Source organism: Argopecten irradians, chromosome 3 (genome assembly GCF_041381155.1).
Source record: "Argopecten irradians isolate NY chromosome 3, Ai_NY, whole genome shotgun sequence".
Classification (NCBI taxonomy): domain Eukaryota; kingdom Metazoa; phylum Mollusca; class Bivalvia; order Pectinida; family Pectinidae; genus Argopecten; species Argopecten irradians.
In genome coordinates, this window is record NC_091136.1 from 17,288,320 (window position 1) to 17,775,906 (window position 487,587).

Consider the following 487,587-nt stretch of genomic DNA (forward strand, 5'->3'; position numbering starts at 1 on the left):
CATGATTATTTGGTTGCTGTTATAGAAGATCTATAAGCTTTGATTCTTAATGCCATAAAATATTATTTGTTTGAAAACCCGTTTGTCAAAGGTTTTGTAAATATTAAGTCTTTCTTTAAATTTACCTTAAAGAGCCATACCAAAGCACAGCTTTTAATTACCTGTCAAAACCGAATGCGCAATCTTGAAAAAATGTAAACCTTTTGTAAGTGTATTTGGGTATGAATTGAATGTAATTATTTGATAATTATTTGCATTTTAACGTAAAAAGTTTCATTTTATGTAAGAGAAGAGAGAATTCTGTGTTCCACTGCTTTTGCTTAACCTATCGTGAGTATAATTTTAGTAACATTATGCATAATCTGTTTTTTCTATTATTTTGTTTCAGTAACAATTGGATGATAGTGTGTGAATGTGAATATACTTTATAGTACTTAATTTTAATAAATGTGCATTTCGGGTCTTTTTTTGTTATATATACGTGTGTATAAACTTAATTTTGAATAAAATGATTTAGTGGGGGTAAGCTTATTATATGACTCGGGTCGATGCGTAATGACGGTATACATTCTATTTTTGTTTTGTTTTGTATTTTCAATCAATGTTTAAATTAAAATAAAAAAGTCTTAAACGTAACAGAAAAAAACCGAATATAATATATATATACATAAATATGGTAAACGATTGTAACAAATTAGTTTCATTGAAAATTTCAACGCTAAGGTAAATTCAGCATTTTGATGTTTCTTCCATTGCGATGCTGAAGAGACATTATTCGGGAAAGTAACTAAATTTTGAATAAAATCATTTTGTGGGGGAAAGCTAATGATATGACTAGGTTCGATGCGTGATGACGGTATTCATACTATTTTTTTTTTTTTTCATTTTGTATTTTCGCTTAATGTTTAAATTGAAATGAAAAAGTCTTAAACGTACCGGAAAAAACCCGAATATAATATATACCTACATAAATGTGGTATATGATTGAAACAAATAAGTTTCATTGAAAATTTCAACGCTAAGGTAAATTCAGCATTTGATTATGTTTCTTCCATTTCGATTCTGGAGACTTTATTCGGGAAAGTAACCCTTGTTAAAGTATCACACCGCAACGTAGTGTGGAACGGATAACGTGGCTAACCCACGATGAGTATAATAGAGACAATTTATGACAATACCTATTGGGTAATAAGATTTTTATTGTTTTCCATCATTGGAAAAAAATAACAATGGATATCATATCCTCTAATGCAAACTTTGAAATGCTGGCATTCCAGGTTTATTCGTTTTCATCATATAAATTGACACGCTTAGTTCATCGGGCTCGTTTTTCAGAGAAAGCCTACTAAAGTCTTATCTTATCTACACGAATCAAATTTTCTTTTGCCAGAAATACTCAAATTTGTTAAAACGAATATCATGGATCAAACTTTTACTGACTTATCACTTCTGTTACAACACCGATATTTTAATACAGTGCTTTGAGTGTCTGCATTTGATTGACAACACTGATTATTTGTAAGATTTGTTCCGCCGCTCCTTCAAACGTGAAACATCTTCTTGGATTCCAGATTAAACAGTACTCTACGGATACAGTGTGATACATTTTGCAAAATGTATATATTCTCTATTATTACACTGTACCTTATGCCAGGAATAAATACCTTATCAAAAACAAGATCGCAATTTCTTATGGATACATACCATGCTAAATATCATTCGTGTAAAATTGAGAAACAGAAACTTTGCCAGTGTGATCAATTATGTGCATATTACGACGATTGCTGCTTTGATGCTGACGTAATACCAGGAGATGCCACACCGGATGATACATCAAGCTTTTCCTTAGAAAGGGAGACAATTCCATTTCTAGCGGAGACAACTTGTGAACGAATATTACATCATACAAATAAACGCTTGAATGATAAAGGGGCATTGATGGTGTCATCTTGTCCAGCACATGGAAAGGGGACAAAACAATAAAAACTAAATGTGAAAATAACACCAATGATGTCTATCTCGACCTTATTCCCGTGTTCGACAGAAACACCAATATAACATTCAAGAATAGACAATGTGCGACTTGTCATGATATAAGCACCTTCATTCCATGGTTTCTGAATATAACTTGCTACAATTCTTTTTATGCAAACGAGTATAGATCCTCAGCCACATTTAAAGATGCAGTAATGCTTATGATAAATAGCAAGCACTGCAGTTACAGTCTGATACCTTCCAGTTATTCAAAACCTCGATTTTGTTCCTATAGATACGAGTACGAACTTTGGGACGTCAAGAAAGAGGTCAATCGCACATCTTGTAACAATCGTGTTTTAAGTCCGTATATGTACAGAAAAAAAATTTAACGACGACATGCACATTTACAGAAATTTGCAATGCTATATAGATAAACACGGCACACTGCCCTTGGACAATGGTATCTGGATATGCGATGAAGCCATCAAAACTAACAATCCATTCCATTTAACTGTCAGTAAATTGATAGATGTTTCTTCTCTGTTCCATAAACAGCAAGACAAGATACAGTATAGTGAAACACAAATTCGTATTTCAGATCAGGTAAGCTCATTTCATTACGTTATCATGTCCACCAGTATACTCGAATATCATGGAATCTCGATGATAAGCCTCGGTTTATACCCTCCGTAGTGCAGGATCATGTGACTCAAAAAGATGTTTCTCGGAAAGATGACGACAAATCCTTCCACTTCAGGCATATTTTGGAGGAAGGGCATATTATATTTGCAATGAATCATTGAAATTGATAGTGTTAAACTATCTCTTTATTGTATTTATTTACAAATCAATGTTCCCTTTACTGGTTCACATTTGTTCACGCGTATTACAGTATTTGCTACTGAGACATAAGAAACAGAGTTTTCGTACATGATCGTAAATGTACATTAAATGTAAGCTATGTATAAATGTGATTCATATATGTTTCATTGACCACATTATTATGATATGATTCACAGACAAATTTATAAAATTCATTATATTTCTTTGCATCGTTTACATTAATCTGCTTAAAGAAAATGTAAAACAACTTTGTTTTGCAATGGAATCCTACATTGCATCAGCAAATGGTGTGATGCAGGTGAAATAATCTGAAAAATCAAGGAAATGTTGATTTGTAAGTACATTTTCCATTGTCATGAATCATCTTCGAGCTTCAATTTGCCGATCGCCTAATTGTATGGCAGAATGTTCTTAAAAAAAATAAGATTTCAGATACGATATTAAACAGTAAAGCATATACCAATGGAGAGATTGTTTAGGCTATGAATTAAAAGAATTGAGTGGAAATACAAGCTGTGGTGCCTGGAAAATATAAACCTGAAGTGGCAGAATATGTCGCCATCTTTCCGTAAAACAAATAATTTTTAGGTCACGTGACCACCCACCGTGATTGCTAGTAAATCTCTTGCTTATTTTCAAAACTGGCCTAATTTCAAGTCTGTCTTACATTCGAAGTCATATATCCTGTATGACATTTCCAGTCCATCTTATTTTCGAGATCTATCATCGGTCTTAAAATTGAAACAAAAATAGATAAAATACCGTCAAAACTTTACAATGTTACTAATTTTACATAGACTCCAAAGCTTACTTTCAAGTGTAGGTTATTTTCAAAGCCGGCATATTTTCAAAATACATTTCAGAATTAGTCTGAATATTCTTAGGGTTTATAAAAGCAATAAACTGTTACCAGATTGGACATGCAGTTGATATAAAGCCCATCCGGAAGGAAGATAAATAGAATGGAGCCCGTTAGGGCACCATGAATATTTATCTTTCGGACGGATTGGATTCAAATCAACTGTATGTCCAATCTGTTAACAGTTTATTACTTATATTTCCATTATGATCATTCAAATTCAAAAATATACACGTATATCTTTTGAATTTCCCGCTTGCGCTAGTGTTGACGTCACCAAGTCCAATAAACGGAACACCCATAGCATCAGCTTCTGAATATAGATCAACACAAAACGGTCTGAAACAAGCGAACAAATGAAAACTATATGCGATGATATTTTTTTCAATGCTTCCTATTTTGTCAACGCGATAATACTATTGTATTTCAAAGACCGCACAACTTTAAAACCACTTTTGAAATTATTTGACCGTTATCTATAGGCGTAAGTATACATTGTATACATAGTCGGTGACGCGGCGGAAACATTAAATATCCATACGCTTGACCAGATTGGAGTTCATAGCCTGATATTGCCTATCTTGTTTAACATAGATCATAGAGACCCGATATTTGTCTTATAACATGATGGGATGAAGAACTAACATGCTTGTTCTAATGAATGACCTTGACCTTCATTCAAGGTCACAGGAGTCAAATAAGCTAAAATCTGTAAACGACTTCTTCTTAATAACCAAGAGGCCTGGAGACCTGTTATAGAGCCTTTGACATGCTGCAAAGAAGGGCTACCAAGCTTGCTCAAATTGATGACATTGGCATTCATTCAAGATCATTGGGGTGAAATAGGCTAAAATCTTCAAACGATTTCTCCTTAATAACCAAGAAACCAAAGGAACTGATTTTGGGCGCGAAGGGCTACGGAGACTCTTCAAATCAATTACAATGGCATTCATGCAAGGAAATAGGTCAAATAAACTCAAATTCTGTAATGACATCTTGTTAATAAACAAGAAGCCTAGAAATCTGAAGTAAGGCTTAGGAAATGCTAGGATAAAGGTGTATGCAGTTTGTGTAATTTAATGACAGAGATCGATCAAGGTCACAGGAGTAATAGGCTAAACTCTTTAAATGTCTACTTTTCAATAACCAAGAGGCCTAGAGATGTGATACTTGACCTGTGACATGCTTAGATGAAGAGCTACCAAGTTTGTTCATACGAATAAACTTGAAATTCATTCAAGATCGAGGAAATCAAATAAGTTAAAATCTTTTCGTCAACTTCTCATCAAGAACAAAGAGGCTTAGAGACTTAATATCGATATTAACTGAGTCAGACATAGAAATACTTATTGAACTTTTATGTCTTAAAGGGACAATTCACTCAGACTAATTCTTTTACATAACCAAGAAGCAAAATATGGCATAAATGTATTGTTCTTCATTCTTATTAAACATATAACATAAAATATTGGCAAATTCCACGTCATTGTTTAGTATTTTAAATGATACCTTTGTAATTACAAGTCGTTCACCAATACGATTAATCAGGTACAATATGTACGCTGTACCCATACCATAGTCAAAGTCACGCACGTCAAACAAATGAACTTCATAACCACTGAGGAAGTGATAAAGTGATTTCTTTAGGCAATACAATTCACCTAGTAAGGTAAACACACTAGTACTACTGTCAGAGCGATTTGAGCAGTTCCATACAAAAGTGACATTGCTCTTCTCGCAAGGGACATGGTTTGGCATACAAGATGTTCGACCACAACGTGTAATAACGGACAGCGAGCGAGTTTGAACGTTTCACACCCATTTCACCACCATGGGGTTTTCTGGCATATCACACTAAAACCGGCTGATCTAATTTCCATAAGAACTTGGTTTTTCCGATATATGTACATAGTTTAATGTTCTCTTAGACTGAAGTATCCCTTAAGTATGCACTATGATTATCAGATAGTAGGTTGGCGATTCGGGCCCGTTGGGCTCTTGGTTCAATTAGAATGATTACGGGTTAGTATATCTTACATTATATGTTTATATTTTAGATTGGATGCCAGACGCTGCATTGCCCTAATGACAAGGAACCCACTGATGGTACGTGTGCTCTTGTGAAATGCAAAAACAATGGTATCTTATTAGATTTGTTGTTTGAAATAACTGACGTTCTGACTGATTACTACAGTGAACTATTTGGTATAGTTTATGAAATAGTTGCTGACAAACTAAACCAAGTTTTAATTCCACCTCATCCTAGCCTTTTCCACTGATTCCTCGTGATGAACAAGATAGTATCGGGATTCTATATGGCCTCTATGTTACCGTGTACTATAATGACACTCCGACTCATATTACATGAAAGGGAAAACATTACGGCAACTGTTGATTCTATAAAAACAAGTATTAAAAACGCGTTTTTAAGTCATCAACAAAATTTGTCGAATGGAGTTTATATAAAACATTTAGATGATGTTGGCAAATCTTTTTGCGTGTGCAATAAATCAAATAAAAGTCCGTTATACGTTTTAGATGCATACGATACTGAACTACCTTATCCAGCCGTTAAAATATACAAGGACGCAAATTATTCGAACCAATCAGAAGATACCTACTTAGGTAATTCGCCATCATATCACCAATTTTTCGTTTTAAATGGAACTATATTGGACCCAGAAGGTATTTTACAAGTCTCTGGAAACTATTTCATTTATGTAGAAACATTCCAATCAAAATACTAAAACGTCAATAACAATGCTTAAAGCCTGGTTTATATTAGATACGTCACTAATATAGTCTGTACAAGTCTATCTATTACATCGCTGATCTACTCACTGTTCCGGTACTGTTTTATTCCATTTCTACGACAGGGCAAGTCTGAACTTTTGTTTCTTCTAAAGCTTTATCTACTATTTGCTTAAATTGCCTTCTTACTACTGTCTCATATCACTTTACCAGTACACATGTTTGAATGGGTCGGGGTATTACATCATTTCGTATGGATTGGTACATTTATTCTTATGTTTCTTTGCCCTTTCCGCCTTCAATCTGAAATGAAAAGCTTAACAATCATGAGTAGATCAAAACGGAACTCTGAAACAGGTAAATATATTTTGATTGGAATGGTTTTAAATAAAGCTGTTGTTTTAATTACCAAATTATTCAATTGGCTTTTATCACCAACAACAAACTGGTATGGAGGACAAATATGTTTCATTTCAAATTTTAGGGTTTTGATGATAGCATTCGTCATTCCTATATTAATTTTGCAATGCGGAAATATTATGTTGTTTTTCGCAATTGTGTATTATATACGTACGACTGCAACAACCAGCAACACTTGTTTTTACAAATCATTAAATGTTATTTTGCTGAAAATTTCGTCATTGATGGGTTTTAGCTGGATTATTGGACTAATTGCTGTATTTCTTCAAATTGATGAATGGTAAATTTTCAATGGTAGTAATGATGTAAAGTAAGTAACTTTTGTAACAGAGGAAAAATACTAAATCTTTTTTATAGTGAAAAAATACCATTTGTCTGCGATGGGGCATTTTTCAACTAAAAAACTTAGTATTTTGAAATATTATCATATTGAAGGCTTACTTTTGATAATATTATTATGAGCTGTCTATAATTTGTTACCAGTCATAGCTACATGTATATAATGAAAATAGTCGGCCTCCTAGTATCAAGTTTCATTTTATTCTACATTTAATTGTACATACTGTCCCATATTATATATGGTGTTGATGCCACCATTTGTAATTTCAATTATGCACATAAAGTTTCAGATAATTACTGAAACAATGTTTTAATTAAGTGCGTGTATTTTTGTGTTTGCAGTGTTTGGTGTGTAGCACTTTGTGTCATTTTGATGTCGTCTGATAGAATCGAACTTCTCACTGTATAACATGAAATCTTCGTTGTGACATGACGTCATAATATGGATAATGACGGTGCATAGAGAATCGTTGATAAGTAAATAAAACTATAATGTAAATTCAATCATTGAATTTACCAATTTTTTTTAATAAAAATCAAACGTTTGAATCCATATGAAGTCAAAATTAGTAGCATATTGGTTAACTGACTCGAACCTGAAAAATAAACTGAAAATGATGAAAAACACAACAACAAAAGTCCCTAAGTCCCATTACATTATCTCTGTTTTCCCCTTCTTTCCTTTTTTTCTGTTGAACAGTTGTCATATGTAACAAATCTGACCCAGGACAGCCAATACACAGGTATGGACAATTGGAAGCCACATGAGAACATTATCATATAAATGAAATCGAGTTAGTGGTACCGTTAAAAGAAACAAATTTGCTTCAAATCTTTATTGAGATACATCCTAAAAACTTGACACCTTGTAATATTTTAGAATGTAATATTTACAGCTTCCACTGACTTCGACCTGCTTTCTGGTATTATCATAATCAGTGTCTAATGATAGTTCAACACGTGCGGAGATTATATTTTTACGGGAATAGTCGCTGGCGTAACAACGTGGGATCATGACCCCACTTTTAGGGCTATTTACAATAAACGGTATACGTAAACGCATAAGTATACCGATACATATATGAAGTGGAACAATCATTATTTGTATTTTTATTCTAGATTTAAAATTAGACTAATAATATCGTAATTCATTTTGGTTGGATATGATTGCTTGTGAATATCTGTATTATTCAATCTAGTATCTTCACAAGATAGCTACCTGCTTGAACTAGAATGCACTATCATTATATGGCACGAATGTGTACCTGTGTCAACGTGTACATGTATGTACACTAGTAATTGGTGAGGTTGATTTCGGTCATGTCACTTGATAAACCTGCCATGCGACAGTGTGCCAAGCGAAGAGCGACAGCGCGACAGTGCGTGAAGCGAAGAGCAACAATGAGCCATGCGACAAACACACCGTCGAATAACGCATTATCGCTCTTCGCATTGCGCACTGTCGCATGGCACTTTGTCGCTATTCGCGACCCCGACATGCAACAGTGGATAATGCGTCATGCGAGGAGCGATACAACAACAGTGCTGCAATGCGCCATGCGAGGAGCGATAAAACAACATTGCGTCAAACTAAGCGCGACAATTGTGGAAATTACTCGTATCCGGAAACAATGACGTGACTGTACGTTACACCCACTCAAATCAGATCAACAGTGCGACAATCACCAAACACCAGTGGGACAATAGTGCAAGCAAAATACACGACAGTTCGATAATGCGTTACCGCATGGTGAATTGTTGCACTGTCACTCTTCACTCATTGCATTGTTGCATGACCTATTGTCAGAATGTCGCACAGCGCATCGTCGCACTGTTGCATGGCAGGGTTGCAACTAGCGACAAAGCGCAATTCGACAGTGTGTTTATCATATGGCGCTTTGTCTCATGACGTATTGGCGTATTGTCGCATTGCGCATCGTTGCTCTTCGCTTGGCGCATTGTCGCATCAACCTGGTTCAGATCTATGAAAGAACCAATTTACTATTGACATAGCGGTAAATGTCAAATGAAATATCACACGTTTTGGAAGAACCGCCACAGTCAACGCCATGTTTCAAACTTTCAGGCTATATCGGAAAACCGAGTTGCATCACGTAACCGACATCGATGATATCCGCATAGAGCCTCCCGAATCGTATCACGTGGTCAATATCGGAAATACCCGTACAAATCCAACCAAAATAAATTACGATATCATTACTCCAATTATTGATTTAAAAAATTCATAAAAGATAATAATTGCTCCCCTTCAAATTCGTATCCGTATACTTATGAGTATACACTGTACGTATGCCGTTTATTGTAAATAGCCCTTTTGGTGGAAACATATGAATGATTCGATTGTAATCAGCTGTTTAATCAAATTCGTTGACGATGATTGGAGAGAAAAAATATGGTTATTTTTATAAAAATATGCAACTATCGCCAGAATAAATAACACTAATTTGCGTGAAAAACTGTAAATATCAGGAATATATTTTTGTTTGTTAAGGTTTTGAGGGTATAATGATAATGGAGCCCGTGTAAATTTTATGTAACCCGGCTTCGCCGTGGTTAAATAATTGACACATATACTCTCATAACCTCAACAAAATAAAAATCTATTCCTTAAAGATTCAATATAAAATTCGTTCGTATTTTAAAGACAAAACGTTCTTGAGTAGTACTCTCTGAGAAAATACAAGTTATGAATTGTTAGCAAAGATTTGCACAAATCATAAATGACAAAACGTTGTATTGTTGGCAGCAAAGATTTGCACAATGGAATGGACATAAATCGTAATAGTGTCAACGGAATATTCTTCGAACAGTAAACATGTAATTTCATAGTGTTAGTTTTTGATTACCATGGTTTTGCTATGTTCTGAGTATATTGGTATATCATAACAATTGCTATGTTTACGTAATTGCATATTAAAGATTTTTTCCATTGCGAGCGCCATTCACGTTATTATTTCTCGCATTTCTTTCCGAAATGAATGACGTCACGCTTCCAAACATATGAAGTTACAATCAATACCTACCCGTATGGGCATATGATTCTGTATAATGCATATACAGAATACATCTTTGTTGATGTGATAATTTTGATGAGAATTTTTTTTGTCCCATATCTACATATCTCGCTCTGTCAAATTATTCGTAGTGATAATAGAAATAAAACTATCGAATATGTTTCTGGTGTTTTTATGATAACACGTCGAGTATTTAAGAGTTCGTTTTCAAAAAGATTAAAATGACGTATACAATGTATTGTGTATATGTCCAGCATTGTTTTGTTTTATTTAAGTACGCACGCATGCATACACGCACGCACGCACGCACGCACGAACCAAACAATTCAAATATGGAATAATTTGAACTATCTTTTGATAATCGTCACATTTGTGACAACTTCCTGATAATATAGATGGCTATGAATGAAAATGTCAAAAACGTGTAAAGCGTAAGGTATTTATCGAGGAAAAGTCATTCAGGATATCAAAAACAACACTTCCAGGTGAGGAAATGTACCAGTATCTAAATTATTTTTAAAATGTAATACGATAATGCAAAACACAGATTCATCTGGGAACTCGTCAAATGTGGAGGATAAATTTATAGCCATTCAGAGTTGTTATTTGATACATATTTCCTGAAATAGAAGATTTTCAGAAGAAAAAAACATAACAGAAACCTAGTCCACATTGCGTCGTTAATTTCCTATGGAATTGGGGATATAGACGTGCGTCGAAAATGCTATACGATAGTTGGAAATTTACGGATATGTTCGTACACGGCCATCACCTAAAGGCAGAGTTACTTGTGGAGGGCTGTTAAAGTGAATAGTCGGGCAAAGAAAACCAGTCTTAATGCCTTCATTGGCCTTCCAAAAGTTCTCACATATTAATACGACGGTCAAGTTCTGCTTAGTTTCCCAGTTCTGGCCATCAAAGTAAAGAAAAGTTGAAAGCATTGAAAGCGAGGCTGCGTGGAAATGTAACCACGGACATCGTTTTAGAATTTCCATACTTTAAATTAATTTCTTCGCACGCAGACAGATTTTGAAGAGAGATTTTATTTTTTCATTTCATAAGAAATTATACTGGATACATTCACACCATTTTTACCGACTTTAGCCATCCTTGCCCGACTGTTCACTTTAATTCGTTTGATTAAATTAACGTCCTTTTGACAACCAGGGTCATTTGAGGACGACCTCCATTGTATGTGATTTGTTGCGTGAGTGAAGTGCATGGTGCGTGTTTTCGGAGACTGAGATGTCGACAAGTGATAGAGGAACATTTGCCCATTTAGAGTGCTATCCTACTGAAGCATGTCAAACAAGCTTCTATGAAAATCTAATAAAGAACCCCTCCATTTGTTTATAATAAACTACATTTACACCGATTACTAACATGGCCCTGACAGAATGTGTCGAATTCCTTCTTGAAAACTGGGAAATTTTAATTTTTCTTTTATTTTCTTTCGGTCGAAAAAAATCAGGCATATCAGAAAATATACGTCACCTAAAGAGACAGGATATTTATATCAATCAGGAATTAATTTTGTTTGATTAAATTAATACAAGTTATTACTACAGAATAAGGAACAATTTCAGGTTTTTCAAATTTGTTTATTTCATCAATTTAGTTTAATTGATATATACGAGTTTTCCCCCCTTCATAACATACAGCCCCATCGACCTTTTGTAGCTCACCTGAAGTGACCTTTCCGGTCTTTTTTGTCACGGTGTTAAACGAAAAAGTGTTAAAGAAAAAAACATCCATATTTGTTGTATAATCGACGTGCATCTGAAGTCCATTGTGTGGTTTCGACACAATGCGTGCTCAATTTAGCGTGCTCAATTTTTACACAGAGGCATGATAGGGGACAGGAACTGCTTAAGTATATGTCAATTATTAGATTGGCAGCTAAATCATTCAAGGGAATGGAATGGAAAACATATGATGAGCAATTCAGGCTTCGTCAAGCTCGCCAGCCCGATAGATCCTGGGGAGTAGTTGATGGGGAATTATGGTTAACTTGCTTGTCATCTGGCATGTCAAAGGCTGGTGACAATTCCAATCAAATCAGAAGTAACATGGCTAGAGGCTGCTGCTATGAATTTAACTATAAGGGATTATGTCAAAGATCAAATTGTTGTTATGCTCATAAATGCATGCAATGTGGTGGGTCTCATTCAAAGATTTCTTGTTTTCGAGGTCAAGGCCAGGGGTTCAAAGGTCAAGTTGGGATGAATAATATAAGAATGCCTTCTCAATTTAGTGGGGCAAACAATATTTGGAGGTCTAATCCACCTGAGGCTAATTTTCGTCCCCAATCAGCATCCTACAGTAGATACCATTACAAAAAAGATATGGGATCTGGGAAAAAACCCAATCAACAAAATGGATCTTAATCGTTATTTAGACCTATAGCCAAACAAAGCTGTAGCACAAGTATTGAAGGAAGGTTTCGACAGTGGTTTTAAGCTTCATTTTACAGGCCCTCGTTATCCAAAGGAATAAAAAAACGGTCTGCATTACAAAATCCTGATATCCTTGTTACTAAGTTACAGCATGAAGTGGAAGCTGGTAGGATGATTGGTCCATTTAAAACTAAGCCAATTTCTAATCTTAGAGTCTCACCAGTGGGTTGAGTTTCTAAAAAAACAGGGTATTGGAGACTGATTCAGAATTTGTCATATCCAGAGCATGAGAGCGTCAATGATTTTATAGACGAATCCCTTACTTCAGTACACTACACTACATTTGATCAAGCATTGTCAATGGTTCAAAAGCTTGGTAAGGGTGCCTTGCTAGGACAAAAAGATATCAAATCAGCCTTTCGTTTGCTGCCAATTTTTCCATGTTATTTTGACTTATTGGGTATAAAAGCGGGTGAAAATTATTATGTTGACAAGTGTTTACCCATGGGGTGTAGCATCTCTTGTGCTGCCTTTGAAAAGTTCTCAGCATTTTTGGAGTGTCTAGTACGTAGTCAGTGTAACAGCAATTCAATCGAACACTTTCTCGATGACTTCCTATTTGGGGGTAAGTCTGATGGCATTGCTTGTAAACAGGCCATGGACAGTTTTGATAATATTTGTCAGGAATTAGGTGTACCTGTCGCAGAAGAAAAGACTGAGGGTCCAGACACTTGTTTAGTTTTTCTAGGATTAGAAATTGACACCATTGAAGAAATAGTTAGAGTACCACAGGACAAGGTTCAGGAATTAACTCTGATTTTAGCAGACTTGGCTCAACAAGATAAAATTCAGTTAAAAGACCTTCAGGGTTTATTAGGTAAACTAGCCTTCTGCGTTAAAGCTATGCCAGGTGCCAGAGCCTTTTCTAGGAGATTGTATGGGTTGTTATCTGGTGCTTCTAGACCTAATCATTTTATTCGTTTGTCAAAAGGAACAAAAGAAGATATCAGAGTTTGGTTAGAGTTCTTTCAGAGTTTCAATGGTACCTTTCATTTCTTTGATCAGTACTGGATTGCTAACTCCGACTTAGAGCTGTTCACTGATAGTGCAGGTAATGTTGAATTAGGTTGTGGCGCTGTGTTCGAAAAACATTGGTTTGTCTTCAAGTGGCCCAGCAGTTGGCATAACTCGCCTGTGCTGAAAGACATTACCTTTTTAGAATTGATTCCTATTGTTATGGCCCTCTTTACTTGGCAGAGAGAATTCAGTAACAAAAAATATTACTACATTGTGATAACGAAGCTTTGGCGGAGATACTTAATAATTCAACTTCTCGTTCAGATCATGTGATGGCACTGATTCGTCCATTAGTTTTATATTGCATTAGAAGTAATATTCAGATCAGAGCTAGGCATGTAAGAGGTAAAGACAATTCAATTGCTGATACTTTGTCACGTTTTCAGTGGTCCAGATTCAGGGAATTGGCTCCCGAGGCCGATCAGCATACAACAGTCATCCCCCAGGTATTTTGGAGCAATATAAAAAACAGTTTGACAATTTGATATTAGCTTCAGTTTCTGAAAATACAGCTGAAGCCTACACGTCAGGTTTAAACATGTTCAATACTTTTGTTGTCGACAGTGGCCTAACAAGGGTCTGGCCCCCTCCTTTGAGCCAGATATTGAATTTTGTGCTGTACATGGCTGATAAAGGTTTGTCTCCTGCAACAGTCAATACTTATTTAGCAGGTGTTAATTTTCATGTTAAGTCTTCTGGCTTTCTTTGTGAGGATTACTTGTCTAATTTTCTCGTGAAGAAAATGTCAGCTGGTATGAGGAGACAAAGGAAAGTAAGTAATATAAGGGCCCCTATTACTGCTGATATACTGGCTAGGATCTTTAAGGCTTTGTCTTTGGTGTGCAGTTCTACATACGAGTCAAAATTGTTTTCTGCAGAATTTTTACTAGCATTCTTTGGTTTTTTCCGAGTAGGCGAACTAACTGTCACGAAAACGAGCATGATTCAGAAGGTGGTATCTTTGCAGGATATTAAGATAGGGAATATTCTCGAAGTTGCTCTCCGTTTTTCAAAAACTGATCAAGAAGGTAAAGGGTATACCGTATGTATTCCTCGTTTAGAAGGAACATTCTGTCCCGTTAAACGTCTTGAACAGTACACAATAGTAAGGCATAGGAACCCTGGCCCCATCTTCTGCCATTTTGATTTTTCTCCTTTGACTAGGTACCAGTTTGCATCAGTTTTAAAAAAAAACCTTGCTTTTCTTAGGCTTTGATAGTAATCGGTATAAGACACATTCATTTAGAATAGGAGCTGCCACTGAAGCAGCAATCATGTGCTTATCTGACAGGGAGATTCAGTTGCTGGGGCGCTGGAGTTCAGACACCTTTAGGCGGTATATCAGAATTCTAGAGAAAGTTATGTTAGAACTAGAATTTTAAGCTATATTGCTTAGTCTTGATTTAGGTTTTTTTTCTGCCTCTTTGTAAAGACCTTATCTATCACACCTTTCAAAGTATAATGAATTGTATGCTAGAGCACTGGCGTCCCCTTGCTCTGATCGTTCAAAAATAAGGCTATTTGTTACATGAGCTAATTTTAGCCTTAAGTTTTCAGGAAATCACAGTCACTCTATCTACATAGTGGGCTCGTCCATTATTAAGCGAGCCTCCTTTCATGCAGCGACTAGGCCAGGGGGTCGCCATCTTGGATTACAACGGCAGAGTTGTTAAATATGGTGGAGAGGACAGAGTGGAATGAGGTGGGATTCTGTGATTACCAATGTGCAGGATATGTTGAATGCTAGGGGGGAACCATCTATGCTAATATTACATTGTGGAGCCAATGACCTTATTGAGGTGGGGTCCTACAGTTTAAAGGGAACAAATCTGTATGAACTTCAGGTACCTAGCTAGCCTCCTTCCCCGTAAGTCCTAGTTTGGTCACAGATGTTGCCCCGGTTAAGTTGGCGCGGTTCGGAGAATGTGTCTACTGCCAATCGGGCCAGAAGTAGAGTCAATAGGGACATTGCAAAACAAGTGTTAGAACTGGGGGGTGGATATATTAAATACAATGATATTCAGGCAAATTGTGTTGTATTTTTAGACACAGACAATGTACATCTAAATAGCTTAGGCAATGACATATTGCTCAATTGTATACAAGGGGCAATCGAGCGAATGCTGTTTTGGGGCGACCGGTAATTCCCACAATTTTCGTAACCAGTTTAAGTAGTTATGTTGCAGTAAAAATTATATATTTGGTTTAATTTCGGCTAGGGTGGTTTGAGATGTTAGCTTCGTTCCCCCATAATATTCCTATCATGTGGCGGAGGCTCATGTAAATGAATTCATTTTCATGAGCCTTGTGGCAAGACTTCGCTAACATCAGCCCAAGGAATAATTAAAATCATATTTCACAAGTTAAATTGGCATATTTTGGATGATCATTGGATTCTCCTTGATCATCAAATGTCTTGAATTTTCAGTCAATTTAAATTGTTATTGTACTTGTTTTCTACTGGTAGTGATGCCAGTTGGGCAGTTATTGACGCCCTTTGATTGATGCGTGGGCCGTTATTGACACCCCTTGAATTGTGTGGGCCGTTATTGACGCCTCTTGCATTGTGTGGGCCGTTATTGACGCCATTGAATTGTGTGGGCCGTTATTGACGCCCCTTTGAATTATGTGGGCCGTTATTGACGCCCTTTGCTTGTTGTGGTCCGTTATTGACGCAGAATATTAAATGGCAAAATAAACACCGTGGCCATTACTATCAATATTGTGTTTGTTGTTTTATTAAATAACCTTCTTTATAAACGATATTCATACAAACACACGATAGTACGTGTTCCTTTTGATATTTAATTCTGTGCTCATAGTCACTTAGTCTTATGCTTGTCAAATTCACACACGCGTCGTCATATGGCCCGTTTTTGCAAACCCTGATGATCATAAGCATGCCTGGATCCAGTTTCATGAGTATTTCTTATCGTTAAGTAGTTCCTTAAAATTCTCCATATTCCCCAATGGCCCAGACATAAAAACGAATAACAACGTATATTTTTTGCAATTGATTTAATGTTAATTCTATTAAAAAGCTGAACAAGTAACTGGAAAACGACCAATCACTTCAGACTTAACATTCCTCATGTGTCGCTTGGTGGCCCAAATTCAGATTTAATTCTAACTTAATTTTTGTTGTTATTTACACTTCTATAATATTAAATATACCAACACATCTCGAAAAATTGCTGAATGTTCACATGAAATAGAACAAATGCTTAATAAGAATACTGTAACAGAAACTTACAAACCCATAATTTGTAAGTAAAATCTGCAAGAGCATATCTATTCTAATATTTCATCAATTACATTGTAGGAATAAAACAATAAAGGCATCAATTTTTATCCATTAAGCTTTGTTGAAATGAAACCGTTACGGGATTATTAGTAACATTGCTTAAAATTATTCGTTTTAGGAAATATTATTGAATATGATATACGTTTTATATGATTATCAATTTGCTGTCAGTGCCAAAAGAAACTGTTCATTATCCCATAAAATGGCCTCTCCGCCATTGTACCATTATGGCTATGTTTCGCTTGACTATTGACATATTAGTGTGTAATGTATTCCATATCTAGTAACCGCGAGTCGTGTGACCTGTTTCAATCAAAATTAAATATTTTCTCCTGCCTGAGAAAAAATTCTTGTAATCATATTGGTTAGAATGACGTCACGTGATATCCAAGTTATAGTCGTATTAATTTAGCAGATATTGTATTAGGTTTAACCGATAGAGTTACCGTTTTTGCCCCTCACGTCTTGTTACCAAGATGACCGTCAAGTAACGCTTCGTCGCGACGACGGCACTCAGAGAGATTGAAGCAAAACATGTGAATAATATCCAATGATGACCACTTTTATAAGCAAAACAAATATCAGCTAGACCTCTTTACGATTATATAACATAAATAGACCATGGCAACCTATTCGAGTCATTCAAAGAATTGGAAATTACATGAGTTCTGATTCCGTGATATTGGTTTCCATGCAAAATGCATATGACATTTATTTAAATGAATGAGCTTTTGACGTCCGGGATAAATTTGTTACACATTTCGTAAATGACGTAATACGGAAAAATATTTGGTCTACAATTAACAAATCGCCTTGTTCGAAACATCTTTATTATAGACCCAATATTTGTCCGTATTAGGTCACTAACAAACTGTATAACTCATAATACACACTGGAGACTTTAAGATATTAAAGGTTACATGCCGATACATGGCGATATATGCACATAAAGTATGGTTATAGCATAAAGGCTCTCAACAATAATAAAACATTAAAATGCTTAAATAATTTAACGACGATGAATTATTTCACATATATTTCAAATTGCTTGGAACTGACACTATATAACCTTACCGACCAAAATGTGAATTTATGAGATCATTATTCTCCTATAACTCCCTTTGTTCTAGTGATATGTATAACCTGTATTATGACATCGATCTGAACGTCGTAATGCGCATTTTTTTGTGCGTACTGGCTTGCTACCTGAATGAAAAACCCCAACTGTTATGTTTTTTTGCAAAAAATATTTTAAAATGTTGAATATTCTGAAGATAGACATATTGATAAAAATGTTGGAAGTGTACTGATGATTTTATGTTTATTTCCATGGACTAATGTATTTATCGCGAAAAACGTCGGGGGTTCTTATGACGTCGGAGGTACTTATGCCGTCTCAAAAAGAGGCTCCACTATCGACAACTGTTCCCAATTAGTTATGTACTGAAAGTATTTTAGAGTATATGTTGTTATTGGTACTTAAACAATAAAGCCATCCTTTTCGAACTAATACCGCGATATCATCGTCTTACCGTCAAATAATTTTCACACATTATTGTTACTGAGTTCAAAACTTCTCTTGGTGCGATAAATCTGAAATTGCACTGATTAGAGATGCTACGCCGCTATCAAATAGTATTTTTCCTCTATCAAAAACATGAGCAGACGAACTAGTACTTTTCTTCAGTTACAAAGGTTACTTACTTAACACGATTACCGTCAGTCAACAGTTTGAGCTTCTTATTTTACTTCAAGATAAAAAAATATTAAAAATAGAATTCATTGCGTCCCGAAAACAAATAAATCTTTCTATGTCCTATATGGAATGAAGTACTGTGGTGCATGTACTAAAACAAAATACACTTTTTTATACATACATAATGCATTTTATGCTAATTAGATACTTATATACACGATTAAAGTTACTTACCAAATGATGGATATTGTTTATGCTCTGTTGGCGTTGGAGCGTGTTTAAATACCTCTGGATAACACGGAAATTGCAAATAATCTAACCTTGATAACGTAATACCGCTAGAGATGCACACATCAAAGAGGAGTTCGCAAAATCATCCGAGAAATATACAGTCGTGCATCTTTACCAACACGTAAACATATCAAACTATCTCATCTCCCAGTATTTTAGATTTTTGCAAGAATTCACAGACCACGCAAACTCCGTTCATCAGGACATAAAAGTTGAACTTCGTTGGAGCATGGAAAGTGTATCGTTCCTAGACACAATAGTCAGAATAGAAAATGGCGGGATTTTTACTGACCTCTATGTCAAACCCACAGATAAGCAGCTTTATCTACAGCAAAATTCATGTCATCCATCACACACAAAAAGGGCGCTAGCATATGGACTTGGGTTAAGGATTAAAAGGATATGAACCAAAAACACAGATTATGCAACGCAAAGAACTACACTGAAAAAAAACAACTTAGGAAGAGAGGATATAGTGGTCGCGAAGTGGAAAAACAATTACGAAAAGTGAATGTTATGAGGAGGGATGATCTTCTGGCAGATCGCAAGATATATGGGAAGAACAAACGCGTACCATTTACCCTGACTTACTCCAAACTTTTGTCTGATGTACGCAAGATTCTGAGGAAACACCAAAGTACATTGCACAAATTCCCAAAACTGCAAGCAATCTTTCAGCAGCCACCGATCCTGACTTTCAGGTGAGATCTCTTTCTTTTTCATAGTACAAATATTTTATTCACCCAGCTGTGTATGATGTGTATATACATTTGTGGCATTGCAACAAATGTATATACACATCGGTAATTTGGTGAGAGCTGCCAGGGTTGGGATGCCCTGGGGTCAACTCCCCGAAAAATAATGTACTCGCACAGGAGGGCTCTCGCACAGCATGCATCAATTTAAACAATAAATATATTTTTAGAGCCATTATAGTTAAAGGGGGAAAAGGAAAAACTTTTTAAGAAAATTACTTGTGTATTGAGTATTCTGTTCACATTAAGATTTGGAATTTAATTGTTTTGGTTTAATGTTTGTAGTGGAGTGAATACAATATTTGTATATACAAACAAAAACTAGCACAAAAAGACACACACACACACACACACACACACACACACACACACACACACACACACATATATATATATATATATACACACACACATATATATATATAATGAATTATAGACAATACACAAACAAAACAAAAAATATCATACATATTTAAGTACTACAACATAAAAACATGATACAAACATCGATTGGCATATTTCAAGAACTAACCAAAAATATATTTCCAATTGATCCATATTTGATCAAATTTCTCAATACATCCATTTTTAATTGACAGTTTTTTTCCAACATCATATTTTGTTAACAAAAACTCACTCAAACCTTGCATATTTATGTTTTGTTTTTTCCGTGATACAGAAAAAATATAAAACTTCATATAAAGAATAATAAAATTGTGAGGTATTGAAAAATTTTCAGTCTCACCAAACAGTATTGTTTCTAATTTAAATTCCACCACATTATTAGTTTTTTCATAAATTTTTCTTTTCATATCTTGCCATTTTTGACAATACCAAAAAACATGTTCTATGGTTTCAACTTCTGTATTACAGATATTACATATATTATTTTGAGAAATATTTATAATTTTTAAGTAATTATTCAAAGGGAGTATACTGTGTTGTAGTCTATACTGGAACCATTGTATTGATGTATCTTTGGTAATTAGAAAAGGTATCTTATATTTGTTTTTCCAGTGTATGTTTCTAAAGACTGCTTGTTGCTTCCATTTCTGCTCTGATGTTATCAAGCCTTTATTTTTTTTCAATTTAACAAAAATACATGTCTTTACATCCCTTAATACTTTTAAATAAAATATGAATATGGCTAGGTATGAATGGTCTATCTAGTTTATTTAACATACTAAGGTTTAAGTTTAGATTCTTACATATTTTCTTGATACAACTGCATATACTTCGATAAAGCAAAAAAAATTCTGATTCTATACCGAATCTTTGTTTGAAATCATTAAAAGAAAGAAAATTATTCTCTTGGTCTAATAAATCACAAACATTTCGAACACCCTTATCAAAACATTTTTGTTAAAAAAGGATTTATTATCAATGCAAAAATAGGGTTGTACCATAAAGGAAGTCTTAAAAATTCTGAAGAAGTTCTCACCTGTACTTCTTCAAATACCCTAATCCATGCCTAGAAATATGCATCCAAAATGTATTATTTGTTTTATGGTTTTTGATAAAATCAGTTCCTAAATCTGATACAAATGATATCGGGAAGTGTTGTGCTTCAAAAATTATTAATCCAACATTTTCTATTACTTTTAAGAAGCCTTCGCATCCATGTAGATTTCAAACTAGATATGAATTAAAAATATCAACCATTTCTTCTATTGATTTTATCAACTGGTGATTGCCAAATGAAATTAAAGAATAAAGTATTCAAATGTTGATGTTTAATACATCATAAATCAAACCGTGTGATGGGATCATACTCTGTGAAGATCTGTACCTGTCGGACATGTACCAGCATACATCGGGGAGTTGTAATAGACACGGACATGGAAAAGGAATACAATGTACAGCAGGATGTTGACTGTAAAACAAGGAATCTCGCGTACTCTCTTTTGTGCAGCAGATGTTAGAAAACCATTTATGCAGAGGAAACAGAATGGACGGTAAGAGAACGATTTAGTGAACATCTAAAGGAACAAGCGCAATGTGTCAGACAAACCAATAAACAGACATTGTGAGGGTCACTCAGATTTTGACATCAAAATAGCAGTATTGTTTGTACTAAAAGATCCAAGCCGGGCATACAGACAGTTTCATGAGGAGAAGTGGATTCATATGATAAATACCAGACAGCCACATGGATGTAATATGAAGTTCATTTCTACATAATTAATTTTCTCTTTGTTTCTTGCTTTCTGATTGGCCAATTCATTTTTTTCATTCCACCACGAAAAAAAATCCGAGAATGGCGCGGAAACCCGACGTTATCGTGAGGTCACAATAGAAACATTGACGTTGCGTATTGATTTGGAAAAAAATAATCCCTTGGAAAAAAACAATTGAATCGTACATGTAAACGTATTTCATTTTATAAAGTAGTCTGGAAAATTAATTATAAGCATTGAAGTCACTATTTTTTAATTTCATCGGGTTATGACATAAATTTTGTTTGCAAACTTTTGTGAGAATCCGCTACGCGATTAAATGAAATGCAGAGGACGATCTGGTGTCTATTTTTATGACGTCATAATACTTGTGACGTCATGATGGCTATGATGTCATTATATTTATGACGTTATTGTTATCAAAACATTCGAGATGGATTTCACCTAGCTTTTCTTGGGTTTCTATGTACTTGAAGACGACCAAGAGGCCGAAAATTTGTGGAAAGGATATTTATACTATTTAATGTTTATATATATTCTCCCTCTGGAGAACTAGTATTTGGAAGTATATAGTAGTTGTCATCATCCGTAATTGGAGATCGTGTGTTATTTATAAATCTAGTAGTATAGTGGAACTCGATTATCCGGACTCCGATAGTCTGGAACACTCTCAGTCCGGAATGGGTTACCATAACGTTCCATATTATAAGAAAAAAATGCAGCAGTCTGGAATATTAGTAAGTCTCTGGATTATCGAGGATTCATTGTAGATAAAAAACACCATAGTGATAATAATGGAAATTAAAATGTTGAATTAGCGTCATAGTATTGCTTATAAATGTCAAATAGTTCTTAATATGTACATTTATTTCAATTTGAATGCTAGTATGAACGAGAAACTCTTGTTGATTTTGACCATTGTCATTGGCTCAACAAATCAAATTTTAATAAACTGATAACAAACAGAAATGTATGTGCGATACGATAGCTTTATTTTTCACTCACATCGACATGACTACAAGACAATGATATATTCAATAATTAATAGTAAAAGATTGATTAGGAAAATATAATAAACATCTGATGAACATTTGCATTTGAATAATATCCATTGCCAAAAAATCAGAAATCTTGAAATGACATGATACAACGTATTATGTGTATATTACGTATATTTGAAAAAACAACCTTAATTATATGAGAATGTGAAGGAATCAGAATGAAAAATTTTAAATTGAAAAAAAAAATAACAAAACATTGCTTGTGATATCTCGGCGTAGCACAGTTCTGACCACCTTGACATAAAACTAGTTCAGAGTTGAATAACATTCAGCGTGAACTATCTATCATCCATTCAATAATACTTTCATAAGGAACAGTCAGTAACGAACCGGGAAAGAAACCAATATAGGTACTGTACTACTCTGAACTAGTCGAAAACAATGTAGTAATTTGCGAGAGCGTCCCAACGCGAATTAAAATGTTTTGCGACAAATTGTATAAAACATACGTATATTAATGATCGAAAATTTATGTTTTTTGTATGAATAAATTGAAAACGAATAGGAACCAAATACTATATACTACACGAAAACAATGGTTTATAGTATGTGAAACATCAAACATGTAATTGATATACATTTATTTTTACGACAGTCAATATATATATTTCTTTCATACTATGTACATATATGTACCTACGAGTGTAATACTGGCTGGTCCAGGGCAATACACTCATGTCTCCTGAGGCTGAATTGCATGGCTACCCATGCAATAAAGCCTCGTGACGTCACGGCGTCTACAATATCTCTATATCAGCGGTAAAATTTTAACATTTTTTCCACAAATATGACTGTTTTTACTATAAAAGATGCAAACAACGGAATTTGTTATGAAAATTTCACGTAATTTTTCATGTATGGAAAATTGACTTCCAGTCGTCGATTTCTTCGAATTTATTTCAAAATGGCGGGATATTATAGATGCAAAATTGCAAAAAAAAACATCGATGTTTGAAAGAAAAATACTCTTTCATAAGTGGATATGAAGGATTTGGATATTCTACCCTCGGGATCACAAAATGTTGCCAAACCCTCGGCAAGCCTCGGGTTTTACTACATTTTGTGACCCTCGGGTAGAAAATCCCTATCCTTCATATCCACATATAAAAGAGTCTTATAATATATTTTCTATTTTGATCTTGTCATTTTTACTTGACTTTTTAATAATATAATTCCATTATACACTCAGCAATGATTTCTGATTATCGATGTTCCTTACAATGATCTACGTTTCAATAACAGAGATTATTAGTTGTGCAATGCGCGCCAAATAATATCTATTAAAACAATACTAAAATCAGAAATATGTGTTCATAATAAAAAAAACTGTAATGGTGAGACTGAACTCTATAGGGTACCCAGGTTACCTTGAGGTAGACTCAAATAGGACACAACTGTACTTCGAAAACATAATTATTTTCATCCAACTTTGAAGTATATCGCTTAAAATAGTTTATTGAAACAAATTACGCAAACCAATGATATGTGTGTTTACATATTTCTCAAATTGGTTATTGTTGATAATATATTTACCGATTATACACACGTATCGACTCGAACATCATATAAACTACGTAATTATCAAATAAAAAAATAACAGACACCGTGATATATTTCATTACGACAAAGACACTACAAATACTAATCGATGTACTTAGGGCTATGATTATACTTTGATCGTCTGAAGACATATCATCATATTAAAACACGTAAATATATGTACATCACTCCACAATATGAAACAAACCGTTGAATGCTTAACTCTCTGTACTGACCCCGTCAAGAAGACTTATTTTTTCTATTACGCTACATGAAAATGCAATGTAAAATGTACATATGCACAAATATGCACATGTTTTGTTTTACAATTATCACAATTACTATACATGTACAAACTAATTAACAAGCCGAAGTAAAGTATACATAACGATATTAACTACATTTCAATAGGATGCCATCAGATTACATCAAGTAATACCATGTACGGTATATCACTACACATTTGTCTAACTGAGTTATGCTACATGTACAAGTAGTTACAGTAAAACCTTTCTCCCTTAAACTACAAGGATCCCGGTTTAAAGTTCGAGTCTCAATTTTTTTTTTCGAGTAAGTTGTGTCGAGTTTTGATTCAACTATTTCGTGAAATGCTATGATATCAAATTATGACAGACCATGTATTGTACAGTATTTTCTTGTTTGAAATACATATTCTTTTTAAGGGAATTGGACTGGGGGATAAGGGGTATTCAACGATGAGCAGATTTAGTTAAACGGGGTTTTGTTGCATGACACAGGGGATTAGTCGGGACCATATCTAATCAGGTCGACAAATTTGGTGTATTCGAAGAATGCGAGTTCGTGTTAGTGGAGTTATACTGTGTTTTATTTCTTTTATATTCAATATATTTCTCGTAGTAAAAGTTATAAACGCGAGCGTTACACGAAAAGCTTAGTGCAAGGAAGAATCCCTGCAGACTGGATACGTTTTCAAAAATGATAAGAAAAAATTCAGACTGTACAAATATAGCAATAATGCTAAGAAGCCAGCTAAAACCCATCATCGATGAAATTTTAATCAAAATAAAGTTTAATGAATTATAAGCACTTGCGCGGCTTGTTATTGCTGTAGTTTGTATATAGTGAAACATAAGAATAAATAAAATGATGTTTCCGCACTGAAACAGCAACACAGGAATGACAAAGGATACAAGTAACACAATAGCTTTTGTAATGAAACATATCTGTCCACCATACCAGCTTTCTGTTGGCGACAAAAGCAAATTCAACATTTTGGTGAATAAACCAACGGAGACATTTAAAACCATTCCAAACAAGATATACCTACCTGTTTCAGAGTTCCTTTTTGATCTACTTATCATTGTTAAGCTTTTCATTTCAGAATAAAGGCGGAAAGAGCAAACAAACATAAGAATAAATGTGCCAATCCATACAAAATGATGTAGCATTCCAATCCATTCACACATATGTTCTGCGATAGTAATATGAGACAACATAAAGAAGGCCATTTGGCCAATCAGTAAATACAACATCAAAAGAAACAAAAGTTCAGACTTGCCCTGTCGTAGAAATGGAATAAAACAGTACTGAAACAGTGAGTAGACAAGCGATATTATAGATAGACTTGTACAGACTATATTGGTAACGTATCTTATATAGGTCAGGCTATTAGCATTGTTATTGACGACTTGGTATTTTGATTGGAATGTATTTACACAAAGAAAGTAATTTCCATACAACAGGAAGACATCTTCTGGTTTTATGATAGTTTCATTTAAAATATAATTATTTCCATAAGCATAAGTTGTTTTGTTGACAGGGACAATGGCAGACTCGTTAAACCCGTCATACATCCGATGTACCCTGACGGCCGGACAAGGCAGTGACGTTTCATATAGAACTTGATCCGATACATATAACGGATTTCTTAGTGATTCATTGCAGTCGCAAAGTGAATTATTAACGTGATCTACATGCTTAACATTAACCCCATTTGAGATATTTTGCTGAAAATTTTCAAAAGCTTTCTTAACAATTAATTTTTTGACTTCAAAAGTCGCCTCATTAATGTGATGTTCCGTTTCCGGTACAATGCATCGCATTGTAACAAGAAAACAAGGTTCTTTAGTATTGATCTGAACCCCTGATAATATCGTGTTTGTGTCTTTACAACTATCGAACATGCCTATTGAGTATCTTTTCAAAATGTTTCCTAGTTTGTTCTTTGCTACTTCGAACACAATACGACTGATTTCATAGTACGACTTGATTATAAATCCGTTTATTTCGAAAAGGAGATCCAGCATAATTCCTTTTGTTTTATAGTCTACTTGCACACACGTACCACCGACGGGCTCTTTATCAGTAGGGCAATATAGAGTCTGGCAACCAACCTGTACAAGAAAATTGACTTGTGATAGACTAAATATACAAATTAATTTGGTATAGTATCCCGAATATCCATTATGAAATAAAACCGAAAAAAGAGTACAGTTCAGCAATGTTAGCTTCTATATCGATATTATTGACACCATTTATGCTTAACTAGAAAAGTGAAATATGCGTTGAAATAAATACATGATATGAATCGACAATCACTTAAGTGTTTAGGAGTATCGTGTTTAATAATTAAAGGGCTGTCAGATTGCATTTATTGCAGACATAAATTGAATTCGGGTGGCAAATAAATTGAATAGTGCCCATTAGGTATTGATATCAGTTAACATGTCTTACCTGATCCGAGAGATATACTTCTGTTTCCGAACATCGTGTCTTGTCTTGTTGTGTATGGAGTAGAGACGAAATATCCATCAAGTTACTGATTGTCGCGTACACAGATGGTATTGACTTACTTGATCTGGGGAAACATACCCAGGTATCATTGGCCAGATAACTTTTGCCAAACGTTTCAATTAAGCATTGTACATTTCTGTAGTTCATTATGAGATCTCTTTGGTCACTTTTGAAGATAAATGGGCTGAACACTCGATTATTACAAGAGGTAACATTTATATCTTTATCAATGTTCCATAGATCGTAGTCAAATTGGAAGGAACAGTATCGAATGTTTAAAAATTTTAAAGGTTCAAAGCGGTAGTTGCAATAATAGCTGTTTATTTTTTGCATCATCGTTTCTTTCAATGATGATGTTATTCTATTTTCCTTAGTGTAAAAATAATATCGGCAGCTTATATTTAATAACCAAGGGATCCAGTTATGAACATCGTGACAAAACGCGCAATGTTGATTCTTGAAAGTGACATTGGAACTTTTATCAAATACAGGAATCAGGTCGACAAAGTCTTCTTTGATATTATCCTCACATTTCGTTTTCACGGTAATATCTCCTCTCCACGTTGCTGGACACGATGACACCATGAAAACACCGTGTATACTAGGTCGTTTCGTGTTATGCCAAGTTTTTTCGCATGTTGTTTCCTCTACAAACGGTACAGTTTCTCCGGTGGAAGGGATGATCGATTGACTCTTTGATTCATCTAATACTTTTGCGTCAAAGCAACAATCGTCATAAAATTTACAAAGTGTGTCACAGCTGCATATTTTATCTCCTTTACCGGCACACGAGTAATACGCAACATGACAAGGTGCATACAAAGATTGAGACTTAGCATTAAATCCTGATGCGATATAAAGGGCTATGAAGAAGAAGACAACCATCGCAGTACACGATACAGAATTTTAACGTTTATAACTGTCTTGTATTGTACTTGAAGGTCTTAAATCCGCAACTAAATCTAGGAGTATAAAATTATCACAATATATTCTTTAAGCAATCACAAATGTTTAGAGAACTCATCAAAAACACGTTCGGTATATTGAAAATGCTCGCAGAACTGCGAATAACCAAATGAAGAGAATAGTAGATCCTTTATTATCCGAACACGTGTGACAACAGTCTTAAATGTCTTGATTGCCAATTTTTTGGAATGCCGTTTCCCGTTCTCTTACACCTCCGTCATAATTATGAACGTTCCGTCATTGTCGCGGGTCCAAGGTTTTATTAGAGTTGAAGATTTCACTCGGGATTAAATGTTTTCCTTTGAAGAGAAATGTCCCTGCAACAGGTTTAAGTGAATTTGAATACTGTAATTAAAGCTTAGGTTCCAATGTACAGTTTGTAAGGCTAGACCAATAGAAAGCCCGAATATCAATACACTATAGGAAAAATTATGGGGAAATGTTGTCATTCACTGGATATACATAACGTCTGTACAGGGTGTTATATCTGGCCTTTGATATGCATTTGAAAGTGCAGTATCATAATGATGAAAACCCAATGAAAATGTAATAAAACACGCCGCTATCATAAAATACTTGATGATTATCTTCGAAATGAGCTTGAAATTAATTCGGTGAAAAATTGCAATTAATCGTCTGAACATAAAGCACGTAGCCACTTTGGGGAAGGCGTGTCTTATTATGTAAATAGATCACAATGGTTAGTACAAGGGTATGTAGTTTATATCTAAGTTTATGTTATCTCAATTATTCGGACAAATTTAATTCCATTTTATTTCAGAATTATAAATAATTGACCTCACATCTCTGACTTAATTTTTGGATTTTGCATTTCTAGCTGATTTATCTCTGTATATTCAATGCAAAGAAAGAAATCGGAATCTGAATGAAAGCCGCTAAGCCTGCTACGTCGTAACGCTGAAATGCTAAAGCCGACGACGTCACAATTAAGAAAGGGAAATAACTTCGTCTTGCCAACCTCCAGTAACAGCAATATTTATTTAATTTCAATAGCTTTTTCAAATTATATCATTAATCATTCTGTCAATATTCTTTTGTAGATAATACTACAATTCATCCCCAGAGCTGTAATGTTCCATTATTTTAACTTTTAAGATATCTACACAGGATTATATCAACACAAGAAGAAATATTAATCTAGGATGCTGATCGCATATGTACCGTTACATGTACATGTAGCTCCGTGTTCATGTCAGCTGAAACGTAGGGACGTCTAGTTTTTATTCAGATGGGATTCGAACTCGCGATACACAGGTAGTGGACTTGTGGCAATAATGTCGAGACCTCTTGACCCATTCCCTTACGCTGAGTACTGCATCCAGTAAAACAACGGATATATAGTTTTCGTGTGATAAAATGACGTAAATGTTATGTTTATACACTGTAACGGGCTAAATGCAGCAAAACAACTAGTCTAGATCAACATCTATGTCGTAGTTCTCTTTTAAGTTTTCGTCAGAATGGTATAACGTACCTACTGCCCCTATCACACTATATCGTGAAAGGTGTCTAAATTGAGGATCTTGTCTTTTCTAGTTTCCTATCTTAATTTCTTTTTCCTGTCGTCTCACTTGAAACCACCTCAATTTTGGCGCCCGCCCCTGTGAGGAAGGCATTGGGTTTTGTTCCCTGGTTGAGACACACCATAGTCTATAGAACTGGTAGTTTCTGTTCCTGCTTGTAGGAACATGATATTTTTATAGTGCTATATCACATTATTTTTGGATTCAGGAACAAAACAAAGTGGCTGCAAAAATCTAAAAACTTTCAAAATGCATTGGGATTAAACTTATTTTGATGGGGTTGTGAACAGGTTTGTGTTGATATTTGTGAAGAATAACATCTTATTGTATTATAGGCGCGGTGACACATGCAGACGTTGTCCAGAACAAATTATACAGAACTTTTACCGAAGGTGGTGACAATTTTGGCCAGCGATGCATTTCATTCCTGGTGTTTTTATATAGTGGTATTTTTTATACATGTATACTATAATAAACATCAAAGAAACACAATTTAACAAAGTATGACAATTTGACTCTTGCCCTCTCCGGGCCTCGAACTCACGATCTACGGCACCCAATCGCCTAGCGAAACATATCTGCGCCCTCTACCACTGCGCCACATATACTATACTATATATATTGACAGAACGTCAAACTCCTGTGCTATAAACCGTACACCTCATTTGCTATGAGCCGTACACCCTCCAATCACAATATCAGCTATGACCCGTACACCACCGAGATTTTATATTGCTCACATAACATACATAGATGGGACTGAGAAGTTTTTTCTTGTGAATCTACCCTTAATTATCATAATAGAGTAATTTAGTACTAAATTATGTATTTATGGTCGATGGAAAGTTTTTTTCCAGCATCTGTTCTAACGACAGGCGATTTATGTCGGTACCTCCCTTGGCGTGTGACATGTTTACATCTGTCAAGTTTTTTAGCGACACTTCTCGAAAACCATATATATCTCATTGTGTGGCTGATATATTCGGAAACACGTGTACCAAACGTCAGGAGCCAAACAAATCTCAAAATGCAGATAAAAGCGACAATCTAACCTATGTTCCGGTGTCATTATCACACGGTGATAATGCAGAAATGTTCTCTCATGCAAAGATTTTTCAATTTTGATTCATTTTTTATGGGAATGGAACAAATTGCTCAATTATGTGATTTACCTTTATCAATTATGGTAATAATGATCACCTCAACAGAGGAATAAAATGTAATTTAAGACGTTTTGACCCCTTTTGGCCCCGCTCTTCTATATCCTGGGGTTAGTCAGGACCGATATAGCTATGATGTGTTGAAATACTAAAAAATAAAACAAAACAATAATGATGAATGAACGTCAGTTTGTTTTTATAGCACCGTGTAAAGTAGTTAGACCCAAACATTGTCAAAAGTGTCTAAATAAAAATCGAAATCCTCAATCCGTTTTGAATGCTGTAAGGGAATTAACAGAATCTAACCGCTGTCGTTGGATGTCGGCAAGGTGGAGTTGTTTTCCTTACTTTATTGTGATGTCATTGGCGTCTCGTTAGGACTAAGTATTTCAACATTCCGGTTAAATCTTTGACGCCTTCTAATGTCCGATTATGCTAAAATATTTTTTTTTATTCACCACAAACAGGGAAATATCAACGAGAATTTTTGAATGTGCGATATATTTCTTAGGCTAATGTCCACATGTAGAATATTTGGATTTTCCCCATTATATAAATAGGATAGTATCTAGGAAGTAATTTTTGATAACCTTTAACAATATCATATTTTCAAAATCTGATTCAGCTTCGATGATATACCCCTCGAATGAGATATGTCTCCCCTCAAGTAATGTCCCAACCCTCGAATGAGATATCACTCCCCTCAAGTAATATCACTCCCCTCGAAAGTGATATCTCTCCCCTCAAGTAGTGTCACACCCCTCGAAAGTGATATCAATTCCCTCAGGTAATGTCCCATCTCTCGAATGAGACATCTCTCCCCTCAAGTAATGTCCCAACCCTCGAAAGTGATATCTCTCCCCTCAAGTAGTGTCACACCCCTCGAAAGTAATATCTCTTCCCTCAAGTAATGTCACACCCATCGAAAATGATAGCTCTCCCCTCAGATAATGGTCAACCCCTCGAAAGTGATATATCTCCCCTCAGGTAATGTCACATCCCTCGAAGGGATATATCTCCCCTCAATTAATGTCACACCCTCTCTGAAGTAATAATATCTCCTCAAGTAATGCCGCGCCCATTGAAAGTGATATCTCTTCCCTCAAGTAATGTTACACTCCTCGAAAGTGATATCTCTTCCCTCAAGTAACGTCACACCCCTCGAAAGTGATATATCTCCCCTCAGATAAAGGCCCACCCCTCGGACATGATATTTCTCCCCTCAGGTAATGTCACATCCCTCGAAAGTGATATATCCCCCCTAAATTAATATCACACCCTCTCTGAAGTAATATCTCTCCTCTCAAGTAATGTCACACCCTCTGGAATATGATAGCTTACGCCTAATGCAATATCAACCTCTCCAAAGTGATATCTCTCTTCTTAAGTAATGTCACATGACTAATCTAATTTTTTGATTCTGCACTCCACGCTGATTTCTTTGGTTCAAAGACAGAAATCGTAATCTAAACTTCAGCAGACGCTAAGCATGCAATGGCGGAACGTCGAAAACCGACGACATAACAATCAAGAAAGGGAAATAACCTCGCCTCCAGTAACAGCGATTTTATTTTTCTTCATCTATATTTTTTTGATAATTTGAATAGTTCTTATAAATCATACCATTAGTCATTCTGTCAATATTATTTGTAGAAGATAAGGATTTTATTTTGCATTTACACTAGAGTTTATGCCAATTTCTAACAATTATATCAACATTAAGAATATCAGTCAGTGATATGGGACTACAATTTTATCTAAATAAAATATAAAGACGGATTCAATAATGATGTATTTACATTTAAACCGCTTCTATCGGATTTTTAGCTGACATCTGGACCCCCGGGCTGATAAGAGGTGTACGTGTAATATCTTAGTAGTCATGTGATTACCTCGGGGAATTAAGAAAAAAAAACATTAAAAGAAAACAAACAAACAAACAACAACAACAACAGCAACAACAAAAGAACAAACAAGCAAACACACAGAAACGAAAAAAGTAGACATGCCAAACGTCACTGAATAATAGATATATATCAAAGCTGAAATGTTTGCTGGAGATATTGATATTATCTTAAGGACACAAACTTTTGGATCAATGAGCAGTTCCCCAAAGCTGTAGAACAACGGCGTAGAGCTATACCCTATTCTGCGATCGCACAAAAGAGCAGGCCACCAAGTTAAACTTGTGAGAGACAAAATTTACATCGATAATCAACTGTATGATGGTCAAGAGACAGATAGTAGATCTTTTAGTGAAGTTGTTCTATCATCTAATGTTAACAATGGTAGAATTGTTTAAAAAAAAAAACGATCACGTGTTCCCTCTTCCCCATCTGTGCATAATAATGTCCCGTTATCCAGTCGGCCATGTTTATCATCTGATCGTGAGCCAGAGCAGTAACGTGTGCCTCCTAGTACTCCTGGGCAACCAGTTGAGGAACGAAGGGTTAGCGAGGGTAACCTCGTCCAGGCCCAGTCAGGGCAGTCACGTGTGCCTCCTAGTACGCCTGGGCAACCAGTTGAGGAACGGAGGTTTAGCGAGGATAACCTCGTCGAGGCCCAGTCAGGGCAGTCACGTGTGCCTCCTAGTACTCCTGGGCAACCAGTTGAGGAACGGAGGATCATTGAGTCTCGTGAGTCAAGTACCCATGACACCTCGAGTTCCCAGTCAGTAGGGGAACAGAGGTAGGACAGGAAGGATAGTGAGTTGTCGGTCCTGTCATGGAACATTGGTAAAGGGCTCACTAGAATTCACCGACGGAGCTTTTTTTAGAAATATTATATACTGTAGATATGATGTCATATGTCTGACTGAATGTTGGATAACGAGTAATGACGTAGTTGAGTTTAATGGATTTTGTACATATGTTTTCCCCAGACCTACTGGAAAAGGGGGTGGAGTTGTGCTTCTGCATAAAAATCATTTAAAAATATGTTTTCTATAGTTGAAAATATTGTTGATTGTATATTAATGGTAAGGATGGAAATTATACCTTTTGTAATAACAACGGAATGAGCCTAATTGACTATCTATTAGTTGATTGTGATTATATTTCAAATGTTTTAAAATTTGGCACGGGCGAGTTCAATACCATGTCTAACCACTCACTGTTGTGTTTTTCCTTCAATATGTGTAACACTAATGTAATTGATGACCGCAATAATGTCTTATGTAGTGGTAGCACAACAAAAACTGTGAGATGGAAGAAAGACAATGTAGATAGAATATGCAATGACCTACAAGCAATAGTTCATGACCTTCTTAATATATGTGATATGTCGTTAAATTCTCAAGATAAATTGATGAATGTGTCACCAAATTCTGTGGTGATATAAATCATGTTGTTTTACTAAACTGTAATGTTAAAGATTCAAATAATATGAATCAATACCCTCAACAGTATAAAGGTGATTAAGAGGACAAACCATGGTTTACTGATAAATGTAAAAATAGATATAAACGTGCATTATTTAATTTTAATGTTAACAAGGCACATGATAATCATGCGGTTCTTATAAGTAAAATACAAACTTACAAAAAGATTATAGACTAAGGGGCAGTACAAACGACAGATAGGTGATATGGTAGAGTTTCTCAGAAAGAATAACCCCAAGAAATTCTATAAATATTTTTCAAAGCGTAAATTCATGTATCCCAACCACATATTAGTATGGGTGAATTTTTAGACTATTTTAGCAATATTACTAGTAACATTAATACAGATGACACTAGTGACGAAATGTCGCATAACGATGTAGATTCAACAATATTTAATGAATTAGATGAACCATTTTCTGAAGAGGAGATACATTTTGCAATTCGTAATCTGAAAAGAGATAAAAGTTGCAGTGAAGATCTAATTTTAAACGAATTATTCTTAGATTGTGAAGATATTTTGATACCTTGTATATCAAAACTCTTTAGTATAATTTTTGGATTCGGGTTCTTTCCAGAAGTGTGGTCATGTGGCTCCATTGTCCCAGTGCATAAAACAGGTGATATAAATAATGTCAATAATTATAGAGGTAAAACTTTAGTCAGTTGTATGGGAAAGCTATTTACCGCAGTGTCAAAACAGAAGGCTGATTAAGTGGGATAAGGAAAATTCTGTTATAACTGATGCTCAATTTGGTTTTAAAACCTGGTCACTCAACAGTAGATGCGATATTCGTCCTTCAATCACTAATTAATATAACTCTTAATAAAAAGAAACGTTTGTAATGTTGTTTCATTGATTATAAAAAGGCATTTAATCTTATTGATAGAGGGAAACTTTGGTGTAAACTTATAAAACACGGAGTTCAAGGAAAATTTTTAAAAATTATTAAGTCTCTATATGAAAATGTAAAATCATGTGTGAAATACAATGGTCATATATCAGAATATTTTGATAACAAAATCGGTCTCTTCCAAGGCGAAGTACTCTCAACAATTTTATACAGTCATTTTGCGAATGATTGTGAAATGAATTTTATAAAAGAAAGTTGTCATCCGGTTGAAATTGGTATGATATCCTTGTTTTTACTTATGTACGCGGACGATACAGTGCTTATTGCAGAAAGTCCGCATGCTTTGCAAACTATGTTGGATGCAATGGTTTTGTATTATAATGAATGGAAGCTTACACTTAATGTAGAAAAAACTAAAATTGTAGTTTTTTAGAAATGGTGGTATTGTAAGACAAGAAGAAAAATGTGTTACGACCATAAAGAAGTAGAAGTGGTAGATGATTTTAACTATCTAGGTATGTTTTTTAATTATAATGGTAAATTTAACAAAACTCAACAACATGTAGCTGAAAAGGGCAGAAAAGCATATCTTGCATTATCAAATAAATTAAAAAGTCATAGTTTTAACACCGAAACATTATGTTCAGTATTTGACACTTACGTAAGTAGTGTATTAGGTTATGCATGTGAAGTATGGGGTTTTGATAGAGCACTTGAGGTTGAAAAAGTACATTTTAGTTTTTGTAAAAGAATTCTAGGCGTTGGTAAATACACTTGTAACGATCCTGTATACTATGAGTTAGGTAGATTGCATTGCCTATGCATATTACCAGAGAAATGAAAATATTGAAGAAACCGATAATTGTATATTAAAAGCATGTTATGAGCAAAGAATATTAGATAATGATGATTGGATCATGAATGTACAAGCCGAACTGAATAAGCATTGACATTCAAACCTTAAACAAATCTATATGAACTTTGATCCAGTCCACTCAGCAACTTGTCAACACTATCACGGATAGTAACCAAAACCAATCACAGTACAAGAAGATGAATTCCTGGAATGGTAATAGTCACCAAATGAAACAAAATGATAATCATAATACTAACAGCAAACATCAGTCTAGGAATAACTGGAATCATAACCAGAACTCACAAAGGGGAAATAACAATCAGGCCACAATCAGAACCAATCCAAGGGAAGTAACTGGAGTCATAACCAGAATCAATCCAGAGGAGGTAACTGTGCCAATAACCAGAGTTTTCCAAGCAATCAATGGGGCCAACATAATCAAACTTCACAGAACCATAGTAATCAGATATCAGAGGAGAACAAACACGAACAAATAAACCAGTTAGGTCTGTTGAATTCGGGAAACTTCTAAATGCTTGGTTTGAAGGTCAAAAGTCAGCAGGAAATCTGGTAGGGACCCATGATATACAATGTAACAGTCAGTAGTATCAATGACAAGGAACAAGGATTATTTGTATGTACCAAGATTTTTAATCAGTATACTCCTTTACTGATTGATACTGGAGCCAGTATCAGTATTCTTAGTCAAGCATTCATCAATAAATTAAGATCTTCACTAGATCTCCAGATTGAACCAGTTAAATTGAACTTGGTGACAGTAACTGGGGGGTAAGTGTACGCTAGAAATTACTCTTGGAAAGAATAAAATAATCCATGAGTTTCTTGTCGCTGATATAGGCCAACAAGGTATAATTGGTCTAGACTTCATGACTGAACGTATAACAGATCTGTCATTGAAAGATAATTATCTCTATATAAGAGGGGAAAAAGTTCAATGTTTTAAATTTCAGAATGGAATCGAACCTACTTGTTGTAGAGTGTCACTGTCTGAACTATCTTCTAAACAAACAGATAGAAAATATAAACTATTTGGTACTATTGTAAAGTTAAATTACAACTCTTGAACAAATAGAAGGATAGATGCAATTACCCTTAACCATCGTCGGTGACCCACGGTTGATTGCACTACATAACGATATACTTATCACCCGTAAAACAGCTCGATCTCAGAGCACCGCTTTCGTCAAGTGCCATCTGATTGGCCCCGACAGATTTTCCTGTCGATCTTTTAGCCAATGAGATCGGAGGTAATATACGCTTGACAGAATCTGCACCTAATCAACATAACAAGGTAAACTGAGATATCAATGCACGGGAATAATTGGTATCATAAACATCAATACCATTTGTACATTTTATTGTGTGGAATTTGATTAACTATCAAAGGTGTAATGATAATAAAAACAACAATCAAATCTTTATTACAAATATATGATTCTATAACAGACTCGTGTCATATCATCAAAACCAATTAGCAGTTAATTCGGTAATTTCATTGCAAGGAATCGTCTAAAATTAATGAACTTGTCAGCCAATTGATCGCGTCAGATGGGCTTGTCTGTTCATGTAAACGAATAACAGGGTCTTCCGCTAGGGTATCCACAAGTACCGGCTTTTTAAAGAGACACGTGTTACTTGTTATACTGGGATGTACCTTTTTGATTTGCTTTCTCTGAGCCAATGTTAATCAGGCACCAGTTATTACCTTAGTAATTATGTACATTTCAAAGTTTTTCACAATGTTACATTAACAGGAGATAAACTTTTCGTTATAATATTTGTATAACTAACCTATGCCCTGTTTGTAAGGAACGATCTGAGGATGTACTTCCCCTTATCATACAAAGTTCCAAGTTAGAAAAAACATGATTATCTGGTTACTCTTATAGAAGATCTATAGACTTTGATTCTTAATTCCATGAAATATTATTTGTTTGAAAACCCGTTTGTCAAAGGTTTTGTAAATATTAAGTCTTTCTTTAAATTTACATTAAAGAGCCATACAAAAGCACAGCTTTTAATTACCTATCAAAACCGAATGCGCAATCTTGAAAAAAATGTAAACCTATTTTAAGTGTATTTGGGTATGAATTGAATGTAATTATTTGATAATTATTTGCATTTTAACGTAAAAAGTTTCATTTTATGTAAGAGAAGAGATAATTCTGTGTTCCTGCTTAACCCATCGTGAGTATAGTTTTAGTTACATTATGCATAATCTGTTTTTTCTATTATTTTGTTTTAGTAACAATTGGATGATAGTGTGTGAATGTGATTATACTTCATAGTACTTAATTTTAATAAATGTGCATTCCGTTATACATTTTTTAGTTATATATAATGTGTATAAACTAAATTTAGAATAAAATGATTTTGTGGGGGAAAGCTAATTATATGACTGGGGTCGATGTGTGATGACGGTATACATACTATTTTTTTTTTGTATTTTCGATCAATGTTTCAATTAAAATGAGTCTTAAAAAAAATCTTAAACGTAACGGAAAAAAACCCGAATATAATATATATATGCGTAAATATTGCATATGATTGTAACAAATTAGTTTTATTAAAAATTTCAACGCTAAGGTATACTCAGCATTTTGATTATGTTTCTTCCATTGCGATTCTGAAGAGACTTTATTCGGAAAAGTAACTAAATTTTGAATAAAATTATTTTGTGGGGGAAAGCTAATTATATGACTAGGTTCGATGCGTGATGACGGTATACATACTATTTTTTATTTTTTATTTTGTATTTTCAATCAATGTTTCAATTAAAATGAAAAAAAAAATCTTAAACGTAACGGAAAAACGAATATGAGATATATATACATAAATATGGTATATGATTGTAACAAATTAGTTTTACTGAAAATTTCAACACTAAGGTAAATTCAGCATTTTGATTCTTTCTTCCATTGCGATTCTGAAGAGACTTTATTCGGGAAAGTAACCCTTGTTAAATTATCACACCGCAACGTAGTGTGGAACCGATAACGTGGCTAACCAACGATGAGTATAACATAGAAAATTTATGACAATACGTGTTGCGTAATAAGATTTTTATTGTTTTCTATAATTGGAAAAAATAACAATTGATATCATATCATCTAATGCAAAACATAAAAGTGCTGGCATTCCTGGTTTATTCGTTTTCATCATATAAATTGACACGCTTAGTTCATCGGGCTTTCTTTTGCCAGAAATACTTTTACTGAATTATCACTTCTGTTACAACACCGACATTTCAATACAGTGCTTTGAGTTCCTGCATTTCATTGACAACACTAATTATTTGTAAGATTTGTTCCGCCGCTCCTTCAAACGTGAAACATCTTCTTGGGTTCCAGATTAAACAGTACTCTACGGATACAGTGTGATACATTTTGCAAAATGTATATATTCTTTATCATTACACTGTACCTTATGCCAGGAATAAATACCTTATCAAAAACAAGATCGCGATTTCTTATGAATACATGCCATGCTAAATATCATTCGTGTAAAACTGAGAAACAGAAAATTTGCCAGTGTGATCAATTATGTGCATATTACGACGATTGCTGCTTTGATGCTGACGTAATACCAGGAGATGACACACCGGATGATACATCAAGCATTTCCTTAGAAGGGGAGACAATTCCATTTCTAGCAGAGACAACTTGTGAACGAATATTATATCATACGAACAAACGCCTGAATGATCTAGGCGCATTCATGGTGTCATCTTGTCCAGCGACATGGAAAGGGGACAAAACAATAAAAACTAAATGTGAAAATAACATCAATGAAGTCTATCTCGACCTTATTCCCGTGTTCGACAGAAACACCAATATAACATTCAAGAATAGACAATGTGCGATTTGTCATGATATAAGTACCTTCATTCCATGGTTTTTGAATATAACTTGCTACAATTATTTTTATGCAAACGAGTATAAATCAACAGCCACATTTAACGATGCAGTTATGCTTATGATAAATAGCAATCACTGCAGTTACAGTCTTATACCTTCCAGTTATTCAAAACCTCGATATTGTTCCTTTAGATACGAGTACGAACTTTGGGACGTCAAGAAAGAGGTCAATCGCACATCTTGTAACAATCGTGTGTTAAGTCCGTTTGTGTACAGAAGATTTTATAACGACGACATACACATTTACAGAAATTTGCAATGCTATATAGATAAACACGGCACACTGCCCTTGGACAATGGTATCTGGATATGCGATGAAGCCATCAAAATTAACAATCCATTTCATATAACCGTCAGTAAATTGATAGATGTTTCTTCTCTGTTCCATAAACAGCTAGACAAGATACAGTGTAGTGAAACACAAATTCGCATTTCAGATCAGGTAAGAGCATTTCATTACGTTATCATGTCCACCAGTACACTGGAATATCATGAAATCTCGATGATAAGCCTCGGTTTATACCCTCCGTAGTGCAGGATCATGTGACTCAAAAAGATGTTTCACGGAAAGATGACGACAAATCCTTCCACTTCAGGCATATTTTGGAGGAAGGGCATATTATATTTGCAATGAATCATTGAAATTGATAGCGTAAAACTAGCTCTATATTGTATTTATTTACAAATCAATATTCCCTTTACTGGTTCACATTTGTTCACGCGTATTACACTAGTTGTTACTGAGACATAAGAAACAGAGTTTTCGTACATTATCGTAAATGTACATTAAGGATGTACACCTCTGAGGTATTAAACTTTTGTTCTCATATAGATTTTTGGAAATAGGAGTTCATACCATACACGAAAATGGAAGAAAAAACATATGTCGGTGTGCTTTTTTTTGAGCTATTTGACAATTTTGGGATTTTTGCCGTTTTGACCATAAACAGAAGAGTTTAAAGGCATAATTTCCTAATGAGATGTTTGATATGTAAGGAAGTATTTATTTTCCTGTAGTCGTCTTTAAAAATATACAAGTTTTCATTAATAAGACTCATATTTTTTTCTCAGAATAACAACATATGTTACCCTTACCCCTAAATTTTGAGCTACAAAATACACCATTTTCAGCCATTTTTGCCAAATTTAACCCTTTATAGAAACAGTTGTGGTATTAAACTTTTGTTAATATTTTGCATATCAATAGGGAATGGGTTGCTCTATCTAAATTAGGCAGAAAAATGGGGGGTCAGTGTGTTTACTTTTTTGCCCCATTTGAATATGTGTTATTTTTCATTATTTTAGAGTAAAAAATAAAAGTGCTCAAATTACCATTAAATGTAAAAATAAAGTGACAAAAGCGTATCACTTCACGCAATAATGCTCAATATTTTTATAACCACGAACCTAGTAAAGATAAACAGCAAAAATTAGCTCGATACAGCTAAAAATGCTGGTGTAGTGATGATTTAAGTAAAAACAATTTCAGTAAAAAAATGTTAAACTATGGCTCTACTCAAAGAGGAAAAAGACACTATTTCAAAATGGCCGCCACATGGGCCATTTCTTAAAATCCCTGTATAAAAAAATCTACTGAAAATAGAAATGTAATTTTTTGACAAAATTTGCATCTGGCAACTTGCTACGTATATTGATAAAATATATTTGAAAATCTCATAACTTCTTTGATCTTTGTCGAAACGAGTCTTCAACGGGACTGAAACCTCAGAAGAATACATCCTTAAATGTAAACTATGTATAAATGCGATTCATATATGTTTCATGGACCACATTATTATGTAAAGTTCATTATATTTCTTAGTTCTTTAATAATATATGTGTTATATCGTTTGATTTCAAAACAAGCCCTTAATATTAACATAGAACATGACACCTAAAGCAATACCAAACGTTTTTAGATTTCTATGCGGATACAATGAATCAAAGCATTTACTTATGAACAAGAAAATAGGTTCATTGCAAATATGCTTCAATAAAGGGAATTATAATTTTGTGAGATTATACAGTGTATTCCATAATTCAAGACATAACAAGAGGCAAGTACTAAGGCCAAGATAGCCTCTCTCACCTGGTTAACTTAAAGAAATTATCACAAATGCTAAGGTTTACAATTTGAATTCCTCATCACATAACATAGGGCATCCTCGATATTCTCTGAGTTATATCTATCCATGTCTTGATATCCACCCCTTGATTAAAATTTTAAGATTTCAGATACGATATTAAACAGTAAAGCATATACCAATGGAGAGATTGTTCAGGCTATGGATTACAAGAATTGAGTGGAAATACAAGCTGTGCTGCCTGGAAAATATAAACCTGAAGTGGCATAATATGTCGCCATCTTTCCGTAAAACAAATAATACTAGACTCCGAAGCTTACTTTCAAGTGTAGGTTATTTTCAGAGCCGGCATATATTCAAACTACATTTCAGAATCAGTCTCAATATGCTTCGGGTTTGTTTAAGCAATAAACTGTTACCAGATTGGACATACAGTTGATATAAAGCCCATCCGGAAGGAAGATAAATAGAATGGAGCCCGTTAGGGCGCCATGAATATTTATCTTTCGGACGGATGGGATTCATATCGACTGTATGTCCAATCTGGTAACAGTTTATTACTTATATTTCCATTACGATCATTCAAATTCAAAATTATACACGTATATCTTTTGAATTTCCCGCTTGCGCTAGTGTTGACGTCACAATAAAGTGTTGACGTCACAAAGTCCAATAAACGGAACAACCATAGCATCAGCTTTTGAATATAGTTCAACACAAAACGGTCTGAAACAAGCGAACAAATGAAAACTATATGCGATGATATTTTTTCAATGCTTCCTATTTTGTCAACGCGATAATACTATTGTATTTCAAAGACCGCACAACTTTAAAACCACTTTTGAAATTATTTGACCGTTATCTATAGGCGTAAGTATACATTGTATACATTGTCAGTGACGCGGCGGAAACGTTAAATATCCATACGCTTGACTAGATTGGAGATTGGGCGCGAAGGGCTACGGAGACTCTTCAAATCAATTACAATGGCATTCATGCAAGGACATAGGTCAAATAAACTAAAAAAAATTAATGACATCTTGTTAATAAACAAGAAGCCTTGAGATCTGAAGTAAGGCTTAGGAAATGCTAGGATAAAGGTGTATACAGTTTGTGTAATTGAATGACAGTGATTGATCAAGGTAACAGGAGTAATAGGCTTAACTCTTTAAATGTCTACTTTTTAATAACCAAGAGGCCTAGAGACCTGATACCTGACCTGTGACATGCTTAGATGAAGGGCTACCAGGTTTGTTCATACGAATGAACTTGAAATTCATTCAAGATCACGGGAATCAAATAAGTTAAAATCTTTTCGTCAACTTCTCATCAATTACAAGAACAGAGAGACCTAGAGATTTAATATCGATATTAACTGGGTCAGACATAGAAATACTTATTGATTTTTTATGTCTTAAATGGGACAATTGACTCAGGCTAACTCGTTTACATAACAAAGAAGCAAAATATGGCATAAATGTATTGTTCTTCATTTCTTATGAAACATAAAACATAAAATATTGGCAAATTCCACCTCATTATTTAGTATTTTAATTGATACCTTTGTAATTACAAGTCGTTCATCAATACGATTAATCAGGTACAATATGTACGCTGTACCCATACCATAGTCAAAGTCACGCAAGTCAAACAGATGAACTACATAACCACTGAGGAGGTGATGAAGTGATTTCTATAGGCAAGACAATTCATCTAGTAAGGTAAACACACTACTGTCAGAGCGATTTGAGCAGTTCTATACAAAAGTGTCATTGCTCTTCTTGCAAGGGACAGGGTTCGGCATACAATATGTTCGACCACAACGTGTAATGGCGGACAGCGAGCGAGTTTGAACGTTTCATACACATTTCACCACCATGGGGTTTTCTGGCATATCACACTAAAACCGGCTGATCTAATTTCCATTAGAACTTGGTTTTTCCGATATATGTACAAATTTTAATGTTCTCTTAGACTGAAGTATCCCTTTAAGTATGCACTATGATTATCAGAAAGTAGGTGGGCGATTCGGGCCCGTTGGGCCCTTGTTTCAATTAGAATGATTACGGGTTAGTATATTTTACATAACATGTTTATATTTTAGATTGGATGCCTGACGCTGTACTGCCCTAACGACATGGAACCCATTGATGGTACGTGTGCTCTTGTGAAATACAAAAACAATGGTATCTTATTAGATTTGTTGTTTGAAATAACTGATGTTCTGACTGAATACTACAGTGAGATATTTGGTATAGTTTATGAAATAGTTGCTGACAAACTAAACCAAATTTTAATTCCACCTCAGCCTAGCCCTTTCCGCCAATTCCTCGCGATGAACAAGATAGTATCGGGATTTTATATGGCCTCTATGTTACCGTGTACTATAATGACACTCCGACTCATATTACATGAAAGGGAAAACAGTACGGCAACTGTTGATTCTATAAAAACAAGTATTAAAAACGCGTTTTTAAATCATCAACAAAATTTGTCGAATGGAGTTTATATAAAACATTTAGATGATGTTGGCAAATCTTTTTGCGTGTGCAATGAATCAAATAAAAGTCCGTTATACGTTTTAGATGCATACGATACTGCACTACCTTGTCCAGCCGTTAAAATATACAAGGACGCAAATTATTCAAACCAATCAGAAGATACCTACTTAGGTAATTCGTCATCATATCACCAATATTTCGTTTTAAATGGAACTATATTGGACCCAGAAGATATTTTACAGGTCTCTGGAAACTATTTCATTTGTGTAGAAACATTCCTATCAAAATACCTAAACGTCAATAACAATGCTTATCGCCTGACTTATATTAGATACGTCACTAATATAGTCTGTACAAGTCTATCTATAATATCGCTGATCCACTCACTATTTCAGTACTGTTTTATTCCATTTCTACGACAGGGCAAGTCTGAACTTTTGTTTCTTCTAAAGCTTTATCTACTATTTGCCCAAATTGCCTTTTTACTACTGTCTCATATCACTTTATCAGTACACATGTGTGAATGGGTCGGGGTATTCCATCATTTTGTATGGATTGGTACATTTATTCTTATGTTTCTTTGCCCTTTCCGCCTGCAATCTGAAATGAGAAGCTTAACAATAATGAGTAGATCAAAACGGAAATCTGAAACAGGTAAATATATCTTGATTGGAATGGTTTTAAATATAGCTGTTGTTTTAATCACCAAATTATTCAATTGGCTTTTATCACCAACAACAAACTGGTATGGAGGACAGATATGTTTCATTTCAAATGTTAGTGTTTTGATGATAGCATTCGTCATGCCTATATTAATTTTGCAATGCGGAAATATTATGTTGTTTTTCGTAGCTGTGTATTATATACGTACGACCGCAACAACCAGCAACACTTGTTTTTACAAATCATTAAATGTTATTTTGCTGAAAATTTCGTCATTGATGGGTTTTAGCTGGATTATTGGACTAATTGCTGTATTTCTTCAAATTGATTTGTTCCTGGTCATCAGTGAAAATATAGTCAGTCTTCAAGGAACTTTTCTTGCTCTTAGTTTTTCGTGCAATACACGCATTTTAAATTTCTACCTCGAGAAACGTTGGAAAAAGCAAAGCTTTAAGTCATCGAAAAGTAATTCGACAAGTTAAAGATGCTCCACCGCCGACAGAGCATAAATGATATTCGTCATTTGAAAAATAATTGGTGTTTAATCGTGTATATATATGCCTAATTAACACAAAAATAATATCAAATAATTTATTTCGCCTTTGGTGTATTTCCTTCAAAATAGGATATAGTGCCATGGATTTTTTTTGGGATGTAATTAATTATTTTTCATATTTTTAACTTGAAGTAAAATTAGAAGCTGAAACTTTTCAATGGTGGTAATGATGTAAAGTAAGTATCTTTTGTAACAGAGGAAAAATACTAAATCTTCTGCTCCTGTTTTTGATAGTGAAAAAATACCATTTGTCAGCGGTGGGGCAACTAATAAACTTAGTATTTTAAAATATTATCATATTGAAGACTTACTTTTGATAATATTATTATGAGCTGTCTATGATTTGCTACCAGTCATAGCTGCATGTATATAATGAAAATAGTCGGTCTCCTAGTATCAAGTTTCATTTTATTCTATATTTAATTATACATACTATTCCCTATTATATATGGTGTTGATGCCACCATTTGTAATTTCAATTCTACACATAAAGTTTCAGATAATTACTGAAACAAGTTTTAATTAAGTGCGTGTATTTTTGTGTTTGCAGTGGTTGGTGTGTAGTACTTTGTGTCATTTTTATGTCGTCTGATAAAATCGAGCTTCTCACTGTATAACATGAACTCTTCGTTGTGACATGACGTCATAATATGGATAATGACGGATCATAGAGAATCGTTGATAAGTAAATAAATCTATAATGTAAATGTAATTTACACCATTTTTTTAATAAAAATCAAACGTTTGGATCCATATGAAGTTAAAATAAGTAGCATTGATACTTACAGAAGGTTAACTGACTCGAACCTGAAAAATAACCTGAAAATGATGAAAAACACAACAACATAAGACCGTAAAGGGACCTTGACATTCACCATTACATTATATCTGTTTCCCCCTTCTTTCCTTTTTTTCTGTTGAAAAGTTGTCCTATGTAACAAATCTGACCCAAGACAGCCAATACACAGGTATGGACAGATGGAAGCCACATGAGAACATTATTATATAAATGAAATCGAGTTAGTGGTACCGTTAAAAGAAACGAATTTGGCTTTAAAAATTTTTGTCGTTCTAAATTGAATGCAGATCTTTATTGAGATACATCCTAACAATTATACACCTTGTAATATTTTAGAATGTAATATTTACAGCTGCCACTGACTTCGACCTGCTTTCTGGTATTATCATAATCAGTGTCTAATGATAGTTCAACACGCGCGGCGATTATAGTGTTACGGGAATAGTCGCTGGCGTAGCAACGTGGGGTCATGAACCCACTTTTAAGGCTATTTACAATAAACGGTATACGTAAACGCATAAGTATACGGATACATATTTGAAGGGGAACAATCATTATTTGTATTTTTATTCTAGATTTAAAATTAGACTAATAATATCGTAATTCATTTTGGTTCGATATGATTGCTTGTGAATATCTGTATTATTCAATTTAGTATCTTCACAGGATAGCTACCTGCTTGAACTAGAATGCACTATCATTATATGGCATGAATGTGTACCTGGGTCAACGTGTACATGTATGTACGCTAGTAATTGGTGTGGTTGATTTCGGTCATGTCACTTGATAAACCTGCCATGCGACAGTGTGCCAAGCGAAGAGCGACAGCGCGACAGTGCGTGAAGCGAAAAGCAACAATGAGCCATGCGAGAAACACGAAGTCGCATGACGCATTATTATCTTCGAATGGCGCACAGTCGCATGGCGCTTTGTCGCCATTCGCAACCTCGCCATGCAACAGTGCGACAATGTTCCATGCGAGGAGTGATACAACAACAGTGCGTCAAACTAAGCGCGACAATTGTGAAAATTACTCGTATCCGGAAACGATGACGTGACTGTACGTTAAACTCACTCAACTAAGATCAACAGTGCGACAATCGCCAAGCACTAGTGGGACAATGTTGCATGCAAAATAGACGACAGTGTGATAATGCGTTGCCGCATGGCGAATTGTTGCACTGTCGCTCGTCATTCATAGCATTGTTGCATGGCCTATTGTCGGAATGTCGCAAAGCGCATCGTCGTACTGTTTTATGGCAGGTTTGCAACTGACGACAAAGCGCAATGCGACAGTGTGTTTATCACATGGCGCATTATATCATGACGTATTGGCGCACTGTCGGATTACGGATCGTTGCTCTTCGTTTGGCGCATTGTCGCATCAACCACAATAATATTCGCTTCGACGAACCACGCTAATGACTAGAGTACAGTTCCGCTATTTAAATGTTGTATTTCTTGTAATTTTCACCATCACGAACTCTCATAAAACATACAATGTGTGATTAATGGTGCTTATATATGATGGTTCAAATCCATGAAAGAACCAATTTACCATTGACATAGCGGTAAATGTCAAATGAAATATCATACGTTTTGAAAAAACCGCCACAGTTAACGCCATGTTTCAAACTTTCGGGTTATATCTGAAAACCGAGTTGCATCATGTAACCGACATCGGCGATATCCGCATAGATTTGAGCCTCCCGAACCGTATCACGTGGTCAATATCGGCAATGCCCGTACAGATAGGAATAGATCAGACTAGTTCGTATACATCTGAGCTATTTTAAACGTCTACACGCAAAACAATCTTAATTCTAATTTAATTGTTTAATAACTTTGCTAATACGAACTTTACAAAAGTCGGTAAATATTTAGAATGTCGACGAAAAATATGTAGAACACTTTGAATACTTTTTCTGTGCCAAAAATACGACAAGGCACAGACCATACAACTTCAACGGTTGTATACAAGTTCACCTAGTTATACACGATAGCCATGCAATGTTCGTGCATTCTAAGTCAAACAGGTAGCTATCCACAGACTACATTGAACAATACACGTTAAGACATTTTCAGTCAATTAAATCCAACCAAAATAAATTACGATATCATTACTCCAATTATTTATTTAAAAAAACTCATAAAACTAATAATTGTTCCTCTTCAAATACGTATCCGTATACTTATGCGTATACGTATACCGTTTATTGTAAATAGCCCTTTTGGTGGGAACATATGAATGACTCGATTCCAATCAGCTGTTCTATAGAATTCGTTGACGATGACGAGAGAAAAAAAATATGGGTGTTTTAATAAAAAAAATATTCAACTGTTGCGAGAATAAATAATATTAATTTACACGTGCTTCATTATCATTATACCTTCATAACCTCAGCAAAATAAAAATATATTCCTTAAATATTCAATATAAAATTAATTCGTATTTTAAAGACAAAAAGGTATTCAAAGAATAAATTCTAGAGTAGTGCTCTCTGTGAAAATACAAAGTTATGAATTGTTAGCAAAGATTTGCACGGAATTTAAAATGACAAAACGTTGTATTAAAGCAGAATTTGTTCCTATAACTGGCACGACTAATTCGATTTCATTTATGTAATTATGATCTGGTTCTATTTTTACCAATGGAATGGACATTTTAGAACGAAGAATCTAGTGAGTTCTTCGAACAGAAAATATTGTAGATTTCATAGTGTTGTAGTTATCACATAATGATCAACATACTGTTTTGTTGTTTTGACTATGTTCTGAGTAATTATTTCTTAACATATTGGTATATCATAACAATTGCTATGTTTATTCAGTAATTGCATATTACATATTTTGCTCCCTTGCGAGTAGGTATTGATTGTGACGTTATTATTTTCTGAGCGCAATTCACGTCGCTTTCTCCGAAATGATTGACGTTACGCTTTCAAACACATGAAGTTACAATCAATACCTACCCGTATGGGTATATAACTCTGTATAACGCATATACAGAATATATCCTTGTTGATGTGATAATTTTGATGTGAATTTGCTTTGTTCCACAACTACATATATCGCTCTGTCAAAGTATCTGTAGTGATAATAGAAATAAAACTATCGAATATGTTTCTGGTGTTTTTTATGATAATTAATCGAGTATTTAAGATTTTGTTTTCAAATAAGATTAAAGATGAAAATAATTGTGTACGCACGCACGCACGAACCAAGCAATTCAAATATGGAATATTTTGAACTATCTTTTGATAATTGTCACATTTTGTATGTGACAGCTTCCTAATAACATAGATGGTTATTTATGAAAATGACAAAAACGGGTAAAGCGTAAGGTATTTATCAAGGAAAGGTCATTCAGGATATCAAAAACAACACTTCCCTGTGAGTAAATGTATCATTATCTAAATTATTGTTTTAAATGTAATACGATAATGCAAAACACAGATTCTTATATCTGTGAACTCGTCAAATATGGAGGATAAAGTTATAACCATTTAGAGTAGTTAATGGATACTTTTTTTCGGAAATAAAAGATTTGCAGAAGATAAAAACCATAGCAGGAACCTAGCCCACATTGCGTCGTTAATTTCCTACGGAATTGGGGATATAGACGTGCGTCGTAAATGCTATACGATAGTTGGAAATTTACGGATATGTTTTTACACGGCCATCACCTAAAGGCAGAGTTACTTGTGGAGGGTTGTTAATTCGTTTAATTAAGTTAACGTCCTTTTGACAACCAGGGTCATTTTAGGACGACCTCCAATGTATGTGATTTGTTGCGTGTGTGAAGTGCATGGTGCGTGTTTTCGGAGACAGGTATATTCGTGTTGTGTCTTCAAATAATATCCTACTGAAGCATGTCAAACAAGCATTTATGAGAATCTAATAAAGAACCCCTCCATTTGTTTATAATATATTATACTTACACCGATTACTCACCTGACCCTGACAGAATGTGTCGAAATCCTTCTTGAAAACTGGGAAATTTCAATTTTTCTTTTTTTTTCTTTCGGTCGAAAAAAATCAGGCATATCAGAAAATATGCGTCACCTAAAGAGACAGGAGATTTATATCAATCAGGAATAAATATTGTTTGATTAAATTAACGTTCTTTATAAACGATTTTCATACAAACACACGATAGTATGTGTTCCTTTTTATATCTAATTCTGTTCTCATAGTCTCTTAGTCTTATGCTTGTCAAATCCACACACGCGTCGTCATATTGCTAAATGTTGCGATCATAAGCATGCCTGGATCCAGTTTCATGAGCATTCCTTATCGTTAAGGAGTTCCTTAAGATTCTCCCTATTCTCCATGGGCCCATATATAAGAACGAATAGCAACGTATATTTTTTGCAATTGTTTTATTTTTTAATTCTAATAAAAAGCTGAACAAGTAACTGGAAAACGATCAATAACTTCAGACTTAACATTTCTCATGTGTCGCTTGGTGGCTCAAATTAAGATTTTCTAACTTATTAATTATTGTTATTTACACTTCTATAATATTGAGTGAACCAACACATCTTGAAAAAATTGTTAATGTTCACATGAAATAGAACAAATGCTTAACAAGAATACTGAAACAGAAACTTACAAACCCATGATTTGTAAGTAAAATCTGCAAGAGCATATCTATTCTAATATTTCATCAATTAGGAATAAAACAATAAAGGCATCGATTTTTACCCATTAAGCTTTGTTGAAATGAAACCGTTTCGGGATTATTAGTAAAATGGCCTAAAATTATTCGTTTAAGAAAATATTATATTTAACATACGTGTTTATATGATTATCAATTTGCTATCAGTGCCAAAAGAAACTGTTCATTATCTCATAAAATGGCCTCTCCGCCATTGTACCATTATGACTCGCTTGACTATTGACATATTAGTGTGAAATATATTCCATATCTAATAACCGCGAGTCGTGTGACCTGTTTCAACGGCAATTAAATAATTTCTCCTGCCTGAGACAAAAGTCTTGTATTCATATTGGTTAGAATGACGTCACGTGATATCCAAGTTATAGTCGTATTAGTTTAGTAGAAATCGTATTAGGTTGAACCGATAGAGTTACCGTTTTTGCCCCTAACGTCTTGTTACCAAGATGACCGTCAAGTAACGCTTCGACGCGACGATGGCACTCAGAGAGATGGAAGCAAAACATGTAAATAATATCCATTGATGACAACTTTTAAAAGCAAAACAAATATCAGCTAGACTTCTTTACGGTTATATAACAGAAATAGACCATGGCAACATATTCGAGCCATTCAAAAAATTGGAAATTACTTGAGTTCTGATTCCGTGATATTGGTTTCCATACAAAATGCATATGACATTTATTTAAATGAATGAGCTTTTGACGTCCGGGATAAATTTGTTACACATTTCGTAAATGACTTAATACGGAAAAATATTGGGTCTACAATAAACAAGTCGCCTTGTTCGATACATCTTTATTATAGACCCAATATTTGTCCATATTAGGTAACTAACAAACTGTATAACTAATAATACACACCGGATACTTGAAGATAAACGTTACATGCCGATATATGCAGATAAAGAATGGTTATAGCACAAAGGCTCTCAACAATAGTAAAATATTAAAACGCTTAAATAATTTAACGATGGTGAATTATTTCACATATATTTTCATTTGCTCGGGACTGACACTATATAACCTTACCGACAAAAATGGGAATTTATGAGATCATTATTCTCCTATAACACCCGTTGTTGTTGTGATATGTATAACCTGTATTATGACGTCGTTCTGAACGATGTAATGCGCCTTTTTGTGCGTACTTGCATGCTACCTGAATGAAAAACCACAATTGTTATGTTTTTTTGCAAAATTATTTTAAAATGTTGAATATTCTGAAGATAGACGTATTGATAAAAATGTTAGAAATGTACAGATGATTTTATGTTTATTTCCATGGACTAATTTATTTACCGCGATTAACGTCGGGGGTTCTTATGACGTCAGAGGTACTTATGACGTCTTAAAAAGAGGCTCCACTAATAACGACAACTGTTCCCAGTTACAGTTATGTACTGAGAGTATTTTAGAGTGTATGTTGTTATTGGTACTTGAACAATAAAACCATCCTTTTCGAACTAATACCGCGATATCATCGTCTCATCGTCAAATAATTTTCACACATTATTGTTACCGAGTTCAAAACCTCTCTTGGTGCGATAGATTTGTAACGAATCACCTGAGGGGTCTCACATGACAAGTATTGCACTGGTTGAAGATGCTACGCCGCTGACAAATGGAATTGTTCTCTATCAAAAACATGAGCAGAAGAACTAGTATTTTTCATCAGTTACAAAAGTTACTTACTTTACACGATTACCGTCAGTCAAAAGTTTGAGCTTCTTATTTTACTTCAAGTTAAAAAAATATTAGAAATAGAATTCATTGCATCCCGAAAAAAAAATCTATGTTTCTACGTCCTATATGGAATGAAGTAATGTGGTGCATGTACTAAAAGTAAAATACATTATTTCATACGTACATAATGTATTTTATGCTAATTAGACACGATTAAATATAAGTTAATTTCCAAATGATGGATATTGTTTATGTTCTGTTGGCGTTGGGGCGTGTTTAAATACCTCTGGATAACACGGAAATTGCAAATAATCTTACCTTGATAACGTAATGCCGTTAGAGATGCACACATCAAAGAGGAGTTCGCAAAATTATCCGAGAAATATACAGTACATGCATCTTTACCAACACGTCAACATATTAAACTATCTCATGTCCCTGTATTTTAGATTTCAATGAGCTATACAGTAGTTAAACATTAAATAGTATAAATATCCCTTCCGCAAAGTTTTCGTTTTTTTTGGAAGAATTCACATACCACGCAAACACCATTCATAAGGACATAAAAGTTGAACTTCGTTGGACCATGGAAAGCATAGAAGATGGCGGGATTTTTACTGACCTCTATGTCAAACCCACAGATAAGCAGCTTTATCTACAGCGTGATTCATGTCATCCATTACACACAAAAAAGGCACTAGCATATGGACTTGGGTTAAGGATTAAAAGGATATGAACCAAAAACACAGATTATGCAAAGGACAGAACTACACTGAAAAAAACAACTTAGGAAGAGAGGATATAGTGGTCGCGAAGTGGAAAATCAATTACGAGAAGTGAATGTTATGAGGAGGGAGGATCTTCTGGCAGATCGCAAGATATCTGGGAAGAACACACGCGTACCATTTACCCTGACTTACTCCAAACTTTTGTCTGATGTACGCAAGATTCTGAGGAAACACCAAAGTAAATTGCACAAATTCCCAAAAACTGCAAACAATCTTTCAGCAGCCACCGATCCTGGCTTTCAGGAGAGATCGTCACATCTGCGATGTGTTTTATTTGGGGTTTTTTTCACCACAGTACAAATATGTTATTCCCCCAGCTGTGTATGATGTGTATATACATTTGTGGCATTGCAACAAATGTATATACACATCGGTAATTTGGTGAGAGCTGCCAGGGGTGGGGTGACCTGGGGTCAACTTCCCGAACAGTAATGTCCTCGCACAGGAGGGCTCTCGCACAGCATGCATCAATTTAAACAATAAATATAATTTTTTAGAGCCATTAGAGGGAAAAAAAGGAAAAACTTCTTAAGAAAATTACTTGTTTATTGAGTATTCTGTTCACATTAAGATTTGGAATTTAATTGTTTTGGTTTGATGTTTGTAGTGGAGTGAATAAAATATTTGTATATACAAACAAAAACTAGCACAAAAAGACACACACACACACACACACACACACACACACACACCCTCACACACACACACACACACACACACACACACAGTACTGCAACATAAAAACATCATACAAACATCGATTGGCACATTTCAAGAACTATTCAAATTATATTTCCAATTGATCCATATTTGATTAAATTTCTCAATACATCCATTTTTAATTGACAGTTTTTTTTCAACATCATATTTTGTTAACAAAACTCACTCAAACCCTGGATATTTATGTTTTTTTTTTTTTCTTGATACAGAACAAATATAAAACTTTATATAAAGAATAATAAAATTGAGAGGTATTGAAAAAATTTCAGTCTCACCAAACAGTATTGTTTCTAATTTAAATTCCACCACATTATTAGTTTTTTCACATTTTTTTTTCTTTTCATATCTTGCCATATTTCAAAAGATTTTTGACAATACCAAAAACATGTTCTATGGTTTCAACTTCTGTATTACAGATATTACATATATTATTTTGAGAAATATTCATAATTTTTAAGTAATTATTCAAAGGGAGTATACGGTGTTGTAGTCTATACTGGAACCATTGTATTGATGTATTTTTGGTAATTAGAAAAGGTATTTTATATTTGTTTTTCCATTGTATGTTTCTAAAGACAGCTTGTTGCTTCCATTTCTGCTCTGATGTTATCAAACCTTTATTTTTTTCAATTAAACAAAAGTACATGTCTTTACATCCCTTAACACTTTTAAATAAAATATGAATATGGCTAGGTATGAATGGTCTATCTGGTTTATTTAACATACCAAGGTTTAAATTTAGATTCTTACATATTTTCTTGATACAACTGCATATACTTCGATAAAGCAAAAATAATTCTGATTCTATACCGAATCTTTGTTTGAAATCATTAAAAGAAAGAAAATTATTCTCTTGGTCTAATAAATCACAAACATTTCGAACACCCTTATCAAACCATTTTTTGTTAAAATAGGATTTATTATCAATGCAAAAAATAGGGTTGTTTCATAAAGGAAGTCTTAAAAATTCTGAAGAAGTTCTCACCTGTACTTCTTCAGATACCCTAACCCATGCCTGGAAAACAAGCATCCAAAATGTATTATTTGTTTTATGGTTTTTGATAAAATCAGTTCCTAAATCTGATACATATGATATTGGGAAGTGTTTTGCTTCAAAAATTATTAATCCAGCATTTTCTATCACTTTTAAGAAGCCTTCGCAGCCATGCAGATTTCAAACTAGATATGAATTCAAAAATATCAACCATTTTAAGACCACCATTTTCATAATTTGATATTAATGTTTTTTTCTATTGATTTTATCAACTGGTGATTGCCTAATGAAATTATAGAATAAAGTATTCAAATGTTGATCTGCGATGTGTTAGTTCATCATAAATCAAACCGTGTGATGGGATCATACTCCGTGAAGATCTGTACCTGTCGGACATGTACCAGCATACATCGGGGAGTTGTAATGGACACGGACATGGAAAAGGAATACAATGTACAGCAGGATGTTGACTGTAAAACAAGGAATCTCGCGTACTCTCTTTTGTGCAGCAGATGTTAGAAAACCATTTACGTAGGGGAAACAGAATGGACGGTAAGAGAACGATTTAGTGAACATGTAAAGGAACAAGCGCAATGTGTCAGACAAACCAATAAACAGACATTGTGAGGGTCACTCAGATTTTGACATCAAAATAGCAGTATTGTTTGTACTAAAAGATCCAAGCCGGGCATACAGACAGTTTCATGAGGAGAAGTGGATTCATATGATAAATACCAGACAGCCACATGGATGTAATGTTAAGTTCCTTTCTACATAATTAATTTTCTCTTTGTTTCTGGCTTTCTGATTGGCCAATTCATTTTTTTCATTCCACCACGAAAAAAAAAATCCGAGAATGGCGCGCAAACCCGACGTTATCGTGACGTCACAATAGAAACATTGACGTTGCGTATTGATTTGGAAAAAAATAATCCCTTGGAAAAAATCAATTGAATGGTACATGTAAACGTATTTAATTTTATAAAGTAGTCTGGAAAATTAATTTTAAGCATTGAAGTCACTATTTTTTAATTTCAACGCGGATTCACACAGTTTGCAAACATTCTTTCATACCCCGATGAAATTAAAAAGTAGTGACTTCAATGCTTAAATGAAATCAGAGGACGATCTGATGTCTATTTTTATGACGTCAGTCATAATACTTGTGACGTCATGATGGCTATGATGTCATTATATCTATAACGTTATTGTTGCTACAGCATCATATCAAAACGTTCGAGAAGGATTTCACCTAGTTTTTCTTGTGTTTCTATGTACCTGAAGACGACCAAGAGGCCGAAAATTTGTGGAAAGGATATTTATACTGTTTAATGTTTATATATATTCTCCCTCTGGAGAACTAGTATTTGGAAGTATATAGTAGTTATCATCATCCGTGATTGGAGATCATGTATTATTTATAAATCTAGTAGTAAAGTGGAACTCGATTATCCGGACTCCGATAGTCTGGAACACTCGCAGTCTGGAATGGGTTACCATAACGTTCCATATTATAAGAAAAGGATTCAGCAGTCTGAAATATTCGTAAGTCTCTGGATTATCGAGGATTCATTGTAGATAAAGAACACCATAGTGATAATAATGGAAATTAAAATGTTGAATTAGCGTCATAGTATTGCTTAAATATAAATGTCAAATAGTACTTTATATGTACATTTATTTTAATTTGAATACTAGTATAAACGGGAAACTCTTGTTGATTTTGACTATTATCATTGGCACAACAAATCAAATTTTGATAAACTGATAACAAACAGAAATGTATGTGCGATACGATAGCTTTATTTTTCACTCACATCGATATGACTACAAGACAATGATATATTCAATAATTAATAATAAAATATTGATTATGAAAATATAATAAACATCTGATGAACATTTCTCATTTGAATAATATCCATTGTCAAAAAATCGGAAATCTTGAAATGACATGATACAACGTATTATGTGTATATTACGTATATTGAAAAAAACACCTTAATTATATAGGAATGTGAAGGAATCAGAATGAAAAATTAAAAAAAAAAATAACAAAAAAATTGCTTGTGATATCTCGGCGTAGCACACTTCTGACCACCTTGACATAAAACTAGTTCAGAGTTGAATACCATTCAGCGTGAACTGTCTATCATCTATTCAATAATACTTTCATAGGAACAGTCAGTAACGAACCGGGAAACCAATATAGGCACTGTGCTACTCTAAACTAGTCGAAAACAATGTAGACACGTTATTTCAGGAGATATAAATTTTCACGTAATTTGCGAGAGCGTCCCAACGCGAATTCAAATGTTTCACGACAAATTGTATAAAAAACATACGTATATTGATGATCGCAAATTTATGTTTTTGGATGTACTACACGAAAACAATGGTTTATACATTGTAGTATTTGAAACATCAAACATGCAATTGATATACATTTATCTTTTAAGACAGTCAATATATATATATATTGACGGATTTTGTCCGTTTTACAAGACTTTTTAATAATATAATTCCATGATACACTCAGCAATGATTTCTGATTATCGATGTTTCTTACTATGATCTACTTTTCAATATCAGAGATAAATATTTGTGCAATTCGCGCCAAATATTACTAATCAAAACTATACTCATATCAGAAATATGTGTTCATAATAAAAAACAGTAATGGTGAGACTGAACTCTATAGGGTATCCAGGTTTCCTTGAGGTAGATTCAAATAGGACACAACTGTACTTCGAAAACATAATTATTTTCATCCAACTTTGAAGTATATCGCTTAAAATAGTTTATTGAATCAAATTACGCAAACCAATGATATGTGTTTTACATATTTGTCAAATTGGTTATTGTTGATAATATATTTACCGATGATACACACGTATCCACTCGAACATCATATCAACTACGTAATTATCAAATAAAAAAATAAAAGACACCGTGAATGGATGTACTTAGGGCTATGATTATACTTTTTACGTTTATACTTTGATCGTCTGGAGACATGTCGTCATATTACAACACCTAAACATATGTACATCACTCCACAATATGAAACAAACCGTTGAATGCTTAACTCTCTGTACTGACCCCGTCAAGAGGACTTATTTGATTTTTATCTATTACGCTACATGAAAATGCAATATAAAATGTACCTAGAACAAATAGGCACATGTTTTGTTTTACAATTATCACAATTACTATACATGTACAAACTAATTAACAAGCCGAAGTAAAGTATACATAACGATATTAACTACATTTCAATAGGATGCCATCAGATTACATCAAGTAATACCATGTACGGTATATCACTACACATTTGTCTAACTGAGTTATGTTACATGTACAAGTAGTTACAGTAAAACCTTTCTCCCTTAAACTACAGGGATCCCGGTTTATAGTTCGAGTCTCAATTTTTTTTTTCGAGTAAGTTGTGTCGAGTTTCGATTCAACTATTTCGTGAAATGCTATGATATCAAATTATTACAGACCATGTATTGTACAGTACTTTCTTGGTTTAAATACATATACTTTTTAAGGAAAGTGGATTGGGGGATAAGGGGCATTCAACGATTAGCAGATTTAGTTAAACGGGGTTTTGTTGCATGACACAGTAGGCCATAGGCTAGGAGGGTCCCACATCCATCCCCCCAAACCTCCGAACCAATATTTTTCTGAACCCTTATGACCCACTGATCACACATCAAAATGTTAACATTGCATAAGTTGGGATGAACTTCCGGTTATGACGTCATCAAGATGGCCGCCATCTCGAATTTGACTAAAAATTGAAAAATAGTCATAATATTGACATTTTTCAACTGAAGTAGATAAATGAGGTATGCAAATGACCACAATAGCACAACAAATACATATCAGAACCAAAAAATCCATTATATGTAGTAATTTCTACGCAGGAAATGAAAAAAATATGATATTAAGCTCAAAAATGGAGATTTTGCAGCAATTTTTTTCATATTTAGCTTGACGCAGCAAAAATGTTTCCCAACAACAAATTATTAGTCGTAGCAAAAATGTTTCCCAACAACAAATTATTAGTCGTAATCAGTTATTTAAACTCCTATCAATCAGTAAAAACAACAACAACAACAAAAATATACAGAAATGCAAAAAAGAATTATTGTTATACCTTCAATTGTGTAGATTTGCAGCGCCTCAAAAATAATTATTATAGCACAACGCCTACTGATAGCGTAACAAATGTAACCTAAGCTAAGCTTGTGTTTCCGTTAATATCATTAACAGTTTCCAAAACGTTTGTGTCTTTGAAAATGAGCAGATTCATTGTTTATTTCCTATGCATAGCATAAGCAAAATGTCGGATGGTTACTACAGTGTCACATATGTCTTTCACTGGTTCTCAATGATAACCATTATCATTGTGCGTGCTTTCTCGCCTCACTGCACTATCCACTGAAGAGACTCGGCATATCTGGTAGCTGGCACATGGAGTCCGAATCAGAGTAATCGAGATATCAGTATCCAATTCGTTGAAAGTCAAAGCGTCGTCTTCGATGTCGATGAACTGATGTGACACTACATTGCCAGTGTTGTTCTAGCCTGTCATCTTTTATGACCCATCCATAGCAAGAGTTCATATCAGGAACAACAGGTTCAGGGATGTGGGATCTCTTTCAGAGTCCAACATATCGTACATATATGCTGTTTCAGACTTCTCCGGAATAATGGAAATTACACCAGATCCATATTTATTGGTTCTCCTTAGCGCATAGCTCCATAATTCGTATGAAGTACTATTCATCAATCGTGTGGACCCTCGTGCAACATTAAATGGCACAGGTGATATCATCGAGGTCATTAATGAGGCCATAAATGTTAAATGCTTTTCATTGGTCTGACTTTCCCCACTCCCTTGAAGGTGCTGGTTCTGTCACATCTGGTGTATGCGTATAGAGAACATTGAAGACTCTGAAGTAAAAAGTTTTCTACAGTGCTTTCCAGACTTGGCAAAGAGTGAAACTTCAATGCAGACCTCATCAATGACCTCAAAGATTCCAACTGTTCAACCTATGGTCACTGAGGTTCACAAGAATTAGGAATTGTGCTTCATACGAATTAAGGAGAACCAACCCAACCCTCCGCTTTTGGTGACTTTTCCATAATGCCGGGGAAGTCTGGAACATCATATACGATATGTGAATCTAGGTGGAACTAGGTAGGAAAGAGGAAGAGCTCCAACATTCCTGAATCCGATGTTTCTGATGTTATATCATGGACGGTTGACAAGTTAGAACCACGATGGTAACCCGGTAATGTAATGTCACATCAGGTCATCGAGGTCGAAGACGACACTCTGGCGAGAAAGCACGCAAAATATAAATGATTTTCATTAAGAACTAGTGAAAGAAATATGTGACACTGTAGTTACCATCTTATATTTCCTAACGTTATACACAGGAAATAAACAATAGATGTGCTCATTATAAAAGACACAACACGTTTCGAAAAGTGTCATGGTATTTGCGGAATTTTAATTTGATACCCTATAGCTATTAGTTGGCGTTTTGCTGTAATAATTCAGTTTGAGAGGCTACTAGTCTACAATATTTTGAACATGAAAATGGATTATTTTGAACTCCTACTTAGATATTCAGCCAACTTTAAATTCAAATTTGTTAAGATATAAATCGTCAATAGCCAATGTTAAATTCAGGAAATTCCGAGACACCAGGAAACTGTAGTGTCAGTGGTTTGGAAAAAAATAACAATCATATGCCGCATCCGGTGTTGTTTTGTACACCAAATGATGGTATAACAATAATTCTCTTTTGCATTTCTATATATTTTTGTTGTTGTTGTTGTTGTTTTAACTGATTGATAAGAGGTAAAATAACTGATTACGAATAATAATTTGTTGCTGGGAAACAATATTGCTGCGTCAAGCCAAATATGAAAAAAAAATGCTGAAAAATTACCATTTTTGAGCTTAAAATCGTATTTTTCCATTTCCTGCGTTCAAATCACTACATATATTGGATTATTTGGTCCTGACATGTATTTGTTGTTCTATTGTGGTCATTTTGATACCTCATTTGTCTACTTCAGTCGGAAAATGTCAATGTGACTATTTTTCAATTTTCAGTGAATTTCGAGATGGTGGCCATTTTGATGACGTCATAACCGGATTTTATACGATGTAAACATTGGTTTTTGTTGTTTTCGTTGCTTACACTGATTGATAAGTGGTCAAAACACTTATTAGAAATAATAGTTTGCTGGTGGGAAACATTTTTGCTGCGTCAAGCCAAATATGAAAAATTTGCTGAAAAATCTCCATTTTTGATCTTAATATCAGATTTTTTCATTTCCTGCGTAGAAATCACTACATATATTGGATTTTTTGGTCCTGATATGTATTTGTTGATCAATTGTGGTCATTTTTCATACCTCATTTGTCTACTTCGGTTGAAAAATGTCAATATTATGACTATTTTTCAATTTTTAGTCAAATTCGAGATGGCGGCCATCTTGATGATAACCGGAAGTTCATCCCAACTTATGCAATGTTAACATTTTGATTTGTGATCAGTGGGTCATAAGGGTTCAGAAAAATATTGGTTCGTAGGTTTTTTTTGGGGGGGGGGGGGTGCATGTGGGACCCTCCTAGCCCATGGCCTACAGGGGATTGGTCGGGACCATATCTAATCAGGTCGACAAATTTGGTGTATTCGAAGAATGCGAGTTCCAGTTAGAGGAGTTACATAGTGTTTTATTTCGACAACATTTACTTCGTTTATATACCATACATTTCTCGCAGTAAAAGTTATAAACGCGAGCGTTACACGAAAAGCTTAGTGCAAGGAAGAATCCCTGAAGGCTGGATACGTTTTCAAAAATGATAAGAAAGAAGTCAGACTGTACAAATATAGCAATAATGCTAAGAAGCCAGCTAAAACCCATCATCGATGAAATTTCAATCAAAATAAAGTTTAATGAATTATAAGCACTTATGCGGCTTGTTATTTTATGATGTTTTCTTAAAAATGAAATAACAAACACAGTTTTGATTAAATGGCCGCAGCCTATTTAATATTTGTTAAGTGTTAACCAAAGCAGGATACTTATTCTCAGATGTGGCGAGCAGGCAAATATGATTTACCTAAACAGGTAATTTCCTCCCCCTGGGTTAACCAAAGCAGATAGGAACGTTACCTAAACTAACAAATGACTAGAATTACATTATGTATAATCCAGGTACATGCAACGGTGAGCACCCTATGCTGAGTATCTACCAACTGGTACCGGACACATCAGCTACTCACCCTCCCCAGGGTTAACCTTGGCAAAGTTTGCATGTACCTGACCCGAATAGCCTGCTGACCTACCCAGATCTGCGAGGCTCCATCGTACTCCCAGGGTAAATCCTTGGCGAGTAATATCCATATTCTCCACCACGGAGAAACCAAAAACCAAAATCTGTATCCATTATACAGTTACTGTACATGTATCTCCTACATCTCAACCCCCTGGGATTCACTAGGCAAGTGAGAGGAGGAGTCTATTGAAAAACTGGTTACCACACAATATTTTGGGGTATCCCCGACTCCTAGGGTAAATCCATAGCGAGCCAGTACGTATACCCTTACAATCTATAATATACACAAATCAAAAGACAAATTTATAACCAAATTATGCCTGCTCGCCACACATGCCACTTGGAACTGTTTATACAGTTCCACCATCCATCCCTAAAGCAGAGAATAAGTATCAATATTGACATATTCACACCTTTAGGAAAATATCAATTTTACACTTTCAGGTGTACCATCCGCCTTTTCTGACATAAACAGCTCTAATGCCCCTTGCAATGTATTAAGAAAAATTGCATTTCCAATATCTGAGAGATGGACCCCATCTGCCCTATACAATCCTTTACAGTCATATGTAATATCTACATGCTGTATGACTCTACCATTATTTTTCAAAACAGCCTGTCGTCCTATCCGATTAACTCGTTTACGCTTCCTCTCTATCCCAGTAATTGCTGTACATCCCCGCCACTGTAACCGCAGCAATATATCTGACCATATTAACATGCAATTAGTTAAACTCTTAGCCAAAGAATGTATATCATTCTCGATCCGTGCACTCAACACCGATGTTGAAGTAGTTGTTAAGTCATTACCTCCGGTGTGGATAATCAGGAATTGTGGAGGAGCACTCTGTGATAAGTGCAACGACAGGGTTCTTCTTACGTCATACCAAGACATGCCACGTTTCCCTATCCACTTGATTTTAGCCCCCAGATGTTGCAGATGTAAATTTGGGTCCGACAATGAGAACGACATCCGATGTGCCCAGTAGATAATTGATGATCCCAAAATCCAAATATCTGAAATACTTATGGCTAGGTTAGCCTTAAATCATTCTGAACTGTATAAAGGGGGATAACTCTAACTTCATGACCCAATTATTTTATCCATTCTAATATAGGTGGTGTACGCCTTAGATTTCCATCTACCTAATCTTTGAATGACCTCGTCTGAAATTCCTTTCATAGATAACGTTGTAGCCGCCCCAATTCTAAAGGAATGCGATTTGAAATTTTGATGGGGGATTCCCAAATAAATAATAGCCTTCCGTAATATTGCACTAAACTGATAACGGGTCAGCGGGGAATTATTTTTGTGTATGAATAATAATCCTGGGTTGCCTGGTCGAATTTTCATATAAGATACCATATTCCCATAAGGACACACTGAGCTCCCTTGGATTTTTGGAATGAAAAGTTTAGTTGACCTACCATACTGATCAGTTTTTGAGCGAGGTAATATAACTTCCAATCCCTTATCTGTAACAGACATATCAGACACTAACAACGGGTTTTGTGACTTTATAGAGGTGTACACTACCTCTCCAACTCTAAACAGTCCAAAAAATGTTAAACAAAAGGCTGTTTTAAAAAGTAGAGTTTCATATGGTGAATTACAAATCAGTTTTAATATCCTGTCAATTTTTTCAAGCAAATCATATGTTATAGGTGCCCTCACATCTGGTGTGCCTTTGAGCCTTTTAAAACCCTCCAATGCTCTTTTTACAATAAATAAAGATGTAGGATCTTCCCAATTATGTAATTTATGAATGTAACTAATTGCTGCTAAATATGATTTTACTGTGTTTGGGGTAGAACCTTTGTTTGAATGAAAGGCAATGAACCACAAAATATGTGAAAGTGGTACTGGCCAACTGTAATCGATCGTAAATAATGATCGAAATTGATTAAAACTACGAAGTGCACTTTCATAAAGAGCTTTGGTGTTGCTTGAAATACTAGCATTTAAAAGTCGTCCAATTTCATCTGACAAATTGACCATAGCCAAATCGGAATTGGGACGGGTGCCTTTTCTGCCTGTGGTACCAGTCGATGGAATTTCTTCAGCTGTAAACGTGACAAGCTATCGGTTATTACATTAAAACAGCCTGGAATGTGCTCTGCTTTAAACATTATGTTAAGACGTATACACCTCAAGACGAAAAACCTTAACATAGTCAAAACTACTGTTGATTTTGTAGTCATAGTATTCACAATTGCCACTACTGATTGATTGTCACAGCGGAATAAAATTTTCTTATTACGCAATTTTTCACCCCAGATATATACTGCCACAACCAAGGGAAAGAACTCTAAAATTAACCTAAGTAACCTAAGTCAAACCATGATTCAGGCCAAACCCCGTATGTCCAACTCCCATTAAAAAATGCCCCAAAACCATTCCCCCTTTTTGCCGAGCTGTCAGTGTATAACTCCATGTCTGCATTTGTTGTCCAAAATTGTTCACTAAAAACTGAAATGCCATTAAATGTTTCAAAAAATCTCAACCAAAGCTTCAAATCTTCTCTGATGTCATTGTTTATTTTGATATGATGGTATGGCTGCGTCAGACCTATCGTCGCATTGATTAACCTTCTACAGAAGGTACGACCCGGAAGAATTGCCTTACAAGCAAAGTTTAACATGCCTAACAATGACTGCATAGCTTTCAATGTAGTTTTTGGCCTAGCTAGCATTGTCTGTATTTTTAATACAATTTCCCTAATTTTGTTTTTCGGCAGGCGAACACACATTTCAATTGTATCAATTTCTAACCCTAAAAAACATATGATTGTAGTAGGGCCCTCAGTCTTTTCTGGAGCGAGAGGAACACCTAGCTCATCACATACCTCCTCAAACTTTACTAACATAGCCTGACATTCAATTGAATTTGGTTTACCTCCGAAAAGGAAATCATCAAGATAATGTATTAATTCGCCTGTATGTGATTGTTGATTTACTGCCCACTCTAAAAATGTTGAAAAATTTTCAAACAAAGCACACGACAGAGAGCACCCCATAGGCAGGCACTAGTCATAAAAATATTGATCATAAAATTTGAAACCAAGCAAATCAAAATCCCCTGGCCAAATTGGCAAAATACGGAATGCTGACTTTATATCGGCCTTTGCTAATAAAGCCCCTTTTCCCAAGCGCTGAACCATGACAATTGCTTCATCAAATTTAGTATAATTTACCGAACATAATTGGGGATCAATGAAATCATTGACTGATGAATTTTCTGGATAGGACAAATGATGAATGAGTCTAAAATCCCCTGGATTTTTCTTTGGTATTAAACCTAATGGAGACACTCTCAAAGTTGATATCGGTTTCTGGTTGAAGGGGCCTGCTATCCGACCTAAGCTAATTTCTTTATGAATTTTTTCCCTGGCATAGCTTAAATTTTTGTTAATTGAAGGTAAATTGTCAGACAACGTAGGCAAACGCGGGCCTGTATAATGCAATTTAAAACCATTCTGAAAACCATCTAATAGCTCATTTTTAATTGTGGTGTCAGGGTGATTTCTCAATAATTTTTCAAGTGTGGCCAAGTTTATGGGAGATTTACCTAAGGAAAACTTATCACTTTCTAGGCCCTGGTGTACTGGTAGCGTTGATGTTTTTTGCATTAGTGTTGGTCTGAGTTTTGTTTCGAAATGAACTACACTTTATTTGTGGGTGATTCCCTTGACAAGTTCTACATGCATGACGAAAATGACATGGATTGAATTTACAATTCCCTTCATTAAAACCAAAACAAATCCCTTTGTTTTTGGGAATGGCTTTGCCATTTCCCACAGTGTGATTATTATGATGACTGCTGGATGCTCCAGCCTGTGATGACATCAACCTCAACCAGAGGTCAGGGTTCAATTTATCCCAAGGCCTCAGGCAGGTCGCTTGGCGCAGACGAAACTGTTCATCGTACTTACGCCAAGCAAAATTATTCCCTCTACCCGCTGCCTCTCTGATTATCGACATGTAATGTAAAAGTTCGATACCTTTGTCTGGAAACCTTTGTAGGTATACAGTCATAAAAATAACAAAAGCGTCTGTCCACTTTTCAATATTTGGCACGACATCTTTCATAACACGCGGCCTTGTCTCCAATACCCCCTGCTCACTCAGGTGCAAACTGCTACCTGCATAAAAATCGTGCAGGTCCGCACTTCCTTTTAGCAGCAATGCCAAATTAATATACTGATTCGCCTGAATTTTCTGGCGTAGCTGTAAAGGCACATGTGCGGCGGGTCCATCATCCGCACATGGTACAACATTGGGGAGCTCACACTCTATCTGTAAACGGGGCAAAACTGTATCTACGCCCCCCTGGGCAATACCGGTACAAGCTGGCGGGGACCCCGTGCCCGCGACCCCATTAGTGTGACCCCCTAACGCTATATCAGATGACACTGCCGATCCCCAAACGTTATTTAAATTGACAAACTCATCGCCTGAAGAGTTATCATTATTAAAAACATTCATACCCCGTTGACGCTCTGGCTCATTCGACGCCGGTTCCACACTTGGAGGTATCTAGGGACTGGGGGCACGACTAGGCCTAGTGCTGGGCTCGTCCGGTACTTGGTTATCATGGTTATCGTCGTCCACAAACCTCGCCGGCTTTTTCTTTTTTCTCTCCGTCCTTGGCCTTGACGGAGTACCCGCCGGCCTTTTCCTTCCAGCCACCTGTCTCTTAGGCCTATATACCGGCATCTTAAAACTGTTCAAAACTGTTACCAGAAAACTGTTACTTTTGTGCAAAATTTTTCGACCGCGTGGTAAAATATAATGCTTTGCGCATGTCTATATCCCACAAGGGAATTAACTCTTACCACAACATCAACTTCAGGTTGCACAAACCCAAAAATAAATGTGTTTAATTTTATATAAAATTAAACGTTATTATTGCTGTAGTTTGTATATAGTGAAACATAAGAATAAATAAAATGATGTTTCCGCACTGAAACAGCAACACAGGAATGACAAAGGATACAAGTAACACAATAGCTTTTGTAATGAAACATATCTGTCCACCATACCAGCTTTCTGTTGGCGACAAAAGCAAATTCAACATTTTGGTGAATAAACCAACGGAGACATTTAGAACCATTCCAACAAGATATACCTACCTGTTTCAGAGTTTCTTTATGACCTACTTATCATTGTTAAGCTTTTCATTTCAGAATAAAGGCGGAAAGAGCAAAGAAACATAAGTAGAATAAATGTGCCAATCTACACAAAATGATGTAGCATTCCAATCTATTCACACATATGTTCTGCGATAGTAATATGAGACAACATAAAGAAGGCTATTTGGCCAATCAGTAAATACAACATCAAAAGAAACAAAAGTTCAGACTTGCCCTGTCGTAGAAATGGAATAAAACAGTACTGAAACAGTGAGTAGACAAGCGATATTATAGATAGACTTGTACAGACTATATTGGTAACGTATCTTATATAGGTCAGGCTATTAGCATTGTTATTGTCGACATGGTATTTTGATTGGAATGTATCTACACAAAGAAAGTAATTTCTATGCAATGATAAAATATCTTCTGGTTTTATGATAGTTTCATTTAAAATATAAATATTTCCATAAGTTGTTTTGTTGACAGGGGGACAATGTCAGTCTCGTTAAAACCGTCATACATCCGATGTACCCTGACGGCCGGACAAGGCAGTAACGTTTCATATAGAACTTGATCCGATACATATAACGGAGACCTTAGTGATTCATTACAGTCGCAAAGTGAATTATTAACGTGATCTACATGCTTAACATTAACCCCATTTGAGGTATTTTGCTGATAATTTTCAAAAGCTTTCTTAATTAATTTTTTGACTTCTAAAGTCGCCTCATTAATGTGATGTTCCGTTTCCGATACAATGCATCGCATTGTAACAAGAAAACAAGGCTCTTTAGTATTGATCTGAACCCCTGATAATATCGTGTTTGTGTCTTTCCATTTATCGAAAATGCATATTCTGTATATTTTCAAAATGTTTCCTAGTTTGTTCTTTGCTATTTCGAACACAATACGACTGATTTCATAGTACGGATTGATTATAAATCCGTTTATTTCGAAAAGAAGATCCAGCATAATTCCTTCTGTTTTATAGTCTTCTTGCACACACGTACCACCGACGGGCTCTTTATCAGTAGGGCAATATAGAGTCTGGCAACCAACCTGTAGAAGAAAATTGACTTGTGATAAACTAAATATACAAATTAATTTTGTATAGTATCCCGAATATCCAATATGAAATAAAACAAAAAAAAGAGAACAGTTCAGCAATATTAGCTTCTATATCGATATTATTGACACCATTTATGCTTAACCAGAAAAGTGAAATATGCGTTGAAATATAAATATGATATGAATCGACAATTACTTAAGTGTTTAGGAGTATCGTGTTTAATAATTAAAGGGCTGTCAGATTGCATTTATTGCAGACATAAATTGAGTTCGGGTGGCAAATAATTTGAATAGTGCCCATTAGGTATTGATATCAGTTAACATGTCTTACCTGATCCGAGAGATATACTTCTGTTTCCGAACATCGTGTCTTGTCTTGTTGTGTATGGAGTAGAGACGAAATATCCATCAAGTAACTGATTGTCGGGTACGCAGATGATATTGACTTACTTGATCTGGGGAAACATACCCAGGTACCATTGGCCAGATAACTTTTGCCAAACGTTTCAATTAAGCATTGTACATTTCTGTAGTTCATTATGGGATCTTTTAGGTTACGTTTGAAGCTAAATGGGCTGAACACTCGATTGTTACAAGAGGTAACAATTATGTCTTTATCAATATTCCATAGATCGTAGTCAAACTGGAAGGAACAGTATCGAATGTTTACAAATTTTAAAGGTTCAAAGCGGTAGTTGCAATAATAGCTGTTTATTTTTTGCATCATCGTTTCTTTCAATGATGATGTTATTCTATTTTCCTCAGTGTAAAAATAATCTTGGCAGCTTATATTTAATAACCAAGGAATCCAGTTATGAACATCGTGACAAAACGCGCAATGTTGATTCTTGAAAGTGACATTGGAACTTTTATCAAATACAGGAATCAGGTCGAGAAAGTCTTTGATATTATCCTGACATTACCTTTTCATGATGATATATCCTCTCCACGTTGCTGGACACGATGACACCATGAAAACGCCGTGTATACTAGGTCGTTTCGTGTTATGCCAAGTTTTTTCGCATGTTGTTTCCTCTACAAACGGTACAGTTTCTCCGGTGGAAGGGATGATCGATTGACTCTTTGATTCATCTAATGCTTTTGCGTCAAAGCAACAATCGTCATAAAATTTACAAAGTGTGTCACACTTGCATATCCTATCTCCTTTACCGGCACACGAGTAATACCCAACATGACAAGGTGCATACAAAGATTGAGACTCCGTGTTTGCGTTAGCATTAAATCCTGATGCGATATAAAGGGCTATGAAGAAGAAGACAACCATCGCAGTACTCGATACAGAATTTCAACGTTAATAACTGTCTTGTATTGTACTTGAAGGTCTGAAATCCGCGACTAAATCTAGGAGTATTAAAATTATTACCATCTGTTCTTTAAGCAATCACAAATGTTTACAGAACACATCAAAACGCACGTTCGGTATATTGAAAATGCTCGCAGAACTGCGAATAACCAAATGGAGAGAATAGTAGATCCTCTGTAATCAGAACACGTATGATAACATTCTTGATTGCGAATTTTTTGGAATGCCGTTTCCCGTTCTCTTACATCTCCGTCATAATTATGAACGTTCCGCCAATGTACAGAGTGTCGCGGGTCAAAGTTTTTTTTTTAGAATTGGAGATTTCACTTGGGACTGAACGTTTTCCTTTGAAGAGAAGTGTCCCTGCAACAGGTTTGAGTGAATTTAAATACTATCATTAAATCTTAGGTTCAAATTTACAGTAAGTAAGGCTAGAACAATAGAAAGCCCGAATACCAATGCACTATAGGAAAACATTATGGGGAAATGTTGTCATTCACTGGATATACACTGGCCTTTGATATGCATTTGAAAGTGCGGTATCATAATGATGAAAACACAATGAAAATGTAATAAAGCGCGCGGCTATCATAAAATACTTGATGATTATCCTCGAAATGAGCTTGAAATTAATTCGGTGAAAAATTGCAATCAATCGTCTGAACATAAAACACGTAGCCACTTTGGGGAGGGCGTGTCTTATTATGTAAATGGATCACAATGGTTAGTACAAGGGTATGTAAGGGTACGTAGTTTATATTTAAGTTAATGTTATCTCAATTATTTGGACAAATTTAATTCCAGTTTATTTCAGAATTATCAACAATAACCTCACATCTTTGACTTAATTTTTGGATTTCGCATTTCTCGCTGATTTCAATACAAAGAAAGAAATCGGAATCTGAACGAAAGCCGCTAAGCCTGCTATGTCGTAACGCTGAAATGCTAGAGCCAACGACGTCACAATTATGAAGGGGAAATAACTTCGCCTTACCAACCTCCAGTAACAGGTATTTTAATTTAATTTGAATAGCTTTTTCAAATTATACCATTAATCATTCTGTCATTAATTCTTTTGTAGAAAATACTACAATTCAACCCAAGAACTGCAATGTTCCATTATTTTAACATTTAAGATATCTACACATGATTATATCAACACAAGAAGAAATATTAACCTAGGATGCTGATTGCATATGTACCGTTACATGTACATGTAGCTCCGTGTTCATGTCAGCTGAAACGTAGGGACGTCTAGTTTCTATTTAGATGGAATTCGAACTCGTGACCTACAGGTGGTGGGCTTGTGGCAATATGTTGAGACATCTTGACCCATTCCCTTACGCTTAGTACTGCATCCAGTAAAACAACGAGTATATAGTTTTCGTGTGATATAATGACGTAATGTTATGTTTATACACTGTAACGGGCTAAATGCAGCAAAACAACTAGTCTAGATCAACATATATGTCGTAGTTCTCTTAAAGGTTTTCGTAAGAATGGTACCTAATGCCCCTATTACACGATATCGTAAAAGGCGTCAAAATTGATGATCTTGTCTTTTCTCTCTTCCTATCTTAATATCTTTTTCCTATCGTCTGCTTTGACACCACCTTAATTTTGGCGCTCGCCCCTGTGAGGAAGGCATTAGGTTTTGTTCCCTGATTGAGACACACCATAGTCTATAGAACTGGTAGTTTCTGTTCCTGCTTATAGGAACAGGATATAGGGAATGTGACGACTGGTTTGCCCGTTGCCAGTATAATGTAAACGGTCGGGGTGTGTTACTTGGTGTCATCGGCGACATTCTTCAGAAATATAGCACTATGTAAGGAAGACCTCCTATGTATGCGTATTTAGTGTTTTGGGAGACGTTGGTATAGCGTAACCGTTGCCCTTTTTATAGTGCTATATCACATTATTTTTGGATTCGGGAACAAAACAAAGTGGCCGCAAAAATCTGGAAACTTTCAAAATGACTTGGGATTAAACTTATTGTTTTGGGGTTGTGAACAGGTAAGTGCTGATATATGTGAAGAATAACATATTATTGTAAAATCGGCGCGGTGACACATGCAGACGTTGTCCAGAACAAATTTTACAGAACTTTTACCGAAGGTGGTGAAAATTTTGGTCAGCGATGCATTTCATTTCTGGTGTTTTTATTTAGTATACAGGGGTATTTTTTATACATGTATACTATACTATATATATTGACAGAACGTCAAGCTCCTGTACTATAAGCCGTATACCTCATTTGCTATGAGCCGTACATCCTCCAATCAAAATATCAGCTATGAGCCGTACACCACCGAAATTTTATATTGCTCACATAACATACATAGATGGGCCTGAGAAGTATTTTTCTTATAAATCTACCCTTATTTATCATATCAAAGTAATGTAGTAATTAATTATGTATTTATGGTCGATGGAAAGTTCTTTTCCAGCATTTGTTCTAACGACAGGCGATTTACGTCGGTACCTCCCTTGGTGTGGTGACATGTTTACATCTGTCAAGTTTTTTTAGCGACACTTCTCGAAAACCATTTATATATCATCGTGTGGCTCATATATTCGGAAACACGTGTACCAAACGTCAGTATCCTAAAACATCTCAAAATGCAGATAAAAGCGACAACCTGAGCTCTGTTCCGGTGTCATTACCATACGGTGATAATGCAGAAATATTCTCTCATGCAAATAGTTTTCAATTTTGACTCATTTTTATAGGAATGGAACAAATTGCTTAATAATAGGATTTACCCATATCAATTATGGTAATATTGATCATCTCTATAAGATATCACAGCTTTTATACATTCAATAAAAATTAGGTGGATAAGGAGAATATTTAGAGCTAATGGTAAATGGCGTATGATTCTAAATTCTAAAGTTAATTTTCATCATTTAGCGAATTGTGGAAGTGAATATCTTAGTAAGATTTTGACAAATTGTAGAAATGCTTTCTGGAAAGATGTTTTTACAGCATGGTACAAATTAAGATCAAAAGGGAACCAGTAAAAAGCAGAATACTTTGTATTCAAAATTCCAATTTGGTACAACAAAAATATTATTGAAAATGGAAAATTGGAAATAAAACTGTATTTTTTACATATCTTGGTTTAGAAAGGGAATCATAACAATACAAGACTTGTTATAAAGTGTTTCTCCATATTCTTTCTTTACATATGATGAATTCTGTAATATTTATGGTGCAATAAGTAATCATCTTCAGTATCATGGATATATCATCTACATGTATATATAGCCTAACTAGTACTGTTAGCTAGATGATCAGGACCTACTTGTAAACACTGTCCGTACACGAGAGATGCTGAAACAAAATGTTAGGCTATAGGCCTACTTCACCTATTTGCCCAGGTTCATGTGCATGCATATCAATCTGTACATTGTATATTAGACAGAAAACTTGTTAGCATTATGAAAAGGCTCACTGCACCTGCTGAACAACTTTATTAAATTAAACAAAACGTTAATTTGCATAACGCAGGTTGTATAATTATGATTCCCGACGTCGTCATAATTAACGCGTTATTTGACGATTACTGCGCCAGACGGCAAAACTTCAATTTGTTTGGTGTTGTGACCTCATCTTTGGCCATCGTTATCAAATATATTATGTTATAATTGTTTTAAAGAGACTTTTTTCCCGTAAAGGTAGCCTAGTGGCCCTTTCAATAATATCATCAAGTTGAGTATCTTTGACATTGAACGTGAAAGCATTTAAATTATAATTCTTCAATCAAAGTACTGAAAGTACTGAAAACACAGCGCAACAGAAAGAGAAAAATTCAAAGGAAATCAAATGTCTTTTCATAATTAGAATACATGAGCCATTATCATTCATTATCTTCCTATTTTCCTGATTAGTGAATCATCATAGATGAATATATGTATTATTTAGTGAAGAGACAACGCTTGAAATTTCTTTTGAATTAATGATATATGTTTGTTTATATATATTTTAATTTTTGCTTATTTTTAACAATTTTGCCCATATATATTGAAATTGTTTGATTACATGTTCTGTATTTTTACATTCTTATATGCATACACTTGTATAACCATATCTATATGATAATGTATTTTTTGTAAGAGTGACTACAAGGACACTACAATGAGGCTAATTCTGTTACATAACCACGAAGCAAAATATGACATAAATGTATTGCTCTTCATTCTTTATAAAATATATAACAAAAAATATTGCTAAATTTCATAAGTATTTTGATTGATACCGATGAAATTCTAAACCGTAGATCAATACGATATTCAGGCATAACATGTATGCTGTACCCATTTCTAAGCCAAAGTCACGTACGTTGAACAAATGCAATACATAATCACTGAGGAGTTGGTGAAATTAGATTTAGGCAAGAACATGCATCTAACCAACTACTGTAAAAAAGATTTGAGTAGTTCTAGACAGAAATTTCTTTACTACGCTGACAAGGGCCAGGGTTTGGCAGTTTAACCAACAAATCTAACTTCCGTTAGAATTGGTTTCTTTCCGATACTATGCAAATTTTAAAGTACTCTTAGACTGAATTGTCTCTTTAAACTTCCTTTCAAATTTAAATGTTTCAATGGATCCTTTACAGTTGTGTATGACATGCATACTGTATATATAATACTTAGTAGTATAGATAATTATCATTATGGTTTAAAGATGCTCCACTGCTGAAAATGGTATGTTTTTTTCTATCAAAAACAGGAGACGACAAATAAGTATTCTTCTTCAGTTACTTACTCTACATTATTACTACCACTGGAACGTTTGAGCTTCTAATTCTACTAAAGATTAATCACAATTGGAAAGATTGAGCTTCTAATTCTACTAAAGATAAAAATAATATTAAAAACAATTAATTGCATCCTGTAAAAGATCCATGGCACAATGTCCTTTACTGAATTAATAGTCATTGTGCATGCTCCAAAAGCCAAATAAACTATCTTATATTAATTTTTGTATTAATTAGACATATACATACATAATGAACACCAATTATTGTTAACATTAATAGTACTGTTTATGCTGTCTGCAGTGGAGCACCTTTAAAGGTTTCTAACCCGATTATGTGGAGACAGCCATTAAAGAAATCAACATGCCTGTTAAACTGATAACAAGGTGAACGAAAATTATGTGATGTCCTTGTAGCTAAAGGTTAGGACAATGCAATTGGACTCAATTTCGGAAGTAATAATTTCTTTTCCTTTACATCATTTTTCAACAGGAAAAGCAGAGTAAACATTTCCCCATTTTGATCTCTACAACTTTGCATTATTTTGTAATGCTATTATAATAAACATATTTTTGTATTGTATAACTACAACAAAGCAATGACTTTGAAACGAGTTTGTTATACTGGACTTCTATTAGTCAAAATTCAGGACAAAGTTATGATCAGCTATAAAGAAACTGACTACCGGTTTCATTTTGAAGTCACAGGGGCACATAAATATGGTTATGATATTGTTGATCTTGTAAGTGGTATCAACACCTATGCCATATCCTAGTATTAGGATATGATCCACTTTGACTATTATATTTAAAGAATAATTTACTTGCCCCTGTGGTCTAATATAGTTAAGTTAAAATAAATTTTTGTCCAAAGTGATCTTTGTAATTTTGATTTTGATATACATGGAGGTAATAAATAGTTTTTAAAGCTACTAAGACATTATATTTCACTGTTGACTTCCATTTTCAACATTGAATCTGAAATAGATGTATCTATTGCTTTAATTGAAGTTGAAATCACTGTAACCTTCCTGCAAGTAACCTATTTGGTCCATATGTGATGTGACTAAGAAAATTTGAAATGATAATAGTAAAAAACAAAGAAATTTAATCTGTTTATGTATTGCATATTTATTTTTACATCTATATTATATTAAAGGAACACATGAATATATATTTTCAGTTTTAGGATATAAATAATGCTGCAGCCTTTGCAACCAATTTTCAGATCCCTGCAAATAATGCCTGAAAATATCAGGCAATGCAAAACCTAACACATTTAGCATCAAGTTGTTCTTAAATGTAGATGTATGCATTGATAATACATTTACATAGTCGGAATTTGAAGCAATACCTTTTTGAGTGCTTAAGTTAACTTGCCATCAAGAAAGTCTTTAAATACTTATTAAATGTAAACATCAACAATATGGATTAATTAATATGAATTATGAATGATTAGCATCACTGTAAATATCCTGCATATTTGAAACAAATAGAAATCACAGACAAGGATAACATTACAATTGTACTACGGTTAAATAACATGTTATGCACAGTTTGCAGTCACAAGGCTATTGTATTTCCGTGTAATATTTCTGTTATTGTTGAATTGTGTAAATGTTGCATTTTGAGCTGTCAAAGTTCTGCTTATATAACACTGCTGTTAGGAATAGCATATTTTGTTTAGCTCAAGTCTACAACATTATTTAGTTATACATATAGAAGGTAAATTGATATGATATGTACCTCATTCTTGTAACATGATCTAACATGCCATTCAATTTTTGATATCTGTTATTGATATTGTGGAAATTGGCCTAAATACATACAATTCAGAAATTAACAAAAAGAGATACATGGATTACATGCATATTGGTACACGTTTCTTTCAATAAAATATTCAATTCACAGTATGTAATAATTACATACTTATTACAGAATTATAGCTGCAATATTATTATTTGGAAATTAATAATAATCATGTAGATTCTTCTCAAGCAATTAACAATGATTTTCACTCAGGCCAAGAATAAATCATTTCCATGATAAAATTGAACTCTTTTTGCTGCTAGTTAATAAATTGTCTCGTAGAAATTTCTATTATTTATGTAAGGTCATTGTTCAGTCTCACAAGGGTAGACTTGTTGACTTGTCAGGTTTGTTGTTCCAGTTCATTAATCTTTCTTATCTGGAAGAAAAGAAATAGTTTTCAATAAGTCAAATATGCATCATCATTAAACACATTAGTTTCCTATGTTCCTATCACTTTGTGAAAGTCTGAGAATGTCTTGCAAATGCATCAAACAATTGCTCAGATATATTAAATGGGAACAACCAACTAAATAAAAAAAATACCTTCGAAATGGCCCCTGTGTATACAAGATTGAGCCCAGGATAGAATTTTTACCGGGCCGCTGATTGGCTGGCTAATTATGAATTTTAAAAGTAAAAATGTTTTCTGACAGGTAATTATTCCTAGATAACCATGATATGAATTTGGAAATTCATATTGAGATTTAGGTTCAAAATATCAATTTTGATAATGAATAGGTAAAAACATTAGAATTTCAGGATTTTTTAGTGCCTGAAATGCGCCTGATTTCAATAAAGCGACCCTGGTTGGGGTTTGAGAAGAAGGGCCCAAACTTTTTTTTCTAGCTTGTGTTATATGAGAACCTAGACTTTAATTACATAACACAATAGCTAACTAATATTCCTTTGTTTTAATAATACAGTACAAAACTTTAACAAAGTTTAACACTGTGGTCTATGTAAAATTATTTAGTTGGTTGCTCTCTATAACTTTTAGCAACATTTTATTTATACATCAAAATTAACATGTAAGTTCGGAAAAAAAAAGTTTTGTAATACTTACCAATATAGAATGTTCCTTATGAATTTTAAAGGGGATTTATCTATTCATGTTGTTGTCAAGTCATGTACCATTCTCCAAACCAAGTATTTGTGCTGAAATGAAATAAGATGAATTGTTAGAATGAAATGGCTGGTAGTATAATTTATCATGATATACGAGTAATGAATTGTTAACATACCTTAAAACAAGTGATATGCAGTGCTAAAAAATATCACTTTGTAGTATACTTTAACATATCTTTTATACTTGTCTACTTTCCAAGATAAAAGTATCCTAAATGACATTGTAAAACAGATGTTTCCCTCGGATGCAAATTAATATTAGCTTATATGGACTATATCTACCTTGAGACCTTGTCTCTGTCTAGTAATATGCCACTTGTTGATATGGCAAGATATGATGACATCTGGCGGCTAAAATATCTAGACATCTCTTGATCTGTGATCTTTCCGAGGATAAATTTGCTCAATGGTGATTGGATTCCATAGTTCCATGGTCCTTTCCTGCAGTAATGCTGGGTGGCATCACCAGTAGTTGAATTATGGACCAGGTTATCTGATCATGTGAAGGTGGTTGTTTGCCATCTTCGTACATGTATATTGATGTGCCGAACTGTTCAAGCATCATGCTCTCAGGTTTCTGGATCTGTTAAAAGATAAAAAAAAACACTGCAATGATAGGATAATAAATACTTTCAAAGCCAAAGGTAGCTAGCACTTTAGTTATACTGAAACACTAAGACAAAGGGTTGCCGGTTGGTAGAATGCAAGAGAAACACATTTTCACTTTGATCTGTGCAAAACTTTTAACAAACATATGCACTATTTGAACATAATAAAACAGGGTTTACAGGCATATAAACACATAAAAATGTATTATTATATGATGATAGTGGTATTCAGATTAATGGAGTTCGTCGAGTATCGTAAGGTTCGAGGTGTTTGATCAATTGATTGAGTAAGAAATCTGTAATCCAGTTTCGTGGAAATTTTACGACACCATGATAAACCAAAGTATAAAGGTAGCTGATCAGTAAAACATGCAAAAAAATCATAGACAGCTCGTTAAAGTCGTTCCCTTGTATGTGGTTGTCACTCATATCATTTCAAATTTAAAATGTCTAGGCAAATTGAAGAGCGCACAAGCACTATGTAGTAATCTAAATCTTCAGATGAGCATGAGTTGTAAAGAAAATAATTGACATGAAAACATAACAGCACAGAGAAGCCTCGCGATCGTTAGCCAGTTTGCCTTTGAAGGCTCTTTTTTATGTGAGAATTGTTTACACATCAAGGAATAAAATAATCAATTCTAATCGATCATTGATTGGTTTAAAAAAAACTGATGAGGACCACAGAGGCCCGTTACTACTGTTTATATTATAATATATATTTTCAGTCAATGGGTACGTTATATCCGGTCCCAATACTGTGATATATAACGTACCTAGTGATTGAAACTATATCTAATAATTAATATATACGGTAGTTACGGGCCCCTGTGATTGGACCATGAATTTCAATTGATTCCCAACACTAGGTATATGTCAGCTTTCTGTTGGTCAATATTGTTCATGACATATCAGTCTATCTAGATGTACGGTACATTAGATCCATCTTTCAACTATCATTTTAGTGCCAATCATTATCACTGATCAGTTATTAGAATCATGTTTGAAATTTAATAAGATAATGATAATCATAAGGATTAATTGAATAAGATTGGCAGGTTTTTTTGTGTGTGTTTTTAACCTGTTTTGTATTTTGTTATCCAAATGACACACCTTCTTGCTCAGGTATAATCGTAAATCAAACATTATATGGACTAATTTTAATCTCACAATATGATTTAATTATAATCGCAATATTTGGTTAAAAGAACATAGATTTCATCTCTGAAAAACATAAAGACATGACGTTGTAGCCTGAAGATGTTTTAAATATGAAAGTACACCACAAATTAAATGTCATTTGAACGTTTGATGGTCAATTATTTTATAAATAATAATCTTGAGTTCTGCTTCAATTAGCCAGATTATTATTCTGACAAAAAATTCTCATGCACAATAATTTACAATGAATGAATGATGTATTCACATAGAGGCAGTTTACATTTCTCCCAAAATAAATATGATTTAACATAATTAACATTTATAAATTCTAGTACAGGACTAAAAATAACCCGTACAGGACTAAAAATAACCCATGAATAAAACAATAAGATTCTAGTGAGGTTGTTAAAATCAAAATTATTTTGTCCCTAGAAACAAGATGGGGTAAACTGGCATTGAAAACGTGTCGAAATGGAACATCTGGTCGCATATTTACATTGTCGAATACATGTGTATTGGGAATAATGCTTAACATCCTAACAACTGAAACACTAACTTTTTAAATTCTAGCTGAAGATGTAAAATGTTACTGAGATGTTGTAGTCATGAACGAACATACAGTAGTCATAATTTGGGCAAAATTTAATTCTCAGCTACGCATCTCATAAAACACATTATTTCCACATAAACAAAACAACACTATTATGAAGCATTTGCCAGTAGTTCCAGCCATTCGGAAATCTGGATTCACAGCAGAATATGTACACAATCACGACTACTGTTCCGTAACGACTACTGGTTGGGTCCAAGTTATGTAGTCTTCGTACATATACTGAGTAGGCACGTTGATTAGTTGAGAGTTCTCAGTGTCGACAAATCGGCGTTTAGATAACAAATGTCGTCAAAGCGAGCACCTGCACTTATCAATCGTCTTTCAGTCGAATCCTATCAGAACTGGGCAAATGTCAAAAAATTATCGTCATTAATTTATATAACGTTAGATACTCCGATAGATCTACTATGAGCTGAATGTTGATAAACAGCATCAGTCAACGGTACCTCAGTCAACTGTCATGGCGAGAACTTTGGATGTTGAAAATGTGCGATAAAATGGATCTCGCAAAAGTATTATATATCCAGGCATGTAAAATATCGTACACAAAATGCTCTCTTATACATTACTTACATTCTTAGCAGTCGATGATGTAAATAAATGTGATGTTAGTGGATATCTCCTCCGGGTCGAAGGTGGAAGAATCTTGCAGCGAAGACATCCGGAACTCCTCGTGGAATTGGCCTAGATTCTCGGGATAATACCCGATGAGTTCGGGATGGCGACGAAGACCGATTAAAATCAATACGCGATGGCAATTAGTTATTAACATGTACGAAGTATTATTATACACATTAGACTACCCGATTAACAATTTTACTCTTTAATTTATTATGTAATTTGGTTTCTCTATAATTCTTCTTCGTGCACAATAATAATGTTGCATGTGCAGAACACTGAACTATATTTCAGGTAACGATATGACTGTAATACGGTCGAGCTAGTGTAAGGTTTCTGTTGAAATATATTAAATACGCATTTTTCACATTACGATGAGAATCTGCGTGCAATAAAATACAGCAAACACATATTGTTTTTTTTTTTTTTAATTTTATTTACTTAATATACACAATCAATAAAATGATTAGTAAAGCAGTAATTGGAAGACAGCATTTTGATTGGTTGAAAGGAATGAATGGAAATTTATGAATGGAAGTTTATGAATGAAATGGTTCGCAAAATTACCACTAGATGTCGTTGTAGGGCAAGTCCTACTATATTTATATTCATCCTACAAATCAGGTCAAACCAGACGGCAAAACCACAAGCGCTATGCTATAGCGCTGTGTTAAAAATAAATTGTCATAAGAACTATGACAGCTAACAGTGAAAAGAACAATTCGTCAATCTTTCCTATAATTGGTTCCTAATAAATAATGCTGTATGGTAGTCTTGTTAGCTTTTTGGGAAGCTAATACTTGTGATGTATTTACATTTAAACCGCTTCTATCGGGTTTTTAACCGACATCTGGACCCCCCGGCTGATAAGTTGTGTGTGATATCTAAATGGCCAATTGATTATCTCGGGGAATTAGGGAAATCGTTTTGCACAAAAAAAAAAATGATAATTAACTTACATTATATATAATATATATAATATATTATATAATATAATATAAAATAATATAATATAATATAAAATAATATATAATAATAATAATAAAAATACTGTAAGAGGTATCTTCATAATTTCAATTGTTCTGAAATCAGAACGATTTTTTAAGTGTTCCAGCAAAATTAATGTAGTGTAACTTACTTACTTTTGGAGAAAATCGACTTTTTGTCTCCCTATTTCCCTGATGCAAATATTCACTTTTGCCATACTTGAAAGGTCTTTATCACTACGGTGTTTATTCCCATCGAAAACAAGCGTTCTGACGCCCTTCGCGGGTTAAGTTCATTTAACAAATTTAAAGTCAACAAAAAAAGCGGAAAAAATATCAAGAAACAGTGCATTTTCAGCTCTAATATCGACATTAGGTCGGCCACAGAACTCGATACCGGATAATAAGAATTTCCTGTAATAGTTGCAATAGGAAAATATTACGATGTCAGTAAATATTTTTTTAATTTCTTTCGTTTGATTCAATTTCTAAATTTGATGATTTTATTGCGAACATTCCAGTGACGTCACTCTTAGTAGGAGTGAATGAAACGGCTGTCAGTCCCGGCAAACAGTGACGTCACTATCACCGGAATGACGTCGTTTACATATTTCCCACGGTAGTAAAAAGGAGTACACACTCATAGTGAATGCATCTTTTCTTGATCATCAAAGAAGCGTTTCGCTTTGAGCGAAATCGTGTGAATAACAGGCAATTTGCTTTCGTTTTGAATACCATCTTCTGTATGTATAATGGAAAAGTTACAGGATAAACAGAATACATGGTCACTAGGCCTATCTTACAATACAATTTTTATCTTGATGTCGACACGGAAAACCGAGATGACTCGGCAAAACCTTCTCACCTCATTTCATCGCACAAACGATAGCAGCATCGATATTAATTGTAGCAAAATAAAAATGTCCAACGTTGGAAATATTGCAAGTACATTCATTATTTGCATAAACCAGTAATTAAAATAATCATTTATTTCATCTAGACTAAATAATTTGCGAATCCCATACACCGCCTGCAAGGAGACGACCTTGGCCTATCGCTACCCACGATGCTCTCGATCGTGGTCTTATATTATGTAACTTTTCATGGGATATTAAATCTAGATATATCTGTTTTCGACAATTAAATTTCTATGAACATGTGTAAAAGAAGCAGTCTCAACTGCTATTCCGAGGCCGTAAAATGCAATCTTGATCACCTCAGCCAAAACACAGGGGCACGCAAATTTTGACAGAAACGTTTACTAGTAATTTGATACGTATGTCATTTAAAAGTATTGGAGACCTTTTGATATGCACGTGTATATATCATGACGTTTCAAGTGGCTGCCCGTATGAATTATATATATATTATATATATGTTATAAAACTCGGTTAGCTTTTTTATTGTCATTATTGTTATATACACTGTATGTGATATTTAAACGAAAACACATATTTCACCTAAGAAGCCAATTATATATATAATGTAAATATCGGTTAGCTTGTAATAATAATAGATCTAATAATAATCATACACACTGCCTTCTTTTATTCAACGAGAGTTTGATAGTTGGAAAAAAAAACCCATAAAAAAGCAGACATGGCACACATCACTGACATATATACTGAGGCCTAGCTAGATACCTATGTGTAAACATGTACATCTACGATCCTGGCCGTTAAACTGAATAATAGATATACATCAAAGCTGAAAAAATCGATGGATATTGATTCCCCCCCCCCTTTTTTTTTAACCAACCAATGCGAAAAATAGATAAATACTATTCAATACCATACACAGCCTATACAAACATGCAAATCTGCATTGCCGGATACAGGTAAATATCGTACGATGTTATCAATGTTTAGATATTTAAGTGATATCTGCATGGACACTTCTACATGCACACATACACCTCGTATCAATATAGTGCAACTATAACAATACTCCACTTCGTATCAAGATCCATACAAATATGTTTGGAATTAGATAAAAGTTCTACGAGAAAAGTCACCGACCGTCAAGTACTGCTACTCCCTAGTAACTGACTTACGTATAACTACTTCATAAAGTAGGACCATGATAAACTGTCAGGTCAACGCGACTCTTATTTAGAATGTAAAGAGTTGACCATGCTTTTAGTGTAAAATGTAGGATAAACATCGAGGCATACCGAAATGTTAGTTTATATATAAACACCTGAGTTTTGCCCTTCGATCCTGTTCGTAAACCAGCTACGGACGGCGACCAGGGGACCTTACAGCTCATCAACAGTGTCAAGTACAATCTCGACATGGCCAATGCTGTACCCCCCGGGATCAGGGTCCTTCCCCAAGGGTCATGTGGGGATAGAAATGTCACGTGAGTATAACTTTGTCAGATCCGTAATTATTAACATTTAGTATTGTGTACACGTATTAACTCACGACTGTGTACTCGTGAACCGTTATATATGTACATATGTGTGTATCCACACACAGATTTTAATGAGCGGGGTGAATGATAATTGTAGGGACACTTAAGCTACGATGAAAGCTAAGACGACATTATGACAGTGGTATTTAAAGGCACGGGAATTTACACAATGTCAGTGCCTGTAGGGGGCAGGTCGTTCCAGGCTAGTTCAATATCATAATACGATTTAACAAATACAACTTTTGTACAGTTTAAGATTATTTAAATAGTAAGTCATTTTCTTGTAAACTCTTGTATTATGTATATGTTTATTTAAACTATATATGTATATTTCTATAAAGAATGTAACACGGATGTATGTTTCACGTGAAATGAATGTCACGTGTAGAAACGTACAATGTAATATCCATAACAGCGCATGCTGCTGCAATATATATCCGTGTCTTATTTCACAAATAGAAATAAACACTACTACAACTTATGCATAGTCTAGAAATCTTCTGGTTACCACTGCATGCAGTGGGAGAGATCTGTCTTCCGGAATGAACTCATACAGGCTATACCTTTTATTCGATTTTTGAAAATATTTTTTTGAATTAAAGTTGTTAAAATTGAACCATTGAAGAATATAAACACGTCTAAATTGTATATATATATTAGGATTTGGTGACTTTATATGAAATAACCGGTGTGTAGTCTTTCTTGGACAAACTAATAAAACAATAGATTTATCCTGATAGTAATGGCAAATTTATGGTAGATCTATCATACGACACAATAACATGTCTGCAGACACTACTTTATAATGAAAGTGGAAAAAAGAGAAAATCTTGGGTATTTGTTGTATAAGGATCATAGTTTTTAGCCTTATATTGGGTATGTTTGTATAAGGGTCATGGTTTTTAGTCTTATATTGGACATGTTTGTATAAGGGTCATGGTTTTTATCCAAATTTTGGGTGTGGATGTATAAAGGTCATGGTTTTTAGTAAAACTAAAAACTACTTCTGCGACATTACCATACTTTCGTATTTCGTATTTCACATTTTGTATTTTTTCTCAAGACTCTTATCTTGGTTTCAGAATATTTTATTAACACAATAATTATCACAGATTTAGGAATGCTGAAGATCATTCTATTTTCAAAGTAGATAAGTATGAATCATAAAATCACAATTAGAACAAAACAACAAAGAAATGTATATAGTCCCTATTTAAAATTCAATATTCCTACAAATGCAAAAATGAATATTCTGTGTTGACGCATTTATTAACCAGCAGGTGTTTTGATGATTTTATTTAAATATCTTTGAAAGTTTCGATTTTGTCATTGTATCAATACATTACTTTCTTATTACCGGGATATATTTCAAAACATTAAAAGGTGTCAGAATTAACGTTTCTTGGTACATAATTTTGTTATCATGGAAAATGCATCTTATATTTGACATGTCGCCATGTTGATGGAGTCCCGTATTTTAACACGAACTATTATACTTTTTACACTTTTTGTAATAATGTTTCAATCTTTACACTTTTTGTAATAATGTTTCAATCTAATTATATAAAAATTATCTATTTTGTTTTCTAGCTAAATGTGGCTATTGGAGGTCGTCGTGGAGTCCTCGTATAAACATCCGTGATTAATATATATATATATTTAGTTTCCCCTTGAACATAATGTCTATATATCTTCAGATAAAATATCTGCAATATCATCTCGGAATTTGCAACTTTCACGTGATTTAAATACGATCATAATAGCACGTGGTGCGATCGATAATTATTATATTATTTATGAACGTACACGTTTTATAGCGGACTTCACATTTCAGTAAGATACAGTCATAGGTAATGACCATATTTTCACAATCACGATGGTAACATATGTAATATCTACATGTAGGTCAGATCAATGGAAATATATCCACAGCAATTCCTGCACTGATTGTTTCACTCGTGCCTGATTTTATCAGCTGTTTAATCTCTCACAGAGATATAGTATCTTTATCTTCATAGTGAAATTGTTAATTCGAATAACTACATACAAGGAATAACAGACCCAAACATCAAATTATTTATATACAATTATATGCTAGTGCAGTCTGTATATTTATTACACAACAAATGTTGTGTGTATTAAGAGCGTGTATGTTTTGGGAGACTGTGGTATGTTTGTGTTGTGCGTGTATGTTTTGGGAGACTGTGGTATGTTTGTGTTGTGTGTGTATTAAGAGCGTGTATGATTTGGGAGACTGTGGTATGTTTGTGTTGTGTGTGTATTAAGAGCGTGTATGTTTTGGGAGACTGTGGTATGTTTGTGTTGTGTGTGTATTAAGAGCGTGTATGATTTGGGAGACTGTGGTATGTTTGTGTTGTGTGTGTATTAAGAGCGTGTATGATTTGGGAGACTGTGGTATGTTTGTGTTGTGTGTGTATTAAGAGCGTGTATGATTTGGGAGACTTTGGTATCTTTGTGTTGTGTGTGTATTAAGAGCGTGTATGTTTTGGGAGACTGTGGTATCTTTGTGTTGTGTGTGTATTAAGAGCGTGTATGATTTGGGAGACTATGGTATCTTTGTGTTGTGTGTGTATTAAGAGCGTGTATGTTTTGGGAGACTGTGGTATGTTTGTGTTGTGTGTGTATTAAGAGCGGGTATGATTTGGGAGACTGTGGTATGTTTGTGTTGTGTGTGTATTAAGAGCGTGTATGATTTGGGAGGCTGTGGTATCTTTGTGTTGTGTGTGTATTAAGAGCGTGTATGATTTGGGAGACTGTGGTATGTTTGTGTGTGTGACTTATAGTAAGAGCGTGTATGATTTGGGAGACTGTGGTATGTTTGTGTTGTGTGTTATTAAGAGCGTGTATGATTTGGGAGACTATGGTATGTTTGTGTGTGTGTGTGTATTAAGAGCGTGTATGTTTTGGGAGACTGTGGTATGTTTGTGTTGTGTGTGTATTAAGAGCGTGTATGATTTGGGAGACTGTGGTATGTTTGTGTTGTGTGTGTATTAAGAGCGTGTATGTTTTGGGAGACTGTGGTATGTTTGTGTTGTGTGTGTATTAAGAGCGTGTATGATTTGGGAGACTGTGGTATGTTTGTGTTGTGTGTGTATTAAGAGCGTGTATGATTTGGGAGACTGTGGTATGTTTGTGTTGTGTGTGTATTAAGAGCGTGTATGATTTGGGAGGCTGTGGTATCTTTGTGTTGTGTGTGTATTAAGAGCGTGTATGATTTGGGAGACTGTGGTATGTTTGTGTTGTGTGTGTATTAAGAGCGTGTATGATTTGGGAGGCTGTGGTATGTTTGTGTTGTGTGTGTATTAAGAGCGTGTATGATTTGGGAGGCTGTGGTATCTTTGTGTTGTGTGTGTATTAAGAGCGTGTATGATTTGGGAGACTGTGGTATGTTTGTGTGGTGACTTATAGTAAAATTGGATTTCCTGTCCTGGCATGTCTATAAGTCTTTTTTCTGAAACAAGCCGCCAGATTCACAGAACAAAAACTGACAACGGGCGAACCACTCGCCCCAGTTGCTTTTTTTCTGCTGATCGATAAACAAGATCTGAAACTACTGCATTTATAGGTTATTGTATGTCCTGGCCAGGGTACAGTCATCCTCGATACTCCAGGGCTTCCGATCACTTACGATCTCTACACCCCTGGACTATCTCATAGTTAAACTGGAGGCAACAGAATAGAACAGGTAATTTAGTCATTCGATGTACATCAAATGAGCCGTATAACACTGTGTTTGACTGTGTGGCTTTGATGTTAGGCGTCGCTCTCTCTGTAGTCTTCAAAGGAAATCTTTGCTAGCCTGTGATTGGTCAAATGTTTTCCGCTGAGCTGCCTTCAATTTCACTAGGGGTGTAGATATCGTAAGTGATGGTGTACAGTCTGTCTCACAGGGACTAGCGCTCAACTGAAGGCCAAATGTGTGGTAGTGTAAAGGGAGAAATTGCGAAGAAAAAAAAGAAAAATCCCAAATTAAGTCGCCTTTTACGATCATACTCTAGACTAATTTTACTTTTTTTTACACTAACCAAAAACGAAATGGATATCGGTTTGTAGAAAATAACCTTTAAATTGAGACTCTTTAAACACTAATGAAGTTATTATGGATGCTAAATTGTGTCGCATGAATATTTATAATGCAGGCAAAATAAAAGGAATCTCTATAAGATTTACACCCTACTTCATGTCAAAGAGTACACCATAACGCTGATGAACCATAGTTTCAGGAAGTTTCCCATTCATTATGTTTCACGTTTTAGTTCAACCTTGTGACTTTCCTTTCTGATCATGGCGTCCTGGGTTGTCTTTTGATAATGTCGTCTTGATGTGCCCCTCTCTAGGTTCTCGCGTCTGGTAATCTGTTCTTTTCTGCTCATAACATGTTGATGTGCTCATTTCGTGACTATTACGATATTACCATGGATGACATCTCTTTTTGGTGACGCATTCAATGACAAGATCAGAAGTGGCGATCCATCATTAATATGCGGACAATTTTTAAGAGCATGACGTACATAAGAGGAGTTTCAATAAGCTGCAGTCATAAATAATGGCAACATCGTTACAGTAGTGAGCAGTTATTGATATCAGATTGCTTGAGCATGGCCTCCTCTCTGGACTTCGGACAATTGCTGACTCTTTGTTGGGTGTTAGAGAGAAGGATACCCTACCAGATATTGTTCAAGGAATAATTTACGAGTTTAAGCTACCAGGCATTCAAGACATAGAGAGATGGTGAAAAAATTCAGCGAGGAAACGTTTCGACATTATTTGTTGATTCGGTTGTAAGTGCGAAGGACGCAACTTCCCGATATCAGAACCATACTCAAATAAATAATGTTAGTCATCAGTACAATAAAACGCACGTAGATATCTACAAGAAAGCATGGATGTGATAACACAACACATTGATGTCGAGGTCATGTCTAATATTAATATAATTTTGAGACGGTAAACTCTAAAGAATAAATCGATGTATTGCGAATTAGAATGTTCTCAAGATATAAAAACAGTAATGTCATAAAAACACAAAATACAAGGACGTTTTAGCATCAATGACTTTCTGATCATTACAAATTTCAGTGGGTACCATATGTAGTACGGCCGGTACATATCAAACTAGTTATGGTAGGTGATGGGCCATTTAGAGGACAAAAGCGCGAAACATTGAAAAAGAGTTAAAACGATAGATTCGGTATAGTGCACACATGCTTATACCCACCAGGCAAGCTGTAGATAATCTTTGTAGCTCAGGGTATTCATCATATATTTTCTTCCAATTGATGTCGGTTTAAGGAGCTAAGTATTGTTTTAAAGCGATATTGTCAAACTTCGTCTTCCGTGTCTGTTTGACAACAATTGGCACAGTTGTCCAAATAAGAGATTAAACATCCTTCAGGTTACTGTCCTATCCCAGATCATAGAAAAAGTGTTTACAAGTTCACCGACCTACATCTACAGATAAATTGGGATTTGTAGTATCTCGCCACATTACAAGCTGATGTGGGGTTTCCAAGCTCGAGTCATAAACTTGAAACACATCTTATCGTAAGCGTAACTACCCTTCCACATTTTTGCTTGGTGTGTTACATTTATCAGATTATAAGACCTGGCTCTGTCATTTTAATGTTTCCTTAAATCTTACAGATAAAGGTATCAATGGTGGACTCAATAGTCCAATTTCCAAAGAATGTGATATTCAGTCATTATGACCAACGGTCATTGGTTGGTCAGGTCCCTTACTGACCTTTGGTTATCTGATTACACGTTCGTCGTTTTCTTGGTACTCTATTTCGATAACGCACTTTTTAATGTTTCACAATATTGAAACTTTTTTTTATACATTCTCTAGAAAAGTACATTTCTCAAACTGAAAAACTCATACAGTATATACAATAAATGCAGTCCTTTTCATAATGCTGCCTATGTTCGTAACAATGTACTTGAAAATTATATGACTTCATCGGTATATATGCTTGGAGAACGACAACTTGAAAATTATATGACTTCATCGGTATATACATCGTTACTTTACAAAATGTCAAGGATATCATCAATTCGATGCGTGATGATGACGCGATGAAGAATTAAAATTTCGTCATTTGTTTTTTTACTGTGACACAAAAAAGAATGCTATATCTGTTTAGTAGATAGAAACATAGTGGAGTCGTGAAAAAGCTTGGCAATTTAACACTCGGCAAGCCTAAGACCGAGTTCGGGTAAAGATATAACTTAATACTTGTCATACCCATGGGATGTTATTATTTTATTCCCTCCTGTTAAAGTGTTTATAACATTTATACAAAAATGACAGTTACATGTATTTCATCAATTAAATATATATGGCTATTGAAAGAAGATGAGTTACCTTACGCAAATGATAGTTTTTGAAACTGCTTAAAATATGATATTTCCAAATATCTGATTTCTTGGTGATCATCGATACTATTCCTGCCAGTCGTTTATCCCCCTTTTCAAACTTATGACCCCCCTTACAAATTAAGGATTTTCTCCTATTAATCCGGTTGTCTCCCTTGTTTACAGATACAGACTCTACATTTTGATCTTCACTTTCCTCTGTTACACCTGTTACCACATGTCAAGGAAACCGATTAGCGTCGTCAAGGTAAGCACATGAAATATATGTTATTACTGCGGTTTCTCTAAAAGTGTTTACTAGTCATAAATATATGCATCTATAAATGATTTCAGTTGAAACCTGATATGGCTCTTCCATGGCAAGCTCGTTTGACTTGATTGGTATATATGACAGACATGTAAATTAGATTAATGAATATGGCCGTTTTATTAAAACGACGGATACATATTACTTTGCGTTAAACAATCTTGTTTCATTTTACGTAATACAAAAGTTAACTCTTCAAAGTTTTGTGCAAAACAATTGAACAAATCAAAGATGAGAGTGCAAAAAAAAAAAAAAAAAAAAAAAAAACAAACAAACAAACAAACAAACAAACAAACAACGCCAATAGCAAAAATGTAATATTACTAAATGATTAAGTGAATACAATTATGGAAAACAAAACATTGTCTAAACAGCCACCTTACCATATAAAAAGGCGATCTGAAGGGGAGGTGAAACATGAAATATGCGCATATATACATATTTCATTGCATTAATCACAAGCAAAGTTATATTGGCATTTTTAGTTGTGTCGTGTGTTGTAAATGATAATGAAAATGAATACCATTAAATTAGTGCAGAAACTATAAACTTTTTGCCAGGGGTAAAAGCGCCAACCCAATTAAAAACGTGAGTCAATGTCGGGGAGATGGTAGTAAGAACAAATATAGTTATGGAAGAGAAAATATATTAGCCACCTGTTTTAGCACATACTGCAGATTAACTTAGTTGGTGATTTGAAATTGAAGTGCAAAGCTGTATTAAGGACGTTGTATTAGAGAAGGAACTTTGCCATGCATTATCCATTAGTTTCTCCAATGTTCTTATCACTAAATACGATTTTATGAATTTTGTTATCGATAAAGCATGTCATATGCACTCTCAAACACTGTAAAACACATGTAAACAAATTCATCTGTTTGTTTAACAACAATGCCATCAATAAGCAGAACTATCATGACACAACGTTTTCGAAAGATCCGACCATTTTACAATATTTCCGAGTAATGATGGATATTAATGTACATTAATGTAAAGACATTATCGGCAGATGCAGAATTACTGATCATGAGAAACGAATGTGATGTTTTATCATGACACATACATTTTCCTGAAGAGTATAAAACTATCGTGGCGGAATAACAACCCTGATATTTGAACTGCCATTCACACCTTAGAGGGTCACTGATAATTTCCCCCGGGTCCATGTAGCTACTCATGGATACCCCAACTGCAATGAACCACAGGTGCGCTGTTGTTATCAAGATTTACCGAAAGACGATACTTCTCTTTGTCACAATGACACTATCAGAGAACGACACGCACGGGGCAACCGTCACTGATTCCATTGGCCAATCACAAGGTCGGGGCAACCAAGGTCATGGACAACCTCACGTGTTGCTCATATGAAGTATAGTGACAACAATATTACCGTAAGTTCAAGTTCAAGTTCAAAATGTATTTCAAGAATCTTTATAAGCTTACTCATCTTCGGAAGGTAAAAAACGTAAAAAAAACCCACTCAAAGCGTATTGTGTTTACTTTGCCACTATGCGTTTGGGTTTTGATCTTTTGAAGTGTGATTGAAAAAAAAAAGATTTCCAATTAACAATTTTCAAACTTTTATTGATGAGGTAAAATATATTTATGTAAAAGACTCTTTAAGTTCATATGTAGATATGTAGGATAGGGATAGTATACACAAAATGATGTGAAACTGGTGGCTCGTCGAGGAATTAACATTTTATCATCCCGAATATTTCTTATCTTAACTCGATGGTTTTATTATAATTTAACAATGCTGATATCCCGTCTTTTTGATATAAGTATAAAACTGTTTCTGCAAGTCGATTCTCCATACATGAGCATTGCGTGATTTAACACAAATCCCTTAGTTCCGAAATTAACATTCAAGTTTACTGAGTAAGTCATAATTTTGTTGACGCAGTGACATCACGAGGTTTGCCTTGCGTGAGACAACCCAGTACAGTTATAACGAACCTTCGTTATAAACATAGTTCGCTATACACACAATACAAATATCGTATACAAATATTGAAAGGGAATGAAAAGCACAACGTTATAATCAATGAATCGTCATTAGCTCATTCATTATAAACGTGTATTAGAGACAGCGTATTGAGGTATCTACAGTACAATGTATACTACATTTGTATTTTCATTATTTCTATGTTCTCTGGTACATTGTCCTATGTTTAAGGTTAGGGGGTCAATCAAGGGCTTGACAAGCCTTGTTTATCTAGAATAGCTTGACATCCTGTCCAAATACCACCACACTATGGCTAGTCCTTGGCAACCTCCCCATCTAGGTCTTGGCCTACTGGGAAATGTCAAGATATGTGTTACAATTGAAGGATCATGGTGGCCAAGTTGCTAAGATGTAACGAGATGCCGGGTACTCCATCTTTTCTCCACCGTCTAAATCTGTCACGTCCTTAAATGCCACTGGCTGTTACAATTTAAACAACCCAGTCCTCCTTTGTCCGTCATTCTGTCATGATTAGATATGCATCTGCCTTGGTTTTATTTTCATATATACATAAATGTATTTTATTCTGACTGTTTGAACTAGACTAAGTATACTATAGTGCTTGATTGCTTGGAAGTATGTTTACATTCAGATAAACTTATTTTGTTTGTAGTTTTACAAAATCATCACGTTGTTTGTCCAAAAATAAGGTCAATGACATGTAATAATTCGACAAGAGATTGTATGCTCTGACCAACACATGCATGTCAATCTTCTTATATTTTGATACTCCTAAGCTAAAATTATTTTGTATTCGTTTAAAATATTTGAAGATAGATAATGCTTTAGCGAAAACAATGAAAGTACTGTTATTTTAGTATTGTGTTACGGATAATTTATCATTTCAAAGAAAACATTTTTCATTTGAATTTATTTTATTTACAAAATGTTGGTCGAAATTATTGAAAAACAGGTAAAGTATATCAATTCATCGAGTGTATTAGCAAATGTATTATGATATTTTTTCGTTGTTTTCATACTAAATCTAGCATTGTGATTGGCCGATTATTCTCTCATACCACTATGAAAAAGAATAATCAGAGAATAGCGCTAATTCCCGACGTTATCGTTGCGTAACAATATAGAAATTGACGTTGCGTATTGATTTTAAAAAGAAATACCTTGGAAAACGTGTAAATGTATTTTATTTGATTAAGTAGTCTGGAAAATTAATTATAAGTATTGGTGGAACAATTTTTTTTTAAATTTCATCGGGTTAAGAAATAAATGTTGTCCGCAAACGTTTGTGAAGCGGATTAACAGTTTGCAAACAAATTGTTTATTAAATTTCTTTTATACCCCGATGCAATTAAAAAAATAGTGACATCAATGCTTAAATAAAAGGATAAGGCAAAGTTTCGGATTATATTTAGTTGTGACAGCATTTCTTGTTTTTTTTAATTTTAGAGTGTACTCCACCGAAATTGTTCCAAGGTAACAGATGACACGGGGGCCCATCACTATGACAACGATACCACCTGGTGTGATTGGGAGCCCTTTGGTAGGTAATACATTACACTCACAATGTACATACATAGTGAAAATAATATATGCATGCACTGTTTAAGATTATAGTCATACTTTTTTGTTATACTTCCATGATATAAAACTACATTAAATTGAATCCTATAATTTAATTTTTCATCTGTAATTCTACTTTTATTGATGAACTCTTTTGTCTTAGCAATTTTTACGCTGTCGTATCAAATTTGACATTATGAACGACTACGTCAGTATTTTAACGTTATGGGCTGATAACATATTTTCAAACCATAGAAAATGTTTGTAACAAGTTATGATTTCCACAAGCCGTCGAGGCAATGTTGAACCTACTTCGGATGGAATCCTAACTAGTAGTAATGGTTTATTTAGATTCAATGTACTTTACAAAAATATGAAAATAAAAAACAAAACAAAAAACAACATATGTCTTTTTCAATTTAACTAGACACTGTTCAACTCTTACTCCTGGTTAAGGAGTATCGCCATTGTTTGCAATGTGATATCCACGTAAGGCGTCCATATAGCAAAATAAAATAAAAATGATAAATGTGTATATTGAGTGTGTACCTACATCTAAAACTAACAAACAGAAATACATTGTGATTGTGTTACAACAGGACAGTGTGTATGGACTTTATATCAAAACAAGGTACACCTATGTATAACGTTAAATGGCTATCTAACACAGACAACAGATTATTTACTCTTGACGTGTTGATAACCACACTGTCCTAATTACCAACCTCAAGAACAAAATGCAATGATATGCTGCAATTGTGTTTCGTTAATCTACCCACATATATACTGTAACATAGATCAATTACACTTTCACCCAAAACAACATAAAATAACCTGTATTTCATTGATATATTGAAATGAAGAAAATGAACGGAAACACAAACATGAATAAAATAACAATGAAATTCACTTTCTTTGGCTAAACCTCGACAATGATTGATGCAATATAAATTACAATACATATATGTAGATGAAATCTCATTGTTGATATATTAAACTAATGTTGTTGTAGATGGGAGTGATTACAGTCAGTTGTTGGGGACCCTTGATCTAGTCTATCTATTCGCCTATGCTATCACCATGTTCTGCAGGTATGTAGCCCATCTGTTGTTTGATAACATGTTTATCTAACTACCAATCTAATTAAAATTAGACTTGTAATTCCGCTCCACTTCAATACTCTACGTTAGCTATCGTAGTGGAGCGGAATTACAAGTCTAATTTTAATTAAATTGATCTAACTACGGTGGTCGGTGATAATATATGTCAACAAAACACCACAAATTTGTATACACATTATAAGGACTTTAAGGGTAGTTTCATTATTTATTATAAACTCACTTACAGTAAAATACCAAAACATCAGTCTGTTTTATTGCTCAGGACATTATCTCTGTCATTTGACGCAATTTTTTTTTTCCGAAACATAAAAAGGTATCTATTGAAAGTTTTAAGCATGACATATTTCGATATTTTAAAGAGTTTGATTTAGATGTATCTATATTTTTTAATTAAATGATTTTGTTTTACTTTTAGTAGAAAAAACGCGTATACGATTATGTGACAATGCATTGTACATTATGGAATTGATGTAAAAATAGCGTTGTTCAAAGCTTATTAAAATGGTTTAATGGATTTTTTTTAAGAAATTATAATTTTCATAAGAAGTATGTTAATTTAGACGCTTTAACAAATTAGTCATTGAGTATCCGTTGTAATTTTGCATTTTGTCGCCTTCAAATATATATAATATATGACATGATAATCCGAACGTCCATATTAGGACACAACCACTGATTTACAATATATATTTGGTCTACATATATAGGTATCAGCCATTTCATGTGCCGTATATGTACCATGGCCATGTTTTATATCCATGCATTGACCTAGCATGTGGTCATGCACGTGTTGAACCCTATAATGGATATTTTTTATAATGGATATTTTTTATACCTTTGAACTTTATTATGACACAATCAAAATGTTAACAAATGTGTATTACTCAACAATACAGTCTTCGGGTTTTATTGCAGATAATCCTTCTCATCAATCTTGGAAGTTAGATGAGGGGGAAATTACACAGTGTATCAATCATATCAATCAAACCATAATGCAAATTCATGCAAAATATATCATTAAATAAAAATACGAAACAAAACCCATATATCCGGATGGTAAATTTACAGTGGCCACATTGCTGAGCGGATGAATCTGCGTTACTTCCTGTCCGGTGGAATGGTTATGACTGGGCTACTGACAGCAGCTTTCGGGATGGGGTATTTCTGGAATATACACAACATTGGGTTTTATATAGCCATACAGGTATTAACACCACCTTTTCAGCAGCTCATTCACACGTATAATGCATATATTGCCCGGTCACGATGCCTATGATATTTATATAAATTTATTATTAAACCATTTCTATTAATACATAGTATGCTGAGAGCATATATATGTTGTATCAGATCATCTATATTACTTTTCCTCGAAATTTGCGTCCCATGTTTGGAGCTACGATATCTGTAAATCGGCAAATCGTGGCAGATTGAAATACAATATATATTCACTGGTATCACTTGGCCTAAGTTTAGACATAGAACAAAGACGTAAAATTAATAGAATATTCCCTGTTATGTTTGTACTCGTGAAAAATTCAAACATTAAGGAATATCCTCTATATAATGACATGGATTGACTTGAATAAAATGAATAAAACACATATTTGTGGATGTTTGAAGGTCGTTGGAGGAATGTTCCAGTCCACGGGTTGGCCCGCAGTTGTTGCGTGTATGGGGAACTGGTACGGCAAGGGGAAGTAAGTCTGTCACATATGATTTTATATAACACCTCTACACTAAGGACAAAAGAGATACCATATTTACTACATCATAAACCTAGTCTGTTTTTAGGCTTTTATGACTGATAATTCTTCAAAGACAATTGTGTATAGAATAGTTTTGACTTATTGAAAAAACCGGCCTGATATTCTTACTACAGCTTTAAGTATCTACACAGTTATGATGCCTAATTTTCTTGTGAAGGTTTTTTGTATTCCTATTTATAATCTCAGCCTTCTTGGCTTTCATGCAGACTTTATATATTCCGATAAATGTAAAAAAAAAAAAACAAGTTATTCGGTTGATTTATTTGATTGGGTTCCAGATGATTTGCGTCATTGTCTCTACAATTTAGCATGTCATTTTTATGTCAGGCGTGGTTTAATCATGGGCATCTGGAACTCCCACACATCCGTCGGTAACATCCTTGGATCCCTAATTGCCGGAGCGTTTGTGAATGGCGCCTGGGGATGGTCTTTTGTACTTCCCGGAATAATCATTGCAGGCCTTGGTGTTCTGGTCTTCGTATTTCTCGTCCCAGGTAAGTCATCGTCATTATCCTTATCATCATCATCACCACCATCATCGTCGTCATCATCATCATCATCATCATCATCATCATCATCATCAACAACAACAACAACAACAGCAGCAGCAGCAGCAGCCAGCGGTAACAGTTGCAGCAGTAGCATCAACATCTGTTTCGTTTCGCCTCCTTTTAAAAATGGTCATTTATTTAGTTTCTGGATTATAGGATTACATTAGTTTGACCAACTGGAGAATTCTACTTTTCTAAATATATATTTTAATAAATCAGTGCAAATTTAGGATGATCTTTGATCTTTCCTGACAAAAATATCTTTACTTGCAAACGTAACTTCATAAAAAAAATGTAATCTTTGAATGATCACTCAAATTTGACTGATTTCATTGTAGATCCGAAAGACGTGGGTTGCACGCTCCCCGATCATCAGGGCACTGTAAGTACATGCAATTTACAAGCACATGGACTAGAGTTTTCAGTATGAGTTATTTGTGTGTTTTCTACTAAAACCTATTCTTGCCGTATGAATTGTAAATATTTTTGAGCTTACAATATTAATTGATAAGCAGAACCAATACTTTTGTTAAAACAAAATTAAAATTAATAAAAATAATCCACCAATTTAAAATTTTTTGACTTTTCTCCAAAAACTGAAAATAAGATTTATTTTCTTTGTTTTGCTGTGCTGTGACAACTCACATGTAACATACTAACCCTTATCCTGCAGAGTGTGACAACATCCGTGGATAAAACCCAAGAAATCGAGCCAGAGGAGGTACGTATTAGAACGTCTCTCCACTATATTCTAAATTTTACATGAGAATTTTTTTTCTAAATGTACTAGTGGGCGACACCTGAAGGAGTTTTGAGATGAAATGAAGAGAATCGCGAACAAGATAAAACTCTTGCGAAGAAATCGACTTCATAAGCTTAGGAAATAATATCCCACTGTTTAAAGTCATTTTATAATTTTAGTTTATTTTACCCTTGAAACTGTGACCTGGAATACAAGTCAAGGTCATTCATTGAACAAACTTTGTAGCCCTTCATCTCAGCATGCTTCAATCTTAATACCATGGCTACAGGCCTTCCATTTCAGCATACTACAGGTCCAATATCAGGTCTGTATTGCCATTGATAATAACTCATTGCAGTTGGAAGAAAACTTGCACTGCCAATTCAAAACTAGTACGTTTAGGTCGATTCTTTTACGACTTATCCTAATCTTCGAAATGTAGCCGACTCTTCCCTAACAAAAATCACCTGAATGTACACATAAACACTCCTTTTTAGCTCGCCTATTCAAAGAATAGGGGGAGCTAATGTTGTCACCCCTGCGTCGGCGTCGGCGTCGGCGTTGGCGTCCCATTTCACGTTAAAGTTTTTGAGCAAGTTTCTGTTTCGTCAATTGTTCAAGCTTAAGTCATCATAAATGTTTATGATTTTATTTTCTTAATGTGTATGGATGCTGAACATGATAATACAACCAATTTGGAGCCCTTTAGGGGTTTTTCGAGTCTGTTAATTTGTCATATTTCCACGTTAAAGTTTTTGAGCAAGTTTCTATTTTGTCAATTGTTTAAGCATAAGTCACCATAAATGTTTATGATTTTATTTTCCTCATGTGTATGGATGCTGAACGTGATAATACAACCAATTTGGGGCCCTTTAGGTTTTTGTTTTGTTAATTTTCCATATTTCCATGTTTAAATAGTAAATACTTAGGCGAGTTTTGCTGTTACCCAACAGCTTTTGTTATTGAATAAAATAAGTTACAAATTTGTAAAAAAAAAGTTTATAATAATTAATCTTCTTCGGTCATTATCAGTATACGATTTTTGACCCTAAGTACAGTCAGGATGTGTTTGTAAACGCAAATTCTACCAAAATGATGCATCTAGACCAGTGGCGTAGGAAGATGAAACGTCATGGGAGGGGGGGGGGGGGGGGCAAGGGTCCTCAATATTTTGTAAACCCCCCCGCCACACCTACAGGAGGAGATTAATTCAACTGTCAATCATATAATATATGCTTTATGTACATTTTTCATATATCACTAAATTTAATCCTTGTACACATTTATAGACAGTGGGGTCGCTAAAAGGAAATTAACGAATACGAGTTTTATGTATTTTGATGATTTTGCGATCGCCCGAAAGCGCGAGATTTTGGTGTTTGGGGGGTCCGGGGGTCTCTCCCTGGAAAAATTACGATTTAGAATGGCTTAGATGAGTTTTACGATGCATTTTGATGAATTTGCGAGCGCCCAAAAGCGCGAGAATTTGGTGTAAGGGGGGTTCGGGGGTCTCCCCCGGGAAAAAATTACGATTTAGAATGGCTGAGATGAGTTTTACGATAAAGTTTAATGATTATAAAGCGTTCTTAACATGGTAATTTTTCGATTTAAAGCTACCTGCATTTAGAAATGATAATTGTGTCGTGATAACATTATGCAACCCAACTCGATCTGAATATAACGGCTTCACACCATCGGCACATTGTTGTGTAATATAAAAAATGAATTAATTGTCTCGCTAAGACATATAAACAAATTGATCTTTTAAGAGACATTTTTTAAATAGTACATAGAATCCCTTGATGGACATTTTTAGTCTAGTTGGTGTGTATTGAATTTTTACTATTTAAGGTTTGACATTATGTGCTTGAACGTTTTAGGAAATGCGCCGCGCAGCGGAAAATTTTCTAGAATGAAGTACGAAAAATGTGCCCCCCGCGCTTCCTACGCCCCTATAGACTGGAATAAACACATCTAGAATAGACTCAAAATGTTTAGAGAATGCAATTGACCACTGCAAATAAAGTATTTTATAACAATTTTAATGGTGGGGAAGACACTAGTCCAATTGGACTAGTTCATTACAATAAGCTCTAGTCTGGCCGTTAAATTACTAGTCGTGGGCATCGGACTAGTGCTTAAAGTCGCAGACTGACCCTAAACAGACATAAATTTTTTGGCCTTATACTTGGAGATACTAAAATGACTAAATTAGAAAAGAAAATTATCTCCCTTTATTCAGTCCCACTGTGGTTTCTGTAATTAAATATGATTCATGAAAAAATGTTTGTTTTCGCAATGTTACAGCATTGTAAGTATAGGGGCCGCGTTGACCAAGTAATTATAACAAACCTCGTATTCTCGTACACGACCCTGGCTGTTAATTGGACATTTACTAATACTCATGTAAAAGTCTCCCCTATCCCTATTTTATCCAAAAGAAACTTTTTTAACATATAAATAAAATTACATACATTTCTACATTTTTGCTATTCTCTTACATGTAATTGTATTAAGCATTATGCTAGAAAATAAACCTAGAAAATAAGTAGATTGCCTCCCTTTTTTCAATGTCAGTGAAAACTTTTTATGTGAACATGTAAAGAATGAAGTATTTAAATTTATTGAAAGCAAGCCCTCTTAAAGTCAGCTGTCATTTTTCAACCCTTAAAGATGCTCCACCTCCGACAGAGCATAAATGATAGTCATCATTTGAGCAATAATTGGTGTTTAATCGTGTCTATTTATGCCTAATTAACACAAAAAATGATAAAAAAAAATAATTTATTTCGCCTTTGGTGCATGCGCAATCAGCACTTCATGCCATATAGGTTATAGTGCAAAGGAATTTTTCGGGATGCAATTAATTATATTTCATATTTTCAACTTGAAGTAAAATTAGAAGATCAAACTTTTCAATGGTGGTTATGGTGTAAAGTAAGTAACTTTTGTAACTGAAGAAAAATACTCAATAGCCTGCTTCTGTTTTTGATAGTGAAAAAATACAATTTGTCAGCGATGGAGCATCTTGAAATATAAATAGTATACATGCATCAGATCACAACAGATATTGTCAATATCACTTTTTAATCATGATGACACATATCTTGTATTAAATGTATAATTATAATGCTACTGAAAAAAAATATTGAGGTGTCCATCTTTTTAATTTAGTTCTTTCTCTGGAATATAATATTTGGAAGACCATTTCCATGCGCCGATTGTTGATTAGTGTTTTCTGTAGGAACTCTTGATATATACGTGTAGCTATTGTACATTCGAATTCGAAACACATAATTATCTTGTTGTAAATCCTTGGATTACAGCTGTTGGATGTGAAAATCAATTAAATAAGTTCTTGGTTCAATAGAAACAGAAATGAACTTAAAACTTTGATACCGGTACATTTTTATTTTTTTTGGGGAGGGGAGGATGAGGGGGATTAGTTAGCCTTTACATGTACATTTTTGTATGAATAGAAGCAAAATATAAATTTTTTATTGATGAAAATAACTACATATAGTATTCAAATAACTAGTGTATCCAAGTGTTATTTATTACAGATGAAAAATAGTGTAAAACGCAAACCATATTTGATTGCACATTACCTTAGTCCGAAATGACTTCAATTTTTAAAATGTAACTGTATAATGATAGAGATATATGATTTAGACCTATTCCCAAAATTTATTAGTTTAGTAAAATGATATTTGTTCCGGAATCTGCCGAGTGAACGACAAATTTGGCTAGTCAAACAATAGTTTTATGCAAATTAGATAATATTTTTTAGAATAAATTTTTTACATCAAAAATCTATGAAAAATTAGTTGGTTTCTGAAATGCTCGAAGCTGAAGAGGCTGTGGTGTTTAATATTCAGTATATTTAATTTTCAAAAACCTGTTGTAACTATGCCCCTCTCCCTCTCACTTACATGTAGGCCCTACATGGCACACTTACAGTAATTTAGCCAACAGTACTGAGCTATCTACAGTGTAAGTAGTCTACGTGTCATGTCAAACTGCAGTGCATTAGCATATCTAGAATGTTGATCATATTCCTTACCAAATTACCAGATTTTTCATGTTTGTCTTCTTTAGTTGTCAATACTTTACCCTTATATTTAGTTTACGGTTATCTCTTGCCTGTCAATGGACGTGTCTCACCTTTGATCTCACCACGGTACTCGGTGCTATTGTTATCATCTGATAACGGGTATGGTTTGACTATACTAGTAGGTAGCAATTTAATCATATAATAAATCAAGCAATATGCTTGAAGAAAGATATTCAAACAGCATCTGTCTCAGAATCTGTTTTATTCGTATCTAGCCTATAGCCCTAGGCCTAACGCTTGATTCAGTCGTTGTCATGATCAGATTCGGTACTGTCAAAAAGTAGCCATACGAAAAACAATCATAAAAGACACCAGCAACATCAGATATTAGATAGCGAATGATACTAACATTCGCCGATAGTGATACAACAAGATAAATATACAAGTCACTTGGCCTACTGACCTGATATTGCCGATTGAAACTTGAATAGCGAGGTGGCCTTCAACGTTCAAACCGGTTACACAAGTGACACATGCACATTCCTCCTACTCGTAAGGCATTATTTTGCGCAGTCGAAACAATACAAACAAATTTATATCCCCAATACACTCAATCTGCAACAAATGTTTAGACATTATTACATTATAACTACAAAACGGGTCATAGAGATAAGTCAATCATGAAATAAAAATAAAGATTTTTTTTTTAAATGAACATGACTTATTTGTGAATATTCCATTAGTCGGTCCAATCAGACAGAATAGCTCTGATGGAAGGCGCTCGAGGTCACGGACTATCTCGTCTGTAGCTGAAATTTATTGGGAACCTGCGAAATACCATCATTATCTAAGACCGTCTTGTGTCCGTTTTGTACAATGTTTGCAAACACCAGAAATACCGTTTTGTTTGGAATTACACGGACTGTTTACATGTAGAGTCTTTGAAACATTAATAGTTAATTTACTAGGCTTAATTATAATTATACAAAAACGTGAGATGAAAATGTCGAGTTTTGCCTGTTTTACCAAAAATATCTCCCTTAAACGATTTCCCTATAGTCAACATGTATTTCAATCGGTAGATCACGTCAAGATTTACTTACATTCAAAATTTCAACAAAAGTTATAGAAGAGTTTCCTTATTACCCAAACTGCGGTTATAAGTATTGTTGATAGGTAAAAGTTTTCATATTAACATTTCGTTCCGAAGGAACTTGAACAAATTATCGTTCCTTACGTTCCTTCATTTCATAAAGAGGACATTAACGAAAAGAAAAATATCACCATCAACTTTCCTATTTGCAAGAGTTGGAAATTTATTTACACAGTTTTTGTGAAGAGGATAAACTATGTGATTATGATTGCAATAATTACATATTAATTTAACATCTCCATTTCTAACAGAACTTTCTTGTCATTGTGCTCGCTAAACTATGTGTGCACGAAAAATAGTTCGATTATACGATGTTGGGAACGAGCACTAATGACCGAAAACACTATTGACTGATGCCTACTAACCAAACTTATCTACATGTTTAACTAACTAAATTAACAGCGAGCTGGCCATTAGTACCGCATGAAATCTCACGATTAGTGTTGACGATTAAGATGGCAATGTTTATGGGAAAACTGTGGATAACTTTGAAGGTCGACGCCATGATATCAGTTTAAGAATAAAATGTGTCTTGTTTTAAAAAGCTGAAATGTGATATTTCGTATTCAATCATTTTTTAAACTATACCTTGTCATAGATTAGAGATCACTACTGTTTACATTGAAAGCAATTTAATTCAGAGTCTCTGGTGATATTTTCATTACATTTACGGGTCAGATGGTAAATAAGAATTGGCATATTTGCTCTCGATTGTGACTGTTAGGATTATATGTCCTCCAATTTTAGTTGGTTAGAATTATAGGTTACATTGAAGCTGCATTGGTCAGTAACTTCTATGATATGATTTGTAGGTTGAACTGAAAGTGGTAGTTGCTGACACGATAACGGAGCCTCCCCTCTCGGGGGCCTGCGTTGTCGTTGATACGCCTATGAATGCGGCGGTCATCTCACGTGACCCAGTTGTATCTATTGTCGCCGTCCCTCCAGTTGTATCTAACGAGGATTTACCCCTGAGTGCGAAAGTCGCCATGGGAACGGTATTAAATGTTAGAAATTCAACGCGAATGGTAGACTCTGTTGCTAGACTCCCGCTGTAATCTGCATTGTTATAATCACTATTGGGTTTTTCAATACGTGATTATGTTCACTAAGACACATATCGTATGTTCATTTATTTATGTTATTTTTGTGATTGTGCTCCGTAATTTCCTGTATATTGCTCGCGGGATACCCAAAAGATGCTTTAAGCCTTATCTGGAAACTGCTGCTCAAGAAATGATAACTACTTGTTTAGACATTGTTGGGGGTTTGATATTGTGATTAAATCAGTAGTTGCATGATTGAATTTTGAACATAATTGTTATTTGTCCAGAAAGATTTCTAAAGTTTTAAATTGATATCTGTCATCATAAATGTATATGTTTCAACTTAAGATAGTTTCGTGAGCTGTAGTGTTAACGCAAATTTTACATGTACTTTCAATGTAAGTACGTTTGACTAGGTAGTCATTGCAAGTAAACTGAAACGATGTTGTTGTTTTTTTTTCATTTTCTAAATGATAGAGATTTACATAATTTACTCCCGGTAAACTTTACCTTGGGATGGACAATACGCAGGAAATATCGGTATTCGGGCTTACGCGTATCTCGTGTGTTTACGAAATTTATTGCTGCATCGGTAGAACAGCTAGTCTTATACTTATGTGCTTTATTAATAAGTGTAGCTAACAGTATTAATCGTATTTGTATTCATGTCAATACCCAATGGTGGTGGTATATTGTATTGGTGGTTTATTAATTTATAATGCGCTGCTCGTTTATAGCATCTTTATTTTGAAACATAGCCCAAGTCTAGTTTAGAAATACAGAATAATCAAAGATTCTGATTGTCAAAAAAAAAAAAAAAATAGTGGAATTGTCATAATTGACTGTGTGCAAAAATATGTCGTTTGATGATTCATACTGATTGATTGGTCAATACCAGAGATGGCAAGTGCGTGACATTTAGTTGCAACTAAGCTTTATCAAGGTATTTCAGTCTTAAATCAAGTGTACTTTAATTAGATGGATATGTCTATGTCACAGGTACAATCGTTAATGTAGATATATACACATAAGATGTCTTGTTAGGAATTGGCAAATGTTGATTTGGTATCAATGAAAATAATGTTATAATGTATAAATACCCATCATAAATACAAAAATGTCGGTATAGTGACTAAATTGTTTGGTAAGCAATTTATTCAACTTAAGATTACTAGAGAGTTTACCATTTGGAAAAGTGAATGCCTATCTACGAGCTCAAATCTAGATTATTCTTTCCCATTTTGATTGTTTATATTGGTTCATTTTCAGAACAAACAGTTACTAGCATCGCTACATAATGTCAATGGCTATGGTGCTGAGTCCAATGTACGATCTGAAGTTCTCCTTTGTAATCCCCTTCCTACCCGTGCTATTTTTGTATTGTTAGGGAACCAGCAGTACGCTTACTAAAATTCTTTATCATGCAAATTGACCTCTTTATATTTAAATGACTATAAGTCATCACTTTTCTTTTGAAATACCGCCTGCATAAAGTCCAAATAAAAAGTCAAATATTCTAAAAAGAAAAAAGAAAAAAAAATATTTTGGACACAAAGAGACAAATTATTTAATGAGAAAAAACATTTGTTTTTCTATGTTTAAGTTTTATTTTGTCTGTGATCAGGAACAATTTGAAAATTCTTTTCAATCGGCTGGTTGTTTTCTATAGTATATTGCTCACAATAATATACCTATCACAAACCTATTACATATCAAACCGCCAATGGCACCGCTTTCTCAATCAATTGTTTACCATATAACCTGTCTGATACTTCATTGATACTACGACAAACATAAGGACACTCTCTTTGTTTGACTATTTAAAGTATTATCCGACTTATAATCGATTTCATATAACATGACATACGTTTGGTGTTTTACATGTACTAAAAGTTTCATGTTTCCAATCTTTCGAACAATGGAGAAATCATAAACTTATTTGATCTTTAGAAGTGACAGACAAGGATAGTCCCCGTAGTGTCAGTTTTAATTTTAAAAAGAATATGTGATATGTTTTGTCTTAAAGATGCTCCACCGCCGACAGAGCATAAATTATATTTATCATTTGAACAGTAATTGGTGTTACTCGTGTATATATGTTTAATTTACACAAGAAATAGTAATAAATATCCTTTTTGCCTCTCGTGCATGCGCCATCAGTACTTCATTCCTTGAAGGATACAGTGCCACGGAGTTTTTTCGGGATGCAAATAATTGTTTTTTTTTCATATTTTTAACTTGAAGTAAAATTAGAAGCTCAAACTATTCAATGGTGGTAATCGTGTAAAGTAAGGAACTTTTTAACTAAAGAAAAATACTTAATCGTTTGCTCCTCTTTTTGATAGTGAAAAAATACAATTTGTCAGCGGTGGAGTATCTATAATTTTGTATAATTATCAATATGCAGATGAATATAAAAGTAACTGTTTACAGTTAAAAGTGTATAATATACTGTAGCATTGCAGATGCAATTCACAAAATATTTAAGTGTAAGCCATATCTTCTCACTCCTAGCCAACTTTCCTTTCCCTTTTTTTGATATTTTCTTTGTAGTGACTATATTGATAAGTTATGTTTAATATTTGCAATATTTAATGCACCAATCCATTTGTTGTGCATGCAGTTATATCATTGACATAACTTCTGTGCTTTAGTGTGGAATGAAATATGAATTTAGTGCATGATCCATTAAATTTAAAATTCAAAGGGTATAATACGATTTTCATTTTTATGTTAGTCGATAAATGTTCAGATTGCATGCATATATTCTTAATACATTTAGAGGAAAATTAAAACATTGAAAAATTTAAACTCACCCAAAAAATTAACTAAACATACTTCATATGATTGACAATAAGCTATCTTATTTTTTAATTTAGGAATATAATAGCTCTACAAACTTAGTAAAACCCGAAGCGACACCTGAAAAGGCCATCGGTTTTTTGTCTGCTCTTCGTATCCCAGTAAGTACATGTATATGGCATATTCATTATTTGTCTCAATTTACATGCTGTATTGTGATCTCTGAATGTCCATTCACATGTGTCAGCGGCACGTAGGTTAAAGATTGATCTTTTTGATATTTTCCTTTTTTTCTTTTTTCAAAATCTCTAAGCCAAATTCGATGAAATGAACTTTCCTTGGCAAAAAATAAATCGAAATAATATATATTCCATAATGAAAATTGGAGCGCATAAAGGGCCAGCGGATGGCTATTACTTAACGTTTATGGCGTGTTTGATTTTTGATATTGTCTTGGAGTCACTATGGTAATCCAAGCAGCAATAATTTTAGTAGTATTTCTTAGTTACACTGTAACGCACGTCGTTTCTTCATTTGTACACTTCATTTCTTTATATTTTTAGGGAGTGGTGGAGTTTTCGCTTTGTCTATTCTTTGCAAAACTTGTGAGCTATACATTTCTTTTCTGGCTACCAAAGTATATCAGCAGTAAATGTAAGTAATGAATGGATCTATGTCATAGTATGAGTAAAGCCGATGGAAGCTTTTGTAGAATTACAAGTATAGCAATTCAAATATAATAAATGGTTCCAAGGAAACATTTGAAAATATAGTTAAGGAAAATGTTAAATATTATTATATGTGAAGAATGTTAATGCTTTGAGTATTCCACTTAAAATGAAAGAGAAAAACGAGTATTGATTATGATATTAAGCTTCATTTTGAAACAAACGTATATGAGTAATTGAATGAATGTCTAACAATCGCTTACGTATTGAAACTGTGAATATAATTAAATTTTATTGTCGAAATATTTAATAGCTTTTGGTAACGTTCGTATATGAAATATCACCAATGCGTATATTATCATTGAGATGTCTTTAACACTATTGTCGATGTTCTCCGACTTTATTTTGTTTATTTTGACAGCGAATATTGATGCTGAGAAAGCTGCAGATCTGTCTACATTTTTCGACGTTGGCGGAATTTTCGGTATGGTGGTAGTGTTATAGTTGCCAAATATTTAATTTGTATGTTGAATTTTTCACGAAATTAAATTAATTGTTCTGAGATGAAAAACAAAATACATCTATACAGTAGACTGCAATTTTTTTTAGAACACGAATATTTCCGTTCATATGTCTTGGTTGTGAACTTGTATTTTCGCGTGTCCATTTTTCCCACTGAAAAATTAATTTTGACATTTCGCGAATATAACAAAAGTTAGTTTCCGTCTAATAAAAACATCTATAAAGTAACTCACTGTGTATTAATGTCTTGTGTTTCCCCCTCCAGGTGGTATAACAGCAGGGCTGATATCCGACTACACAGGGGCTCGGGCCTCTACGTGTGTCTTACAGCTGATGTTAGCCGCTCCCGTGGTAAGTTTAAAGTTATGAAGTGATACTGTTGGCACTCATTGATATGCTTGATATTGTATATTTGATACTTTACATATCTCCCATTGGTAATGGTTAATTGATAGATGTAGAATCAATGACATCTCTTTTAATCTTCAGTACTTCTATTTACGTGGGAATTTTAAGATATATTGTTGTGTTAGAGCATAATACATGAAACGCCAACCAGGAGGATTACCTTTCGTCCTCATGTCTCCGATATTACCCACTTTTATAGAATTTGACAGGAGGGAGGCGAGGAGGGGGGAGATCAAAATAATGAAATTAATGACATATTCTATATCATAACTCCAATGTAAATCTTTTGTTGGGGTATTTAAATTATTATTTAATGACACATTCTGCTTCAGTATTAAAATTTATTATCATTGTCCTAATCAATGTTGACTTTCTTGTTTCAGATGTATATATACAACTTATACGGAAGTATCGATCTCGCCCATAGTATAGGTAGGTCATGCATCTCGTGACGTCTTTTGAAGCAAGTTGCAAGCAGTTTGCATAGCTGGGTTTAGTTGTTTTTATTGCGACGCTGAATCTTTTTAAATCGTTTTAATCTCAATGAAAGTTCACAAAAAACGGAATCAAATTGAGTGTTAAAATTAGATGTCACAATTTAAACCCCGTAAATGTTTGTAAATTGAAACATAAAGAAAAAGGCATGCATACAAATAATAATTTTTTAGTTATTTTTTAAACTTTTAGTATTCTTTAAGATGTAATTTAAAATCTTTAGATTAAATGTTAAGAGTTGTTCTTCCTCAGGATTGTCTCTTCTCTGTGGGTTCATGGTAAACGGTCCGTACGCCCTGATAACAACCGCAGTCAGCGCTGATCTCGGTACTCACAAAGTTCTACAGGGCAACTCTAAAGCGCTGGCAACTGTGACAGCCATCATAGACGGTACCGGAAGTATAGGTAAGCCAGGGGGAGATAACTGTCACGGTCATTATTGACTCTAACGACGGTAAAGGCTAGCAGGGAGATATTGTGTTATATCAAAGAAGTACATGTATAAAGTGTTGCAGATGGATTCCACAGTCATTAGTGACGATTTTTGTTTACCAATGCCCTCTTGTATGAAAATGCGTTGATAAATACATATTTCAAGATCCTATTCGATTAAGTAATTTCATCACAATTTACTTGCTGTTTACCAAAATGCCAAGGAAACTTCTATAAACTGATAATGAGGCTGTCTAGTAGATTATATATGTGCTAAATGATTCGTGGCTGCTTTACTCGATAACCCTTTCTATACTTGGTTATTTTCGGCCATACATGTCATGTACATTTTTTTACTTTAAAATTCTAGCATATCAGCTTTTCCACTGCGCCAATATTACAGACAACTTGAAATTGTTACGTTTATCGTTAATATGTACGACTTATATTGATTGCGTCACTTAAATGTTTTTCTTGAATGGTGCATTATCACAATACTGAATCTTGTTGATAAATTCGTGGCTGTCATTTTGTTTTCAAACGTATTTGAGGTGACACTATTTTTTACATTATCTGTGTTTCTCTGTTGACTACTGTATTTACAATCATCTACAATACCCAGGTGCTGCTATTGGTCCGCTGCTGGCTGGTATAATAGAGACAACTGGCTGGAACAATGTCTTCTACATGCTGATTGGCTCTGACATACTGTCAATGCTGGTAAGCCTGTCTATAGCTAGCCAGCGAGAAATCCCTGCCATCCTCCAACGGCATCGTTCCTTACGCTGCATTACCTTCCATAGGCGCCTTTTCATTGCCTTTGTACTATTTGTATATTGTATACTTCTTTTCACATTCATGCACAGCTATGCAGTAGTTTCATAGCAAATAGCTTTTTTCAATTTCCACCTATATGTATTCTGTATTTATTTAAATTAAAATTGAAGATAAAGGGGCATAACTGCGTTTGGACATCAAAATAAACGCATGCTGTACACCAGTCGGTAATATATCTATGACTTGGTTACATATTTAACTTCTAGTAATTCTAGGTAACGCATATGCATCGTCAGTATAGTAGGTTTGTAAACAATTACTTTGGAAAAAATACAAAATTTCAATTACTTTGATTCATTTATGTCCCGTAAATCGTTTCAAACGCAGTAATCCCCCTTTAGGTAAAAAGGATGTAGAATATTCATGCATAGACTGGCCACCAGACCCTGAGATGTTGGTAAGATTTTCTTAGCAGTGTTCTAATTCTAGATTACCTCTAACCAATTTGAAATTAGTAATCAGACATGTAGTAGAGACAATAATAATCAAGTCAAATTTTAGTAATGTTTTTAATATTCTAGAGACTGGTGGCAAGTTTACTTCAAGTCTACGTCACACATGGAATATATGAACTTCTGTGTCAATGGTACAGGAGTGTAGTAGACTTCTTTTCATCAACATATGTTCTTTTATTTAAATTAAGTAGCTTACTTATAATATATAATATTATTAGCATAATACATTTGTAGTGAAACTTGCTTTGCTTTCATATTCCCTAGTAGATATATTATGATCTATAAGTTTAATTATATTCTCAATGTTCGTTTCCGTCCATCTGTCTCCCTTCTTGTCACCAATACCTACATACATATACATTGTTCTTTGCATAATATGTAAACAATATAGTTCTTATTTCATTAATTCTACAATATTTGAACAGGTATTTGTTGCAAACGAGAATAAATTTAATATACAGTTTAATCACGAAAATGAAATTCGTTTATTAAACTGCCATTCTCAGGTTTGCATGAATAAAGCATAATTGTTAATTAGTAAAATTAACCGTCTTTAAAGTAGTCTATTGTAGATAATTTAACATTTATTGATGTTAAAGTCGACACCTAAACATTTTGTCAGTTGTATTACACATTATAGCAGCTATGTCAATATACAAATGTACATGTAAAGCATGGGTCGTTGAATTAGTATATTTGTTCCATCTCTAAAAGAAGAGATGATCCTAATGGTGTAACTGAATGATAAGTCAATTTAAATAGAGACAAATTTCCACCCAATTATTGTATCTTAGTATATTATTTTGCTCTTTACTATTTGACGAAAATCTGATGATTCCATATTTCAAACGGCTAATACCTATTCAATAACAGTATGGTACGTATAACCCAGAAAAATTCTCATATAATACATGGATGCGTTGATTTTTTCTATGGAATAAATATCTGGGATATAATAATAGTTTTACTGATCTGTTGTCCTATGGTATTTGTTTATGCAATTGTTTTACTTATGATTTATTTATTATTTGTATAACATTTATTTTTATTAATTGATTGATTAATATAACGATGGCGATACTGTTTGCTTTGACATGATTTGTATCGCCACTGTCTTACATCTAGTCAATGAGGGGATTTGAATCTAACTATACTTATTTAACTTTTGTATTGTGATATTATCTAAATTTTGTGTTTTCTGGTTCAGAAGTTGGATTCAACAATGTGGCAATCTGAATCACAGTTTTTTACAGAAATGTTTAAACATCGTGATATGAAATACTATATATATTTTATACAAAAAAATATTTTATCGATTTCCGTTCATCATAATTATCATAAAGATTGTACTAGAACAATTGTGGGTTATGAACTTCATTTCTGGTACTGATATTACAGTTTTGTGTTGTTGTGTTGTGTTGTTATAACAATCCTTATGGAATGCTCATTTTTCGTCGTATATACTCTAGAAAAATAAGTTTGCATAGGTTAATTATCAAATTTGTTCCATAAAGCAAGGTAAGGGTAGATCATAAAAAGTAAGTTCTATTAATAGTAGAAAGAACCAACAACAGGTATTCGAGCTGTCTAGGTGCTAATATCAACGGATATCAATGATGGATTCCTTTATTTTTGTTAAGTTTTTGATGTTGTGAAATCATTGTGAACTTTTTATGTTTATAATTTGTAATAGATGACGTAGACGATAAAAGCCATTTGTGATCATAAGCTTTGTGTATGAATTTAATATTCAATAAAACAGTCCTACTGCGTGTATGATTAAATTTTCATATCTTATGTTTGATTGTGATAGTCAACGAATGTTGTACTGGCCTATAGCAAAGAAACAACAGTTATAGCAGCTGTTGTGTTGTTCAACCTTCCTTACAATTTGCTACGTTGTATATTCTAACTTTCGTTTTTTCCATCGTTTACTAATTTTGCTTTATTCAGACTCATATTTTTTATCCTTGCACTTCCTTTGATTCTTTGATTGATTATAGTTCTTCCTGCAGGTTTTATGTTAAATTTCTCTTTGTTACTGTAATAATGATATTGAATACAAAATCTGATTTGAGATTTCTTCCGTCTTATACGTTAGCCAAAAATCATATTTCTCTCTTTCACACTCGTTGCATTATGGATATTAAGTTAATTGTGTTCAAAATTGAAAACTAGTTTTATTTTACTGTAGTTAGCTACTAGCATTTAGAAAACCTTGTGTCTGTCATACACCCGATACGTTAATATTTACGATGATTAGATAAAATGTGTTCAAAACCATTAACAATCACAATAAATAATTAGATTAGATTATATATCGAGTGTTCTATAATTTCTAATTCAAGCGTACTTGAACATTACTTTCACTAAAACACATACTTTCTGTATGTTTACAAAAATCTTGAAGAAATATGTATTATGACGGATATCTCATCTCACATCTAGATAATTCTATTAATGTTTTTAATGAGTGCATGATAATGATAATTATCATCTTATATCATATGGAGTACACCAAATATTGGTCTGTCATTCGCCATGCCACCCAATTCAAATACCAATATTTTCTTTTATTTTTAATACTCATTCCATTGACAACATTTTGAATACTATTACCATTGACTGATAATGGAATTTAATCTCAGCTTGTTTACTTTAATGTTATACTTACATCATAACTTGTAAACATAATTTATCATGCTTGGCACTTACTTTAACATGATGGTGCTAATACTTTTCCCTTACTAACACTCACCTTTGTTTTTTCACAGTTTCTTGTGCGACTATTCGGAAAGGAAATTTTAGAGAAAGTTCGAAGGTAACCGTTACAAAACAACCAATCTCCACAGACCTTTGAACTGCACTGGTTACTCAACGTGATATATATGCATTCAGTTCATAAACTGACGGATCACCATACACAGATGGACTTATGTTACTCCTACGGATATCCATACCTTCGAAATATTAACTTTGAGATAGATACGTCTCTTAAAGACGGTAATGATGATACTAATGGACATCCGTAGCTTAACAAATTGTCTATGTTACTTACGGGTCCCATATATACCGTTGAACCAATCATATAAGATTTCGTGGATCTCCTGTGTTAATACATAAAATGTACGTTTCATGTTCATTGCAACATATCTTTCACAATATTTCGGAAAACAAGGGAATAACACCTCCCGCTATTGTTTTAATACACGGGATATTTACTAATATGCAATCCATTTCTTAAGTCAAAGCGCGACTCACTAATATGTCTTCTTACTTTTATTTGGTATAACTTATTTTATTTAGTTTACTATGAATTTTTCAACGACACTTGATTTTTATTGATTATGTGTTCCGTTTATAATGGTTATAAGCATTCTAAGCAACATATTCAAAAGTCGCTCGTTCGAAACAAGGCACTGTAGTTTTTTTTTGTGGTTTTTTTTTTTTTTTTTTTTTGAACACAATGTTTTCTATAACGGATACAACTGATCCAACTGTTATTAGATAGAATATAACATAAGGTATAATTATCGTGCCCTTATCACACTAAATGTCAATAAATATCCATATCGAAAAGATACAGAAATAAGTTGGGACCGCATAGTTTTAACAACCTTGCAATAACATAGTTGATTAGAAAGGCCAGACCGTCAAATTCACACTACTGTTTACAATTCAAATTCGACATAAGAGACGTTGTTTGACAATTCTGTCAGAAAAAATTCTGGTTATACTGCCCTTGAAAACGATTGCTTAAATAACTTATGTACTGAATTCGAATTACGATGTCACATAATTTCGATTTCTTATTTGATTTATTACAGTACTGTATAAGTGCGTATGCGCAGTCGAATTTGAGCGCAATATTAATTTCAATAGGTGGCAATGATGAATAAACGCAATCACAACAATCACTGTATACACTATATACAGAAATGTCATTAAAAAACCATGTTTCAGTGCAACACTACTTGCGTTTAAATCGCTGAAATGAAATTACCGCTAAAATTTGTACGCCTGCAGTATAAATTTGCCTTCTGTCTCCACACTACTGTTATACTTTCCTGACTGTTCGCTCTACAGCGTTTTGTGTTCTCTCACTTAACCGGATGTATATGCAGAAAACCTAAACTTGCTATGTTAATTAGTTTTTGTTTTATGTTAATGGATGTGTTACGTAACGCAGTTATTACAACACCGTTGGCTCAAATGTGTTTTCTGTGTCTGCAAGAAGTTACTTTTTCATGTTGTTTTATTGTTCTAAATACATTTTATGTTAAACGTTGTTTCGTAATGGGTTTTGATACTACCATATTCATTCTTATCTCAGATACCGAAAGTTAATTTTTTTTTGTATCTTTAACAATAGATTGGTCCAAGAGCGATATATAAATTAATACATACCGGTAGTGATGCGTGCAATAAATTCTTTACTTGGCCAAACTAAGTCATTTTTTCTAACTGAAGAAACATTCTAATGTTTTTGCTTCTGTTTTGATAGATGTAAATATAATTCGTCAGCGATGTAACATCTTTGACTATAATAATAATAACATTTATATAACTATAACTTGTATATAAATGTATTGTTCGTGGATATTGTTTTACCATTTAATCGAAACATGGAAAACGTTCGTGTTATTGATCGCTTCTAACTCCAGTTACATTCGAAAGAAGAAAGAAAAAAAAAAAACAAAAAAAAAAAAAAAACACGCCATCCACAGAAACAGCGCATATAATGTTATATAGATGTAATATGAATATATCTGCAAGTTAAAATGATCACAAATGCTTACTTACATCCTCAAATGAATAATAACACAAAGGGTAGAACATTGGTACCATAGAATATACTTAATATACTGTATTGTCATTTTTGTGCAACACTTACTGCTAGCCAATCTTTTTCGCGTGCGATTTATTTTCGCAGATTTCGTGTTTCTAGGTGAATTCGCGAAAGTTTATCTCTGCGAATTGATATATTCCAGAATTTTCGCACAATTAAATTCAAATTTAACTCGCGAAACTTGATCTCTGCGAAATTGTTTTGAAACAGTAATAGCGAAATTTAGTAGCCGTGAAAGAAAGTTGGTTTGCAGTAAGTGATGAGATGTTGTGACAAATTATTATTTTGATAAATGAAAAGTGTTCTTTTAATAGTGTTCTTTTAAAGTCTAAGTATATCATGAAAATTTAACCTTACTAAATGAAATAATGTGATATTTTATTTTTGTCAAAATTAAAGTCAAATTAAGAATAAGAGTGTATTGTCTATGAATATTAAGTAACTGTCTTTCATTAAAATAAATATCGAATAAGTTTTAATAATTTTCCAAAACGGCTACATATATATTTCTTTTTCTTTTCCCTTAATTTGTTCTTATAGACGAATCAAACACTATTTTCGATGTTGCTTAGGCGATACCTGTTTAAAAGTTTCGCAATTTGATTGGCAGAACTTGATTCGTTTCAGTGTCATTTTAACGAAAATTGTTGCTTTCTTTTTTGTTATGACTTATGAAAAGGTTCGCAATTATAACACTGTTTAAGTCATTAATGATAATGCGGGTTGACATAAACGTCAGTAAGTAATTCAAAATCCCAATGTTGTTTTAAGAAAGTATTACATTGTAATAATGAAACAATATTTAACAACTCTAGTCGATTTAAATCATTTTATTGTTTTCATCGTACGTTGTTCTAATTGTCATGTATTTTAATGTTTAAGTTGTTAATGATAATTATTACATTTTAACTCCAACTGAATATTTTACATGTGACATTATAAGCCAGGAAAGTGATTATTTTAATGAGCAATCAAATTGATTTTTTTCAAGATGAATATTAAGTATATCTACCTTAAAAAATTGTAATTCATATATGCGATTTTGTTTTAGTTAATATATTTTACAAAAGTTTTTATGAATATTAATATTTCATGAATTTAACTGAATTAAAATATAATTCGTAATTAATCACATGTGCAGTATTTAAATGTTTGGATTTATAGCTCATCAAATGTTTTACTTGGTGCATGTTTGTTTTTAATTAAGTCACTATTTTGTTGATCGTTAATTTTACATTGTTTTAATTCGTAAATGTTGTTTAATAATTCCTTACCGCCACAAAAACCATCAATATTAATGTTATAAAGGAATATAGAATATGTAGACAAAAATAATATCAATTTTATACCAAACCTTGGCTTTGGAGCATTCCATGACAATCTATGCAATATTTTCTTTTCTCTTTGACATAAGCGACGCGGTACAAAATATTTTAAGCTCTCTTATAACAACAACGTTTTTAGGTACATATACGAAATTGATAAAACCATTCTGCAATGAACCATGATTGGCTTATTGGATTGTGTTAGCATTCATAACATAAATTGTAGACGCTATGTCTGTTTCAATTAAATGACTGACGCAACAGCGTTATATTTGAATGTGGATTTGAAAACGAAAATGTGGTACAAGCAAAATATCATTTAACAATGGAAATATATACTTTATGCATATTGGTATGTCATTTTGGTGTTTCCTGTTGTCTTACAGTTTACGTTTTGTTTTTGTTAACATGTACAGCGTATTAGTACTTTATCTATGTTTTAACCGGAATGCCCGGCGAAAACCCAAGTGATCGGGCAGGTGAACCCTAACCTTTTCACGTCCGTGCCGAGGATCGAACCCCGGCCGACTAGGTGAAAGGCGAGCGGCTTAACCACAATAGCACCCGACCTCCCAACATATGCTTTTAGATTTGTTGCCCGGAAACGCATATATCTAAACTTGAAATGTATTGTTAAAAAAACTAACTTCTGCAAAATACAAAAATAAAGATTTTATAATTTATTTCTTTTCTACTTTATTTTCGTAACTCGTTTCGTGTACATTTGGGTTGTTTTGTATAACAAGAGATCCAAGAGGGATCTTGGCGTCCACCAAAAATTGATCTATGTCTGACAATTGAACAAAAAGATATATTCTCTACTTTTCAAACTTCCACTATCAACATCCAAGATTGCAGTCTGTCGGCCATTTTGTTGACCGATTAGTCCCAAAATGCAATATGCACAACTAGGGCCCACAAACATACATATAAATGTTTAGACAGATACATTTAGTACGTTCTGAGATATGGCGGTAACAAACTTTAGCTAACAAAATCTAAGATTGCAGTCGATCGGTCCCAATACAAAATATACGCAACTGGGGAACCTACATATTTAGTTTGAGAAAGACTCCTACAGTGCTTTCTGAGAAATAGCGGTAACAAGAATTGCTAACGGACGGACGGAAGAACTAATCCCCGCAAAGTCGTTATTGTGAGATTTTTGCAAAAGAAAAAAAAGAATGAATATGAATGACATGAATACTCTCTTCAGGTAAGAAAACACAACACGTAACATATTGTCATCATGAAAATTTTCAGAATGGTTTCTGTTTAATAAAAAAAAAATCACTGTCATAATCTAACAATATACTGAATCTGATTATCTTACTTATGAGATTTGAAAGAGTTATGATTTGAAGTATTCAATCCGATTCTCAGAGAATATGCATTCTTGATTACAATGGTCGATGTTTGACGATATTGCAGATTACCAAAATGCGGTTACTAAATACCTTTAAAGGGTGGAAATCAAGCTATTGACGCAGATGAAAAGGAACACGCATATAGTTATCTAACAGGTCATCAACAGATTCTAGACAGTACTCAGACCAGCTATCAGACATATGTTTTGAGTAAGTACCAGATGCAACGAAGATGTCTTCTTTTAAAGCTAGTTTACGAATAGTTTCCCAGAGCTTTATCCAGTCTGTACCTTCCTTGGCGTAAGTGAATGCATTGACATACGGGAACTCGCGCCAGTTATAGAAAATTCCCTCTGTTGGAGCTGGGATGTCAGCGAATGAAACATTATACAATTCAGCAAGGTAGAGGTGGGCATGACGGACTACCTCGGAGGAAACGCTGTTGAAGCCGTTACCAATTGGCTCTCCGAAGCTCTGTAAATTTGTCCACATTTCCTGTATATTATATGCTGCCAACAAAACAGCCTTACCGGTTGTTCTAGAAAAACCGAAATCTATAGTTATATCGAGGGGGAGGTCTGAGTGTATAGAAGGACCAACAACTCCATTTGGTCGACCGCCATTTGAAATCCACGACTGAACATAATTATTGATAGTTGCTTGAATGCTTGAACTGTCGGTGTTTTGACAAACACGGTTGTTCTTCCACCATGGGAAATCATACAGTAGAAACAGCTTGCTGCATTTGTGTTCATTTATAGAATTTAGATTGGGACGAATATCAGACCTCTTTAATACTTCAGAGTTAATGTCAAGCAAGGATTGGATAGGTATGGCTAAAACTACGCGGCGGGTACACACTGTTGTGGATTCCCGGGTGGAATATGTTCTTCCGTCTTTCGTTACAGTTTTGAGAAATCCCAACACTTGTCTGTCTTTAGTCTGTCTTCTGATGCTAACTAGCTTGTGATTCATATGTACACTGTGCTTGCTGAAAATATACCATCCATAAACCTGAGGATTTTTTAAATACATATATATAGGATCTCACATGAGTGTTCATTTCATATGAGATTTTATGAAACCGGTCTTAGAAGTTTTTATTTTTGCGAGCCTTGGCATTATCGTGAATTTATAACGTAAATGACATTATTCTTATTAATGGTTGTCAATAAAATGTGATCATCGGGGGAAAAAGTCACCTGTTTATGACAAAAAAGGGAATTGAAAAAAATGTAATACGCGGTAATTTGAAACGATTATATCCAGATTAAGTCTCGAAAAGTATAACTGAACCTAGCCAAACACTACCACATCAGACTCACAGTGTTTATTTGGAAGTTTCATTTTGTGTTGAAAAAAATGAAATATTTGAAGTTACTGTTAGCATACTATAGTACGTACCTGCTGGCAGATAGGAATAGTTCCACTAATCGTTCTGGTAACTTCTGCATCCCACCAGATATAGTCAACATGTCAGGTACAGGTGGCAACGGACCCACCGGTGGTGTGAAAGTTAGTTCAACTGCCGCTGTTACATTTCTCAACCCATATACAATAACGTGCTGTAGTAACTTTATGGCATCCTTGCTCAAGTACTTCTCCAAGAATTCGAGATATCTGTAAAAGTATGTGAAATGACCTGATGGCGTAAAACTTCACGTCATGATAATGCTATAATGTCAGAAACTGAAGTAGATTACAACTGTTCACAAATGAACTTGATGAATCACTTTCCTTTGCAATCAACGGTTAATGTTAGATCAACAATAGAGGGAGATTGATAATGTGTAGTTCGAGCATTCATCAAAAGTATTTGATGATTCTCTTTTTTTTCGCTTGCGTTTTACTTGTTTACACGTAATTAAAGTACATCACAGTCATGTCTGTTACTAAAACCTGGAGAAATTCACCAACCGACGTTTTATATTATGGAAACGAGCCGACTTAAACATTTATCTAAATAATCCACACTTATGAGTGCTGTTACTTTCAACGGCTATTTCTAGCTTTATTGCGTGGGGCCTGAAGCCCCACGCAGCATATATTGGCGAGGGAATTGTTTTAATTAGTTTTGCCTATGGGGAAAAATAATTATACGCATGCGCTAGTGTAGGGAACTTCCGGTAAAAGGTCTTGAATGGGGTCAACTTGCTGTCAATTACACTAATAGTTTATGTCGCCAGATGAACAATGCGCCTAGTGGGGTTACTTGCTGTTAAATTTACACCAACAGCTTATCTTGCCACGTGTATGAACAATGGACCTAATTTACATGTGTGTATTTTATTGGTACATTTAAGAATTGAAATATATTATTTATAATATTACTATTTAAGAAGTAGTAAGTAATATAATTGCCTTTACAATTTTACGTTAATTTAGTTTTGTTTGACGAGAAAAACAACTACATTTGAATCACAAGCCCGGGATTGGCGGTAAAGGTCTTGAGCGCTGTCAGCTTGCTGCCAATTACACTAATTATATAATTTATCTCGCTAGTTGTATACACCATGCAAATTTCATTTACCTATAAACAATGCAAATCAACCAACATCATTCCAAACTAATTGGTGCATGCAAGAAGTAACGTATATTAAAAACAAAAACTTTAATCAAAGTTAATTAGTTTGGTTTTACTTTGTAATGTACAAAAATGTAAGCTTACATGTAATGTGAATGTATCGGAGATGCCTAACGTTACATGTAATAGAGCTACATTATGTATCTACAATGTATATTATGTAACATATTGAAATAAATGTAAGCTTTTGACAGATGTGTCACATTAAAATATTATGAAGTAAAATGTATGAACAAAATTATGTTATAATACTAATCAAGTTATCCACGTTAGAATGTTCCACTGTAACTATATACTGAGACCACATCATACGGGGGTATGTCACAGAGATGGCGCTAGGTGTGTGAAGTGGGCAATTAATTTGTTAATACATGTGGTTCAAAAGGAGAACTGATAAAAGTAAATAATACAGTGAAGGAAACTGCTGTGAAATTTAAATGCTACGGCTCTGGAAAGATCGTAATCATGATAGCGCTAAATGAGAGTATAGTTGTACAAAACTGTTCGAACTTTCAATCTATTTAATGGAACAAAAATAATATTTTCATTATTTAGATTTATAATTTTAAACTAATGCCTGTTTTATTAAAAGTTTTTTTGTAAAAGTCATAGATAAATCGGAAATACTTCTGTAATTGCATCAACTTAACAACTTGATTTTTAATTTTTGACTTTGATCGACAGGAGAAACTTGACTCAAGCTGGCAGTGCATAGTCACTGCCTAGTCAACGTAATATACGGTCATGCTGCCGTCTGCATTTGAAAGAAAACTGAAATTGTGTTTTTTTTTCTCAACAGTTTACAATACAGTTTGCTGTTTGAGGTTAATATTTTTCTTAGCATAGTATGTTACCAAAATAGTTATTTGACTTTAAATATACATTATTTCTCGAATTGCGTGCATCTTCGAACAAAACCAAGGTGATAATAGTGCTGTTAATGTCACATACGATCCATCATTAAAGTTGTTCTGATGAGTGGATATCAAAATGCGCCTTACATTGTGTTGTGTACAGTCACAGCCATAATGGACAGATCAAACTTTTAAACATAACAGTAATGTATAGTATAACTTTGTTCAAATAACTTTGCTTCGCTCAGACATGCTTTTCTAAATACATTTCCTAATTACAAAAAATCATTTAGTGCTCACACGTTGTTTTTATACTACCACTTTACCCCACGTATTGCTTTTCCTTTTTAAAGGAAAGCAACTTGTTTTTATTAATTGATCATCATTTTTGTACAGGAGCGGTTTTCTATTACTATCTTAGCATCATCTTTTGAGAGTCGTGACGTTCTGTCTATTTGATATTCTCAACAATGGCGAATAAAAACAACATAATGGAGTTTATGTGAAAAATCCAGTGCAACAGTCCATGTATAAGATTTAATGAATCTATGAAAGCGAACAGATAAAAGAAAAAAAATAATTCGATTGGAAAACCTCGGTTTGTGTCTTAAAATGTCATAATGTATTGGTACATTGTATAGGTTAAGAAAAATAAAACAACAAACAAACAAACAAAAAACAAAACAACAAAAAACAACAACAAAAAAACAACAAACAAACAAACAAAAAACAATGTAATGAATACTGTGTCATACGTTTGGTCGACAAGTTTGACGCCATCCTCCGATACAATAAAGGGACGTTCCTCGTTTAGAGACGACAAATCACCGCTGAAGTTTGTCCGGAGTGTCAAGTATCTGAAAAATACCAATAATGAACACAGATACTTTTAGATATACATGTAACTGTTTAGAATAAAGGATTTAGGATACAGAGATTTCACGAGTAATATGCAACTTCAGGAAAACTTGTTTGGGTGCTGATACATTGAACAACACAACTCTTAGATTCGGTATAAATGTACCCAATTTTCGTGAAGCTGCAAATTATAATATTGAATAGTTAACATTTTAGCGCAAAACATTCAAGAAACATAAATACATGGCTGGTTGTTGTACTAAACATGCTGTTATCATTCTAATACACGTATTGATAGATTTGTGTATAAGAACACTAGAATGTGGATTTTTTTCAATCAAATGATCATTTAATATCGTTTCATAGAAGCCTGTGTAAACAAATCCTGTTCCTGATTTGATACATGTAGCACCATTCGCCATTCGGAACACTGTTACCTGATTCATATCGATAATAAATCTTATCCGAATATGATTTGATAGCACCACTCGCCATTCGGAACACTTTTGACCTGATTCATATGGATATAAAATCCTGTTCCAAATATGATTTAATAGCACCATTCGCCATTCGGAACACTTTTGACCTGATTCATATGGATATAAAATCCTGTTCCGAATATGATTTAATAGCACCATTCGCCATTCGGAACACTTTTGACCTGATTCATATGGATATAAAATCCTGTTCCGAATATGATTTAATAGCACCACTCGCCGTTCGGAACGCTGTTGACCTAATTCATATGGATATAAAATCCTGTTCCGAATATGATTTAATAGCACCACTCGCCGTTCGGAACGCTGTTGACCTCATTCATATCGATATAAAATCCTGTTCTGGATATGATTTAATAGCACCACTCGCCATTCGGAACGCTGTTGACCTAATTCGAATCGATATAAAATCCTGTTTCGAATATGATTTAATAGCACCACTCGCCGTTCGGAACGCTGTTGACCTGATTCATATGGATATAAAATCCTGTTCCGGATATGATTTAATAGCACCACCCGCTGTTCGGAACGCTGTTGACCTGATTAATATGGATATAAAATCCTGCTCCGAATATGATTTAATAGCACCACTCGCCGTTCGGAACACTGTTGACCTGATTCATATCGATATAAAATCCTGTTCCGGAAATGATTTAATAGCACCACTCGACATTCGGAACGCTGTTGACCTAATTTGAATCGATATAAAATCCTGTTCCGAATATGATTAAATAGCACCACTCGCCGTTCGGAACGCTGTTGACCTAATTCATATGGATATAAAATCCTGTTCCGAATATGATTTAATAGCACCACTCGCCGTTCAGAACGCTGTTAACCTAATTCATATGGATTTAAAATCCTGTTCTGGATAAGGTTTAATAGCACCACTCGCTGTTTGGAACGTTGTTGACCTAATTCATATGGATTTAAAATCCTGTTCCGGATATGATTTAATAGCACCACTCGCCGTTCGGAACGTTGTTGACCTGATTCATATTTCTACATATCAGTCTCTATTGACTATGTAACTTTTGCATCCGTATTTCAATAAGACTCCCAATATCTTTACGCTCAACTTTGGTTCTCAGATAACATTTATGTCATTTTTTGTTTTTGTTTTGTTTTGTTTAGAAATTATGAACATTTCGTTTATACCAAGGTTTTAAGCAACTTGAAGATATTACAATTTCATGTTTTGTATTGATCAAGATGTTCAAATACAACTGTAGTTCTGCAATGAGACATCTTTAAATATTATCAGTCACATGAGAAATGACACTTTTGAATAAGTTCATTCCTAACTTCATAACTAGTATTCCTGTAAAGATACAAACGAAAAAAAAGGAAAAAGAAAAAAACTTTTGCTGAGAATGAATATTGAACTCATTGGCATAATTAGGCATTTAAGATAGATATCATCTTAACATATTTACCTGTCAATTTCTGATATTCCATGACTTTCGTAATGTCGAAGGTTATACGGAACGTTGTTTACCTTAAAGTCACTTCCATTCAAATAACTGCCTCTTAGATAGTATAGTAATCTTTCGGGATTACCGTGACCTCCGAATTTTTCGGTCTTTAATCCGACATCATAGATAGTTCGGTAAAGAACTGGATGGTTCTCCTTCTGGAGTCTCATGGCCCCAAGCTCGACGGGGACATCCGGGGCTTCTGAAAAATGATGCGTGAAGTACCGGCCGCCTAGTCTGTTTGAAAATTCGTACAAGCCAACTTTGAGTCCCTCTTGTCTCAGTTTCCATGCAGCATACGTACCACCTACTCCCCCACCTACTACTACCACGTCATGACAGCTGTCTGTAAATAAATCATGTCAAATATGACAATAAAGTGTATATGGGAATGGAGCTAGAATTGTCATCATTATAAAGTGATGTTTTATATCATATTTTTTTTCTAAATGTATAGTAATAAAGCAATCTAGTAATTTATTTTATTTAAATGTTTCTGCAAAAGAGATGATATTTCGTTTTTGCTAATTACTGGAAAGATGCAAAATAGAACACACATAAACAGAAATTAACCACAGAGCTCAAAGCGAATTGCTAAATTGCTATATACCCAAGAAAATAGCAATTAGGGTTTAAGTCGAAGACATATATATATATCAATTGTCCATAACAAGGTGTGTAGTAATGCTTGCAAAGGTATGAAAAAAAGACAAACAGACATGAGTGTTCAGAAAATAGACTTTGAAATTTTTGTTGATGCCTCAAATGTTTATTTGAGGCTACAGTCATGTTTGGCGACGTTTCATTGTGAAATGTTTAATAAAATATATAGGTTGTCTGTAAATAAATCATGTCAAACATGACAATAAAGTGTATATGGGAATGGAGCTAGAATTGTCATCATTATAAAGTGATGTTTTATATCATATTTTTTTCTAAATGTATAGTAATAAAGCAATCTAGTAATTTATTTTATTTAAATGTTTCTGCAAAAGAGATGATATTTCGTTTTTTGCTAATTACTGGAAAGATGCAAAATAGAACACACATAAATAGAAATTAACCACAGAGCTCAAAGCGAATTGCTAAATTGCTATATACCCAAGAAAATAGCAATTAGGGTTTAAGTCGAAGACATATATATATATCAATTGTCCATAACAAGGTGTGTAGTAATGCTTGCAAAGGTATGAAAAAAAGACAAACAGACATGAGTGTTCAGAAAATAGACTTTGAAATTTTTGTTGATGCCTCAAATGTTTATTTGAGGCTACAGTCATGTTTGGCAACGTTTCATTGTGAAATGTTTAATAAAATATATAGGTTGCCTCGTAAACCTGAGATAAAGATTAACCAGTAAAATTGCCTCCGTCAAAGACAGCGTTTCTGTAGTGTAACATTAGATGTCCAATAGAAATAGAAGATCGAAATAATGATTTAGACTGGCAGTTTTAGTTATTGAATCTAATGAACGACAATAGAACTATTCACAATTATAGGCTGTTTGTTTCCAGGTAAAATCTTTAAAATGACATCATCAGACGACAAAATAAATATTGTAAAGGTCTAGCACGTAAGTTGTTTTTAAGATATAACCAACTCCATAGATAACCTATGGATAAGAATTGTTTGAACATTTACATGACGCTAATAACGTGATAAGAATAGGCGGAGGTTGTCAATAACAGAAAGGAAACAAAAAGGAAGAAAATTAAGATCACCGTGACCACTGTAACAATACCTGCATCGGAACCATCGCCTTCTGTCAGCAGCCTAAACAGAACAAGCAGGAACATGATCGGCGCCATCTTGTCAACTAGACACAAGAAACGCAATAACATCGAAATTCCTTGTCCTCCACTGTTTTTAGATTGTACGACCTCAGGGACACGAAGCAACTTCCTGATCAAGGTTTATAATAAACGTTTATTTAAATAGATTTAGATACCTTTTGGATCCCTGTTATATAGATTAACTATTACAATACATCTGTTACATGCAGAGTAGACGATTTCTATTTAATGTATAATCCTATGGTAATTTCTATGAACTAAATGTATGTATTAATAATTCACGTAATGTCTATCATGGTATCTATTAAAATGTTTTTGTCAATATACAGGCTAGTACTTATACATCTTTATTTTTGTTTTACATGCAGTTAACGTTGATGGATAATAAAAACTATACATTTCAACAAAATCCGTTCATTAACTTGTCGGTGCATTGTTTACTAGGCCTTTGTGCAGCGCGTATTGATTTTCACTGTGCTTATTAATCTCATAACTTTACTCATACTTGTTTTGACATATGTATATCTCTACGAGTGCAGCAGGAAATACAAACCATCAATCCTGCAGATGATCAATACGTGGTACATTATGTTAATGTATACACATATAACTTACAGAGCATAAAGTTACGGAGGAAAATATTTTTGTGACTTGTGCCCTCTATCGAGACATCTTCATGCGACCTAGATCGTGGTGCCACATCCGTGTCCTATCAAAACCTTACTGTGACCTATACTTTGGTACCACATCCTTGTCCTATCAAAACCTTACTGTGACCTACAACATAGTGCCACATCGGTGTCCTACCAAAACTAAACTCTGACCTACACTGTGGTGCCACATCCGTGTCCTATCAAAACCTTACTGTTACCTACACAGTGGTGCCACATCCGTGTCCTATCAAAATCTTACTGTGACTTACACCTTGGTGACACATGCGTGTCCTATCAAAACTTAACTCTGACCTATACCGTGTTGCCGCATCCATCTCGTATTAAAACCTTACTGTGACCTACACCGTGGTGCCACATCCGTACCCTAACAAAACCTTACTATGACCTACACCGTGGTAACACATCCGTGTCCTATCAAAACTTAACTCTGACCTATACCGTATTGCCGCATCCATGTCATATTAAAATCTTACTGTGACCTACACCGTGGTGCCACATCCGTATCCTATCAAAACCTTACTATGACCTATACCATGTATCACATTCGTGTTGTATCAAAACCTTACTAGACCTATACCATGGTGCCACATCCGTGTCTTATCAAAACCTTACGACGATTTGCACAGTGGTGCCACATCCGTGTCCTATCAAAATCATACTGTGACCTATACCGTGGTGCCACATCCGTATCTTATCAAAACCTTACGGTAATCTGCACCGTGGTGCTACATTCGTGTCCTATCAAAATCTTAATGTGACCTACACCGTGGTGCCACATCCGTGTCCTACCAAAACATTCCTGTGACCTACACTGTGGTGCCACACCCGTGTTTTATCAAAACCTTACGGTGACCTGCACCGTGGTGCCATATCCGTGTCTTATCAAAATCTTAATGTGACCTACACCGTGGTGCCACATCCTTGTCCTACCAAAACCTTCCTGTGACCTACACTGTGGTGCCACATCCGTGTCCTATCAAAAACCTTTCTGTGACCTACACTGTTGTGCCAAAACCGTGTCTTATCAAAACCTTACGGTGACCTGCACTGTGCTGCCACATCCGTGTGTTATCAAAACCTTACTGTGACCTACACCATAGTGCCACATCCGTGTCATATCAAAATTAATACACTGAAGATATCCGTGTCTTATCAAAATCTTAATGTGACCTACACCGTGGTGCCACATCCTTGTCCTACCAAAACCTTCCTGTGACCTACACTGTGGTGCCACATCCGTGTCTTATCAAAACCTTACGGTGACCTGCACCGTGGTGCCACATCCGTGTCCTATCAAAAACCTTTCTGTGACCTACACTGTTGTGCCAAAACCGTGTCTTATCAAAACCTTACGGTGACCTGCACTGTGCTGCCACATCCGTGTGTTATCAAAACCTTACTGTGACCTACACCATAGTGCCACATCCGTGTCATATCAAAACTTAACTCTTAACTATACCGTGGTGTCACATCCGTGTCCTATTACAACCTTTCTGTGACCTACACCGTGGTGCAACATCTGTGTTCTATCAAAACCTTACTGTGACCTACATTGTGGTGCCACATCTGTGTCCTATCAAAACCTTACTGTGACCTACACCTTGGCGCCACATCCGTGTCCTATCAAAACCTTACTGTAACCTACACTGTGGTGCCACATCCGTGTCCTATAAAAAGCTTATTGTGACCTATACCGTGGTGCCCCATCTGTGTCCTATCAAAACCTTACTGTGACCTATACCGTGGTGCTACATCCGTGTCCTATCCAAACCTTAATTTGACCTACACTGTGGTGCCACATCCGTGTCATATCATAACCTCACGGTGACCTACACCGTGGTGCCATATCCGTGTCCTATCATAACCTGACAGTGACCTAATCTATGGTGCCACATCTGTCTCCTATCAAAACCTTACAGTGACCTACACAGTGGTGCCACATCCGTGTCCTATCAAAACTTAAGTCTGACCTATACCTTTGTGCCACATCCATGTCCTATCAAAACCTTACTGTGACCTATATTGTGTGCTACATTCGTGTCCTATCAAAACCTTTCTGTGACCTACATTGTGGTTCCACATCCATGTCTTATCAAAACTTAAGTCTGACCTATACCTTTGTGCCACATCCATGTCCTATTAAAACCTTACTGTGACCTATACTGTGTGCTACATTCGTGTCCTATCAAAACCTTACTGTGACCTACATTGTGGTGCCACATCCGTATCCTATCAAAACCTTACTGTGACCTACACCATAGTGTCACCTCCGTGTCCTATCAAAACCTTACTGTGACCTACACCGTGGTGCCACATCCGTGTCCTATCAAACCCTTACTGTGACCTACACCTTGGTGACACATCCGTGTCCTATCAAAACTTAACTCTGACCTATACCGTAATGCCGCATCCATGTCATATTAAAACCTTACTGTGACATACACCGTGGTGCCACATCCGTATCCTATCAAAACTTTACTATGACTTATACCATGTACCACATTCGTGTCGTATCAAAACCTTACTGTGACCTATACTATGGTGCCACATCTGTCTCCTATCAAAATCATACTGTGACCTATTCCGTGGTGCCACATCCGTGTCTTATCAAAACCTTACGGTGATCTGCACCGTGGTGCCACATTCGTGTCCTATCAAAATCTTAATGTGACCTACACCGTGGTGCCACATCCGTGTCCTATCAAAATCATACTGTGACCTACACTGTGGTGCCACATCCGTGTCCTATCAAAAACCTTTCTGTGACCTTCACTGTTGTAACAAAACCGTGTCTTATCAAAACCTTACGGTGACCTGCACTGTGCTGCCACATCCCTGTGTTATCAAAACCTTACTTTGACCTACACCATAGTGCCACATCCGTGTCATATCAAAACTTAACTCTTAACTATACCGTGGTGTCACATCCGTGTCCTATAAAAACCTTACTGTGACCTGCACCTAGTGCTAAATTCGTGTCCTATTAAAACCTTACAGTGACCAACACCTTGGTGCCACATCTGTGTCCTATCAAAACCTTAGTGTGACCTACGTCTTGGCGCCACATCTGTGTCATATCAAAACCTTAATTAGGCCTACACCGGGTGCCTAATCCGTGTCCTATAATAACATTATGTGACCTACACTGTGGTGCCACATCCGTGTCTTATCAAAACCTTACTATGACCTATACCGTGGTGCAACAACTGTGTCCTATTAAAACCTTACTGTGACCTATCCCGTGGTGCCACATCCGTGTCCTATCAAAGCGTTACTGTGACCTACACCGTGGTCCCACATCCGTGTCCTTTTGAAACCTTACTGTGACCTACACTGTGGTGCCACACCCGTAATCTTTCAAAACCTTAATGTGACCTACAACGTAGTGCCACATCCGTGTCCTATCAAAACCTTACTGTGGACTACACCGTGGTGCCACATCCGTGTCCTATCAAATCTTACTGTGACCTACATTGTGGCGCCACATCCGTGTCCTATTAAAATCTTACTGTGACGTATACTGTGATGCCACATCCATGTCCTATTAAAACCTTACTGTGACCTACAACGTGATGCCAAGTCTGTGTCCTATCAAATCTTACTGTGACCTACACTGTGGTGCCACATCCGTGTCCTATTAAAATCTTACTGTGACCAATACCGTGGTGCCACATCTATGTCCTATTGAAACCTTACTGTGACCTACACCGTGGTGCCACATCTTTGTCCTATCAAAGCCTTACAGTGACCTACACTGTGGTGCCACATCCGTGTCCTATTAAAATCTTACTGTGACCAATACCGTGGTGCCACATCCATGTCCTATTGAAACCTTACTGTGACCTACACCGTGGTGCCACATCTTTGTCCTATCAAAGCCTTACAGTGACCTATACCGTGGTGCCATATCTATGTTCTATCAAAACCTAACTCTGACCTACACCGTGGTGCCAAATCCGTTTCCTATCATAACCTTACTGTGACCTTCACCATTGGGCCACATCCGCCTCCTATCAAAACCTTACTATGACCTATACCGTGGTTCCACGTTCGTGTCCTAACAAAAGCTTACTGTGACCTACATCGTGGTGCCACATCCGTGACCTATCACAACTTACTGTGACCTATACTGTGGCCCCATATCTGTGTCCTATAAAATCATTATTGTGACCTACACCTTGGTGCCACACCCGTGTCCTATCAAAACCTTACTGTGACCTACACCGTGGTGCCACATCTGTGTCATATCGAAGCCTTACTGTGACCTACACCTTGGTGCCACACCCGTGTCCTATATCATAACATTACTATGATCTACACCGTGGTGCCACAAAATGTCCGAAAATGTTATCTAAATAATGCAAGGATTGCCATCGATTCCTATAATAGGATACATTGCATATGTAAATATGTAATTCGAGACAACGATCAAAATTCATTATGTATATCTGCTAAAGCACAGATGCGCATGTGGGTGTAGCAAGAAAAAGACTTTAGTGAAAGTACCAGAAGTGTCATCAATCTTCACCATTTGTCCACATCAGTAGTACTCAACTTCAGTCATCAAAACGGTATGATTACTACAAGTGCCTTTATTTCCATGTGATACAATTTTACGTATCTTCCAGAAAAAGCTCGAACATGAAACTAAAATGTGTCGCTAATACTTGGAGCAAAAGAACCTGTATTTACATATTACAGAGTTATCTGCCCTTGCGGGTAGGTATTGATTGTGAACTTGTGTGTTTCCGAGCGTAACGTCATACTTTTCTGAGAAAACGATGTTAATTACGCTCACGTAACAATGACGTAACAATCGATGCCTATCCGCAAGGGATCTAACTCTGTAATATACAAAGACGGAATAATATTATGTAAAGTCATGGTTGTCAGTTATAGATCTCGTGATCGCGAATTTATATACTTGAAAATAAGTTGAAAATAATAAAGGCGCATACAATTGCGAAAATTGCGAAAATGGAGTCTTCCACAGTATTTGCTCTCCTGCTTTTGTATGTAACTTATTTATGGTTTTATTTGTCGATAATCTATGCTTTAGCATATCAGATTACCATATTCCCCGGCAATTTATTACACAATGTGTTTTAGTGACGCATATTTAATAAGTTATATGACATTGTTTAACATAGGTAACACATGTCTAGATAAACCAATAACTGTACATGTTACATATCATATTATCTTTTTATGGCTTTGTGTATGCGAAGAAAACTTCAATTGAGGTCAGACAAGTAAAAGAGACAAATATATACAGCAACGGGATATTTATTCAATTTATTGGAACGGTTCGTTTGTTTCCGGGACGAACCCGATGTTCTGTTAAATGGAACCCGACGAACAGTTGAAAAGAAACTGTTATTCTGGCACGTCTCGTTTGAGGATTCCAAGTTTGGCTCAATGGCATTATAAGTATGGCAATTGGAGAAATTATTTCGAGTTCACATTTTCAAAATGCCAAATATATCGATAACAACAAGCTACACACTATCCTAACTGTATCTTTCTCCTAATCCAAATATGGGCCCACCTGTCGACTAGGTTTACCATTTCGTACACGCTTACACATTGCATTTTACCATACCTCCTCGATGTAAACACACTTTACTGGTCATTCACTTCTGATGTAGACATCGGTAAGGTGTGGTTATAGAAATACCACGAAAATTAGATAACCGTTTATATAAGGAAACGCATGTTTTTCAATATTGTTTTCTTCACATTACATGAAGACATGAACAAAGTGAGAAAGTTATTTATTGGGATTTACAAAAAAGATCAGAAACTGTGAATTGAAATACCAACACAGATTTGTTGAATAATTCTTGGTTTTTTTTCTTTTGCAATATTTGAAGAGATAAATCACAAACCATTGCCATTTTATAATGGTAACGCTCAGCATTAAAGTAGTTTGCGTAATCAGGGAATGGTTAACTATGTGACAAGCAAAAATAGACTTTAGCCAACAAAATGAGCCTTAATCTCGTGATGAAGTGATTAGACAAACAGCCATTTTTTCTAAAACATTTTGTTTTTGTAATTCATCGTTCAAAATTATGAGTAATACATTGTTCATATGTACATAATTAATTTTTCTTTGTTTTCATACCAAATCTGGCTTTCTGATTTGCCAATATTTTTTTGCATACCACTATGAAAAAAAAAGATCCGAGAATGGCGCGAAACCCCTACGTTTTCGTGACGTCACAATAGAGACATTGACGTTGCGTATTGATTCAGAAAAAAGAATCCCTTGAAAACCACTATAACGTTACATTTAAACATACTTCATTTTATCAAATAGAGTATAAAATTAATTATAAGTATTGATGTCACTATTTTTTAATTCATCGGGTTATGAAAAAAAATTGTTTGCTAACTTTACACAGTTTGCAAACAATTTTTTTTCCATACCCCGATAAAATTAAAAAATAGTGACCTTTACGTCCTAATAATGCCTATAACAGGCTTCCCCGGTATGCAATCTGTTACCCGTGGGAGTGTCTGTATGTTTTTGGAGGCTGCGGTATATTGGTGTTGTGTCTGATTGCGATAGTGTGGCGTATGGTTGCAGAAATCAACCGTAGACGTCAAAACATATCAGAGAACAAAATAATCAATAGACTGTTTTAATGTTTTAATTTATCTAATATTCCCTGTATTAATAGCTAAGGACATCTATAAGTGTGAACGAATTTTAATATTAAGGTGCTGTTTTAATGTTATTCGTCTTAATGTGATAGCGGAAACTCATGCCTTTCTTATAATGTTATTTCACTGAATAATGCTACCAAAACATAATGCATACTCATGTACTAGTATACATTGTACCGATATCAGACAAGCTGGTCTTCCTGTTGGGCGGAAGGATAGCGTGATCATTACATTCACACGTTATAAATTTGAAGTTATAAAATAGTTATCTCAGGTTTACGAGGCAACCAATAAAGTTGTCGACATATTGACAGCTGTTCAGCAGTGATATAACGTATTTCTTATACAGTTAGGTCAAAAAGAATATATGTCTGTTTAGGGTTACCCGACCGACCCTAATTTTTTTACCCACGACCCTATTTTTTTCCACTTTTCTGCGATAAAAAAAATAAAAGTCGGGATTTCGATTGCAAACTCCAGTTCCGGTCATTATTTTAGAGTGAAAGACACTAAAAAAACATCCCGACCTACCGACCCTCTTTTTTTTGCCAATGTAACATTAAACAGACTTTTTTGCCTTATTGTATAAAAATGGTTTCTCTTCGCAATATACCTATTTTATTATGACTAATAAAAACAGTGTCATGTTTTAGTTAAATTGACTGTCATCTGGCGCAGTGATAATCAACTATTAAGACGACGGCGCGAAACATAAACAACGTTATGAAAGTTCTCGATTAATTTATATTAATAGAATTGTTCAAAAGCCTGAGATAAACATAGTATTGATGTTCAGTCATAAACTTTTGCAGCTCTATTAAATTACCAATTTCGTTTTAAATTCCCATTTTAAAAATCAAACGACTATTAGGAAAGGTAGACGGCCTTTAAATGACAATGACAAACAGACGTTAAACAAAATCATCCCAAATACCCAACTATTTTTCATATGAAAATACTTAATTTTCTCTTTGTTTCTGGCTTTCTGATTGGCCTATTCATTTTTTTCATTCCACGATGAAAAAAAAAAATCCGAGAATGACGCGAAAATCCCGACGTTATCGTGACGTCACAATAGAAACATTGACGTTGCGTATTGATTTGGAAAATCCCTTGGAAAAAATTAATGGAATCGTACGTGTAAACGTATTTCATTTGATAAAGTAGCCTCGAAAATTAATTATAAGCATTGAAGTCACTATTTTTTAATTTCATCGGGGTATGAAATAAATTTTGTTTGCAAACTTTTGTGAGAATCCGCTACGCGGATTCACACAGTTTGCAAACAAAATTTCTTTCATACCCCGATGAAATTATAAAAATGGTGACTTCAATGCTTAATTATTACGCCATTTTAGCAGCCAGTCGGAAGTGACGTTACAAATGGCGACGTCATTTATTTGGCTGATACAATATTTTGTAAGTTATTGCAAATGAAATGCTCATTACAAGCAACATCGAATTATTGGAGAGTGACATAAAAATCATTCAAACAATATTATATTATGTTCAGAAGTATGCAAGTGAAATGAAGTGACATGCTTCAAAAATCGTACCTGAGAGTTTTGAATCAGTTTTATACATAGTGTAAATGGGTCGGTGAGGGCGTTGTAGACTATATAAGACTCTTTCATATGTGGATATGAAGGAAAGGGATATTCTACCCGAGGGTCACAAAATGTAGTTAAACTCGAGGCTTGCCGAGGGTTTTGCAACATTTTGTAATCCCGAGGGTAGAATATCCCTATCCTTCATATCCACTTATGAAAGAGTATTTTTCTTTCATACCTCAACGTTTTATTGCAATTTTACAAGGATACTATCCCGCCATTTTGAAATAAATTCGAAGAAATCCACGACTGAGAGTCAATTTTCCATATATGAAAAATTACGGGATATTTTCAACAAGAATTCCGTTGTTTGCATCTTTTATAGTAAAACCAGTCAAGTTTGTAAAACAAAATATTAAAATTTTACCGAGGAAATAGAAATTTTGTTGACGCCATGACGTCACGAGGCTTTATTGCATATGGGTGGCCATGCAATACAGCCCCAGGCGACATGAGTGTATTGCCCTAGACCACCCAGTAATACACCCGTAGGTATGAAAGAAGAAAACGTCATTGTCATTCCTGATATGTGTTTTTTTAATCACAGTTTAATGTTTTTAACTTGCATTGTCAGATGTGAACGACTCAATTTATATACTTTTTTTAAACGAATCACATTTCACTATATTATTTATAGCAATTTTGAATAATGAATATAGCAAAACAAAAATAAAAAAAATAAAATGTTGAAGAATTTTAGGAGTAAGACAAGGTTCAGTTCAACTCCTATTTATTTTTTCTATTAATGATGGGCCCAAAATAATGTCCAATTGATGGTTTTTATGAAATATATAGCAGCGCAAAATAGTGCTGGGGAAAGAATTAAGTAGTACGAAAATGTACGTTTGTTTATCAATGAATAAAAATACACATCGCACAGTTCAAGGATAAATCGTACATTGTGTGTGTTCCTTTTTGACGGACTTGCCTCATATGAGCGAGCTGGCCAAAAGTGGGTCACATACACTTATCAGCGTAGACGGGGCACAGAACAGGTATATGTAAGTACAATGTATTTGGGTTTAATATGTATCAGTATATATTTATCTGTCCATGTTCAATGTATGTATGGATAAAACATATCATTAAACATTAAGGTTTTTATTGAAAGATTTGCTATCTTATTGAATTGGGACACTTTGTCTTAAGCTTAACACTCGAAAGCCATGTACTATAATAACACTCACACTCGGTGATAACAACCACACTCAGGGATACAAATCATAGGACTTAGACATGTTATATTATCAATCACACCCGGGGATTCGCACTGTAAATGTGGCTATGTAACTGCAGTTAAATGTAAAACAATAATTATTTCCAACACCTTAACACCTATATTCCACTCACTGTAAAATTATTACTTTTCGAAGATACACGTACAATAATTATACTATAAGTACTGAAAAAATGAATCAATTTTCATTCACTCTTAGCAATATATCAAAGATACTCATATAAATTCTAGCAACTTCCTGTTGTTGTTATCTCATATTCCACCCTATCTGTTTTGCTCATCTTTATGAATTTTGTATTCGTTTTTAAATCTTATCTGCAAACCTTCCGATGCTGACGACAAAAGAGAAATTAATTTTCACAGGAAGCCTCGAGTGAGCAGGAGAAAGCTAAAAGAAGTTTTTTGAAAGTTATGGAAAGCGTTTTAGCACTTCTGTAATTTTTTATCGGAGGAATGGATCATGAATATAAGTTAAAATGATTATATCTCTCTAATAAATCTTTATCTCCCTATGCCTCTATCAAATACAACTTTATATACATGGTATATCGTATTGTATACAATTGTAAAACCATTTTGTCTACGCAATATAAATATATGAATTTTCGGGAACAGGGTTTATATAAGTTGTATAATTTGTGCCTAATTCCATTGCACCTTTGCAATAAAATATATTTAAATCAAAGTTTTTAATGAATTCAACATTTTTCAGTGTAAATGCATACCACTATGTTTTGATTTAGTATCTTACCGCAATATGACCTTTCCACATACATGTAAACACATTAGGTTTATCTTCATGGAAAAGTGATTTCATTCATTCTACATGTAAATAGGTAGTGAGCGACATATTGTGCCTGCCAGGGGTTTAAGAACACTTGTATCTTAGAAGAAAGCGAAATCGAATGGACACTAAAATTTATGATGATGGTATCTAAAATTAGTTTTCAAATATATATATATAGGCGTTTAAGATCAGTAAAGGAAAAGGTCGACAAATGTTATTGGAAAGAAATAAAGAATATTAAAGTAGATACGGCAAAATATGTCAGCGCAAATTGATACTATTAGTTTGGGATGTAAGTAAGTTATCTTAAGTTAGGCCATGGAAAAATTAAAAAAAAAAAAAAAACAAGAAAAAAACCCACAACCACACACACAGATTGAGATAAACGTAAAATATTACCAATTTAAATCACCCGATTACAGCAGAAATAAATATTGACGGTTTTGGAATTGATATTTGCGGCCTATGCACGTTAATGGTAGAAATAAAACTGAATTCGATGACGATTAAGAAATCTAAAAATAAACGCATAACATATAGAGAATAAAGTTAAATGGAAATAATGATATAAACGTAATAAAACAAATAATAACCGCTAAAAAATGAACATTTTACCTAGACGGATGATAAAGTAAAAAAAGCTAACTAAAGTTATCAAAGGCATGATTTCAAACAATAGAATCTAAAAATACGAATATTTATATTGATATAGAAAACAATAACACATTATTTCTTCAAATTACATTATCCTGTCAATGTAAAATTGCTGAGTGAATTCGCGACCTGCATTTTGGTCCTACTGCAAATTTTGATGAATATATTTTTATTATGCTTTAATATCTTCTCATTATGCATAATGAAAATATCTTCATCAAAAATTGCAATAAAAAAAAACAACTAAAATTCGAGTCGCAAATTCAATCAGAAATTTTACTTTGATATGATTATTTACCTTGAAAAAAATAATGTAGCTTAAGACGTAAATTAACACCAAATGTAAGAGAAAAATAATTCTTGAAAGTAATGAAACAGAAACGGACAGACGGCACATATGCATTCAGTGAGAAACCTCCCTGCTCATATCAGCCTAGGGCACATATCTATTGACACAGAAATGCAGGATTTGATATTCCTGTATGTATTGTGCCCATCATTTGTATCATAAATGTCACAAGAATATCCACATATATACCTACATTTACCGGAGTCCATGTAGGAAGGAAGTGTGGCTTTGACCTCAGTGTACGTATGTATAATAGAAATGATTTGTTAACACTGTAATCGTTAAGATGGTGAACCGTGTTTTTACGTTTGATATTGCGCTTCAATACCTGAAGCATATTTGAAATTGTCTGCATATAATACATTTACTTTTTTTAATTCATATTGAATGGTATATTATATGTAGTTATTGATTATTACCTTATGGGTGAGAGTAACGTCATCATTTAGTGTGAATTAGTCAACGTTTTTGCAGTTCTAACCTCATCATTTAGTGTGAATTTGCCAACGTTTTTGCAGTTCTAACGTCATTATACAGTGTGAATTAGTCAACGTTTTTGAAGTTCTAACTTCATCAATTAGCGTGAATTTGTCAATGGTTTTGCATGAGTTGTATCGCCATCAATTAGTGTGAAACATTCGATGATTATTAACTGAAGGTATTAAATGACGTAACTATTTTAATAGATGAGAAGAACAGATTAAGTTATTGTTTACAGAAAGAATAAATCTCGGGCGGTATGCTTCAGTGAGATATCACTATAAAATAGGCAAATATCCCACCATTACAAATGACAACAACACGAACATACCACAATTCCAGCATACAAAATTTACTAACGCAACACGCCACATTCACTGGCGATCTTAACGCCTTTATGGCTGTTTAAGATACGTTAATCTAATTAACCCAAGGACCGACTATTTTTAGTTTTTACTTATTTTTGAAACTATTTATATCTTTACCTGTGAATAACGTTATATCGATAAATCGATTTGTTTTTAGATTTGAAGATGTCGACAATATTCCTGTGTGTCGTCCTATTCGTCCTATTTCTGGTTCTGAGGTGGATCGTACGGAGCCTGAAACTCGGGAAGCTGTCGGAACGTTATGTGTTCATAACAGGATGTGACACAGGATTCGGAAACATGCTCGCAAAGAGGCTTGATTCACTAGGAATGAATGTATTTGCTGGTTGTTTAACATCCAAGGGTCTTAATGACTTAGACAAGGCTACATCCGGGCGTCTGGTTGCCATTCCGCTTGACGTCACTAGCGAAGACAGCATTCTTAAAGCATATTCCGAAGTAAAAAAGAAACTTCCGAACGGTAAAGGTAGGTTTCAAACGTTTTAAAGTATTTCAACTGGAAGAAATTTAGCATAGCAAATAATAGCTAAACAATTATACAAAAGAATGACTAATGCTTATTGTAATTTTGGATAGTGACGAAAGGTCTGCACGAACAACTGACGTGCATTTCTAGATAGACACTAGCAGTGCTGATCATAAACACCAAACACGGTTTACGACAAAAGTAAAACGATCCATGATGTCAGTCATTTTCATTTCAGGGGCAACAACTCGAATAAGCTTATAGCTAGTAGAACTTTCACTCTCCCGGACATCTTCTTATGTTACGTAATCGATAGACAAACGCAAATCATTACTTGTTTACTTATTTACGTGTATTTTGTTCTGTCCTAAAAGGTTTATGGGGAGTGGTAAACAATGCTGGGGTCACCGGAAATGGATCACCTGTTGAATGGCAGACAGTCGACAACTACCGAAAGTGCAATGACGTCAACTTATACGGAATGATTCATGTGACTAATGTTTTTCTGCCTTTGGTTCGAAAGGCTAAAGGTCGCATTGTGAATATCACAAGCATCATGGGAAGGGTTGCTCTGGTGTCCGGTCCCTATGTCGTCTCAAAATATGGAGCAGAAGGGTTCTGCGACTGCCTCAGGTAACAGATCCTTACCGTATCAAGAGCACACGTATCGATTCGTTAATGTTTTTTTTCGATTTGGGAGCATTTAATTTCAAAGCAGATGGATTTAAGGATAAGTTAAAATTTTGTATATCTTTTGTTATATGCAAGCAAGCAAGTGCGCAAAATCTGATTTTACGATTATGCTAAAAACTGCAGTAAGAAAGATCAGGCCCCACTTTCATCAACATTCTTTACCTTGCATAAAATGATCAATAGAAATGCACTAAAAGATTTAAGATTTAAGGAAAATCTTCAATTAAAAAACATTCCATAACTTTACGCAATGCTTTCCTATGGTGAATTGCGAAAAAAATAAAAGAATAACTGGGCCCTGTACACTTCGATTTGATAACGTTTGCTATGTTGGTGTCATCTTGCCATTTTAGATACCAATTATATAATTGTGGAGTCAGTGTTCATATAATAGAGCCTGGATTTTTCAACACCGGTATCGTCAATATGGAGAGTATCGAGAAGAGCATGAGGACATCGTACGACGCCATGGACAACGAACGGAAGGACTTCTATGGAGACCAGTATATCCCTCAGGGTAAGTGACGGCCTCGGCTGATGACTATTGTTTTATAAAGCCGTCGTATAAATATATTTCATTTCATCCATTCATTGGAAGTATATATGTGGAATATATAACGTACTAAAACAATAACTGCACTCGAAATAGCCTTAATTAGCCTAATAACTGATGCTAATACTGTCACTGCATTTTAGATTCGTTATCAATCCCTTCGTTTTAATTATGAAGGGAGTTCCTATGTAGTGGCCTCTACAAAACATCGTATATCCTTTAGAATAAGTTTAAATATATTTTATGTTTTTATATGGAGTATGTTCTTATCATATATCGCTCAAGAGAATTTGTTTCACTGTAATTTCACGTTTATTGATGGAATCTTTTCTCTTAGAAATCACTACGCTGTCGTATCAGCCAATCAGATACAGCGTTATATACAGCGATGACATTTGTGAACGTTATGGCCTGATATCACATGTATTTGAAATGCTTATTACAAGGAATAGTTTTATTTCAATCATGAGTTCTTCGTATGTTTTCGTTCTTTCAGTAATGGAGGACGCTAAGAAAGGAATAGGCGCCATCATGTCGTCTGATATGTACAAGGTTGTGGACGCCTACACGCATGCGCTGACAGCCGTTTACCCACGTGCTCGATACGTCATAGGGTTTGACGCGAACGTGTTGTTCCGACTGATATGGACCTTACCAGAGTGGATAAGCGATCGTCTAGTTGCTGCTATGTTTAAATTCCCTACCCCGGCGGGGCAAAAGAAAAAGTAGCTAATAATTTAGCTATAAGTACTACTTTATTTAGTTCTAATTACCTAATGTAAATAATTGTTTGTTTGTTACAATAAAATTGACGAATATATTTTTTAGAAGTTTTGATCTAGATCGGTTTTGTTTCATTTATTAAAAATAAAAAAAAACTATATTATCTATTTTTATGCGTAATAGATACGGTAAACCAACTTATTATAACTGAGCAAAAATGTTGACATACCCTTTTTTCTGAAGTAATATAGTAAAATCTATGAATAAAGTTATACAAATATATAATGCTTTATAAACGTTAGTTAGAATACAGACGTTATGCGATTTTGTATGCCTTATTTAAGCATTAAACTATTTTCCTGTGTTATCTATGGTCTATATAGATGACAGAACTTTGCAGACAATTTGTCTAATGCTCGCTAGCTCAGTATGAGATGATTGTCTACAAAGCTCTGGCATCTATATAGACCAGATATGCCACAGGGAGATAGTTTAATGCTTATATTTACATTACCAACTCATTTAAGGGGTTCTGCATTTACATTGTTTAAGCTAGACCAAGTTTATCAACAACGATTGTATCCACAAGATGGAATAGCCATTTTGACGGTGATCAGTTGACGTCACCACGTCAATATTAGTGACGTCATAATGGCCTCGTTTTTGGTGTTAGTTATTTAAGGAATATATTTTGATATTGTTGAGGTTAAAATAATAATGGAGCACGTGTAAATTAGGTAACCCCGGCGAAATTTACACGGGATATTAACAGTTTTTTACGCAAATTGATGTTATTTATTTATTCTCGCGACAGTTGCATATGTTAATAAAATACCCATATTTTTCTCTTTCGTCATCGTCAATGAATTCGATTGAACAGCTGATCGGAATAGAGTCATTCATATGTTCCCACCAAAAGTTGGGTCATGACCCCACGTTGCTACGCCAACGACTATTCCCGTAACATTGAAAGAAGCCGTTAAATACCAATAGGATTGGACATAAAACATTATCTACCTTGGCTCCCATCTTCATATACAGGTGACAAAATACAAATAAATTTATTTTAAAACAGATATGTATATACTTGGTGGGTTTAATGAAGGTAAGGGGAGGCTACTCCCTTATATCTAGCGCAAGCATTATGATTCACATTTATGGACATACAAAAACTGAAAAAAAAAGAAATATATTTTATGTTTGAAAGTAAATCACATAATATAACATACAAAAATTTAAAATACGTACAAGATATAATTCATAAGATATATGTATACAGAAAGAAATGGAACTTTAATGCTTGGAAATATTATGCCGACTTACATGCCGTGTGTCATATTGGATTAAAATGATCTTAAAGAAGGACATCATATTTTGTAAAACTCATATTGTGATAAACAGTGTAATGAAAAGAACCCTTTACTTAATATCATTTGAACTTTAGATATTACACAATTGTTAGCGTGTAATGAACTTAACATGTCACATTAAGTGTTTTAGCTTCTTAATGTCGTGAAATACAAAAATATTGCATTACCATTTATTGTCCCGATAAAGAGCACACATAAAAGTATGCATCTTTATTTATAAACAACGTCATAATGGCCATGATTTGGTGTCAGTTATACAGTCATATGCTTCACTTTGCCTTGCTTAGTTTATATAGTAGAAGTGACAAATAGATGTAAATATATATGTTTAAATGGAAAATTCACTAGTTCTTTTACATAACTAAGACGCAAAATATGGCATAAATGTATTGTTTTACATTTCTTATGAAACGTATAACATAAAATATTGACAAATTCCATATAATTGTATAAGCATTTTAATTGATAGCATTGTAATTACATACCGATGATCAATACGATTAAGTAAGTACAATATGTACACTGTACCCGTATCCGAGCCAAATCACCCACGTTAAACAAATGACCTACATAACCACTGTTGAGTTGATACAATGAATTTAGGCAAGACAATTCACCTAATAAGGTAAACTCATTACTGTCAGAGTGATTTGAGCAGTTTTAGACAAAAGTAGCATTACTCTATGAGCAAGGGACAGGGTTCGGTATACAAGATATTCGCACACAATGTGTAATGGCGGACAACTAGCGGGTTTAAACATTTCACACGCATTTTACCAACGTGGTCTTTTCTGGCATATCAAAGTAAAACCGACTGATCTAATTTCCATTAAACTGGGTTTTTTCGATATATGTACAAATTCTATGTTTTCTTAGACTGAATTGTCCCTCTAAATGGAATAATACCTGCATAAATCACTTTCCAATTACTAATAATACTATGAAAATATGAAATGAAATTGTTGACACTAATTTGACTTAATGGTCTGACCGAATGTAAGCATTTCACTGTACTGCCAAACATCTTTTTCAACTCTGTACTTGAAACATATGCATTGAAAGTACTGTAAATTTCAAAGTCTTAACGTATTCAAATTTCTTCTTGGTTCGTGGGTATGAAACTCATGGCACATATATAACTTTAACCTCTAAATAGCGAATAAATGGTACAAAATGTCGCGAAAAGACGTTGGTTTACAATAAAGGCAATGTCTTTTTTATTTGAAGCATAGCAAGCATAGCGATACATGCAAAGGGATGGATAAATTTTTCGCACTTTTCGATACAGACTACTGGTTATAATGTGTCACTTTAGTTTATAAGACTTTTTTTTTTCAAATGCGTATATGAAGGATAGGGATATTCTGCCTGATGGTCACAAAATGTGTAAAACCCCCGAGTCTTACCGAGGGTATTACAACTTTTTGTGATCCCACTGGTAGAATACCCATATCCTTGATATCCACATATGAAATAGTATTTTTATCTCCTACCTCGATGTTTTATTGCAAATTTACAACTGTTTTTTTTGTAGGAACATTTGTGCGCATGGTATTAAATACGTGCGAACGTTTGTTTGAATGTGATCAGTGTTCCATTACTCTGAGACTTAAAAAGACTCAACACTAGACAGCATAGGGTATCCAATGATTTAATAACATGATAATGGCATAATCAATGATAAGTTAAACTATAAATTTTTTTGTTTACACATATAACTCTTTCACCCAGAAAACAAATGAGTGCACGCATATCGTTTTCATTATTTTGAGTTACCTCCCTCCCCTTATAAGCTGAGATAGACTGTAATGTCATTGGATCGTGCACGTTTAAATGCTGTTCACTATTCGTTTTTCTCTCACTCGTATCTCCAACATATCCAATTTCCAAATATTTTATTGAAAGAAGACGTTAAATACCAATAGGATTGGACATCAAACATTATCTACCTTGGCTCCCATCTTCATATACAGGTGACAAAATACAAATAAATTTATTTTAAAACAGATATGTATATACTTGGTGGGTGTAATGAAGGTAAGGGGAGGCTACTCCCTTATATCTAGCGCAAGCATTATAATTCATTTTCATGGACATAAAAAGACTTAAAACAAAAGAAATATGTTTTATGTTTGAAAGTAAATCCCATAATATAACTTACAAAAATTTAAAATGCGTGTAAGATATAATTCATAAGATATATATATACAGAAAGAAATGTAATTATAATGCTTTAAAATATTATGCCGACTTTCATGCCATGTGTCATATTGGATTAAAATGATCTTAAATAAGGACATCATATTTTGTAAAACTCAGATTATGATATATAATGTAATGGGAAAAGGACCCTTTACTTAATATCAATATAACTTTAGATATTACACAATTGTTAGCGTGTAATGAACTTAACATGTCACATTAAGTGTTTTAGCTTCTTAATGTCGTGAAATACAAAAGTATTGCATTACCATTTATTGTCCCGATAAAGAACACATATAAGAGTAGGCATCTTTATCTGTTTATAAACATCGAGTCTTACCCCATTAGCGCATATTTTGATTTTGTCTTGTAGAAATATAGCGTCATTATAAGCTGATAAAACTTCACAGAGTGGCCCAATATCTTGTTATATCAAAATAACGTTACTCTGTATGATATGAATGACAGTTTTGAAAACAGTTCGCACAAACAAATCTTAAGAAAATTTTCTTACAAAAAAAAAGTGAATATTTCATATCGTGTTATAAAAACTCTTGAGTCCCTCATCATTCCCTGTGTTACATAAGCAAATTTCATGCTCACGGTATCCGTTCACTCAACACATGTATGTATGACATATTGTTATCACACGTCATTTCCAAGTCACACAGAACGACTACGTAGATCAATGAAATCTACCACTCATAACGTTTATCGTTTAAAAGAATTGCAAGTTTTTTATTGTACGGAGCGTAAAATTCTTCCAGTGCTTGTCGTGTTTCCAGTAACATAGGTGGCGCATTGATGTCTTCCTTCCGGTCACGACGTGTGTTCTTTGGAGCAGCAGTCGACATTTCGTCTAACAGGCCCTCGGATATGGAAGCTGAAGTAAACAAAGCAAATATATAATAAAATGTTTTTCTTGTATTCTGATAATGTCGGAGAAACACAAGTAAATATGATGGTTATACTAATGTATTATTAATTTGTTCGTCTTGACATTCATGTTAGAATGTAAGATATAACATTTAATGGATGATGTAACCTCATCTTATATATCATCGGTATTCATGCCCTTTAATATCAAACAAACTCAAAAAATATTTAGCATGTAGGTACGAAAATAAGAGAGCTACAAGACAATTAAATTTGAATTTGCTTGCTGTAATGTCAATTGTCAATCAAAAATATATCTTGTTTGTTTTAAAGACGGACATGGAGATACGTGTTACAAGGATGAACGCCTCACAAACACAAAGCAGTCGAGACCTCACCATTCTTGTTGGCTTACAAATCACGAGTTATCACCCCTATACTATACTTTATCCTGTGAAATAACATTATGTTCATATGACTTAAAGTAACAATTCAAGTTAAAAAACATCGAATGGAGATAAAAAGGTATCTAATGAAATAGGTTCATTCGACTCAACACACGTTTGTCGATCAAGTTTACTTTCGGTATAGGTAGTCGAATACAGTCAGAGAGCAAATATGATAAAGGAATATCTCAAGAACGATTCTTGAAATAGCATATTTTATTACATTTTCATATATTGACTGTATTTTTTTTTCATTTTTATTTTTAGATTGGCATTGACAAGTTTATCAAAAGATAGAAATGGAATAAGAAAACTGTAAAATGTTATTATGTTTTTGTTAAAGTAGTGAAATTGGATTTCCCTGTATAAGGCTATAGTTATGTAGTGAAATGGAATCTCCCTGTATAACGTAATAATTGAGTAAGACAACTCGTCCCATAAATGTGCAATACAGTCAATTCGGCAATGGTATTATCATGGGAGTTTTTCATTGGTAGTCAGTCTGAAGTTAAGAGCTGTAGTGAACACCAGGGGTTTAAATAGCCTCTGTCACGTTTGTAGACCTTTATATCATGTATAGGACTCTTGATACATTATACAATACTTACGTAATTCCAGGTATTTGAAGATATCTTGAAGATGGCGTTTTGTGTCAACAGCATAGTCTTCTAACCGGATGAACAAGAACTGGTCTCGTGGAAATTTTTCTAGCCAGTCAGAGATATATATGTAATAAATTCCCAGACGTAGTCGAGCCTGCAAATACAGTTTAATAAAGTTTTGGAAGGAATGACATTGAAAAATATTTCAATTAAATGGCGTCATACATTTGAGGGGTACTGCTTTCATAAATAAATAATTTCGTCTTTGATTTAACGTTCCGAAAGCATTTGTATTAAACATATATCGTAATAGTGGCCTATAAATTGTCAAGATGGCGATGGCTTAACTTTCTGAGTTATAATACCTTTAACATGATCTTCTTTACCAAACATTTTGAGAATTACAAAACTCACATAACAAATGTTCAAATTTCATTTACAAAAATCAAAGAAGAGCTCAAAATGAATTTTGACAGAATTGGCAAAAACAATAATATCGACGTTTATTGTGCAGTGAAATGAGTACATACGCCCAAACAAGAAGTCAATCTGAGTTATACAATTTCATTAAGCATTTTGACAGCTACAATAGTAATTATGGAATAGCTTCTTCTAATCTGTTTTCATCTAAACATGCATAAAACATAAAAAAAACTATTACAGTTTATTAATGCTGGGTCGTTGGAATTGCTTATAAATTAGCAAACATGTTTATCCGGGCGTTTGAATGATTTTCGCAGCTTATGTAATAAGAAATATGGTTTTCAATAGGTCACTGAAGAAATGATAAAAACTCAACCTATTTTACCAGTTATTGCACCTGTAACTGTAACTTTTGAAAAGTTTCGTCTTAACGCGAGAATATTGTACTGAAAGCAAAGTTTCCGGATTAGGCAAGTATAGACATTACATAGACTCCCGTTAATCCAGTACTTTCCTATGTGAACGCAAATATGTTTAAATGAAACTTTTCTTTCGCAAGAAGAAGCCAGATCTAGTTTTAGAACCAGTTACATGTACACCTGTTTATTTACAATAAATTATTAACTAAAATCATTATTGACGTATGTACAATTCTATATGCAGTCAAACTAAAATTTTCATGTATCCTCTAGATTGTACCAATGTTCTCATTATACAGCCTTACCTTTCCGGTAGCCTCTAGATAGTACCTATGCACACACGGCCGGACTCCCCACTTCTGGAAGCAATCTTTGTAGAGGTCTATTGTGGTTGTAACAATATCTTGGAAATCTTGTGGCGATTTATTTTCATAAAAATGGAGATAATCAGAGTAAAGTCTGAAAAAGATACAGAAGATCGTACAGTAAAACGAAACATTTATCAAAGTTTCACGAAATAAGTCTTTTGTTTTCTAAAAATTATCGATATTTACGAAAATATTTAACCAAACCGTTAAAACAACATATATATATATTAATGTGATGTCATTAATTTGTTCTTTGAAAAATAAACATTTATATTCCTGATGAGCCATCATAAAATGGTGAATGTACAAGGAGGAAGGTCGTTGAGTTTTATTTTATATATATTCAACTTTATATGGACACGTACTTTTTTCTTGGTTTATTATTTATAGGTATATTTTAAACCGACATCAATAACAAAATTGTGTAATCCTCAGTCTCTGAAGTGAAACGATCGCCTTTGTTTTGAAATCATTCGAAATAACTAGGCATTGGATCACGATAACAAATTTCATAAATATACATTTCACCGATCTCACTTGGATACGTGGTAAAAATAAAACGCATGCAATGGTATCAACCCTATTTCTCCAGTTAGGTATTTGAATCATGTTGCAAAAGGAGAGAAAAATCATTATTTCTTACCTGTTGACTGGATTTCGTAACATGATTATGAGTTTGGCGCAGGGGTTCATATCATACACAAAGTTACCCGGAGTACGCTGAGGGACAACCATATCTCTGTTTTCCGGGAGCTGCATGTACAGGTCAGTATCCCACACAGTAGACGGGCTGAAGTCCCCTGAAAAAAAAGAGTTGTACAAGTCAGTATTCTAGACAGTAAAGGAACCGAAGTCTCATTAAAAGAAGGTATATATGCCAGTAACACATAGAGTTAATAGATCGAAGTCTACTGAACATATCAGTGTCCTAGACACCGAAGAGACTAAAGTCTTCTGAAAACATACTTATGCAGATCAGCATCCCATGCGGTAAAGGAACCTTGTCGTAATATACTGAAAAAAAATATTATACATGTCAGTATCCCAGAGAGTGAAGTTACAAACAGATACGCATTTGACATGGTGGACGATATGTCCCGGAAGTTGTCTTACCTGTTATCCTGTCCTCACATGACGTATATGGATTTGTACCGGATGTGACGTCAGTTGTGACATTTGCTCGGTAAGGATCGTGGCACCACTTTAGGATTTCCGTTAAGGGTGAAAATACCTTAAGGTACATATTGAATCCTTTATGAAGGTCACGCACATGTTGTACTAAAAGATAAATACAAATCATATAATCTTGCATCATTCATTTTTGCATCAATGTTTTTGGCACAGTTTAGGAAAATTAGGTCAATAATTATAACGTATCTAGATTATATGTCATGTTTGCTTCAAATTTAGTACCATATGAGACATTAACTTGTTGAGGGAGATGAGTATGTTTGCAGTTTTTCTTTATTCCCCGCAATCGCGTTAACCAGTTAGTTATCGATGTTTTCACTGATTGCTATTTTTTTTTTTAGATAATACAATCTTTAAAGATGCTTCATCGCCGACAGAGTATAAACGATAGTCATCATTTAACAATAATTGGTGTTTCATCGTTTGTGTATATGTCTAATAAACATGGGACAAGGAAGTAATAAACACAAAGAATTATAAAATAGTGTCCTTTGCTTTTGGCGCATGCGCAATCAATAATTGATTCCATATAGGACAAAGTGCCAGGATATTATTTCGGAACGCAATAAATCATTTTTAATATTCTTATATTGAAGTAGAATTAGAAGTTTAAACTTTTCAATGGGGTTAATGGCGTAACATAACTAACTTTTTCAACTAAAGAAAAATACTTAATAGTCTGCTCATGTTTTCTATAGAGAAAAAAATGCCATTTGTCAGCGATTAAACATATTTAAACTTCTGATACTCACTAACGCGGTGACCATCGGCATTCATCCGGAGAGGGAAGAAGCGATATCTCGTGATCCAATGGATTTCCTTGAACAATGGAGGTACGTAACCCGGATGTAGTTTTATTCTCTCGAAAAGGTCTGTTGTTCCACACTTAGGAAAGCCGAGCACAAAGAAATAGGGTACACAGCCTAATTCTCCCTTCTCATCACGCCAGCAGGGGTTTCTGAAGACGGATGACCAAAACCATTGCCCAGTCTGTAAATATGACATAAAAAGTGTTAGCTTTGATAGTCTCGAATTCTGAATTCGATTGCTGAAGAATGTGTTATAATAATTATTATAAAAAAAGGTTCGTTTCCGCAAAAAGTCTACACCCTCATTGATAAGAAAGACTGAAAGAGTTCTTATAAAATCTATTGAAGAAAGAAGTTATTTTCTGGTCACGAATCGCAAATAAGTAAATAAGAATTAAGCAATTAATTTCCAGAAATACTTTACCTTCACACATAGATATACTAGTTTAATTATAAATGTTTGCTGTGTTTTTATTTCAGTTACAGTTACACTGCATATATAAAAATATGTCAAAATTCTGGTATCATAGTTCATTTATGTATAGGCAATAATGCCAGTTTACCAGCATGTTTTCGTCGAACACTTTTAGAATATATACTGGTCACTTTGATTGTTTCATCGGACTTGTAAGAAATTAATATTTTAATGAAAATCTTAAGCAATCAGAAATCAACGTTAATGCATAAAAGCTGAATGAAATTGAAAGTGCGGGCATTTCATTAACATTTATATCATTTTACTTATAAATCGGGTGTAGTAAGTTTTTTTTTTGAGACATTTTTATTAGATTCGTAGAAAATAACGTCATAGTTAATAAACTAGATGACATAAAGGCCAATCCTACTCCTAGGAGAAAATAAATTCGCTGCTAGAAACAGATCCCTAATGGTGCTATATATGGAGCATTAACAGTCGTTTTAACATTTGAAAAATACATTTAGCTACCGGCAGTTACCAGTTATACGATATTTAACGATAATTGAGGCATTAGTCAAGCGTAAGTTACGTTTTCCGAGTTCACAAGACAAACGAAAACGTGAATCACCTCGCAATGAGCATGTTCATACAATACATTATGTCTCTTAAAAACAAACAATCACTATAACTTCAGGCGATAATTTGTCATAAACGTAACGTCATACTGTGTATAATGGTGACGTATAGCTACTACATTTAGTTGGAATTGATATCAACCAAAACAGATATTTACTAAAGTGTAATATTATCATAAATATCGTAGGTAATGCCTTTTGTTAGGGTTGATACATGTACCTTAAATTATCAACCAATAAGTATGCGTCAACCGAGGTTATTAGCGGAAAAACATGCCCCTAATACATATAATCGATGGACAATAAAGTCGAACTAATGATACAGGAGAAACAATAAATAATACATTCCACTACCAAGGTTAATATATATTTAAAGGATATGGATAATCATCCTTTTACCATAATTGGAACATATATATGTTGTAAAAATTGGTGAAAAAAAGAAAAGGTTATAAAACATATTGATACTCTTCAGATTTCATCTGTTGATATGGCAAAAATAAGGTTTATTAACCTAGGGAAAGATCATATTAACCGAACCCTTATTATATAGACCTTTTTATTATTCTGGCAAACGCTGATGTCTGAAAGCATAAACTGAGATCGCAGAACAAAGACCGACCGAAGAATTATTATTGGTTAAACCTATAGTCCTAAAAATAAAGAAATAAAACATCTAAATAATATAAGGTTATTAACAGGGCCTGTCAAAACAATGATTAGTACACTCGATCAATCAAACCGTTGAATGATATCGATGCGATGCACAATTAACCTAAGAATCAATCATTTTGACAGCACAAACCTAATGATGCATTATCTCTCTAAAAAACAAATAATTGACAACGCCTGCACTGTTATGAATGACCGGGGCGCATTAAATTACACGTTTGTGAGTATGTGTAACACATATTTGACTTGATCGATAGGAACACAACAAGAGTAGTTCCAGTACAGGAATCAACGACCTGGCACTGTTTAATACTATTGTAAATCGATCGTCGTTGAAGGCAAGAATAGTGGGATGTAGCGTAATTACAAATCGCTCACGAACATTAGCTGAAATAAGGGGTTCTTTAACGTGAAGACATTTATGAGGTATTAGGGATCGTCTGACCTAATTTGTCGGCATGGTGTCAGGAACGTTATCCCTGATACTAAATGTTTAAATCATAGCATCACATGTATGGCAGTTATATGAATGGTATGGTTTTACTATTGAATGAATCGGTAGACGAACTGTTAACTATATATGACATTAAACCATTCTTTTCAACACCTGTGTCATTGCGGCCGTGTAGAAGTTTCGTGTAACGTTTTCCATCAAGCTCTCCATTTTTACATGCGATGAAGCGTACTTGTAATTATGTAAATTAACACCGTTGTAAGCTCAATGGCTGCTAGGCTTTAATATTGCGAAGTGGTGAACGCAGTCCTACTAAATCTAATCAACTCGGACAAGGCGGTAGTTCTAGGAGTTTATACCACAGTCATTTCGTTTTTGGGCGTAAAAGGTGGAGTAGTTATAGGATGTATACTTATAGCCTTCCACCTCTAGGCTAAGATGGTTTAATGGTTAGGATGTGTCAAGTAGCACGATTATGCAACTATGCGGACAATTGATTAATTATCTACTGCAATAAACAAACCATATTTTCGCAAATTAAATCATTTAATTTATATTATCTAAATGCATATTTCATATTTTTTTTGGTATGCAGATGAATACAAACTAAAGCGCTTTAATTATTCGGAGAAAGCATAGGTAGACTATTACTTAATGACAAATCAGATGGTCTGCAAAGTTCGCTAGTAGTTCTAACTGCCTTACACATACACTATCAGCATATTAAGATGCACAGCTAGTGGTTAGTAACATTAATGCGCACGCGGCTTATGGAATGACATTATGTGTTTTAAGGGACACGGTATAATTATTATAATAATACATCCAAGAACAGCAATTATTATAATTAATGATGATGTATGTATTTAGCGTCCGTAATTTATTGCTAACTGTGCACAGGTATATTAGGAGATTCGCGTATCCATGGCGAAGCGCCAGACTTTTGTACATTTTCTGTTTTATTCATATAGTATATAATTGTTTCATGTGGAATTATGAATTACATTACAACTAGAAGATACACCCTAAAGGCTTTCATGTATGTATTATGTCAAAGGTCTTCCGTGTCATCTAAGTAGGCATGCACTATTGGTCAACTTAAACGATATGCGTATAACTTACATAGGTTCTTAACGTTATATTTTATGCAATTCAAAGGTTAGGGGAAACAATTTGAAACTTCAACTGCTGCACCACAAAACAATGATTTCATTCACGAATTTTTTCCCCAAACAGTTCAAATTCATTTTTTAGTTCACAATATATGGATTCATGATCGATAGCATTCTGGTAAAAGTTCACATGCAGATTTGCTTTTTCAACAAGAAAAAAAAAAAAAAAAAAAAAAAATGTTATGCATCGTTTTCATTTCGTAGATATTATATCTGTATTATGAAGTTATATGTTTGATGTTTTCAAGAGGGATTTTTTTAGAGAATTAATACGCCACGCCAATATTCCTGATGTATTGCAGCATTTCATTTTAATGGGATAATACTTACTCAATGTTTACCTGAAAAAATCGTGTTATATAGTTACAGGAACAACTATTTGTAGTACAGTACTTGTATGATGTTGCGGCATGATTAAAAAGATCATTTAATTTCAGTTTTATAATTTTGTCATTTTAAATTTGGTAGCATAACGTTTGAAATAAAAAAAAAAGATAAAAAATACAATCAAAATGGAGATGACAGCGATCGCATTTCCGGTTAAGAGATCTGAGAAAACATAATCAGGATGAAACATGAAGGATATGTCAGATCATAGAAAAATATGACAGGTAACAGACCCCGAACCAAGCATGATCAAACGCTTGGACCTTTACAACATGGCTATAAATGTGTTCTATGTCTGTGCTTTGAGATGCACTGGTAGCTTAAGTGAACTTTGGTCTGAGTATCTCGGTACTACTGAGAGATAACGTCAACACTAAATATGCAAGGAAATGTCTTATTCTAATATGTTACTCCGTGTTAAGGTATTACAACATAATCAACGCCGTTTAAGTTTGATCCAAATTTGTTATTAACAATAATTCGTTATAGAGAACAATACTAATGACGTTCAATATGTTAAGATTTGAGCTCTTTACTTATAAACTGGCGCTTAAATTATTGGCGACTTCAAGAAGAATTAGTCATATGTGGTTAAAGCATCAGAGATTGATTTTTATGGAACTTTAACAGAACATGCAGCGCAAACAATTTGTTAGTGTCAGAATGTACTAAAGTAAGAGTTGTATAGAATTTGTAATGTCTGAGGCACAGTCATCAGAATGGTTGAACTTCTGATTATATAACTTTATAAGTACACTATATATCACTATTCATACATATAAACATTCAATCGGTTGTTGAATATACTTATAGTGACCATAAGTTCCATCCAGTAAGAAAGAAACCAGCCAATCCCCAACTCCCCCCCCCCTCACACTCACCCCCCCCCCTCCAAGAAAGATGAATAATATAAAAAATCACAAATTTTGTGAAGATATAATTTAGTAACATAAGGTGCTTTTGATTCATATATAATACTTGTGGTCACTGTAAATGTGTATTGACTCAATGTTCGTCGTATTGGCAACTGATTGGTTTGAATATACAACTTTCAACCGTGAATTATGCAACTTTCCTTAACTATCGTTTGGTGTCGTGATTAAAGACGAAATATTATTATGAAATTTTTCGTCATCTTTGACATCTTGGCTTCGTTATCCAATAGTAAATTGATTGCGATCAAAATGTTTGGAGGGGAAAAGGCAACAGTGTAACCTATCTAAGCCGGAGGTCACTTTGACCAGCACATTTGACCGGTATAGCCAGGTTTCCAAATGATACAGGTTTTCCTTGTTGTATATTAAGAGGGAAAATGGTATACAATAACGCTGACATGTATATGAAACCGGATTAGGTAAGAATAAGATTAAACAAGCTATGCTGTATTGATATCGTAGCTAATACGAAGAAGTAAAGTGACAAAGTTCTACATAAATGAGCTGGTTGTCCATTTCCGGACAAAAGTTTGAGACGGCAGACTATACTTGAGCTAGTGGTCAACTTTAGTCACACAAACCAGGTGACCAAACACTTTCAGTTTTATGTGTGTGATTTACGTCCATATGTTTTTATCTCGACACTTTGTGTTCACTTAGTATCGCCGTGGACATGTATATAGCTTTGTCCAGTTAAACTAAAATTTATATGCGGATAAAAGCGAATAAAGACGTCACCTGTTTGCGTGATGGCAGTGCACGGCCGGACGTGAATCACAAAAGGAACGGATATCAAATCTGAATGGGAAGGCTTTGAACATGACCTGACAGATCAAAGTACTGAATGTAGCGATATTAAAAAATTATGTAGGTCATACTAGGTCAAACGTCAATATATAAATAAAAGTCAACGACTTTCCTCTTGTCCATTCAACATTTCATGATGGCTCTTCAGTAATATGTTTATTTTGCTTTTATCCGCATATAAGTTTTAGTTTAACTGGAAAAAATAATTATATTCCTGAAGAGCCATCATGAAATGGTGAATGGACAAGAGGAAAGTCGTTGACTTTTATTTTTTATATATTCAACTCTACATGGACACGTACTTTTTTCTTGGTATATGTATAGCTATGCATAGATTGGCCAAAGTTATAAGCTATTTGTGTGAACTTAATTTGTTTTTTTTAGTGCAGCATCATACTTTATTATGTTCTTCAATCAACTAATATTATCAAAGCGCTTTTTAGAATAAAGGGAAGTCGAGAGAAAATTATATGTACATGTTGGCGATTTCTCGTGAGCAACGTTGGACGTTTCAGTTACCTATTTATGTATTTACGTCCTCTAAACAGCTATGGACATTTCAAAGCTTTTTAGATTCTTGAGAATCACCGACAAACGCCAACGTTTAGTATCCGATAAATACAGTTCTATGTAACAAATTTTAACATTACTCTCACATCTAAGACATTGTTGGTTATTGGAAGACTCAATTATAACACTAATGTGGTTGGTTATTTGTATAAATATCATAACTCTCCACACGGCTACAAACCTCTCACTTACCATGAATAACAGCGGAAATATGACAATGAAAAACGTCTGCTGTATCTTATGCAAATTGGTACGCATTCCTACTAATAAATCTTTTAAATAATTTCATTATATTTTTCACTGTTTTGTTTAACTGTACAATAAGACACTTTAATAAACGAGTTAAAACCTAAACCTACGTCGTATGCTTTATTTAGACATGTAAAGAGAAACAAAGGTATGCCATGCCAGTAGTGGAATTTTATATCTAATGTGAAACCATTGGTTTTTTGTTTGGTTAATTTTGTTCTTTTTTTATCATTTCATTTTATTCTATATTTTTAGTTTAGTTTTTGTTTTTCTTATTTTGGCAACACCCGTTTAAATCAAATTTTCTTATAATGTAAGTTACTGAATTATTGTTTTAACTATTTATTATTGAGCCTGGTTTAAAAATCAGAAACCATGTAAATGATACGTAAGATAGATTACATAACTACAGGACAATTCATACGATTCCCACCAACTAATATCATGACACAGTTTACACCATAAGGCATTAGTTGTGTAATTTATTAGAGCTATATGTCCCTTCAAGCTTGAATCTAAATCAAATGTATTGTTTGACCCCAAAGGATTGAGGAAACAATTGGTATCGTTCAGTAAGCGTTCCTCCTTTTGATGACCGCCCTGTATATTTTTTTCATCATATATAAAGAGGCATTAGTTGTAACGAGAAGGCCGTTGGCCGCTGTAATTATTTATGTGACAACTGCTCTCGGCTATTGTCTTTAGCAGTGCACCTTACAGATATTTTACGTTATTTCTTGCTTTGTTTTGGTGATGTGTAAGCGCTACTAAAGCTAAATGTGGCTGATTTGTGTAGTTGGGAGGGTCCAGATTAACAATAATAAACCCAGCGACCGACGACAAGAATATTGCATTTACTTTTCATTGTCGTGAAATAATGTATTGAAATATGGAAGTATAACCGAAGAATGTTAGTCACTAAATTTTTTGGTCATCGTGACGAAGAGCAGGGGGTAAATGATAGTATGTCAGACACTTTAACTATTTTGTCATGCTACTGAGAAATTGATACTGTCAACACATTAGTTATTTCTGAGTTCGTGAAGTTAGCAAAATAGCAAAGAGAAAGTATTTTAGTAGCCACGTTGTATGTTGCTTAACATTTGAGCATTGCATTATCAATTCGACGTTATTAGTAAGATATAATAATTCCCCAAATGCATACTCTGTCTGTTTTACTACAGTTCCCTATACATTTGCAAGTATATATTTAGTGTTTTGTTGGATAATTTAATATTTTGATTCTCACCTTCATTTCCAAACAAGTTTTGTCTAAAGCGACATAATTTAGTGACATCAAGATATAGTTTTATTGCAATATTTGTTTTATTCGTTTAGCAAGTCACAGTTTTAAGCATATGTTCAACAATAGAGCTATAACTAATAACGTTAAATGACTAATTCCATTAGCTAAATACTTTGTTGTGAGTATTTTAGGCTCAAGTATCTTTGTACTACCCAATTGGCCTTTGTTGTCTTTTTATCATGAATATAAATGTTCCATGTTCTCTCGGACATTCCTGTGTCAAAATGTCTACTCTTAATGTAGTTAGATAACTCTTTAGAAAAAAAAAATGAATCGCAATGAATGTTAAGATATATTAGGTATACAAATTATGCTAGGTGCTGCAATTTCTTCCAAACATCTGGTTTTTTTCTGCATGACGAAAATATTTTCAATATAAGGTTCGACATTATTATATTTTTGACCGATTTGCCTTATTTGCCAACAATATATGGAATTATATGCATGTATCTAGCACAATTGCACCAAGAAAAATTGCTATGGCCTAGCATGTATTTGAACAATTTTAAAGTATCAGTGTAATGCGTTTTTATCGTGTACTGAATGATCCTTTGCTTTCATTTACGCGCGAAATTATTTTGTGCACCAAAATTATACAATTTACAGGGACTTACCTTATTTTTCCTTTCGAAGTTGTCTCTGCATTGTTGTACACTAGACCACTCATGTCCCGTATATCGATCCCATAGGCTGGGACTATTGGTATCCTGAACCTCCGTAACATATGTGAGTAAATGAAACATGAATAATAATACACACACAAAGATCAGGGCGATCCAAGTTCGACTCCTTCTAAACAGCTGCATAGCCTTAAACATGGAATTTAATAAACAAACACACATTCCTGTTACTGTATATTTGCCTCTATTAGGTTCTTAGGATACAATAGGTTACCGGCATTGAGGCGATCCATATTTGACTCATTTCAGTAATGTTATTAAAATTAGTACAAGTACTTACTAGTACTATTTCTGTTTCTTGGAATTATATAAAGTTACCATACGCCTTATATCATAACAAAGTTTTAACTGTCATACGTTTTGCATAGTCTACGTAGTCCTCATTTGAAGAACACAATGATTTCATATGGCTCTTGAATCAGAAAACAATTCCTCGTCGATGAAGATCGATGCACTCATGTCATTGCTTGTATGGGTTTATATCTAAACCCTTCAAAATCAACAATTATATACAATTTGCAATGACATGAGAAATGACTGTTAGTAATAGCCGTCAATTTATCACACTAACCGGTACCAATGGCCCAGGGTAGAAATGTTTTCAGGCGTCCTCTGTATGGAAATGTGGTTTTGAGATAGCCCCTAAGAAAATACATTTCACAAAATGCCTATAATAGTGTCGCTTAAATGCGATAGAGTAAAACAGATGTCACTTATCTCAGGTAATTGTGACAACATGATCGTCACAGGAGGGTAACTGTCAATATTTACAAATTGATAATCGTCCGCTGAAACTGATACTTTCAGTTGTGATGCGAAGTCATAGAACAATTAGCAAACAGTTAAGGCAACATCGATGTTATTTTCCCCAACTAAATATATTGTATACGATGATTTTTGTAATGGCTCATACATCTATCAGCACAGACCTGTATAGCCGTCTGTAACGACAAACCTATATCAAATGTAATTTTGTAATATATATCGTCTTTACATACTTTATCCAACGAATCAATGAAAAAGGTTTCAAAATTTTAAATCCAGTTTTACCAATATTGAATAAAGATATTTGGAAGAGTCATAAATTCCAAATAAGAAACTTCCTTAATTTTCACGTCGTGTTTTATGTGTTGAGATTTTTTATGAACGTTGTTAATCGTCACAAATAGGAAAATGACACACCACTGCATCTGTCACCAGTATGAATTATTCCGAAAGGTCCTGACGACAGGCGTGCCTACGACGTTGTTGTATGTAACTCTGGTGTTTGAAGAATTCAAGATGCTCCTCTCACAACAAATGTCAACGCTAACAATTACTTAGGTCCAAATATCAACCGTACACAGTATTGTTGTTTTATAAAGAAAATAGCCGCAGAGCCTAGTAGTATAGGTAAGTCATTGCTATGTATATAGGAGCGAGAGGCCTCCAGGTAAACAATGTAATTGTCTATGACATACCCTATGGCTATTCATCTTCATTCGTCAGTCGGTCAGTTTCCTGTGAACTTTCCCATACATAAACACGTGTTTTAGGATCAAATTGTCCAGGAGCGTTATAACTTAAGGACAAAGACTTTGTTAATGTTGACAGGTTTCATGTATCCACGTAGTAAATATTGATATAAAATATATTCTACAGCGCCTAGCATTGTAGGGTGATTTTTTCACGACTATATTGTTATTTCAATGGGTTCGAGAGAGATATTGGTTTATTTTCTACTTTTGTTGTATTGTAGCATTTTATATATCTTGGTGACTGTACTACATTTACGTAGATTTCTTTTTTAACAATTTTAAACCGAGATCGCCATGTTGAAAGCAACATTAATATATTACATGCAGAATTATTTTTACATCAATTTGTTTAAAATAATAGTTTAGATGGTTTCCACAGAAAGAGTATCATAAACATTACTTATCATTTTAACAATAAGTGATGTTTGGTCATGTATGTATACGTCTATTCAACACTAAGATACATAGAAAATCATTTGTTTTGCTATTATTGTCTGCAAAATCAGTACATGCTTCCATATAAACAACAAAGTATCATAGTATCATGGATTTGTACGCGATGCAATTAATTTAATTAAATACTTGTATGCTGAAGTATTATAAGAAGCAACGACTTTTCAATGATGCTACAGTGTAACGTAAGAAGGTTTTATTACCGAAGAAAAATATAAATGCATCTGTTCCTGTATTAATTAAAAAATGCCATTCATATACATGTATTAAGGTATATGTCTTACTCGATCTTTTTATAAAAAAGAAATGAATTTTAAAACGAAACAGTAAAATTAGTTTCACCATTTTGTATATTCCTAAAAGTAATTAGTTTGCCGTCGATACTACACCTTCAATCAATCGTTTGTCAATTTTGAAAAGATAAACTATATTTTTAATTTTCTTATATATTTCCTAGCGTCTTCCTAGTTACCTCGCAGCATTTGGCAATTATCAAGTCAAGCTACGCCACTCGCAAAAAAACAGCGAGATAAATCTTTATTATTTACTGGAATTACACAAGGAACCTTGGTTTGATTTAAAGTTTAACATCATCTTAGGCAGTTCTGTTGTTATTACAGTCACAGTTCTTAATGGCGATCTATCGGACGGCGATAAGATAGCTATCGTACTAACGACCGATAATCTTAAGATTATACAACATATATATACTCGCCAGTTATAAAGCAGTCCATTGAACTCAGGAAATTGCGCCTGCACCCACTATAAACATTATATTTGTTTATGTTATTGTTTCTGTTCTGTTGTTTAGATTGCCGTTGATTTACTATGTAATTGTAAAAGAGTAATAAAGAACTGAATTGTTTTGTACTTCGGAAACGTAGATGTCCTTATAAACACAGATTAATTTAGTCATATTTATAAATGACTTATTGATAGATTGCAATATATTTAGGAATGAACTTGAGTATAGTTTTTGTTATGGATGTATAACACAAAATTACTCTAAATAAACGGCAAAGCGGTTTATGATGAAAGTACTCACTGAAATATACGCGACGTTACAAACTGTAATTTTTGAAGCCAAATTAATGAAATTTTATTTCGGATTATTAATATACTAGCTTTATATTCCATAGATATTATTTTGATTTTACTCTTAATTTATTTTGGCCTTTTATTTCGGATTATTAATATACTAGCTTTATACCGTTTTTTCCTCATTGTGAAAATTAATGAAAACTCATGCTATAAACAAAATTGGATTATTTACATGTAAACTTTTTTTAAAATTCATTTTATTTTATTTCTTTATCCTTACCTTCTTGAGTTGACCGATAGTGTGTTTACAGAAACCACTAATTTAATAAAAAAAAATGCAATCATCCTATTATATTAATTCAATCGAATAAAGAAAAATACTAATAAACTGAAAAGTGTTCTTTTCTTTGAATCTGCCATATGAAAAAGCGCGTTAAGTTTATTTATGTTGTCTTCTCTTTTAACAATACATTGTATGAACTCTTTTAAATTAAATTTAATAATGATGAATACGGCTCCAAATGAAACAAAGATGCGCAATGTTATTATACATAAATAATATTATTAGGAAAAGATAACGCTATTAAAATGTTTAATAAGGTATATGGATAATTGAATAGCTATATCAAAAATGCATTTTTATACTTATGGTAAAATACACCTCACCCACTCGACACAATCCAGATGTGGAGAAGGGATATTATAAGTAGCAGAATGAATATTTAATTCTATGAACTAACTATAAAAGTGTCGATAAAACGAGATATTCATGGTGATGTATAACAACGATAAGTATCTCGGATAGGCGCCCGATATATACACACTATATATATCTGTCTCGTTATTGTCAGTGATATGTACACTAAGACCTAATGCCCTAGGTTAGACTGACTTTATATACTGTGCACCTGTACACGTTGTGTTTATAATGTGCAAATCACCACCGTGTGTGGCCAAATGAATTATCTATCAGTACCCTTTGGCCGTCATCCTCCATGTTGGCAACAAACAGAAAAAGACGACAAATGCAATTTTTTTTCAAAGTTTCCATCCTTTAGGCTACTTGATGAAAAAATTTAATCACCAATCATCAAGGAGCAAGGCATGTTCTCTATATCAATACTATTAAATCGTTAAGGTATAAAATTACTTCATCAAATATTTACCGAAATGTAAACTTTAAATTTCTTTGTATACTCTCACATTGTGCTATAGCCACCTATTACGGAACTACATCCTTGCACACGGTAAAATATTTTTCTCGTCCAAAGATGACAATTGGGATAAAAAAGGCCTTATATATAGCAATATTCATTCATCACACATCTTTCGATTCTCCGTGGCTTTGCTCCAGAGCATTTCATTGAAATTTTACAACCATTTTCTATCAACCTGAAAATGAAAAATATGCATTAAGGATGACAAGATAGTTTAATATTCCTATGAGAAGAACTGCAAGTTACTTTACTAGTTATTTTTCAAATAACTTTAGGAATTTTTTCGCTTTAAACTTATCGACTGTTAATACTTTTGCACAATTTAAAACACTTCTTTTTAACATTAATACAATGGAACCCGATAACAAATACCTTTATAATTAAAGGTAATCGAATTATGAATATTACTTTGTGCCAGCTCAAAAATTCTTTTAGCAATCTAAATTCTGATTTTTAAGTGAGAGTGTACTCGTACTATTATTTTTCTTGTCGGGTGTAGAGTCTGTGTATATCCGCTATGCGCAGATTTCAACTTCGCACGCGATACCGGAAGTCAGTGTCTAACAGCGTTTCATAGTTTTCGACATGATTTAGTGACACCAAACTTTCACAAACATATATTAAGATATACTTGTAAGAGATAATCGACTATAAATTAACAACAATGACATTACTCAGTGATAAACGCATTTGTTTTGTGTAAAATTCAAGCCGCGTATCATACAAACTCTTGCATCGGTCACGATATTCTCGACTTTGGAAAATTCCGGAACAATACAATGCAATTCAGGTTTATACAGTCAATAAAAGAAAGTGACGTCAACATATTTAATTTATTTCACATCATTCTAGGTCCTAGGTGTACGTTGCACTATCGCTTACTAAACCCCGTGACCATAGACCGCATTTGCTGCATTTCTAATCAATATTTATAAAATTACACAGCTTTGCGTAAGAGAAACAAAATAAAAAACACAATTTAAAATATCAGTCTGAATGTCTGAGCTCTAGATCTAATGTACCCAAGGAAGGCGTTCAAGCATGACAGAGGTAAATCACCACGTGCACAGAGACTGGACGGTGTTCTAGCGGACGGCTATTTTGAACAGCGAAACAATTGTATCGTATCAATATCAATATGATGATAAACACACTTTTATGTAACATAGAACTTCAAATATATAACACATTCAAAGTTCTGATGAAGTTTGAAAGTATTTATTACAATTCACAAAGGGTGTAAATCATCTCCTTGCAATAGTCCCAAGGACAATGAGCGAAAGTGCTACGTACACTTGTTGCAGAAGATGATTTCATAGCAGAAATTAAGGTTAGGAAGTATTTTCCTACGGTTATACTGTAGGTTGGGGAGATACACTAATAATATTCATTCATTATGTAATGTTAAATGTTAAGATATTTTGTTGATAATTGTACTATACCGAATTGGAGATGACTAATGCAGGCTTTGTCTGTTGCCAAATCCATTTGCATATTATTTGCAATAAAAATTTGTTGAAATGAAATCTTTTGATTCTGCATTTTTATATAATTCTTAATTCTTATTCCAGCCTATGTACTTAATATTATAATCTTCAATTGTTATTTTTGAGACTTTGACGAATACTCTAACTGAAAATAAGTGTATGCGTATCAAAGATTGGGTAATAGCTCTTCCACAAAGAACATTATATAAATAAGGCAATCTGTACTTAGCAGCTTGACAATGACATAAGAAAACCAGAATTTTTTAGGTAATTGTATCTTTTTATAGTGTAGTAACATGCCTCATTCATTCTCTTTCCATGCAAAAATTATAGTTGTTTGTATCAGTAATTTTTCAAAAATAAAATAGTAACATAAATACTATATACTTAGTAATAAATAGTATACAGATGAAGATTGTATCAATATACTCAAAAGGACTTTAATAACACTTTTTACAGTTTCCCTCTTTTTGAATAGTGATATTTCAAACATTTTCCAACATTTTGTATAAAACACACACGAAAAAACCCAGATTGTACATCTATATCCTTGTTTTGGCACTTCATAATATTTATATTAAAAAAATTACTTTCATGCTTTAATAACAATTGTCCCAGATAATCTTTATATTCACCTTCATAATTACCTGGAGAACATTTTCTTCATAACTAAATATATCGATATTTTTGTTTCCATGAAATTTATTCAGAAGTATTGTGTTCTATACAAGGCAAGAATTGTAAAAAAAATCAATAAATAAAAAAAATGATAAAGTGCTTTGGATTTTTCACAAAAGCACATTTTCCGTCAGATCTACTTATAATTGTACATAAATATCATTTAGTATTTGTAGTTTGTATAACAAATATTTAAGTCATCAAAAGTATAACGTCCAAATCATTAAATCTGAAAATCTGATGAGTCAATATAACCAGAAATGTCATTATCTGTTTCAGTATTCTTATGTGTATTTAAGCAACTATAACCACCGTCAACCTCTGTTGGCATGTTGTCATAGGGGTTTTCAGTTGCATGCTCAGTCGATGCCTGTTTCATGTCAGCAAACGTGTTGTAAACACCAGGATGTGTCTCTGGACGACTGCACAGGGTATAGCCACCATCATGGGATTCATCTTTGCCTGTTGACGGGTTACAAAGCAGATATGGGTTCTGTACTACTGTATCATAGGTATTATTGTTGCAGATTTCACCCTTTGATTTAGTAGGTGAGGCGGGTAATTTACCAGACATGTCCAAGTATCCAGACGACTTACTGTCTACCATTGTATATTGGTTGCCTTTGTGAGTCTTCACTTGTTTCTCTTCTTTTATTGCACCCTCAAGTGCAACATACTGTTGTTTCTCCGATGAAGTTCCAACATTAACGGAAACGTTCGCGTAATTGGGTTCATTCATGTTGTTGATTTCCATGTACGGGTTCTCATTAAATGGCATATTTGTATCATATGTATTGTTGAGAAATGTATGTAGTCCTGGGTTTGAAGAGGTATTGTTGGCTTTCCATATTTGTTTTCTGCAAATCGATCGTATTATGCTTGATTATACATGAATATACGGTTATATAAACGTCAATGTATCATAACATGCAACCTCTATTGTTTTTATTTCAATTTTAAGCGCGCTCGGCGCTAATTAGTTCGAATAAGGTAAAAGACTCTTAATAAAACAATTGCTTAGATATATGTAGTCAGTCCTAGCTATGTTATATGAATTTAATTTAAAAATTAAATAATTGTAAGATTGCATTTATTGGAGATATAAATGTAATCTGGGTGGCAGATAAATAGAATAGCGCCCGTTAATAAATGCAATCTAACAATCCTTTAATTGCTATATTTATATTCTACTCTCTACTTCAAAGTAAAACATAATTTAGATGCGAATAAACATTTTTCTATTTTTACAGAATTTCTAGAAGTTTCATAGCCAAACTTTTTCATTCATCTATAATGTCAATTTTCCCGCGCGGACTAACATAGTGTCAGTAAACAAGACTCGCATCCAATTATGTATATATTACTACACCAAATCTAGGCTGCATTTATTGGCTCATAATGCAGATAACAATTATCATTAGAGTAAAGGAAGTCGCAGTGGCAAAATTGTGTTACCCTAAATTCTGCCGATATGCTTGAAAATTTTGATTGAAATCTGAGAAAATTCTGCCGATATGCTTGAAAATATTGATTGAAATCTGAGAAAGAAAGTCTTCGTTAGACTTAAATATCCTCTGTATTGAGGTTTCAGTCCCATTTCTTTTAGAAATATCATATGATTTTCAATCCATTTTCTTTCCTTATATAACTATATTTGAAGCACCTATGTTATCAAAAAGTGAATTATAAGGAATGTTCGACTTCCCTACAGGAAGATACTTACAAATGCACAAATCTTACTTATTATTTTGTTATTACGTACCTTCTGTAAATGACAACAGATATTATAAAAACAGCTACAACCAGAAGGCAAACCAACACAATCACTGTCCATATGACCGCTGAAACAACAAAAACAACATGAAGACACATTATCTCAAAATTCATCCTGCATTTTAGACACAACCCAAACTACAACTCGGTTTTGATTGATAAGGAAGCCAAGGTTTATTACTAGATCATCATTATTGTTTTTTGTTGTTGTTGTATACAATGTAGATATATACTATATGCTTAATATGTAGTATTGCAAAATATTTATGCAATGATTGTCTTAAGTATGATTAGAGAATGAAAACTATCTGCATTAAACAAGGTAGTATAATTAGATCAATGACATTAGTATCTGCTACTAACTAAACTACATATTTACTCCTTCATTGATATATATAAATACAAGTCTAATACCAATTACGTATATCTGAAAGTGCGCATAATTGGCATTGACTTTTAGTGTTAACCACCATAATCAATACGACCGAAAAAATGAAACTATATTATATTGCGTTTTAGTTTGGATTTCAAAAATACTTATATATAAGAAGTTACACCAAATAAAAAGTGACTGAGGTATATTTACTCTATCATAAAGGTTTTCTGTCCCAGAGGGAAACATAATGCTCTTGCCCTCTATTTGTCTACATATTTGCGATGCAGAGTACGTAATGTCCAAGAGATCCGAATGATACTAAATCCCGTGTGAAAGAAAGCTCGTTCGACTCAGTTAAATAAGATTTCTTTATCTAATTCAAAATTTTAAGAATACCTCAAGTTACTAGTAGAATATAAACCGGAATTGTTTGTTTGTTTGAATTTTACTGCCCATCGACAACTAAGGTCATTTAGTGCCAAACTATAATAAGAATAAACCGGAAGTGAAGAATGTAAACCCAGATAAGGAAATACAAATGTCATAACGTAATAGAGACAAGATATGATATAGTGTCCAACATACATATAACAATATAACATATCTATTATTTCTCAGTAATCAATAAAACAGTATCACGATAATAAATGCGTTGATTTAATCTTAAAACTCTCTTTAGTAGCAGTGTTTTTACCATGGAACCTACTTACCAGAGGGAGGGGCTGAGACACTTTCGGAAACCCTTGCTCGCGTCGGAAAATCTGTACAGTATGCATCATCAACGTGGTTACCTAAATTCAATTAAAATACGCAGTTATTAGTTATTAATAATAACCTACAGTTTGATGTTACTTTGTTATTTTAATATTTTTTCTTTAAACAATAGGAATTCCATGGAATTTAATTCGTTTATTTTCACTTTCAGTAACATTATGCTGAGGTAGTATCTTCTTGGCTTTTAAATTCGCACTGAGATTTGTAGAGAAATCGATACCCAAAGGAAAATGAAAATCGATATAGTTAGTCTCAGGTCGACTGATTACCATATATGGAACAGACAAAATTCCCTTGAGAGTTATTCCCCTTATAGTCATGCACGTGATTTGTACGGATATTGATCAATGGAAAGTGTGATTTATGAATGGGATTCGTTTACTACGCCAAAATTTGGATGATTTAATTTTTAAATGAAATCCATCGTATGGATTAATAAAATGTAAACATTTTCACCGCACGCCGATTTCGGGAAATTCGGCGTTTTTAAACAATAATGATTTAAATCTACTCTTTTATATTACATCTAATGCAAACCAAACTATCAGTACGTTATCATACCTTCCATTTTAACTATAAAGAAACTCCATAAACAAATGTTGAAGCAATATACAAAAAACATTACAAAATTTATTTGTCACAAATTATTTTGGATTTGCTGTTAGTTTACTTTTATGGTATTTTGTTTCATTTTTACGATACATTCACCGCATATCGTTTTCAAGAAATATGACGTTTTAGAAAAGGTATTTGAATTAAGAGTTTGTGATAATCAGAAACATATCAGAAAAGCAGAAGATATTTAACTGTAAAAAAATGTTCATTAAATATACATTAAAATTTATCTACGACACTTTACGGATCCGATCGAATGTTACATGTAGTTGTAGCAGGGTCTACATCAGGGTTCTGTGTATATATATTATATAAGGCTATACGCAGAAAGGTCCCAATGAGCAGAATGTATTACTCGTTAAAATACCCTCGACATAGATGAAGAGGTGTACGAAGAGGGCTCGACTACCGGGAACATCAGTGCGACGTGTAGGGCTTGTGCATAAGACGAAAGTAATAGAACACATCGATCTAAGGTGCGCTCTAGATCTATATATTTATGTTTTGACGACATATTTTGATGTAACACAAAAGCATATAAATTACTGTAATTCTTTGTGTATTCAGAACGTCGCATGGTAGAATGTAGTTTTATAGAAATATATTAAATAACTTTCTCGTGCGATAATATATGTGACGTGAAACTTAAAAATGCAAGAAAAGAAAACTTAGAGAGACATTTTAAATTATTTAAGAGATTTTGTAATGTATTATGTATATTACAAAATATTTGGGCATTTCGATATAATGCATATTAAAGATGCCCCAATGCCGACAGAACATAAATGATATTCATCATTTGAACAATAATTGGTGTTTAATCGTGTATATATATGTCTAATTAACACAAAAATTAATATGAAATAATTTAGTTTGCCTTTGGTGCGTGCGCAATCAGTACTTCATTCCATATAGGATATAGTGCCACCGAATTTTTTCGGAATGCAATTATTTTTTTTAATATTTTTAATTTGAAGTAAAATGAGAAGCTCAAACTTTTCGATGGTGGTAATGGTGTAAAGTAAGTAATTTTTGTAAAATGAAGAAAAATACTAACTCGTCTGCTCCTGTTTTTGATAGTGAAAAAAATGCCGTTTGTCAGCAGTGGAGCATCTTTAAGTACATGTAGTAGTCGAACAGATACGTGAAGTATAATAGATTAATGATCTTTATTCACGGTTAAAATTGAATAATTAAACACGTATTAATTGATTTGTTAGCTGTATTATAGATATATGTTGATTTAAAATCACTTTTGCATTTATCGAAATCGGCGTGCAGTGAAAATGTTTATAATTTATAAATACACACGATGGATTTCATTTACAAATTATATCATCAAAATTGTGGTTCGCAGGGGAAATTAAAGACAGTGCCCCCTGAAAATACTACGCGTTGTTATGCGTAGTAAATGAATTCCATTCATAAATCACATTTACCATTGACCAATTTGCGTACAAATCAAGTGTATGACTACAAGGGGAATAACTTGCACAGGAATTTTGTCTCTTCCATATATGGTAATTCAGTCGACCTGAGTCTATATTAAAATTAAATATATTGAAAACTATATGTATCTAGGTGACGTTGCTAAATTTGCTAACTTACGATCCTTTATGCATACAAAATGCATATCATCAGTGCAGCTATTATTGTAAACGAAAGTTCCATCTGATAATCGACATGTTGGAGTTGTATTACGTTGTATTTCTGAAAATCAAAATATTATCAAAATAATCCGGGTACTTAAACAATTTAATCCTTAAAAATAGGCTTAAGTATACATGTATATGTATATCGTGCACGGTGGGATACAAGTATAACACACTGTTACTATGAGCTCATATAAAAGGAAAGACGTGTCCAGTGTTGTTATTATTTAATTATTGCAATACAAAATGTATAGCCCATGTTTTTCCATGTGTCATGCTTGCACTATGTATACATTTGTATAGATCTGTGAACTGATATTCATTTTCTGTCCATTTTTTCTTTCCTTTTCTGTCTTTCCCCTCGTGTAAATTGTTTATTTATTAGTTTATATACCATCCCTCTCCATACCCAGTGTATGAGAGGAAAATGCCAGAATGGAAGGAAATTGGAGTAATGTGCATGTATATGTGGCAAATGTAGTCTTTGTAAAAACATTGCTGGAAAATAAAAAAAATAAAATGTATAGCCAATATCTGACTAGAATAATTATATTAACAACATCTTTATATAAATATTTCATTTTCTAATTGACTTGAACGAAGAGATTTATCGCTTGACAGTTACCCCTAGTAAAAATCTATTCGAACTTGTTTGTTTGTTTGATTAATTAACGTCATATTAACAGATATGGTCAAGTAAGGACGGCCTCTCATGCATGTGATGTGTTGCGTATTTGTTGTGCGAGGCGAGGTGCGTGTTTTGGGTGAATGCGGTATATTCATGTTGTGTCTTGTATAATGGAACTGTTGCCCTTTTTATAGTGTTATATCACTGAAGCATCAGAACTGTTCATACGAAAACAACATGTTACATACATCAGATAAAAGTACTGCGAGGCACTTACCTGTTTGAAGCCACACACCTGGCATGTAGTCTGTACAGTTTTGAAACAACATTTCAAGATAAGTCAATGTTGCCAAACTCCCATTAACTTCGCTAACGCAATATGAAACAGCCTCGTCGTATGGTAATTGTAGTTGGATAAACACTGCAGAAAACTTGTCAACTGTCAGAAAGAAGATAGGTGTATACTATACAAGTATTCTTTATGTATAAATAATACAATACTTATGTTTCTTATAAAGAATTTAAGGTAAAGTGTTTGTGTCAATGATGTAAAGAGACCGTTGATTTAAAGCCAAGTGCATTTTCGAAACGGCTCTTAATTCTTAAAATGGGAATGTAAAACGAGATTTATAACTTTATAGAGTCGCAAAAATTATTATGTTATCCATCAAAACACAAATATGGCATTAAAAAATACGTCCGATTTTCTCTAAAGTAATCGCGAGTTCGTACTAAATCCTCTTGGCGTAAAACGTTGAGTCAATAACACAACCTCCCCTCTCCCTCCCCGTTTTAGTTCCACCCATGCCAATATTATAAAATGTAAACAAATAACATGTCCACGTACTTCTGTTACATGTAAAAGTTGAGTCATCCCAGAACGTAGTTTCCTCATCGTGACAACGACACAAACTGCTGCTATCAGACTGGTGGGCGCAGACGAGATTGCTTCGGCAGCTGGTAGATACGCCATGTGTGCAATTGTCATTGTAATGCGATTCTATAATCATATGGAAATTGACATGTAAATACATTTACGTAACATTTTATGTAGATAACAACGATTTCAACAATTTGCTTCCAAAAGGTGTTTCTAATTCCCAACGGAATATGTTTATCACCATTCATTTATTATACACTGCCCCCCACAAGTTCTGTTACATATACTCTCGGAAAACATTAATGAGTTAGAGAAGATAAATTAGTTGTTAAATAATTTATACTGATGCCTGTATTAACAATATTTACATATTTCTATACTTAATGTATATTTATAAATCAGCACGTGTAACCCAACTTATGGAGGGTAGTGTATGTTTGTGTGGATATGGAAATAGCCATTATTGTTTAAGAAGAATTGTAGTTATGTTATATGGGTATCTCATCACGCTGATCCAGTTAATTATAGACCTTTTTTGAGGTTCATATAGTAATATTCTGCCCTGGTAGAAAAAAAAATCACCACCGTGGTCAGTAGTTTGATGTACATGTTGAATAAAAGAATAATGGCCAATGAGAGCCACCTGAAGAACTCAAGGTTAGGACATCAATGTGCAAAAAGGAATATTGACTCGGTGTTTCTATGTTTATATACAACGAGCCCATATGCTGTATATCGAACTGCACGTGACCATATATTTGTCAATGAGAATAGAGGACATTCGGAACAAATGCATTTTTAAAAGGATTATAGTAGTTACATATAAATATTTGTGTAACCATGTGTGATATTTTAAGCATACTTACTTGACCTACACGTTGAAGATGAGAAATCCCAGAACATCTCGTCTGGATTATAACATTGACATGACGCACTGTTGTTACGCCCGCTACATAGCAGGTCACTTACGCAACTGTGTGAGACGTTCGGGTTGCATGTCTGATTGTATTGGAGTTCTGTAAAAAGTACAGAATTAAAAGTATATCATACGAATCATCTCAACAATGACACTGTGGGAATTATAGGTACAGAAATAGCTAACTTGAAATTATATTATCCACAAAAAGTAAAATGACAACGCAATATGAGATAAAAAATAACGAACATATCTTTCAGAACTATCATGCGATTATTTAAAGCATTAGTCAACGCTTAGCAGAGTCTAGGATACCCTAAAGTATCTTACTTTCTTTACAGTCACCACTTTGGCTGTCCCAAAACATCGTCATTTCACACTGACATGTGCTTGTGTTTCCATCGTTACTACAAATGAGCGTTCTTACACATTCTTGTGATTTTGCAGGTTCACAAGATTCATTGATTCTCGATTCTGAAACATAATTCAAATAGTACGTTTCACATTTCAGACGTAGGTATGCTTAGCTCTGCTATGACACGCACTTAACGTTACTGACATAAACTGACTTTTGGAGACTATGCGTCTGAATTGCATATATCCCTGAGTAGTTACACTATCGCATTCGCTACGAAGTGCTCATTGTTAGAATTCAACAGGGCAATTGGAGCACAATGATTTATCCACTATCGTACTTATCCCAGATCGATCCTTCAGTCTCAAGGAACAGTATATTTCCCATGATTTCAGAGGTAACTCTACCGGATATTAGATCCCACCGCTACCACCACGTACAGAGGGAAGTACAGACATGGAGATCGTCTATTTAAGAGGGAGACTGCGGTATATTCGTGTTGTGTCTTCTTGTGTATAGTGGAACTGTAGCCCTTGTAATAATAATATATCATTGAAGCATGCCGTCGAAGACACCAAGCAACACACTCCACCCGATCACATTATACTGACATCGGGCGAACAAGTCGTCTCACTCCCTGTACGCTGAGCGCTAAGCAGTCTCCAAAAACACACATCTCGCACCTCACACACGCTACACACTGCATACGTGGGAGGCCGTCCTTACATGACCCTGGCTGTTTATTGGACGTAAAAATAATCAAACAAAAAATCCATTTCAGAGGCAACCATGTTAAGCATTGCTTAGTAAGGATACACACACACATCACAACCTATACTCACACATATGCGCATGTGTGTGCAAGGATCAACAAGCAGATATGTAAGGAATGGATTTTTATAGTGTTATATTTACAGTTTTTCACGTAAATTAATATCATTTATTCTCGCGACAGTTGCATATGTTTTATCAAAACACCCATATTTGTTTCTTCTCTCCCGTCATCGTCAACGAATTCGGTTGAAAAGGTGATTGGAATCGAGTCATTCACATGTTCCCACCAAAAGTGGGGTCATGATCCCACGTTGCTACGCCATTGACTATACCCGTAATAATAGAATCGCCGCGCGTGTTTTGCTATCATTATACACTGATAATGATAATACTACAAAGCATGGTTATTTAGTCCATGTCAGTGCAATCTGTAAACATATTAATATGTTCCTTAGAACCTCTGTAAGGCTTTCAAAATATACAAGTCCAATGTCGTCGATAGAAATTATAATTTTCTAAACTGCACCTATATGCATAAAAAACTATCAAGGGTCATTACCTCACCAATATTTTTTCATAATATTAACTGAATGGTGTATCAATTAGCATTGCCTTACTTGTTTTGCACGTTGATAATTCATTATCCCAGAACATCATATCTTCGTCTGAACACTGACAGAGTTGTTTCCCTTCTGATAGAACACAGACAGAGTTTCCTGCACATTGTTCACCAGCCTCACATTCCGATCCATAAGATTCTATGCCACAATAGACACAAAATTAAATGAAACAAAAAAATACAATGCCGACTAAACTATGTTTTTACAGGTATGACATAGTAAATAGAAATATGGAACATACGGTTTAAGGAATAAGAATAATCAATATCAATAAAAAGGAATGCATTAGAATTTTCAGTTATGATAGATTGGTAAATGTATTTTCCTTACATACCATATGTGAAAAAAACATGGGGTATTAGGAATAATTTCTGTCTGTGACAATGTAATATTATAAGACTCTTTATATGATATATATGAAATATGCATATTAGGTACCAGGAGTTTATTTCAGTAACCAAAGCTATAAGCTGGCTTGTTTACACGTGCGATTAAAGTTCGCAGTAATAAACAGCTATGTTATCAAGTGAATTAGAGACATATAGTTTTACTATGCTTAAGCTGAACATCATTTTGTCGAGATTAATTTTGGCGGTAATTTTCGCGGATGAATTTAAACCTGAAAAAATACCGCCGACACTAATCTCGACAAAAATATGATTATTTTAAGCACAGTAAAACTATATATCGCCTATTCATTAAATAAAATAGCCGTAAAAACATTTAATAGTTACGCAAAAAAAAAAAAAATTCGCCGCGAAAAATAATTCGTTTACCAGAATATACTAACTGGGGGGTTCACAAATAACACCCGAGGTGTCGCTCCGACTGCATGCAGCTGTTGGGGTTTTACACTCGATCAACCGGTCATTGGACCTGTCACAGGCCAGTGCTACTCTCCATGGATCGCCGTACCCATTACCGAAAAAGGAATTATATTTTGGTATTCCTCCGCTGTAAAACACAAAAAGTGCAAGTATCTAACAAAGACACGATTGCAATATTAACTAATAAAAGGTAAAATTAATTTCGTCAGGTGAAAATCGATGTGTGTATTTAATTTTTGATTATACACTAGGTTGATGTTATGTTACACGTGTTTTCCTTCAAATAATTATTCTTTTTGAATTTATCTATTTGAAAACTCGACCAGAACAAAATATTACATACTTGAAACCAAGTTGTCTACAAGCGACTTGAGCGTCAAGCATTGCCCAGCCGTTTTGACAAATAGAAAGCCACTTATTTTCCAGGAATATTTCTACTCTGCCTTCGAAATCATTTCTTCCATTCTTCAATCTTATATCACCTATAATAAAGGGAGCGAATGAACAAAAAGACGTTCATTTAAAAGATAATATTAATATTCAATATAAAACATTTATCAAATCTAAATATACAATCACACCAATGTAAACATGTAAACTAGATATTTTGAACAATAATCTGTTCACCTAACCCAAGGGTCGATATAAGGCCAAACAAATAATATGTCTGTTCAGGGTTACCCAACCGACCCTATTTTTTTTACCCCCGACCCTATTTTTTCCACCTAGGATTTTTTTTAAAGTCGGGATTTCTATCTCAGACTCCGGTTCTGGCCATTATTTCAGAGTGAAAGACAACAAAAAAAAAACCAAAAATATCCCGACCTACTGACACTATTATTTTGACAATGTAACACTACACAGACATTGTTTTGGCCTAAAATGCAAGTAATCGATTGGGTATTAGCCTATTTTTCAATACTTTAGAATACTACTGTAAACATGGCGTGTGGAACTTTTCGCTAAGTCAGATTGATACATTATTTGCGAGATGAATAGTTTCGTAAAAGTTTTGAAATATTTTGCTGAGATTTAATGAAAGGGAAGTGACTCAATAGTTTCCCCTTTAGAATAACTTACCTAATTTTGCTTTAACAACTTGTTCTGTTGGTCTATTACACATAACATTCACTTCGTAGTCTTTTCTACCTTCGCAATTTCGATTGCTAAGCACATCATATTGACAGGCACCCAGTCGTTCCTCGCTGCCGTCGCATATCACCTTGTCTATGCGGAATGTTTTATTTCGTCTCCTAAAAGTCTTAGTGTATCGTCCAGGTCTATTGAAAGCAAATTGCCCTATATTAATACACATGGAATAATACAGTATTTCATTAACAATTAAAAGATTGTTAGATTGCATTTATCGGAGATTTAAATGCAGTCTGGGTGGCAGATAAATAGAATAGCGTCCATCTTTTAATTGTTACATTAACATAATTTAGATATGAGTGAATATTTGAATTTCCCGCTTCAGACATTTAACCTCAACAGCCAAGTTCAATATGATAAAAAATAGTGCCTATAAAAATTTCAATGTTTATCAATAGCTTTTCAGTGTTCATTTAATTATTCAGACATTTAAAAGATTTTTTTCATAAGTTTCATAACAAAAAAAGGTTCATTCAACTTCAATGTCAATTTTCCCGCGCGGACTAACATGGTGTCAGTAAACAAGACTCACATTTATTTCTATGTAAATATTTATTTATTAACAGCGAAATGACAGTATCATAACAGAAATAGTAGACATCAAAGCCTGATGTAGACGAAGGAGAAATTGTGAATACTAATCTAATGTCATCGGGCATTTTAAACATTTTTTAAAAAAAAATTTTAGTGATAATAATGTTTTGCTCTTTATATACAATGCACTGTACTGTACTCAGAAAAAAGTAATTTCACGAATAGAGGGTAAAATATTTGTCCACATTTTTTTTCTTCCCTTCTTCCCAATGATCAATACAGTATTATAAAATTTTATTTCACATAGTTGCAATTATCGAAATAGTTGAATACTAACTCAAAGCCTAGCTGTCTGCAGACCACGACGACATTTTCAGGATAACTCTCCCATCCGCTGTCACACACAGTTCCCCATCTTCCCTCGTCGTATATTTCTAACCGGCCTTGAAATTCGTTGATCCCGTCCATCAGACGAATGCGACCATCTAAAATTATTGATAATTCAATGTTACCTTTACGACAATCTATCATGACATTTCGTATTGTATTGGCAATATGATATTAATTGCAGCGAAATATAGCGGGTTTTTTTAACAGATATTTGACTGTTAAAAGCGATTTAACAGCCTACATGTATTGTGAAAATATTGTTAATTTCCTTGTCGAAATGACTTGGTTGTCAGTGTTATATTCAGAATTTATATTATTCTCGCCATGTGAAATTATAAGACGAATATCATTTGTTTTATTTGGGTTAAAGTTTGGATTCAGTCGACACAAAACTATATCTTCACCCGCTTTTGACCAATCGGAATGCAGCATTGACAGTAAAAATATCATTTTGATTATCACGTCATTAGTTTGTGCACTAAAATGACGTCTTATTTTCGTGTAGAAATATGTCCAGATGTCCACAAAAATACGACGTAAGGGCAAAATACAATGGCGGAATAACCTTTGGCGGAACTAGTGAAATATAACTGGTATATTCATCAACATCTAAACTTTATTCTTTTACCTTTGCATTTGATATTCTAAAGCATGGTTCCAATGCTGAACTATCATGCTTGTTTTATTATATGACGATGACTGGATGAAAAATTAACAGCGTCGTTATGTAATTGCGAACCATCCCATTATTTTCTTTTGTTATGTTATAGTCCACATCATTCTAATTGGTTTGATAGGTACCGCAGAAGCAAACCAAAAATAAATTTCTTGAAATTTTCTTCTGAGAAGGTTTCACGGAGAGGTTAATGGTTCGGAGCCTGTTGGTTGGGTATTTAGGCAGCAGATTTCAGAATTCGACCAAGTCAGTTATGTCAAGGTTCGATAATCAAGTGTACAATTTTATGAAAAGTTTGTTCAATTGTTGGTGCGGAATTCAGCACGAGATGGTAGCCACATTTAAATGTTTAGCATAGCTGGTTGATCTTTAAAATATTTTTTCCCAAGTGTATGCGATTAGTAATAAAGGACTAGACTTGAAAACTTATTTTAACATTCAAATGTTTACATTGCCATCTGTGTGAAACCAGTTTTGTTCTATCATGGTCTCTTTAATTAAACACCAGAGAAATATTCCGAAAATCATTATTAAGAACAATAACATCGTATATATTCATGTTTGGTCCCATTGGGATCGGTTGACCACGAAATGAACCCTTAGTGAATGTAGGAACCGCGAAATATTGACCCAGTGAATTCAAAACGTTGTACAGAACATAGACTTTACGTGCGTTTTCCATTGTCATAAGTTCAACGAGTGCACATGGGTTTCACAGTCTTTGCATGGCACAGTGTACAGGTCTAAATACACCCTCACACGGAAACAAATATTGAAATGTATCTTTAGATGTAGTCAAAATAAGATGTGTTATGTGTCGTGTACTACCAAGCGTTATATATATACACGGAATGACAATTGAAGTTTGACCCGAGAATATCCTTAGGTAAGTACTTATATCCGATCTGTTAGACTAGAGTCGCTGTGATGAGTGGTGATATGTAACTGTGTGATAGTTAGCGGTCAATGATAAACCAGTGAGGGGATCAAGCAATATTAAATACTCGCAAATGAAGGAAAGCACGACAAATTTCAAATTCAGTTTGCGTTGGCACAGCAGATGTCCGACGATATATCTATTGCAACAAATAGTTGTCTGCTAGTCTTACAAGACAATTGATTGATCAATAGTACGAGTAATATGTTGCATCAGACACGACATTAGAAATGATAACGTTATTTGCCAATTTATTGACACATTAAATATACAGTCAGCCAATGGAATTCCTCGTTACAAGCAGGACTGAAATGTTTTGAATAAATATGAAACAGATGATAGTTGCACACCATTTTGTCAATGGTAGAGATTGATTAACGAGATATTTTTTTTATTTATTTAAAACTTTGTTATGAAAACAATATTTGTTTATACTTGCTGACGAGATATGAAAAGGTTCATATCACATCAAGAGGTTATGATGTCCAGACAGATTTCCACCGGCTCTCCACGACTTGTCACGAGTTCGAATCACATGTGAGGACGTTTCCAGGTACTTTCATTATTTGATTTACTCCGGGTACTCCGATTTTCCTCCAAATTATAAACCTGTCACGTTCTTTAATAAGACGCAATGTTAATATGACATTAAATCAAGCAAAAGCAATTTGTCCGTGACTAGGGAATGACTTGCATAATTTAACACTCTTGTGGTTTGCTTTGACATTATGTCAGTGCAATTTTAATCTTCAGATGAAACCAAATTGCCATTTGTTTATATATGTCTTCTCCGTGTGTAACTTTGTCAAATGCATTAGTGTTGCCCCGTAATACACGTAGATGTGCGTTCCTTAGGTCGAATGATCTTACTAATGTGGCGGCAGCGTAATTGTGGGAAATTTGCTGTCTTTACATCTTACATCTGTATACTATGTGTGATATGTTTTACGTTTACGTTTGTAATATGTATGTTATGACACGTGACCTAAAGCTGATCATTAGTTGGACGTCAATGCCTAAGACCCGGTAATATTTACCTGTATACCCAGGTGTGCACGGTACAGACGAATAGCTATATATAGGAACATTGGCGGGACAGTTTTCACTACTGTACCTCGAAATATTCTACTCTATTTGTACTAACACCGGGGAGATGGTATTCATGACATTATGAATATTTATGAATGATTCATGAACTTTGAAGAATATTAACAGATTGTGGTTCATGAAAAAAAGTTCATGAATATTCATCAAATGACTCTCATGAACTCTTCATGAAGTTTTATGATTTCATGAAACATCCATGATTGTTCATGATCAATTGGTCAATAATTATCCATGAAGTTTTATGAATGATTGATATTAATAAAAATTCTTCAAATGAATGAAAATGTTTCATTCATTTTTAAGAATTTTAATGAATAACAGTTATGCAAAAACTTCATGAATGATTCTTGACATGTTATTTCATTCATTTTGATGAATATCCACTGAAGTCACATGACTTGTCACATATATTCTATATATTTCCCGCCAAAACAGTCACAATCCAAAATGTCTGCTGTATCTGCTGGCGTGTGGAAGGGGAAACATATTATTCATCTAAAAGGAGTTTTGGCACGTTATTGAACGGATTATTCCATTCCTTGATTACTTTAAGCACAGACGAACACTTTCAGTAAGTTTTGATTTCTCTGCAGTTCTTTTTCATCATGATATTGTTGCACACTGATATTGCTATGGCGATTATGAAAAGACATTTTGTCAAATGTTATTGAATTGAATTGCCCATATAAACTATTATGCTTTACAACTATAGGTTTATTTTGGACATATACTAATTTACTAGCAATGTATCATGAAATTTATTGCTGCGTATCACTGAAAACAGATTTCGTTAGCACGTATCTGTGACAGTATGAAAATATGATAAACACAGCAAACTGCTTGTTGATTTCATGTTAAACTCTTCGAATTCTGATGTTATATATTAATGTAGGAATTATACCTATTGTTATAAGAATTTATTTCGTCAAATTTTGAATTGATTCCAATAGAATTGTCATTGGTTTGGTAGAAAATTTCAATTCTGGACCCCTGCTAGATTTCAAGAAATTCAGATGCCGCTGACTTAAACTTACATTCATTAAACTTCATGAACACGACTCAAGTTTCATGAATATTCATGAATTGTTTGTGCATACTGCTGCGAGTTGTAGTTCATGAAAAACTCATGAATTATCACAAATTAACATTCATAATCATTCATGAGTTCATGAATATTCTTAAAATATTCATGAACTTTTTATGAATTTTCATGAATGGGTTGTTCATGAATGTTCATGATTTCATGAATAAAAGAGACTCGTGAACGTTTATGAATTCATGAATTAAGGATTCATGAATTGTCATAAAATGTATTTTTTTTATTATTCATGAAGTTTTAAGTTAATGAATTGCATGAAATATTAATGAATAATAAAGAATATTCATGAATTATTCATGAATGTTCATGAATTATTCATTAACGTCTCGCAGGGGAAGCTATCGCACTATAGCTATGAGGGAAGTGTTATATCCCAATAACGTTATTAGTTTATTTATTCAAATTAGCGTATCGTTATAGTCCAGTTCAACTGAATAGCCCGTGAGGTTATCTTTTGTTTTGTTATGATACAATAACGTGTAACGTACGTGAATCACCCACATGATGGGAAGTGCATTAGAATACGGATATTTAGTCACGTATGAGTATCAATCTGCCAATATACATGTAATAACACTGACCCCTCACATTAGCTGTAGAGGAATATAATCTTTAGTTCCATTATATGAGGTTAATGCTGAATACGATTCCATGTCCTTCAATACAACGATGTTTCTGATGGGGTTCTAATTGGCATAGAAAACACAACTAAGATCAAATATTAAAAATACCAGAGAGCTCGCCACATTACTGTATAACAGGTTAATGTCAGGTCATGGATGGTTTATTTTCGATATATTTGCTGTTCTCTGGAACTTTAATTCTATGGATATATATTATGAAGTTAATGCATTAATAAGAAATTCTTATTTTGGATACCTTTCAATGAATTATTTCGATTAGTTTTTTAACAGCACTTAGTTTTCATTTTCTGTACCTTTTTGTTTACCAAATTTAAAGTAATTTAGTGTATTTCTTTAAAGTCTAAGTCTAATCTAAAATCCATCAATCACTGAAGGAAATTATGTTTTTCATGTTAGTAGAGTTATTAGGATTACCAGGAAGAACACAAGACGATATCGTGTTTAAAATATGAACATAGGTAAGATGTGAACTGAAATTTAAACGCTAATACAGACTCCACTTACCAATCAAGGCCACCAATGATCCTAGTTGTAAGAGAAGAGTGTAGTACGTCCGATACATCTTGAGTGAACTGATACACAGTCAGTAAATAATCTTGTCATTGTATGAGGGTGTTATTACTGAGATAGTGCGGAAGTACTAGTCAGAAAAACGAGACCAACTTGTTATACTGTATAATTGCTAATATTCGCGGGGGTTTCATTTCACAAAATTATAGGATTCATCCAAATTCATGAAAGTTAATATTTTGCGAAATTTATCAAAATCATAGTTTTACATATATGTCCAGAGCCTGTAATTTTAATGACGATTTCAAAGGATATAGATGTAGGAGTAATTCGAGTTAATAAATCCCGCGAAAAAAGTTCCATGCAGTAAATCGAAAAAATTTGCGCCCGCAAAATTTAACAAATCCACAATGTTAGTATTACGCAAAAGAGAAATGACACATTTTAAGATTTTTTGGTGGGGATTTTGTTTTATCCACGAATATTTGTTTTTGTATTGGAATGCTCGTATTCCGGCCGAGTCTAATGCACACGGTTCACATGCTGGTATAGCGTAAAATATGGTTATGTGTTTAATAAGGTCAATAAATTCTTATTGTAAATAAAAGCAAAACAACGAGAAAAAAACTCTTCTTGTAAAGTTTTTATTATATTAACTATTAAAGTTGTTAATAAAGATACATCATATATTTTACCGGTACAGGCAATATTCAAGTAATATTAATATCTTCAGTAAAGAGATTAAAACAAAATATCGTATTTGTAAAAAAATATTCGCAGTAAATATTTGTAGCGTTATTCTAAAGATCTTAAGATTTTTTATATTTCATTTTTAAACATTTTACAGTGTATACATAAATTCTTAAGAAGTACAAGGAGACTATTCATCCAGTATGCTAGTCTTGCCATGGAACCCACGCACCACGGTGAAGTCTTGGGTTACTGTTAGGGTCTATCGTCAAGTTACCAATCGGAACCATGGTCTCAGCATATGAGTTAAGCTTATCAAGCAACCTCTGAACTATCGCTTCATTACCAACAGCGATATTACGTAACTCACAAGGATCTGATGGAATGTGGAACAGATTCACATGACTGGCTTCGTGAAAGGAATGGAAAATATTTGTTATTCCACATGATATATCTATAGGGCAATATTTACAAGCTACCTTCTGTTTATTAAGTAAAATTTCTCGTAGAAATAATTTGTACTTTGACATTCCAGCTCTAATATTTAGATAATGGAGTCTTGTGCTGTCGTCTGCTCGCTGATATGGTGGGTACCAGCCATCCATCTCCATTGATCTATTATTATTACCTAAAACCACAAGTTTATATTCACCAACTCTAATAGCTTCTTCAGACAAACCCGGGTCGATATTATGTAGGATCTCGTTCCTAACTTGATTACCATTGGTCGAGAGCATCTCCCACATGTCATGGCCGTCGTTGTCTCCAAGATCTGCAGGGTTACCGCCAGCTGCTGAGTAAAGAGTAGGCAGCCAATCACAGACGTGTATAAGGTTTTCAGAGATGTACCCGGATGATTGTAGTAGAGGACTATGCAGAAATGCCACACCTCTCACACCACCTTCCCATAACGTTGATTTCATACCCCTGTGAATGATAAAATCCCTCTAATACAGATAACTAGAATTATTTGAGAACATATTTTATTAACCTTATTTCACGTAGAAGCGTATAGTCTAATGCAATATAAACATTTTGAGGTTCTATATATACTATTGAATCTAGCAATAATAAATTCATTATACAATATTATTTAAAAAGAGGAAGATGCTTTAAATTTGAACTCCTTTGAAGATGCCAAAATAAATACTGCGAAACATGTGTTCTTTCTGACACTATTTGTTGAAATTGCAACACATTCTCAATTTTAGCTGTACTTTGTATAATTTCTGGATTCCGTCACGAAAGTAGTTGTTAGTCTCGCCCTCGGAAGTTGTTGAGAAAATATCGGACAAAATGTGCAGTTGGTGTGGATTAATTACAAGGACAATTGAGTCTAAGAGTACATTAAAATTTGCATATATATCGGAAACAAACCAGTTCTAATGGAAATTAGTTGGTTGTTTTTGGTGTGATTTGCAGAAAACCCCACTACAGTGAAATGTACATTGTATGTGAAATCTTCAAACTAGATTGTTGTCCGTCATTATACATTGTGGTCGGACTTCTTGTATGCCGAACCCTGGCCCTTGCCAGTGTATAAAAGACATTTGTGTCTAGAACTACTCAAAGCGCTCTTACAGTAATGTGTTTACGTTATTAGAAGCATGTTTTGTCTAAATATAATTTCACCAACTCCTCAGTGGTTATGTATTGCATTTGTCTAACGAACGTGACTTTAGCTCGGATATGAATACCGCATGCATGTTAAACCTGCTTAATGGTATTGATCAACGATTAGGAATTTCAAATACTTAACAATGTCGTGTTCATGCCCTCTTCCATAAAAGAAGAGAAAACATGGTCAAAATAAATATTTATTTTGCATCCAGAATATTTGTTTTAAACTTAAAACACTTCTTGTATATCACTGCATTGAAAATTTGAATGTAATTGCACTTATGAAATTATAAATGATAAATGCCATTTAAAAAAAAACAATTCTCTTGGACAGCTGATCGCCGATTAGATGTCCCAGGTTAGCGGGATGCGTCCTTAATATACACAGAACAAGTCCCGTTACCTACCGTAAAGGGAAGTTGCTAGCCGCGCCTTCCATAAATCCATTTGCACCCCCTCCATTATCGGTAGTAAAGAGGATGACGGAATTATTGTACATGTCACGTGATTTTAGCTCGTCAATAACAGCGGCGATTCCATCATCTAATGCAGCCACCATACCTGGTGAAAATATAGTTATTCTCAGCAATATCATAGTAAATGCTTTTATAGATTGTAGTTCATAGTATCACACTTCGTCTGAAATTAATCAATACATTTCATCTCGCCTCAATAAAACTGTATATGTCCACATACACTTAATTTCGCCATAAAGATTATAGATCCTATTGTAACATTGAAAGATCCATGAGCGGTTCTTCGTCATCTAAATGTGTGATCATAACTTGAAATAAGTAATTTTATTCTGCCACTGCACAATAGCTTCATGTTACTACTAAGCTCATTATATGATGAAGACCCCGTATTTACATTGACAGTAAAATAGTTTCATGATCTTCAAGACGTTAAGCTAGATCCTCGATAACGTAAGAATTTTAAAAAACAATACATAAAGAATTTATTTAATTTTATTTGAATTTGATTGGAGTATTTGAATTATTGTTACTGTTTAGTCGGCTGTTGTCGCCAAGTCATCGACTGTTCCATGAAATGATATAAGGCAGCTAAGTATTTAGCTTAATTTATGCATCGGAAACACCAATACAAGTTTTATTTTATTAGATTTTTCTAGAATTTGTTTGCGTTGATAATGTCCTTTTCTTCAGCATATAGACTAATACGAGTTATGCCCCCTTGTATGGATTTTACATTTTGTCGGTACGAGTTATGCCCCTTGGGCATAGAGGAAGGGCATTTGATTGGCCAATGTGTCCGAAAGAGGTCCCAGACCCCAAATATTTCATCAGAACCCTAAGCGTCAGGCAGCCATATTGAAATTTTCCTCCTCAACAGTTTTATCCTGTTTTAAATTTGGCTTTTAGACTTTAATTTCGAATTGCCGCCCTTTCCCACCCTATAAAGTTTTATTTTTTATTTTTTTGTATTTGTCACATACGGGCTAAATGGCGATTTTTACTTTGTAAACCCCACATTGGCTTTTTGGTTTATTTAATTCTTGAAGCAAATATTGTTTTATGTGTATTTCACATAAATTTTGTCATGTATTTTATTGATTTTCATTTGCTGTTGATACCAAATACCATGTCACCCTCTGTGAGGGTGGCCTTATTCATTGTAAGTGTTTAGATGCATAAATATCTCTATATAGATGAAGAGGTTTATTTCCGTCTTTTATATGATGTATATATTATTTTCTACAATGGAACTAAAACCTTCAATGTAAATACAATTATTTGCTGTCATATTTTCGACATGCGTTTGTCTATGAAATACATTGGGTGTTCCAGCATATTCAATGGTGCGCATTAGCGCCACAAGATATATCTTAAAAAAGCAAACAATGCATGTTAATTTCAAATGCGCTTCAAACTGTGACAATCAATGAATAGTAGCTAACGCCATGCGCTTGCAGACATCATTTGGGGCTTATCAAGTAAATAGGGAAAATATAATACCTGCATATTGCTTCCTTTCTTTGCTTTCTATGTTAGGGTGACTGTTGACGTACGAAGATGGAGCTTGTAGGGGGTTACCACTGGGTGTGTTTCCCGGATGGACAGCTTGGTACGACAGATACAGGAATATTGGCTGTAGGGTATAGTCATTACAATACTTTTAGTAACGCTTAATAAGTATGCCTAGCTTAATTATGTCCATAAGAACGCTTATCATATTATCGAAATGTATAATTCATTAATATGTATTAATGTGTTCAAAGCCTAGGTATCACCTCATGTGTGTCGTGTTCTTTAATGATGTCCACTGCTTTCTCCGTAAACAACGTAGTGGAATACTGACCGATAGAGGTGTAATCAAGGTCGGTATTACGCCAAAAGTCATAGCCAAAGTAGCCCTGCAAACATATTCAGAAGCAGTTAGCTATTATATCATTAATTATCAATTAACTACTTTTATATTGGTAACAATATTGGCAAACTGGGCAAATATTGACAAACTGGGCAAATACAAGATAAACTGGGCCAATATTGAAAACTCGTCAATAGAACAGGTAGACCGTCCCTTCTGGTTTTCTCTCAGGGATTTTGTTTGTTTTTTTATATATTGATTTTAGGTATATCCTGATTACAAAAATCACATAAAAATCATATGTCACAGGGTTAATTTTTCTTCCAGGTTTGCTTAAAAATACATGTATGTACTATTGACATAAAATTCCGGATTTTAAGGATTTTTAAATAAATAATATTTTATCCCTGTAACATCCCATTACATATAAAGAATATGCCCGTAACATGTTCATACCTTCAGTAGGTGATATAGACTTCATAACTATAATAAATTATCTGGGTTTTCCACAATAAAACGATATATCATTATTTTAAAATTTAATCCGGACCCAATTTTATTGAAAAATTGCGTCAAAATAGTCATGTTTTCTTTTTTTATGAAAACTTGATCTCAGGAAAAATCGATTTTTTTTATAATTTCCATGAAGATTGACTTATTGGCAATAAGAATAACCAATACAAAGTATACCTCACCATATTATATTTCAAAATATGACCGATTTGCTTTCTAATACCCCTTAAATTTTGGCCTGCAAACCTTAGAATAGGCGAATCCGTAGCACTTTTCATCGTTTCATGCTATTCATTTACCCTAGTTAATTTTCTATATTTATTATATTATTTGAGAATACAAGATGACACAATAATTTCATATCTTAATGATTTTATCTATTTATTGTATAAAAAATAACAATACCGTTTGCAAGCTACATGTAGGCCTGACCTCAAACTACCAAAAAGAGTCAAATTCAGGAGAAAATACATCAGCTTTTTCTGAGACAAATATTTGTTCTGTGTGATACTGTATTAAAATGGACTATTTTCCGTAAATAATATTTCAAATTGTAAGTTAAGATTTAAATAAAAAATAAAATGAAAGTAATTTCCAGCAATTTTATTTTCCGCTTTGTTTGTCCGTTTTTGGACGAAAATTAGTATACCCGTATCTTACAAAGAGTGCCTATTTAAGCTCTAAACTCATTTCCATTCAAAACACCACTGACATCCTTCGACATCCATGTAGGCCTTCTGTGTAAATTTATTTCTATTCTGCAAAAATGGGTCCCTGTAAATCCATGTGCATTCCATCTGACTATTTAGCGACTATTATGATTCTTGGATTTTACTCCATGCACGTATCTTCAAAATTATGCTATATTTACCGATTGCCACACCTTTAGATTGATACACTTCAAGTAAAACTTGCTTGAATGCCGATGTCAGAAGCGCGTTATAATAAATGGATACGGAGAAATTATATACGTTTGCCGGGATCCGGATAGCAACGTTACAAACGTATGACGTCATAGAAGGGCCGGTCTACGTTAATAGGAGATTTCAGAAAAGATGGCGTGACGTCACAGAAAATTTACATCCGGGTTCTCAAAGGTACAAGCACAGTATGGCGACTGATAAAAACAATAACAGATACGTACATCCCTGCTTCAAAATAGATACTTTGTCAAAAGTTTACGCTTTCATACTTACAAATTCTGATTTTGAAATGGTTTCTTATTGTTTCACAGGTTACGGATGTTGACATTTTTGTATTTTCATTTGTTTATTGCTAATTTTTAGTGTCGAAGCCACCTATCGAAGCGCTGCCGGGCCATCACATGTAGGCCTACCCGATTTTGTTCATACGTATAAATTCAGGTTGTGAAAAGGTGTTTATGAAAAGATGATCTATTTCAATGTATAATGTTTCTGTTATACATGAAAAACTGTTCACAATACGATATGATATAAACAAAACGTGAACCAGCTGACCACACCACGGCCGCTCGTGGATCCATGGCTTCGTCGCTGGTAGATCACACCGCAGGCCACAGCATTGTTGGGGAAATAAATCATATTAATAATTTTTCAACATTTTTATCTCAAAAAGTACTTGTTTAAGATATATATTCGTTATTTAATATGTACATGTTGTTTTAATGAAATACTCTTGTATCATAACAAAATTACGAATAGTAATTAAACTACTGTTTTACACGTACACGTATGGCTGCCGATCTCGTAAAATAATATGGTGAAATCGTTCAGTTTTCATGCTGTATATTTCATTTTTAATATTTCATTATCAGCCGCTTTTATGCCATGGACTGCTGTGTTAAGTCTCAAACTGAAGTGGTATTACTTTTAGATAAGTGGAATAATTATAAGAGACTTCATTTAAATTGATATAAATTACAGATCGTAGTACTCTGTAAATGCTGACCAGGATACATATTGCGCACGGCTTCGAGAATCCTAAATACTTAAAGTTTTTGTTTAAAAATATGATAAAAAGAACCTACAAACTGATTCATTTGTATGTTATAAACTAAATCCCAAAATTGATGACAAAAAAAATAACCAGAATACGTAATTTAATGACACTGAAAATGGACGAAATTCGGGTTCTCGGCTGTACTGTAATGGCTGCCGTGAGCTTGGGGTAATCTACGAGAGCAAATGTTTAATTTTGCACTAATCACACATCGTAAAGTGTTTTATCAAGAAACACTTCGAAAACAGTAATTGCTTATAATTATATTTTGAGGAACTTTGAATTTAATTTGTAATTTCAAGTTGATATTTGCAAAATATCTGTCAATGTTTATACGTAATGGCGACCGTGTTTTCTCGTAGCGGTCGAAAATGGAGTATAAACAGCGTAAAATATATGAATACTATATGTTTAAATTTGTATATTATTGTAAAATATTTTTATTTACACTTTTTGAAATGTAAATAACGCAATAGTTCTCGGATTGGCGTACTATTTATTACAATAAAACGTAAACAAACATCGCAAGCGGCTGTGTTCCCACAATGTTTATGTGTACAGATATAAGAGTTGTACCTTTGAGCGCCCGGATGTACCTTTGTGTGACGTCATCGCCATCTTTTCTGAAATCTCCTATAGGGAAGTATAACCTTATAATTAACGTATCGTTAACCTGTTGCCAAACATTTCAATTTAAGTATAGGTAATACAACTGCGGGGCATTACAGTAGACCTATGGTAGACTGCATACACATGTACCTGAGACCGTATATATCTGCATGCACCGGGCATATAGCTGACAAACATGTCATTGGCGAGTCCTTGTGGATATTAATGTCATGTCTTTGCATGAAAGTGTGGGTCATTTGAAAGTCATATCGCAAGAAATATATTAAACTTCAAATTTATTAAATCTTTGGTGAATCTTATCGAAGTTTGTTCTTTTTTTTCTTATGAATTTAAGACTGCTGAAAGTAGTTTAATGATAAAAGCATCTTAAATCAGCTAATTCCATATTAGCCCTGTTTTTTGCCCTCGGTCTGTTACATTGGCCTTAGCCCTAGGGTCTCGGGCACATATCACAGACTGTGGCCTAATAACTGGACCAATATGGAATTGGCTTATTATTAAACCTACATGTATAGTATATACTGACTATTCTTACCTCACTAGCCTCGCTTGAATGGTCATAGTAATCACCATGTGAATTATGGTACCCCGTAAAGCTTTCAAATCCGCGATACATTGGTGTGTACTCGCTCTTATAGGATCCCAGATGCCACTGTAAAAGATCATATCATATATGGCACTATAACAGCCTTTTTATATATTAGATATACTCTGATCTTTCATAAGCATTAGTCTCTTTGGCTGATACCTGGTCCTGTGGAGTTCGATATAAAGCATATTGACTCGGTGTTTCTAATTTTAGAAACACCCGAGTTAATATTCATTTGTGAATTTCATTATCCAAACGTTGAGTTATTAATGCTAGGTTTACACTATATGTTCCCGGCGACCACGGTAGCCCCGTTTGCCCGAAACGTGGTGCGCCGTGGAATTTTGGCTATTTTTGTCTCTGCATTCAAGTTGAACTAGGTCTTGTGAAGTTTTGCCACGGTATTTTACGGATTACGTGGTGGACCGTGGATATAGGGGAAAGTGCTATTCCCGGAGGTTAAAGGTACACTACGGCTATAGCACGGTCTATCAAGGATACCACTACGTTCTCTCTAGGCCTGTTACGATATGATGAGATCTGCTACGTTTTACACGTTTTGATCAAGCTCCGATACTTTTTTTCACGGTCCGCCAAGGCTTACTAGGGATGAAAGTCTGATGCCGGGCTTTTTTGGAGCAAATGAAACAATATTTATTGCCGAAAATGTCATTTCAAACACGTTTTGATTACAAAATTATAATTATTATAGCCAATGGTTCTCACTTAATCTGCCTTTTGCAATAATAGTCTTGGTATGATTTTATGGTTTAAATGTGTTTGATAATGACTATTTCTATTTATTAATACAAATAACTCCATGAAGTAGCAAATATGAACCAGGTCAGGCAATGATACTCCATCATATATATCTTGCAACGTAAGACCGTAGTAAGACGCAACACGTCGTATCACGTCGGGCTTTCAACCGCTACAAGCCGTGATGTGCCTTTACAGAACGCATCGAAACGGCTATCTTTCACCTTGGCTTGCCGTCAAAACCTTGACAAACCTGGACAAAACGGCACAAAACGTGCAGCCAATCTGCATCAACCGTGATAAAACGTGGAAAAAACTCAACAGAACGTCACAAAACTTGAAATCACCGTGAGATTTCGGGGAACGTGCTTGCTGCCCGTTCCACCACGGACCGTCAGGAAGTTTTGTTACGGCCTCGTACGCACTGTTACGTTTTGTTACGTCAATCCCGTTTTATTACGTCCTGTGGCGTTCACCATCTTTACCGTGACTGCCGTGGCAATTTTTTTGACAGTATATGCTAGGTTTACACTATGTTCCCGGCGGCCACGGCAGCCCCGTTTCGGGCCACCGTGGACAAAACGTGGTGACCGCGAGACAACTTGAGACAACGCAGAAGGACGTGATAGACAAACTTGAGCGGTCGTGATTACCGTGGATGCCGTGCCAGATTTTTAAACTGTCAAAAAAATTGCCACGGCAGTCACGGTACAGATGGTAAACGCCACAGGACGTAATAAAACGGGATTGACGTAACAAAACGTAACAATGCGTGCGAGGCCGTAACAAAACTTCCAGACGGTCCGTGGTGGAACGGGCAGCAAGCACGTTTCACGGAATCTAACGGTGATTTCAAGTTTTGTGACGTTCTGTTGCGTTTTTTCCACGTTTTATCACGGTTGATGCAGATTGGCTGCACGTTTTGTGCCGTTTTGTCAAGGTTTGTCAAGGTTTTGACGGCAAGCCAAGGTGGATGATAACCGTTTCGATACGTTCTGTCAAGGCACATCACGGCTTGTAGCGATTGAAAGCCCGACGTGATACGGCGTGTTACGTCTTATAACGGTCTTACGTTGCAACCAATATCTGATGAAGTATCATTGCCTGGCCTGGTACATATTTGCTACTTCATGGATTATTTGTATTATTAAATAGAAATAGTCATTATCAAACACATTAAAACCATCAAATTATACAAAAGCTATTATTGCAAAAGACAGATTAAGTGATTAACCATTACAGAAAAAAATGGCGTAAAAACACTTAGCTATAATAATTATATATTCATACCAAATATAATTTGTAATTAAAATGTGTTTGAAATGACATTTTCGGCAATAAATATTGTTTCATTTGCTTCAAAAAAAATCCCGGTATCAGACTTTCATCCCTAGTAAGCCTTGGCGGACCGTGAAAAACGTATCGGAGCTTGATCAAAACGTGTAAAACGTAGCAGACCTCATCAGATCGTAACAGGCCTAGTGAGAACGTAGTGGTATCCTTGATAGACCGTGCTAAAGCCGTAGTGTACCTTTAACCTTCCGGAACAGCACTTTCCCGTATATCCACGGTCCATGACGTAATCCGTAAAAGACCGTGGCAAAACTTCACAAGACCTAGCTCAACTTGAATACAGAGACAAAAATAGCCAAAATTCCACGGCGCACCACGTTTCGGGCAAACGGGGCTACCGTGATCGCCGGGAACATAGTGTAAACCTAGCATTAAAAATCTGGCACGGCATCCACGGTATTCACGACCGCTTACCTTTGTCTATCACGTCCTTCTGCGCTGTCTCACGTTGTCTCGCGGTCACCACGTTCAGTCCACGGTGGTCTGAAACGGGGCTGCCGTGGCCGCCGGGAACATAGTGTAAACCTAGCATTAATGTGGCTTTATTTTTAATCAACATCTAATCAAAGAGTTTTTTGTTGTTTTAGCAAATAATTAACATATAATCTAATATAAAAATTAAGAACCTTTGGTGTTATACCGCCATTTATTCTACCATGGCGGTATAACACCAAATGGACATTAACGACCATTTACAACACAAAAATCAAAACCAAAGAAATATCATCTTATTTTCTCTTTATTGGTTTAATTTAAGTAACCTAATTATTTCAGACATTCAATATTACATGCATGTAAAAGGCAATGTCCAGTTGTTCAAAAATATCGAAGTGGAATACTGTAGTGTATCGAAAACCATTATGGAATTTGAAACAACTTACGTAACTTAATGTATAACGTCATGCGTATTGGCCGGCTATTCAAAAGTATGGATTTACCTTGCCTATATATCAACGTCAACGGTATAAATCATTTGGTTATATAAAACAATGCGGCAGACTTTACTCACTTTTCCAATCATATGTGTCCGATAACCTAGAGTTTGTAACCATTGTGGCAGAATTGTGATGTTCAGTGGTAGACCAAACGGATGGAATCCTTCGATTACACTTGTTTGCAATCCTAGCAATGTAGATGCCGGTATTGTCATTTTAAGAAAAAAAAAATAACGGAATCATATATACATAATGATAAGTATTTCTGGAAAAATCAATCAAAGAAGATATTAAAAAAATAATTTGAATGACGGTGAAGGTCAACTAAAAGTTATAATATTTTGGTGCAATCATACATGTATACTTATTGTGAATTAAAATGGCAGGGAAACAAGCTTTTAATGTTGAATACTAACAATTTTTACATCCCATTTTCTGAAAACAGCATATTTTGTCTTGGAAAGCCTGATATTTGATTTTTTATGATTGACATTTTTGAATGTTATCTACTGTAAACGTACTTGTTTTAGAGCAGTCAAATGTTAGTGCAAGTGCAAAGTAATGTAAACTATTATTTATTTGCACGGATAGAAATTCGCTAAATTCGGTTGATTAATACCAGAATAACTCTTTTACAATGTTTAGCGCTGTACATGATACAACACTTCAAAGACAAGCGAAAAGCGCTTAAATAAAACTACCGCTTAAATGCGTACGTTTACAGTTTTTTAATAAATAGATATGGTCGATTTCAGCCTGTAACGATCAAGAAGGCGCAAAGCTCGTGTCCGAGCTGAAGATACGCGACAGGCAATATGTGACGTGACATATTCCGGGTCAAAAATATAATCTCATTATTTACATCATTAGTCGCATATAGACGGCAAATACAGCAGCACTCATTATCTTACTTGTACGTGTTATGTGAAATCTCAGTCTTTGGGATTAGTGTTCCTTACCGGGGTCGATGTGGCTCATTTTTATCAATATTGGATAGACACAAAACGAAGGCTGCATTATTCAATTATTCGATTTGATAAAAGTTTTAAGACGGTGTAATTTTACGGCCGTTTAGTTAATTATATACTACAATTATCAGACTACTTTTAACGATAAGATCATTTATAAGTTCCCCTGCGAGGTGGTATTCAGGATATCATGAATATTCATGAATGATTCATGAATATTAGCAGATTGTTGTTCATGAAAAAAATTCATGAATATTCATCAAATGACTTTCAGGAACTATTCATGAACTTTTATGAATCCATGAAACATTCATGATTGTTCATGATCAATGGGTCAAGAATTATCTATGAAATTTTATGCATGACTAATATTTATTAAAATTCTTCAAAATGAATGAAAAAGTTTCATTCATTTTTAAGAATTTAAATTAATATCAGCTATGCATAAAACTCCATGAATGATTCTTGACATGCTTTTTCACGCTTTTTGATGAATTTTAATTAACATCCACTGAAGACACATGACTTGTCACATGATCACATGAGTCACATGACTTCTATAAATATAATCCCCGCCAAAACAGTTACAATCCAAAATGGCTGCTGTATCTGCTGGCATGTAGAAGGGGAAACATTATTCATCTTAAAATGGAAGTTTTGGCACATTAATGAACGGATTATTCCATTCCTGGATTTCTTTTAGCACAGATGAACACTTTTGGTAAGTTCTGATTTATCTGTAGTTCTTTTTTCAGCATGAAATTGTTGCACACTGATATTGCTATAATGATTATGCATAGATATTGGTTTGTGAAATTTTATCAAATGTTATTGATTAATTGTTCATATAAACTTTCATTCTTTACAATTATAGGTTTATTTTGGACAAATACTAATTTACTTGGAATTTATTATGAAATTGATTGCTGTGTACCACTGAAAACAGATTTTGTTAGCGCTTATCGGTGGCAGTATGGAAATATAATGAACACAGTAAACTGTTGGTGATCTTCTGATGATATATACTAATATATATGGATTATACTTATTGCCATAAAAAAAATGTTTCATCATATATTTAATTAATTCCAAGAGAATTGTCATTGGTTTGATAGAAAATTTCAAATCTGAACACCCAGTAGAGTTCATAAAATTTAGATGCCGCTGACTCCATATTGAATTCATTAAACTTAATGAACACGACTCAAGTTCATGAATATTTATGAATTTTTCCAGTTCATGAAGTTTCATGAATATTCATGAAATGTTTGTGTCATTTGTAGTTCACGAATACCTCATGAATTATCATGAATAAACATTCATGATTATTCACGATGGTTTTAAGTTCATGAATATTCTTTGAAATAATAATAACAATCCCAGAATAATAGCAATAGATCTGAATGGAGAACAAGGAACAATACCAATAGATTAAATTATTAAGCATTGGTATAAATATTTTTTTTTCAATTTCATCTGGATATGAAAAAAATATGTTTGTAAACTATGTTTATCCGCTAAGCGGATTTTCACAAAAGTTTTCATTTTTTGTATTTATAACCCGATGTGATTAAACAAAATATTAACATTAAGGCTTAAAATTGATTTTATTATTTATCTGATAAAATATTTTTTTTTAAATATAAGATTAAAGTGATATTTCAAGGGTTTGATTTTTCGAATCAATACGTAACGTCAATATCTCTATTATGACGTCACGATAACGTCGGGGTTTCGTATCATTCTCGAGTTTTATTTTTTCATAGTGGTATGCAAAACATTTGGACAATCAAAAAGCCAGATTTAGTATTAAAACAAATATTAATTATATAGCGATAAATAAATAAATAGGCATTACCTGTATGGATTGGATGTAAACCGGACATTAGTGCCCCGCGTGTGGGGGTACATAATGGAGAAACATAGTATTTGTTGAGAATTATTCCACTGTGTGCCAGACTATCTATATTAGGCGTAGGAATCTGATTTGAACCATGAAAACTAACATCATTCCATCCCTACAAACATATTAAGTCCAGATGGATTCAAACTGATATTATATATACATGTTAAAATCATCACCTTTCCTGATATATTGACGTATAGTATGATACGACACATGTTATCTCTCATTCCTAGTTTTTTTTTTTTTTTTTAAAAACCTTTATATACTATAAGACTCTTTCATATGTGGATATGAAGGATAGAGATATTCTACCCGAGGGTCACAAAATGTAGTAAAACCCGAGGTTTGCCGGGGGTTTTGCAACATTTTGTGATCCCGATGGTAGAATATACCTATCCTTCATATCCACTTATGAGAGAGTATTTTTCTTTCATACCTTGACGTTTTATTGCAATTTTACAACTATGATATCCCGCCAGAAATCCTCGACTGAAAGTCGATTTTTCATACATGAAAAATTACGTGATATTTTCAACAAAAATTCCGTTGTTTGCATCTTTTATAGTAAAACCAGTCAAGTTTGTGAAAGAAATGTTAAAATTTTACCGAGAAAATAGAAAATTTGTTGACGCCGTAACGTCACGAGGCTTTATCGCATGGGTAGCCATGCAATACAGCCTCAGGCGGCATGAGTGTATTGCCCTAGACCAGTTAGTATTACACGTGTAGGTATGAAAGAAATATGTATATAATAATATGTATGCTAGTTCTATGTCATCAGCTTCCCTGATAATAGAATTTTACCCGATTTATGATAAAAACCAATAAGGATATTCCATTGTTAGCCTGGTAACACAATATATTAAAATACATTTAAAATCATGTATTTAATTATCACATTTTCCGTTGAACGATTTTGAAATCATTTTAAGATTTTATAGTAATAAATGTTTTAAGCCCATTATACTCCCGAGGTTTGCCGAGGTTTTTGCAACATTTTGTGATCCCGATGGTAGAATATCCCTATCCTTCATATCCACTTATGAAAGAGTATTTTTCTTTCATACCTCGACGTTTTATTGCAATTTTACAACTATGATATCCCGCCAGAAATCCTCGACTGAAAGTCGATTTTTCATACATGAAAAATTAGGTGATATTTTCAACAAAAATTCCGTTGTTTGCATCTTTTATAGTAAAACCAGTCAAGTTTGTGAAAGAAATGTTAAAATTTTACCGAGGAAATAAACATTTTGTTGACGCCGTAACGTCACGAGGCTTTATCGCATGGGTAGCCATGCAATACAGCCTCAGGCGGCATGAGTGTATTGCCCTAGACCAGTCAGTATTACACGTGTAGGTATGAAAAAAAATATGTATATAATAATATGTATGCTAGTTCTATGTCATCAGCTTAATATTATCCGATTTATGATAAAAACCAATCAGGATATTCCATTGTTAGCCTGGTAACACAATATATTAAAATACATTTAAAATCATGTATTTAATTATCACATTTTCCGTTGAACGATTTTGAAATCATTTTAAGATTTTATAGTAATAAATGTTTTAAGCCCATTATACTCCCGAGGTTTGCCGAGGTTTTTGCAACATTTTGTGATCCCGATGGTAGAATATCCCTATCCTTCATATCCACTTATGAAAGAGTATTTTTCTTTCATACCTCGACGTTTTATTGCAATTTTACAACTATGATATCCCGCCAGAAATCCTCGACTGAAAGTCGATTTTTCATACATGAAAAATTAGGTGATATTTTCAACAAAAATTCCGTTGTTTGCATCTTTTATAGTAAAACCAGTCAAGTTTGTGAAAGAAATGTTAAAATTTTACCGAGAAAATAGAAAATCTGTTGAAGCCGTAACGTCACGAGGCTTTATCGCATGGGTAGCCATGCAATACAGCCTCAGGCAGCATGAGTGTATTGCCCTAGACCAGTCAGTATTACACGTGTAGGTATGAAAAAAATATGTATATAATAATATGTATGCTAGTTCTATGTCATCAGCTTAAAAATTTCCGATTTATGATAAAAACCAATAAGGATATTCCATTGTTAGCCTGGTAACACAATATATTAAAATACATTTAAAATCATGTACTTAATTATCACATTTTCCGTTGAACGATTTTGAAATCATTTTAAGATTTGATGGTAATAAATGTTTTAAGCCCACTATACTTTCATGTACAAAACACTATTTGATAAGGATATCAATTTCATACTTACGAGATCATCTGCCACCACGATGACAATATGAGGTCTTGGAGGAACCGCTGTACATACAGTGGCAAGCAAGTTGAGCATCGTGAAGTAGCGCAGCCCATACATCGTTTACTGTATAGCTAATAACAGCAATGCATCAATACTATCAGCAATGCATCAATACTAACAGCAATGCATCAATACTAACAGCAATGCATCAATACTAACAGCAATGCATCGATACTAACAACACAGCTAATCTTAATCAAATGAAACTGCCCTGAAGATGTCACAATTTGTTTCTGGAGAATGACTCAAAACTTGATGTTTATATACATCCATATACTTATGGAAACAGGCTCTATGATATCACTTTTACGTCGCTCTGTTAAAATCTCGTATTTGAACCTTGCATTGATGAAACGTGAGTGACAAATTTATATCTAATTTATGCAAATTATCAATGCAACAGCTGGCAAAAGATATAATAAAAAAAATCGATAATAGTTATCTACTTATTCGTAGTTCCACCAATATATCATGCTATATTTCAATGAAAATGAAAAATGCACATATTGTTTTAAAAAATGTATGATTTGGTTGATGATAAGTTTGGGATTCCTTTGTGACAGCCGCTTTGTAAAGATACACTTTTATTGCTTTCAATATATATTGATCACGTGACTAACATCTCTAACGACCATGTTACATCTCTAACGACCATGTTACATCTCTAACGAACATGTTACATCTCTAACGACCATGTTATATGGTCGGTTTACAACCATGTGACGTCATAACGCCCATTTAATAATGACTTATATAATACATGTATTGTTATATTGTTGTATTTAAACACATGTTACTAGCTGGGCGACACCTGAAGGAACTCTTAAAGGGGACAATATCATTGGGCTATGAAAAATATTTGACTCCTGTGACATTGAATGAAGGTCAAGGTCATTTATTTAATTCATTATATAATATATACTGACAATTAAAATGAAAGATACATTTTGATTGATTTTTTGAAAATATTTTGAAATGAAATTAAAAATCAGTATTGGTCACTTATTAGGACGCACTGTTTAAATTATTTAGAATATGTCTTTGGGTTATGAGTTTGAATTTCATGTGGGGCAGACGCCATGTACATATATGTACTGACTTCTTGTCAGTGGTTTTTCTCCATGTACTCTGACTTTTCATTATCATCTCCTTAAATGATCAATAAATAATGATCCTGATATTTAATTTAAATAATGGCATGACATAAACGATATTTAAATGTCTTGTATGTAATTATCATATAATAGTCAGAGCCTTGGTGGCCAAGATGTCCCGATATAAATGTATAACCACAAGCCTAGCTCACCTCTGGGTCACTCTTGTCACTGGTCTTTCTCCGGGTACTCCGGATTTCCTCTACCAACAAACCGCACATCCTTTAATGACCCTGGCTGATAATAGGACGTTAAACTAATAAAACCCACCGATGTATAAATCTCCGCTAACCCTATTTTATAAAAAAGAAACTTTTTTTCTCATATAAATAAGAAAATAGTAACAATAGACAATATCAATCTTGCTAAATTAGAAATATATTAAAAAAGTACATACATTTCTATATTTTGGCTATTTTTTAATTGTCACAATTTGCGTGTAGCATTATGCTAGAAAATATACCTAGAAAATGAACAAATAAGCAAATTGCCTCTCTTTATAAAGTAAATTCTGTGAACATTTAAAGAATGAAGTAATATAAAAAAATAAAGTTTCAAAAGCAAATAAGATGTTTATTGGTACAATTCCTAACCGATATGACCTTTTTTAAATGTATCTGTACAATAAGAGAAATATATGATTTTATTAGATCTATTCCCAAAAGTTATTGTTTAATAATTATAAAATAGTGTTTCTTCCGGAATTGGCTGGGAGACCGAGACATGTTTTTAGACAAACTACTATACTTGGACCCTACAAGTGAAGGAACAGTAGTTGTGATTTGAGAAAATTACTCTTTGAATCTCATGAAACATATTATTACCACATAAACTAAACAACACCATGATGAAGTATTCGTCAGCAGCTCCAGACTTTCGTAAATCTGGACACACAGTAGAATTTGCACATAATCACGACTACTGTTCCGTCACGACTACTGGTTGGGTCCCAGTAGAGAACATTTTTTAGAATAATATAAAAAATAATGAAAAAACATTAATTAAGAGTTTAGTTCATCTCTGAAATGCTCCAAACCGAAACTGAAGAGGCTGTTGAGTGTTTGATATACAGTACATTTAAGTTTTAAAAACCTGGTGTTACTATGCCCCTCTCCCCCTAAGCTTAAATGTACAGTAACTCTTAGGTAATGTAAAAATTGTGTACGATAGGCCTACATGTCATGTAAAACAGCAGTTCATATCTAGTAATGTTGATCGTATCCATTGTCAAACTACCATATTTTTCAGGCTTGTCTTCTTTAGTTGTCACTTGTATTTAGTTTACGACTATCCCTTTCCTGACATTGTCGCATGTCGCTTTGATTTCATTACCCTACTCGGTGCTATTTTTAGACTACAGCTGATCAACAAAACATGTGTCATCTGATAACGGGTATGGTTTAGCTACTAGCCTAGTAGATAACAATTTAAGTAAGGAGAACTGCTTCATTATGTCTAAGTGTTACCTCTCCTACCACACTGATGTTAATGCATACATACGTATACGCAATGTATCATGGGTATAAACTAAGATGGCGAACTGAGGAGACTGTTATGTTGTAGCTGTGCATAATCGCCCTATATGTATGCCAAACTGTCATCAATGCATGGTGTTAGAAGTTATTACTCACGCCGAAAGGATTGATAATGGACTTATCAGGTATACCTACCCCAAAATTGGATTGGGACGCGACAAATCTACCAGAACAGTGGCGAAAATTCAAAGACCACGCGCAGTTAATTTTCGACGGCCCCCTAACTGACAAGGCAGAGGAAATCAAAGTCAGTTATCTCCTGTTATGGATAGGAGACAAAGGGCGTGAAGTGAGGAATACTTGAACTGACCTAGACACGGAGGCAAACGCGACGGAACGTAAACAAAACTACAAACTTTTTAGATCGATACCAGGCCTATGTACAGCCAAAGGTGAACCTGATCTTTGCCCGTCAAATTCAACAATGAAACCCAGGGCACGGGTACCATCGAACAGTTTGTAACAAGACTCCGTGTGTTGCCTGAAGATTGCGCCTATGCGCAAACAGATGAGATGATTCGCGACCGTATTGTGTTCGGCACATCATCTGAGAAGGTACGCGAAAAGCTAATTAATGAAGGGGAACAACTTACGCTAGACAAGGCGATACAAATCGCACAGACCTATGATTTCTCTCAACAGCAGCTGAGAACTATGGCTCAGCAGGATGTACACACCGTCTAACGAGACACTCCAAAAGGCACCGGCGTAAATCCGACGAGCACCGACCGATGGACAAGCATTCAAATGAGCACAAAACGAGCACCCATGGACACAGACAGCGACCAGTCGGGCACAACCGTGCAAACAAGAATGACAGCATGTCAAACACCAACAAACCCGAGTGTGGACGTTGTGGGTATAGACATAATAAAAATGGTAGATGTCCAGCCCAAGGAAAGCAATGTCAGACTGGTAGAAAATATAATCATTTTGCTGAGAAATGTCATTCTAGAGATTCTTTGATTCATGATGTTGAAGTTCTACCAGGTAGTCCAGATTCTAATGATGAATTTTTCATACATTCTATCAAAAACCCCAGTAATACTAACCAAGCTTTCTGTACACTCCTGTATGGATCCCATAACGTCCCAGTCCGGTTTAAGCTTGATACTGGTTCACAGGCCCAATATTTTGCTTAATTCTGTGTTTAATACTTAAGCATTATCTGACAAACTTCAGCCTTCCACAGAAAAGCTATCGGCATACAGTGGTCACACCTTAGATACTTTGGGTAGCTGTCGGCTGGCATGAGAGCACAAAGGTAAGTCACAAACGATCAATTTCCATGTGGTCAAAACACAGTCCTCACCAATACTTGGGATAAGACCATGCCTCGACATGGACTTCATAAAACTTGTGTACACATGCGATGTTGATGAATCTCTGGTAAGTACAACACCCCCCTAAATAAGGACACAGTCCTGACCCAGTACAAAGATGTATTTGAGGAAATTGGCCAACTTAAGGGTGAATGTCATGTAAAAACCGACCCCAGTGTTCCCCCCTGTAGTCAACTCCCACGGCGAGTTCCATTATCGATGCGTGAAGGTTTAAAAACCGAACTAGATAGAATGGAGGGTCTAGAGATAATTACCAAAGTCACAGGATTAGTTCCCTTGTTGTAGGCAAGAAACCAGAGTCCGGCATACTCGGAGTTTGTCTAGATCCCATGGACCTTAACCGAGCAATCCAAAGGCCCAATTACCCATCTATGACTCTAGAGGACTATCAGCTTTTAGTTGCTCAGTATCTTAGCAAACTAGATGCTAAGTCAAGGTATTGGAACGTTCACTTAAGTTAAGAGTCGTCCAACCTCACAGCATTTAATACCCCATTTGGCAGGTTCAGATACCTACGCCTTCCCTTTGGCCTGAAATAATCTTAAGACGTATTTCAACAAAAAATGGACGAGTGCTATGAGGGTTTTGAGGGTATTGTAGCTCTAGTCGATGCTATCCTCGTGTTTGGTAAAACCCGTGAGGAACATGACAAAAACTTACATCAAGCACTGGTAAGGTCCCGAGAACAAGGGATCAATCTAAACAAAGACAAACTTGAAGTAGGTCTCACTCGTGTAAAGTACTTTGGACACACACTCACTGCAAATGGTCTCGCACCACAAATCAGAGCAGTCCAAAGCAACAAGGGAAAGTTAGAAACCTTCCTAGGTATTGTAACATATCTTTCTAAGTTTGCACCCAATCCGCAAAGATATTCACTTAGACCAAGCACTGGTAAGGTCCCGAGAACAAGGGATCAAACTAAACAAAGACAAACTTGAAGTAGGTCTCACTCAAACATCCCACATGTCACATCTAGCCCGCGCTACCCCAAATCCAATGGATTAGCTGAGAAGTATGACCAAATCTTAAAAAGGATCTTTGAGAATTCAAAATTCGATGGACGTGACCCCTACCTAAGTATCTTAGAATACCGTACTACCCCATTTATACAGGGTACTCCCCGGCCCAGCTCCTCCAAGGGAGACAACTCCGCTCAATACTCACATATGTCTCTCATGAACTGGTCCCAAAGTAATAAACCACTCTGAGGTCAGGGTCAAGTTAGAAGCTAATTAAGCAGAAAGAGAAGAAGAAATACTTTGACAAAGATTCTAAACCACTTCCAAGTTTCCAGGTAGGTCAGAGAGTTCATATCCAACGACCATATAAATCCTGGAAACCAGTTTTGGAAAAGGTAGCTGACATATCATTCCTAGTGGATTCAGCAGGTAAGATCTAAAGGCGTAATAGGCGTCACATCCTAAATAGGTCTGACCCATATCCACCCCGGGATATAGATGTGCACCCATCCTTGCACCCGACACCCAACCCCTAGCAAAGACTCTGGTTTAAATCCCCAGAATCCACCTTCTATCGCAAAGCCACCTGAACCGGCCACTACATATAGTTTCAATGTGATTGTTTAATTTTTCAAAGTGATTTATCTTTTTTTTAAATGTGACTGATATGTAATATAATTTTGTTGAGATTGAACATTATATCTTCCTTGTGAACAGTGATCTCAAGATATTGCACAGACAGTGTTTAGATATTCTGTGAAATCATTACACAGGCAGTGTCGTGATGTATTATGATGTTCCGTAAAGATATTCCGTGGACAAAGACTTTCAAACATCCCATGGTCAGTGAGCTACATACATTTATTCAGTGTCAAAATTCTTTATATTGAATTAATTAATGACTAAGTAATTGTATAGTGACTTTCAATAATTGATTATCAAATGTAAAAAGTTTCTATTTCAGATATGGATTCTAGTAAAATTAGATTTTTTATAAATTTATTATAAGTTCATCTTGATATTTTCAAGAATTTAATTAACTAAAAAAGGGAGATGCTTTATTTTGTCTAAGAGTTACCTCCCCTACCACTCTGATGTTAATGCATACGTATACGCAATGTATCATGGGATTAAACTAATTATAAGATGGCGAACTGAGGAGACTGTTTTGTTGTCGCTGTGTATAATCGCCCTATATGTATGCCAAACTTGCACCAATGCAAGAACATATTAAAACGGCATCTGTCTCAAAGTCTGTACAATAGACTGTCAGTTTACGTGTTGTTTTTAAATTTAATCCATGCAGTCATACTGCAGTAAGCATACGAAAAACAATCATAATAAACTACAGCAACCTCAAATATTAAATAGTGAATAATACTAACATCCGCTGATATTGATAGCTTTAACAAGTAAAATACATAACTAGGCCTACTTACCCGATATTGCCGATTGTAACTTGAAAAGCGGGGCGGCTTTCAACATCAATCCGAACCGGTTCAAACCGGATGCACAAGTGACACAACGTTACACCATGCACATTCTTTCTACCAGTTGGCGCTGGTCGTATAGCATTCCTTTGTGCGGTTGAACACCCCAAACAGCACCCATTTCCACAATACACGCAATCCCCAACAAATATTTGGATATCATTACAAGACTTTTAAAACGTTTTATAATTTTAAGTAATTATATAATACAATACACAGAATTTTCATAAATACGATCAATTTGTGAATGGTCCACTCGTCGATCTAATCGGTCAGAATAGCTTTGAATGAAGCTCCTCTGCCGTGGAAATTTACTGGGAACCTGCGAAATACCACCAATTTCAAAGACCGTCTTGTAGTCGTTCTTCATAATATTTCCAAAAATAAAAGATACCGTTTTGTTTAGAATTACCTAAATTTTTAATGTGTAGAATCTCAGTTTGTCAACTATTATATTAGCGTTTGTTTGGAAGAATTATAATCTTAGTTTGTCAACTATGAGCGTTTGTTAGGAAGAATTAAACAGAAACTAGCGATGAAAATGACGATTTTTGCTTGTTTGACCCAAAATTCCGACTTTTTAAAGAATTTTCGTAATTATAAAAATGATGTAAATTGATAGATCACGCCAAAATTTATCAGCATGCAAAATATCATCAATTCTGTCAACATCGTTTCCTTATTAGTCAAATCGCGGTTATAAACAGGTTAAATTAGCCGTGTAAACATTTCGTTCGAGAACATAACTCCGTTATCGCTCTTTCTCTTCATTCAATACTTTTGTTATAAGACGCCTTTTTAAACAGGAGCTATAGCTTGACCGGATTCGACTCGACACAGGCCGGCATACACATGTACAGTGAGTTCTTTTTAGCCTTAAAGCTAACACAAAGAAATGATTAAGGGATCATACCTGACAGCCACGACTATACAACCGGCCTGGTCAGCTGCCTTACACAATACAGCCGATTGTACTCGTGTATGAGTTTGTTGGTGGTGGTATCGTTATTTTCTATAAATATGAATTACGTAACAAAATAAGCATAATTGAAAATATCCATGACAGTATTGTTTGGGTTAAAGTTGAATTATTACATAGTTCCGCTAAGCCTATGCTTTTTGCATTTTGCTACATCCCCCCTGAAAATAGTGTTTACTATGACCATTATGATACTGACCTTTTCCAGTGTTTAGAGGAATCAATCTCTAAATATAAGAATATAGGAGATATATATGTTGTTGGTGATTTAAACGCAAGAACGGGAAATAGACAGGATTATATAGAAAATGATCGATTACATGATAGTGTACACAATATGAATAATATGTTTAGTTATAATGATGAAACAGGAAAAAACAAGCGTAAAAGTAGGGATAATGAGGTTAATACATTCGGTAGAAGGTTGTTAGAAATATGCAAATCATCAGGCTTACGTATAGTTAACGGTAGACAACAAGATGATGATCACGGCTCTTATACGTTTTACAACACAAATGGAAATAGCTTGATAGATTATTTGATGACTGAAGGTTCACATATTGAGAAGATATCCAAATTTGATTCTGGTAATTTTAATACATACTCGGATCATAGTCCCGTCTCATTTACCATTACTTATAGTAAACTCATTTCCTCAAATGAAGAGGATATAGTTACAGGGAGTGATTTTTCAAGCAGAGGAAAAAGTACATCAGTAAAGTGGAATGAGGAAAATATACCTTTAATTCTGAATAAATTGCATGAGTCTATCACAGGGGGCCAACTCAATGAAAATGGATGTTGTCATGCATTTTGTGTATATGGAGGATGGACTGATGAGTATATATGACAGTCATGTGATTTTTTTTTTAAAAATACTAGATTTGAAAAATTATTAAAAAAATCGAGATATTTACTATAAAACAGAGAAAGGGACGACAGTCGCCATATTGGATTTTTTTACCCCCACCTCGATTAAAGTTAACTTTTTCACAATAGTATACCTTTTTTCCTAGAGTCATAGTCACGCATCAGTCCTCCGATAATCCATAATCACACACATACCATGCAAAAGCATATAAACGATGTCTATATAGTCAAACGCAATATTTTAATCCAAAATTACCGGCGCTTTCTGACTTGTGACATCGAAAGCAACGTCCTAGTAAAGAGCGACTAGAGTGACTTTCCCTGCAGTGTAATTAATCAGAGATATTCCGATACGTTTGTTTTCGCGGAAAATTTGAATATTAAAACGTATCGGAATACCTCTGACTAAATCCATTGAATGACATTGCATCCATTTTCATTGAGTTGGCCCCCTGTGGAGTCTATAGGGAGAATAAATGAAGAAATGGATGTTGATTTTGATAGTCAAGAAGTAGTTAATAGATGTGTTAATAACATAAGTCAAATACTCAATGAGTGTACTCTGCCATATTGTGTACGTAGAGATAACTCTGTTCGGAACCCTGTCAATGATAGACGTCAGGTTAAAACTACAAAGGACAAACCATGGATAACCCAACAATGCAAAAACCTATTTAGAGAATATAAAAGAATCATCAAAACAGTTTAATAGGGACAAGTCTGAGCAAAATCATCGGATATTAGTTACTGCCAAACGTGATTATAAAAAATTAGAGTATAAATTGACAAGGCAGTATAAACGACACGAAGGAAATATGTTGGATTTCTTGAAAAGATCAAACCCTCGGCAATTCTATAAGTTAATAGAAAGAAGACACCGAACAGAGTTACATCTACCCTATGTATTGATGAGTTTTATTCACACTTTAAAGAGTTAATGAATGACAATCACGAAGGAGACACAAATATGCCAGATGTTAATTCAAACCCAGTTTACGAGGAGCTTGATAATTATATTACTGCATATGAGATAGAAAGAGCTATTAGAAATTTGAAATGGAATAAAAGTTGTAGTGAAGATTTGATTATTAATGAATTTTTTATACGTGGAAAAGGAATTCTGTTGCCATATTTAGAAAAACTGCTTAATGCTATTCTGGTCTCAATCTTGTATAGTGCCTATTTTTAAAAAAGGTTGTGTGAATGATACAAATAATTATCGCTAGTCAGTTGTTTTGGCAAACTGTTCACTAGTGTTTTGAACAACAGAGTTATGGAATGGGAAAAGGAAAACTCTATTATGACCGATGCTCAATTCGCCTTTAGAAGGGGAAGGTCAACGACCGACGCCATATTTGCCTTACAGACCCTTATTAACAGAAAATTAAAAAATAGAGGTATAGACTTTATTGTTGTTTCGTAGATTTCAGGAAAGCTTTTGATTATATTGATAGAAGCAAATTGTGGACTAAATTGATAAATTGTGGAATTAATGGAAATTGTTTAAGAATTATATTCTCTTTGTATAAAAACGTAAAATCATGTGTAAAATACAACGGTCATTTGAGTAATCATTTCCCAAATAAATCCGGACTCTTTCAAGGCGAAATATTGTCACCTGTTCTCTTTTCCCTATATGTAAATGATTTCGAAACCAATTTCATTAATGATAATTGTCCTAGTATAGAGTTACAAATGTTGAATCTTTTCTTATTGATGTACGCTGATGACATGGTTTTGTTTGCAAACACCCCAGAAGGATTACAAAATATACTTGATTCTTTACAGGAATACAGTAGAACGTGGAATCTAGAGGTTAATGTTGATAAAACTAAAATTGTTGTTTTTAGAAACGGGGGCATTTTACGTAATAACGAGTCATGGACTTATAATGACCACGTGGTAGAAATTGTTGATAGTTTTAAATACTTGGGCATGTTGTTTAATTATAATGGAAAATTCTATAAAACGCAGAAACATATAGCAGAACAGGGAAGAAAAGCTTTATTTTCATTATTTTCATCTTTAAGAAATCATTGTCTGAATACAGAAACTTTTTGCTCTGTATTTGATTCGCATGTTAACAGTATACTAAGTTATGCGTCTGAAATATGGGGGTTCCATAAAGCCCCGGATGTAGAAAGTGTCCATTTAAAATTTTGTAAACAAATATTAAAGGTAAGGAAATCTACCTGTAATTATCTAATATACTGTGAGTTAGGACGGTTACCTCTAATTGTATGTAGAAAATTAAAAGTGTTTAGATATTGGCTGAAATTAAAGCAAACGGATAATTTGATATTGAAAACATGCTATGATGAATGTGTAAGTCTAGATGATGTGTAGATAAGAAATGTAAAAAACGAGTTAGCAGTCCTAGGACTTAATAACATGTTTGAATCTTCATTATCTTTTCATGTTGCGTTTAAAATATTAGAACAGAGACTAAATGATACTTCAAAACAAAACATATTATCAAATGTAACCACGTCCCCTAAAGGATTTTTATACCAACACCTTATAGATAGTATTTGTGCAAACCTATCGAAAATAAATACAAACAAATGTTAACCAAGTTTAGGATATCTGCTCATAAATTAAATATAGAAATAGGGAGGCATCAAAATGTGGTAACAAGAAACAGAATTTGTAACAAATGTAATTTAAGGGATATAGAAGATGAGTTTCACTTTATTTTGATTTGTCCATTTTATATTGATCTCAGGCGCCGATTAATTAAACAATATTATTACAGGAAACCATCGATATTTAAACTGATACAATTGCTTAGTATTGAAAATGTCAGGGAGTTATCAAATTTAGGGAAATACTTGTATCTAGCTTTTAAGAGACGATGATCGAAAATATATGTAAAGTTGATATTACGTTTACATTTTATTGTATAGCGAATTTTGTATATTATGTCATTCTCCACTGTCTAACTGCATTGTCAATATATCTACAAATGTAATTATACATATGTATACATGTTTTGTACCTATAAGTCTAAGGGCTTTTGGTTAATAAAAGATTGATTGTTTATGTAGTACCCTCGTGTGGACTGCATCGATCTCTTCATTAAAGAAATAATACTGGTAACCATGTGGATACTATCACAAAGAATTTTGTGATAAATTTTAAAGTGCTTTGAACCGGATATTGTGCTGCAAATGTTGGTACAACAGGATACTTCCCCTAGACTAATCAGCGTCCGAAATTGCCTACCCATCCTGTTCCTGTCCCGAAAAAATCTTCAGACAGTAAATCCGTGATTCGAACAGCAAAAAAGAAAATAGCCAAGTCATCATCCGAACGGCAGCGAGATTCTGAACGTCTCAGGAAATTCCGAGAAACGAAAAACATACTGTGTATTTTTCCATTTAATGACATTGAAAATAGTGAACTTCAAAACGATTTCCGGAAAGGCTCTAACTATAGCAACCAAATAATTTCATTACAGTCAAAACTTGTTCTTATCAAAATTACCATCTCCAAAATATCAGAAAAGTGTGCAAAATTACAAAGAACAAACGAAATTCTAGAAGAGGAATGCGCGCGCGCCAGAAATGTGAATGTAACCAATTATGTGTCACAAGTTAAGGAACTAGAAAAAGCATTGGACAACAGAAAGAAAATAATGAAAAGCAAAGACGAAACAATAAGTACATTACAAACAACCGCGAAACAAAAAGAACAGACACAGCGACAGATTTCTAAGTTAAAGTTCAGTTTTTCGAAGCAGGACGAGGAATTAAAACAGAGACAAAACATAATCACAAGCCTCCAAAAACAACTTAGTTAGTACAGTGTTCCAAATACTATCAGACCGAATACTTTTCCCGGACCACAAAATTCACGACGTCAGCGACCACACATTTCTAGCGAACATCAAACCTATAAATTCAAACCGAACGGTGGACATTTTCATTAAGACGCGGGACGCGTCTTTCCCGGAGCGGAAGGAAGTTATCACAAAATTCAGTTATCACTTATATAAATTTTAAAGTGCTTTGAACTTGTGTTAATAGTTGCTAAATTTTAACATCAATTATCAGTTTACTATTGTGTATACTTTGACATTCCTAAGGCTTGATTATATTCTTGATTATATTTTCTCTACATATATCGTTTGTGACATTTGAGATAAAAACCCGTAGTGAAAACTGTGTATATCCTCTGGCAATTTCCTTCGATACCTTTTCTGAAAGATTTTATGTTCCATTCTATTAAGTAACCGGATTAATGCCATGGCCATCCTGATTGCCTAAACGACACTGACCACGGCTGATTAATCTCCCAATGAGCGATATCTGTCAATCATAATTCTGTAATTTTATTGTCTCTTCATTATTTAAGCGTGATATATTTTATTTGTAAATCAGTTAGGTCTCCGACTTTGTACGGAACACAACGGCTACATTCTGGATGCTCCAGAATAACCTTCCGTCAAGTCCAACATATCGTTATTAAATTTTAAAGTTCAACTTCAACATTCTCTTGCGTCATCTTTCTACTTGACAAAACGTGCGGAAGTTTCCGTATATACCCTGGTGCTCGTGTGCAGCACATGTTCATGTGTGTGTACATGTACACTCTAGATACATGTAGCTAGTGATGAAGCGCATATTCGTTCGAACAGTTCAACCTGTACAGCTCGACCTTATATGGGATCTAATTTAATCCTCTTTTTCTGGATATAAGATGTACATACACGTACAGATAAGTACTGTACGTTATTATACAGGTTGTAATGATATATGGAACACCGCGAGTCTTGTGTTCAGGAGGTGCACCTGTAGAGTAGATGGCTACAATAGCTAAATATAGTTATATAAACAGTATAACTTCACATCATTTCCAACAGAAAATAATCATAGTATACCGTGTAGTATGATGTTTACCGATATTTGAAGTGCGCTGTCTAATGAAAAGTCTTGTTTGACTTTTGACTAATCATTCTTATGCTAAATACAAATAGTTTTATTACAAGGATGGCTTAAACTTCATTTGTCAACCATCGTTAATTAGAAAATAATCTATAAACGTGGAAAACTAATATTCCTTGTCATGTCAGGTCAGCAAGTTTGTTGTTCATTTTATCCTCGTTTTCGGCCAGCTTTCGTTTTGTGTTACAAAAATAGAATATGACGGTCTATTTTTATTATTTTGAGGTCGGTATTCCGCAGTTTTTCCTGTCGTTTTAGATTACCAATCATTTTAATAAAATATTCAATAAACATCTGAAAACCATATCGTAGCATACAGAACAAATTATTTAAGGTTCATGTCCCTTTAAACCTTTTTAGCGAACTGAGCACATCCTTTCTTTATAGCGTCTGTAGCAAACAACTCAACAATCTAAGGTCAAAGGTCAAAGTTAATACCTAAGGTTAGGCCTGATGCACACGCCCTTTTATCAACTACATGTAAATTATGTTCAGATTCACATAAGAAGTAATATAGCATATCAAATATCACTAGATTGAACAGGATCTAAAACCTTAAATCAACCCTTATTTATAATAAAGTTTTAAATGCCCATTTATCGTTCAATGCTTGTATTTACTTTTGAAAACAATTTTATGATGTCAAGAGATTTTACATCCACAATGAATAGCAGACAGAACAAGACAGAACAGCCATTTGAACAGCCATCTTCCGTGATCGTTGGCATGGCAATTGTGGCGTAATTTTAAGCGGATGGCAGTTCATAGACTTAAGCTTTTTATGTCGATTTTCTTTTGATTAATGACAATGTACTTAGATAGCCTGACAACATGGAGGTAAACCTCAGGACGTCAATTAAATGAGACTGACAATATAGAAAATCTGAAAATCATACGACAAATATTATTTTTAATACCATCAACTCATACAATTAAGTATGAGAGCAATTGACTGAATATTTATAGGAATCATCTAAATTATTTATATAAGATATATCATATATTATGTAGGATATCTTATACACTATATGAGATATCTAAGACATATATCGCAATCAAGATATATACATATGCATTGCAATTAAGAATCGATATTGCTCTTTGAATAATTGTCATGTTGGCTCGTCATATTTTATTGCAATTATATTATATTCCTCCATTTTGAAATAAACTTACTGACATATATCGACTTTATGTAATATATTTAACGTATTTCTGAAAATGAATTTATCACATTTAATGTACCTTATTAGCACAAAAAATGAAATATTTAATTTTTGCTTTTGGTGGATTCGCAATTAGTACCTAATTCCATATAGGACATAGTGCCACGGACTTTTTTCGGGACACAGTTATCTTTAATGTCTTATATGTGTTGAATTAAAACTTCTCAATGAAGGTAATGAAGTATTATACGACTGTAAGTGTCTTTTATAATTTGTATCTGAAGAAAATACTAGTTTATTTGCTCCTGCTCTTGGTAGAGAAAAACACCATACGTCAGCGGTGTAGCATCTTTAACTGAAAATAAAACGTTTAAACTTGTACAACCAACTTGACATGAATTTTAATTATCTATTTTAAAGGTATTCTACATTTTGAAGAAGATAAAATTATAGGTTAACCAACAAATAGAACATAAAAATAGCACATATCAAGTTATCAAACTAATCGTCGTTTTTTATTAACCTGGTCTCGAAGTTCAAAAGAGAATGAATTGATCATAATTGATTGCTGTGTTCTTTAGAAAATTTTCATTCAACCTGATAGCCTTGGTCATATTCACTGTAAATTAACTTTAGTCAAGTTGCTTAAAATGACTGTTATGACTACTATTAGAGGTAGGTTCGCCTCTTTGTGACATACTGTCTACCTGCTAGGAAATGTGAGTGTGTGTGAGTGTGTTTGTGGAGCGTATGTTGAAGGGGATAGGAGGATTAGGGCGGTGTAAGGACATACTATCATGTAACGTCCCGTCGAGATAGCTGCCGTGGTGTACATTTAAAATATGATTTATATGTACTTTGCACCTGTAGGTACGATCGCTTGTTAACTGAAGTTAACCCGTATAGCCTGTTATTTTTAATTTTGTAAAGTCAAATAAAAGCTCAAGATGAATTTTGGAAGTACTGCCGAAAATCCCGATATTTAGGTCTACAGTGCAAAGTTATAATACATGGTCGAACAAAAAAGTTTTGCTCTAAAATTTCATTTCAAATTTCTACAGTGATATTAGTAATTTTGTACATGTTTGCCAATGCATTTGAACGCTTTTCACAGCCTAATTCTTCATAAGTGATTGTTTTTAAATGTTACTGAAGAAAAGCCGTCAAAATTTTAACCCAGTTATGTTATGCAAGGGCAGATAATTCTGTAACATGCAAAATACAGTAATGATAACCATCAACTTTGATGAGAGATGTGAAAAAAACATTCCAAATGGACAGACAACCATGTTTGGTGCCTTATAAACATAAGTTACAATGCAGAATTTGTTCACTGTACAGTTTCTGTTATTGATGTATGTTTAAATGGAAAACAAATCGACTATCGATTGCCTCGTGTAAATGTCGATTAGATTGGTGAGGTTGTGTAACTCAATGTCCGAAACCAGGTAACTTCTAACAAAGACACACTTGCAAACGTTTGTGTGATCTAAAATTAAAGACCGCTATGTTTGTTTTTCACTTCGATTCAGTTTGTTCAGTTAAGCGTTTCAGACACATTGACATCTAGTTGTAAACCTTGGCATCGGATTGAAGACCATGTCGATAACGGTAAGCTGTGGTGTTACATGAAATATCAAAAAATGAAAAAAAAAAAATGGATAGATGACAGATGAGATTTGAAAGGATTTTCAGAGATACCAGATGTGGAGGAAATGTATTCCAGTCTTGAATAGTAGGAGGAGAATGAGTGTTTGCTAGAGTCTGTTCTGCAGTAAGGAAGAGTATGTGAATGGCGAGAAGAGTGTAATGGTGGGGTAAGATATTTTTCTTTGCCTATTGTTTCGATATTGTTGGTCATTTCGTAAAATTTGGTGAAGCGTGCGTGTGTCTGTCTATCGGCTTAGATAGCTTAAATGTTGTAGACCCCTATCAGATCTCTAGACATTCCAGAACTTGACAAGATGTCATTTGAAAGTTGTAGGTGTTTTGGGCCCAGTGACATTGAATGAAGGTCAAAGCCATTTATGTTAACAAACTTAGTAGTCCTTTATATTATTATTATTGCTCTTCATGCAATACCAGGTATATTGGCGTTCCAGAACTTGACAAGAAGATTTTTAATTAATTTTTCGAAGAATTCCACTTTAGAACTTTGACCATTATTTCCAACCGGAAGTTGCCCTTTTAAAGAATACCATTACATTAGTTGTTGCTTGCATCTTTATATTCTAGATAACAGATCCAAAAAGAAAGAAATTTGTTAAGCCGTTAACGAAATATTGACAAATGTATGTTAAAAACAGGAAGCGAGTTCAGAGCGGCCATATTGGATTCTTGACCAAGATAAAATGGCTGCTATCACGCTTTCAATTCATGCCATACACAATGGTGACAAGTTCATTTACATATATTTTACCATTTCGGAGATCATTTAATTTTATACAACTTTAGATGCAGAAGAATAAAAAAAGCAATAGGTCTTTCACCCGAAGCCCAAACAATTGTTTTTATTTTTATTGGTAACGACGATAGGAGTTTTTATATGGCCAATCTGCAAAACGTGTTTGAGAAGTTTCAAAAATTGAGGAAAACGACCAAGAATTAATCTGTAACAGTAGAATGTGGCAGTCATGGTGTTTATTAACCTCATATCAACGTCTTTAAATTATATCTATATTGATAAAAACATATTTAAAATAATTCATTTTCAATATTTTAGTAAGAAAAACCTGCAAAGTCTCTAAAAATCAATCAAGGGGTTTAAATCAATGTTGGCGGCCATCTTGGAAAATTGCTTCCATTGACGTCATCAGAAATTGTCGCTAAATACTACCTTATAAATAATAAAGTCAATAACTAATTTAATCATATAAACATTGTTTGAGAAGGATCAACGGTGAAACGAAGAAAAAAGACTTACAATTAAATTCTAAAAAAATCAATCTATTACGGGGTTTTAATCGATGTTGGCGGCCATCTTGGAAAATGGCCGCCGTTGACGTCATCAGAAAATGTCGCTTAATACTACATTTAAAAATTAATAAAGTCAAAAATTCATTCAGTCATTTAAAAATTGGTGGAGAAGGTTTAAAAATGTCAGAAAAAAAAGGTTACAATAAATCGAAAATGGGGTTTTACAATTAATCGGAAATGGGGTTTTTAAGTGTTTTTGGCGGCCATCTTGAAAAATGGCCGGCAGTGACGGCGTATTAATGTCTGTAAATTCTTTTTATTTAGAAACTTAAATGTTATTAATTCATTTTCAACATTTTAGTATCATTAACGAAGGAACAAGTTTTAAAAAATTAACAAATCCTCTAAAAATCAATCTATTACGGGGTTTTAATCAATGTTGGCGGCCATATTGGAAGATGGCCGCCATTGACATCATCAGAAAATGTTGATTAATAATATCTTTAAAAAATAATAAAGTCAAAAATTCATTCATTCATTTAAAAATTGGTGGAGAAGGTTTAAGGGCGAACAATTTCAGAAAAAAAGGTTACAATAAATCGGAAATGGGGTTTTACAATTAATCTGAAATGGGGTTTTTAAGTGTTTTTGGAGGCCATCTTGAAAAATGGCCGGCAGTGACGGCGTATTAATATCTGTAAATTCTTTTGATTTAGAAACTTAAATGTTATTAATTTATTTTCAACATTTTAGTATCATTAACGAAGGAACAAGTTTAAAAAAATTAACAAATCCTCTAAAAATCAATCTATTACGGGGTTTTAATCAATGTTGGCGGCCATATTGGAAGATGGCCGCAATTGACATCATCAGAAAATGTTGATTAATAATATCTTTAAAAAATAATAAAGTCAATAATTCATTCAATCATTTCAACATTGTTTGAGAAGGATTAAGGGCAAAAACATCATAAAAAGACCTACAATTAATCTAAAATGTAGTTTTAAAGTGTTTTTGGCGTCCATATTGGAAAATGGCCGCCAGTGACGGCGTATTAATATCTGTAAATTCTTTTGATTTAGAAACTTAAATGTTATTAATTTATTTTCAACATTTTAATATCATTAACGAAGGAACAAGTTTAAAAAAATTAACAAATCCTCTAAAAATCAATCTATTACGGGGTTTTAATCAATGTTGGCGGCCATATTGGAAGATGGGCGCCATTGACATCATCAGAAAATGTTTATTAATAATGTCTTTAAAAAATAATAAAGTCAATAATTCATTCAATCATTTCAACATTGTTTGAGAAGGATAAAGGGCAAAAAAAAAAAAAAAAAAAAAAAAATCATAAAAAAGACCTACAATTAACCTGAAATGGATTTTTAAAGTGTTTTTGGCTGCCATATTGGAAAATGGCCGCCAGTGACGGCGTATTAATATCTGTAAATTCTTTTTATTTAGAAACTTAAATGTTATTAATTTATTTTCAACATTTTAATATCATTAACGAAGGAACAAGTTTAAAAAAATTAACAAATCCTCTAAAAATCAATCTATTACGGGGTTTTAATCAATGTTGGCGGCCATATTGGGAGATGGCCGCCATTGACATCATCAGAAAATGTTGATTAATAATGTCTTTAAAAAAATAATAAAGTGAATAATTCATTCAATCATTTCAACATTGTTTGAGAAGGATTAAGGGCAAAAAAAAATCATAAAAAAGACCTACAATTAATCTGAAATGGAGTTTTAAAGTGTTTTTGGCGGCCATATTTGAAAATGGCCGCCAGTGACGTCATATGGCTAATTCGTAATGGCCCAGAGGCCAAAAAATATCCAGAGGCCAAAAAATATTTTTCTGGCCTAATCTTCATGTGTGCCAAGTTTCATGCTTTTATCATAATGTGCACGAAATATGCACTTATCTGCCCCACTTTGTAGGCCATTAAGGTATTGAAGCGTGCTACTGGTTTTTGCATACAATCCATATCCTGATAACTGCAGTCGAGGAACAGGAACCTATCTACTTACCATTTAATTTGTTGAATATATCAATAAAAACAAAACCCATGGTGATAATTTGGATTCGAATCAACAGAACACGGCAGTCAAATGATTTCGAGACTTGAATGCGCATACCTCAACTTGTTCACTTGATGAAAACAAGTTGTGCATGACGCTTTCTCACATGCTCGCCCCACCCTCAAAATAAATATAGTTGAAACCATACTGAACAGTTGTGTTATTGATTAACATTTTTAGCAGACTTTTCATGTATTATAACGACCATGAAATATCGAATATATCTGAATAAAACAAACCTAAATTTATAGAATGCGGAGTGTTTCTTTTGTCTATGTGATGTTGAAATTCTACGTTGCTCTAGTTAAGGCTATGACTGATAGATGAGTGTTCACCGCCACCCGACAATGTTTAACTTCAACACCCCGGGATATCAGTGGTGTCACACAAACACAAATCAATGTAAAGCTTTGCTGATCCTGGACACGTGCTTATGCTTACATTTGTCAAGGTACACAACGAACATCAATATTCGTCACTGTTTCTTCGCATTTTTTTCAATCTGGAGACCTATGTTTTTGTGTCATTTGGTTATATTTTATTAAAATAAACTACATGTATTACATCCAATAATAACACTTTCATTATTGTCTTAATTTTGTGAAATCGATATTTAATCTAACTTATATACTTTTAAGCCGCCATTTTGTGATTCATCCTACAGTCTACAATCTTGATTTTTAAGTTTGAGAGTTACCTCCCTTAGTTTCACTACATCTTCTTACGGAGCGAGACTAAGGGACGTAACTCTGATAGGTCGGAATGCAGTCTGATACTTGGTGAGCTCCTCAACATTCGTCACTATAGCTCGCCCGACGGATAACATACCTAGGAAATGAACTTGAAAACTTCAAAGTGAACAAATGTTAAAAAAAAAGTCATCGGGCATATAAACCTGTACGATATATTCAACGAGTGTTCATTTCTTATGATACATGAAACGAGTCTAAAATGATTTTATTTTTGCGAGTCAAAAACTAAAACTCCAAGACGAGTCTCGTTCCATACAATCACCTATGAAATGAACGCAATTTTAGATACTTTCATAAAAAAATATCAATAAAAATACAGAAACACACATTTCGAAGAATCTTTCAAAATGTGTTGAAAATTCAGCGGAGGCCGCCGTTTTGTTATTACGTTCTGGCATCTTGATTTCTCGTCATTGCTGAATATTTACATTTCACTTCAGTACCCGTACCAAGGGCAGTTGGCAGTCATGTAGACAATGAAAATCAAGCACTTATAAGACGTCAATATCATTGTGACCTCACAATTGTCGTGCCAGCGATCCTGAAAAAGCCACTGTGCAAATGATTGTTCCATCCATGATGATAACGAATGATTATTTCATTAAAGATGCAAAATCCCTTGGGATTTTATCATAAAATTGTAATTAAATGAAAATATAAGCATTGAACAACTTTCAGTTGGCATTCATAGTCAAAATGAAGGCCATCTGGACAGTGGTAAATTCCAAGAAGCGCGCTAGCGCTTCATGTTTAATTTGCCTCTGTTCAGTTTGCATTCATAATGACTATGAATGCCAACTGAAAGACGTTCAATGCTTAAATGTTCTCATTTTCACTGCAGTCTCACTATGTAACCTTACCAAGCACAGTTGACAGTCATACAGACTATGAACGCCAATCGCTTATCATGACGTCAATGTCATTGTGACGTCACAATTGTACCAGCAATCACGGAAAACGGCTGTTCAAATGACTGTTCCATCATTGACGATAACGAATGATTTAATAATTATGGATGCAAGATCCCTTGGTACATGTATTTCAACATGAAAATGTAACTTAGTGTGACCTTATGTGCGACAAATTCAACACAAAGCGCGCTGACGCATTATAATAACTTTGCATGTGTCACTGGTTTAATATAACATGTCAGCGTATTTCATTGGCTGGCGTGCGCTTCATGGAATTTGCCTCTGTCAATTTGGCATTCGTATTGGCTATGAATGCCAGCTGAAAGGCGTGCAATGCTTAACTGACGTCAAATCACGATGTTAAAACAAATTGCCAGCCAATGATATATGCTGAAAGGTTATATGACACCAGTTCGTGACACAATGTGACACATGCAAAAGTATTTCACGCGCGAATTCGCTGGACCAGGCGGATTATATGTGATAAATTGATATAAAAAGACAATAATGTATAATTATATTCAATGACTGCGTATTACACCATTAATAGACGTAATGAAAGGATAAATTGGTCATAACATTTTCGATAATGTTGAAATGTTCTCAATATTTTTTTTTTCCAGAACCGACAGTACGTTGTCTACTACGGATTGTCGCTATTGTTTCTGATAACGTTTGTCTGTTTTCTGTACTATGACACACAAGAACGCGCATGGACATTAACCACTATCTGGATACCAAATATTGCACCACACAGTAACCTCACAAATAATTCGGACCACAAGGACAGGCAGCACGGGATAAAGCATGAAAAACAAATCGTAAAACGTGTCCTATTTTGGAACTTCCCTTCATGGCATAAACGAAATATTTTCGACGGTTGTGATTACAGATGTTTGATAACGACTGACAAGTCCAAGATTGTCGATCAAGATGGTGTGATATTTTATTCTCCTTCTTTCAGGCCACTAAAGAAACCTCGCAACCAAGTGTGTATGCTTTACGAGGTGGAGCCTCCCACCATCAGTCCCAATAATCACTTTTGGCGGGATGTAATTATAATTAATTGGACAATTAATCATCGAAGAGATGCGGATGTCATATGTCGTTACGGTTCATTTGATAGTAAACATTTACATTCTATAAATAGAAATGCAAGCCACATCGCTGAATTGTCGACACAGAAAAATGCTTCAGCGGCCTGGTTTGTTGGACATTGCAACACTCATGGCAAAAGGGAGTCGTTTTTAAGACTATGGACGTCAGTATTTACGGTCGATGTGGGAATCGTGTGTGTGTAGAAACGGATGCAGCTAAAACATGGAGTAAGAATTGTCTTAAGAGAGTGGAGCATAGTACAAGGTATTACCTATAGGATGTTGTTTGACCGACATACATTCAAACGTCTTCTTGAGAGAGACTGTTTTAATTCGCGCGAAAAAAATGGAGAAGCTATTTTGAGTTAATATTGTTCTTTTTTTTTTCTTTTGCAATAAATAGTGATACTTTGGGTCGATTTATGAATTTTGAGTGTTTTATACTTAATAACTTCTTTATGTAAACTTCAATTTTGGAGGAAATAAAGATAATAATCGGTTAACTCGAGATTTTCTGTAGCATTTGTGTAGAAATAATACCATTAACTGTTTGAGAAAAAATAGTGTTGTACATATATTTCCTATTTTATTCTTATTTCTGCACCAATACTTACATATATTTCAATTTGAAACAGCAAAATCCTTCAGCTTCCAATGAAGAAAAAATATTTCTCAAAAAGACGTTTAGATGCGTGTTGGTCAAACAACGACCCCATAAATTTAGTTCCAACTGAATCATTAAAATGTTTGATATATTGGCGTTTCGATATAATGAAATGAACCCATAAATATTGGTGTATGCACATAATATATTGGTGTATGCACATAATATAAAGACAAAACCACATAATATAAAGACAAAACCACATCATATATTGGTGTATGCAAATGATATAAAGACAAAAGCACATAATATAAAGAAAAAACCACATTATATAAAGACAAAAGCACATCATATATTGGTGTATGCATATACTATAAAGACAAAATCACATGATATAAAGACGAAACCACATAATATATTAAAGATTTACCGCATAAGACAGCTATGGCTTTCCATATAACGCACTATCCCACGACACACGCGTGACATTTACCGTGTACCCGTCATCATGCAAAGTAGCACTTTTTGCAAAAAAGAAACTTCTAAAGTGCGGTATGTCATATTCAGATGATTGTCCGGTTTGTCAGACACAGTCCGAGGATATTTTTCATATGTTTCTTCATTGTCCGGAATCATCGGACTTCAAGGTTTATATGGTTGGTTTATTAGAAAATTTATTTTCCACGGCAAGTCCCGAGAAATGTGAACTCGCTTCTACTTCTACTTCTACCGGTTATCGACCTACTTCAACATGATAAAGATAATGTCGAGTGGTTGTGGAGGATGAAATATGGGAATTGGAAATTAATATTTGTGTTTTGAGATTGTGGATTTAAATGAGGGTACAGTTTCAGAAGATATAATTTGTGTAGGGAGGTGGCTTAATTATGACTGTCTTATTATTTTGTATTTTGGCGAGCAATGAAAGTATGTAAACGGCTTCTTCGTTAATTTTATACTGAGCGTGGCGTAATTTTGTATATTTAAGAGGAGGAACATGTTGTTGCTCGGTTAAAGGAATGTACCAATTTTACGGTTTTTTTTTAAATTCACGGTTAAACAATATTAAGTATGCATTCTATCAATATAAAGCAAAGGATAATGAAAGGCTCTTTATACACTGTATTTTGAAAATGATAACAAAATTGTTTCTGTAGAATTGGATGGAGTAAAAGTAAATTTGTAAAGCCGTACGGGTAGTTTCTACTAGTTTTTCATTGATATTACTGTTTGTAATATCTGTGATATTTAGCTTACTGACATATGATATCACACTTATGATATTTTAATTTTGATATTTTATCTTGTCGATTGCCTGATTTTAATTTAATGTTGAATAGATTGTAGTGCTTGCAATGTGAGGAACCTCAGGGGTCCCAACCCCTGCGGCCCTATGTCTTGGAAATAATATTTTTCAGATAAAAAGTATCCCCGCCTGTCACCTGTCGCCTGAGACCGGGGTTCAATTCCCCGTCTTGGATTTTTTTTTAAATCACTTCTATTTTAGTAATGCTATCTGCTATGTTTTTATTTTAAAACTGAAATATATCAAATTAAAATAATAAAAATGAACGAATGAATGTGTTAAACGTATATAGTTTTAGTGTAGTAACGCAATCTGGTATGCTTTCTATTATAAAAATCACTGATATTTTAGTTCTTTTTTGGTCGTTTATTTAACTCTTTACACTTCTGGTCTAGATTGAGACTCAACACACCTGCCAAGCTAGCTTCACTAAGCAGCAACAGGTATCTTAACTACAGGTTATGATACCTCAACAACAGGTGATTATACCTCAACAACAGGTGATTATACCTCAACAACAGGTGATTATACCTCAACAACAGTACCTCGGTACCTCAGCAAGCTCAAATCCCTCACCCGACTGCACAACAAGGTGCTGCACAAACCACGACTAAGCGCCAAACAACCTACGGAAATATGGGACGATTTAATGTGATTAAATTTTCTTACGAACTTCCTGTATGCAAATGCATTGTGGGTTATAATATATATAGTATGGTAAAGTGCACCCTAAATTCGTTAGGGACCTGTTTTCGTCAAAGATTGTGTGCTATAACCAAGTAATTTTATAAAAACGATGTAGCAATATACCCCAAAATGAAGGTATTTTCTTAAGTCCATTTTAAATGAAACTTTAAAACCTTACCGTCCGCGTGCACTGATCAGCAGTATGTCAACAAAGTACAGGAAGTCACGTGTCTGATCATGTGATTCATAGCCCAGATTTTTGGTTATTATAAATTATTTTGGCGATTCAAGTAACCCGAAATTTTTAGTGCTGTAATGTTGAAAACATAACGTTATTCTATGTAAACAGAGTTGTTTGCCACTTTCCATGACCGACGGATTTAAAGACTTAAAATCGATGTAACAACAAAAAAATTTCAGCTTAAACACGATCTTTGGAAGTACCCCAATATTCGTAATAAGCCAAACAGCCCCCGGACGAAAATAGGTCCCTATTGTGTCGGCCATCACCCTTGTTGTACAAGTAAGACAAACTATTATATAGTTGTGTTGATAAAATTAGTACATTGTATTTCTTGCTTGTTTGTTGATATCCGAGATGTGATTACCCTGACGAATATTGGTCCTTCAAGGGTACATTAATAGAATAAAACTGAATATTTCTTGTTGACTCTTCATTTCTATAAAAAAAACATGGAATGGTATATGAGAGAAAGTCTCGTCAGATATCAATCACCATGTCGAGCTTCATATGTGGAGCTTCAGGCAACGGTAAAACGTTTCTGACGAAACAAATATTGGAACATGCTAATGGTATGTTTAGTGAGAAGACGAAGAAAGTGATTCTCTGTTACGACGCATGGCAGCCCATGTTTGACGAATTGAGAACAAGAATGAACGAAATAACGTTCCATCAGGGATTACCAAATGAAGATCAGTTCAACGAATGGGGTGAGATACATGTAGATGGTCATAAGTTATTGGTAATTGATGATTGTATGACCGAGGGAGCAAATAGTCTACATCTCATGAACATGTTTTGTGTAAAATCACACCATCAAAATTTTACGGTAATGTTTTTAGTGCAGAATTTGTTTCAGAAAGGCAAGGTTATGCGAACATTGAGTTTAAACACACAGTATTTTATATTATTCAAAAACAATCGTGACGAAATGCAGGTAGAAACTCTAGGAAGGCAGATATTCCTAAGAAAACAGGACTATTTTAGGTCGGCATACCAGGCTGCTACATCAAAGCGTTATGGCTACCTAGTCATCGATGTGCCACCAGCAAGATCAGAAGCTGTTATTGATGGTAAATTGACGGAAATTCCGCCACTTCGCTCGCTGATTTTACCTGGTAAAGACACACTATTATATTTTCCTAAATGATAATTTCATATAATACACCACCGACGACGTAGAATCGTCATTCAAAGAAATTTCGTTCGCGTATGAGCTCTAGAGCCATTTCTTGTGAACTGGAATCACTGAATCCCTCCATGGCGCCTAGCATATCTTCCAGTTTAGAATCGCTTATCAAAGGTATTGGATTCACATCAACATATTGAAATGGACAGGTGTAGTGGTCTTGCTAGCTTTAGCCACGACCTCGCTTTCTATGGTAGTTTATTTGAAGACAGTGAAATGTGTTAATTCTACTAGTGATTGTATAAAGATTCTGTCTACATCTCCACCTGGTTACAGTCTTCCCGATATCAACAACACCTTTTGTCGTGACATCAAACAGTATCCTTTACTGAATACTTTGATACGGTATGTCGCTATCAGGGACAGATACGCATTGACATAAGACGCTTCATCAACGGGAAAGTTTCAATAAGAGGAATTGCTTTAAATGTTCGACAGTAGAATTATCTTCTACAAATACATTCGTTTATAAATGCGGCTATAAAGGATGCGATGTAAATACGGAGAGATGCATACAACCATTTCATTTTAAGGATTGTGTTACTTATAGTAACGTCACTATGGAAGCTTTCCTGAATTTTCATCTATTTGCTCCTCAACTTCAACGGGAAATTATTGTTCAAACACTGACAGACGAACAGCTTTAACTTATAATGGAAATAGTTTACAATGTTAATAATGACGTCATCGAAATTCCAAAACCGAATAAAAGTCTTTTGAGGCGATATAAGTTGGGTATTCGAAGAACATTAGTCAATGGTATAAGTAAAAGGAAAAGGCGACATGGACTGGTACTTGTGAGGAACTGCTACCAATCTTCATAAGAAATTATTTAAAATGGCGAGATAATTAGTATTATTATCTAAGACAAAATATGAAATGCTTATATCTGGTATACAAGAAGTTGAAAAAACCTAATGAAAACCAAAACGACGTCGACATAGAGAAACCTGATAGAGATGATGAAATCGAAAAAGGTGATGAAATCATAAAAGGTGGTACTGAGGTGCCTAATCAACTTAAATTTGAGAGGTAAAACAACATATCTGTTGATATGTTCGGCTACGAAGAAAGTACGATTATTCCAATGTTTGTCACAAAAAGCAAACAAGCAGTTCATCATGTGAATCTCTTGTTTCTTCAAGTAGGGGCAAAAACACATTAGTGTCTCATCCGTGATTTGAACATATTTCTCTACAGAACCAAAAAATGTCACAATAAAACTTACTTTTGTCATTATTGCTTACAAGGGTTTACTGGGAAAGACATATTGAGTGACTGCATTGAATGTTTCTCTCGATACGACCCGCAACATGTAGAATTACCAAAGGAAAAGCAAAATGACTTAGAATTTAAGAATTTTGAGAAACAGCTTGAAGTAACATTCGTTATTTACGCTGATTTTGAAACTTTTGCACAAAAAAGGATACATGTAAACTGAATCCTCAACTGTCTAGTACTACACCACTATCTAAATTCGAACTTGGTGGTTTGGATACCAAGTAGTATGCAAAATTCCATTAGGTTATGAATAAGAGGCCGATGGGTCTTAATTAACGGTCATCTGTCTATTGGCACAATACAACATCTCAAAGAAGTGGTGGCACACAGTTCAGACAATACAAAAAAATCCCACTCTTTTATCAGAAGAAGTCCGGGTCCTGATATATTTAATGAATTAGACTACGAAAGAAGGTCCCTAGATCCCCACCATGCTGCTAATCCAATATCCAGTCTCAAGGTAGTAATTTGTCCAAACATGTTACAGGATCAATATCAGGTCTTTAGGCCTTTTAGTTATTCACACGAAGCCGTTTAAAGATTTTAGCCTACTTGAACCCTGTCACTTTGAATGAAGGTCAAGGTTATTCATTTGAACAAACTCGTTAGTCCTTCATCCCAGCATGCCACAGGCCCAATATCAGGTCTCTAGGCCTATCAGTTATTCACAAGAGGTCGTTGAAAAGATTTTAGCCTATTTGAACTGAATGAAGGTCAAGGTTATTTATTTGAACAAACTTGATCCTTCATCCAAGCATACCACATGCCCAATATGAGTACATTGGACGTTTTGGTTCTTGAGAAGAAGTTATTTAAAGATTTTAGCCTATTTGACCCCTGAACCTAGAATGAAGCTCAAGGTCCTTCATTTGAACAAACTTGGTAGTCATTCATTCTAGCATGCCAAAGACTCAATATCAGGTCTCTAGGCCTTTTAGTTATTCACACGAAGTTTTTTTTAAAGTTAGCCTTTTATGACCCCTGTGACCTTGAATGAAGGTCAATGTCCTTCATGTGAACAAACTTGGTAGTCCTTCATCCTAGCATGCCACAGGATCTATATCAGGTTTCTAGGCATCTCAGTTATTCACAAGAGGTCGTTAAAAAGATTTTAGCATATTTGACCTGAATGAAGGTCAAGGTCATTTATTCGAACAGACTTGGTATCCCTTCATGCAAGCATGCCGCAGGCCAAATATGAGTATCCTGGACCTTTTGGTTCTTGAGAAGAAGTCGTTTAAAGATTTTAGCCTATTTGACCCCTTAACCTTGAATGAAGGTCAGGGGCCTTCATTTGAACAAATTTCATTCATTCTAGCATGCCACAGACCCAATATTATTTATATAGGCCTCTTAGTTATTCACAAGACGTCGTTTAAAATATTTTAGCCTACTTGACCCCTGTGAATTTGAATGAAGGTCAAGGTCATTTACTTGAACAAACTTGGAAACCCTTCATCCAAGCATGCCACAGACTTAATATGAGTACCTTGGGCCATTTGGTTCTTGATAAGAATTCGTTTAAATAGTTTAGCCTTTTTGACGACTGTGACCTTGAATGAAGGTCAGGGTCATTCATTTGATTAAACTTGGCAGCCCTTCATCCTGGCAGTTAACATGAAAGATACATTTTGATTGATTGTCTATACAAACACCAACAAAGGAAGGTAATTAAAAATTCAAAAATCATTTTAGCTACATTCTTAATACTCCATGTGTTACTATCACTGACGTAATATCCACACAAGGACTATCTCATAGTAAAATTAGAGCCTTCAGAAGAAGAAAAAAGACCTATCAAAGGCTTGCAGAAATCGTTTTTGGCTAAATCCGTAATATTCCAGGGGTTACCATCACTGACGTTATATTAACCCATCGACTAATATCTCATAGTAAAATTGGACGCAGTTCAGAAGAAAACAAGAGGCCTAAGAGGCCTTGATGGTCACCCGAGTGCTCATAGAGAAAGAACATTGCAAAGTCGGTAGGTTCAAATCGGTTCAAAAGCATTTATGAATTAAAAGAAACCCCTTTTGGACCCACTCATCAGGCCCCTGGGGTCAGTCATGGAAAATTTGTTAATAGGATTCAATGGCCATATCATACTGATAATTCTGACAACATTTGACTCATTTTCTATTACAAACGACCAAATAATGTTCCAAAATGTGTTTTCCCTATAAAAACTATAGTAAACATGACCCTCTCCCCAGGGAAAAACATAATACCCCAGAGTCAAATATAATTCATAATTATTGTAAAGGGACTTTAGACCTTTCCATCTATGAAGAGTATTTGGTTCTGCAATTTTCAGAATTTTAGATGAAGGTTTTTGAGGTTTTAGCCTATCCTATTTGAACCCTTGTAGCCCCACCCCTCAGGCCCCAGGGGGTCAGTTATGGAAAATTGGTTAATAAACTATAGTAAACTTGACCCCCTCCCCAAGGGGAAACGTGATTCCATCTATGAAGGGTATTTGATTCTACCATTTTCGGAATTTTTGAAGTTTAGCCTATTTGATCCCTTTTGGCCCCAACCCTAAGGCCCCTAAAAAGACCATATAATTCACAATCACATTTGTATATGACATCACAAGTATTCGTATTCTTACCCTGCAGCTGCCTGGGATATGCATTTTAATGAATAATCATGTAAGAGTCTCTGCTAGCTATCCCAATTTTATCGAAAAATAAGTAAAAAATTGGTAATAATAGAAAATATCGTCTGGCTGGCTGGACACTCAATCTCTTGCATATACATATAGGCCGGGATCTGGGGGGGGGGGTCTACGTGCACCCCCCCCCCACAACTTAACGAACCAATGTTTTTCTGAAGCCTTATGACACACTGATAACGAAATCGAGAGGTAACATTGTATAAACTGGGATGAACTTCCGGTTATGACGTCATCAAGATGGCCGCCATCTCGAATTTCACTAAAGATTGAAAAATAGTCATAACATTGACATTTATCAACCAAAGAAGACAAATGAGGCATCAAAATGACCACGATAGAACAACAAATACATATCAGGACCATAAAATCAGGAAAGGAAAAAATCGGATTTTAAGCTCAAAAATGGTAATTTTTTAGCATTTTTTTCATATTTGGCTTGACGCAGCAAAAATGTTTGCCAACAGCAAACTATTATTTCTAATCAGTTATTTGACCTCTTATCAATCAGTAAAAACGACACCAACAAAAAACAATGTTAACATTGTATAAGCTCCGGTTATGACGTCATCAAGATGGCCGCCATTTCGAATTTCACTAACAATTGAAAAATAGTCATATCATTAACATTTTTCAACCGAAGTAGACAAATGATATATCAAAATGATCATAATATAACAAAATATTCATATCGGGACCATATAACCCAATATATGTAGTGATTTCTACGCAGGAAATGAAAAAATCGGATTTTAAGCTCAAAAATGATAATTTTTTAGCAAATTTTTCATATTTGGCTTTACGCAGCTATAATTGTTTCCCAACAAGAAACTATTATTCGTAATCAGTTATTTGACCTCTTATCAATTAGTAAAAACAACAACAACAAAAATATATAGAAATGCAAAAGAGAATTATTGTTATACCATCATTTGGTATACAAAACATCACCGGGTGCGTATACAGGGTATATGATTGCTGTTTTTTCCAAACCGCTGACACTACAGTTTCCGGATGTCTTAGAACTTCCTGAAGATAACATTGGCAATTGACGATCCATATCTTAACACATTTGAATTATAAGTTGGCTTAATATCTAAGTGGGACTTGACAATTTCCTAACAAAATTCATTTTCATGTTCGAAAGTTTGTAGACTAGTAGCGTCTCAAAATGAATTTTTACTGCACAACGCCAACTAATAGGGTATCAAATTAAAACTGAAGAAAGCATTTGTTTCCGTTAATACCACGACACTTTCCGAAATTTGTTTCTTTTAGAAATAGCGCATCCACTGTTAACTTTATTTTTCTGTGTGTAACGTAAGGAAATGTCAGATGGTTACTGCAGTATCACATATTTCTTTCAATAGTTCTTAATGATAAGCATTATCTTTGTGCGTGCTTGTGCGTGCTTTCTCGCCAGAGTGTCGATGAGCTGATGAGCTGATGTGACATTACATTACCGGTTTACCATCGTGGTTCTAACTTGTCAACCGTCCATGGCCAGAGGTAACATCAAGAACATCGGGTTCGCGGATGTGGGAGCTCATCCTGTTTTCAACCTAGTGATTCACATATCGTATATGATGTTCCAGACCTCTCCGGTAGGATGGAAAAGACACCAGAGCCACATTCTGCGAAGGGTTGAGTTGCATCTCCTTAATTCGTATGAAGCACAATTCCTCATTCTTGTGAACCCTCAGTGACCATAGATGACACAGGTGAATTATTTGAGGTCATAAATGAGGTCTACAGTGAAGTTCCTCTCTTTGCCAAGTCTGGAGAGCACTGTAGAAAACTTTTTCTGGAGAGTCTTCAATGGTGTATCCACGCATACACCAGATGCGACACAATCAGTACCTTCAAGGGACATGGGAAAGTCTGACCAATGAAAAACATTTAACATTTATGACCTCATTAAAGACCTCTAGGATATCACCTGTGCCATCTATAGTCGCACGAATGTCCACAAGGTTAATGAATGCTTGAATCATTCCACCATTCGAAGAATCTGGATCTGGTGTAATTTTCTGAGAAGTCTGAAACAGCATATACGATGTGTTAGAATCTGAAGGAGATCCCATATCCCTGAACCTGTTGTTCCTGATATAAACTCTGGCCATGGATGGGCCATGCAAGATGACAGGCTAGAACACCACTGGTAATGTAGTGTCACATCATCTCATCGACATCGAAGACGACGTCCTGGCTTTCGACGAATTGGATACTGATATCTCGATTACTCTGATTTGGACTGCATGTACCAGCTACCAGACATGCCGAGTCATGTCAGAAGATAGTGCAGTGAGATGGGAAAGCACGCACAATGATAATGGTTATAATTGAGAACCAGTGAAAGAAATATGTGACATTGTGGTAACTATCTGACATTTTGCTAATAATATGCATAGGAAATAAACGAAACTGTGACTTGTCCTACCCGAGGCTAGATATTCTGTCAACTTTACATTCATGTTTCCTACTTATAGATCGCCAATAGTCAAACTTATTTAAGGAACTTGTAATACACCAGGAAACTGTAGTGTCAGCGGTTTGGAGTTAGAAAAATAGCATATACCCAGTATACCCACCCGGTGATGTTTTGTAAACTTAATGATGGTATAACAATAATTCTTTTTTGTATCTCTATATATTTTATTGTTTTACTGAGTGATTAGAGGTCAAATAACTGTTTACGAATAATAGTTTGCTGTTGGTAAACATTTTTGCTGCGTCAAGCCAAATATGAAAAATTTGCTAAAAAATTATCATTTTTGAGCTTAAAATCCGAATTTTTCATTTCCTACCTAGAAATCACTACATATATTGAATTATGTGGTCCCGATATGAATTTGATGTTCTATTATGATCATTTTGATACCTCATTTGTCTACTTCGGTTGAAAAATGTTAATGTTATGACTATTTTTCAATTGTTAGTGAAATTCGAGATGGCGGCCATCTTGATGACGTCATAACCGGAGCTTATACAATGTTAACATTGTTTTTTTTGTTGGTGTCGTTTTTACTGATTGATAAGAGGTCAAATAACTGATTAGAAATAATAGTTTGCTGTTGGCAAACATTTTTGCTGTGTCAAGCCAAATATGAAAAATTTGCTAAAAAATTACCATTTTTGAGCTTAAAATCCGATTTTTTCATTTCCTTCGTAGAAATAACTACATATATTGGATTATATGGTCCTGATATGTATTTGTTATTCTATTGTGATCATTTTGATGCCTCATTTGTCTTCTTCGGTTGAAAAATGTCAATGTTATAACTATTTTTCAATCTTTAGTGAAATTCGAGATGGCGGCCATCTTGATGACGTCATAACCGGAAGTTCATCCCAGTTTATACAATGTTACCTCTCGATTTCGTTATCATTGGGTCATAAGGCTTCAGAAAAACATTGGTTCGTTAAGTTGTGGGTGGGGGGTTGGGTTGCACGTAGACCCCCTAGATCCCGGACTAATACGTTTTAGAGAACAAGAAATGTTAAACAGTGTTTTAAAGAAAAAAAAAATAACACTGCTGCTATAATCAAGTTAGAATAACCAAAATTCCTTTAACATGGATTGTATCGTTTCATAATGATACGGCATAAAAGATTTGCAAAATATCATGTACTTATACATCACGAATAATCATGTCAAACAAAAGAAAACTGGTTTTCCTCATGTAGATAGAAAATTGTCAAAATATAGACAATATTGGTCTGACTCAATCCAAAACAAATCATACATTTCTTTGTTTTCGCAATTCTTTTAGTGATATTGAGCATTTTTTCTTGAAAATATACCTTAACAGATAAACAAATAAGCCAATTATCTCCCTTTATCCAATCCCAATAAAAACTGTTCATGTGATCATGCACATGTGAAGAATATAAAGTTTTTAATAAAAAAAACCACGCTGACCCTTTTAAGTCAGTTGTCACTTTTCAACCCTTGATGGTATACATGCATCTGATCACACTTACATGCGATATTTAACAATATAATGCTTTAATCAAGTAATGCCTTGGAAATGTATAATGCTAATTGAAATTTCATCGTGGGCAATTAGGGCAATGAGTTATATTAGGTAATAATCTTTCTAATTATCATAACATTATGATTTCTGAGACCTTTTATGAGAACTCTATTCCTGCGGTGGCTGAGTGGTTGAGATGGCCCGACATATTACCACAAGCCCTCCACCTCTGGTTCACAAGTTTGAATCCAATGTGGAGCAGTTGCCAGGTACTGACCGCTGGTCGTTGGATTTTCTCCGGGTACTCCAGCTTTCCTGCACCATCAAACCTGTTACGTCCTTAAATGACCCTGGTTACTAATAGGACGTTAAAAACTAATAATCACACCCCCCCCAAAAAAAAGAGAAAAAAAAAAAATTCCATTTTACATCAGAATTGGAAACACATATGGTACCATGTAATTAAATTATTTTCAATCCTTGATACTGCTGAAGAATATGAAAATCAGTTAAATAAATCATCACATTAAGGATCTTTTTGTAGCTTTTATACTTAGGCAGAAATGAATTACCTGGTATATACCTTTAATACTTCTCTTTTGTTTTATTAATTATTTACATCAACAGATAACAGCATATTTTATACTGAGTAAGATTACTAGTATTCAAAACAGTTACCGTTTTCAAGTGTTATTCATTACGGATGAAAAAAATGCCAAGAACAAATTTAAAAGTATATACACTGTAGCTTATTTTTGATTTAGAAAACTCAAAATTTATCTGATTTCTAAAATGCTTAAAACTGATGAGGCTGTTATAAGTTTGACATTCACTACTGTATAGTAAAGGTTATACTTAGGTCTCCTTAACCTAGATACGATAAAAAAAACAGAAAAAAAACTGTTGTTATTTTGGAAATGAAATGTCAAAATATCCTTAAAGGCTCATGGTATATCAAAATTTATAAATTTAGGGTTAATAAATTTCAAATGATGTAGCCATGAGTGTAAGATTTTATTCATCACATAACTAGTATTAATCGAAACGTAGTCAAAACTTCAGTGTTTCTGACAGGAAAAAAGGGCATCTATATATGGTGCTTAGTATAAAGCGCACCTTGACCTCAATAAATGACCACCAGATTAGAGTCGAGGGGCATCAAGATGATATCGACAACTTCCTTTACAAGGAAAAATCTTAAAATGTTCTTGTTGTTTATTTAATTATAGATCTATTGAATCCTTGAGAGAATAGCCAGGGCCTAAGCTCTGGGTCAAAATTTGGATTACTTATAACAGAGTTGTCGTTCTATCTCTTCATTTCATATTGTGATGTAATACATATTCAGAAGGAACAAAATCACCTTGTGAGACCTCACAATAAATATATGTTGTTCATGTGATGCGAGACTGCTCCAGTAAAATGATTAAATTATAAATAAAAATGACGAGTTGTCCTATCAAATTAAAAATGAAAAAAAAAAATCAATTTAAGTTTGACTACTTGTATTCTTACAGCCACACATGTTTATTGTTCGCAGGTTCAAAATAAACATGTGTATGTTTTTTTTTTTCAAATTAAAACAATTATTTCATTTTTCCTCCGTACCCAAGTCAATGCAGGGACGTTTGATACAGTACAACATTAACTAAAAGAATCAGAGTACAATATGTTGATATTGCACATAAATATACACATTTACTTTTTGTGGCCTTTGGATGTCAGACTGTATGTTGTAACATATAAAGTAAAACATATAAACCAAGATGTCATAAACACAACACATATTAACATGCATGTGTAAATTAGTCGCTATAGTATACATCAAAAGCAAAAATAATATTTCAAAATCATATGTATAAAATTGATAAAGGTGTAGCCCAAGGCTAAAAGTGATCAATTCTAAAAGATATGTATTTACATTTATTCTCGCAGTTGATGTATAACACATTTCATAACAAGGTTCAATGACATGTACTTTGTCAAGCTATGGATGACACTTAATATTAGAGATATTTTATCAAATATCATTTATGTTACCTTTACAGGATTATATTCTTTCCTGTTTGGAAACCCTAAAAAATCATGCTTAAAGATGTATGCAAAGGGAAGTGATATTTGATATATTTATCAGTAGATGACGTCAAGATGCAGAAATCGTCCTTCAAAAGGACAATGACTAGATTTTTCTCTCTGCTACTTCGACTCTGTAAAACATTTTTTTTCACCACATAATCAGCTTGGTATCCAGTGATCTCGCCCGTGTAATGTTTTTTGCATATGTCACTAGTGTAATATGACCTGGAGTGGTTTTCATTGTGACGTCAAGAGAGAAACAATCAAATAACGTCACGAAAATTGAAGTGACGTCAGGATTACGATGTAGATAGGCCTAACATAAATCTGTTTTATAAGTCTGTCAGTCATCAACCGATAACCCCCTATAATGTTAATACAATAGTTATTGTGATAAAGTTGTTTCTCATTAGCACTGTCGTCTTTTTCCTCGGCCTACCTTCGCCGATCTTCTCCGCCATATCGTTCGCAGTGATGTAGAATCGAAGGGTTATTCCCCTTTAGCCTAATCATCAATTCACAACACTACTGTACGATTAAGTTTCTGTTCGCGAAAGATACATATGATATGTATTACAGTCGCTCCGGAATTTATATTGCTGAGTACATGTTAATGCTGTGTAAAGCTCAAACGATGTGAATGTTCTTAAATTAAGCTGAACATTCCATTAGTTTAAGCTGAGTTTATCTCGAAATTACACGGCGTAATTCTACTGCAAAAGCTTGCCAGGTGCCTTGAAAAACTTAAAAGCCCCATGCTGTATTTTTCTTTGTGTTGTCCGACTGCCTCCAATCAAAGTGGTTTTAATTTCTTTCTGTGATCCAGATACATATTAAATGTTCCCGTTTGATTTTCATTTTATTTTCATTAATGCCAACATTTAAAATTTAAAGTTCAATTATCTGATTATTTCAATTACAAATCCTATGTGACGATAGGCTACTAGTTTTTTTATTGTTTACTGGCGGCCATGTTTTTTTACATTGTTGGTATTCCTACACAGAGACCTCATCACCATAAATTGCAGACATACTATCATATACTACAATTTGGTAAACTAGTGGTATATAGGCGAATGCAACATGAAATGTAAATATACATGTATATTTATTGACAGTTGTGATAATTTGACAATAACTATGTTTGTTAATGATATAGGATTATGATGATGTAAGTTGTGTTCTGTATACAATGAACTATGTGTAGTCTTCATTTGATTGTTCTATATTATGAAAATATCATGCAAGGGGGCATATGTACATTTTAAAAATACAAATATAGCTTGTAAAAGTTGTAATGTTATTACATTGAATTTAAGGCTTTATAAATCCTCGCGTCAGGATAAAATATATCTTAACTAGTTTCCGAAATTATCAAACTTCTTCTTGTTTGGATCGGAATAGGATTATTATTATACGGTTTATGCTTTGGTACACTTATAATTACCTTTGTTATCAATTTTAATTTGCATAGTATATTGATAAAATTAACGTCGATAACAACATTTCAAACATTGGACCTCACTCATAAAAAAATGAGATAAAACCGATCTTAGAATCAACAAATTTTATTTTGTAGTAAAATCTTCTAATATAAAACGTATAGAATGTGAAACTTGATATTTGATTTTTGGTCAACATCTTTCGGGATAGTAATATCGGAACTAATACAAAGGCGACAATGGGACTAATTCATGTACCACGTGATACCCAAAAACATTTATGTGGGACTAGTAGTGATGGAACGTAACTCTTTGTAATCTTCCGGTTGAAATGATGTTATCAAATTTGAACTTAATTTCATCACAAATAGAAATAATAGTCTCGCACAAACGTTATTAAGTATCATGTGGTACGTGAATTAGTCCCATCATGCTTGCATACATAGAAAAGGTGTCCAGCATTACACCTTTAGCCATTTACATCTAAACCTCGCGTGTGGGACACTGTGTGTAGTTTTCCTTTCTCTTAAAGCTTGACATTTCAAATAATTCCATAATAACATTTTCTAGAGAAATTCTTGTATAGATAACAAATAAAGATATTTTACACTTATATTCTTGGTTTGGCACTTTAATATATTTGATAACTTTCCAAATCTTTATCTTCACCTTCATAATTACCTACCAAAAACATCTATTATTTGTAGATTTTTTCATAAAAAAATAACAAATGACCAATTTGAAGGCCATTTTGAAAGTGTGTATTTCCAACACTTTGTAGAGAGGGGACAACTTTTTGTTTTGCAATTGTTTATTTGCAGCTGTGCCTAAGTATTTTTAGATACATGATATAATTTTCTTTCTTTGGTATGAAGTCCTTATTTTTAAGAATCTGTGTAATTTATCAAAAAGTTAGTCATAGGGAATGTTTGACTTCTCAACAGAAAAGATCCTTAAGGATGTACAAATCAAACATCGTATTTTGTTGTTAGGTACTTTTTGTAAATAACAGCAGATATTATAATACCAGCTACAACAAGGAGGCAAGCCAACACAACTATTGTCCATATGGCCGCTGAAACATAATAAAATACATATACATATATAATCTGAAAATACATAATGCATTTTGCCACAATATATTTGTTGCATTCGCCTAAATACCACTAGTATACCAAATTGTAGTATATGAGAGTATGTCTGCAATTTACAGTGATGAGGTCTCTGTGTAGGAATACAAACAATGTAAACAAACATGGCCGCCAGTAAATAATAAACAAAGCTAGTAGCCTATCGTCACATAGGATTTGTATTTTAAATAATTGAATTTTAAATTCAAAATGTCGGCATGAATGAAAATAAAATGTAAAATCAAGACGAGAACATTTAATATTGCAGTAATTAACAGTTATATGTGGACGCTTTCCAAATACGAAAATAATTAAAATCTAACGTCATAAAAACGGCGTCCGGTGTCTTAGAACGTCGTCTGCTAGGCCTACTGTGTCTGGATCACAGAAGGAAATTAAAACCACTTTGATTGGAGGCAGTCAAACAACACAAGGAAAAATACAGCATGGGGCTTATAAGTTTTTCATAGTACCTGCTATGCTTTTGAAGTAGAATTACGCCGTGTAATTTCGAGATAAACTCAGCTTAAACTAATGGAATGTTCAACTTAATTTAAGAACAATCACATCGTTTGAGCTTTACACAGCATAAAAATGTACTCAGCAATATAGATTCCGGAGCGACTGTAATACATATCATGCCTCTTCCGAGAACAGAAACTGAATCGTACAGTAGTGTTGTGAATTGATGATTTAAGGGGAATTATCCTTAGATTCTACATCACTGCGAACGTAGACCGAAGAAAAAGACGACAGTGCTAATGAGAACCAACTTTATCACCATAACTATTTTATTAACATTAGTAGGGGTATATCGACTAATGTCTGACAGACTAATAAAACAGATCTATATTAGGCATATCTAGAGAGTTTAAAAAGCGAAATCAGGCACACTCAATCCTACAAAACTAGGCCTATCATAGAAAAGTCAGGTTAAAATAAGATTGCATCTTACCTTTCTAGTGGCACAAAAAAAATCCCATTATCCTACGTCAAAATGTGTGGTTTAAGCAATAACTTTGTTCTTTTATCTCTCGCGGAATAGAAATCCATCATCAGCTAAATCACCTCAGCGTCCTTCCCCAAGCGCTGATTCTGAACCGAATCACTACTATTGAAGGGTATCTACATTGCGAGATCTTCACTGTCACATCAAGAGATATAATGTTTTAATGTTTTCGAAGTGTATATAATTTTGTAGATTTTTACGTATTATTGCTAAAATAAAGTTTGAGGTGGTATAACATTTATTTTTGATTAGTTTATTTATGATAACCTGAGGAACTATATTATATCTGGAAAATATCCGCTGTTCCGATATTTGTACCTGCTGACGGCAGCGATGTGACGAGCGCCAATTATAAGCGACGTTTCTTCAAAAAATAGTTGAATGTAAATATAAGCAATAAACAGTTACCAAATTGTAGTATATAGTCAATATGCATACAATTTTGGTGACAGATAAATAATCATGTCGCCCTAACGGGCGACATTCAATTTATCTGTCACCCAAATTGTATTCATATTGACTATATACTACAATTTGGTAAGTGTTTATTGCTTAAATAAACTACAACATGACTTTAAGATAAAACGATAGTACGTACTTCTGGTGCTGCAGACAAGTCTCAAAAGTGACCTGGAAGTAGGAGTTCACACCTAGTCATCTGACAGCAATGTCAGATATAGGAATATCACAGCTGAACTAAAATAGCATGGGTATTACAAACATGTCCATCCTAGTTTTTGATAGACTCACAAAATAAATAACATTATATAGTGGTCATAGTACGCCGCCGTACAACGCTATCAAACCCCTATAAACACATATGCTCTTTCATTAAACAAACGTTCAAATGTTATTTCATGTAAAGTGTAGTTTCTTAAACTTAACCTCTCTGACTCGTAAAAATCTATTTCCATATCCTCACCTTGTCTCCAAAACCTATAACAAAGAACACACAGCTTACGTATAATATGTATGTATATATATTCTTACTCGGTCGAATACCTACAAACACATGTACACAATACCATATAGGTATATATTACGTGAACGGATTACGGAGGCTTAAAGCGGTCTGGTACTTTTATACACCTTTGTAGTCAAACGTTGCGTTACCCTTCAGTTACTCAGTATGCATATTTAAAAGCCGAACCGTCAAAAATCACGCATTTTTATATCTCAGTATGTCCATTTAAATGCTGAAACGTGAAAAATGATACTTTTATAAATTTAGCGATCGTGTGTATAGTCAAAAATGTCCTACTATATCCACCTATAAATACATACATTATTCATATTGACAAGTTCATGGTATATCTGGGGTTTTCATGATAAAATAGATCAAATAAGTCTAATCAAGCAACATCATCCTAGGTTTAAAGGAGATTCTAGGACCTCTACGTCATATATTGTGACGTCATGTTCTGTGACGACATTCCAAATTTCGAAGTTTATATAAGAGTCCGACAGGGCCAGGTAAAACCTAAACATAGCGAAAATGGACTCTCGTATCATAGAACGTTAGCACCAAAGAACAAAACAGTTATTGACATGTTTCCAGGTAGATACGGGGTATTATCCACCGTCAAAGATGGTGATTTCTTTGCATCTATATCAATCGTTATCGAAAAAAGAACAATTAAATTATTTTTTAATGATTTTGTTTAGAATGTGTTATCTGTTTCTGTTTGGCCTCCGGAAAGTCGTGCTCAGTACCAGGAAAATTAAGGTTACAAAAAGATTACACTCATACTGAACAAATGTCCCACACACTGGTTTAGATGTAAAGGACTATATCTAGAAACAAAAATCAAAGTCAAATTATTTCAATTACGGGAAAAATGCGAAAGTTTCACATTCGGTAATTACCAACAGTACAATTTCCTTTATGATGGAGGTCGAATGTTTTTGAACGTTGCCTTCAAAATTTTGTAAACGTTGCCATCAAAATTTTTTAAACGTTGCCATCAAAAAAAAGTATGACTGTCAAAAATAAAAATTCGACCGATTTGAGCTGCATTATACGATAAGATATTGACATCAGAAGTAATTATAAGAATACCAAAGCTCAAACCGGCAAAGTATAATAAGATGCCCGACAGCTACGAGTATGTTCTTCCGTAGGAAATGAATGGGACGCCATGAAAACCACCTCATGTGTAAACCAATATCGTTAATAGCGTTTATCAAATAACAGAGTAACGTGTTTAATGCCAGCGAATGCTATATTTATAGTTTATAGGTAACAATAAGGATATGATACATGTAGGTACTAGGTATCTTTAATAGGCCGAAACATCAATCGAGTGCGCCCCACTTAGAATGATGTTGGATATCTTTAATAAAATGAGATACCAATCGAGCACGCCCCTCCTTTATTGGATTATAACTTCCGGTTAGCCATTCGTCAAGGCACACAATTCATCAAATAACGAGTCTAGCATAACAAAAACCAGTCGTAGCGGACGTTTTTGTAGGACACAGATGTGTTGTTATCAACTGTGTATGTGACAAAAATACTCTATACATCGATTATTTCGAAGTTAAGGTATGTAAGAATTTGATAATAAATGGGTTAGCTGCTGTCAACTAAGTGATATATTAAGTGAGAATTAAACTTTGAAGTAAATCTTTTCTGTAGAATATATTGTGACAAGAGTAACTCATCCATAACCGATTTTGATGTTCTTAGTAACATTAACAACTGCGTCTTCAGTATTTATAGATGTAAACAGTGTAAAATGTTTCATCTCGTCATCGCTACTTTTTACCTTAGGTGAATCATTTCTTGTGCTGTATTATAATAAACGTACATGGATCAACCACCGGTACAACAAAACAAAAACCCAAGCATGAGTTTCCGATTTAGTACCATATCCATATCCGTCCCATGATTTAAATATGTAAGAAGTGTGTTATTTACAGAAAATAGGTCAGACATATTGTTTTCTTTAGCAAGGGTTTATAAAGGCTTAACATGTATAGAATAGTAATATATATCTGAATGAATAAACTATGGTCCTTTTTACTTCCTTCTATTTCGTTAAGGTGAGTTGGGTACGAATACAATCCGTCATAAAATGCACTATACAACGTATAACGAGAGAATAGACGACTCTGGATGTATACGTATGAATGTTATAAGTTATGTACAGTTGGTGTTTATTTACGTGAATTTATCATCACGAAGTTATTTTCTAATTGATGCATTAAAAGATGCTGCTGTATTAGGGTGAATTTAATCACATTCATTTTATAGGAATGTGTTATTCAATTCTTATAGATAAACATTAACAACTGTGACCACGCAATTGCATTGAAATCCTATGATGTCTTCACAAGCAAATATTCAAAAGTCATACTTTGATAAAATAAAACTCATCAATACGAACAATAATTGGTTGTCTAATCATGTATACATATATTTCTAATTAACACAAAAACATAGATAATATAATTCATTTTGCCTGTGGCGCATGCGCAATCAATACTTGGACATAGTGGCACAGGGTATTTTCCTACTTCCTAACACACTTCCTAATAATAGACTTGAATCTTCAAATATATCTTTTTTTCCTGTCTACCGTTTGTTTATGGAACTGTTATCTATAAACACCAGACATAGCGAGTCATTCTCTAATTTTAAACATGCTATCCAGAACCAAGACGTACCTGTAATACCCGACTTTTTTATTTTGGAGATCGTTAATTAAACATTATACATACAAAGTTAAGAAATCGTTCAAGTTCATTACGTTGCCATTAATTCAGAGCCAATATTGTAACAGATCAAAAATGTCATTGCGGTTTCCCAGTTGAAGATCCACAGCATTTCTTTTTTAATTGTAATTCATATAATGACCAAAGAATCATTCTATTTCGACAGCTAAACTCATTTATTCCATTCTCTGTCAATTTATTACTTTTTGGAAATATGCACACTCAGCAATATATCAAAGATACTCATAGATTTTAACTTTGTCCTTCTATTATTATCAAATATCTCCATATCTGCTTTACTCCCAACATCTTACTCGTTTTGTATTTACACTTAAATTATATTTGTATAACCCTCCGATACTGACGACAAAAGAGAAACGAATATTCAAAGAAAGCCTAGAGTGACCAGGAGAAAGACAAACCGAAGACAGGATGATATGAACATTGAGAAGTCGAAAGTTAAGAAAAGTGGTTTAGAACTTCTGTCGTCTTTATCGGAGGGGTAGATTTTAGATTTTAAAATAATAGTATATTACGAGTTGAAACTAACACCTTGAGGAGCATACTGGTTATAAAATAGCTCTCTCCCTCCCCCACCTCTCTCTTTCTCGTTCTTCCCTCACTCTCTCCCTCTATCTCTGTCTCAAATACAACTTTATATATTATGTATATATTTTCTTGTAAATGCCATCTTGTCTGTAATTTGAATGTTTGATTATTTTTGAGAACGGGCTTTATATAAGTTGTATAACTTGTGCCCAATCCCATTGCACAATTTGCAATAAAATATGTTTAAATCAAATCAAGGTATTTTCGAGATGCAATTAATTATTTTTTAATATATTTGTATTGAAGTAAAATTAGAAACTCAAATGTATCAATGGTGGTAATGGTGCAAAGAAGGTAATTTTTGTAACTGAAGAAAAATACTAATGCCTCTGCTCCTGTTCTTAATTGACAAATATAGTATTTGTCAGCGGTAGAGCATCTTTAATCTTTTTTATAATCTTAAAATCAAACTTACCAGTAAAATCTTTTTTCGTCAACACAAGTTACAGAGATTATTTTACATCACGCATAAAAAGGTCACCAACAGCAGTTTTGACGTCAAGCATCACAACACAGCATGACATCACTAGATTATTGATGACGTTGACAAATGACAATGTTCTCTGTATCAGTCAATCAGAATGCGTACAGAGTTTATACCACATGTCGTATATACATGTTTTTAATAATCAGCTGCAATGCTTATTTGATACCCCGAGAGTTGCAGAGAGTGGTAGAAACACATTTATCCATCCAATATCCGAATAAACAGAAACCCGGTTTGCATTCTGACAACGTTAAATGTCGGAATAGTCTCATTGAATCCACAATTTACATGGCGAAAATATGACATTGTTTATTGTATTGTTTTTATCATAAGCTATGTAGCTAGAATATCTAGAACAACATGATAAAATATCAAGAATAAGTGCTTTGCAACTAGAAAACAAAAAACAAATGACTCGAAACTCGAAAAAAAGTTTACACAGAACTCGAAAATTTTGACTCAAAACTCGAACTAAAATATACTCACTCTCTTGTGTAGAATGTTACCATGTATTGTGAACTTTGTGGTTAATATATATTCTCATGATGACTTTTGGTAATCAGATGCTATATACGGGCTTTTTCCCAAAACCATTTTAAATTGCATTTTATTGTGTCCTTTTTATTTACAATTGACGTAATGTTTTGTTTGTTTTTAATAGATGTATATCGATTTAATTAATAATGATATAAATACTCTTATGATGTTTTATATTGTAGAAGGATTCTAGACAAGGATAAATTATTATTAGACCTTTAGATGTGTGGGGTTCCAACACAATTTGGCAGTGACAGTGAACTCTTTTTGTAAGACCATGGTAAGAAAGGATAGAATTTCTTTTAATATCTGTTTCATACATCATTCATCATTTTTATGTATTGTATATATAACTGGTAAGTAAATCAAGTGAAAATACATTAATATTTATGTTAGTTTCCTAAAAATGAATTTTCCGCCCAACATTGTGCACGTTAATCACTACTACTGTTATAAAAGAATTCATTTTATATCCGTAGGGGAACTGTCTGTTCCATAGACATAAAAGGCAAAGGTGTGAAACCGAGGTAAGATATTTTATTGTTTGAAGTTTAATTTATTATCATAATATATTTCTTTAATTTATTCATAATCAAGAACGAAAAAAAGTTCACCTAGTTAAATAATTATTTCCATTATCGTTCATATCTAGATCTTAACCTAGTCTTTTTAACCAAAGTTATAAAATAAATAAACATTTGGCTAAAATCCTGAATTCGTTCATAAACTATTTTACAAATAATGTAATATAATATTATAATCAAGCTTGAATATATTTATTAAATAAAGTGGTCAAAGTTTATTTTTTTGATATTTTATTTGCTGTGAAATGAAAATCCAGTAAATTAAAAATATGTAAAATGTAGGAGATAGACATGGGTAGACAACATTTGTTTTGTAGATAATTAAAGTATATTTTAAATCGTAATACAGTGAACAAGATCTATAGAATATATATACTACCAACATTAGAGTATTGCTGTGAATTATGGAATGGGTGTAGTGTTGTTGATGCTGACATTTTAGAGAAACTTGAACTAGAAGCTGCTAGGGTAGTGACAGGACTACCTTCACATACTAGTAGGCAATCTCTTTATTCTGAAACGGGCTGGGAAACCTTATCTGACCGCAGATCTAGACGTAATATAAACTTGTTTTTCAAAGTACTTAATTGACTAACATCCTCTTATCAATCTACTCTACTCCCTCCTTTAAATTCTGAAAACACTAGACTAAAAGACTCCGAAAATTATACTTTACCCAATAACCGTCTGGAAACAACTAATATGTCATTTTTTCCACCGACTATAAGGCTCTGGAACTGTTTAGATACTAATATCAGACAGACAAACAGATTTAGCATTTTTAGAGATACTCTCTGTAAAATACATATTTCATATCCATTCTATCTATTTCTCCTTGGTGACCGGAAAACTAATATCTTGCACTGCAGTCTAAGAAATAAATCCTGTATCCTAAAATATGAACTGTTCAGAGTAAATATTTCTGACGGCATCGTATAGAGCTTTACAGAAATTTAAACGATTATATACCACTCAGCCGACAAACCTTGTTGTTCGGTGATTCTAACTTAACATATAACGATAATGAATTTATCATTAATGAAACTCAAAATACATTCTTGAAACAAACAAACAAAATTAATTTGCATTGCTTCGTACAATTGTCGTATGAAAACAAATGAAACAAGTTTACACACCAGTAATCGACAAACATATATAATTATCATTCCTTATATCTTTTTTTCGAATGACCATTTCTTTTAAATCTAATGTTCTGAAATATAAACCTTTAATAAAGCCGGTCAATTGCTGGAAATCACGGGAAATGTTGTCAAAGAGTACAAAAAATATACTTTCACAGTAGCTCATTCCATTTATACCATACTTCTTCAATATGTATTTTCCTTATATATAGTTTAAGATTTCCATTCAATTCATTCATTCCTTATATTGACGATTTGTCAATACAAATCCAATATGACTAATCGGGTGCGCATTCACACTTTTTGTGAGAGTCAGTGTTCCGGTGTGTGTATTCTTGCACGGCAACCACTGCGTTTACGCAAGAGTAAACTATTTATCAGTTGGTAAGATTATGTAGCGAAGAGAAAAACGGAAATGTATATATTATGTAAACATCCATGAGGAATAGCAACTACGATATGTAAGTCGATCGAATCATGTTTTTATATCACCACTTCGAATGTAAAAATGCAATTACAGAGTGAAGTATTATTGAAGTATTGACTCGGATAGCATTTATATTAGTTGAGTGGCTAAGCATAAAAATCGTTCAAATCTTAAAGAAAGCGTGAAACTTGAAAAAAATCACGGCCTCAGGGGGCCGCCAAAAACCACCTTCTGCGACTCATATCTCACGTTCTACAACAGCTAGACCCATACTTTAAACGTCTACACCCATATTATTGCTACATAGGAACATTCTGGTACATGTAACGTCTAAAGTCAAGTAGAAGGACGCCATTTTTTACTTCAAGATGGCCGCGAACTTTGCGATCTATATCTGTATATAATTCATTTAAATGACCAATATGACTTTAAGCAACACCTGCATATAAAATGAGAGTATTCATATTTTTGTAATGTTTGTTGCATGAATATTTTTATTCTTAAGTATCAAAAATGACCGCCATTTTGAAACCCCAGATGGCCGTTTAAGTTATTTCCGAATTTTACTCTGTAAGTGATCGAGCAAAAAATCAAGTTAACATTTTTAAACGTCTACACCCATATTGATATTTATTTTTATTGATACTTAAGATCATTCTGGTTGTATTAAACTTCATGTAGAAAGACCACCATTGCCATTCCAAGATGGCCGCCTAATTTACTACATGTGCCTATATCTATATACAATAAAAATAAATACAGTGTGATTTTATATTTTAACGTTTGATATAATATAATTCAATTCTCCTTAAATATTCAAAATCGCTGCCTATCAGAAATCCAAGATGTCCGGCAGCATTAGATTAATGGTACATAAATTAACCGAAACGGCTGATAATTTCTGAAACATTACTTTAAAACATGAGTCCCAGATGGTATTAGTGGGGGGAGGGGAGAAATAGGTTCCCATGTACCCCCCTGGCATGTTTTTTAGGACCGATATGATGCCTAGTTTCATTTTATGCTTGTTGCCATTGACAACTAATGTCCCATGGGGGTCATATGGCGGCCATCTTGGATATCAGTAATCAAAAATGGCCAAAATGACACATTCGCATAAACGCGCACAGAAAGAGAACCAGACAACATTCAGAGGCAAATAAACACCTTATTTTTAATAAGATTGAAACATGCTGAATACGATAAAATCATAAACATGACGTTACGTTTTCTCATTTTTGTGAATTGGCGGGAAATATGAAATGTTCAGCTTTTTTCCCTAAAAAGTCGGTAAATGTCATATTTTTCATCACAAGTAAATAAATTAATGGACAAAAACCTTATAACAGTCATTTCGAATTGCACTTACCCTTGTGTAAACACAAATGTACTATAAAAAGATAGAGCGCATTAATGAGGTCGGAAAAAAGAGGTTAGCATCGTAATAATTCACTCTCTTTCAGTGAACAACTGGAAAAATATAATTTTTCATAAATTATCGGCTTGTGCCAGAACGAAACGTACCACTGTGTTCGAAATATTATCCTTGAATTTTTTGTCCTCAAGACACGATGGTATAGCACAGTTCATTACCACAAAACTAAATCCTTTCGGTATAACAACTGTTACTTTGGCTTTCACCAAGCTGCTGCAGGTTGGCGTTGGATTTCAGCACTCCAGGAAAATAAATGTTCACATCTATTTCGACGATTCCCTTATGCTTCCCCTAGTCTAGGAATCGTTGGAGCGGAACACCCGTCTGGTCCTGAAACATTTGCTCATGAATTCCTTCCAGAAGCATTCCCTATTCACAAGCTTTACGAATCCGTCGTAAAGTGTCCGACAATACCATCTTCGAACGCCGGTGCGACGAGATGAAATGCCACCTTCTCTCTAGAGGATACAAATCGCATCTGATCGACCAAGAAATAGACAAGGTCCGCGCCATAGATAGAGCCACATATACCAAACCAGAACTGCCACTCAACGTGTTCACTCTGTGGTAACATTCCATCCTAACTTACCACATCTCCCCTCTATCCTTAGGAACCACTGGAAAATGATTGAGTCATCAACCAAACTTAGGCGTATTTTCCCAAAGCCACCGCTACTAGCCTACCGCAGACCAAAAAATGTAAAATACCTTGTAGTGAGCAGCAAACTTCCTCCTCTTGCTCCTGCTGCACAAACGGGTTCATTCCAGACATGCAACAATAAACGGTGCATGATGTGTCCATACACAACATCCACAGACACATTTGAATGTGCTATCAACAACAAAGCATACAACATCCGACAGAACCTGACGTGCAAATCCAGCAATGTCATCTACCTCCTCTCGTGTAGGAAATGCACAATGCAATATGTTGGGGAAACCGGTGGTCCACTCAACGTCAGAATCAACACTCACCGCTGGTCTATCAAACAGAACAAACCTGACTATACGGTTGCCAGACATTTCAACTTGCCCATCCATAGTTGGAAAGATATGCAGATGATTGCAATTGAGCACTGTTCCTACTGGACACAAACCAAGCGTCGATCGAGAGAGAGTTTCTGGATTACCAATCTACAGACCCGCTATCCCAAGGGCATTAATGAACGTTAAATATACAAACTGACATCAATTGATCACTTGCTCTTCAATTAATTATCCCTACTTCCAACATTTTCTCGTTCTGTTCTACGCATTTTTGATCCTTTATATATACTGCCCCAGCAAAAGGCGACTAAATTTGGGACTTTGCTTCTTTGCAAACACACCGAGGAAATAGGCGACTAAATTTGCATGCTATACCAATGAGCACCATAAATAAATTTCGTCACACATTTGACGTCACACGTGGCACGCTTTCCAGTCATCGCTCATATTTTAGTGTTCTGCCGAACAGCATGGATAAATTTGTGTAGATCCGGCCTTCGGCTGCCACCTGCCGAAGGCTTAATTGCGCTACATTGTGCTATATAGTTTAATATCTGTCTGCTTTGTCCCGCATTGCTGTTCGTATCCTGTTGTGTGGTCGTGTTCGTTTTGCATGTCTTGATAAAGGTGCAGATCGCCTCGAAAATTTGACAATTTTGTTTTGTCCACACGTTACTTCCTTGTCCCATATTTACCATTTGAAGTAATTCGTATCCAACAGACTTACGTTTGATTGGATCCCGTGTCATCTGGAAAATCATGTTGATATTACTTCTTTGACCCATATATATATATATATATATTTAGTTTTTAACAGTATGATGGAAGGCATCACAATGATACACCTTTTTCATGAGGAGGTATATCCAAAATTGAAGAAGAATAATTCGAACCCAGTTGTTTTCACTAAAAAGAAATAAATTATATATTATACATGTGAACCATATTTTTTATTTATTTTTTTTTCTTCTGCATTTTCTTCTCGATGGAGGAGGGGGGGTCCCTCTCTTTTTCCCACCTCACTCATGCGATATATCTTTTTATAGTACATATGTGTTTACACAAGAGTTAGTGCAATTCGAAATGATTGTTACAAGGTGTTTGTTCCATCATTTTTTTCTTGTGATGACATTTATCGATTTTTTAGGGGGAAAAACATTTCGTAGTATTAACGTCATTATTATGATTTTATTGTATTCAGCAAGTTTCAATCATATCATAAGATGTGTTTATTTGCCTCTGTGTGTTGTTTGGTTTGCTATCTATGCGCGTATATACGAATGTGTCATTTTGGCCATTTTTGATAACTTTTTCGGGGAGGGGGTCCCTATCTTTTTCCAGCCTTATTGATGCGATCTATCTTTTTATTGTACACAGGTTTTTACAAAAGGGTTTGTGCAATTCAAAATGACTGTTACAAGGTGTTTTGTCCATCGAATGTTTTACTTGTGATGAAAGTTATGACATTTATCAATTTTTAGGGGAACAAAGCTGAAAATTTCATTGTTTTCCCGCTATTTTACAAAAATGAGAAGACGTAACGTCATTATTTTGATTTTATCGTATTCAGAAAGATTCGATCATATTCAAAAATGTGTTTATTTGCCTCTGGTTCTCTCTCTATGCGCGTATATGCGAATGTGTCGTTTTGGCCATTTTTAATAACTGATATCCAAGATGGCCGCCATATGACCCCCATGGGACATTAGTTGTCAATGGCAACAAGCATAAAATGAAACTAGACATCATACCGGTCCTCACAATACGTTTGGGAACCTATTTCTCCTCCCCCACTAGTATTAACTTCTGTAAATATTACACTAAGCATTATTCTCTGAACCAATCTGAATAGATGAATCAAATGCAAACGTTAGTTTCAATAAAGCGGGTCGTTTATCATCATAATGATCCCAGACCTCGTCCTTATAAACACACCGTGGATGACTTTCACTTCAGTTAATTGTAAACTTTGAATGATTTCATCCTTTCGGACACGTATAGGAAAATTTAATCTTTCAATGTGCAGCAGTTTGAAAAACATTTTCATGCCAAAAAGATATTTTTTGTTCTAGAATCAGTATAATGTGACCGGGTGGGGTGTGTTGCTTGGTGTCTTCGGCGGCATGCTTCAGTGATATAGCACTATAAAAAGGGCAACAGTTCCACTATACAAGAGGACACAACATGAATATACCGCAGTCTCCCAAAACATGCAGCATACACGCAACACACTACATACATGGGAGGCCGTCCTTACATGACCATAGCTGTTAATAGGACGTTAATTAATCAAACAAACAAACAAACAAAAAAGTTCTAGAATCAAATTTTACACTACACCAATATTGGTCATTCTGGAAAGAAAATTCATACAAGAACTCGGTGTTGATGTTGTAACTCTAAAAACAGGCATTGGCAGGGACTTTTTTAACCTAAATGTAAGTTCTTATTTAATTAGAGAAAAATCACAAATTGCTCAGTGAAATCGTCTATACCATGTTATTGGAAATAACCTATCCCGAAGGAGATCTTCACTACATCAATACAATGACCTATTGGTATACCTTACACTGTCTACAAATGCAAATGTGTCAAAACCTTATAAAAGATACCATGGAGACTCATTAATGTCAATTGTCTTTTCCGAAAGATACAAACTGTAAAAGAACAATAGAGGATCATCCCCTTTTTGAATGTGGAATGTAGGATATTTTTTGCCAGAGAAATGGAAATATTTATGACGGCTAACACATATAATTTTGCAAAAAGCAAGAAGCATTCAAGGCTTCAAATGGTTTATTATGACTGCAACTATTTAATGTACATGGATGATATAACACATCATTTCCTGACCGCAGCAAGGACATTATTAGAAAGATATCTAAACGAAATCACTAATCTCTGTCATTCGATAGAAACTTTGTGTGATGGAGATTAATCTTAATATCGGATATGCAGGCAGAAGTACTAAATGTAAGGATATTATTTGGAATTCGTCTCCCAAAGGAGGCTTCATGGAAGAGATGGCCGCACTTGTTTGCATAACCACGTTCATGCCCGGCCGCCAACCGCATCTCCGGAAATTTGATGTGGATTCAGGGGAAGATATTCTCTCTATCGTTAATAATCAGATAAAATGTCAGGGATATTGGTTTGATGTAATCCTGAACAACATCAAGAGACTCCACTTAAGGAAGGACTTCGAGTAAGTTTATAGCAAGGTTTTGCCGCAAAAGCGTGGATGTCTACCTCGCCTGACATGAACTCTTGTGGTACGTCTATCAAACAAGTCCTTGCGAAGATAGTACCTCTATGACTAATCTTTACAAGATTTAGATGAGCCTTCGTAGAGCTCCCAATATCAGGAGATGAAGATGGCGATGACAAGACAGATGATGGTGTTGAATTAAGAAAAGAGATAAAGTGCTATGCCAGCAGTGAAGTAAATGCAAAATAAATTGGGACTACATATCAAACTAACTTAGTCAAATATTGGTCATCCGGAACCTTGCCTATGACAAAAAGTGGGACCTATAGTGCAAGCTGCTGATTGTGCCACCAGGACCTCTTGCGCATTCTATTACCCAGCTCATTAAAAAAAGTATTGCGTGAGAAATTGCTAAGTAAAATGGCAGATATCTTGAAAAAAAGAGAATAAAAGAAGCCCTAGCCACTAAAAGAAAATAAACTTTGTTAAAGGCAAATAGAAAAGACGTCAGTATGATCTGAAGAAGGAATGCATACATACACACGAGAAATAACGTGGATTTGTTCTCAGACACCATCAGATGAAATGCGTCTAGATGTTCTGAAGTGGTTATAGATGACTCGACATTTCCATAGGAGTTTCACTGTGAGAAGAGATTTGAAAGGAGGAAGAAGAAGAATAGAATCTTGCATGGGTCTGTCAAATGGACAGGGATATCTCAACCCGAGTGAAAGATTTTGACAGCCAACCCTCGGCAAGCCTCGGGTTTACCAGCCAAAATCTCTCACTCGGGTTGAGAAAACCCTGTCCAATGACCCATGTAAGTCATTTTTCTCCCATATTTAAAAAAAATCATATTAGGAATTATTTTTATAGTGTTGACAATTAATGGCGTCCTCGACAATAATCTACGCTTCTACCTATGTATCGATGGCGTCATTGTCAAGCGCATGTGAGCTGTCTTTTCCCTACCCCGGTAAAAGACAGAGTTTTCTCCCATACTTCACAGGGATATCCCATGGTTGCTAGGGAAAATATAACTCTGTCTTACATGGGGGGGGGGGGGGTGTAAGACAGCCCACACGCGCTAGACAATAACGTGACGTCATCGGCAGAGAGCGAACTTTGTTTGACTTGACCTTTGACCGCGTGAGAGAGAGTGACGTCACGTTTACTACTCATCCAAGTTATATGTGTAAACAATATGGTGTTCGACAAAAAGATGGCAGCGAGTATCAACCAAGTTATCTTAAAGAATATTTGGATCACTAGAAAGATACATGAAACGTCACCGTTACGGTACCAGCCTAGTCACTGGCTATGAATTGCAAGTTCACGCGAGGGACTCAAAAGACCTAAAAAAGAAAGGTCTTGGAAATAAACCAAGAAGAGCAGATCCAGTGACAGAGTCAGAAATCAACATATTATACGAGAAAGGCCAGAGCTGGGGAGAAAAACACCAGAATCACTTGTAATACAGTATGGTTCAACAATATGCTTCATTTTGGAATGAGCGGCGGGGAAGAACACAGAGCCTAGTGTTTTGGTGACTTAAAACTAGGCTTTGACACAGAGTTAGGTGCCGAATTTTTGGAAATGAAACGAAAGACAAACGAAAACACGAACCGGAATAGATACAAATGATGTACGGAACTCGAAACCAAAAATGTACGCCGACCCTACAAACAAAGACAGATGTCCGATTGAATCCTACAAGGAATACTGTCTGAAACGACCGAACAATTTCAGTAGTGAAAATGACCCATTTTACATAGGAACTGTTACAAACGAAAGCAATCCGCATCCTAACGATCAGTGGTATCTCAGGGCACCAATGGGACGAAATAAACTTATGAATATAATGAAAAACATATCAATCAAGAGTGGTTTTCAGCGACAACAATCAAAAGGAGACTGAAAAAGGACTAACAAACACGAGTGTACGTAAATACACATGTCAAAAACTGCTCGATGAGAACATTCCAGACGCACAAGCAATAACAATCACAGGACACAAAAACATTCAATCTTTGAACAATTACTGAACACTGAATAATAAAACAAAAGCAGGCATTGTCATCGATTCTCTCAAAAACAAACAGAATGTCACCTACCTGTCAAGTGATTCAACTGTCTCAATCAATCACACACGTGTCTACAACATCACTATGCTATTTTATTGCAAGACGTTACCGGGCAACATTATAATTGCAGAAGTGTCATCGTCAGGAATGTTTTTGGTCACCCAAATGTTTAGTGCACGACAAAAATCAATTGAAACAATGCTTTGAAAACTCCCAATTAACGCGTTTCTTATTTTTAATCGAATTTTTTTTTTATTTGCAAATGTCATTTTACTATTTCAAAATTGTTCAACATCAGTCACCATTTGTTTTCTCATTTTTCCAGATAAGTGGATGTCTTGCAATCGAGACAAAAACATATCTGACAAAGTATTTTTACGAATATTTGCCATTAACTATAGGAAATATCGGCAACACAGTAAAAACTCGTAATGATATTACAATTCACGTTATACATGTTATTATCCATTCTTATTTCGATATATTATTAATATGTTATTCAGGATTAATACTGATATAATGAAATTAATGTATTTATGCTTTGCATAAAATAATTGATTCATTATTTTACCCTTTTCACTCTGGAATTATAAATATCCTCCTTAGTGTGTATAAGACACGCTCTATCCATACCGGTCATTGACGAGAAAAAGGTTGAAACTGATGGATTTGACCGCCCTCTAGATTAGCAAATTTTTGTCGACTGCACAATTATAATAATCATAATTATGAGTAAAATTATGTATGTTGAATTTGGTGTAATTGTAAGCTGTATTGTTTCGTCGCTAGCTACCGATAAATACAGGACATCGAGAGATCACCAGTATTGGATAAATGCATGATGATTACTATTAGTTAGACTTTCATTTATTTCTGTATTTTCCAGCAAAACTGGACAAAAACAGAATATTGACCTCCCTGTTTAACCCCATATAAGTGACAAGATTCCGCCCTCACCTTAATCATTGATCATATAATGATTTCCTAACCCACATGTATCTGTAAACAAAGAAAATATGTTATCGGTCATGGCCACCAGAAGGCCCAAATAAACACTCCTCTTTTTAAAGGCTTACTGCCGTTGAACCCTATCTGTGAACTCCGAAAGTGTAATACAATTACGACAAGTATCCAAAGTACATGATCAAAGACAAGTACTCACCGGCGTCGAGAATCAAAACGTTCCCTCATTGGATGATTCGTTTACAAGATGGGTAGGGCCAAATATGACTTGAAGGGCACGTGGGTTTGGATTTTGGACGAAGCCTTCATATGTATACATGTATAAGCGAGGACCGATGATATGTCAACATACACAATTATAATATTCTAAGATATACCAAATTATCGTTGGTGTTATTAATTACTACCTGGCTTAGTTTTCATTATCGACAATATAAATTCGGGAAGGTCAGGAAACTCATGATATATACATTAATTATACCCTGCACGCAGTTCAAGTTTGGAGATACACACACATGTAAGGTTAGAAATTTTCATCTTACATCTCTGGTATTTTTGGTATAGTTTGCCTATTATACTGAAAGGTTATAACTTTGTCACATGCATAGGCCTGTGATATCTAATTTTTAATTGTAAGCGAATGTTTGTGACACAAGGAAAATTAAGACGCGGGGTCTGTTTAAATAGTGTATCTCTCAAATTTGAAGTGGATATAAATTTACGAGTACAAATTAAAAACCGTCAGGATTTCAGTAATAAACTGGTACAAATTACAATTTATGTCTTAAATGCAAAACCGATATTTGTAAGGTACCGTGAAACCCGTCATAATCTAATAAACTAGGAGTTTTAAAAATGAAAGGCAGATACGTATACGCAAAACCGTAATGACTTCTATTATAAACCGATACAATATTTGCTAAATGAATTTTAGTGACAGCGAATGTAAAGTCGAAGTAATTAAAAGCACCTTTTATTGTAAAGAACATAATCTCAACGATAAATGAATTACAAACCAATTTTTAAATCTAGATGAACTTGATATCCATAAGGTTTTGAAAATCATTAATTTTATTAAATAACATTTAAGTCGGATAAGCAGCGAACATTTGCTTGAAAAAAAATGGAAAGTTTTGAAAAATGCTAGCATGATACCAATTCTAAATATTAAATAAAAAAGAACCCACGAATATAATGATTCAAACACAATTAGGTAAAATCCGCATGAATCTATATCCCGAGCTATACTCGTCATGTAAATCTAATATTTTTATAAGTTTTAGATAATGCCGAGAATTTTGTTTTGTGACATATCATTTTGTGAATAAAACGAATCTGTATGATCATGAAATATATAATGAATTACTGTTAAAAGGAAATATAATTTTTTTGTCAACGAAAGACTAGAGCTACAAAATTGACTAAAAGATTTATGTTTTAGGTAAATGAAATCAAGTTGATTTCAAACTCTCCATTCTACAAGCAGGTGACATGAATTTTAATCAGGCGATTGTCAAAAATCTAGAGAAATGTTTTTGCAAATGGGGCTGATAATTCTTTATTTTGGTGCGAGACTTAGGAAAGACGGGATGACGAGGCTTTGCCGAGTCATCTCGGCTTTTCGTGTCGAGCACCAAAATAAAACTTGTATTGTGAGATACTAACCATGTATTGTGTTTGTCCTTCAACCATTGTGAAATTCAAAACGAAAGCAAAAAAAGACGCTTCTTTCATGCGGAGGTAAAAGATTCATTCACTAAACTGAATGAGAATTTACTCCTTTTTATTGCCGTGGGAAATAAATAAGCGCATTCACAGACAGTATCCGTAATTCTATTCAGTGTAATATATCACTGAAACAGAATGAAAATACTTAAAAAAATAAATACCCATTAAAGAATTACTTAACAATGCATATCTTTGCCATGAGCCAAGAATAAGACGACACCGACATACGAGATTTTCGATATCGTAAAAATGACGTCATCCCAGAGAATGAGACGTCACGTTTTAGCGAGACTGAATGACGTTCAGCTGACGTTTGATTTTCAACAAATGAGACTTCAATCATTTTTAACTCCGCCTACTTCAAGTTCAGCCAATCATCGCCACCTTAGGGTGAGTGGGGCGCGTTAATCTTGTTGCATCACTTCATTCAATACAGTGTACACTCGCTACAGTAGTATAGTACTTTAGTCGTTCACAGATAGGGTTCAACGGCAGCAAAGAATTCCAGGTTTTAAATTAGAGAGTTCCAAATCTTCTTTTTTAATTAATACATATGAAAATATATAAAGGAAAAAACTAGTACAGGAGAGCAGTAACATTTTACTGTACTTATACATTATGTGACTTAAATTGGTTTATGGACACTATCAAATTCTAAAATCTGCTGAGTCAAAAACAGTCAGACTTTAATGACCTGTGACCTAAAATCAATAAAACCGTATTCAAAGTTACATATGCAGTTATCGAACGACAAAATGGCATGCTATTTATCCTCAGTAATCGTTTGAAAACCACCAGGTTTAATGAACTAAACTGTGAATTCAAGCAAATGGACAGACAATCATTTATGTTGCCTTATAAACTTTAGCTACAATACAGAAATTATGCGCTGTGAAATTTTGAAATTTAGATGGAAACATACCCGTAGAAATTAGTAATTACACTGTAAAACGTGAAATGAAATTGTAGACCACAATTTGGTTTCATGGTCTGTATGTATCCGATTCAATGCAATGTTGATGTGACTTTAATGGCAGCACTGCCAAAAATCATTATTCAACTATTATTGAAGAGTTGAACATGAACATGAAAGTATAATAATTCTCAATGAGTTTTGAACTTTTTATAATATGTTAAAAACTTTTGATGATGAACAATTAAATTGAAAGCTCTTCTTGATTCGCGAGTATGAAATATACGACACATGTAACTTTTGCATTAACCGAAGATAAGTTAAAAAGGAAATTATGTTCGAACTCATAAACGAATAGTATACCAGTCAGTCAATTACTGCTACATGTTATGTCGAGTTAAATGAAATTTACAAAAATGGGGTTTCGAACAACATTATCTAATACAAAATTTAAACTCATCAACCTTTCTGAAATATTTTTGTCAAGTCTTGATGACTCTTCACGAATATAAATTATTATTAAATCATTCATATTTTTGAATAGCCATCAAGACATGGTGAAAGTACTAGAAGATGGTCGTTGAGTTTAATTTATTTTATTTTTTGACTCCACATGGACACGTACTTTTTTGGCTTTAAGTTCTAAATTTAAACTTCAAGCGTAGTTCTAATTCTCATGTTTGTTGTTATGTAACCGTATGATTCAAATAAACGCATGGCTGTAATTGATCAAGCAAATATAATTAAATAGCTTCTTAAAATCCTGAATTTCTTCATGAATTATTTGATACATAATGTTACAAAATATATTATAAGTTTGAATATTAATTTACTAAATAAATTGAATCGATAAATTGATCATAATTTCTTTTCTGAAACTTAATTTGTTGTCATATGTAAATCAAATCAAATAAAATGTAAAAGTGTATAAGGTAGATAAAGAATGTCGACAATATTTGAATCGTATATATCATATACAAACTATACAATGTTGATCTTTGCTAGCTTTCTTCCTTCCTCAATACAGTGATTCTAATATTATCATTGATAATGCAGTCTAATAGATGTATACATATATATATATATATATATATATATGGCTATTTGAATTATTCAATGTGTCTCTTTGCTTCGTACAACGTTCGATAAGTAGTTGGAGAAACTAGATAATATACATACAATGTAATTACCAACCGAGTCTTAATGTAATGGCCATATCAAAAGTGTCTAGAAAGGTTATTTAGGTTTAAAATCAAATATTATTCAAAAGTAATAGTTAATTCCATGGCATCAAGTTTCCCTACACAGGAGAATCATTCAGCATAATCATATATGCTTTTCAATCTTTTAAAATTTCTTTAAATACCTCTCAACTACAAATGACTTCTGGACGGTAAAAAAATCGGCTAATATTCGAATTACCCCTTTGTGTTCTAGAAGGTTCAAGATCATTACAACAAAGTGTTGCCAAATCATTATACACGGTTTATATTTTCATACAAACCAATAAAATATAAATGCCTATATTTTCATATAAGCCATTAAAATATAAATGCCTATATTTTCATATACACCATTAAAATATAAATGCCTAAATTATATTCTCGGATTCAACATATATGGTCCTTCACGTTGTATAGAGTAACATGTAACTTACTTAAAGGGTTTATCAGATAATGAAATTCTTTATGTGAGACTATTGATATATAGTTAGGATTCATATCACCTCATCGAAATTTTTCTTTGAAACTGTTTTCATCACTTGTTTGTAAACATAACGACAAATATCAGGTAGGTGTATGAATTAAAGCATAACAAGTCATTATATAAGACTTAACGATTTCTGATTCGTTTACTTGATGAAAGAGTGATGTCGTATAATATGTCAACAAAGACGGTTTACTTTACAGGGGGAAGATGTTCCTTCATCACCATTACAACCTCGTGTAAGTATATGTATGGAGAAACCAGTTGATATACAAAAAAAAGTATTTACCAACCGAGTCTTAATGTAGTGTGTAGAAAGGTTGTTTTGGTTCAAAATCAAACTTTATACAAAAGTCATTCTATATTACACAACAATAAGTTTCCTCCACAGGAGATTTATTCAGCATAACCATATCAACTTAATTTCTGAAACATTAATTTTATTTTAAACATAAAATGATGTATGACCAACGTACACATAGAATACCTCTCAACTGTAACAGAATTCTGGACTGTTTCATACTAAGATATTCTTCGATTTCTCCCTTTGTGCTCTAGTAGGTTCAAATTCATTTACCACAAAATATTGTTAATCATTATACATGGTTTATATTTTCATTTTAACCATATAAACATGAATGACTAACTCATATTCAATACTCGGATTCCACATATAACAACATATATGGTCCTTCTCGTTCTTTATAGTAACATATAACTTATGTAAAGGGTCTATCAGATATAGAATTCCTTTATATGAGACTATCGATACATAATTAGGATTCATATCTACCCATAGGAAGTTTTCGTCGGAACTGTTTTCATCACTTGTTTGTCAAAATAGCGAAAAATATGAGGTAGGTATATGGAAAAAAGCATAAGAAGTCATTATGTATGACTAGCGATTTCTGATTCTTTCTGTTGTTGAAATTCTGATGACGTATAATATGTTAACAAAGACGGTTTACTTTACAGATGGCAGATTGGAGCTCAGAACATCTGGTAAGTATATGGAGAACTTGATAATAAACAAATAATGGTTTAACGTAGGCGCCATATAAAAAGTGTCTGGAAAGATTGTTTTAGGTTCAAAATAAACTTTTCTTGGAAAGCAATAGTTTATCACATAGCATCAAGTTTCCCTATACAGGATAGGTATTCAGCAGAACCATATTTACTTTTCAATCTTTTAAATTTCTATAAATACCTCTCAACTACAAGAGCATTCCCGACGGTTACAAAATAGGCTGTACTTCAAATCCCCCCGTTGTTCTGTAGAAGGTTCAAGATCATTCGCCACAAAGTGTTTCCAAGTAATGATACATTGTTTATATTTTCATTGAAATCATTAAACATAAATGATAAGTTATATTCAAAATCAATTCTAGATCATTTGCTACAAATGAATGTGTTACCGAATCATACTACATGGTTTATATTTTAATTTAAATTCTCACCGATATATGACCATTGCTGAACTGGAAACGTGCTAGTCATTTGCAGATAGTTGTTAGATCTAGGCACACTAAATCGATGTCGAACTACAGTGACCGCTTTATTTGTTTTTATTTGTTAACTGGAATTCAGTGTTTTACATTGTAATAAGGATGTAAGTTATAAGTACGTGTATTACGATCTACAGCTGGTCAATTTAGAATAGGTCTTTAACAGCATAAAGTTAATCTTCTGGTGCCTCTAAGGATTTAGATATACAACTATGGAGGAGGATATGATTGGAAGACTCGAATAGATGTTTATGCTATGCAGATATAACACAAAGATAGAAGTCCACTTAATACGTTTATGATGAAATTACACTTTGTGACAAAGCTCCATAACATAAAATATGTAGTAAAGTTGTTCTGTATAATTCAATCTAATCCCGTGAAACTCTTAATCATTTCGCTTTCTCATACGATAATTATTTCATGTTTATATAAAGATCGTCAGTTATCTCTCATATCATACAATAATTACGGCATTAAACTAGCTGTCAGTGTTTAATGGTAAAAGATGAATGGGATTTATTATGCTGTCGACAGACTTTTGAAGCGTGTAGTAACTAAAAAATATTGTCTAAATCACGATCCCGTAAGAGAATGCAAAATGCTTCAATTTCTTAATTTCAGCGTTTTTAAAATAAATAGACTGTAAATTATTTTTCTAATATTCATAAATGGAATATTTGCAGCATATTGATCATCGTATCGCTATAAGTTTATCATGTTGATACCAACAACAAGATTAAAGCGCAGTGTATTGGACAAAGACACGTACAATTTTATGTAAGAAATCTTTTACTGAAGTATGACTTTTGCGAGACGGTCGCCGTGACCGCGTATAATTGACAATTACAGGACGACAGAGGCCACGCCCCTGTCATATTATGTTCACGTGCCCGTCAATTATAATCACCAACTGATTGACGAGGCGTGTTCCTTATTGGTTACAGAATCTGTGCTCCAGACGAATAGTTAGTTATATTTTGCAATCATGTTCATTTACGTTCCATCATTTTATTTTGGCATACCGGTAACCAGAAATAATTAGATGATTTGATGTATACTCCGTATGAACGGAGTAAATAATGAACATCGAACTTTAATTAGATTGCTGTAAAACCTTGCGTGCGAAATTAGTAATTAAAGCTCAGATATGTCACTGTCCGATGCACGTTCATGTCCTTAATAGTTATGCCGGAACGAATCGTTGTTGAAAAACCTAAATGGAATTTGCATTTGGGTTACAATATTTCCAATTATTAGTTTGCAATAAAATTTGTTACAGGGAAAGAAAATCATATTTAAATAAGGTTGTACAACCGTCTATATCTTCAATATGTTGTATCCAGTATTTTCAATCATAAATAGATTATTAGGTAACTGTACATGTGAATTACTGGTAATATATTACGATGTTGAATTGACCAAATTACTAAAAGTAACATTCGTTGGAACAGCGATTAAATGCGGCATATGGCACTGGAAAATTATACTCTAGCAGAGATTTAAATCTCTGACTCTGGTTATAAGTACGAAAAAATCTGACACGTACTTTATTCTTTGAACTGTTTTCTTGTCCAAACCGTGTATAAACACAACTTAAATCAAAAGATGTTGTAAAATTAATCAATCATCGATGTTTAATTGTTTTTTTCTTCAAAACTTCACATTTGGTCTCAGTAACAACTTACCTGGTTTTAGTCAACATTTAATACAAAGAGAGAGCGTGGTAATTTTCTGGTAAATGTTTGTGATTACAAAAAAAAATTAAAAAAATGAAAAGTTACGTAAATTGGGCCTTTAACACGGTTGAATTCAATTCTTTTCATTTGCTTTTAATTGTAAAATCAAATTTCTTAATACTTTACTATATTTCTTGCATTTTGACACATGTTTTGTTGATTGTCACAGGTTCGTTTTTTAACCAAATTTACTTGTGGTCGTAGAAATAATATTTACTTATTCCGTAATAATTCAATGTATAATTTTCCGTGGCCTATTTCAAGAGATATTTATGTTACATGCATTTTATCGACAGCGGAACTTGATATTGATGTCAAAGTTTTGTTACACTGTATTTTAATCGCCTATTCACATATGAAAGGGCGCTTACCACGAAATCTATGGAAAATTCGTTGAAAAACGAACTGTGAAATGTGATCGAAAAATAGTCAAAATGCATTAAATATTATATATAAGTAAAATATCAACAATATATTAAAACGTTTAAATGCTAATAAATCAGAAATATGTTTGTTCCACAATTATTGTATCATGACTGAAATATAACTTTTTAACAACTTTAATTGGTCGTCACTGCTGTGCATATAACAATAACAAAAGGTTTCATAAATTCGGAGAAAATTATACGAAGGAAAGTCAATATTTCTCGTACAGCGATAGACATTATAATATTAAAAAAAACGTAAGTGCCGAATTCGCTTCAAAAATTGCCGAACATTCCAAATGCCGAAATTCAAAGTGCCGATTTTACCAAGTGCCAAGGTGACCAATTGCCGAGGTCTCCAAGTGCCGAGACGTCTATGATTCAATTATTATCTACTCATGTCTGTTTATCAAAATTAATTTTCTTCCTATAATGTTTGATGATGCACACTTAAAAATATGCACAAATTCAAAACTACTGTAGTTCAAGTGCAAATCACTCTGCCAATAGTTCTCCATATATATAAAAAGCTGCATTGTTCCAGTCTTTTATCATTTTAGACGCCTTATCTAGCATGTGCTATTTCATTGGGTAAATCTAATTTAAAGTCTTTGTGATAAAAAGATTTACAATATCTATAATACTTTTTGACTTTGCGTTTTAGCGATTCATCAGTTGGTAATATCAGATATACCGAAAGGCATTGTATCAATGTTGGTCACACTGCAGTCGGTAACTGATTCTAACACAGTGTCCATATCTAGTATAAAATAGGAATACTAAGAAACTCTTATAAACTTTTAAAAACAATGCCTCATTCGGAACAACAGGCAGTTAATATCCTCAATAATAAGAACCATACCTGGCGGTTTCTGCTACAATCTACCTTAAAATCAACGCTTATATCACCGAATCTGAACATCAAGATGAAAACCGTTTGAATGTTTTCTGTTGTTTTGCTTATAGTTTAACTGCTATTACAAAACGTTCACCAGAGTGGTTCAAAAATAGCTATACGTCAGATTCGTCCAGTATGTTCTCGCTGTTATTTGCTTATTGTTTGAATGCTATTAAATAGTGTTCAGAGTGGTTGCAAAATTAGCTATACTTCGATGGTTATAGATCATTGGCTACAATGTGTTTCCATGGTTTTTTTAAAGGCTTAAACATTTCCAGTTTTAAATTAGAGAGTTCCAAATCTGAATTTTTTACTTAATACAGATGAAAATATATCAAGGAAAAACCCTTACGGGACAGCAGTAACATTTTACTGTATAAATACATTATATGACTTAAATTGGTTTATGGACACTATCAAATTCTAAAATCTGCTGTGTCAAACACAGTCAGACTTTAATGACCTGTGACCTAAAATCAATAAGATAACGACATGGTGAATGTCCTAGGAGACGATCGTTGAGTTTATTTTATGATATTTTATGACTCCACATGGACACGGACTTTTTTGGCTTAAAACTTCTAGTGTATTTCTAATTCTCATGTGTTTGTTGTTATGTAACCGTATGATCCAAATAAACGCATGGCTGTAATTTGATCAAGCAAATACAATTAAATAGCTTCTTAAAATACTGAATTTCTTCATGAATTATTTGATAACTAATGTTTCAAAATGTGTTATAAGTTTAATATTCATTTATTAAATAAATTGAATCGATAAATTGGTCATAATTTATTTTCTGACACTTGTTGTCAAATGTAAATCAAATCAAATAAAATGTAAAAGTGAATAAGGTAGTTAACGAATGTCGACAATATTTGAATCGTATATATCATATTCAAACTATACAATGTTGATCTTTGCTAGCTTTCTTCCTTCCTCAATACAGTAATCCAAATATTATCATTGATTATACAGTCTAATAGATGTATATATATGGCTATCTGAATTATTCAGTGTGTCTGTTTGCTTCGTACAACGTTCGATAAGTATATGGAGAAACTAGATAATTTACGAATAATGTAATTACTAACCGAATCTTAATGTAGTGGCCATATCAAAAGTGTGTAGAAAGGTTTTTCTATGTTCAAAATCAAATCTTATTCAAAAGGAATAGTTAATTTCATGGCATCAAGTTTCTCTACATAGGAAAATCATTAAACATAACCATATATACTTTTCAAACTTTCAATACCTCTCAACTACAAATGTCTTCTGGACGGTTAAAAAATCGGCTATAATTCGAAATACCCCTTTGTGCTCTAGAAGGTTCAAGATCATTCACCACAAAATGTTGCCAAATCATTACACACGGTTTATATTTTTATATAAACCATTAAAATATAAATGCCTATATTTCCATATACACCATTTACATATAAATTCCTATATTTTCATATACACCATTAAAATATAATTGCCTTAATTATATTCAATACTCGGATTCAACAGTATACAACATATATGGTCCTTCACGTTGTATTGAGTAACATGTAACTTTACTTAAAGGGTTTATCTGATATTGAAATTCTTTATGTGAGACTATCGATACATAGTAAGGATTCATATCATCTCATCGAATTTTTTCATCGAAACTGTTTTCATCACTTGTTTGTAAACATAGCGACAAATACGAGGTATGTATATGAATACAAGCATAACAAGTCATTATGTAAGACTTGACGATTTCTGATTGGTTTACTTGATGAAAGTGTGATGTCGTATAATATGTCAACAAAGACGGTTTACTTTACAGGTGGAAAGAACTTTTTACCAACAGAGTCTTAATATAGTCGCCATATAAAAAAGTGTGTAGAAAGGTTGTTTTGGTTCAAAATCAAACTTTATTCAAAAGTAATTCTATATTACATAACAATAATTTTCCCAGCAGGAGATTCATTTAGCATAACTATATCAACTTAATTTCTGAAACATAAATTTTATTTTTAAACATTAAATGATATATAGCCATTGTACACATAGAATACCTCTCAACTGTAACAGAATTCCGGACTGTTTCATATTCGGCTGTACTTCGAATTCTCCCTTTGTGCTCTAGAAGGTTCATGATCATTTACCACAAAGTGTTGCAAATCATTAAACATGGTTTATCTTTCCATTTAAACATTTTAACATTATACAATTATAGCATTTAGATGAGGTTGGTGCATGTTTTTATTAACCAAAGAAAAATTATCGACCGAGGACGTAGTCCAAGGCTGATAATTTTTATTTCGTCAATAAAAACATGCATCGAACTAATTCAAAATGCTAGAATTGTTTTTTTATTTGAATTGGTTTTTCTTTGTTATCTAGTGTAGTATTTCAGAATATTTAAGTCAGTAAATATCAAAATGACCATACCAATGATACGAAGATTAAGATACAGTTTTCCAGTAGAAGATGGCGAATGCATCATCATACTGTAGTTTTCATAGTTCTCAATGTCCGATAAACGACGTGTACAGTATACCTTATATTACTGTCTAAATGAAAGCATCGCCCTTACGTGTATCATACTTACATCTTTGTATTTGTAGCTCCGACGTTGTTTAAAATGTTCCATTTCTCATTAAGACTACCGACAGAGAGGCAAACCCGTCAGTCTATCATTCGCTGTGTTTGACAAAAATGTCTTACCAACAAAATCGGCATTTTAGAAACGCTTATTTATCAATTAATAACGTTATAATGCATGTCGCACTCAAACGCTTAAATGACTTCGACGATTTGATGCGCTGGATCGGGAAATCCCTATCTATTTATAGACAGATCGGTCAATCAAATATTTTCAATCAACTTTTACCAGTCGATCATTGTTTTATACGGGGTAATGTGGGGTACCGACGTCCAATGAGATTGGCGGAAAAACCAAGAAAAATAATAAAAATGACTTACTCATATTCAATACTCGGATTCCACATAGAACAACATATATGGTTCTTCACATTGTATGGAGTAACATATAACTTATGTAAAGGGTCTATCAGATATAGAATTCCTTTTTGTGAGACTATCGATACATAGTTAGGATTTATATCACCACATCGGAATTTTGCAGAACTATATTTACTTTTTAATTTCTTTAAATACCTCTCAACTACAATAGAATTCCGGATGGTTTCAAAAAATGCTGTACATCAAATCCTTCCGTTGTGCTGTAGAAGGTTCAAAATCATTGATAACCCATATTTAATGTCATTTCTAGATAATTGGCTACAATTTGTTACACAATCATTATACATGGTGAATATTTGATTTACAATGTCATCGAAAGATGATAATTGTTGACCTTGAAACGTGCTAGTAAAATACGTTAATGATGAAATTACAAATTAATTTTGTGACAAGGCTCCATGACATAAATTTTGTATTAAAACTTACCTGTATAATTCAATGTAATCCCGTGAAACTCTTAATTAAATTGTGTGGATTGTTGTTTTCATATGAATTAATTCCAAAGTAGCTTCAGTCAATCGGAAGCGATGTTACAAACAATGACGTCATTTCTACATTATAAAATAAGACTAAACCAGAAAAAAGTATTTTACAACATCCCTAAAAATTCATAATGCACTTCAATCATCTACAACGACCCGGACGTATATTATTGTGGTGTGAGGCCTGTATATATGTCAAATTTTGATTTTTTTTCGTTCACCAAAAATGATTCAATTGTGTCAAGAATTTCGAGCAATATCGTTCAAAAAATAATGTGGCCCTTTGAAAACCCATTTCATACCTTTAAAGACAGTTTCTACTGATTGTGCAGGGTTATCATACAAGAAAGCCTTTTAAGGTATTGTGTACCACCAAAAAGAAATGTAAATAAAAAAAAAAATAAAGAATGGTATAAACATTTTCCTTACGGTCTCTGAACATATAAGCAATGAAAAAACGCACTTTACCATGCTATTTTAAAAGTACTGATTTTTTTAATTGAAATCATGAAATTTGAAAAATAAATCTATAAAAAATAGTACGATTTATGAAATATCTATGCAAGAAAATAATTATTACTGACCATAGAGCAAGAGCATTTTACAATGCATTAGCAAACAGGTTTGTGCACAAAAACATTTTGTGTAAGAAAAAGGTCATTTCAAAGCAAAAACAGGGTACACCCCAAACTCCTGCAAATAGCGAGAAAAGTGTGCCGCCAGCATGGCTCGAACCACGAACCTGCGACCACGGACTTAATGCTCCGTCGCTCTCCCACCTGAGCTACATTGTAAAGGGAAATTCCACCTACGGCCAAGGTAGTAGGCGACCATATCACTATTTATAATTTAAACCTGCTACAGCATATATAGATATATATTAATTTCAAGGGAGGTCACTCTAAGCATTAAAAGTAACCTTTAGAATGGGACTCTGAGTGCTGAGTGACTACCTCATGTAATTATTTCATTTAAAATGGATTTTAAAAAACTTTCTACAGTTTATTATTATTATTTTTAAAATTGCAATTTCGATAATTTGATTGATAATGTTTCAATTACCATCTGATGTTTACAATCTAAAAGATAAGTTTTATGGGTTGTTATTTACATAAACATTCTTAGGTCACTTCATGTTGTCCTATCTGAGAGTATTAAAGTGACCATAGCCTGTACCACTTTGAATTTATGTGGCTATTTTGTCATGTTTATTAGTCCTTAAAACATGTGGCAACATAATATTGTACTATTGAATTGTTTAACTCAAATGAAATGTTCAACTTATTGATGAAAGATATAAATTGATTTTATTATGTCTTTTTATTAAAAGCACATACATGTACATTGTATTTGAAGCATTATATTAAATGACCAAATCATATTCTATTTTTTTTAATTGTGGCAAACCATAAAATGGAAACAAATGATTGTATTTTATTACTAGTTAGCTGTAAATTACATTCATTATTAACATTGAATCTCCGATAGATATGTCAATGAATTTCATTTTAGAATAAATATCATCAACGTCCTCGATTGAATCAAAGAAATTGTCCGGATCAATTTGCAGACTATACTAATTACTAATTGCACTGTAAAAAGTAGACGACAATTTGGCTTCGTGGTCTGTGTGTATCAATTTCAATGCACTGTTGATGTGACTTAAATGGCAGCGCTGCCAAAAAATCATTTTTCAACTCTTATTTTGAAAGTACTTGAAAGCATTATAATTCTCAATAAGTTTTGAGTCTTTTTAACATGTTGAAAATCTTTGAGGATGGATAACATATGGAAAGCTCTTCTTGATTCGCGAGTATGAAATATACGACATATGTAACTTTTGAAGAAAAGTTAAAAAGGAAATGCTGTTCGAACTCATATGCAAATGACCAGTCAGTCAATAACTGCTACATTTTATGTCGAGTTAAATGAAATTTACAAATATAGGGTTTGGAACAACGCTATCTAATATAGTTTTTAACTCATCAACCTTCCTCTAATACTTTTGTCAAGTCTTAATGACTCTTCACAAATATAAATTATCATTAAAACTAGAAAACGTCACTTTAAAATTCACATCATTTATTCACATAAACATCCACGTAATGTAGTTCACAATAAATCCATTAGGAACACACACACTGAAACACTGTTTCACTTAAGTTCACTGCTAGGTGATATCCATAATTGCGAAGTATTCAGTACATCCCAAATGCAAGTATAAATCCCATAGTCACAAACACACTAAGACTGATAGAGTAATTCGTATATATCACATCACTGATACATGTAGGAAATATCCGTACAGTACATCCCAAGTATAAATCCCATAGTCACAAACACACTAAGTGTAGTAAAGTAATCCGAATGAAAATAACTGATCCTGAGATGCGCGGAGTAAAAATAAAAATACTTTAACTTTAACAACTAATAAAAACGAAGCGTGACATAAATTTCCACGCTACACGTAGTTTAAAGTTATATGTGCCGATATCGTGCGATAAAAAGGCATGCTATATTTTCCTCAGTTATCTATTGAAAACCACCAGTGTTTAATAAATTAAACTGTCACAGTGAAAATCAAGCAAATGGACAGATAAGTATTTATGATGCCTTATAAACGTTAGCTACAACACAGGAATTATATATTTTTAAATGCTTGATGTCTGTATAGATTGAAACATGCCCTGTAGAAATTACTAATTACACAGACCACATTTTAGCTTCATGTCTGTATGTATCCATTTCAATGGAACAACACTATTTAATATAGATTTAAACTCATCAACATTCTTCTAATACTTTGGCAAGTCTCGATGAATCTTCACAAATATAAATTATTATTAAATCATACATACTCTATGATTAGCCATCAAGACATGGTGAAAGTATTAGAAGACGGTCGTTGAGTTTAATTTACTAGTTGGTCGACACCTGAAGGAGTGTCCGCGGATGAAATGAAGAGAAGAGAAATGGGAGATAACTCTTGTTGTTATTCTTAAACGGGACCAATTTCATTAGATTATGGAAAATATACCAGAGTTTGAAGTCATATCAGGATTTTAGTCTTTTAACCCGTGTGACCATTGAATAAAGGTCAAGGTTATTTATTAAAAAAAAAACATGGTATTTCATTATATAACATATACATGGCCGAAAACCTGAAAGATATATATTTTAATTGATTTTCTATAAAAACACACAACAAAGGAAGGTAATTAAAAAAATGAAAATTCCTTTTCAGCTACATCCTTAATATTTCCAAGGGTTACTATCACTGACGTAAATACCCACCCCTTTAGTATCTCATAGTAAAATTGAAGCCACTTCAGAAGTAAAAACTGACCAATAACAGGCTTGCAGAAATCATTTTCAGCTACATTCTCAATACTCCATGGGTTACTATCATTGACGTAATATACACACCCATGGACTAGCATCTCTTAGTTAAAATCTGAGGCAGTTCAAAAAAAACCAAGAGGCCCAAGAGGCCTTGACAGTCTTGAGTGCCTGATGTAACCCTGGTTAATACTAGCAGCAGTATATCGCTCGCCCAGAGAGAATTTCTCTTTAGCTCAATCGGTTGAGCGTCAGACTAATGTTACAGAGGTCTCGAGTTCGATCCCTGGCAGAAGCAGGTAATAAATTTATTGTAAATCCTGCACCCTGTTACATTGGCGCCCATGTAAGGACTCTGGAATGATACTTCACGATAACAGGGAAGGAATCGTATTGTTACCCCCTGGAAACTCGATGATGAGTTGATTCCTGGAGGGGGAGTTATGATAACCCTGGTTAATACTAGCCGCAATATATCGCTCGGCTAGAGAGAACTTCTCTTTAGCTCAATCGGTTGAGGGTCGGACTAGTAATCTAGAGGACCCGAGTTTCGATCCCTGGCAGAGGCAGGTAATACATTTATTTGTAAATTCTGCACCCAGTTACATTAAGAACATTGCAAAGTTGGTTCAAGTCTTTTAAATAGCATTTTGTGAATTAAAAGAAACCCGCCCTTCAGGCCCCTGGTAGTCAGTCATAGGAAAATTTGTTAATATGATTCAATGGTCATATCATATTGACTCATTTTCTATTACAAATGACCAAATATTGTTCAAAAGTGTGTTGTCACTATAAAAAACTATAGTAAACTTGACTCCCTCCCAAGGGAGAAACATGAAACTCCAGGGTCATATATAATTCACAATATTTGTGAAGGACCTTAAGGCCTTTCCACCTATGAAGGGTATTTGATTCTACCATTTCCAGAATTTTAGAAGGTTTTTGAAGTTTTAGCCTATCCTATTTGACCCTTTTTAGCACCACCCCTCAATTCCCTAGGGGTCAGTCATGAGCAATTTGTTAATAGGATTCAATGGCCATCTCATACTGATAAATCTGACAACATTTGACTCATTTTCTATTGCAAATGACCAAATAATGCTCAAAAATGTGTTTTACCTAAAAATTTATAGTAAACTTGACCCCTCCCAGGGGGAAACGAGATTACATCTATGAAGAGTATTTGATTCCACCATTCCCGGAATTTTAGAAGAAGATTGTTGAAGTTTTAGCCTATTTGACCCCTTTTGCCCCAACCCTCAGGTCCATATAATTCACAATTGTGATTGATCTTTGGCCATGAAATGTCTCTGCAAAATGTCATTGAATTTGGTTCAGTGATTCTGGAGAAGAAGACGGAGATTGTTTGTCGTCGCACGAAGCACACCGCACGACACATTGCAATTTTCAAAAGGCGATTAGAATAGGTCACTGGAGACTTCGTCTCAGGTGACCTCAAAACTGATACAGTCCTGCATAGACTTCCTTTCAAGATAACAGAGAAAGTGACACCCAACTTCAAACATTATACAAGTTCTGTGATGTACGTTAAATGATCAAATTACCTGTGTCTTCTGTTGCCTGCAGTTTCATTGACCGATTGCCAGCTGTAATATAGCCACGCCTCTACCCGCAAACACACGTGTTTCTATTCAATGTCGAAACAAACAATGCGGTTTGATTGACAGCTGGCGATCAGTCAATTATGAAATAATACAGAGGTAGATATTATATCAGTAATAGTATCCGTATTCTTACATGTACCCTGCAGCTTCCTGGAATATGCATTTTCATGGATAATCATGTAAAAGTCTCTGCTAGCTACCCCCATTTCATCGAAAAATAAGTAAAAAAAATATAACAATAGACAATATCGCCTGGATGGACACTCAATTTCTTTAAAATAGATACAATTTAGAGAACAAGAAATGTTTTTTTTACAGAGAAATAGAAACTAACACTACTGCATTAATCAAGTTAAAATAATCAGAATTTATTTAATTTCCATGGATTAGATCGTTTCATAATGACACGGCATCAAAGATTTGAAAAATATAATGTACTTATACATGTGAATCACGAATAAACATGCAAAAGTATCTGCTACCCCCCTTTTATCAAAAAATAAATCGTTTCTCCTCATGAAGATAAAAAAAAATTGTCAAAATATAGACGTATCACTTATTGGTCTGACCAAATACTCAATCCATAACAAAACATAAATTTCCCTGTTTTCGCAATTCCTTTAGTGATATTGAGCATTTTGCTAGAAAATAAACCTTAAAAAATAAACAAATAAGCCTATTTCCTCCCTTTATCCAATCCCAATGAAAACTGTTCATGTGAACATTTAAGGAAAATATAAAATTTTTAATTAAAAAAACACGTACCCTTTTAAGTCATCTGATCACACTTACATCGGATAATATATTGCTTTAATTAAGAAATGCCTTGGAAATGTATAATGCTAATTGGAATTTCATGTTGGGCAATTAGGGTAATGGGTTATATTAGGTGCCAATCTTTCTAATTATCATAACATTTATGACACCTTTTATGAAAACTCTATTTGTGGGGCCACGGTGGCCGAGTGGTAAAGATGTCCCGACATATTACCACAAGCCGTCCACCTCTGGGTCCCGAGTTCGAATCCAATGTGGAGAAGTTGACAGTTACTGGCTGGTGGTTTTTCTCCGTGTTCTCCGGCGGCTTTCCTCCACAATCAAACCTGGCACGTCCTTAAATGACCCTGGCTGTTAATAGGACGTTAAAATAATAAAACGAGAACTCTATTCTACATCCGAATTGAAAACACATATGGTACCAGGTATTTAAATTATTTTAAATCCTTGATACTGCTAAAGGATATGGAAATCAAATAAATAAATCATCACATTAAGGATCTATTTGTAGCTTTTATACATACGCAGAAATGAATTACCTGGTGTACTCATGCTTCTCTTTTGTTTTATTGATCATTTACATGAATAGATAACACAGCATATTTAATTTTTATATTGAGGAAGATTACCTATATATATATAGGTACTACTATTCAAAATAGTTACTTTTTCCAAGTGTTATTCATTACAGTTGAAAAAATGACAAGAGCAAGCAAAGCATATTTAAAAGTCTATACATCTTTCACCGAGTCGATACTGCTGCTGGGCAGCTTGCTGGGGTTTTCGGTGAGCTCCCTTGTACTATACCATCAGGGGACAACACGTTTTGCTTTGGGGGGAATTAGCTTATCTCCCCTGATGGTTGAGAGTACGAGCGTCCATGGCATGGTTACAATTGATTAACCATGATTCACCAACACAACAAAGTTCCTGGTTCCATATTTTGTTTATTATTGGTGACTGCCAAAAGTTCCGAAATATTAAATTACAATTATTAAAGCTCCATGTTCTCAGACTCTCCACTCCTGATTGTGACCTTCACTCTCTCTGTTCTTACTCCAACTCTCTACTGTTCAACTCTCTAACTTCTATATTAATCCTATTCTTCATTATAATTAAACTTGTCCCATATCCTAAATCTCATTGGCTAATTCCTTAATTAGGCAATGAATGGGTGTGGTCTGACAATTTCAATATGGGCGGAGCTAAACAATCATCAATGACAATTAATACTATTTACCTTGGGGGTACTCAACTGGTCCTACAAGTTCTGACCCAACAGGTGTTGACAATAATACCATAATTAACTCTATTGAGTAACATGTGACATTTGGTCAATTATAGGATTTAAGTAAAGATAAATGACTAACAATAAAAGGCTAACTCTGTTAGATAAGCCTACAATAAAAGTGTCCAATCCCACAATAAAAGTGTCCATAAGACTTCCTACTACATCAAAAGAATCTCAAACCAGATTATTCCTAGTTTTGTACTGATCTACTTAATTACTTCTAAACTTTCTAAATACAACAAATTCCTAACATTTTTACTTGTGAAACTCTCCCCTACTTCACCTAGATTTGTCCCAAATCTATAAAAAATGTTAATAAAATGAAATGATATTATACAAGTATATACTTTCAAAAAAATGTAATATATTAAACAAAAAAAAATGAAATTATTTTTGGAATAGAGCAAAAATTTTGATATTGAACTGAATTGATTGGTCAGACCAACTCAAATCCAATATGTACTCATCAAATGAAGGATGACCAGTCCAACATAAGACGAGCACAGACCAAATGAATAATTTGATAAATCTTACATTGATATGAGAAGCATATGAGAATAGCATCAAAAAAATTTTATTCTATTATTGAAAAAAAAAAATCTTAGCAATACCTAACATATGTTGTAATATCATCTGTGTATTTCTTTTATAAAAAAATAGTTTTTTACTTTGTATTTAACCATTTATATTTCTTACAGTGAAACTATACAAAAGAAAATCATCTAACATTTATCTTACAAATTACATCTATCCTATGTGATAGCCTAGTAATATAAATGTAGCACATCTGTCTTGCTAACAAGTAAAGGACTGGTATTGTACATTTTATAAAAATTCACACATACCGGTATTTTCTCTTTCATTCCACACTATGTTTTTAAAGCTTTATTATAATATTTACAACAATCAATTATCTATTTCCTTTGAATAAGAAAATTTTCAAGTATATCCTATAATCTCTTACTATTTACAACATTTATATACCATTTTCAAATTCAAGTGTACAACATTGATATCTTGAAATATTGGCAATATATATGATATCAGCTTGGTAAACGTGTAGATATTACTACACTCAAAGTTAATTGCTATGAATGTCTATATACATCAATAAATCAACAATCAATATAACAGATTAAAGTTTCAGTTCACACTGCAGTTCATCATTTTGGCCATAATCACTGTCCTCATTATCTCCTTATAAGCGTATTCAGTATAACACAATGTCTTAATAGTAGTTCTCTATATATATCTTTGTCGTTACTTGACACTAAACTCTGTAATAGTTTTTCTCTAATTCGTCATCTCTTCACGTTAAACTATGTAATTTATCCATTAATTTTCTTTTCTTTAAATATACTATTAATGTCACCTCCTCCTTGGGTGCATGTTTCATTTCCTCTTTTGGGTGCATTGTTTCACCTCCTCCTTGGGTGCTTTGTCCACCTCCTTCTAGGGAGCATCGTTTCACCTCCTCTTTGGGTGCTTTGTTCACCTTCTTGGGTGCTTTGTTCACCTATTTGGGTGCTTTGTTCACCTCCTCCTTGGGTGCTTTGGTGCATCATTTACAGCTTGTCTTGCTGTCACTTCTGAGATACTGTGCTACATCTTACATCTCCATATATAGCATTAATATACACACAGTTAAAGGTATTCATCTTATCTCGTAGGTTTGCTTGGTTTTCACTGTGGTATATATCACAAACGTCAGAGAGGACTGCTTATACATAACAATGATAATTCACTATATCACAATATCACAATTAATGTCATCCATATAGAAAACTTTTTCTGTTGTATAATCTCAACAACAATATTTCTGTCTGAATCCAGATTTCTCAATGTTAGTTCCAAAATGACAGTTTCTGTTTATACTGCACCATTACATATATTTGCAAAAATTCTCAAACGCACATGTGACAGGACAACGAAAGTATCATAATAAATACTTTTACTTAAGACTTGTATTCCAACTGATAAATAACAGTTTGTTAACAGTTGAAAATCATACATGTAATTGCAATTATTGCCAGAATTTCTTCATACAAAAAAAATTAATGTGTGTACCTATATGTTACATGTACTAACTGACTATGTACTTAGATTCCCAGATTTTACTAAAAGTAAAAGAATAACAGTGTATTTACATACTAAGTAGTGAAAATAGTTTCTTTATTTATGGCTGATTATGAGTTATCATATTGTGTTGTCTACCAGCAATTTAAGGTTCACTTAATGTGTCCGGCTGGCTCCCTCGCAAACACTCTAATATGAGTGGACAACTCATAAACAGATGGAAAGCCTTATTCTTAGCCTACTTAATATTATCCTATGTGTGTCCTAATCTTTTTACATACAACAAACTTTTTGAAGTACTTCTTGGAGATTTACAATACAAATTGGATCTACACCTAAGCTTACAGCTTTCCATCGTGGGTGAAGATTAGAGTTCTGATTGTGAAATTTGTACTCGATGGTATTGTAGGATAGATTTTTCACTCCAGAGACTTGTGTCCACTTGTAATGGTTGTCTGGTATTCTGTATTTTCTTTGCAGACTTCGTTGGTCCCAAATCTGCTTATTCAGATTTACTAAGTCTTTATCAAGCCTTTTGATAAAGTATGTCAGTAAGAGTTTTGGTACTGCATCAATGGGAACAAAAGAAGATTCTTGTCTCGTAGAACAACAATATATTTTGGCTTTCATTGGTCCTGGATACAAATGTAACTCTGTGACTCTAGCACATTGATAACAATCAGACATACCGAAGTGATTCATAATATTGGGATGTTTCCTTGGGTCGAGAGTTTTGGTCTTAATGTCTCTGGTGGCAATGCTGTTTACCAGTGGTTGAAAGAAATGATTTTGTTGCAACGGTCGTTTTCGAGCTTTTCCTGTCATATTCTTCTTTTCATGGAAACTAATCCTCATCTCTACAGGTATCAAGTCTGCTATAAGCCATGCACTGTGCATTGATCTGTCCTTATACTGGATCCGATACCATAGCTTGTCTCCTGACCTCTTTGAACAAATGATTCTTTCTATTTGGTCAGCTGGCAGAGGGTCTAATTTGACATCTTTTACATTATCTTTCTTAACGGTTTGCTTCTTTAACTTCTGTGCAAGTTGGCCGGGGTTATCCTTTCTTGCTGAAGAAGGACCTGCTTGGTTATCTGCTCTTGGAAGATTCTGCTGTGTTTGTGCGTCGTCATTATCTGTATCAGATTGAGATTCTGTATCAGATTGCGATGATGCTGGCAAAATATCCTCGTTTGGATTCTGTGGCTCATCTGCCAATTCTTCTGCGTTCAGTTCAGCTTCATCAGTTTCATCCTCATACTCACGTGGAGGGTTTGTTGGGCGTCGAGCAGGATCAAAATAAGGTTTCAGTCTGCATGCATTCACAAGAGATCTGACCTGTTTGTTATTTGAACAACGTCTGAGTTTGAATGTGTTGTTGGGATAAGCAGCCTCAATATTGTATGGTCCTACCCATTTCCGGTGAAGTTTTGGTGCGTGTCCTTTTGGTACTTGTGTACAGTATAGCCATACTCTGTCTCCTATTCTAAATTTGGTTTCCTCTGCTCTTTTATCATGTTGTCGCTTGTAGTTTTGCTGTGCAATTTCCATATTTTCTTTTGCTAATTTCCTTGAAATGTCCAAATGTTTCAAATGTTGAGTGAGTTGGTGCCGAAATTCTGCTGGTAATGTTTGGTTTGGTATTAATGACGCATCTATTGGCATTCTCATGTCTTTTCCAAATAATAAATAAAATGGTGAATGCTGTGTAGATTGAGTAGCAGGTGTCATGCGGTACGCCATCATCACAGCTGGAAGGACATCTATCCAGTCAGTCTGTTGTCCTGTACAATATGTTCGAAGTCCTTGCAGTATTACACTATTCATCCTTTCACAAACAGCATTGGTCTGAGGGTGGTAGGAACTTGTGTATACACGCTTGATTTGGAACATCTCGCTTAAAGCTTGAACTAAAGTTGACATAAAGTTCTGTCCTCTGTCAGACACTAGCGCTCGTGGTGCTCCGTACCTGGTGAATATTTCCCTAAATAGAATTTTTGCTGTTTCTGCTGCACTTTGTGTTTTCATTGGAAAGGCTTCGCTCCATTTTGATGCGCTGTCGACGACTAGCAGGATGTATTTGTAACCATCTTTGGTGGTAGGTAAGCCTCCAAGAATATCCATGTGCCATCTTCCGAAAACTTCATCAACTGGTAAAGGTTGAAGTGGGACTGGTTTACCATGTACGTCTCGTTTGGTTTATTGACATAGGATACAGGATTGCACATACTGCTTGATTTCTTGGTACATCTTGGGCCAGAAGTATTTGGTTCGTATGGCTTCATAAGTTCTTTCTTGACCTTGATGTCCTGCCATGGTACAGTCATGGTAACCTTGTAAAACCTCATCTCTTATAGCTTGTGGTACTGCTAACTGTTTGATTACTCTTTCTGCCTTTGGAACGTTGCGGTATCTTTTCTGATGAAAATGATGCAGAATCCCATCAATGATTTCATAGTTATAGCTCTCTGCTACCACTTTTCTGGCTAAATCCTTATCCATAGGTACCATTCCATGAACTTTGTACTTGATGATGTCACAAAAGTCTGGGCATTGTTCCTGTAGCTGTCTTAAAGCCGGTCTGGTCTGTATTTCCCAATAAAGATGCTCCTTGTCATCACTTGCTTTGTCACTTGTCTCATCGTCTGCAGACACTGGTGATACTATTGGGTGTGGTGTTTGATCTAAGATATACTCTAAAGTAACAGCTACGACTTCTGAGGTATTTTCCTGTGGCGATTCTGTACTTTGGTCAGCTGTAGCTTGGGAAATTTTAGCTGTATATGGAATGCCTGGAATCTCTGGAAGTTCAGCCTCTGTATCTGGTGTTGACTGCTTCTGTGAATCCTTGTGATACTCTCGTCTTGAAAGTCCATCTGCATTTTGGTTCTTAATCCCTGCCCTGTGTTTAATTGTGTAATTGTATCCCTGTAGTTGCAATGCCCATCTTCCTATTCTGCTATTTAAGTTTTTAGACTCCTGTAGCCACTTGACGCTGATATTGTCTGTATAAACGGTAAATGGAGCAGACTCTAGATATGGCCTAAACATGTTTACAGCTTCTACTAAGGCTAATGCCTCTTTCTCGTTAATGTGCCATTTCCTCTCTCCTGCAATAAGAGATCGTCCTCCATAAGCAATGGCATGTTCCCTCTTTCCAGTTTCATCTAGCTGTCCTAAGATGTATCCTATTGCCGAGTCTGAAGCATCTGTTGATACGATGAAGGGTCGACGAAAGTCGGGAAACGCAAGAATAGGTGCAGATACCAAACTTTGTTTAAGGGTGTTAAAAGCTACCTGACATTGTTCTGTCCATACAAACTTGGAATCTTTGTGTAAAAGTGCATTTAGTGGAACTGCTATTGTTGCAAAATTTTTAACGAACTTCCTATAGTAATTGCACATGCCTAAAAATGAACGCACGTGTTTTGCTGTTTTGGGCTCTGGGAATTCTGAGATTGCCTTTGTTTTTGTGTAATCTACACTGATTCCATCTTTTGACAAAATATGGCCTAAATAGTTAACAGATGTGGCAGCAAAATTACATTTAGAAGGTTGGAGTGTTAAATTTGCCCTAGCAAGTGTAGAAAATACTGTATCTAGATGTTGCAGATGTTCTTCAAATGTTTTACTGAATATGAGAATGTCATAAATGTACACCAAGGCAGTCTTGAAATTCATATTTTGAAGCACTCTCCCCATCAAAGCTTGAAATGACATAGGGGCATTTTTCAAACCGAATGGCAACCTTGTGAATTGAAAGACACCTTGGTGTGTGACAAATGCAGTTTTGTGTTTTGTTGCTGGATCTAAAGGTATTTGCCAAAAACCACTTGCTAAATCTAATGTTGAAAATATTTGTGCTTTGGAATCTGCAATTGTGTCAAAAATGTCATCTAGGCGTGGTAGTGGATAGTGTAAGTCATCTGTCAAAGCATTTAGTTTCCTAAAATCTACAGCAAATCTATACTTAACTGGCTGGTCTGGTGACAGTGACTTTTTCTTTACTAGCACTACAGGAGAATGCCAACAGCTGTCAGACTCCTCTACAATCCCCTGTTCTAACATTTCTTTTGTGATCTCCTCTATTATTTTCATTTGTTCTGGTGTGCGTCTGTAATTTGGAGATGAAACAGGTCTAGAATTGTGAGTGTGTATGGTGTGTTGTGTTAAATTTGTTTTTCCTATTTCGGATAGGTCTTTTGCAAACGAATTTCTGTGTTTTCCTATCAGAATGAGCAGTTGTTCTTTTTGTGATTCATTTAAGTCACTATTTTCTAAAGAAATTCCTAAATCTTTTGCTATACCTATCAGGTCTGCCTTACTTACTGGTGACTTTTGGTGTGTCTTTGTATGTGACGGCTTCATCTTATCATCTAATGTGGTGATGTTGTGATCTGCTAGCTGTGAAATGTGTGCTACTGTGGTGTGTCTTGCTAGGGAGATAGGTGTATTGGTTGGGTTAATAAATTGATATATACCCTGGTTGCTTTGTACTTTCGAAATACATTTACTCCCTATAAGTTTTGCCTCATACAGATGTTCTGCTGGTTCTAGATACACTGTTTTGCCATTGGATAGCTTAGGAATGATGACTTTAACCGTGGCTTGGGTATGAGGAGGTATTGTAACATCTTCCTCAACTTTAGCTATAGCACAATGTGATCTAGGAGCTAGGGGTACTGAAGCAAAACCATCATGTAGAGTCAAGACATTTTCTGTAAATCTAATCTCTGCATTGTTACTTTTGAGAAAATCAATGCCTAATATGATATTGTTGTGTAGTCTTTGAAAAACATGAAATGTGTGTTCTAAAATGAGCCCATTCAATTTGATTTGAATTTCAACTTGACCTAAAACTGGGTGAACCTCTCCACAAACACCTTTTATTGAAAATTTACTACTGTTTTGAAGTGGAAGTTTTGGGAATGCTCTTTTTAACAACTCAATAGAAATACATGAAATGTCTGCACCAGAATCAACTAAAGCTCGTGTTGACTGGTTTCCTACTTTAATATATATTGTATTACCAACTAATGGTGTGCTAGCAATTTTTATGTTAGAGATACTTGTTGAGTTTACAGTAATCTTCCCACTGTAGTATAAAATATATAAATGATAAGAATTTTAGACTTTGAAATTTGGGCTAATATATAATTATCTACATATATCTTTCAAGAATATTACATTGTGTAGGTCAAGCACATGTGTTTCATATTTGCAATAGGAAACCAACTTCTGATAGGGGCAGTGTATTGCTACTAATTACATAGCCATGTTATTAATTATGTTACATGATAACTGCTAATGAGTAAACATGTTTCCCTATGTAATACAGCATCTACGTTGGGTCAACTGTTCCAGGTATTGGCTTTCATACCCAAATATTGACATATGTTATCCCGATGTACTGCTATATTAACTCGCCAATAATCTCTGTACAGAGTCGATTCCTAAGACTCCAACACACCACAACAACCTACGAAACCACACGAAGATAAAAACATCATATTGGTGCCGCGACAACCCAGGTTCGAATCCTGGTCACGGCACCAATATGATGTTTTTTATCTTCGTGTGGTTTCGTAGGTTGATTGTGGTGTGTTGGAGTCTTAGGAATCGACTCTGTACAGAGATTATTGGCGAGTTAATAGTTGAGTTTACAGTAATCTTCCCACTGTAGTATAAAATATATAAATGATAAGAATTTTAGACTTTGAAATTTGGGCTAATATATAATTATCTACATATATCTTTCAAGAATATTACATTGTGTAGGTCAAGCACATGTGTTTCATATTTGCAATAGGAAACCAACTTCTGATAGGGGCAGTGTATTGCTACTAATTACATAGCCATGTTATTAATTATGTTACATGATAACTGCTAATGAGTAAACATGTTTCCCTATGTAATACAGCATCTACGTTGGGTCAACTGTTCCAGGTATTGGCTTTCATACCCAAATATTGACATATGTTATCCCGATGTACTGCTATATTAACTCGCCAATAATCTCTGTACAGAGTCGATTCCTAAGACTCCAACACACCACAACAACCTACGAAACCACACGAAGATAAAAACATCATATTGGTGCCGCGACAACCCAGGTTCGAATCCTGGTCACGGCACCAATATGATGTTTTTATCTTCGTGTGGTTTCGTAGGTTGATTGTGGTGTGTTGGAGTCTTAGGAATCGACTCTGTACAGAGATTATTGGCGAGTTAATATAGCAGTACATCGGGATAACATATGTCAATATTTGGGTATGAAAGCCAATACCTGGAACAGTTGACCCAACGTAGATGCTGTATTACATAGGGAAACATGTTTACTCATTAGCCAGTTATCATGTAACATAATTAATAACATGGCTATGTAATTAGTAGCAATACACTGCCCCTATCAGAAATTGGTTTCCTATTGCAAATATGAAACACATGTGCTTGACCTACACAATGTAATATTCTTGAAAGATATATGTAGATAATTATATATTAGTCCAAATTTCAAAGTCTAAAATTCTTATCATTTATATATTTATTATATCAAATTATATCTAATTTGATATAATGTATAACATGGCGACGAATGTAGTATAAAATATATAAATGATAAGAATTTTAAACTGGTCCTACAAGTTCTGACCCAACAGGTGTTGACAATAATACCATACTTAACTCTATTGAGTAACATGTGAAAAAAATGGAAAACATCTCAAATTCAAAATTTATCTGATTTCTAAAATACTTAAAACTGGTGAAGCTGGAACAAGTTTGACATCAATTACTGTAAAGTGAGTGTTATAACTAGGTCTCCTTTAACCTAGATACTGTATGATATTAAAAAAACAACAAAAAAGCTGTTGTTATTTTGAAATATAATGTCAAAATATCCTTAAAAACTCATGGTATATCAAATTTTATAAATTTAAGTTTAATAAATTTCATTGAGTTTAATTTATGATATTTTTGACTCCACATAGACACATACTTTTTTGGCTTTAAGTTTTAGATTTAAACTTTAACTGTATCTATAATTTTCATGTTTCTTGTTATGTAACCGAATAATCGTACTATAGCTGTAGAAACATATCACTTTTGCAATTGTGGAATGAGCATAACGATATGCAATAAGAGAGGTTGGCATTTAAACATCAATGTTTAATCATATTCAATACACGCTATGGTTCATCACGTTGTATAGTTTAATATGTTACTTATTCAAAGGGTTTATCAGATATTGAAATCCTTTATAAGAGACTATCGATACATAGTTAGGATTCATATCACCTCATCGGAATTTTTCTTAGAAACTGTTTTATCACTTGTTTGTAAATGAATAAAAGCATAACACGTCATTATGTAAGACTAGCGATTTCTGATTCGTTCTGTTGTTGAAATTCTGATGACGTATAATATGTTAACAATGACGCTTTACTTTACAGGATGATGAAAGTGATTACTTTGATGTGGTAAGTATATGTAGAACTTGATAATAAACAAATAATATTATTTTCAAAAGTCATATTCCCTTATTTGGTAAGTATATGGACTATGGAGAACTTGATAATAAACAAATAAGGTATTTATCGACCGAGTCTTAAGGTAGGCGCCATATAAAAAGTGTCTAGAAAGGTTTTTTAGGTTCAAAATAAACTTTTCTTCAAAAGTTAAATAGTTTATTACATAGCATCAAGTTTGGCTATACAGGTTATGTGTTTAGCAGAACCATATTTACTTTTCACACTTTTACATTTTTTTTAAATACCTCTCAACTACAAGAGAATTCCGGACGGTTTCAAAATAGGCTGTACTTCAAATCTCTCCGTTGTGCTGTAGAAGGTTCAAGATCATTGATAACTCATATTCAATATCAATTGTAGATAATTGGCTACAATTTGTTACCCAATCATTATACATAATGTATATTTTAATTTATCGATAGATGACCATTGCTGAACTGGAAACGTGCTAGTCATGTCCAGATAATTGTTAGGTCTAGGCACACTTAATCGATGTGGAACTATAGTCACCGCTTTATTTGTTTTTATTTGTGAACTAGAATTCAGTGTTATTACATTGTTATTGAGGATGTCCGTGATAAGTACGTGTATTACGATCTACAACTGGCCAATTCAGAATGGGTCTAAGTACAATGGCTGTTGACAGAATAAAGGTAGTATTTTGATGCCACTGAGGATTAAGATATATAGGTAGGAGAAGGATATTATCGAATGACTTGAATACATGTTTATGATATAGAGATATAACATAAAGATATTAGTGTACTTTAAATATGTTTGAGATGAAATTACAAATTGATTTTTGTGACGAAGCTCCATAACATAAATTATGTATTTAAGTTAATCTGTATAATTCAATCTTATCCCATGAAACTTATAATTAAATTGTGTGATTGGTTAATTTTCTATGAATTAATTGCGCAGTAGTTCCAGCCAATCGGAAAAGATGTTATAAACAATGACGTCATTTTCTACGTAATGAATTAGGCTAAACCCGAAAAAAAGTATTTTACAGCATCCCTAAAAATTCATAATGCACATCATTCGTCTACAAAGTCCCGGACGTATATAATTGTTGTGTTAGGCATGTATATATGTCAAATTTAGATTTTTTTCGTTCACCACAAGTAATTCAAGTGTGTCAAGAATGAATAAAGTTTCGAGTAATATCATTAAATTATATGGCCCTTCGAAAACCCTTATCCCATATTTAAAGACAGTTTCTACTGATTGTGTAGGGTCATCGTACAAGCATGTATTTTAAGGTATTGTGTACCATCAAATGCAAATAAAAATGGTATAAACATTTGCCTTAGGGTCTCTGAACATATAAGCAATAACAAAACGCACTTGACTATGCTATTTTGAAAATGGTATAAAACATTTAATGATTTTGTTTATAAATTGAAAAAATGAAATTTGAAAAAATAAAATCTGTAAAACCTAGAAAGATTTATGAAATATTTATGCAAAAAAAGAAAAATTACTAACCAAAGAGCAAGAGCATTTTACAATGCATAAGCAAACAGTTTTGTGCAAAAATTGCTAAAAGCGAGAGAACTATGCCGCCAGCCGGGCGGACCTGCGACTACGGACTTAATGCTCCGCTGCTCTACCAAGTAAGCTAAAGGGAAATTCCATTTACGGCCAAGGTAGAAGGCGACCATATCACTATTTATAATTTGAAGCTGCTAAAACATATATAGATATATATTTATTTCAAGGGAGGTCACTCTGAGCATTAAAAGTAACCGCTGCGTTGCCCTGACGTATAACTTTGTATCTCGGTCGGTTATACTCTTTATTTTAAGTTAAGGGATTACATTACTTTAACTAGGATAATGAAAGCAAAACAATGATGAGTGACCACTTTATATAAATATTTCATTTAAATTGGATATAAAACAGCTTCAATACTATTATTATTATTTTTCAAAATTGCAATTTCGGTAATTTGATAGATGATATTTCAGTTATCTAACTTTTTGCAAATTAAAAGACAAATATTCTGAGTTGTTATTTACATAAACACTCTTGGAAGACTCCGTGTTGTCCCGCCTGAGAGTATTAAAATGAGCATAGTCTGTATCATTTTTAAGTAATGGGGCTATTTTGTCATGTTAATTAGTCCTTTGATTGGTGCTACACACATTAGGCTACATAATATTACACTATTTAATTGTTTAACTCAAGTAAAATGTTATACTTATTGGTGATAGATCCATTTAAATTTCAATATGATCAAATCATATTCTTAGAATACGTACATAATGTACTTCTACAATGCAAAATGATACTATATTTGTGCTTTAAAAAATCTTATATTTTAATAAATATGGAAATAACAATGAATTGAAAAATGCTTTAGTATGTTTCCTAATATCTGACCTAAATACATTCTCAACTCACTAGCAAAGTTATGAACAAAGGAGGAGTGTAAATTTGGGACCTCTGATGGCCAAGACCGATAAGCATTATTTTTTTGTTTAAAGATACTTGGGGGTTAGATTATCATAATATGACCAATCATTAAGAGTCCCTTGTCACTTATGTGTAATTTAACAGGAAGGTAAATTTTCTATTTGTTAAGTTTTGATGGAATCAAATGATATTTTTTAATGATTTTTCATGAATTATAATGCAGTGATAAGTTGAAAATCAAACATATAGGAAAATATGACTCAGTGTCAGAAATTGGTCACAGTGACCTATTTTTTTTTTAAATGACAATTTTGATAGTATAAAGTTCATCTGGTGCCATGATATATCTGAAAAAGTATTAGATATCATATCATATTGCGTTGAGCAATATATATGAATATTATAAGCTTAAGCAAATAATATTATGGATGGAATGGGATTGGGGACGGGGGGCGGAGATGAGGAGAGCGAGTTTTATTTTTGAAATTTTAAAATATCAATTTCATGTTTTTGTTTATGTTAAAATGGTCATAAAATTGCTCAAACACTGCTTTTAATTTTCCTTTAAAATGAAAATATGATTTTGTAAATGTTTCCAATGTGCACTGTATGACATATTTATACGTATAGCTACATTCTTTCAATTGCGATTCATTGCAGAAAAATATTTTTATTTTACTTCTGAACATAAACAATCCATGTATGGGTGTTTTAAAGTTTTAAAATTTAAAAAAAAAGATAAAAAAAAAATAAATAAACCCCCCTTAGCTTCTCCTCCTGCCAAATCCAATACTATCAATTATTCGATAATATTCTTTGCCTAAGTTTATAATATCAAAATATATTGCTCAATGCAACATAATATGATATCTAACTTTTTTCTGGTATATTATGGCGCAAGATTTATTTTATTACTGCAAAATTTACAAAGTTTACAAAATTATGTTACTTTGACCTCAATGCATTATAATTCATAGCAAATCATTGAAAAAAAGCATTTGGTTCCACCAAAACTGGACAAATTAGAATATTGACCTCCCTGTTTAACCCCACATAAGTGACAAGACTCCGACCTGACCTTAATCATTAGTCATATCATGATTTCCTAACACACAGGTATCTGAAAAACAAAAATAATGTTTGTTGGTCATGGCCACCAGAAGACCAAAATTAACACTCCACTTTTTAAAGGCTTACCGCCGTTGAACCCTATCTGTGAACGCCGAAAGTGTAATACAATTACGACAAGTATCCATAGTACATGAGCAAAGACAAGTACTCCGCGGCGTCGAGAATCAAAACGTTTTCTCATTGGATGGTTCGTTTACAAGATGGGTGGGGCCAAATATGACTTGAAGGCCACGTGGGTTTGGATTTTGGACGAGACCTTTATATGTATACATGTATCAGCGAGGACTGATGACATGTCAGAAAAAACAATAATAATATTATAAGATTGATCACATTGTCGTTTGAGTTATTTTCTTTATTAATTAGTAACCGGCTTAGTTTTTATTATCGACAATATAAATTCGGGAAGGTCAGGAAACTCATGATCTATACATAAATTATAACCGCATGCAGTTCAAGTTTGGAGATACACACACATGTTACGTAAGAAATCTCCATCTTACATCTCTGGTTTTTTGGTATATTTTGCCAATTATACTGAAATGTTATAATTTTGTCACATGCATAGGTCTGTAACATCTAATTTTTAATTGTACGCGAATGTTTGTGACACAAGGAAAATTAAGACGCGGGGTCTGTTTATATGTTATATCTCTCAAATTTGAACTGGATATAATTTTATGATTACAAATTAAAAACCGCCAGGATTTCTGTGATAAACTGGTACAAATTACAATTCATGTGTTAAATGCAATACCGATATATGTAAGGTACCGTGAAACCCGTCATAATCTAATAAACTAGGAGTTTTAAAAATGAAAGGCAGATACGTATACGCAAAACCGTAATGATTTCTCTTATAAACCGATACAATATTTCCTAAATGAATTGTAGTGGCAGCGAATGTATAATTGAAGTAACAAAACACCTTTTATGGTAAAGAAAATAATTTCAGCGATAATATAAATTAAAACACATTTTTTTAAAATCTAGATGAACTTGATATTCATAAGGTTTTGAAAATCGTTAACTTTATTAAATAACATTTAAGTCGGATAAGCAGCGAAGATCTGCTTAAAAAATGGAAACATTTGAAAAAAGCTAGCATGATACCATCTCCAAATATTAAATAAAAAAAGAAATCAAAAATATAATGGTATTCAAGCACAGTTAGGTAAAATCCGCATGAATCTATATCCCGGGCTATACTCGTCATGCAAATTTTATATTATTAATATTATTAATATTATTTGATATAAAGTTTTAGATAATGCCGAGAATTTTGTTTTGTGACATATCATTTTGTGAATAAAACGAATGTGTATGATCATGAAAAATATAATTAATTACTGTTAAAAGGAAATTGAACTTTTTTGTCAACGAAAGTCTAGAGCTACAAAATTGATTAAAAGATTTATGTTTTAGGTAAATGAAATCAAGTTGATTTCAAACTCTCCATTCTACAAGCAGATAAGTTGAATTACACATGGAATATTTGTAATCAGAAAGGTTTATGATCAATACGTTTAATCATAGTTTTGGCCTAGCTCATGCATATTCCACGAGCATGCACAGGTGACATGAATTTTAATCAGTCGATTGTCAAAAATTTAGAGAAATGTTTTCCAAATGGGGCTGGTAATTCTTAGTGACGGGACTGTATATATAGGTGTGTAGGATGATTTTGAAAGGAAAATTATCGCTCTTTCCAGCGGTAGTAGCCGTCTGTATGAAGATGTGTTAGAAATGTGTTTTTTGTATAGACACTAAAGGTAGACGGGTTATAAAGGATTTAGCCACAACATTTAGCTGACGTTTGATTTTCAGCAAATGAAACTGCAATCATTTTAACTCCGCCTACTTCAAGTTCAGCCAATCATCGCCACCGTAGAGTGAGTGGGACGCATTAATCTTGTTGCGTCACTTCATTCAATAGAATGTACACTAGCTACAGTAGTATAGTACTTTAGTAGTTCACAGATAGGGTTCAACGGCAGCAAAGAATTCCAGGTTTTAAATTAGAGAGTTCAAAAATCTTCTTTTTTAATTAATACATATGAAAATATATCAAGGAAAAACTAGTACAGGAGAGCAGTAACATTTTACTGTACTTATACATTATGTGACTTAAATTGGTTTATGGACACTATCAAATTCTAAAATCTGCTGAGTCAAAAACAGTCAGACTTTAATGACCTGTGACCTAAAATCAATAAAACCGTATTCAAAGTTACATATGCAGTTATCGAACGACAAAATGGCATGCTATTTATCCTCAGTAATCGTTTGAAAACCACCAGGTTTAATGAACTAAACTGTGAATTCAAGCAAATGGACAGACAATCATTTATGTTGCCTTATAAACTTTAGCTACAATACAGAAATTATGCGCTGTGAAATTTTGAAATTTAGATGGAAACATACCCGTAGAAATTAGTAATTACACTGTAAAACGTGAAATGAAATTGTAGACCACAATTTGGTTTCATGGTCTGTATGTATCCGATTCAATGCAATGTTGATGTGACTTTAATGGCAGCACTGCCAAAAATCATTATTCAACTATTATTGAAGAGTTGAACATGAACATGAAAGTATAATAATTCTCAATGAGTTTTGAACTTTTTATAATATGTTAAAAACTTTTGATGATGAACAAATAAATTGAAAGCTCTTCTTGATTAACGAGTAGGAAATATACGACACATGTAACTTTTGCATTAACCGAAGATAAGTTAAAAAGGAAATTATGTTCGAACTCATAAACGAATAGTATACCAGTCAGTCAATTACTGCTACATGTTATGTCGAGTTAAATGAAATTTACAAAAATGGGGTTTCGAACAACATTATCTAATACAAAATTTAAACTCATCAACCTTTCTGAAATATTTTTGTCAAGTCTTGATGACTCTTCACGAATATAAATTATTATTAAATTATTCATATCTTTGAATAGCCATCAAGACATGGGGAAAGTACTAGAAGATGGTCGTTGAGTTTAGTTTATTTTATTTTTTGACTCCACATGGACACGTACTTTTTTGTCTTTAAGTTCTAAATTTAAACTTCAAGCGTAGTTCTAATTCTCATGTTTGTTGTTATGTAACCGTATGATCCAAATAAACGCATGGCTGTAATTGATCAAGCAAATATAATTAAATAGCTTCTTAAAATCCTGAATTTCTTCATGAATTATTTGATACATAATGTTACAAAATATATTATAAGTTTGAATATTAATTTACTAAATAAATTGAATCGATAAATTGATCATAATTTCTTTTCTGAAACTTAATTTGTTGTCATATGTAAATCAAATCAAATAAAATGTAAAAGTGTATAAGGTAGATAAAGAATGTGAACAATATTTGAATCGTATATATCATAAACAAACTATACAATGTTGATCTTTGCTAGCTTTCTTCCTTCCTCAATACAGTGATTCTAATATTATCATTGATAATGCATTGATAATATATATATATATATGGCTATCTGAATTATTCAATGTGTCTCTTTGCTTCGTACAACGTTCGATAAGTACATGGAGAAACTAGATAATATACATACAATGTAATTACCAACCGAGTCTTAATGTAATGGCCATATCAAAAGTGTCTAGAAAGGTTATTTAGGTTAAAAATCAAATATTTTTCAAACGTAATAGTTAATTCCATGGCATCAAGTTCCCTACACAGGAGAATCATTCAGCATAATCATATATGCTTTTCAATCTTTTAAAATTTCTTCAAATACCTCTCAACTACAAATGACTTCTGGACGGTAAAAAAATCGGCTAATATTCGAATTACCCCTTTGTGTTCTAGAAGGTTCAAGATCATTACAACAAAGTGTTGCCAAATCATTATACACGGTTTATATTTTCATACAAACCAATAAAATATAAATGCCTATATTTTTCATATCAGCCATTAAAATATAAATGCCTATATTTTCATATACACCATTAAAATATAAATGCCTAAATTATATTCTCGGATTCAACATATATGGTCCTTCACGTTGTATAGAGTAACATGTAACTTACTTAAAGGGTTTATCAGATATGGAAATTCTTTATGTGAGACTTTCGATATATAGTTAGGATTCATATCACCTCATCGAAATTTTTCTTTGAAACTGTTTTCATCACTTGTTTGTAAACATAACGACAAGTATCAGGTAGGTGTAAGAATTAAAGCAAAACAAGTCATTATATAAGACTTAACGATTTCTGATTCGTTTACTTGATGAAAGAGTGATGTCGTATAATATGTCAACAAAGACGGTTTACTTTACTGGGGGAAAGATATTCCTTCATCACCATTACAACCTCGTGTAAGTATATGTATGGAGAAACCAGTTGATATACAAAAAAAAAGTATTTACCAACCGAGTCTTAATGTAGTGTATAGAAAGGTTGTTTTGGTTCAAAATCAAACTTTATTCAAAAGTCATTCTGTATTACACAACAATAAGTTTCCTCCACAGGAGATTCATTCAGCATAACCATATCAACTTAATTTCTGAAACATTAATTTTATTTTAAACATAAAATGATATATAACCAACGTACACATAGAATACCTCTCAACTGTAACATAATTCTGGACTGTTTATACTCGGATATTCTTCGATTTCTCCCTTTGTGCTCTAGTAGGTTCAATATCATTTACCACAAAATATTGTTAATCATTATAAATGGTTTATATTTTCATTTTAACCATATAAACATGAATGACAAACTCACATATATAACAACATATATGGTCATTCTCGTTCTATATAGTAACATATAACTTATGTAAAGGGTCTATCAGATATAAAATTCCTTTATATGAGACTAGCGATACATAGTTAGGATTCATATCTAATCATCGGAAGTTTTCGTCGGAACTGTTTTTATCACTTGTTTGTCAACATAGCGACATATACGAGGTAGGTATATCAATAAAAGCATAACAAGTCATTATATAAGACTTAACGATTTCTGATTCGTTTACTTGATGAAAGTGTGATGTCGTATAATATGTCAACAAAGACGGTTTACTTTACAGATGGAAAGTGATTCTTCATCACCATCACAACCTCCGATAAGTATTTGTATAGAGAAACTAGTTGATTTACAAAAAATGCATTTACCAACAGAGTCTTAATATAGTCGCCATATAAAAAGTGTGTAGAAAGGTCGTTTTGGTTCAAAATCAAACTTTATTCAAAAGTAATTCTATATTACACAACAAAAAGTTTCCCCACAGGAGATTCATTGAGCATAACTATATCAACTTAATTTCTGAAACATAAATTTTATTTTTAAACATTAAATGATATATAGCCATTGTACACATAGAATATCTCTCAACTGTAACATAATTCCGGACTGTTTCATACTCGGCTACACTTAGAATTCTCACTTTGTGCTCTAGAAGGTTCAAGATCATTTACCACAAAGTGTTGCAAATCATTATACATGGTTTATATTTCCATTTAAACATTTTAACATTATACAATTATAGCATTTAGATGAGGTTGGTGCATTTTTTTTATTGACCAAAGAAAAATTATCGACCGAGGACGTAGTCCGAGGCTGATAATTTTTCTTTTGTCAATAAAAACATGCATCGACCTAATTCAAAATGCTACAATTGTTTTATTATTTGAATTGGTTTGTCTTTGTAATCTAATGTAGTATTTCAGTAAAAATTAAATTGGTAATAAAATCAGTAAATATCAAAATGACCATACTAATGATACGAGGATTAAGATACAGTTTTCCTATTAACTCTGATTTCCAGATACATGTACAGTATAAGATGCATCATCATACTGTATTTTTCATAGTTCTCATTGTCCGATAATCGACGTGTACAGTATACCTTATCTTACTGTCTAAATAAAAGCACCGCCCTTACGTGTATCATAATTACATCTTTGTATTTGTAGCTCTGACGTTGTTTAAAATTTAGAAGAGTAATAGTAATGTTTTATTGCATAGCATCAAGTTTCCCATACAGGATATGTATTCAGCAGAACTATATTTACTTTTGAATTTCTATAAATACCTCTGAACTACAAGAGAATTTCGGATAGTTTCAAAAAAGGCTGTACATCAAATCCCTCCGTTGTGCTGTAGAAGGTTCAAGATCATTCAATTTGATAACCCTTATTAAATATCAATTCTAGATATTTCTAGATGGCTACAATTTGTTACCCAATCATTATACATTGTGTATATTTTGATTTACATTGTCATCGAAAGATGACAATTGCTGAACTGGAAACGTGCTAGTCAAATACGTTTTTGATGAAATTACAAATTAATTTTTTGACGAAGCTCCATCACATAAATTTTGAATTTAAGTCGATCTGTATAATTCAATGTAATCCCGTGAAACTTTTGATCAAATTGTGTGGATAGTTGTTTTCTTATGAATTAATTCAAAAGTAGTTTCAGTCAATCGGAAACGATGATACAAACAATGACGTCATTTCTACGTTATAAAATAAGACTAAACCAAATCAAATAAAATGGAAACAAATGATTTCTTTTTATTACTAGTTAGCTGTAACTTACATTCATTATTAACATTGAATCTCCGATAGATAAGTCAATGAATCTATTTTAGAATAAATATCACCAACGTCATAGATTGAATCAAAGAAGTTGTCCGGATCAATTTGCAGACGATACGTTCCCAAAGAGCATATTATTCTGACGCTTAATTAAACAATAGAGATCGGTCCTCTCGCTATCGTTTAATTAAGCGTCACAATAATATGCTCTCCGGGCACGTATTGTCTGCAAATTAATCCGGACAACTCATAATCATATTCTTAAGATAAGTATATAATGTACTTCAACAATGTAAAGTGATACTATATTTGTGCTTTAAAAAATCGGATATTTGAATAAATATGGCAATGACAATGAACAAATTTTAAGCTCTTTAACATTTCCAGTTTTAAATAAGAGAGTTTCAAATCTTCCAAATCAAAAATCCTAAAATCTGCTGTGTCAAACACAGACTTTAATGACATGTGACCTAAACAACAAAAACTTTAGTTTAAAGTTATATGTGCCGTTATCGTGCGATAAAATGGCATGCTATTTTTCCTCCGTTATCTATTGAAAACTACAAGGTTTAATAATTTAAACTGTCACAGTGGAAATCATAAACTGTCACAGTGAAAATCATAACTGTCACAGTGGAAATCATAAAGTGTCACAATGAAAATCAAGCAAATGGTCAGATAATTATTTATGATGCCTTATGAATGGTAGCTACAACACAGGAATTATATATTTTTAATTTTTGATGTCTGTTTAAATGGAAACATAACTATAGAAATCACTTTACAATTACTAATTACACTTTAAAATATACTGGCAGATAACCTGAAAGATACATTTTAATTGATTTTCTATAAAAACACCATTAAAGGAAGGTAATTAGAAAATGAAAAATCCTTTTCAGATACATCCTCTTCATTCCATGGGTTACTATCACTGACGTAATATCCACACCTTTATTATCTCATAGTAAAATTGAAGTCACTTCAGAAGAAAAAAACTGACCAATAACAGGCTTGCAGAAATCATTTTTGGCTACATTCTCAATACGTAATATACACCCATTGACTAGCATCTCTTAGTAAAATCGGAGGTAGTTCAAAAGAAAACAAGAGGCCCAAGAGGCCTTGACAGTCACCTGAGTGTCTGATGTAACCCTAGCAGCAATACATTGCTCGGCTAGAGATAATTTCCCTTTAGATCAATCGGTTGAGGGTCAGACTAGTATTCCAGAGGTCCCGAGTTCGATCTCAGGACAGAGGCAGGTAATAAATTTATTATAAATCCTGCACCCAGTTACATACAGAACATTGCAAAGTTGGTTCAAATCTTTAAATAACATTTTGTGAATTAAAAGAAACCCTTTTCGGACCCACTCCTCAGGCCCCTGGTGGTAAGTCATGGAAAATTTGTTAACAGGATTCAATGGCCATATCATATTGATAATTCTGACAACATTTGACTCATTTTCTATTACAAATGACCAAATAATGCTCAAAAATGTGTTTTACCTATAAATTATAATAAACTTGACCTCTCCCCAGATGGAAACGAGATTACATTTATGAAGAGTATTTGATTCCACCATTTCCGGAATTTTAGAAGAGGATTGTTCAAGTTTTAGCCTATATGAATCCTTTTGGCCCAAAAACTCAGGTACATAGAAGAACATATAATTCACAATTTTGATTGACCTTTGGCCATGAAAGGTCTCTGCAAAATTTCATTGAATTTGGTTTAGTGTTTCTGGAGAAGAGGACGAAGATTGTTTTTCGTCTCAGGAAGCACACCGCACGACACACGACGATGTACAAAAGGCGATTAAAATAGGTCACTGGAGACTTCGTCTCAGGTGACCTCAAAACTGATACAGTCCTAAGTAGACTTCCTTTGAAGATAACAGAGAAAGTGACACCCAACTTCAAACCAACATTTATGTACAGTGAACCACATTATACAAGTTCTTTGATGTACGTTAAATGATCAAATTACCTGTGTCTTCTGTTGCCTGCAGTTTCATTGACCGATTGCCAGGTGTACATGTAATATAGCCACGCTCTTACCCGCAAACATACGTGATTCTATTCAATGTCGAAACAAACAATGCGGTGTGATTGACAGCTGGCGATCAGTCAATTATGAAATAGTGCAGGGGTAGATATTATGTCAGTGATAGTAACCCTGGCGTATGGAGAATAATTAGGCTATTACTTTGCCATTTTCTTAAATAAAGGGATACATAAAACTTGAATGTGGCATTTTGTAATTGTCCCTATGACATACAAATAAGCAAAGAGTTCGTCATAAATACTCGATATGAGCTAATCACTAATATGTTCTGCAATATATAAACTGATTTATATAATTATAAATAGTGACATGATTTCAATGATATAGAGATGTCATGTACAATTTTCAAACATTTGTTAATAGGACATCGCAAGTTTCGTATTCTTACCCTGCAGCTGCCTGAAATATGCATTTTTATGGATAATCATGTAAAAGTATCCGCTAGCTACCCCCATGTTATCGAAAAATAAGTAAAAAAATGATAACAATAGACAATATCGCCTGGCTGGACACTCAATCTCTTTAAAATACATACAATTTAGAGAACAAGAAATGTCAAACAGTTTTTTTACAGAGAAAAAACAACAAAATAACACTACTGCATTGATCAAGTTAAAATAATCAGAATTCATTTGATATCCATGGATTATATCGTTTCATAATGACCCGGCATCAAATATTTAAAAAAATATTAAAAAAATAAACAAATAAGCCAATTACCTCCCTTTATCCAATCCCAATGAAAACTGTTCATGTGAACATTAAAAGAATATAACGTTTTTAATTCAAAACACACATACCCTTTTAAGTCATCTGATCACACTTACACCAGATATTTAACAATATAATGCTTTAATAAAGAAATGCCTTGAAAATGTAAAATGCTGATTGGACTTTCATTTTGGGCAATTAGGGTAATGGGTTATATTAGGTGCCAATCTTTCTAATTATCATAACATTTATGAGACCTTTTATGAGAACTCTATTCGTGGGGCCACGGTGGCCGAGTGGTAAAGATGTCCCGACATATTACCACAAGCCGTCCACCTCTGAGTCACGACTTCGAATCCGATGTGGAGCAATTGCCAGGTACTGACAGCTGGCCGGTGGTTTTTCTCCGGTTCTCCTGCTTTCTTCCACCATCAATTCTGACACGTCCTTAAATGACCCTGGCTGTTAATAGGACGTTAAACTAATAAAAAGAGAACTCTATTCTACGAATTGGAAACACATACGGTACCAGGTATTTAAATTATCTAAATCCACAATACTGCTAACTGATATGAAAATCAGTTAAATAAATCATCACATTAAGGATCTATTTGTAGCTTTTTATACATACGTAGAAATGAATTACCTGGAGTACCTTTCATGCTTCTCTTTTGTTTTATTAATCATTTACATGAATAGATAACACAGCTTATTTAATTTTTATATTGAGGAAGATTACCTATATAAATATATATTTCATTTCAAAATATTTTATTAACGAATACAAGATATACATGAATCACAGAGAAAGATATTATATTAATGTATTGCTAAATGGATTGGACAACAGGCAAAGCCTATATAGGTCCTCTCCAGAATATTCATTCAGTATAACCATACATACTTTTTAATTTCTTAAACATTAGATTAAAAAAAAAAAAATAAAATGAAATATAATCATTATACACATAGATATACCTCTCAACTGTAGAAATTCCGTAGTGTTTCATAATGGGCTTTATTTCGAATTCCCCTTTTGTGCTCTAAAAGGTTCTAGATCATTCGTCACAAAGTGTTGCCAAATCATTAAACGTGGTTTATTTTTTATTTAAACCATTTAAACATAAATGAATAACTCATATTCAATACTCGGATTCAACACCATACAACATATACGATCAATCACGGTGTATAAAATATAAACTTTGTTTATTTTGCATCGATTGAGAAACTTATGGAACTCACTTTCAAAGCCCGGATGTAAGCGGGCATGTGACCAATAACCTTTTCACGTCCATGCCGGAATTCGAACCCCGGCCGGCTAGGTGAAACGCGAGCGGCGTAACAACTACAACACCCGAGTAATGTGTAACTTATGTATAGGGTTTGTCAGATATTGAAATCCTTAATGTGAGACTATCGATACATAGTTAGGATTCATATCCGCCCGTCGGAATTTGTGCCCTATCCCATTGTTGATAATAATTACGTGATAAAATATGTTTCAATCAAATATTGCTAGGGTGGAAATATTGGCTAGCTAACTCTCTAAACACCCCACACTCGAATGATTTGTTTATATATATATTTCTAGGGACACTTTTTGCTAACTGATTTCCCCCTGTTTATTCCGATATAAGCCGGCAGTATCCCCCATTACTACACCCCGTATATTCGTATTTCTATGGTTAAATAAATATTAGCTAGATTATTCTTTATCCCCGTCTGTTTTGTAGAATTATTTTTCCCTTAAATTTTGATTATGCACACTTAGAAATATGCACGAATCCAAAACTACCGTAGACCAAATGCAGATCACTCTGCCAACAGTTCTCCAGAGATATTAAAAAGCTGCATTTTATCCAGTCTATTATCGATTTGAACGTTTTTATGGAGCGTGTGTAATTTCATGGGGCTTTTTAAATTTATATTCGTTGTGTTAAACGATTTAGAACAATATCTATAATATTAGCTTATTTGGCGTTTTAGCGATTCATCAGTTGGTATTATCAGATATACCGAAAGGCATTGCATTAATGTTGGTCACACTGCAGTCGTAACTGATTCTAGAACAGTGTCCGTAGCTAGTCTAAAATAGAGATCTTTTTAGTTTGGAATATTTAAATGGATAATTTCCCTTGGTCCCAAACGTGTACATCATTTTTTAAGTTATGAGTTGATGACAACAGTGTTTCAGCAAAATGGAAATTCTTGTATATGGACATTAAACGTTATCCATTAAGTAGAAAAAGTAATATTTCATATATGACTTCACATCCGCCATAATTTGAAATCAATAAATTGTCTTTAATACTCATACTCAAGTAAAAGCACAAACATCAAAGAAACCTACGACTGTCTCACACAGAGTGTCAATATACATGAGAGTGATGAATTTTGTGAACCTTTATTCTTCAATCAAAACTCGTAACACAACTTAACATAGATTCGCACAAATAAATGCGCGTCATAATCGAAATCTAAGAAGTTCGTTCTTAACCATCCACTAAGCTAATGGTTAATCACTCCCGAGTCTCATTTGAACATGTTTATTTACTGTGTACTGTCGAAATACAGTACAGGCAGTTTTGTATTTATTTTTCGGACGATAAAAGAATGAAATCGATTTGTGAAATATCTGAACATATCACGTTTAAATCTGACACAAGTAAAGGTACAAATTGTTATCAGTCAGTGAAATGAGAAGTTGGTATCCCTGTTGAAACTTAGTTTCATTGATCAGAAGCCATATTAAAATGTTTTGCAAGTAACTTATAGTTTGGTATTTGTGAATAATTGTCTAACAGGATGGGTCCCTAGTGTTACAGTTTACGAAATAATTGATTGTTATCGATTGTTATCAATCGTTTAGATTGCTTTTCAGATTCTTTTTTGGGGACGATAAAGGAATGGATTCGATTTGACAAATATCTGACCATATCACATTTAACTAAAACACAAATGAATATATATAATGAATATTCTGCGAAATCAGAATTTTGTATCCCTGTTGCGATTTGGTTTATTGATCACAAGCCTTATTAAAATGTTTACAAATGCTATATAGTTTGCTGAATGTGAATAATTTACTAACAGAATGGGTCCCTAGTGTTATATGTTTTCACATCCATGTAATTGAAAAGTTCCAGAAATAATTTATTGTTATCGATTTTGCTATATCCAAAAACAAAAACAGTTGTGTAGTTATCAGTTTACTAATCAGTTTGTTATTTTTACACACCCTTGCTGTCAATTACTAACGTGTTCATTAGTTTGAGAATGCCAATGTTGAATTGGTGCATTTAGATGAACAGCTAGCTAATTGTGAATTCGTCCTAGTACATTGCTTACAATTGAATGAATACATGTAGTCAATTGGTGTAACTGAGCATTATGATATATGCAATTACTGATAGTAATATTCAAAATATATCAAAGTCCACTTGACATAATTCAATTTATGCCCGTGGAACTGCATCACAGGACACTTTTTCTATGAAATAATTATACTTTATTTTCAACCTATAAGAGATGTTGCCACAAACGGGGACATCAATATCTACGTTATGAGATGATAACATAATTAAGCCAATGAAAATACTTGTTACAAGCATAAGATAATTGTTTGAACATAGCTACCTAATTCATCAGGTATATTTAATAAATTAATGCAAACAGTATACAGCTTATAGAGTACCATGTAACATAAGGAAAGGGGTTATGAGATAATGTCGGATTTATCGGTACATAATAAGGTTGTATATCAACACCTCTAGTTTTTGCTTCTTATGAAAGATCTTTTTTACTTATAACAGCCAATGACGGGTTCACAAATTTTTCCTGGACATACAGCCGAGTCAGTGGTAAGTATATGGAAAAAAATATGACATATATCGTAAGTTTGAAATTATAGTTAGTCTCTAATATCACTAAAGCAAAAGAACAACAGCAAATATACATATACTATGTCAGTCTAAGGTCACCGTTACCTTGTGATTTAGGTCAAAGGTGTAAACCCCACTCATGCTTTTCGTTATTTTACAAAGTGTCTCCTTTGTTCGATATATAATGTATAATGCTATGCCTTAGTCAGTACGACATTTCATTTGTTTGTTTATGATATTTTCAATCTAAATACATGAAACTGCTTTACAGGGCTCTTTTACTACGAAATTATTACTCTGTATTTTCAGCCAATCAGAGATAATGTCAAAAACTGGGACATCACTATTTACGTTATGATATGATAATACAATTATTTAAGCCCAATAACTGTTACAAGCATGAATGAATTTTTTGAACATAGCTTCCTAATTCATCTGGTATATTCAACAGACGAATGTAACAGTATACGGTATATAGGTCAGTCCCATAACTTAGTGTACCATGTAACGTGTGTAAAGTTGTTATCATATATTAGAATTCAGTATTTGAGCCTATCGGTACATAATAGGCGATATTTTTCATTCCAGATCTGTGTTTCATTGAATGATGGTGTCTCATTTGACATGTTCATGTATGATATACGATGTATAAGACAGGCGGTGTTGTTCGCTATGTCTTTGTGTTAGATTGCTTTTCAGTTTGTTTCTATTTTACGGGCGATAAAAGAATGAAATCGATTTGTCAAATAGTTTAGCACTCTGACACAAGTAAAGGTAAACATTGTAATTAGTCTGTGAATCAGAATTTTGTATCCCTGTTGAAAAAAATTGGTTTCATTGATCAGAAGCCATATTAAAATGTTTTGCAAGTCATTAAGACTTTGGTGATTGTGAATGATTGTCTAACATGATTGATGTTATATTTTTCACATCCATGCATGTGCAGATTTCTAGAAATAATTATTTAGAACAATAAATAGTTTTGTAGTTATCAGTTTACTAATTTTACATACTTCCCCTTGTTGAGCTGGTGCATTAAGATAAACAGATGCCGGTTAATTGTGGATGTGTCTGAGTACAATGCATTAAGATATATGCATTTACAGGGAAGGCTATAATTAAAGGATAAACTCTAAAAGTTAATGTTATAGATATATAGTATGTACATGTAGCACAGAAATAAGAGTGTACTTCAAATACGATGATGAAAATGCACACACTCTATTATTGTGATATAGTTTCATTACATTTTAAAAATATTACAGTTTATCGGCATAATTTAATCTAAGTCCGTGAAACTGCCTTACATGGATACTGAACGTCCTAAGGTACAATCTTAGACACGGAAAGCAACATATTTTACAAAAAAAGCAGGCTGTACTGACCTTCCATACAAAATGACAAAAAGATGTCAGATACATAAAAAAACATACAATGAACAAAAAAGGAAGCAGGCTGTATTGACCTTCCACATAAAACTTACAAAGGTGACAGATTAAATAACAAAAACAATTTATGAACTAAAAAGGAAGCAGGCTGTATTGACCTTCCACATAAAACTTACGAAGGTGACAGATTAAATAACAAAAAAAAATTATGAACTAAAAAGGAAGCAGGCTGTATTGACCTTCCACATAAAACAGATTGTGCATGGAAAATGGGCCCAGTGCAGATCAGATAAACAAAAACTGAATTAAAACAATTAGACAAGGAATCCTTATTTGAAAAATCCTATGCGAATGTAAGAGCGAACAACATCCAATTTCCACCGGCCATATTTTTGCAAAATTGTTTGACGGATACTGACTGGCAGAAGTTGCAAGTTGCAACCCTATTCTGAATGAGTGACCCATGTACATTCTGGTGTCCAGTTGCAAAAAATTCACTGCCTTCAACGACTTACAGAATAGGGATTAAGTAAGTGGTGCCTTATCTTAAAATTGAAACACTTCTGTGTTTACTCATTTGTAAGTAACTGTGCAGAGCTAAAACAGGGCAATAGTTTTTATTTGCCTTGATTGGGATTTCTAGAGTAATTGTTTGGTTTGAAGAATGTTTGAAATTCACTATTTTCACTGTGATAGCTTTAACTGAATGGTCGGCATCACGTAAGAAGTTAATGGAGGAATTGAAACAGGAGTCGAATTTAGCCACGCAGCCAATTTGCGAGCTTCCTGAAACTGAAAACGAGACAATCTATCAGCTACGTGATTAGTCGATCCTGGGATATGTTTTGCCCGTCAGGTTCAAATAGGTTTTACTTCATCTGGTGGCAGTATATTTGACCAAACGAAAGTAACCATGTTAGAAAAAGCTTCAACCCAATGGATACTATTATATTTAAACACTCGAATCTGAATCCTTCCATCAGATATCATACATTTAAGTAAATCATGATAGTTGCTAAATTATTTCATTCTGAAACAGGCTGTATAAGAAATAGCTTGCATGTCCTTATACATTTGACAGAAAGAACCGATAGTGTTTTGTCTGGTCAGAATATATCAATAAGATGTGATAAAGATTGTTGTTTATTTGAGCTGTTTTTAGGACTAAGCAAAAGGAAATCCTGATCTGGTGACCAGATAAATTGTTTTGCTGGTGATCATCATTCTGTGGTAGAATTAACCATAAGCATATTGTCATCCAAACGATGTCCATATGATTATTCAAACACTTTATCACACATCCAATATTTCATTTCTAGATTCTGAAAGCTGTTCTGATTGGCCATCCCATCCATTCACCCACTTTGTGTTTTGTTATATATTGTAAAACAATCATATGTCCTCAATGTAATAGAGTGATAAGGTAATGGTTCCCGATGGAACTGAACACTTCAACACAAAAGAACATTAAATTGGCAAATGAAAACCTTGTTCTTGGTCTGCTCCGCCTGAAAATCTAATTTGAATAGATAAATGACTAAGGTATTTGCACATCAAAGGAAATTTTTTCATCAGAATCTGAATTAAACGGGGTATTTTTCCAGTTTACTGGTCTGCTGTGAAAGGCTGATCATTACTGCCCTTGCTAGGCATATATATCCCTATAATATCATAACATGTAATGCACACAGGAGGCCGTGAACATTATTAAGCGTTGGCTGGTGGGTTTCCGATGATACTACTTTCGGAACCATGAAGTGTAAACATATAGAGAATACATGGTAAGTATCTTACAATACATGGCTTTCCATGTCGAGCACCAAAAAAAACATGTATTGTAAGATACTCGCTGTGTATTCTGTTTATCCTGCAACCATTCAGACATTCAAAACGAAAGCAAACTGACACTTATTTACCTAGTTTTGCTCGAAGCGAGACGCTTCTTTGATGTGGAGGTAAAGATTCATTCATTAAACTGAATGAGAATGTAACTTTTTACTCTCGTGGGAAATAAATACGCGCATTTACAAACAATATCTGTAATTCTTTTCAGTGTGTAATATCACTGAAACAAAATGAAATATTCAAAAAACAATAAATATCCATTTAAGAATTACTTTACAATACATACCTTTGCTATGAGCCGGGAAAAAGACGACAACGCCATACGAGTTTTTCGATATCGTAAAAATGGCGTCATTCCGGGGAATGTGACGTCACGTTCTAGCGGGACGGAATGACGTTTCATTCACAGGAAGGTTCAAGTTCTGGGTCAAGTTAAAAAAGTTCCGTCAGATAAGGAACAAATTCACGTGATCGTATAGACGGATAAAGCATTTCGTATTGACGGATAAAGCACAAGTTGACCCGCAGTAGTTATCGGTCAGTATGTGGGACAGTTGCAGGATAAATTCATATAAGAGTGCATTGAATACTACATGAACAGTATTGGAAAATATCTACTGTAATAATATAAAATAAATACATAAGTTATTCAGACTATCTAAATAAATTTTGTATAATTGAGTGCAGTTTTAAAATCACAAAACATTTCATCAAAATCTTATGTAGATGTAGCGATATGCGATTAGCTTTTCGTCAAGAGATTCATTTTGTGTATTAGGTCGTTTGTGAAAAATTTGTAGAAAATATGTCATAGGTATGTTCATTTTTGTCACATTCTTTTTCTTCTCAGAGAGTATTACATTATATAACCGAAATGCACGACAGTGACGAGACATCTGCTATTTCGAAATACGAAATCACTTCACGCGGACAAGGTAATGAAGACGGAGGTAAAACCGTTAAAAAAAACACCTGCGTTTTTACGATATAGCTTTTTGAATTTCCTATACTAGAATTGTCATATGGAAAACCTTTGGCTCGTTTCAACCTTGATAAAAACAGGGGTTTTCTTTTTATTTTATTTCTAAAATTATTAGATGATATATAGCGTGGTAAAAGAATTGTAGTCATAAACAAATAATATTAAAAAAGTGACAAACTACTGAGCGATATTAGTTTCTTATGCTTTGTATTGAAACGATAAGATATCTTCATTTTATAAATTGGGGGTGGGTGGGTGGGAGGGGGTGGGGCGGGATAGCTGCTGAGGTTTCAGTCCCAAGGAAGTTATGAGATTTTTAATACAATTCACCAGATGCGAAACTTGTCAAAAAATACCCATCAATTATTAATAAAACCCTTTTTTATACGGGGATATTAAGTTATAAGTAATAACCCTTTTCAGTTTCAGTAGATCTAATAAAAAGTTTTACTTGAAATGATTTTACTTAAATCATCACTTCGCCAGCAGTTTTAGCTGTATCGAATGATTTTTTGCTGTAAGTCTTTACTGAGTGGTAATTAATATATTTGCATTAATGTGTGAAATTATAAAAATTGTCGCTTTATTTTTACAATTAATGGTAAGTTGAACGCTTTTATTTGTTACTCTAAAATATTGAAAAATAACACATACTTAAATGTTGCAAAAAAGTAAGCACACGGACCCCCAATTTTTCTGCCAGATTTAGAAGGATAAACTTTTTCTTTATTAATTTGCAAAATATCTCCAAAAGTTTAATACGATTTTTTTTTCTATGAAGGGTTTAAATTTGGCAAACATGACTAAAAATAGTGGATTTTAGAAAAATAAAATTAAAGGATAGGGTAGCATTTAATGATGATTCTTATTAATTGTAAATGGTATATTTTAACAGAAGATCATTGGAGAATTCTACATATATCCATACATATCACACTCAAAAACGAAATTATGGTTTTAAAATCTCGTGTATATAGTCATAACGGCAAAATTCCCATAATATCCAATATTTTGTCAATTAGGTGTCTCTGAGTTGTAATAGCTCAAAAACGAGCACTCAGACACATATTTGTCTTTCCTTTTCTTTTATGGTATGGATGCCTATTTCCCAAAATCCATATGAGAAAAAAAAAGTGTAATGCAGGTGTACACCCTTAATATTAAACATATTAAGTTGACTATAGGTAATGTAGCTATTTAATTATTCAAAGAAGTCATAAATTCTGTGAACACTCTCACTTATTGAAAATAAGTAAATACAGTTTTGAAGATATTGCTTTATAGTTTAAATTCATATATTGCACTCATTTCTATTAGTTAGATGTTTGAAATTATTTTTCCATTGACGGAAAGAATTATACGTCAAGTATTATGACGTCATATATATAAAACGGTTTCGCGGGGAATTTTTAAAGCGGCACTGTCATTGGGTAAACTAGTATAGTAGATAAGATATCACTGCGCCACAACTAAATTTGTTTTATTGTAAAAATAAGTAAAATCACGGAAATGTATGCCTAATTAGTACCTGAATGAGTTATCTGAATTAAATTAATATTAGCATTATTCCAAATATCTCAATATATTGCTCATTGTAGTTTTATTTTTTTAAATAGTGACATCAAGACATATATTGATTTTTAATCTGTTTTATAATCTTTGTTTAAAACGCACCCACCATTCTAGTGATTTTTCAAGGGATTTTTTTCCCGAATCAATACGCAACGTCAATGTCCTTATCGTCATGATAACGTCGGGGTTTGGCACCATTTTTTTTTTTTCGTTTTGTCCTTGTTATAGTGGTATTGGCCATTGAGAAAGTCAGACTTGGTATGAACACAAAGAAATATCATTCTAATTGTACAAAAACACACCCCTGTAATATTGCAATCACATTATCAAAAATAATATGTACGTCTTTTTATACAAAAAGATGTATTTGGAAAGAAATATAATCAAAATATCATTTTTTAAAATTCTTTTTATCTTAGACTTATTTTAGTAATGCATATTGCAGATGTTAAAAGCATCGTCGACATTGTGAAGAAAGGAGACATAGCAGCGTTTAATGCCCTGGAAAGGGAGTTCTTAGGATCGAGGAAGGCCAACATACTCCATATCGTGGCTGTATATGGTTCAACAGAAATGATCGAATGTATGACGAAATGGCACGGTATTGAGTGGGATGCGGAATGTGAAATATGTCAACCTGTATTTGGAGAGGATCTAACAAGGACTTGGGTACAAACGGCCACGGCGCTATACCTAGCTACGTACCTGGATAGAACAGAGATGGTCTGCTCACTGATTAAACTCTCTAGTGAGGATAACATGACGTTATGTTTTCGAACATTGCCGCTCAGTGATCGAATTGAAACATTGTTCATGTTAGACCAAGCCGAAAAACTGAAATCGAAGCACTCTGAAATTGAAACCCACTGCTGTAATTCCAGGACATCGCGCGAAGATGGATGGGGACACACTAGAGTGTTTGTTGTGTACTCGACCAATATCACAAACACTTCGGCATACGAGTTGGGCGGTATCGGCACAGTTATGATTCGAAATCCGTACATATATACTAAGGAAAGAAAATGTAAATTCTAATGACAGCAAAACAGTATCATGTAAAGATGCAACACGAGCTGAAAAAGCCATATCAATATATCATGAAAAGCTTTGGGCAGAACATAGCAATTTGAATATTATAAGCGTCAGCCCAGTGAAGTACCGGAATGACGAGAGGACATCAATGGATATTCCATGCATTTCCCTGTACTGTAGTACAAAAGGTGTCGTACCGTTACAGGGGAGAAAGAGTTTCCAAAGCAGTTAGACATAGGAGATGGTGAATACATGGACGTTGATGTTCACGAAGGCTATTTCATACGTGTTTGGTACAATTCGCTACCAAGTGTTAACTTCCACCAAAAACTTAAAATGGGTTGCAATATCGGCCGATCAACTCTCGAAACGGATATCCATGGAAATCCTCTTTCCTTTATTGCCGGTACACAGGTCCGTTTGTGAAATTTCAAAACTCGATCGGATTCCTGACATGGTGCGCACGTATTATTTGCTATCCCGCCGACAACACCGTGTTTTGGATTACCAACGGAAACGCTTTTTTAATGTTGTTGATATCGTACAGCCATCAGTCGATTCAACAAACTACGTTGGTTTTCCATGTGGACAGGTTCATAGAGGGCCATATTCAATCCTCAGCTGGATCCAAGTGTCGACGTCGCTGTTTGTAGAATTAACAGATCCGGCTAGGATTCCCACGAAAGGTCAAATTTGCAAACGCTAGTTCACAATAGTTACAAAGAGAAGCAGGTATGTTATTTTTTAAAGATATTGGAAAATTTATGCAAAAGGACAGTAGATGTTATATCAGTTCAACATGAATTTGTAATTACATTATTCGGTTTTATAAACTGCCTCAATAAATTATAGATATACACATACTTGTCTCTACAGTTAACAATATGAACTTTTTAAAATTAAATTATTAGCTACGTACGACTTTAATTAAAGTTCTAGTTTAATTAATTAAATTGTAGCTTTTTGTCTTTTTTTCTTTTTAAGGCTTTGAAGAACTACCTGAGTACAACAGCGGATATATTCGAAGAGACCTAAAACACTTGGGTACGAATCACATCGTGTTCAAATTTGGAAGTACCAGTGACGTCACAAAAGGAACACTGGGAAGTATGTGGGTTCAACGTAAGACCACTCACAACACCTCTTGGCCTAACCTAGAGGTACTGGCATTAATCGAAAATTAAAAAGCCGAATAAAGGAGTACCGACGGTCCCCAAGCACCGATTGAGTCCTTTATTTGGGCGAGGGTGACTTCAGGTCTCCCGCGTTTTTTAAGAAGTCCCTACGACGGATAGTATTTGGTCCAAATAGAATTGCGGGTTTTTTGTTTTTTCCGTAATTGCGTATGTCGGTTACCGAATGCCTTTTCCGGTAGCCATTAGTGACGCCGAATGGGCGCAAGACTGCAAAACACTCAACAATTCAATAAACAATCATGTTTATCAATCAAATATCGTCGTTTCCAATAAAGCAGATCATTTTAAAATGTGTTTATATAAACGTGCTAAATAACACATAGGACAGTCACGATCAACAACCAATTCTTTTCGTTCTCAGCAGCAAATTCATAATGTCGCAATGTTTTTTTTTTTATGTGTGGAAATTCATATGATTTATAATATCACAATGTTATAAAAATGTACCTAACCCCTTAGTGTAAGTGAATTATTTGTGCATACCAGATAACAATAATATTTATTGAAGGTAATCAAGGATCAAAGAGGTCCTCTTATACTGAAAAAATATATCTTCAAAAATAGTATAAGTCAGTAACCTTCACTGAGTTAGTTTGCTTATCTTGTAAAACATATTACAACTACAATGGACTCTATGAAATCGTCATATATATTGAAGACGATGCCAGATTAATCACTACTGGCCACAAGTAATAAAACTTTTCGATCTGGAGAATAGTAAGCCATTTACAATATATTTACGCTTAGCTAGCTATTTCACTATACGTCAGTACTACCAATTTTTGTTTACTCTATAACATGCATGTAAACATGGTCCTATTGAACTATGTGCGTATGAAAAAAAGTTCTATGCCAGACGTACACTAGAGGGTTTACTTCTATTAAGAGAAACAACTTGGCTATTTAGTAAACAAATATTAGACACAACAATAACGTGTAAAAATGTTTGTTTTCTTCATAGACATTTGGTTAAAAATGTTTAAACAATATAAATGTGTATTATATATAGTTAATAGAAGAAACAACCTATATATAGAAATACCAATGTAAAAAGAAGACCGGGAAAAAAACCGCCCGGGTATCGGACCGAGCAGGTGAGCCTTTCCTTTGTTAAAAAAGAATTGATTGTCATATGTAAACAATTACGTCAGAGTCTGTTTTCGTCCTACGATCGAGTCTTTTCTTTGGGTGGAACGTGGCGATTAAACCCTCTGAGGCGAGCTGTCAGTTATAAACATTTCCTCCCTTTCATTAATCTTTGGAGAAATTAAAAATCGTGTGTATTAATAGAAACATTCTGACGACCTAGTAATCCACGTAGTTGCCAAGATTGCGCATCACAAAAATGCCATTTTATCCATCTTTCGATTGCGAAAGATCTAAGCGTAGATAACTATAAATCGCAAGGCTTCCTCGAGGATTAATATCGTCAAGTCAGACGACACTCTCAAAACTAATGGAGATACTTTGAACATCGGAGTTATGACAACTTCTGCAAACTCCCTGTGGTTAATAACGTGCGTCAGCGTCGCCTCTGCTGGCACAAACGTGTCACTGAGAATCACTCATGAGGCCGAGTAAAATACTTAATGTAATTACGCTATAATAATTCTCTTTTTATCAAACATAAGTATTTCTTTTTTTTTATTTGATATCCTATTTAAAGTTATGAATCAATATTAAAGATGCTCCACCGCCGACAGAGCAATAAATTATATTTTAGTCAATCGAACAATAATTTGAATAATTCTGTCCAACAAATGCAGTTGACACACAAGTTAACAACAAACAGCAAAATCATTCGTTATATTGGCATTTCAACCGACTGTTTCTTTTTGAATTAAACGTCCTTGTCTGAAATAATACTTGACATGTTCCCGACTAAGCTTTTGTTATTTTTTCGGGTTCAACTGAAATCCAACAGCCATCTTAAAAACACATTTTGAACTTCTTCTCCAGTTCTTATCAGTGCGGATTTGGCTGAAACTTTGTCCTCAAATAATCCTGACATATGTCCCACAAGAGTGGTTAGTTAGTTTTTCGGGTTGATTTAAAAAAAAAAAATTAAAGGAGCGTTTAAAATGTGTTATTGTCGCCATGTTGTTATGGTCGCCATCTTGAAACACATTTTGAACCTTACTTATCCAGTTTTTTCACTGGTGCGATTAGGCTGAGAATTTACCTGAAATAAATCCTGAGACGTTTGTTCCCAACAGAAATTTTGTTATTTTTCGTGGTCCAATTTGGTAATCCAAGAATGACCGCCATAGCCGCCGTCTTCTAAAAAAAATTCTAAACTTCCTTTCAATTTCCATCTGGGTGCGATTAGGGCGAAACTTTGTTTATTATTAAATTAAACGTGTATTTAGTGTTAATCTCTCCAAATCTTTTTTTAATTCTTATATTGTTCTTGTAATTGGTGATGATAATAAAATAAATGTACTATAAAATTATTAACCATTTTTTTCATATATTAAATATTTTAGATTGTTTTTTTCTTTGATGGTAAATTTTAATTTTATTATAATGTAAATACAATCAGAAGGCTCGAAGGTAAGAAGATTCCAAATCAATTTGATCTGACCCATGTGGATCAGCATAGTCGTGCTGATTATTCTTTTATTATTATCAAAGTATCACTTTGTTTTTCTATTGTTTCCAAATATAAGCTAAAAAACTTATTAATTACATTGACATAAAACAAGAATGCTTGTTTTAGGTTTAGGATATCCGATCACCCATGTTCCCTGAATCGCTAAATATGTGATTTTACAGAATCTAGATTAAAACTTATATCACTGTAAATAACAATACTCTTCTGATTTACAGTGTATACAAGTATCATTTTCAATGTTTTTTAACCTGTTTTGTCTTATCTATCCGTATTGTCATTTAAATTATAGTGTATTGTTGTCCACTGTATATATGTGTCCTGAACAGGGCCATATTGACAAATAAGCAAAAAAACAAAATATTGTCTAAATGTCTAAATTAAAAAATGAATTATTTTTGGTCATAAAGGTCTGGCAAATGGCAAACACAATACACCTGTTTATACTGCATGTTTATTACCCAAGCGCCGATAATGACTAAATGCATTGTGACGACTTTGTTGTTACATAATGTGTATTGTAATGGCATTCCAATGATGGTCTCTAATGCTGAAACAAGGAGTAGACCACGTAATTACACCCGGCATATTCTTGTTGATGATGTAACTTAAAAAAATGCTTGAAATACATTTTAGTAGCTGTTAAATAACATTATTTTTTATCAAATTAGTTTTAATTTAAATAAGATGTAAATACAATTTCATTTGCTGGTTATAATTACTAGACTCTTTCATATGTGGATATGAAGGATAGGGTGTCACAATATATTGACAAATCCCGAGACTTGCAACATTGTGTGAGTCCGAGGGTAAAAATCGCCAATCTTTCATATCAACATATACAAGAGGGATTTTCTTTTATACCATCGACGTTTCATATTGCAATTTACGCTATGATATATCCACATTTTGAATAAATTCGAAGAAAAACCACAGAAATGAAATTTGACTAGCACATCCCTGGCAAGTCAAGTTTCTCATTCATAAAAAATACGTGAGATTTTCAACAAAAATTACGTTCTTTGCATCTATTATAGTAAATCCAGTCTTAGTTTGTGAAAAAATATATATATATTAAAAATAGTAATTTTGATGACTCCGTGACGTCACGAGGCTAAATGCATGGGTTTAGCATTGCCAATACAGTCTCATGAAGGCGGCATGAGTGTCATTGACCTAACCCGTAGACAGCAATTCACCCGATAGGTATGCGTATATACATGATAGGGTATATACTTTTTATTACTCTTGTTATTATATTTTGTTTTATTATTAAATCTATGTTAACCGCGATTCAATATATGACTTCCAATGATTTTCCCTGCTAAACCTTTGTTTGACACTTCGTTATATAATCATAAAACTTTACATTAGTGTAAATGTCACAATGATCATGTTACTTAGCATAAATGTTTATGAATAAGTATCAAAATGGCGTAACAAGCTATTGAATTACAAAAGTAAACTGCTGTGTGTTTACCTAGCGAGAGCTATGTAACGGTGTAGGGGACCGGTTTATAAACAAATATCTTCCCAAATTGGCAAGTTCTGATAGTTTTGCTTTTTTTCTATATTTCCTTTGATTTTGCTTATTATCTTTATGTATCTTACACAAATAAACTTACTCGGTTTAAATGTGGATGTGTGGTATTGTCTTTTAATTACACAAGAATGGTATTCTTATGACAAAGTATAGTCAGGATTACTAATCACAGCCAGGTAATGGTATTTTTGTTTTATAACCCTTATGATAAACATACTCATGACAAACAAAACATTCGTAGTCATACAGTCACAAAAATTCAAAAGTTGAAGTTATGTTAGAAGAATTACGATCTCCTGGAGTCTAATGTAGGTTAAATAATAGTATTTGCACATACTTTCTTCTAATTATATACAGAAACCATTGAAATGTTATGCTTTAAAGCATTCACGACGTCTTTGCCTTCTATTTTTGAATGTATGTGACCGGAGAGATGTTCTTGTAGAGCTCCTTCGCTTGTCAATTCCTGGGAATGGTTATAATCGTTAAATAAAATTATTTTAAAACATATGTACTTGATCATGATTGACCAAGAATATCCCTTTCATTTTTTTCGATAGAGAACATCTTGATTTGGTAAGGTTATCGGAAGTATCACATTGTTTCATAAGAATCCAATAAATGGTCAGCACAAAAATGATTCATACAGAAATTGTATGGTACTTTTAAATTAGCTTAATAACTGTTTTAGTAATTGGAATATCTTAGTCATTGCAGTAATTTTCACCAAAGATTCCTCATTAAGTAGAGAATCAACATAACTTAGGTTTTAATTTTATGAATAACTATTTATGAGTTTAAAAATTTTTTAAATTTTTGTACTGCCATAAATAATGATATTTGTATTCTACCATGTAAATGAAAATAGGTCAAACCAAGAAGCCAAGAGGTTGGTCAGGAAATTCCACTTCACAATTTTACACCGATATTTAATAATTGTAAAGTGAACTCATCAGGTTAGTTCTCATTTAAAATGCAAAAAAGCATTAACACCATTAAATACATTGTATTGACAGGGAATACCATTCTGTGTGTTCCAAAGGATAATTAAGCATATTAATGTTTTGTCATCTATACAGCTAATTTAACAATACTATCGTATTCAATAGATTACTACGAAAAAAATAATATGTCAAGAATTATCCCCCGAGATGACACATACAGCTTTAAAATTTAGTAGAATATTTTCAGTACCATTTGCTTCTGGTAGTTACAGTTTGATTTTATTGCCCAGGATAAAATGGTTATTATCAAGAATACAAACTTTGACTGATGCAGTTTGGATTTATTTTGTAAAGGGACACAACTCTTTGCATCTTATAGCGTAGTCAAGATACATAACAATGCATTTAATGTGTTTTTTCTGTTCCTGTTATCGGAAATGTTAATAAAAGACGTTTATAATTTTTTATGCCATTTGAAGACTTACTTATATAGATATAACCAGTAAAAAAAGATTTCTTGTGGGATACATTCAATATAGGACAAATATATTGCTGAAAAAGTGGTAGACTTTGTAACGAATTTCAACACCGAATATCATTTTCGACGGACCGCAGATCCGAACTTGACTCAATTTTGATAGATAATTAATTACAAATGCCATCTATGAAAGCATGATAGCAATCTAGATTTCGGTTTGATGACATTTTCTACGATGATAACAAACAGTACACACTACAAACAATGCCAAAAAACAGTCACCCGAGAGTTCCCCTAAGGACCACCGACGGCACGGGTCATGGGAGGGCAGAAACCTGCGCGTGGGACTTTTTTTTTTTTTTTTTTTTTTTTAAAATCGCGTGCTATTTTCCCTTCCTTTCAATTTTCTCTCTATTTTCTATTTCTTTTGATATATTTTCTATCGATTAAGAACACATTCTGCATGTTCTGTATCTTGAGTAAATTAAGATCACAACGACAGTTTCCGGGCACACACTAAAATTCGGGATTTCAGAACCTCAATTTTTGACTTAATGAGGCATGTTTCAAGAGGTGATATGTGATGTCACTAATGGCAATTACCCGGAATCAGATATTGACATGCTATATAGGGATGGGAACATCACCTTTTCAAAAAAACATGAGTATTTAGTTTTTCAGACTGTCTCAGTGAGGGCTCCAGAAGGGTGCATGAAATGGTGCAAATTGAATAATAACGCTCATAAATACGTACATCGGCTTGGCCCGTCCAAAGTAACTCAGTATACCGATGGGGGCATGGAAATGAAACATTGAATATTACCATAATATCGCAGCCTTAACACCTTACTCACAACATTTAAGTGTCCCGTTTCACCTCCCTAGAAATTTACAGATAAATGAGGCGCCATTGCTAGACAGAAGTCCTCAAGGAAATCGTTAATATAAAAATCTGAACGCAACATATTTACTGCGTTTCATATATGAATAGAAAATTTTACATGTTATTTAGCTAAACAATTATGACCACGGCGTTGACTAAGGGAAGAAGAACAACATCAGGAACTAAGAACAATATGACATACTATAAAAATAACGCCTAAACGCCATGGATCAACATGATGATTATAAGGGTTAGATATTAAGTTCTACAGCTGAATTTCAACTATTGTATTTAACTAACTAGTTGAAGAGACTAAATTTTTTGACACAGATATACTTGTAATATGGTTAGAAATAAACACTCATAAGAATATATAAGAAAATAAAAAAAAACAAATGCATTTTTTTTTGTTAATATTTGTATTATTTTTTTAACAAAGTAAGTCACAAACAAAATATGATAATTGCTTTTACATTTATGATCGCAGTTAATAATCAACCATATATATAACAATTCCAAATATGGTATTTATATCTTATAAATGGAAAAATATAATAAATATTAAAAGTCCCACCTATGTTTAAACGTTACACTGTACACACTAAAAAATAAAACAATAGTGTTAAAAACAAGAATAGAGATTTTACCAATGTTATAAACATAACCCTTTTTAACAAGTTTGGGACAGTTGCATTCCATAAATGGTATGGTGAAGTCGGGTTACTAGGGTAACAGGATTCGCTTGGCAGAAGTTTAAATATGATACTTATTTGGCATCAAATTACATCCACAGTATCCGCACTTATACGTTATAATAAGTTGTATCTTGAACTTTGAATATACTAGAATGGCAGTATAGCACAATGGACATCGAGCCACAATTGAACAGGAAAAATGAAACAAACATGATCAATTTACTAGATTTCAAACGATTCCATCCATTCAGTTACAGTAAATGGAATGTCCTCCCGGTCAAAAATGCGCCCAGTACGAAAAATACTATTGACCTTTTAATCATATTTAAGGCATGCATACAATAAAAACTACTAGAATGTTTATATTGGATTTACGCCGCTATACCAATACAAACAAACATCTTATTATTTAAGTAAGTCCCATGAGTCAAATCCAAACCATTAACAAGCAAATGTCAACTGTTCCCACTAAAACGGGGCATAAATGTATGTTTGGCCGTGGCTTTAGAGTTAAAAACAGGTGATGTAGGTGCCAGTTTTATACATAATCTAGCAAATGAAGAGATATGCTCATTTTTAATAATATATCAGTATAAAGTCATTTTGGAAAGTTAGAAAGGAGGAAAATCAAATAAATGCAACCGAACGAGCGATGACCTATCGCGCAATAGCCCTCATGAACGCTCTTGTTTAGTTATATTTGTTTAAAGGTATTACAATTCATACGCCAGGACAAACAATAGATATTGATTCCTGGTGAACCATGGATCATTTTACACTTCCCTTAACAACTAGTTTGATCAATGACAAAAACATCGGAATGTGTTTAGTTTTAATTATAACGATAGAGAAATAATGGAATGGAAGACAATTGGTTTCGAGAATGCGGCATTTACTTTGTAGATTTTGTTCGGAATAATCATTTTAGAGAATGCTGAAATGGCCAAGTTTAAAAAACATCGAGATGCGGTCAGGGAATGTTGTGACCGGAAGGTCTTTAAAAATTCCCAGATAAAGCGGGCCCGATAGTTGTTAGTCATTCTCTCCGTAATTGTACCTTTAACATTACGATTATACAAACTTATATGGTTTCGCCTTTACGATGCGAGTTATCTCCGCATACACCACTAATTCAAGTCCATACGGTTAAAAACAATAACAGCTAGTGGGCGGTGGACTTGGCATTGTCTCATCCTGAGTTTTTATAGCCTGAGTTTCGAATGCCTTTACTATGCACCTACATTTCGAATTTGATTCATGCGTGTCATTTCATTTCATTATTACTATAAACGAAAACCCTTACTGGAGGATGTGGTATCATTTAGTAAAACAGCATACATTGTAACAATGTAAACATCTTTAATTTTGAAATTCGGAAAAAAATCCTTGATTGTCTTTATTAATAATTTTGATGCATAAATTTTACTGCAATTGGTGTTTAGTTTTAGAGCCTTTCGCGGGTCTTTTTATTGCATGATCTATTTCCTTATCTATTGTTTTGGTTTCCAGGATTTTTTCGTTTTATTTAATTAAATTGTTACCCAGGTCAGGTACGTTTTATTTGTTTTTATTTTTTTGTTTATTTTTTTATCTCAGGTCTTGGTTTGCGTTTTGCCACTTGAGACTTAGTTACAATTGGCCTGTTGTAGAAGCCACTAGCGACGGACAGGATATAAAACCTCCATAACACCGACCTTGATTACTCCATTAAGTGACTGAAAAGGAAATGAATAGCATTGATGCAGAAAACTTTTTGATTTACGTTTTCAAGTAAATTAATAGTTTTCTTTTTAATATATGCCCGATGCATGGATATACTGTATATTTATTTTGTGTGACAATGGAAACAAATCATGAACTGAATTGCGTTAAGTTAAGATAAGAATTGAGATTAATTTAAAACTACTTGGCGTTTATGTGTTTGAAATTACAGTGGTTTGCTTGAGAATTTTGGTTGGCAATGAATATTGCATGTTTATTTTATTTCTACATAATGTTCAGCAGTTAGGTGATTCAACGAGATGAAATATGAAGCATTATGTTCACTCGGGGGCGAACAGAAAACTAAATAGAGAATATCGTAATAGTAAAGGTAATCGAAAATTAAACGCATGTAACTTAAAAAATACTGGTGAAACGATATATACATTGTTCGTGTTGAATTTCCGTTGAAAACTCGGTTGTCCCCTTGTGGCCAATTAAATAACATATTAGTACTGGTAATTGGTGAGGAGGATAAGGAGTAAAAGTATTATATTTGCGTTTTAATTAACAAAGCGGTGCAGTGTATGCAACTAAATATCATAGATAGTGTTATTGTTGTAATTGATGTAGTAAATATCTTTATTAAATAAAAATGATTGAAAATAGAACCATAGTTTGTTGTCATAACGTTCGATTTTGTCTATCTTGTCTTATATAAAAAGCAGTGTAGCGTTTGAATAAAAAATAAAGGGTAACAGGCGGATTTCTTATTGTTGGTGTTGTAATATTAACTATATAAAAAATAAAAATAAAAAAACGTTATAAAACAGTTAACAAACGTCATGGCAAAGAGTTCGATATTGATACTTAGAAAAAATATACGGAAATCTATATAAATTACGATAAAAACATGAAAACTTTACACTAAAGGTACAATTTGATCATAAATTAACTAAAATGATATCAAAATAGTTTTTTAAAGTTATAATGCATTAGCTTAAGCTAAATACTTATCTTAATGGTCCATGATAATATTGCTAAAAATGTTAGTGCCCAAATCATTTTGATGTCGTCACTGCTGACTGTACGTGCAATCTAAATAATGAATAAAGACAAAAAAGCAGATAGGAGCCTCTTATTTGGAACTCTCGTAAAACTTATCCTTTTAAGAATAAAATGAACACTGATACACAACCCCTGAAATAACTTGGTTCATTATAACATGCGGCTAGTTTATAATCGTTAAGAAGCATTGGATTCAGGGAAGTACCCGTTTAAGCTCAAAAAAAATATGTGAAAAAATGTTATACAACTTTGAATAAGTGTTCGAAATTGCTGAAATGTTGCAGTTAATATATATCATACTATTGGTTTTTAACTGGTTAACGCACATTGTTAACTAAGCTCTACAGCACATTCTCGTATTAGGCAAACCTAAAATCCTAATGAAACAAAAAATCAAGTGGATATAGGTGAACTGTTAAAATTGTAAATGTTTATAAAAATATTCCAACAAAAATCTGTAAGAAAATATATATGCAAACAAAAAGGTCCAATCATACACAATCATTAAAATTAACCATTACATGATATATAGACTATGTCAAAAAGAAAGACAAGGCTAATCTTGGCATTCAAATCTCTTCTAGACCAGAAGCCACACGTACTCTCTTCAAATTGAGAAAGCGAGTTAGAAAGTGGTTTATTTTTGTAAACTGTGCTTTGTACTTATACTTACATAAATGTGTGGAAAAAATGCAAATAAAACATTGTTTAAAAATGTAATAAAATGCATAAAATACGTCTGATAGCAGTTTTAAACCTCCAGTTTTCTGTCTAACGCCATTGCGATAATGTCATTATTTATCTTTTTTGAGGTTTATAGAAAGAATTCCTTATGGGACTTAAAATAAGCCCACTTTCGCCCAATCTTCGACAATTTGACAAGAGATTCAAGGTAGAATCACTTATTTTATGAAACACGGAAAAATCATTGAGAGTAGAGATGTTTGTTGCTTTGCTCATGTCGAACAGATGGGATTAAAGCACTAGTACCGAAATGAGCCTCAATAACATATGTGGGAGACCTTCTTTATTGCCGTCAATCCTCTGAACTTACCGGCGTGGGGAAATCCTCCCTCAGACCACGGTGAAGAAATCACCGTTCAGCCAAACAGTGCGGTCACCTTTTTGGGTTATCCCATCTTGGTAGCTTCATCAACAAACCTAAAACACGAAGCTAATTTAAAACAAGAAAGAAAACATCCATCGACTACCTAACTGTAAACGAGTAATAATGTAAAGACTAACATTAATCAGTATAAACCAGTTCACGAAATATGGATTGAACATGAATATTGTAAATATCCACGACCTTTCCGTAACAAACAAAAAAAAAAGGTTTATTAATACTGTTACACCTATTATGAGGCGATAGATTAAGTTACACAAAAGTTCAGTAATTCAGCAATAACGAATAACAGACCTAAGTTTTCCCTATCTTCTGCGTTTGTTATGTCGGTATATTTCGACTTGGTAAAGTACTAAACACCAAGGTTATATAATGAAAAGCTGAGGAAACTAAAAGAGAATAATCTAAGCATGAACAATGAATTGCCATTTTTTATGGTTTGTCGCGTTAGCGTACTGATAGTCAAACTAAATACGGTCGTAATATACGACGATGTCAGGAAATATAAAATATATCAATGAAAATATTGAAGTTTCAGGAAACGATGATGAATATTTGTAGTATTAATGGTAATTACTTTGTGACTCTACAAACTATTTTCAATCTCGTGTTTTACAGTTATATAATACTGTATACATAAAGGATGTGGGAATGGTGTACTGGTCCCGAAACTGTCTGTTACAATATAAGGGACAGAAACATTTTATGACATATGATATACGTTGATATTTCCACGTGAATAAATCTAGCGATAAAAGTAATCTGAATAGTTTATGTGTAACCCTTAATCAATGTCCAAAGATAACGTATTTCAGTCTGTGAATCTTATTGCCCAAAGCGCAGAACCATCAGACAGGTACTTATTTAAAATCTAATCTTTATCAACGAATTGCGGCCCAACTTGGAAGAACTCTACATTCTAGTCAGGAAAACGCGCCCACACGCTTGGTTCAATTCTCAACGTATCTTTCCTTTCTTTCAGTATAGCATTCCAATAACAAAATTAATATTTATTTCTTTTAACATCATTTTAATCGCAAATGGCGTCTACCGTCATATATAGTAATATTCCAATATTAATTCACACTTATCATAAAACTTTTGAACTATGGAAATATGAAAAAACGTATCCACGTGTAACTTACCAGATTAATGGCTCCACCTACAATAGCGATGGCTAGTGTCAAACCTAAGAGAACAGCAAACTGGTCACCTCCCAGTTCGTGTGGAGGAGAGCGGGCCCAGTCCTGCTCTCCCATCCCGAGGTTAAAGCGTCGTGGGTAACTGGGTATAATCAGTCCGAGTTGGTGTTCCTGGGCGTATTCCAGGATAGACCTCAAACAAACCTGAAACAAAAAATTGATGTTTCTATTTTATCAGTTAGTTATTCATGAATTTAATTAATGGCTTCATATATATTTCTGTTATATTCTTTGTCGCATAATTTTGAATCGATTTTAGTATTCTACTATATATTCTCTCAATGTGCTATCAAATAATCCACCTAATAATTCAAATTAATTTCTATCAACAGATAGTCACACATTATGGTTTAGATTTAAGGGAATAACAGACCTTACAACACCCATTTATCATAGTTGTCCAAAAGCAGCTGCGCCTGCCCCAGCTATTCCCCCGCCAAAAATGCCTGGCATTCCGTGGAGTTTGTATACGCCCAACGGGTGTCCAAGGATCTTATGTGTACTGGCCATGAAGTGGGCGAAAAATAAAGTAGAAATAGTTCAGTTTTTAGAAATCATCATGATTATATTTAGGTGATGAATCCCCCGGGTAATAAGAAATGATTTTCAAAATACAACATACTCGTTATAGACATAATAACATGTCGGTGGGGGGGGGGTGGGGTTGTTTGAGTTAAATTAAACGTATACACCGTATATGCTAACAAAAGTCGGCAATAAGCATCAAACGTCTCTTATTTTTACTTATTTTTCAGTTTTGCCTCAAACATTATACATTGTTATTGAATATTGTTGAAATAGGGACATTAATGATCTTAAAAGAGTTTACTTAGGAACAAAAGGGGTCCAAGTTCAACGTAGTATTTCAACCCTGACAACAGATATAAACAAATGCATTAACACTGGTGTACTGGCTACGTCCATCAACACAAACCGAAAGGACGATTCTGAAACCGAGTACGGAAACAATGGCGGCCACGCAGGCCAGATCAGCATTGCTCCCCATCGGTTTCTAGGGGCATGTGAGCTGGCGGTCCCGACGGCCACGCCACCAGCTAATTGTGGGCATTCTGGATGTGGACCTAGGGAAATATGTTACATACTTTTTGGTCCATAACATGCTAGAAAAACATCTTGTTAACCTGCATTGTCGCAGATTGAACCAAATTAACTATGAACTTGTGGTCAATATTCGGTAAGAATGAAGACAACAAACATTCGTTAAGCCCCACAAACAAAATACATTTTGAACTATATACAAATAACAATCTATTACAGGCATATCGTCAGTGGTCTCCGAATACTGTATATATCCTATTTCGTTTTGCATTGTATATTTCTACCACTACATACCTACAGTAGGCCACGACATTGCTTTAAATATCGGATAAGATGAATAAACGCTAAAAGGAGAAAATATGAAAATAAATAAGCATAAATGACAATTATTGTAATAGAAAAAATAAAATCAAACATAAAAGACATTGTATTTCCATTATAAAAAAAAAAAAAATTTTTTCAATTAAAAAAAGTTTTTCATTTCATGATTTTGGTGTAAGAAACAAGTCGGAAAATAAACTCTTTGGATACACATTTGATAAAAATAAATCATCCGAGACCATAAACCCTCGATCAACAAAATCAGTATGTAACCGTATAATAACAAGTAACTAATAACATGATACAAGTTTTACCAGTGATATCAAACATAAAGAGTTTCCTTTTTATGGCATATCAATCGTCCCTTAAATCAATAGGTAACTATTCCGAAACAGTTATTTTTAAATTGCCAATTATTATTGATCATATCATCGTCTGTCGAAAAAACTTTGAAGATCTTTATATTTATTGAATATTTGAAAAAACCTACGTCATTTGTCTAATATTTGAAATAAGATAACGATTTAATGAAAAAATTCGTTCGGCAATATACTATTGTCCCTCTTAAGTAGTACTTGATAGATCCATATTTGAAATGTACACCATAGGAAGTTTGGAGAACATCCTGTTTACTTTCTATGTCTATTAACGATCTTTGGCCGAACTGACCTCTTTCGGTCACACTTGTTGAAATGTACTACTCATACGGACCTCGACCCATGGGTAAGTAACTAATACGTTGCCAAACCCCACTTTAACATCATTACTATAATCGGAATCTAAGCACCAACTGTGATAGGTATGAGATTGTAGAAAATCTTTGTTAAAGGATGAGTCTATATATTTCCACAGTTTAATGCTGTAACTAACCATCTATAATGTCCTCTGATGTCACGCTCCAGTTGTTTGTTTTTTTATACTGACACATCAGCATAAAAACATCGTGGACATAGGTCATTGTTTCTTTTCGTAAAACCGAGTGTTTTTGATTTTGTTCTTTTTTACATCTTATGTTTGAATTCCGCACCAAAAATTGACCAAAATATTCATGAAATTCCAATATTAATTACTTCCCCCTGTCAGACACACACTTGACAGAATTTTAAAATTTCTTTTACATTTTACATCTACATGTATTGCCCAACCCACACATTTAACATTTGAAACTGAAGCGCCCTGAATACCAAATCAGCAGGCTCCGAAACATTCACCTCTCTCTGAAATCTTGTGCCCAAAAGGGAATTTCCAGGAATCTATTTTTAGTTTGATTCTGCGGTCTCTGTAGTGTATACATAGATCTGAGATCATTGTTAGGTGAGTTAGAATGTCCAGTTCCCAAGGGTGTCGGGTTCTGATCTGGGCTTAGTTGGTCAAGTTCCAACGGTCTTAACTTTTGATTAAAAATAAGTATGAGATCATTTCCGGAGGGGGGAGTTTGTGGTGGTGGTCACTCTCACGGAAGGTTCTATATTGAATATATGATGTCGTTTTTAAACTTAGAATTATGTGGTACATACATGTATATATCTATATTGTAGCTAAATGTAGAAAGTGATATCACTAGTTTTAAATAGTCAGTATAAAAAAGACTGTTGGGCCTTATTAGTTTTTTTTGTTTCTGTTAGTTCTGTGGTTGTATTAATTATGTAGTTCTTTGTTTGGGCGTTGTCCTGTTAAACTTTAGATACTGTACTGAAGTTGTGGTAGAATTTACCAGTTGTTAGTGTTCTGATTTTGGATTGTATTTGAGACTGTATTGTGTATAGTATTATGTTGTGTAAAATCTTGTGACTGCTTAGATAGATGCATTGAGGAACTTATCCTTCAGTTACCATTCGGTTTATATTGGAAATTAACTTAGGGATTTAGACTCCTGGATTACACATTTCGGATTTCGATTGGACTATATGATGTGCAAGTACTATGAAATAAATCTTTGATTGTGCTTAAATAAAACTTGATTGAATTTTATATTTTCGTGTATGTCGTTATCTTGATCAGTCGCCTGACAAAGGAATATATATGTACAGCCGACAGAATATGTTCTTGATAGAAAATTGAGAATATAAACTTTAAGCACTGGTGTCAGAAGTTAGATACCTTAAGATAAAGGAATGGGGAATTACCTTATAATATGAATACTAAGAAATTATTAGAAACTTAAACACAATGTCTCATTTGAAAAAAATAGGCAGTTGGTGAATTTCCTTAATTATCATAACCATACCTGACAGTTTCTGTCATAATCTACCTTAACATCAACGCTTATATCTGAGTATCTGAACTAAAAGGTAAAAAGCGTTTACGGTTTTCAGTATTTTGCTTATTGTTTTACTGCTATTATAAATAGTCAACAGAGTGGTTCTAAATAAGCTATAATTCAGATTCTTCCAGAATGTTCTCGATGGTTTTAGATCATTGGCTACAATGTCTTACCCGATCATTATACATGGGTTATATTTTAATCTACATTCTCATCTAAAGATGACCGTTGCTGAGCTGGGAATGTGCTAGTCATTTGCCGTCTTTTGACACATTTTTGTTGATTTCACAGGTTCGTTTTTTAACCAAATTTACTTGTGATCGTAGAAATAATATTTACTTATTCCGTAATAATTCAATGTATAATTTTCCGTGGCCTATTTCAAGAGATATTTATGTTACATGCATTTTATCGACAGCGGAACTTGATATTGATGTCAAAGTTTTGTTACACTGTATTTTAATCGTCTATTCACATATGAAAGGGCGCTTACCACGAAATTTATGGAAAATTCGTTGAAAAACGAACTGTGAAATGTGATCGAAAAATAGTCAAAATGCATTAAATATTATATATAAGTAAAATATCAACAATATATTAAAACGTTTAAATGCTAATAAATCAGAAATATGTTTGTTCCACAATTATTGTATCATGACTGAAATATAACTTTTTAACAACTTTAATTGGGTGGTCGTCACTGCTGTGCATATAACAATAACAAAAGGTTTCATAAATTCGGAGAAAATTATACGAAGGAAAGTCAATATTTCTCGTACAGCGATAGACATTATAATATTAAAAAAAACGTAAGTGCCGAATTCGCTTCAAAAATTGCCGAACATTCCAAATGCCGAAATTCAAAGTGCCGATTTTACCAAGTGCCAAGGTGACCAATTGCCGAGGTCTCCAAGTGCCGAGACGTCTATGATTCAATTATTATCTACTCATGTCTGTTTATCAAAATTAATTTTCTTCCTATAATGTTTGATGATGCACACTTAAAAATATGCACAAATTCAAAACTACTGTAGTTCAAGTGCAAATCACTCTGCCAATAGTTCTCCATATATATAAAAAGCTGCATTGTTCCAGTCTTTTATCATTTTAGACGCCTTATCTAGCATGTGCTATTTCATTGGGTAAATCTAATTTAAAGTCTTTGTGATAAAAAGATTTACAATATCTATAATACTTTTTGACTTTGCGTTTTAGCGATTCATCAGTTGGTAATATCAGATATACCGAAAGGCATTGTATCAATGTTGGTCACACTGCAGTCGGTAACTGATTCTAACACAGTGTCCATATCTAGTATAAAATAGGAATACTAAGAAACTCTTATAAACTTTTAAAAACAATGCCTCGGAACAACAGGCAGTTGGTTAATATCCTCAATAATAAGAACCATACCTGGCGGTTTCTGCTACAATCTACCTTAAAATCAACGCTTATATCAGCGAATCTGAACATCAAGATGAAAACGTTTGAATGTTTTCTGTTGTTTTGCTTATAGTTTAACTGCTATTACAAAACGTTCACCAGAGTGGTTCAAAAATAGCTATTCATCAGATTCTTCCAGTATGTTCTCGCTGTTATTTTCTTATTCTTTGAATGCTATTAAATAGTGTCCAGAGTGGTTGCAAAATTAGCTATACTTCGATGGTTCTAGATCATTGGCTACAATGTGTTTCCATGTTTTTTTTAAAGGCTTAAACATTTCCAGTTTTAAATTAGAGAGTTCCAAACCTTCATTTTTAACTTAATACAGATGAAAATATATCAAGGAAAAACCCTTACGGGACAGCAGTAACATTTTACTGTATAAATACATTAAATGTCTTAAATTGGTTTATGGACACTATCAAATTCTAAAATCTGCTGTGTCAAACACAGTCAGACTTTAATGACCTGTGACCTAAAATCAATAAAATCAAGACATGGTGAAAGTCCTAGGAGACGATCGTTGAGTTTATTTTATGATATTTTATGACTCCACATGGACACGGACTTTTTTGGCTTAAAACTTCTAGTGTATTTCTAATTCTCATGTTTGTTGTTATGTAACCGTATGATCCAAATAAACGCATGGCTGTAATTTGATCAAGCAAATATAATTAAATAGCTTCTTAAAATACTGAATTTCTTCATGAATTATTTGATAACTAATGTTTCAAAATGTGTTATAAGTTTAATATTCATTTATTAAATAAATTGAATCGATAAATTGGTCATAATTTATTTTCTGACACTTGTTGTCAAATGTAAATCAAATAAAATAAAATGTAAAAGTGAATAAGGTAGTTAACGAATGTCGACAATATTTGAATCGTATATATCATATTCAAACTATACAATGTTGATCTTTGCTAGCTTTCTTCCTTCCTCAATACAGTAATCCAAATATTATCATTGATAATACAGTCTAATAGATGTATATATATGGCTATCTGAATTATTCAGTGTGTCTGTTTGCTTCGTACAACGTTCGATAAGTATATGGAGAAACTAGATAATTTACGAATAATGTAATTATTAACCGAATCTTAATGTAGTGGCCATATCAAAAGTGTGTAGAAAGGTTTTCTATGTTCAAAATCAAATCTTATTCAAAAGGAATAGTTAATTTCATGGCATCAAGTTTCTCTACATAGGAAAATCATTAAACATAACCATATATACTTTTCAAACTTTCAATACCTCTCAACTACAAATGTCTTCTGGACGGTTAAAAAATCGGCTTTAATTCGAAATACCCCTTTGTGCTCTAGAAGGTTCAAGATCATTCACCACAAAATGTTGCCAAATCATTACACACGGTTTATATTTTTATATAAACCATTAAAATATAAATGCCTATATTTCCATATACACCATTTACATATAAATTCCTATATTTTCATATACACCATTAAAATATAATTGCCTTAATTATATTCAATACTCGGATTCAACAGTATACAACATATATGGTCCTTCACGTTGTATTGAGTAACATGTAACTTACTTAAAGGGTTTATCTGATATTGAAATGCTTTATGTGAGACTATCGATACAAAGTAAGGATTCATATCATCTCATCGAATTTTTTCATCGAAACTGTTTTCATCACTTGTTTGTAAACATAGCGACAAATACGAGGTATGTATATGAATACAAGCATAACAAGTCATTATGTAAGACTTGACGATTTCTGATTGGTTTACTTGATGAAAGTGTGATGTCGTATAATATGTCAACAAAGACGGTTTACTTTACAGGTGGAAAGAACTTTTTACCAACAGATTCTTAATATAGTCGCCATATAAAAAAGTGTGTAGAAAGGTTGTTTTGGTTCAAAATCAAACTTTATTCAAAAGTAATTCTATATTACATAACAATAATTTTCCCAGCAGGAGATTCATTTAGCATAACTATATCAACTTAATTTCTGAAACATAAATTTTATTTTTAAACATTAAATGATATATAGCCATTGTACACATAGAATACCTCTCAACTGTAACAGAATTCCGGACTGTTTCATATTCGGCTATACTTCGAATTCTCCCTTTGTGCTCTAGAAGGTTCATGATCATTTACCACAAAGTGTTGCAAATCATTAAACATGGTTTATCTTTCCATTTAAACATTTTAACATTATACAATTATAGCATTTAGATGAGGTTGGTGCATGTTTTTATTAACCAAAGAAAAATTATCGACCGAGGACGTAGTCCAAGGCTGATAATTTTTATTTCGTCAATAAAAACATGCATCGAACTAATTCAAAATGCTAGAATTGTTTTTTTATTTGAATTGGTTTTTCTTTGTAATCTAGTGTAGTATTTCAGAATATTATTACCAGAAATTAAGTCAGTAAATATCAAAATGACCATACCAATGATACGAAGATTAAGATACAGTTTTCCAGTAGAAGATGGCGAATGCATCATCATACTGTAGTTTTCATAGTTCTCAATGTCCGATAAACGACGTGTACAGTATACCTTATATTACTGTCTAAATGAAAGCACCGCCCTTACGTGTATCATACTTACATCTTTGTATTTGTAGCTCCGACGTTGTTTAAAATGTTCCATTCCTCATTAAGACTACCGACAGAGAGGCAAACCCGTCAGTCTATCATTCGCTGTGTTTGACAAAAATGTCTTACCAACAAAATCGGCATCTTAGAAACGCTTATTTATCAATTCATCAACGTTATAATGCATGTCGCACTCACACGCTTAAATGACGTCGACGATTTGATGCGCTAGATCGGGAAATCCCTATTTATTTATAGACAGATCGGTCAATCAACTTTTTTCAATCAACTTTTACCAGTCGATCATTATTAGTTATATAGTCATTTACTGACCCCCTATAAAGGCATATATGGTCAGTAAGATTTATAGGGGGCGAGGGCGTAGCCCGAGCCTCCTATACTTCTTACTGACCCTCTATGCCTTTATAGGGGGTCAGTAACTGACTATATAACGAATTTATCGCATCGAGGACCATTTATTTGTTTTATTAATTCTTTGTTTCCTATTTGTTTGGTCAAGAATCTGAAATCAAACTTAAATCATACTGACACGAATGATAACAAACAATATCCACTTTTAAAATAATTGGCCTAGGCTAAATATTTATCTATGTATTTCTTTCAAGAATTTTCAAATATACTGTATAAGGAACCTGCAGAATAATAATGAATAATTCATAAATCAACAATAATTTCGACATTCCTATGTGCACAGTCATGCAGTAGGCCTACCTCATCACCAGACCGTTTGTATATTGAAAGCATCACAAACAAGAGTGACACAAACGTCCATCAAACATTTAAAAAAAATCTCCTTCATTATCTGTGCATTCTCGCTGAGATAATCACTTAAACGTTATGCCGATAAATTGATTGTAGAGTAGAGTGAAGATATATCTGTAGGTACGAACACCTCCATTTGTTTATAATCACAGTCTAGAAAACGCTTGAATTGTTACGTTTGACTTTCGCCGCGTCATCAACTTTCAAACTGGCGTAGGGGAAGCAACTCGTATTTTAAAAATGCATTTCAGTATTAAAACGATTAAAAATATTTTTACACAAAAATTAACAAGTAATATATAGTTTTACGGTAATGAAGTGGTATATTTAGATGAAGAGAATGTGTTTAAATTTTGAAGCGAGGGCGACAGCCGCCATATTGCACCATAATAAAATTTACTGACCCCCTATAAAGTGTTAGGGGGTCACCACGTGACGGCTCTCCGCCAATCATTTGGAAACATTTCTGTCCGAGGTGCGATAATGTTTTATAGGGGGTCACGTGGGGTACCGACGTCCATTGAGAAAAACCAAGAAAAATAATAAAACTGACTTACTCATATTCAATACTCGGATTCCACATAGAACAACATATATGGTCTTTCACGTTGTATAGAGTAACATATAACTTATGTAAAGGGTCTATCAGATATAGAATTCCTTTATGTGAGACTATCGATACATAGTTAGGATTCATATCACTACATCGGAATTTTGCTTCGCCATATAAAAGTTGTCTAGAAGGGTAATAGTAATGTTTTATTGCATGGCATCAAATTTACACATACAGGATATGTAGTCAGCAGAACTATATTTACTTTTGAATTTCTTTAAATACCTCTCAACTACAAGATAATTCAAATCCCTCCGTTGTGCTGTAGAAGGTTCAAGATCTTTGATAACCCATATTTAATATCATTTCTAAGTAATTGGATACAATTTGTTACCCAATCATTATAGAAATGTACATGGTGTATATTTTGATTTACATTGTCATCGAAAGATGACAATTGCTGAGCTGGAAACGTGCTAGTCAAATACGTTTATGATGAAATTACAAATTGATTTTTGTGACGAAGCTCCATGACATAAATTTTGTATTAAAGTTGATCTGTATAATTCAATGTAATCCCTTGAAACTCTTAATTAAATTGTGTGGATGGTTGTTTTCCTATGAATTAATTCCAAAGTAGTTTCAGTCAATCGGAAACGATGTAACAAACAATGACGTCATTTCTACATTATAAAATAAGACTAAACCAGAAAAAAGTATTTTACAACATCCCTAAAAAAATCATAATGCACTTCAATCATCTACAACGACCCGGACGTATATTATTGTGGTGTGAGGCCTGTATATATGTCAAATTTTGATTTTTTTTGTTCACCACAAGTGATTCAAGTGTGTCAAGAATGAATAAACAAATTTCGAGCAATATCGTTAAAAAAATATGACCCTTTGAAAACCCATTTCCTACCTTTACAGACAGTTTTTACTAATTGTGCAGGGTCATCATACAAGCATGCCTTTTAAGGTATTGTGTACCACCAAAACGAAATGTAAATAAAAAAAAAAAAGAATTGTATACAAATTTTCCTTACGGTCTCTGAACATATAAGCAATAAAAAACGCACTTTACCATGCTATTTTAAAAGTACTGATTTTTTTAAATTGAAAAACATGAAATTTGAAAAATAAATCTATAAAAAATAGTAGGATTTATGAAATATCTATGCTAGAAAATAATTATTAATGACCATAGAGCATGAGCATTTTACAATGCATTAGCAAACAGGTTTGTGCAAAAAAAAATTTGTGTAACAAAAAGGTCATTTCAAAGCAAAAACAGGGTACACCCCAAACTCCTGCAAATAGCGAGAAAAGTGTGCCGCCAGCATGGCTCGAACCACGAACCTGCGACCCCGGACTTAATGCTCCATCGCTCTCCCACCTGAGCTACATTGTAAAGGGAAATTCCACCTACGGCCAAGGTAGTAGGCGACCATATCACTATTTATGATTTAAACCTGCTACAACATATATAGATATATATTAATTTTAAGGGAGGTCACTCTAAGCATTAAAAGTAACCGTTAGAATGGAACTCTGAGTGCTGAGTGACTACCCCATATAATTATTTCATTTAAAATGGATTTAAAAAACTTCTACAGTTTATTATTATTATTTTTTCAAAATTGCAATTTCGATAATTTGATTGATAATGTTTCAATTACCTAACATGTTTGCAATCTAAAAGATCAGTTTTCTGGGTTGCTATTTACATAAACACTCTTAGGTCACTTCATGTTGTCCTATCTGAGAGTATTAAAGTGACCATGGCCTGTACCACTTTTAATTTATGTGGCTATTTTGTCATGTTTATTAGTCCTTAAAACATGTAGCAACATAATATTGTACTATTGAATTGTTTAACTCAAATGAAATGTTCAACTTATTGCTGAAAGATATAAATTGATTTTATTATGTCTTTTTATTAAAAACACATACATGTACATTGTATTTGAAGCATTATATTAAATGACCAAATCATATTCTATTTTTTTTCAATTGTGTCAAACCATAAAATGGAAACAAATGATTTTATTTTATTACTAGTTAGCTGTAAATTACATTCATTATTAACATTGAATCTCAGATAGATATGTCAATGAATCTATTTTAGACTAAATATCATCAACGTCATCGATTGAATCAAAGAAGTTGTCCGAAGCAGACAATACGTTCCCAAAGAGCATATTATTCTGACGCTTATTTAAACAATAGATCGGTCCTCTCGCTATCGTTTAATTAAGCGTCAAAATAATATGCTCTTCGGGCACGTATTGTCTGCAAATTAATCCGGACAACTCATAATCATATTCTTAAAATAAGTATATAATGCATTTCAACAATGTAAAGTGATACTATATTTGTGCTTTAAAAATCGGATATTTGAAAAAAATATGGAAATGACAACGAATTAAAGAGTACGCAAGTGTGTCTTCTAATATCTGACCTAAATGCATTCTCAAATCATAAGCCAAGTTCTGAACAAATGTTAAGCGCTTTAACAATTCCAGTTTTTATTAAGAGAGTTCCAAATCTTCACCTTTTACTTAATACAGATGAAAACATATTAAGAAAAAACTCGTACAAGAGAGCAGTAAAATGTTACTGTATTTATACATTTTGTGTCTGAAATTGGTCCATGGACACTTTCAAATTATAAAATTTGCTGTGTCAAACACAGACTTTAATGACATGTGACATAAAACAACAAAACTGTAGTTTAAAGTTATATGTGCCGTTATCGTGCGATAAAATGGCATGCTATTTTTCCTCAGTTATCTATTGAAAACCACCAGGTTTAATAAATTAAACTGTCACAGTGAAAATCATAAACTGTCACAGTGAAAATCATAAACTGTCACAGTGAAAGTCAAGCAAATGGACAGATAAGTATTTATGATGCCTTATAAACGTTAGCTACAACACAGGAATTATATATTTTTAATTCTTGATGTCTGTTTAGATGGAAACATACCTGTAGAAATCACTTTACAATTACTAATTACACTGTAAAAGGTAGACCACAATTTGGCTTCATGGTCTGTGTGTATCCATTTCAATGCACTGTTGATGTGACTTTAATTGCAGCGCTGCCAAAAATCATTTTTCAACTCTTATTTTGAAAGTACTTGAAAGCATTTTAATTCTCAATAAGTTTTGAATTTTTTTAACATGTTGAAAACTTTTGAGAATGGATAGCAAATTGAAAGCTCCTCTTGATTCGCGAGTATGAAATATACTACACATATAGCTTTTGCATTAACCGAAGAAAAGTTAAAAAGGAAATGCTGTTCGAACTCATATGCAAATGGTATACCAGTTAGTCAATTACTGCTACATATTATGTCGAGTTAAATGAAATTTACAAATATAGGGTTTGGAACAACATTATTTAATATAGATTTAAACTCATCAACCTTCCTCTAATACTTTTGTCAAGTCTTGATGACTCTTCACAAATATAAATTAATATTAAATCATAGATACTCTTGATTAGCCATCAAGACATGGTGAAAGTACTAGAAAACGGTCATTGAGTTTAATTTACTAGTTGGGCGGCACCTAAAGGAGTGTCGCGGATGAAATGAACATACAATTAAGCAATGAGTTCATCATAATTGCTATAACATCATAAATACTCGATATCAGCTAATCACTAATATGTTCTGCAATATATAAACTGATTTATATAATAATAAATAGTGACATGATTTCAATGATGTAGAGATGTCATGTACAATTCTCAAACATTTGTTAATAGGACATCGCAAGTTTCGTATTCTTACCCTGCAGCTGCCTGGAATATGCATTTTCATGGATAATCATGTGTGCTAATTTTTACATCGAAAAATAACAAAACAACACTACTTGCATTAAGACAATTATACAAAAAGTGTCTCTGCTAGCTACCCAGCTAGAAAAAGAAATGTCAAACCGTATTTTTACAGAGAAAAAAACAACAAAATAACACTACTGCATTAATCAAATTAAAATAATCAGAATTCATTTAATATTCATGCATTATATCGTTTCATAATGACACGACATCAAATGTTCGAAAAATAGCATGTACATATACATGTGAAACACGAATAAACATGCAAAAGTATCTGCTTCCCCCATTTTATCAAAAAAGAAATAGTTTCTTCTGATGTAGATAAAACAATTGTCAAAATATATGTTTTCGCAATTCCTTTGGTGATATTGAGCATTTTGCTAGAAAATATACCTTAAAACATTAACAAATAAGCCAATCACCTCCCTTTATCCAATCCAATGAAAACTGTTCATGTGAACATTTCAAGAATATAACGTTTTAATTCAAAACACACGTACCCTTTTAAGTTATCTGATCACCCTTACACCAGATATTTAACAATATAATGCTTTAATCAAGAGATGCCTTAGAAATGTATAATGCTAATTGGAATTTCATGTTGGGCAATTAGGGTAATGGGTTATATTAGGTGCCAATCTCTCTAATTATCATAACATTTATGAGACCTTTTATGAGAACTCTATTCGTGGGGCCACGGTGGCCGAGTGGTAAAGATGTCACGACATATTACCACAAGCCGTCCACCTCTGGGTCACGAGTTCGAATCCAATGTGGAGCAGTTGCCAGGTACTGACAGCTGGCCGGTGGTTTTTCTCCGGGTTTTCCTGCTTTCCTCCACCATCAAACCTGGCACGTCCTTAAATGACCCTGGCTGTCAATAGGACGTTAAACTAAATACAAAAAAGAGAACCATTTTCTACATCCGAATTGGAAACACATATGGTACCAGGTATTTAAATTATTTAAATCCTTGATACCGACCTAGTCTTAATGTATTCGCCATATAAAAAGTGTCAAGAAAGGTTGATTTAGGTTCAAAAGCATTTTTTACTCAAAGATAATAGTTTATTACATTGCATTAAGAGTCCCCAGACAGAAGAATCATTCAGCATAACAATACATACTTTTTAATTGTTTTAACATTAGATTTAAAAAAAAAAAAAATGACATATAATCATTATACACATAGATATACCTCTCAACTGTAGGAGAATTCCGTAGTGTTTCATAATCGGCTTTATTTCGAATTCCCCCTTTGTGCTCTAGAAGGTTCAAGATCATTCGTCAAAAAGTGTTGCCAAATCATTAAACATGGTTTATATTTTCATTTAAACCATTTAAACATAGATGAATAACTCATATTCAATACTCGGATTCAACAGTAAACAACATATACGATCAATCACGGTGTATAAAATATAAACTTTGTTTATTTTGCATCGATTGAGAAACAAGTTATACAGCGGATGTATTTAAAAATGTATATACCAACCGAGTCTTAATGTAGTCTCCATGTCTAGAAAGGTTGTTTTAGGTTCAAAATCAAAATTTAATCAAAAGAAATATTTTATCACATAGCCATAAGTTTCCCCCACAGGAGATTGTAAAGAGATTCTCCATAACCATATACACTTTTCATGCTTTTGAAATATATATGGAATGATATATAATAATTGTACCCATAGATATACCTCTCAACTACAAGATAAATCCGGATAGTTTCATAATCGGCTATACTGCATTATTCCTCCTTCCAAGAGGAGGGCATTCAAACAGTACCAGGTATTTAAATTATTTAAATCCTTGATACTGCTAACTGATAAGAAAATCAGTTAAATAAATCATCACATTAACGATATATTTGTAGCTTTTATACATACGCAGAAATGAATTACCTGGTGTACCTTTCATGCTTCTCTTTTGTTTTATTAATTATTTACATCAATAGATAACACAGCATATTTAATTTTTATATTGAGGAAGATTACCTATATATGTATAGGTACTAGTATTCAAAATATTTACTGTTTCCAAGTGTTATTCATTACAGATGGAAAAAATGTCAAGAGCATGCAAATCATATTTAAAAGTCCATACATTGTGCCTTAACCGAAATGGCTTTCAATTTAATAATCTTATTTTTGGATTTTATTTTTGATTTAGAAAAATTTGGAAAATATTTCTCAAATTCAAAATTTATCTGGTTTCTAAAATACTTAAAACTGATGAGGCTGTTACAAGTTTGACATCCAATACTGTATAGTGAGTATTATAACTAGGTCTCCTTTTACCTAGATACTGTATGATATTAAAAAAAAAAAAAAAAAAAAAAAAAAAAAACTGTTGTTATTTTGGAAATATAATGTCAAAATATCCTTAAAGGCTCGTGGTATATCAAATTTTATACATTTAAGTTTAATAAATTTCATTGAGTTTAATTTATTATATTTTTGACTCCACATGGACACATACTTTTTTAGCTTTAAGTTTTAGATTTAAACTTTTATTGAATTTCTAATTTTCATGTTTCTTGTTATGTAACCGAATAATCGTACTATAGCTGTAGAAGCATATCACTTTTGCAATTGTGGAATGAACATAACGATATGCAATAACAGAGGTTGGCATTTAAACATCAATGTTTAATCATATTCAATACACGGATTCAACAGTATACAACATATGGTTCATCACGTTGTATAGTTTAACATGTTACTTATTTAAACGGTTTATCAGATATTGAAATCCTTTATGTTAGACTATCCATAGTGAGGATTCATATCACCCCTCCGAACTTTGTTTCAAAAACTGTCCATAGAGACAGATATGAGTAAGGTATATGGATAAAAGCATAACAATTCATTATGTTAGACTCACCATTTCTGATTATTGTTGAAACTCTGATCACGTATGATATGTCAACAATGACGTACATTTAATTTTACCTTTCAACTACAAGAGATTGTCGAACGGTTTCAAAATCGGCTATACTTCGAATTCCCACTATGTGTTCTAAAAGGTTTACGATCATTCATCACAAATTGGTTTACTTGTTGAAAGTCTGATGATGGATAATATGTTTACAAAGACGATTTATATTACAGATGATAGATCTGGAAGAAAGCTGTTGGGTAAGTATATGGAGAACTTGATAACACAAATATTGTATATATATTCAACTTCAACGATAATATGAATTACAGCATACTTTTTAAATCTAGATGATCTTGATGTTCATAAGGTTTTGAAAATCATTTACTTTATTAAATAACATTTAAGTCGGATAAGCAGCGAACATTTGCTTGAAAGAAATGGAAAGTTTTGAAAAATGCTAGCATGAAACCATCTCCAAATATTAAATAAAAAAAAGCAGAAATATAATGATTCAAACACAGTTAGGTAAAATTCGCATTAATCTATATCCCGGGCTATACTCGTCATTTTTTTAACTCCGCCTACTTCAAGTTCAGCCAATGATCGCCACCTTAAGGTGAGTGGGACGCGATTATCTTGTCGCGTCACTTCATTCAATACAGTGTACACTCGCTACAGTAGTATAGTACTTTAGTCGTTCACAGATAGGGTTTAACGGCAGTAAACAATTCCAGTTTTAAATTAGTTCTAAATATTCAACTTTAGTTAATATAGATGAAATTTTATCAAGGAAAAACTCGTACAGCAGAGCAGTAACATTTTACTGTATTTATACAGTATGTGTCTTAAATTGGATTTATGGACACTATCAAATTCTAAAATCTGCTGTGCCAAATACAGTCAGACTTTAAAGACCTGTTACCTAAAATTATTAAAACCGTATTTATGGTTATATGTGCCGTTATCGTGCGACAAAATGGCATGCTATTTTTCCTCATTCATCTTTTGAAAACCGCCATGTTTATTGAACTAAACTATGAAAACCAAGCAAATGAACAGACAATCATTTATGATGCCTTATAAACGTTAGCCAAAACACAGAAATTATGCGCTGTGAAATTCTTGATTTTTTATGCTTGATGTCTGTTTAGATGGGAACATACTTGTAGAAGTTACTTAACAATTACTAATTACACTGTAAAACGTGAAATGAAATTGTAGACCACAATTTGGCTTCATGGTCTGCATGTATCCATTTCAATGCACTGTTGATGTGACTTTAATGGCAGCACTGCCAAAAAACATTTTTCAACTCTTATTGAAGAGTTGAACATGAGCATGAAAGTATCGTAATTCTCAATAGGTTTTGAACTTTTTAAATATGGTAAAAACTTTTGATGATGAATAACTATATTGAAAACTCTTCTTGATTCGTGAGTATGAAAAATACAAAACATGTAACTTTTGCATTAACCGAAGAAAAAGTTTAAAAGGAAATGATGTTCGAACTCATATACAAATTGTATACCAGTCAGTCAATTACTGCTACATATTATGTCGAGTTAAATGAAATTTACAAAAATGGGGTTTGGAACAACAATATCTAAAACAAAATTTAAACTCATCAACCTTTCTCTAATACTTTTGTCAAGTTTTGACTGCTCTTCACAAACATAAATAATTATGAAATCATAGATACCATTAATTATCCATTAAGACATGGTGAAAGTACCAGAAGACGGTCATTGAGTTTACTAATTGGGCGACACCTGAAGGAGTGTCGCGGATGAAATGAAGAGAAGAGAAATGGAAGATAACTCTTGTTGTTATTCTTAAACGGAATCAACTTCATTAGGTTATGGAAAATATACCAGAGTTTGAAGTCATATCAGGATTTTAGTCTATTTGACCCGTGTGACCTTGAATAAAGGTAAAGGTTATTTATTTAAAAAAACCTTGGTAGTTCATTATATAACATATTCTGGCAGATAACCTGAAAGATACATTTTAATTGATTTTCTATAAAACCACCAACAAAGGAAGGTAATTAAAAAATGAAAAATACTTTTCAGATACATCCTCTATATTCCATGTGTTACTATCACTGACGTAATATCCACACCTTGAGTATCTCATAGTAAAATTGAAGTCACTTCAGAAGAAAAAAACTGACCAATAACAGGCTTGCAGAAATCATTTTGGCTACATTCTCAATACTCCAGGGTTTACTATCACTGACGTAATATACACCCATGGACTAGCATCTCTTAGTAAAACCGGAGGCAGTTCAAAAGAAAACAAGAGGCCCAAAAGGCCTTGACAGTCACCTGATTTCCTGGAGTAACCCTGGTTAATACTAGCAGCAATATATTGCACGGCTAGAGAGAATTTCCTTTTAGCTCAATCGGTTGAGGGTCAGACTAGTATTCCAGAGGTCCCGAGTTCGATCCGTGGCAGAGGCAGGTAATAAATTTATTGTAAATCCTGCATCCTGTTAGATTGGCGCCCATGTAGGGTCTCGGGATGATACTTCACGATACCTGCGAAGGCATCGTTGTAACCCCTGGAAACTCGAGGACGAGTTGATTCCTGGAGAGGAAGTATGTTACCCTGGTTAATACTAGCCGCAATATATCGCTCGCCTTGAGAGAACTTCCCTTTAGCTCAATCGGTTGAGGGTCAGACTAGTAATCCAGAGGTCCCGAGTTCGATCCCTGGCAGAGGCAGGTAATAAATTTATTGTAAATCCTGCACCCTTTTACATACAGAACATTGCAAAGTTGGTTCAAATCTTTAAATAACATTTTGTGAATTAAAAGAAACCCTTTTCGGACCCACTCCTCAGGCCCCTGGTGGTCAGTCATGGAAAATTTGTTAACAGGATTCAATGACCATATCATATTAATAATTCTGACAACATTTGACTCATTTTGTATTACAAATGACCAAATAATGCTCAATAAATAATGTGTTTTACCTATAAATTATAGTAAACTGGAACCCTCCCCAGATGGAAACGAGATTACATCTATGAAGAGTATTTGATTCCACCATTTCCGGAATTTTAGAAGAAGATTGTTGACGTTTGAGCCTATTTGAATCCTTTTGGCCCCAACCCGCAGGTCCAAAGAGGACCATATAATTCACAATTTTGATTGACCTTTGGCCATGAAAGGTCTCTGCAAAATTTCATTGAATTGAATTTGGTTTAGTGTTTCTGGAGAAGAGGACGAAGATTGATTGTCGTCTCACGAAGCACACCGCACGACACACGACGATGTACAAAAGGCGATTAAAATAGGTCACTGGAGACTTCGTCTCAGGTGACCTCAAAACTGATACAGTCCTTCATAGACTTCCTTTGAAGATAACAGAGAAAGTGACACCCAACTTCAAACCAACATTTATGTACAGTGAACCACATTATACAAATTCTTTGATGTACGTTAAATGGTCAAATTACCTGTGTCTTCTGTTGCCTGCAGTTTCATTGACCGATTGCCAGGTGTAATATAGCCACGCCTCTACCCGCAAACACACGTGTTTCTATTCAATGTCGAAACAAACAATGCGGTGTGATTGACAGCTGGCGATCAGTCAATTATGAAATAGTGCAGGGGTAGATATTATGTCAGTGATAGTAACCCTGGCGTATGGAGAATAATTAGGCTATTACTTTGCCATTTTCTTAAATAAAGGGAGACTTAAAACCTGAATGTGGCATTTTGTAATTGTCCCTATGACATGCAATTCAGCAACTTTTTGCAAATTAAAAGACAAATATTCTGAGTTGTTATTTACATAAACACTCTTGGAAGACTCCGCCTGAGAGTATTAAAATGAGCATAGTCTGTATCATTTTTAAGTAATGGGGCTGTTTTGTCATGTTTATTAGTCCTTGAAACATTAGGCTACAAATATAACACTGCCATTTTCTTGAATAAAGGGAGACTTAAAACTTAAATGTGGCATTTTGTAATTGTCCCTATGACATACAATTAAGCAAGGAGTTCATCATAATTACTATGACATCATAAATACTCGATATCAGCTAATCACTTATATGTTCTGCAATATATAAAACTGATTTATATAATTATAAATAGTGACATGATTTCAATGAAATAGAGATGTCATGTACAATTTTCAAACATTTGCTTATATGACATCGCAAGTTTCGTATTCTTACCCTGCAGCTGCCTGGAATATCTATTTTTATGGATAATCATTTAAAAGTCTCTGCTAGCTACCCCAATTTTATCGAAAAATAAGTAAAAAATTGGAAACAATAGACAATATCGCCTGGCTGGACACTCAATCTCTTTAAAATAGATACAATTTAGAGAATAAGAAATGTCCAACAGTTTTTTTACAGAGAAAAAAAAACAACAAAATAACACAACTGCATTAATCAAGTAAAAATAATCAAAATTCATTTAATATCCATGGATTATATCGTTTCATAATGACACGGCATCAAATATTTGAAAAACATCATGTACTTATACATGTGAATCACGAATAAGCATGCAAAAGTATCTGCTACCCCCCTTTTATCAAAAAATAAATCGTTTCTCCTGATGAAGATAAAAAAAAATTGTCAAAATATAGACATATTGGTCTGACCAAATACTCAATCCATAACAAAACATAAATTCCTCAGTTTTTCGCAATTCCTTTAGTGATATTGAGCATTTTGCTAGAAAATATACCTTACAAAATAAACAAATATGCCAATTACCTCCCTTTATCCAATCCCAATGAAAAATGTGACCATTTAAAGAATATAAAGTTTTTAATTCAAAACACACGTACCCTTTTAAGTCATCTGATCACACTTACATCAGATATTTAATAATATAATGCTTAAATCAAGAAATACCTTGAAAATGCATAATGCTAATTGGAATATAATGCTGGGCAATTAGGGTAATGGGTTATATTAGGTGCCAATCTTTCTAATTATTATAACATTTATGAGACCTTCTATGAGAACTCTATTCGTGGGGCCACGGTGGCCGAGTGGTAAAGATGTCCCGACATATTACCACAAGCCGTCTACCTCTGGGTCACAAGTTCGAATCCTATGTGGAGAAGTTGACAGTTACTGACAGCTGGCCGGTGGTTTTTCTCCAGGTTCTCCGGCTTTCCTCCACCATCAAACCTGGCACTTCCTTAAATGACCCTGGCTGTTAATAGGACGTTAAACTAATAAAAAGAGAACTCTATTCTACATCCGAATTGGAAACACATATGGTACCAGGTATTTAAATTATTTTAAATCCTTGATACTGCTAAAGGATATTGAAATCAAATAAATAAATCATCACATTAAGGATATATTTGTAACTTTTATACATACACAGAAATGAATTACCTGGTGTACCTTTCCTGCTTTTCTTTTGTTTTATTAATCATTTACATGAATAGATAACACAGCATATTTGATTTTTATATTGAGGAATATCACATATATATATATATAGGTACTAGAATTCAAAATAGTTACTGTTTCCAAGTGTTATTCATTACAGATGAAAAAAATGACAATACATTGTACCTTAACCGGAATGGCTTTCAATTTAATAATTTGATTTTTGAATTTTATTTTTGATTTAGAAAAAATTGGAAAACATCTCAAATTCAAAATGTATCTGGTTTCAAAAATACTTAAAACTGGTGAGGCTGTTACAAGTTTGAAATCCACTACTGTATAGTGAGTGTTATAACTAGGTCTCCTTAAACCTAGATACTATATGATATTTAAGAAAAAAGATGTAGATATTTTGAAATATAATGTCAAAATATCCTTAAAGCCTCATGGTATAGCACATTTTATAAATTTAAGTTTAATAAATTTCATTGAGTTTAATTTATGATATTTTTGACTCCACATGGACACATACTTTTTGGTTTTAAGTTTTTGATTTAAACTTTAATTGTATCTATAATTTTCATGTTTCTTGTTATGTAACCGAATAATCGTACAATAGCCGTAGAAGCATGTCACTTTTGCAATTGTGGAATGAGCATAACGATATGCAATAACAGAGGTTGGCATTTAAACATCAATGTTTAATCATATTCAATACACGGATTCAACAGTATACAACATATGGTTCATCACGTTGTATAGTTTAACATGTTACTTATTTAAACGGTTTATCAGATATTGAAATCCTTTATGTGAGACTATCCATAGTGAGGATTCATATCACCCCTCCGAACTTTGCTTCAAAAACTGTCCATAGAGACAGATATGAGTAAGGTATATGGATAAAAGCATAACAATTCATTATGTTAGACTCACCATTTCTGATTATTGTTGAAACTCTGATCACGTATGATATGTCAACAATGACGTACATTTAATTTTACCTTTTAACTACAAGAGATTGTCGAACGGTTTCAAAATCGGCTATACTTCGAATTCCCACTTTGTGTTCTAAAAGGTTTAAGATCATTCACCAAAATTGGCTTTTCACGTCCATGCCGGAGATCGAACCCCGGCCGGCTAGGTGAAACGCGAACGGCTTAACAACTACACCCGAGTAATGTGTAACTTATGTATAGGGTTTGTCAGATATTGAAATCATTAATGTGAGACTATCGATACATAGTAAGGATTCATATCATTTCATCGAATTTTTTCATCGAAACTGTTTTCATCACTTGTTTGTAAACATAGCGACAAATACGAGGTAGGTATATGAATAAAAGCATAACAAGTCATTATGTCAGACTTAACGATTTTTGATTGGTTTACTTGATGAAAGTGTGATTTCGTATAATATGTCAACAAGACGGTTTACTTTACAGGTGGGAAACGCTTCTCGGTCATCACCAGAACCTCTGGTAAGTATTTGTATGGAGAAACTAGTTGATTTACAAAAATGCATTTACAAACCGAGTCTTAATATAGTCGCCATATAAAAAGTGTGTAGAAAGGTTGTTTTGGTTCAAAATCAAACTTTATTCAAAAGTAATTCTATGTTACACAACAAAAAATTTCCACACAAGAGATTCATTTAGCATAGCTGTATCAACTTAATTTCTGAAACATAAATTTTATTTTTAAACATTAAAATGATATAAAGCCATTTGTACAACACAGAATACCACTCAACTGTAACAGAATACCGGACTGGTTTTCATACTCAGTGCTACACTTAGAATCCTCGCCTTTGTGCTCTAGACGGATCAAGATCAATTACCACAAAGTGTTTGTCAAAATCATTATACATCGTTTATCTTTTTCCCAATTTAAACCATTTTTTAACATAACAATTTATAGCATTTAAGAATGAGGTCGGTGCATGTTTTATATGGACCAACAGAAAACATTATCGACCGAGGAAGTAGTCCCGGTGGTTGATAATATTTTCTATCGTTCAATACAAACATGCATCGACCCTAAATTCAAAATGCTACAAATTTTTTTTTTTTTTGGTGTGGTGTTTTATTGTTTTGAATTGTGTTTTTACTTTGTAATCTAAGTTGGGTAGTATTTTCAGAAATATTAATTACCGCGAAATTAAATCATAAGATATTAAAATGACCGTACCAATGAAACGAAGATAAGATACAGTTTTCCATTAGCTCTGATTTCCAGATACATGTAACAGTAGAATAAAAAAGATAGCGAATGCATCATCATACATAGTATTTTCATAATTCTCTCAATGTCCGATAATTAAACGACGTGTACAGTATACCTTATATTAGTGATCTAAAATAAAAGCTCCGCCCTTACGTGTATCATAATTACATCTTTGTAGTTGTAGCTCCGACGTTGTTATAAAATGTTCCATTTATCAATTAAGACTACCGGCAGAGAGACAAACCCGTCCTGTCTATCATTCGCTGTGTTTGACAAAAATGTGTTAACCAACAAAATCGGCATCTTAGAAACGCTTATTTATCAATTTTATCAACTTTATTTATGCATGTCGTACTCAGTACGCTTAAATGACGTAGACGATTTGATGCGCTAGATTGAGAAATCCCTATCTATTTATAGACATATCGGTCAATCAACTTTTTTCAATCAACTTTTACCAGTCGATCATTGTTTTATAGGGGGGCACGTGGGGTAGCGACGTCCAATGAGATAGACGGAAAAACCAAGAAAAATAATAAAAAATTACTAACTCATATTCAATACTCGGATTCCACATAGAACAACATATATGGTCCTTTCACGTTGTATAGAGTAACATATAACTTATATAAAGGGTATATCAGATATAGAATGCCTTTATGTGAGACTATCGATACATAGTTAGGATTTATATCACCACATCGGTATTTTGCTTCGCCATAAAAAAAGTGTCTAGAAGGTAATAGTAATGTTTTATTGCATAGCATCAGGATACAGGATATGTAGTCAGCAGAACTATATTTACTTTTGAATTTCTTTAAATACCTCTCACTACAAGATAATTCCGGATGGTTTCAAAAAAGCTGTGCATCAAATCCCTCCGTTGTGCTGTAGAAAGTTCAAGATCATTGATAACCTATATTTAATATCATTTCTAAATAATTGGATACAATTTGTTACCCAATCATTATACAAATGTACATGGTGTATATTTTGATTTACATTGTCATCGAAAGATGACAATTGCTGAGCTGGAAACGTGCTAGTCAAATACGTTTATGATGAAATTACAAATTGATTTTTGTGACGAAGATCCATGACATAAATTTTGTATTAAAGTTGATCTGTATAATTCAATGTAATCCCACGAAACTCTTATTTAAATTGTGTGGATGGTTGTTTTCCTTTGAATTAATTCCAAAGTAGTTTCAGTGAATCGGAAACGATGTAACAAAAAATGACGTCATTTCTACGTTATAAAATAAGACTAAACCAGAAAAAAGTATTTTACAACATCCCTAAAAAATTATAATGCACTTCAATCATCTACAACGACCCGGACGTATATTATTGTGGTGTGAGGCCTGTAAATATGTCAAATTTTGATTTTTTTTTTTTGTTCACCACAAGTGATTCAAGCGTGTCAAGAATGAATAAACAAATTTCGAGCAATATGCGTTAAAAATAATATGACCCTTTGAAAACCCATTTCCTAACTTTAAAGACAGTTTTACTGATTGTGCAGGGTCATCATACAAGTATGCCTTTTAAGGTATTGTGTACCACCAAAAAGTAATGTAAATAAAAAAAATAAAGAATGGTATAAACATTTTCCTTACGGTCTCTGAACATATAAGCAATAAAAAAACGCACTTTACCATGCTATTTTAAAAGTACTGATTTTTTTTTAATTGAAAACATGCAATTTGAAAAATAAATCTATAGAAAATAGTAGGATGTAAAGTAACCGTTAGAACGGAACTCTGAGTGCTGAGTTACTACCTCATAAAATTATTCCATTTAAAATGGATTTTAAAAAAGCTTCTACAGTTTATTATTATTATTTTTCAAAATTGCAATTTCGATTAATTTGATTGATAATGTTTCAATTACCTAACATTTTTTGCAATCTAAAAGATCAGTTTTCTGGGTTGTTATTTACATAAACACTCTTAGGTCACTTCATGTTGTCCTACCTGAGAGTATTAAAGTGATCATAGCCTGTACCACTTTGAATTTATGTGGCTATTTTGTCATGTTTATTAGTCCTTAAAACATGTGGCAACATATTATTGTACTATCAAATTGTTTAACTCAAATAAAATGTTCAACTTATTGATGAAAGATATAAATTGATTTAATTATGTCTTTTTATTTAAAACACATACATGTACTTGTATTTGAAGCATAATATTAAGTGACCAAATCATATTCTATTTTTTTAATTGTGTCAAACCATAAAATGGAAAACATATGATTTGATTTATTACTAGGTAGCTAAAATTCATTATTAACATTGAATCTTCGATAGATATGTCAATGAATCTATTTTAGAATAAATATCATCAACGTCATCGATTGAATCAAAGAAGTTGTTCGGATCAATTTGCAGACAATACGTTCCCAAAGAGCATATTATTCTGACGCTTAATTAAACAATAGATCGGTCCTCTCGCTATCGTTTAATTAAGCGTCACAATAATATCCTCTCCGTGCACGTATTGTCTGCAAATTAATCCGGACAACTCATAATCATATTCTTAAAATAAATATATAATGTACTTCAACAATGTATAGTGATACTATATTTGTGCTTTAAAAAATCAGATATTTGAATAAATATGGAAATGACAATGAATTAAAGAGTACGCAAGTGTGTCTTCTAATATCTGACCTAAATGCACTCTCAAATCATAAGCCAAGTTATGAACAATTGTTAAGCGCTTTAACAATTCCAGTTTTAAATAAGAGAGTTCCGAATCTTCACCTTTTACTTAATACAGATGAAAACATATTAAAAAAAACTCGTACAGGAGAGCAGTAAAATTTTTCTGTATTTATACATTTTGTGTCTTAAATTGGTCCATAGACACTTTCAAATTCTAAAATCTGCTGTGTCAAACACAGTCAGACTTTAATGAACTGTGACCTAAAACAACAAAACTGTATGTAGCGTTTTCTCCAAAATATGATAGCACTTAGGCTATGACGAGACGATATTTTATATCGTAAGTCCGTGATGGAAGGTGACTACGGCAGGGAAAACTAGAAAACGTCACTTTAAAATGCACATCATTTATTCACATAAACATCCACGTAATGTAGTTCACAATAAATCCATTAGGAACACACACACTGGTACACTGTTTCACTTAAGTTCACTGCTAGGTGATATCCATAATTGCGAAGTATTCAGTACATCCCAAATGCAAGTATAAATCCCATAGTCACAAACACACTAAGACTGATAGAGTAATTCGTATATATCACATCACTGATACATGTAGGGAATGTCAGTACAGTACATCCCAAGTATAAATCCCTTAGTCACAAACACACTAAGTGTAGTAAAGCAATCCGAATGAAAATAACTGATCCTGAGATGAGCGGAGTACATGTAAGTCCCAAAATTTCATGTAAACTGTCTTTTCGTCACGTGCACCCCCTTTTATACCACTTTCATACTGTCCTCTAATTGGCTAAAACCTCGCTCCTTCCATCTTCATTCTCACGTTCATTGGCTGAATCTTACTACGATTACGTATTTCTACCTACTTCCATCCCCACTCCCAACCTAACTCTAATTGGCTGGCCTAAGTGACCACTACCTAAATTTAGCTCTCTGTTACTATTAATACGAACACCTTACGCAACATGTCCATCAAACTGGACCCTAATACACAGCCCAAGTCGTAAACAACTCCGTATATGGAAAACGGAATGCGGTGCTCTAGCTCCCTACGTATACGTACGTAACGACCTGGTCCCTAACTGTCCTATGTATATATATACGCACTATACATATTGCACATATATAAACTAAAACTATCAACTAAATAGTATAAAACTGTTATTTTACAATACAAATAAACTTTAACTTTAACAACTAATAAAAACGAAGCGTGACATAAATTTCCACGCTACACGTAGTTTAAAGTTATATGTGCCGATATCGTGCGATAAAATGGCATGCTATTTTTCCTCAGTTATCTATTGAAAACCACCAGGTTTAATAAATTAAACTGTCACAGTGAAAATCATAAACTGTCACAGTGAAGATCAAGCAAATGGACAGATACTTATTTATGATGCCTTATAAACGTTAGCTACATCACAGGAATTATATATTTTTAATGCTTGATGTCTGTTTAGATTGAAACATATCTAGAAATTACTAATTACACAGACCACAATTTAGCTTCATGGTCTGTATGTATCCATTTCAATGAACTGTTGATGTGACTTTAATGGCAGCGCTGCCAAAAATCATTTTTTCAACTCTTATTTTGAAAGTACTTGTAAGTATTGTAAGTCTCAATAAGTTTGAATTTTTTAACATGTTAAAAACTATTGAGGATGCATAACATATTGAAAGCTCTTCTTGATTCGCGAGTTTCAAATATACGACACATGTAACTTTTGCATTAACCGAAGAAAAGTTAAAAAGGAAAGGTATACCAGTCAGTCAATTACTGTTACATATTATGTCGAGTTAAATGAAATTTACATATATGGGGTTTGGAACAACACTATTTAATATAGATTTAAACTCATCAACCTTCCTCTAATACTTTGGCAAGTCTCGATGAATCTTCACAAATATAAATTATTATTAAATCATACATACTCTTGATTAGCCATCAAGACATGGTGAAAGTACTAGAAAACGGTCATTGAGTTTAATTTACTAGTTGGTCGACACCTGAAGGAGTGTCGCGGATGAAATGAAGAGAAGAGAAATGGGAGATAACTCTTGCTGTTATTCTTAAACGGGACCAATTTCATTAGATTATGGAAAATATACCAGAGTTTGAAGTTATATCAGGATTTTAGTCTATTTGACCCGTGTGACCTTGAATAAAGGTCAAGGTTATTTATTAAAAAAACGTGGTAGTTCATTATATAAAAAATACTGGCCGATAACCTGGAAGATATATTTTAATTGATTTTCTATAAAAACACCAACAAAGGAAGGTAATTAAAAAATGAAAGTTCCTTTTCAGCTACATCCTCAATATTTCCATGGGTTACTATCACTGACGTAATATCCACACCTTGAGTATCTCATAGTAGAATTGAAGTCAAAAAAATGACCAATAACAGGCTTGCAGAAATCATTTTTGGCTACATTCTCAATACTCCAGGGGTTACTATCATTGACGTAATATACACCCATGGACTAGCATATCTTAGTAAAATCGGAGGCAGTTAAAAAAAACTAAGAGGCCCAAGAGGCGTTGACAGTCTTGAGTGCCTGATGTAACCCTGGTTAATACTAGCAGCAATATATCGCTCGCCCAGAGATAATTTCTCTTTAGCTCAATCGGTTGAGCGTCAGACTAATATTACAGAGGTCCCGAGTTCGATCCCTGGCAGAGGCAGGTAATAAATTTATTGTAAATCCTGCACCCTGTTACATTGGCGCCCATGTAGGGACTCGGGAATGATACTTCACGATACCTGCGAAGGAATCGATGTTACCCCCTGGAAACTCGAGGACGAGTTGATTCCTGGAGGGGGAGTATGTAACCCTGGTTAATACTAGCCGCAATATATCGCTCGGCTAGAGAGAACTTCTCTTTAGCTCAATCGGTTTAGGGTCAGACTAGTAATCCAGAGGTCCCGAGTTCGATCCCTGTCAGAGGCAGGTATTACATTTATTGTAAATTCTGCACCCTGTTACATTCAGAACATTGCAAAGTTGGTTCAAATCTTTAAATAACATTTTTGAATTAAAAGAAACCCGCTCCTCAGGCCCCTTGTAGTCAGTCATGGAAAATTTGCTAATAGGATTCAATGGTCATATCATATTGACTCATTTTCTATTACAAATGACCAAATATTGTTCAAAAGTGTGTTTTCCCTATAAAAAACTATAGTAACATTGACTCCCTCCCAAGGGGGAAACATGAGACTCCAGGGTCATATATAATTCACAATATTTGTGAAGGACCTTAAGGCCTTTCCACCTATGAAGGGTATTTGATTCTACCATTTCCAGAATTTTAGAAGGTTTTTGAAGTTTTAGCCTATCCTATTTGACCCTTTTTAGCACCACCTCTCAGTTCCCTAGGGGTCAGTCATGGGCAATTTGTTAATAGGATTCAATGGCCATCTCATACTGATAATTCTGACAACATTTGACTCATTTTCTATTGCAAATGACCAAATAATGCTCAAAAATGTGTTTTACCTAAATATTATAGTAAACTTGACCCCTCCCAGGCCATGGGCTAGGAGGGTCCCACATGCACCCCCCCAAACCTCCGAACCAATATTTTTCTGAACCCTTATGACCCACTGATCACAAATCAAAATGTTAACATTGCATAAGTTGGGATGAACTTCCGGTTATGACGTCATCAAGATGGCCGCCATCTCGAATTTCACTAAAAATTGAAAAATAGTCATAACATTAACATTTTTCAACCGAAGTAGACAAATGAGATATCAAAATGACCACAATAGAACAACAAATACATATCAGGACCAAAACATCCAATATATTTAGTGATTTCTACACAGGAAATGAAAAAATCGGATTTAAAGCTCAAAAATGGTGATTTTTCAGCAAATATTTCATATTTTGTTTGACGCAGCCAAAATGTTTCCCAAAAGCAATCTATTATTTCTAATAAGTTTTTGACCACTTGTCAATCAGTTTAAGCAACAAAAACAACCAAAACCAATGTTAACATCGTATAAGTTCCGGTTATGACGTCATCAAGATGGCCACCATCTCGAATTTCACTGAAAAATGAAAAATAGTCATAACATCGGCATTTTTCAACAAAGTAGACAAATGAGGTATCAAAATGACCACAATAGAACAACAAATACATGTCGTGACCAAATAAGCCAATATATGTAGTGATTTGAACGCAGGAAATGAAAAAAATGATATTTTAAGCTCAAAAATGGTAATTTTTCAGCATTTTTTCATATTTGGCTCGACGCAGCAAAATTGTTTCCCAACAACAAATTGTTATTCACAATCAGTTATTTGACCTCTTATCAATCTGTTAAAACAACACAACAAAAATATATAGAAATGCAACAGAGATTTGTTATACCATCATTTGGTTTACAAAACATCACCGGATGCGGCATATGATTGTTATTTTTTCCAAACCGCTAACACTACAAATACCATGACACTTTTCGAAACATATTGTGTCTTTTAGAATGAGCACATCCATTGTTTATTTCCTGTGTATAACGCGAGATATAAGATGGTTACTACAGTGTCACATATTTCTTTCACTAGTTCTTAATGCTAATCATTTTCGTTGTGCGTGCTTTCTCGCCAGAGTGTCGTCTTCGACCTCGGTGACCTGATGTGACATTACATTACCGGGTTACCATTGTGGTTCTAACTTGTCAACTGTCCATGCTCAGAGTTCAGATCAGAAACATCGGCTTCAGGGATGTGGGAGCTCTTCCTGTTTCCAACCTAGTTTCACCTAGATTCACATATCGTATTTGATGTTCCAGACTTCCCCGGCATGATGGAAAAGACACCAGATCAACATTCTGCGGAGGGTTGAGTTGGTTCTCCTTAATTCGTATGAAACACAATTCCTATTTTTTGTGAACCATAGGTGGCACAGGTGGATTCTTTGAGGTCATAAATGAGGTCTGCAGTGAAGTTTCACTCTTTGCCAAGTCTGGAAAGCACTTTAGAGAACTTTTTACTGGAGAGTCTTCAATGGTCTGTTTGCGCATACACCAGATGTGACACAACCAGCACCTTCAAGGGAGTGGGAAAAGTCAGACCAATGAAAAACATTTAACATTTATGTCCTCATTAATGACCTCGATGATATCACCAGTGCCATTTATGGTTGCACGAGGGTCCACAAGATTGATGAATAGTACTTCATACGAATTATGGAGTTATGTGCTTAAGAGAACCAATTCCACCATTGGAAGAATGTGCATCTGGTGTAATTTCCATTATGCCGGAGAAGTCTGAAACAGCATATACGTACGATATGTTAGAATCTGAAAGAGATCCCACATCCCTGAACCTGTTGTTCCTAATATGAACTCTGGTCATGCATGGGTCATAAAAGGCTAGGACAACACTGGTAATGCAGTGTCACATGAGCTCATCAACATCGAAGACGTCGATCTGGCTTTCGACGAATTGGATACTGATATCTCGAGTACTCTGATTCGGACTGCATGTACCAGCTACCAGATATGCAGAGTCTCTTCAGTGGATAGGTCAGTGAGGCGAGAAAGCACGCACAATGATAATGGTTATCATTGAGAACCAGTGAAAGACATATTAGTGACATTGTAGTAACCATATGACATTTTGCTTATGCTATGCATAGGAAATAAACAATGAATGTGCTCATTTTCAAAGACACAAACGCTTTGGGAACTGTTAATGATATTAACGAAAACACAGGCTTAGCTTACGTTACATTTGTTACGCTATCAGTAGGTGTTGTGTTATTTTTGAGACGCTGCTAATCAATAAAATTGAGGGTATAACAAGCATTCTTTTTTTTTGCATTTCTATATATTTTTGTTGTGTTGTTTTAACAGATTGATAAGAGGTCAAATAACTGATTGTGAATAACAATTTGTTGTTGGGAAACAATTTTGCTGCGTCAAGCCAAATATGTAAAAAATGCTGAAAAATAACCATTTTTGAGCTTAAAATATTATTTTTTCATTTCCTGCGTTCAAATCACTACATATATTGGCTTATTTGGTCACGACATGTATTTGTTGCTCTATTGTGGTCATTTTGATACCTCATTTGTCTATTTCAGTTGAAAAAAGCCGATGTTATGACTATTTTTCATTTTTCAGTGAAATTCGAGATGGTGGCCATCTTGATGACGTCATAACCGGAACTTATACGATGTTAACATTGGTTTTGGTTGTTTTTGTTGCTTAAACTGATTGACAAGTGGTCAAAAAACTTATTAGAAATAATAGATTGCTGTTGGGAAACATTTTTGCTGCGTCAAACAAAATATGAAAAATTTGCTGAAAAATCACCATTTTTGAGCTTTAAATCCGATTTTTTCATTTTCTGCGTAGAAATCACTACATATATTAGATTTTGTGGTCCTGATATGTATTTGTTGTTCTATTGTGGTCATTTTGGTACCTCATTTGTCTACTTCGGTTGAAAAATGTTAATGTTATGACTATTTTTCAATTTTTAGTGAAATTCGAGATGGCGGCCATCTTGATGACGTCATAAACGGAAGTTCATCCCAACTTATGCAATGTTAACATTTTGATTTGTGATCAGTGGGTCATAAGGGTTCAGAAAAATATTGCTTCGGAGGTTTGGGGGGGGGTGCATGTGGGACCCTCCTAGCCCATGGCCTAAGGGGGAAACGAGATTACATCTATGAAGAGTATTTGATTCCACCATTACCGGAATTTTAGAAGAAGATTGTTGAAGTTTTAGCCTATTTGACCCCTTTTGCCCCAACCCTCAGGTCCATAGGGATCCATATAATTCACAATTGTGATTGATCTTTGGCCATGAAATGTCTCTGCAAAATGTCATTGAATTTGGTTCAGTGATTCTGGAGAAGAAGACAGAGATTGTTTGTCGTCGCACGAAGCACACCGCACGACACACGACGATGTACAAAAGGCGATTAGATTAGGTCACTGGAGACTTCGTCTCAGGTGACCTCAAAACTGATGCAGTCCTGCATAGACTTCCTTTCAAGATAACAGACAAAGTGACACCCAACTTCAAACATTATACAAGTTCTGTGATGTACGTTGAATGATCAAATTACCTGTGTCTTCTGTTGCCTGCAGTTTCATTGACCGATTGCCAGCTGTAATATAGCCACGCCTCTGCCCGCAAACACACGTGTTTCTATTCAATGTCGAAACAAACAATGCGGTTTGATTGATAGCTGGCCCTCAGTCAATTATGAAATAATGCAGAGGTAGATATTATATCAGTGATAGTATCCCTGGCGTATGAAGAATGATTAGGCTATTACTTTGCCATTTTTTTAAATAAAAGGAGACTTAAAACTTGAATGTGGCATTTTGTAAGTGTCCCTATGCATACAATTAAGCAAGGAATTCATCATAATTACTATGACATTATAAATACTCGATATCAGCTAATCACTAATATGTTCTGCAATATATAAACTGATTTATATAGTTATACATAGTGACATGATTTCAATGATATAGAAATAGCGTGTAGAATTTTCAAACATTTGTTTATATGACATCGCAAATTTCGTATTCTTACATGTACCCTGCATCTTAATGGAATATGCATTTTCATGGATAATCATGTAGAAGTCTCTGCTAGCTACCCCCATTTCATCGAAAAATAAGTAAAACAAATATAACAATAGACAATATCGCCTGGTTGGACACTCAATCTCTTTAAAATAGATACAATTTAGAGCACAAGAAATGTCAAACAGTTTTTTTACAGAGAAAAAAAAACACTAACACTACTGCATTAATCAAGTTAAAATAATCAGACTTAATTTAATATCCATGGATTAGATCGTTTCATAATGACACTGCATCAAATATTTGAAAAATATCATGTATTTATACATGTGAATCACGAATAAACATGCAAAAGTATCTGCTACCCCCCTTTTATAAAAAAAATAAATCGTTTCTCCTGATGAAGATAAAAAGAAATTGTCAAAATATAGACATATTGGTCTGACCAAATACTCAATCCATAACAAAACATAAATTTCTCCGTTTTCGCAATTCCTTTAGTGATATTGAGCATTTTGCTAGAAAATAAACCTTAAAAAATAAACAAATAAGCCCATTTCCTCCCTTTATCCAATCCCAATGAAAACTGTTCATGTGAACATTTAAAGAAAAATATAAAGTTTTTAATTAAAAACACACGTACCCTTTTAAGTGATCTGATCACACTTACATCAGATATTTAACAATATAATACTTTAATCAATAAATGCCTTGGAAATGTATAATGCTAATTGGAATTTCATGTTGGGCAATTAGGGTAATGGGTTATATTAGGTGCCAATCTTTCTAATTACCATAACATTTATGACACCTTTTATGAGAACTCTTTTTGTGGGCCACGGTGTCCGAGTGGTAAAGATGTCCCGACATATTACCACAAGCCGTCCACCTCTGGGTCCCGAGTTCGAATCCAATGTGGAGAAGTTGACAGTTACTGGCTGGTGGTTTTTCTCCGTGTTCTCCGGCTTTCCTCCACAATCAAACCTGGCACGTCCTTAAATGACCCTGGCTGTTAATAGGACGTTAAAATAATAAAACGAGAACTCTATTCTACATCCGAATTGGAAACACATATGGTACCATGTATTTAAATCATTTTAAATCCTTGATACTGTTAAAGGATACGGAAATCAAATAAATAAATCATCACATTAAGGATCTATTTGTAGCTTTCATACATACGCAGAAATGAATTACCTGGTGTACTCATGCTTCTCTTTTGTTTTATTAATCATTTACATGAATAGATAACACAGCATATTAAATTTTTATATTGAGGTAGATTACCTATATATATATGTACTAGTATTCAAAATAGTTACTGTTTCCAAGTGTTATTCATTACAGTTGAAAAAATGACAAGAGCAAGCAAATCATATTTAAAAAATCTATACATTGTACCTTAACCGAAATGGCTTTAAATTTAATAATTTTATTTTTGAATTTTATTTTTGATAAAAAAAAAATGGAAAACATCTCAAATTCAAAATTTATCTGGTTTCTAAAATACTTAAAACTGGTGAGGCTGGTACAAGTTTGACATCCACTACTGTATAGTGAGTGTTATAACTAGGTCTCCTTTAACCTAGATACTGTATGATATTAAAAAAAGGCTGTTGTTATTTTGAAATATAATGTCAAAATATCCTTAAAGGCTCATGATAGCACATTTTATAAATTTAAGTTTAATAAATTTCATTGAGTTTAATTTATGATATTTTTGACTCCACATGGACACATACTTTTTGGTTTTAAGTTTTTGATTTAAACTTTAATTGTATCTATAATTTTCATGTTTCTTGTTATGTAACCGAATAATCGTACAATAGCCGTAGAGGCATGTCACTTTTGCAATTGTGGAATGAGCATAACGATATGCAATAACAGAGGTTGGCATTTAAACATCAATGTTTAATCATATTCAATACACGGATTCAACAGTATACAACATATGGTTCATCATGTTGTATAGTTTAACATGTTACTTATTTAAACGGTTTATCAGATATTGAAATCCTTTATGTGAGACTATCCATAGTGAGGATTCATATCACCCCTCCGACCTTTGCTTCAAAAACTGTCCATAGAGACAGATATGAGTTAGGTATATGGATAAAAACATAACAATTCATTATGTTAGACTAACCATTTCTGATTATTGTTGAAACTCTGATCACGTATGATATGTCAACAATGACGTACATTTAATTTTACCTTTCAACTACAAGAGATTGTCGAACGGTTTCAAAATCGGCTATACTTCGAATTCCCACTTTGTGTTCTAAAAGGTTTAAGATCATTCACCAAAAATTGGTTTACTTGTTGAAAGTCTGATGATGGATAAAATGTTTACAAAGACGATTTATATTACAGATGCCACCTCTGCCAGATATACCTATGGTAAGTATATGGAGAACTTGATAATAAAAATACCGTATTTACCAACCTAGTCTTAATGTATTCGCCATATAAAAAGTGTAAAGAAAGGTTGATTTAGGATAAAAAGCATTTTTTACTCTAAGATAATAGTTTATTACATTGCATTAAGAGTCCCCAGACAGAAGAATCATTCAGCATAATAATACATACTTTTTAATTTCTTTAACATTATATTTAAAAAAAATAAAATGACATATAATCATTATACACATAGATATACCTCTCAACTGTAGAAATTCCGTAGTGTTTCATAACGGGCTTTATTTCGAATTCCCCTTTTGTGCTCTAGAAGGTTCAAGATCATTCGTCACAAAGTGTTACCAAATCATTAAACATGGTTTATTTTTTATTTAAACCATTTAAACATAAATGAATAACTCATATTCAATACTCGGATTCAACAGCATACAACATATACGATCAATCACGGTGTATAAAATATAAACTTTGTTTATTTTGCATCGATTGGGAAACTTATGGAACTCACTTTCAAAGGCCCGGATGTAAGCGGGCATATGACCATTAACCTTTTCACGTCCATGCCGGAGATCGAACCCCGGCCGGCTAGGTGAAACGCGAGCGGCTTAACAACTACACCACCCGAGTAATGTGTAACTTATTATAGGGTTTGTCAGATATTGAAATCATTAATGTGAGACTATCGATACATAGTTAGGATTCATATCACCCAGTCGGAACTTGTGCCCTATCCCATTGTTAATAATAATTACGCGATAAAATATGTTTCAATCAAATATTGCTAGAGTGGAAATATTGGCTAGCTAACTCTCTAAACACCCAACACTCGAATGATTTGTTTATATATATTTCTAGGGGCACTTTTTGCTAGCTGATTTCCCCCTGTCTATCCGATATAAGCCGGCAGTATCCCCCATTACTACACCCTGTATATTCGTATTTCTAGGGTTAAAAAAATATTAGCTAGATTATTCTTTATCCCCGTCTGTTTTTTAGAATTATTTTCCCCATACATTTTGATGACGCACACTTAGAAATATGCACGAATCAAAAACTACCGTAGTCCAAGTGCAGATCACTCTGCCAATAGTTCTCCAGAGATATTAAAAAGCTGCATTTTATCCAGTCTATAATCAATTTGAACGTTTTATGGAGCGTGTGTAATTTCATGGGGCTTTTTAAATTTATATTCGTTGTGTTAAAAGATTTACAATATCTATAATATTAGCTTATTTGGCGTTTTAGCGATTCATCAGTTGGTAATATCAGATATACCGAAAGGCATTGTATCAATGTTGGTCACACTGCAGTCGGTAACTGATTCTAACACAGTGTCCATATCTAGTATAAAATAGGAATACTAAGAAACTCTTATAAACTTTTAAAAACAATGCCTCGGAACAACAGGCAGTTGGTTAATATCCTCAATAATAAGAACCATACCTGGCGGTTTCTGCTACAATCTACCTTAAAATCAACGCTTATATCACCGAATCTGAACATCAAGATGAAAACCGTTTGAATGTTTTCTGTTGTTTTGCTTATAGTTTAACTGCTATTACAAAGCGTTCACCAGAGTGGTTCAAAAATAGCTATTTGTCAGATTCTTCCAGTATGTTCTCGCTGTTATTTGCTTATTGTTTGAATGCTATTAAATAGTGTCCAGAGTGGTTGCAAAATTAGATATACTTCGATGGTTCTATAGAATTGGCTACAATGTGTTTCCATGGTTTTTTTAAAGGCTTAAACATTTCCAGTTTTAAATTAGAGAGTTGCAAATCTGCATTTTTTACTTAATACAGATGAAAATATATCAAGGAAAAACCCTTACGGGACAGCAGTAACATTTTACTGTATTTATACATTATGTGACTTAAATTGGTTTATGGACACTATCAAATTCTAAAATCTGCTGTGTCAAACACAGTCAGACTTTAATGACCTGTGACCTAAAATCAATAAAATCAAGACATGGTGAAAGTCCTAGGAGACGATCGTTGAGTTTATTTTATTATATTTTTTGACTCCACATGGACACGGACTTTTTTGGCTTTAAGTTCTAATTTAAAACTTCTAGTGTATTTCTAATTCTCATGTTTGTTGTTATGTAACCGTATGATCCAAATAAACGCATGGCTGTAATTTGATCAAGCAAATATAATTAAATAGCTTCTTAAAATACTGAATTTCTTCATGAAATATTTGATAACTAATGTTTCAAAATGTGTTATAAGTTTAATATTCATTTATTAAATAAATTGAATCGATAAATTGATCATAGTTTATTTTCTGACACTTAATTTGTTGTCAAATGTAAATCAAATCAAATAAAATGTAAAAGTGAATAAGGTAGTTAACGAATGTCGACAATATTTGAATCGTATATATCATATTCAAACTATACAATGTTGATCTTTGCTAGCTTTCTTCCTTCCTCAATACAGTAATCCAAATATTATCATTGATAATACAGTCTAATAGATGTATATATATGGCTATCTGAATTATTCAGTGTGTCTGTTTGCTTCGTACAACGTTCGATAAGTATATGGATAAACTAGATAATTTACGAATAATGTAATTACTAACCGAATCTTAATGTAGTGGCCATATCAAAAGTGTCTAGAAAGGTTTTCTATGTTCAAAATCAAATCTTATTCAAAAGGAATAGTTAATTTCATGGCATCAAGTTTCTCTACATAGGAAAATCATTAAACATAACCATATATACTTTTCAAACTTATAATACCTCTCAACTACAAATGTCTTCTGGACGGTTAAAAAATCGGCTATAATTAGAAATACCCCTTTGTGCTCTAGAAGGTTCAAGATCATTCACCACAAAATGTTGCCAAATCATTACACACGGTTTATATTTTTATATAAACCATTAAAATATAAATGCCTATATTTCCATATACACCATTTACATATAAATTCCTATATTTTCATATACACCATTAAAATATAATTGCCTTAATTATATTCAATACTCGGATTCAACAGTATACAACATATATGGTCCTTCACGTTGTATTGAGTAACATGTAACTTACTTAAAGGGTTTATCTGATATTGAAATTCTTTATGTGAGACTATCGATACATAGTAAGGATTCATATCATCTCATCGAATTTTTTCATCGAAACTGTTTTCATCACTTGTTTGTAAACATAGCGACAAATACGAGGTATGTATATGAATACAAGCATAACAAGTCATTATGTAAGACTTGACGATTTCTGATTGGTTTACTTGATGAAAGTGTGATGTCGTATAATATGTCAACAAAGACGATTTACTTTACAGGTGGAAAGAACTTTTTACCAACAGAGTCTTAATATAGTCGCCATATAAAAAGTGTGTAGAAATGTTGTTTTGGTTCAAAATCAAACTTTATTCAAAAGTAATTCTATATTACACAACAATAATTTTCCCAACAGGAGATTCATTTAGCATAACTATATCAACTTAATTTCTGAAACATAAATTTTATTTTTAAACATTAAATGATATATAGCCATTGTACACATAGAATACCTCTCAACTGTAACAGAATTCCGGACTGTTTCATATTCGGCTATACTTCGAATTCTCCCTTTGTGCTCTAGAAGGTTCATGATCATTTACCACAAAGTGTTGCAAATCATTAAACATGGTTTATCTTTCCATTTAAACATTTTAACATTATACAATTATAGCATTTAGATGAGGTTGGTGCATGTTTTTATTGACCAAAGAAAAATTATCGACCGAGGACGTAGTCCAAGGCTGATAATTTTTATTTCGTCAATAAAACATGCATCGAACTAATTCAAAATGCTACAATTGTTTTATTATTTTTAGTTGGTTTTTCTTTGTTATCTAGTGTAGTATTTCAGAATATTATTACCAGAAATTAAGTCAGTAAATATCAAAATGACCATACCAATGATACGAAGATTAAGATACAGTTTTCCAGTAGAAGATGGCGAATGCATCATCATACTGTAGTTTTCATAGTTCTCAATGTCCGATAAACGACGTGTACAGTATACCTTATATTACTGTCTAAATGAAAGCATCGCCCTTACGTGTATCATACTTACATCTTTGTATTTGTAGCTCCGACGTTGTTTAAAATGTTCCATTTCTCATTAAGACTACCGACAGAGAGGCAAACCCGTCAGTCTATCATTCGCTGTGTTTGACAAAAAATGTGTTACCTACAAAATCGGCATTTTAGAAACGCTTATTTATCAATTAATAACGTTATAATGCATGTCGCACTCAAACGCTTAAATGACTTCGACGATTTGATGCGCTGGATCGGGAAATCCCTATCTATTTATAGACAGATCGGTCAATCAAATATTTTCAATCAACTTTTACCAGTCGATCATTGTTTTATACGGGGTAATGTGGGGTACCGACGTCCAATGAGATTGGCGGAAAAACCAAGAAAAATAATAAAAATGACTTACTCATATTCAATACTCGGATTCCACATAGAACAACATATATGGTTCTTCACATTGTATGGAGTAACATATAACTTATGTAAAGGGTCTATCAGATATAGAATTCCTTTTTGTGAGACTATCGATACATAGTTAGGATTTATATCACCACATCGGAATTTTGCAGAACTATATTTACTTTTTAATTTCTTTAAATACCTCTCAACTACAATAGAATTCCGGATGGTTTCAAAAAATGCTGTACATCAAATCCTTCCGTTGTGCTGTAGAAGGTTCAAGATCATTGATAACCCATATTTAATGTCATTTCTAGATAATTGGCTACAATTTGTTACACAATCATTATACATGGTGAATATTTTGATTTACAATGTCATCGAAAGATGATAATTGTTGACCTTGTAACGTGCTAGTCAAATACGTTTATGATGAAATTACAAATTAATTTTGTGACAAGGCTCCATGACATAAATTTTGTATTAAAACTTACCTGTATAATTCAATGTAATCCCGTGAAACTCTTAATTAAATTGTGTGGATTGTTGTTTTCCTATGAATTAATTCCAAAGTAGCTTCAGTCAATCGGAAACGAAGTAACAAACAATGACGCCATTTCTACGTTATAAAATAAGACTAAACCAGAAAAAAGTATTTTACAACATCCCTAAAAATCCATAATGCACTTCAATCATCTACAACGACCCGGACGTATATAATTGTGGTGTGAGGCCTGTATATATGTCAAATTTTGATTTTTTTTCGTTCACCAAAAATGATTCAATTGTGTCAAGAATTTCGAGCAATATCGTTCAAAAAATAATGTGGCCCTTTGAAAACCCATTTCATACCTTTAAAGACAGTTTCTACTGATTGTGCAGGGTTATCATACAAGAAAGCCTTTTAAGGTATTGTGTACCACCAAAAAGAAATGTAAATAAAAAAAAAGAATGGTATAAACATTTTCCTTACGGTCTCTGAACATATAAGCAATGAAAAAACGCACTTTACCATGCTATTTTAAAAGTACTGATTTTTTTAATTGAAATCATGAAATTTGAAAAATAAATCTATAAAAAATAGTACGATTTATGAAATATCTATGCAAGAAAATAATTATTACTGACCATAGAGCAAGAGCATTTTACAATGCATTAGCAAACAGGTTTGTGCACAAAAACATTTTGTGTAAGAAAAAGGTCATTTCAAAGCAAAAACAGGGTACACCCCAAACTCCTGCAAATAGCGAGAAAAGTGTGCCGCCAGCATGGCTCGAACCACGAACCTGCGACCACGGACTTAATGCTCCGTCGCTCTCCCACCTGAGCTACATTGTAAAGGGAAATTCCACCTACGGCCAAGGTAGTAGGCGACCATATCACTATTTATAATTTAAACCTGCTACAGCATATATAGATATATATTAATTTCAAGGGAGGTCACTCTAAGCATTAAAAGTAACCGTTAGAATGGGACTCTGAGTGCTGAGTGACTACCTCATGTAATTATTTCATTTAAAATGGATTTTAAAAAACTTTCTACAGTTTATTATTATTATTTTTAAAATTGCAATTTCGATAATTTGATTGATAATGTTTCAATTACCATCTGATGTTTTCAATCTAAAAGATAAGTTTTATGGGTTGTTATTTACATAAACATTCTTAGGTCACTTCATGTTGTCCTATCTGAGAGTATTAAAGTGACCATAGCCTGTACCACTTTGAATTTATGTGGCTATTTTGTCATGTTTATTAGTCCTTAAAACATGTGGCAACATAATATTGTACTATTGAATTGTTTAACTCAAATGAAATGTTCAACTTATTGATGAAATATATAAATTGATTTTATTATGTCTTTTTATTAAAAACACATACATGTACATTGTATTTGAAGCATTATATTAAATGACCAAATCATATTCTATTTTTTTTAATTGTGGCAAATCATAAAATGGAAACAAATGATTTCATTTTATTACTAGTTAGCTATAAATTACATTCATTATTAACATTGAATCTCCGATAGATATGTCAATGAATTTCATTTTAGAATAGATATCATCAACGTCCTCGATTGAATCAAAGAAATTGTCCGGATCAATTTGCAGACTATACTAATTACTAATTGCACTGTAAAAAGTAGACGACAATTTGGCTTCGTGGTCTGTGTGTATCAATTTCAATGCACTGTTGATGTGACTTAAATGGCAGCGCTGCCAAAAATCATTTTTCAACTCTTATTTTGAAAGTACTTGAAAGCATTATAATTCTCAATAAGTTTTGAGTCTTTTTAACATGTTGAAAATCTTTGAGGATGGATAACATATGGAAAGCTCTTCTTGATTCGCGAGTATGAAATATACGACATATGTAACTTTTGAAGAAAAGTTAAAAAGGAAATGCTGTTCGAACTCATACGCAAATGACCAGTCAGTCAATTACTGCTACATTTTATATCGAGTTAAATGAAATTTACAAATATAGGGTTTGGAACAACACTATTTAATATAGTTTTTAACTCATCAACCTTCCTCTAATACTTTTGTCAAGTCTTAATGACTCTTCACAAATATAAATTATCATTAAATCATAGATACTCTTGATTAGCCATTAAGACATGGTGAAAGTACTAGAAGACGGTCATTGAGTTTAATTTACTAGTTGGGCGACACATGAAGAAGTGTCGCGGATGAAATGAAGATAAGAGAAATGGGAGATAAGTCTTGTTGTTATTCTTAAACGGGACCAATTTCATTAGGTTATGGAAAATATACCAGAGTTTGAAGTCATATCAGGATTTTAGTCTATTTGACCCGTGTGACCTTGAATAAAGGTCAAGGTTAATTATTTAAAAAAAACATGGTACATGTAGTTCATTATATAACATATATTGGCCGATAACTGGAAGATACATTTTAATTGATTATCTTTTAAAACACTAACAAAGGAAGGTAATTAAAAATGAAAAAGCCTTTTCAGCTACATTCTCAATATTTCATGGGACACTATCACTGACGTAATATCCACCCCTTGAGTATCTCATAGTAAAATTGAAGCCACTTCAGAAGAAAAAACAGACTAAAAACAGGCTTGCAGAAATCATTTTTGGCTACATTCTCAATACTCCAGGGGTTACTATCATTGACGTAATATTCACCCATGGACTAGCATATCTTAGTAAAATCGGAGTTAGTTCAAAAGAAACCAAGAGGTCTTGACAGTCACCTGAGTGCCTGATGTAACCCTGGTTAATACTAGCAGCAATATATCGCTCGCCCAGAGAGAATTTCTCGTTAGCTCAATTGGTTGAGCGTCAGACTAATATTACAGAGGTCCCGGGTTCGATCCCTGGCAGATGCAGGTAATAAATTGTAAATCCTGCACCCTGTTACATTGGCGCCCATGTAGGGACTCGGTAATGATACTTAACGATACCTGCGAAGGATTCGTTGTTACCCCCTGGAAACTGGAGGACGAGTTGATTCCTGGAGAGGGAGTATGTAGCCCTGGTTAATACTAGCCGCAATATATCGCTCGGCTAGAGAGAACTTCTCTTTAGCTTAATCGGTTGAGGGTCAGACTAGTTATCCAGAGGTCCCGAGTTCGATCCCTGGCAGAGGCAGGTTATAAATTTATTGTAAATTCTGCACCCTGTTACATACAGAACATTGCTAAGTTGGTTCAAGTCTTTGAATAACATTTTGTAAATTAAAAGAAACCCCAATTGGACCCACTCCTCAGGCCCCTGATAGTTAGTCATGGAAAATTTGTTCAAAGGATTCAATGGCCATATCATATTGACTCATTTTTTTTATTACAAATGACCAAATAATGTTCAAAAGTGTGTTTTCCCTATGAAAACTATACTAACCTTGCCTCCCTCCCAAGGGGGAAACATGAGACTCAAGGGTCATATATAATTCACAATATTTGTGAAGGACCTTAAGGCCTTTCCACCTATGAAGGGTATTTGATTATACCATTTCCAGAATTTTAAAAGGTTTTTGAAGTTTTAGCCTATCCTATTTGACCCTTTTTAGCACCACCCCTCAGTTCCCTAGGGGTCAGTCATGGGCAATTTGTTAATAGGATTCAATAGCCATCTCATACTGATAATTCTGACAACATTTGACTCATTTTCTATTGCAAATGACCAAATGATGCTCAAAAATATGTTTTACCTAAAAATTATAGTAAACTTGACCCCTCCCAGGGGGAAACGAGATTACATCTATGAAGAGTATTTGATTCCACCATTACCGGAATTTTAGAAGAAGATTGTTGAAGTTTTAGCCTATTTGACCCCTTTTGCTCCAACCCTCAGGTCCATAGGGGACCATATAATTCACAATTGTGATTGACCTTTGGCCATGAAATGTCTCTGCAAAATGTCATTGAATTTGGTTCAGTGATTCTGGAGAAGAAGACTGAGATTGTTTGTCGTCGCACGAAGCACTAAGCACGACACACGACGATGTACAAAAGGCGAATAGATTAGGTCACTGGAGACTTCGTCTCAGGTGACCTCAAAACTGATACAGTCCTGCATAGACTTCCTTTCAAGATAACAGAGAAAGTGACACCCAACTTCAAACATTATACAAGTTCTGTGATGTACGTTAAATGATCAAATTACCTGTGTCTTCTGTTGCCTGCAGTTTCATTGACCGATTGCCAGCTGTAATATAGCCACGCCTCTACCCGCAAACACACGTGTTTCTATTCAATGTCGAAACAAACAATGCGGTTTGATTGACAGCTGGCGATCAGTCAATTTTGAAATAATGCAGAGTTAGATATTATATCAGTGATAGTATCCCTGGCGTATGGAGAATGATTAGGCTATTACTTTGCCATTTTTTTTAAATAAAGGGAGACTTAAAACTTGAATGTGGCATTTTGTAATTGTCCCTATGACATACAATTAAGCAAGGAATTCATCATAATTACTATGACATTATAAATACTCGATATCAGCTAATCACTAATATGTTCTGCAATATATAAACTGATTTATATAGTTATACATAGTGACATGATTTCAATGATATAGAAATGGCGTGTAGAATTTTCAAACATTTGTTTATATGACATCGCAAGTTTCGTATTCTTACATGTACCCTGCATCTTCCTGGAATATGCATTTTCATGGATAATCATGTAAAAGTCTCTGCTAGCTACCCCCATTTCTTCGAAAAATAAGTAAAAAAAATATAACAATAGAAAATATCGCCTGGCTGGACACCCAATCTCTTTAAAATAGATACAATTTAGAGCACAAGAAATGTCAAGCATTTTTTTTTCAGAGAAAAAGAAACTAACACTACTGCATTAATCAAGTTAAATTAATCAGACTTTATTTAATATCCATGGATTAGATCGTTCCATAATGACACTGCGTCAAATATTTGAAAAATATCATGTACTTATACATATAAATCACGAATAAACATGCAAAAGTATCTGCTACCCCCCTTTTATCATAAAATAAATCGTTTCTCCTCATGAAGATAAAAAAATGTCAAAATATAGACGTATCACTTATTGGTCTGACCAAATAATCAATCCATAACAAAACATAAATTTCTCCGTTTTCGCAATTCCTTTAGTGATATTGAGCATTTTGCTAGAAAATAAACCTTAAAAAATAAACAAATAAGCCTATTTCCTCCCTTTATCCAATCCCAATGAAAACTGTTCATGTGAACATTTAAAGAAAAATATAAAGTTTTTAATTCAAAATACACGTACCCTTTTAAGTCATCTGATCACACTTACATCAGATATTTAAAAATATAATACTTTAATCAATAAATGCCTTGGAAATGTATAATGCTAATTGGAATTTCATTTTGGACAATTAGGGTAATGGGTTATATTAGGTGCCAAATTTTCTAATTATCATAACATTTATGAGACCTTTTATGAGAACTCTATTCGTGGGGCCACGGTGGCCGAGTGGTAAAGATGTCCCGACATATTACCACAAGCCGTCCACCTCTGAGTCACGAGTTCGAATCCGATGTGGAGCAGTTGCCAGGTACTGACAGCTGACCGGTGGTTTTTCTCCGGGTTCTCCTGCTTTCATCCACCATCAAACCTGGCACGTCCTTAAATGACCCTGGCTGTTAATAGGACGTTAAAATAATAAAATAATAATAAACTCTATTCTACATCCGAATTGGAAACACATATGGTACCAGGTATTTAAATCATTTTAAATCCTTGATACTGCTAAAGGATATGGAAATCAAATAAATAAATCATCACATTAAGGATCAATTTGTAGCTTTCATACATACGCAGAAATGAATTACCTGGTGTACTCATGCTTCTCTTTTGTTTTAATCATTTACATGAAAAGATAACAAAGCATATTTAATTTTTATATTGAGGAAGATTACCTATATATATATAGGTACTAGTATTCAAAATAGTTACTGTTTCCAAGTGTTATTCATTACAGTTGAAAAAATGACAAGAGCAAGCAAATCATATTTAAAAGTCTATACATTGTACCTTAACCGAAATGGCTTTCAATTTAATATTTTTATTTTTGAATTTTATTTTTGATTTAGAAAAAAATGGAAAACATCTCAAATTCAAAATTTATCTGGTTTCTAAAATACTTAAAACTGGTAAGGCTGGTACAAGTTTGACATCCACTACTGTATAGTGAGTGTTATAAATAGGTCTCCTTTAACCTAGATACTGTATGATATTATGTAAAAAAAAAAGCTGTTGTTATTTTGAAATATAATGTCAAAATATCCTTAAAAGCTCATGGTATATCAAATTTTATAAATTTAAGTTTAATAAATTTCATTGAGTTTAATTTATGATATTTTTGACTCCACATAGACACATACTTTTTTGGCTTTAAGTTTTAGATTTAAACTTTAACTGTATCTATAATTTTCATGTTTCTTGTTATGTAACCGAATAATCGTACTATAGCTGTAGAAACATATCACCTTTGCAATTGTGGAATGAGCATAACGATATGCAATAAGAGAGGTTGGCATTTAAACATCAATGTTTAATCAAGTTCAATACACGGATTCAACAGTATACAACATATGGTTCATCACGTTGTATAGTTTAACATGTTACTTATTTAAAGGGTTTATCAGATATTGAAATCCTCTATATGAGACTATCGATACATAGATAGGAATCATATCACCTCGTCGGAATTTTTCTTAGAAACTGTTTTATCACTTGTTTGTAAATGAATAAAAGCATAACACGTCATTATGTAAGACTGGCGATTTCTGATTCGTTCTGTTGTTGAAATTCTGATGACGTATAATATGTTAACAATGGCGCTTTACTTTACAGGATGATTGTGAATTCTTTTCTTTGGTAAGTATATGGACTATGGAGAACTTGATAATAAACAAATAATGTATTTATCGACCGAGTCTTAAGGTAGGCGTCATATAAAAAGTGTCTAGAAAGGTTTTTTAGGTTCAAAATAAACTTTGCTTCAAAAGTTAAATAGTTTATTACATAGCATCAAGTTTCCCTATACAGGTTATGTATTTAGCAGAACCATATTTACTTCCCACACTTTTACATTTTTTTAATATCTCTCAACTACAAGAGAATCCCGGACGGTTTCAAAATAGGCTGTACATCAAATCCCTCCGTTGTGCTGTAGAAGGTTCAAGATCATTGATAACTCTTATTCAATATCAATTGTAGATAATTGGCTACAATTTGTTACCCAATCATTATACATAATGTATATTTTAATTTATCGATAGATGACCATTGCTGAACTGGAAACGTGCTAGTCATGTCCAGATAATTGTTAGGTCTAGGCACACTTAATCGATGTGGAACTATAGTCACCGCTTTATTTGTTTTTATTTGTGAACTAGACTTCAGTGTTATTACATTGTTATTTAGGATGTCGGTGATAAGTACGTGTATTACGATCTACAACTGGCCAATTCAGAATGGGTCTAAGTACAATGGTCGTTGACAGAATAAAAGTAGTATTTTGATGCCACTGAGGATTAAGATATATAGGTAGGAGATGGATATTATCGAATGACTTGAATACATGTTTATGGTATAGAGATATAACATAAAGATATAAGTGTACTTTAAATATGTTTGAGATGAAATTACAAATTGATTTTTGTGACGAAGCTCCATAACATAGATTATGTATTTAAGTTAATCTGTATAATTCAATCTTATCCCATGAAACTTCTAATTAAATTGTGTGATTGGTTAATTTTCTATGAATTAATTGCGCAGTAGTTCCAGCCAATCGGAAACGATGTTGCAAACAATGACGTCATTTTCTACGTAATGAATTAGGCTAAACCCGAAAAAAGTATTTTACAGCATCCCTAAAAATTCATAATGCACATCATTCGTCTACAAAGACCCGGACGTATATTATTGTTGTGTGAGGCATGTATATATGTCAAATTTAGATTTTTTTCGTTCAGCACAAGTGATTCAAGTGTGTCAAGAATGAATAAAATTTCGAGTAATATCGTTAAAAAATATGTCCCTTCGAAAACCCTTATCCCATATTTAAAGACAGTTTCTACTGATTGTGTAGGGTCATCGTACAAGCATGTATTTTAAGGTATTGTGTACCACCAAATGCAAATAAAAATGGTATAAACAATTGCCTTAGGGTCTCTGAACATATAAGCAATAAAAAACGCACTTGACTATGCTATTTTGAAAATGGTATAAACATTTAATGATTTTGTTTATAAATTGAAAAAATGAAATTTGAAAAAATAAAATCTGTAAAACCTAGAAAGATTTATGAAATATTTATGCAAAAAAAGAAAAATTACTAACCAAAGAGCAAGAGCATTTTACAATGCATAAGCAAACAGTTTTGTGCAAAAATTGCTAAAAGCGAGAGAACTATGCCGCTAGCCGGGCGGACCTGCGACTACGGACTTAATGCTCCGCTGCTCTACCAAGTAAGCTAAAGGGAAATTCCATTTACGGCCAAGGTAGAAGGCGACCATATCACTATTTATAATTTGAAGCTGCTAAAACATATATAGATATATATTTATTTCAAGGGAGGTCACTCTGAGCATTAAAAGTAACCGTTGCGTTGCCCTGACGTATGACTATGTATCTCGGTCGGTGGTACTCTTTATTTTAAGTTAAGGGATTACATTACTTTAACTAGGATAATGAAAGCAAAACAATGATGAGTGACTACTTTATATAATTATTTCATTTAAATTGGATATAAAACAGCTTCAACACTAATATTATTATTTTTCAAAATTGCAATTTCGGTAATTTGATAGATAATATTTCAGTTATCTAACTTTTTGCAAATTAAAAGACAAATATTCTGAGTTGTTATTTACATAAACACTCTTGGAAGACTCCGTGTTGTCCCGCCCGAGAGTATTAAAATGAGCATAGTCTGTATCATTTTTAAGTAATGGGGCTATTTTGTCATGTTTATTAGTCCTTGAAACATAAGGCTACATAATATTACACTGTTTAATTGTTTAACTCAAGTGAAATGTTATACTTATTGGTGATATATCCATTTAAATTTCAATATACATTTTTTATAAAAAACACATATATTGTATTTGAACCATTATAATTAATGATCAAATCATATTCTTAGAATACGTACATGATGTACTTCTACAATGCAAAATGATACTATATTTGTGCTTTAAAAAATCTTATATTTTAATAAATATGGAAATAACAATGAATTGAAAAATGCTTTAGTATATATGTTTCCTAATATCTGACCTAAATATATTCTCAACTCACTAGCAAAGTTATGAACAAAGGAGGATTGTAAATTTGGGACCTCTGATGGCCAAGACCGACAAGCATTATTTTTTTTGTTTAAAGATACTTGGGGGGGGGGGGGGATATCATAATATGACCAATCATTAAAAGTCCCTAGTCACTTATGTGTGGTTTAACAGGGAGGTCAATTTTCTATTTTGTTAAGTTTTGATGGAATCAAATCATATTTTTGAATGATTTTTCATGAATTATAATTCAGTGATAAGTTGAAAATCAAACATATTGGAAAATATGACTCAGTGTCACAAATAGGTCATAGTGACCTATTTTTTAAAATGACAATTTTGCAAGTATAAAGTTCATCTGGTGCCATGATATATCTGAAAAAGTATTAGATATCATATCATATTGCGTTGAGCAATATATTTGAATATTATAAGCTTAAGCAAATAATATTATGAATGGAATGGGATTGAGGACGGGAGGCGGGGATGAGGAGAATGAGTTTTATTTTTGAAATTTTAAAATATCAATTTCATGTTTTTGTTTATGTTAAAATGGTCATAAAATTGCTCAAACAATGCTTTAAATTTTCTTTTAAAATGCAAATATAATTTTGTAAATGTTTCCAATGTGCATTGTATGACATATTTATACGTATAGCTACATTCTTTCAAATGCGATTCATTGCAGAAAAATATTTTTATTTTACTTCTGAACTTAAACAATCCATGTATGAGTGTTTTAAAGTTTTAGAATTTTAAAAAAAGATAAAAAAAATAAAATAAAACCCCCTCAGCTTCTCCTCCTGCCAAATCCCATACTATCAATTATTCGATAATATTCTTTGCCTTAGTTCATAATATCAAAATATATTGCTCAATGCAACATAATATGATATCTAACTTTTTTCTGGTATATTATGGCGCAAGATTTACTTTATTCCTGCAAAATTGACAAAATTTAAAAAATTATGTTACTTTGACCTCAATGCATTATAATTCATAGCAAATCATTGAAAAAATCATTTGGTTCCACCAAAACTGGACAAATTAGAATATTGACCTCCCTGTTTAACCCCACATAAGTGACACAAGACTCCGACCTGACCTTAATCATCGGTCATATCATGATTTCCTAACACACAGGTATCCGTAAACAAAAATAATGCTTATTGGTCATGGCCACCAGAAGGCCCAAATTAACACTCCTCTTTTGAAAGGCTTACCGCCGTTGAACCCTACCTGTGAACGCCGAAAGTGTAATGGAATTGGAATTACGAAAAGTATCCATAGTACATGATCAAAGACAAGTACTCCGCGGCGGGTCGAGAATCAAATTATCGTTTGAGTTATTTTCTTTATTAATTAGAACCCTGCTTAGTTTTTATTATCGACAATATAAATTCATGAAGGTCAGGAAACTCATGATCTATACATAAATTATACCCTGCATGCAGTTCAAGTTTGGAGATACACACACATGTTACGTAAGAAATCTTTATCTTACATCTCTGTTTTTTTTGTATATTTTGCCAATTATACTGAAAGGTTATAATTTGGTCACATGCATAGGCCTGTAACATCTTATTTTTAATTGTACGCGAATGTTTGTGACACAAGGAAAATTAAGACCCGGGGTCTGTTTATATGTATATCTCTATAATTTGAACTGGATATAAATTTACGATTACAAATTAAAAACCGTCAGGATTTCTGTGATAAACTGGTACAAATTGCAATTCATATGTTAAATGCAATACCGATATATGTGAGGTACCGTGAAACCCGTCATAATCTAATAAATTAGGAGTTTTAAAAAATGAAAGGCAGATACGTATACGAAAAACCATAATGATTTCTCTTATAAACCGATACAATATTTGCTAAATGAATTGCAGTGGCAGCGAATGTATAGTTGAAGTAATAAAAAAACTTTTTATGGTAAAGAACAACATAACGATAATATGAATTACAACATACTTTTTAAATCTAGATGAACTTGATGTTCATAAGGTTTTGACAATCATTTACTTTATTAAATAACATTTAAGTCGGATAAGCAGCGAACATTTGCTTGAAAGAAATGGAAAGTTTTGAAAAATGCTAGCATAAGACCATCTCCAGATAATAAATAAGAAAAGAAACATAGAAATATAATGATTCAAACACAGATAGGTAAAATTCGCATAAATCTATAACCCGGGCTATACTCGTCATTTTTTAACACCGCCTACTTCAAGTTCATCCAATGATCGCCACCTTAGGGTGAGTGGGACGCGATTATCTTGTCGCGTCACTTCATTCAATACAGTGTACATTCGCTACAGTAGTATAGTACTTTAGTCGTTCACAGATTGGATTTAACGGCAGTAAACAATTCCAGTTTTAAATTAGTTCTAAATATTCAATTTTACTTAATATAGATGAAAATATATCAAGGAAAAACTCGTACAGCAGAGCAGTAACATTTAACTGCAATCTAATTAAAATTAGACTTGTAATTCCGCTCCACTACGATACTATACGTTACACTCCAATACAAGATCTAACGATACCCCGTTCGGGGTCACCTCATATAAATTGAATCAATAAATAGATCGTTATTTATATCCTGACAGTTAATTTGTTGTCAAATGTAAATCAAATTAAATAAAATGTAAAAGTGTATAAGGTAGTTAAAGAATGTCGACAATACTTGAATCGTATATATCATATTCAAACTATACAATGTTGATCTTTGCTAGCTTTCTACCTTTCTCATTACAGTGATCTTAAAATGATAGTTTGATAATATAGTCTAATAGATGTATATAATATATATACATATGGCTATCTGAATTATTCAATGTGTCTCTTTGCTTCGTACAAGGTTCGATAATCATATGGAGAAACTAAATAATATACAAATAATGCAGTTGCCATATCAAAAGTGTCTAGAAAGGTTATTTTAAGTTCAAATTCAAATCATATTCAAAAGTAATAGTTAATTTCAGGTTTCCATATATAGGAGAATCATTCTGCATAACCATATATTCTTTTCAAACTTTTAAATTTCTTTAAATACCTCTCAACTACAAATGACTTCTGGACGATTTAAAAATCAGCTATAATTCGAATTACCCCTTTGTGTTCTAGAAGGTTCAAGATCATTACAACAAAGTGTTGCCAAATCATTATACACGGTTAATGTTTTCATATACACCATTAAAATATAAATGCCTATATTTCCATATACACCATTTGCATATAAATTCCTATATTTTCATATACACCATTAAAATATAATTGCCTTAATTATATTCAATACTCGGATTCAACAGTATATAACATATATGGTCCTTCACGTTGTATTGAGTAACATACTTAAAGGGTTTATCAGATATTGAAATTCTTTATGTGAGACTATCGATACATAGTAAGAATTCATATCATCTCATCGAATGTTTTCATCGAAACTGTTTTCATCACTTGTTTGTAAACATAGCGACAAATACGAGGTAGGTATATGAATAAAAGCATAACAAGCCATTATGTAAGACTTAACGATTTTTGATTGGTTTACTTGATGAAAGTGTGATGTCGTATAATATGTCAACAAATACGGTTTACTTTACAGGCATCATCACCAGAACCTCCGGTAAGTATTTGTATGGAGAAACTAGTTGATTTACAAAAATGCATTTACCAACAAAGTCTTAATATAGTCGCCATATAAAAAGTGTGTAGAAAGGTTGTTTTGGTTCAAAATCAAACTTTATTCAAAAGTAATTCTATATTATCTAACAAAAAAAAATCCCCACAGGAGATTCTTTTAGCATAACTATATCAACTTAATTTCTGAAACATAAATTTTATTTTTAAACATTAAATGATATATAGCCATTGTACACATAGAATACCTCTCAACTGTAACAGAATTCCGGACTGTTTCATACTCGGCTACACTTAGAATTCTCACTTTGTGCTCTAGAAGGTTCAAGATCATTTACCACAAAATGTTGCAAATCATTATACATGGTTTATCTTTCACTTTAAACATTTTAACATTATACAATTATAGCATTTAGATGACGTTGGTGCATGTTTTTTTATTGACCAAAGAAAAATTATCGACCGAGGACGTAGTCCGAGGCTGATAATTTTTCTTTTGTCAATAAAAACATGCATCGACCTAATTCAAAATGCTACAATTGTTTTATTATTTGAATTGGTTTGTCTTTGTAATCTAGTGTAGTATTTCAGGATATTATTACCAGAAATAAAATCAGTAAATAACAAAATGACCATACTAATGATACGAGGATTAAGATACAGTTTTCCTATTAACTCTGATTTCCAGATACATGTACAGTAGAAGATGGCGAATGCATCATCATACTGTAGTTTTCATAGTTCTCAATGTCCGATAATCGACGTGTACAGTATACCTTATATTACTGTCTAAATAAAAGCACCGCCCTTACGTGTATCATAATTACATCTTTGTATTAGTAGCTCCGACGTTGTTTAAAATTTCTAATTAAGACTACCGGCAGATAGGCAAGCTCGACTGTCTATCATTAGCTGTGTTTGACAAAAATGTACTACCAACAAAATCGGCATCTTAGAAACGCTTATTTATCAATTTATCAACGTTTTAATGCATATCGCATTCAAACGTTTAAATGACTTCGACGATTTGATGCGCTGGATCGGGAAATCCCTTTCTATTTATAGACAGATCGGTCAATCACCTTTTTTCAATCAACTTTTACCAGTCGATCGTTGTTTTATAGGGGGTCACGTGGGGTACCGACGTCCAATGAGATTGGCGGAAAAACCAAGAAAAATAATAAAAATGACTAACACATATTCAATATTCAGATTCCACATATAACAACATATATGGTCCTTCACACTGTATAGACAACATATAACTTATGTAAAGGGTCTATCATATATAGAATTCCTTTATGTGAGACTATCGATACATAGTTAGGATTTATATCACCAGATCGGAATTTTGCTTCGCCATATAAAAATTGTCTAGAAGAGTAATAGTAATGTTTTATTGCATAGCATCAAGTTTCCCATACAGGATATGTATTCAGCAGAACTATATTAACTTTTGAATTTCTTTAAATACCTCTAAACTACAAGAGAATTTCGGATGGTTTCAAAAAAAGGCTGCACATCAAATCCCTCCGTTGTGCTGTAGAAGGTTCAAGATCATTGATAACCCTTATTAAATATCAATTCTAGATATTTCTAGAAGGCTACAATTTGTTACCCAATCATTATACATTGTGTATATTTTGATTTACTTTGTCATCGAAATATGACAATTGCTGAACTGGAAACGTGCTAGTCAAATACGTTTATGATGAAATTACAAATTAATTCTTAACGAAGCTCCATCATATCAATTTTGAATTTAAGTCGATCTGTATAATTCAATGTAATCCCGTGAAACTCTTAATCAAATTGTGTGGATAGTTGTTTTCTTATAAATTAATTCAAAAGTAGTTTCAGTCAATCGGAAACGATGTTACAAACAATGACGTCATTTCTACGTTATAAAATAAGATGCTCCTAAACCAAAATCAAATAATAAATGGAAACACAATGATTTCTCTTTTTATTACTAGTTAGCTGTAACTTACAATTCATTATTAACATTGAATCTCCGATAGATAAGTCAATGAATCTATTTTAGAATAAATATCATCAACGTCATAGATTGAATCAAAGAAGCTGTCCGGATCAATTTGCAGACATTACGTTCCCAAAGAGCACGGTCCTCTCGCTATTGTTTAATTTAAGCGTCACAATAATATGCTCTCCGGGCACGTATTGTCTGCAAATTGATCCGGACAACTCATAATCATATTCTTAAGATAAGTATATAATGTACTTCAACAATGTAAGTACTATACTTGTGCTTTAAAAATTCGGATATTTGAATAAATATGGCAATGATAATGAACAAATTTTAAGCTCTTTAACATTTCCAGTTTTAAATAAGAGAGTTTCAAATCTTCCAAATCAAAAATCTTAAAATCTGCTGTGTCAAACACAGACTTTAATGACCTGTGACCTAAAACAACAAAAACTTTAGTTTAAAGTTATATGTGCCGTTATCGTGCGATAAAATGGCATGCTATTTTTCCTCCGTTATCTATTGAAAACTACTACAAGGTTTAATAAATTAAACTATCACAGTGGAAACAGTGGAAACAGTCAATTATGAAATAGTGCAGGGGTAGATATTATGTCAGTGATAGTAACCCTGGCGTATGGAGAATAATTAGGCTATTACTTTGCCATTTTCTTAAATAAAGGGAGACGCAAAATTTCATTGAATTTGGTTTAGTGTTTCTGGAGAAGAGGACGAAGATTGTTTTTCGTCTCAGGAAGCACACCGCACGACACACGACGATGTACAAAAGGCGATTAAAATAGGTCACTGGAGACTTCGTCTCAGGTGACCTCAAAACTGATACAGTCCTTCATAGACTTCCTTTGAAGATAACAGAGAAAGTGACACCCAACTTCAAACCAACATTTATGTACAGTGAACCACATTATACAAGTTCTTTGATGTACGTTAAATGATCAAATTACCTGTGTCTTCTTTTGCCTGCAGTTTCATTGACCGATTGCCAGGTGTACATGTGATATAGCCACGCTCCTACCCGCAAACACACGTGTTTCTATTCAATGTCGAGACAAACAATGCGGTATGATTGACAGCTGGCAATCAATCAATTATGAAATAGTGCAGGGGTAGATATTATGTCAGTGATAGTAACCCTGGCGTATGGAGAATAATTAGGCTATTACTTTGCCATTTTCTTAAATAAAGGGAGACTTAAAACTTGAATGTGGCATTTTGTAATTGTCCCTATGACATACAATTAAGCAAGGAGATCATCATAATGGCTATGACATAATACTCGATATCAGCTAATCACTAATATGTTCTGCAATATATATCAACTGATTTATATAATTATAAATAGTGACATGATTTCAATGATATAGAGATGTCATGTACAATTTTCAAACATTTGTTTATAAAACATCGCACGTTTCGTATTCTTACCCTGCAGCAGCCTGGAATATGCATTTTCATGGATAATCGTGTCATAGTCTCTGCTAGCTACCCCCATTTTATCGGAAAATAAGTAAAAAAATGATAACAATAGACAATATCGCCTGGCTGACACTCAATCTCTTTAAAATACATACAATTTAGAGAACAAGAAATATCAAACAATTTTTTACACAGAGAAAAAAAATAACAATACTGCATTAATCAAGTTAAAATAATCAGAATTAATTTAATATCCACAGATTGTATCGTTTCATAATGACACGGCATCAAATATTTGAAAAAAATATCGTGTACTTATACATTTGAATCACGAATAAACATGCAAAAGTATCTGCTTCCCCCATTTTATCAAAAAAGAAATCGTTTCTCCTCATTAAGATAAAACAAATTGTCAAAATATAGACAATGTTGGTCTGACCAAATACTCAATCCATAACAAAACATACATTTCTCTGTTTTCGCAATTCCTTTGGTGATATTGAGCATTTTGCTAGAATATATACCTTAAAAATAAACAAATAAGCCAATTACCTCTCTTTATATAATCCCAATTAATCAAGAAATGCCTTGGAAATGTTTAATGCTAATTGGAATTTCATTTTGGGCAATTAGGGTAATGGGTTATATTAGGTGCCAAATTTTCTAATTATCATAACATTTATGAGACCTTTTATGAGAACTCTATTCGTGGGGCCACGGTGGCCGAACGATAAAGATGTCCCGACATATTACCACAAGCCGTCCACCTCTGAGTCACGAGTTCGAATCCGATGTGGAGCATGGTACTGACAGCTGACCGGTGGTTTTTCTCCGGGTTTTCCTGCTTTCATCCACCATCAAACCTGGCACGTCCTTAAATGACCCTAGCTGTAAATATGACGTTAAACTAATAAAAAAGAGAACTCTATTCTACATCCGAATAAGAAACACATATGGTACCAGGTATTTAAATTATTTAAATCCTTGATACTGCTAACTGATATGAAAATCAGTTAAATAAATCATCACATTAAGGATATATCTGTAGCTTTTATACATACGCAGAAATGAATTACCTGGTGTACCTTTCATGCTTCTCTTTTGTTTTATTAATCATTTACATGAATAGATAGCATAGCATATTTATTTTTTTAAGATTACCTTTATATATATACTATAGGTACTAGTATTCAAAATAGTGACTGTTTCCAAGTGTTATTCATTACAGATGAAAAATGTCAAGAGCATGCAAATCATATTTAAAAGTCTATACATTGTATCTTAACCAAAATGGCTTTCAATTCAATAATTTTATTTTTGAATTTTATTTTTGATTTAGAAAAATTTGGAAAATATTTCTCAAATTCAAAATTGATCTGTTTTCTAAAATACTTAAAACTGGTGAGGCTGTTACAAGTTTGCCATCCACTACTGTATAGTGAGTATTATAACTAGGTTTTACCTAGATACTGTATGATATTAAAAAAAAAAAAAAAAAAAAAACTGTTGTTATTTTGGAAATATAATGTCAAAATTTCCTTAAAGGCTCGTGGTATATCAAATTGTATAAATTTAAATTCAATAAATTTCATTGAGTTAATTTATTATATTTTTGACTCCACATGGACACATACTTTTTTGGCTTCAAGTTATAGATTTAAACTTTTATTGTATTTCTTATTTTCATGTTTCTTGTTACGTAACCGAATAATCGTACTATAGCTGTAGAAGCATATCACTTTTGCAATTGTGGAATGAGCATAACGATATGCAATAAAAGAGGTTGGCATTTAAACATTAATATTTAATCATATTCAATACACGGATTCAACAGTATACAACATATGGTTCATCACGTTGTATAGTTTAACATGTTATTTATTTAAACGGTTTATCAGATATTGAAATCCTTCATGTGAGACTATCCATAGTGAGGATTCATATCACACCTCCGACCTTTGCTTCAAAAACTGTCCATAGAAACAGATATGAGTAAGGTATATGGATAAAAGCATAACAATTCATTATGCTAGACTCACCATTTCTGATTATTGTTGAAAGTCTGATCACGTATGATATGTCAACAAAGGCGTACAATTAAATATGCCTTTCAACTACAAGAGATTACCGGACGGTTTCAAAATCGGCTATATTTCGAATTTCCACTTTGTGTTCTAAAAGTTTTAAGATCATTCATCACAAATTGGTTTACTTGTTGAAAGTGTGATGATGGATAATATTTTTACAAAGACGATTTATGTTGCAGATGCCACCTCCGCTAGATCTGGATGAAGAATCTTCGGTAAGTATATGGAGAACTTGATAACACAAATATTGTATATACCAACCTAGTCTTAATATATTCGCCATATAAAAAGTGTCAGGAAAGGTTGATTTAGGTTCAAAAACATTTTTTATTCAAAGATAATAGTTTATTACCTTGCATTAAGAGTCTTCACACAGAAGATTCACTCAGCATAACCATACATTGAACATACTTTTTAATTTCTTTAACATTAGATTTAAAAAAAGATAAAATGACATATAATCATTATACACATAGATATACCTCTCAACTATAGGAGAATTCCGTAGTGTTTCATAATCGGCTTTATTTCGAATTCCCCTTTTGTGCTGTAGAAGGTTTAAGATCATTCGTCACCAAGTGTTGCAAAATCATTACACATGGTTTATTTTTTATTTAAACCATTTAAACATAGATGAATAACTCATATTCAATACTCGGATTCAACAGTAAACAACATATACGATCAATCACGGTGTATAAAATATAAACTTTGTTTATTTTGCATCGATTGAGAAACAAGTTATACAACGGATGTATTTAAAAATGTATTTACCAACCGAGTCTTAATGTAGTCTCCATGTCTAGAAAGGTTGTTTTAGGTTCAAAATCAAATTTTAATCAAAAGAAATATTTTATCACATAGCCATAAGTTTCCCGCACAGGAGATTGTAAAGAGATTCTCCATAACCATATACACTTTTCAAGCTTTTGAAATATATATGGAATGATATATAATAATTGTACCCATAGATATACCTCTCAACTACAAGATAAATCCGGATAGTTTCATAATCGGCTATACTTCATTATTCCTCCTTCCAAGAGGAGGGCATTCAAACAGTACCAGGTATTTAAATTATTTAAATCCTTGATACTGCTAACTGATAAGAAAATCAGTTAAATAAATCATCACATTAAGGATCTATTTGTAGCTTTTATACATACGCAGAAATGAATTACCTGGTGTACCTTTCATGCTTCTCTTTTGTTTTATTAATCATTTACATGAATAGATAACACAGCATATTTAATTTTTATATTGAGGAAGACTACCTATATATGTATAGGTACTAGTATTCAAAATAGTTACTGTTTCCAAGTGTTATTCATTACAGATGGAAAAAATGTCAAGAGCATGCAAATCATATTTTAAAGTCTATACATTGTGCTTAACCGAAATGGCTTTCAATTTACTAATCTTATTTTTGAATTTTATTTTTGATTTAGAAAAATTTGGAAAATATTTCTCAAATTCAAAATTTATCTGGTTTCTAAAATACTTAAAACTGGTGAGGCTCTTACAAGTTTGCCATCCACTTCTGTATAGTGAGTATTTTAACTAGGTTTTACCTAGATACTGTATGATATTAAAAAAAAAAAAACTGTTGTTATTTTGGAAATATAATGTCAAAATATCCTTAAAGGCTCGTGGTATATCAAATTTTATAAATTTAAGTTTAAAAAATTTCATTGAGTTTAATTTATTTTATTTTTGACTCCACATGGACACATACTTTTTTAGCTTTAAGTTTTAGATTTAAACTTTTATTGTATTTCTAATTTTCATGTTTCTTGTTATGTAACCGAATAATCGTACTATAGCTGTAGAAGCATATCACTTTTGCAATTGTCGAATAAGCATAACGATATGCAATAACAGAGGTTGACATTTAAACATCAATGTTTAATCATATTCAATACACGGATTCAACAGTATACAACATATGGTTCATCACGTTGTATAGTTTAACATGTTATTTATTTAAACGGTTTATCAGATATTGAAATCCTTTATGTGAGACTATCCATAGTGAGGATTCATATCACCCCTCCGACCTTTGCTTCAAAAACTGTCCATAGAGACAGATATGAGGAAGGTATATGGATAAAAGCATAACAATTCATTATGTTAGACTAACCATTTCTGATTATTGTTGAAAGTCTGATCACGTATGATATGTCAACAAAGACGTACACTTAAATTTACCTTTCAACTACAAGAGATTGTCGGACGGTTTCAAAATCGGCTATACTTCGAATTCCCACTTTGTGTTCTAAAAGGTTTACGATCATTCACCAAAAACTTGTTGAAAGTCTGATGAGGATAATATGTTTACAAAGACGATTTATATTACAGATTGAAGCAAGATCTTCGGTAAATATATGGAGAACTTGATAACACAAATATTGTATATACCAACCTAGTCTTAATATATTCGCCATATAAAAAGTGTCAGGAAAGGTTGATTTAGGTTCAAAAACAATTTTTATTCAAAGATAATAGTTTATTACATTGCATTAAGAGTCTCCACACAAAAGATTCACTCAGCATAACCATACATTGTACATACTTTTTAATTTCTTTAACATTAGATTTTTTTAAAAAATTAAAATGACATATAATCATTATACACATAGATATACCTCTCAACTATAGGAGAATTATGTAGTGTTTCATAATCGGCTTTATTTCGAATTCCCCCTTTGTGCTCTAGAAGGTTCAAGATCATTCGTCACAAAGTGTTGCCAAATCATTAAACATGGTTTATTTTTTATTTAAACCATTTAAACATAAATGAATAACTCATATTCAATACTCGGATTCAACAGCATACAACATATACGATCAATCACGGTGTATAAAATATAAACTTTGTTTATTTTGCATCGATTGAGAAACTTATGGAACTCACTTTCAAAGTTCCGGATGTAAGCGGGCATGTGACCATTAACCTTTGCACGTCCATGCCGGAGATCGAACCCCGGCGGCTAGGTGAAACGCGAGCGGCTTAACAACTACACCACCCGAGTAATGTGTAACTTGTGTATAGGGTTTGTCAGATATTGAAATCCTTAATGTGAGACTACATACATAGTTAGGATTCATATCACCCCGTCGGAAATTGTGTCCTATCCCATTGTTAATAATAATTACGCGATAAAATATGTTTCAATCAAATATTGCTAGGGTGGAAATATTGGCTAGCTAACTCTCTAAACACCCCACACTCGAATGATTTGTTTATATATATATTTCTAGGGGCACTTTTTGCTAGCTGATTTCCCCATGTCTATCCGATATAAGCCGGCAGTATCCCCCCATTACTACACCCTGTATATTCGTATTTCTATGGTTAAATAAATATTAGCTAGATTATTCTTTATCCCCGTCTGTTTTTTAGAATTATTTTTCCCATAAATTTTGATTTCGCACACTTAGAAATATGCACGAATCAAAAACTACCGTAGTCCAAGTGCAGATCACTCTGCCAATAGTTCTCCAGAGATATTAAAAAGCTGCATTTTATCCAGTCTATAATCAATTTGAACGTTTTATGGAGCGTGTGTAATTTCATGGGGCTTTTTAAATTTATATTCGTTGTGTTAAAAGACTTTAAGCACTGGTGTCAGAAGTTAGATACCTTAAGATAAAGGAAAGGGGAATGGCCTTATAATAGGAATACTAAGAAATTCTTAGAAACTTAAACACAATGTCTCATTTGAAAAACAATAGGCAGTTGGTGAATTTCCTGAATTATCATAAACATACCTGACAGTTTCCGTTACAATCTACCTTAACATCAACGCTTATATCTGAGTATCTGAACTAAAAGGTAAAAAACGTATACGGTTTTCTGTATTTTGCTTATTGTTTTACTGCTATTATAATTAGTCAACAGATTGGTTCTAAATAAGCTATAATTCAGATTCTTCCAGAATGTTCTCGATGGTTTTAGATCATTGGCTACAATGTGTTACCCGATCATTATACATGAGTTATATTTTAATCTACATTCTCATCTAAAGATGACTGTTGCTGAGCTGGGAATGTGCTAGTCATTTGCCGATAGTTGTTAGATCTAGGCACACTTAATGGATGTCGAACTACAGTGACCGCTTTATTTGTTTTCATTTGTTAACTGGAATTCAGTGTTTTTACATTGTTAATAAAGACGTCAGTTATAAGTACGTGTATAACGATCTACACCTGGTCAATTTAGAATGGATTTTATTACATTGGTCTTTGACAGAATAAAGGTAATATTTTAATGCCTCTGAGGATTTAGATATACAACTACGGAGGAGGATATGATTGGAAGACTCGAATAGATGTTTATGACATGGAGATATAACACAAAGATAGAAGTGTATTAATATGTTTTGATGTAATTTCACTTTGTGACAAAGCTCCATAACATAAAATATGTAATAAAGTTGATCTGTATAATTCAATCTAATCCCGTGAAACTTAATTTAATTGCGTGGATGGTTGTTTCCCTACCAATTAACTGCGCAGTAATTCCCGCCAATCGAAAACGATTTTACAAACGACAACGTCATTTTTTACTTTATGAAATATTAACATCACTGTTAAAGCAAGTGAAAATATTTGATACAACCAAATTTGAATGACCCCAACATAGATAGCATATTTAATAATGACTCCAACAATTTACAGCAAATAAATGAAAGTCAAAATTAATTTTCGTCCCATAATGTTTGATAATGGGCAATCAAGAAAAATGCACGAATCCAAAACTACTGTAGTTCAATTGCAGATCACTCAACCAACATTTCTCCATAGATGTAATAAGCTGCATTGTTCCAGTCTTTTATCATTTTAGACGTCTTATCTAGCGTGTGTTATTTAATTGGGTAAATCTAATTTAAAGTCTTTGTGATAAAAAGATTTACAATATATATAATACTTTTTGACTTTGCGTTTTAGCGATTCATCAGTTGGTAATATCAGATATACCGAAAGGCATTGTATCAATGTTGGTCACACTGCAGTCGGTAACTGATTCTAACACAGTGTCCATATCTAGTCTAAAATAGGAATACTAAGAAACCCTTATAAACTTTTAAAAACAATGCCTCGGAACAACAGGCAATTGGATAATAGCCTCAATAATAAGAACCATACCTGGCGGTTTCTGCTACAACCTACCTTAAAATCAACGCTTAAATCAGCGAATCTGAACATCAAGATGAAAACCGTTTGAATGTTTTTCTGTTGTTTTCCTTATAGTTTAACTGCTATTACAAAACGTTCACCAGAGAGGTTCAAAAATAGCTATACTTCAGATTCTTCCAGTATGTTCTCGCTGTTATTTGCTTATTGTTTGAATGCTATTAAATAGTGTCCAGAGTGGTTTGTTACATTTACGAATAACAGAAAGGAGAAACCAGCAGCTAAATTCAAAACACAATTTAATTATATATACAATATTATACAGAGATGGTTTACAATATCTAAAGTAATTGGTGGTGGTACAAGACTAGTACGATGATTTTAAAGTGTTACTTATCTGTATGCGAATGTCCTGGTATAATCCTTGATCCTTCAAGGTTTCAAATTAACAATAATACAAATCCACAAGGAAATTGAATGTCCACTGATGATTTGTAAAGTTCCAGGCAATATGAATAAATCCACACAAAGTGTTGTAATAAGCCACAGATAAAGTCACAATAGCTCTCCCAATAGAATCTAATATGGCACTGTACAATTCTTGATATGTCTCATTACAGGTCTCATTACAGTTCTGATTAGCCTTGGGCAGCTGGAGTATATATAGCTTAATCCTAATTCTAGAATATTGGAGAACCTTCTACTTATAGAAATATCTAACTAAAAGCAGTAAACAAATAAACACACATAACTTTCTGGAAATAGATCATTCTAGATCTCTACTTAAAATCAACATGTTTACAAACATATTTGTTTATACATGATTATATTCTAGAAAGTTCTATAACCTAGACTAATGATATGACCTTTATAGGATGTATTGATAAAAAAACTATAGGAGTTATCTCCCTTATCTCATAACTACATGTATTTAGTGTCATACATAACAGGTTCCAAAATTAGCTATACTTCGATGGTTCTAGATCATTGGCTACAATGTGTTTCCATGTTTTTTTTAAAGGCTTAAACATTTCCAGTTTTAAATTAGAGAGTTCCAAAGCTTCATTTTTTACTTAATACAGATGAAAATATATCAAGGAGAAACCCTTACGGGACAGCAGTAACATTTTACTGTATTTATACATTATGTGACTTAAATTGGTTTATGGACACTATCAAATTCTAAAATCTGCTGTGCCAAATACAGTCAGACTTTAATGACCTGTGACCTAAAATCAATAAAATCAAGACATGGTGAAAGTCCTAGGAGACGATCGTTGAGTTTATTTTATGATATCTTATGACTCCACATGGACACGGACTTTTTTGGCTTTAAGTTCTAAATTAAAAACTCTAGTGTATTTCTAATTCTCATGTTTGTTGTTATGTAACCGTATGATCCAAATAAACGCATGGCTGTAATTTGATCAAGCAAATATAATCAAATAGCTTCTTAAAATACTGAATTTCTTCATGAATTATTTGATAACTAATGTTTCAAAATGTGTTATAAGTTTAATATTCATTTATTAAATAAATTGAATCGATAAATTGATCATAATTTATTTTCTGACACTTCATTTGTTGTCAAACGTAAATCAAATCAAATAAAATTTAAAATTGAAATAAGGTAGTTAACGAATGTCGACAATATTTGAATCGTATATATCATATTCAAACTATACAATGTTGATCTTTGCTAGCTTTCTTCCTTCTTCAATACAGTAATCCAAATATTATCATTGATAATACAGTCTAATAGATGTATATATATGGCTATCTGAATTAGTCAGTGTGTCTCTTTGCTTCGTACAACGTTCGATAAGTATATGGAGAAACTAGATAATTTACGAATAATGTAATTACTAACCGAATCTTAATGTAGTGGCCATATCAAAAGTGTCTAGAAAGGTTGTCTTATGTTAAAAATCAAATCTTATTCAAAAGGAATAGTTAATTTCATGGCATCAAGTTTCCCTACATAGGAAAATCATTAAACATAACCATATATACTTTTCAAACTTATAATACCTCTCAACTACAAATGACCTCTGGACGGTTAAAAAATCGGCTATAATTCGAATTACCCCTTTGTGCTCTAGATGGTCCAAGATCATTCACCACAAAATGTTGCCAAATCATTACACACGATTTATATTTTTATATAAACCATTAAAATATAAATGCCTATATTTCCATATACACCATTTACATATAAATTCCTATATTTTCATATACACCATTAAAATATAATTGCCTTAATTATATTCAGTACTCGGATTCGACAGTATACAACATATATGGTCCTTCACGTTGTATTGGGTAACATACTTAAAGGGTTTATCAGATATTGAAATTCCTTATGTGAGACTATCGATACATAGTAAGGATTCATATCATTTCATTGAATATTTTCATCGAAACTGTTTTCATCACTTGTTTGTAAACATAGCGACAAATACGAGGTAGGTATATGAATAAAAGCATAACAAGTCATTATGTAAGACTTAACGATCTTTGATTGGTTTACTTGATGAAAGTGTGATGTCGTATAATATGTCAACAAAGACGGTTTTCTTTACAGGGGAAATGTCTTCCTTTACCACCACCACAATCGGTAAGTATTTGTATGAAGAAACTAGTTGATTTACAAAAATGCATTTACCAACCGTGTCTTAATATAGTCGTCATATAAAAAGTGTGTAGAAAGGTTGTTTTTGGTTTAAAATCAAATTTTATTCAAAAGTAATTCTATGTTACACAACAAAAAGTTTCCATACACGAGATTCATTTAGCATAACCGTATCAACTTAATTTCTGAAACATTAATTTTATTTTTAAACATTATATGATATATAGCCATTGTACACATAGAATACCTCTCAACTGTAACAGAATTCCGGACTGTAGCATAACCGTATCAACTTAATTTCTGAAACATTAATTTTATTTTTAAACATTAAATGATATATAGCCATTGTACACATAGAATACCTCTCAATTGTAACATAATTCCGGACTGTTTTATACTCGGCTACACTTAGAATCCTCCCTTTGTGCTCTAGAAGGTTCAAGATCATTTACCACAAAGTTTTGCAAATCATTATACATGGTTTATCTTTTCATTTTAACCATTTTTTACATATACAATTATAGCATTTAGATGAGGTCGGTGCATGTTTTTATTGACCAAAGAAAAATTATCGACCGAGGACGTAATCCGAGGCTGATAATTTTTCTTTCGTCAATAAAAACATACATCGACCTAATTCAAAATGCTACAATTGTTTTATTGTTTGAATTGGTTTTTCTTTGTAATCTAGTGTAGTATTTCAGAATATTATTACCAGAAATTAAATCAGTAAATATCAAAATGACCGTACCAATGATACGAAGATTAAGATACAGTTTTCAAATAAACTCTGATTTCCAGATACATGTACAGTAGAAAATGGCGAATGCATCATCATACTGTAGTTTTCATAGTTCTCAATGTCCGATAAACGACGTGTACAGTATACCTTATATTAGTGTCTAAATAAAAGCTCCGCCCTTACGTGTATCATAATTACATCTTCATTTTTAACATTTTTTTACTAAATACAGATGAAAATATATCAAGGAGAAACCCTTACGGGACAGCAGTAACATTTTACTGTATAAATACATTATGTGTCTTAAATTGGATTTATGGACACTATCAAATTCTAAAATCTGCTGTGTCAAACACAGTCAGACTTTAATGACCTGTGACCTAAAATCAATAAAATCAAGACATGGTGAAAGTCCTAGGAGACGATCGTTGAGTTTGTTTTATGATATTTTATGACTCCACATGGACACGGACTTTTTTGGCTTTAAGTTCTAAATTAAAACTTCTAGTGTATTTCTAATTTTCATGTTTGTTGTTATGTAACCGAATGATCCAAATAAACGCATGGCTGTAATTTAATCAAGCATTATAATTCAACAGCTTCTTAAAATACTGCATTTCTTCATGAATTATTTGATAACTAATGTTTCAAAATGTGATAAGTTTTAATATTCATTTATTAAATAAATTGAATCGATAAATTGACCAAAATTAGTTTTTTGAAACTTAATTTGTTGTCAAATGTAAACCAAATCAAATAAAATTTAAAACTGAAATAAGGTAGTTAACGAATGTCGACAATATTTGAATCGTATATATCATATTCAAACTATACAATGTTGATCTTTGCTAGCTTTCTTCCTTCTTCAATACAGTAATCCAAATATTATCATTGATAATACAGTCTAATAGATGTATATATATGGCTATCTGAATTAGTCAGTGTGTCTCTTTGCTTCGTAAAACGTTCGATAAGTATATGGAGAAACTAGATAATTTACGAATAATGTAATTACTAACCGAATCTTAATGTAGTGGCCATATCAAAAGTGTCTCGAAAGGTTGTCTTATGTTAAAAATCAAATCTTATTCAAAAGGAATAGTTAATTTCATGGCATCAAGTTTCCCTACATAGGAAAATCATTAAACATAACCATATATACTTTTCAAACTTTCAATACATCTCAACTACAAATGACTTCAGGACGGTTAAAAAATCGGATATAATTCGAATTACCCATTTGTGCTCTAGAAGGTTCAAGATCATTCACCACAAAATGTTGCCAAATCATTACACATGGTTTATATTTTTTATATAAACCATTAAAATATAAATGCCTATATTTCCATATACACCATTAACATATAAATTCCTATATTTTCATATACACCATTAAAATATAAATGCCTTAATTATATTCAATACTCGGATTCAACAGTATACAACATATATGGTCCTTCATGTTGTATTGAGCAACATGTAACTTACTTAAAGGGTTTATCAGATATTGAAATTCTTTATGTGAGACTATCGATACATAGTTAGGATTTATATCACCACATCGGAATTTTGCTTTGCCATATAAAAAGTGTCTAGAAGGGTAACAGTAATGTTTTATTGCATAGCATCAAGTTTCCACATACAGGATATGTACTCAGCAGAACTATATTTACTTTTGAATTTCTTTAAATACCTCTCAACTACAAGATAATTCCGGATGGTTTCAAAAAAAGCTGTGTATCAAATCCCTCCGTTTAGCTGTAGAAAGTTCAAGATCATTGATAACCCATATTTAATATCATTTCTAAATGATTGGCTACAATTTGTTACCCAATCATTATACATGGTGTATATTTTGATTTACATTGTCATCGAAAGATGACAATTGCTGAGCTGGAAACGTGCTAGTCAAATAAGTTTATGATGAAATTACAAATTAATTTTTGTGACGAAGCTCCGTGATATAAATTTTGTATTAAAGTTGATCTGTATAATTCAATGTAATCCCGTGAAACTCTTAATTAAATTGTGTGAATGGTTGTTTTACTATGAATTAATTCCAAAGTAGTTTTATTGAATCGGAAACGATGTAACAAAAAATGACGTCATTTCTACATTATAAAATAAGACTAAACCAGAAAAAGTATTTTACAACATCCCTAAAAAATCCATAATGCACTTCAATCATCTACAACGACCCGGACGTATATTATTGTGGTGTGAGGCCTGTATATATGTCAAATTTTGATTTTTTTTTTGTTCACCACAAATGATTCAAATGTGTCAAGAATGAATAAACAAAATTCGAGCAATATCGTTGAAAAATAATATGACCCTTTGAAAACCCATTTCCTACCTTTAATGACAGCCTTTTAAGGTATTGTTTACCACCAAAACGAAATGTAAATAAAAAAAAATAAAGAATGGTATAAACATTTTCCTTACGGTCTCTGAACATATAAGCAATAAAAAACGCACTCTACCATGCTATTTTAAAAGTACTGATTTTTTTAAATTGAAAAACATGAAATTTGAAAAATAAATCTATAAAAAATAGTAGGATTTATGAAATGTCTATGCAAGAAAATAATAATTATTACTGACCATAGAGCAAGAGCATTTTACAATGCATACGCAAACAGGTTTGTGCAAAAAAAAACATTTTGTGTAACAAAAAGGTCATTTCAACGCAAAAACAGGGTTCACCCCAAACTCCTGCAAATAGCGAGAAAAGTGTGCCGCCAGCATGGCTCGAACCACGAACCTGCGACCCCGGACTTAATGCTCCGTCGCTCTCCCACCTGAGCTACATTGTAAAGGGAAATTCTACCTACGGCCAAGGTAGTAGGCGACCATATCACTATTTATAATTTAAAACCTGCTACAACATATATAGATATATATTAATTTTAAGGGAGGTCACTCTAAGCATTAAAAGTAACCGTTAGAATGGAACTCTGAGTGCTGAGTGACTACCTCATATAATTATTTCATTTAAAATGCATTTTAAAAAAACTTCCACAGTTTATTATTATTATTTTTCAAAATTGCAATTTCGATAATTTGATTGATAATGTTTCAATTACCTAACATGTTTGCAATCTAAAAGATCAGTTTTCTGGGTTGTTATTTACATAAACACTCTTAGGTCACTTCATGTTGTCCTATCTGAGAATATTAAAGTGACCATGGCCTGTACCACTTTTAATTTATGTGGCTATTTTGTCATGTTTATAAGTCCTTAAAACATGTAGCAACATAATATTGTACTATTGAATTGTTTAACTCAAATGAAATGTTCAACTTATTGATGAAAGATATAAATTGATTTTATTATGTCTTTTTATTAAAAACACATACATGTACATTGTATTCGAAGCATTATATTAAATGACCAAATCATATTCTATTATTTTTAATTGTGTCAAACAATAAAATGGAAACAAATTATTTTATTTTATTTCTAGTTAGCTGTAAATTACATTCATTATTAACATTGAATCTCAGATAGATATGTCAATGAATCTTTTTTAGAATAAATATCATCAACGTCATCGATTGAATTAAAGAAGTTGTCCGAAGCAGACAATACGTTGCCAAAGAGCATATTATTCTGACGCTTATTTAAACAATAGATCGGTCCTCTCACTATCGTTTAACTAAGCGTCACAATAATATGCTCTTCGGGCACGTATTGTCTGCAAATTAATCCGGACAACTCATAATCATATTCTTAAAATAAGTATATAATGTACTATATAAAGTGATACTATATTTGTGCTTTAAAAATCGGATATTTGAATAAATATGGAAATGACAACGAATTAAAGAGTACGCAAATGTGTCTTCTAATATCTGACCTAAATGCATTCTCAAATCATAAGCCAAGTTCTGAACAAATGTTAAGCGCTTTAACAATTCCAGTTTTTAATAAAAGAGTTCCAAATCTTCACCTTTTACTCAATACAGATGAAAACATATTACGAAAAAAACTCGTACAGCAGAGCAGTAACATTTTACTGTATTTATACATTATGTGTCTTAAATTGGTCCATGGACACTTTCAAATTATAAAATTTACTGTGTCAAACACAGACTTTAATGACATGTGACCTAAAACAAACAAAACTGTAGTTTAAAGTTATATGTGCCGTTATCATGCGATAAAATGGCATGCTATTTTTCCTCAGTTATCTATTGAAAACCACCAGGTTTAATAAATTAAACTGTCACAGTAAAAATCATAAACTGTCACAGTGAAAGTCAAGCAAATGGACAGATAACTATTTATGGTGCCTTATAAACGTTAGCTACAACACAGGAATTATATATTTTTAATTCTTGATGTCTGTTTAGAAACATACCTATAGAAATCACTTTACAATTACTAATTACACTGTAACAAGTAGACCACAATTTGGCTTCATGGTCTGTGTGTATCCATTTCAATGCACTGTTGATGTGACTTTAATTGCAGCGCTGCCAAAAATCATTTTTCAACTTTTATTTTGAAAGTACTTGAAAGCATTTTAATTCTCAATAAGTTTTGAATTTTTTTTAACATGTTGAAAACTTTTGAGAATGAATAGCATATTGAAAGCTCTTCTTGATTCGCGAGTATGAAATATACTACACATGTAACTTTTGCATTAACCGAAGAAAAGTTAAAAAGGAAATGCTGTTCGAACCCATATGCAAATGGTATACCAGTTAGTCAATTACTGCTACATATTGTGTCGAGTTAAATGAAATTTACAAAAATGGGGTTTGGAACAACATTATTTAATATAGATTTAAACTCATCAACCTTCCTCTAATACTTTTGTCAAGTCTTGATGACTCTTTCACAAATATAAATTATTATTAAATCATAGATACTCTTGATTAGCCATCAAGACATGGTGAAAGTACTAAAAGACGGTCATTGAGTTTAATTTACTAGTTGGGCGGCACCGGAAGGAGTGTCGCGGATGAAACGAACATACAATTAAGCAAGGAGTCCATCATAAATACTCGATATCAACTAATCACTAATATGTTCTGCAATATATAAACTGATTTATATAATTATAAATAGTGACATGATTTCAATGATATAGAGATGTCATGTACAATTTTCAAACATCTGTTTATAAAACATCGCACGTTTCGTATTCTTACCCTGCAGCTACCTGGAATATGCATTTTCATGGATAATCGTGTCATAGTCTCTGATAGCTACCCCCATTTTATCGGAAAATAAGTAAAAAAAATCATAACAATAGACAATATCGCCTGGCTGACACTCAATCTCTTTAAAATACCTACAATTTAGAGAACAAGAAATATCAAACAGTTTTTTACACAGAGAAAAAAATAACAATACTGCATTAATCAAGTTAAAATAATCAGAATTAATTTGAAATCCACAGATTGTATCGTTTCATAATGACCCGGCATCAAATATTTGAAAAAAATATCATGAACTTATACATTTGTATCACGAATAAACATGCAAAGTATCTGCTTCACCCATTTTATCAAAAAAGAAATCGTTTCTCCTCATTAAGATAAAAAATTGTCAAAATATAGACAATGTTGGTCTGACCAAATACTCAATCCATAACAAAACATACATTTCTCTGTTTTCGCAATTCCTTTAGTGATATTGAGCATTTTGCTAGAATATATACCTTAAAAATAAACAAATAAGCCAATTACCTCCTTTATATAATCCCAATTAATCAAGAAATGCCTTGGAAATGTTTAATGCTAATTGGAATTTCATTTTGGGCAATTAGGGTAATGGGTTATTTTAGGTGCCAAATTTTCTAATTATCATAACATTTATGAGACCTTTTATGAGAACTCTATTCGGGGGGCCACGGTGGCCGAGCGGTAAAGATGTCCCGACATATTACCACAAGCCGTCCACCTCTGAGTCACGAGTTCGAATCCGATGTGCAGCAGTTGCCAGGTACTGACAGCTGACCGGTGGTTTTTCTCCGGGTTCTCCTGCTTTCATCCACCATCAAACCTGGCACGTCCTTAAATGACCCTAGCTGTAAATAGGACGTTAAACTAATAAAAAAGAGAACTCTATCCTACATCCGAATTAGAAACACATATGGTACCAGGTATTTAAATTATTTAAATCCTTGATACTGTTAACTGATATGAAAATCAGTTAAATAAATCATCACATTAAGGATCTATTTGTAGCTTTTATACATACGCAGAAATGAATTACCTGGTGTACCTTTCATGCTTCTCTTTTGTTTTATTAATCATTTACATGAATAGATAACACAGCATATTTATTTTTTTTATATTGAGGAAGATTACCTTTATATATATATAGGTACTAGTATTCAAAATAGTGACTGTTTCCAAGTGTTATTCATTACAGATGGAAAAATGTCAAGAGCATGCAAATCATATTTAAAAGTCTATACATTGTACCTTAACCGAAATGGCTTTCAATTCAATAATTTTATTTTTGAATTTTATTTTTGATTTAGAAAAATTCGGAAAATATTTCTCAAATTCAAAATTTATCTGGTTTCTAAAATACTTAAAACTGGTGAGGGCTGTTACAAGTTTCACATCCACTACGTATACTGTATAGTGAGTATTATAAATAGGTCTCCTTTTACCTAGATACTGTATGACAAAAAAATGTTGTTATTTTGGAAATATAATGTCAAAATATCCTTAAAGGCTCGTGGTATATCAAATTTTATAAATTTAAGTTTAATAAATTTCATTGAGTTTAATTTATTATATTTTTGACTCCACATGGACGCATACTTTTTTGGCTTTAAGTTTTAGATTTAAACTTTAATTGTATTTCTAATTTTCATGTTTGTTGTTATGTAACCGAATAATCGTACAATGGCCGTAGAAAAAATATCACGTTTGCAACTGTGGAATGAGCATAACAATATGCAATAACAGAGGTTGGCATTTAAACATCAATGTTTAATCAAATTCAATACACGGATTCAACGTATACAACATATGTTTCATCACGTTGTATAGTTTAACATGTTACTTATTGAAATTGGTTTACTTATTGAAAGTCTGATGATGGATAATATGTTTACAAAAACGATTTATATTACAGCCGCCAGTTCCGCCAGTTCCGTCAAGAACACATCAAGGAAGATCTTCGGTAAGTATATGGATAACTTGATAGTCAAAATAATGTATTTACCAACCTAGTCTTAATGTATTCGCCATATTAAAAATGTCAAGAAAGGTTGATTTAGGTTCAAAATCAAATTGTATTCAAAGATTTTTTAATTTCTTTAACATTAGATTACAAAAAAAACCCGTAAAATGGCATGTAATCATTGTACACATAGATATACCTCTCAACTATAGGAGAATTCCGTAGAGTTTCATAATCGGCTTTATTTCGAATTCCCCCTTTGTGCTCTAGAAGGTTCAAGATCATTCGTCAAAAAGTGTTGCCAAATCATTACACATGGTTTATATTTTCATTTAAACCATTTAAACATAAATGACTAACTCATATTCAATACTCGGATTAAACAGTATACAACACATATGATCAATCGCGGTGTATAAAATATAAACTTTGTTTCTTTTGCATCGATTGAGAAACAAATTATACAACTTATGTAACTCACTTTCGATGGCCCGGATGTAAGCGCACGAGGGGTCTTAGTGTTAGAGAGAACCGAAGTGCCCGGAAAAAAACCCAAACGATCGGGCAGATGACCCTTAACCTTTTCACTTCCATACCGGGGATCAAAACACGGCGGGCTAGGTGAAAGGCGAGCGGCTTAACAACTACACCGCCCAACCACCACGGTTTATAGAGTAATATGTAACTTATGTATAGGGTTTGTCAGATATTGAAATCCTTAATGTGAGACTATCGATACATAGTAAGGATTTATATCACCACGTCGAAACTTGTGCCCAATCTCATTGTATATAATAATTACGCGATAAAATTTGTTTAAATCAAATATTGCTAGGGTGGAAATATTGGCTAGCTAACTCTCTGAACACCCCTCACGCCAACGTTTTGTTTATTTATATTTCGAGGGGCTCTAATTGCTAGCGGATTTCCCCCTGTTTTTTCCGATATAAGCCGGCAGCATTTTCCCCTCCAATACAACACCCTGTATATTCGTATCTCTATGATATAGATATTAGCTAGATTTTTCTTTACCTGTGTCTGTTTTTTAGAATCATTTTTTCCCATAAATTTTGATGATACACACTTAGAAATATGCACGAATCCAAAACTTCCGTAGTCCAAGTGCAGATCACTCTGCCAATAGTCCTCAATACATATAAATATCTGCATTTTATTCCAGTCTATAATTATTTTGAGATGTCTTATCCAGCGTGTGTAATTTCATGGGGCATTTTCAATTTAAATTCTTTGTGATAAAAAGATGTACAATATCTATAATATTAGCTAATTTGGCATTTTAGCGATTCATCAGTTGGTAATATCAGATATACCGAAAGGCATTGCATTAATGTTTGTCGCACTGCAGTCGTTAACTGTTTCTAGCACAGTGTCCATAGCTAGTCTAAAATAGGAATACTAAAAAAATCTTAGAAACTTAAACACAATGTCCCATTTGAAACAATAGGCAGTTGGTGAATTTCCTAAATTATCATAACCATACCTGACAGTATATGTTACAATCTACCTTAACACATCAACGCTTATATCTGAGTATCTGAGCTGCAAGATAAAAAAACGTTGACGGTTTTCTGTATTTACTTATTGTTTTACTGCTATTATAAAATGGCCACCAGAGTGGTTCTAAATAAGCTATACTTCCGATTCTTCCAGTATGTTCTCTATGTTATTTGCTTATTGTTTAAATGTTATTAAATGGTGTCCAGAGTGTTTTCAAAATTAGCGATGTTTCTAGATCATTGACCTCTATGTTTTACCCAATCATTTTGCATGTTTTATATTTTAAAGGCTTAAACAATTCCAGTTTTAAATAAGAGAGTTCCAAACCTTCATTTTTAACATGTTTTTACTTAATGCAGATGAAAAGGAAAAACTCGTACAGCAGAGCAGTAACATTTTACTGTATTTATACATTATGTGTCTTAAATTGGATTTATGGACATTATCAAATTCTAAAATCTGCTGTGTCAAAAACAGTCAGACTTTAATGACCCGTGACTTAAAATCAATAAAATCAAGACATGGTGAAAGTACTAGGAGACAATCATTGAGTATATTTTCTTATATTTTTTATTCCACATGGACACGGACTTGTTTGGCTTTAAGTTCTAAATTAAAACTTCAAGTGTTTTTCTAATTACCATGTTTGTTGTTATGTACCCGTATGATCCAAATAAACGCATGGTTGTAATTGAATCAAGCAAATGTAATTAATTAGCTTCTTAAAATCCTGAATTTCTTCATGAAATATTTGATAACTAATGTTACAAACTATATTATATGTTTGAATATTTACTAAATAAATTGAATCAATAAATAGATCGTAATTTATATCCTGATACTTAATTTGTTGTCAAATGTAAATCAAATTAAATAAAATGTAAAAGTGTATAAGGTAGTTAAAGAATGTCGACAATATTTGAACCGTATATATCATATTCAAACTATACAATGTTGATCTTTGCTAGTTTTCTTCATTTCTCATTACAGTGATCTTAAAATTATCATTGATAATATAGTCAAATAGATGTATATAATATATATATATGGCTATCTGAATTATTTAAAGTGTCTCTTTGCTTCGTACAAGGTTCGATAATTATATGGAGAAACTAAATAATATACAAATAATGTAGTGGCCATATTTTAGGTTCAAAATCAAATCATATTCAAAAGTAATAGTTAATTTCAGGTTTCCATATATAGGAGAATCATTCCGTATAACCATATATACTTTTCAAACTTTTAAATTTCTTTAAATACCTCTCAACTACAAATGACGTCTGTACGGATTAAAAATCGGCTATAATTCAAATTACCCCTTTGTGTTCTAGAAGGTTCAAGATCATTACAGCAAAGTGTTGTCAAATCATTATACACGGTTTATATTTTCATATAAACCATTAAAATATAAATGCCTAAATTATATTCAATACTCGGATTCAACAGTATACAACATATATGGTCCTTCACGTTATATAGAGTAACATGTAACTTACTTAAAGGGTTTTTCAGATATTGAAATTCTTTATATGAGACTATCGTTCCATAGTAAGGATTCATATCATCTCATCGAAATTTTCTTAGAAACGGTTTTCATCACTTGTTTGTAAACATAGCGATATATACATAAGTATAACAAGTCATAATGTAAGACTAGCGATTTCTGATTCTTTCTGTTGAAAGTCTGATGACGTATAATATGTTCACAAAGACTGTTTACTTTACAGATGACAAGAGACTCTCCACCACGGGCGCCACGTTTGGTAAGTGTATGGAGAAACTATATATCATACAAATAATGTATATACCAACCGATCGCGAGTCTTAATGTAGTCAAATCAAATCAATTTTGGCTCAATAGTAATAGTTTATTACTGTAGCATTAAATTTCCCCACACAGGATATTTATTCAGCATAACCATATATACTTTTCAAACTTTTAAATTTCTTTAAATACCTCTCAACTACAAATGACGTCTGGACGATTTAAAAATCGGCTATAATTCTATTATCCCTTTGTGTTCTAGAAGGTTCAAGATCATTACCACAAAGTGTTGCCAAATCATTATACACGGTTTATATTTTCATATAAACCATTAAAATATAAATGCATATATTTCCATATATACACCATTGAAATATAAATGCCTATATTTTCATATACACCATTTACATATAAATGCCTAAATCCTATTCAATACTCAGATTCAATAGTATATGGTCCATCACAGAGCAACCAACTAAATAATTTTTACATAGACCACAGTGTTAAACTTTGTAAAAGTTTTGTACTGTATTATTAAAATAAAGGAATATTAGTTAGCTATTGTGTTCTATAGTTAAAGTCTAAGTTCTAATATAACACTAGATAGAAAGAAAAGTTTGGGTCCTTCTGCTCAAACTCCAACCAGGGTAGCTTTATTGAAACCAGGCGCATTTTGCACTAAAAAAATCCTGCAATTCTAATGTTTTTACCTATTCATTATCAAAATTGATATTTTGAACCTAAATCGCAATATGAATTTCCAAATTCATATCATGGTTATCTAGAAATAATTACCAGAAAACATTTTTACTTTTGAAATTCATAATTAGCCAGCCGAAATTTTTATAATATGGACACGTACTTTTTTGGCTTTATGTTCTAAATTAAAACTTCAAGTGTATTTCTAATTCTCATGTTTGTCGTTATGTAACCGTATATGATCCAAATAAACGCACGGCTGTAATTGGATCAAGCAAATATAATTTAATAGCTTTTTAAAATACTGAATTTCTTCATGAATTATTTGATAACTAATGTTTCAAAATATGTTATAAGTTTAATTTTCATTTACTAAATAAATTGAATCGATAAATTGATCATAATTTATTTTCTGACACTTAATTTGTTGTCAAAAGTAAATCAACTCAGATAAAATGTAAAAGTGAATAAGGTTGTTAAAAATGTTGACAATATTTGAATCGTATATATCATATTGAAACTATACAATGGTGATCTATTCACGATTGCCAGAAAAATAAACAAATAAGCCAATTACCTCCCTTTATCCAATCCCAATGAAAACTGTTCATGTGAACATTAAAAGAATATAACGTTTTTAATTCAAAACACACGTACCCTTTTAAGTCATCTGATCACACTTACACCAGATATTTAACAATATAATGCTTTAATCAAGAAATGCCTTGGAAATGTATAATGCTAATTCGACTTTCATTTTGGGCAATTAGGGTAATGGGTTATATTAGGTGCCAATCTTTTTAATTATCATAACATTTATGAGACCTTTTATGAGAACTCTATCCGTGGGGCCACGGTGGCCGAGTGGTAAAGATGTCCCGACATATTACCACAAGCCGTCCACCTCTGACTCACGACTTCGAATCCGATGTGGAGCAATTGCCAGGTACTGACAGCTGGCCGGTGGTTTTTCTCCTGCTTTCTTCCACAATCAAACCTGGCACGTCCTTAAATGACCCTGGCTGTTAATAGGACGTTAAACTAATAAAAAGAGAACTCTATTCTACATCCGAATTGGAAACACATATGGTACCAGGTATTTAAATTATTTAAATCCTTAATACTGCTAACTGATATGAAAATCAGTTAAATAAATCATCACATTAAGGATCTATTTGTAGCTTTTTATACATACGTAGAAATGAATTACCTGGTGTACCTTTCATGCTTCTCTTTTGTTTTATTAATCATTTACATGAATAGATAACACAGCTTATTTAATATTTATATTGAGGAAGATTACCTATATATATATATATATTTAATTTCAAAATATTTTATTAACGAATACAAGATATACATGAATCACAGAGAAAGATATCATATTAATGTATTGCTAAATGGATTGCACAACAGGCAAAACCTATATAGGTCCTCTCCAGAATATTCACTCAGTATAACCATACCTACTTTTTAATTTCTTAAACATTAGATTTAAAAAAAAAAAATGACATATAATCATTATACACATAGATATACCTCTCAACTGTAGAAATTCCGGAGTGTTTCATAATGGGCTTTATTTCGAATTCCCCTTTTGTGCTCTAGAAGGTTCAAGATCATTCGTCACAAAGTGTTGCCAAGTCATTAAACATGTTTTTTTTTAAACCGTTTAAACATAAATGAATAACTCATATTTAATACTCGGATTCAACAGCATACAACAAATACGATCTATCACGGTGTATAAAATATGAACTTTGTTTATTTTGCATCGATTGAGAAACTTATGGAACTCACTTTCAAAGGCCCGGATGTAAGCGGGCATGTGACCATTAACCTTTTCACGTCCATGCCGGAGATGAGATCGAACCCCGGCCGGCTAGGTGAAACGCGAGCGGCTTAACAACTACACCGCCCGAGTAATGTGTAACTTATGTATGGGGTTTGTCAGATATTAAAATCATTAATGTGAGACTATCGATACATAGTTAGGATTCATATCACCCCGTCGAAACTTGTGCCCTATCCCATTGTTAATAATAATTACGCGATAAAATATGTTTCAAACAAATATTGCTAGGGTGGAAATATTGGCTAGCTAACTCTCTAAACACCCCACACTCGAATGATTGTTTATATATATTTCTAGGGGCACTTTTTGCTAGCTGATTTCCCCTTGTCTATCCGATATAAGCCGGCAGTATCCCCCCATTACTACACCCTGTATATTCATATTTCTAGGGTTAAAAAATATTAGCTAGATTATTCTTTATCCCCGTCTGTTTTTTAGAATTATTTTTCCCATACATTTTGATGACGCACACTTAGAAATATGCACGAATCAAAAACTACCGTAGTCCAAGTGCAGATCACTCTGCCAATAGTTCTCCAGAGATATTAAAAAGCTGCATTTTATCCAGTCTATAATCAATTTGAACGTTTTATGGAGCGTGTGTAATTTCATGGGGCATTTTAAATTTATATTCGTTGTGTTAAAAGATTTACAATATCTATAATATTAGCTTATTTGGCGTTTTAGCGATTCATCAGTTGGTATTATCAGATATACCGAAAGGCATTGTATTAATGTTGGTCACACTGCAGTCGTAACTGATTCTAGAACAGTGTCCGTAGCTAGTCTAAAATATTGTGTGAAGTTTTAGTTTGGAATATTTAAACTGATAATGTCCCTTGGATTGTTACCCCTTTGGTTTTTGTATTGGTAAGGTGAGTCTATATGAGATTGCACTGTGTGGGGTCAGTTTGTAGTCAGCGATAATTGTATGAAGTAGCCACTAATTAACAGTAGGAGAGATATAAGTTCATGTAGTGTTCTAAGTGTTAATTAGTTGAGTTAGCGTTTATCAGTAAGTTTGACTGTTTAGATAAGTGATCTTAGAATCTGTTAGTTAATGTGTCTAAAAGAAGTAAGTTTATACATTTTGTATATAACTGTCCTTTGTGTATTAGTACATGATACAGAATCTGAGGGACTGTAGAGACCGCATAACCAAATGTTTTCAAACCTGGTCACCTGTCACTAATTTTCAAGAACGGCATCTCGTATACCTGTGAATAAAAAGAAATTAAGATCTACCATCTTGCTCAACTTTTATGTGGGGGGTGCCATCTTATGTTGAATTCCGCACCAAAAATTGACCAAAATATTCATGAAATTCCAATATTGACTACTTCCCCTTGTCAGACACACACTTGACAGAATTTTAAAATTTCTTTTACATTTTACATCTACATGTATTGCCCAACCAACACATTTAACATTTGAAACTGAAGCGCCCTGAATACCAAATCAGCAGGCTCCGAAACATTCACCTCTCTCTGAAATCTTGTGCCCAAAAGGGAATTTCCAGGAATCTATTTTTAGTTTGATTCTGCGGTCCCTGTAGTGTATACATAGATCTGAGATCATTGTTAGTGAGTTAGAGTGTCCAGTTCCCAGGGTGTCGGGTTCTGATCTGGGCTTAGTTGGTCAAGTTCCAACGGTCTTAACTTTTAAGTTAAAAATAAGTATGAGGTCATTTCCGGAGGAGGGAGTTTGTGGTTGTGGTCACTCTCACGAAAGGTTCTATATTGAATATATGATGTCATTTTAAACTTAGAATTCTGGGGTACATACGTGTATATCTATATTGTAGCTAAATGTAGAAAGTGATATCACTTGTTTTAAATAGTCAGTATAAAAAAGACTGTTGGGCCTTATTAGTTTTTTTTCTGTTAGTTCTGTGGTTCTGTTAATTCTGTAGTTCTTTGTGTGGGCGTTGTCCTGTTAAACTTTGATACTGTACTGAGAGTTGTGGTAGAGTTTACCAATTGTTAGTGTTCTGATTTTGGATTGTATTTGAGACTGTATTGTGTATAGTATTGTGTTGTGTAAATTCTTGTGACTGCTTAGATAGATACATTGAGGAACTTATACTTCAGTTAACATTCGGTTTATATTGGAAATTAACTTAGGGATTTAGACTCCTGGATTACACATTTCGGATTTCGATTGGACTATATTATGTGCAAGTACTGTGAAATAAATCTTTGATTGTGCTTAAATAAAACTTGATTGAATTTTATATTTTCGTGTATGTCGTTTTCTTGATCAGTCGCCTGACAAAGGAATATATATGCACAGCCGACAGAATATGTTCTTGATAGAAAATTGAGAATATAAACTTTTTTCCTACCAATTAACTGCGCAGTAGTTCCCGCCAATCGGAAACGATGTTACAAACGACGACGTCATTTTCTACTTTATGAAATAATAACATCACTGTTAAAGCCAGTGAAAATACTTGATACAACCAAGATTGAATGACTCCAACATAGATAGCATATTTAATAATGAATGCAACAATATACAGCAAATAAATGAAAGTTAGTCACATTTTATACAGTAACATATGAAAAGGGATTACCAAATATTACATATCATAATGTGAGTCTATCGAAACGTAGCTTGTGATTCCTGCTTCACATCGTAACATTGATCCCGTATGTATCACAATATACTCTTTATTTATCACAGATACGGACCGCTGACTGTTCAAGGCATGTACAGTTTGGTTCGCGTCGTCCGGTATGTATGAAGACACAACGTAATTTAAAACGCTTTATACACATTTAGCAACTTTAGAATGATAATGTACTGCCAGTTATATCGCTATGATACATTTAAATATCCCTTTTCTTGAAAAGCAAGTAATGACAATAATAACAGCAAATAAACGCAGTGCGCATTTCTCTTAAGTCGCTTGTAACTGGATGTTTACACCAAAAGACCTATGTTTTCACAATGATCTTTAAAGACATGTCGAAATTTATCTAGTAAAGAAACCTTTAGCTGTAATACATATCGCTGTTCAACATAAAAGTAGTATCTGTCAGTGAATAGCTGAGTTATGCCCCCTGTCCTCTCGATATATATTAAAGGAATATATTGCTTGGTGATTCTTATCCCTGTCTATTGCTAGGGTGGACATATTGGCTAGTTGACCCCCTGACCTTCAAAACACCCCACATACGAACCTTTGGTTATTTGTACTTTAAGGGGGTCTATTGGCTAGCTCATTTTCCTCTGTCTACTCTAAAGGTGAAGATATAGGCCGGCTGTCCTTTCCACTCCATTTTCACCACATGCACATTTGTATTTCTATGGGAAAAACTATTAGCTAGATCATTATGGTATCAGGATATCTCGGCAGTTGGAGACCTCGGCATTTGGGGTTGTAGTCACTTCGGCACTTTCCCGAGGTCACCTCGGCACTTTTTTCAGATATCTCGGCACTTGTAGGTACCATGATAATAATGATAACTGAGTTATGTATACATGTTGACAGAATACGAACATAAATTGTAAAAATTAAGATTACAATATGCGGCTGTTGAGTTTCACAAATATATGTAAATACATGTACAAGAATATTGAATAATTCTTTTTTTTAATTATAAGCAACGTTGTTTCATACACACATACGTACCGTGAACTGGTACAATAATAATTTAGTTAATTTTTCTCTGTTCATAATTCACTGCGTGCAGAATGTACTTATGTTTAAAAAACTCCCGAGTGTGTTGTCAATTTACGATATTTATATAGGTCTATAAAAATATACAATACATTTAGCAACCAAAATGCATGTTATCATTTCGCTTTCTCATACGAAAGTATTATTTCATGTTTATATAAAGAATATCAGTTATCGTCTCTCATATCATACAATATTTACGGCAATTAAACTAGCTGTCAGTGTTAAATGGTAAAAGATGAATGGGATTTATTATGCTGTCGACAGACTTTTGAAGCGTGTAGAAAACTAAAAAATATTGTCTAAATCATTATCCCGTAAGAGAATGAAAAATGCTTCAATTTCTTAATTTCAGCGTTTTTAAAATAAATAGACTGTAAATTATTTTTCTAATATAATAACTGGAATATTTGCAGCATATTGATCATCGTAACGCTATAAGTTTATCATGTTGAATACCAACAACAAGATTAAAGCGCAGTGTATTGGACATAGACACGTACAATTTTTATGTAAGAAATCTTTTACTGAAATATGACTTTTGCGAGACGGATCGCCGTGACCGGGTATAATTGACAATCACACGACGACAGTGGCCACGCCCCTGCCATATAATTGGCTACTAGCTTCGATGTTCACGTGCCCGTCAATTATAATTACCAACTGATTGACGAGGCGTGTTCCTTATTGGTTACTGAATCTGTGCTCCAGACGAATACGCTCAGATCTATTTCTGTAACCAAAAGGAAGCATATAATATGCAAAATGTTGCTATAAAGAAATCTTTAGTTATATTTTGCAATCATGTTCATTTACGTTCCATCCTTGTATTTTGGCATACCGGTAACCAGAAATAATTACATGATTTGATGTATACTCCGTATGAACGGAGTAAATAATGAACATCGAACTTTAATTAGATTGCTGTAAAACCTTGCGTGCGAAATTAGTAATTAAAGCTCAGATATGTCACTGTCCGATGCACGTTCATGTCCTTAATAGTTATGCCGGAACGAATCGTTGTTAAAAAACCTAAATGGAATTTGCATTTGGGTTACAATATTCCAATTATTAGTTTACAATAAAATTTTGTTACAAGGAAAGAAAATAATATTTAAATAAGGTTGTACAACCGTCTATATCTTCAATATGTTGTATCCAGTATTTTCAATCATAAATAGATTATTAGGTAACTGTACATGTGAATTACTGGTAATATATTACGATGTTGAATTGACCAAATTACTAAAAGTAACATTCGCTGGAACAGCGATTAAATGCGGCATATGGCACTGGAAAATTGTACTCCAGCAGAGATTTAAATCTGTGACTCTGGTAATAAGTACGAAAAAATCTGACACGTACTTTATTCTTTGCACTGTTTTCTTGTCCAAACCGTGTATAAATGTAGCGGGTGGAATTTGTTCAATAAACGACAAACCCGCTGGGTTCAGATTCCTTCATGATGTTTATTTCATTTTAAAAACATTCTGTAAATATAATAAAACACAATTAGAATATTCAACTCTCAAATCATATATCATTCATTCAACAACGAATCACGCGAATAACTTTCAAAGACAAACTTTACATTTCACACAATACCGAAAACGTATTATTGCAAAATAGATATAATATATAAAAGTAAAACACACACTTACAACACGTATGGTGTATTAATGTAATTGATGTATACACTACAAAGTATACTAGCTCCGTACGTCATTAATACGACCATGCAATCACAAGGCAACAGATTGAACTACAATATAAAAGAACACACAATTCTTACTTCATTTCAGAAATATATAATTTAGACATTTTACACACTTTACAATTACAATAATCGGATCACATCTATACCACACATGTTTATCCGTATTCATATATTATTCATAGTTTAAAAATATCTAAATTATAATAATCACATTCAAACCATTTTTATACTGGGAGAATAGAATAATGTATTAACCAAGATAAAGAACAAATAATAGAACAACCGAAAAGCAAGACTTATACCAAATTAATGAATTTCTCGACCGAGCAAACGAAACGTCCAACCAAGCACAGGGACGAAATTCAAATCTCCCGAAATACAAAAAGATATATATCAAATACGTTTAACTGACCACACTGACAAATCAAACAACTTCGTCAATGTCCGTAACAGTCACATGTCCTGTCCGTCATAAAAGTCCGTCAGTGAACACAACTAACGGGTACACAAACATATACGTACATACACATATAGACAAACGCAGCGCTCGCTAATATTTACGATATATCACGCACGCGAGTCAATCACGGCACGGCATAGCTACATATTACTATTACTATTCACTACAAATTGTATATTTGTAAATATTGAAACATCTTTCAAATACACTTTTATACCACTTTTATTTATTACATAAATTCACATAAAATATGACCTTACTACATACCCCCCCCCCCCCCCCCCCCCCCCCCCCCCCCCCCCCCCGCTGGTTTGAAAAATACGTCCTCGTCTTTTGACAAGTATACAACATATAACAGGAAATACAATCATACTTTAAGTTTAAAATTTAAAATGACTAAAATGTACAACTTTACAAATTTCACTAGAAGCTAAATATAAAATAAAACAATCCGAATATGTTCAAAAACCTAAGACACACCATCCCCACATACAATCTTCACAAATGCACCCGATGCCCGATCCTTCGAGAGTATCCCTTGCTGTACAAGTCCCTGTAAATACTCTGCTCGCGATATGCAGTCCGTTGATATTCCTGGATACACTTGACTCATCACAAACTCTCCAGACCTTTGCCACATAGGAGGCTGCCGTACCCTACTAGATAGTCTAGGAGCAGGAGTAGGTACATCAGGAGTACATGTAGGTACATGTCTTTCCTCAACATGGACAGTAGCGCCCCAGCCTCATCATCCCTAGAGACTTGGTCGTCACCGGGCGGTGCTACCTCCCCTGTCACAGACTGACGACGATCGTCACCATCCACAGTCTGCACAGATCCTAATTCTTCAGACTCTTGAGCGTTGTCCTTGGGAGATTCCTATTCCCTATCCTCTTTGTCTGAACCTGGGCCCTCTGTATCATAAATGATGACAACTGACGAGTCATCATCCTCATCGGAGTCTTCCAAGACCTCCGAACCTCTAATATCCTCCTTTGCCTCGGTCTGGTCTTCCTTTTGGGTGATAGGTGGTGTCTTGACTGTTGTTGTTGTGGTGTCCTCATGCAAAAAGTCCATTGGCAACAGCATGTTCCGGTGTATAGTTCTCTCCCTTCCTTCTCCATTACATTTCCGCACAATGTAAACTGGGACATCCATGCTCGGTTGACAAACTATGACGTAATCATCATCCTCCCATTTATCAGCAATCTTGTGCTTCCCCTTAAAGGCCATTATACGAACGAGAACTCTGTCACCCTCTTGTAACGTTGTCGCTCTAGCCCTCTTGTCGTAGTTCTTCTTTTGGTGTTCCGATGCCTCTGAGTTGTACTGCCTGGCCAAATCGTACGACTTCTTGAGATTATCTCGAAGAGATGAAACGTATTTGGACAGCGTAGGATGTTTCCCTCCTATTTCCAATCCAAATGCCAAATCTATTGGTAATCTGGGATTTCTACCAAACATAAAGTAGAATGGAGAATAGCCAGTACTATCATGCCGAATGCTATTATAAGCATGAACAAGAGGACCGACGTGACGTTTCCAATCTCCTTTATCCTTGGGATCAAGTGTACCCAACATTCCCAGCAACGTCCTGTTAAACCTCTCACAGCTGCCATTCCCCATAGGATGATACGGCGTTGTTATACTCTTCTTAAAGTTGGCGATGTCGCACAGCTGGTGGATCAAGTTACCGACGAAATTGGCACCTTGGTCGGAATGTATACGTCTAGGCATCCCATAATGCACAACAAAGTTGTGGAAGAAAGCTTCCGCTGTAGTCCTTGCTGTTTGGTTTTTTGTAGGTATGGCCAGTGCGTATTTTGTAAAGTGATCCGTTACGACCAGTATATGTTGGAAACCTCCCTTAGATGATTCCAAAGTAAGGAAATCCATGCAAACTAGCTCAAGTGGCTGAGTCGTCTGGATACTCTTTAATGGGGCTTTCTGTGTCACAGCCTTCCTGATAATACATCGTCTGCATCGCTTTACCCAGTTCTGTACATCATGACCCATTCCTGGCCAATAAAAACGTTCCTGAACCAATGCCAATGTCCTGTCACGTCCAGGGTGTCTAACGGAGTTGTGAAGGCCATATAATGCCTGTTTCCGATACGCAGACGGTAACACGAGCTGTTTCCTTGTAGCACCATCTTCTGTTACATCCCGGTACAAAACACCTCTCTCGACAGTTAAACGATCGAAGGAACGCAAAATAACTTGTTGGTCAGGGCTGAGATGTCTCCTGTCGGGTTTCCGGTGATAGGTAACGCAGGATATCATATCTCGTAGTACAGGATCTCTATCCTGGGCTTTTTTCCAGTCTCTGGCAGACATATCTCCAATATCCTGACCAGAATCCCAAGGGTTGTCATCGAGCACTGCTGTGGACATCGACACGGTCTCAATCCAAGACACTGGTTGTTAAGCTGCACCGCATATCGCCTTTACTGAGTCCAACGAAATAGCACTTCCAGATGTAGTTGGATGATCGTCTGATTCCATATTGGAAGGTAATCTAGACATGACATCTGCATCCGTGTTGGTTTTACCTGGCTTGTAGACAATATTCAAATCGTATGCAGACAATGCAGCGAGCCAACGATGTCCAGTCGCATCCAACTTAGCAGTGGTCAAAACATAGGTCAGTGGGTTATTATCTGTCGTAACCGTAAACTTTCTTCCGTACAGGTAATCTGTAAACTTGTCCGTCACGGCCCACTTTAAAGCAAGAAATTCCAACTTATGTGCTGGATAATTCCTCTCGGATTTCGTCAATCCTCGACTGGTATAGGAGATGACACGTGGCCTACCATCCTGTTGTTGATACAGAATCGCTTCAAGACCATGTCCGCTGGCATCTGTGTGTACCTCGAAGGATAAATCATATAACGGGTATCCGAGAACAGGTGGTGATGACAAAATACTCTTCATAGTCTGAAAGGCTGTTTCCTGCTCTTTACCCCATTTCCACGTTGGTAAACCAGCGTTGTCCTTCTTGGAGTGTCCTTTCTTCCTTGTAGGAGGTAACATCTCGTTAAGTGGTTTCACAATACCCGAGAATCCTTCCACAAACTTACGGTAGTAACCACAGAATCCCAGAAAACTTCTTACATCATCCGGACCTGTCGGTTTGGGCCAATCCACAATCTTCTGAACTTTATCTGGGTCAGCCTCAATCCCATCCTTCGAAACCACAAATCTAAGGAACTTCACTTTCTTCTTAAAGTAGGAACACTTCTGTGGAGCCAGCTTCAGATCATGGTATCTAATCCTCTCAAAAACCTGTTGTAATCGCTCCGTATGCTCCTCAAATGTCTTGGAGAACACAATGATGTCATCAATGTAAACAAAACATATAGTGATGTTCAACTCACCAAGGCACTCCTCCATCAACCTCTGGTATGTTGCCGTAGCATTAACCAATCCAAAAGGCATCCTATTAAATTCATAGAATCCTAAAGGTCCAATAGTGAAGGCAGTCCTAGCTTTATGCTCCTCCTGAAGTTCAACTTGGTGATACCCACTCTTCATATCAAGTGTAGAAAAATAGTCGCAGCCTGATAGTGATTCAAGGATCTCCTCAACTGTAGGGAGTGCATATGAATCCTTAATAGTCCTGATATTCAATTGACGGTAGTCAATGCACATGCGTAGTCGTCCATCCTTCTTACGGACTAACACAACAGCTGAAGCCCACGGTGAATGTGACCGACGTATCACACCAATATCCAACAGTTGGTGTTTGGATAAGAACCAGTGTAAAGAAAATCAACTAAACAGACAACTAGAATAGTGAAAATACTAACTTCAAAGCAGGTAACCAGCAGGGCAGGAACACGATCACTCCATACTCACATTCAGACTCAGTGTAGGTAGAATAACACAAGAATAAACACATGACAACACTTAATTTCCAATTGAATACACAGAATTTCACAATAAATAATCCATGCAATGTATAACAGTCAATGAATAAGTTAAATAACATCAATTCCTGTCAGTACAGGCAGGCTGTCTCTCCAACATGTGAAAGTTAGTGAAGTCAACACGTGTCCTTGAAAACAACATCCGGTGTGTAGGTGTCGTGTTCGCGAACGTCCCAAGATAAAAATGTTCCGGCGGAACTGCTCGATCAGTGAACTCGTCATGTCATGTGCAAAGAAGTGCGCAAACCCTCCGGTCTCCGGACCCTCAGTCAGACGGAGTAGTAATCACAATACTCTTGTAGTAGTAAGTCCCTACACGAGCGCCATTTGTAGCGGGTGGAATTTGTTCAATAAACGACAAACCCGCTGGGTTAAGATTCCTTCATGATATTTATTCCATTTTAAAAACATTCTGTAAATATAATAAAACACAATTAGAATATTCAACTCTCAAATCATATATCATTCATTCAACAACGAATCACGCGAATAACTTTCAAAGACAAACTTTACATTTCACACAATACCGAAAACGTATTATTGCAAAATAGATACAATATATAAAAGTAAAACACACACTTACAACACGTATGGTGTATCAATGTAATTGATGTATACACTACAAAGTATACTAGCTCCGTACGTCATTAATACGACCATGCAATCACAAGGCAACAGATTGAACTACAATATAAAAGAACACACAATTCTTACTTCATTTCAGAAATATATAACTTAGACATTTTACACACTTTACAATTACAATAATCGGATCACATGTATACAATACATGTTTATCCGTATTCATATATTATTCATAGTTTAAAAATATCTAAATTATAATGATCACATTCAAACCATTTTTATACTGGGAGAATAGAATAATGTATTAACCAAGATAAAGAACAAATAATAAAATAATAATGTAGTCGCCATATAAAAAGTGTGTAGAAAGGTTGTTTTGGTTCATAATCAAACTTTATTCAAAAATCATTCTATATTACACAACAATAAGTTTCCTCCACAGGAGATTTATTCGGCATAACCATATTAACTTAATTTCTGAAAGATTAATTCTGTTTTTAAACATAAAATGATATATAATCATTGTACACATAGAATACCTTTCAACTGTAACAGAATTCTGGACTGTTTCATACTCGGCTATTCTTCGAATTATCCCATTGTGCTCTAGAAGGTTCGAGATAATTTACCACAAAGTGTTGCCAAATTATTATACATGGTTTATATTTTCATTTTAACCATTTCAACATAAATGAAATGACAAACTCATATTCAATACCCGGATTCCTCATATTACAACATATATGGTCCTTCACGTTGTATAGAGTAACATATAACTTATGAAAATGGTCTATCAAATATAGAATTCCTTTATGTGAGACTATCGATACATAGTTAGGATTTATATCACCACATCGGAATTTTGCCTCGCAACTGTTTTCTATCACTTGTTTGTAATCATAGCGACACATATGAGGTAGGTATATGGATAAAAGTATCACAAGGCATAATGTAAGACTAGCGATTTCGATTCGTTCTGTTGTTGAAAGTCTAATGACGTATAATATGTTTACAATGACGGTTTACTTTACAGGAGATAAGCTGGCCATCAGAAGATTTGGTAAGTATATGGAGAACTTGATAATAAACAAATAATGTGTTTACCAACCCAGTCTTAACGTAGTCGCCATATAAAAAGTGTGTAGAAGGGTAATAGTAATATTTTATTGCATTGTATCAAGCTTCCCCATACAGCATATGTATACAGCAGACCTATATTTACTTTTCAAACTTTTAAATTTCTTTATATATCTCTCAACTACAAGAGAATTCCGGACGGTTTCAAAATAGGCTGTACTTCAAACCCTCCCTCGTTGTGTTATAGAAGGTCCAAGATCATTCACCACAAAGTGTTGCCAAGTAATGATACATTGTTCATATTTTCATTTAAACTATCAAACATATATGATGACTCATATTCCATACTCGAATTCAACAGTATACAGCATATATGTTCAATCATGCTGTGCTGTATCAGGTTCAAGATCATTGATAACTCATATTCAATATCAATTCTAGATAATTGGTTTCAATTTGTTACCCAATTAGTATACATGGTGTTTATTTTAATCTACAGTCCCATCGATAGATGACCATTGCGAAACTGGAAACGTGCTAGTCATTTGCAGATAATTGATAGGTCTAGGGGCACTTAATCGATGGTAGACTACAGTGACCGCTTTATTTGTTTTTTATTTGTGAACTGGAATTCAGTGTTTTTACATTGTTAATGAGAATGTCCGTGATAAGTAAGTGTATTACGATCTACAACTGACCAATTAAGAATGGGTCTAAGTGCAATGGCTGTTCACGGGATAAAGGTAGTAGTTTGATGCCACTGAGGATTACGATATACAACTACGGAGGAGGATATTATTGAATGACTTGAATACATGTTTATGATATACAGATATAACACAAAGATAATAGTGTACTTTAAATATGTTTAAGATGAAATTATAAATTGAATTTTGTGAAGCTCCATAACGTGAATTTTGTATTAAAGTTGATCTGTATAATTGAATGTAATCCTGTGAAACCGTAAATTGTATGAATGGTTTTTTTCCTACGAATTAATTCCGCAATAGATTCAGTCAATCGGAAACGATGTTACAAACAATGACGTCATTTTTACGTTATGAATATAACTAAACCAGCAAAAAAAGTATTTAACAAAATCCCTAAAAAATCATAATGCACTTCATTCGTCTACAACGACCTGGACCTATATTATTGTGGTGTGAGACCTGTATATATGTCAAAATTTGACATAATTTGTTTTTCGTTCACCACAAATGATTCAAGTGTGTCAAGATTTTGAGCAATATAGTTAAAAATGATATGGCCCTTTGAAAACCCATTTCCTACCTTTAAAGACAGTTTCTACTGATTGTGCAGGGTCATCATGCAAGCACGCCTTTTTAAGGTATTGTGTACCACCAAAAAGAAATGTAAATAAAAAAATAAAGAATGGTATAAACATTTTCCTTACGGTTCCTGAACATATAAGCAATAACTTCTATTCAATGCTATTTTAAAACTACTGATTTTTTTTAATTGAAAATTGAAAGTATGAAATTTTAAAAATAAACCTATAAAAAATAAGTAGGCGACCATATCACTATCTATAATTTAAACCTGCTACAAAAATATATATAGATATATATTGATTTACCGTGATAATGGAACTCTAGTTGCCCTGAAATATAACTATATATAACTTGGTCGATGGTACAATTTACTTTAAGTTAAGGGATTGCATTACTTTAACTACGATAATGAAAGCAAAACAATGATGAGTGACTGCTAAATATATAGTTATTTCATTTAAATAGGATATTAAAAAAACTTCTACAGTTGATCAGTATTATTTTTCAGAATTGCAATTTCGATAATTTGATTGATAATGTTTCAATTACCTAACTTTTCTACAAATGAAAAGACAAGTATCCTGGGTTATTATTTACATAAACACTCTTGGGTGACTCCAAGTTGTCCTGCCTATAAGAGTATTAAAGTGAGCATAGCGTGTACCATTTTTAAGTAATGTCACAGTGGCTATTTTGCCATGTGTATTAGTCCTTGAAACATGTGGCTACATAATATTGCACTATTTAATTGTTTAACTCAAGTGAAATGTTATACTTATTGATGATAGATCTAAATTAATTTTATTATGTTTTTTTTTTATTTAAAACACATATATTGTATTTGAACCATTGTAATTAATGATCAAATCAAATTCTTAAAATATGTACATAATGTACTTCAACAATGCAAAGTGATACTATATTTGTGCTTTAAAAATCTGATATTTTAATGAATATGGAAAAAACAATGATTTGAAACAACGCAAGTATGTTTCCTAATATCTGACCTAACTACATTCTCAAATCATAAGCCAAATTATGAACAAAGGAGGAGTGTCAATTTTGGACCTCTGGTGGCCTTGATCAATAAGCATTATTTTTTGTTTACAGATACTTTGGATTTAGGATATCATGATATGACCAATCATTAAGATCAGGTCGGAGACCCTTGTCAGTTATGTGGGGTATAACAGGGAGGTCAATTTTCTGTTTTGATGGAAACAAATAATATTTTTAATGATTTTTTATGAATTATAACGCATTGATAAGTTGAATATTAAATATATTGGAAAATATGACTCAGTGTCAAAAACAGGTCACAGTGACCTAATTTTGTAAAATGACAATTTTGAAAGAATAAAGTTCATATGGTGCTATGATATATATGAAAAAAAATGTTAGATATCATATCAAATTGCATTGAGCAATATATTTGAGTATTATAAGCTTAAGCAAATAATATTATGGATGGAATGGAATTGGGGACGGAGAGCGGGGATGGGGAGAGCGAGTTTTATTTTTGAAAATTTGAAATATCAATTTGATGTTTTTGTTTATGTTAAGAGGGTCATAAAATTGATCCAACACTGCTTTAATTTTTCTTTGAAAGTGCAAAAATATAATTTTGTAATGTTTCAAATGTGCATCGTATGACATATAACATTCTATTTATGTTAATTTAATTATTCAGAAAGTATAGTATTAATGGTAAAATAGTTAATTTGCCACTCTACAAAATTATCAATCTCGTTTTACACTCCCTTTTAGAAAATTGAAAGCTGTTACGGAAAGGTAGCGGACCTTTAACTCATTAAGCAACTTCTTGTCAAGTTCGAGAAGGTCTTGAGACCTGATATTGGGCCTGTAGCATGCGGAGATAATGGGCTACCAAATTTGTTAATATGAATGACCTTGACCATAATTCCATGTTGGTGAAAAAACCGTCAAAAATGTCTAATGACAATTTCTAATTGTTTTTGTTCACACTTTTTTTCAGGGCAGCTCATTTGAAATATACGAAGAAAGGACATCTGTTATTCCTTTAACAGAAATCAGCCTATCTAGACAGAGTGATGACGACAGAGGTATTAAAACCTTTAATATACAGAAGTTATATAATGCGAATCTATTCATTTTGCTCCACGCCAACTGGCCATCATTAAGTTCTCTAGAGGTAAACCTTAATAATGACACAGTTTTAAATTCCAATCAAAAGTCATACATGGAATCAATATTGCCGAGCAAGATCCTTTGACCGTTCTTATCAAAACTGAGGTCAGATTACTTTTCTTCAATCTACCCTTGCTATCAATTAAATGCAATAAATAGCCTTTGAAATGTCTTATACCAGCAATATTGAATACTGTTCATTTCAACCTTGATTAAAACGGTTTTTTTTAAATCAAAAAATATTGCCCTCTATATGTGGTGTGGCAAACATTGATTTCTAATTAAAGAACTTCATACAAAAATAATGATAATAATAATAATAATAAATTAGTGAGTGATGTTCGTTTAAAGATGCTCCACCGCAGATAGAGCATAAATGATATTCATCTTTTGAACAATAATGAGTGTTTAATCGTGTATACATAGTCTAATTAACACAAAAAATAATATAAAATAATTAATTTTTCCTTTAGGTTGTGAGCAATCAGTACTACATTCTATATAGGATATAGAGCCAGGGAATTTTTTCGGGATGCAATTAATTATTTTTATATTTTTAACTTGAAGTAAAATTAGAAGCTCAAACTTTTCAATGGTGGTAATGGTGTAAAGTAAGTAACTTTTGTAACTGAATAAAACTACTAAATCGTCTGCTGCTGTTGTTGATAATGAAAAAATACCATTTGTCAGCGGTGGGGCATCTTTAATACACAAAAAAATATTCACTTTAAAGAAACTTATTTTAAGTCACTAATGAAATGATACGCTTGGATTCCTATCAAGTTCATCTTAACATTGTAAAAATATGTAAAAAGAAAAAGGGTGATTAACATTTAAAGCATTTAAAATTGAAATCATAACGTATGATGTGTTGATTTCAAACAAGAAATTGTGAAACATATTATTGCAATCTGATAAAAAATGTTAATGCTATTTTTGGAAACAGCAACTTTTTAAATTGGCAATTTGAATCGTTCAGAATTGTGGAAAAAAATGGAATATTTTGATCCTCAAAATTCAGTGGATAGCTACTATTCATACCAAATATATAAGGTTAACTGTAGGAAACTGTGAATTTTCAATTATGTGAACACATTTAATACCAGTTTAAAGAAATTGCTATATGTTTGGTCAAAATAACGAAATTTCAAAAAGTTGCAAAGTGTTTAAAACAGTTTCCTTTTATTCACAATTGTATAAAATCAAGCACACTATTGTCATATTTCAATTACATTTTCAACAATTATATCTACGTCTTTTTCCAAGAATAAGAAAGATAACCAAGATAACAGTTTTTAAAAAACCCTTCTCATTTTCGACTAATTTTAGTAATGTATATTCCAGATGTTAAGAGCATCGTCGACATTGTGAAAAAAGGAGACATAGAAGCTTTTAATGCTATTGAAGGAGAGCTCTTAGGATCAAGGAAGGCTAGTATACTCCATATCGTGGCTGTATATGGTTCAACAGAAATGGTCGAATGTCTAACGAAATGGCACGGTATCGAATGGGATGCGGAGTGTAAGATATCTGAACCTGTATTTGGAGAGGATCTAGCAGGACTTGGGGTACTAAGGGCCACTGCGCTATACCTAGCTACGTACCTCGATAGAACGGAGATGGTCTGCTCGCTGATCAAACTCTCTAGTGAGGATAACACAACAAATTGTTTTAGAACATTGCCGCTCAGTGATGGAATTGAAAAAGTGTTTATGTTAGACAAAGCCGAAAAACTGAAATCGAAGCACTCTGACATCGACCCCACTGCTGTTATTCCAGGACATCGCGCAGAGACATATGGGAAACACACTAGAGTTTTTGTTGTGTATTCGAAGAATATCACAAATTTTTCCGATTACGAGCTTGACGGTATCGGCATAGTTATGATTCGAAATCCGTACATATATACTAAGGAAAGAAAATGTAATTCTACTGACAGCAAAACAGTGTCAGCTAAAGATGCAACACGAGCTGAAAAAGCCATATCAATATATCAGGAAAAGCTTTGGGCAGAACATAGCAATTTGAATATTATAAGCGTCAGCCCAGTGAAGTACCGGAATGACGAGGAGGACATCATGGACATTCCATGCATTTCCCTGTACTGTAGTACAAAGGGTGTCGTACCGTTAGGGGAACCACAATTTCCAACGAGGTTAGACATAGGAGATGGTGAATACATGGACGTTGATGTTCACGAAGGCTATTTCATACGTGGTGGGTACAATTCGCTACCAAGTGTTAACTTCCACCAAAAACTTAAAATGGGTTGCAATATCGGCCGATCAACTCTCGAAAAGGATATCCATGGAAATCCTCTTCCTTTTATTGCCGGTACACAGGGTCCGTTTGTGAAATTTCAAAACTCGATCGGATTCCTGACATGTGCGCACGTATTATTTGCTATCCCGCCGACAACACCGTGTTTGGATTACCAACGGAACGCTTCTAATGTTGTTGATATCGTACAGCCATCAGTCGATTCAACAAACTACGTTGGTTTTCCATGTGGACAGGTTCATAGGGCCATATTCAATCCTCAGCTGGATCCAAGTGTCGACGTCGCTGTTGTAGAATTAACAGATCCGGCTAGGATTCCCACGAAAGGTCAATTTGCAAACGCTAGTCACAATAGTTACAAAGAAGCAGGTATGTTATTTGTTAAAGATATTGGACAATTTATGCAAAAGGACAGTAGATGTTATATCAGTTTAACATGAATTTGTAATTACATTAATCGGCTTTATAAACTGCCTCAATAAATTATAGATATACACATACTTGTCTGTACAGCTAACAATACGAACTTTTTAAAATTAAATTATTAGCTACGTACGACTTTCAGACTAATACATTAATTAAAGTTCTAGTTTAATTAATGAAATTGTAGCTTTTTTTTCTTTTTTTCTTTTTCAGGCTTTGAAGAACTACCTGAGTACAACAGCGGATATATTCGAACTGACCTAAAATACTTGGGTACGAATCACATCGTGTTCAAATTTGGAAGTACCAGTGACGTCACAAAAGGAACACTGGAAGTATGCGGGATCAACGTAAGACCACTCACAACACCTCTTGGCCTACCTAGAGGTACTGGCAGAATCGAAATGAAAAGCCAATATGGTGTTCGTGGTACCCAAGCACCGATGTCTTTTTTCGGCGGGGGAGATTCAGGCTCCGCGGTGTTTATGAAGTCCGACACGGGAGATTTGGTCCTAATAGGAATGGCGGTCGGTAATGCGTATGTCGGTACCAATCCTTTTCCGGTAGCAATTGTTACGCCGATTGGGGCAATACTGCAAATACTCAACAATTCAATAAACAATCAATGTTCATATTCAATAGCTTCGTTTCCATAACAGATCATTTTAAAATGTGTTGAGATATCGTCTTAAAAACACAATCGCAGTCACGATCAACAACATTTTTTTCGTTCCAGGAGCAATTCATAAGTTCGCATGTTTGTGTGAAATTCATAGATTTAATATCAAAATGTTATAAAAATGTACCTAACCACTTAGGAAATGTATATTGGTGCATACAAGATATCAATAATATTTAGAGAAGGAGATTAATGATCTCTTAAGGCCTCTTATACTGAAAACTATCTTCAAAAAGGTATTAGCAGTAACTTCACTGTTTGTTGCTTAGCTTGTAAACAGATTACATCTACGTGTAATCTTGGAAATCGTCATATTATTGATGACGTTGCAAGATTAATCACTAATGGCCACAAGTAATAAAACTTTCGATATGGATTTAGTATCCATTTACATATATTTACACTTGCTAGGCTTGTTCACTATACGCAAGTACTAGCCAATTTTGTTTACTATAACTGCATGGTAACATTGGACTTTGAACTTGCGTATGAAAATGTTCTATGCAACGTAAAGAGGCTACTTTTTTAAAGAAACACATGGCTTTGTTTACATTTTGACACAACATTACGTGTATATTGTTGTTTTTCATAGACTTTTGGAAAAATGTAAACAATATATATGTGTATTATATTTAAAAATGATACAAACATTTTTAAATTACCAATGTATAAAGAAACGGGAAAAACCGACCGGGTTCGACGTGCAGTGCTTTCATTTGTTAAAAATGATTGATGTCAAATGTAAAAAATTACCTCTGTGTCTGTGTTCGTCCTACGATCGAGTCTTTGGGGTGGACGGGCGTGAAACCTTCTGAGAGAGCTGTCAGTTATAAACATATCCTCTTGTCTTTATTCTTTGAGAATTTAATCGTGTGTATTATAAAACATGCTACGCTAGTAATCCACGTGTTGACAGTTATGCGTCACAAAAAATCCATTTTATCCATCTTTCGATGGCGATGGATCTAAGCGTAGATTATATAATCGCATGGCTCCCGAGGATTAATATCGTCAAGTCAGACGACAATCTCAAACAAATTGAGATACTTGAACATCGGTGTTTTGACAACTTCGGCAAACTCCTGTGTGTATAAGCGTGCGTCAGCTTCGCCTCGCTGCACAACGGTCACCGAGTTCACTCATTTGGCCGAGTAAAATACTTAATGTTATTACGCTATATATCATCTTTTAGCAAAATAATTGAATATCTATTTAAAGTTATTATCTTATTAAAGATGCTCCACCGCCGACAGAGCATAAATTATATTTATCATTCGAACAATAATTTAATAATTCTGTCCAACAAATGCAGTTGACACACAAGTTAACAACAACAGCAAAATCATTCGTTATATTGGCATTTCAACCGACTGTTTCTTTTAAATTAAACGTCCTTGTCTGAAATAATCTTGACATGTTCCCGACTAAGTGTTGTTATTTTTCGGGTTCATCTGAAATCCAACAGCCATCTTAAAAACACATTTTGAACTTCTTCTCCAGTTCTATCAGTGCGATTTGGCTGAAACTTGTCTCAAATAATCCTGACATGGTCCCAAGAGAGTGTTGTTATTTTTCGGGTTGATTTAAAAAAAAAATGAAAGGACGTTTAAAATGTGTTATGGTCGCCATGTGTTATGGTCGCCATCTTGAAACACATTTTGACCTTCTTCTCCAGTTTCACTGGTGCGATTAGGCTGAAATTTACCTGAAATAATCCTGACGTTGTCCCAACAAAATTTTGTTATTTTTCGGGTCAATTTGTAATCCAAGATGACCGCCATAGCCGCCGTCTTAAAAACAAATTCTAAACTTCCTTTCAATTTCCACTGGTGCGATTAGGGCGAAACTTGTTTATTTTAAATAAACGTGTATTTAGTGTTATCTCCAAATCTTTTTAATTCTTATTTGTTCTGTAATTGGTGATGATATAAAATATATGTATATAAATATTAACCATTTTTTCATATATTAAATATTTAGATTGTTTTCTTTGATGGTAATTTTAATTTTATTATAATGTATACAATCAGAAGGCTCGAAGGTAGAAGATTCCAAATCAATTGATCTGACCCATGTGATAGCAAGTCTGTGATATTCTTTTATTATTATCAAAGTATACCTTTGTTTTCTATTGTTCCAAATATGCATTATTACAAAGCATAAAACAAGAATGCTTGTTTGGTTTGGGATATCCTATCACCAGTTCCCTGATCGCTAATATGTGATTTTACAGAATCTGAAAAACTTATATATGTTATAAAATACTCTTATTTACGTGTATCTAGTATCATTTTCAATGTTTTTAACCTGTTTTGTTTATCTATCCGTATTGTCATTTAAATTATAGTGTATTGTTGTCCACTGTATATATGTGTCCTGAACAGGGCCATATTGACAAATAAGCAAAAAAACAAAATATTGTCTAAATGTCTAAATTAAAGAATGAATTATTTTTGGTCATAAAGGTCTGGCAAATGGCAAACACAATACACCTGTTTATACTGCATGTTTATTACACAAGCGCCGATAATGACTAAATGCATTGTGACGACTTTGTTGTTACATAATGTGTATTGTAATGGCATTCCAATGATGGTCTCTAATGCTGAAACAAGGAGTAGACCACGTAATTACACCCGGCATATTCTTGTTGATGATGTAACTTAAAAAAATGCTTGAAATACATTTTAGTAGCTGTTAAATAACATTATTTTTTATCAAATTAGTTTTAATTTAAATAAGATGTAAATACAATTTCATTTGCTGGTTATAATACTAGACTCTTTCATATGTGGATATGAAGGATAGGGTGTCACAAAATATTGTAAAATCCGAGACTTGCAACATTGTGTGAGTCCGAGGGTAGAAAATCGCTATCTTTCATATCAACTTATAAAAGAGTGATTTTCTTTTATACATCGACGTTTTATTGCAATTTTACGGCTATTATATATCCCCATTTTGAAATAAATTCGAAGAAAACCACAGAAATGGAAATTTGACTTGCACTGCAAGTCAAGTTTCCATTCATAAAAAAATACGTGATATTTTCAACAAAAATTACGTTCTTTGCATCTTTTATAGTAAATCCAGTCTAGTTTGTGAAAAAAATATATATATATTAAAAATAGTAATTTTGATGACGCCGTGACGTCACGAGGCTAAATGCATGGGTAGCCATGCAATACAGTCTCAGGCGACATGAGTGTATTGACCTAGACCAGCCAGTAATACACCCGTAGGTATGAAATAAATGATAGGGATATATTTTTATTACTCTTGTTATTAGATTTTGTTTTATTATTATCTTTGTGTACCGCGATCAATATATTACTCATAATGTTTTCCCTGCTAAACCTTTGTTTGACATTCTTTATATCATTAAAAACTTTACATTAGCTGTAAATTTCTCAATGATCATGTACTTTGCATAATTGTTATGATTTAGTATCAATATGGTAACAAGCTATTGAATTCAAAAGTAAACTGCTGTGTGTTTCCTAGACGAGTGCTATGTAACGGTGTAGGGACGGTTTATATACAAATATTTACAAATTGCAAGTCTGATAGTTTTGCTTTTTTCTATATATTTCTTTGATTTTGCTTATTATCTTTATGTATCTTACTCAATAAACTACTCGGTTTATATGTGATGTGTGGTATTGTCTTTTAATTACACAAGAATGGTTTTCTTATGACAAAGTATATCAGGATACTATCACAGCCAGGTAATGGTAGCTTTGTATATAACCCTTATGATAAACATACTCAGGTCTAACAAACATTCGTAGTCATACAGTCACAAAATTCAAAAGTTGAAGTTATTTAGAATATTTACGTCTTCTGGTGTCAAATGTAGGTTAAATATAGTATTTGCACATACTTTCTTCTTATTATATACAAAACCAGTGAAATGTATGCTTTAAAGTTTCACGACGTCTTTTGCCTTCTATTTTTGAATGTATGTGTCCGGAGAGTTGTTCTTGTAGAGCTCTTCGCTTGTCAATTTCTTGGAATGGTTATAATCGTTAATAAAAGTATTTAAAACTTATGTACTGATCATGATTGACCAAAATATCCTGATATTTTCCGATAAGAACATCTTGATTTGGTAGGTTATCGGAAGTATCTCATTGTTTCAAAGAATCCAATAAATGGTCAGACAAAAATAATCTATACAGAAATTGTATGTAGCTTTTAATGAGCTACTAACTGTTATGATTGGATAACTTAGTCATGCAGTAATTTTCACCAAAAGTTCCTTTAAGTTGAGAATCATAATACTTAGGTTTTAATTTTATGAAAAACTATTAAGAGTTTAAAAAATATTTTTGTACTGCCAAAAATAATGATATTTGTATTTACCATGTAATGAAATCGGTCAAATCATGAAGTCAAGATGTGGTCTGAAATTCCACTTCACAATTTACACCGATATTAATAATTGTAAAGTGGACTCATCAGGTTTGTTCTCATCTAAAAATGCATAAAGCATTAAACCCATTAACTACATTGTATGACAGGGAATACATTCTGTGTTGTTCCAAAGGATAATTAAGCATATTAAATTTTGTCATTTTACAGCTTATTAAACAATACTATCGTTTTCAATAGATTACTAACGAAAAAATAATATGTCAAAATTTATCCCCCGATATGTCACATACAGCTTTAAAATTTAGAAGAATATGTTCAGTACCAAATGGTTATTATCAAGAATACAAACTTTGACTGATGCAGTTTGGATTTATTTTGTAAAGGGACACAACTCTTTGCATCTTATAGCGTAGTCAAGATACATAACAATGCATTTAATGTGTTTTTCTGTTCCTTTTATCGGAAATGGTTAATAAAAGACCGTTTTATTTTTTATGCATTTGAAGACTTACTTATGATAGATAATAACCAGTAAATGATTTCTTGTGGAGTACATTCAATATAGGACAAATAGTTGCTGAAAAGTGGTAGACTTTAAAACACGATTTCAACACCGAATATCATTTCGACGGCCGGCAGGATTCGAACTTGACTCAATTTTGATAGTAGGTTATTACAAATGCCATCTATGAAAGCAGTTTGCATCTAGATTTCGGTTTGATGCCATTTTCACGATGATAACAAACAGTACACACTACAAACAAGCAAAAAACAGTCACCGGAAGTCCCCTAAAGGTCACCACGCACGGGCATGGGACTTTTTTTTTTTTTTTTTTTAAATCGGTGCTATTTTCCCTTCCTTTTCATTTTCTCTCTATTTTCTATTTCTTTGATATATTTTCTATCGTTTAAGACCATCTGCATGTCAGTATCTTGATAATTAAGATCACAACGACAGGTTTCCGGGCACACACTAAAATTCGGATTTCAGACCTCAATTTTTGACTTATTTGGGCATGTTCAAAGGTGATTTGTGACGTCACTAATGCAATGACCGAATCGATATTGACATGCTATATAGGGATGAACATCTCCTTTTCAAAAAAAACTAGTATTTAGTTTTCGACGGTCTCAGTGGGGCTCCAGAAGGGTGCATGAAATGGGGCAAATGAATAATTACGCATAAATACGTTACGGCCGTCCAAAGGATATCAGGTTCAGATGGGGAAATGAAATGAAACATTGAATATGACCATAATAGGCAGCTTAAAACGTACTCATACATTTAGTGTCAGTTCCCTCCCTTGAATTTACAGTAGTGGAGGCGCATAGATAGACAGAAGTCATCAAGGAAATCTGGTATATAAAAATATGAACCAAAATATTCTGCGTTTCATATTTGTAAGAAATTTACATGTTAGCTAAACTTTTGACCACGGCTTTGACTTAGGAAGTAGAAATCATCGGAACTATGTACAACATACAACTTAAAATTCCTCCTAAACGCCAGGGTTCAAATGAAGAAGATAAGTGGTAGATTTAAGTTATACATGAAGTTTCAAGTTTTGTATTTAACTACTAGTTGAGAGAGACTAAATGCTTGACAGAGATATACTTGTAATATGGTTTGAATATACACTCATAAGAATATATAACAAATGCATTTTTTGTTTAATATTTGTATTATTTTAACAAAGTAAGTACACAAAATATGATAATGCTTTTACATTTATGATCGCAGTATAATCAACCATATATATAACATTTCCTAATATGTATTTATATCTTATAATGATATATAAATATTAAAAGTCCACCTATGTATAACGTTACACTGTACACTCTAAAAATAAAACATTAGTGTTAATAACAGAATAGTGATTTACCCAATGATATAACATTACCCTTTTAACAAGTGACAGTTGCATCCATTATGTAGGAAGTCGGTACTAGGGTAACGGATTCGCTGGCAGAAGTTTAAATATGATACTTATTTGGCATCAAATTCACCACATATCCGCATAACGTTATAATAAGTGTATCTGACTTTGAATATACTAAATGGCAGTATTGCTCATGGACATGAGCACAATTGAACAGGAAAAATGAAACAAACATGATCAATTACTAGATTTCATCGATTCCATCCATCAGTTACAGTAAATGGATTGTCTCCCGGTCAAAATGCCGCCAGTACGAAAAATACTATTTTCCTTTTACATATATAAGGCATGCATTCACTAAAAACTACTAGCATGTTTATATTGGATTTAAGCCGCTAACCAATACAAACAAACATCTTATTATTTAAGTAAGTCCCAAGTGTCAAAGCCAAACCATTATAAGGCAAATGTCAACTGTCACGAAACGTGCATAATGTCTGTTTGGCGTGGCTTGAGAGTAAAACAGTGGATGTATGTGTCAGTTTTATACATATCTAGCAAATGAAGTGATATGCTCGATTTAATAATATATTAGTTATAGTCATTTTGGAAAGTAGAATGGGGAAAATCAAATAAATGCTACCGAACAGCGACGCATATCACGCAATTGCCCCCATGAACGCTCTTGTATAGTTATAATTAGTTTAAGTATACATTCCGTACGCCAAGACAACAATAGATATTGTTTCTGGTGAACCATGAATCATTTTACACTTGTCATTATATTGTGAATGTGTTTTGTTTGTTATAAGTGTCATAAAAGATAGAAAATATTGGAATGGAGACATTGGTTTCCTGAATGCGCATACGTTGTAAATTTGTTCGGAATATTCATTTAAGAATGCTGAATGGCAAGGTCAAAATCATCGAGATGCGGTCAGGAAGTTGTGACCGGTAGGTCTTAAAATAATCCCAGGTAAGCGGGCCGATAGTTTTAGTCAATTTGTCCGTAATTCTACCTTTACACTATATATTACGACCGAGTTATCTCGCATACACCACTAATCAAGTCATACGCGTAAAACAAACAGCGAGTGGCGGTGACTTAGCAGAGTCCTGAGTTTATATAGCGAGTTTAGAATGCCTTACTATGAACACATTCGATTTGATCATGCGTGTAATTTCATTTCATTTCATATTGAAGATAGAGTGCTTGATTTATTTCGGCGGAATTTTTCTTATCTTAATATTTCTTCATTTATTTTCATTTATTTCCATAACCCTTACTGTTTGTTTAGCCTTTTTTTTTTTTTTTTTTTTGCGTTTACCTTCTTTTTTTTTTTGGTTTCCAGGTTTGTTTCGTTTTATTTATTATATGTTACCCAGGTCATGGTTTCGTTTATTTTTTTATTTTTTTTATCCAGGTCTTGGTTTCGTTTTGACACTTGAGACTTACTTACATTTGGCCTGTTGTAGAAGCACGTAGCGAACAGGTATAAACCTCCCATAACACCGACCTTGATTACTCCATTAAGTGACTGAAAAGAAAATGATAGCATTGATGCAGAAAACTTTTGATTTACGTTTTTCAAGTAAATTAATAGTTTTCTTTTTAATATATCCCGATGCATGGGATATACTGTATATTTATTTTGTGTGACAATGAAACAAATCATGACTGAATTGAGTTAAGATAAGAAATGAGATTAATTTAAAACTACTTGGCGTTTTGTGTTTGAAAATGACAGTGGTTTGCTTTGAATTTTGGTTGGCAATGAATATTGCATTTTATTTTATTTCTACATAATGTTCAGCAGTTAGGTGATTCAACGAGATGAAATATGAAGCATTATGTTCACTCGGGGACGAACAGAAAACTAAATAGAGAATATCGTAATAGTAAGTAATCGAAAATTAAACGCATGTCAACTTAAAAATACTGGTGAAACGATATACACATTGTTCGTGTTGAATTCCGTTGATAACCGGTTGTCCCTTGTGGCCAATTAATATCATATAGTATGGTATTGGTGAGGAGGATAAGATGTATAATGTATATTTGCGTTATAACAAAGCGGCGCATTGTATGCAAATAAATATCATAGAAGTGTATGGTTGTAATTGATGTAGTAAATATCTTAATTAAAAATGAGTGAAAATGGCCATGTTGTCGTCATAACGTCGATTTTGACTATCTTGTCTTATAAAAGCAGAGTAGTGATTGCATAAAAAATAAAAATGTAACAGGCGGATTTCTTATTGTTGGTGTGTATATAACTATATAAAATATAATATAAAAAAGTTATAAAACAGTAAAACGTCATGAAAGAGTTGATCATGATACTTAGTAAATATGAACGGAAATCTATATAAATACGATAAAAACATGAAAATTTACACTAAAGTACAATTTGATCATATGTTAAAAAATGTTATCAAAATGTTTTTAAAGTTAGTATGCATAGCTTAGCTATTTACTTTTTATTACTGGTAAATGATAATATTGCTAAAAATGTTGTGCCCAAATCATTTTGATGTCGTCACGCTGATTGTACGTGCTATCTAATTTATGAATATTGACAATAAAGCAGAAAGGGCTTCTTATTTGGAACTTCGTAAACTTTTCCTTTTAAGAATAATATGAACACTGAACAATGCCAATTATCTTGGTTATAACATGCGCTAGTTTAATCGTTAAGAGGATTGGATCAGGGATGTACCGTTTTTGCAAAAAAAAATGTGAAATGTTATAAGCTTTGATAAGTGTTCGATTGCTGCAATGTGCAGTTATATAATCATATATTTGTTCTAACTGGTTAAAGCAATTTGTTTAAAGCTATTCGACACATTCTCGTATTTAGCAAACCTAATATCTTATGAATCTAAATATCATGTGGATTTAGGGACTGTAAAATGTAAATGTTTATAAAAAATATTCCAACATAAATCTGTATAAAATATATATGAAACAAAAGGTCCATTCATACACATCATTATAATGAACAATTACATGATATATAAATATGTCAAAAAGAAAGACAAGGCTAATCTTGGCATTCAAATCCTTCTGACCAGAAGCCACAAGTACCTCTTTCAATTGAGAAAGCGAGTTAGAAAGTGGTTTATTTTGTAATCTGTGTTTGTACTTATATACATATATGTGTGGAAAAAATGCAAATAAACATTGTTTAAAAATGTAATAAATGCATAAAATACGTCTGATACAGTTTAACCTCTTTCCTGTCTACCGCATTGATATATGCCATTATTCTTTTTGAGGTTTAGAGAAAGACTTCCTTATGGGACTTAAAATAATGACACATTCGCCAATTTCGACAATTTGTCAAGATATCAAGGTAGATCTCTTATTTTGAACACGGAAATAGCATGGTGTTGGAGTTGTTGATTTGCGCATGTAGACAGATGGGATTTGAGCCTGTTCCATATGAGCCCTTACATTTGGGTGTCTTCCTTTATGCCGTTCATTCCGTACTGTCCGGCGTGGGGAAATCCTTCCTCCGCCACGGTGAAGAAATCACCGTCATCAAACAGTGCGTCACCTTTTGGGTTATCCCATATTGGTAGCTTCATCAACAAACCTAAAACACGAAGTATTTTAAAACATAAAAGAAAAATCCTCGTCTACAGAACTGTAAACGTGTATAATGTAAGTATAACATTATTAATTAACCATTCACGAAATATGGATTGGTCATGAATTTAAAGATCCACGACCTTTCCGAAACAAACAAAAAAAAGTTTATTAATACTGTACCACCTATTATGAGCGATGTTAAGTTAGACAAATGTTAGTTATTCAGAATAACGAATAACTGCCCAACTTGTCCTTGCTGTTATGATGTCGGTATATTTCGACTTTGTTGAAGTATTAACACAAGGTATATATTGAATGCTGAGTAAATAAAAAGAATAATCTAGATGAACAATGAATTGCCATTTTTATGTTTTGTCGCGTTTCGTAATGATAGTCAACTAATACGTCGTAATAACGACAATGTCAGGAAATATAAAATATCACATGAAATCATTGAAGTTTCAGGAAGTGATGAGATAGGTGTAGTATTAATGGTAATTTTTTTGACTCTACAAAATCTTCTCGTGTTACAGTTATACATACTGTACATAAAGATGTGGGATGGGTACGTCCGAACTGTCGGTCAATATAAAGGACAGAATTCATTTATGACATATGATATACGTTTATATTTCCACGTGATAAATCTACGTTAATGTATCTGTTAGTTATGTGTAACCTTATTCTATGTCCATGATATCGGATTTCTGTCTGTGAATCTGTTTGCCAAAGCGCTGAACCATCAAGCTGGTACTTGTTTAAAATCATTCCTTTTCACCGAATTGTGGCCAACTTGGATGAACTTACATGCTAGTCAGAAAACGCCCACACGCTTGGTCAATTCTCACGTTTCAACGTTTCCTTTCTTTTCAGTATAGCATCCAATAACATAGTTATATTTATCTTTTAACATCATTTTAATCGCAAATGGCGTCTCTGTCATTTAGCAATTACAATATATATTCACATCTTTTCATAAAACTTTTGAATTATGAATATGAAGAAACCGTATCACGTGATACTTACCAGTTAAGGCGCCACCTACAATAGCGATGGCTAGTGTCAAACCAAGAGCAGCGAACTGGTACCCTCCCTGTTCGTGTGGAGAGCGGCCCAGTCCTGCGCTCCATCCCGAGGTTAAAGCGTCGTGGTACTGGTTATAATCAGTCGAGTTGTGTTCCGGGGCGATTCCAGGAAAGACCTCAAACAAACTGAAACAAAAATTGTGTTTCTATTTTATCAGTTTAATCATGAATTTATTAATGGTTCATATATATTTCTGTTATATCTTTGTGTATTTTTAATCGTTTTGTTCTACTTTTTATTTCTCAATTTGCTATCAAATTATCCACCTATTAATACATTTATTTTATGTCATCAGATAGTCACACATTATGGTTAGTTAAGGGAATAACAGACCTTTCACCCCATTTATCATAGTTGGCCAAAGCAGCTGCGCATGCCCCAGCTATTCCCGCCAAAATGCCTGGCATGCCGTGGAGGTTGTTTACGCCGCACGTGTCATGGATCTTAAGTTTACTGGCCATGAGTGGCTGAAAAAAGATAGAATAGTTAGTTTTAGAATCATCATGAGTATATTTAGGTGTGAATCGTAAATAAGATATGATTTCAAATACAACATACTAGTTATACATAATAATAATGTCTGTTTTGAGTTAATTAAACGTATACCCCGTATGCTAACAAAGTCGCAATAAGCATCAAACGTCTCTTATTTTTACTTATTTTTCAGTTTTGCTTCAACATTTACATGTTGAATTTGTTGAAATAGGACATTAATGATCTTAAAGAGTTTACTTAGTAAAAAGGGGGTCAAGTTTCACGTAGTATTCAACTGAACAACAGATATAACAATGCATTAACACTTGTGTACTGGCTACGTCATCAAACATACCGAAAGGAATCTGAATCCGAGGACGGAAACAATGGCGGCCACGCAGCCAATCAGCATTGCTCCCCAGGGTTCTAGAGGCATGTGAGCTGTGGTCCCGACGGCCACGCCACCAGCTAATGTGGCATTCTGGATGTGGACCTAGGGTAAATATGTTACATTATTTTGGTCATAAAATACTATAAACATCTTGTTAGCCTGCATTGTCGAAGATAAACCAATATCTATGAAATGGTGGTCTTCGGTCAGAAGAAGACAACAAACATTCCGTATGACCCACAAACAAATAAATTGAATATAACATATATCATTCTATACAGCCTTATGTCAGTGGTCTCCGAATACTGTATTTTTCCTATTTCGTCTTGCAATGTATATTTCTACCACTACCAAAGAAGGCCACGTCATTGCTATAAATATGATAAGATGAATAACGCTAAAGGAGAAAATATGAAAATAAATGAAGCATAAATGACAAATGATTGTATAGAAAAATAAAATCAAACAATAAAAAGACATTGTTTTCCTTTATATTTCATTATATATAGTTTTTCATTTCATGATTTGTGTAGGATACAAGTCGGAAAATATACTCTTGGATACACATTTGTTAAATATAAATCTAGCCGAGACCATAAACACTCGATCAACAAAAACTGTATGTAACCGTAATAACAATGATACTAATATCATGAATACAAGTTTTACCAGTGTTATCAAACAAAAAGAGTATCATTTTTATGGCATATCAAATCGTCCCTTAAATCAATTGTAACTATCCCGAAACAGTTTTTAAATTGCCATTTTATTTATGATCATATCATCGTCTGTCGAAAAATCTTTGAAGATCTTTATATTTATTGAATATTTGAAAAACCTACGTCATTTGTCTAATATTTGAATAAGATAACGATTTAATGAAAAATTCGTTCGGCAATATACTATTGTCTTAAGAGTACTTGATAGCAATATTTGAAATGTACACCATAGAAATTTGTTGAACATCTGTTTACTTTCTATGTCTATTAAATCTTTGGCCGAAACTGACCTCTTTCGGTCACACTTGTTAAAATGTACTACTCATACGGACATCGACCATGGGTAATAAATAATACGGCCAAACCCCACTTTAACATCTTACTATAATCCGGAATCTAAGCACCAACTGTGATAGGTATGCAGATTGTAGATACTCTTTGTTAAAGGTGAGTCTATATTTCACGGGTTAATCTGTTTACTAACCCTATGTCCTCTGATGTCACGCTCCAGTTGTTTTTTTTTATACTGACACATCAGCATAAAAACATCGTGGACATAGGCTTGTTTCTTTTCGTAAAACCGATGTGTTTTGATTTTGTTCTTTTTTATTATTTTATTCAGTTATTTTTCACAAATACAATGTACCATGCAGATATATATTATATTAAGAAAATAACCTAAACAGTTGTAATTTTACGATTTCTTTATGAAAAAAGGAGTTAAATGTGATGTTAAACGCCAGACTAACATCAATATTTTATCAATGTCATGTAAAAATTTTATATACATATGTATCAACTGCCAAATACCTAATTCTTAAATTCATCATAATTCTTAAATACCTCTTTATTTCATTATGCTAGCATAAGCTGATAAATGCTACAGGAAAACTTCACAACGCCATAATTATAATGTTTATAATTATATGGTGATCATCAGGTCAATTTCATACCAAAACATTCGAGACATTTATCATTACTCAATAACTTAATAGCTCTATCAAAATATTTTATTCCCTGAAATTCACTCCCAAGATTATGACAACAGAAATTTGATTGATCAAAGGCACCAGAATGCGACCCCTATGTGATGTTACCAGATCCTTTTTATCAAATTGGGTGATAATAGATATATGCATTTTAATTAGATTTGCACATTCTATGTTGCGAACTAGCAGAAATAAATCTATGAGGCTGAACGCCTTACCAACTTCCAACAAAAATATTTTGAAATTGAAAAGAGCATCACGGGATACGTGACACATCAGCTTCTATATATGAAAAGTCAGGGCGGAGCAGATCACATTTCTTAAATATCCTTTGCAATGGCACATAAGGATAAGGAAAGATCTTACTTTTTCAAAGGGCGACCGGAGTCAACGTGATTAAACTTAAGAGAAAATGGAAAGTATCTAATCATATAGCAAAATACAATAAAACCTGTCAAATGTGGTCCTTGTCTATTCCGGAATTCTCTGTATTGCAGCGTAATTTTACAACAATTAAAACTTGTATGACTTATTAAAACAGATTTACTGAAGATTGTTGTTTCACCAATACAAAAATGATTCCATCAACAATTCATTAACCAATCCAGTATTGATACTTAAATGTGAATACCAGATTAAAATATGTTTTTCATTGCCATTGCTTCCTTGTATTTGTATGAAATAAGTATAGTTCAAAGACTTGGTATGAAATTATTTTGGCTCTTGCTTATTTCAATCTTGTTTGGTGTGTATACGAATTGCACCTTATGAGTGTAGTAGTATTGCCTGTCAGTGAGGAAATATCACCAAAATGTAGATACACTGTCCCTGGGTCAATAAAATAGGTCTACAGGGCATTAATCTAGGTCAATGATACAAATATGTAGGTCAACAATACAATAATGTATGTCAACATTACACAAATATAAGTAAAAAGATACTGAAGAAAGAAGTAAAACTACAATATCCCACGCAATCAATATAACTACGTGAGCTTCTGCATAATTACTGAATATTAAGGTCGCACTTAAAAAGCACGTCCTATCTGGTATTGCAGAGCGATTATGAAAAAAAGCGGTGAACGCCCTGGCATCTGTCCTGGTTACCGTCGAAAACAGGTTGGGTTTACAAGTATATCATGTTATTTATCGCATACATTATCATATCAATGGTAAAAGGTTGCACAATAGGTGTCACTGTATGAACTTACAGTCCCATCTATCACTGTAAAGTAATACCATAACATTAACAAAAAGGTCGGTCAGGGGTCAGGGGTCAAACCTTCCAAGGTGACATTCACAGAACAATATTAATGAGGTTGGGCATTGAGTCAAAGTTTTGTATGAATTGTAAAAAGACCGAAAAGCAAACGTACTAAAGGTTTTTTTTTTTATTTTAAAAGATAAGCCAAAAGATAAAGTAATATCAACATCAGGTAAACTATTTTAAGTGTTTCTGTTATCAGCTTATGTATCGAAATTTATATCAACACACTTGTGAATATTGAATTTATGATTAAATTAAATTGGAAAACGGAAAGGTTAGCGACTCACTTTACTTATATACCTGGCATATTTTCTACGGTTGTTCAGCAATTACGGAGAGCATTTTAAGCCAAATTTTGTTACACAATAAAGCGGTGTATTATGATAGTTAAGGAAAAAGATAAATAACAATATGCTGTTATTTAATAATACAAATTCGAAAAAAAAAATCTTCCATTACTATAATTATTAACACCATGATGTTTCCGCTTGCATTTTCTCATTTTTTTAAAGAAATACATGTGAAAGTACGAATTTTATGAAATATTCTTTATGTATCAAGTCGGTTTAATAATCTTTACCATATGCACTATAAAAAGATTACATAAGTATGTGCTATTGGTATGTATTAGAATTAATCATTATTTTCAATAGTTCAACCCATTTTAGAATAATAAAAAAACAAACACATTAAAAGTGATTTTCATACAAGTACCGGGTCAGAGATCATACCCTAACACTGAAAGAACTACATGACATTTTGACTAATCGAAACCCTACAGTTCCAACGGAACTTCTCATAAACAACACAAATAAATCACTAAAATGCCACCAGGACGGACGCCATGCTTCCTGGCTCCTTCCTTTCTCAATGTTTAATCCTTCTATCGTAAGAAACCTGATAATACGCTTTGGAGATACTATTATTGCATTCCAAATATCTAACTAATGTGGTCATTGGCCGACTGATCGCAGCACATGAATGGACAGTTTTTTAACCAATGGAAATGGTCGTACTATTCTTGGTGGCTCTAGAATGTTTTGTTTACCAACAAACTACATTCCACAGGTGAACTAGGTGTTTTATGCTAATGTTGCAAATATTTCCTAATTAACATAATTCCTGATAGTGACCTAGCAAAACATCTTTATTCACAGAAGCACCGTGTCATTGTTATTACGCATTCAGGAAAATAACCCCACCTTGATAAATAGGGTCAGGATATTCGGAGTTAGCTTACAAAGACAGACTTTCACAATAAATAACCATGATTCATCTGTCCATATATATGTACTCAGATTTCCCGTTGTTTACCTTAAAGCACGTGGAACTGGGTACTGTATAGAAATCGAAATGAGAAAATAAAGTATACAACGGTTGAAAACAAAATGAAAGCTGAAAAAGCGTAGGTGATATTATTTCAAGAGAACGTAAAATATAACAAAGCAATCATACAACGCAATCAGTGATATATGTAACTATTGTAGAAAAATTTAAGAAAGAGGGTTTTTGATGATGATGATGATGATGATGATGATGATGATGTTGATGATGATGATGATGATGATGATGATAATGATGATGATGATAATTGATGATGATGAAAATGAAGATATCGATGATGATGATGTTGTTGTTGTTATGTCCGGAGTCATGAACAACGATTTTTTTATGAACCGGAACTCTAACTTTACGTAATCAACCATAAGACAAATCTATAACTTGATTTATTCTAGACCAGCTCTTTACCTTAATTGATAGATTTCTTCATAGATTAGAAGTAAAAAAAAACTCATTTAATATTAATTATGTTTTATGATGTATGTTATGCGTAACGATACCTGCTTATTCAGATGTGATCTGCACATAACCAGGCGATGGAAAATGATACGTTGATAATGTAAATGATAAGGATAAGGTCTTTATCATTGTAATTTTACCTACTAACGATCCATAATAATATGTATGAAAAGAAGAACATGTGTGAAGAGGTAGCGTCTCCGTATATGAAGAAATGGATGTAGAAACTTTTCATATCACAATCGGCGGGATTGCTGACCTAAATAATTTACCATATCAATTAATCTTTGTCGACACACATAAAATGTAAATTCGCCATTTGCATTAACACGTTTGTCGACACATATGGCAAAGTAAACTCACCATATCAAATTTAGTTTGTTTGTCGGCACAAAGGAGAAAGTATACTAACCTTATCAAATTTAGCATGTCTGTCGACACACATGACAAAGTTAACTAACTTTATCAAATTTAGCGTGTATGTCGACACACATGACAAAGTAAACTCACCATATCAAATTTAGCGTTTCTGTCGACACACATGACAAAGTAAACTCACCATATCAAATTTAGCGTGTTTTTCGACACACATGACAAAGTAAACTCACCATATCAAATTTAACGTGTTTGTCGACACACATGACAAAGTAAACTCACCATATCAAATTTAGCGTGTTTGTCGACACACATGACAAAGTAAACTCACCATATCAAATTTAGCGTGTTTGTCGACACACATGACAAAGTAAACTCACCATATCGAATTTAGCGTGTTTGTCGACACACATGGAGAAGGCGAAGGTGACCACGGTACAGGCTACTAAGGATAGGTATGTGTTGACCACAGCCCTGTGTTGTTCGTCCCCAGTGGCCGCCCCACCGTTAAAAGATGGCCAGTATATCCATAGAAACACGGTACCTAACGAATGTTGGAAGTTATGTAATTGTTTTTACTTAGACAAGAAAAAAAACTAAAAAGAGCTAAAAATTAAAATAAGATGAAATAGTTACCGACACATTTTTGAAAAAAAAACCTAAATAGAATGACTCAAAAGCGAAAATTTATGACAAATGACAACAAAATGAATCTTATTTAAAAATAACGAGAGAACTAATACAACAATATAAAAATGAAAGCATCTTATGTTGCTGTATCTAATGATTATGTTTTCGTTGGCTATATTCGTTAAACAAGTCAGAACCATATTCGAGAGATGGCTTTATCTCGAAGCTTAATTCGGTTGTAACAATGGAAGCACTGGTTCATTAATGTTTTATTAAGAATGAACGTCAAGAAGAATCAACATTTACCTATCATGGAGAAGAGATCTGAATGATAAACTGCTCCTTCCTTTGATGACTTCTCGATATCTTCCGAAAAGAGGACACGGGCAACAGCAAGTCCAAAGTAGGCACCAAAGGCATGGATATACATAGACTCGCCGACATCCTCAGCCTACCGAGAGAAATAGAATATTGTACTCGTCCATGAAATATATATAATGTTAAAAGTTGTTAAATTCAACTTTAATATATCATCCCTATAAGACAAGCGTAACTTCATGTTAACAAGTCTTATATTATTATAACATTTGACCTTGGTATAAAAAACAGGTCGACATCTTGTTCAAAGATGAAATTAATTCAATTAAAGATATGATCTGTAATTAGCTTATTATTGCTATTTCACGAATAACGGCGTTTCCATGACGTTTTAATTTCGCGAACGAGGCATCGTTGTTTCTACTTCACCTCATTTAAAACAATTACTCGATGATTTATTTTCGCGAATTCTCATTGCTTGCAAATACCCGAAATTTAAACACACACGAAAAGCAGTTGGTCTTCCGTCGTACTGTTTTTTTTTTAATTTTGAGGTGATACGTACCTTTAATTTATCGAGTCCGATGTACTCGTTGATTTGACTTAATACCACTTCTATTAGCCCCATGACCATCAGTTGGAGGGGACTTGTCTTACCCAATACGGCTCCAAACGAAATTAGTACTGTAGCGGCCGCAAAGTCAGCACTCAACATGCTGAATAAACATAAAAGATGATACAAATAATGATTTTCCAAACCCTCATTATACATGGCAGAGTGAAGTCCAGGAATATAGTGTCCATAAATACTTAGTGTTTTTCGAGTAGAATCCGTCCAAATATCCTAAATCAATATTTGAGATTTGCTTAAAAAGTTAATATTCCTTAATATAGATAGCAGTTTGTGTTTTAATATGTTTATCGTAATAGGGTCAAAATTAGTCAATCTATTTTCATATAAAGATATAACAAATTATAGTAAGTGATGACCCATGATGCAATCCATCCATAAAACATGCAATAATTTACAGAATTTGCAAGATACTATTCAAGACAATGTCACTATTTGGAAATTCACACTCCCGTATCTTGGTCTTTGTATCATATTATATAAAAAAGGCATACGTGACCTTAAATTTGAAAAGGAGATTGCATTCTACCTTAAATACGGCTTACCCCATATACAGTACACATAGGTAACTAATTATACGGGTTTTTTGTACGGGATACTGTCGTAGTGTTTACAAACAGAAGTAATAACCTTGAACTTTAAGACATAATGAAAACTTAAAGTGGCACTACCATCTCGTCTAGTTCGCTAGACATCACCACCCACAGAGGAAAGGGTACCCCAGATATTTTGAAAATTCCATACGGGGTTAAGTTTTGTCCTAATTTTATCCCAGGATTACAATTTCGCGTAATGTACATTTTGAGGTATGCACCATGTGGAGAATTGACACTAAAGTAATGACATGGATGAATGTCTACCCACCCTAAATCTATCTATATACACTAGAAACCTACCTAAAGCTTATTTATTCCAATGATCCTCTTCGTGTATAAAATCTTGTTTTTGAAATCCTGTAATTCATTTGTATTTGCAAACACTTCAATCACGTTTGTTTATGTAAACACCAACTGACGATTTTGTACTTCTGCTTTCTTTTTTTGTCTCTTGTGTGTTTATTTCATTTATTTTGTTTATATCTTTTTGTGGAGTTTATGCATTTCTTTTGTTGGTGTTCAGAAATACAATGAACTGGTAAGCCGGATACATCATTTTACCAAAATATGTATATGGATTATCTTACGTAAAGACTACGTATCGCAAGATATGTTTGGACTCTGTTTTCTGCAGCACGTATTTCAAACCCTTATTAATGTAGCAATATGTTATTTGGAACTTAACAATTAAAGGGACAATTCACTCAGGCTAATTCTTTCACATTACCAAGAAGCAAAATATGGCATAAATGTATTTTTCTACATTTAATATGAAACATTTAACACAATATATTGACAAATTTCACGTCATTGTTAAGTATTTTAATTTATACCGTTGTAATTTCAAATCGTTGATCAACACGATTAAGCAGGTACAACATGTACTTTACACCCACACCCGAGCCAAAGTCACGCACGTTAAACAAATGAACTACATTACCACTGAGGAGGTAATAAAATGAATTTAAGGCAAGACAATTCACCTAATAAGGTAAACCACTACTGTCAGAGCGATTTGAACAGTTCTAGACAAAGACAAAAGTTGCATTATTCTACGAACAAGGGAAAGGGTTCGGCATACAAGATGTTCGACCATAATGTGTAATGGCGGACAGCGAGCGAGTTTGAAAGTTTCAAACGCATTTCACCACCATGGGCTTTTCTAGCATATCACAGTAAAACCGACTGATCTAATTTCCATTAGAACTGGTTTTTCAAGTTATATGTACAAATTTTAATGTTCTCTTAGATTGAATTGTCCCTTTAAAACTTGTATTATGGGTAAATGTAAGATATAACAATGTCAAGAAAAATAATAAAGATGTTTGTTGACCTCTGAAAATTAACCTAAGATAAACTGTTTTATTATTTACTGCTTTGTAGTATTTCCTACGTCTTTATCATCGACATAACGAAATACGACTATAAAATTAAAAAATAGTGCAAAATACAGCCGAATGAGACCAGGTCATGAGCGAGACATTGATAAACTTACTCTCCGACTCCGATAGTGAATTTTTCTTCGCCGTGTAGCAGCTGGTGAATAATTCCTCTAACGATAAGTGCCCATTGGATGATGACAGCGGATATCAGCATGTTGATACTGACTGCAGAGTAGCCATACCGCTTAAGGAAAGTCATCAAAAATCCGAATCCGATAAAGATCATCACGTGTACATCTTGGAACACTGAAAAAAATGTACTTAAAATAAATTTTAACTTATTACAATTATTAATGTGATATGCTACGATGAAAGATGCGTACGTGATAGAATGATGAATTTGGTAGGATGCGATTGATATATTGTATAAATATACGTGAGAAAAAAACCTTATACAAATTTGGTATTAAACGAAAGATGAGTATGTGAGGAAATAATGATCATGTACAAGTAGTGTTTTTATTATATTTTATTTTGTAATAAAATAAAAGAAATACAAAAAATACAAAAAAAACAATGCATTATATAAAGAATGATATGTTAAGAATGCATTGCAAAATAGCGAAAAAGATTTACAGTGTGAGCCGAACAAGCAGGTTGTCGTAAATAATTTTTGACGTAAGTCGGTGATTTGTGTTTCGGGAACTCGGAGTCAGAAAGTTTTGAATGTTAACATTGAAAACAAATATAAATCACACATATACAGTACTGTTTAATTATATCAGTTTTATTACATGCATCTCTCGTTTTATTGTCAATATATTTTTGTTTTTGGAATTGTAGATAAATGCTAAAGCATTCATATTTAACATATATCAATAGTCCAATTTTGTTAGTTCGATTTGACTGATCACCAGTCAGTATGTAGCTACGTATCGTGCTCGTAAACGCACATATACCTATTGTCGTAGCATATATCTTAGCATACACATTACACAATGCACATCAACGTGCAGTAAAAGGGTGGTTTGATTGACAGCTTAATAGGGAGCTCGAACAGTTGAACTTCAGTATCAGCTGTCTCCATAACTCAAGAGTCACGTGACGTTCAAGTATATTGATGAGATGAGGTTACCCCGAACCTCTTGCCAAACTTCTAATCAATATTCTTTACTGAGTTAATACCGACAACATACTTTGACTCCTGTCACATATCTTATACAGCTGTTGCGTGCAGCTACTTTAGAGAGAAGTGATACGTATACAATAGGTTAGAAAGGAAGCTATACTGTAGTATAACGTGAAATATACGTGGCTGCTTGATTTCGTGCTCTGGAAGGTTCTGTTTTTTTCTCGTGGGGAGAAATGCACATGATAAGTTAATGTTACCATAATTATAGTTGTGTCCTCAGCGAACACATTTGCAGTGTTATGGTAACAACGAAAAAACATTCAAATACTTTTTATATAGAAAAATCTACACAGCAAACATATCGTGTTACACAGAACTAGTACGTCAAAATTACATCAGAACTCAATATCAAACCTGGACAAAGAGAGGGAGTAAAAAGGGAGAGAGATGGTGAGGGAGAGATATTTTTATAACCATCAAGAGGTCTCGAGTGTGGTATCTCGTAATATTATATAATTGGCTTTACAAATGTATTTAGAGTATACAGTCATTTATTGACAGCTTTCCAGAAAGGCTGAAATTAAAAAATAGAAATAGCATTAAATGTCACCTCGTATTTTTTCGTATTTAAAGGGTTTTTTCAGTTCTGTTGTTGCATTAATGCATATCTTTTATTGTGACAGTTTAGATTATAGACAATATCTTACTGACGTGAACAACATTATCTTTTGGATTGTGCATGCATTTTTATTTATCATCAAATATGCTAGGGACAGCTACGATCTCACTTTGACGTATAGTGACAAAAGGTGTCAGTCAGCCACAGACGTTAAATGGCAGGTTACGTTCACCGGTGTTTAACTACGGATTACCTCATAGAAGTTAACCTTATAATCTGTTTAGCTGGTGTATTTGGAGGTGTTATGTCATAGCATAACACATTTTATGTTTTGTAGAATAAACGCATTTGTTATCAAAGATACGCTCAAACAAAGTGTAGCAGTTGACATGTGCGAAAATACATTTTCTCATAATTCCAAGCACTTTATTTCCAATTTTATTTACAATAATTCGCTTTCATATTTTTTCCCAATATATTCGCGAACATATTCGCGGACCAAGACATTCGTGCATTTGCTAAACATTCGAATTCATATTCGAGATCTCTCTCGAGAATGTTTATATCGTTAATACAAAGTAGTCCGTATTATATGGTCACTTATATAGGACATAAGGTAATATCTATAGTCGCCATGTAGGGTGTTTGCTGCTGTTAGCATAGAGACTGGTTGATAGTCATGTACATGTTTTGAAAAATTCTCTTATTGTGCATACATTATGCCTGTTCGGGATTGGGATAACTAAATGTATATATAGGCTAATTTGCCGCCGTATACTATCATTTTTTCTTATTCGTTTATATGGCTTCTCTTTTCATATGTAATGATCCCATTTATAATATAGGAAGAAATATGCATTTGGCTATTGTCATATGTCTTATCAAATCTTGTTTTATTATCATACTATTATTCAACAGTTTCACATAAAAATTTGCAACATAAACGATTTTTTAATTTGATTCTATCATTCAACATTTTCTTCTATCTTTATTCTCGTGTCTTTATGTTAAATGGGTACCCCTATTGAACAGACAATTTATATTTGCAAATCGTTTAGATTCTTGTTATAAGTCTTTCGTATTTTAAAAAACGATGACAAATCAGACATGCGTATAACATATGTTTACTTAAAGTTTCAGCAGTGTTTCATAGTAACCTATGTAACGTATACAATAACCTAGTGTTGGTAGTGCCTATTAAAGAACACACATACGAATACACATCTTTAATGCACTTTTCCAAGTTGTGGAATTGTGTACTATGAAAACCTAGTATTGGTGCTTAAGACACGATATCTTACAAAACTTCGTACATTGTATAAAGAGAAATAGTCTTATGCATGACGACTTCACTTACTTGATATGTATTTTTTATCATTTATCTGTTATATTGATCATACAAAATGTAACACATTGTAACATATATTTTACATCTATATAGGCATTAAAAAGTATTTCAAACTATCTATAGCTAAGGGATTTTTAATATACCTCCCGTGATGTGTAATCTATAATATTTAGGGTGATTGTTTATTTGGAAAATGGTGATTCAATGTTAACACATATTATGTTATAATATGATATCCTTCTTAGTACTATTTCACTGATAAATGGCAAATGGCAAAAAGCTTAACATAAACCATCGTGAAATAAAATTGGACTTAATTAATTAAATTGAAATCGGATGTATTGGTTTGAAATTGTTCAGAAAATTGATACAGCTAAATAAAATTTGTAATCATTGTAATCATTTGTTGACTAACTGTAGCATTTACAATATTTGCTCCCAATTAATATTTTGATATGTTAAGCTTTATTTCAATTCGTAAAATTTTACTACTATTGTATCATAGTACATGTACATACACCTTAGGGCATTAGAATGGCTGACAGGTTTGTCATATAAATATATGAAGGAGAAAATGATTGAAATGTTTTGACACCTTTATGAATGTCGACCGCGATAGCCTTTACCTTAAGACAATCTACCAGTCATATTTACCTGTCACAAATCTAGTGCATACAAGTATACCACAAGACACTGTGATTAATTAGATTTCTCTCCTTCTTTATTTCAAAATTTATATCGGTCAGACGTTGGTGAGTGTAATATATATATACATGTACATTTGAAATAAAGAAGACCAAAACTATGAAAATTAAATTATTTCAAAATTGCACGTTATGTCTTTGAAAGAGTTTGGGTTTATTATTTAGTATCATATTAACACCAAGGGTCATGTGCCAGGTTTGTTGGCGGAGGAAAGCCGGAGTTCCCGGAGAAAAACCACCGACAACGGTCAGTAACTACTCCACATAGAATTCGAACTCGCGACCAAGAAGTGGGGGGGCTTGTCGTAATATGTCAAGACACCCTAACCACTCGGCCATCCTTCTTTAACGATCAAGAAAAGGTTAACTGAAAATGTAAACATATAGAAGTAATTAATGATTAACCAGCAGAGTCTCACACGTGAATTCCCAAAACAACTGTTTAAATGACAATGAACATTTAAATTCGTCAAATCAGTATGAGATTTGATAAGGAGAAATTAATTAATGGTTTTGATGTTTTACGTACGGCTTCTGCCAAAAAGAAAAGATGGTGAGAAGAAAATGACCTTTGCTTGCTAGGGATGGATCAGTGACCACTTTTGGAAACCTTTGAGTAGGTATGATTAAACTTCATTGAGAATGCTGTGACGTTCTCTGTATATACCATAGATTGCATTAAAACAGTCTAATGCCCGAATAAATCTCATACAATTATCACATGACGCTAACTATTTTACCAACACGACACTTTGTACTTTAGCATAGGACATTTCCCATCATTGCCTATTGGCAAATGAGTAAGTTTTTAACAGCTAACTATGTAAATAGATAGTAACATGAAACGCCTAGTATCAGGTATGACATACACTATGAAGTGTTTTCCTTGTCTGCTATTCTATCTCACCCGATGCACCCAACTTTGTAATGGACAAATGTCAGTGTCAATGGTCGTATGTAAATTTAATTATCATTTCTGGTAGAATGAACAAAACTAAACCCGATTCGTTGATAAACTGATGTAAATGGAGGAGTCGAATTACAAAGGAAGCTATTCTATATAACATCCATTAAGGATCGGGTATTTGGGGTTCGTCGGGTCAAAGTTTCAATTTACCAAAACATCTACATTTGTCCTGTTTTATAAGTCGGTAACATTAACATATTGGGTGGGTTATATGAATAGTAACTGACTCTTTGCTTTGTTTACATACTCGTTCATTAACACGGTAGGCGTGGCCTCAGGACTTTAAATGACAGCTAGTAAATCTAACAGATGAGACTTCATTTAAGTCTTTCATATGAACACTGGTGTCCAGTGAATTATTGTATGATTATGATAATCACAGAGGCGATATTGTGATGACCTTTCTTGAAAGAATATAAGTGGATACTTGTTATAAAAATGAAGTAGCCGGGGGAGTTTCTCCACTATCGGACGTGTGGTTGATTGGGGAAAAGCATGGATTCTTGTTGCAAAACAAACAAACATTTCTAGCTGACGTCTTGATGACTATGCTCACTGTAACAGTAATCAACCATTATCCATGTTTATGTAGGTATTTACGGTATTGAGTCACTTTGATTCGGTGAAAATAGTATGTGTAGTGCTGTGGTTTAATGACACAGCAGCATATACCAAATCAGCACCGAAATGTCGGCAGTTCGCCGCATCTCGTCGCTCCAAAAACCGGTCAAATTATTTAATTATACTGGCAGTTTAAAATATCAAAAAATCTAGCAAGCCCAAAATAGTCAAAATAAAAGAGTTAATACATCATAATTTGCGAAGGATGTGAAAGATATATATTTGTTAATAGCAAACTGAGTTCAAATAAATGACATTTAAATGACATTTAACAATCTGGTTATGATTGCCTTCTGCAGTTGATACCAGATCCCAATAGGGTATTTTAACAATAGTAATTTGTTCTGAAACGACTTTGTATTATTATATTATATTCTGTGTGCCTCCGTTTGTATCTCTGTAGTCCACTAGTTTCCATATCGATGTGGGAACTGCCACCTGTTTAAGACCAAGTGCCTATCTGTTGGTCTTGGACAACCCATTTTGGTCTGTAGTGTTGGTATCAATTTGCGTTTCGGTATGCCAGGTTTCTTACTTACATAAACAACTGTTGTTTACCTCAAATATTGACTGATTAAGAATAGATAGTATTGTCATAAATTTATGAAAGGTATCTCCCTTAATTAACAAGTATTGCGTACAGATTCACTACATGCCGATTTACTCTAGTTACTACTAGTTTTACTCGATGTCTTTAGGTGTCGTATTTAAGTCGCCTTGCTCTACTGACGGATGTTTAGGACTTACTAATTGTATGTTGAAGTCTAAGATTTTTAAAAATGTGGAAAATCTGTACATTGTGCAATTTTGCATACCAATGTATTTGTCATTTAGAATTTAATAACATGAATTTGTTATATAATTACAATATCAATACAGAGAGGAATACACTTGAACATACGATAGCACTCAGATCGGTAAAATATGTGAATATAAGTGAGTTAGATTTGATATAGGATCGAACTCGGAACCAGCAGTGCATACGACAAATGTTAGATATTTAGCACACACATTACTAGACCATTCCTTAGCAACATTTAAGCACAGACAATAAATAAGTGAATAGTAAACATTACAAAATTAAAAAGAATGTTATTAGACAAAGTGACATTTATATTGCTATACGTTCATTCAACATCACTTACTTGGATACATTCCAATGCTACTCTCAATACTCTTGTCTTCACGCCTTGGTTTAGCAGCAGCATCGTAGTCTCCAAATACACCAAATAATACCAGGAATATTATTTGGATCACACACATAACAATTGTAAACTTTCCTCTCCTAGCGAACGACATGATGGCAGCTGTAGACTACTATTAAAAGTAAGGTATTGTTACAGATAAGTCTATACACTGTCCTACTATAACTACTCCACTGATGTGAGAGTTTTATACTGCACACAGGTGTGCCCCAACCGACCAATCAGAACGCGGCTATCAGACACACCTTCGATTCACTGAGCAACGCCTTCTTTTTACCTGAACGTGATGTAAATGTATTGGAGATATTTTAACTGAATACGATAGAACATTTTCGTTATTTTACGGCCGGCGATACCGCTTTCTATTTAAAATTCCAAATCGTTTAGCCCAGACATAGCGATAATAGGTTACCGGGTTGATAATTTCATTCGGCAAATTTGGGAAAACGTATACGACACGTATAACCCACACAGAATGATTTCAGTGAACATAGAACATTTATGCATAAATGTTACGCAAAAACTCACCTTTTATTCACATATAATTGAAATACATTGCATCTTGATTCATATAGCAATATTATGCATACCTCCGTGTAACCTTCCTTCTTGTAACTGAAGTATAATCATTTTAACTCGAGCCCATATTCACCGAAGTATCTGTATAATCTCAATGTCCGACATTTTTTGCTATACTATATCCAAGTTATTTGTTCCATGTTAAAGAAATCGGCATAAATTTACTCTTACGACATCCTGTAGTTAGTTTTAATTCATTGCGTACATTGCGGAGATTTGTGGTACTCTGTTAAAACTGTGACAGACAAATATGTGGTAAAGCTTTATCGAACAAACTTCATCTTCATTTCATTTAAAAAGTTAAAGTAACGCTAAATGAAAATATTACACTGTACATAGAATATGTAACGGTCGTTGATAAATTGTTGGTTTTTTTTCCTGTAAGTTAAGATGCCGTTAGTGACATTGGGGTCATGACTCCGGACAGCGTTAGTTTAACCTCTGACAACCAATCAGTGACTTCCTGACATGTGGGGCATGATACCAAAACTCTCTTTTACTCCGCCAACTCCAACACCCCGCCCCAAAAAAGTAAGCAAATAATGGACTGTAACAGTATGAATCTGTTATGAATACTCAGTATCCAAGATTTACTATTGTTCTTAGTGACCAAGATTAACTTTTGTTCTTAGTGACCAAGATTTACTTTTGTTTTTAGTGACCAAGATTTACTATTGTTCTTAGTGACCAAGATTTACTTTTGTTCTTAGTGACCAAGATTTACTTTTGTTCTTTAGTGACCAAGATTTACTATTGTTCTTAGTGACCAAGATTTACTTTTGTTCTTAGTGACCAAGATTTACTTTTGTTCTTAGTGACCAAGATTTACTTTTGTTCTTAGTGACCAAGATTTACTTTTGTTCTTAGTGACCAAGATTTACTTTTGTTCTTAGTGCAAGATTTACTTTTGTTCTTAGTGACCAAGATTTACTTTTGTTCTTAGTGACCAAGATTTACTTTTGTTTTTAGTGACCAAGATTTACTTTTGTTCTTAGTGACCAAGATTTACTTTTGTTCTTAGTGACCAAGATTTACTTTTGTTCTTAGTGACCAAGATTTACTTTTGTTCTTAGTGACCAAGATTTACTTTTGTTCTTAGTGACCAAGATTTACTTTTGTTCTTAGTGACCAAGATTTACTCTTGTTCTTTGTGACCAAGATTTACTTTTGTTCTTTGTGACCAAGATTTATTCATGTTCTTAGTGACCAAGATTTACTTTTGTTTTTAGTGACCAAGATTTACTATTGTTCTTAGTGACCAAGATTTACTTTTGTTCTTAGTGACCAAGATTTACTTTTGTTCTTAGTGACCAAGATTTACTTTTGTTCTTTGTGACCAAGATTTACTTTTGTTCTTAGTGACCAAGATTTACTTTTGTTCTTAGTGACCAAGATTTACTTTTGTTCTTAGTTTAGTGACCTTAGTGACCAAGATTTACTTTTGTTCTTAGTGACCAAGATTTACTTTTGTTCTTAGTGACCAAGATTTACTTTGTTCTTAGTGACCAAGATTTACTTTTGTTCTTAGTGACCAAGATTTACTTTTGTTCTTAGTGACCAAGATTTACTTTTGTTCTTAGTGACCAAGATTTACTTTTGTTCTTAGTGACCAAGATTTTATTCATGTTCTTAGTGACCAAGATTTATTCATGTTCTTAGTGACCAAGATTTACTATTGTTCTTAGTGACCAAGATTTATTCATGTTCTTAGTGACCAAGATTTATTCATGTTCTTAGTGACCAAGATTTATTCATGTTCTTAGTGACCAAGATTTACTTTTGTTCTTAGTGACCAAGATTTACTATTGTTCTTATGTGACCAAGATTTACTATTGTTCTTAGTGACCAAGATTTACTTTTGTTCTTAGTGACCAAGATTTATTCATGTTCTTAGTGACCAAGATTTACTATTGTTCTTAGTGACCAAGATTTACTTTTGTTCTTTGTGTCCAAGATTTACTATTCATGTTCTTAGTGACCAAGATTTACTTTTGTTCTTAGTGACCAAGATTTTAATTTTTTAGTGACCAAGATTTCTATTGTTCTTGACCAAGATTACTTTGTTCTTAGTGACCAAGATTTACTTTTGTTCTTAGTGACCAAGATTTACTTTTGTTCTTAGTGACCCAGATTTACTCTTGTTCTTAGTGACCAAGATTTACTTTTGTTCTTAGTGACCAAGATTTACTATTGTTCTTAGTGACCAAGATTTACTATTGTTCTTAGTGACCAAGATTTACTATTGTTCTTAGTGACCAAGATTTACTATTGTTCTTAGTGACCAAGATTTATTCATGTTCTTAGTGACCAAGATTTACCATTGTTCTTAGTGACCAAGATTTACTTTTGTTCTTAGTGACCAAGATTTACTTTTGTTCTTAGTGACCAAGATTTACTTTTGTTCTTAGTGACCAAGATTTACTTTTTGTTCTGTTCGTGACCAAGATTTACTATTGTTCTTAGTGACCAAGATTTACTTTTGTTCTTAGTGACCAAGATTTACTATTGTTCTTAGTGACCAAGATTTACTTTTGTTCTTTGTGACCAAGATTTACTTTTGTTCTTAGTGACCAAGATTTACTTTTGTTCTTTGTGACCAAGATTTACTTTTGTTCTTAGTGACCAAAATTTTACTTTTGTTCTTTGTGACCAAGATTTTATTCATGTTCTTAGTGACCAAGATTTACTTTTGTTCTTAGTGACCAAGATTTACTTTTGTTCTTAGTGACCAAGATTTACTTTTGTTCTTAGTGACCAAGATTTACTTTTGTTCTTAGTGACCAAGATTTACTTTTGTTCTTAGTGACCAAGATTTACTTTTGTTCTTAGTGACCAAGATTTACTTTTGTTCTTAGTGACCAAGATTTACTTTTGTTCTTAGTGACCAAGATTTACTTTTGTTCTTAGTGACCAAGATTTACTTTTGTTCTTAGTACCAAGATTTACTTTTGTTCATTTAGTGACCAAGATTTACTTTTGTTCTTAGTGACCAAGATTTACTTTTGTTCTTAGTGACCAATTTACAGATTTACTTTTGTTCTTAGTGACCAAGATTTATTTTGTTCTTAGTGACCAAGATTTACTTTTGTTCTTAGTGACCAAGATTTACTTTTGTTCTTAGTGACCAAGATTTACTTTTGTTCTTAGTGACCAAGATTTATTTGTTTTAGTTTAGTGACCAAGATTTACTTTTGTTCTTAGTGACCAAGATTTACTTTTTTCTTAGTGACCAAGATTTACTTTTGTTCTTAGTGACCAAGTTTATTGTTCTTATGTGACCAAGATTTACTTTTGTTCTTAGTGACCAAGATTTACTATTGTTCTTAGTGACCAAGATTTACTTTTGTTCTTAGTGACCAAGATTTACTTTTGTTCTTAGTGACCAAGATTTACTATTGTTCTTAGTGACCAAGATTTACTTTTGTTCTTAGTGACCAAGATTTACTATTGTTCTTAGTGACCAAGATTTACTATTGTTCTTAGTGACCAAGATTTATTATTGTTCTTAGTGACCAAGATTTACTATTGTTCTTAGTGACCAAGATTTATTCATGTTCTTAGTGACCAAGATTTACTATTGTTCTTAGTGACCAAGATTTACTATTGTTCTTAGTGACCAAGATTTACTTTTGTTCTTGTGACCAAGATTTACTTTTGTTCTTAGTGACCAAGATTTACTTTGTTCTTAGTGACCAAGATTTACTTTTGTTCTTTGACCAAGATTTACTTTTGTTCTTAGTGACCAAGATTTACTTTTGTTCTTTGTTCTTAGTGACCAAGATTTATTTTGTTCTTAGTGACCAAGATTTATTTTGTTCTTAGTGACCAAGATTTACTTTTGTTCTTAGTGACCAAGATTTACTTTTGTTCTTAGTGACCAAATTTACTTTTGTTCTTAGTGACCAAGATTTACTTTTGTTCTTAATGACCAAGATTTACTATTGTTCTTTGTGACCAAGATTTATTCATGTTCTTAGTGACCAAGATTTACTTTTGTTCTTAGTGACCAAAAAGTTACTTTTGTTCTTAGTGACCAAAATTTACTTTTGTTCTTAGTGACCAAAATTTACTCTTGTTCTTAGTAATGTTTTCTACTATTGTTTTTAATGAACAAGATTTATTATTTTTCCTAGTGCACAAAGTTTTTGCTATTGTTATAAGTGATCAAGATTTACTATTGTTCTTATAGCACACATGTTTATTATTGTTCTTCGTAACAAGGTTTAATAGTGTTCTTAGTTCACCAATTTTTTTACTGTGTTTAGCGCACCAATGTCTTAATCTCCAAATGCAAAAAGATGTGTTGATGTTCATGTGTAATAAAATGCCATATGATTATATAAATATACTGTTACAGTAAACAATAGAGCAGCCACAGCAGATAAACGATCTACGCCTACGCCTACAGTGTAATGTAATTGGATTTACGAATCCGGATACATCAGTGTGCGGGCGCAATGGATATGCAGATATTAAATTAAGTCATTTTATTTATTAACCACCAAGTATATTCTAACATAAAGAATTCCAGAAAATATATAGCATCGTATGCGTATTTCTATATACTTCAGAAAGCCAGTTCCAGACTTAGTAGAGTATAGAGTTACCGAGTAAAATCCAGACATCGGACTCAGAGGCGGAAGGATTGCAAATGTAGCAATAGCCAGTAACACATTAACCATTCGGCCGCTGAGGTCCTACCTACCAATTTTCGAAGATGTAGTCACTGAACATTTTCATAATACACTGTGTCTAATCTTATTGTTTATTTTAAAACGTCTTTTAAGAATTATTGTAAATTGTATTATCATATTGTATATAAAGCAAAGATAATGTAACTGTATAAACGTATAATAAGAGGTTTATCTTATAAACCAAAAAGTGGAACTGTCGAGTGTTCAGCTGATGCTATTTCAATGGACCGGAAGTCTCTTTTTTTTGGTTTGGTTTATTAGATTACGGTACCTATAAGCACCCATGGTCACTTAAGGACGGCCTCTCATGTGTACATTGTGTTGTATGAATGTTGTATGTTTTGGGAGGCTGCAATATATTCGTGTTGTGTCTTTTTGTGATAGTGCATCTCCTGTTTTGTGTTAGTTCACCAACGCATACCACCGAAGACACCAGACAAGCACATCACATCAGGTCACATTAAACTGACAATAGTTTTACCGGTCGTTTCACTCCCTCTATGCTGCACGCCATGCAGAAGCAGCAATAATATAATAACCTTTGTAGATCAAGGTGTTTCGCGGCCATGAGGTAGACCCCAGATCCTTCCTCACAGAGATGAGCGTTCAACAAATGGAGGCAAAAAAAGTGTGGTGGTGTCAAGGGAGTTGTTAGGGGGAACAAAGTCAGATAGATTTAAAATATCATTGCCTTTTACTGTCAATGTCTTTAAATTCTGAACTGTTCTAATACGATATATAACTATGGATTAAAATGATACTCAGTTAGTGAACTGGTCCCCTAGTGACATCAGCAGATAATTGTGTATTACAATTATACTAAAAGGTTCTGATGATGCGTGAAGCACGTGCAGTTGTTTACTTCACGCATAAGCTATGCGTCATCTTAAGTGTGCTCTGGTTGCTTTATTTCCTTGAGTGACAGTGTGGAGTAAGTTTGGATGAAGTATCATTACCAATAGGTATTCCGGCCAGGAGAGTCTTACATTAACACTGAGTTCAACATTGTGTTAAATACTATCAGGAAATAACGAGGAAATCGAGGATAATCTCACTAAGGGTGCATCCTTACTTTAATTTATAATGTAAGACGTACAACAATCAGGAAATCGATACAACATTTACTTTAACAAGGGTATTAACTCATCCTCAAACACAACATAACCACAGTATCGTTAAAATATTCACATCAGGGGGACCAAAATTATCGCACTTGATTCAACAAAAGAATCGGCAATCAACAACCAACTACAATGAAGGTAGCTAACGCAGTGTTATGTATTGTGGTAGTTATAATTATGTTTCATGCTCATTTTTGCTACTCGCAGCACATCCTTCCCGAACACTTAAGAAGCCAGTGTAGCGCAATAAGGAAATCAGAAATCATGGAGTATATAATACCAGAGGTACGACAATTCATCAAGGAGCTAAGTCGTGGTCAGCAAGAGATACTGGACACAATAAAAGGTAATGTAGTTTTAATTGGCCAGATTATTCGATTGGTTAAATGTGTTAAAAAGATAAAACTTCATTTTAGATTTTATTTTTTTGCCGTTATAGTCTTAACTATACACGAAGTATTCTATAATTACCACTGGCAATCGTAAGGTTAATCTAGTCGTTGTTTTGGCACCCCCAACCTTGTTTAATATCAAAGCAGACCGACCAAAAACAAACAAACTAAGATAAAAAAAACACAACACCAAATGTACCGAGAAAGATGTCGAAATCAATTTCCGATGAAAAAAAAGAAAACGCTTAACTACACTGAACTTTATACATATTTGTGAGGATAATCTTTTCTCCCATACTTCACAGGGATATCCCGCGGTTGCTAGGGAAAAGATAACTCTATCTTACACATGGGGGTGTAAGACAGCTTACACGCCCTAGACAATAACGTGACATCATCAATACATGCGGCGTAACTGCGGTGCGCATTGTAGATGACGTCATAAATTTGAACGCGTAACGACGTTCCTGCTATAATGGCGCGATGAATAAGCTGGAAACCAACTGGAATTTCATCATTTTTTCTACTTAGTATGGGAGAAAAAGAATCACACATGGGTCTGTGAAGTGGACATGGATATCTCAACCCGAGTAAAAGATTTGGTTGACGGCCAAAATCTTTTACTCGGGTTGAGATACCCATGTCCACTTCACAGACCCATGTAAGATTCTATTAATCTTATCGCTTTTCGCTTAAGTGCTTTTTCATATTCTATTCAGTGAAGCCTCGATAATCCGGACACCAGTCTTAATTGTCTTGATCACGAATTACCCGGTAATCCGTTCACTTGGGAGTTTGCTTGGTGTCTTCGGCGGCATGCTTCAGTGATATAGCACTAAAAAAGGGCAACAGTTCTACTATACAAGAAGACACAACACGAATATACCGCAGTCTCCCAAAACACGCACCTCGCACTTCACACACGTTACACACTTCATACATGGGAGGACGTCCTTACATTACCCTGGCTGTTAATAGGACATTAAGATAATCAAACAAACATTTCCGTCCGGCCTACGAGTTTTCCAGCCTTTGGCGTCTGAATTATCGGGGATACACTATCAGTATATTGCTTTAAAAGCTATAGTACTGGTTCCTGTTGAATGTTGTTTTTAAGCTAAAATTTGACTGTTTTAAATGTATACGTTTACAGGACACATTATACAGTTTATCATAATTTACTATAATTATGATGATTAATATTTGTAGGTGGGTTTGTGCTGACCTGTCCATATGGATGGGTGTATCACGATGATAACTGTTATCTCTTCACACAACACAGGAGTACTTGGCAAAAGATGAGAGTAAGTATATATGCTTTCATTGGTTTTTTCTCTGGATTTAAAGAATAAGTTGAATAATTACTGAAAACATAAAAATTTTAGAGAATTTTTTGAGAAACTTTATTTTAGCGTTCATATATTGCTTTGATGATAATTGAAATGTTAAGGCACTTATAAGACAGTGTACAAAGATGACGCAAGTAGTCCAATATACCGATTTTTTTATCAATGAAAATCAAAACGTTAATATCAAGAGAAAGAAAGACGCCAATACCACTGAAATTCTGAGACAGATACTTCTCAAATGTGTTTTTTCTTGATGTGGATCTGAATTACTGCTTGTATGTTTACATAATGTTGTTCTTTTTGTTTGCATTAGGAATATTGTGGTGTCCTAGAAGGTTATCTGGCGGAAATTTGAAATCGAGAGGAAAATGAGTTTGTCAAACAAGAACTACGAAACATACACCAAAATGGTTTGTATTTATACAACATTTCAAATTAAAGAAGTAACACAGCATATACATCACTTCATTGTCATCTCATATCCTTTTTGATACTCTTTTAATGCATAGATTGATTGGGTTTTTTTTGTATTAGAAACTGATGATAGTTAGGGAAAACGTAATACGACTTACTTTCGCGTTCCCATGCAACTACTGAAGACGATTTAATCGTGCGATTTTGAAGTTATGGTTCTAATGTTCAAGTGCTGAGCACATGAATATTCGTGTTTGATACACATTCGTGATCTCAAATCGAACACAAAACACACGAAATATAATCCCACGTGTATACAAATTGGTTTAGTGCTAAAATTATACCGTTTGGTTTGATGAATCAAGCTAAGATGTAATACTGTATCGAATAAAACATCAATTGGTACTTTCTTTGGAAGTTTTAAAATGATTTAGAAGTAGTCATGATTAGACTTTTAAATAGCAAATACAATAGTATACATACTTAATTCAATAGGAATCAAGGGAACTTCCATTTCAGATAGTATAGCATTATTTAAGGATTGTTTTCATAGATCTACCATATCAGTAACTGAACGTACACTGTTAAAGGACTTATGTTTACGCCATCTGTTTTTGCGCAAAATATCTTGCGCGAAAAATTGCTATAATGTGATACTTCCTTAAATGGAATAATGCTAAGACATGGTCGAGATACACAAGGCGTTTACTCTGCTGAGGTGTCTTTTTAGTATTTTTAAATGCTTCCCTTAAGACTTTCGATTTTTACGTCTGGTATTTTTTCATGTTATTTATATATCATACCATCCAGACAGGACTTCAAGTTACTTTTTGGGAGGCACGGATAGGGACATTGAAGGTGTATGGAAATGGGTGAGGACCGAAGAAAGGATTAAATTCAGTGACTTTGCACTATCCGAACCTAACAACTATAAAGAAGAAGATTGTCTTACACTGTGGGGAGAAAAAGACTTTAAATGGAATGATGATCAATGCATTTCTGTCTTGAATGGAATTTGCAAAACCAGGTAAAACCATATATATTTTAGTACTTTTTTCAATGTCTTGTTTTTATAATTTTATAGGTAGATGAATATTTATTTTTATTTCTTAACATTCAGTTATATATATGGTAACACATTGTTTCAAAGTTTACCAAAGGAATTTTCAAAAGTAAAAACATGTGTTTTATGTTACCGTCATCCTCGATATTCCAGGGGTTCCGTTCACTTACGATCTCTATACCCCTGGACTATATCATAGTGAAAATGAAGGCAGCTCAGCGGAAAACATTTGACCAATCACAGGCTAGCAAAGATTTCCTCTGAAGACTACACAGAGAGCGACGCCTAACATCAAAGCCACACAGTCAACAACAGTGTACCGTTATACGGCTTTTTTGATGTACATCAAACGACTAAATTACCTGTTCTATTATGTTGCCTCCAGTTTTACTATGAGATAGTCTAGGAGTGTAGAGATTGTAAGTGATCGGAACCCCTGGAGTATCGAGGATGTGTCACCGTCAATGCGTGTTATAGTTTATTTCATTTTATCTATTTACAACTGATAAATAAATAAGTACAAAATGGTGAATACATTACTGCTAATTGCATTCAGTGTATTTTACCGAGTCGAATGTGAAACATTTGGACGATTAACTTTCACGGTGGAAATTTTGTTTATTATAATTCGCAATATCCATATCATTCCATTAACAGCAATGTATCTTCTTTTTTTTTGTTTTGTTTTTTGCAGTGCTGGCCACACTTGAAAGATATTATAGATATCCTAGTCGGTGTATGTTCTTTTTATATGTACCAATAGACTAATCAAGAAATGGAAATTATACATAGTTAATTTGCAGTTGTGTATAGAAATATATTATAAATGTACTTCTTAGTGTAACAGAAAATTTACGTAAATGACTACAGTTCAAAGAGTTGAGACTCACTGTCAGCATAACGATGTTGGTGTGCTGATCAGTGTCCATGTTTAAGTGTGATTTCTTGAGGAGAGAGCTTCGCTATCAGTATGAGACACAATAATACATGTGTAGTATGCAACTGTCAGCTATCTTATTCCTCGCATATAAATTCATTATGTTCAATATATATTGTAACTATAACTTAAAAAATTATTTAATATCTAGAAAATTATGTTTATGTGGCTTTGACCGGTGTTTTTTATATTATTTTTTTTTCTATTTTTTTTACAATGCTGAATACAGGATATTCAACTACACAGTGTACATATTGTGCAAATTAAAATGCTGACCTAATGGTCTGCATGTATAGGAAATTTCCAAATGAATTAGTCGTTACTTTCTAATAAGGCTGTGATATCTATTATGAGAACTGTTTCCAATATTTGCTTTCTTTGTTTTTCAGAAAAGGTGGTATTTTTGATAATGTTTAAGACTATTAGGGTCATTTACTTCCTTTACGGTGAAATGGCAGAATCTAAACCCGACGATTATGATTCTTAAGTTGTCAAAGACGAGGCTTGGCTACGTCATTGACAGCGTAAGAATCTTATCCCGAGGGTTGAAATATCCCGTCTCACCCTAAAGAGGGTGAATGATTCTTTATCTCTTACCGTTTGCACCAGTTTCTGTCTCTAATAAACGTATCAGTTAGGAAAGCGAGGATGACGTGACATCAATGATTTGTCGTCGTTACCGTCGTTGAGACGTTATATCATTGCTGCCATCTAGCTGTCATACTTTTGTCATGCGGTTTATGACAGGTTCCTAATCGGACAATTGTGATGTTATTTATTTGTTTTAATCTACTCGAACATACTTAATATTCTATGTTTAGAAGTAAAATACAAAGCTTCATTTTGAAAATAATAGCCGTTTCTTTATTGTGATATATTGCTTTAACGTATTTAACTGTGTTTCTTTTAGCTAATCCTTCTTAGCAGTTCTCAATACCGGTACCACTTGCGTCAATTAATTAGCGACTATTGTATATCACGTTTAGACTTAGTGCTGTTTACATGTTTGTTCCTGTATATTTTGTATATTATCATTTTGTATTACTTGTATATTCACTTTAGGCATAGGTTTGGAAGTGTAGAGTTGGATATTTCTCCGCTCCACACCCGACTGTAATAAAACAGTATATAGAAAATTCTATCTTTGGATTATCCTTTTTCACAGACTACATTAGAGCTATTTCCCCAATACACTACCTGTAGCGCTGTGAAACTTTTACCGTCATTATATTCTTGTCGTGACTTCATACAATTGTTGAGCACGTGCAAATATATCGTATAGCTTGTCGTTACCCTTGGGGTGAGAGAGAGAAATATCACACTGGTAAAACTGTGGATATCCCTGTCTGGAATAAGAAAACATTTAAACCTGTTCAATCGCAAATATCCATGTCAGGAATAAAAGAAAACGAAGAAAAATGATATAAAAGGGATTAATTTTCTGTGTGGATTGGTATCTACATACCAATAATAATAATATTCACTTGTTTTTATATTGATATTTCCACCTATATGGTTTTTTTTCTATAATGACAATATCCACCTGTAATTTGTTACAATGATTACATTGATCACCTGTAATTTGGTTCTTTAATGACAAAATTCACATGCAGTATGTTTTTATAATGACAATATTCACCTGTAATTTGTTATTCACACTGTTAATTTGTTTTTGCAATGACAAAATTTACCTGCAATTTGTTTTTATAATGACAATATTCACACTGGTAATTTGTTTTTGTTACGAAAATATCCATCTGTAAATTGTTTATACAATAACCATATTCACATGTAATTAGTTATTATAACGACAATATCCACCTGTAATTTGTTACTATGCTTACACTTTTTACCTGCAATTGGCTTCTATAATGACAATATTCACATGAAATTTGCTTTTGCATTGATAAAATTCACTTGTAATTTGTTATTGTAATGACAAAATTCGCCTGTAATTTTTTTCTATAGTGACAATATTCGCCCGTAATTTGGTTCTATATAGAGAAAACATGGTTAGTATATTACAATACAAGGTTTATTTTGGTGCGAGACTTAGGAAAGCCAAGATGACGAAGTTGTTCCGATCATCTACGCTTTCCGTGTCGAGCACCAAATCAAAACTTGTATTGTAAGATACTAACCGTGTATTCTGTTTATCCTGCAACCAATATTACATTCAAAACGAAAGTAAATTGCCAGTTTTTTTACATGGTTTCGCTCGCAGCGAGACGCCTCTTTGATGCTGAGGAAAAGATTCATTCACTAAACCGAATGAGAGTGTACTACTTTTTACTTCCATGTGAAACATATAAACGCATTTGCAAACTATACCAGTGATTCTATTCAGTGTGTAATATCGCTGAAATAATATTAAAATACTCAAAAACCATCAAAAAATTACTTTATAATGCATTCCTTTGCTATGAGCCAAGAAAAAAATGACACCGCAATACGAGATTTTCGATATCGTAAAAATGACGTCAATTCGTTGAATGTGACGTCACTTTTTAGCGGGATTGAATGACGTTTCATTCATCGTAAGGTTAAAGTTCGGGGTAAAGTTAGAAAATGTTCCGTCAGATGTGGAACAAATTCACGTGATCGTTTTGACGGATAAAGCATTTCGTATTGACGGATAAAGCACAAGTTTATACGGCAGTAGTTATCCGTCAGTATGTGCGGCAGTTGCAGGATAAAATGAAAATATTTATCTGTAATGTGTTTCTATAATGACAATATTTATCTGTAATGTGTTTCTATAATGACAATATTTATCTGTAATGTGTTTCTATAATGACAATATTTATCTGTAATGTGTTTCTATAATGACAATATTCACCTGTTAATTGTTTCTATAAGAATGACAATATTCCCCTGTTCTATATAATATTACTATAATGACAATACCTGTATTTTTCTATAATGACATATCACTGTAATTTGTTCTATAATGACAATATTTACCTGTAATTTGGTACTATAATGACGACATTCACCTGTAATTTGGTTCTATAATGACAATATTTACCTATAATTTGGTACTATAATGACGACATTCACCTGTAATTTGGTACTATAATGACGATTATAACCTGTAATTTGGTACTATAATGACGATATGCACCTGTAATTTAGTACTATAATTACGATTTTCACCTGTAATTTAGTACTATAATGACGATTTTCACCTGTTATTTGGTTTATAATGACAATATTCACCTGTAATGTGTTCCTATAATGACAATATTATCCTGTAATTTGTTTCTATAATGACAATATTCACCTATAATGTTTCTATAATGACAATATTCACCTGTAATTTGTTTCTATAATGACAATATTCACCTGTAATTTGTTTCTATAATGACAATATTCACCTGTAATTTGTTTCTATAATGACAATATTCACCTATAATGTTTCTATAATGACAATATTCACCTGTAATTTGGTTCTATAATGACAATATTCACCTGTGATTTAGTTCTATAATGACAATATTCACCTATAATGTTTCTATAATGACAATATTCACCTGTTATTTGTTTCTATAATGACAATATTCACCTGTAATTTGTTTCTATAATGACAATATTCACCTGTAATTTGGTTCTATAATGACAATATTCACCTGTAATTTGGTTCTATAATGACAATAATTTGGTTCTATAATGACAATATTCACCTATAATTTGTTTCTATAATGACAATATTCACCTGTAATTTGTTTCTATAATGACAATATTCACCTGTAATTTGTTTCTATAATGACAATATTCACCTGTAATTTGGTTCTATAATGACAATATTCACCTATAATGTTTCTATAATGACAATATTCACCTGTAATTTGGTTCTATAATGACAATATTCACCTGTAATTTGTTTCTATAATGACAATATTTACCTGTAATTTAGTTCTATAATGACAATATTCACCTGTAATTTGGTTCTATAATGACGATATTCACCTGTAATTAAGTTCTATAATGACAATATTCAACTGTAATTTGGTTCTATAATGACGATATTCACCTATAATGTTTCTATAATGACAAAAATACCAAAATAACCAAATGCCGTGAATAAATTCAATTTTACAGGAGTCAATATATTTTGTAATATCATTTCAAGCAAACAAACGCAGATTTAAGATTGCAGCCGAAAAAACTACAACTAAACTATTGATATAAAAGCTGCCTTTCCGGAGTTGGTTACAGTTTTAATGTTTGACTGTTTCTACAGGAAAGCTATACTTAAAACAAGGAAATTTGGCAGATCAGGCTTATCACGGAAACTCATAATCTATTCAAGGAAAAGCGATGCGTAAGAGAATTTTAAGAAAGATTGAAACAGAAAATGAGTTAATTATTTACTTCAGGTACAGCACAACGACAAGATGAGCAATAAAATAAGTTGTCAGTGTCTAAATAAAAACGGAACAAGAATCCATTGAATCGTCTATACATGCTTTGTTTCCGCATCGGCCTAAGTGTTTTAGTTGAAACTAATATAATGGGGCTCCAGATTGCCATAAGACTACATACATATAGTGTATAATATGCTGTGTATATTTTGTATATGCATACATAACAGTATTTATGAAAACAGGAAGTTATCATAACTTGTATGTGGACGGATGAATGTCATTGAAGTGATGGGGGAAGGACGTCGATTTATTGAAATCCGTTGTATCTATAAATATATATAATGGAAACTATCCTCTTGCTTTACACATAGCTTCAGAATGAAGTATACACTGTTGATATTAGTGTTTCTGGGGATTAGCGTTTGTACTGAACAAATACTACCCGGCCCAGAATTAGCAGATCAGGATACAGATATAGTTGATTTGAAGGAGCATTTAACTGAGATACATCGACTTCTTCGTGACGAATACTTGCAGCAATATGAGAGTCTGATGTCTTCCCTGAAAGGTAACAACGCTGAAATATAGTTATTAATGATGCATTTGCTCATTAAAAAACATTAATTTTATCGCATCGGTAAATAAAGTATTAACAATGTAGTAACCAAATTAAACAATATAAATCCTGTGTTCTATTTTATCATATACTAGCTATCGAGTAAATTTCTCTATGTGATACATTTAGATATATTCAACAAATATAGTACGACAGTGGTGAGACGACACAGTATCAACTTCTGTAGAACATTTTCTACTTCTTATGGTTCCCCTAGGTTATTCCCATAATAAACCATATAACTATGCTTTATGTGTAACCTCACACCAACGTTTCAAAAGGAAAACAAATACGTAGACTCGCTATCTTTTAATCATGTATGATAGCAATAAATACCAATGTATGTATTTTTTAGGGATCGTGATATTCAGTTGTGGAGAAGGATGGGAATACTTTGAAGATTACTGCTACTGGTTTTCTCGTACCAAAAGATCTTTTCAAGATGCAAGGGTAAACTCTTAATTTGTATTTTATAATTATAAAATTGATGTTTATAATTTTCTAAATGTTTACCTCAACATTATCTTTAATCACTTGCCGAGTGGTTAATATGTCCCGTGATGCATATATGTACATGTATGTATCAATGGGCTTTTGTTGAATAAAAGTATTGAATAAAAGTGTTTTTGAACAAAAATGCCCAATCATATCAAAAGTCACTCATCTCTGGGGCGCAAGGTCGAATCCGACGTCGGGCAGTTATTTATTTATGGTCCTCCGGCTTTCCTCCACCATCTAAAGAGAGCATGTCTTTTAAATATTTCTGATTGTTTATAGGCTGTTTAACTACTCGAACCACAGAATTGCTTTTATTTTCTTTTTCCTATCAGCTGAAAAGATAGCATTAAAGTTTAGTGTTATTAGTTCAAACCATACAAAAGAGAAGTTGCTGCAAACAAATATCTGTGGTTCAACATTTTAAAGGTCGTTCAAGTCTTTGTTGTATAGGCTCAGTATAAAATAACTTTGCATATACATATACCTCTTAATCTGGTCAATAGATTAAGTTCTAAGTAAAAAAAAAAAAGCTTTTGTAAGTGATCAGTATTGTTTTATACCTATTCTGTATTTTATTATAATTATTTATTGTATTTTGCATACAGTAACATCTCAATATAGGCAATATATCATTGAAACGAGTGTGGAGATAATATTACCTATCTTGTTCATTAGGGATGCAATGCAAGGATATTATTCTCCATGCGGAAATATTTATATTAATTGGTATATTTAGTAACATAGTACATTTTGTATCACAGAGGACATGCATTACGCCTTGGTTTTTATAATTGCACACATTAAAAAGAGTAAGCCTTTAACTATTAGATTTTACAGTGCTATGTAGATATATACATGTAGCAGGTTATTGATGCTATTTTTGTGATTTCGCAGGACGTTGTATAAGTATCAAAAAATGAACTGTGAAATAAAAAGTGATGTGTTAGTACTAGTTATCGCAAAATTATTGAATTTAAAATGTCAAATTTTAACTCTCAAAAAGAATCTCGAATATATGAGGAAGAAGTATCAGACAATTCATGTCAATAATAATATAGATATTCCCCTTGATTTTATTCCGTATTTACATATAACAGAGTTCACAAAATAATGACATAGCAATCGATACCTACCCGCAAGGGCGCTAACTCTGTAATATCTAAAGACGGAATATAGCAAACGAAGCACGCGATCTGTCGAATCAAGCATGAATAATTCACATTCTTAACTGCTATCTTAGAATACTGACTTCACTTAGTAAATGAGAAATATATAAACGTAATGGGTTTTCTTTTCTTTTCTTTTTTTTTATCTCTATGTTAGGACTTAATCAGTAGTATAGTATATAGACAAAATATCGATAAATATTTTCATATGATATCTAGGAAAACTGTCAGAGCATGGGAGCGGATCTCGTTGATGTCACTGGATTTCAGGAAAACCGATTCATTAAGTATCATATGAGAGTAATTCGGCGTGGTATGTATAACAAACATTGATTATGTCCGTTGTCATCTATCAGTGACCTCACAACGTTTTAGAGAGGTAATTCAAATGTAACGTGGTTTTTATTTTTTGCTTTTTTGTGTGTGTTATTTTCCAAGAAGTAAAGTTGCAAATTGAGCTTAACAGTTTCTGCCGATATTCAAACAATGGCTCTGGCATTGTCTGTTTTTCTCGAAAAGGGTATTATAAGCTTAGGACTTATAAGGGTAACCTTATAGTGCTTGTTAGATACATGTATTAGCGACAACACGAATATTCTGGTGTTGTGTTCCCTAATAGCTAGGGCAAATGCGTGGATTTCGAGATCCCAAAACGAGGCTGGTTAAGTACAATTTACTGTCGGTTAGTGCAACCTTCCGGTGATTATGACGTCACAAAACTCACATAAAATGAGTACGTCATAATCACTGGATGGTGGGACTAATCGATGATATATTGCACTTTACTGTGCCCACGTCGTTTTGGGATCTCGAAATCCCCGTATTGATTTCTCTATATGGACACAATTGCGATGCCTATTGAACCACATTGGAATTATTTCCATATTACAGAGTTATCTGCCCTTGCGGGTAGGTATTGATTGTAACGTCATGTGTTACGAGAGTCAAGTCAGATTTTTCAGAGAAAAAAACGAGGAGTAAAATTGTGCCCACGTGCCCACAAAATAATGACGTCACAATGGATGTCTACCCGCAGGGTAATATACAAAGACGGAATAGGTCTATGCATGACAACGGAAACACAATCTAACAAAATGAATAATGTTTTGATACACATACATACATGTATTTGCTTATTTCACGCTGGGCAGGCGTTATTTAACATGATATTAACAAAGCGTACATTTCCATGTTGTATTACAAAGTCACGTGGTATACAGTATTTATCTTCAATACTCCAGGTGTTCCGATCACTTAAGATCGCTACACCCCTGGACTATCTCATAGTAAAACCGTAGGCAACAGAACAGGTAATTTAGTCCTTTGATGCACACCAAAAGAGCCGTATAACGGTACACTGTGGTTGACTGTGTGGCCTTGAAGCTAGGCCTCGCTTCCTCTGTTGTTTTCAAAGGAAATTTTTGCTGGCCTGTGATTGGTTAAGATTTTTTCCTCTGAGCTGCCTTTAGTTTTACTATGAGATTGATCGGAATCCCTGGAGTATCAACGATGGCAGTATTATGGTCACTAAACACTTATCAAAATGCTAATTGGTTCTAGCATTGTTATGCTGAATATTATTCTAAAATAATGGAACTGTGGTTGTGTTTGTGCTTTCCAGAGAATCCCGAGCTGAGATATTATTATTTAGGAGGAACAGACTCAGACAGTGAGGGACAATGGGTTTGGGTGAGGACAGGGCAGAATGTTGGCTTCACTGACTGGCAACGTGGTGAGCCGAGTAATTCCAATGGGAACGAGGACTGCATCATTTTGAATGGGGAGAGACTGTCCGCCTGGAATGATGCTCCCTGTGCAGAAGAGTATTATCCAATCTGCGAGAAAAGGTACAACGGGCTTCCTATACCTGGATAGTAAATTTTAAAGCAAGTGACATTACAAAATTTGCTGAAATGCCATGTGCATATTTGGATCATCTTTGGCGGAAGATAGAAAAAGGCATGTTCATTAGCATTGAAATTGAACCAATAGTATAAAATATTTCGCTTTGAATTTGAAGCCATAGCATTATTTAGTGAAATTGCAGTGCAAATATGCTTCTTCCATGTTTTTTTTTTTTTTTTTTTTTTTTTTTTTTTTGTTATTGTAACGATTTTGTTTATTTATTACAGGGTGGAATATAAACAATTTCACTGAGGTGACACGGACCCTTAAACCGTAGAAAGCACACAGTTAACAGTTTGATATTCGATTTTAAATCCGTGAAACTTAATCTCAGAGAAAATATTTTGAACCGGAAATCGCGAAATTTAGTAGCCGCGAAAAAAAAGTTAGATCATAATATATATTTTCGTTATCTTCTTTATTTGTTGTTGTTATTTATACTTTTTGTTTAAGACTATATATTTATTTTCATTATATAATCATGATACAATGTGATAAATTGAGGAACAAACTAAGCAATGCTGGATCTATTTAATCTAAACGTCAACAAAGATATCTTGTCAATTGTTGTCTTAATCCGATTCCACACAACTCTTTTATTGCGAAACATACACCACGCATATTTTCTATTAACGAGTATACAGATGTCATAAAATAAATAAACATGATTGTATTAAACAAATCTATCGTCATATTTTGTCATTGTTTGTCGGTGTATGAATATTCCTTACCTCGTCGCTGTCTGTCGATTTGAGAATATCCCTATCCTCGTCTTTTTCTGTCAATTTGTGACTATCTCTAACCTCGTCGTTTTGTGTAGGTGACAGTGTAAATATTCCTAAGCTTGTCGATATATCATGGTGTACATAGAGGATACATAACGAGTCGTTGTTGAATATTGAATTTATTTCACACGAGTGAGTTATTTTTTAAAAGTTACAAAAGACACGAGCTTTAGCAAGTGTCTTTTGTAGCTTTTAAAAAATAACTTATGAGTGTGGAATAAATTCAATATTCAACAACCACAAGTAGTGTGACCTATTTCTACCACAATCATATTCGTTTTAGCCGATAGAAATACGACAGGGATACGGTAACGTGTATTTACCGAAATATGCAAATAAGGTGTAGTAACATTTTTATTAGCAAAAAGACTCTAATTAATTTTCAAAAGTCATCGTTTGCTAAAGAATCCATCGTTATCATTTTCTTCTAATTGGGAACATGTTTAGGGTTAAATAATACTCATTTAACGTCTTATTGAGTTCAAATCTTCATTGTTGCTTCCGGAAAATAAAACTCAATGTCGGACTACATGTATACATGTGAAAGCATTCGCACGACCCGGCATCGTCAATTTCCCGCCAGATAATCATCAAGACATTATTACTATCAAGATCAAGTTTGTTTCATACACGTTAAATCTACGAAACTCAACAGTAAAATTATTGTACGTCAAGATGTATTATTAGTACTATAGGTCAATTTAACATGTATGAAACGTCTTGCATTTTGACACAACGACCACGACGCATACGCATACGCTTTCAAACTGTTAATCAACAGCTGCAGTGTTTATTCAATGTCATGAGAGTTGAATAACTCCGCCAATTGTGGTAGAATACAATGGTTTATAAAGTAGTATTCAGCGGGTTATGAAAATAATATTAAAATCGCGATGGTTGTTTTGGACAAAAAGTTGTTGTGTCAGACAATTACAAAACATGTTTTTAATTTAAACTGCAAAAATTACCAGGGGGAGGGTAGGAGTTAATGCAGATAGTATCATTAATGTATAGCAGTATAAGGTTACAGCCTTGTAAACATTATACGTCGGTCAGGGTATGCGACTCCGGTGTTAAATTGCCTTATTAACCGTGTTATATAAACTTGAGCTCATTTGTTTGGCATTTTCTAGAAGCCTGTCGTATAAATAACTTGAATAACATTAACCTTACAGGCAGTACATCCTTAAACGAAAAAGACTATAGGCTTGGTACAAATAAACTGTATTTTCCTTATTTATGTATCATTCTGCAAATAACAGCAGATGAATCAGAAAAAACAAACTCAAATTGTGCATTCTGTAATCAAAATGAGTTTTAGATATTTTAATATAGTAAACTTTATTTGGCTTTTATATACCATTAATCGCCATTTGTTTATACAATTTGTTCACGGTTCATATATCAAAGATTGTATGACATTGCATGGGTCTACATCGTCAAGAATGTTGTAACTGACATAACCTTTGTCTCCATGGCCTAATTCATAGCGACACAACTACATATGTATGAGCAAGAAATGCAAGTATTTGTATATTGCAGTGGCCACAACGATTAAGTCACTAACCTGGAGAATGCATCATTTTAGAGGAAAACAAACTAACAGAAAATCAAAAGCAAATGATTTTAAAATCAGTTTTATTTCAATCAAAAGAGTAAAAAAAAGATGTCCAAATAGAAGACGCAAGAGGTAAAAGTCAGACTTTAATTTACACACATACCTGGCTTGCAATTTTGATTTCACAACCCCACGCGTTAAGGTATTAGTCCCTGCTTAAACAGGTAATATTTTGCATGTCTATTTATCAGTTCTTTGGTGTACTTGCCATATCTGTATGATATAATTGCTAACCGCCATTTGCAAGACAATGTCAAAAAGGACTCGATGTAAATGTTTTTGTAAAGTTCAATTTGGAGATGTGGTGAGAGAAATATGTGCGGAACACTGTGGACTTATTTTCCTGAAATGTACATATGTTCGCACATCATGTCAAAGCTTACAATCTACATAATCTAATAAAGCCAATAGTAATAGGTTAAGCATGAAACGACTAAGAAATGATATATAGACATGCAGAATATCACTAGTTTAAACAGGGACAAATACCTTATTTGATAGATACAAAGACACGTCTCTTGCTCACAAACGCACGTGTGTCGTAGCATTCAGAATACAAAATTCAAAGTCGCTTGCGGTACCCGGACGATTTGATTGACAGCTGGCGATCCGTGACAGTACACATGTACCAAGTGCCACCTAGTGGATATCAATGTCGTCCCTGTCTAGTCCAGGGTGACATTAATGTCCCGAGAGGTGAAACGAAATTCGTCTTGGTTCGAGTTCAGTCTCATGCACTTTTGACGTTTTTGTCAACAACGCCAGTAAACCCTTTCTTCATTATAACTTAATAACATAATAGATTACTTTGAAGCAGTTTTTTGCACTGACAAATATAAGCTATTATTATTGACTATCGTATGGGCTGTTACCACCATTGTGTAAATTGCCCTGGCTGTCTCATCGTAAACTGCCGTATGACAGTGTGAATTGTAACCTGACTCTATATAAATGTAAATAAAGTATTTTCGACTGTTTTCACAAGAAATTGTTTTACATTTGATACTAATATAAAAATCCTCCGTGAATATTGACCAGCAGCTTGTACTTTGTCGTCATACTGAAACCAACTATTCTTTCAGTGAACGTCGATCTCAATAGAAGATGCGACAAGGTTAAGTTTGTGGTACAGTAATATGATGAAATCTCGGACCGGGACGATTCGAGTTGTAGTAAGAAGATACGTTATCAATAAGATGAAATAATTCCAGAGACAGTACTATACTGTAAGACGCAAAGATGCTATTTTTCAGTTAGTAATGCGTAGCATACACATTTCTCAGGCCTACGTGGATGATCTACTATTTCCGGACACTTTTAATCTGACGATACTTTTCCTTGCATTGTTAATGCGCAAATTTCTTCTTTTGATATCCGCGATCCGTAAACATTATGTTAATAAAGAAGCCGTGAAATAATATAAAAAGTAGTGTTGAAAATCTTCTACGTCCAACATTAATTATGCTTCTAGAGTATTCAAGTAACTTCATGCTAGATCAGTCAACATCCGTAGCTCATAGGTCAGATTTCTTCGGTGATGGGACCAACCTTTTGAACTATTTAACTTGGCCTTCGCCCTCGGAAAACAGTTCAGTTTTGACAGTTGACTGATATGACATGAAACAGCTGTGTCTAATTAAGCAAATCCAACTTAGCCGTAAAACTTAATAACAATGATAATGATGTCGAGATTTATCCGCAGAGACGGAACATTCCGTAGGTCCAAATATACATATCATAGTCTCTCATGTCACCATGACTAAGGTGTTGTTTATTTTCTACTTGAACTCAAAACTAAATATCACATTACAAATATGTGCATTTTATCACATAAAAACAATCCTTTGATTGAGGATACATTGCAAAGGTCTTGATACATGATATCTTAAACTCCCTGAATATACAGTCTGCACAACAACACACCCTCAGACATCGTGTTCTCCTTATAAAAAATGTTTGTTTACATGTCTCTGTCATTGCCATTTCATATCGTTATATTGAAAGTAAGATGTTTTGCCAGTGGCCTATCATCTTATTTACAATAATTGTGGCGAAGTGGTTTAAAAATATGTCTGACATAAGGCTTAACTTTATCTTTGACACGGTAACGTAGTGGTTAAGGTGTCATATTATTCTACCTTTTACAGTTGCCGCTAAGTCATTTTTAATCATTTTAAAAAGTTGGCCTTCATTCTTCCATTTACAATATAGCTTTTGACAATGGTTGTGGAAGTGATGGTGCCATGCAACCCCTTCCCCTCTATGATCCAAAATGTCTAAATGAATAAATATTCTGATAATTTGTTATTTCTATTTATCCCAAAGTTTCAAATCAATGAAACCGGTTGAAATCACAGCAATTTAAAGATGCTTCACCGCTGACAAATGACGTTTTCGCTATCAAAAACAGGAATAGACAATTAAGTGTTTTTCTTCAGTTACAAAAGTTACTTACTTTACACTTTAGCCATCATTGAAAAGTTTGAGCTTCTTATTTTACTCCAAGAAAAAATATTTAAGATAATTAATTACATCCCGAATAAATTCCGTGGCACTATGCCCTATATGGGATGAATTATTGATGGCGAGTGCACAAAAAGCAAAATAAATTATTTCACATTATTTTTGTGTTTATTACACAAATTTGTACACGATTTAGCATCAATTATTGTTCAATTAATGAATATCGTTTATACTCTGTCGGCGGTTGAGCATCTCCTAGACAATCGTTGTGTGAGATATATCTTATCTAGAAATAATAGCGGAATATCCGTGAAGAGTTTAGAAGACAGAGAAGTTTATGGGTATAGGAAAATGTTGTTTCTAATCTATACTTGTTATTTCCCTTCGTTTGACCAAGAACAGCTTGAAAACAGTGTGAGCTGGAAGGATTGTGACGTTACTTCCCTTGGTCTCGGTAAAAAAGTTCGCGTATATATGTACATATAATTATATCTCTGCCTAGCTGACCCGGCGCTTTTTAACAAAGGAGAACCTACCCGGTAGATGAAATAACTAACGTTCAAAAAAACGTTAAAAAATTATTCGTTGCTTTTGATACAGTTCAATATACATTTTGTATCTATTAATTACCAACTACGTCTCTGGACGATCGACAACAAAATACATCAGTCATTGACTTCGTAACCATTCTATGGGAGACAACTCCAGAAAGTAGTATTGAGATTTATTCTAGGAAACAATGGATACAGTAGGTACATGTAAAATAAGTATAAGAAACAGTTGGTTCAATCTATATCGTCACTGACATGCACGTTCAACTACTAAGATTACTCTATCAACGAATTCACATTCTATTAAGATTTATTAAGATAAAGACGGCCGGTATAAGCATATGAAAGATGAAGCGAACTTTACATTGTAACATTCGTTTTGGTAAGGAAAATTCTTGTATCTTTACTACACACGAAAAATAAATAATAAGTAATCTTAATTAACAATAAATTTATATTGTTCCGACGTTTAAACCTTGGCATCCTTATATGGCTTCTATTGTGAACTTGCGTAAAGAGACACATTGATCTCGAAATACAATAATGTGGCCATGAATATACGCAATAATTAATTGTAATCTACAGTATTTCGCATTGGCGCTAGTGTTTTACAGCTAAAATAAGTAAGCTTACAGTAATCTTTAAACCCCTTTAAAAGCAACCCTTCTGAAAATGTAAACCTGCCCGGAAACCCTTTTCAAGCCGTTTCTACCAAGGAAGTACGTACGTATTATTGTTACAAAAATACCATATTGATAAATTTTAAGAATATTATAATATTCTTTTGTAAATTGTCACGTTGGCGTGAACAAAGTCTTTCCGTAACCTTTTGAACTGGAATAAAGGAAAACCTTCGCCAGTGTATAACTGCCAATGTAGATACTGCAAATCATCATACATTTTTGGTAGTACCAGTGACAATGTAAATATTTCACGACATCGCAACTCAACATACCCTGTGCGGTATGTATTTGTAAACGGTTCAGGGTTAATAGTCTTACTTATAGAAAAACGACTTCAACTCTAACCAATAACATAAATAACATACAAACCAATGCAAGTGGCACATGACAAAGGATGCCGTGGTACAGACATGAATATTTAATTCCATTGACAGAGGGCATGGAAAGTATATATAATATTATGTGTGACATATGAACATAAGTCTGCATACATAAATGTATATTTACAGATGTATTTACAGAATTACATAATGCGAAAATATATGGGCATCTATTATGAAAAGCTTACATGATAATATTAAAACCCTTTGTTATATAAATATCACATTTACATGTTGTTGGTTAAATCATGATTGACGTTTAAATATTATGCGACAGCTTTGATAAGGAGCGTTAAATGCTTCAAGGACCATGATTCAAGCCTCTAGAAAAATTGCAGTTGGACTTATTTTTTGGGTCTCGGCAAAGCATTATATATGAGTAAGGGCCAAGTGAATGTTCCATTTTAGTTACAGTGACCTTTGACCCTAGGACATCTTTATTTTTTATACCAAGCAGTCGGTAATTTTTGTGGGGATGAAATTTTCGTGGGATACTGGTTTGAAAATGAATTGTGAAAATAAAACATAGTGTTAATCGAACATATATCAATAACCAGATAACAAAAGTTGGATTAGTAAAAGCTTAAATATTCTCTTTTCTTTAGACAAAACCTAGGTTTTTTGAATCACAATAATAACCAGCAGTTAAGTATCATTAAAATTGGATATGATAAGTGGAATAATAATTTACCAATATCAAGTTTATTGTCAATAATGCCAAACACCAATACAAACACTTCTTCCTGACTGACTTTCTTCTTCCTAATGTCTCCCCTGACACTTCCTCACGTTTGGCCTTCTGTTTAGCGCTCGCCCATGTGAGGTAGGTTATGAGTTTCTGTTCCCTGGCCGAGACACACCAAAGTCTATAAAAGTGGTAGTTTCTGCTCCTGCTAAGCGCTCAACATTAATAGAGTGGGACGACTGGTTCACCCGTTGACAGAATAATGTGACCGTGTGGGGTGTGTTGCTTGGTGTCTTCGGCGGCATGTTTCAGTGATATAGCACTATAAAAAGGTTAATAGTTTAACTATACAAGACGACATAACATGAATATACCGCAGTCTTCCAAAATATGCCCCGTGCACGTCATACACACTACAAACGGCATACATGGGAGGCGTCCTTACACGACAAACCAGTAAAAATAGTTCAAATGAGTGTTCATTGTTTTCGTATAGTTAAGATATTTGTTTACCATATAACTACAATAATCTACATTTAGAAGAATCTCAACATCAAGATCTAGCGAATTCCGCCAGTTTGTCATGACCTCATTAATAAAACATACACGGCCAAAATCACTGTATCTCAGGCGTATTATATGATAAATCTATATATATATATCGTTTTTTGTAACATGTTTAGTCATGGTAGCATAGGAATATTATAAATTGACAATTTTATCACGCATGACAGCACATACGTTATTGTCAATACGTAACGTTAATCTATTATGAAATGCGCAGTCAACAATAATATGTGAGCAGGTTCATATTGTGAACTCCATCAGAAAATCTCAATACGCCCTGTATTGTTCTCAATACAAGATATTATGCAGTAAAGGTATGATATGTGTATACATTTATTTTCAGCGAGTATCTTCATTGTGTTGTATAAAGGCTGTGATACTTTGGTTGCTTTTTCGTGTGACCTTGATTTATCAATATTTTTGCCAAAATTCTTCACAACATATCTTGTTATACCAACAATGACAAAATAAAGACTAAGAACAATGAACCCCTCGACAACAAATCCGTAACACAGCCATATCTCACCAAACCTCTCGACCAAATTACCCAGTAACACAGGGATAACTGATGCACCGATACAGGCAGATACAAATGTATCATGAAAACCGAAGAAACACATCCCGTCACTGGGATAAAATATTCATTTGTCCATGTGAAAATCAGAGAAAATAACGTAGCTTTGAACACGCCATGAGCACAACATGAAATCCATATACCTTCTTCATAATGATACAATGAACTGACCAGCAACCCCACAAAGGTCAGAAATACGAACACACTAATTATACCGGCATAAACAATAGTGTTTACACATTTCATGAATAGAGATACAATGTACAACTGCTACTAGACCACATATATTTGTAACGGCAGTGATCAACGTGCCATCTGATGACGACCAATTCAGATAACAAACAGAGAATACGGTCAGATACGATTGCTAAACAAATAATTTTAATTTTAGATGATGGCTCTCTACTATTACGTACGTGTTTTGTAGATTCGTTGGATTTCTCTAGGTCACTTGACAAGTGAAGAGATTTTATCTCATCTTCTGAATGCTTTGTATAAACATCCTTGTTGCTGTCTGCATACTGATTTTGTTTATAAACAAAAAAATAATATGAAAAATGATATCGATATGCAGCCCACCAGAAAAGCGGTTAGGGAATACGGGATATATATATTCTAGACTGGACGTTTAACGGTAATGTAACATCTGTTTCATTTGTAATGTTAAATGTGTGGTTAAAGGGTTCGTGTTTAAAATCATATGGATCCAATGAATTATTTGTGACATAGTTTTATTGTCATTTATAGTGATGTGTGCTGTTGATGTACGCTGCTCTGGTATATCCATCAGGAATGGGGCCGCCAATAGAGGCGCAACCAAGCCACCAATATTTAGATTTAGTTCAAGACAAGAATAGCATGCGACTGTCCTTCTATATAATGAGAATCTCAGAATTCCCAACTGTAACAAGATACAACATATAGCCTTAGATATATCGACATTTTGATGACATCAAATGTCTTTGGTACTTTAAAAACGTATTCCACAATAATTTCGTTAAAATAAGGGTGTTGATTACGTGTTACAATGTACTTATTTTGTATCTCTAAAGATCATTGTCTCAATGGACATTTAAGATTACTACATAACTAAAACAACTGTTTAAATAGCTTTCAAGCTCGAAGGATAGTACTGGAAAAGTTTTATTGGTATTCATCAAATTAATGATTGTTTTTTAGTTGTTTTTTTTCCAGTTTCATTTCTATTTTTGTCTTATTTTGACGATCAAGACTGTGTATTTTACGTATATTTGTACCTTAAGAATACAAAACGTTGTTAAAAACAAATAAATATGACAAGCTATATACTTATTTATGTAGTAATAAAACGGATATAACTAAATGCCAAAAGTATCTCAAATCTTTTATCTATATATCAGGATATCTAATGTCAAGAAGCCATTATGTAAATTCCTATATTCGGTTCTTTTTCCGAAACCAAAGCCGTGTACTTACTCGTATCTACAACTCCCTGACAACATCCTTTTACGTTATCAATCACAATTAGTATCCATTATATGGAACACCACGGAGTTATAGTCATAGCTACAGTTAAAACGGCAAGGGATAATCCAAATATCAACTTCCACTCAACCTTCTCAGCTAATCCAGCCGCCAATGCAATGAGCCGATCGCATAACCGATAAATAATGACGTGAAAATCCATGAGCCAAGTTCTAGATCCAGCTGGCAGATCTGCTGGATATCAGGAAAACAGGGGCTAATAAGACCGCGACTTACACCCTAAAGTAATAAAAAAACGTTTAATATATAAAACCAATTTGAAAATAAAATTATGAATGAATGCACAAATAATATAATGGCACGCACAACGACATAGATACATACTATGATTAAAAATGAAGAGTAAATACTGATGGAATACAGAATGTATTGTCGTCTTTTGTTATCCTTCCTACTTCCGCCTCTGGGAAATTCCTGTTTGTCTCCATAATGCTGATGACGTCACACTCGTTTAATCGAGATTTCAATTGAAGATGATTATGTTCAAAATACAAATTTCAGTTCGTCAGAATCACAAAATTAAACTGTAGTGTCGATCTGCAAGACCAAATACCTGTGGGTTTATTAGAAAATCTTTAGTAAAATGTATGTAAAGACGATGTAAGGGAGACAACTAGTGAATCATCACTTCGTATATATGTGGTTACCTAATACTTTTTATATAGTTTTCTTAGTTAATGCACTACCTTATAACGCTGATATTACCGTGGTTAATATTTTTTTTACAATACTTGTTTTTCTTAGCTACTTAGATACGTTCCCTTATAACGCTTGCATTTTCTTAGTTGATTAATGTATTTCCTTATAACACGTCACTTAGAAGTTGCTCGGCAAAAATGGCTAAAGCTAGCGTATCTGACCCTATCAATGTCCATATCCATATAATTGCATCCTCTTAGCTAAGAAGCGTGCTTCTTTATATGCTTAAATTGAAATCCTATTCTAAGTCAGGTTTAAAACTAAAGAAAATTGCACAAAAGACATATTAATGCGATTAGAAGAGGAACTTATTTATATTAGTACATCATGTGACAGAATACTGGATTCTGATTGGCTACACACATGGGTACTATGCAATAGTGCCCGGACAAGCGGGCAATAGTGCCCGGACAAGCGGGCACAATTGAAGTGGCGGGAAATTCAACGTGAATGCATTGTTACGTCACCATTATTACATGAGGTCATTATAACGTTGCGCTTCGACCAAGATGTCAAGATGGCGGACAGGCTGTTGTTTGCGGGGATGGAAGCAAATGTTGCTTTTCTACAAAAGACAGTTCACTAATGCTCTATATTGATTTACTTTAAACCTTCTAAAGCTGAATCCCGCTTTTATAGAATCCCGTATTTCTGTGACAATTCATATGTTGTAATTTTAATGTAACAACGTGGTGTGGAAATGAAGATAGCGTCGCGAGGTTTCGCTTGACGTGCTTCTATTTCGATGACATGAAAAACGGTCTCATGTCAGGGTGATGTACTAAACACATTATGGCCTGGTTGAGAGGGCACTATTGCCTCATAGTATTGTCTCATGATGATATAGTGTCCTCGCCTTCAGGTCGGACACTATTCCATCCCTCGACAATACTATGAGGCAATAGTGCCCATTCAACCAGGCCATAATAGATATATATCATATTGATTAAACCGAGACAGCTACTCCAGTATAACGTTAACCTAGGCCTATGTTTACTACTGAGTATTTGTTACATTACATATGTTTATACAAAAACGTTATTAACAATCAAATCACAGGAACAAAGTTCAGCTAACCTTCTCGATACTATGGTAGTACAATTACACCAGAATTCCTTCTACAAATATCTCAAAACTTTAGGTACCCGGTTTTCACGTCTGGAAATAACCTAAAATACACCGTCGACCTTTATCGCTATTTTTTAGTTGTAAAGACAAACAACATTACTTTAATTGTGATATTTAGTGGATTGCATTATAATAAAACGTTAGCAAAAATCAGTATGTATTGGAGACGGGGGTCCTCGAAATGTAAATAGCCGATGAGTAAGTTTGCCGCTGTCACACTTAATTGTCAAGCAATCTTCATATACCAAAAGAAAGGATTCTCTGCGTGGAAGATTTAATGAAATAAACTATATAGCATTAACAGGAAAACGTCGGTTTCTGCAGGGCCTTATTGGTCTCGTAACTATTGTAAACTTATGAATTAGTTTAACGTCCTATCAACAGTCAGGGTAACTTAGAACATGCCAGGTTTGTTGGTGGAGGAAAGCTGGAGTATCCGGAGAAAAACCACCGACCATCGGCTGTACCTGGTAACTGACCCCCACATGGGTTTCGAACTCGCGACCCAGAGGTGGAGGGCATGTAGTAATATATCGGGACATCTTAACCACTCGGTCACATTAGCAAACAATGATAATAACAAACTATGATAACAATTTGATAATATGAATGGATAATGCTCCTCGCAGTTGGTATATGTGGACTGATTTCTTGTCCTTAGCCCTCTCTCTATACTTCAACAGATAATATGCATCTCATTGCAGTATACACCTAGAAGTACTCCTCACATTTGATATATACCGTCTTTGCATATATGCATATATTTGTTGGCACATAAATTCTGAATGAACAGGTGCAAAATGTATATGTGCAGACAGCAACCCAACTAATGAATGCAAAATTATATGCGGACATATTTCAAATAATTGCATAATGTTATTTACATAATCTAATTTGTATTCTGGTTGATACCAAATTCAAATCAAAAAACGTACGCGAAACGAAATCATTTCATGTGACGTTAACGACTATATGCCAAGCAAAATAATAAATGATTAGTCCTATCAGCCTATTTGTGTTTTTTTCACTTCGGTGGCAACATGTTGACTAAATTCTAATTCTGAGTCGAATGTTATTCCTAGATCTTTTGATAGAGTCCACTTGTTCGACACCATCCATGGTGTATCTCTGTTTAATGTTGTGGTGCCCTGGGTATCGAAGTTCTTTTTGGTTTGTTTGGTTTTAAAAAAAAATCGGTATCCTGGGATGATGCAACAGCAAAATAACTCATTTTTTTTAATAATCTTTATTTCTAATACATATACAGCGTATGTAAATACAATGTATTGTTCAATCACGGAAATTCGGTTTCTTTTTTAATATAATATAATATAAGGAGTCATGTCAACCGAATATCAATACTTTGGATCCACTACCTTTTCTGAATTTATTCCACAACACCAGAAATCATTCAATAAATGTACGTGCGAATTAATTCGTTTCAAAGGGTATCTTCGTTTTCTTTAATAAAAAATTCTTTTATGGAAATAGTTGTTTCGTATGAATTTGATTTATCAATATTTTTGCCAAAATTCTTCACAACATATCTTGTTATACCAACAATGACAAAATAAAGACTAAGAACAATGAACCCCTCGACAACAAATCCGTAACACAGCCATATCTCACCAAACCTCTCGACCAAATTACCCAGTAACACAGGGTTAACTGATGCACCGATACAGGCAGATATCATGAAAATCGACGAAATTCGACCCGTCACTGAGATTATATATTCATTTGTCCAAGCGAAAATCAGAGAAAATAGCATTGCTCTGAATACACCATGAACGCTACAGGAAATCCATATCCCCTGCTCTTGTTGATATTCAGAACTAATTAGCAAACCCACAAAGGTCAGGAACACAAGCACACAATTTATCCCGGCATAAACAATAGTGTTTACACAATTCATGAAAAGAGATACAACAATTGCTACTAGACCACATATATTTGTTACGCCAGTAATCAAAGCGCCATCTGACGGCGACCACTTCAGATAGTCAACAGAGAAAATAGTCAGATACGAAACGAACGTTTCTTCGACTCCGGTATAAAACAGCAAGAAAGCACTTATTATTGCCAGTGAAAGTCCTTTAATTCTAACTGGTAGATCTCTGCGATTACGTCCAGGGATGTTGGCGACTTCTTTGGTTTTCTCTGGGCCCTTTGACAGGTCCAGAGATTTGAACTCGTCTTCTGAGTCCCTAATAACAATTTCTTTGTTGCTATCGGTAAACTGATCTTGTTTATAAATGTAAAACAATATGAGAAATGATATAGATATGCAGCCCATGAGGAATGCAGTTAGTGTATAGGGGATATAGATTTTCGACTGGAAATTTAATGGGGATATTACAACCGTTTTATTGATGATGTTAAATGAACGGTTAAAGGGTTCGTGTTTAAAAGCAGATGTATCCAATGAATTAATGTGTGACATAGTTTCATTATCATTTATAGTGACGTTTGTAGTTGTTGTATGCGGCGGGGGTATATCCATCAGGAATGGGGCCGCAATCAGAGGCGCCACAAAACCACCAATACTGAAACTGAGTTCGAGACAAAAGAAAAGCAGACGGCTGTCCTTCCATATGAGGAGAATCTCAGAATTGCCAACTGTAACAAGAAACATGAAGAAGCGTTTAGTGTTCCTCAGGGGCGTAGCTTACAATATAAAAAAAGTTATTTATGGCAATTGCCGGCCGAAGAAATTGTCGAAAAATGATACCTCGCAAATTATAGTGACACAGACTACATTCTACTCAGTTCGGAAAAAAGGAATAGGCCATTTCATTTAATATGGGATTATTGTCCCAAACAAAATCCAATGACTGAAAAGGTCAAAAGGTCAAGACATTTTTGGTTGGCGATGAAAAAAATATAATTATAATGAAACAAAGAGCATGTCCCTTACAAAGGTGATGACACATACTTACTTGTATCTACAATTCCCTGAAAAAATCCTTGTACGATATGAATCACAATCATTATCCAATATATGGAACACCACGGGGTCACAGTCACGGCTACTGTTAATACGGCGAGTGATGAACCGAATGTCAACTTCCTGTCAATCTTCTCCGATAATCCAGCCGCCAATGAGCCGAAGCCGTAGCCGATAAATAACGACGTGAATATCCATGAGCCGAACTCTAGATCTATCTGACAGATTTGCTGTATGTCAGGAAAAGAGGGGCCAATCAGAGCACGATTCCAACCCTAGAGTTATAAAAAAGTCATACAATCACTTTAAAGACTTCTTTTTGCTGCGACTGAATTTCAAATTTCGATGTTTACCTACTTTTCACACGTCGTTTTCATTTCGCAATATTGACACGATTGTTTTGGGTATTTTTATTTGTTTGTTTATTTGGGGTTTTTATGTTTACGCCGATTTTTCACCTTCTTACTGTTCGCAAAATTTGATCAAACACGAAAACCGATGGCTTACAGTAATTTCAAGAGAGTGAGCAAAAGACATCTATACCTACAATCATCAAAAATGTAGAGTAGATACTGATGGAGTACAGAATTTGGTGTCGTCTTGTATTAGACTTCCTACTTCCGTTTCGTGGAGAATTCCGTTCGGTGGCCATATTGATGATGACGTCACAGTCCCTCGGTAAATTGATATTTCAATTTGACTTTTCACATGATGATTCTGTTCTTGTTATCAGTGTCCCAGCGCTTAAAAATGCGGTAGATCTAGAAGAAAAGAGTTTCAAGTTAAGTATCATTTCTTTGTTATAAGCATAGTCTATGAAATGAATAAAGTTTGTATTTATATTGTAATATTTCCGTTACTTTCTTGGATGTTCTGTGCGTATCAGCAACTTTGTCCGTGCATATATAAGCGATTTTTTTTTCTTTGATTACTAAAAAGATCAACAAGCGTGTGTCTGCTTCTATCATATAAAGCAATTTTAAAACGAGCCAAAGTGGATAAAATTTAGACTATGCTTTGTCTCGGCCAGGAGACAGAATCCAGAGCGTACCTCACACGGACGCAAGACTTAAGATACAAGGTCAGGCGGTGTTAAGGGAGACGTTAGGAAGAAGAAAGTCGATTAGGAAGAGGAAAATATACGGTGTTAGAGAGGAAAAGTCAACTTACCTTAACCAAGATTTTGACAAAATTTCGTAATCATTTAAAACCGTAGCCTATCAGCATCTTTCAAAGTTAAAGATACTGGACACAAAGTGTTTCGTTTTTAGGAACAACACAGCAAAATGAAAATGTTTGGGATATTAATATCATCCGTTTTCTTCATCAAACTCAAAAAGTTTTGCTGGTGGAAATAAAGATTGACCTACTCTGTCAGGTATCTTTGACACTAATCACGTTATGTGATGCTTTGGTGCCCGATCAATGATGTCATAATGCGTACATGTATACTCCCGCTTTATGTGTATGTCTATGTGAAATAATGACAGTAGTTTACATAAACCACTCAATATTTTAGTTGATTTACTTACTTACACGTTATGTCATGTTTGTAACATGCGTTATCACTTGTATTTTATCTACATACATCTTATTCCCTTCACACTTCAAAAACAATTGAGTAGATGCATTCTCATAAGTGAGACTCCCAGTCACATTCGACTTCAGGTATATTCATCTTTGCCCTTGGACGTTGAATTCTCACCGGTGGCATTTAGTGCTACTCTTTGATTCTCTAGCTGTTGTCAGTCAGTTGCATCATGAATAGTTATGCATACTTGGTACAAAAACGATGGTAATAGACAATCTCTAACATCGAATACATCCGTATTTAGTGTTTACATTGGCTTCCGTATTTGAATCCAAGTACAGAAATTACAAATTCTTTTTTATGAATTTAAGTAATTGCGACAGAAAATTTCATAAATATCACCGATTTGTAAACAGTATTTTGCTGTTCCAATCAGTCAGAATCGCTTTGAAGGAAGGCGCCCGCGACCTCGCAATATCTAGTCTGTTTACTGGGATTCTGTAAAATACCACCATTATTCAAGACCGTTTTGTGGCCGTTGTTTAACAACATTTCCAAAACTCAGAAATACCATTTTGTATGTTTTTATTTAGCCGTGTTATACATTTCGTTCAAGAACGATAACTCTACTATAAAAGTTATCTTTCTTTGTCTTAATTTCATATTCAAATCCTTAGCGTGTCGACACCTAATGCTGGAGACTGGAGTGTTTTGTTTTAGGAACAACACGGTAAAATGAAATATACTCTCTAATTAGTTAATATCAAATAATATAAATCAAGTTTCATTTTATGTCACATACAAATGTAGTATGCTATCATCACCATATGTGCAGGCTACATGATATCAGAGTAATAGATATGCAAAATATCGCGGGTTTAAATTTCATCTTACCTTCCCAATCGTATCGCAAGTAGGTCACATGTCATTCTAAAGATAACACACAATGTCAGATACCCGGTCCTTCAAACCATGGCCAGATGATAACTTCAAATATGGTGTATATAACGATTATTGCAAGTGGTTGAGATCACAGGGACCTGGCACGAATGTTTTTAACCAACAGTATCTATAATATCTATGTGTATACTTTTGGTTCAAAAATTCTTAACCAACAGTATACATATATATTTATTATACTATTTTTAATATATATATGTTTACTGTTGGTTAAAAAATTTCGTGCCAGGTCCCTATGGTTGAGATATCTGTATTAGCGTGTTCTACATTTATGACGTACATTGTACATTGTCGGTCAGACAACATGCCTTAGTTGCAAAGTATGGTTACAAGAGGCAGGGGCGTTTTTGAAAGATAATACTTGCTAAAACTCGGCTTCTAAAATAGTAAGTTTCGCTGATACAATCTCTATTAAAAGGAGGGTTACGTATACGATTTTCTTTGGACTTATCCGTACTGAACATTTTTTTATCTAATGTAAAATGCCCTATTATTTATTCTACCATGGCGTTATAACACCATATGGACCTTACTGAGGTCTATAAGTGGGCTTCACTACGCGACGTGTTGATGAAATGTGAGAGACTACACCCACCCTCCGATTATCTGAATGTTTGCAGCAATGACATAAAAATTGAGCAGAAATATAAACATGAGTAGATTTGGTAATAATGTCTGACGTCTATTGGTAAGTTCTTGACTCATTAACCTCATTGAGTTCCTAAGCTTACCTTCTAGTTTCTGCTCAAGCGCCTCGATTCTGGCCGCTAAATAATTTGTTTGTGCTCGGACTCGCCTAAAAACCACATGATTGCCGATAGTGTCGTCACACTATTTCCTAGTTGCATTGGAATCGTCCTTCTTCTTCTGTTCTTTGGCGAATTCTGCTGGTCTACCGTTCTATTCCTGTAACTCTGGTTACCAAAGAAGAGGCAGAATATCCAATTTTATTGATCTTCTTAAAATGTGTCTCAAACACATCAATTCTCCTATCTAAGCCCTTCATCAAAATCACCGCATTGTGGTTGTCGATCTTCCATGGTATTGCCTAACCTGTGACAATGACAGAATGACAATGACAATGATTTCATTCTCATAAATATACAAACAGTAGTGTAGAGAATATATAGACAGGACACATACATATAAACTGCATTAACAATGAAATAGCACAGTACAGATCACACATCTGCAATATGTATGGTATACTGTTTATATTAAGAAACTGAATGAAGTCTCTTGTATACTATTTATAAATTTTGAAAGTGAAATAAGTTCATTGTCGTCTACAAAATTACAACAAGGACATAGTCATTCAGATCCCCCGCCAGTGGAGATATCAAAGCTGAAGTAAGTTTGATTGTGGAGACTTTTGTGTATGAAAAAAAAAACAGGAAAAAGTGCAAAAAATGAAAACCTGAAAATAGCAAAAGGTACTACTAGACCATAAAATGAATGTGTCTATGATGTGGAAATATCTCTGCTGGTTTTAGAGTTATGCTCCGGAAATGAACCTGCTACAAAAATATGATATTTTCAGCAATGTTTCTATGGTTACAGAAAAAAGCACAAAAAAAACCCTAAAAATAATAAAAAGCACTACTAGACCATAAGAACAAGGTGTCTATGAAGTTTCATGGAAATATCTCTGCTGGTTTTAGAGTTGTGCTCCGGAAACGATTCTTACACAAAAATCTGCCATTTTCAGCAATGTTTCAATGGTTACAGAAAAAAAGCACAAAAAGTGAAAACCTTAAAATAGCAAAAGGCACTACTAGACCATAAGACCAATGTGTCTATGAAGTTTCGTGGAAATATCTCTTCTGGTTTTAGAGTTATGCTCCGGAAACGAACCTGGTACAAAAATATGATATTTTCAGCAATGTTTCCATGGTTACGGAAAAAATGCAAAAAAATGCAAACCTAAAAATAGCAAAAGGCACTAATAGGCCATAAGACCAATGTGTGCATGAAGTTTCGTGGAAATATCTGGTTTTAGAGTTATGCTCCGGAAACCATTCGTACGGACGGACGGACAGACGGACGGACGGACGGAACCCATTTGTATATCCCCCGCCAACTTCGTTGGGCGGGGGACAAAAAGTATCAAATTTAAATAATTTTAAATAACACGATGCTTCGTTCCGAAATAACTGTCACACCAGAGACTGAAGTGCCAAAGGATATAATGGAGCTTGTGGACTTTGAGACCAATCCTGACCATGATAATGAGATGGATGGTGCTGAGGAAAACAAGTGTCAGCTGTGTTAGTGGGGAGGAGAGGCCAGCTTCAGATGATAGGATGAACACTATTCCTGTCATGGCTAGCGCTACACCTAATGGAAATGATGTGATACATAGGCCATGACCATACCGGCGAGTAGATATTCATTAATGGCAAATATACTTAGACAATTTTAGTGGTAACCAAAGATATATGCCACACGGACAGCAGTTTCATCAAGGTCCACATGGTATGTACCCAACTATCCCATGCAGTATATCTAATGGCGTGTATGGTGGATTATAACCCGCAAATATGCCACAGCTACCACCAGGGTAACCTGAGGGATACCAGATGTTCCCCTATGCATACTGGCCAGGTATGTACCCAAACTATGGTTACCCAACGTCACCTCCACCAGGATACCGGACACCTCCACAGCCTCAGCACTTATGCTGCAAGGTCGAGTAAAACCTCAAGTTCAAGTTTTGCCTTAAGGTCATTTTGGAGAACAATCCTATGATCACTTCCAAGGAAATACTCAATATGTACGGCCAGAACAACCTCAAGGTCATGTATCACCTGAAGGTCAAATTAAAGTACACCCGCAATGTTAGCACCACGGGGAACTTGAAGCTGAATACAAAAGGCTGTCCCAAGAGCAACCTGAAGGTCAGATGACTCCTAAACAGAGTCAAGTGCCATCCCAAGGTGAACTACTTATCCAAGGTCAAATACTACAGAAACATCAACCCGGAGGACAGTCAGTAGACCAGACACCAGGTCAGCCAGTGTACCCGACACAAGGTTAACTTGGATACCAACCACAAGATCAACCTCATAGTGAAATGTATGATCAACTTGAGGGTCATGTCCAAGATCAACCTCACCCAG

General features: G+C 33.7%; 10 protein-coding genes, 1 long non-coding RNA gene and 2 pseudogenes across 18 annotated transcripts; 6 read left to right on the forward strand and 7 right to left on the reverse strand.

Annotated features, from left to right (window-relative positions):
• Positions 1 to 84,250: 84,250 nt before the first annotated feature.
• Positions 84,251 to 118,609, forward strand: LOC138317694 (glucose-6-phosphate exchanger SLC37A2-like). 4 transcript variants are annotated; one of them, XM_069259537.1, is made up of 19 exons: positions 84,251 to 84,411; positions 91,027 to 91,108; positions 94,584 to 94,677; positions 95,710 to 95,788; positions 96,887 to 97,022; positions 97,442 to 97,518; positions 97,915 to 98,081; positions 98,477 to 98,520; positions 98,812 to 98,859; positions 104,900 to 105,085; positions 106,403 to 106,459; positions 108,013 to 108,096; positions 108,499 to 108,589; positions 109,025 to 109,087; positions 109,391 to 109,476; positions 109,917 to 109,965; positions 110,281 to 110,433; positions 111,083 to 111,180; positions 114,527 to 118,609. In XM_069259537.1, the coding sequence occupies exons 1-19, from the start codon at positions 84,344 to 84,346 to the stop codon at positions 114,575 to 114,577; spliced, it is 1,713 nt and encodes a 570-aa protein (XP_069115638.1). In that variant the 5' UTR covers positions 84,251 to 84,343; the 3' UTR covers positions 114,578 to 118,609. The 4 variants fall into 4 exon arrangements, with proteins under 4 accessions (XP_069115638.1, XP_069115639.1, XP_069115640.1 ...); XM_069259538.1 differs by lacking the exon at positions 106,403 to 106,459 and having other exon boundaries at positions 84,252 to 84,411; XM_069259539.1 differs by lacking the exon at positions 104,900 to 105,085 and having other exon boundaries at positions 84,253 to 84,411.
• A 556-nt stretch (positions 118,610 to 119,165) lies between these two features.
• On the reverse strand, positions 119,166 to 127,369 carry LOC138319510 (achacin-like). Its single transcript, XM_069262664.1, has 5 exons — positions 127,303 to 127,369; positions 125,523 to 125,907; positions 123,487 to 123,588; positions 120,698 to 120,949; positions 119,166 to 120,284 (listed from the first exon to the last, which is right to left on the reverse strand). Exons 1-5 carry the CDS (start codon positions 127,367 to 127,369, stop codon positions 119,405 to 119,407), a joined length of 1,686 nt encoding a protein of 561 aa, XP_069118765.1. The 3' UTR covers positions 119,166 to 119,404.
• A 9,651-nt stretch (positions 127,370 to 137,020) lies between these two features.
• On the forward strand, positions 137,021 to 142,759 carry LOC138317695 (retinol dehydrogenase 7-like). 2 transcript variants are annotated; one of them, XM_069259541.1, is made up of 5 exons: positions 137,021 to 137,311; positions 140,343 to 140,672; positions 141,047 to 141,305; positions 141,719 to 141,882; positions 142,415 to 142,759. In XM_069259541.1, the coding sequence occupies exons 2-5, from the start codon at positions 140,351 to 140,353 to the stop codon at positions 142,645 to 142,647; spliced, it is 978 nt and encodes a 325-aa protein (XP_069115642.1). In that variant the 5' UTR covers positions 137,021 to 137,311; positions 140,343 to 140,350; the 3' UTR covers positions 142,648 to 142,759. The 2 variants fall into 2 exon arrangements, with proteins under 2 accessions (XP_069115642.1, XP_069115643.1); XM_069259542.1 differs by lacking the exon at positions 137,021 to 137,311 and adding an exon at positions 137,367 to 139,576.
• Positions 142,760 to 145,985: 3,226 nt separating this feature from the next.
• Positions 145,986 to 160,975, reverse strand: LOC138319943 (carbohydrate sulfotransferase 15-like). Its single transcript, XM_069263050.1, has 7 exons — positions 159,567 to 160,975; positions 151,291 to 151,528; positions 150,461 to 150,625; positions 149,991 to 150,147; positions 149,285 to 149,438; positions 148,144 to 148,291; positions 145,986 to 147,096 (listed from the first exon to the last, which is right to left on the reverse strand). The coding sequence occupies exons 1-7, from the start codon at positions 159,792 to 159,794 to the stop codon at positions 146,909 to 146,911; spliced, it is 1,278 nt and encodes a 425-aa protein (XP_069119151.1). The 5' UTR covers positions 159,795 to 160,975; the 3' UTR covers positions 145,986 to 146,908.
• A 4,087-nt stretch (positions 160,976 to 165,062) lies between these two features.
• Positions 165,063 to 183,351, reverse strand: LOC138317696 (uncharacterized). Of its 2 annotated transcripts, XM_069259543.1 has the most exons (14): positions 183,259 to 183,351; positions 178,239 to 178,386; positions 177,296 to 177,495; positions 176,559 to 176,697; positions 176,179 to 176,342; positions 175,386 to 175,526; positions 173,970 to 174,113; positions 173,590 to 173,739; positions 172,691 to 172,843; positions 172,121 to 172,282; positions 171,172 to 171,273; positions 168,885 to 168,965; positions 167,788 to 167,866; positions 165,063 to 166,882 (listed from the first exon to the last, which is right to left on the reverse strand). In XM_069259543.1, the coding sequence occupies exons 1-14, from the start codon at positions 183,314 to 183,316 to the stop codon at positions 166,249 to 166,251; spliced, it is 2,355 nt and encodes a 784-aa protein (XP_069115644.1). In that variant the 5' UTR covers positions 183,317 to 183,351; the 3' UTR covers positions 165,063 to 166,248. The 2 variants fall into 2 exon arrangements, with proteins under 2 accessions (XP_069115644.1, XP_069115645.1); XM_069259544.1 differs by lacking the exon at positions 173,970 to 174,113.
• Positions 183,352 to 184,036: 685 nt separating this feature from the next.
• LOC138319512 (arylsulfatase J-like) lies at positions 184,037 to 199,891 on the reverse strand. Its single transcript, XM_069262665.1, has 8 exons — positions 199,790 to 199,891; positions 197,488 to 197,647; positions 194,736 to 194,848; positions 191,561 to 191,677; positions 187,826 to 187,948; positions 187,551 to 187,683; positions 185,982 to 186,135; positions 184,037 to 184,881 (listed from the first exon to the last, which is right to left on the reverse strand). The coding sequence occupies exons 1-8, from the start codon at positions 199,889 to 199,891 to the stop codon at positions 184,161 to 184,163; spliced, it is 1,623 nt and encodes a 540-aa protein (XP_069118766.1). The 3' UTR covers positions 184,037 to 184,160.
• A 42,169-nt stretch (positions 199,892 to 242,060) lies between these two features.
• Positions 242,061 to 424,794, forward strand: LOC138317698 (uncharacterized). Its single transcript, XM_069259545.1, has 18 exons — positions 242,061 to 242,207; positions 245,195 to 245,292; positions 245,492 to 245,539; positions 260,394 to 260,429; positions 261,166 to 261,192; positions 337,921 to 337,947; positions 344,510 to 344,545; positions 369,766 to 369,789; positions 375,820 to 375,840; positions 381,545 to 381,580; positions 389,086 to 389,118; positions 396,981 to 397,028; positions 400,277 to 400,312; positions 405,554 to 405,604; positions 414,278 to 414,304; positions 417,610 to 417,697; positions 419,127 to 420,431; positions 420,699 to 424,794. Exons 2-18 carry the CDS (start codon positions 245,290 to 245,292, stop codon positions 421,139 to 421,141), a joined length of 2,289 nt encoding a protein of 762 aa, XP_069115646.1. The 5' UTR covers positions 242,061 to 242,207; positions 245,195 to 245,289; the 3' UTR covers positions 421,142 to 424,794.
• On the forward strand, positions 301,507 to 309,735 carry LOC138320142 (uncharacterized; annotated as a pseudogene).
• A 3,447-nt stretch (positions 424,795 to 428,241) lies between the features above and the next one.
• On the reverse strand, positions 428,242 to 448,456 carry LOC138317699 (ammonium transporter Rh type A-like). Its single transcript, XM_069259546.1, has 10 exons — positions 448,213 to 448,456; positions 441,790 to 441,982; positions 439,633 to 439,783; positions 439,056 to 439,200; positions 438,500 to 438,663; positions 432,935 to 433,072; positions 432,439 to 432,572; positions 432,046 to 432,230; positions 430,882 to 431,023; positions 428,242 to 428,962 (listed from the first exon to the last, which is right to left on the reverse strand). The coding sequence occupies exons 1-10, from the start codon at positions 448,364 to 448,366 to the stop codon at positions 428,947 to 428,949; spliced, it is 1,422 nt and encodes a 473-aa protein (XP_069115647.1). The 5' UTR covers positions 448,367 to 448,456; the 3' UTR covers positions 428,242 to 428,946.
• Positions 448,457 to 454,444: 5,988 nt separating this feature from the next.
• On the forward strand, positions 454,445 to 461,667 carry LOC138317700 (uncharacterized). Of its 3 annotated transcripts, XR_011207793.1 has the most exons (6): positions 454,445 to 454,630; positions 454,874 to 455,012; positions 456,268 to 456,362; positions 456,721 to 456,817; positions 457,632 to 457,848; positions 458,579 to 461,667. It is a non-coding gene; the product is annotated as an uncharacterized lncRNA (long non-coding RNA). The 3 variants fall into 3 exon arrangements; XR_011207792.1 differs by lacking the exon at positions 458,579 to 461,667 and adding an exon at positions 458,038 to 458,568 and having other exon boundaries at positions 454,448 to 455,012; XR_011207791.1 differs by having other exon boundaries at positions 454,450 to 455,012.
• A 995-nt stretch (positions 461,668 to 462,662) lies between these two features.
• On the forward strand, positions 462,663 to 468,065 carry LOC138317701 (perlucin-like protein). The gene is made up of 5 exons (XM_069259547.1): positions 462,663 to 463,756; positions 464,160 to 464,254; positions 465,688 to 465,781; positions 467,090 to 467,315; positions 467,601 to 468,065. The coding sequence occupies exons 1-5, from the start codon at positions 463,567 to 463,569 to the stop codon at positions 467,623 to 467,625; spliced, it is 630 nt and encodes a 209-aa protein (XP_069115648.1). The 5' UTR covers positions 462,663 to 463,566; the 3' UTR covers positions 467,626 to 468,065.
• A 7,297-nt stretch (positions 468,066 to 475,362) lies between these two features.
• On the reverse strand, positions 475,363 to 479,572 carry LOC138319513 (sodium-dependent glucose transporter 1-like; annotated as a pseudogene).
• A 723-nt stretch (positions 479,573 to 480,295) lies between these two features.
• Positions 480,296 to 482,822, reverse strand: LOC138319944 (sodium-dependent glucose transporter 1A-like). The gene is made up of 3 exons (XM_069263051.1): positions 482,525 to 482,822; positions 481,970 to 482,252; positions 480,296 to 481,649 (listed from the first exon to the last, which is right to left on the reverse strand). Exons 1-3 carry the CDS (start codon positions 482,627 to 482,629, stop codon positions 480,472 to 480,474), a joined length of 1,566 nt encoding a protein of 521 aa, XP_069119152.1. The 5' UTR covers positions 482,630 to 482,822; the 3' UTR covers positions 480,296 to 480,471.
• Between the last annotated feature and the right edge of the window lie 4,765 nt (positions 482,823 to 487,587).

What these genes read in the sequence shown, in the direction of transcription:
- LOC138319512 (XM_069262665.1), bottom strand. Translation starts at nt 199,891, where the DNA reads ATGTATGGGCTGCGCTACTTCACGATGCTCAACTTGCTTGCCACTGTA. An exon ending in AAGAACACGACACACATGAG is followed by an intron (nt 187,684 to 187,825) that starts GTGATACCTAGG and finishes TATACCCTACAG; the next exon opens with CCAATATTCCTGTATCTGTC. An exon ending in GCTAGCAACTTCCCTTTACG is followed by an intron (nt 184,882 to 185,981) that starts GTAGGTAACGGG and finishes TATCATTCACAG; the next exon opens with GGGTATGAAATCAACGTTAT.
- LOC138317696 (XM_069259543.1), bottom strand. Translation starts at nt 183,316, where the DNA reads ATGTATCGGACGTACTACACTCTTCTCTTACAACTAGGATCATTGGTG. An exon ending in AGTTGTTAAAGCAAAATTAG is followed by an intron (nt 176,698 to 177,295) that starts GTAAGTTATTCT and finishes CCTTTATTATAG; the next exon opens with GTGATATAAGATTGAAGAAT. An exon ending in TCTGTTGTCATTTACAGAAG is followed by an intron (nt 166,883 to 167,787) that starts GTACGTAATAAC and finishes ATCGATTTGCAG; the next exon opens with AAAACAAATATGGAAAGCCA.
- LOC138317694 (XM_069259537.1), top strand. Translation starts at nt 84,344, where the DNA reads ATGGCCAATGCTGTACCCCCCGGGATCAGGGTCCTTCCCCAAGGGTCA. An exon ending in CGAAAGTCGCCATGGGAACG is followed by an intron (nt 105,086 to 106,402) that starts GTATTAAATGTT and finishes GTTCATTTTCAG; the next exon opens with AACAAACAGTTACTAGCATC. An exon ending in TGATGTTAGCCGCTCCCGTG is followed by an intron (nt 109,477 to 109,916) that starts GTAAGTTTAAAG and finishes TTCTTGTTTCAG; the next exon opens with ATGTATATATACAACTTATA.
- LOC138319943 (XM_069263050.1), bottom strand. Translation starts at nt 159,794, where the DNA reads ATGTGTGTTTGTTTATTAAATTCCATGTTTAAGGCTATGCAGCTGTTT. An exon ending in TGCCGATGGTCACCGCGTTA is followed by an intron (nt 150,626 to 151,290) that starts GTGAGTATCAGA and finishes TTTATCTTTTAG; the next exon opens with TACAACATGTGCGTGACCTT. An exon ending in CTTCAAATACCTGGAATTAC is followed by an intron (nt 147,097 to 148,143) that starts GTAAGTATTGTA and finishes TGTTTACTTCAG; the next exon opens with CTTCCATATCCGAGGGCCTG.
- LOC138317695 (XM_069259541.1), top strand. Translation starts at nt 140,351, where the DNA reads ATGTCGACAATATTCCTGTGTGTCGTCCTATTCGTCCTATTTCTGGTT. An exon ending in GAAACTTCCGAACGGTAAAG is followed by an intron (nt 140,673 to 141,046) that starts GTAGGTTTCAAA and finishes CTGTCCTAAAAG; the next exon opens with GTTTATGGGGAGTGGTAAAC. An exon ending in GGGTTCTGCGACTGCCTCAG is followed by an intron (nt 141,306 to 141,718) that starts GTAACAGATCCT and finishes TTGCCATTTTAG; the next exon opens with ATACCAATTATATAATTGTG.
- LOC138319510 (XM_069262664.1), bottom strand. Translation starts at nt 127,369, where the DNA reads ATGGCGCCGATCATGTTCCTGCTTGTTCTGTTTAGGCTGCTGACAGAA. An exon ending in GTCAAACTTGTCGACCAAAC is followed by an intron (nt 120,950 to 123,486) that starts GTATGACACAGT and finishes CATGACGTGAAG; the next exon opens with TTTTACGCCATCAGGTCATT. An exon ending in CTATTCCTATCTGCCAGCAG is followed by an intron (nt 120,285 to 120,697) that starts GTACGTACTATA and finishes GTATATTTTCAG; the next exon opens with CAAGCACAGTGTACATATGA.
- LOC138317701 (XM_069259547.1), top strand. Translation starts at nt 463,567, where the DNA reads ATGAAGTATACACTGTTGATATTAGTGTTTCTGGGGATTAGCGTTTGT. An exon ending in TCTGATGTCTTCCCTGAAAG is followed by an intron (nt 463,757 to 464,159) that starts GTAACAACGCTG and finishes TGTATTTTTTAG; the next exon opens with GGATCGTGATATTCAGTTGT. An exon ending in TATCCAATCTGCGAGAAAAG is followed by an intron (nt 467,316 to 467,600) that starts GTACAACGGGCT and finishes TATTTATTACAG; the next exon opens with GGTGGAATATAAACAATTTC.
- LOC138319944 (XM_069263051.1), bottom strand. Translation starts at nt 482,629, where the DNA reads ATGGCCACCGAACGGAATTCTCCACGAAACGGAAGTAGGAAGTCTAAT. An exon ending in ACTCTACATTTTTGATGATT is followed by an intron (nt 482,253 to 482,524) that starts GTAGGTATAGAT and finishes TTATAACTCTAG; the next exon opens with GGTTGGAATCGTGCTCTGAT. An exon ending in TCAGGGAATTGTAGATACAA is followed by an intron (nt 481,650 to 481,969) that starts GTAAGTATGTGT and finishes TTCTTGTTACAG; the next exon opens with TTGGCAATTCTGAGATTCTC.
- LOC138317698 (XM_069259545.1), top strand. An exon ending in ATTGGAGCTCAGAACATCTG is followed by an intron (nt 261,193 to 337,920) that starts GTAAGTATATGG and finishes TTTATATTACAG; the next exon opens with ATGATAGATCTGGAAGAAAG. An exon ending in AGTTTGGTTCGCGTCGTCCG is followed by an intron (nt 405,605 to 414,277) that starts GTATGTATGAAG and finishes TTTACTTTACAG; the next exon opens with GAGATAAGCTGGCCATCAGA.
- LOC138317699 (XM_069259546.1), bottom strand. Translation starts at nt 448,366, where the DNA reads ATGTCGTTCGCTAGGAGAGGAAAGTTTACAATTGTTATGTGTGTGATC. An exon ending in AGATCTCTTCTCCATGATAG is followed by an intron (nt 438,664 to 439,055) that starts GTAAATGTTGAT and finishes AACATTCGTTAG; the next exon opens with GTACCGTGTTTCTATGGATA. An exon ending in TCGGATTCAGATTCCTTTCG is followed by an intron (nt 432,573 to 432,934) that starts GTATGTTTGATG and finishes ATCTTTTTTCAG; the next exon opens with CCACTCATGGCCAGTAAACT.